The sequence below is a fragment of the Vipera ursinii genome (assembly GCF_947247035.1).
Source record: "Vipera ursinii genome assembly, chromosome: Z".
Classification (NCBI taxonomy): domain Eukaryota; kingdom Metazoa; phylum Chordata; class Lepidosauria; order Squamata; family Viperidae; genus Vipera; species Vipera ursinii.
Genome location: NC_139517.1, coordinates 70,784,332 through 71,361,047, shown reverse-complemented (window position 1 = coordinate 71,361,047; position 576,716 = coordinate 70,784,332). Strand labels below are relative to the sequence as shown.

The 576,716-nt window shown below is 38.2% G+C and overlaps 8 protein-coding genes and 2 long non-coding RNA genes across 24 annotated transcripts in view; 4 read left to right on the top strand and 6 right to left on the bottom strand.

Annotated features, from left to right (window-relative positions):
• Positions 1-64,890: 64,890 nt before the first annotated feature.
• LSM5 (LSM5 homolog, U6 small nuclear RNA and mRNA degradation associated) lies at positions 64,891-72,837 on the bottom strand. Its single transcript, XM_083377207.1, has 5 exons — positions 72,644-72,837; positions 70,070-70,165; positions 68,810-68,837; positions 66,984-67,056; positions 64,891-65,181 (listed from the first exon to the last, which is right to left on the bottom strand). Exons 1-5 carry the CDS (start codon positions 72,687-72,689, stop codon positions 65,149-65,151), a joined length of 276 nt encoding a protein of 91 aa, XP_083233333.1. The 5' UTR covers positions 72,690-72,837; the 3' UTR covers positions 64,891-65,148.
• Positions 72,838-75,462: 2,625 nt separating this feature from the next.
• Positions 75,463-132,401, top strand: AVL9 (AVL9 cell migration associated). Of its 3 annotated transcripts, XM_083377864.1 has the most exons (16): positions 75,463-75,669; positions 82,826-82,946; positions 85,039-85,124; positions 88,038-88,109; positions 99,841-99,930; positions 100,905-100,971; positions 102,451-102,491; positions 102,695-102,733; positions 104,981-105,050; positions 107,462-108,006; positions 112,830-112,964; positions 113,807-114,026; positions 119,767-119,884; positions 120,321-120,374; positions 122,165-122,253; positions 127,020-132,401. In XM_083377864.1, exons 1-16 carry the CDS (start codon positions 75,556-75,558, stop codon positions 127,112-127,114), a joined length of 1,956 nt encoding a protein of 651 aa, XP_083233990.1. In that variant the 5' UTR covers positions 75,463-75,555; the 3' UTR covers positions 127,115-132,401. The 3 variants fall into 3 exon arrangements, with proteins under 3 accessions (XP_083233990.1, XP_083233992.1, XP_083233991.1); XM_083377866.1 differs by lacking the exon at positions 107,462-108,006 and having other exon boundaries at positions 112,909-112,964; XM_083377865.1 differs by lacking the exon at positions 85,039-85,124 and having other exon boundaries at positions 75,622-75,669.
• Positions 108,020-113,752, bottom strand: LOC310649458. The gene is made up of 3 exons (XR_014494238.1): positions 113,322-113,752; positions 112,836-113,003; positions 108,020-108,897 (listed from the first exon to the last, which is right to left on the bottom strand). It is a non-coding gene; the product is annotated as an uncharacterized lncRNA (long non-coding RNA).
• Positions 132,402-132,771: 370 nt separating the features above from the next.
• Positions 132,772-164,726, bottom strand: KBTBD2 (kelch repeat and BTB domain containing 2). 8 transcript variants are annotated; one of them, XM_083377873.1, is made up of 5 exons: positions 146,313-146,482; positions 141,397-141,921; positions 139,996-140,233; positions 136,602-136,767; positions 132,772-135,550 (listed from the first exon to the last, which is right to left on the bottom strand). In XM_083377873.1, the coding sequence occupies exons 4-5, from the start codon at positions 136,761-136,763 to the stop codon at positions 134,021-134,023; spliced, it is 1,692 nt and encodes a 563-aa protein (XP_083233999.1). In that variant the 5' UTR covers positions 136,764-136,767; positions 139,996-140,233; positions 141,397-141,921; positions 146,313-146,482; the 3' UTR covers positions 132,772-134,020. The 8 variants fall into 8 exon arrangements, with proteins under 8 accessions (XP_083233999.1, XP_083234001.1, XP_083233995.1 ...); XM_083377875.1 differs by lacking the exon at positions 139,996-140,233 and having other exon boundaries at positions 132,772-134,751; positions 135,049-135,550; XM_083377869.1 differs by lacking the exon at positions 139,996-140,233 and adding an exon at positions 145,738-145,839 and having other exon boundaries at positions 146,313-146,415.
• Positions 164,727-172,188: 7,462 nt separating this feature from the next.
• Positions 172,189-181,206, bottom strand: RP9 (RP9 pre-mRNA splicing factor). Its single transcript, XM_083376353.1, has 6 exons — positions 180,949-181,206; positions 179,325-179,355; positions 178,605-178,734; positions 177,175-177,266; positions 175,156-175,217; positions 172,189-173,416 (listed from the first exon to the last, which is right to left on the bottom strand). Exons 1-6 carry the CDS (start codon positions 181,131-181,133, stop codon positions 173,230-173,232), a joined length of 687 nt encoding a protein of 228 aa, XP_083232479.1. The 5' UTR covers positions 181,134-181,206; the 3' UTR covers positions 172,189-173,229.
• Positions 181,207-189,381: 8,175 nt separating this feature from the next.
• Positions 189,382-216,288, top strand: FKBP9 (FKBP prolyl isomerase 9). Its single transcript, XM_083379325.1, has 10 exons — positions 189,382-190,239; positions 191,412-191,557; positions 195,591-195,780; positions 197,035-197,180; positions 198,232-198,421; positions 203,285-203,430; positions 204,943-205,129; positions 210,077-210,222; positions 212,822-212,985; positions 214,417-216,288. The coding sequence occupies exons 1-10, from the start codon at positions 189,953-189,955 to the stop codon at positions 214,594-214,596; spliced, it is 1,782 nt and encodes a 593-aa protein (XP_083235451.1). The 5' UTR covers positions 189,382-189,952; the 3' UTR covers positions 214,597-216,288.
• A 2,664-nt stretch (positions 216,289-218,952) lies between these two features.
• On the bottom strand, positions 218,953-258,812 carry NT5C3A (5'-nucleotidase, cytosolic IIIA). 6 transcript variants are annotated; one of them, XM_083376350.1, is made up of 10 exons: positions 258,057-258,375; positions 235,069-235,175; positions 230,689-230,787; positions 227,030-227,099; positions 226,510-226,556; positions 226,020-226,105; positions 225,763-225,852; positions 224,485-224,647; positions 222,140-222,340; positions 218,953-219,640 (listed from the first exon to the last, which is right to left on the bottom strand). In XM_083376350.1, exons 1-10 carry the CDS (start codon positions 258,166-258,168, stop codon positions 219,539-219,541), a joined length of 1,077 nt encoding a protein of 358 aa, XP_083232476.1. In that variant the 5' UTR covers positions 258,169-258,375; the 3' UTR covers positions 218,953-219,538. The 6 variants fall into 6 exon arrangements, with proteins under 6 accessions (XP_083232476.1, XP_083232471.1, XP_083232475.1 ...); XM_083376347.1 differs by lacking the exon at positions 258,057-258,375 and adding an exon at positions 258,734-258,801 and having other exon boundaries at positions 218,955-219,640; XM_083376348.1 differs by lacking the exon at positions 258,057-258,375 and adding an exon at positions 258,031-258,050 and having other exon boundaries at positions 218,955-219,640.
• Positions 258,813-258,817: 5 nt separating this feature from the next.
• BBS9 (Bardet-Biedl syndrome 9) lies at positions 258,818-479,861 on the top strand. The gene is made up of 21 exons (XM_083376344.1): positions 258,818-259,270; positions 261,241-261,364; positions 261,719-261,869; positions 264,754-264,818; positions 267,715-267,828; positions 289,335-289,509; positions 297,865-297,946; positions 302,895-303,075; positions 304,123-304,252; positions 305,915-306,096; positions 306,871-306,947; positions 311,349-311,402; positions 317,750-317,846; positions 322,088-322,192; positions 322,597-322,737; positions 322,837-322,932; positions 325,576-325,748; positions 326,394-326,546; positions 371,727-371,909; positions 382,292-382,514; positions 479,552-479,861. Exons 2-21 carry the CDS (start codon positions 261,253-261,255, stop codon positions 479,590-479,592), a joined length of 2,535 nt encoding a protein of 844 aa, XP_083232470.1. The 5' UTR covers positions 258,818-259,270; positions 261,241-261,252; the 3' UTR covers positions 479,593-479,861.
• Positions 479,862-491,408: 11,547 nt separating this feature from the next.
• On the bottom strand, positions 491,409-495,943 carry LOC310650246. Its single transcript, XR_014494334.1, has 3 exons — positions 495,738-495,943; positions 493,640-493,759; positions 491,409-492,299 (listed from the first exon to the last, which is right to left on the bottom strand). It is a non-coding gene; the product is annotated as an uncharacterized lncRNA (long non-coding RNA).
• A 20,572-nt stretch (positions 495,944-516,515) lies between these two features.
• The window catches only part of BMPER (BMP binding endothelial regulator), a 210,095-nt gene continuing 149,894 nt past the window's right edge, over positions 516,516-576,716 (top strand). The window contains exons 1-3 of the mRNA XM_083376518.1: positions 516,516-516,722; positions 518,117-518,202; positions 554,612-554,711. Coding sequence (XP_083232644.1) covers positions 516,593-516,722; positions 518,117-518,202; positions 554,612-554,711 — 316 coding nt within the window. The 5' untranslated portion in view covers positions 516,516-516,592. The remainder of the gene's footprint in view (positions 516,723-518,116; positions 518,203-554,611; positions 554,712-576,716) is intronic.

Here is a 576,716-nt window from a genome sequence, read left to right as displayed (position 1 = left end):
TAGCTTGAATCACTGTCTGACCCAATTAGTTAATTAATTTAACTAATTTAACTACTTGCAGATCCAGAACTATAAATTTCAAACAACATAAAGATCTGAGTACAGTAGTAAAATTAAAAAATATGACTAAAAATAAATCCACACAATAAATCCACAAACAACAGGGAATAGCCCAATTAAAGTGCAAGATTCTCTCATAAGCTGGACAGATTTAGACATCATATATTAAAGGCTCACTGTAAAAGAGAATTGGACCAACTTAAATTTCAAGAATGATGTTGTTCCAAAGAAAGGGAAGCAGCCCCAGAGAAGGCTTGGCTCCATAGTCGCTGCAGATAGCACTCACCAAGAAAAGGACCAAGAGGGAACCTTCATTTCCATCTTTTGATGGTCAGACACCCCTAGGACTAAGCGGTACCAAAACCATCCATGACCTGAAAGCTTTTAAAGACTTAAAAGGGTAACACTATATGGTTGAATCAACAAGTACCGCTCAAGTTGCTATATTCTGGACTAGCTGAAGCTTCCAGGTGGTCTCCAAGAACATGACAGTCCTAGCACTTAGACTTATATACTGCTTCTTAGTGCTTTAGCATTGCCAGTATATTGCCACCAACAAACTGGATTCTCATTTTATCAACTTCTTTGAGATGGAAGGCTGAGTCAACCTTGAGCCAGTCAAGATCAAACATCCCGTCTGTGGGCAGAGTAACCTGCAATACTGCATTCCAAACACTGCACTACCATTGCTCCTAATTGCAGTAGTCCAGCCAAAAAGTAATTAAAGGAATAGTGTCAGTAAGCAGGACCTCCAATCCAAATAATGCTGTAACTGACATAGAAGATGGAGCTGAGCAATGCTCATATATTTTATTAAACAAAATAAACAAAGCCACTTCTAACCACCACTATCACTTCTCTCCAATCCAGAACTACAAATCAGGTCTGTATGGGGAAGCAAGGCCTGGTTCTTAACCACAGATAGAGGTTCTCTGGAATCTGATGGTTTCTGCACCCAAAGTCTGTATTATGTGTGGTTTAATTTTCCTTAAACTTTCTTCTCTTGAGGAATGTGTAATAGTCCAACACCAGTTCAGAATATATCTGATACTGAGATAGACATATTAAGTAATAATCACATGATGCAAAGTAGTGGTACTGTCACAACTACTAAAATGTTCCTCAGCTCAAAAAGTATACATCTTTTGAAAAGTTGTATAGAAAAAAAGATCAGATTTTGTTACAAAATAGCATTTATGGGAGGAGGGGAGAAGTATAACCACATTTGCTTAGAGGCTCTATTTCATGTCTTCATATTGGACATACATTTAGGAAAAAGTAACAAAATACAGAACACAGAAATTATATACATGTATGCTTTTTCCCATGCTATTATTGTCCTTCAGTCCTTTTTGTCTGATCACTCATAACTCATACATAAACAAGGAGCATATACAGTATGCTGGCTGTCCCCAGTCCTCCAGATGTATTGGGGCTTCATATACCAAAATTTCTAATAAAAGCTTACCCAAATATACCTAGCTATATAGGATGAGTATAAGTGATTGTAATGCCACTCTGCTCTCTGTATACATTCAACTGAATAAGTAAAAGAGATGAAAGATATAGGCAAATTTCTTGATCATCATCCCTGTCAGACTAATGAGCCATGCCAATAATATAAACACCTTCTTAATATCTTTCATAAAATTCTTTCACTCAAAATCTGTTGCCCAGCAACAAAGGCACAGAGAAATTAAAGCTTATCATATTTATGAGCCACTCACTAGCAGCATACTTTGTCTCCCAACTTCTTCGTTATCCAGCCAACTTGTTTGTCTATTTGAATATTCTGAAATGGGAGAGCAGAGTGGTTGCTGCAAAGGAGAAAAGGGTGGAAAACTATTATTGCAGAAACATCAAAGAGGGAAATCCACCTGGACCCAAACCATTCCATTTAAATATTGATATCTCTGATGTGATGATCAGCTTTTTGGGGTCCCACAACATTGTGCAGGTATGCTGTCTTCCCTTATAGCAGGGGTGTCAAACTCAATTTCATTGAGGGCCGCATCAGCATTGTGGTTGCCCTCAAAGGGCTGGGTGGGTATGGCCAGGGTGGGCGTGGCCTACTGGGTGGGTGTGGCTAGAGTGCGTATGGCCTACTGGGTGGGCGTGGCCAGCTCTAATCGTTTGCATCAAGGGTGTCTATGGGGGCCTGGGCAGGAGTGGGACAGATCTGAGGGTCTCTGGCAGAAGGAGGGTCTCTGGACCAGGACCAAGGCAGTGGGGGCCATTCCCTCACTGTTTCCAGGATGGCTTCGTGGACCACATGAAACCACTTTGCGGGCTGGATCCAGCCCCCGGGCCTTGTGTTTGACATGTCTGCCTTAAAGGTAGTCCTTGGCTTATGACCATTCATTTAACTAACAATGGTCCACAATTTTGGCAGCTTAGGGAAGAGTCCTAAAGATTTCAGCTGAAGAAATCCCTTCTTTCAACTAGGCCACAGATATGAGAGGGAGCCAAAATCCAATCAGAGAGGGACAATCCCCACATTAATGTAAGGAGCACAGAACGCTTCATGTGGGTAGGAGAGGCCCTGGGAGATCTGGCATAGGCCATATGCAAGTGTTTTTCTGTTCAAGGGCTAAAAATACTGGTTGGAGGACACTGGGCCTCTCAGGGTCCCCCCACCCACACCCTCCTGAGGCATCCCGCACTCTTTACCTGGCATTCTGTCACCTTAAAAACCTAGGCAATCATCTAATCACCACAACGAGGAGTGCCAGAACTGCAATCACTGAATGAAACACTCTCATGGACAATCCCTTGACATCTTGCTTAACAATTGCTTCACTCAATGACTGATTCCAGCCCCAATCATAGTTGTAAAACAACAACTACTTGTATTTAATGCATTATTTCAGGAATTAGAAAAAGTAACAGTGGAAAAATATAAGAAAATTTACAGAGAGAAAACAAAAGTGTCCTTTCTAGAGGCGAGGGCACCCTTAGAAATCCTTCAGAAATGTTACATATCAATGTTCAATAAGGGTTGTATGTGTATAATAATATGTACAATTGAAACTTCATTTAAGGAGGCAAAACTATGCTTTTCAGGAACTAAAATTCATTATTTATCTCCTTGAAATGGGGAAGATGGAATGTTCACACTTATCTATATCTTAGAACAGACATGTCAAACACAAGGCCCAGGGGCCGGATCCGGCCCGCGAAGTGGTTTCATGCAGCCCGCGAAGCCATCCTGGAAACAGTGAGGGAATGGCCCCCACTGCCTTGGCCCTGGCCCAGAGACCCTCCTCCTGCCAGAGACCCTCAGATCTGTCCCACTCCTGCCCAGGCCCCCATAGGCACCTTGATGCGAACGATGTAGAGCTGGCCATGCCCACCCAGTAGGCCATACGCACTCTAGCCATGCCCACCCAGTAGGCCACGCCCACCCAGGCCATACCCACCCGGCCCCCGGAGGGCAACTGCAATGCTGATGCGGCCCTCAGTGAAATTGAGTTTGACACCCCTGTCTTAGAAGCATGTCATAACTTATCTCAGTCTGATTTCATATAGCTCTTATGACCATTTACGTATTTTCATACCTGCCCTGTGGACCCACATTGCCCTGCAAACTGATCCCTTGAGAATTTATTTCTCTTTCATTTTACATGTGGGTGTGGGTGTGGGGGGAGGATGTATATGTAAAAGATCAGTAGAGATGTATAAAAAAATGAAGCAGTGAAAATAAATGTAATCCTGCAATGTTAACAAGGCTATCCATTTTTGGCTCTGGCTCCACCTACTCAGCACTCCATCTCCCATATGAATTTTCTTCTAGGTCAATAGCCTTTCTTCGATTAAACTTCTACAGTGCTAAATTAATCAGACCTTTTTTCAGGTTCAAAAAAGTTCTGGTGCTTTAAAGCGCTCTGAAAATTCTGTTGGAAATTCATTAGGTTCAGGCCTTATCATTTTAAAGAGAACAATGATTCTTGAACACTTTCAAATAAGAAATTATTAATTTACAATAAGACAAAGGTACTACTTTCCAAACGTATGTGCCAAATCTTCCACCCGATGTAACTTAGGAATTATACCAAGCAAAAGGACCCAAGTCCAGCTGATTTGGTGATAGGTTTCTATAAAACAAAAGTGTCCTAAATAAGGTCAGTCTATCTACAGTTTAACTTTACCCAACTTTGAAGAATACAAAATGAGTCTGGGTTACGAAATCCAATAATAGAGAAGTACTCTCTATTTCCATGCCTCAACAATCTATTTTCTTCAACTGCCTTTTGTCAGATTAGTTACTGTATTTGACTAACATTGCTTACAGAGGGAGATGTTGCAGAAGTTGAAGAAACATACAGAATACAGCAATTGTTCACCCAGGAGACATTAAACTGCTAGGGTTTCTAAATCTATATCACTAAATATTTATCACAAATTATTTGAAGGCTGTGTGTGTTTTCCTTTAATGGTGCCCTGTTCTCCATCACTTGCTTCAGTCAAAAAGTGAAAGAAAGCAGCTTAAATAAGACCTGAAGAAGCAGCACTTTCGGTGATGTCTGACACAATATCAAGAGTTAACAGTTTATTTTATAATGTGAATTCACTGTTATGTAACAGCCTTGGAACTACATCTAGAAAGGATTGAAAACAGGTACTGCAGAATCCCAGAAGCTTCCATGCAAATTACAGAAGGAAAAGATCTGTTTTCAGTGCATTAAACATTTTTCACATAGCTGCTATGAAACAAAATGACTCTTTAAGTTTATAAGTGTGTGCCCTAGTGGGTGTCTATTTATGGAAAGTTTTATAACACTTTGTGGGAAGATAGCATAACTAACTGTATAATATGGCTAATCAAACATACAGTGGTATGTACTATATTCATCAGCAGATTAATGGATTGGGCAAATTAGTAAACAGTGAATAGGTTTGTGTACCCCGTAAGTATATGTGATATGTGCAAACAAGTATAATTTAGTGCACATATAGATACACATTCATGTGTGCAGTCACTGCTTCTGACTTATTGTTTTCATGGTTAGCAATATTAAATTTTCCGGCGTATAAGACGACTGGGCGTATAAGACGACCCCCAACTTTTGAGATGATTTTCATGGGTTAAAGTCTTATACACCGGAAAATACGGGTAAGTAGGAAGTCAGGGCTGCTTCTCAATTAGGTGAAGGTTTATCAAGAGCTTTTGGCCTCGAGATCAGCTTTGCTCTGCCTCGCCTAAACCTCGTCTTCTCTCGCCTTGGCGCCCCCTTCTACTTCAGCCACACGCGCTGGCTGTTTCGGCCAGGAGCGACAAGCATTGTGGCCCAACACTTCGGGAAGGTCTGAAAGAAGGCGGTTCTTTCCGTAGGTTAGTTAATGAACAGGGCGGCGGAGGGCAGGGGGTGGTGGTGAAAGGAATGGGCTCAGCCCTGCACTGCAAGTTTGAGATTCCCTCAAAGAAAGCCCCGAGTTTCCAAGTAACTAGAAACCAGAAGGAGCCCTGTGTGGCACTGAGATCAAGAAGCCCATTTACCCTCCCCTGCATTTTGCTGTGCTTTTCTAAAGTTTTCCAAGAAAATGCAAACTCGTGGTTTTTCCTCCTTTCACTTGCATAAGTTATCGCTGGAGTATACAGAAAGGGGAAAATGAAATAAAGGGGGAAAACCCTGCACATGTTATAATATTTATTTTTCAAAAGGCTGCCTTCTACTTCAGGGTGGAGGGGCGACCCCAGGTTGCTGAAGCCCCAGCGCCAGTTTTCCGCTGCGGTCTGCCTGTCGCAATTCCCGAGCTGCGCCTTCCTGGGCAGGTGTTGCTGTAGGTCTGGCCACGGCACCATGCCCGGAAGTCGAACTCCCAGGGTCAGGTGAAGCTCAGCTCCATGCGAACATGTCAGGTCGGCCTCCGCCTGGCTTCCTACGCTCCCTTGAGCTCTCGTGCTCGCCAAGCGCCGGCGGCTCAGCACGCGCTTGACTTCTGCTCCCTCCCCCCCCAAAAAAGGGGTCTGCTGCCCTAGGACGCCGGTAAGCTGGAGCCTCAGCCTCAGTTGGGCTGGTCGGTTTATTTATGAGGAGGCCGTCTTTCGCCATTCTCGAGTGCTGGATTTGTCCATTTCCACTAACGTCTCTGCTCCCGAGGATTTACTATTTTCTGGCGTATAAGGCAACTGGGCGTATAAGACGACCCCCGACTTTTGAGAAGATTTTCATGCGTTAAAAAGTCATCTTATACGCTGGAAAATACGGTATCTCTATTTTAAGACAAGCAAATATAGATACAAGAGTTTGACCTACAACAATTGATTTAGTGACTGTTTGAAGTTACAACAGCACTGAAAAAAGTGACTTATGACCATTTTTCACACTTACAACAATTGCAATATCCCCATGGTCAAGTGATCAAAATTTGGACACTTGAAAACTTGTTCCTATTTATGACAGTTGCAAGTGTCCCAGGATCATGTGATCACCTTTTGCAATCTTCTGACAACCAAAATGAATGAGGAAGCCAAATTCACTTAACAACCACATTACTATCTTAACTGCTACAGCGATTAACTTAACAATTATGGCAAGAAAGATTGTAAAATGGAAGAAAATTTACTTAACTGTCTCACTTAGCAACAGAAATTTTGGGCTCAGTTGTGGTCATAAGTTGAGGACTACCTGTAGAACTATTTTCTCTCCTTTTTCTGTCAATCAAGCCTTAATTAATCAAGGTAGTAAACAAACTACAGAATAGATCCAACAATGTTGGAAAATATGTTGAGTTGCAAAACCCACATTTCAATCCTTGCAGTTGTGCTTGTTTATTATTGTTTGGTATTTATTTATATGGCTAACCAATTCAAACTATGTGACTCTGGGCAATGTAAGAAAAATAAAAAAAATAAAACCAAACTTAATATAAAATAACATAGCTCATTAAAACATACTAACCAATAAAGTGGTGAATAGGACACATCTACAGTTTGTTTTATTAAGAAATATTAACGTTTGCATGCCAGAGAAAGTTTCAAGTAAGTTATAAGAAAATGTACAATTTTACTAATTCAAGCATGCTAAGGAATATAACTTTAGGTCTAAAAATATCCCACTGAAACAATTTGTTTCTACTGACATAAATTTTCCTTTGGCTGGATCTAAGACAAAATATGATTCAGTCATCACAATTGTGTCCAGTTCACTTTATCCTGGCTCTTGTGTATGTGTGTTGTGTTGTGAATCTAAACTAATGATTTACTTTAGAAAACAAAGCTTTGCTTGTTTTTTGTGCAGACATATCTGCATATTTTAATCCTATTTTTCTTTCTCTTTCAATTTTTCCCCATTCAGTTATGTCTGGTTCTTGGAGACTACCGGACAAGTCCCTGAAGTTTTCTTGGTAAGGTTTTTCAGACGTGGTTTACCATTGCTTCCTTCCTAGGGCTAAGAGTGACCAGCTAAAGATTACACAGCTGGCTTTATGGCTAAGGCAGGACTAGAACCTACAGTCTACCAGTGTTTGGTCTGTTGCCTTAACCTTAAACCAAACTGACTCTCTTATCTTTCAATTACATTAAATCTAATCTAATTTTATCTTGGTCTCACCAACACTCTTTGTGGGGGCCTCAGCACATAAGACAAAGATCAAGTGAGCTTTCAACATGAAAAAAGGCCCTTACTGAATGCAATAGTTTGAGCATAGAAATAACTCTGAGAAATTCTGTAGCATTATATATTTGGTTTTGATATACTTAGTGGTGAAACTATGATAATTACTTTACTTCAGCCATCTTTAAATCACTTTTAATTTTGGATATTTTGTTTTAGTTCTTGGAACACTGGATTGATTTCAGATTTCATTTGGATTGATTTCAGATTTTACTTTCATTTCAACAAAGTTGCTCATTGGCACATGACAACTGGACTTTCTTCTTTTTCTTTAAATAAGTTTTGCTTCTCATCCAAGAAGCTTCTTCAGCTCTAACTGGATGGTGGAGAATAGAAGGATTCATATTCCTTGCAGACAGTTGGTTAATTGCATTCTTGTAAAGAGTCATTGAGGCCACTTGGAGGTTTACCTATGTCCTTAAGGTCACCTGAGTGGTGCAAATGAGTATTAAGCCTTCTTGGAACTGTTGAAAGGTCTGTGTTGTAGACTGGAGATAGATGATGTCCTATCCCTCCCCCTCTGTTGAGAGAGGGCTGTTAAATTTTGACATAGATGGCCTCTTTGACCCCTCTTTCAAACCAGCTCTCTGTCCAAAATGTGGATTTTGCTGTCTTCAATAGATTGGCCTTTGTCTTTTACATCAGTGGCCCCCAGCCTTTTGGGTACTAGGGACCGGTTCCATGCAGGAAGGTTTTTCTGCAGCCCAGAGGTTGCCTGCATCCCACAGATGGGGCTTCCCTTGTTTGTGCAGACCAGTTGCTGGCATGCCACAGTCTGGTGCTGGTCAATGCAGGTGGATTGCTGAATCTTGTCCTTGTCCTTGTCTTGTCATCTATCTCCAGTCCACAACAAGTCCTCTCAGCAGTTCCAAAAGGCCCCACCCCCATTTGCATAACTCAGGTGACCTTGAGGACACAGATAAACCTCCAAGTGGCCTCAATGACTCTCTAAAGAATGAAAATGACCAGCTGTCTGCAAGGAATATAAATCTTTCCATTCCCCACCAGCCAGTCAGAGCTGGAAAAGCTTCTTGGGTGAAACATCTTCAAAGAAAAACAAAAAAGAAAGTCCAGTTACCTCTTGAAAAAGGACCTTTGGGACAACTATGACCTGGATGACTGAGATTCTCCATAGGCATTTGCTCAGTGACGCTGAACTCCTGGCTTCTCATTTTCACTCTGTTTTACTGATTTTTCTTTGGATTTTATGTACATTAATATCCAACAACAGCACATGCAATTAGAGAGCATGATTGTGATTTTCATGCAGCAACTGAATGAAGTGCGCCATGGACCAGTGTTCGCTTCATTATGTTTTAGATTAAAACTAAATTGAAGAGATGCATTTCTGGAATCAAGGAGAACTAACATGATTTCACTGAGTTCCAGGACTACAGCTGTAAGCTCTTGCTAGGGATGGTGTGTGTGTGTGTGTGTGTGTGTGTGTGTGTGTGTGTGTGTGTGTGTGGCAGAACTCCTAGCAACAGCATCAACAACAGAACTGCAAAACAAAAACTCCTAATCTGTAAGGTGATGTGGGAGAAGAATCTGTGTAGTGCTAGAGAACAATTTCACCTCTTCATTGAAATCCATTAATAGATGGATGCTGCCTTTGTGACAATGTATGTGCATACCCCTGAATATAAACACAGAATGGTTCTTTGGAGTGCGCTTGGAAGACAATGGAAGAGGGAGAAGTATTTTACGTTTCTGCTCTAAGAAGAAATTACTGCATTGCTGTATTAGGCTATCCTGTCTTATATTCTTCTAGAAAATTATTAAATGTACTGTCTGTTAGCATTATAACTGTGCAGGTATACATTAGCATAAATAACATGAAACATAAACTATGCATGGACTTAAAAGTCCAAAGTAGGCCTCCAGAGTGGGCTCGACGGAACTTCCCTGGGTATGTATTTTACAGATTATTTTGTAAACATGATTATTGAGTTATACCTTCATAATAATGATTCACTTTTAATAATCTATTAATAAAATCATCATAAGTTCAAGCTGGTTGCCAAGCACCCAAACTGTGATCACTGGACTGTGGGGATGTTGCAATGGCCAGTACTAGGATTAGTTGTATGCACCACTTGTTCAGCAACATCACAATTTTGAACAGTTGCTTGATCTCTCAGTGGCTTTCAGTACTATCAGACCATGAGATGAGATGAGACAAGGTGAGACAAGTTAAGATGAGATGAGATGAGCAGCAATAATAGTTAATAAATAAAAATATTTATCAATGTTATTATTCATTCATACATACGTACATACCCATACATACCCATCACATGGTTACCTTTTGGGATAAAGTAACATTGTATGAATAAAAGCTTGAAAAGAGAAAAGGACAGATAGACCAACAATATTCATTATATTTGGCCAGACTTTTGTGTCCTTACAAATCTAGACTCTACTACATTTTGAGGATCTCATCACATCACATCCATCCTACAATGACTTCCTTTTTCTTATCTCATTCTTCCACACAATTATTTAATTATTCAGTCTTCTCTCTTTCCTTATATATGAAGAAATGTTTTTATGTAATAGCTGCTCACCTTTTCCTTAAAGCAATAGCATCCATTCTTCTTGACCCTTTCTTTACACTCTTTTAAAGTAACCCACTCCTACACTTTTCAACTTGCTTTTGTCCTTCTCCCAACATGATAAACACTCATTTCTATACAACAAAAAAGGCAAAAATATACTATTATATACAGCCATTCTTACTTACCTCATTCCTACCTATCTTTCTGAGTGATTAAAGGAGATTTTGGAACCCACCCACTATTTGTGGAATATTTTGTCACTGCCCCATCCATGATTGTAGCCATTTACTAAATAGGTAATTCCCTCTGCAAGGTAGCCATTTTGTGAGAGTGTTGTAACTGTTCTGTTTCCTAACAAGAAGATATACTGTCTGAGTATATGGCTCCAGGATCATTGCCTGGAATTAAAGAGGATGTGTTGATTAAGCTGGACTCTAGGGATTGGATGAAATTGCTGTTACTGCCCAGTCTCCATCCTGAATAGCAGCTGGAAGTTCTGAGCTGGTCAGTGCTGTGGCAGGACTGGCAGTGGTGTCCCCAGATCTGGGAAACTTTAACCTGCCAATCCTGGGTGCAGGTCAGAGGCAGCTCAGGACTTCATTACCATAATGACAATCATGTACATGAACCAGGTTGTTGAGGACCCAACTCACAGCAAAAAATATAGGTTAGATTTTGTTTTATTTTGTTTTAGAGCAGTATGGTTTAAAGTTAGAAAGTGTTACCACCTGTTCATAGATATAATCTTGTTGAGGTAGACAACACCTGAAAATCAACTCCACAGGAAGACTAGAACTATATTTTATTCAGTATAATAGCATCTTGAAAGTCTGATAGCCCTTTTCCTCCCTTCCCTCTAATACTCCACTGAGTCAGAAAGAAGTGTAATTTCATTATACTATCTCTGTTCTCAGGACTAAAAGAATGTTTTGATCTTTTTTACTTACATATCAGTTTCTTAATATTATTTCAAAGCCTCGTCCCTGGCTTTCTAAATGGCCAAATTACATACTGATAGCTCTAAAGTGGGCAGGAGCAACCTTAGACTGGATCGTCCCATGCAGATTGTCTCTGTTCATGGATTTCAGAGAGTTCCCTGGTTTTCAAAGGAAGTGTAGAAGAAGAAAAGGAAAAGAGATGCCAAGAACATAGATGGAGAATGAACCCAACCAAGCACAAGTAAAAGCTTTTAAGATTACTTTGTGGCATTAAGACAGATAAGCATAACAATTTTTCCGAGCTTACAGCATCTTCAAATAACCAGTTAGCAACCCTGTTTAGGGTATGGATAGATCAGAGGAACATCTGCAGGATCACTGTAGACAAAGACCATTCAGGGCATCTGTGAACTTACTCAGAACTACAATGAGTTGAACTCAGCTTCTTTAGAGCTCACTGAGGCATAATCTCACCTGAGAAGAGTTTGATCCTGTTGGTACTGAGGAAATGAGCATAGCTAGGGGTTTCATTCATTCATTCATTCATTCATTCATTCCATTCATTCATTTCGTTGGTTATGTTTGCTTTTTGTTTTAAGCATATGTAAATGGCCAGAGTTTCAAATATCAAATGGAATGGCTACAGTATGTAAACTGGATGGATAGAGTCTTCTTCAAATCAGCCTCGGTTCCTGTAGTTTTGAGCAAATATCCAGATTGTTTTCTTGGCAACAGAAATAGTTTAACATTGCCACCTTCTGGGGTGTTTTTCCACTTCCCAGTTTAGCTTACAGCTATGATATCCATTTACAAACTAGTTCCAACTCTCTTTCACTTTTTCATATCAAGCAAGATTGGCCAGAGAATCCATTTTTTTAAAATAGCAAGTTGTAATACTCTAGTTTCTAGCTTCCATTTGTGGAGACTGATGGACTAGATTAACTACATTCCTAACCACTCTTACTAGGAAATAAAACCTACTAAAGGCATTAAATCTTATTTTGAAGTAAACACATATCACATATAAGGGATGAAATCGAAAGTGCATTATGGAAATCTTGATTATTAGGATCATTATTCTAATGCAGAGAATTATAGTGAAATTCCCTGATTAAAGTATTTTATACCTTGGAAATCGCAATTGCCTCCTGCTCTCATTAGATGTCACTGCTGCTTTTATTAATTATGCTTTCCTTTGCTCATTCCTCTTCCAGTTTTTTTTCTGCTTTGAATGGAGGGGGGTGTTCTACAAGCTAAAGCTACTGAAATTCTTTTTTGCTATTAAAGAAATGCAATTCCTAGTACTTTTTTTAAAATTTCACCACTTTTCCTAGGCACTTTGGCCTTAAAAGCCATGTGCTTCCCACCAAGATATTGATATAGCTCCTTTAAAATGTCAAATAGGTTATCAAAGTAAGGGTCTCAGATGTATTCCATTGCTAAACAATATACACCAAGCAGCTGATTTTTTTATATTGTTGATATCAGTGCTAATTAAAGGGGAAAAATGTTTTATACAGTTCTATAAACAACTTGTCAATGAACTGAAATAACTCTTTGGATCTGGCAGGAGGAATTTCTCATATCAGTCTAACTCTGAGACATGCACCAATAATGGTTTGACCAAGAAAATCTATATCTTAAGACAAAATTCAGGGAAGCATACAGAATTTATAAACTAAATTCTCCTATGGAGCACCTTCAATTGTTAATCATTTATTTAAAACAAAAAAAGTCCAAGATCAAACCACAAAATTTGGAATTGAAATTGTTGATTCAGTTAGTTAAGGAAAGAAACCCACAATTTTCTGGTAAATCAGACCACGTGGCTTAAGGAAATCTCCATCAAATCCTACTATTCAAGTTCTATACAAGTTTGGGAGAATTACCTGTAAACTTTCCATGATCAGAAAATTATCCAATTAATTGGTGATTGGTGAGCTGTTTACATTCTATAAAGACAGCTATTAGCTTCTTCCTCTTAAAGTGGATGAACTGATTAAAATCTTAGTAGTACAGGCCCCAAGCACTACCTGCACTTTAACTGAATTGCTTAAAAATTGCTTAAAAACAACTGTACATAATAGGCATTCTGGCACCCACTTATATCAACTGAACAGGAAATATCCCCAAGGACTGGGATTAGAATCATAGAATCGTAGTGTAGGAAGGGGGGGGCCCTCCCCAAATTAAAATATTCTTTATTCTTAATATTAAAAGAGGCAGAATATTATATTTACCCAAAGGAGAAATGGAGAAAAATCTTAACAAAGGCAGAAAGCAGCCACAGTCTTTCTTAATAACCTCAAGCAAAGCCTCAAGTCTTTAGAGATGGAATTTTGTACTTATTAAGAAAGACTGGGCCATCTATTCATAAACAAAACACCGTCAGTCCCCAAACTGAAAGGATTAAGAATTTTACATTCCTTCAGCCAAATTTTAAGGACAGGACATGACCTTTAGGACCATTGACACAAGGCTCACTACATTATACAACCCCCTGGAGTATCTCAATCAAAACCCTATAAAGATCCATCCACTCACTCAGCTGTCCCTAAACTACATGCTGTTATTGGTTCTGCTCATCAATAAACAAGAACTTCTTTCCTAAGCAGTCAGCCTCCATTTTTTATTCCCAGCTTGCAACTGGACCTGATTTTTCTTTCAGCAATTGGGCTGGAGGGAATCTTGGTGGTCTTCAAGTCCAACCTTCTGTGCAAGGCAGGAGACCCAATTGCATCATGGACAAATTGGCAGTAGTAGAATAGAATAGAGCTGGAGGTCTTCTAGTCCAGGCCCCTGCTCAACCAGGAGAACCTACACCATTTCAGATAAGTGACTGTGTAATCTCTTCTTAAAAACCTCCAGTGATGGAGTGCCCACAATTTCTGAAGGCAAGCTGTTTCACTGGTTAATTGTCCTCACTGTTATTCTAATATTCAAAAAAGGAAACAGAGAAGATCCAGCCAATTAAAGATTTGTTATTCTCCTGAGTATAATAAGCAAGCAATATGCCAAGCACCTACAACAGAAGCTTATAGACTAGAACAGGACTTTTCAACCGGTGCTACGTGTACCACCGGTGGTATGCAAGCACCTGGCTGGTGGTACACGAGCCCCTGGAGTGGAGGAGGGAACCAATTAAAATGGAGCTGCACAGACATGGAGGAGATCAATTGGAGCTGCCTGAATCCCCAGGATCTATGGTGACATACTATTGGACTGGAGCTTCCAGTGCACCCGGAAGAGAAAAGGAGGGGGCGGAGACAAGAAGAGGTATAAAAGGGGCAGACCAGCCCGCCCTGTTTTCTGTGGAGCAGTGAGCAAGGAAGGGTGAGTGAACAAGTGTTGTGTTTTGGGGGAAAGGGCTAGCAAGTGAACGGCTCATGCCCAGCTCGCTTGCGAAAAACATGCTGCTTGCTAAGTGAAGACCCAGGATCAGCGCTGGGCTATGGCTGTATCAGCTGTAGCCTGCTGATCCTGGGGCTTCACTTAGCAAGCAGCATGTTTTCTGCAAGCAAGTGAGCTGGGCAGGAGCGCAGGATCGGTGTGTGCAAATACAGCTGAGCTGCACTCAGAAACGCCGATCCCATGCTCCTGCCCTGCTCACTTGCTTGGGGAAAGCAAGTAGAAACCAACTTTTTTAGTATTAGGAAGCTGTGATTGTAACAGTACATTTGAGCTGCTTTAGTGTATTGCATAAAAACAGTCCTTGTGATTTGTCATTTATGGTTTGCTACCTACTCATTAATATAACAATTAAATAGATTAATACAAAGAAGCTTATGATGCTTATAGGATATTGTGTTTTTCTTTACTTATGACAAATCTTTTTAGTATATATTTTGATATACGAAGACATTAATGTAGAGGCAAGGAAGAATGAGTTCAATATTATAACTATAAGCAAAACATCTAGGGCTTGATAAGATAAATTATTAAAATGCTAATGATCTATATAGTATATAGTGTAATAATAGCCATTATACAGTATTTATCCATATTGAAAATGTTTTTATCTTTAAAAAATATGAGTCACAGCTGTGTCTTTAAACATACTGCTTTTAAATTAGTATATGTTAGAATTTACTTATACTTCTGTAATATAAAGTATTCTTTGATTAGTTCAATAGAGATATGATCCCATTTTAACAGTAAAGTGACTATAGAAGAATTATATACCATTAAAAAACAGAGAAGGGTTTTCTTTAAAAAAAAACCTATAATTTGTGTTCTCAGTCCAATAGATATGCAGCTGTTTGGTAAAGGCACTATTAAATTTTACCTAAAGATATAGTATGTATGTATGTATCTAAAGTATAGTATGCATTAAGAAAATCCTTCAAAGCAGCAACACCCATGTCTATTTTTCACACTGCTCCAATCAAACAAATGGCTTGGTTTCCTAACAGAAATATGTGATATTTCTCTGGGTGATTTGATCAGAATATGACATTTTAATCTATTACCCTTAGACTGCTATATCTCTGCTAGTTGAAACAGGTCAATTTATGCTTCAAGGTCTTAGGCCATCACAACTCAACTTTTGAAAAAGCAAGTAAACATTTTCTGCAATGTCTTCATGTGTTTCTGTCAAATGTTAATTCAGGTTGTGGCCTATAAGGTGTCTAGATGTGGAATACATTTTGCAAAATTAGAAACCTTGCTGTAGTCTGTTGCTGTGGCTACCAGTATCAAAGGCAACAATGAAACATGGTTAAGATGAAATATGAAAAGAACATGGTCTGCTTCTATCATTTCCTGAGCTTCTAACACAAAAGGTCTCCCAATGAAGTTTGAAAATGAAAACTTGTTTTTAAGAGCTGGCTTCAAAGAAAAGTGCACTTCATCACTCTGCATAATTCTGGTATCAAAGTTCAAGGTGGCCAGCAGAAGGAGAGGTAGGAAAGGCAGCCGAGAAACAAAGAAGGAAATGAAATAATGCAGATGTGCTGGAGCTCTTTGGCTTGACCCTCCCAAACCATTCCCTGAAACTTCAGAGTAGTGTAATTACAACTGGAGCCAAAAAGTGGCAGAATCATAGGAACCAACTGGGAAGTAGACAACATTCCTGATACTCACACCACATCAGGCAATACCAAACTTCTGAAATTAAAAAAATAGGCCTTTGAACTATGCTGTTGTAGAAGACTCCTGCGAGTCCCTTGGACTGCAAGGCGATCAAACCGGTCAGTCCTAGAGGAGATCAACCCTGACTGCTCTTTAGAAGGCCAGAGTCTGAAGTTGAAACTCAAATACTTTGGCCACCTAATGAGAAGGAAGGACTCACTGGAGAAGAGCCTAATGCTGGGAAAGATCGAGGGCAAGAGAAGAAGGGGACGACAGAGAATGAGGTGGCTGGATGGAGTCACTGAAGCAGTAGGCGTGAGCTTAAATGGACTCCAGAAGATGGTAGAGGACAGGAAGGCCTGGAGGAACATTGTCCATAGGGTCACGATGGGTCGGACACAACTTCGCAACTAACAACAACAATATGAAGAAATTTCTGAAGCCAGACATAGATTATTGCCACGTAGCTCCCTTGCCTTAATCCATGTGTCAGATAATGAAATAATTCCTTATTCTAGTATCCAGGGATACAATTTAGGATATTTATCAAACAATACATTCCTAAAAAAAATTCACCTACAAAAATTTAGTAGGACTAAATTCACAAACAGATTGCAAAGTCAAATAACCTTACTAGTTCTATTGGGAATGAAATGGTGATATCCCATTTAATAAAAAAGCTCATAAGGTTTGTGTGAGAGGTTAATCAAATTTTTTATTATATAATTTTGTGGAATTAGTTTATCTCTGCTGATGCAGTTTTTAAAATTTTAACAGTACTTACCTTTATTCTTGCAGTTTATTCACCCTAAGTATGTGCAATTCAAGCTATTTACTCCTATTGTTTTGTACAGCCATTGAAATATTATCTTTATTAAGTAGCTTAGAGCTCTTAATTGGTTTACCAAAATCTGTACATTATCAGAAACCAAATAACACAAACAAAATGAATATTAATTTAGAATAAAGATTTTGTATTTCCTATCCCCGGTCAGTCCTAGAGGAGATCAACCCTGACTGCTCTTTAGAAGGCCAGATCCTGAAGCTAAAACTCAAATACTTTGGCCACCTAATGAGAAGGAAAGATTCACTGAAGAAGAGCCTAATGCTGGGAAAGATTGAGGGCAATAGAAGAAGGGGACGACAGAGAATGAGGTGGCTGGATGGAGTCACTGAAGCAGTAGGTGTGAGCTTAAATGGACTCCAGAAGATGGTAGAGGACAGGAAGGCCTGGAGGAACGCTGTCCATAGGGTCGCGATGGGTCGGACATGACTTCGCAACTAACAACAACAACATCCCTTGAATCAATGGCAGGTTGCTTTGAAAACAAGCTTCTTTTGATCTTAAAATATGGTTAATAATAGAATATTTTAATTTGCACTTAGTGGATACCTCAAAAAACAGTAAGGGATAATTAAAATCTTCCTGTTGAAAACATAATTTGTGGTTTGTTCTCCTGTTATGTCTGGTCTAAAATATAGCAATGTCTGCATTAAAGTAGAATTCAAAAATGAGTCAACATAGCAAGAATTATCAATAACTACTGTGCAATATTTAAAGGACAGCTGTTATCTCCAACAATGATTTTTTTTAAAAAAATGTAATCCTTTTATATATTTATATTGGGTTCTGATTCACAGTGAAATAAAGGATTTTCAAGCAGTTCACTCAAAATACTTTGGTCTATAAAACCTGTTATATAATTTTCTTGCAGCTTTTTTTTCTTTTTCATTTATACTTTTAATTGCATTTTTAATTATACTTCTTCAAAGTATTTGAAATCAAGTTTTTATTAACTGTATGTTTTGTGTTTCCATAGCATGGCAGACAATGTGAAAATACCATAAGTACCATTCTTTCCTTGAGTAAAGGAATGCTTAACAGCAACTTATGCTAGGAGAATGCTTAGCTTTGAAATGGTTAATTCTGCTTTAGGAAGTCTTGACTGGCATTGCTCAAGGTTGTAAAAGTGCATTTGGTCTATTGGCATTGCTTGAAGATAGTTTCACTTTGGGTTTAAAGCCTTGAATAGACATTGGGTTTTATGTTAGGCAATAAGGGCTTACGATTTAAGTCACAAGTATATAACTTGGAAAGATTTAAAAGATCAGGCAGAAGCTGCTAATATTATCTTGTCTCCTCCAGATCCAAATGTTTATCATTTTAAAACTATGAGCAGGCTATTTGGGGTTTTAAATTTAATAAGAATTTTGCTACATTTAGGAGAGTTAGGAACCCCTATACACCTTATTATACCACCATATAGAGAAATATTTTGGACTCACTTTAGGTTAATTCTCTGCCATTTACACTGATTTCAGGATGGCCTTTGACTCATTTACTGAGAGAAAGTGCAGAAGAAATTGGTAGTTGCATTTATTCAATGCCACTGTCTTTTCTAACTAATAATAATCCTATATGGAAACTCCTTTATCCATACCAAATGCTCAGAAAACAACAGCCTGATGTGCACCATTTATGCTCTTAGACTACTCAAATAAGACCATATTTTGTCTTCTCTTTTATTAATAATATTGTTCTAGTTCTTACTAAACATGATTTTCATCCTCAGCCTGGGTGCATAAACCACTTTTCATTCTTCTATACACCAATGATGCTGTCATCTTATTTGTGTCCAGGATCAGTGTGGAGCAAAGCCTATAGGGTCTAATGTTATATAATCGAGACTTCTAGAAGAACAATGGACTTAAAGGGGTGCTGCAAAAAAATAAAACCAATGACCAGAGCAATTAAGAACTGGTGGAAAAGTTTGGCTTTTTGAATTTCCCCAGACAAAGAAGAGGCCAAGATATTGATGATGATAACTTTATTGTCACTTTATTGCCTGCAAGTGCTCCGGACTGCTGTTCCTCATATGATTGTGTTGAAAGTAGATTTACAAAAATATAGCATAGAAAAAGATGTTACTTTGGACATACAAAAGAATATGGCTGGTGCTTTGAAAATTAAAAGGGATATACAAACAATAAATCTGGTTAATTACCTGGTTAATTTTTCCATAGACTTACAAACTTCTTAATCTTTGAAGAATATTATGAAAAAGGAAAAAAAGATATAAAAAGAACCAAATTATACGACATTATATGAACAGACAAAAGAATAAGATTTTTTAAAATAAAACAAAAGCATATAAAGTTGGTTGTTTAAGGTTAAAATAGATATATTGTTAGTTCTGGTAATCTTTAATGAACTTTTGCTGATACCAAAAATAATGCTGCATGGATTTGTTTATAGATAAGAGATGAAATATGGGAAGAAGGTATAATTGTATTTTAAAAGAAGGTGAAAAGTTACTACAATTTGTTATATTTGTTGTGATCAAACATTTTGGTTTTTTTTGTTACTATATTCTTACTTTTATTTTTTCTTTCCCTTCTTTATGTCTTTTCCTTTTTCTCCTTTGACCTTTTTATTTTTTATCTTTCTTTCAGTTTGTATTAATTTGTACTGTTGTAATTATAAACTTTTAAAAAAATATTGGATAAAAAAACCTATTGTCAAGATAAAAAACTGAAAATCAACTATTTCCAAACTAGGATAGTTGGATTTATGAAGCACTTTATTGACAAGTTGCATAACTAGAAAAAAAAATCAATCAGATCCAAGTTGAACAGGTCAAGGTATTCCATCAATCAATTTATATAGCTGCCTATTTCAGTGGCCCTGGGCAATGTACAATCATAAAAAAACAATTAAAACAGATGAAATGCAATACAAAAAAAGAAATTAAAAATAGAGCTAAAATATCTCTATATGTGACAGTGGATGGTTGCTGTTGAAATTCAGAATGCCTGGAGTGTTGGTGGCCTTGCAATAAACTATGGAAGCCTAGAAACCATAGTTTATTGCAAGGCCACCAATACTCCATGCATTCTGAATTTCAACAGCAACCATCTACTATCACACAAAAAGAGTTGCATTACAATACTATATGGCAGGATGACAACCCACTGTAGTAACCAGTAAGCCAAACAGCTGAAGAGCAGCTACCTATGTGAGCAATTCATGCAAAATGGATACCCACAAATCATTTGTCACAAGATGTGTGTGCAACAGGGTGGGGAGAGAAAGGAAGAAACAAGATACAAGACCAACCACATGACACACCCTGCCATACATCAAAAACATTTCAGAAGCTGTAAAATTTAGCCTGCAAAATCTGCAAGTGGACATCACACACCGCCCAGAGGCTACCATACAAGTACAAATTATGCATTGTAAAGATTGCTTGAAAGGTGAGATATATTTCCAATGTAATCTGCTGAATCCCCTGCTCCTATGACTATTTAGGACTGATGGGAAAGAAGCTAACCACCAGATTGCAGGAACACAAGCAAGCAGTGAGACGAGGAAACCCAAATTCATTGGTAGCCTCACACTGCAATGAACAAGGACACATATTCAATTTTGCAGCTACTGAGATTGTTGGACGAGCAGGCACAAAAAGAGCCAGGCAAGTGATTGAAGCCTGTGGGAACAGGTCCTTTGTCAGTGAACAAGAGTGCTGATTTACCACCTGCCTATCAAGTACGTAGAAGCCAAGTGATGGGCAGCACAAGCAAACAACAGCTAATTTTAAAAGCCATCCAACAATACACCCAAATTAACATCTGAAAGTCCAGTTACCTCTGGAAAAAGCACCTTTGGGACAACCATGACCTGGATGACTGAGAATCTCCATAAACATCTAAAAAACCACTTACAACAGGCACTATAAATACCACGTACAGAGCAGCACACACTTTCTGCTAGAGAGAACTTTCCTGAGAATGGGCTCCAGCATGAATCTGAAAGCTCAGAAGACATAACTGTATTCCCTGTGACCAACCCAGATTGGATCTTGCAACTTTTTTCTTTGTTTTTATATTACATCTATACCTACTGTTATTTGTTGAATCTGTTTTATTTAATTTCTAATTGTTCTTTTGATCTATGGTTTCAAAATTGAATGAATAAAGAAACTGACCCTTTTGTGACCCACTGTTTCTTTCTTGTTCATATTGCATACAATCCAGTCAAGCCCATTGTATGAGCAGTACGTGACTTATGGATTAGCCATTGCCTTAATGATTCCTATTGTACAAATTAAGTACTGTAAAAATGGACTCCTGAAAATAAAATATATGAAATGAATTTGATCTCCTTAATACTATCACTTCTGTTCAGCTAATTATACAAGCCAGCTTAGTTTCAATGGCCATCACATTGTCTGATGGCAGTTTATCTCCATGTTTTGCAACTCAGGCAAAACAAAAACAAAGTCGAGTTTTTTGCCTTCTGCAACAGATACACTGGCTAATCAAACCATCATGCTATTTTTTTACTCTAATTGATGCCATAGGTCTGCAGGTACAAAGTACAGCAATGAAATAATGAGACTCCTTTAGAATAATCCAGTTCCATTTTATAACGAGGAACACAATGAAAGACATTTGGTGGATGCTCGCCAATTTACAGCCAAAATAAAACACTTGCAGCACTGAATCATTCACAGTATTCATAGCCTAAGAATAATTAATTCAGCAATCTACTCATTTAGAGTTTGGGATAGCATCTGCTCAATCATATTCTACTGTAGTACTGGGGCTGAAGAAATTTCCTGGAATCCATATGCCTTTCCCCCATATGCCTTTCCCCCAAAGCAAAAAAAATTCTATCCTAACTATTCTAGCTTGAAATTTCTGATGACTCACCATGGCTTCACACATTACCTTTTTGATGAAGGGCTCTCACATCTGGGGTACAAAACTCCAGAAGACAAATAGAAGGCAACAAAGAGTTTGTTTTCTGCCATCGAGCAGCCATCTGCATCTGATGATCATCTGGATTTTTGCATCCCAGATATAGTAGCCCTATCTTAGTTGCGTAATGTTATCCTTATGTCATCCTCAACTGATGTGAACTATTCTTGTCATCCATATAAGTACCAGTACATAAACATATTTTTCCAGTGCATCTTCAAGATCAATAAAATTAATAAAGCTGTATTACCCATTGTTTTGGAGGGAAGATCAAATTATCTGTTTGGAGGAGGAATGATCAAAGGTTGTTTAGAAAGTTCTGGGAGCTATAACTACATTGCTTTCTGAGTTTCTTTCATAACTTTCTCCTCCTTTCTCCTGATATCAGCAGAACCTTCGTGCTGTATTCATTTTTAACTGAAAAAGTCATTTTTCTTTACTGAAAGTAAAGAGGGTAAGGTGAAATCAGTAGACATAATTCCTTGCTTTTTATTTGTGTATCTATATCCATAGGTGTGACATTTAATTGAGCATACAAATTACAGCCCTTGAAATTGTGGAAATACTGTTCTGAATAGAATGAATAACTGAGGTGGAAATGGCTCTAACTATGATTATTATATTGACAACTACAAAACAGGTGAATATTCAAGAAGTTATCACAATGGATACTTGGGAAAAGATCTGGGTAAGGAACGTAAAATTTACGCAAGCTCAAAATTTAAGAGAGAACTTTTATAAAATGTTTTATAGGTGGCATCTAGATCCTTAAAAGCTTGCAAGTATGTATCCGAACTATCAACCTAAATGTTGGAGATGTGGTGGCGAAGACGCAACGTACTTTCATGTATGGTGGACCTGTAAAAAGGTTAAAGCTTTTTGGATTAAAATCTGGTGGAATATGCAGAACATATTTAAGCAAAGGATAAAGTTTTGTCCGCAATTGTTTTTATTGGGCATAATTACGGATACTACTGTTGTGGACACTAAGTTGATGTTGAACTTAATTACGGCAGCAAGACTTTTAGTAGGTCAATATTGGAAGAAGGAGGAACTGCCGACTATAGAAGAATGGACTTTAAAAGTTTCTGACCTGGCGGAAATGGCAAAGATATCGTCTTATTTGAAAGACCATTCGCAACAACGTTATATTACGGAGTGGAAAAAGTGGATTGATTACATCCAGAACAAATATGGGACCAAAAAGTTTCATTTAGCATTTGCATAAATTGTGATGTGATAATAGTATTGCTTGTAGTCATTTTATATGAGCTAGAGTGCGATAGACTTAATAGCTTATTGTTGTTAACATATGATTGTTTATGATTGCTTTTACTTTTATACCTTGTATTTAGCTCTGGGAAGTCGGGGAGGGGGAGGGGGAAGGGGAGGGGGGAGGGCTAGGAAGGGTTGGGTAGGGGGTGGGGGGGAGGGGTTGTTAAAGATAAAATGTATTGAAAAACTTTTCAATAAAAAACAGGTGCAGTTGAGCTTTATTTTACTCTGCTAATGGTTACACTTAATAATAAGTGTCATGCTCTCTTCAAGACCAAATTGAGTAGAATGAACATATAATTTGTAGAAGGGAACAATAAACTTGAGTCACTTTTTATATTCCTTAAAAAAACACAGTTGGGTGCTTGTGTAATTATACCTTTGGCAGGAAAGTGCATCATGTAAGTATTAATAGTGACTAATAACCTTTAAACTCTAAGAGTAGGAATGCTGGATGTAAAAACACTATATAAACAACTTTTCAAATGCTGTATTCAGCACTATATCCTCACATGTTTGTCCCAAACAGCTGCATTTGGACAAACCTCATAGTGAAGAATTAAATAAAATAATGTACAACAACAATAACAATATTCCTTTTTCCAGCAATTCTGTTGCCTTTTCACAGAAATAATATGTAACTGGGAAAAATGTAAATCGAATTACACAGTAGCAATTGAATATATACAAACCAACTCCACATATCACCCAAAGTGATGTTTATTAGCAGAGCTGTATTGAATAAATCATAGTTGCTGGATTCATTAAATACACTAAATCATGGTTTCCAAACCACAGTGGTTTGTATAATAAGAGATTATGAAAATACAGAGATTCATACCTGCAGGATCTGTTACATAGTTGCAGATTTCAACTACTGGTAATTTTAGCATTATACTCAATTCAAAGTAAATTGGATCAAATTTAGTTTTTAAAAAATTAAGAGCAGTGCAATTTACTCAGGGCATTTTATCCAGTGAAGTATTTTAACTTTCTCCAATGAAAATCTTGTAGGAAGATTATCTGAAGCAGGATGCAAAAGAGATATACAAAGTGTTAAACTCTTCTCAAAATTATTCCAAAGTAATTTTAAAAATAGTAATAGTAAAATAGTAAGATGCTTACAAGTTTGCCTCTTCTATTCATTGTTTCATTATTAATTTCTTTCTTTGGCTATTGTCTACATATACACACTAACACCACATATTGCAACAGAAATGAATATGAAAAAAGAAAAGACAATCAAGAAATTACAAAAAAGGAGGGGAAATCAAAATACTATTTATAGTGAAAATGTTTTTCACTCAGCTATGGGAAAACTACGTAACAAACATAAACTGGAGTATATTTTAAGGGCCAATCTGTGGCTGTGTTGCGTTGCATATGATTCAGATTGGATCCAAAGGAGGAAAATGCCCCTTTTTCCAAGATCTTAGAGCTCCAATAATTTTTATTACACTTTAAATGATATTCTTATTTTCAAACCATATGTGTACAAATTCTTTATTTTTTTTTCTAATTTTATCTACATGCACTATTTTTCCTGCCCCCAGTTTTCACCTGAATAATCTTAGATTATTTCCTGAGGGGTTGTGGCATGACATTAAGATCCTGCATTTGTTAAAGTTGTTGCACAATCAATAATCATGCCAACATCACATCTATTTCACTTCTGCAGTTTGGTATTAAAGTTCAGCATCTGCAGTACTGACCAGCCATTATTTCAGAACGCTCAAATAATATCAGAACAGAAGTTTGTTTCTCTGAAGAGTTTCCTGTTTGTGGTACAGAGTACTTTAAAAGAAGAAGGAATTCAGCCGTAGAAGGAAATTCTATAAACCACTATTAGTTGATCAATGCGCTTTTTCTAACCAAAATAAAAAGCTTTTTATCCTTAATTTTTCCAAATTAATTATTCTGCAATTAGAACCTCTCTAGCTATAGTTACTAAACAACAACAAAAATAGCAGGTATAATGGCAAGATTGGTAATTGCATAATTAATAGCTTTATTTTCTTAATATCTTAGTATTTTGTAGAATACTTTGGATCTTTTTTCATTTGCTATTATTAGCCGAAGGGACATATTTCTTCCTATACCATTACTGAACAACTAGATGGGTTATCTAATTACCTACTGCAGCTTAATTCCATCTCTTGTCTCACTACTATAACAAGCACAGAAGCCCTAGATTCAATCCTTTCATAGGATCTTCTATTTTTGTATTACCTGAACAGTTTAATAAACAAACAAGGGATAAGTATGAACTGACCATATGCATGGGATCAAATCCCCTGGGGCTTTCTCTCACAAGAACTGATTGCTATATATTCATATGCCAACTATTTCCAAAACACAGCAGCTGTCTTCACCCCATACAAGAACTGTCCAGAATGGATTCCACAAAATTACTAAAATTTGATATTCTCAATGCCGTATATGCTTGCATCTTGTCCTGCACAGTCAATGAATCTTAATTTTCTTGCTTAGAATAGAAGGAATACTTAACCTGAGACTCTTGCCTGTTTTATATCTGGCACAGAAAAAGATTATTTTGGCCATTTCAAGGTCCCAATTCATCAAAAGGATCTCATAAATGACAACTCTGTGTTGGGATTGTTATACTGAACTATACAGGTCAAAAGCTATACACTGTTAGCCTTCTGACTTAGCAATTCACAAAAATCAGGAGAGGGAAAACACACACACACACACACACACACACACAGAGAGAGAGAGAGAGAGAGAGAGAGAGAGAGAGAGAGAGAGAGAGAGAGTGAGTTTATTTTGGAGATTTAATGGCTAATAATACCACTTTTTTGGAGTAGTACCATAAAATTATATATCAATGAAAAGATAATTTAATCAAGAGTGTAATGCAACAAAGTTTGTTCAATTATCTGTATTGTATTCTATGAAACGTTATAGCTTCGCACTCTAGAAGAGTCTCAAAGTCTAGATTCTCTAAGCAGAAATTCAGAGTTCTGCTAGTCCATAATATAAACATATCAGATATAAATATAAAAATGTGTCATCTGTGTATTTTTCAAAAATAAATGCCTGTCATACTGGAAATATAGAGAACACAGATGAATGTTTTCCAGCAAATATAAGTATATTATTTTCATAGAGACACTGAATTTTCATGTTTCCCTCTTTATCAATAGTGACTAAATAAAACATATTTATAATTGTTCTAAATAACATTTCCTTTCAAAACCCCATGTTGTTCAATTAAAAGTACTTTTTTACCTTCATTAGCTATGTAAGTTGAGCAGCATGAAAGATTTCTCTCTTTTTTTAATTCCCAAAATCACAGATGTGATTATTTCAATTTGTTACAATAGCCAATAGTGACAGGTAGATGTGAGAACTATATGTTTATTTTTTTTACTCTGGCCTTAGCTATCAAATCAAAATAATTCTTAAACATGATTCTATTTCTCTTTTTGAATCTTCTTGTAATAAAAATATACAGGAAATACTCAATATACAGTACATGCATGCATGTATGTAATAAAAAATAAAAGCCTTTCAGAGAGAAGTCAGATGTGAACCTATTGCAAAACAGGAGCTAGCCCAACCTTGGTTTTTCTTTCAGTTCAGAAAAATATAATTGTAAGGAAAACTAAGGCAAAAAATCCCAGTGAGTCTAACTAAATAACCAGTGATTATTTTAAAGTATTATTTAATTGCAGAAAGATTGATGAAATTATCTTTGTTATTCAGTATTAATCCATCTATACCAGGGGTGTCAAACTCAATTTCATTGAGGGCCGCATCAGCATTGCGGTTGCCCTCAAGGGGCCGGGTGGGTATGGCGAGGGTGGGCGTGGCCTACTGGGTGGGCGTGGCTAGAGTGTGTGTGGCCTACTGGGTGGGCGTGGCCAGCTCTACATCATTTGCATCAAGGGTGTCTATGGGGGCCTGGGCAGGAGTGGGACAGATCTGAGGGTCTCTGGCAGAAGGAGGGTCTCTGGGCCAGGGCTAAGGCAGTGGGGGCCATTCCCTCACTGTTTCCAGGATGGCTTCGCGGGCCACATGAAACCACTTCGTGGGCCACATCCGGCCCCCGGGCCTTGTGTTTGACATGTCTGATCTATACAAAGGTTTTGAACAGAAATGTTAACCTTTCGGCTGGTGAATTCAACATTAAAGAAACTTTACAGCCTTGAGGTGCCATAAGAGATAATTTTTTATTGAATACACATCCCGGTACTGAAGAAGTAATATCAATTCTAAGTTTCCCACATGAAGTTCCAGTTAGTTACCAGTAGCTTTTCATAACCCCAACCCGCCATGTGTTCACGTTGGCCAATCACATTCTTTCTGTTTGTTATGGGAATGGTCCACTTCTCTGCCAGATACCTGCTTTGGATGACCTTGGTTCTCATAGTCCCTGGACGGCTTCCTGAAACTCCCATTTCTTTCTCAATCTCCCCCCCCTGTTTCCATGGCAAGTTGAGAAGCTATAGAGGTTAGCAAGCATCTTAGAAATTCAGCCTTGATAAGATTAGCCAATTCAGTACAGTATCTCCCTGGAGTAAATGTCTGTGGAGCTTCTCATTCATCCAGGTCATGGTTGTCCCAAAGGTTCTTTTTCAAGAGGCAACTGGACTTTCTTGTTTATCTTTGAAGACATTTGCTTCCCAGCACTGAAGAAGCTTCTTGGATGAGAAACAAAACATCTTCAAAGAAAAACAAGAAAGTCCAATTGCCTCTTGAAAAAGCACCTTTGGGAGATCTCTGGAGTGAAGCATCATTTGGCAGTCTATTGTAATCCATGGGGGAAGAATTCTTTAAAAATACAATTCATAAAAATGTATTCATTCCAAGTCAGATATATGGACTGTATTGTTTCTTCTAATTTGGTAACTGCGCTGTGAACATTGTCTATATTGCTACTTTCTTGTGAAAAAGAACATTAAAATAATATATTATTCCCTTACCAATACTCCATTCTATTACTTCTAGCATCAATTCAGTAATAATGAAAATAGAAAGAAAGATACATTGTAGACAGACTAAATATCATCAGTAATATCCTACAGCACAGATGGACAGGAGATAGATTTCTAGGTGATTTATAGTTCCTGCTGACATTTTCAAAGATTAAGTATCTATTAAGGTGCAGCACTCTTGACTAAATAGATTAATTGTTATGGCTTTCTTTTTTGATAGTCTATTCACTTTAACATTAATGAGTATATTTCATAAGCTGTGCACATCTTTCCCCATAAACAAATTCTCAAGAGCCCAATTTAGAAATATATGTCTCATGATGGCTTAAAATAAACTCAGCTTACTAATGTATTTCCTTTGTAATAAATAGAATGATGCTCTTTCAGTTTGTGAATTGGCAAATATTCATTGTACTTACAGTATACTGTATTTTCCCTCGTGTCTATTTAATCAAGTGTAGTCTTCCTGATATATTGTCTGCAACTTTCAAAATATCCAGTCAAAGTGATTGGGTATTATATACAAACAACAATGATTTTTTTAATGATGACTCGGCCTTTTATATTTGACAAAATATATCTAAGTGATATTGTCTGTATTATGACATCGTAACATTTGGTTGACTAGGTGAGAATATAAAGATGGCAGCATATTCCTATGAATGTTTCAGAGATAATTCATGCTAATTATGCAGTTATGAGATAAACAATTCATCTCATTTTACTAAAAACTCAGTTTGACACTAGTTTTCATGGTGCATTCTAGAGATTGCAGAAACTAGGCTAGGAATCAACATATCTATAACTAAGGTAATATTAATTACATTTAAACTTTTATTATATTTTATCCTGGACCTGTTGCTTATTAGACTTTAATTCTGGCATATCGCTTTAAGTCTAAGTGCCACCTTGCCATAAAATATTCAACATCTCCTAAATATTCAACTATTCGCATGACCAAATATAATAATCCCAGCATGAATACTGGGAGATGAATTCCTATATCTTGAGGACTTCAAATTAGAAAAGGTGGGGTAATTCAATTAAAGATCAGTTATGTACTGTCTCTACAGAAGTAGTCCTTGAATTACAATAATAACTGCAATTGGAATTTCCAACACTAAGGTGATATGATCATAAAGCATAGTATCATGTGACCCATCACTTAATTATGACAATCTTGGCAATCCCATTACTGTCATTAAGTGAGAATGACATGAGTGATTAAGTGAAGAGCTCATAGCATTGTGGCTTACAATTTCCTGCTGGCTTCCAAAAAAGCAAAATCAGTGGTAAAGCCAGCAGAAAGTTACAAGTCACAATCATGGCAAGCCTAAGTAGCTCACAAGCAGGTTGGGAAGTGCCACCGCACGCAAATAAGTGCTACAAAATGCAGTAGGCACATATATGGTGAGATGAGCAAGCAGGAAGTAACAGGCAATAGACAGAAAGCAGAACTGCTTAACTCATTCTTTGCATCAGTCTTCACACAAAAAGAAACTATAGCCCAACCTACCAAAAATGTAAGTGTAAAAGACAGACTAGAAATAAAAAATTAAAATAAGCAAGAAAATGGTAAGAGAACACTTGTTTGACATTGATGAATATAAATCACTGGGACCTGGTGGATTACATCCCAGAGTTCTGAAGAAGCTGGCAGATATTATCTCAGAACCACTGTACTGAGTACATATCTTTAAAAAATCCTGAAGCACTGGGGAACTACTAGAGGATTGAAAAAGAATGACTAAATTAGTGGACCAGTAAAATGCTGTAGACATAGTATATTTGGACTTCAGCAAGGCATTCAACGAAGTAGACCACAACCTACTTCTTGGTAAACTAGAAAAATGTGGGATAGATAGCATCACCACCAGATGGATTTGTAACTGGCTGACAAACCATACTCAACTGTAGTCCTCAATGATACTATATCTGCATGGAGGGAAGTGAGCAGTGGAATACCACAAGGTTCCGTCTCAGGCCCACTACTCTTCAGTATCTACATAAATGACATAGATGAGGGAATAGAAGGGGAACTCATCAAATTTGCAGATGACACTAAGCTGGCAGGAATAGCCAACACCCCAGAAGACAAGCTCAGGATCCAAAAAGATCTTGACAGACTTGAACAATGGGCCCTATCCAACAACATGAAATTTAATGTGGAGAAAAGCAAGATTTTACACCTGGGCAGGAAAAACCAAAGGTACAGATTAGGCAAAATCTGGCTCAAAAATAGTAACTGTGAGAGGGACCTTGGAGTCCTAATAGACGATCACTTGAAATGACCCAGCAGTGTGCAGCAGCAACCAAAAAAAAACCCTAATAAAATCCTTGGTTGTATAAATAGAAGCATAGAATCAAAATCACATGAAGTATTAGTACTGCTTTATAAATCCTTAGTAAGACCAGACCTGGAATACTACATCCAGTTTTTGTCACCACATTACAAAAAAAGATGTTGAGACTTTGGAAAAAGTGCAAAGAGGAACTAAAATGATTAAGGGCCTTGAGACAAAACATATGAAGAATGGTTGCAAGAACTGGGTATGGCCAGTCTAGAGAAAAGAAGGACTACGACTGACATGATAGGAGTATTGCAATACATGAGGGGCTGCCACAAAGAAGAGGGGGTCAACTTATTTTCCAAAGCACCAGAAGGCAAGACAAGAAACAAAGGATGTAAACTGATCAAAGAGACAATCAACCTGGAATTAAGGAGAAGCTTCCTAACAATGAGGACAATTAACCAATGAAACAGCTCAGAAGTTGTGGAGGCTTCATAACTGGAGGTTTTTAAGAAAAGATTGGACGCCTACCTATCTGAAAGGGTATAGGGTTTCCTGATTGGGCAAGGGGTTGGACTAGAAGACCTCCGAAGTCTCCTCCAGCTCTATTCTGATTGAAAATTGAGTGCAGATGGACACACAAGTGGGTGGACACACAAATGAATGCTAAGGGTGGACACAAGTGCAGGTGGAAACTGCAGAGCACCAGATTCCCCCTGCCACTGAAGGATTCCTCTAGAGAAAAATTTGTAGCAGCAGCAGGAGTGACTTCTTTGAGTGACTTGTAATCTCCTGCCAGCTTCCCTATTAACACTACTTGTGGGAAGTCAGCAGTGAAATTTTCAAATAGCAATCATGTGATCACAGGATGCTGCAATTGTCATAACTGTGTGCCCAAATTGAAATCATCTAATCATGGGGACACTGCAAAGGGCATAATTTTAAGGACAGTTGTTTATCTACTATAGGAGAAATAGCAGCTTGGGAGTGGAGCTAAAAGAGGGATCAGCCTAGAATCCCATAGCCACAAGTCCAGCCTCTACTGAATTATCTAACTCCAAGCAGGTACTGTTAGTTGAGAAGATTTTCATCCATAGGCATGATAAATCATATAAAGCGATAAATCAGTTTCATCAAACCTTTATGTGTAGACCTAATTTTTACACCTGACATGTCCATCATTCAGCTCTGTCATAACTTTGAAAGGTCACTGAACACTTAGGACAGTGGTGACAAACTTATGGCACGAGTGCCAAAGGTGGCACTCGGAGCCCTCTCTATGGGCACGCATGCCATCGCCCCAGCCCTGCCTCCCCCCACAGCCCCCTCCTCACCAGCAGCCCCCCCTGGAGGAGAGTCACCCCCGGGTATGGCCCGCGCGGAGCAGCGCAGCCAAGCACATGGCAGCTGGGCAGCAGATGATCGCCATCACTGCCCTAGGACAACCCAAATACTACTTGAAAGTGTTTCTTTACATAAAGTGATAATGCATAATATAGTTTATACAAGCTTGCTCCAGATATATGTATATATAATTTTTTTTATTATGGTCACAGACCAGCATTATAAATAAAAACATTAAAACAACAATAACAGTAAAAACTAAAAAAGACAGAATAATATATTGGGATTAGTGGTGGATTATCAGTAGGTAGTTAGAGTCTGCCTAATTTTACATACAGCAAAACAGAATTAGCCACATTCAAATATTGTCACTTATTTTGTGAGATCCAAATCAACATGGAAGGCATATTAATATTTTAAATAAATTTAAGAAGAATGTTTGGAATTGGGCCACACTAGTGGCTGGTTAGACATGGGAGCGCACAGCTCATCTTGCACAGGTGGTAGGCCAGTGGGCAATTACACGCATGTACACTGGCCTGCCACTTGTGCAATCCAGTTCCCGTCTCCCCCCACCCCCAGTTGGGCCACCAAGCTGCAAAGGTTGAGGGCCACTGAGCTAGGAAAGCTGAACCAATAAGATTGTAGAAAAGTTTGAAATTCCACATTTATAGGTTTATTATTTGAGTTGAAATATTATTTGAATAATATTTGAAAATAAGTATAATAACTAAGTTCTAAAGAGACCAATACAAAATACTTCCCTTGATTATTCTCTCTGGTGAAAGAGGAGGCTGAAGGCCCCCAAAGTAAATACTTTGCCTCTCTGAGTCCCATTCAATACATTTGTACTAGACTCGAGGAATGTCTGCTTCATTATAACCTGGCAAAAATCCTTATTAGGCATGTTGTGTCTATTATTCTGATTAGACCACATTAAAATGCAATCTGTAATTTGAAGAAGCATTCTTGGGAATTTGAAAACTTTTTTATAATGTTTGATGTGTCTTCTAGTCTCTGTAAAGACACTATACTACTCACAAAGACCAATTGCCTGAGTATGTAATTTCACAATTTCTCTTTTTTACAGAGGGACTGGAGGCTGGCTAGAATTAGTTGTTTCATCTCCAATCACCACCACAGTGCCATTCCTTCTCATTCAGGAACACTGGAAGCCACTATAAAGAGAGTCCTTGACTTACAAGAGTTCAAAGTTACAATGGCACTGACAAAAGTGACTTATGACTTATGACAGCATCTCCATAACCACAATCAAATTCAGACTGACTCATATTTATGACAGTTGTAGTGTTCCAGGATTATGTGATCACCTTTTGTGACCATCTGACAAGCAAAGTCAATGGGGAAGCCAGATTCATGTAACAGCCATGTCACTAATTGAACAACTACAGTGATTCTCTTAACAACTGTGCCATGAAAGGTCACAAAATGGGGAAAGCTCACTTAACAACTGTCTAGCTTAGCAGCAGAAATTTGGGGCTCACTTGTGATATAAGTTGAGGACTACCTGTACTTTATTTCTCATAGTGCAAAAATCATTTAACAGATTTTGTCATGTCCCCTAGCTTAGGACCCACTTAAGCCTTAAAAAGATTTTCAAGTATAATAATCCCCAATTTAGAGGCAATCTTTGTCATCTATTTTGTATGTTCCCAGTTCAAGGATGCAGCCCTTTCATTATCTCAGAGACTAACTTAGAAGCAATTTTCCAGCCATGTACAGTCAGAAATTACAAGGATTATTTAAATCTATGATCAATAGCAAGTAGAGTTGCTTTCCTACTTAAAGCTTTACCTGGCCTTTCTAAACTAAATATTAGTAGATCACAGAAAAGTGCTACAGCTCTTTTCAGGGTTAACCTAATAGGTAAAGGTTCTGCAGTGTACAATATTCTTATACTGTCAAAACCTAGATTGCTATGTACATCCCACACTTTCTATTAGTAATCACTTCTTAACTGACTTTCTTGTAATCTCAACCAAGCCATGACAGCAGTTTTTGCTGTCTGCATGATTCTTCCTTTGGAAACAAATTAACAACTGATAATGACATTAAAATTCTACATAATAAAATAACTTTTTTAAAAATCCCATTTATATCCCGCCCTTCTCCGAAGACTCAGGGCGGCTTACAATTTAAAGCACAAATCAATGTGCTTAGCAATAGCCTTCATTCTATGTATATGCCTGCTTATTAGGGCTTTCGCCCCCCCCCAAGCGGCATTATTACAAAGTCAGCTTATTGCCCCCAACAATCTGGGTCCTCATTTTACCTACCTCAGAAGGATGGAAGGCTGAGTCAACCTTGAGCCTGGTGGGACTCGAACCTGCACTAATTGCAGGCAGCTGGTGTTACTTAAGGAGGCATTAGCCCACTGCTCCACCAAGGCTCACTTTAATCTCAATAGAGGAAAACTAGGTAAATCTGGAAAACAAAAGGTATCTGATTTTGAAATCACAATTTAAAATACCAGTTCATTAAAGGGAGGGTATGGAAATGACCAGCTTTTGAGTTGTTTAATTGTGTAAAAAAGGGAGTACATGCTCATATGGAAGTCTTCTTGGAAACAGAAGATAGCAGGCTAAACCTTCCCTTGTGCTATCCACTGCTTGTTCACTCTACAAAACACCATATACAGTAAGGAACCTGCGTACACATATATGTCTGCAGACTGACTATTTTGTAGATTCCAGGAGGGCCAAGGATCCTGACAATATGCAACTTGCAATAATAGAGTAGGCTTTTCAGTCTGAAGCTTTGGGATCATTACAAACATAGATAATCTAATACAGCTGATCCCCATCAGGGTGAGAGATAATACAAAAAAATGCTGGGGTGGGAATCCAACTTTCTTTGGCAATGAATAGAGTTGAAAACACCTAAATTGAATTTAATTCACAATTTAATTCTGAGCTTAATTCTGTCACACCAAAATAAGCAACTCTGAGGCTATATGAAAATCAAATTTCACTAGAGAAGAATTTGTCTTCTTTGAAATTGAAGTACCATAGGGAATTTCAATTAATATTATTTCTTCTGTCAACATGCTGAAAGGAGATGAAAAGTTGCACCATCCTGACTTTCTACTCATTAGTGCTCTTGAAAATAGATCAGCCTTTTCCTGTATTGCATCTTGGTAATATACAGTAATTTCTCCCACTCACTTTGATAGGGTCAGATCACTTCAAAGAAAATTTTACCTGTTTATCTGCTGCAATTGGACATATTTGAAGCTGGATGCCAGTCAGGGAAATGAGATCAAGTGAACAATACAAGAACAGAGAAGCATCTCAAAGTGTATGTTTCCCTCTATCATTATACTTTTGGATATGAATGTATATATACACAAATACAAGATTATACTCACAGGCACTGCGACTCTGGCGGGGAGAAGGCAAAACTAGCCCAGGGACCCTTCCTTCGCTTTCCGAACACTTCAGCACGTCGGACAGCTCCTGGAGCGCTTCAGCCGCGGCTGGACCAGGCCTGCCGCTCCCTTCCCAGGCGCCGGAAACAGGTGGGAGTTTGCGAACAGGCACTTCTACAGTTGCGGCCGTCGTCGCTTTGGCCCTGCTTTTAAAGGTTCGCGGCTTTCTGGAGGCAACCCGTGGAGGAGTTGCCGGCTCCGAGGTCAGTTGCACCACTGTGTTGCGCGAGCGGGTGAGCGCTGAGGTGACGGAACCCATGGCCGTGCGGGGAGATTTGGCTCAGTCAGAGAACTTCGCTCGAGGCCAGATCAAGCACTTCGTCCGCCCTCACTCCGGAACTCCGCCTTTCCCCGCCCTTGCCAGGCTCTGGGAACTCAACTTTCTCTGTTTCAGACCGCAACCTCAGGCCCCCGCGCTTTCTTTTTTCATGCTGATTGGCTCCTTTTGACTCTCGGAGACAAAAAATCTAAAGCCAGCAGCATCCTGGAGTTTGCCGTCCCACCGTTGGTGACAGGCAATGGAGTTTCTCGAAGCCTCTCATCGCCTAGCTTTTTCTGTACTTATATTTACTAGTCATATGGAACAGTGGTAAATATTTTCTTTTTGGTGACTTGATGTGTTGTGGAAAGGGAAATCCAGAGAGTCGGGAAACAGATTAGTTTGCTAACCAGGTTATTTGTGCACAAACAATTATTCTATTAAATCAAAGCTAAAGAAGTTCATAGAGCCACTTTGATGTAGTGATTAAGGCACACCAGGGTAGAAACTGGGAAACATGAGTTCTAGTCCTGCCTTGGGCACAAAACCAGTTGGGTGACCTTGGACCAGTCACTCCCTCCCAGCCCTGGAAAGAAGGCAATAGCAAATCACTTCTGAAAAACCTTACCAAGAAAACCAGGGATTTTTTGAGGCACTCTCTAAGAGTTAGACACAATGGAAAAGAAGAAGAAAAAATTGCAATAGTGCCTTGGAGATAAGGGTGGGAAATTATTATTACCTTTATTCATGCTGAGCACAAGAACTGAAAAGAAAGTTTATCTTATTCCAAATAAAATTAAAAGTCTATTTAGGTTGTGTCACTCTTGCAGTAATCCTTTATAGTATGACAAGGCTCCAGATTCAGCCAATCCTTACATGATGCCCTTCAATGTCTATCATCCATAGACACCAAGGATACACTACTTAGAAAAATGAGAGGTGTAATCTTGTCTGGACAGGGAACGTAAGAGGTTGAGGCTTAGTTAGCACTTGGCTGGAGACCAGCAGCAAATTCCATGGGTGTAGTCTAGATCAGGAAGATGAAAAACATCCCAGAAAAAGCAAAACTGCATAGATGAGCCCATGAAGCCTCAAGAATTGAGACCAGCTAAAAGATAGTATTTTTCCAGCTGGAAATCATCAAATTGAAGAAAGCTGTATTTATTGATTGTTTTAAATGTATTTAGATTTGATAATCTTAATCCTTTTGCTTTCCTCAAACACACCATCCATCATCTAGGGATCAAAAGTTCTTTACTTATCTTGATTTATTTACATGCTTGAAAAGAAACAATATTCTTTTCCTTCTAGAGTAATCTAATATCTTAAAATGTGAAAATACCTCAGGTTGATCTCAACTTCTAGTAATTGTTCCTGTGCAGTTTTTGTGGCATTTGTAGATTTGCCCTTATCTCCTTCAGAGATTGTTATTTGTTTGATTTTGTAATTTAGCCAATTGTCCTGGAATTCACAGGTACTGTCTCATCTCACCACTAACCAATCCTATATGGCAGCGGTGGTGAAACATTTTGAGACCGAATGCCCAAACTGCAACCCGAAACACACTTATGCATTGCTGGGCGCTGGGGGCATGGCCACTGAGTGGGAGTGACCACCGAGTGGGTGTGACCACTGAGTGGGCATGGCTATGGTAGTCATGGCAGCATGGTTGGGCATAGCTGGGGTGGGCGTGGCCACCTCAATGTCGCTCCTGGGGAGGGATAACTGTGGGGGCATGGCACGATTGGAGGAGATCCAGGGCTTCTCTGGCGAATGGGGCAGTGGGTAGGAGGCTCGTCCTGCAGGGTGAGGTGAGGTGAGGGAGGGGGCAGGGCAAGGGTGCCATTGCCATGGGGCAAGGCGAGGCAGAGGTTGGGGCTGGTTGCAGACAAAGGGTGGCTCTGGTGAGGAGAAGGAAGAGGCTTTAAGCAAACTTAGCAACTGGAGTGGGGATTCCCCCCCCAAAACAAACGTGCTTCGCGGGTAACCTCAAAGCACGAAAGAAGAGACCAAAACCTGCTGCAACCACCCAGCAGATGGGAAGGGAATAAAGACCAAACAGCCCCACCCCAATCCTCAACAGAAATGCTCACAACGAAACCCTCGGACAGGGACAGGGAGAAGAGCGTGGGCAGGCAGGCAGGAATGCTTGGCAGACAACTTCTCGACGGGCCCCGAATGAGGTAAAAGGGGCCAGATCCCCTGCTCTCGCTGGCTGGCTAGCTGGCTGGCTCCTCGGCCCTGCCTTGCTTACCAGAGCCTGCCCGGGATGCTGCCGCCGCACACACAACCTGGCAGGCAACTTCTCCCCGGCCCTGCACAAGGTAAAAGGGGCCAGATCCCCTGTTCTTGCTGGCTGCCTGGCTTACCAGATCCTGCCCGGGTGGCCGCTGCCTCCGGCACCGCTGCCGCACACATGGCTTGGCAGGCAACTTCTCCCCGGCCCCTGGACGAGGTAAAAGGGGCCAGATCCCAATCCTCCCACCCAACCCTGCTCTTGCTGGCTGGCTGGTTTGAGGCCGTTGTCCTGAAACTGACAATGTGCTGTGACACACATGGTGGGAAATGGCCGGTTTTAAATGGCTGGAGGCAAAGATCCGTGCCATGCCCCTCGGCCCTGGATGCGAACTCCAGAGGCTTAAAAAAGGCCTCTGCCAGCTGGATTGGCCAAGGGAGGGGAGTGAAATAACTGTGCAGCCCTAGATCCATGCGGCAGAGGCCTTTTCAAAGCGGCAGTGCCGGATGGGGGGTGGGAAACTCCAGCAGCAGTGGCAGGGGTATCCGTGGGGGGGACATGGCAATCTGTGCGGTGGCTCCCATTCCCCACCCCCACCCCATGCACGGATCGCCCTGCCGCTGCCAGTGTGGCAGAAGCATTTTTGAAGCCTCTGGAGTTACATCCATGGCTGTTGGGCAATTTTACAATGCTCCAGTGGCCCGATCCAGGCATTGGAGGCCTGAAAAATGCTTCTGCCACCCAGATCTAGGGCTGCAGAGCAATTTCTCTTTCTCCCCCCCCCCAGCAGATTTGGAGGGAAGCGAGCAGCCGCTACGCACCTGAAACCGGCCCTCTGCCACAACATGCCAGGCAGGTGTTCTCCCCCAGAGGGAGGCAAGCGGCTGCTATGCGCCCAAAACCGGCCCTCTGCTGCAATGCACGAGGTGGCCTTTTGCCTCCAGCCGGAGCCAAACAGCCACACTAGGCCGAACCGGACATTTGCCGTGATGCGCAAGGCAGCTGTTTGCCTTCGGTCGGAGGCAAACAGCCGCCTCGCAGCAAATATTTGGTTTTGGCATGGCATGGATCTTTGCATCCCGCCAGAGGCAAACAGCCAGCAAATGGGGTGGATTTTTGCCTCCGGCTGGAAATAAATAACCAGGAAGTGGTATGGATCTTTTCCTCCTCTCGGCCCCAGCCCTGACCTTTTGGGAGAGCAGAACCTCCTTCAGCCCCCGTAACCTAGGTGGCCCGCTTGATCTGACCAGGGGCAGGGTGGTCACAGCCGGCCTTTGACTCCTGATGGCCCACAGCATGGTGAGTAGCAGCCTGCCATGGCGGGAGGAGGGAAGATTGGTGCCCCAGCAGTCCCCCGAGCCCTGGCTGAGCCATCGCAAGGATTGCTGTGCCACTGCCACCATTCCCCTCTGTACAGATTCTCCTGCCACTGCCGCAGTTTCCCCCAGTATGGATTCTCCTGCCGCCACCGCCGTTTCCACCCCCGCATGGATCACCCTGCCGCCACTTGGAAAAGGCCTCTGGCCCACAGATCTAGGGCCGCACAGCGATTTTGTGGCCCTCCCCTATGGCCGATCCAGGCGGCAGAGGCCTTTTTGAAGCCTCTGAAGCTCGCATCCATGGCTGTGGGATGATTTTGTGGTGCCTCAGTGGCCTGGATTGGCAGTGGGGAGGGCGCAAAATCATTGTGCAGCCCTAGATCCGTGGGACTTTTGCAGGCCTCTGGAGCCCAGATTGGGCCACTGGCGCACTGCACAATTGCCCCCTGGCAATGGATGTGAGCTCCAGAGGCTTCAAAAAGGCCACTGCCTGGATGAGAGCTCCAGAGCCTTCAAAAAGGCCTCTGCCACCATGATCCGTCATGGGGGGGGGGGCGAAATAGTTCCAGAGGCTTACCTGACTCATGCTGTAGCTGCCTCCACCATCCAGCCCAGATCCGCCCAGCTCTTGGAGCTGCTCCCTGATTCTCAGTGCAGAGAGAAAGAGAGAAAGAGCGCAGGAGCATGTGCAGAGGGGGCGGGGCAGCCTGGCCCCGCCTCCCTCTTGGGTGATGGTGTGCGTGCCCACAGGGACGGCTCCACGTACCGCCTGTGGCACGCATGCCATAGGTTCACCATCCCTGCTATATAGCTTTTAAGAGCAGCCAATGTCAGCTGGAAGCTGCTACATGCCGTATTTACCGGTATTTACAGTTTGAGCAAGAAAACCAAAATTTTGGGGGGGGGAAACTGGTTGGGAGGATGGAAACCTGAAAATAAAAGTCTTTTTGATAATCAAGGGGAGATGAATTTATATAAACAACAGGGAAATTATCTTGGTGAAGTATAACTGACAGTACTGTACCATTTTCTATATGCTAATGCATCTAGAAAACATTAGGCTAGCTAGGAGGAGATGACATAATGGGGATCACAGTTAGGAATTTTCAGAATCCCTAACATTACAAATAGCATTGTGAAAAACCCATTTTTCTTAATGAGTTTCCATAATAAGAAATGAGAAGGAAGATGATTTCCTCTAGCTCTCTTCCCAAGATCTGTTGTTAGAGGAGACACATCCCAAACATGAAAGAGTGATGAGCCAAAATAGTCAGTATTTCAAAGGGATCAATACTTTTCATTCAACATTATCAGACTGCTGTCCAGGGGAAGGTAGCATAGGAGCAAACTTTTGGTCCTTTGGCATTCTCTTATCCTGGATCAGAATTGAGAAGGTGTTCTTTCCTTTTTGGTAAACTGAAAGCAGGTAAATCCATCCTCTTTACAGAACCTCTGGAAGCTAGGTTTAAATAATGTTGGCTATTATTTTGGCCCCAGAAGTTACAATTTTATGTTTTTAAATACTGTATTAGGGAGTAATTTGGCTCACAATGTTTATGTTGATTTCATGGTTAAAAGATTCTATTGATATTTTATTGTTGTGAATTTAAGGCAAAGAAAGTGGCACACAAATAATATAAAATAAATAAAATCCTCATAATTACTTCAATATTTAGGGTTTCTTTACTTACAGTCATTTAATAAGCTATGAACCACGATAGATAAAAAACTATATTAAGGATTGCATCTTGTTCATAACCAAGTTGCAAGCATCATAAATGAGTTAGCAGTAGCAACTCATTTATTTCTCCATTATATTCCTATAAATGATCATATGTTGCTAGGCCTTTCATAGGTAAAGATTATCCAAAAATGGGGAATCTAGTAGGAGTTAGCATGTTATTGTTTAGTATAATGCTGATTAATAATTAGTAAAAAAAATTCCTGTTCCTACAACAAAGAAAAGAGAGAGAGAGAATATCTTCATGTTTCCCACATTAATGTTTGTCTTTCTGCATTATTTCAATCTCTGCAGGGGAGAATATTTGTGAGATTTTAAGGCTATTAAGAATGTTTTCCCAGCCTCCCATAGAAATTCTGAGGATTACATTCAGTCATAATTACAGTAATATAACACTCATCATTGTTACAGGACTGATAATAGACTCAGGAAAAATATACTTCTGGTCTAGGAGTATGATTACACTGATCACTATTCCTCGTAATTTTCAAGAAAGGAAATATGTGGTTACAGTGTTGCCTACAATAACGTACAAGTTTGTGGACTTACACATATTATGCTGATGACTTGATGTGAGATATTTAACAGAAATATTATTTCTACATATTCCAGTTTTGCTGGGTATGCTCTGACAGAGACTTAAGCCACTTCAACAGTGATGATGCCATGAAGTTCCTACAACAAATGGAGTCGTCCCTTATGAACACAATAAATGATTCTTGTATACTCAGTCAAAACAACCTACCCATCCACCACCCCTTCCACTCCCCCAAACTAAGCTCAAGCCTATTGCTTTCATGTGTTATTGTTTTGTCTTCAGCAGCATCTGTCACTGAAGCTGGCTTTGAATGGGCTTCTCCCTAAGGGGAAAAAAAATAAGTAGCAGCATCACCAGTAATAGGTGGCAAAAAAAGACTTTTCCTCGAGGGGAAGCTCTTTTGTTAGTGACTACGAAACGTGTTTTATTGTTATAAGCTTAGAAATAAAGGGATAAAAATATACCATAGGACAATTCTACACCAATATTTTAGACTTACAATTCCTTCTATTGTTGAAATCCTGAGACAGATAGAATCCTTTTCTTCATAGACACAGCAACCCATAATAAAGATTCCAGAGTTATTCTCATTTTACTGGGCTTGATAATTAATTGATAGTTTTAGCTAATCAATTGTATTTTAGTTAACAGGTCATTTCCTATACTCCTATGCATTTCCTCCTAAATATAAGTATACATATAAAACAAGCAGGGATTGGATGATCTGCCACCCTGCTAATGTCTGAGTGCTCCCAGTTGAATCATGGTTAATTCCCATGTATATGGCTTATCTGGAACAGCCCCACTAAGCAACATCATTCTTTTTGTGAATACATCACTTTGGAGAGCAGAATGAACACAATTTCTGTTTTTGAAGAGGACGCCTTTTCTACATGCAGGACGAACACCAGGAGTGAGAGATTTTTTTTAAAATCCCATTTATATCCCGCCCTTCTCCGAAGACTCAGGGCAGCTTACAATCTAAAGCACAAATCAATGTGCTTAGCAATAGCCTTCATTCTATGTATATGTCTGCTTATTAGGGCTTTCGGGGGCCCCAAGCAGCATTATTACAAAGTCAGCTTATTGCCCCCAACAATCTGGGTCCTCATTTTACCTACCTCGGAAGGATGGAAGGCTGAGTCAACCTTGAGCCTGGTGGGACTCGAACCTGCACTAATTGCAGGCAATTATATTTTAATTTATATTTTAAAGATGACTGGAGTTTCTGCTTTGTTTCTAGACCATAGAATTATGGGACTGGAATAAACCTCAGAGATCTTTGAGTCCAATCCCCTGCTCAGGGCAAAAGACCTTATACCATCCTGGTCAAATGGTTGTCTAGTCTATTTTTGAAAACCTCCAGTGATGGAGCACCCACAACTCCAGGAGGCAAGCCACTCCATTGATTAATTTTTCTCTGTCAGGAAATTTGTCCTTGCTTCTAGGTTGGATCTCTCTTCAGCAAGCTTCCACCCATTATTTCTGGTCCTGCCCTCTGATGCTTTGGAGAATAACTCAATCCCCTCTTCTCTGTGACCTCAAGTACTATAAGATAATTATCATTGTCTCCTAATCCTTCTTTTTGATAGGTTAGACAAACTTAGTTCCTCAACCATTGATCATATGATTTAGCATTCAGTCCCTTTTTCATCTTTGTTGCTCTTATCTGCACACTTTCTAGGCTCTCAGCATCTTTTTCGTATCACGGTGGCCAGAACTGTACATAGTATTCCAAATGTGGCCTCACTCGTGCAGCATAAAGCAGTATTATCTTATGATCCTGATGCTACCCTGTGTTGATGCAACCCAGGACTTCATTGGCTTTTTTGACAGCTGCAGCATGGCTCATACCTAGATGGTAGTCCATTTAATCTTCTTATATAAGGAACTGGAATAATTGTGTTATTGACACTGCAGATAACTGTTTAAAAGGAGGTATTTGGTGATAACAGAGAGCTTAAATGGCTGAACTTGATCAGCTCTGAAGACCACAAAGAAAAATCAGGACTGTAGGCTGGTCTGAGAAACTTTTTTTAAAAATCCTAAAAGACAGCAAATAGCTGACACTTTCTATACTGTTGCCAAGAAAATGACATGGCTTGTACCAATGATGTTAATATGAGCTACATTTAACTCAAAGTATTCTTTACATTTCAATTGCTGTCTAGAGCTTTTTCTAGAGGGTATGGAATCTCCATCTCCAGCATAGCAAAATTACAATATATAAATCCAGTCTTTAAAACAATCCACATGCTGTGGATTGGAGGAATTATCACTTATTATCAGAACAACTGAAAGTGACAAAAGGATGGATCTCCATGTCATTGCCAGAAGGAATTTGGTATGCAATGTGCCGTTACCCAATTTTCAGTAGAAAAACAGGCAGTTTAATTTTATTCCATCATTGACAATAAAGGCAACAAACTAACTTTGAAGATACATAATATTATTCTGTAGTAGTTCATTATTTCTTTTAACAGCTACCATGTGTAATAAGCTGTTAATGTTATGCCTCAGAACAGGTCTAGTTCAGACTTCAGTTAACTTATTTTTCTCTTGCTAGTGGTGGTATGATTCCAACATTTAAATGTTTTAAATTGCTATGGGCTAAAGTGCTTATTGTTGCCAGGAAGCAAGATCTAAATTAATATAATTCATTATTTTAAATTTAGTAATTAAAATATCTGATATATGGAATAGTTGTTAGGATTTACTTTATCTTGCTAAAAGAAGTTGCTTCAAAAAGGAAATGGTTATAAGGTTTACAAGGCTTTAGGAGATCTCCGGTGAAAAGATGGCCAACTGATGATCCCTGAGGGTTTTTCCCCTGAAATGTAGCTCCTTCAACTATCAAAAGAAGGAATTGGCATTCCTTTAGTTTCTATAACTCTCTTGGAGAAAGTCCTAGAATTATCCCTCAAGATCCTCCAATACAGTGACTCATCACCAGCAGTTCACCTCCCAATGATCCTGACGTGATGTAACTACAAGACCCATCATAGGCCTCTGACTGATGACTCATACCTGACCCATCACAAGACCCTCACTTGACACACCCACACCTGAAACCCTTATAAACAGAACACTGACATTGACATCCCTAAACTCCACTGAAGATGATATCTAGCCTGGTAGCGAAACGTTCAGAAACCAACCCACAAGCTCGGAGAACGAACCTTCACCCTCATTTGGAGATTTCTTCTTGTTAAGCAACAAGAAAGGAGGCTGATAAGGCAAGCTAAAATAAGGAAATGTGGACTATCTTTTAAAAATTGATGGAGAAATATAAGGGCAGAAAGTTGTGGTTCTAGCTGATTATTTTTAGTCATTTGTAGTTTGGTCTGCTTTGCTATGGGCAGTTAAAACTATCTGATTTTTATGATGCCTGCTTGGTCAGTAATTCTTAAGTGACTTACAAAAAAGCTACTTTTTGACTAAAGGGGAAGTTAAGAAGATGGAGGAGCAAATTATTAGAGATGTATTTGAAAAATCTTTAAATAAAAAACATCATTTCATCGAACAGCTATGCTCTAAAAGACTATCCAAAGTACTTCAGAGATGCAAATATGTGTAGAAAGTTACCAAACTACTACATCAATTTCACAAGTTGCTGACAATACAGAGGAGTCAACTATAATTTAGGAATATAAACCTGACAAAAAAAATTATTATGATAATTTAAATAGAAGCCTTCCAACACAATTGAAAGAAGAGCTCCAAGAAAATTTCTGACTTTTAAAACGAAAAGTTTGGGGTCTTTTCCTTATGGATATTAACAAGGTGTCAACCTCCAGCTCGAATATCCAAATAACATCCAATAATATCCAAATTACTTTCATTTCTGAAAAACCTAGTGGTTTGTTGAATACATGGCATGGTATAGGCCAGGGGTCGGCAACCTTGGCTCTTTTATGACTCGCGGACTTCAAGGAATTCTGAGAGTTGAAGTCCGCGAGTCATAAAAGAGCCAAGGTTGCCTACCCCTGGTATAGGCCATGGGTAGGCAACCTCAGCTCTTTTATGACTCATGGACTTCAACTCTCAGAATTCCTGAGTCAGCTGACTCAGGAATTCTGGGAGTTGAAGTCCGCGAGTCATAAAAGAGCCAAGGTTGCCTACCCCTGGTATAGGCCATGGGTAGGCAACCTCAGCTCTTTTATGACTCATGGACTTCAACTCTCAGAATTCCTGAGTCAGCTGACTCAGGAATTCTGGGAGTTGAAGTCCGCGAGTCATAAAAGAGCTGAGGTTGCGTACCCTTGGTATAGGCAAAGGAAAACTAACTCTAAAATTCCAAGGCATCTAACCATAACATATAACTGACCTCACTGAAGGAAGGGAAATTGACCATGAGTGGAGGTGATTATTCAGTTGGTCTCAATCTTGAACCCTGAAAAGGTTTCAGTAAGCTACAATGAAACACTGAGTGTATCCATTTGAACACCCTTGGTAACTGTAACTTCATTGTAACTGCGTTGATATATTTCGGCCCTAGTTTTCTACTCAGTATTCTTAAGTTTAGATATTCTGTGGATAATTATACTTTATCTCCTAGTTTAAAGAAATTTTGGGTGGCTCATTTCTTAAAAACAGGGTGCCCTGGGGCTTTTTTTAAAAACTTTTTTGTGCCTGTCAACCAAGAAACTGTGTTTGAGAACAGGCATATATTTTTGAAAATGAAAATATGATGTTTATCTTAGAACAAATATTAATCCTGCACAACATTTACCAATATCACACAGGTGAAGCAATCAGTTTAAAAAATCCAGTAATTTATAATACACATCATTCTTGAAAATACTCATAAAAACATAGCATAAGAAAAATATGTTGTAATTAACAGCAGAATTTAAAAAAGAAGAGCTATTTGAATAGCTATTTGAATTCAAATAGCCAAAAATCCTGGTCAAGGATTGATATGATTTGGATGACTGCTGACATGAGAATGAACGTTCAGGACATTGAAATAGAAACAGGCATATGGGCAGATCATAATCCTTTCAAAATGATTTGATTTGATTTGATTAAATTTATATGCCGCCCTTCTCCCTGAGGACTCAGGGCGGCTCACAACCATAAAAATTAAAAAATGTAAAGTAATTTTTTTAAAAAAGAATTAAACAATAGATGCAATAAATACAAGACAATTTAACCCAGTAAAAAGCCTAATTAAAAAACGTAGTAAGTCCAGGCCTACTTGTTGGAACAACCAGGTCTTCAGGTCATGGCAGAAGGACCGAAGGTCAGGGGCCGTCTGCAGCTCTGGGGGTAGTTCATTCCAGAGGGTCGGTGCGCCCACAGAGAAGGCTCTCCCCCTGGGGGTTGCCAGCCGGTATGACCTGGAAAGGAATACAAAAAGAGCCAAGGTGGACTTTAAATCGGTCCATATTAAAAGAAAAAGAATTTATAGAGTTAACAAAAAAAGAAATGGAATTCTTCTTCAAAGAAAATAAGAAGATACAACAGTACAAAATGTATGGGATACAGCTAAAGCGTACTTTAGAGGTATAGCTGTAACGTATAAGGCAAGGAAAAATAAACAGAAAAAACAGCAATATGTATTATTAAAAGAAGAATTTGGAAAGTTAGAATTATAACTGCAAAGAAATCCACAAAAAAAGATTTTAAAAGGAGAAATGGACATAATAAAACATAAATTAAATCTGTTAGACTCAGAAAAAGTGGCAGAACAGATAAAAAGAGCGAAACAATTTTTTTTTGAAAATGCCAATAAGCCAGGAAGATGGCTAGCTTATAAACTTAAAAAACAGAAAGAAAAAAAATGATACATAATTTACTCGATGGGAAAGGTTATTTACAATATAAAAATGAAGAAATAAAAAATAGTTAAAGAATTCTATAAGGAACTGTATGATAAGGAGGAGACTTCAAGAGAGAAAACTTAAAATATTTGGAAGAAAGTAATCTTCCAAAGATTTCAGAGACATTTAAAAATATGTTAGATGAAGGGGTTACAATGATGGAAATAACAGAGGCCATAAAGAGACAAAAAAATGGGGAAACACCAGGTCCAGATGGACTTCCGGCGGAGTTATATAAGAACTTACAAGAGATATTAAGCGAACTGTTGAAAGATGTTTGTAATAGACTTTTATTAGAAGCTAAAATGCCAATGACGTGGATTGAAGCAAATATTACTTTAATACCAAAAGAAGATTCGGATTTGACCCAGATTAAGAACTATAGATCGATCTCATTGCTCAATGTGGATTATAAAATTTTTATTTCAATAATGGCGGAGAGATTGAAAAAATATTTAGTTGAATTTATACACCCAGATCAAAATGGCTTTTTACCAAAGAGACAAATTAAAAATAACTTAAGAATGATAATAGATGTATTATAATACTATGAGCTACATCCAGGGAAACAAATGGCATTAATATTCTTAGACGCTCAAAAGGCATTTGATAATCTTTCATGGCAATTTATGATTCATCAATTACAAATAATAGACTTTGGACAGAATTTTATAAATATGGTAAAAATAATACATAACAAACAAACAGCCAAAGTGATTGTGATTGTATTGAGAGCTTTGAAATAAGGAAAGGCACAAGGCAAGGATGCCCTTTATCCTCTCTGTTATTCATTTTCTCTTTGGAAGTTTTAAATTGAAATATAAGACAAGATACAGAAATTAGAGGATTGGGGATAAAGGGTAAAACATATAAGCTACAAGCATTTGCTGGTGATTTAGTATTTATTTTGGAAGAACCCTTGGAGATGATCCCAAAATTGTGGGGGAAGATAGAACAATATGGAGAAATAGCGGGACTAAAAATAAATAAAGAAAAAAACTAAGATAATAGTTAAGAATCTTATGGGTAAGCAAAAAAGCCGATTGTCAGAAGCAACAGAAGTACAGATAGTGAAAAAGGTTAAATATTTGGGTATATATTTATCAGACAAATGCTCAACAATAAAAGAAGACAATTATACAAGGTTGTTGAAACAAATAAAGCTAGACTTGGAAAAGTGGAAAAAATTACAATTGTCATTACTAGGAAGAATTGCTACAGTCAAAATGAATATATTGCCTAAGATTTTATTTTTATTTCAAACAATTCCGATAAAACTTGGGGGGAAATTCTTCCAAGAGTTGAATTCATTAATTCTGAAGTTTGTATGGCAAGGAAAGAAAGCTAGAATAAAGATGAAAACATTGCAAGATGCTAAGGAAAATAGAGGCTTTGGCCTACCTGAGTGGGCTTTGTGTTATCAAGCATCTGTATTAACATGGGTGAAAGAATGGATAATGCTTAGGAATAAAAGGTTGTTATATTTGGAGGGACATGACTTCCAATTGGAGTGGCCCGCTTTTTTGTGGTACGGGAAAAACAATATCCATAAGTATTTTCAAAATCACTGTATTAGAAATGCTTTGATAACAGTATGGGAAAAAATTAAAACAAAAATATATGTAAAAATTCCAGGGTGGTTATCAACGACAGAAGCTTTCTCACACCCAAATTTGTTAGATTTTGAAAAAACTTGGGCATATAGAGATATTTTGAATACTGATGGGACATTAAAATCGAAACAAGAGCTGGAAAATCAGGGTATCAACATGTCATGGTGGGCATTGTTACAAATATAAAATAGATATGAAAAAGATGTGAAACTTTATGGATTTTATAAAGAACAAACTGTATTTGATAAGATATTGTTAACTTCTGATGAGAAATTAATAAGAAAATGTATTATTTTTTGTTAATTTTAGAGATGGAAAGTGAACAAACTAAAGAGACAATAACAAGGTGGGTGAAAAACTTTGGTTATAATATAGAATTAGAAAAATGGCACAAATTATGGGAGAGAAATTATAAATTGACAATGTCAACTGCGTATAAAGAAAATTTATATAAAATGTTTTACAGATGGCACTTGCCACCAGCAAGATTAGCAAAAATGTTTAAAAATGTGTCAGATAAATGTTGGAAATGTAAATATAATTCAGGTACGTACTACCATATCTGGTGGACATGTGACAAAGTAAAGGCCTATTGGAAAAAAAATACATGCTTGGTTAGAAAAAAATTAGGAGAACATGTAGTTGTTGTTGTTAGTTGCGAAGTCGTGTCCGACCCATCGCGACCCCATGGACAATGTTCCTCCAGGCCTTCCTGTCCTCTACCATCTTCTGGAGTCCATTTAAGCTCACGCCTACTGCTTCAGTGACTCCATCCAGCCACCTCATTCTCTGTCGTCCCCTTCTTCTATTGCCCTCGATCTTTCCCAGCATTAGACTCTTCTCCAGTGAGTCCTTCCTTCTCATTAGGTGGCCAAGGTATTTGAGTTTTAGCTTCAGGATCTGGCCTTCTACCAGAAAAGATTAATAAACAAAATTTATATTTGGTTCTACATATTAAAACGGCAGCAAGAATAAGCTACGCTCAATGTTGGAAGAATGAACGAATACCATCAGAGGAAGAAGTAATTAAAAAAATACTGGAATGCACTGAGATGGACAGGCTAACTATGAGGCTGAAAGACAAAGAAGAAACAGAATATTACCAAAGCTGGAATTTATTCTACAAATGGCTAGAGGACAGAACCAAAGAGTAGGACTTAATTATGAATTAGCATTTTATGAACCCAGATCACACGCTGATTGAAAAATTAACATATGTATGTAGAGAGAAAAAAATAAAAAGCTTACTATAAAAAAAATAAAAGAAAAAAGAGCTGAGCTATATTCTAATGTATACAAATTCTTTGCCATAGAGCGATAGGCTTAAATTTTCTATTACTATCCATTATCAGCTTGAATTCACTATTCTATTTGTAGACTGAGATTTCATCACAGGGTGCATTGATTTTTTAATCATATCTACTTATTTCTACTTACACCACTTGTTTCTGGTTTTTTATATGGATTGGGTGCAGATTACAATTTCCTTCTTGGTAATGCTGTTGTCTTTTTATTACTTATGATTACTGTTCTTAGAAGCAAGGAGACATATAAACCTTTGTACATTCAATAGTAGTAATTTTATTTATAGTCCTTGGCAGATACCACATATAGAAATAAAACAAAAACAGAAAATCAAAACTAGACAAAATACTACGGAGGGTTGTATAAGCAGGCAGCAAACATTTAGCAAACAATGTTTAGACTAAGCCCAAATTAAAATATGTGGGACTTGCAATTAGTGAATCTTTAGTACATTTTCCCAACTGGTCATCTTCCAAATGACCAAGCTCGCCAAAAATTCTAACAGCTTTAGTTCAGGAGATCTAGAGGACACCATACTGAGAAAAGCAATTAAAATTAAATATTAGATTTCTGCCTCATGCATAAAAGTAATGTTTACTTGATTTCATAATTCTTATCTTATTTTCAGTGAATGACTTAATATTATCCCCAAATAAATAATCAGGTTAATCAACATGTTATCATTAATCAAATAAATACAGGCTATCCAAAAAGTCTTGCACAAAGACTTTTAGAAAATCCTTATATTTGTATGCAAATTAGTTATGTTTTTGCAAATAGTATCTCCAAATAATAGTTAATTTAATATTTTAGAAAGAATCCATGCAGAGAAAGGATAGCATATTAGTATACAAACATGAGTTCCATGATAGTTCATGGTCAAAATATCCCATAGCAGTGTGGCCTTGTTTGTGACTAAAACCATTTAACTAACTAACTAAATACTCTAGATGTAATGAACAGTATTGGGCTGAGAGTACAAGATGACAGTTTAACTAGGACATATCAAGAAAGCAAAGCATAATTTCCTATTAAGTCTTAAAGCCCCTAAAATATAGGCTTAGCCAGCTTTTACTAACCAGACGTATTTTTGTCTTTCACAAAAAATGCAAGTCCCTGTTTTGTATTTTATGTTGTGGAGCTAAATTTCTTCCTGGACAGAAAAAGAATTATTATGGAATACAATCATAGTAAGAACAAAGTATTCTCATCTAGCATGTTCCTTTCCATTACTAAACAATATTTATTACTAAAGTAAATTACAAGTTTTCATTTCATATCTATAGTATGTGCGGATCTTTAACCAGGGAAATAAACACTGCCAAATTTTAGTTTTTCATTTTTCTTCTGAAACAGCTGCAGTTGAAAGAACTATAACAGACGTAAATAAATCCCTTATTAGCACAGCCTAACAACCAGCTCCTATCAGGAGACAATCACCATGTTCCTATTAACACTGCACACATGTGGACAGTATGAATCATTCACATGCTTTTCTCTTGGGCTTACTTTTTCCACAGTGTTTCTTTATTTTGGGCAGCTCAGATTTCCCATGTTTTTGTTGATATCAGGTTACTATGACAGCGTTTTTTAATGTTCATTAAACCATATAACTTATTGTAGAATAAAAGCAAACATTCAAAATTATATCTTAACAGCAGCTCTGTAGTGCCTTTGAACATCATTCACATATGCATGTCACCTGACAATGAAGAGAGCATAGATATACTTTCACTCATGCATACAATAGACTAAAATTGGCTCATTGCTTTTCATCTGCACCAAACTACAATACTGGCTGAGTTGCTGTGTCACAAATTTTCTAATGGCCCCAGTCAAACTTTATTATATTCTGAAAGGGAACTGAATGACATTTGACTGAATTACAAAGTTGTTAATGGCTGACAACAAGGATCAGGGATTAAAGAAAAGGAATTAAGAATGTGTGAAAATTGGAGAAAAGCGGGAAGTCACAAGACAAAGTATGATAGAGTAGGCAGAAAGCTCAAACACTAGAACTTTAGGAAACAGAAATTTTAAAGTGGATGCAATGAAGCACATACATGGAATTGAAGGATCCAACTGAAAGGGGACAGGCCCTACTCCCCCACCTTTTTCTTTCAGTGAGAAGACAATTAAGGAATTTCAATGAATTTTTATCAGATGCCAATCAAATTCACTTTTCCAGCTCTGAGCCTGTTGTGCATTCTCTTGCAATTTACTTTTGTTTGTTGCATTTAGTGTATGTAAGCAGTTCCCTTCTAAATGACATAGCCTCATTCAAAAGTACCAAACAAGCTTTTTTCCCCTGCACTAACTCAGAATAACTCTCAATTTCAGTAGCTTCAGACTAATTCTACATGTCATACCCAGTGCTTTTTTTGTAAAAGAAAAAGGTGCCGGAACTCACACGTGTCATACAACACGCCTTGCCTACTCTACAAGGTTCCATCCAAAAAAGGTGCCGGAACTCCGTTCTGAGCGTTCTATGAGAAAAAAAGCCCTGGTCATACCTACTTATAATGTAATGTATATGTATACCTAGAATACAGATTTAAGAAAAGGACTTATAAAATATACCAGCAAACTGTCTCTTTCTATCAGATGACAGATAATAGTCTGAATGTAGCTGATCACCCTCTCATAAACTTCAGTTTGTTTACAGGCACCACTCCATAAGGTCTTCTGCATTATTAACTTGTCATGTGGTTTCTTATCAGTGTGTCCTCTTCCAAACAATTCAACATTCTGTGAATGTTGTCTAGTGGGTATCTTGGAAGCAGGAGGTGAAATGAGAGGGTTCAAACATTGCTTTATTGTAGTAACAGGAACAGAACTGAGAACAGAGGCTTCTACGCAGCTACTTATACGGTTGGCCACTAGGTCGCGCCCAATAGGTTTGAAGAAACCTATTCCCACCCCAGAGCCAAACAATGATCATCCTGGAGACTGCATGTCTGGGCAGCCAGCGACCATTACACAGACCCCCTGATTAAGCAATCTCAAACAGCATTCAAAGACACTTGAAAACAGTTCAAGTCAAAGGCCCAATACATTACACCCCTCCCTCCTAGAATATACAAACATTATTAAGCTTGTTTGAGAATAAAGTACAAACATTATTAAAATTATTTGAGAATAAAGTCTTGTAAATATGGTGGTGGTCTGCACGACCTTGCAGATCGCCTGGGGGATCCAGGTAATTCCCAGTCTACCACTTTGCCCGCTGGGCTGGGTAGACCAGGACTCATGGGTTCACGAGAGTTGGATTGACTCAAGTCCCTTTGGCTGGCCATTCCAGGTTGGCCCAGACCAAAGTCCAATGAAGAAGCAGAGTTGTTGTGGCCCCAACCCCCGCGCCTGTCCTAACCGAGGAAGAGGACTCTGAGGATGATGGGGAGGAACTGGCAAGGCTTCCCTCTCCGGGGCCCTCCTCTCTGGCAAGGCCTCAAGGCCTCCATCTCCATCTGAAGGCGGAGAGAAGCAACCTGGGAGTAGCCAGGCTGGGAGCCAGGCTGGGACGGAGCTCGAGCAGCTGCAGCAAATACAGTCTAGTGAAGATGACTCATGGCTAGACCCTCGAGAAAGACGCAGGGCCAAGCATTTGCAGCAACGTAGGTTGAGTAGGACGGCCAGGGAGTAGCTGAGTCATTCAGCCACACCCAATAAGGTACAAAAGGGGGTGTGGCTGCTCTCAGAACTTTGTGACGAACTATAGTCTAAACAACTTCTGGACACATCTTTGGAACTCTGCTTCTTGTTTGAAACCCTGGTCTGAATTCTTGGCAACGCTTCTGTACATCTGCTTCTGTACTGTTTGTTTGGACGTTATCTCATTCCAGCTGACGTTTGAGGTAACGAGCCTATTTTGCTGCCAAGGCCTTATCAGAAGGCAATTAACTAAAGCCTGTAGAATTAACTCTTGCTAGTCATGCCTGCTTGTCTGTTTGTTTGTACTCTGGGAGGGGGGAACAGAACAAGAGTTAGTACAGCGGCTACCTTGATCGAGTTGACTTTCCCCATTAGGGGACCCATGTTGCACTCCTGCCCATCTACGACCACCTCCTCGTTGTACTTACTGGTGGAGTCCTCAGAGCATGTGAACTGCCCTGCTTAGCTGCCAATTTCTGGCTCTAGGAACGGACCCATCGTGAGGTCCTCCCTTTGTGGCCTTTCTGTGAACCGCTTCCACAGCTGATCAATATGGCGGCGAACGACTTGCCCCCCCCATCCCAAGCCACCTCATACAAGAGAGGACCTGAAACTTTCACAATTTTACCCAGCACCCACAAGTTCCCATGCCCATAGTTCCAGGCCCATATCCCATCACCCACTTGCAACCTCCTTGGAGGCTTTGGGTGAGAGGTGTCTGCTGCCACCAGGTCTGGATGCAATCTGTCCAGTTTCGTAATGAGCCTTTTTCCCCAGTGAAGCTCTGCTGGGCTCTTGCCTGTTGTTGTGCAAGGCGTAGTGTGCTGGCAAAGCAAGAAATCAGCCAGCCTATGGTGCCAATCTCCAGTCACTATGCACTTGAGTGACTCCTTTGTAGTGCGCACCATACATTCGGCCTGCCTGTTAGTCAAGGGGTGAAAGGCAGCCAATGTAGCATGCCTTATGAGGTTAGTCCTCAAGAAGGCTTGAAATTCTGCCACTGTGAACTGGGCCCCATTATCGGAGACTATGACATCCAGTAGCCCTTGTGTGGCGAAAAGCTTTCTAAGCACCTGGATGGTCCTAGCAGTAGTCATATTTGCAATAGGAATTACTTCCAGCCATTTAGAGTGGCTGTCGACCACTATCAAGAATAGCTGTCCCTGAAAGGGCCTACCGAAGTTGATGTGAATCCTTGACCACAGTGTATGAGTTTCCTCCCATCTGTGGACAGGAGCATGTGACATTTCTGGTCTGGACTGTTAACACGTGTAACACCCGTGTACATGGGCCTCAATAGCCTTATCTAACCCTGGCCACTATAAGTAACTTCATGCCAATGCCTTCATCCAGACTTTGCCCGGATGTCCCTCATGAAGAGATTGAAGTACATGATTCCTTAATGAACTGGGGACAATAACCCTGCTCCCCCATAGAATGCAACCCTTATGAGCTGAAAGCTTGTGTCTACGTGTGAAGTAGCTCTGGAACTCAGGTCCAGGACTATTTTCAAGCCACCCTGTGTGAATATAAGACAATACTCTACTTAAAACCTTGTCTGCGGCAGTTTCTTCAGCCACATCCCCAGCATGGAGGAGAAACTCAGGCAAATCCTGAATTGAGAAAATACGAGCTACTGGAGCTGGATCTGGTTCTATCTGTGGCAATGGCAACATGCTAAGGCCGTCTGCATGGCCCATGTCTTTGCTGGGTTTGTGAACCAGCCTGTAGTAATAGGCTGACATGAAAATGGACCATCTTAACATCCTAGGGGACAGTATTTGAGACATCTGCCTACCTGTAGTAAATAAGCCCGAACAGTAGCTTATGGTTAGTGAAGACCGTCAATTCCCTGCCATACAAGTAATCATGGAATTTCTTCACCCCAGCCACATGGCCAAGGCTTCTTTGTCAATTTGAGTGTAACTGCGTTCAGCTGAGGACAATGTCCTTGAGTAATAGGCAATTGGGACTTGAGTCCCATCACTTGCCAAATGGCTTAAAACAGCCCCCACCCCATTAGGGGAATGCGTCACACACAATGCATACAGGCAATGACTCTTTAAAGTGAGTGAGCACTGAATTGGAGGATAATAGTGATTTTACTGCCTTAAAACTGTTTTCGTGAACCTTGGTCCACTTCCATGGGGTGTTTTTGTTTAAGAGCCGGTGTAATGGCTCTGCCACTGTGGCCTTGTTAGGAAGGAATCCATGGTAAAAATTAAGGAGACCCAGGAATACTTGAAGCTCTCCTTTTGACCTGGGGCTAGGTGCCAACTGAATGGCCTTCAGCTTGGACTCAGAAGGGTGGATGCCTTCAGCATCAATATGGAAACCCATGAACTCAGTAGAAGAAACCCCAATGTTACACTTATTCCTTTTTAATTTAAGGCCTGCTTTGCGAAACCATGGAAGGATGGCTTTGAGCCTCCTTACAAGCACCTCAGTGGACTCACCGGTGATGAGCACATCGTCAAAATAGTGGCAAACCCCAGAATGCCCTTGAGCATACGCTCCATAACTCCTTGAAAAATCCCAGGGGCTACGCTAACCCCAAATTGGAGGCATTTGACTTTAAAAGCCCCCTGTGTGTAAAAATGGTTTGTGCAGCTGCTGTGGCCTTATCCATAGGTAACTGCTGATAGGCCTGTGACAAATCTAATTTAGCGAACATGGGGGCCCCTTGCAGTGATGCCAAAATGTGGCTAACGACTGGCACCAGGTATGCGTGCTTCTTAAGTGCCCTATTTATGGTGCACTTGTAGTCAGTGCAAATTCTGACCTCCCCATTGGCCTTAAGTGGTGTGACAATTGGGGTTCCCATTCACCCCCATCTATAGGCTGTAGTACCCCCTAGTTAACTAGCTTGTCCAGCTCTGCATCGATTTTATGCTTAAGCGCAAATGGCACTCTGCGAGGTTTGATCCTAATAGGCATTATGGCAGGATCAAGTTTAAAGGCTATCAGAAGGCCCTTGTACTCTCCCAGGCTTGTGTCAAAAACATCCACGAACTTCTCGCATACTGACACCAAGTTCACCACTTATGTCCAGTGGATTCCGGTGACTTGGATTCCCAGAGCATCAAACCAATCAAGCCCTATTAAGCTTGTTCTCTGGCCCCCCACCACAATCACATCCAGGGCCCCTGAAAACCCCTTGTACTTGATGGCCAAACTGACCTCACCTTTGACAGTGACTCCGGAGTTTTGGAAGTCAGTCAGGATGATGTCGGATGGCCTAAGCTTGGCCCACTTCTTGCTGCGGTTGCAGATGAAACAGAAGGTTTCAAGGGAAATGATGGACACAGCTGAACCAGTGTCCAGTTCCATCCTGCAAGGAACGCCTTGCAGCTCAACTTGAAGTTGCAGTTTGGGCTTAAGGGGCCAGTGAGCTCCCATGCAGCAAACACTCCGACGGCTGGAGTAAAACCCTACACTAAGCTGCCCCGGGGCCCCGGTACCTCTCCTGATCGGAACGTCCGATTGGTGGTCTTTCTGGCAACCTCTACAGACTGATGTGATGTGGCTGGTTTTCCCACAGGCCTGACATGTGTCTGTCCGGAACCTGCAGTCCACTCGTTGGTGGTGGCCACCACAGCCCTGACACTGAGGAAAGGAAACTGCCTTGTAAGGAGTCTTGGGTTCTTTTTCATAGTACCTTTGGATCTTGTCAACTTCATGGTCAAAGTCAACATCTTCTGTGAGTTTGGCATCCTCGTGGTAGATGGCTTCCTCGTGCTGAGAGCTTTTGGTAGGCCGCATGGCTTTTACAGCCCCGGCGGCAGCTTCGTCTGCCATGATTTCTTTTAAGGCTTCCTGGAGTGAGAGAGTCTCTTTTGCAGTTTCTGTTATAACTCTCTGCTCCGAAGTCCACAGACGAGTCGGTCTCGAAGCCTTTCTTCTAAGTCCGAAAATTGGCACAGGTGCGAAGCTTGTCTCAACACCACAATGAATTCTGTTGCCGTCTCTCCGGGTTATTGAACTCGTTGTTCAAAGGCATGCCTCCATGCTATCACCGACAATTTGGGCTGGAAATGGTCATCGAGCCGTTTCTTCAGGTCTGCGCCGGTGCGACCAAGTTCTCTGCAATATCGAATGTTGCAGGCCCACAGACACAGAGAAGTGTTGCAGCCTTCAGGCCATCTTCGGTGACTTGGATGGCGCGGAGATAAATTTCGACCCTCAAGATGTAGGATGCCCATCTCTCTGGGTGAGTAACATCAAACTCCTCAAGCTTTCTGACCTTTGCCATCTTTGGGAAGTCTTCGCAGCTTGGGCCTTTCGTTGCCTCATCCTGCTTCTTCTGTAGGCCTTGGGACTGGTCCGCAGGGCGGGTGGTCGCTAGTGTGGCTTGCTAGGCTGACCAAGGGGGGGGGAAACACATTCCCTGCCAGGGACTTTACTGGCCTCACCCCCTAGTGACTTTCAGCTCTTCTGAAGAAGCAGGATCCCACCTTCATTGCCAGTGTTGTGTAGTGGGTTCTTGGAAGCAGGAGGCGAAACTAGAGGGTTCAAACAGGAACATTGCTTTATTGTAGTAACAGGAACAGAACTGAGAACAGAGGCTTCTACGCAGCTACTTATACGGTTGGCCACTAGGCGGTGCCCAATAGGTTTGAAGGAACCTATTCCCACCCCAGAGCCAACCAATGATCGTCCTGGAGACTGCATGTCTGGGCAGCCAGTGACCGTTACACAGACCCCCTCATTAAGCAATCTCAAACAGCATTCAAAGACACATGAAAACAGTTCAAGTCAAAGGCCAATACATTACAGTGAACTTCCCCCTTACTCAGAAACAGAGAACCCATCAGCATCTTCAACTGTTTAATCCGGTTAGGATGTCTAATCACTATCTCTAAATCAGGGGTGTCAAATTCAATTTCATTGAGGGCCACATCAGCATTATGGTTGTCCTCAAAGGGTCAGTTGCTGTCCCGTTCTCTCCCTCAGGCTTGCCCCACAGAAGCGTCTCCTATTCCCTCAGGCTTGCCCCACCAACATATCTCTTCCCTATCGCCTTCTTTCCTCAGTCACTCCTCCTCCTTCTCACCAAAACCCCTCCTTTTATATCCTCTCCTACCCCATGAGTTCACTCACTGCCTGGCTGGCTTTTTCACATAGCGCTCATCAGCTGGAGCTGTGTCCACTGATTCTGGGGTCTCCGCCAAGCCCCGGCAGCCCCATAGCTCCAGCTGATCCCAAAGACCTGAGGCCACCGGAAACCCTGATCAGCTGGGGACATCCGTGCTGATCCTGAGGTCTAAACAGAGCCCCAGCAACACCGCAGCTCCAGCTGACTCCCCCAGGCATCTCTGGTGGTGCTGCCGCCGCTTCAGCTTACCCCCTCCCATTACTCAATCATCTCCTTCTACTAGTCTGCCTGCAGGCCAGATCTAAGTACATCACTGGCTGGATCTGGCCCACAGGCCTTGAGTTTTACATGTCTGCTCTAGGTCATTTAGATCAGCAGGCTTTGTTCAAATGGCTTCAAGGTAGTATTTGAATACTGTTAGCTGTCCACTATCACCTTCATGACCAAGCTTTTCTTTCCCAGAATTCTCTCTGATGTAAAGGCTTCTTTGCCAACTCTGCTTCCTTCCAAACACTTGTGAGCAATGGGTATACCAAATGGTTTACTCATTAGCAAGTAGTGGTTATTTGGGTGAATCCATACATAACAGGCTGTATCCACGTTCTTTATCCTATTAAACCAAATTAAATATAGTAACTTTTATTGAAAAAAATGTTAAAACACATTTTTCCTACTAAAAACCCAGCATACACAAATAAAACATCAAGTGAAACTACAATTTTAGGCCAGAAACCACTAGTTAGGAAATATTAGCCATATATTGTTGGGGGGGCAATGAAGATCAGAAGTAAATCTGTACTTTTCCACTGGCTCAAAGTATTTGATCAGCTGCTTTGTAATTCCCAATGCATCTGATATGTGCAGTTGCTTGGTAACTTGTGAAGTGCTACTGCACATATATTATGCACACACAGAGAAACACTTATTAGATGATAATGATCAGATAATGAAATTATTCACCAAGTATTTATTAGAAGTTCCATTGCATTTAGTTTCCTTAGTTTTTATTATCATTTGTCACCTTTTAGGGTGGAATGAAAATTTAAATCTTATTGTAATCATTGTAATCATTGTAAAATATATGTGCTTATTTTATGAGGTCCTTACTTTAAAAAAATAAAGAAAAATGTAATAAATTTTGCAGAAATCAAAGTTGATAATTAGTTGCCGATTACTTATTTAATGATTTGGGGAAATAATTATTTTTTAAAATGTCTGCTTGAAATCATATTCAACTGAAACCAATGAGATTTACCCCCAAATAACTACAGCAACTACTATGCCAGTTCTTTGATTAAAACATGCTGTTTTGCTAGTTCTCTTTTTAAAATATTCTGATGTAGTTCTCTATCTGAGCTAATTTCAACATAACCACTTGAAAAATTAATTTAGCAAAAATGGAAACCATAGCAAAAAAATATGTGATCATATACTAATATGCAAAACTGATATTTAATATAAAATCCAGAAGTTAGAATTTTCCTAATAACAATATGACTGTTTACTGCATGTCTTTAACATATTGACCTAATTTAATAAAAATACTATTGGTATATGTCTTCCAATTTGCACAAATTTCCATTTTTTTCATGTGAGACTTACCAAGACTTCATTTGCATAATAATGGAAGTAAAGAAAGCATAAAAGGAAGAATAGAACAAGTATCAAAAATATTACTTTCGTAATGTAACTTGTTTCACAGAATGTTTCATATAGGATTTAAAACATGTTTTCATTTTTACAAGATAAAAACTGCTATTTCCATCCCATATTTATTCCCCATCCAAGCTATTTTCTGCATTTACAATTACTGCTTTAAATAAAGGAGCCTCCCTCTAGTGGGCACTTAGAATAAATTTCACACACAGGAAGTCCTTGTTAAACAACTAGAATTGGAACCAACTTGATTGTTACATGAAATGGTCGCTAAATGAAACTGATTGTGCTTATGATCTTCCGTCTTCCTTATAGACTGTTGTAATTGTGAAGTGGTAAATGAGTCACTAAATGAAGATTTACTTTACATTTAATACTAATCCATATAGCTCCAAACTACACTGCAGTTTAGTCTTATATATAAACCCAGCCAACGTATATTAAATTACACTTCTCTCTTCCAATATGTCACATTCTACCTGTGACATATATTGGTTCCCAGAAAGGAAAAACATAAAAAATCTCCTTGCATTGATGAAAGTTTTCTCGCATTATTTTGGATCCAAGCAGTTATTAAAACCAGGTTTTCTATTGTATTTTAATCTTTTGCCCCTCAAAACAGGGTGCCATTTCAGAATAGTCTAACTTATAAAAACTATAACAAGAATAAGTTATTTATTTCCTGAAAGTGGCTTTTCCTCACAATACAGTTAGACATTTTCCATTATAGATGGTAAGATAAATACACCAGAGTCTGACAATATATATGAACTAATTCTTCCAAAAAATTCTCCAATAAGTTGCTGCTTAGCTGTTAACTGAGCTTAGAGTAGTACCGCTGTTATGGAGAAGATGAAGCGAGTAAGAGGAATTCACATGAACATGTGACATCCTCCCCTTGGAGGGATGTTCAAAGAATTACTAGGCGTGAAACAAATACACACATGAAAATTTGATGACAAAAATGTATGCCCATGTCGAAGTTACAATAAAAGTGCCAATATCTTAATTAGTAAGGCTGTGCAGCACTTTGGATACGAAAGAGAGCAGGTGCCTTTGAGCAGGGATCCCCAACCCTCGGACCGTAGCCCACTACTGGGCCACAGAACCAGTGGGTGGGGGAGTGCACATGCGTGAAGTTCCATTTGTGCAATGGAGCTGTGAGTGCCATTTATATGGAACCATCCCCTCTCACCCCCCTGCTGGCCCACAAAGCCGGAAAGGTTGGGTAACGCTGCTTTGGAGTATGTAAGGGTGCTCAAAAGCATCTATCAGCAGCTCCTTAAAGCAACTGCATCTTTTCCAGGATCATGCAGATACAGCACATTCTTTGGAAAATGAAGACCACCCGGAGGCTCCAGCTGGTACAGAATGCGGCCGCGTAGGTTGTGATGGGAGTATCCCGATACTCCCATATTACACCCCTCCTGCATGAGCTGCATTGGTTACCGGTTGCCCTCCGGGTGAGATTTAAGGTGCTGGTTCTTACCTATAAAGCCCTACATGGCTTAGGCCCGGGATATTTGCAGGACCGTCTGCTGCCACGAACGACTTCCCATCGCCCAGTGCGCTCACACAGGGAGGGCCTCCTCAGGGTGCCGTCGGCCAGACAATGTCGGCTGGCGACCCCCAGGGGGAGGGCCTTCTCTGTGGGAGCACCTGCCCTGTGGAATCAGCTTCCCCTTGAGCTCCGGATGGCCCCGGATCTCCGATCCTTTCGTCACGACATCAAAACATTTCTTTTCCATCAGGCTGACCTGGACTGACAATAGGGTTTTTTTTTAAAAAAAAAAAAGTTTTTAATATTTTATCACTGGGGCTTCTTAGTTTAATCTTTTTTTTAAACATTTGCATTATTGTGTTTTATTGTTGTTAGCTGCCCTGAGTCCTTCGGGAGATAGGGCGGCATATAAGTCCCAATAATTAATTAATTAATTAATGGCCGAACATCCCTATTACATTCTTTTTTTTAACTGAAGCAAGTGCTTTAGATCTTAACAACTCCCGTCAGTAGCCATTTAAAGTTATGATGGTACTGAAAAACTACATTTATGACAAGTCCTTCTACTCATGACCATCAATGTCCACAGTCATTTGATCACCATTTGAATGCTTCACAACCAGCACCCAACAAGTAAAGTCATTGGAGAAACTGGCTGTAAAAATGCCCATGATGTTTTGCTTAGTGACCCACAACTTAACAACCAACTTGGAAGCAATGTGTTAAAGTCACATGTCACTTAGCAATCCCATCATTTAAAAACAGAGTTGCCAGTCCCAACTATGGTTGCTAAGTGAGGATTACCTGATCAGTCTTCTAGGGCAGGGCTTTTCAAACTTTTCACCCATTGTACCACTTTTAGGATAAGGCAATATCCGAGTACCACCAGTCACCCAGCAAGGTGTCAAAAACGTGACCAAAAAAAGAGGGAAAAAATGATAAAAGTACAGGTAGTCCTCGAGTTACAATTCGCTTAGTGACTGTTCAAAATTACGATGGCACTGAAAAAGTGACCTATGACCATTTTTCACACTTATGACGGTTACAGCATCCCCAGGGTCAAGTGATTTACATTCAGATGCTTGGCAAATGATTCATATTTATGATGGTCACATTGTTCCAGGTCATGTGATCGCCTTTTGCAACCTTCTGACAAGCAAAGTTAGTGGGAAAACCAGATTCACTTAACAACCATGTTACTAATTTAATTTCTTTCTCCCTCTTTCTCCCTCCCTCTCCCTCCCTCCCTCTCCCTCTCCATCTTTCCCTCTCTCCCTATTTCCCTTTCTCCTCTCTCCCTCTATTTTTTTCTCCCTATTTCTTCTCTCCCTCTTTCTCTCTCCATTTCTCTCCCTCCCTCCCTTTCCCATTGTCCCTTCCTTATTTCCTTCCTTCCTTTCTTCCTTCCCTTTGTCCTTTCCTCCTTCCCTCCCTCCCTCCCATTGTCATTTCCTTCCTTCCTTCCAAATCCATTTTTACCAAGAAACCTGATGCTCACTTAACTCTTTATGAAGCACCAGAGGAAAGTTGGGGAAGATCTATCAACGATACTTGGAGGTTGCTAGCTCATTTAATAAGCTTTATTCCAGCAACAGAAACACCTTGCATACGCTTAGTCAATCCATGCACGCCAACAATGCTGCTGTGGACTGCAGGGCAGGAAGGCGCACTTCACACAGGAGGGATGGAAGACGCACAACCAGCTGCTCTTGGGGGACGGGGGCACAAAGCCAGCCAGCCAGGGCTCGGAGCGGATGACCGTCCCGCACTACAGCTGCGCTCCCACCTTTCCACACCCGCATACTGATGGCTTCACCTGGCGCACATCATCAAAACAAATGGCCTTAATTCCCACCTGTTGCCGTGGGATAACTCTTCGGGGAGGAAACGCCGTCTGGCCACTTTGCTTTCCCCTCTGTAAAGCCGGGCAACTCGGGAAGAAGAGAAGGGGCAAAGTCTCGAGCCCCAGGAGGCAACGTGAGGGCCATGAGGGGTATCGCAAACTCACGGGGAGAGAGGAAGATGGAAGAGTGAGGCCACGAGAGAGAGAAAGGGGAAAAGGAGGGGGGTTGTGAAGTTGGTGCTCAGGGCTGCGACGCGAGCGGTCTCAAACACCTACCTGCTGAGGGAGTGGATAGCTCTGTCCCCTTCAGGCTTGCACTTGCTTCTGAAGTAAGAAGAGGGGGGGAAGGACGACACGGATCCCGCAGAAGAGTTCAATCCGGTTGCTGCACAATGAGCCCCTGGGGAGGGCAGGGCCTCGCTCTGCACCTGCGTTCTTCGCACGCCCTCAGTAGGGTTCTTGCAGGGCAGGCCGCCACCAAGCAGTTTGTTTTCCAGCAGCAAGTCCTGGGAAGGAGCGGAGGGGGGGGAAGTGGAAGGGGGGAGGCAGGGGGAGGAACACGACCCCGTGTACCACCAGCCAGGTGCTCGCGTACCACCAGTGGTACGCATACCAACGGTTGAAAAGCCCTGTTCTAGAGTAGTGTACCACACCAACATATCTCTCTTTCATTTGTTATTTCCTCAAATAATCACCTTTGCTGTCATTCAAGGAGAAAACAGCCACATCTTTTGGGTACAAAAATTAATTGAAGGGAAACTCATAAGAGAAATAACCCCTTCCCCATCCCACACAGGCTTTTGGAATCATGGTTTTATTATTTTATGTATTTAATGGTATTATTTCTGTTGTTTAAAATGCTAACTAGCCCCCCACCACCACAAAATCCCCTTTTCACATCCTGTAATACCTTAATTTGGGATAGAAGTGCTGAAAATAACTGCATCTACTTGAGTCCATGATCTTACATAAACCACATACCAGTCAGCATAAAAAAAAACATTTTATTTTTTTTTTTGCCCTTAACAGCAAACTAATTTTGTTTTTACAACAAAGTCATGATTTTAATGTACAAAAACCATTATTAAAGATGCTGCATCCTTGAAAAGGAAGCTATGTTATATTTAAATATCACTATAAAATATAAGAACAGAAATTTAACAAATTTCAGAACATATTCTAAGAATATGTTTCAACACAGAATATGCAACAAAACTTTTTGCAGTGATGTCAAATGAATATTTATACTTCTGGTCCTTCTCCTCCAGGAACCAACTGTTTGGAGAAAAAAGAAAGGGGGGGATTGAAAAAGTTAAAATAAACAGGTATTTACCTCTCTAACAGTTGTGAACCAGCTATCTCAACAGTTGGTATCCTTTTTTCATTGGCCTGCCAACATTATGGTACCTAGTGCTCTCTCTTCTTAGATTCCTTACTTTGATCACTTTGGAGGTAGCCCTTGACTTATGATCCAAATGGAGTCTGCCCATTAGTTACAAGCAGTAATGGCTGTTAAGGGAGATGGCCTCTCCTAACAACCCCCACTCCTTGCTCTCCCTGATGCAGCTGTTAAATGAATGCATGGGTTGTTAAGCAGAACACAAAGTACCTCAGGTATAGGGGAGGTCCTCGGAGTTCTAGCCCATGCCAAAGCCCACCTCCCCTGGGCCTTTCAAGCCTCTCCCACTACTTGAAGCACCCTATGCATTGGTTCTTGCCCTTCAGTATCCCTAGAGGTCATGGCCTACTTCCCAGTCAGCCAGTCACTCAAGAGAGCCTAAAGCCAGGCAGCAAAAGCTACTGGCACAGAGGAGCTGTTACATTGGCCAGCTTCCCAATCAGCCATCCAGGGACTTGCAAGACTTAGCCAGTTCCAAAGAGGCAGTGGATGCAATCAGAGGCTCAACTTTCTTACAGCCTCATGGCAACCACATGCTATTCTGCAAACACATACTATTTTACTGGTCCTATAAGGTGCTCAGTTTTTTAAGGAGGCTCTCGGCTACCTTTCCATAGGAAAGCTAAACCTTGAATCATATCAGTTGAGCACTCTGTGTGCAAAAAACAGAAAAGTAAGTTGGATACTCTGGGGCCCTGGAGTAGGCCAAGTCCTGGAAGTACCTGGATGACTGAGCTTGATGAGGCCTACAAGCTGTAACAGCCCCCCCCCATCATTGGTAGTTTCTGCTACCTATCATTAGGCTAAGTGGGAAGCAGGCTGAAGACTAGAAACTGTAACAGTCCCTGCATGCTGATTACTTCTGCTGTCTTGCCTTAAGGTTTCTTGAATGGCTGAGTGGGAAGCAGGTCTTTGCCTACAAGCTGTAACAACCCTCCCACCCCGCAATGCACCAGTAGCTTCTGCTGCCTAGATTTAGGCTCCCTTGAGTGGCTGAGTGGGAACGTACAAGCTGTAACAGCCCCACATGCACAGATACCTTCTGTTGCTGACTTTAAGGTCCCTTGGATGGCTGGATTGGGAGCAGGTTAAAGGCCTATGAAGACCCAGTGGAAGTGGAGGGAGATGGGAAGTACTGCAATCTCCCTATGGTCGATAATAAGGGCAAAGACCCATTGGGGGAATTCCGGCAGCAGTTGTAACTTTGAAATTGGGTTGTAAGCAGTTTTCCAAAGATTTATCATAACTTCAAATAGTTACTAAGTGACTAATCATAAGCTGAGGACTATCTGTACTCTTTATTTGTGTTAATTTTCTGAGTGTGTTACCTCAACAATCTTTGGGAAAATAAAATATATATAAGCAAATGGATTGCATCAGATTAGGTGTTAATTCTTTCATTTATAATCTTTGATAATTAAGCCATAATATAGTAGCCCAAAACATAATGAAAATTTTCAAGATATTCTGTGTGAGACAAAGCTTCTAATACAGGATTCCTGAAACAGGAATCCTGAACAATGCCAACATTTATTCTTGCTCCAACGTTTTGCATCAATATACCCTAATAATATTTTCCAAATGTTGTTCATGACAATAAAAACACCAGTCTTCCATGAGCAGTTTGAGCTGATTAGTAAGAATTTAAGGAAGAAACTACAGAACAGAAATTATTTACCATAGTTATATTGTTTCCGTTCAGCAAAATCTGATCTAGCTTTGTGATTCTTCTTCCTTCAGGTGTGATTTCACTGTTGAGCATGATTAAAACAAAGAATATGTTAGCAAAAAAGGAAACTATTAAGATTCTTTTATTAAGATATGCTTCTTTCTTAGTGGCTTAGACCTACACTGTAATCCAGGGGTGTCATACTGAATTTCATTGACAGTTGCTCTCAAAGGGCCAGTTGCTGTCCCCATTTCTCCCTCAGGCTTACCCCACTGACATCTCGCCTCCCTATCACCTTCTCTCTCCCTCCCCCTCCCTCCTCCTCTTTCTGCCAAAACCCCTCCTTTTATATTCTCTCCTCTCTTCCTCCATGCGTTCACTCACTGCCCGGCTGGCCTTTTCACGCAGCACTCATCAGCTGGAGCTGCATGAACTGATTCTGGGGCCCCTGTGAAGCCCCATAGCTCCAGGTGACTCTTCCCCCGAATACTGCATGCGGCTGTTGGCCACTCCCAAGGCCGCTGGAAGCCACGTGCCAATCCCGAGGCCTCAGCAGAACTCTAGCAACACCGCAGCTCCAGCTGAATCTCCCCAGGCCTCTCTGGCACTGCCGCTGTTTCAGCTCACCCCCCACTACATACTCAATCACCTCCTCCTCATCTGCTTATGGGCCAGATCTAAACACTTCAAAGGCCAGATCTGGCCCGCAGGCCTTGAGTTTGACTGCTGTAGTCTGTAAAACAATGTTTACGGTTGGGCAAATTATTAGGAGGTAATTTAACATATTTTATTTTCTATATTTGATAAAAAAAAATGTTTGGCTTTACACAATATGCAATACAATGATCTTGCTTTCATTTTCTAAGAACAGTGTGGGAAGCAATCCTCTGAAACTGTCCCAAGAGCAGTAATAAGATAAAACGAATAGGCCCATTGGAAACATTAGTGGTACACTTCTCTTTTTAACAAATACTACTACCGTGTTTCCCCCCAAATAAGACCTGGTCTTATATTTACTCAGTAACCTATCTATCTATCATTTATGTTAAAAATGATCTCTATTTTCTACAGCCATCCTATCATTTTGAAGAATATATGCAGCATATACAGTATGCTAATCTAGCAGGCACTAAATGTCATTGATGTAACACCTTCAACTGCAACTCTCAGATAGAAGTGGAAAGAAAACCTCTTGATTTTTTATAATTTTAGTTCAACTATTGGCTTGCTTAAATCAGTATCTCAAAATGTCATTTAACGCAAAAGGGATGTCCCTATCTCAAGTTGCAATACTATATCAATCTATATCAATCTTTGACCCTCTAAAAATTTATGTACCGATAATTCTCCATTCAGTTTTGATAAGATTATCTACCCACAATTTCATTGCCTACAATGTCCTTGTACCCTCTTGTAATGTTGATGTTGTCCCAATATTTATGTTGAGAAATCTCTTTGACTAAAATGCTTCTTTCCTCAAGATCAGATTTTCAGAATTAAAAAAGATTGCACTGTAATAAGCATATTGAGGACAGAATAAAATGTAGTTGGTAAATATACACGGAAATTTTAAATACAGAAACTAAAACAAAATATTATGCACTATTTTTTAAAATATGTATGAAAACATAATTGGAACATGCTATTCAAAATAATTCTCAGCCAATACTGAAAGCGTATTAGCTTATGTATTGTATCATAAAAATCAAAATCTACTATATTAGAGAAATAAATGGGGAACTTTAGAAAAGGGGCAAAAGCAGACAACTGTTGGTCCAAACAAACAAACAAACATATAATCTGTTGAGGTTGTTAGCCAGAGAAGCAATACTTACAATTCAGTGACATCTTCTAATACCATGTCTGGAATTTGTTGTTAAGAAAAAATTAATAAGTCACCACAAAATTATTAACTTTTCTGGTATTCACAAAATAAATTCTAACAAAATTAAAGTTGTTTTTATAATATCAAAAATGTTAACTTAATTTGCATGCCTAGACAACCTTACACCTGCTCAGTATATACAGCATTCAGTCATGGCCTTGAAAGTTATCTTTGATATATTCTATATATTCTGTTAACATTATAGATATTCCTGGACTTACGACCGTTCATTCAGCACCCATTCAAAATTATGATGGTGCTGATGAAGGAACCTACTACCTCTGTCTAAAGTTCTAACAGCTGCAGTGCCCCCACTCTCATGACTGTGGAAATACTGCACCTCCTCCTTCCCCATTACGGGCCAACATGCCTTGTTTGGTTGGTTGGTTTATTGATGTGCATAAACCTGCTGCAAGCCACAAATCCTTGGAAAAATAGATCCTCTGTTGCATGGGCCTCCGCCTTCCCCTCTCCTGACTCCCAGGAGGACTGGGCCTTCTCTCTGCCCCACCACACCTGGGTTACTTACTGTCCTACAGCTGCTGACAGACACACCCAGCCAATTCAAGGCACAGTTAGAAAGCTCACAGCTGGCTAGAAAGAGGAACTTTGCTGGCTGCCTTTCTGTTCATAGCCAGCCATGAGAAACACTGCCTTTCTTGAGGAAGACTGGCTTTGCCAGCTTTCTAGCTGAGTCCTGCATTATCAGCAGCTATGGAAGGGAAAGATGAATCTGGAAGTGGTGGGGCAGGGAGAAGAAATCTTAGGAGTAGTGGGGGATGAGAAGGAGGAGGCCATGAACTAGTGGGCCTAGCCAGTTTAGTCCTCCCAACTCATGACAGGTTTCCATGTGCTGGTGGTTTACGGACCTCCCCCATCCTTTAAGGCACCCATGAATGGTCAGTTAAATGACTGCAATGGACTGGCATTGTGGTCGAGCTAGGTGATTATGTAGGTATCTCTCTAAATGACCACAGCAACTTACAATCAGAATTCCAGACTCAATCGTGGCCTTAAGTCGAGGACTGCTTGCATACAGAGCTTCTGAATCATACATAAGAACTTCTTAGAAAAATCTACATACTCAGTTACAGATATTTGCAGATTGTTATTTTATCTCAACTTACAAAAATTCTTTTCTAGAGCAACAGTTGAAAAAGTTAATTTAAAAAAGTAGAAAAAAGCTTCCAAATAGTTATAGAAAGGATACTGACAAAATCATCAAATCCTAGGAGCGTGCCAACAATTTCTTTATCACTTTTCATAACAATGTGAATACGAGAGCCTATACACTTGTCCACCAATTCTGTTGCATAGAAAAACAGCAGGTGTTAATATTTTAAAAGAAATATCTCCCAAATAGCTGACTCAGGAATTTTGGGAGTTGAAGTCCATGAGTCATAAAAGAGCCAAGGTTGCCTACCCCTGCTCTACTTGGAAGCCATTATATGAGGGCAATTCGGAAATAAACCTCCGTTTGGTTATCAATGACAGACATTCACAGATACAGAACTTTTATTATACACATTAGAAAATTACATTACTTTTTGACATAATCGCCATTCAAATTGAGGCACTTGTCATAACGTCTTACAAGTTTTGGAATTCCTTAGTAGTAATCACTTGGCACCAATATGGGGAGGTGATCAAAAACATCCCAAAAGAGCTGCTTCAAAAGTTCTTGGGTGCGTCTAGCCAGCGAGCATTATCATGAACGAACACCACACCGGAAGTCAGCATGCCCTGACACTTGTTATGGATGGCTTGTCTAAGTTTTCGTAAGCTTTCACAGTAGACTTCTGAACTGATGGTCGAACCACACTCCATGTACTTCATTAGCAGTACTCCTTTAGTATCTGCAGGATTTTCTATGGCACCACTTCCAGTGTGGTGTTGCTTCACAATAATGCTCGCCCGCTAGACACACTCAAGAACTTTTAAAGCAGTTCCATTGGGATGTTTTTGATCACACACACACACACACACACACACACACACACACACACACTACAGCCCAGATTTGACAGTGAGCGACTATTAAGGAATTTCAAACCTTGTAAGACATTATGACAAGTGCCTCAATATGAATGATTATGACAAAAAGTAATGTAATGTTAGTTTTCTATATAATAAAAGTTCTGTATCTGCGAATGTTTGTCATTGATAACCAACAGGTTTATTTCTGAATTGCCCTTGTATACTGAAGCAATGCATTTATAGTGTTTTACTCTTTGTTTCCCTTTTGAGAAAAGCAAAGGTTGCAAAAAGCTGGCTATCAATAAATCAGAGCTTCAGGCATCAGCTACCTAGAACCTCAGTTGCATTGTTTTTTCTAATAGAAAATAAAGGAAAAATGTCCTTCAAAATTTCTGAGGCAGTTTAATGTGGACCCCTTTAGGATCTAGATGAATCAAGACAGTACAATTTCAGAATGGAGTTGTGACTTTAGTCCTAACCAATCCAGCTTCCCTGTCCCAATTCCTGATTTAAAATGGTACACTGTTATAAGTCTATTTTCCTTACCCACCCTACTCATCTTAAAATCTATTCAGGTACAACATGATGTTAAACTACTGTATTCCATTAAACCAAACACAATTATCACTCTGGCTTCAATTATTCTTTCAAATCTTGTCTTCCTCACAGAAGTCATGTTATAAGTAAACTCACAATAACCCCAAAGATTATGTTGCTAAGTGAGACAGTGAGTTTTGTCCCATTTTACCTTTCTTGTCACAGTTGTTAAGTGAATCATTGCAATTGTTAGTAACATGGTTGTTGAGTGAGTCTGGGTTCCCATTGACTTTGCTTATTAAAAGGTTGCAAGATGATCACTTGATCTCAAAATACTGCAACTGTCATAAATATGTCAGTTGCCAAGCATCTGAATTTTGATCTGACCATGGGGATGCTGCAACAGTTATGTTTGAAAAATGGTCATAAGTCACTTTTTCAGTGATGTTGTAACTTTGAACAGTTACTAAATGAACTGTTGTAAGTCAAGGGCTACCTGTACTAAATATCAAGAAATTTTGTAAATTTCTGTCTCACGCCCTATATAAGCAGCTTACTGAGAAGGAAGAAACTTATAACTTCAAGCACAAGTTTAGGAATAATAGTAAATTAAACTTGTAAACATCCAATTGGGTGCTTTTTATTATATTTTACAATACTTTATTGTATACGTTTATAATATAAAATGTAGTATCTTATATTTGTAAATTGCTCCCCATTAAGTATTCTTAAATACAAAACTTGCTTTCAAAACTTTATACTGTGCCTATGGGATGAAAAGCAATTAACTGTCACCTATAATAGATACTGTCCTCTCATGCTAGAGCCTCTTGAGCCTCATCTGTCTCCAACCTTAGAATGAAAATAGAATGGGACATTCTTTTTATCTGTGCAGTTTTGCACTTTCCTTTCACTGATAGACCATACCATTCTATCAGCTGCCTGACATAATCACATATTTCCCCCTTTGTTCTACCACTTGCTAAGGAACAACCTCAATTTCAGCGGATTTCCCCACTTGGAAACCTCCTGACGCGTTATTGCGATAACAGTCAATATTAGGCCCATTGGCGGGAGATACGGAAGGCTGGATCCGATTGTTAAGGGGATCTATGCCCTTGAAAAGCAGAGCTCCCTTAGATCCCGCATCACAGGCTGGATTTTTTCTACACCCTGTGCTATTTGCAAACCATACTCCGGCAACCCCTCAAGCCTTCCGATTTGCGCGCCGGGCCGCGCTACCCTCACACGCGAGAATGGCTTTCATTACCAAGCGGCAAAAGCTGGGACGGGTTGGTAGTCGCGTTGGCCGCCATTCTTCAAGAAGATCTAGCCAATCAAATCCACTTCCAGTTATTGGCGTTGTTGCGAGGCTATTGGTCGGAACCGCGAAGCGGGAGACAGTAAAGCAGACGCTAAAAGTCGAGAAGGAATAATCGAACTTCCAGAACGAAGGAAAGATACAGGAATCCTCGCGAGAAGTTGTTTGACCGGCTATCAACGTCCATTGCATAAACAAAAGATACCAGGCTTTAAACATGGCTGAAACTTACATCGCGGGAATGAGTAATTGTTTTATGCCTGATATTTGGGAAATAATGATAGAGGGTTTACATATTGAGTTAAATTAGACGAGTGCCCAACACGCTATTTGCGTGTATATCTGATAGAAAATGGCTTCTGATCCAAATCTAAAAGTTGGGGGGGAGGGAAATCTGGCAACTACGTTTATTTTATAGACCACGCTGTAGAAGTGTGATTTCGAGACATATTCTAATGTCAGGATAGTGACTACTGCTCGCTAGAATGTCATTCTGTGTAAATTTTGGCTTAAAAGAAAGTTTTGCGGAGTTAATTGGACTATTTTGCAGGGGGTTTTTCACAAATGGGTAATACTTGCCCAAGTTCAGTCACTGTGCCCTTCTAGCATCTTCTTTTTGAAGCATTTACATCATTCTGCCTAATCTATTTATACCTCGCATAGGTTTTTTTTAAGCTTGCTTTTTTTCTCTCTCTTCTTCCTGGCGAGACTCTTTTTGTCACTTAAATTGTATGACTGTACCGGTACTTGAAAGATAATTGTTTTTTGACTTCAGAACAGAAATGCTTTAAAGAAAAATGCTGAAAATGTTACAAAAATAGTCTAATTAACTCCCAGATTTAATAAGAGTATAATAAATTTGTTCCACCAGATTTTGTTCTTTCATATAATTGTGCCTATTTTTCATCTGACAAATACCAAATATTCCAGCTCCATCATTTTGCCTTATGAGAAGCAAGAGGAAAAGACTCTGCATTAAAAGGAAATCAGTGAAAAAGTATTTGTATTCAATTCTCTCTTAGCACCTCAGCAAGTTTAAGGAGCAGCAAACAGTCCTCTAAAAGATTTGTTCCAAAGTAATTTTTCTCAAGTTACAGCCAATAATTCCAAGTTCCCATCTTCAAAACTATTTTTTTAGAGTTGCTCTTATCTGCATAAATGAAATAACTTAAATCATTTTCAACAGGAATCCTTCCTAATTTTCAACAGAAACAATGAAATGCTGAAATACAAAACTCAGGAAATACTGACTCAAGGAAAAAATATAGTTGTTGCTCCTGCATCAATACAAAGCACAATGGATTTTCACAAGTAGTACAAATGAATTTAAGAGATTAATGGATTTATGTTAGTCATCATCTCATGTAGCCTGAATTATGATTCATTCCCAAAACATTAAAGCCTCATGTATATCTAAATGGTATAGACATAAATATCCTAATATATGGAAGAATTATTTTACAATTTTCCTTAAAACAGCTACCTATATACATTAATAGACATAGAAATGTATAATTTGTTAAGAATATTTTTCCATGCCTCAATTACACAATGGGCTGCAAATTTACCAGTCATATTTTAGCCTACAATGTTGAACAAATCCAGCTTGTAAGAATGATTTTTGGTTCAGAGTTTTAACAAAGAAATTTGGTTCACTAAAGAAATCATAGTTGTTGAATTAACCATGAGCAAGCACATTAAGTTGGTCAACTCCTAGCAACCACATAGGTTTTCTCAGATAACCAATATTTTGATATATAATCTTGGTTACTACTATTCGGTATTTATGTGCTGTTCACAGTTGTTTTCTTAAAGGCTAGCAGCATTTTTTCATTTATTTAAAATTGGAGCAATATTCATGTATTAAATTTCTATACCACCCAACTCCCCTACAAGGCGACAGTTGTGAAAACTAGTGAAATATAAACAAATAGTTGAGTAATCCTAATCATATTATGGTACTGATAAATATTGAAAGTATATAGCAATCTATGTTTGTCCTAAGATTGGCTTCTGATACAATGTGGTTTGATACTATTTTTTAAAGAGATAGTTTAGACTAAGCCTGCACCTTTTTCAAGTAACTTTTGTTGTAGTTTTTTTTACTTAAATATGTACTATGATTATTAATAAATTATTTGCTTACTTTTTGATAATTGATGTAAGGCTATTGATAATATACTGGATTATTTTCCTAATTATATAGTATTTAAGCTAGTTGTCGGTATTTCATTCATATTATTAGACTGAAATTTAAGCTACATTGGGAAAATATAGCACTGTCAATGTTGTGAACGAATGCACACCGTTGAACCTTACAAGGTATTCTATTCAGGGTAGAATGGCCAGAGTCAGATTCTGCTCCTTTAAGAACAAAACACTGCTCAATGGTTGCCAAGAGGAACCAACCTGAGATAAGGGTAAAGAAACTCCTTCCTGTAATAACTTATTTTTTCAGGCAGTCATTTTATTCCTACAGTCAAGGCTCATTCTAGCACGTCTATGTCTCAAAATAACCCACCCCTTTGGAACTAATCCTTGTAGCATAAGCCCTTCTTTTGAAGATCTCCCCGACCGCTTGTGAGTTATTTTTCACTCTCTACTCCACGAAAGTCTATCCGAGCTGTCGACCGCCCGTTCCTTCGTCTTCTGTTGCTACCCGAGACCAGTCCGCAGAGTCGAGAAGCGACGCTATTTCCACAGGCGCTACTGAGCGTGCTCGGAATCCGGGAGCATGCTCAGTGATAGCCAAACTGCAAGTTCTGACGGGCGACCAGTTTCACGCTGTCGGCAAAAGGAAGCGCTCCTGGCCCCGCAGTAAACGGCCTCCTGCCGCAAGGCGGTCAGGTATCGGCTCCCCAATGGAGCGAAGGGCCAAAGGGAATCCCGATCTCTGTCCTCGAACTGGCGGCTGCCCTAGGGGTCCAGTGCTACATATCGTGGTGGTCGGCTTCCATCACAAGAAGGGCTGCCAGGTGAGCGGCTGCCAGCTCGACTGGCTGCTTCCTTGACTGACCCTCTCGGTCTTTCGTGCTTCTTCCGCTTTCCAGCCATACTTCCTTCCGTATTACATCTCTTCTAGTGCTCGGACATCCAGGTTTCCTGTCACTCATCTTCTAAATATAAAATACATGGTCTTTTCATTTATTTCCATTTGCCCAGCCTTTCTAAAGCTAAACCCTAACCCTTTCGGTGACTGAGACTTCAATTCCCGTTAGTGTCAGCCAGTATGCTAATAGTGGTTATTCTGAATTATAGTATTAACGCATTATGGAGTGTTCTTTACTATTAAACAATGAACCCATTTTCCTATTTCCGTATTACTGTACGCATTATGACGGCATATCTTCAAAAAATAGCATATGCACATTTCTCTAAATGTGAGTGAAAATCTGTGTGTGCACAGCCATATATAGCTTCACTGTAGGAATATATCATTTACTTATTCAGATGGCCAGATACTGTGAGGCTTCAAGTCACTTAGCATTTCTATTATACTTTTATCCTTACAGAACTTCTATTCCATGCAAATCCAACTGTATGGGGAAAGATGCCTAGATTGTAATCTTAATTATTTTACAATTGTGATCTTAATTTGTAAATATTGTTAGTAAGAAGTTGAATGGAATGGAACCTAATTATATGTATTATACTGAAATGACACAAAATCTAAAGATACAAACTTGTCAGAATGGCATTAAATAAGTTTGTGTTGTCTTTATATACTGTACAGCTACATCAGGGCATTTTTATGAGAAAAGGTATAAAATAAAGGGCTATTATTCCACATGAACTACAAAAAAATCATGTATAATTTAGTGACTGAGGATCTCCTGTTACTGAAATTATTAGCTTTGATTAAATAAATTGTATACAATTGTAGACTTGTATGGTCATGTGATCAAAATTCAGACATTTTTTGTGACCTGACAAGCAAAATCTATGGGGAAGCCAGATTCACTTAACAGCCGTGTTACTGACTTAATCACTTCAGTGATTCCTTTAACAACTGTGCCAAGAAAAGTTGTAAAATGGGGCAAAACTCACTTAACATCTGTCTTGCTTAGCAACAGAAAATTGGGGCTCAATTGTTGTAAGTTGAGGACTACCGTAAGATGAAATGACAGAAACTCCTGATATGTTAGAAATTTCTCCTAGAAGAGCAGGGAACAAATTTACTACTTAAGGCTGTGATCCCTAAAAGAATATCCATAAGTTAAATATAATACTGCACTTTATATAAAGCAAATTTGCTTTTCAGTAGTCATGCATACCATTTGTACTGGAAACATATGTTGTGTTCATCAGGTGCTCAAAAATTACATCAAGTTGGGTTCAATTCTATTCAAACAAAAATATTGATAATTTTGTTTTTAAAGTGAAACTGGCATTATAAGACTACATCTGTACTTCGTTTTATACAATACATTAACATCTTGAAGAAATAGGAATAATAACATAATGTTTTCTGAGTTAGCAAAGACCAAAATGCTCATTTTCAGATATGGTTAAAGAGAAGACCACAACATTTTTTAAGTATTATCAAATAATACTTAAAAATCAGCTTAAATATTCACATTGAAGCTAAAAAGTGAATGGACAACGTAGTTGAAATAATTTAAGAAAATGAAATCAATTTAAGGCAGCAGTCCTCATCATTACTGACTGTTCACTAGAAAGTAAAATCCAAATAGCTTGATATGGTGAGTTAACCTTGTCTTGGTTGAAGATGAAAAATTACCAGTTTCATATTTGATCATAAGCTATCCATTTTGTCTAAATAGATAGTTATCTGAAACTGATTAATATAAAAATAGTCTGCAATGGGGCATATTTTTATTTTTAAAAAAGGTTGATTATGTTCTTTTATAAAAAAATGTAGGTTAAGTGTATTAAGGTAAAGGTAAAGTTTCCCCCGCACATGCGTGCTAGTTGTTTCCGACTCTAGGGGCCGGTGTTCATCTCCGTTTCAAAGCCGAAGAGCCAGCGCTTGTCCGAGGATGTCTCCGTGGTCATGTGGCCAGCATGACTAGACGCAAGAGGCGCACGGAACACTGTTACCTTCCCACCGTAGTGGTCCCTATTTTTCTACTTGCATTTTTACGTGCTTTCGAACTGCTAGGTTGGCAGAAGCTGGGACGAGTAACAGGAGCTGACTGTTACGCGGCACTCGGGATTCGACCCGCCAAACTGCCGACCTTCTGATCGACAAGCTCAGCGTCCTAACCCACTGAGTCAATTGCCTTAATCTGGGCATCTGTTTTTCCAAATGCACAAAAAACAGCTTTTTGTGCTTTTTCCTTTTACTTCAAATCCATCACTTCTTAAATATTTAGAGTTTTTCTTCAACAAGAGAGCTAAAACAAAGAAAAATATAAAATACTTGGTTTTTCAAATATGATTTAATTTTCTCTAGGTCTAAAGTTATTTGTACAATTTATTTAGCATCATTCTGGTACCTGAATAATTCCTGTTATGCCAGCTAGAATGTGTGTGTGTGTATGTGTGTGTATTGTTGCTCATTCCTGGGACTGAACTCCAGGATTTGGTAATATGCCTGTATTAGATAGGGTTGCATTCTCTTTAAAGAACAATGTAGGCATTCTCCTGGATTTAGCATAGATATTAGTCAACCAAATAGTATCAGGAGAAGCCTTTTATCAGTTGATTAACCAGTTGTGCCCCAATTTAATGGAAGAGATCACAAACTGTAGTGCTGTGGTGGTCAACCTATGGCACGCGTGCCATTGGTGGCACACAAAGTCCTCTCTTTGGGCACGTGTGCCGTTGCCCCAGTCCTATGCCTTTAGCTGGGTTTTATAAAACCTTTTCACTTTAGGCCTCTGCCACCATGTGGAAAAAAAAGGTTCAATCAATCAATTGCGAAGTTGGAATTGATTGAACTTTTTAGTTCCACCCAGTCTGCTTTTACCACTGCAGCCACGCCCAGCCAATGGACCATGCCCACCCAATGGGCCACGCCCACCTGGCACACAACAATACATAAGTGGGTTTTAGGTTGCAGTTTGGGCACTTGTTCTCTAAAAGATTTGCTATCACTGCTGTAGTGATATATGTGCTGGTAATAATAGCAGGACTGGATTTCTTCAGTCTACTGGATTGGTGCTGGGAGAAGAGCTGAATGCAATAACTCCATACCTTCCGGAGAAACTGTATCTCCCTTTTTGAGAATAGTTACATTAGCTACAGGTTGCTTTCTAAGTGCTGTTATTTTGATATATAAAGTATATAAGATTAAACCCAACCTACTTGCAGGATGGCCTACTTAAATACTGTCCTGCATATCCTCAATGGGGATAAGTGCATATTGTCTTCCCCCTTTCCCCCCATCATCTGCAGTGGTTTCACATGATGGAATATATTGTTGGAATTGAGACAGGTCCCTTCCATATTACAGTACAGTGAAGTTTTAGATGTATTTCACATTTAGGGTTGTTTTTACATTATTTATGTATTTTCAAGAAGCTAGACTTATTAGAGAGAGCAGCAGATGTATTTATAGATAAATAATTCCATTGTACCAAGAGAAGATATTCTAAGCTCTTTGGAGAAATTATCCAGGAACAAATCACTTAGTCCTCATGTCAAAATTCTGAAATAATTCAAATGTGAAAGTGCTCTTATAGCAAAAAGAGAAAATTTGTCGTTTAAATATAGCTTATAGTCCTCTCTATGTGATACCAAACATTGGCACAATCTTCTCCTACTTCAACAGCCATGAAAAGAGGCAGATTCCATTATGGAAATAATTAAGAAAGGGATTGAAAATAAAACTGCCAGCTTTATAATTGGTAATTTGTGTAAATCTGTGGTACAACCACATCTGAAATATTGACTTCAGTTCTTATTTACATGATTCTCATTTAATAAAGAATAAAATAGAGTTGAAAGTGCATAAGAGAGTAATCACAATGATTAATGAGTTAAAAGCATGTCTTAAACTCTTTAGCTTTGAAAAAGGCAGTTGAAATAATCAAGATTTATAAAACAAAATTAGGTATGCCATGGACAGTTTTCTCCCCTTTTTAAAAACATTAGAATCAAGATCCATTCATAAGATGTTTGGAAGAAGATTTAAAATAGAAAAAGCATTTGTAGCATATCATCTAAGAAGTGAATAGTAGCAAATAATATGGATGGCTTTACAATTAATTTGATAAATTCATTGTAGGCACAACTGTGTCAAGAATTACTGTCTTGGAAATTTAGTGTTCCTTCTAGATCAGCAATCCCCAATCGTTTGGTGGATTAGCACAGCAGGGGAGGGAATGGTTCTGTATGAGTGGCAGGCATGCGTGATCATGCGCACAGCTCCATTTGTGCGAGTGGCAGGCGCAAGCGACCACCGCTTCCACAAATGGAGCTTTGAGTGCAAGCACCCAAAGTTCACACAAGTGGAGTTGTGCACGTGTGCCCATTTGTTCCCCCACTCACTCAGGTGAAGCTAGGCATACCACCACCACTTGTGCAGCCTGGTTCCAAATGGGGCGGGGGTTGGAAATATGTGTTCTAGATGGAGGGCAGTTGCCAAGTAACAATTGTAAGGTAGAGAAATGTGATATTTTCTGTTTATGAGAATCCTGGAAACATCTGGGCACATGCAAAATTAGTAAATGTAAGATTAAGGTGACCCTTGGCATAATTCACCTGGATTGTTCTTTTGTCAAATATTTCTTGAGGAAAAAATAGAGAAACAATGTTTTATTTCTGCTTTAAATAAAGTATGCTAGCTATATATTTGTTGAAGTGCTGAATCATTGGATTAATCGTTCTAAACAACATCTGTGCAGAGATAAATAATTTTATGGGTGACAATCTGAGGCAGATTTAATTTCATCTTAATTAACTTTATAATGTTTACTGTTTAAATGGAGGCATTTTTTACTGAAGTTTTTGAACAGACACATGCTGAATTGGAATCTAATGAAGATATTTGTATATGTACACAAATTGTATGTAAGATTTTACAGAACTGGAATTTTGGACACACCTTAAAAAGGTGCAGTGCTTGCCTGTTATTGTTTCAGTATACTGGGTAAAATACATCTTTTAGATATGTCTATGTTCTGCTATTGTGTGGAATTGCAAGCACTGATCAGGATTTATTTAGCATTCTTATGGGAGGAAATGGTGATGTGAGCAAAAATGTGGAGCTTTGTATCATATTTGTTCAGCTGTGTTTTACACTCTTGGAAGAATGAAACTAAGGAGAGAATATCTTGTCATTATAGATGATGCTGCATAGATGGTGTTAGGCAAATGATACATTTTTTATTTTTTGAGAGATAATTTACTCTTATTAATTTGAATAATTATTTATTTATAAAATTTATTGGCCATCCATTTTCCACAGGATAACTCCGGGTGGCTTACAATCATAAAAGATATATATGCCCACAGTAAATAAATTAATACCAGCAAAAGCTATGATACAATTACAGATGGGGGGCAGGACTGGATGCAGGTGGGATCTATTGTTAATTGGTCAACCCCTACACTGGGGCCCCAAGCTAACTGGTAGAGCAAGGTCTTTAGGCTCTTATGAAAGGTCACTTTGGTTGGGTTTATTAACCTGCTGATCTGTTTATTCATTCTCTATGTGGAATAATAATAATAATAATAATAATAATAATAATAATAATGATGATGATGATGATGATGATGATGATAATAATAATTGGAAGGTACCTTGGAGGTCATCTAGTCCAACCCCCTGCTCAGGCAGGAAACCCTATACCATTTCGGACAAATGGCTGTCCAGTCGCTTCTTAAAAACTTCCAGTGTTGGAGCATTCACAGCTTCTGGAGACAGTTTGTTCCACTGGTTAATTGTTCTAACAGTCAGGAGGTATCTCCTTAGTTCTAGGTTGCTTCTGTCCTTGATTACTTTCCATCCATTGCTTCTTGTCCTGCTTTTGGGCGCTTTGGAGAATAGCTTGACTCCCTCTACTTTGTGGCAGCCCCTGAGATATTGGATCACTGCTATCATGTCCCCCCTTGTCCTTCTCTTCATTAAACTAGACATACCCAATTCCAGTACTCGTTCCTTATATGTTTTAGCCTCCAGTCCCCTAATCATCTTTGTTGCTCTTCTCTGTACTCAACATCTTTTTTTACGTCGTGGTGACCAAAACTGGATGCAGTATTCCAAGTGTGGCCTTACCAAGGCATTGTAAAGTGGTATTAACACTTCACATGATCCTGATTCTATCCCTCTGTTAATGCAGCCAAGCACTGTGTTGGCTTATTTGGCAGCTGCAGCACACTGCTGGCTCATATTTAAGTGATTGTCCACTAGGACTCCAAGATCCCTCTCACAGTCACTACTATTAAGCAAGGTACCCCCTATACTATACCTGTACATTTGGTTTTTCTTGCCTAAATGTAGAACCTTACATTCTTCACCATTGCATTTCATTTTGTTAGATAACGCCCAGTGTTCAAGTCTATCCAGATCCTCCTGTATCTTAAACCTATCTTCTGGATTATTCGCTATTCCTGCCAGCTTGGTGTCATATGCAAATTTGATGAGTTCCCCATCTATCCCCTCGTCTAAATCATTGATGAAGATGTTGAGGAGCACTGGGGCACCCCATTACACACTTCCCTCCATGTAGATGCGGTTCCATTGAGGACCACAGGCTGAGTACAGGTGGTCAGCCATCTGGTGGTGATGCTGTCTAACCCACATTTTTCTATCTTATCAAGTAGTAGGTTGTGATCTACTTTATCAAATGCCTTACTGAAGTCCAAGTAAATCCACTAATTTTGTCACTTGGTCAAAAAATGCAATAAGATTTGTCTGGCATGATCTGTTTTTGACAAACCCATGTTGGCTTTTAGTAATGACTTTGTTAGTCTCTAGGTGCTTGCTGATCGTTGTTTGATTATCTTAGAAATCAGCCTTACTTTTTTAATCTGAAGTTTTTGCTAAATTTCATATGCTGCTTGGGATTCCCTTATCTCTACACCTCTTGTTTGAAGTAATAGTAGAATTATTTATCAGTTTTATATTTGGATACCTGATGACTGAGTATAAATTTGGTGAAGTTCTCGTGTATTCTTGCACATAAACTCATGTAATATGTGTGTATTTATATCTGCTTTCAGATTGAATTCTCCTATCCTTCTCTAATTCCTGGAGAAAGTCATGATAGTAATAGTTTGCCAGAGGAATGGAAATACCTGCCTTTTCTTGCATTGCCAGATGGTGCTCATAACTATCAAGAAGGTAAGAGTCCACATAATGCTCCTTTCCTACAAATGCCTAAATAATCTGGAATCTGATACTGGGCAAAAAGAATTTGATGCTCTCAACATAGCTGGGCCAAACTAGACTTTTTTATATATACTAGCTGGCAAGCAAATCTTTTTCTAAAAATCATACTGTGTGTTTTCCAGCCACAAAGAAAACTTCCCTTCCTTTTGCTAGAAAAGGAAAGGTGACTGTATAAACATTTTTAAATGTTGCAGGTGGAAGAAGAAAGTTCCTAGAACTATAATTCAAGTAATATGAAGTAAAACAGATTTGGGCTTCAATATATTTTTTTAAAAAAAAATACATTTATATATCTGGCGTTTATGGTTTGCAATGGTTCTGCAAAGCAGAATGAATGTGCTTTAGGCAAACCATGTACAAGACTTGCTTAATATCAACAATTCCTAAATAACACAGACTGAAATCAGTCCACGGTTACCAATTATTCTACTACTATTCCAATAATTAGTGCATAGTTTTAGTACAAGAAAAAAGATATGCTTTCAGAACCAATTGCTTGGTTGCTGAGAGGCAGTTCATCTCTATATGAGGCTGCCACTCACCCTCTTTGCTTAATATATTTTGGTAATATTAATTAATTGCATAATGGGGCAGCTTAAAATATAATAAAATTGGTTTAAGCTGTGAAAATAGCCAGTAGCAAAATATTTTCATAATTCCCAACATGCTGTCTACTAAAGATATGCAGTATTTCAATCTGAAAGAAGCAAAGGTGCTTTGGATCAGGCCTGGGTACTTTCTGTATCTTAAAATTCTGTATCTTTCAAGGCTTGCACAGTAATTATGGAGACTCAGCAAAATTTGCATTTCCTGAGTTCCCTGGCTATTGTGAAACAGCCTGATTCCTTTAAGAAACTACTGACAGGGTCAGAGAAGGTATGCTCATTGGATTTGAAGCACCTTTACCCACTTTTTATCCAATAGCATATACCTGTCTAGCTCTTGAAAGGCTGTATAAAGCAAATGAACTAGGAATGTTGCAATTTGGAGGAAGAAAGAAAGCAACTTAGACGTTTGAATGCATATGGAAACAGCTGGAAAAGCTTTTTATGCAGGACCACAAGTCTTGAGAAAGACCTAGATACTTTAATGTTTCCTGTATCGTATATACCAGACAAACTTGCGACATCACGTGACGTCGAGCAACGTATCAGGATGGTTTTGCCATTGCCGGCAATAGGGTGGGTGCGGCTTCCGCATGACGTGTCCAGCCCGCGGACCGGCAATTTGACACCTCTGATATATTCCTTAAGATTATTTTGTCTCAAATTTGGAATTAGAATCTTGAAAGCAAGTTTTTAAATGTCAGATTTGATAGTATATGTTTAACATATGCAATGGTCAAATTCTTTGTTATTGGTTATCTAAATTGATACCATAGCTAAGCCTACCGTAATTCAGTATTGATTGGGTTCATATATTATTCTAAACAATTAATTATGGTTTACAAATCACAATAGTTGGATTCACAAATCATGCTAAATCAAAATCTACAGACCATATTAATGCCTTTGTGATATGTGAAGCTACTGCATAATTATAATTTAGGTAGCAACCTATTGGAAAAAAGTAGAAACTTTCTATTCTTTTCAGCAGGATCATGAATGAGTAGCCTTAAGGGAATCCGAGTGTCAAAAACATTGGACGTGCTGAACTTTTGTATATTGATTCAAGCTAACCAGACAGTTCTAAAGAAGCAGCTCACCTGAATGGAATAATGCTGCAGATATAGAAACTTTTAACAGGATGAGGCCTCTTTGCTGGAATGCTCTTTACCACCATCAAAAGAAACCCCCAAAACGAACTACCTCTGTATGATTAAAATCACAACTTTTTTAGAATAGCAAAACTGTTTGGGCTGTTCAGAATAGTTATATGCACATTTCTATTATCAAACCAAAACATTGCATTTTTCCCTGATTATGTTACATTAATTTGAAATTTGGTCCTTAGGATTATTTGAAAAATTATAGTACTGAAGAAACTACGTCTCAATGTGATGCTTAAAAGAGATAGCAAAACAATCTCTTCTTTTCCTTTTTAGACACAGTCTTTTTCCATTTGCCACCAAGAAGTAGTGATCGAAGCACAATATATGGGGTCTCTTGTTATAGGCAAATTGAAGCTAAGGTAATTATTCTAAAGTTAGGTGAACATTTGTAGTGAAACTTACAAGCACAGTGGAGCCTGGAATTTTAGTCCTAAGTCCCTATTGAAGTGCTATATAGTATGTAACCAGACTCATTTTTTTATCATTGTTGTAAAGTGAGTCACTATGGTGTTAAATCATGAGGCCATTGAGCAAATCCTACATTTTCCAATCATTTGCCACAAAATGGTAAAAAGTCATAAATTGTAGTCACCTGACTCTTGAATACTACAACTGGCCATAAATGCAAGCAAGTTGCTATGTAACTGAGATGTGATCATGTGACTGTGGGGAGGGAGTAGTCATAATTTCAACAATGAGTCGTAAGTAGATTTTTAAAAATCTACTGTAAATTCAACTGGTTGTTAAAAGACCAGTTATAAGTTGAGGACTATACTATATATACTGGTTTTTACATGTTCATTTGATATTGAACATCTGCATGGTTGTTTAAATGCTAAACCAGTATTTTTGAGAATTCAGATTTATCAGCAGTATCTGATCATTTGGGGCTTCCTGCAAAAATGTACGAGTAACTAAAAGATCAGCTTGCATTCAGACATTTAATTTGTCTTTCTCTAACAAGGAAGAAATTGAACTTAGCTTAAAAATCTCATTAAGATTTATAAATGCATAATGTGTGACTTATTATTTATTGTAGCATTAGATGTACAGTGTCTTTTGTCACATAATCACAAAAATGCTGAGATACTAGGCTATTCCCTGTGGGATAAAAGCCAATAACTTTGATCCATAGGTTATAAGAAGTTTGGATAATGATTACATGTTTTTAGAAATATTTTAGAAAGTGCTGGAAGCATTTTTTTTCAGCTATCTTATCTTCAAAAATATCAGATTTAGGTACCTGCAAATATATTCCTACTTTGATGTAATTTTTTTTAAGAATTGTGATGATGATAATAAATATTAATACAAACCAAGCTTTAACAAAGAAAAGAAGATAGAGAGAAATAGTACAAAGTGTAAGAAAAAAGAAGAAAAGAAAATGAATATCATAAAGAAAGAGTAAAGTGAATTGCAATCTTCAGTTATTTATTTATTTATAAAATGTATTGGTCACCCATCTTACCACAAGATAATTCATCACATGTGTAAACACATTTAGTAACTATTCATCCTCTCTAAATTTATAAACATTTATCTCCTCATCCCATATCCCAATTATTATTAATAAATAAACCTATAAAACATCATCTTTTCAGTCCTGGTATCAGCAGAAAGTCCATAAAGGATAGCCACAAGTAACAACATATCTTGTTTTAAACTTGATCAAATAAACTGACTCTATATTCTTTCCTTTTATTTCTCACTGTCTTAATTTTTAGTTCACTGAAATATTTTCTTGAGATTTGTTTTCTTTGTCCCATCTCACAAAATTCTTCAAAACTTTTAACAGGCCTCTTTTGTAAATAAAATAGGAAGCAGATTATCTAGATCACTCTCTTGATTTGTCATTTGTATTTCTCTTTTAAATTTTCACTCAATTTCAGTGAAAAAATTTACAGATCCAATGAAACATACTTTTGTAAATCTTTCTCTTGGCCTGGCAGTTGTAAATCCACTTTTGAAGCCATCTCTCTCTTGTCAGATAAAATTTTTTCTACATCTGAGTTTTCTTCAGTAACATCTTTTAGACATAGTCTATCCATACAAGCAGTTAACATTATTGACATTGTGGCTATTATGGCTACTATTTTCTGATTCCATTCTTCAGAAGTCTCCTTCATATTTTTATTGTCATACTGCTTTGCATCATCTTACAGTTCTATATATCTTTATCTAAAATGTTTAGTCCCCTCTGGAGTCCACTTTTTCAAAGCACAACGTTGCTTATCTATGTTATGTCTCATAAAACCAAACCGGGATGTATTTCACACAAGAAACTGTTTGTATTTTATAATTAATTCCAAAATCTTATTACAAAAGTTTCAGCAGTTCAATTTTATCTGGACCTTTATCCATTGATAGCTTCTAAGATCAATTTTTTATATAGCTTTTCACTGTTTATTTCAGATTCTTTAAATTATTAAATTTATAATTAAATTTTTCTTTCATTGAGGATTCACCCAGATTCATAGCAGGATTTTTAAACTTGTCATTCTGAAAGTCACTAATAGCTTAGAAGTAGTTACTGAGCAATTTCCACAAGTGATTAGAAAGTTCGGTTTGCAAATTTAGCATTCTTTAAAAGTCTCCATTGCTGTTATGAGCAGTATGGCTAATCCGGTTCTTGGCTCTGCTTTCACATAGCCATCTTAAGTTCACCTTGGTTTCCCTGGAAATCACCTGAATATATTTTTACTTTCTGAAAAATTCTACTTCATTTATTATGTAAGCTATTTGATATCCTTGTCCTATTAGAAATAAATACAATTAGTAATTTATAAAATCATTTTAGTTTCCAACTGTAGTTGCATCTGTCATCTATATCCAAAGGATGGACATGATAATTTGAATTGTTTTAATTTAGGATCAGAATTCTGTATACTGTATAGGAAGTGGTTAAGTATTTTAATTGTTCCAAATTAATAATACCTTCTCAAATAGATTTATTTTATAGAAAATAAAATGAACAAAGAAGTGACAAACACAAAAAACCAATGGGTTTGCATAACATTAACTCCAAACAAGTCACATGGTGGCTTCCCATGATGTGACTTTTTCTAATTTATGCTTTAATATTTCCCTATTATAGTCTTTCTTTTTCTATAAAATGGATCTTTTTTTTTAGTCAAATTGCTAGTCTATTGAACTAATTTTTTTCTAAATCATTAAAGTTAGTAAATAAATGTCATATTTTGGTGAAAAATTGTTTGCTTTTAAATGTAAATAAGTAAAGAAAAGATTTTAATTTTAGTTTTTCTTCCTTTAAGGCATTGAAAGTACGACAAGCAGACATTACTCGAGAAACAGTACAGAAAAGTGTATGTGTTCTAAGTCAGCTGGTAAGAGATAAGATAACATATAACACTTCACTTTGGATGTTTATATTAGATATGAATAGTTGGATATCTGAATCTGAAATCTGAATCAAAGGTATCCTTTCCAGAGGGTTTGTTTGACAGAGAAAAATACTCTATATAAACAATTAAATAAGGACAACACAACTGGATACGCTTGTATACTTTTTAACATTAGCATATTGTGATGTAGGGCAGTGCTTTTCAACCCATGGTATGTGTACCACTGGTGGTACTTCAGCACCTGGCAGGTGGTACACTTACAATGGGTTAAAAAGCACTATAAAAAAGTAAAAGTATAGCGGTGGGGATGAGTTAAAGTGGTGGCAGTGCTACACAGGCCTGTGGGAGAGTCAACTGGAGCTGCATTGTTGCCAGGACTCTGCTGATGCCCAGGATCAGTGTAGGGCTCCAGCTGAATAGGCACAGCTCCAGCTGATTGGTCTTTCTGAGAGCAGAGTGTAGCCTTGGGGAGAGGAGTCAGTTGGAGTTGCACTGAAAAGAAGGTGTGGGGAGAGAGGAGAAGTTATAAAAGGAGGAGGTTTTGGTGGAAAAGGGAGAGAAAACAAGACAACAGGAAAAGAGAAGGGGACAGAGAGATGGAAAGAGGAAAAACTTCTTTGAGACAAGCAGAGGGAGAAAAGGGGATAGAAAAGTGCAAACAATGTCAGAGAAACAGGTACAACTTTTCCATTAAAAGTGTGGTAAGTGGATGTACAGATAGTCCTTAAGCTACAACAATTGAGCCCAAAATTTATATTACTAAGTGAGAAATTTATTTTTTTATTGAAAAGTTTTACAGTACATTTTAAACATATACTCCTTCCCTCCCCCCCCCACATCCCCTCCCTCCCCCCCAACTTCCCAGAGCTGAATACAGGGTATTGTTTGTACTATTTTCCCTTCTTTTAAAGTATTAAATGGCTTTAATTGCCATACATTCCTTTCCAGTCTGAGAATATCTTTATATGTGGTCACATCATGTTTAAATCCCAGACTTATATTTTCTATCGCATGTTTAGGTATTGCCCAAATTGGTATTTTATAATTTAACTTGTATCGGTATTTTTTCCAAACTCGCAACAGAGCATACCTTAATATATGTGTCTTAAAGATATTATCCACCTTTTTATCATACAATAAATATGCATGCCAACCATATAATAAATCACATCCCTCAATATTCAATAATCTTCCTTCTGTTAAATTAAACCAATTACTAATTGACAATAAAGCCGCAGCCTCATAATATAATTTAAAATTAGGCACTTTAAGACCACCTCTTTCACATATATCTTGTATTATCTTAAGTTTTACTCTCAGTCTTTTCCCTGCCCAAATAAATTTATTAATAAACCTTTCTGCCATTCCTCCAAATTTGAATCTTTTTAAAGTATAGGTATCATTTGAAACAAAAATAAAAATTTTGGTAAAACATTCATTTTAACTGCTGCAATTCTTCCTAATAAAGACAATTGTAATTTTTTCCAAGTATCTAATTTTTTTTGTATTTTTAACCATAACAATTCATAATTATTTTTGTATAATTTCACATTTGAATCTGAAAGATATACCCCCAAATATTTAATCTTTTTAGCTATTTCAAATCCTGTTAATTTTTCTAAAACTACCTTTTGTTCTGTAGTCATATTTTTAGACAAAATTTTAGTTTTTTGCCTATTAACCTTAAATCCAGAAACCTGTCCATATTGCAAAATTATTTCCATTAAATCTATAACCGACTGAGTCGGTTGACCTAATGTAATAACCAAGTCATCTGCAAACGCTCTCAATCTATAATCTTGATCTTTAATTTTAATTCCCTTTATTTTATTTAAGTCACGTATCTTAATAATATTTCCAATGTTAAAACAAACAGCAATGGTGACAACGGATATCCCTGTCTTGTGCCCTTTTCAATTTTGCAAGCTTCTGTTAAACTACCATTAATTATTATTTGGGCTGTTTGTTTCTGATATATTGCCCTAATAGGTTCTAAAAACTTATCACCAAACTCCATCTTCTCTAAAACTTTAAATAAAAATTGCCAATTCAATTGATCAAATGCCTTTTCAGCATCCAAAAAAATCAATGCTGCAGGGACTTGATTATTTCTTTCCAAATATTCTAATACAGGGGTGTCAAACTCAATTTCATTGAGGGCCGCATCAGCATTGCGGTTGCCCTCAGAGGGCCGGATAGGTATGGCCAGGGTGGGCGTGGCCTACTGGGTGGGCATGGCCAGCTCTACATCGTTTGCATCAAGGGTGCCTATGGGGGCCTGGGCAGGAGTGGGACAGATCTGAGGGTCTCTGGCAGAAGGAGGGTCTCTGGGCCAGGGCCAAGGAAGTGGGGGCCGTTCCCTCACTGTTTCCAGGATGGCTTCGCGGGCCGCATGAAACCACTTAGTGGGCCGGATCTGGCCCCCGGGCCTTGTGTTTGACATGTCTGTTCTAATAGGTTTACAATATGTCTCACATTACTTTTCATTTGTCTACCACTTATAAATCCTGTTTGATCACTATAAATCATTTGCTGCATAACCTTCATTAATCTATTTGCTAAGATCTTTGCAAATATCTTATAATCCGTATTTAGAAGCGATATAGGTCTGTAATTTTTTGATTGGGTAAGATCTTGATCTTCCTTTGGAATCAACGTTATAAATGCTGTTCTCCATGATGGAGGCACTTCCCTTCCAGACTGAATTGTCCTAAATAATTCTTTCAAAGGTTCCACCAACTCTAATTGTAAATTTTTATAATAAGTGGCTGTCAAACCATCTGTTCCAGGTGTCTTACCCACTTTTAATTGTTTAATTGCTAAAATAATTTCTTCAGCAGTTATCGGTTGATTCATCCCTTCCTTCTGTTCTTGTGTAAGTGTAGGGATATTCACTTCTTGTAAATACCTATCTACATCTAAACCTTGAGTTATATCCCTTGCATATAATTTAGAATAAAATTCAACAAAAGCCTTTTTAATAAGATTTTGCTGAAACACTTCTTTACCCTTATATTCTATCTTGTCTATATTACGTGACTTTTGTTTTTTCCTTAACAAATAAGCTAACCATCTACCTGGCTTATTAGCATTGTAAAAAGTATTATGTTTGACATATCGTTAGTTGCCACTTGATCTTCCATCAACATATCAAACTGCCCTCTTAACAAATTAATTGCTTCTTGCAACCTCCTATTCGATGAGTTCAAGATAAAAGCCCTCTCTTTCATCTTTATTTCCTCCTCTAATTCTTTTTGCTTATATTCCAATCTACGTCTATATTTATTATTCAAATATATTAAAACTCCTCTCATATAAGCTTTACTTGCATCCCAAACCATTTCAATTGGAGTACCCTTCTGCATGTTTATAGTAAAAAATTCATTTGTTTTTTTACATTCCTCCACATTTTCTTCATATCTAAACAGATTTTCATTTAATCTCCAAGATCTCCTATCTCCCTTCCCCTTGCCCAATTCCATCCATACTAGACTGTGGTCTGATAAGATTGTTGGACATAACTTGATCTTCTTAACCCTAGAAAAAAAATCATTAGTAGTTAATACAAAATCAATCCTGGAGAAAGATTGATGTCTGTCAGAAAAAAAAGTAAAATCCCTTTCTTCCATGTTTCGTTCTCTCCAAACATCTCTGAGTTCCAGATCATCTTTCATGTAAAAAAAAATTTAGGCAATCTAGCATGATTTGGAGTGCTTTTAAAAGGTCCTTTTTTTATCTTTTTGTGTGTCCAATACTCCATTCCAGTCTCCCATTAAAATACACAATTTATAATCCCACTGAATTATTTTATTATGTAGAATTTATAAAATTCTCCTTGCTGTTGATTAGGTGCATACAATCCAGTTAAAAGTATTTTCTTTCCTTCTATTAAAAGTTCAATTATAATATATCTTCCTTGTTTATCTGCTTCAGTTAAGTTAGCTGTTAAATTCTTCTTCACATAAATGACTATACCATTTTTCTTTTCTGGAGCAGATGCAATAAACTGTATACCCAATCTAGAGTAAGTGAGAAATTTGTTAAATGAGTTTTATCCCATTTAATGACAATTCTTGCCACATTTGTTAAGTGAATCACTGCAGTTATTAAATTAATAACAAGGTTGTTAAGTGAATCTGATTTCTCCATTGACTTTGCTTGTCAGAAGTTTGCAAAAGGGGATCACATGACCCTGAAACATTGTGACCATCATAAATATGGATCAGTTGCCAAGCATCCAAATGTAAATCATGTGAACCTGGGGATGCTGCAATAGTCATAAATGTGAAAAATGGTTATAAGTCACTTTTTTCAGTGCTGTTGCAAATTCAAACAGTCACTAAGCGAAGTGTTGTAAGTTGAGGATTACCTGTACTTTATCACTTTTTTCCCTTTTTTGCTCATCAGGTTTTTGACACCTTTCTAGGTGACTGGTGGTACTCGAATATTGCCACATCCTAAAAGTGATACAATCTGTGAAAAGTTTGAAAAGCACTGATTTAGGGTACAAAAAATTATTGAAGCTTACTTTGTTTCCCTGAAAATAAGGCCTACCCCAAAAATAATACCTACCCAGATTTTGAGGGGTTGGCCTAATATGAGCTCTATCCCAAAAATAAGCCGTAGTTAGGACCCCGCCCGCTCCATCCCACCTTGCTACCGCAATAGGGCAGTAGAGGCCGTGTCACATTGCCACCACAACAAGGTGAGGCCGGTGGGGGAGGGATGGAGCTGCCCCATGGACCCCACACCCATTTACTTCAGCCCCCCTCCCCCAGCCAGGCCATTTCTTGCTCAACAACCTTCCCTTTCACTCCCCTCCCGAGCCGGACTGCTGTTCTGTCCCAGCCTACGTGAGTCCTTGTTGTATTCACAAGGAGAAACCCCTCTTCCAAGAAACAGGCAGGAACTGCAAGAAAAAAAAATCCCTTTTATTCTCACAGACCTGAGTCAATGTCCAAGGCAATCAAACACAGTCCACAGAAACCTGATCCTCAGAATGAACTGTTGCCTTCTGCAACCAGCACCTCCCACACCTTCCTCAGCCAAGGCGTGGCTTCCTAATGCCTTCTCCTTTGCCTTTGGAGCTGCCCCATTACATTCCTCTGTCCCACTTTCTTCTCCTGTCTGTGTATTCCTGCATCTGGGATTTGTCCCAGCTGTTCCTCATCACTGTCCAACTCAGGCTCCCAGCACAGCTGTGTCTCAGCCCAAGCGCGATTAGAGGGGCCAAGCTGCTCATCCGACTGTAAGTTTTGGAGCTCCTCAGAGCCTTCCTCTGACTCTAATGTCACTCCAGGCCCCTCCTCCTCATCTGAGTCCTCAGATCCACTGGCTAGTGAGGAATTACAACGCTATCCTGCACCACAGGACCCTTCCCCTGGGTCTGATGGGCCTGATGCGGTCATCAAGGGAACTGTTTGTGGAAATGCCGTCACCAAGGCAGGAGCATGCATGGCGGTTGCATCCTCCCAGATGAACTACTCTGGTCCATAGCCCTTCCACTCAATCAAATACTGAAATTGGCCTTTCAGCCAACAGGAGTCTTGAATACTGGCAACCTCATACTCTGGAGCGCTGTCTCCGTCATGTTGATACCCCACATTGGCCAGGAACTGTGTCATATGCATGGAGGTGTGCTGTGAGTTGTTAAATGCAAACTTGGCTACCATGAGGTAGTCCACCCAATTGTCCTGTTGCTGATTCACGAAACAGTGCAGGTATTGTTCTAGGATTCCGATTACTTTCTCAGTCCCGCCATCCATTTGTGGATGATGCACTGATGAAAGGCAGATTTTTACATCTAGGGCCTTCATCATCTCCTTCCAGAAACGGGCCATAAATTGAGCCCCTCTATCTGAAACAACCTATCAGGGAAGCTGTGCAGCCGGAAAACCTGTTGGATGAACACACAAATGGTGGTGCAGGCTGATGGCAAGCCATGGCAAGGAATGAAATGTGCCATCTTGGTCAGCATGTCCACCACCACAAACACCATTGTGAAGCCAAAAGACGAGCAAATCCATCAATATGTCCATGGACACTGCTCCCCAGGGTCTCTCAGGCGTTGGAGAACTGTCCTGGGCAGAAGCTTGTCTTCCATACAGGAATATTCTGGTTTCCTTGACAGAGCATTCGCTCTTTGGTTGTGACCGCTTGGTATGTAGATAACACGGAAATTGAACCTAGCGAAGAAGAGAGACCACCGAATCTGTCATTGGTTCAATTTCCGGGTGATCTGCACTTTCCAGATTCTTGTGGTCTGTCCAGACTTCAATTAGATGCCGAGCCCCTTCCAAATGATGCCCCCAAGCCTCAAACACCACTTTGATGGCCAGTAGCTCCTTCTCCCAGATGGTGTAGTTGCTCTCGGCCAGATTAAGTTTCCAGGAATAGTACCCACAAGGGAAGAGGGCCCCGCCAGGCGCATTAGCCTGGAGTAACACCGCTCCAATGGCAATGTCGGACGCATCCACTTCCATGACAAATGGCCGTTATGGGTCAGGGTGTGTCAAGATGGGTTCCTTCATGAATGGTTCCATTAAGGCCTGGAAAGCTTGTTGCTTCAGGGTACCCCATTAAAACTGAGTCTTTTTCTGCAGGAGTTGAGTGAGGGGTGAAGCAAAACCAGGGATGAAGGTTCTATAGTAGTTGGCAAACTCAAGGAGTCGCTGGACATCTTTAACGCGACATGGGGGTTGCCAGCTATGCAGAGACTCGACCTTATTCGGCTCCATGGGGATACCCTCAGGAGAAATGTGATGATCCAGGAAATCAATGGTCATTTGGTAGAATTGGCATTTCTCCAGTTCGGTGTACAAATGATCTCAGATCTGTTGCAGAACCTGACAGAGATGGTGATGGTGCGTCTCCCGCGAAGGGGAGTAGATTAGAATGTCGTCCAAATAGTTCACAACAATCTGATCTAACAGATCCTAGAATATGTCGTTCATGAAGTGTTGAAAAACTGCAAGAGCGTTGGTCAGCCCAAACGGCATCACTGTATACTCGAAGTGCCCATTCTGGGTGCCAAATGCTGTCTTCCACTCATCATCTAACCAAATCCTAACGAGATTGTAGGCTTCTCTCAAGTCCAATTTTGTGAAGATTTTTGCCTCCTGGAGCCATTCCAGAAGTTCAGGGATAAGGAGCAGCAGATATCGATTACGTACCGTAATAGCGTTTAATTTTTGATAGTCATAGCAAAGCCTCAATTCTCTGGACTTCTTTTTTTACAAAGAGCACTGGTGCAGACACTGGTGAAGATGAGGGCCGAATAAAACTCTGAGCCAAATTTTTGTCCAGAAAGTCCTGCAACGTGGCCAACTCGGGGTCTGACATGGAATATAAACACCCCACTGGGAGAGGTGCATCAGGAACTAAGTCAATGGGGCAGTCATATGGCTTGTGCAGGGGCAATTGACTCACCTCAGTCTCGCTGAACATATCAGTGTAAATCACCAGTTCAGAGGGAAGGGAGACCCCTGGGGGACTCACCACCTTGCCGGTACAGACTTGGCGAGTGTCGTCCATACACTGAAAACATGGAAAGGTGACCAAGTTCTGGGGCCAATAAATCTGTGGGTCATGCGTCTGCAGCCACGCCAATCCCAAGACCATGGGGAAATGCAGGTCAGAGGTTATGTAAAACCGAATAGCCTCCTCATGCAAGCTGATGGTCATACCCAATGGTTTTATGGCGGCTGTAATTAGCCCAGACAGGAGCACTCGGCCATCAATAGTCTCTACTAACAGAGCCGGTTCCACTGGGCATTGGGGAACAGTCTGTTTGGCCACAAATGCTATGTCCATAAAGTTTGTGGTGGCCCTAGAGTCTACCAAAGCATATAACGGAATCCCCTGTGGCTTCCCAGGGAGGATCAAGCATGCCGCCAGTATCATGTGCCATGGTGGTCCAGTGCAGCATCCGAAGGAAGGAAGCCTGACCCCAAATGCTTTTTAGGTCGGGCTTGGGGCATTTCCTGATATATGAGGCTGCTTTTGCAGGGCAAGCTCGGTAGCTGACACCCTCGTCGCTTCTTGGGGCAGAAGGTGACCAAATGCCCAGGGTCCCCACAGTACAAACACAAACCCCCCAGTCAAGATCTGGCAGCACCTAACTCCATAGGCTCCTCCTGCAGAACTGGAGTCTCATGCACAACCGGGGCTGCCCGGATCTCTGGGGTGGCACGACTCCTACGCTGCTGCAACTGAGTGTCGATCCGCAAACAGAGATGGATCAACCCATTGAGGTCTGGGGGAACATCAACACAGGGCAGCTTGTCTAACAGCTCCTCCAACAAGCCATCCTGGAAAGTGTTCATCACTACAGCTTCATTCCAGGCTGAATCCTGGCTAAGCAGCCGAAACTCACTGATATATCCCTGTAAAGGGCGTCGGCCCTGTCTCAGAGTTTTCAGGAGTCGGTTAGTGGACTGCGTCTTAATGGGATCCTCATACATAAGACTCATGTGGTCACAACCCCCCTAATTATCCAACAACGGACTAGGCTGAGGTAGCAGGGGTGTGGCCCAAAGAACAGCACCAGAGGGGAGGCTGATCATAAACCCCACTTTATCACTGTCGTTGGGGAAGTTAGCTGCTCTCAGGCTGATAAAGAGCTGGCATTGGCCCCAAAAAGCTGGAAATATCTCCGGAATGCCATCAAATTTGTCAGGCACTGCCACTGGACACTTCTGTCAGGGTTGTGGAGCAGCAGGAGCAGAGGCTTGAAGCCCAGAAACTTGAGCTGCCAGCAAAGCCAGCTGCTGGGAGAGCTGGCCATTCTCCACACGTAACTGCTCAATCGTAGAGGGTAGGAGGCTGAAGGCAAACTTTCTGTCCCAGCCTACGTGAGTCCTTGTTGTATTCACAAGGAGAAACCCTTCTTCCAAGAAACAGGCAGGAACCGCAAGAAAAAAACAATCCCTTTTATTCTCACAGACCTGAGTCAGTGTCCAAGGCAAACAAACACAGTCCACAGAAACTCGATCCTCAGCACGAACGGTTGCCTTTGGCAACTAGCACCTCCCATACCTTCCCCTTTTGTAATTCAGCCAAGGCTTCCTAATGCCTTCTCCTTTGTCTTTGGAGCTGCCCCATTGCATTCCTCTGTCCCACTCTCTTCTCCTGTCTGTGCATTCCTGCATCTGGGATTTGTCCCAGCTGTTCCTCATCACTGTCCAACTCAGGCTTCCAGCACAGCTGTGTCTCAGCCAGAGCGCAATTAGAGGAGCCAGGCTCCTCATCCAACAGTAAGTCTTGGAGCTCCTCTGACTCTAATGTCACTTCAGGCCCCTCCTCCTCATCTGAGTCCTCAGACTCAGATGCCGGATCCACTGGCTGGCAAGGAATCAAACAACTGTTATGCTAATCCATCCCCCCAAAAATGATCTTGCAAAGTTGGAAGGTCTGACTGAACTTTTTTTAGTCCCTCAAACTTTGTTTTCCTGCAGCAGGAGAGAAATGCAATTGAGCTGGAAAGCAGGTTAGTAAAGTTATGCTATCAGGAAGAGAGAAGAGCTGGGTGGTGGTGCACCAAATTCTACATCAGCGCCGGGAGGAGAAGCAGCAGAAAACGGGACTGCCATTTTCAGAACAGAGAAGGGAGATGCGGGACAATGCAAGCAAGTGCTCTTATCCGCTCTGCATCGTTCGTAGCGTGGAGCCACTCCCCTCCCTGTCCTCTACAATGGCAGCGACAGAGGGCTGGCGGAGGGAGGGGGCAGGGGAGGTTTGTGCTGCCCAGTCACAGCACAAGCCACAGGACAGTTGTCAGAGGAGGAGGGGGCAGCTACCACCAGGCAAGTGATCTATGGAGTGAAGCGTGAAGAAAGCCCCTCCAGCAGTTCACAGCCATTCGCCATCACTCTCCCCCCCCTGGCTCTGAAACGGCGGAGGGAGATCGGGCCTACCACCCACCCCCCATCCTCTATAGCATGGCAGTCTGGCTTGGGGAGTGAAAGTGAAGGTCACAAAGCAAGGAATGGCCTGGCGGGGGGGGAGACTGAATTAAGAGGGTGTGTGGGTTGGCTCCACCCACTCCCCCAGCTGCCTTGCTTCATTATGGTGGCAGCAACTTGATGTGCCATGCGGCTTCCTGCCATGAGTGGCTGCAGAAGAAGTGGGCTGGCAGCTATGCGGGCTTCTGCTGAACGGGGCTGTTGGTGCTGCCACCACGAGGCAAGGCAGGTATCACAAAAAATATAAGACATCCCCCCGAAAATAAGACCTAATGCCTCTTTTGAAGGCAAAAATAATATAAGACCAGATCTTATTTTCGGGAAAATATGGTATACTGCTTTAAGGTCTTCTTCTAATTTTAAATTCCACTCATGATACAAATGTGAAACTAAATTTAGAAAATGACATTCAGTTCCTGGCCCCAGTTTTAATTCCTGACCTTTGTCAACAAATCTGCTCAAAAGATAATGAATAATGGTTGGATATGAAATTATATATTTATATAACATATATTTTTGCCTGTATCAGCCCCAATCTAGGGGCTATCCCAGGCAGCAGTCCTTGAATGAACAACCAAATGGCAGTATAGAACTGTCAGATGAGCAGCAAGATGATTGTGTGCAGCAAAAGGTGCATTCCACACTGGCGGGGTAAGAGGAGAGAAGCAGAGCGCCAAAATTCAAACAGCTGTCAACAAGTCCGACGGAAACAAGAACGGGTCAATTGATTGGGGGGGGAGCCGAACAGACCCGTAACACGCTCATTAGCTAAACGATTGGCTTTGCAGAGACTATAAGAAAATGCTCCTCAATCCTGGTTTTATACACACACACATACACACACACACGTGTGTGTGTGTGTATATATGTATATATATGTATGTATATTCAGAATATGAAGAAATTGTTTATGAAAAGGTTAATATGAAACATAGAGTTTGGAACTGGTCTTCTGTTATTTTTTCTTTCCCTATTTTATCCTTCCAACAGTATTTCTCGGCCTCTTAACATAGTTTAGACTGAAAAATAGAGAAAATTGAGATTATGCAGCTAGCATGCAAGCCCAGGAACAGTCCCCCACCCCAATAATTATATCAACTTCAAATCTGTATTTGTACATGATTCTATTAAATAGGGGTTAGATTAAAAGGTAAGCAAAACAATTCAGTGACCTTTATAATTAGTTTAGATCTAAATACTTGTCTCCCTAATCTTCTCTCATAGTTTGTTAAATCTTTTACAACACCCGTCTTTAATGAAATAGAATGAGATACTTTGCCCTTATTTTACTGTATTACTATCTAATGTTTTGAATAAAAACACATTCATAAAAAACACAGACCTGTGCACATTTGGAACCAGTGTTGCTTTGAAAGCCAGATGTTACTGTATTAATTGACCATTCCAATTCATATTCATAAATCAGCTGCAACTACATATGATATATAGTTTGAAGAATATGCAAAGTATTCAGATTATTCACATTTATCTGCTTTTAAAGCATAGATCCAGTTATTTATTTATTTTATTTATTTTATTACATTTATATACCGCCCTTTCCCGAAGGACTCAGGGCGGTTTACAGGGTAATTAAAAAACAAAGATACAAAAGTTAAAAACAGATTAAAAAAATTATATTCGTCCCTGCATAAGTAAAACCCCAACTAAAATTAAGATTAAAACTAAAATTAAAATTCTCAGCCTTCTTGTTTGTCTTTGTTGATATAACACGATGCTCTTTTTCTTGCAAGCCTCTATATGGGCTACTTCAAGCGAAGTTGCAGCTAATTACACATGCCTACTTTGAAGAGAAAGACTTCTCACAAATTTCAATTCTTAAGGTAGGTTTAAATACACAAAAGTAAAATTGTTTGAAAGATTCCAAATGGTTGGGTGAAAGACAGAGAGAGAGAGAGAGAGAGAGAGAAAGAGAGAGAACTCAGTAAGATTAAAAGTGGAATGGAGGAGCCACTGCTGATCGAAAAGTAAATCCACTTATCAGTGTCCATGATCAGAATAGAATGGAAGGATCACTTTAATGATATTTTGTGCAATACAGGCTGTCTTCATCTTATGACTTACTTGTTCAATGACAAGTAACACTGATGAGTGCTGGTTAATGCCTGGTTCCCAAAGTTATGGTCATTGCAATGCCTCAAAATTTGGGTGCTTAGCAGCCCAAATGCACTTATGGCCACAGGCACACTTCAACTCCCACCTGCCTATCTCTCTCATCTTTGCCCTGTAGCCCACCTGCCCTTTGCTACCTCTGCTAGTCCTGCCGCCCTGTGCTCTGCTGGCCCTGATTTTTGTCAGATGAGCTTTGGAAAGTTGGTAGCCTTTGTCCAAATTGCACGTGGCCCTTGTCTAATTTGAAAGGCAAGAAGGTCACAGCTTTAAGAAGAAGGCCTAGTAGCGTAATGGCAGATGCTTTGCAAAGGGCCAAGCTGGGCATGCCTCAGCAGCAGCAGCAAAAGGAAGAAGATGCAACTGTCAGCTGAGAGTGGCCCTGAAACATTCAGGCCTGCTGAATGTTAATTTCCTGTTACCTGTTATTTACAAAAGAGAAACTTTAGATACAACCTGGTGTCCCTTATTAATAAACTAGAAGGAAGTTTCCATTAAAGCTGCATCTAAAGCAGTTCTGGATTCTAAAGGATTGATAACTATATCTTTAGAGACTCAAAAAGAGTTAGATCTCTTGGGAAAAGTATTTGGGAAGATTTTTCTTACATAAAGTAGACCTTTTCCTTTTGTCCATAAAGTTACTTTTAGTAAAGGATGCTCATGTTTTCAACATTTTATGGTTTTTCAGGAACTTTATGAACACATGAATAGCTCACTGGGAGGAAGTTCACTGGAAGGGTCACAAGTTTATCTTGGTAAGTTATATTTGGTAACATAAGACTTCCAATTTTTATAAAGTATTTTGTTACATATAAACTTGTAAGCCTGAAAAAATTATCGGTTATTTTGGTTATATTTCCCGTTTGTGAAGCTATTGTGTAATTATGTTATCATATAAAGTATTAAGTTTTATGTTCACGCAGGGTGTTTTTTGCATTTCAATTTTCTTTCCGAGGAATTTCTTATAAAATAGTTTTCAGAAAGCACAACCAAAGTATTTAACCTGTTATTGAAACAGATCGTTCAATCTTCCTTCCTTTTTTCTCTTGAAAGACTTGATATGAAAATTTAAAATCCAGGTCACTTTGAAGACAAATAAAATAGCTTGACTTTTTTCACTATAATTTTTTATCCTATTCTTTCTGCTTTAATTCATACTGCCAGCAATTTTCTCTAAAGTATTATGAATCCAAATCATTTTAAAGTGTATGACAACAGGTTATTGCACCAGGTTTACACAAAGGAAAATACAAATGGCCAACAAAGTCACCTCTTCTCCAAAATATTCATTATGTTAAGTAAATAATACTTTTGGAGTATTTTTATTTATATTATTAAGTAAATAATATAATGGTTAGTGATGAGAAATACCATGTTTCCCTGAAAATAAGACCCAGTCTTCTTATTATTAGTTTGCCTCCAAAAGAGGCACCAGGTCTTATTTTCAAGGGGTGTCTTTTCCATGGACTCACCTCATGGTGGCAGCACTGACAGCCTTGCTGAATCAGCCCACTTCTTCTGCTGTCGAAGGAAATGCCTCTGCAGCTAAGAATGGAGCTCTGGATTGACGTGCATGGCGCTGCCCCAACCTGAATTTTGCCATCAGAGGCCTTCCAGAAATGCCTCTGACGGTGAAATGCAGGCTAGGGGGCACCGCAAAAGAAGTGGGCTGATGAGGTGAGGCAGGTATCAATTCATGGGAGGCTTGGCTGCAACAGTAAGCAGGTGTGGGGCATGTGGGGCAGTTTCCCCCCCCACACACACACACACCCTAGCTTGATTTTTAGGTGTGCACCTCACCCCAAAACTAGGGCTTAAACCTGCCCCATGTTTCAAAGCAATACTAATCAGAGAAAACATAAAATGTAATTTGTTAATAATAAAACCACTTTTTTTCTTATTGGTGGTAGGAATCCAGTACTTAAGGATGCTTCTCATGGTAGAATGAATAATGAGGTAGACCTTCACTCTAGCTGCTTATTTATAAAGGCTCTTTACATTCATCCATCTGACTGCAGAGTTAGAAATCTTAGGCTGTGAAAGCTTGATGTTTTATATAAAGAGATAATATCCAAATAACTGTTCACAGTAATGCATGTCTACCACCCCAGAGAATGAATTCATATGTACAATAAATGGAAACAGGTAAGACTCGTACTTAGAAGATTTCCAAGTATTGGAAATTGAAATGAAATTTTATTGAAATGTGCCATTGTCCTCTCTGTTGTTTTTAGGCCTGTCCCCACGAGATCTTGTTCTTCAATTTAAACACAAGGTATGTTATAAAACTGAAATGAGCATAATTATTTCCACTTCTTTGAATCTGAAAGAAAACTACATGCAGTTACAGATATAAGTAAATAAAGATTTTTCTGGATCTATATTGCACATTGACATGATACTGAATATTTTAACCATAGGGTCACTTATTGCTGGACTACTAATGTTTAAAGATCTGTCTTTCTTTATGTTTTAAAGGTTTTAATTCTTTTTAAGTTGATTCTTCTAGAAAAGAAGGTAAGATTATTCCCATATTTCCTAAAAGGCAAAGTAAATGACTTGACTAACATTATTTCATTAATACCTCATGGAGATGCATTATTCCATTATGCAGTTACCCAGGATGGAGAGGTGCTTATTTCATTTTTTTGCTGTAGACTTATTAATGTTTCCATCAATTTATTTGCTATCTTACTATAAGTTATAGTTTGCTGGTGAAATTAACTCTCTTGCTTCCTCTCTAAACAGACACACAGACATCCACTAGTGATAGCCAACCTGATTTATGTTACTTATTTATTAATCAGATTTTTAGACTACCCACCTCTTTGGACTCTGAGTGTCATAGCACATACAAAACAATACAATGAAAAATAAAAATTCATAGAGTTCCCTGGAAAGAACAGCAACCAAACTTTCTCCCCCGCTTGCAGAAGCAAAAAGATTCAAAAAGATACCAATCCCAAAAACAGGGGAGGAGCCATGTTTATAGTGGTATTTTAAATGTTGGTACAGAAGAGGTCTTTCATAGCCTACAACATATACCCTCTGTTGGCCCCGATTGTTGATCAAGAGAATATAATCCATAACAAGCCTTATCTTACATAGTTAAAAATCTACCAAAGCCTGTGGTCTGAAAATGTAAAGTATAGTCATTACAGAAAATAGAAGAAATAAAATTCTATAGTTGAATCTAAAAGAGAAAAGTGTATTCATAATAAAAAAAGTTGTAATAATCAAAGTAATAGCTTTCCAGAACATATACTCCCAACAATTGGTATCTAAAGCTCTCCACTAGGTTTTGATGTAAATCACTGCATAATGGCCCATAATGCTTCATCATAATGCAGCTAAGGGAAGACAATGCATTGAACAGTTAGAATAGGGGTCCCCAACCCTCAAGCCACTGCCCACTATTGGGCCGTGGACTATTTCAAACTGGGCCACATGAATGATAGCCAAGCGTGTGCATGCAAAGCTCCACTCACGTCAATGGCAGGCAAGTGCACATGCATGAAGCTTCACTTGCAAGAGCAGTGGGCCCTCAAAGCCCCACTCGTACAACCATTCTTCACTCACACGAGTGGAGCTTCATACACGAGCACAAGCCCCCTCCGCTCAACCTCCCTCCACTTGTGCAAGTAGGCTTCGCACACAAGCACAAAGGTCCTTTGTTTACCTGTGAAGCTCCATTTGTGCGTGTGGAGGGTGTGCACACCTGCCATATGCACTAAGGGAGCTGTGCACGTGTGCACCTGCCACTCATATGCCCTGGGCCATGCTGGAAAGGTGGGGACTGTTGAGTTAGAACATTTGTGCAGATCATGACACAAGAAGCTGATTATGTTTTTTAAAGCTACATTATATCCTCTGCCCATAGCTTCACTCTTCAGTGGGACAGGATAATGCTCACAGTTATACCCAGGGCTTGCTTAATTTGTCAAAGAAATGAAATAAACATTATCATGTCACAAACAAGGACCTAACATTTTACACAATCTTTTATCAACAGTCACATGGCTTTAAGCTATAGAATGCAAGGTCTGAATTCATAAATTTTCAAGAAGTAATAACACAGATTGCAGCTACTTTGTTTGCTGTTATTATTGTACAGGTTGCACATTAAAACATCTGTATTAAAAATTGCTGAAATATAAGAAAATAGATACTACTGGTCATCAGCAATCATCATCAACCAATCAATCTTTATTAGGGTCACAGACCAGCAAAAAAAAGTATTAAAATAATAATAATAGTAAAAAAACAAAACTAAAAGACAGAATAATACATTGCGATTGTGGGTGGATTAACAGTGGGCAGTTAAAGTTTGCTAATTTTATATACAGCAAAGCAGAATTTGGCCACATTCAGAAAAACTACTTCATACCGATCTGATAACAGTAGTTGCGCATGGAAAAAAAAATCAGTATTTCCCAGATATTTTGGGTAAGATGTTATAAACTAAGTCCATGAATCCTTATAGAAAAAAGCAGTATAGCAAGACATGAGCTATAGTTCAATGGCCCCTTGTCCACAGGAGGAGAGTCTCACTTCATGTGGTATTTTTTTTATATTGGCCTTCCTAACCTGCTGTGGGAAGTGTGTTGCACCGTGCTAAGCTTAATGCCTTTCAGATGTTTGGGACAGTTATTTGATATAAATATCTTGCTGCTTTAAAGGGGGAAGTTTGATTGCTCCAATTATGCTCTGATTTCTTTTCAGATCGTATACTACTGATCTATTTTTCCCCCTGCTTCTTTTCAGGTTCTGTTTTATATCTCTCCAGTTAATCGGCTGGTGGGAGTATTAATGACTGTCTTATCACTATTTCCTGGTTAGTGTGTATGTGTATTTTCCTATCAAAATGCTACTTAAAATCATAGCCATTCTTAATTTAATTTGTTTACTTGAAATCCATTCTGAATTTTAAATGGCCTCTCCCCCAGACAAAGAATAGGAAAGATAAATGTAGACAAAAATGATGTGTAATGTCCAGCTTCCCGATCTTGTCAGTTTAAATTGCAAACAACATAAAACCCAGTCTGTCTCTGGCATATGTTACCTCTTTGTGAATTTATATGTGCATAAACCTTTAAAAAGACATAGTCCCCAAAGTCTTGGTACTACTTCAAAAAAGCATTAATACCAATTCAGCTAATAACTATTGATAAAAATTATTGCCTGTAAAACAAGGTATTCTATTGTATTTAATTGATCTACAATAATTATACAACCAGCTATTCTCACACGAGTCATTGTCACACCCAAAATATACAAGTACATTCACCAATATTCCCTTCCTTTCTTCTGATAGAATCAGCCAAAAAAGGTAAAGAAAATATGCAAGTTGCATGAGGCAGAGAAGAAAAGGGCAGCTAAGCTAGTTGGAAATGATGCAAGGAGAAAATACAATTGCACGGGGTGGGGGGGAATTGACAAAAATGTGTGTTTCAGAATTACAGAAAGGGCTAAAAATTCAAAAAACAAATAACCCACCCAACCCGTGACTAATTTTCAGGTTAGTTTTCAAAACCATTTTTGTAGAAATATACAGTATGTAGCCATTTGTAGTTTCTCCCATTTATTTATTTATTTATTTTAATCCCATTTATATCCCGCCCTTCTCCGAAGACTCAGGGTGGCTTACAATCTAAAGCACAAATCAATGTGCTTAGCAATAGCCTTCATTCTATGTATATGCCTGCTTATTAGGGCTTTCGGGGGGCCCCAAGCAGCATTATTACAAAGTCAGCTTAATTGCCCCCAACAATCTGGGTCCTCATTTTACCTACCTCGGAAAGATGGAAGGCTGAGTCAACCTTGAGCCTGGTGGGACTCAGGTTCGAGAACCTGCACTAATTGCAGGCAGCTGGTGTTTGAGTATTTTAGTGAGTATAATACAACATTCCTTCCCAAGGGAAAAACCTTTGCCTTTCTTTTGAGTAGGGATGATACTCGAAAATATTTGTGACCAGCAGAAGACTATTAATAGAATCTTTGTTGCTAACCTTGTAACAATAGCTTCAATCATGGGGTTAGTGCTAGAATCATTATTAGGAGCCAAAGGAAATACTTGAAAATTCTATATAAGTGGAAAATTTGAGGAATTTGTGACAGCTGCTGTCAACCCTTCAAGGCAGGCTGGATCATGGTATAGATAGCACAAGGATTTCTGGAACTCTACCGCAGGGCTTTTCAACCAGTGGTACAGGTACCACCTGTGGTACATTGGCACCTGGCAGGTGGTACACAACCATCCTAGAAAAGTAGTGGGGGAGGGGAATGAGCTGAACCGGTAGCAGCACCGCACAAGCCTGAGTGAGAGATGGCTGGAGCTGCAGAGCTGTCATGGCTCAGTGGAAGTGCCAAGATTAGCTGGAGCTCGGCATTGATCCCGGCGCTTCTGCTGAGCCCAGAAGAAGTGCCGATCAGCTGGAATGTTGCAGCATCTCCAGGGTCTTGTGATTTACATTCAGATGCTTGGCAACTAATTTATATTTATGATGGTCACAGTGTCCCAGGGTCATGTGAAGTGACCAAAACCTGCTGCAACCACCCAGCAGACGGGGGAAATAAAAACCAAACACCCACCCCACCCCACCCCCACTGCCAATCCTCAACAGAAATCCTCACAACAATGAAAACCTCGGACAGGAGGAAGAGTGCCGCCGGGCGGGCAGGCAGGCAGGTGTCTTGCTCGGCTATGGCTTGGGGGGCACTTTTTTCAGTGCCATTGTAATTTCAAACAGTCACTAAGCGAACTTTGTAAGTCGAGGACTACCTGTACTTCATCACTTTTTCCCTTTTTTTTTCATCAAGTTTTTGACACAGGCGACTGGTGGTACTCGGATGTTGCCATATCCTAAAAGTGGTACAATGGGTGAAAAGGTTGAAAAGCCCTGTTCTACCATACTTAAACTTGAAAACCTGGCATCTAACTTGAAAGTTACCATATGTCCTCTTCTAAGCCAATCAGAATAAAGACAGGGTTATTGTTTGCTTTCTTATAAAAATTAGTATGTTCCTTCATTAAAGTTATCTCCAAACTCCCTTACATCTACTCAGTTACACCAATAGTTATTTTCTTCATTGAAAAAATAACTGAAAGACTAGAAAGAATCATGGGTGTGTTGTATTTGGCAATTAACTGTAGTTTTCATCTTAGCATAGTTTCCAATATAAATTGGTGATTGGTCCTGTATAGAATCTATTAACCACATTTATATTTTTTTAAATAAATTCCAGGTATGATAGAACATGGTCTTACTGATTGCTCACAGTACCGACCAAGAAAAAGCACATCAGAGGAAGTTGGACAAGAAGTTTCTCCTCCTTCCAGTTACTGTGTTTCTTTGTCTGCTCTGACACTTTCAAATGCTAATTTTGACACAGTTGGGGAAGGCAAAAAATTATCAAGCAACCAAGAAAGAGATACTCAGAGAGCAGATGTACCTTTATTTCAAGTTGAGCATCAACCCTGTGAATTTCATGTCTCCCAGGATCATGGACAGTACTTGCAACCTTCACACACTTCTCCAGAATCTTCTGAAAGTGACTGGGAAACTTTAGATCCCAAACTCCTAGAGGACCCTAACTTGAAAGAAGGAGAATGTGAAATTACTTCAGTAGCAGAACAGACTGAATTTCTTCTGCAGGAATCAGTGATTTCCAAAAGCGTTCCAATTACTATTCAGCCTCAACCTAATACAGGACACACAGTCCTTGTACCTGGACTTATTTCTGGTTTGGAAGAAGATCTGTATGGTATGCCATTAGCTGTCTTCACCAAGGTAAATTTTGTAGTATAAAGGGTGGCAAATTTTTGGTTACCAAGTGCTGTTTTTAACATTTTTCAGGAATAAAGAGATGCATAGATGCATAGCTGACTCAGGAATTCTGGGAGTTGAAGTCCATGAGTCATAAAAGAGCTAAGGTTGCCTACCCCTGAACTAGGTTATCATGCTGTCAGTGTAGCCACCTGTCAATTAGATCGCTATCCCTTCTGGTTGGTGAAAGCCTCCAGGATAGGTGGGTTCAGGCACTAATTCTTCACTGCAGGAGGGGATGTTTCTAAGACTCTTTAAAGAGGCCCTGATTCAACCCCTTAATCCCACCTGTCTGGACAGCTTCCATCTCCTTTTTAGGAAAGGTGGTAGAGAAGTTGGTTGCTTAGCACCTTCAGAGGATCCTGGGTGAAACAGATTATCTGGATCGCTTCTAGTAAGATTTCAGGCCCAGTTATGGTGCACTTGTGGATGATCTCTGGCGATAGCAGGATAAAGATAGTGCACCCATCTTTGATCTTTTGACTATGGTATCCTTTTGGGCCAGCTGTGGGATTTATTTATTTATTTGAGTGAGTGAGAGAGTGACTTATGTGCCGCTCATCTTGCTTAAAGGTGTTCAGAAGTGGCTGACAAAGTCTTGGCTGGTTTAGCTTTGGTTTAGCTCCTTTCTCCAAGACCAGTCCCAATTGGTGTTGATAGGGAGTGAAAGGTTCAGTCCTCAGCTGCTCCTTTGTGGCATGCTGTAGGTCTTGTAGTCTCTCCACTTCTTTTAACAACTACATGAAATCACTGGGTGAAATCATTTGCCACCATGGGATGAGGTACCATCAGTACGCTGGGTGACCCAATTGATGCTGTTGCTGCCCATTTGCGGTGCTTGGAGGCTATGGAAATCTGGAAGGGAGAGAATAGATTTCAGCTGAACCCTGGTAAGACTGAGTGGCTTTAAGTATGTGAAGCTTCCAAGAATTTAACATCTTTAGTTCTGGATGGGATTGCACTACCCCAGACACACTTCATGCCCAATCTGAGAATTCTTCCGGATTTGCAGCTCTAGCAATTGTGGCTTGAAGAGCCTTTGTATAACTTCATTGTTATGCACCAATTGCACACTTTCCTGGATCAGAAGTCCCTCCACTCAGTCACTAGTCATCTCATGCTTAGACTATTGCAATGTGCTTTACATATAAGAGTGCTATGATTTCTACATCCTACAGAAAGTGATTACTTGAATTGCTAAAAAAAACACCTGTTTTATAGAAAATCCAACAAGCATTGACTCTACTTAATATAGATTAGCTTGTCAAGAATTCAGTAGTGATGGTAGTAGTGGTATGATCATCAGAAATAAGAATGAAGTAGGCAAGTTGGGACAGTACCAAGGAAGGAAGATATGCTGATATTCAGATTTGTAAATATTTTCCCTCTAATACAGTCCATAATGATTTAGAGTGAATTTTTTCCATGCTTAAGTCTTCATTACCATTTGAAAGTCTTTCTCAATATGAGTAATTGCAAAGTAGGGATTGTTGTAGGAACATACACACACATACATACACATACATGCATATACATACACACACACACATACACACACACGTATATATGTTGGAACATTCATCTTCTTGTAGCACTCCTATTGCATTTGAGTACCTCTGTACATCTAGTCCTTAAGTCCAGTACTAATTTCTAAAAGACATGGTTATTGGGCTTTCAACCGTATTACTCTGTTTTCATTGTCAAGTTTTTCTGTGGCAGATATATTAAACCTTTGCTACCAAACAGAAAGGAAACGGCAAATTTATGACTCCTCAGATGTTGCTGATCCTCAAGTATCAGTAGCCACAGTGGTTAGGTATGCTGAGGCTTATGTAGTTGTTTATATGGGTAGGTATATGTTCTGTTGTCATATATTTCTATTTAATTTTAGTATGATACTTAACTACCATGTTTCCCTGAAAATAAGACCCAGCCAGAAAATAAGCCCTAGCATGACTTTTCAGGCTCCTCATAATATAAGTCCTATCCCAAAAATAAGCCCCACGATGAGGAGTGGCCGGAGCAATTCCCCACGCTGGCTGTGCAGCTGCTGTGTGATCTGCTGCTGCCCTGCCTGACCTTGGCTCTGGCCACCGCCTTGCTGCTGCTCTTGCAGTGCTCACGGGCCAAGCTCTCACCGCATCCCAGCCTCTGCCCACCCTGCCTGCTGGCCCTGCTGCTCACGAGAGACTTCTCAGCCACAGTGGGCACTATGCTGGCCACTAAGCAGCTGCCCCTGTTGCTGCTGGCCTAGTGGGGGCTCTTCATCCTCTTGATCATGCTGCATTCATCCACCATGCTGGGCTGCTCCTGCCTGGCACGAGGGAAGTCAGCCCAGATCTACAACCTCCAGAGCACCCCCGTCACTGGCCTGCCAGGGTTTTTACACCAGCGGCCAACAGCAAGACTACATACTGATGCCACCTCACCCACCGCCACCATCAGGCTGCTGAGTGCTGGCCTGCATGCTTACCTGGTGCTTCAGGTGCTGGGCTACGGGCTGAACCCTGCATTCTTTGGGCCCTGGCCTTGGTGGGCACTGCAACTCTTGTGACGGATTTATGAGGCAGACGTGAGATTGCCCCTGACTGCCTTTGGCCTCTACGTCACCTGCAGATTTTCTACCACCGACCACTGCTGCCGCTTCACCTTCCGCCTGCCCCAGCCTGTTGCCAATCCCCTGCTGCTGCCCAGCAGCCTCCACTGGGCGCTCTCCCAGCATGAGAAGCTGGCCGTGTGCAACACGGTGGTCTTCTGCCAGTCCTACTACCTGCTGCTGAACCTGCCTCATGCACCCTGCAAGCCGGGTGGCCTGTGGCACCCCTGCCCTCCGCAGCTTCAGTGGGTGTCTGGCAGGCAGAGGGAGGCAGTTCCACCACCACCCACCAGCCTCACCTCACCTTGTAGCAGTGGCAGTGGCCTGCCACACGTGCTATGTGGTCACCTCCCTCCACTTTCCAGACACCCACCAAAGTTACACAGGGCAGGGAAGGCATGCATCACCCAGCTTGGGTGCACATGGCACAGCTCCCTCTACTATCTGTCTCATCTCATGGCAGCACTGGCCTACTGGACACTCCCCATGGCCACCAGCCTCCACCTGCCAGACACCCACCAAAGCCGCACAGATCAGGGGAGGTGCACACTTCCTAGCCTGCAGAGCGCAATGGGGCAACTCTGCCCCCCCCCCCAAAAAAAATAAGTCCTAATGGGTCTTTTAGAGCAAAAATAAATATAAGACCCAGTCTTATTTTTGGAGAAACATGGTATCAATAAATGAAAAACAAAATAATGTGTCAGTCCTTTTACAATATATTACATCTATATAAACAATTAACAACTGAAAACTCATTTTTAAAAATTCTATCTTGGTTGCTGTTTAAATTTAGAGAGAATAGGGACCAACATAGCTCCTGGAGAAGTATATTCCATAGTCATGGAGCAAAACAGAAGAAACTCCTCTCTTTTATTTCAGACTAGACCACCCATGACCTATTAGTTCATTCTTCTTTCCACATATAATGTAGACTTGTGCCATTTTCCCTCCACTCATGATCCTTAGAAGATAGCCAGTGAATCCTCCTCCGCTGCCGTCTCTTCCTAAACTAATATACAGAACTGTTTGCCACTTTGTTGGAGAGAGGGGGAACCAAGGGACTTGTGGACCATGAGGAAAGTTCAGCCCAGCTGCCCATTCTGATATGTCCCCAAGGGCTCCCTCCCTTTAGAACTCACTCATCAACTGTCAGGCTTCCCAGCTAGCCCTGCCTTGCCAGCAGTAAAGAAACCAGCAAAGATGGGAAAGAAAAATAACTAATTGTGGCTATCCCAAGTAGACCTTCATCCAATCTCAAAAAGGACCCAGCAGGAGCTCCTCCAGAAAATAAATGAAGCAGTGTTGTCATTCCATACGTTGCAGAAATATCGGAAAACCTCAGGAGGATCTTCAGCCAACAGCACACTTCAAACCCAAGAATACACTAAGGCAGAAGCTTGTCCACACCCAAGGATAAAACATCCAGACACAAACTGACATATGTGTGACATGTGTGACATACAGTATGCAGTACAATGCAGTGAGTCATGTGCAGATCTGTACATTGCAGAAACAAAACAACCACTTCATAAATGCATGGCACAACATGGGAGAATAAACCCATCAGGACAATATTTACCAGTCCATCTGCATTTAAAAGACAAAGGCCACTCTTTTGAAGATAGCAAAGTCCACATTTTGGACAGAGAGGACCGCTCGCTTCAAAGAGGGTTCAAAGAGGCCATCTATGTCAAATTTGAACATCTCTCTCTCAACAGAGGGGGAGGGATACAACATCATCTTTCTCCAGTCTACAACACAGTCCTTTCAGCAGTTCCAAGAAGGCTCCACACCCATTTGCACTACTCAAGTGACCCTGAAGATACAGATAAGCCTCCAGGTAGTTAACTCTCTAAAAGAATGGAAATGACCAGCTGTCTGCAGGAGTATAAATCTTTCTATTCCCCACCATTCAGTCAGAGCTGAAGAAGCTTCTTGGATGAGAAGCGAAACGTCCTCAAAGAAAAGCAAGAAAGTCCAGTTGCGTCGTGGAAAAAGCATCTTTCATGAAAAAGCATCTTTGGGACAATCATCTGTTGTGTTTCTTTAAAACAAAAGTTCCAGAGTGGTAAATAATTGATGGCCAATGCAGTAAATTATTATCATTTCTTTTATATTACACATTAAAATTAGTCCTTTTGTATTTCTAAATTATAATTTCATCCATAATTAATATTTTTCTTTATTTTAGGGATACCTTTGCTTGCCATACATGGCGCTGCAACAGCACCACCTTCTTTCTGATGTAACAATCCGCGGTTTTGTTGCAGGAGCCACCAATATCCTCTTCCATCAGCAGAAACATCTGAGTGATGCTATTGTAGAGGTACGTATCCTTTTCTTTATAGTTTCTTATAGTAATTACCTCATGGAGCAAAAGACAAATTATGTATTATATGGTCCTAATTAAAAAGATTTTTATAAAAAATAATTTTGACATTTTGGAAAGATGTCATTTTTATAATCACATGGCAGACAAATGATAGACTTCCTTATGTGTTTTTAAGTGTGTTTGTACATGAATGCATACACGCGTACATAAGATTCTCTTTGTGGATAAATTTATCAATAATAGTGAACATGTTTAAAAAAATATTTTCAAGACTGCATTTAGTCACTGTTGAAATACCGAAATTAAACTAATGGACCTAAAAAAGGATTGTATTAGGAGCACATTACAAACCTGTGTATTGTCTCTTGAAGTAAGCTTTCATAACTCCTTGTAAGTCATTGAATAGTTAAATCTCTCGATAGTTACTATTTCTTGAGAGCTTTTACATTACCATTAGCTTTCTACTTCTTGGTTTGATAAAATTGGATTGTGAGCACAGGAGAATCAGGTTGCACAGACTATAATGAAATTCCTGATGCATTCTGCAATCTTTCCATACAAAATGAAAAGGAAAGTTTGCTTACTTTTAGAAATTGGAAAAAAAATAAATAGGTACAAATGATTGCATATACTATTAAATTCAGAAGCCAACATAAACATTTACATTACATTATGTATGTATGTATTTCTGTCCAACAACATAGCACTAGATATTAATTACAGTGTAGTTTTTGGTAAGATGGAAATAATTTGCCTATGTTTATCAGTACAGTTTGCGTTGTTTCAACCACCATCACTACCCCAAAATTTTTTCACTTTGAATTGTTTTCAATCAGATTGAGGAAGCTCTTGTCCAAATCCATGACCCAGACCTGAGGAAAGTCTTAAATCCTACAACAGCTGACCTGAGATTTGCAGATTTCTTAGTGAAGCATGTAACTGAAAACAGGGATGACGTCTTCCTGGATGGCACTGGCTGGGAAGGAGGGGATGAGTGGATTCGAGCCCAGTTTGGCTCATATCTCCATGCCCTCCTTGCTGCAACAGTAGAGCCAGGTAAGTTCTGGAATATTTAGATCTGTGAGCTTAAACAATCTTACAAAATACTTCGTAATTGTCTAGGACAGACATGTCAAACACAAGGCCCGGGGGCCAGATCCGGCCCGCGAAGTGGTTTCATGTGGCCCCCGAAGCCATCCTGGAAACAGTGAGGGAACGGCTCCCACTGCCTTGTCCCTGGCCCAGAGACCCTCCTTCTGCCAGAGACCCTCAGATCTGTCCTGCCCAGGCCCCCATAGGCACCCTTGATGCGAACGATGTACAGCTGGCCATGCCCACCCAGTAGGCCATACACACTTTAGCCACGCCCACCCAGGCCACACCCACTCGGCCCCCTGAGGGCAACCACAATGCTGATGCGGCCCTCAATGAAATTGAGTTTGACACCCCTGGTCTAGGAGGATCTAGAAAGAGAGAGCCAAAAAAATCCAGGGAGTAGGATATGACCAGCTTATATTGACTGAAAGACTTTTTCCCTGTTAAAAATTATTGATCACTAATATACCCACGACTAATTAGCCTATCATGTACCATCCCAAAAGTTGAATGTCTCCTGAATGGATTTTATATTCTGAAAGTGACTTTTTAGAAACTAAATTGTTTGTGCATAAACTATGGGTGGCATGGTGTTGTGCTACTATGAGACATAATACTTCAGTGTTCTGCACAAAGTTCATCTCAACTGCCCTTGCAATCTAATCAACCAATTTCTGCCTTTACTGGATTAATCTAGATTTAGTCATAGTTAAAACCTCTGGAGTAAACTAGCTGAAATTGATTAAATTTAACTTCATTATGACTAACCTTTCCACTGATTTCAATGCATCTGTTCTAAATGTTAAGAATAGAAATAGAAATAGAACAGAATAGAGCTGGAAGGGACCTTGGAGGTCTTCTAGTCCAGCCCCCCGCTTAAGCAGGAGAACCTATACCACAAGTGACTGTCTAGCCTCTTCTTAAAAATATCCAGTGATGAAGCACCCACGATTTCTGGAGGCAAGCTGTTCCACTAATTAGTTGTCCTCACTATCAGGAAGTTTCTCCTTAATTCTAGGTTGCTTCTCTCTTTGTTCAGTTTCTAACCATTGTTTCTTGTCCTGCCCTCTGGTGCTTTGGTGAATAACATGACCCCATCTTCTTTGTGGCAGCCCCTCAAGTACTGGAATACTGTTACTCCGCTATTTCTTCTTTTCTTTAGACTAGCCAGACCCAACTCCTGCAGCCGTTTTTTGTATGTTTTAGTCTCCACGCCTTTGATCATCTTAGTTGCTCTTCTCTGAATTTTTTCCAAACTCTCAACATCTTTTTGGGGATATGATGACCAAAATTGGCTTCAGTATTCCAGGTGTGGTCTTAACTAGAGTTTTATAAAGCAATACTAATACATTGCGTGATCTTGATTCTATGCCTCTGTTTATACAACCCAGAACTTTATTAGCTTTTTTGGTGGCTGCTGCACACTGCTGTCTCATGGTCAAGTGATCGTCCACGAGGACTCCGAGGTCCCTCTCACTGTTTTTAAGCCAGATCTCGCCCAGTCTGTACTTGTACCTTTAATTTTTCCTTTAAGTCTGAATCTAACCATTTTATTTGTAATCCTTACCACAAAGGGTCTGAAGCTTAAAGAATAGGGTTATCTTTTTATGACACAGTGTCACAGAATTCTCACTAGTAAAGATTGCTGAATTAAAATATTGTTAAAACTCTTATTAAATAGTCCTATGCTGAGAGAGATTATACTCAGAATACATGAAAATAAACTGTTTTAGTTCTTCAAGCCCAATGGAATAATTGCAAAACTCTTTTGCCTGGGTATTTATATTCCTCTGGTTAGAATAATGGGTGATTTGAATTTTGTAAAATAAAAATGATGTGTTTACTTTTTTGAGTGAAGATATGTTTATGCCTTTGCTTATTACATTCACACCAATCCCATTTCTGTTTAAATAGGGAGTCATCAACAGTAGCACTTTCAAAGAAGAAATTATTTTCCGTACCATGTATGATCTGCATAATTTAGAATTAAATAATGCATATTTTGGGGTATGCAGGAAAAATTTAGTCATAAAAAACTATCTTTTTCAAGCAGCTTTGTTCCTTCTTGACTAAATATTTCTATATCCATCAGTCTTGTAATGATTTTATGCTACCAAAGTGAAATAAAATTGTTAATATATTTAAATTCTAAATTCAACTTGGTTCTGCCACCTCATTAAAGGAAGATTACATAGAAAAAAAATCATCTGCCTTCATTCGTGTTTTATCAGCAAATCTCAGATAGTTCCTCTGTTTCAAAATTAGCCCTTTCAAAATAAACTACAGGGGGAAAATTATTTGATCCCCTGTTGATTCTGTACATTTTCCTACTGACAAAAAAATGATGAGTCTATAATTGCAGTGGTAGGGTTATTTTAACAGTGAGAGACAGAATTACAAAAAAAAATCCAGAAAAAATGTAGTTCAAAAAAGTCATAAATTGATTTGCATTTTAATGAGTGAAATAAGTATTTGATCCCCTATCAGCAAGATTTCTGACTCCCAGGTATCTTTTATATAGGTAACGAGCTGAGAATAGGAGCATTCTCTTAAAGGGAGTGCTCCTAATCTCAGCTTGTTACCTGTATAAAAGACACCTGTCCACAGAAGTAATCAATCAATCAGATTCAAAACTCTCCACCATGGCCGAGACCAAAGAGCTGTCAGGGACACGATTGTAGACCTACACAAAGCTGGAATGGGCTACAAGACTGTCGCCAAGCAGCTTGGTGAGAAGGTGATAAGAGATAAGATAACCTTTATTGTCATTTTTTTTTACTGTGGGCACAACGGCACACATCAAAAATGAAATTTATTTGCCCGCTCTCAAAGTGAAACACATACATGACACACACCTAAGCATACTATATACAGCATATGTATAGACCCACAACCCTACATTACATAACAAATAAATATTAAATACTGTCCATCTTGAATGTATAATGGAAAGAGGAACCTTGAGAGTTCACAAGGTTAATGCTGTATGGAATGAAACTGGTTGAATCTGGATGTTCTGCTACGGATACCATGAAGCCTCCTCCCAGAAGGTAAAAAGGAAAACAGGTTGTGAAGAGGACGTGTAATGTCCCAGATAATCTTATGGACCCTGCTCAAAACAACACTGTGCTATGTCCTGGATGGGAGGGAAGGAACTGCCAGTGATCTTTTCGGCCATCGTCACCACTCTCTGCACCGCCTTCCTGTCTGAAGCAGTGATGCTTCCAAACCAGACTCTGATGCTGTATGACAGGATGCTTTCGATCGTTCCCCTGTAGAAAGTGGTCAGAACAGGGGAAGGAAGATTTGTTTGTCTCATGTGACGCAGAAAATGCAGGTGCTGCTGTGCCCGCTTCACCAGTTTCTCAGTGTTGTGTGACCAAGCCAGCCTACTCGTTAGCTGCACACCCAGGAATTTGTTGCTGGTAACCGTCCCCACAGGTGAATCATTAATGCACAGAGAAGTGTGGCTGTGCCTGCCTTTTCTGAAATCGACAATGATCTCTTTGGTTTTTCCAGTATTTAAAACTAGGCTGTTTTCCTTACATCAGTTCACCAACCCCTCAACCTCCTTGCGGTAAGCTTCCACCTTGTCATCATGAATAAGGCCCACTACTGTTGTATCATTTGTGAACTTCACAATATGGATGGTGGCAAACCTAGCACAACAGTCATGGGTCAACAGGGTGATCAGCAGCAGTCTTGGGACGCAGCCCTGAGGAGAACCTATGCTCAAGAAAATGGTATTAGAGGTATTTGTTCCAACTCGCACATATTGGGGCCTATTTGTAAGAAAATCAAGAATCCAGTTCCACAAAGGAGTGTTTAAGCCTAAAAGGCCCAGTTTGTCTACTAGATGCTGGGGAATGATTGTGTTAAATGCCGAACTGAAGTCGACAAACAACAAACGCTCTTGAGTATTTCTTTCCTCTAAGTGCTTCAAGCTCAGATGGAGAACAGAAGAAATAGCATCCTCCGTAGAGCGATTTGGTCGGTAGGCAAACTGAAGCGGGTCAAATGCTGGTGGGAGGCTAGATACAATAATGTCCTTTATCAGCTTCTCAAAGCATTTCATAATGGTGGATGTCAGTGCAACCTGGAGGTAATCATTGTGGCCTATAATTGTGGACTTTTTTGGCACTGGCAAGATGATGGCCGTCTTAAAGCACGATGGGATCACTGCCTGCTGCAATGAGAGATTGAAAATATCTGTGAGAACACAAGACAGCTCACCTGCGCATTCCCTAAGGACATGTCCAGGGATGTTATCTGGGCCTGCTGCTTTCCTAATGTTAACTTTCTGCAGTGTTTTCTGGACAGTGTTTTCTCACATCGATGCTTAGCAATTGCTTGTCAGTATGAGGCACAGCTTTCCTAGCAGGAGTGCTATTTGTTGCCTCAAATCTTCCAAACAATGTATTCAGTTTGTTTAGGAAGTCTGTCATCCTTGCATCTCGATGGAGTCACCTTGTAACAAGTTGGTGCGATTGTTCGCAGATGGAAGAAACACAAAATAACACTCAATCTCTCTCAGTCTAGAGCTCCGTACAAGATCTCACCTCGTAGAGTTTCAGTGATCATGAGAATGGTGAGGAATCAGCCCAGAATTACACAGGAGGATCTTGTCAATGATCTCAAGGCAGCTGGGACCACAGTCACCAAGAAAAGACTACGCCATGAAGGATTGAAATCCTGCAGTGCCTGCAAGGTCCCTCTGCTCAAGAAAGCACATGTATAGGCCCATCTGAAGTTTGCCAATGAACATCTGAATGATTCAGAGGAGAACTTGGTGAAAGTGTCGTGGTCAGATGAGACCAAAATCAAGTTCTTTGGCATCAACTCAAATTGCCATGTTTGGAGGAGGAGGAATGCTGCCTATGACCCCAAGAACATCAGCCCCACTGTCAAATCTGGAGGTGAAAACATTATGCTTTAGGGATGTTTTATTGCTAAGGGGACAGGACAACTTCACTACATCAAAGGGATAATAGACAGGGCCATGGAGCATCAAATCTTGGGTGAGAACTTCCTTCCCTCAGCCAGGGCATTGAAAATAGGTCATAGATGGGTATTGCAGCATGACAATGACCCAAAACACAAGGCCAAGGCAACAAAGGAATGGCTCAAGAAGAAGCACATTAAGGTCGTAGAGTGGCCCAGCCAGTCTCCAGACCTTAATCCTATGGAAAATCTGTGGAGGGAGCAGAAGGGTCGAGCTGCCAAACGTCAGCCTCAAAACCTTAATGACTTGGAGAGGATCTGCAAAAGGGAGTGGGACAAAATCCCTCTTGAGATGTGTGTAAACCTGGTGGCCAGCTACAACAAATGTCTGACTTCTGTGATTGCCAACAAGGTTTTTGCCACGTAAGTCATGTTTTACGAAGGGGTCAAAATGCAAATCAATATTATAACTTTTTTGAAATGCATTTTTCTGGATTGTTTTGTTCTTATTCTGTCTCTCACTGTTAAAATAAACCTACCATTACAATTATATACTGATCATTTCTTTGTCATTGGCAAACATACAAAATCAGCAGGGGATCAAATCATTTTTTCCCCTCACTGTAATCTTTCACTGAGCAGAAGGGGTGTGTGTTTGTGTGTGTGTACTTTTTTATTTAAAAACAGAATGCAGCCAGTAGGTATGCCTATAGGATAGAAATCATTGCAATCCAGTCACTTTACTCATTTTATTTGGCAGATAGTGAGAAAATATTGTCTGACTTTGGAACAGCCTTTGTAGCAGCTTGGAAAAATACTCATAATTATAGAGTGTGGAACAGTAATAAACACCCAGCCCTCACAGAAGTAAATCCTAGGTAAGAATATATCAATTTATATGGAAAGTGAGAAAGTGAAAGTGATGGTGATAAACTTCTCATAATTTGGTACTATATTTGCTTAAAATCATTGGTGGTAAAACCTTCCTCTGTTTCTTCTGCTGAGAAAAGTTCTGCAAATATAACATGTTATTCCTGATTTGGTGGGCTTGTGTAATAAGCCAGAAAGTGTTCAACTTCCTTTGTCCTAGCCAGTTACTGAAACAGCAAAGCAACATGCAAGAAAAAATAAATTTTGATTAGTTGCTGGGGACAGGAAATACTTAATGATTCCTAAGGAGAGGAGAGAGTTTTAATGTATCCCATTTCACACATAGATAATGCTCATAGTTATAACTGAGAAAGTATATTAAATACTTTGTCAGCTTACCTTTTTTCCCCTCTCTCTCACTCTCTTTCCTATCTCACTTTTCAGTCATCCATTCCAAGGACAATATTCTGTTTCTGATGTAAAATTAAGATTATCACAGTAAGTATTGCTTATATTTTTAAATTTGTTCACAGTTAAAATGTAGTCTATTGTTCAGTTATGTTGCCTTAAAAAATGATGGCTTAAAAAGTGAAATGGATTGATCAATGCCCAATATTTTACGAAAATTTCAGAATTTTTTGAAAACTTATTCAGATACTTCTAAATAGGCATATAGAAAAAGTTTCAGAAATATTTAGAAATAAAAATAATGTTGAAATTCCTGGAAGCATTCTGATTTTGAAAAAGTACTAGATTGAGTTTCAAGCAGTTCCAAAATGGAACAAACAATGTTAGATTCAAAATATTTCAAATTCAAAATACCTTGCCATTCTAGTTATCTGCAACATAAATTAATATTTCAACTTACTTATGCTTAATTGATATTATAGGGCATTGCATGCCAAAATAATGAGACACAAGGACAGTTTTTCCTCCATACCATCACTCTGCAAAAGACAACTAATTCCCACAACACTGTCAACTACCTAGTATTACTGTTAAACTTCTTATCCTTCCTACCGTGTTTCCCCAAAAGTAAGACCCAGCCCAATAGTAAGCCCTAACCTGATTTTGGGGGGTGGGCCTAATATAAAACCTATCCCAAAACTAAGCCCTAGTTTTGGGGTGAGGTGCACCTCTAAAAATCAAGCTGGGGTAGGGGGGGTGAAACTGCCCCATGCACTGCACACTCATTTACCTTACCAGGCCTCCCACACCCTGACACCTGTCGTGCCACTGCTTGACTTTTGCGGCCTCTTGCCACCACTTGCTGCAGGACACCACATGGTGCTTCGGGCCACTTCTGCTAGTGGCAAGAAGCCACACAGCACTTCGGGCTGCTTCTACTGCTCGCGTACTTCAGGCTGCTTCTGCTGCTCGTGCAGTGCTTCAGGACACTTCTGCTGCTCGCAACAGGAGGCCATGTGGTGCTTTGGGCCATTTCCACTCCTCCTGCCGCGAGCAGCATAAAGAACCTAAAGAGCTATGTGGCCTCCTGCTGTGAGCAGCAAAAGTGGCCTGAAGCACCATGCGGCTTCTTGCCGCTAGCAGAAGCGGCCCGAAGCACCATGCAGCGTTCTGCCATGAGCAGTGGCAACAGTGCAATGTGCCCCTTGGCGTCCAGCCACAAGTGGCAGCAAGCAGCCACAGAAAAAGTCAAGCAGCAGCGTGACAGGTGTCAGGTGTGGGAGGCCTGGCTGTGGTGGTCCTAAGGTAAGACACCCTCTGAAAATAAGACCTGGTGCCTCTTTTGGAGGCAAAAAAAAATATATAAGACCAGGTCTTATTTTCAGGAAAACATGGTATTACCTATTCCTTAGCTTCTTATGGCTATAACGTGGTTGCTTGCATCTTACCATTTATATTCATTTTATTTAGTATTCTAGTATGATTTATGTTGATTACTTACCGTATTTAGTATCCTATGACCATCACTGAGTGTTGTATCTTGATTTATGATGAATGTATTTTATGATTATAATCATGATCTATCACTTGTTGCTTGTATGTACACTGAGAGCTTATGCAACAGAGACAAATTCCTTGTGTCTCCAATCATACTTGGCCAATAAAGAATTCTAATTCTAATTGATATTACTAAACATTCATTATCATCATTTTAGCCATTGTCTATCCATTGCAGGATGAAGGCCTCTTCCTCATATTTCCAACTAATACAGTCCTAAGCTTTGTTTTGCCAGTTGGACCCACAATTAATGTTATAAAACATTACATACATGAAATTAGCAGAAACCAGTAAGACAGTGTTATTCTATTTCTTAATTTAGTTCTGTTCAGAACAGTGAACGTGGTAAGAAGATTGGAAATGCCATGGTTACCACTAGTCGAAATGTTGTGCAGACAGGAAGAGCTGTTGGTAAGTGATCCTCTTACTGGGAATCAATGTGCTACAAATTCTTTTTTTTTATTAAAGAGTTTTACAAAAACAAAATTTTACAATATATCCCCAAATCCCTCCCACCCCAAACCCACCCACTTCCCCCCACCACTTCCCAGAGCTAAATACAGGATTATAGTTACAATAATCATATTCTAAATAAAAATTATGCATAATATACAATTAACCAAATTCATAATGTGCTTTAACTCCCCTTTAACATAACTACAAACATAGTACCAATAACAATATCCCACTAAAATCTACTCATAAGCTAAATGGAACTTTTTAGTCCCATATTTGTTCTGAATATAATTTATCCATCTCCTCCAAACTGAAATATATCTTTCCTGTGAATGATCTTTCAAATAAGCAGAAAACTTAGACATTTCTGCAAGATTCGAAACTTTAAACACCCATTCTTCTATAGTGGGCAAACTATCCTTCTTCCAATATTGTCCCACCAGTAACCGTGCTGCTGTTATCATGTTCAACATCAAGTTAGTTTCTTTAACATCACAATCTACAACAATACCCAATAAAAACAATTGCGGAGAAAACTTTATCTTTCTCTTAAAAATCTTTTGAATGTTCCACCAAATTTTAATCCAAAAAGCTTTTATATTTCTACAAGTTCACCACATGTGAAAATAGGTAGATTCTAAACTACCACACCTCCAACATTTAGACTGTAAATTAGGATACATGTTGGACAACTTCTTGGGATCCAGATGCCATCTATAAAACATTTTATAAAAATTTTCTCTTAAATTTTGAGCCTGAGTAAATTTAACATTTCTGACCCAAATTATCTCCCAGGTGTCCAACGAAATTGGTTCCTGAATATTTTGTGCCCACTTTATCATACAGTCTTTAACCAGTTCCGTTTCCGAATCCAATTCAATTAAAGCATTATATATCCTCTTTATATGTGCACAATTTAAATCTCTAATTTGCTTTACTAAATTTTGATCTGTAATTGTGATGCCAACCTTTTGATCTGACTTCCACCTAGCTTTCAATTGGTTATATTGAAACCAAGAGTAACTTATGTTTTCTTGTCTTAACTCCTCTAATGGTTTAAGTTGCCAATCATTCCCTTGCAATCTAAGTAGTTCCTTATAAGAAACCATATCCATACTCACTCCCATAGATACGCCCTCTATCGCATGTCCAGGAATTCCCCAAATCGGTATTTTATAATTTAACTTATAATAATACTTTTTCCAGACACGCAATAAAGCACTTCTAAGAATATGGGATTTAAAAGCCCTGTCCACCTTCTTATCGTAAAGCAAATATGCGTGCCATCCATATACCAAATCCCATCCCTCAAGCTGAAGTATTCTCTTGTTAGTTAAATTAAGCCAATCACTAACCCACGTCAAGGCAACCGCATCATAATACAATTTCAAATTCGGCTCCTTGAGTCCCCCTCTTTCCCTGGCATCTTGTAAAATCTTAAATGTGCTACAAATTCAACGACTGAACTATGCATTCCATTAGGCCATGATGAAATTAATATAAATGCAAAATATCCTTCCCTTGGCCAACTTTAAAATATTGTTTTTTTGCCTAATCACAAATTTATATTTTACCAAATATCTTTTTTGACACAGGAAATTCATGAACCATTTAGATCCCATATAACACAAAAAATCAAACAAACATTCCATACCAAATTAAAATATAAGGATAAAAGAGTATTATTTATATATATAGCAAACCTTTATTACAATGCCTTTAGGAATAACTTTTTTTTCGTAGGTCGCACAGAACATCAATCTGGCTATAGACAGAGTTGATCTATTACTGACAAGTTTAATCTTTAATCATAATTATTAAATATGTGAGCAAGGAGAATTAATTATTTACTGACCTGATAGGTGTAGCATTTGGCACTTTTAACAGAGAAGCATTATGGAGAAAATTGTTTATCCTCAATATGGGATCCAGGCTGCTTGCTGCATTGATAAAAATTCTTTGCACAAAATCCTTGCTTGAGATTGTGGTTTGAAGTCAATGAAATCATGCAAGCAATATCAGTATTTACAAAGGACAAGGCAGAGATGTATACATGCACCAGTGCCATTTAGTCTATATATTAATGATTTAACAGGACTGATGAAAAATCCAGAAGTACACATGCCTAAAGTATTGCAACACTTTGATGTAAGCTGACAATATGACTATTATCATGTTCAATTATATTATCATATTCACAAGTTGGACTATGTACAACAGAACACTTATCATTATTTGTTATTAATAAATCAAAGATTATGATTTTTTTTAGAAAATGACATTGCAGTTGTAGGTAGTTTTAAGGGACGTCTTCTCTGAGACTGGATCTTGGCTCCCTCATCATCATGAAAGAAGCTCACAAAGAGTAATGTAAATTTATTGTTAAAATTAATAAATCACTTTTATCCATATTCTTTAGCCATAATTATTAAAGTATACAAAGCCAAAGGCACTCCTATACTCCCTATATGAAATTCAAATAAATCATACAAATTATAGAGCTCTCCCTGAGAAGTATTTTGAATGTGGCTAAAAGACCGCAGTTGCTGCAGTTAGAGCCACATTGGGAATTTGTTATCTAAAATCAGGGCACACAATTAATGGAGCAAAATCAGTGCTAACAGCTGTGGTGGCACATTGGTTAAAATGCAGTATTGCAGGCTAATTCTGCCACAGTCTGGAATTTGATCTTGACAGGCTGGAGGTTGACTCAGCCTTTTATCCTTCAGAGGTTAGTGACCTAGATTGTTGGAGGCAAATTCCTGACATTTGTAAACCACTTAGAGAATGCTATATAGCACTGTGGAACAATATATAAGTTTAAGTGCTATTGCTATTGCTATGGAAACTGACGGATTTCCAAAATTGTGCCTGATAGTACAGACTGAACTTCAGCTAGAGAACTTTTCAATTCTTACCTAGTTTGAATAAGAAAGAAAACAACCAAGCTCAGAGAGCATCAAGGACCTCTAAACTGTTGAACTACATAAGTCACAAACTATATCAGGAGTTGTGGTCTTCCTGTTTCTTGTCCAGCTGTCTCTGTAAAACAAGTTAAGATTGCTGTCCAAAGAATCTTGAATATATTGTACAAGCTCAGAGAAATATAGTTACCTTCAGCTAATTAAAGACCCTCAGCTTCTATAAAGTTACCTTCCAACCTACTAAATATTTAAATATAAAATGCCCAAGCATCTTAGAGGGATATTTTTCCAGCAAGATTTGAAAAGCTGGACATGATTAAATATGAAAGGATTTTTACCAAGTGCCTTATGAGAAAGGTATTATGAAACAAAATAAGAGTTTCATAACTCATATATTATTTGAATGCCAGTTGTATAATAAAGAGTTCAATATCTCTGACTTTATTATACAATAAAATAATTATCCAGATCAATATCTTGGGTAATGTATTTTAAAAATGACATTGGAATTCATATATTAAAACAATGTATTTCATGCATAGTAGGAACCCAGATACTATATATAATATGGTTCTTTATCCAACCACAACAGTACAAATGAGAACTGCATATGAAGATGTGATTGTGGTAAATTGTAAAGGTGACGCAGAAATATGATTTATATTTCCTTTTAATTCTGCCTTGTATTTGTTTATTCATTCATTCATTGCCTACATTTATATTTACCACTCAAATAAGTGATGCTGAATGCATACACAGTACGTACAAAAACAAAACAATAAACATGTAACAATCATTAAAAGTATTGAAACAATAAATATCACCTTTTTAAAATCCCATAATCTGTGCGCTTAGTTTCCCTAACAATACTGCTACCAGGCAGACTCCACATCCGTGTCACTGGCTCCCCAGATCAAATGGCAAATCTATGCTTTCAGTCCTTCGGAAGGTCATCAAAGTTAGGTCCAGTATGATATCTGGGGGATTAATGTTATAGAGTAGGAGTCCCCAATCCGTGGCCATGACCCACTACTGGTCCTTGTGCCATTCAGAATTGGGCCTCGGAAGTGGTAGGTGGGCTTGCCCTCCGTTCGTGCAAGCGGAGCTGTGTGTGTGCACTTACCCACCTCTCGCGCAGGATCATCCACAAAGCCAGAAAGATTGGGGAACTCAGTTATAGAGGGTGGGCATTATGACAGAAAAAGTTGTTGTCCCGGTTCCCCATCAGATACTGTTCCTTGATGGACAAGATCTGTGACATCTCTTTCCTGCCAGACTTGATGGGATAGGTTGATGTGATTGAGGAGAGGCGGTCCCTCAAATAACCCAGCTGCATGCCATGCTTACTTTTATTTGGTTACCTGTTACCTTATTGTTCTATATTTTATATTCTGATATGGCCTAATTGTTACAGTAATGAATGAAATATTATTCGGGCGGAAGTGCTTCTGACATATTCTTAATAATAAGTTGGAAGGGACCTTGGAGGTCATCCAATCCAACCCCCTGCTCAGGCAGGAAACCCTATACCATTTCAGGCAAATGGCTGTCCAGTCTCTTCTTAAAAACCTCCAGTGTTAGAGCATTCACCACTTCTGGAGGCAGGTTGTTCCACTGGTTAATTGTTCTAACTGTCAGGAAGTTTCTCCTTAGTTCTAGGTTGCTTCTGTCCTTGACTAGTTTCCATCCATTGCTTCTTGTCCTGCTTTCAGGTGCTTTGGAGAATAGCTTGGCTCCATCTTATTTTATTTAATTCCCTCTCCCCCCCCCCCCATCCTATTTTGTTTCATAATACAGGTCAATCAGTTGGAGGAGCACTCACCAGTGCAAAAACAGCAGTGTCTTCATGGCTTTCTACTTTCACCCAATCGTCTCAAAGCCTTGGGGAATAATTCTTCTGGCTAAATTCTTGCATCTTTTAAGAAACCAAAAGGCTTTGCTATAAAATCATAGGCACCTGAATTCAAGCTGCATGAAGATGAATGGTCTTCGAGCTGCACCACAGGATATAATTTAGCAACTGCTTTAATACTTCTTTGTTTTATGTTTGAACCTTATTGCAGGTTTATTTTCCAATGTAAGCTGTATTTTGGAGGATGGTGATCTATGTCAATTTAGCTGTATTTTAAGTTAAATTGTTTAGCATTGTTTTTAAGTTAAATTATATTTTAGTATGGAGCATAATAGTGTATATGGAGGTAATATTTTAACATTTAATACATAAAAATATATTCACATTTGTATTTGTAAATATCTGTTCTGTTCTGCAAGTCCAATGTGCAGAATTGTTTGTTTCAATAGAATATATTTTCACAAATGTGTTACGAATGGAAGTAATTGTAAGTGGGGTAACATAAAATTAATGAGATTTAAATTAGCAGACTTTAAATAGTCTTTAAAAAGACTAAGACAACATTTTAAAATTTTACACCATGTCATCATTTAGGTGACAACTATTGCAGGAGTTAACTTTTCACACTGTATAGGTCTAACTACTGTCTTTTGTTAATGGGAATGTAGTGCAATTTCATGTTCTTTTGTTATATTTAAATGTCTCAGTATCTAAATACTTTTAACAAATTATCTACCTCTCCTCAATTAGGCTCTTTTTTTTCCACAGCTGCTATAACATTTTCTAGTCAGTGTGTGTTAGCAAGTAATTTTTGCTCCATCTACCCACCTATACAGTATGTTGAACCTCGTTCATTTTTAAAGAAAAAAGTGATTTCACTGATGCCTATGAAAACATAAGACGGCCCAGTTTAAAACAAAGATTTAACCAAATGTTTATTTTTGAACCATTTTTATTTTGAAATAATCCCATGGTCACAACTGCTGATTTTCCTTTTCAGAGTTGATGTAATGGTAGGAGGAATACATAGTTAACACAAATTATGACACAGATTATCAGATTTCTAGACAACTGAATATTAATATTAGTTGTACATTATTTCTTTCTTGACTGCATTTGGTCTTCCTTACCATAATGAGATTCTTGTATTCTGAATTTAAGGGAAAAATATGATTGTATCTTTCTAAATAAATTTATTTCAAATATATTCTAGTTACAGTTAATTTCCACAACTTCCCTATAAAGCAGGGATGAAAATGCATTATCAAATTTGTACTAGCAATATTCCTATCTATTTATTGTGCTGTGTCACAGTTCTGAAATTAGATTTTTAATTTATGCAATTGCTTTAATGATTGGCTACGTTATCTGTGATAAATGGAAATTTTGATTAAAGCTCCACCTTGAAAGCTTGTACTATAATATTTTTCTTATAATATATATTAGTTTATAGCTACTGTAAATAACCACTGTTCCAAATCAACTTTATGAAAACTAGTAGCCAGTTTTGGTATCCCAAATATCCATGTGCTCTTACAAAAATTAAATAGAATATATAGGTATATTGCTGCATAATGTGGTAAATGTTTAGAAAGGACAGCTAGTTCCATTGGAAAGAAGCTTTGCTGTTTCCAAACATTTTGATAACTGAAATGTAACCAATATTGTGATTTCTCAAATATCAGTATTCTTAATAGTGCATTACTAGACTAAGCTCTTAAAGTGTGACTCAGTTCTGCAAGTATAATTGTGAACAGGGCTTACAAAGAAGCACTTTAACTCAAGACCCTGTTGTAAAGCTATCAACTCTGAACTGAATTTTCAGATAGCTAGACATGCTGTGCTACTGACTAGACTTTAAGCACAAGGAGAGTTCTTGTTCTAATCATAAATAATTTTGAACAGAAAAGTGGAATACAAATCAAATACACTGTAAAGTAGTTGCTTTTGAATTTTATGTTCTACCATAACTTTGTTTTGATTTCCTCATGGGAGTTGTTTGATTATACACACTTTTTACATGGAAAGATTATAGCCTTTTGAAACAAGATAGTTAAAACTGGCAGTCCCATCCAAGTATTTATAATATATGCCATTCTAAAAGTTATTTCACATAACTGAGAATTTAAGAAATATTTAATCATATCAGTAAAGCTAAAAGAAGTCATCATGTATCAATTTCTGATCCTTTATGCATAAATCATTGGTAATAATGAACTATTTTAGGTTCTGTAGAAGTAACCTCTGAACAAGTTGGGATAAAAACACCGGGTTGCATAATTTTGTGGAAAAGTTTAAGATAGCCCAAGATCTTTCCAACGTATCTTTTTTAATGATGGCACTTCTATTTCAAATCACATTGCTTCAGTAAGATATAAAAATGCAATTCAAATTTAATATGAACAATGTAACTGTGTTCCAGCCAATAACAACTTCTGTTCTGGAGTTTGAGCCTTGGGTACAATTCTTTAATCTCCATCAGTAGGAATTGTAAATTAAAAACTAGGTTAAGAAAACATGAGGATTTTAGTTTAGTGTATGTGCTTCTTACACAGTGTCAACTTATTTATCTAGTATATTCCTGTGGCATTCATTGATAAGAACCACAAAAATGAAGTTTATTCTTCCAATTCCATTTTTAATTTCTTATTTTGATGTTTTTACTATTATGCATTGATCTTACAAGTATAGCCTAATTTAGCTTTCAGTGAGTTTATACCACATGGATCTTACTTTGTTGTGACACAGAATGTATCTGTGACTCAAATATATAATACTTACATGTAAGTACAATGAGATACACTTATGCTTTATTCTACAGATAGGGAAAAATGAAAATGAAACTGTCATTGTCATGTAAAAGCAGTAACTGTGCAATCGATACGCTGTGAAATCTTCAATTTCTGAATATAGTATATGCATCCAGTCTTACTGTGAGCAAATAATCAGGAACATGATGATGAAAGTATTTAATGGATATTGCGAACATCATGCTGATACACCTGCACAAAAAGGTTAGGATCAGATTTATGGTCTCTTGCTATTTTGAAGTATTTTTGTTTTATGCACTGGGACTTTCTATTGTGAAATTATATATTTGTATCATATATAACAGATAACTATTCTTGTTTTTAAAACATTTTTCAAGCATTTAGAAATGTATATCTCATTACAAAATGAAATAAACCTCTCATCTAATTTATAAGTCATTAGAATCACAAAACTAACTTCTGGACATACAAAGTTGTTCAATCATGAGTTAACTGAAGTGAAACATAACAGTAAAAATTAGTTGAAAGCAACCCATTATCAGTTCTGAAAGAATAAAGTGTGTATTAGATGAACAAATAATATTCTTGTGTTTTGAGAAAGACTATTAATGTATCTATATATTTTATCCTAACAAAATATTCTTTTTAAGGTATCTGAAGACATGTTATTTGGATAAAATGCTGTAACTAAATATAACAAATAGATTTCAATACAGGTCTATGGCTATTTTTGCTACATAGAAACATTGGGTAGATTTCACATGAGGAATTATTAACAGTGCTAAAAGCTTCTGAAATGATAAAGTTTAAGATCTGTGTTATGAAGATAACAAAAATTAGAAAAAATGAACAACTAAAAATGCTTTATACTTTACCATCTCTAATGCTCTACTGTAGATATAAATTTTAATATCCAAAAAATCTTTTTCTATTGAACATGTATAATGTAGCTACTGGAAAACGCTGCTTGCCTGTGGAATGAGGATTGAAAAACACCAAGCCCACTTAGTATTTTATATCTTATCCTGTAGGCAATTCAGAAGATACCTGTTTTATCTCTTATCTTGCTATTATCTTGGTAGCCCACTCTACTATAGCCTGAATTACCACTTAAGTGACCATGGTTTCAAAGTTTTCTTATTCAGTACATACTTGTTATAGAGCAGTTTCAGTGAATTTTTTTTTAAAAAAACCTTACTTTTCCATTTTGCAGTACAAATGACCAGAATCTTATGATAATTTCCATAAAAATAGCCATCCTAATTGTATATAAACACTTTACAAGTTTATGAAGACAAATGTTAGGTTCTAAAGCACAGGTAAGACTAAGGAATGCAAAATAGATTGGCCTAATGATATACAGGCAGAACTGCTTTGGAGAGGTTTTTTTTTTAAATGGATGTACCTGTTTTGAGTTTACATACTATACTGATAACTTTGTTTTGCTCAAAATGGTGTGACACTCAAGTTTATTTACCACGGTCGGATAGACTCAGGTTTGCACAAAAGATAACTTATCTGCATGCAACCAGATCTTGTCTAAAAGTTTTTCAAACTTTTTTTGGACTGAGGAATATGGTGGTTTTTAAAAAACACCACCACCATAATCTCTGATCAAGAACCAAAGCTCTAATGAAAGAAAATCAGCAGCATCCTCGTCACAGTGGTCTTACAAAATCCTATGAAGTTGTCATAGAGGCCTATGCTGCTTCATAAAACTTTCTGAAAGCCTTGCTCAAATATATGGTTACTGACCTATCTTGTTCAAGAATCTATTCTGATTTTTTAGTGGAAAAAAGTGTTAATTTTAACAGCAAAAATGAAGCGTGGCTTAAGCTATTTTGAAAAGTTTAAATAAATTATATAATGCCCTCTCGTGAATTTATGATATTAGCAGAATCTCAACGCCTCCCTTTCCAAAATGTTACTATTTAAACTTGTTCAGGGCCAAAATCAAAACCAAAAGCAGCCCAAATTAAAGAACAAAAGGATCAGCAGCATGTAACACTTCTTAAAGAGAACTATTATAATCAAACATTAGCATGTTCAAGTATAAGATTCCTACTTTATACACAAGTTTCTGTGGCCATGTTGTAACTTCTCCCATTCCTCTTTTTAATCTAAATCTTAAGTTGGTTTGGTTTTATTTTTATTTTCCAAACGGCAAACTTCAGTTTTGTTTGGCAGATTCACAAACTGATATCTATTCAATGTTCATGAAAAAGTATGCTATTAATTAATTAGTGGTATTTTTAATGACAAGACTCTGAAGGTTTTGCTATAGCATTCTATCCTAACCAAAATGGATAATTTCAAAAATAAAAGTTTTTAATAAGCTGCTGAAGAATAAGTAATTGACTCCGACAAGGGGGCAATAAGAAAGATTAGTTCTAACTGCTTCTTATTCCATTCTCAAAATTGGCTGATACATTAATGAAACTTTTATAATTTGGGCTGAATGTCAGTTTCCTAATTTGCAGAGACTATTTTATCACAAAGCAATATAAAATCTATTCCAAACATTAAAGAAAATATAGTTATTAATTAAGAAGAAAGCAAAAAGCTGGTGTAAGAAATCCCAGGGCACAAAAATAAATGGCTGGAGCCAAATAGAAAAATTCAGTATACTGCTTTACTGTAATTATATTAGTGTGATTTTATGTAATATTAGTAAGATTTTGAATACTGTCTGTGAAGAAGGCCTATGAGTTAAAAGCCTGCATAGTCTTTAACATATAGGGCTTTTACCACATTTTATTTTTCTTCTGTCTTCAAACATTTTTTGACCTCTAAACAGAAATAATCATTTCATATTTTTTTCAGATTTTTCTGAACATCTCAATCTACTATTGTATTAACATTTTAAACAGCAATTTTAAAAACCGTTGTTTCAATCATACTTCCAACTCCAGATAAATACACAGACTGATGGGAGGGGGGGAAGAACAATGATTCATTTTTAATAAATTAATATTCAAAATACAGTGCCAGAACATGATGCAGTTGAACATGCTATTATGATCCATCATGAAGTATCTGGGCTACTGTGAGATTGGTGGTGTCTTACTACTGCTAGTGGTTCCTGGGATTAATGCCAGAGCAGCATCAGACAACCTTCAGCACAAAGTATTCCTGAATAAAATTTATCTCCCCCCGCCCCACAGGAGAAAACAAGAGACAAACAATGTAAGGATATTTTTACAAAGACTTGTTACAGTAATGTTAAATTAACAAAAATAAAGACATGGTTAATTCACACTATACTTTTGTTTATACTGGGGTAGGGGAAAATAAGCAGCAGGAACTAATATTCATAAGCCAATGTTTCAGAAATACAGAACATGGAGCTATTTACTGATCAAAAGCTCCACACAGACCCGCACTAGGAAGGGCTAGCAATTCTTACTGCAAGCCCAGCAATGTCAGTTCACACCTGGTAAACTACCAGCTGCTCGGAAGACCTGTATTCTAAATAAACAGGTATAAGTTAGTGAAAATACATGCACCTAGTCATCATCATCATCATCTTCATTATCATAATATAGCTCGACTGAACCTGCAGTCATTTTGCCCTGCATATCACCATAAAATGGAAGATCTACCCTTCCTACCACAGGTAGATCCATGGGATTTTATTCTTTTACATGGTATTATTACAACAATACAACTGTGTGTATTGTGTGCAGCACGTTTCATTCAGCTACACAATCTATATAACTAGCACATACAGATATTTCCAGAACTTATTTAAATATAACTGGAAGGTATTTTGAGCAATTAATATAACATTCTAGAAATAGAAGCTGCTTTGTGAAAAATTCCAGAACTCAATGTTTTCACAGGACTAAAAATTTAGACAAGCAGAGGCTTTAAGCTTGAAATATAGATACATATAGATAATACATATAATCATATGACATATATGATCATATGATGTATATAATCATATATACACACATATACACACACAGGCTGTGTTGTGTGTGAGATTCCATCAACTATCAGAGGGACTGAGATTATGGAAGCATATCTAGTAAGAATTTTTACTGATTTACACTCAATGGCCACAAAAAAATTAGGGCATACATACAAGACAACATTTCTTTTTGCAGCTCTAGTCTTTCAAATACAATGTTCATAATTAGTTACAGGCATGCAGTCTCTGAATAAGGGAGTTATACAGGTGGCAGTGGAACATCCTCCTCAATTTCAAACTCATCATCTGTATAAGGAAAAACTAGGTATGATGGAGGTTTCCATGTGGATTCTTCAAGACAAGATGGATACAGTTTTCCCACAGTGCATTGGAATTCTTTTCCCAAATCCCAGAGTACCCGCTCAGATATATCCTGTCGCAAGAACCAACGATCAAGTTCCATGTCATATTCGTATGTAGCATACTTGGCTCTTTCATGCATATGTGTTTCTCGTACGAAGATACACATTGAGTTAGAAATCACAACAGCTCTGACACAGGGATCAGAATATCGCTTGGCAGGAATTTTGGCTGCCATTTGCCACTCCTTTTTATTCACATCATAAACTTCCACTGCTAGGGAAGGTCCAGTTATAGTCCGAGGACGTAATCCTATACCAAGATTGCCACCAACATGCAAGCCTCCAATATAAAATATTTTATCCCCAAAAGCAGCAGCTGAAGCGAAGCATCTATTAGTTTGTCTTGTAGCCATTTCAACCCAAGCATCTGATCTGGGGAAGTAACAGTACATCAAGTTGTGTGCCATTACATAAATGCAGTTATGAACAGCAACGGCTGTACTCCACTGCCAAGCACAGGGCAGAGGGCTTACCATGGTCCATTCATCTTTCTCAGTATCATATCTTTCCATAGTTCGTCTGTCGAGTTCTCCACCAACACTGTCTCCACCAATTGCATAGATAAGGCCTTCACAGAAAACAAGAGATGGCTTTATACGAACAAATAGCATTGGACTCTTTGGAAACCATGTATTTTGCTGGGCATCAAACCAGTAAAAACAATTCACAGTACGGAAGGGAAATTGAAATTTGCTAGTTTTACCGTAGTTGATTTTTGTACTTTTCAGGGGGATTTGCCCACCTGCTATATAAATATCATTATCAGGAGTTACAAGTGTCCCAACTTTATGGAGATCAGCAGGAGGACTGCAGAGTTTATAAACCTTTTCAGCCTGTGGGCTGTAAGATACTGAAGAGTAATTACCAGGACTTTCAGCAGCAGCTTCAATGAAGATCATCATCTCCTCTTTAGTCATTCCAAGTCTTGGTTTAAAAAACTTCGGCATAGATTTATATAACCCTTGGACCACTACTGATTTATCATTTGGTGGTAAGCCTTGAAACCAGGCTCGTTGTGTAACTTCAGAAAGTGCATCAATTCTTATTTGGCTAAGAACTGATGACAAATACTGTGATCGAGATTCTGTATTATACTCCAGCCACAACATAGCAGCTTCACGAACGGTCTCTTCTTTTTCCACATTTAAATTGTCACTGCTCAAAATATCTATCAATAGATCATGTGAGAGCTGCATAAAAGCCTCTTGGTGGTATACAACTGTAAACTTGTGTTCTACCATTCTTTTAGCACTCTGTTTTAACTCCTCACAGCTAAAAAGATCAGCAAAACTCAAAAGCCGCACACAGTTTTCAGCATTAATTTTTTTAATTAAATATTCCCTACACTGTTGTAACACGTCATCGACCTGCAATTAAAAAAAATATATGAGAAGTGATCAAAACATTGTTATCATCTTCATACTTGTGATTAATGATGAAAAAATGGAATGTAATAATCTTAATTTCTATCCTCTGTCATAAATACCAAAATATTGGATATCATATATTAATCTAGGACTGTGTACTGCTAGCAGATTCTGGAAAGAAGAGAAACTATCAAAATTTCCTTCTGAGACCAAATTGATTATTGGGAAGTAATAATACTGTGCAAAGTGCACATAAAAGGAACTTCATAAAGTATATTGTGAAATACAAAGCAAGCACATTTCTTGAAATGTTATGGATTTGTGCTCATGTCTATACACTGATTTACTTCCAGTCCCAGTGCACAACCAAAAAAAACCTTCAAAGAAGCTATGTTGAGATTGCTGAAGAACACGGTTGCTTTTACATTTCTGAGGTGTGCATTCTAAAGTTTGACTTGACTTCAGTGAATGCCTTCCACTGCTCTAGTGACTGTGCAACTTCTGCTCTTGATCTGCATACGTGTACGTGCATGTTCACTTTGCTTTGATGGGAAAACAAGCCTGGAAAACCACACAGCTGCTTTAATGCTACAAAACAAAAGAATCTCATACACATTTCTGCACATTCTAAGTCTCTTTCCAAGAGGTGAACCTTAAAGAGTTCTTATCTTTACTCAAACTTTCCCAAATAATACAAGAATGTCTATTCGTTTATGAATTTTTAGCTGGTCACAATGAATTTTGGTACCAACAAATGGTATTTTCCACTATGCATTTTTATTACTGAAAAGACTGTTAACCTCTCAGTAAGCAATATTTTTTTTCTATTATCTCTGTATTAAGGGGAGATGTCATGACATTTACTGTGAGTCATAGGCATCTAAATCTGCACAATAATTACTTGTTTCAACAGAAGAGTAGTAGTTGGAATTTCAAGAATTTGTTTCCATTTTTTCCTATTGATCTTGCAGGTTACTTTACACTATTCAATTTTATGAAAGATATAACTTGGAAAACATGTCTTAGAAAACTTAGTAAAAAACAATCTTACCTGTAGGAAACAAGCTGTTTCATAAAGCTGTTCAACAGTTGTGTCATTTATTGCCAAATTACCCGTATAAGCATAAGTTATTATGATCTGAAAAGTGGCTGCATCCACATTCCTCAGATGAATATGTGTTTGCTTGCTTTCACTCAACCCACTCATAAACATTGCCCTGAATGATAAAAAAAAATGTAGTCATCTCTAGTTCCTATCTAATTGCTCTGGTATTCTAAAAATTGTTTGTAGATAGCATTCAATATAATGAATATCTTGTAAAATTATTGATTCAAAATGTGTATGTTCCAAGTTGTATTGTCTCATAATTTCACTGAAAATCAATCACTTTAGAAAGTCAGTATAATATCCATACACCACCAATTTTTACTCTGGTTTAGGAATGTTAACATTCACTACTACACACTATTTTCAGTGCTAAAATAGACAAATGTTTCTATTGTTTTCAGTGGGCTATCAAAAATTAATTACAGGTAGTCCTCGAACTACAACAGTTCATTTAGTGACCGTTCAAAATTATAACAGCACTAAAAAAGTAACTTATGACCATTTTTCACACTTACGATCATTGCAGCATCCCCAGGATCATGTAATCAAAATTCAAACACTTGGAAATTGACATATTTATGATGGTTCCAGAGTTCCAGGATTATGTGATCAACTTTTTCGACCTTCTGACAAGCAGAGTCAATGGGGAAGCCAGATTCACTTAACAACCATGCTACTAACAACTGCAGTGATTCATTTAACAACTGTGCCAAGAAAGGTCGTAAAATGAGACAAAATTCACTTAACTGTCTTACTTAGTAACAGAATTTGGGGCTCAATTGTAGTCATAAATGGAAGATTAGTTATATAAAGAGCTGTTCAATTTTGTTCATATTAGTTCATATTATATTTCTGACTTCACATTTATTTAGAAACCTAGAATCTGTTGACCCCTCCCCAAAATGGCTGTGAAGAGTAATAGCTTTCTTTCTCCCAAAGATGCTTTTTCAGGAAGCAACTAGACTTTCTTTTCTTTGAAGATGTTTCACTTCTCATCCAATAACCTTCTTCAGCTCTGACTGGATGGTGGGGAATGAAAGGATTTATATTCCTTGCAGACAAGTGTACATTTGCATTATTTTAGCAAGTCATTAAAGCTACCTGAAAGCTTATCTGTGTCTTCAGGGTCACCTGAGAGCACAAATGGCTGTGGAGCCTTCTTGGAATTGCTGAAAGGACTGTGCTGTAGACTAGAGATAGATGATGTCGGATCCATCCCCCTCTGTTGAGAGAGCTGTTCAATTTTGACGTAGATGGCTTCTTTGAACCCTCTTTCAAACCAGCGGATCTCTCTGTCCAAAATGTGGACTTTGCTATCTTCAAAACAGTGGTCTTTGTCCTTTAAATGCAGATGGACAGCTGACTCTTGTCCTGATGGGTTTGTTCTCCTGTTATGGCATACGTTTATGAAGTTATTGTTTCCCCAATGTACAGATCTGCACATGGCTCACTGCATTGTACTGCATATAACACGTTGCTCAATTTGTGAGGGCGAAACGTCTTCAAAGAAAAACAAGGAAGTGCAGTTGCCTCACAAAAAAGCATCTTTGGGATAACTATGGCCTGGATGACTGAGAATCTCCATAGACATTTAGCTTTCTTTCTCTTACTCACGATCTGTTGTGTTTGTTACCAGAGCTGATTCTTTGGCAGCCTTGCCCTCTGGATTAGAATAGGGCCACTTAGGAATGATCAAACATGATTTTTGGGTGGATGTGAGCCCACTTGGGAGGGGGAATCCTGGAAGGTTATAGCTCCTTTAGGGAGTAGCTGAAAAACCAATGGTCTTTGTTACATCTCTTCCTACCAGCAGAACATTTTCGTAAGCATGCCTGCAATTTTTAACTCCATTGAAGGTTTTTGTTCTTATCTTTAAAGGTTAATTGGTTGGCTGAATGTTGATTTATTTCAACCCCTGCTGGATTCTATCTGGTTTTTTGTTGTTATTGCTTTCTTTTTTTATTTGAATGATCTTATCAACTTTCGCTTTTCCACATGGAAACACAGCACATCTCTCAGCATTTGTATTTAATTAACCTGAAAAATTATTTTGGATCACAATAGTCCAAAAATATCTTCCCTGTTTTCTTTGCTTGTTCCCTGCTTTATTTATCCACTCCAATGAGCAACAACATATCAGATTACAGAGAGGAGGAGACTAGCTAGCAACATGCAATCTTTAGCTGATTTTTTTTCTAAAAGTTTTGATGAACTCATAAATATTGTGTAAAACATTCTGAAGAAACCGACCCAAATACTTTAAACCCACCAAAAGAACTTGTTTTTAAAGTAGCAGATTTGGTGGAAAGAAATACAGACTCAGAAACAACACAGACTGTAGAAAAACATTCAGAACAAATATAATTTCCCAGCAGTAAAACAGTCAGGAAGAAATATAGACTTAGAAATAACAGAGTCAGCTTCATACACCTTCCTGAAGCTCAACACTGTGCTTTTATATAATATAGCAGATAACTCTCTGGGTGAATAAGTGGCAAATGGCTTTTTATGGGGTTGGAAGCACAATGGGAAATGGAATTATGATATTTAATTGAGCAACAATCTTATCTGGGGGTTTTTGGGGAAAACAGATTGGCTTTGGAAATTGGACATATTGTATTCAATCAATCAACAATTGATAAAAGGGGATATAAAGAAACAAATGTGGATATTTGTCCAAAACTGCTTAGGGTTAATATTTGGAATGATTTGAGATTAAAGCCATGGTAAATTTTCTACAAATTGATTCCAATAACAGTTTGTTAAAAGATGGTTTTGGAATTTCAATTTTGTTTTTTTATTACTGTTAATAATTTTTATTACTTTTATAATTTTGTTTATTATTGTTTTTCTTGTTAACCATTTTGTTATTAATATAGTATATAGATGACTGGCTAACCATCTGTAAATAGATTTAGTAGTTTAATAGTTTAAAATTCTTTTTGCTTATTTCACAAGGGTTGGGAAACTAACACTAATATATTCAACTAGGGAAAATATTATGTGTTAACTCTTTTTTCTTGTTCTTTTTTAAATATACTTTTGCTTTTCAAAATTTTCTTTGTTTTGTTTTTATACTTTTGTCTTTTTAAAATATTTTGGCATTTTATATTTTAACTTTCCTTGAATAAACTAAAAATTTGTCTGAAGAAAAAACTAGAATCCATTTTACCAGAGATACTTTGCCTATTTTCCTCTCAGCCATACCAGGAAGCAAGCCATAGAAGAAAATATTCTATCCCAATATCTTGCAAAGCAATGCAGAATATATGGACCAGGCCTTAGCTAGCACTGCAACTATTTCAAAACAAAGCTTATCAAATAACTTTACAGTTACCTTGTACAGTTCCCTGATTGGAAGGGAGGGCCTATGTCGATGCAAAATATTATACAAAATTACTAGGCATGCAGGTGAATAAACTTTAAGCCACTATCTCCAACTATATCTCGTATAATCTCAGGATATGCAGAATGTCCTTCTAAATGGTGGTGGGGTTAGAATGCAGTATTGCTCTGCTGACAACCTGAAGTCTGATCATGATGGGGCTCAAGGGTGACTTCCGTCTTCCATCCTTCTGAGGTTGGTAAAATGAGAACCCAGATTGTTGGAGCAAAATACAAATAATGCTTAGATTGTAAACTACCCAGAGAGAGCTATAAAGCACTATGGAGCTTAAAAGAACTATGCAAGACTAAATGATATTGCTATTGCTATTAATATACTTCAGAGAATATTAATCTTCACAATTCACGGATGTTTTATATTGTATTAATAGTATCCCATTCTAGTTCAAAAGGGAATCTGTTGTCAAGTCTGTTTGTTTTCAACCTTAGAATTGGTCTGGTCTTCACGTTGCCTAATACTTGTTTCTACTGATCAACTTTTCTTCCAAAATATGTTATATCCCTAGTAAAGATAAGCTTTCTATTTCAATTTCTCTATAGATTTAAGTTTTACCTTTTTGAGATTTATTTTAAACACTACTGTTTTCTTCATTTACAACAGAAACTGCCCTCTCAAGAGATCCCAGAAGCCTCCAAAACCTGTTACTAAATTGTAATTTTAACATGACAGAGTTAAATATATTACTAGAAAATACTCATTAACTATATTTTAGTTTAATTAAAACCAAAATAAATTTAATCTCAGCTCCAAATATTACTTTTAGCAGACATCCCAGATATGAATCCAAGGAAAAATGCAATACTCATTTTAAAATAAAACTGTCCACCAAATTCATGAGTTGTTTCTGAGACAAGTCAGATAAGTCAACAGTTAAAGATATCACATAAAGTGTGATATATGTGTACACATTTCATTTGTCCAGTAAAAAGGTAAACTTGAGCTGGAAAGATAGATAACATAATGGATGGACAAATTTGAGGACTTGTTGGCTGCAATGTTGCCAGTTTTCTTCTGAGAGGATGTATAAGATGTTTTGAAATTCTAAGGATGCACAGGGACAGCAAAAATTTGCCTATTCCTCCCCCACTACATGACTATATTCAAATAAATCTTATGTATTTGATGCCCATTTTTATCTTCCACATTGAGAATAACCCTGAACATGCATTATTAGTTCAATTCTTCCATATTTGTTAACCTGAGTTTAAACTGCATAATTTTAATTCTTCATTTATTTCAAGTTAGTGGTAGAATCCACTTAATAAATCGTACTATTCAGATATATTTGGGATACATATTTCTTGGAAAAAAAGTATTATTATAAACACATACCTGAAGTAAGAGCTGCATGTTGCAAGAACCATCTTATGACATGGGAATTCAGTGCCCTCGACAATTAAAACAATGTCAGTTAGCAATTGCTGTTCATAGAATGATTTTAACTGTTCTAACAAAGCGACAGCATAGTCTGTGTTGATCTGTATTCCTTCATGGGTAGACATGATTGCATTCCATTTAATATCTCCAAGACAAGATTAGAGAAGGTCAATTGATTTCAGAAGAGATCAAGCTACCATTTCCTGAATAATTAAGAACTATAGAGAGTACTGTTTGAAATGTTTTTAAGCTTTCTTAACACACTTATGGGCAATACATTGGCCTGCTGAATTGAGAATGCTTCATATTTTTACCATTCCTAGAGTGTAATACATTGACCTGATGTCCATATGTTCTCCTGAGACTTTCAAAAATAACTGACAAGTTCCTGTTGAGATCTCCAGTGATCCAGCATATGGGCAAACAAACGGAATTTATGAGGTAGATTTTCTTGAACCATCTCTTAACAATGACTTGCAACTAGAAAGGGGAAAAAAAATCATGTCATATTTTTTTCTAAGCCAATCAACTACGATTTTGCCTGAAATAGTGTCTGGTATACCACTTTCTACAAAAATCTGTTTATTTTATGAAGAACAGCCGCAGAGGGAATTCAATACTTTCTCAAGATCAATGCATTAGGAATATGCACAACTACAATTGAGATACTAAATAAGCAGTACATAGTATATAAAAGCAATCAGCTTTGCTTTTAATTTCATTGGAAAAATATCCTTAGACACTGATTTAAGGTTGTTCTAAAAAAAATGTAAACTGACCACAAACTTCAACAGAGATCATATTTGATTTAGAATCAAGTATTACTCCAAAGTCATAAAATGGAAAGTTAACTATCTAGTTTCACATATTTAACATTCAAGAATTTTAATTGAGGAAGGACTACACTGCAGTGATTCAGCATCACATTAAAATATGACAAAACATCAATATTCCTTGTAAAATATAATTACTATTTATTGTAAAAAAAAGTTTGGCCATGCCTGCCTTCTCCAGAGTCTGCTGGGATATATCTGTGATTTATAGTGTATAGCTCCACAAAATTCTCAACCAAACATTTCATTGCCTCAATAGGATCAGAGTTAAATCAAAAAATAGAATTAGGTATCATCAAATACCAAATAAATTTTAGCCTAAATCACTGTTCTTTATTCCCAGTAAAGTAGATGTAGAAAGGCATGTAGAACACGTAAGGGTCCTTTTGGCATCCCTTAAGTGTTACACTGTAAAGCAGAAGTTTTCCAGCAGTTTGGAGAAGTTTCAATATGATAATCGCATCTTCCTCTCTTCAACACAAAGAAAAATGCCATAAATTTTAGTACCAAAATCAACTGAGAGATTCATGAAAATTGACAGCTACTCACAAGGACAGCCAAATCAGTTCAATACATAAACAAAGTTTGAATTTAGATTGAAATTGATCTAACTAGTGCATTTGAGTCAGTGTAGATAACTCATTTTCATTTCATTTCATCATTCCTTTTCCCCAAGAATACAGTATCTGAAATTATATAATTAGTCAAATACACAGATATTGAAAGGATTTTTCAAGTATGAATATGCAATTATTTCCTTCTATCCATATTAATATTCATTTGAATATTAAGTAAAAACAGTCACAGGTTGTCGTGCACATATGTGAAATAAATAAAATAAACCCATAGCATTTTTACTGTACAAAATGAACCAGAGAACATTTACAGCATAATTGGAATTATAAATCAAAATGAATATAAATTATTTTGTCTATTCTCAGTTATAAAAACCTATTGAATCACTTGGAAGTAGCTAGCCCTCAGCTACCCTTACAGGTTATATGTTGTGAGAAAAAAATGGAAGAGAAAGTGCTACATGCAATACTTTCAGCTAAGAAATAAAAAAAATCAATAAATAAATGCACAGTGGGCTTAACTATCTGAATGTTTAACTTTGTTGGAGGCCAGTTTAAAAAGATCTTTCAGGTCACAGCAGGACAAATTGTGTACAGCAACACAATCTGTATTGGAAATACAGAACCAGAGAATCATGCCCTGACAACTTGTTTTATCCATCCACATTCTCTGATAGGCATCTGAACTTTCTCAAGATAGCATAGATTCTTTAAATGGCCTTAATTCAGCTAATACCAATTTATTTAAACCCAATTTAGGCTTGACAGTCAAGCCAGAGTTTACAGTCCTTTTAATCCTACTCATTGTCTTTGTATATAATATTTCTCTCAATGCATACTAATAGGAAAGCGTGCACAACACTGCAATGAGGAGTCCTTGGTGGTCTCTGAGCTTGGTTGTTTTCTTGCAGATGTTTCATTATCCAAACTAGCACTGATGGTGTTACCTAGTTTGGGTAATGAAACGTCTGCAAGAAAACAATCAAGCTCAGAGACCACCAAGGACCTCTCAGGTTAACCTTCAGCTACAAATATCATTTGTTGATAACGCTGTAACTTTACAACAGCCTCTGTAATCAAGATTAGTGTTTATGATGTTCTGGGAAGGTTTATGAAAATAATCAGCCCTACTATGTGGAGTCATTTTGAATAACTCCACTCAATAATTTACTCCTTGAAAAATTCTATTGCCAAAATGATTAGTCCTTATTTTTCCATCTAGTTTTTTTTAGCTAAGACACACAAATACATTTTTGCCATACATCCCCCAAATAGGCATCTTCAATCATCTTCTTTGGCACAAGAAAGCAGGTTATGCCTTGTTTTGACACTGGGCAGCAAAGGCACTATGAGTACCAGGACTGTGCATGCTTCACACATGATTCAGAAAAGTGATTCAGACCCTCTCTGCTCCTAAATAAAACAGTCCTACTTTGTTCAAAGTTATGGTAATAAAGTTATGTTTAAAGAACTGTTTTTATGAAATGTAACACTTTTTTCAGGACCAATGGAACACTGAAAAAGGCTGAGCTGCTTTTATACGAGACAGAGAAGCAACAATATTGAGGCTATGCAATTCTGAGAGGAAAAAGATCCTTTGGAACACACTGAGAGCAACCCATTAAACCAGCTACTTCTTTTCCTGAGATTGTACAGCTGCCCTTTGTAGCACACTGAAGAGAATAACCAATTGGTTTAAGGCATTGCTAACAGTTGCTCTTTAAAAGCTTATATGCTGCACAGTTCTAATATCTATGTTTGTTAGCTGTGCCTCTCATCTTTCCTCACAGAACAAAAATTATCTAAATGACTGAATAATTTTTTTCAGACATTACCACTAATTCAAAGAAATAAAACCATCAAAAATATTGAAGTAATAGTTCCCAAAACTGCAAACTTGCCTTTTCCATCACACTATTACATTTTTTATTCCGGTTAAAACTTTCCCTTCTGTAGGACAACTGTTTTTGTAAATGAGCCCATACATCATTTAAAACTCAGTATGAATGTTGCAACAGTACCTGCATTATTGCTAAATGATAATTTAATTAGAAATAGACCACCAGCAAATTGGCTAAACTTAAAAATGATAAATTGCAGACATTAGAGGGGAGGGGGGAGAGAGCTTAGAAAGTAAGTAATCATCAAAACCTAAATCTCTTTAACTGTATTTTTGAAATACATTTGTTCCTATGTTGTTCCTATTCAGTTGTTTAGCTTTGTTAGCATTGTTTTTAGTTTTATTATCTGCTGATACATTTAATAAAATTACAAGCAAGGGCAATAGTAATGCAAAATACTTAGCATTACACAACTTTTACCCTAGAAAAATACTGTACATTCTAGAACTTATTTACTATTCCCAGTACAACACTATATAATCTATCCAATATTCTTATACATCTAATAGACCATACCATATTGGATACTAAGTTCCCATTACAGTTTGATTACTTCTGGTCAAAAAAATTAAAAAGTAGCTATGCTTAGCTTTAGTGGTTTTATTATTAATTATAATTGTTTTTTTATTAACAAGCCTTTCCCCTCCCCAAGAGTGGAAAATACCTTTTCTAATCCTCCTGCAAAATTATTACATAGTCACTAGGAGGCTACAATGACAAATAAACCCACCCTACCTGCTTTTCTTTTAAGGGGGGCTAGGAATTATTCTAATTGCAGCTGGGCAAGTTTCAGGTGAGTATAGCCAACTTAGTATTTTGCAGAGCAGAACAAGATATCACTTTAAAAGCAATAAGGTACCCTGACTTATCCCCCACCATAATGTCATTCTAGGGCCAGGCAAACCAAGTTATTTAGCTTCTCTCCTTTCCAGCCCCATGCCACACATCTCAAAAATCACTTCTGTCACCCACTCTGGAGCAAAGCACCTTGTGTCAGGGTTTAGCCGCAGTATGACATAGGAAGAAGCCAGGAAACAGCGGTGCCGCTGCCCACAACAGGATCTCACGTATGTTAACACCCAGGTTGCCCTGCATGATGATAAAACAAGCCGGAGGGCCGGATATATTCAGCCGGTACCCTAAGCGCAAAGCAGATAAAAGGCGATTCTCCCAACTTACTTAAACCTCCCTCTCTCCCCAGCGCTCCACTCAGTAAAAGCCGGTGCTGCTCCCAGCACCCATTTCCTCCTTTCCTCAGGCGGCTGCTCACAGGTCACAGCCGCCACAGAGAAGCGGGAATGGAAATCAAAGAAAGAGAATAAAGAGGCCCCACACCATCTTCTCCACCACTCTCACCGAGCAAGGCCTGCAGAAGGGAAAGGTGAGATGACGGAGGAGGGGGAAAGCAGGAGGGGGGGGGAAGAAACCGAGTCCCCGCTCCCTCCCCCCAGCTTCCGGCCTGCCTTGTCGCTGCTTCAACCCCACAGCTTCCTCCCGGCCATGGAGAAGGAGGCGGCGGGACCGTTGGGGAAGGGACGCACGGCGACTGCGTGCACCCTCACCTCATTTTTCCCCCGCCCTGACGTCCGCTGAGTCCTACCGAACGCGCAAGAAGCACCCTTCGGAGCTCTTCGATCCCAGGCTAGCGCAGACTCCGAACAAGGGAATCGGACGTGGGCGGGCGACGAAGACGAAGAAATCACCTCCTTGTTCAGGAGTAGCTCCGCCTCCCCTCCCCGCCGCGCTTGCGCGTTCTGTCTTTTTCCCCCTACACTGGGAAAGCGGTTTCTTCCAATAGTGCGCATGCGTGTGACTATTGTGCTTTGAGGCTCGCGCTCTCGCGCTCTCTCTCTCTCTCATAGAATAGAAGAATAACTTTATTGTCACTTTGAATGTACACTAATTGGCATACATTAAAATGAAATTTGGTTGGATTCAAAGGGTCACCACCTCCGATAATAAATATGACAAAAATAAATAAATACAGAATTATGCATGTACTCGCATATATGACACAGAGCAACAACGGTCTTGTTTGGGTTATGTATACAAATGCATGGCGAGAAAAACAAATCTTGGGAGTTTACCAAACGGGTGGCATAGGGAACAAGGCTATTACAGAATCTGGTAGTCCTACTAGAAATACTTTGAAACTTCCTCCCAGAGGACAGTAACAGAAACTAACAATGCTTTGAACTCTAAGCACATGGCGCTTATAAGCAGCATTCTGAATACCAGGGACCGAGCTTCCTATGAATGGAAGCTAAGCTGTCCTTACCATTCTTTGTATGGACTTTCTATCTGAGGCACTGCTGCCACCAAACCAGATAATGATGCAGCTCGTTAAAATGCTGTCAATCCTGCCTCTGAAAAAAGTGGTCAGGACAGGAGGAGAAAGATGTGCTCTCCTCATCCGATGCAGGAAATACAGATGCAGGTTGCACACTTGTCTAAGGATGACCTGTGGAGAGACCAATTCAGATTTTTAGTAATTTGCACCCCCCAGATATTTAATACTGTTGACCACCTCTACAGCTGCATCTTTGATACTGAGTGGAGTGTGACTATGCCAGCTCTTTCTGAAATCTACAATGATCTCATTTGTTTTATCAACTTTAGTTAAGAATACTTGGGTTATTGCTGCTAGTTCATCCCTTCCCAAAACCTTTACATCCAATGTGAGACTTAGCTAAAGTTTAGCATTGTACGCAACCTGTACTTTCAAACGATATTAGAAGCCTTATTCATTTCATGAGGTGTCTCCCTACACCAGAAGCTTGAGATGTATCTTTTGCACTGGCAATTAGAGGTGCTGTCAAACAGGTGGCTGGAACCCTTTCAATTCTATACCAGAATGAAATTTTGATTTATATCGTTAGGTGGCTTGGTTAGGGCTGATTGTATTTTGCATATTTTGCAAAACCACACAGTCCTTCTGCCCAAAATTCTTTGGTCCACCAAAGAGTTCGCCAGTGATCTATATGTACAGTGGACATCTTTTGTCAGTGAAGTAATACTTATTCTACAGCATTTCCTACCAATGGGGTCTGTGGATGTGTCAGAGGATATGTCAGGCATCTCCTCCTCCATTGTCTCATTGAAGTACCACCTCCTCCATGCTATGGCCCAAAGTGTCATTTATCAATCTGTGTAGGGTATGTATTTTTGGTCTCAGTTTTCTAGACTTAGCCAAGGTTAATGGGTCTTCTTCCAGAGGTACAGTAGGCTCAGGGGTCTCGGGCTGGTGGCTTATTCTGTTCTAGCTGCTGCATGGATGCTCACAGTCCTCTACTGCGGGCTCCCCAAGGACATTTTCCCATTCCCAAGCATGAAGCACAAACTTGGGGACTTCTGATCTAAGCATGCCGATCCAGTATTTGTGTCAGATAGTCACAACCAGTTCATACAGCCCTCATCCTCATTTCTGTCTCCCTCCTCACCTGGCACAGTTGGAGGGGGACTGTGTACAGGTCACTGGACCCTTCCTAGTCTTTCCACTTATCAATCACTGCTCCCTTCAATGCCAAGAATTCTAGTTTATGAGTGGGTTAGTCCTTCTTGGCTGGGGAGAGGACCCTGCTGACAAAGCCTCAAATATTCATCATGTTCTTGATATAATACCCCTTCAAGGCCATCATGGCTACCATTGACATGTAACTCATAATGCCGGTTTGGGTCTGCATGAGCCAAAACGGCCATAGGTCAGGCTTCAGTTGGTCAAAGGCCAGTTCACACTGCTCTATCCATTCTGCTTGAATTGACTCCAGGGACTTCCTGGGTCCTTATCCTGGCAGAACTGGTCTAAACTGTCAAACACTTCATCAGCTTCCTCACTCCTCAACAGATCGTTGAGGGGATGGGCTATTCTAGTAAACCCCTTGACAAATGTCCAACAGTATGAGCAAAGCACCAGGAACAATTGCAGCACAGCCACGGTTTGGAGTCTGGGCCAGGAGATGATGGCCTCAAGCTTCGTGGGATCAGTCGATATCCCTTCTACAGAGACAATGTGCCTGAGGTACATGGTGATGGATGTTTGGTAAACTTGGCATTTCTCTAGGGATAGCTTCAACCTTTCTTCATGAAGCTACTCAGGACCTTCTCTAGGCACTCTCCTCATATTGTTCAAGAGTCTCACCAAAGAGAGTGATATTGTCTAGGTACAATAAGACCTTTAGCAGATTTCTATCCCCTAGTATCTACTCCATAAGTCACTGAAAGGTCTCTGTAGCCCCTGATAGATCTTGAGGCATCCAATTGAATTCATAGAAGCTCAAGGGGCAAATGAAAGCAGTTTTCTCTTGATCATCTGGATTCAGGGAATCTGGTAGTAGCCACTTCTCAGGTCCAGCACACTGAACCACTACGCCCTCAATAAGCAATATAGTGTGTCTTCAATCCAGAGGATACTGTACTGATTCAGAATTCTCAGGGACCCATTCTTCTTTCAGACCACCACTATGGGAGAGGCATACAGGCTCTGAGATTCCTGGAGGATGCTGTCCTCTTTAACTTTCCCAGATGCTCTTTGTCCAAGTCACTTAAAGGAATCTCTTGAAAACTCTCTCAGAATGGCCTATTCTTTCTGCAAACAAATTCAATGTTGGGCAGATCCCACATTGAACTCGTCATTTGAGAACAGGTGTCACCACCTCCAAAGTTGGCTCTAGCTCTCTCCAGCCACTCTAGGATGAGTTGGGTGTTCTGTGAGTAGAATCATTTTCTTCCCCTGTATTGAGCAACACGACAGGAATGGCAGGACTTGTCCCAACAGCATTCGGTCCTTCAGTCTCACTGGGGAGAATAACATTCCAGACCCCAACCAAGATTCTTCCTTGAGTCTGCCATGAGGTTCTTATGGAGATCACCTCTGGGATTACCTCCACCCTGACATTCTTTCTTCTAGGGTCAGATTAGAGGATGAAATAAGACCCAGACTGCTCCCTGTCCAATCTGATGGATGCCCACAAGCAGACCTCCCAGCTACACATGTATCATTTTTCTGTATTCTATAAAAACATTTGACCTCCCTCCCTTAATAAATGCTTTTTGATTTGCCTGAAATACTTGGTGATTTGTATATTGAGGAGGGCAATGAAACCCCTTGCAATCATGATTGGACAACTAGCTAGAATGATATAGGGTTAGGGGGGGCTGGACTAGAAGACCACCAAGATCCCTTCCAACTCTATTCAGTATTGTATGCTCTAATTGTTTTTAACTGAAACTTTGGGGATATTTTTATTAGGAGAAGAAGAAAAAAATAAAAATAAAAATGGACTACAAATATTCTTGGGCACAACTTTTGAAAGAAATTTGTTCTTTTGAAAGAAATCCAGAATCCAATTATACACTATCTCAAAAAACATTTCTTGTAATCTGGCCAGGAAGCAAAATTAACTCCATTAAGGGTACTAAAAGAAACACCTTTGTTCAGAGCTTTGATGAAATTCAAGGTGCATTTTACACCAACACTGAAAGAATTTTGAAGCTTGCACAGTTTAATACCAAGAATGAAATGGAAGAATGAAAAAGGTTTTAAAGCTATGGCTTTTTTCTTTTTGTGAACAAATTTTCTACTGAAATTTGCATTTTTTTTCTTGAATGTTGTTCAAGGTGGAGTAATAAGCAGTTGCAATCATTGGGCAATCAAAGCAAGGCTGTAATTTGAAACCAAAGATTTTGTATACAAATACTGTACTACTATGCCATCACAATCACAATAATCTATCTTCATTTTAATTAAGAATATTTAAGTAACAGAAGACTATATTTTTTATTTCTCTCTCTCTCTACCTGTTGAATGGTTTGCTTGAATTTCATATTAATTTTCTTACATATATACAGGTACTCTTTGACCTATGACTGTAATGACGCTATCCATTACAATTGCATGTTGCAATGTTTGTTAAGCAAGATTGCCCTGCAAAGCAACCTCTACCCCCTACTTTCCCATATATGGTTGTTAAACAAGTGTATATGTCATTAAGCAGAGCACAGGGTATCTCAGGGGTGAGGGTGTCCATGGAAGCCTTGCACAGCCAGTCCTGTGCTTCCCAACCCTGAGACACCCTGTGCTCCACATCCCACCCCGCAGGGTCCCGACAGTCTTCAGCCTACTTTTCTATCTCCACCTGTCTCCACAGGCCTTTCTTCCTGACTAGGTCCCTACACTAGATCCCTGCAGGGACTTCCATTTTCACCCCATTACCCATCACCCATTTATGTTTTAAAGATCACAAGAACCTGGATCTCAATCAGTCAATCAATCAATCAATCAGAATAGAGCTGGAAGGGACTTTGCCAGTCTTCTAGTCCAATCCCCTGCTGAAGCAGGAGATCCTATATCAGGGGTGTCAAACTCAATTTCATTGAGGGACGCATCAGCATTGCGGTTGCCCTCAAGGGGCTGGGTGGGTGTGGCCTGGGTGGGCGTGGCCTACTGGGTGGGCGTGGCTAGAGTGCGTATGGCCTACTGGGTGGGCGTGGCCAGCTCTACATCATTGACATCAAGGGTGCCTATGGGGGCCTGGGCAGGAGTGGGACAGATCTGAGGGTCTCTGGCAGAAGGAGGGTCTCTGGGCCAAGGCCAAGGCAGTGGGGGCCATTCCCTCACTGTTTCCAGGATGGCTTCGTGGGCCGCATGAAACCACTTCACGGGCCGGATCCGGCCCCCGGGCCTTGTGTTTGACATGTCTGTCCTATATCCTTTCAGACAGATGGCTATCCAGTCTTTTCCTAGAAACCTCCAGTGATGAAGCACCCACAACATCTGAAGGCAAGCTGTTCCACTGGTTAATTGTCCTCACTGTTAGGAAGATTCTCCTTAGTTCTAGGTTGCTTCTCTCCCTTCATTAGTTTCCATCCATTGTTTCTTGTCTTGCCTTCTGGTGCTTTGGAAAATAAATTGACCCCGTCTTACTAAGGATTTATAAAGTGGTACTAATACTTCACATGATTTTGATTCTATGCTTCTGTTTATATAACCAAAGATTGTAGTAGCTTTTTTGGATGCTGCCACACACTGCTGGCTCATGTTTAAGTGATCGTCCACTAGGATTCCAAGGTCCCTCTCACAGTTATTGTTTTTGAGCCAGGTTTTGCCTAGTTTGTACTTGTACCTTTGGTTTTTCCTGGCAAGGTGTAAAACCTTGCTTTTCTTCACATTAAATTTCATATTGTTGGATAGGGCCCATTGTTCAAGTCTGTCAAGATCTTTTTGGAACCTGAGCTTGTCTTCTAAGGTGTTGGCTATTCATGGACGCTTTGTGTCATCTGCAAATTTGTTGAATTTCCCTTCTATTCCCTCACCTAAGTCATTTATGAAGATATTGAAGAATACGGGTCTAAGACAGAACCTTGTAATATCCCACTGCTTACTTCCCTCCATGTAGATGTAGTACCGTTAAGGACTATCCATTGAGTACAGTTTGTCAGGCAGTTACAAATTCATTTGGTGGTGATGTTGTCTATCTCACATTTTTCTAGTTTACCAAGAAATAAGGTTATGGTCTACTTCGTTGATATCTAATTAGGGAAGGAATGAAGGCCGCTCAGTCCATCAGCATCCAGAACAAGTAAACACTCTCGGGAGTTTGGATTCCCCAAATGTAAAATGCCTCTGCTAGGTCTTGCTATTCCTTTGGGATGCTCAGGCCCATTTGCTCAATCTCAGCCAGTATGTTAATGGGTTCTGCCTCCCCCTTCCTCATTAAGAATGGATCAACAACTTTTTGGGTTGCCCCTCCTTATTGCCGTTCACCTGCTTTGCTTCTCAAGTGCCATTTATTGTCCTTCCAACCAACTGGGTTCCACTTTCTCAGCCATGCCAACCCCAATATCATAGTCTCTGCCACTTTTGGGGTTACTATGAACCGAATGGTCTCTTCATGAGTCCCTGCCTTCAGACTCATTGGTTCTGTTAGGTACATTGCAGGCACACACACCGGTTCAATCTTGATACCCTGGGCCACACAGCTGGATCCCAATTCAATGTGCCCCATAATCCCAATTCAATGCGGCTGTTTGGAAATGGTAGTCATTTCAGGATCGCACCATGCAGTCAGCAATGAAGTGGCCTGATTTGTTTCACTAATGCAAGTTCTGCAGCATTCTGAAGCAAAGCAAGCCACTCTATTGCTGGACTGCATGGTGCAATCCCAGAAAAGTCTGTAAGAAAATGCTGTGTGCTTCTAGTATTGTGCAGCATGGCCCAGCAATGTAGTAGCCTGCCTTCTTTCCCCATTCTGATTTCTTGAGAACTTCAAAAGATAGGTTAGGAGGAGAATATAGATCCTAGTGGGGAGGAAAGCAGGCCCAAGGGATCTAATTTGTGGAGGAGGGTGGAAGGGCACTGCAGTATCCTTGTGGTAGGTCATAAGGGCAAACAACCACGAGAATGCTGCACTTGCTGCAGCAAATGTAACCAGAACTGGGTCAGAATTACTTTTGGGGGGTGTCAGCTGTAACTTTGAATAGTTGCTAACTGAACAACTGACTGAACACTCAGCATGTTAGCTGTCTCACTAGAGGCAAGAATATTTTAGACCACTGCTACCGAATATTAAAACACCTACCAAGAGCAGCTGTGGGGCACTCTGATCATTGTATGATTCACCTCATACCTGTTTATAGACAGAAAGTGCTAGTATGAGAAGATTGCTGTGAAACAGGCTTGAGCAATAAAGAAGCTAGTTTGTTCTCACATGATAGGTAATCCTTGACCTGTGATTGTAAAGAACCTAGCCAGTTCAGTCACAAGGCATGATGGCCGTTAAGCCAGAGGGCCTCACTTAATGACTGCTCCACCCCTACTCTTCCTGATGCAGTTGTTAAACAAATATGTAGATCATTAAGTGGAGTACTGGGTACCTCAGGAGTAGTGGAGGTCTAATGTAATGCAGCTCCACCTGCCATAGTCTCCCAAGGCCCTCCTCACCCTGAGACACTCTGTACTCCACTTCCTACTTCTTGGAGTCCCACAACCCTCAGGTCTGCTTCCCCACTGCCAATGACAACCTGCACATCTTCCCCACATAAAGCAGATTCCAACAGGCTTTTACACCCACCCCCCAGTCCCTGCAGGCCTTTTTCTAACCATTGGATGTCTGCAGGCTTGTTCCCCCCTTCCAGTTACTGCAATATTTGGGCTTTCTCCCCGCGCACCATCACTTATCTTTTAAAGATCTCTGGAGCTCTCATATTTTCTGCAGTACTATGCAGACTGCATTAGGAAAGCAGAATGAAATGGTCCATCCCTGGGACACATGGAAACCTCCTGGAAGCAGCCACCATTTCAATGGGACCACAAGACTCTTGTGAGTATGCTGAAAATGGTGGTGCTTCTAGGAGGCCATTGTGAAGCCCAGTGATAAGACACTCCATTCTGCTTTTGTAACACAGTCTGCCCAGCACTATGGAAAGCTTTGGAGGTTTCCTCAGTGCTGCACAGACTGCTTTGGGGAAGCAGAATGGACAGTTCATCCTGGGCTGCACAGCAACCTCCCAAAAGCAGTCGCTCTTTCAGCACAACCACAAAGAATTACAATCATGCTGAAAATGGCAGCCTCATCTGGGAGGCCACCACTTGGCCCAGGAACAGGTCGCCTTCCCTCTTTACCCAACTTGATGTCTGGGGATTTTCAAATGGTAAGTGTGTGATGGATGACAGGTGGGCGGAAAGCAGGTCAAAGGCCTGTGGGGACTTGGCAGGACAGGATGGGGTGGAAAAATGGGGGGGCACTGCAACATCCCTGTAGCCAGTCATAAGGGTGACTGCAGCAGCTGTAACTTTGAAATGGGATCATAAGTACCTTTTGAAGGTGTCTGTCATAACTTCTAAAGGCATCCGACCAGTCATTAAGTAAGGATTACCTGTGTAAGTAATAAAATATTTTTGTTGGCTTGTTTGTTCCGTCAGTTGGATTCTAGTTGTGTACTGAATATTATGAAAAACCTCAGATTACATAGCAGACTTTTATGTATCCAATTTAATTTTTTTCCAGTACAAAGAGAAATGCTATCTAAATAAAAGGATTATTTTGTAGGGTAGCTCCTACATCCCAAGTTTGGACTGATTTTCCAGTCCTTATCAAAGACTCCCCAGGAAACAACTCAGACTTTTTAAGTTAAAATAAAAGCTGATGGCAGGGTGGAGTGAGATAGAAATTGTGGCAACAATTTATTTTGTTTTGGTGTTTTTGTTTTGTTAAACAAATTGGAGAGAGCAAAATTTTTCACACTGAACTTGAGAAATGCCTTTTCTTTCTCCCATGACATGAAAGTTTTTACTATTAGTTTTTATTTGGGAAGGGGTCTTCAGTACATGTACATTTGCATACCTTACAATGCTTGGATTTAAGCCCAGTCTGGTTTTCATTGACTTTTATAGAAAGTCTGCTAGGTTTTTTGCTTTTGCAAGAGTAGACTACAATTTTCCAATATGATGATTATGTGCTGATCACAAGAAGATGCTACAGTTAGAATAAATTATAATTTGCCACTTAAACAAGAGCTCAAACAAGAGGGCTATGCATGTGAAGTTTTCATTCAACAACATGGGAACTCAAAGAGACCAATGACTAGATACAGCATGATGTACCCTATAAAGTATGAGCTCTTCTCATGCATGGGAATTGTTTGCCCATTTTTGCGTTATGACTTATGCCCTAGGACAGGGGTCCCCAACCTCTGGTCTGCGGACTGGCACCAGGCCGTGGCATACCAGCAACTGGGCCACGCAAACAAGTGAAGCCCCATCTGCTGGATGCAGGCAGCACACAAAACCATGCCCCTCTGGTCTGCGGAAAAATCTTTCTCCACAGAACCGGTCCCTGGGTGTCCAAAAGGTTGGGGGCCTCTGCCCTAGGACATGCAACATCTGCACAATCCAAGTGTAGCATTTTCCAGTGCTTCTCTTAAAAATCCAGCTGAATTTTTCCTGCCTCTATGACAAAGCGTTTAGCTTTTTTTCGTAGCAGAAATGAAGCAAATAGAGGATTTCAAAAATGCACCCAGTTTTAATGCAAACTGTAAATTTTACTGTGATTGTATTAGTTCCATCACAGAGTGGGTAGAGTGCAAGGCAAGATGTGCAGTCCCCACAGAACAGAACAGTCTCTAAGTAAGCAGAACTACAAGACCAAGGCCATGGAGGAACAGAAACATTAGTGTAGAAGTTTAAGCAAAATTGGGTGTGTATAGGAGATAGTCGGCAACTGTGCAAATTGTTTAGCTTATTATAAGGAAAGAAGACTAAATCCACATCCATCCTGATTATCTGCTCATCAGATCAGCTCTGTTATGTAGGTTGATCAAAGAGATAGTGACTAGGAATTTTCCAAGACTTGAAACTCTTGGTCCCAGGCCAACACTTTAATCATCACACTCCACATATAATACCATCCGTGGAAAGAAATGAGTATATTAAAATAAAAAAACCCGTAATGTTCTTAGATTCTCCATCTGGTTAAAAAACCTGTACAACCTTTGTGTTTTCCTTCTGAGCCCAATCCACAATATTTTTTTTAAAGGAGAGAGGAACACAGATTGCTATTGGCATTATGGAAAGGAGGTACCAAAATATAATTTAATTTAGTTTAGTTTAGTTTAGTGTACAAACCAAGCTCTTGATATAGTAACATATAGACCAGCCATTGAGATTAAGCTTGAATTTAAAAGATAACAAAAAGTAATTCTATATTCTCCTACTTTATGCAGTAAAGTGGGACAGTATTCTAAAATTCAACCTAATCACCATAGACTCTATGAAGATAGGTATATTGATATTCCACATAGAAACAAGCAGTAAGCTAATTATGAGAAAATTATAAGAATGAGTTTCAGCTGTGTATGGAAGACCTGTGCTTATTAAGAAAGATGAGAGCCCTTTTCATTTAGTTCATTTGCTGGGCTGTTGTCAACATAGTAGCAGTTTGTGTCTTTGGCTGGAGTCAAAATACTGTAGAAGAGCTTCTGTTCAAGGTTTGAGGGCTATTTGCAAGTAGAAATACCTAGTTTAAAAGAGGGAAGGGAGGAAGGGAGGTTTTAAATAAGTGCTTGATTAGCTTTTGACAATGGCTCCTTACTTCAAAAGATTCTCTGCTTTATTATTATTTCTATGTGGTGTGGAAAAGTTTTGATCCCTTATAAAACAAACATTTGCTTTTTCTTTGCAATGCTTTCATAAACAATGGCATTGTGTATACAGTACTAATTGAGAACTATAAATCCAGGATATTATTCTATATGGTTTACTATGTTGGTTGCAACATTCAGGGATTTCAAAGCAAAGAACCTAGCCAGCTGACCCACCCGCAACTCATTAAAGTCAGTGTATGCTTGTTTTAAAAATCCCAATAGTGGAAATGTGGTTTACTCTGTTGGCCACAACATGTGGGGGTGGGGTGCTTGACTTAAACTCACAGTAATAGAAATCTTGCTTTATTCTGTTGGTTGTAACAAAATTGGGGTTGCTTGCTTTAAATTCCCAATAATAAAAATTAGTTTATTCTGTTGGCTGAAATTAAATTGGGAGTGCTTCTTTTAAAATTCCAGTAATGGAAATCATAGTTTATTCTGTTGGCTGCAACTAAACTGGAGTTCGTTGCTTTAAAACCCAGTAAAGAAATTTTCCTTTATTGTGTGGGAGGCTGTTAAATTGGGGGGTGCTTGCTTTAAAATCCCAGCAATACAAATGTAGTTCTATTTTGTTGGCTATAAGTAAATGGGGTGCTTCCTTTTAGATCCCAATATTAGATTTCTTGCTTTATTTTTTGGTTGCAACTAAATTGGTTCATTCTATGGACTGCTACGAAATTGAGGATGCTGGGTTTAAAATGCCATTAATAAAAATGTTGGTTTATTCTGTCGCAGCAACTAAATGGGGGGGGGGAGCTTGCTGTAAAATCCCAGTAATAGAAATGTTGTTTTGTTTTGTTGGCCATAAGTAAAAGGGGGTTCTTGCTTTTAAATTCCAGTATAAGAAATCTTGTTTTATTCTGTTACAGCAACTGAATGGGGAGTGCTTATTTATAACTAATAGAAACATTGTTTTATTCTGTTGCTGCAACCACATTGGGCTTGCTTACATTAAAATCCCAATAATAGAAATGTTGCTTTATTTTGTTGGCTGTAAGTAAACTGGGAGTGCTTGCTTTAAAATCCCAGTAATAAAAATGCTAGTTTATAAAAATGCAGCAACTAAATTGGGGTTGATTGCTTAAAAATTCTAGTAATAGAAATGTTGGCTTATTCTGTTGTCTCAAATTGGGAGTGCTTGTTTTAAAATTCTGGTAGTAGAAATTATGGTTTATTCTGTTGGCTGCAATTAAAATGGAGTCCATTGCTTTAATACCCAATAAAGACATTTCCCTACATTCTGAGTAGTCATTAAATTGGGAGCGCTTGCTTTAAAATTTCACTAATAAAAATATTTGCGTTGCAGGAACTAAATTGGGGGTGCTTGCTTTTCAAATCCCACTAATAAAAATGTAGTTTTATTTTGTTTGCTATAAGCAAATGGTGGGGCTTGCTGTAAAACACCAATTACAGAAATATTGTATTCTGTTGCAGAAAGTAAATTGGGGGTGTCTGCTTTAATCCCAGTAATAGAAATATTTTATTTTGTTGGATATAAATAAATGGGACTGCTTGCTTCAAAAAAATAGACATATTTTATTCTGTTGACTGCAACTAAGTTGGGCTTTCCTTCTTTTAAATCCCAGTAATAAAAATGTTTTATTTTGTTGGCTACAACTAATTTGGGGGTGTTTGCTTTAAAATCCTAGGTATTAGAAGCTTTGCTTTATTCTGTTGCAGCAACTGAAAGTGGGGTGCTTATTTAAAACTCCACTAATAGAAACATTGTTTTATTCTGCTGTTGCAACTTAATTGGGCTTGCTTGCATTAAATTCCCAATAATAGAAATTTTTTTGTTGGCTATAAGTAAATTGGGGTTGCTCTTTCAAATCCCATTAATAAAAATGTTAATTTTTCTGTTGACTTCAACTAAATTGGGATTTCTTGCTTTAAAATCCCAGGAAAAAAAATCTTGGTTTATTCAGTTGCAGCAACTAAATTGGTGATGCTTGCTTTAAATTGTCACTAATAGAAATATTTTATTTTATTGGATATAAGTAAATGGGGCTGCTTGCTTTAAAATCCCAGTATTAGATGTGTTGTTTTATTCTATTGGCTGTAACTAATTGGGCTTTCCTTTAAAATCCCACTAATAAAAATTTAGTCTTATTTTGTTGGCTACAAACAATTTGGGGTGCTTGCTTTAAAATCTCACTAATAAGAATATTAGTTCATTCTGTTATAGCAACTAAATTGAGGGTGCTTGCTTTAAAGTTCCAATGATAGAAATTTTGGTTAATTATGTGGGTCACTATGAAATTTGGGGTTCTTGCTTTCAATCCCACTAATAAGCTTGGTTTATTCTATTGCAGCAATCAGTTGCAGCTGCTTGCTTTGAAATCCCACTAATAAAAATTTATTTTTTTTCCTATAAGTAAATAGTGGGCCTTGCTTTAAAATTCCAATATTAGTAATGTTGATTTATTCTGTTGCAGCAACAAAATTGGAGGTGCTTGTTTTAAAATCTCAGTAATAAAAATATTGGTTCATTCTGAGGGCTATCACAAAATTGGGGGTGCTTGATTTAAAATGCTACTAATAGCAATGTTTTTTTCTGTTCCAACTACTCAACTGGAGCTGCTTGCGTTAATATGCCACTAATAGCAATATTGTTTTATTCTGTTGTAACAACTAAATTGGAACTGCTTGCTTTCTAATTCTACTAATAAAAAGGTAGTTTTATAAGTAAATGGTGGGGCTTGCTTTAAAATTCCAGTATTAGAAATGTTGGTTTATTCTGCTGCAGCAACTCAGTTGGGGCTGCTTGTTTTAAAATCATAGTAATAGAAATTTTGGTTCATTTTGTGCCATGAAATTGGGGGTGCTTGCTTTAAAATGCCACTAATAGCAATGTTTTATTCTATTGCAGCAACTCAATTGGTAGTGCTTTCTTTAAAATCTCAGTAATAGAAATGTTTGTTTATTCTGTTGCAACAACTGAATTGGGGTGTGGTTGTTTAACACTCCATTAATGGAATCATTATTTCATTCTGTTGCAACAATTACAGGGGGGTTGTTCTTCTTCTTCTTCTTAGCTGCGAAGTCGTGTCCGACCCATCGCGACCCTATGGACAACGTTCCTCCAGGCCTTCCTGTCTTCTACCATCTTCTGGAGTCCATTTAAGCTCACGCCTACTGCTTCAGTTACTCCATCCAGCCACCTCATTCTCTGTTGTCCCCTTCTTCTATTGCCCTCAGTCTTTCCCAGCATTAGACTCTTCTCCAGTGAGTCCTTCCTTCTCATTAGGTGGCCAAAGTATTTGAGTTTCAACTTCAGACTCTGGCCTTCTAAAGAGCAGTCAGGGTTGATCTCCTCTAGGACTGACCGGTTTGATCGCCTTGCAGTCCAAGGGACTTGCAGGAGTCTTCTCCAGCACCATAGCTCAAAGGCCTCAATTCTTTGGCGCTCAGCCTTCTTTATGGTCCAGCTTTCACTGCCATACATTGCAACTGGGAAGACCATAGCTTTGACTATACGCACTTTTGTTGACAGGGTGATGTCTCTGCTTTTTAGTGTGCTGTCTAGATTTGCCATGGCTTTCCTCCCCAGGAGCAAGCGTCTTTTAATTTCTTGGCTACAGTCCCCATCTGCGGTGATCTTGGAGCCCAGAAAAATAAAATCTGTCACTACCTCCATTTCTTCCCCATCTATTTGCCAGGAATTGAGAGGGCCAGATGCCATGATCTTGGTTTTCTTAATGTTAAGTTTCAACCCAAGTTTTGCATTCTCCTTCTTCACCCACAACAAGAGGCTCTTTAGTTCTTCTTCACTTTCTGCCATTAGAGTGGTATCATCTGCATATCTTAGGTTGTTGATATTTCTCCCAGCAATCTTAATTCCAACTTTTGATTCATCTAGCCCTGTCTTTCTCATGATGTGCTCTGCATATAAGTTAAATAGGCAGGGCGACAGTATACAGCCTTGCCGGACTCCTTTCCCAATTTTGAACCAATCAGTGGTTCCATGTCCAGTTCTCACTGTTGCTTCTTGGCCCACATATAGGTTTCTCAAGAGACAAATAAGTTGGTCTGGTACACCCATCTCTTTAAGAACTTGCCACAGTTTGTTATGATCCACACAATCAAAGGCTTTAGCATAGTCAATGAAGCAGAAGTAGATGTTTTTCTGGAACTCCCTAGCTTTCTCCATCATCCAGAGTATGTTGGCAATTTGATCTCTAGTTCCTCTGCCTCTTCGAAATCCTGCCTGTACTTCTGGTACTTCTCGATCCACATACTGCTGGAATCTAGCTTGTAGGATTTTAAGCATAACTTTACTAGCATGAGAAATGAGTGCAATGGTGCGATAGTTTGAACATTCTTTGGCACTGCCTTTCTTTGGAATTGGAATGTAAACTGATCTTTTCCAATCCTGTGGCCACTGTTGATGTTTTCCAAATTTGCTGGCAAATGGAGTGTAGCACTTTTACTGCATCGTCTTTTAAGATTTTGAATAGCTCAGCTGGAATACTGTCACCTCCACTAGCTTTGTTGTTGCTCAGCTTTTCTAAGGCCCACTTCACTTCACATTCTACAATGTCTGGCTCGAGGTCAGTGACCACCTCATTGTGATTATCAGGGACGTTAAGCTCATTCTTGCATAGTTCTTCTGTGTAATTTTGCCACCTCTTCTTAATCTCTTCTGCTTCTGTTGGGTCCCTGCCATTTTGGTCCTCTATCATGCCCATTTTTGCATTAAAATTTCCCTTCATCTCTCTACAATTTTCTTGAAAAGATCTCTGGTCCTCCCTATTCTATTGTTTTCTTCTATTTCTTTGCACTGTTCATTTAAGAAGGCATTCTTATCTCTTCTAGCTATTCTCTGGAATTCTGCATTCAATTGGGCATATCTTTCTTTTTCTCCCTTGCCTTTCGCTTCCCTCCTTTCCTCAGCTATTTGCAAAGCTTCCTCAGACAGCCATTTTGCTTTCTTGCATTTCTTTTTCTTTGGGATGGTTTTGGTTGCTACCTGTTCTACAATGTTGCGAACCTCTGTCCATAGTTCTTCAGGCACTCTGTCTATCAGATCTAATTCCTTAAATCTATTTGTCACCTCTACTGTATATTCAACAGGGATATGATTTAATTCATACCTGAGTGGCCTAGTGCTTTTCCCTACTTTCTTCAGTTTAAGCCTAAACTTTGCAATGAGAAGCTCATGGTCTGAGCCACAGTCAGCTCCTGGTCTTGTTTTTACTGACTGTATAGAGCTTCTCCATCTTTGGCTACAGAGCATATAGTCAATCTGATTTCTGTGTTGACCGCCTGGTGATGTCCATGTGTAGAGCCGTCTCTTGGGTTGTTGGAAAAGAGTGTTTGCTATGACCATCGTATTCTCTTGACAAAATTCTATCAGCCTGTGCCCTGCTTCATTTTGTACTCCAAGGCCAAATTTGCCTGTTATTCTGGTTATCTTTTGGCTTCCTACTTTAGCATTCCAATCCCCCATGATGATAAGAACATCATTTTGGGGTGTTAGTTCTATAAGGTGCTGTAGGGCTTCATAGAACCAGTCAATTTCATCCTCTTCAGCACTGGTGGTTGGGGCATAGACTTGGACTACTGTGATATTGAATGGTTTGCCTTGGATTCGAACTGAGATCATTCTGTCATTTTGAGGATTGTATCCCAATATTGCTTTTCCTATTCTTTTATTGACTATGAAGGCTACTCCATTTCTTCTGAGGGATTCTTGCCCACAGTAGTATACCTGATGGTCATCTGAATTAAATTCACTCATTCCTGTTCATTTTAGTTCGCTGATACCTAAGATGTCGATGTTCAGTCTTGTCATCTCTTGTTTGACCATGTCCAGCTTTCCTTGATTCATGGCTCTTATATTCCAGGTTCCTATGGAGAAAAAATCTTTACAGCATAGGACTTTCCTTTCACCACCAGACACATCCACAGCTGACCATCCTTTCGGCTTTGGCCCAGTCACTTCATTCTTTCTGGCGCTACTAGTACTAGCCCTCTGCTCTTCCCCAGTAGCATATTGGACGCCTTCTGACCTGAGGGGCTCATCTTCCAGCATCATATCTTTTTGCTTTTTGGTACTGTCCATAGGGTTTTCATGGCAAAGATACTGGAGTGGGTTGCCATTTCCTTCTCCAGTGGATCACGTTTTGTCAGAACTCTCTGCTATGACCTTTCCGTCTTGGGTGGCCCTGCATGGCATAGCTCATAGCTTCATTGAATTACACAAGCCCCTTCACCACGACAAGGCAGTAATCCATGAAGGGGACACCAGGGGTACTAGCTTTAAAATCTAAGTATTAGAAATATTGGTTTATTCTGTTGCAGCAATGAAATTGGAGCTGCCTGTTTTAAAATTCCAGTAATAGAAATTTTGCTTCATTCTGTGGGCTGCCATTAAATTGGGGTGCTTGCTTTAAAATGTCATCAATAGCATTGTTGTTTTATTCTGTTGCAGCAACTAAATTGGGAGTGTTTGCTTTAAAATTGCAGTATTAGAAATGTTGGTTTATTCAGCAACTGAATGCAGGGTGCTTATTTAAAACTTCACTAATAGAAACACTGTTTTATTCTGTAACTTGGCAGAGCTAATTTAAAATCCCAGGCTGTACAACTTTGATAGGTAATATGGCGACAATCAGTAGATATAATGTGGTTTGTCTGGTTTTGCAAGATCCTGACGGGGTAAGGTTCACCAAATATGTGGAACTACATAACTTTATGTAGCTGATAACTTCATAACCTCACATCTCCTTGTGGAATTTTCCCTTGCCAACACACAAGTTTTAGGGTTTCTTTAAACATTCCAAACTGTTCCTATTCTTTCTCCAAATGTAGAGGCAGATGATACTTGAACATTTTTGGACAAGGATCCTGAGACAGCAGCGTCAAGCAAATACCTACTAAAAAAATGTGTGCAGTAGTGATATGTTTAAATTTATTTTTTCATTTTTATCAGGATATCTTCATAATGTCCTTATTCTTAGATAAGCTACACCATCAACTGTCTTGTCTAGCATTTATGCCTTTTAAATTTTATATTTGTTTTCTGTTTCAAGTTTAGAAAATGAATGCTCCTCCAGCCTCAGAAAGCAGACCCTATTCTACAAATCCAAGGCCTTTTTTTTATGCTCAGCCTACAGCACATCAGCCATTCCCTAATCCATGGCTTGTTGGACCTATGTACAATCCCTATGGCATGCCTGCATCTGGTAAGAGAATCTATACAGTACAATGTCTTTACATACAATGATAAACTTATGGGGAAAAGGGGGTTATTTGCCAAATCTGAACAGGAAACAAAAAAGTGAGAAATTTACTAGAAAAATCTGTCAATGTTTTCTCTATTTGGTCAAACAAAGAGCTGCAGTTGAACTGCTAATTTATTATCTCTGTTAGAGTTTCATCTACTGTTCTGGATCTTGGCAGTAGTGCTCTTAACTTTATAGGCTCTTTGACAAAAAAAAAGAATGTTCTAAAAAAAAGACTAAGAAAAATGCTTAGGGAAGGGCATAGCAAGTGTCAAAGATTTAAAGGCTAATGAGGCAGAAATGATACCAGCAAATTTTACCTATAATTTATTCATGCTTTCAGTCAGAATCTGTTAAGCATTCTTTTCAGACATTGAAATTTGCCTCAAAACTTATTTTCTGTAATACCGGTACTAGCAAAATACATTACAGGGTAATCTGTCTGGAATGTTACTATTAATATTCAGGATCATACTTCTAATGTTTTGTAGTACATTTTATATTTTATATTATACTATAAAGAAGCACTCTCATCATCATTACCTTCATTGTAGCTCTGCTTAACAGCTTTATAACATTTTAGCTTTCAGTGGATGAAACTTTCAGAGCATATAGCAACAAACAGGAAATTCCTCACTTTCCTAATTTCTGCTTGCTTCCTCCTAGGGCAAATAAATAGCTTTATTTAGCATAATTAACTTAAATACAATTTATTTCAACTGCATTTAATTAGCTTGTAAACTTTAGTTTGTTTAGCTATAAATTATTCCATTGACAACAATGAGTTCTGTTTCCAAATAAATGTAATTAGGCTCTGCTTGTTACTGCAATTAAGTGTCTCCTTCAAGTCAAACACAGCTTCTAGCAGCTTAAGTTGAGTTCTTTTGGCTCCATTTGCTTTTTAAACCTTTTTTAACCTTCCTAGTGTAGCCTATAGCTCTTGTATTTCATGGATACTTCCATACAGATACTAGTCAGATCTATCAAGGACAGAAAGCATAACAAATATAATTAATAGCAAAAGATATTGTCAGTCGTAGTCTTCTGACTCCTGCTTATTCACTTCCAAAATTATACAAAACTGTTGACCTCCTTTATCTGTAAATTATAACTTTTTTTCAGTAATAGTCACTGAGCTGCACTGAAATTTTGCATGTACTACTTCATGTTTTCACTTCATGCCTTGCTGAGCTAAATATAACTGTACCTGTGAGATTCTCGGTTATCTCTGAGCTTAGCTGTTTTCTTGCAGACATTTCAATACCCATCTAGGGAATATCATCGGTGCTAAAAGGGGGTGCGGTTTGCTCTTTGTTTAAATACAAGTGATTTGCCCCGTCCAGGTTGGTGGGAAAGTTTTTGGTGGTTCCTTGATTAGGCTGTTTACTGTTAGCTCAAACACTTTTAGCACTTTTAGAATAGAATATCATCATTGTATATCTCACAATGAAATTAAGTGCTGTCCATAGTACACACTACACACAAGTAAAAACATACATTATATACACACATCCTTCACATTCTATTCACCACTGCGCTGCCCCTAATATTGCACTTCAGTGTTGCACTGTACAATAGTATTTAATATGATTCCAGCTCTGGGATAAAAACTGTTTTTCAGCCTATTTCTTTGTTTTTATTATCCTGCACCATCTGCCAGATGGTAATAGTTAAAAAAAAAGAATGTCCTGGATAATATGAGTCTTTAAGAGTGTTTTGAGCTTTCCTAAGACAGTGGGAACTGTAAAGTTCGTCTGGGTGGGGGGAGGAGAGGGCAGCCAATAATCCTCTGGGCAATGGTAATGACTCTCTGGAGTGCTTTCCTATCTGCTGCTGTGCAGTTGGCAAACTCCACATAAATGCAATAGGTTAGAATGCTCTCTATGGATCTATGGTAGAACGTCACCAGCAGTTTTAGCACTGATGATATTTGCTAGTTGAGTAATGAAATGTCTGGAAGAAAATAACAAAGAATATTGCAGTTCAGCTCTGAGCAACAAATATTCAGTTCTATTGGCACAACTATAATCTTGGACACAAAAAAAGTGTAAAATGAGGCATTTTCAAAGGCACAGAGCTATTAATTTGTTAGATATCCAAAAACAATGAGCTTAGAAAGAGTGGTTTATTTTGTTGCAGCAAATAAATTGGGGGTGCTTAATTAAAACTCCACTAATAGAATTATTGTTTTATTCTGTTGCAGTAACTTTATAGGATACCTAGGAAGATATAGAACAGCCTGTTGATGCTGCTAAATCACCAAAGATACATATATTTTGAGGGGCTTGGCTGATTTTTTTTTTGATTATTCTGATTGCATGTTTAGCCTTGCTGAAGATCTAAAATTAGAAGCCAATGATATAACTGTATTTTGGTTTTGTTCTTAGGTTTAAGAAGTAGCAATCCATACTTCCAATGTTACTCAGTTCCTGCCCAGGAATATCCTGGATATTTAGTTCCACAGCCTCCTATGCATATGAGAATTAGAAGACCTTATTTCAGTGGTCCTCCACCATCACCCATGGTGTATCAAGTCCCACGGTTCAGGCATGGTTTTCCCATGATGTGTCAACCACAAAACCCAGTGAAAAGAACAGAGGACAAAGAAACTCAAACTAATTTTGGAGAATCTGAAAGTGGAGCAAAAACACCTATGGAACAAGATACAGGAACAAAAAGCTGTGATGCTGGAAATACTGCTCATATCGCATCTGATACGCCTAAAGAAACTGAAAGTTTGTTAGAAAAAACAGATAAAACATCTTCTGCTGTGTCAGACAGGGAACTTGCCAAGAACTCTTCAGGTCTTGTACCATTTAGAACCCTTCCCCCCGCAGGCTATGCCATTGAGAAAGAGGAAGTTAGAATACAATATGCAAATGATGGTGCTCCTGCCATCCAGCTATGGAAGTCTTTCAAAGAAACAATCCCTCTCTATGAGATGGCACAGAAAAAAGTCCCAACAAATATCGTGCAAAGAGATATGCTTGCTCGTAGCTCCTGTGAAGGAGTTGCATATGGGCCTCGCGAACAAGGAGAATTGCTTCCATGTATTCCATTTTCAGAGGAGCAAAAGGTTCCTGAGGACATGCAGAAGAAACAGTCTCTATGTAAAGAAAATCAAGATTCAGAAAAACAAGGAGTTATAAACTACAGAGCAAAGGATCCAATGGAGGAAGCTGGAACTGTGCAACTGGCTGAACCAACTGGGCCTGACTACTCAGGGATAAGGCAGGATGTACTGATGGCCAAAATACCTCCTGGTTTTAAAAAATCAGGTGGTTCAAAAGCTCCACAAGAAGTTTCAAATCATATCCGACAACGGAAATTATATCCCTCTGGCATGGAGGTGACAAATGATGCGTATTTGCCTCAGAAGTTGAGTGAATGTAATGATGTGAGCAATGAAAACTGGAGTGCTTCAGAAAAAATCCAGTGGTGTGATGACTCTGAAAAATATCTTCCTTCTGAGAGCTGGTTGGCTTGTGTGGATAACATGGATCCAAACTATAACTATGAAAAATATCTTTTCCGAAGAAAGCGTCCAAATTTGCTCAGTATTACCTCTGATGATATGTCTTCTATTGAAGAAGGCTCATCAACTGAGAATTCTTCAGTGTCTGTCATAGTCCCAGACTATTTGCTTCCAAAGAGTTTATGTACTTTCAAGAAAAATGCTGATGGCTTGGGAATAGACCATATAAGAAGTGGAGGCACACTCAATGAAGATGAGGAAGTGATGGGGACTGAACAGGTCACTAGTGAGCAAAGTCAAAATCTGAAGAGTGATTCAAGAGTCAAGGTTAAAGAGAATCCTAGCCAAATCAAAAAGATGAACGTTTTTCCAAGATGTTCCAGTGACAAGCATCTCTATTGTCTCCAAAAAATAACAAATTCATCTCCATCAGATGCTGATGACTCTGAAGAATATTGGGTGATGGAACCAGAGGAATATGAAGAAGAAACTGATGAGGAATACTTTGTTGAAGAAGATACGCCATATGAAATCCTGAATTCAGACAAAAGTGGATTGGGCCAACAGACTACCCAGCAAGTATTTTGGAGAATCCCTAAAAATGCAGTGCCACCACATGTAATTAACTGGCCTGTGCAAGAAAAAATGTCTGGGTTGCCTACTAAACTGCAGAAGGAGCAAGATGAAGATCTCTGTGATGATTATAACATCTGCTTGATGAGACCTACAGCCCAACAGCTAGAATTACTTGAATACAGAAAAAATCCACAGAAATGCTCAGGTAAATAGAAAACTGAAACAGATGTCAATCTTTTTTTTCTTTTTGCAAAACTTCATTTTCTAATTTATAAGTCTTTATAAGTCAAACAGAGGAGAGAGAGGAAGATAGATTATTTTGGGGGATTTGTGGGCTTTTTTTGGAAATAAGCTGTATATCAAGAATTTTGTACATAGCTACTTGAATGCCTATCTCTCTGAAACGCTGCAGTTTATGTATTTCAAATTCTTTTTCTCCTCATATGTACCTTTTACTTTGAATTCTTGTACACAGTTAACAAACTTTTTTTAATGATAGAATATTGAGTGACTACAGTCTAAATGTTCCTTGATCAAGAGTTGAAAGTAGCATAGTCCATATTAGCATCCAGGCTGATCTATGTGTACACACATGTACACCTGAATATATTCATAGTCTGCAGTTAAATCAGTGGACATATTGGAATTCTATTAGGATTGTTGAGCCAATTTGCTTTACCAATTACTAACCAGATATGTAGCAAAGAACTGAACTTCTGCTTTATACATGTTGATCAGGATGGTTACAAGACGAAAATAGAAGGACTGGACCTGATGAATACTGGATGAAAAGTGGTGCTAGACCCAGATCTGCTAGCCTAAAACCTGGTGATCTCTCACCTACTGCTGCAAAAGAGAAAGGTATGATCTATTCTTTAAAATAAAAATGTACTGCATACATCTATTTATTAACATGACTTCAACTAATTTTCTTTAACTCAGTGGCAATTGATTCCACATTTTAAAGCAAAGTGGCAATTTGTGCAAGCAAAAAAAAGTCAAGTTAATTTGAATGCTGAGGTATTATACATAAAAGCAAATTCAGTGCTGCTCAGATCAAACATGAATTTTGGATATCATGTACAACTCAATTGGGAGCCTCAGCCAGTCACAATTCTCTAGTTGCTCGTGCATATTCTGAGAAAATATCTGTTATCTTGTATGGTGAATTTGAAAAGCTATTCTTAAAGAATGAGGTGTGGTACAGATGTCTTTGCAAGCAAAGTAATTTAAAAATTGGAAATGATAGAAGGGATTAAATTTTAGGCGCAGGGTAAATAAAATGAATGAAAAAAATTATTTCATTTATAATAGATATCCTAGAAGTATTTCCTTTTGCTTCTGACGATATGTATATGGACTGTCCAAAGAAGAAAGGAGTGCATAAGCCTCCTCATAAACGCAGAGACACAAGGTGTGAAACCACTGAAGAATGGGAGAAACCTAAAACTACGTATTACAAGGGTAAGCGCACTATGTCAGCAAGTTATCTAGTAATAAAGAGATAAACTTTTAAATTCACTTTTCAAATCATTTCTATAAGAATACTCTGAGCAGTATATGGAAGTCCAATAATAGTCAGCTCATAGGAATTTTAGAACTAGTGCTACAAATGAAAATTGTGGGTTCACTGAATTGGAAAACCATAGTGGAATATTTTCTTGCATAGGATGTTTCTGCTCTTTGAAAGATGTGTATAATAAAAACATGGATCATAATCAGTAAAATATCAATTGTATTGAGTATATAGTCAGTGAAATACATCTTTATGCAATACATACTCAGCCTTGCTGAGGAGAGAAAAGTTGTATAAAGGATGCAAACAACCTGCTAAGTCCAGCTGCAGTGCCAAGGGAGATTCCTGTTTGATCTAAACTGTTATCCTTAGACTAATTTCTTGAAAAATTACATTACTGAGCATCATGCCTGCTTACGTCCACTACCATGGACTGTTACACTACACAAACTATTAACAGCATTTGAGACTGAATACCTAAGTGGGCTTTTCCTAAGGTACGATAAGGATGTTTGTATCTTTGGCACACATTTTACTAGGTAGTTACACTGATTGCTTTGTGTTGCTGTGCACTGCTCTAGTTAGTGCTCATAGTTAGTGCCTGTTCAGCTGTCATACAGAAAGATGTGTAAACAGACCTCTCAGACAAATCACACTGAAGGTTATAGGTCTGATTTCCCCACACTTTAAGAAAAATCTTAAAAGAATCTTAAGCTGGATCCCAATCTTTTCACTTCATGCCTCTAACTTATTTAAGTCCCATGATGTCCTAATTTTTAGCAGCTGGGTAGTATTTGAATGCTGCTCATATATGGCTTTTTCTTATATAGATTTCTTCATAAGTAATATAAACTTATTATGCTAGGCATATGCCATGTACATATTTTAAGTATTTGAAATGTTTTATCATCCTGTCTAGTTAAGATGTTCCTTCATAATGATTATACTGTACTGGTTTGTAGAAGCTTTAAAACTTGGCAGACAAATTTGCATATGGTTATTCTCAACTGCCCTGAATATTATCCATTTGCAAACTATTTTTTATGTTTTCCTTTTGTGCAGGGTGTGAAGCAAAGAAACCACCCTATAAAAGATAAAAGAAGACAATGATAATCAGTATTATGGAAGTGCAAATATTTGCTTGTATTGTTTAAAGGAATCGTAATTTTTTTTTGAAGCAAATCAGTTTAAGGATTCCTGAGTTCACACTGTAAAATGTCCAAAAAAATGGATTTGGACACACACATTTCACACAATGTTAAGTAACACAGTGTTTAAATAAAGTTGAAGTTGCACTAATAGGATGTGTGAATAATTTCCAATGTAAAACTTATTCTCAAAGAATGGATAAAGCATCACCTGAGAAATATGAAACAAAGGTCAGTAGGAATCACAATTTAGTTTAAAAAGCATTAACTTTAAATAGTATCAAGTTTTAAGAAACAATGCTCCCTACTTCCTTCTGCAGTGATACCTGAAAGGACACCAAGATAATTTTTTGTAAATAAGAGAAACTATACTCTATCTAAATAAAGCTCACATCATGGTTGCATAAACCAAGGTTTTAAAGAAATATTCAGACCCTGTAGATTTTGAATGTAGTCTCAGAATTTAAGTTGCCTTTAAATTGTAATTTTTAACATGGCAGCATGGAAAATTTCATAGGAGGAAATTTCATAAAATATATTTAACTTTAATTGGATGCAGTTTAGTATTTGGTCAGAGTACATTCTAGTAGAATTCTAGTTCCTATACTAAAAGAAGTTATGCTATAGTGTCTTCTTAGCATAACTAAGGCTATATTATGAACATATCAATGTATTTTCTTAAATGGAACTGTTCATTTTTCATGCTTAAAAGGGCACAGTTTTCATTATTCTGGGTCAGCAACTGACAATAGAATATGAAGCCTTGAATTGGATTCATTCTTTTTCTACATCTCCATTCTCAGGATGATTCTAGCAAGCTGTTTGTGGAACATACTGCAGAATAAACAGATTAAAATGGAGGTGTTGGGCTGAGTTTATGTGCATGATAATGACTCCAGTTATCCAGCTAATCCTTAGTATTACAAACTGTTATTGGAAATAATGGCTCAAATTGCTTTTAACTCCCTAGCAAACCTTTGCTTTCAAAGATAATTAAGCTTTCAGTCCTTGATAAATGGGAAGAGATGAAGGAATGAACAGGTGTAGATGAAGCCAGATATTTTGCACCCAGTCATCTAAAGCAGGGGTGTCAAACTGGCAACGTCATGTGACGTGTTGCAATGTATCGCAACTTTTTTGCCATTGCCGGCAATGGGGTGGGCGAGGTTTTGCTATGATGCATCTGGCCCGTGGGCCGGCAGTTTGATACCCCTGATCTAAAGGAACAAGCATGCTACAGTTTTGATGACAAAGTGCTGATGCAACAAAAATGTTTCTCTTTGCTCTACATCACAGCTGTCTAGGATTTTGATCCAAAACTTTAGTTCTTTTATTGCTTTTTAATTAAATAAAAAGTAATACAGATGAATAAACAGTTATTTTATTGGGCAGAACAGATATGCCACAATTAATACACCTATGCTTCCATTATTATTTTTCTGTCTAAAAAAGTCAAACTTAGAGTGCCATAATAGAATATAATCAATTTTTAACCATTTTCTGAATTTTATCCACCATCAAAAAGCAACACAACATGCATGGTTACTTGACAAAAAACATTTTTAATTTTTCAAGCACTTTTCTAGGAATTGCTAAGGAAATGGACATTTGAAAATAAGTTTTATTTAAGTGTGCTTTATTATCAGTAAAACGATCTTCAAAATGTGCGATCTAAAGATTGTTTTACAATTCCTCCGATTCTATTTCTAATCTTATAGAATTCTGTGGAGCCATTCCTATTATGTCAGATGCAGCTGGAGGATGGGTGATAAATTATGCAGCTTAACAATAAAGTACATCTGAAAATAAGTTATAAAATATATTCTTGTATTGTGGTAGATGATAGTTGTATTGTGCTTCATCCCTTTGTAGAAAGCCACTTTTTGGAGCAAAGTTCAGATGGAGGCAGTTAAGGGTGAAGCCCATACCAAGCCCCTTTGTAATTCATTTGCCTCTGCATATTGTCCAATAGGCTTCTTTTAGTAAAGGCTGGGACATCTGCCATACTTTATCACTTTAGTGATATGCTACTAAAGGAATTCTTTTGGCTAAATGTTACCAAGCTTTGATGAAAAGATATTTGTGTAATCTTGGGAGTTATTTTTAGAACTTTCCTATTAGTAGTTTTCCCTTTTCTACACTGATTGTTAAAGTCTTAGTAGGCCAAAAAAAGGGCGGAGGGACCTTTTACAAAAATAGTTAAAAAGAAGTATCTGTGCATGCATTCATGTCGGTGTGTACACAGAAGCAGGGTTTTTTTAGAAGCATCTCCCACAGATACAAAATAACCTTTCTTGGGGTTTGTTGTTATTTTCCAACACAAGAAAGGTAGAGCATGCAGAAATAAAGGAATGTTCTTTGGATCTTTTACATCTTATTGACACAAAGGCAACCATCTCCTCAATCTGATTCAGACTTCTTGCTTGATTTAGAAGACCGGTGTTTTCTCTTTTTCTTTTTTTTCTTCTTTTCTTTTTTCTTTTTCTTCTTCTTGTGCTTCACCTGATTCCCTGAGGGACTGGAAGTGTCACTGCTGCTGTCTTCATCTGATGTGGAGTCTTCCAGCAACCGTTTTAATTGTTCTATCCTAAGTGCATAAAAAGACAATGTCAAATGATATTTGCTTGGGCAGGTTTCATTTCACTTGGATATCACATTAAAGCAAAAACTTAGGAACTATTACATCAGAAATAAATGGGGTTCTTTATGATTAAGAAGTCAGTTTTTTTTTCTCTGCAGAAAACATGTGAAATGAAGTACCGTATTTTTTGGACCATAAGACGCACCTGACCATAAGACGCACCCAGTTTTTAGAGCAGAAAAACAAGGAAAAAAATATTCTGAACCAAATAGTATCAGTATACTAAAACAGGGCTTTTCAACCTTTTCATCCATTGTACCACTTTTAGGACAAGGCAATGTCCGAGTACCACCAGTTGCCCCGCAAGGTGTCAAAAACTTGACACACACACCCCAAAAAGGAAAAAAAATGATAAAGTACAGGTAGTCCTCGACTTACAACAATTTACTTAGTGACTGTTCAAAGTTACGACAGCACTGAAAAAAGTGACATGACCATTTTTCACACTTATGACCATTGCAGCATCCCCAGGGTCATGTGATTTACATTCGGATGCTTGGCAATCGATTCATATTTATGATGGTCACATTGTTCCAGGGTCATGTGATCGCCTTTTGCAACCTTCTGACAAGCAAAGTTAGTGGGGAAACCAGATTCACTTAACAATCATGTTACTAATTTAATTTCTCTCTCTCCTTCTCTTTCTCTTCCTCTCTCCCCCTCCCTTTCTTTCTTTCTCCCTTTCTCTCCATCTCCTTCTTTATTTTTCTCTTTCCCTCTATTTCTCCCTCTTTCTCTCCCTCTATTTCCCTCCCTTTCTTTCTCCTTTCTCTCTCCCTTTCTCTATTTTTTTCTTTCCCTCTCTCTCTCTCTCTTTCCCTCTCCCTCTATTTCTCTTTCTCCTTCTCTCTCTCCCTATCTTTCTCCTCTCTCTCTCTCCCTCTATTTTTTCCTTCTCTCTCTCCCTATCTTTCTCTCTCTCTATTTCTCTCTCTCCCTCCCTCTCCCATTGTTCCTTCCTTCCTTCCTTCCTTCCTTCCTTCCTTCCTTCCTTCCTTCCTTCCTTCCTTCCTTCCTTCCTTCTCTCCCTCTTTGTCCTTCCCTCTCTGTGTTAGAGCAGTACCCACGGAGGCAGCCCTGCAGCCCAGCTTTCTCTTGCAGAAAGCAAGCTGAAACGGAGCGAGGGAGATTGCCAGGAACGCGAGCTCGCGCGGTTTCAGTTTCCCTTGCTACAAGAGAAAGCGGGCTGAAACAGATGAGGGAGATTGCAGCAGTGCGAGATCGCGTTCCTGGCAATCTCCCTCGCTCCGTGTCAGCCTGCTTTCTCTTGTAGCAAGGGAAGCTGAAACCAAGCGAGGGAGATTGCAGGAGTGCGAGATCGGCGTTTCTCAGCACATGCCGATTTGTGCTCCTGGCAATCTCCCTTGCTTTCCACTTGCGGAGGTTGGAGCTGGCCATACGGATCACCTTCGGACCATAAGATGCACCCTCGTTTTCCCCCTCACTTTTGGGGGGAAAAAGTGTGTCTTATGGTCCAAAAAATACGGTAGTCATAACAGATGGCTGGCAATTTTCTTGATTCATATCTCACAGGGCATTCTCACTCTGGCAAGTCACCATCTCTCAACTTCAAACTTGAGGATTATATTACTGAGCTTTCTTATAATGGTCAAAAAATATTTGGAAATTTGTGAAGTATCACTATCATCATTTTCATCATAATTGTTTAAAAGAGCTAAACTTACCTCATATCTTTTTCATAGCGTTTATTTTCTCTTATTATATCATACATGGGGTCTTCATGTGCCTTAGAGAGGAAAGAAAGCTTCATGTCCAACCAAATAATTTCTTACAACTTTTTAAATTTTCAACATGATGCCCTCCAGATGGAGTTGGATTGAAATTCCCTTGAAAATCCTGGGATTTGTAATCCAAATATATCTGAAGGGCTTAGAAGGTCTGTACAATAAAATCAATGGCATTTCCTACACAAGAGTGGCAACCTTTTTCCTGATTAAGATTGTCACTTGAATCCCATGTAGGGTGCTGTGGATGGGATACAAACATAACAAGTGTTAACAAAGATGAGGAAACATTAAAACTTCTAACCCTACTGACCCAAATTGTGATGGCAAACCACATTACCAAATGATGTTGGAAAGAGTCACTGGCAACTTTTGCAGAAGTTCTGGAGTTCTCAAAATAGCATGGTATAGATTGCTAGTCAAGGCTGCCTATCACGTCCTCCCCATCAGTCTATGGACACAAGCAAAACAATTTTGTCAGCCTATTTTGGAGAGTGGTCCCATGCAGTGATTGTTTTATCTCTACACTCTTTTGCTTCATACAGGTTGTTAGGGACAGATTATATGGATATCTTAGGTTTAAAATATAACTTATGAATCAGCTTAATAGCTCCCAGTCAAAGGTAAAAATTTTCTGTTTGATAAAATTCAAATCCTGTCTCCTTTATATGCGTTAATATTTTATTAAACCTTTTTCCTATTATACAATTGCACCTATTCTTCTTTGAACTCCTGTTCTGGAGTCAGATCTCAGACCATCTAAGATCTTAGACCGTCTTTTGACTACCAAAAGAAAACCAAATGTATCATTTTCAGCATTATTCCTAAATTTTTAAACTATAAATACCAAAACTGAAATGTAAGGATGTAAAAGAGTGAAATTCAAAGCAATGTTAACAGCTGCAATATTTTTATGATTAATTAGTCAAATGTTTACTTGCATTTTCTAGTTTGCAGTTAGTTCAAAATGACTGGATACAGAATTTATATCTCTTAATGTGTACATCAATTCTAAATGCATAAATAGCCTAACACTTTATAAATAGATACTTATCTAATCACTTGCGTTTAATATGGTTTCCCATCTCGGTTTCTAGGTATGGAATCTGTATAAAATGCAGTGGATTTATTTGTATAGGCTTATTTGAAGATGAACATTGAAATAAATAGTACATAAGTAATAGGACCGCGTTTGCTTTGAAAGTAATTCAAAGTGCTTCAGGAATTACAGAAGTATTACACTTCTTTGATATTCAATTAAACAGCCCAACTATTTTTTGCAACTTTGCTGCTCTACATGAGGTTTGAAGCCCTTCTTTTGAATTTGTTTTAAAGCATATCCAGTCCTAATAAAATATCTTCATTTTCCCTTTTGTGGATTTTGATGCAAGGCATACAGTATTCCTAAATGCTGGTTGGGGAAAGAAAGTGGAGGAGACTAATAGCATAATCCAGTGGTTCTGAAACTTTTTTTTTTTGCCACAGACCCCCTTTTGTGGCCATGGACCGTCAAGATTTAACTCAAGATTTAAATCATAACATTTCTTCAGGGCCTCACAGTTCCCTAGGGATCCATGGACCACAGGTTGAAAACCACTGGCAAAAGCAATTATTGTAGTTAGAGGGCATATTATCAATAATGTTTCTGCCCAAGAAAGCTACCTATATGTTTAGTATTTGTTTCCCAATGCAACATGTCTTGGAATGATCCTGGAGATGTAGTGGTTGGCTAAGGCAAACTGGCAAGAGAAAGGAAATTAACTCCAACTTATTCTCTGCTGACACTGTCTCTGTTTTATTCCTAGGAAAGTGCCCCATGGAAGATTAATATTAGCATATCATATTTTACAGAATTATGTTAACGTTATCTACAATTAACGGAAAAATCAGATGCGTTAATTTAACATTTTTCTCATGTGATCATTTAGAGTAAATTATGACACAATTTACACTACTTACCACTCTGAATTGTTCTAATTTTTGGTTGCCTTTGATGAAGAAAGGACATTCTTTATCTCCTGTTCGGTGTCCGTATCGTTTACATCTCCAGCCTTGAGAGAGAAAGAGATTAACACTGAAAAATTATATTCTACCCAGAACATTTTTTACAAAAGTGCGCACATACACACACACAACACTGTAAAATCAAAACCAATTATTTATTTATCCTCATGCTTTCTGAAGGCAAGATATGGAAAGTCTGCAGAACTTAGTTCACATTTGTATCTTTACACCAGTCCTCCTCATGACTGATTTGTTTTGATTAGGTTCCCAGTTCTAGAGATATGTGACCAAAATGATTCAGGAGGTAAAGAAACTGGGTCTTCTTACCTTAAAGTTGAGGTAACTAATAGACAACACAATTGAAAAATATAAATTAATGTGTGGCATGGAAAATATGGAGATATTTCTAGCAATGTTAGATGTTATCCACAAAATTTAATTTCTATGGATCCCTGTACTGGTAAGTTTGTAAAAATATTAACTTTTTCCATAATGTACAATTATTCAATAACATTGTGGAGTATGTTACAATCAGAGCTCCTGGCTGCTACCAAGGACTGCTTTCAAAGGTGATTAAACAAATTTCCTGGATATACTGTATCTCATTGGCCTTTGGTCTAAGCTCTTATGGAAAAAAATATGTTCGTCTCTGAGCTGTCAGATTTCCTTAACACTAAAAACTAACAGCATTTTTTTCTGTTTAAAAAAAACTTCAGGTAAAGTAGCTGAATTAAGACCCCACAAAAAATTTTAATTATTCTTTTTGGTGATAGCACTAGGCACATTTCTTGCATTCAAATAGGATTGAATATTCATAGCACAATCCTACACATCTATTTAAAAATAAGCATGCAGTATAGGAAACAGTAACCAACAGCCTCTGAGGATACTTCTTTGGTGGGTTTTTTTTCTTCAACTCTCCTACCTTTCTTGACTACAAATCAATTGATTATAAACATGCCATGCTGCATCCTCACAGATTTTCCAGCTCTCAACCTTATCCATCTGCTTGCACCAACTGAGTGCACATTCTGAGCATTAATACTGTTTCTAAGTCAGTTCTTCTGGTTTGGCAGTAAACATTCCTTTGCCCTTTAGTCTCTCCTTTCCCTAAATGCTATGAATATTTTAAGTTATTCTATTCATGAAAGCACTGATAAAAGACATATTAGAAATGAAGTTAATAATAAGAATTAAATCTGCAATATTTTTGAAACAGACAGTATAAAAATATTTATCATAAAGCAAAAAGCATTTATAAGTTAATTATTTTCATTGGGGAAAAATGATAATTGCTAAAGAAAAGATTTTCTTTCTTATTCTCACCAACTAACCCTATTGTTGGATTTATTACAGAATCTCCAAAATCTAGATGCTCCACTTACATTGCATAACCTTGACCTCTTTTCCTAAAGGCATCCATAATCCTTTGGTTGGAGCATGTGCTAAAAATTCTCGTGCATTTTCATTGCCAGGTACATCAGGAATGCAGTCTTCTGGTTTAGTCTCATTTTCCTGCAAAAGAAGGAAAACCACTAAAGCTATAAAGATAAATAAGTGGGCAAGATTTTTTCTATAGACATAGAGTAGTATTTTGCAATCATGGGCTCATACTTCCTTGAAGCTGACTCAGCAATAACTAGGGATTGTTAACACAGGATTGCTGGAAAGTAGAAGATGAAGCACATTGCACCAGCAACAATTCAGAGTATTGTTAGTTTTCTGCAAGTTTTCTGCAACCTACTTGCAACAAGATACTGATTATTATTAGTCCCTTCCTGAATGGACATGCATACTGTATGTCATTAATTGTATGTGTCTGAACCTGAAGCTTTCCAGACAGCTGAACCTACTCTTCTGCCGTATACAATCAAATGTGACATTCTACATTGACATGGTTGCCCAGTGATGTCTTAAATGAAACCTGATGGATGCATTTTACTTCAAACTCAAATGCAAAAGTAAGCACTTACAGTTCTGTAGACAAAAATGGATCTCAGGGCATAAACAATCACATAGATTATTTAGTGATAATTTGAAGAACATTTACATTATATCTGTTATATTTTCTTTAAAAATATATTATTTATAGCCCTCTCACCTACCTTAATTAGCCCTGGAGGAAGTTTCTCATAGCTGAAAAATAGATTGAAAATATATCTTTAGTAATTTTTCTTTTTTAAAAAAAACTAAGCAATGATGACTTTTTAGTTGCCACAAAAAATAGAAGGATACTTTATTTAAAAGTGTTTTTCATTTGCCTTACTTGGCAAATGATATGAACAATTTCGGAAAACTGAAGAAGGTGTCATTGTAATGAAAGAAAAAAATGAGCAGTTTCAAACATGTAAAGAGTTCTCTCCAAGCTGTTCACTATAACAGATTCCAGTCTTTATTTACCATCAACAATCTGTCAGAAACATAGTTTTTTTTTCTTGGAATGTAGCTGCCTTCAAAAGAAGAAAAGCTTTCTTTCCACTAGCACAAATGACAAAGTCACAAATTTTTTATTGCCCACATTACACCAACTTAATTTATTATTTCCAGTATGGGATTTGAAAGGCTTGCCAGAATTTCCTGGGTGAATGAGTACTATACCTTAATAAGATAAATATAAAACAAAAGTAGAATGGCCGAATGCATCAAATAGCTAATATGAAATAATTTGCACACATCTCAAATCAGAACTAACTGGCACATAGCACTTCTACCACAAAATTGATTTTTTATAATAGAACAATAAAATGAGACCAACAGTGAGTGTTCTTGTTATAGAACACTGTAATCTATGAGTAAGAAACAAATACAATAAAAAAACGTAAGTGTGCATAGTATGAAAACACTGGATAGCAGGGCATTTTTTCTCAATACTCTAAAATCTGGAGTCATTGTCCTAATGAACTGAATGGCAGGGACAAGATTTATCTCACATAGCATAGAATTAAGAAATAAAATTCCTTAGCACAAGGTCAGTGACTGTTGCCAGTATGGATACCTTTATGAAAGATCTAGACAAATGAACAGTTTTAAAATGGACAGTAATAATTTCGCACAATTCTTGGTTTGAAGACTCTCTCAAGTAGCTACCAGAGTAGTGCTATATGGATACCATTGATTCATAGTCAGAATGTGAATGATTATGGTATTTTTCGGGGTGGGGTGTCTTCAAGACTTTTTAGATTCTTTGTAGATCTGGATGATTCACTTTTACTTATCTGAATCATCCAGTATTAACTTCTTTTCCTGTGCTGTTCTATCTATGTCTGCAACTCGGCTAGTTAACTTGAGGTGGGCACTAAGAAGTTAATGGGCTGTTAATTCGGGGGGGGGATGGTCATCGGAGTTTCATGCTTTTTCTTAAGAAATTGAGAGCAAACCCCACTCCTTACTGATGTTGTTACCTAGTTTGGGTAATGAAAAGTCTGCAAGAAAACAAAGCTCAGAGAGCACCAAGGACCCCTCTTAAGAAAGTGCCAGACAAATGGACAACCTTGATTAGGAGGTAAGTGAAACCCAGCGATGTGGGTTCAGTGGAAAGCACAGAATTTGTCTCTCAGCCTATGGTGGTCTCCTCAAAACCACAACCCAACTGTAGTTGTGCACTGGATTAGGAAAGGTACCATGGTTACCTTACAGGCTTGCGTGTTGCTAACGGTCATAGGAGAGCTCGGGGGTGGGGGAGAAGAGGAAATAAACAAGTCAAGGGACCGGCGAAGAGGCTCTGCTTACAAGGACTCCAGATGTTGGATCTGTTGGATTTGCTGCACCATCCGTTTATTTCTCTTTTGCTCCTTCCGATCTTGCCCTTTATGGTTTGTCTGGGAGCTGCAGCTGGGCAGCAATTCGGTGTGGCTCCCATGTTTCCGGAGGCTGCTGCCTGCCCCTGCCTCTTCCTGCCTGCCTCCTTGGGACATGGCCGCTCTGACGGTGCCAGAACTGAGGCAAGGGATCGGGCCCCCAAATGGGGCTTGGCCGCCGCTCGACCGGCACCTCCTTTCACTTCCTGGTCGAAGTGGAAACAGGCACTTCCTTCAGCTAGCAGGGCTACCTCTCTCTCGAGGCAGCGCCCTCTTCTCTTCTTGTTCCAGCCTCTCGGCCGAGGGATCGCAAAAACTTTGGGCCGAAGGGAAGGGGAAGCTGGAGTATTTACAGTATTGCTTTGCAGCTGTAACCGGGAATCAAAAAGCCTTTTTGGGAGGAAGCGTTTTCAGCTGAAGCTGCTTTAATTCTTAATTCTTTAATTGAAACACCAGCAATACAATCAGCAATGAAATATCTGATCTAGATATACTTCCTTCAATTTTTACAGTGAAAATTTATTTATTTATTTATTTGGATTTATATACCGCCCCTCTCTGAAAGGACTCGGGGCGGTGTACAGGGCAATTAAAACACTATAAACAACACATAATGTATAAAAATTAAAATGAAATTAAATCAAATAGCCCTAAACAATAAACACATTCTAAAATTTAAAATTTTTAAAATTTAAGATCTAAAATCCAAGTCCCTCAGTCCAGGCCGGCAAGTTCAAATAGCCAAGTCTTCAGGTCGTGGCTAAATGAGCAGTTAGAACTTATAAAAAATACATTCTCCTAATATTCCCAAAACATGTATTTCAGGATAAAATATGCTCATTTTTTCACCCTTCTATGCAAGTTATTCTAGGAATAAAAAGGTGTCCATTATCTTTATAGTCATTTAGGGACCAGAAAAGAAATGCTGCTGGTATACAGTTGTGAAACCTGGTCTGTAAGTGTAAGTTGAAAATTTTAGAGGGCAAAGACCAATGTTTTGTATACCTCTTTACTTACCTTTGAGAGAAATCAAGTAGTACTTTAGTCAATAAAATATAGGAAAGGAATAAAAAATAATTTACTGTTTTCTCTTTGCTTTCTTTTGATAATAAGATGAAACTTCTGGGCATTAGGCTTCCAGCAGCTGTTTCTAAATGGCTGATGTTGGAAGACAGGTAAGAATTATCTCTGAACAAGCAAATAATTTATTCTATTGGAGGAAGTACAGTAAATGACATATTAACAGTATGATAGATACACTCGAAAAATTAGAATATGGTGCAAAAGTTCATTTATTTCAGTAATGCAACTTAAAAGGGGAAAGTAATATATGAGATAGACTCATTACATGCAAAGCAAGATAGTTCAAGCCGTGATTTGTCATAATTGTGATGATTATGGCTTACAGCTCATGAAAACCCCAAATCCACAATCTCAGAAAATTAGAATATTGTGAAAAGGTGCAATATTCTAGGCTCAAAGTGTCCCACTCTAATCAGCTAATTAAGCCATAACACCTGCAAAGGGTTCCTGAGCCTTTAAATGGTCTCTCAGTCTGGTTTAGTAGGAATCACAATCATGGGAAAGACTGCTGACCTGACAGTTGTGCACAAAACCATCATTGACACCCTCCATAAGGAGGGAAAGCCTCAAAAGGTAATTGCAAAAGAAGTTGGATGTTCCCAAAGTGCTGTATCAAAGGACCTCCGGTCCTTTCGCCGTGACCTCAAAACTTTCTTCTTCCATCAGGCTGACCTGGATTGATGATGGGTTTTAATTTTTAACTGTTGTAGTTAATTTATTTTGGGGCTGTTATTTAATTGTTTTTTAATTTTTGTATTGTTGTTTTTTATTGTTGTTAGCTGCCCTGAGTCCTTTGGGAGATAGGGCGGCATATAAGTCCCAAAAATAAATAAATAAATAAATAAAGCACATTAATAGAGTTATGTGGAAGGAAAAAGTGTGGAAGAAAAAGGTGCACAAGCAGCAGGGATGACCGCAGCCTGGAGAGGATTGTCAGGAAAAGGCCATTCAAAAGTGTTGGGGACTTTCACAAGGAGTGGACTGAGGCTGGAGTCAGTGCATCAAGAGCCACCACACACAGACGGATCCTGGACATGGGCTTCAAATGTCGTATTCCTTGCCAAGCCGCTTCTGAACAACAAACAACGTCAGAAGCTTCTTACCTGGTCTGTTGCTCAGTGGTCCAAAGTCCTCTTTTCTGATGAGAGCAACTTTTGCATCTCATTTGGAAACCAAGGATCCAGAGTCTGGAGGAAGAATGGAGAGGCACACACTGCAAGATGTTTGAAGTTCAGTGTGAAGTTTCCACAGTCTGTGTTGATTTGGGGAGCCATGTCATCTGCTGGTGTTGGTTCACTGTGCTTCATTAAGTCCAGGGTCAATGCAGCTGTCTACCAGGAGATTTTGGAGCACTTCATGCTACCTTCCGCAGACGAGCTTTATGGGGATGCTGACTTCATTTTCCAGCAGGACTTGGCACCTGCCCACACTGCCAAGAGCACCAAAACCTGGTTCAATGACCATGGGATTACTGTGCTTGATTGGCCAGCAAACTCGCCTGATCTAAACCCCATAGAGAATCTATGAGGCATTGCCAAGAGAAAGATGAGAGACATGAGACCGAACAATGCAGAAGAGCTGAAGGCCACTATTGAAGCATCCTGGTCTTCCATAACACCTCAGCAGTGCCACAGGCTGATAGCTTCCATGCCATGCCGCATTGAGGCAGTAATTGCTGCAGAAGGGGTCCAAACCAAGTATTGAGTACATATGCATGCTTATACTTTTCAGAGGTCCAATATTGTTCTATATACACTCCTTGTTTTATTGATTGTATGTAATATTCTAATTTTCTGAGATTGTAGATTTGGGGTTTTCATGAGTTATACGCCATAATCATCACAATTATGACAAATCACGGCTTGAACTATCTTGCTTTGCAGGTAATAAGTCTATCTCATATATTAGTTTCCCCTTTTAAGTTGCATTACTGAAATAAATGAACTTTTGCACGATATTCTAATTTTTCGAGTTTCACCTGTACATCCTTGCAAAGTCCATGCAAATAGCTTTTCTCTCCGAAGGGTGGAATTACAAGCCAAATGAATTTTTCATTTCTTTCTTCTCCTCCTCTTTCAATCTTCTCAATTTCTATTGCTTTTGGGCAGAAAAGCTGACTTTTCTCCTCATGCTAAGCCACCTTCCTGGAGTATTACACTTAGCACAGTTTCTGTCTCTTCTTGGAAACTGCGAATGACTCTTTTGCAGTTTTGGCAGACAGATTTCGAACTACCCTGCGTTTCCTCTGCCTGTGCTTTTTCAGATGCGCTCCAGTCCAAACCTTTCAATTGTTGACTCAGTTTAAGCCCATTGCCTTTGTAAATTTTATATTTATTGTGTTAAACTTCAATTTGTGATGAAGATGTGTGCCCAAAATATCTTCTTCCAAGGAGTTCCATGAAAACATGTTGTTGTTAACTGCGAAGTCGTGTCCGACCCATCGCAACCCTATGGACAACATTCCTCCAGGCCTTCCTGTCCTCTACCATCTTCTGGAGTCCATGAAAACATAGAATGTATCTAATAAAATAGCAACAGTTGCTGGAGCGGAAGGACAAAACTTGATAATGGAAACAATTGGTTAGTCTTTTTTTGTGACTACAATTCTCAGAACTCCTTGGAGAAAATATTTTACTATACAAAGACATTCTATAGTAAGAAGCTTATAGTTTGCTCTTATAAAGAGGTTTTATAAATATTGGTAAAGTGCCAAGTTTTATATGGAGTATATATATTTTAGGCAATATCCTTATCCTGTTTTAGTTTAAGCTGATGTCGAGTATGCAATGAAGGAATTCAAAAATTCTCCTAGGTTATGGAATATCTTCCTAGTCACTAGCAGTCCAACCTCTATTTTGCTCCTCCTGCCATGTTGTCTCTATACAGTCGTCAATCCTCTGTATATTTATAGACAGCCAGAACAGATAATTATAAACTAGCACTATGCCAAATAACTTTCTGTGCACAGCCTGCCCTGTATTTAGAATTTAAAGTGCTCTGAAGATTTTATATAACTTAACTTTTTCCAGAATTTCAAATTCTTTAGGTGATGACCCATCATTTTAGACATTTTGAGAAAGACAATAGTCCAATCAATCTGCATGAAATAAACTCTTTCCATTATGTTTCCCTAACAATGTTTATTAATGCATCAATTTTCCATTAAGGTTGGAGACCAAACTATCATGCCAGCCCTTTTATAAAACACCTCACTGTGCACATATCCTCATTTGCCTATGGTGGCAACATGTCTTCTGTTAGTTATGCATCATTATCAGCCCTAATCCATCCTTTTCATCTTATTTTCCAACTTCTTTGACAGCTAAACGCCATTTCCATTTTACACCTTTAAACTGGCCATTTCTTTGGTGATTGTTTTGCTTATTTTTGGGTCAACTGGTACAAATTCAATGTCTAATATTCATATGTTGGTGTACAATGTGTTAGACCATTGCTATTTAGTTGGAAACTCTGTTTGGAAGTAGAAAGTGTTAAGTCCCTGATTACCAATTAATGGCTTTTCTTTTTTTTTAGTTTCAATTGTTTGTATTTGTATTTTGTTTCTTGGTATATTATAGAGTCACAGTATTCCAAGTTGGACATTCAGGATAAATGTCTTAAATAATTTTTCATTAGGCAACCTAGTTTGCTATGTCACATACTACCTTCTTGGCATGCATTTTTTCATGTCATATTGTGTTATATTAAACATGCTTTTCTGTGTATCTTTCAACTTCTGTACTATTTTTTCATTCCCATCTAATTGTCGCAACCATTTGTCAGCACAGGTGGTAAACTACTTCTTCTTTAAGAGGTTGGTATGTAAATACAGTATTAACTTATCCAAATATTCTCCAACCTACTTAAGTTTGGTTCAGACTTTCTTCTAGGTAATCTAGATGTAGCTGTTGACTTTTTCAGTTCCTGATTATCAGATTAGTGGGAAAGAAATGGAATTAATTACTAATTATGACTTCTAAAAATTTTTCCCCCAAGCCTAATAATTTGTCATTAAATTCAGTTATCTTTGAAGGTTTTCACCATTGTAGGAGAAAGAGACAATATTGTCACCAGCAAAACATATTAAGGTATGTTAGGGCAGTGATGACAAGCCTTTTAGAGATCAAGACCCCAAACTGCAACCCAAACCCCTTATCATCAGGTGCCAGGTGGGCGTGGCTGCAGTGGTCATGGCTGACTGGGTAGACTTGGCCACCTCGATGTTGCTCATGGGGGGCACGCCTGTGATGACCGGGCATGATTGGGGGAGATTCAGGGGCTCTCTGGCGGGTGGGACGGTGGATAGGAGGCTCATCCTGCAGGGTGAGGAGAGGGGAGGCAGGGGTGCCATTTCCATTCAGCATTTCTTGCAGATGTCTCATGACCCAAACTAGGTAACATAAGCAATGCCAGAAGAGAGGGGGTTTGTGGAATGAAGGAGAAGAGGAGAAGGAGGGTGGCTGTGGAGTCTTTGCTGCTCTCTGAGCTTGGTGGCTTTCTTGAAGACATTTCATGACCCAAACTAGGTAACATCATTAGTTCACTTATTATCCCACTTTGGGTCCTGAAACATCCCAAGGACCCCCCAAGGACCCTTCATTTTAACTCTGAGCTAGAAATATTCTCCTTGATTGGCATTTCGGACCATCTCAGGACAGAACCTGCCTGGCAAGACCTCATTCCTCTTTCCCATGGGGCACATCCCAATGCCCCCATCCATCCTCCACCATTTCCTGGACCCTAAAGGCCAATGAAGTTTTTCTCAACCAGCAGCTCTGGCACTCCTGGTTCCTCCGAGCTGCTTCATCTGGATGTGGCACCACCACCCCCATAAATGGATCAGGCCGACCGCATCCTCCGTCCCAGCGGCTCCCCCGACCTTTCATCACCTCAGCTCCACACAACCTCTTACAACCTCGAAATAGCCTTCCAGGAGCAAATTCTCCTTTTTTTCTCGCTCACTCCAGCCGTCCCTCACAAATACTTCACCCTTCGCCTGCTCCCCTCAGACCTATAACCGGCACCCCCCTCCAGCAGCCCCACTGCAACTGCCAGTGGGACTGGGTCCCTCGGCAATGGTGGGGGTGATGTTGAGGGCTGCCAGCATCAGTTTCCTTTTGGCGGCAGCAGCAGTGGTGGAGGCTGGGGCTTGCATTCCGTAGCACCTAGGGAGAGACCCGTCTCAGAAGCAGCAGCAACAGTGGCATCGTCATCACCAGGCTTGGCTGCCCTCGCTTGCAGCATCGGCCTAAACCTCTCAGCCTGGCTCTGAGGTAAAAACACAATAGGCGACGGGAAGGGGGCGTGGCCAAAGTGTGAGTATGCCTTTGGGCACGAGGGAGAAACTGGGGAAAAAAACATCTTCTCCCACCAACTCGCTGTCCCGCCACTGGATGGGGCTCTTGCCACCATCCATCCTCTCCTCGCGATTGGACGGCTTCCCCGGGAGGTTGAGGCAGGCCGGAAAAAAGACAGGTCGGGCCATAGGTTAAGGAACCCTGAGCTACAGAGAAGAGAACTTTGCAGCTCTGCCTACAGAGCCACCAAAGTAGGAGGTGGATCACCGGAGGCTCAGGGAGGGAGGGTGCTGAAGTGGACAGTCGGGCCACTGACAAGACAGAGCAATGTGTCTGAGCAGAAATCGGCCTTGGAACAAGTGGGGCAGGTAAGGAAAGAAATCCTTGCTCCCCCCAGAAACTGCCTTTCTTTCCTTACCTGACTCCCAGCCCCATGCTGCTTCTCCTTCACGATCTGCCCCCGCTGTATGCAAGGAAACAAAGGAAGGGGTTTTTTTTGGGGAAAAAAGTCAATCAATTCCAACTTTGTGATCTTTCGAGAAGATAGATTTGCCACCACGGTGTTACGGTAATTAAGGTATTCACCACTGATCCTTTATTTCTACATTGGATCACTTCACCTTTTTGAATGTCTACAATACAGTGCACAATTTGTAGTACAAGTATAACACACATACACACACACACACACACAAACCAATCCATTTGCTTTTGAAGAAAAAAACAACTTTGAGACATCCCTTAGTAGTTTAGACAAATGGATGAAAACAATTCCTTCAAAATGCAAATATAAATCAGTAGCAGATAATTTTAAAAACACTGCTTATTGAAGTAAGGAGGGCGTTCTCTGTGGGCGCGCCAGACCTGTGGAACCGCTTGCCAGTTGAGCTCCGGATGGCCCCCGACCTTCGCTCCTTCTGGCGGGATCTAAAAACTTACTTATTTGAGCAATCCGGCCTGGTTTGATGGGTTTGGGGTTGGGTTTTTAACATGGTTTTAATTATTGTATATATCGGGCATAATTATTTGTTTTTTTAACTTTTGTACTTTGTTTTTTAATATTTATTGCCCTGTACACCGCCCTGAGTCCTTTGGGAGAAGGGCGGTATAAAAATTTAATAAATAAATATATAAATATAAATATCAGAATAAATAAGAGCATAATTATAAAAGGCATTAGGCCAAACTAGATTTTGTTACTGAGATAAACAACTCTAGCTGTTTACTCAAGATTACAGACTGAACAAAATCTTGTGCATTGGTCTTGGATGGTTTAGTACAGGTTTAGTACATTGGCACCTGGCAGGTGGTACACTTCCATCCTAGAGAAGTGGTAGCGGGGGAGGGAAATGAGCTGAACCCGTGGCAGCACCGCACAAGCTTGAGCAAGAGATGGCTGGAGCTGCAGGGCTGTCAGGGCTCAGTGGAAGCACCAGGATCCAGCTGGAGCTCGGTGCTGATCCTGGCGCTTCTGAGTCCAGAAGAAGCACCAATCAGCTGGAATGTTGCAGCATCTTCAGGGTCCTGTGATTTATGACGGTCACAGTGTCAAGTGAAGTGACCAAAACCTGCTGCAACCACCCAGCAGAGGAGGGGAATAAAAACCAGACACCACCCAACCCCACCCGCTGCCAATCCTCAACAGAAATGCTCACAACAATGAAAACCTCAGACAGGAGGAGGAGCGCTGCCGGACAGGCAGGCATCTTGCTTGTCTTTGGCTTGGGGGGCACTTTTTTTCAGTGCCATTGTAACTTTGAACAGTCACTAAGTGAACTGTTGTAAGTCGAGGACTATCTGTACTTCATCACTTTTTACTTTCTTTTTTGGGGGCAAGTTTTTGACACCTTGCTAGGCGACTGGTGGTACTCGGATGCTGCCATATCCTAAAAATGGTACAATGGGTGAAAAGGTTGAAAAGCCCTGGTTTAGTAAATCAAAGATGACGCAGTAACTGGAATATTCCAAGAAAAAAGCAACGGGTTTTATTTTTGTTTTTTTAAAGAGGGGAAACAATTAACTACCTCCCATTTGCTCCCTTGGTTTCCTGAGGCTCCTCTTATAGTGGGGCGCGCAATCCAACGAGGAGGGAACGTGCTCCATGCGGTACCAACGCGCCAGCTTTGCTAGCCACTCGGGTCTAGGAATGAGGCGGTGCCACGTAGCGACGCGAGGAATGGAAGTGTGTGTGTGGGGGGTATAGATAGAGAGAAACAGCCTAGCGGTGGGTCGATCTCCCGCCCTTCAGGTTTAAACCGCCTTTTCACTGAAGGCAGCTTTGCTTTCGAAGTCTGTGGCTAGGACTCATAGACCAAATACCGTAAAGTTACGCTCCAAACTAAACGTTTTTGCAGGAAGGCGGTACTGGCTGGTGGTCGGGCCTTGTTTTTCTATCCCAGGGAAACTTGGCTGCGCCCCTCTTCCCGCGGCCTGGCTCCACCCTTTGCTAAGCAGCGAAGGGGCTGGGAATTCTTCCTCTCCACCCGCGCCCCCGCCATCCCCCTCTCCACGTTTGCAGTTTGGGGAAGCCGGGACTTCAACCGAACTTGCTCTTAAATGTTCTCCTCGTTGCGTTCGCTTTTCGTAATGGATATGCCGAGAATGCCGCCGAACCAGAGGCGGCGACACCGCTGCTGCTCACCCCTGCTCCTTGCCTTGCTAGTTAGTTGCGTAGCATGCCAGGCTCCGCCGGTGCCGGCTGGCGAGAGCCACTGGGATGGAAAAGACGTGTTGATCGAGCGCAAGTACGTGCCGGGCAAATGTCCGCGCACTGTTTTTTCCGGCGACTTCGTACGTTACCATTACCACGGTACTTTGTCCGACGGCAAGAAATTCGATTCCAGGTAGCCCCGCTCTTTCCTTCGCCGGCGTGGCGCTGCGGGTGTCGAGGGGAGGCCAGGTAGAGCGCAAATAAGGGCAGATCCCTGGATGACTTGACTCCAGAGGAAACTCCAGTTAACGGGCCCGGTTGCAGGAAGATGAGCTAAAGTTATCAGTCTCGGGGATCTGGAAAAGCCGGTAGAAGCGGAGAAGCCATTTCCAAGATTCTCTTTCAGGGAAAGTGCTGCAGATTGTAGTGGCAAGCGTTAAGGCTGACAGCGGCTGCATCTCAAAAGGTGCCTTTTTCAAATGGCAGCTGGACTTTCTTGATTTTTCTTGAGGATGTTTCACTTCTTATGTTCTGTTCAGACTAACTGGTGGGGAATGAAAGGATTTATTCTCTTTGCAGTCAGCCAGTTGTTAATCCTCTGAGGGTAGTTGAACCACCTGAGAGTTAATTTCTCACTAGGAAGCTTAAATTGAAGAAGCTTCTTGAGTGAAATGTCTTCAAGGAAAATCAAAGAAGTTGGAAAAATGCACCTTTTGGGTCAACCAGGATGTTTTATTAACTTGGGTGACTGAGAACTTCTATAGACATCATGCTGCAGCTGCTTCCTCCAGGGAAAATGATGGAGGTTTTGCTTCAGCTGGATTTGGGGTGTGAGCATGTGATCTAAACTTCTTTTTGGAATGGATCTAATATGGATTGTATTCCACTGAGTATTCTGAAGGACAGTGATTTATCTTTATAATTTATCTGTTATATAAATTATATGTTTGTTCGATGTTGTAAGCATCAGATTATGCGTTTGTTATTAGGCTGTTCATTGGAATCTATGAGATATATAAGAATGCTTAATAGTGTCTTTACTATTTTACAGTGAGAAAGAACAAAAACGAAAGAGGAAACAAAAAGTTTTCCAAGAATATGCATGGGATTTAGATGGAACCCAGTGACACTCTTGGACAAAAAAATAATGCTGGAGATAATACTATGCTTTGTAGTGTATCAACTTCTTACAAAGCCTTTAAGTTCATATTAAAAAAAATTAAAAGCAACTATCAAGAGAAATGTGTACAAAGCACCTACTCTTAAATCATAAATTGGCTGAATGGAAATAAAAATTAAACTATGTCAGTGAAATGCAATATTTGAATGTTTATTTAACTGACCTAACAATTCACTTTCTTCTAGCTATGACAGGGGCTCTACATTCAATGTTTTTGTGGGGAAAAATCAGCTTATTGCTGGGATGGAGAAGGCTCTGCTTGGTATGTGTGTAAATGAAAGGCGATTTGTAAGGATTCCACCCCATCTTGGATATGGAAATGAAGGAGTATGTAAGTACAGTTTTCTGTACTTTTTGATGCTGAAATATAATGAGTCAAGGCAGATTTATTAAACTAGTTAAAATGTGAGGTTTTAAAAATTAACCTGTGGGTTATGGATTTATTGCTGACCATTGCATCTCATATATCTATAGCTTTGAATATGACAGCATATTCAATTTCCAAACTCTGAAGATCAAGGATTGAACTAATGATTCTGCCTAGTTCCTTCTTGTCTTATGTTCAAAAGCATACATATAATATTTAAATAGCCTAGAGAGTCTTATTGATGTTGATCATGCTATGATGCCTTACTGGTTTAAATTTTTGAAAGAAGATATTTAAGTTTTCATTCTTCAACATTTTCTCTGTCTCCTTCACTTCCTTTCTAAGGTCATTGAAAGGACTTTGTGAACATCTCGATCTCTTTAAGAATAAAAGGAAGTACTTTTGCTATATTTGTGCAAATAATGCACAATATTTCTTAATGTGCTGTTCTTTAATGTAAAAATAGTTTGCACCATGGTAAAAATAGTTTGCCTTTACCTTCTTACCAGCATGGTAAAGGAATTCTGAGTTGCAAACTGAAGACATCTGAAGAAGCCAGTGGCTGAAAGTTGTTATAATAGATTAGAGTAAGACGCAGCAGCCATATTCACTGCCACGATAGTAGGCCAAAGCAGACACTAGCCGTTTGTGTTTAAACATTACACTTATTTTTTAGTTTAGATGGAGGTTTTTTTGAAATTAAAATGGGTGACACGTATCATTATTACTTTGGGCTGCTGATTACCGTATGTTCTTGTTCCATCTTTTAATCATTTCTGCTATAACTCACCAGGCGGGTCCACAGGGAACAGGTCAGAAATGATATGTGGCTGAAAAATGTCTCTTTAATGAAGGTCATGCATGCAATGCATCTAAGAAAAAAGTGGAGCTTCAATCAGATAGTCATGGTCACATGACTTTGAAAAAAAGTCACTAAATTAAAACTTCACTGATCTAAGAGTCATTTCTTTTAATATCTTGCATGGTTTGAAAAACAGCCTTTCATAATTTTATCTTTGTTGTGATGGCATTGGTGGAGAGTTTGATTTGTTAAATCTGCACTCAAGAACTAACCCAAATCTGGAAGTACAGGTAGTCTTTGACTTATGACCATAATTGAGTCCAAAATTTCTGTTGCTAAGCAGGAAAGTTGTTAACTGAATTTTGTCCCATTTTACAACCTTTTTTGCCACAGTTTTTATGTGAATCATTGCACTTGTTGAGTTAGTAGTACAGTTGTTAAGTGAATCTGGCTTCTCCATTGACTTTGCTTATCAGAAAGTCATAAAAAGTGATCACATGTCTCTGAATAATAAGTATGAGTCAATTGCCGAATTTTGATCTTGTGACCATGGGGATGCTGCAACAGTTATAAGTGTGAAAACGGTCATAAATCACTTTTTTCAGTGTCATTGTAACTTTAAACACTTACTAAACAAACTGTTGTAAGTTGAGGACTACCTGTATCTTTCAGGTTAGAAGCTTTAGTTTTGTTGAAAATATTGGAAATAAAAACTGTACAGCTACCGGTAAATGTTTTCTTTCTTCATTGCTTACATGAATGATAATGTTTTAAGATCTTGAGAATAAAGTTTATAAAAGTTTTAAGTATCTAAATCTAACATATAAATAGTACATGTATACTGTTATTAATACATTAAACAAACAAATGGAATAAAAAGGTAGGCTTGTACTAATTTTTTCCAGGACTGTTAATATGTATCCTATAATTTCTCAAAGTATGTTTGGTTTGAGCGTATATGGCAGTGTTTTATATTGCTGTCCATCAGCAGGAAATGTAAAAATAAATTCTATAAAGAATAGCAGCCCACTGCGAAAATGGACTAAAATAGTTTCTGTCCATTTCTGACTTATAGTTTGGTTTTTTTTCCCATTCTAACTCACTGTATGGTTTTCCTGTTTTATAGAACCTTGTGATAGCCAACTTTTGTAGTCTGTGTAGTCTGTGATTGATGTCTTAGTATAGTGTTTCTTCCTGCTATAAAAATTTGTGGTGAACCCACCCAAAGAGATTTTGTTTATATGTATTATATTTATTGGTATTTGCCATGCTAAAAATTAAAATTGATGTATTGACTTTTGCTACTGATTCTCATGATTGCTTGATGGGAATTTTAATATTGTATTATTTTTAACATATGTTAGCAAATATTTTGATTATGCAAACCTTTGAGATGGTCTTGGGGAACCCCCAGGGGTCCTAGAACCACATTTTAAGAAACATTAGTATTAATTTTGTAAGTTGTGTAGATTGTGTTGTGTTAATATAGTCATAGTTAGAATTGATCTCTTGACCTCTTAAAAAATAATTCATTGCATTAGCCTAATGTAGGAGTGTCAAACTCGATTGCATTGAGGGCCCTATCAGGGTTGTGGTTGACCTTGGGGGACTGGGGTGGGCATGGCCAGGGGATGGCCCAGTTGGGGCTGGGGATTGATCCATTGTCTCCAGCGGAAGAAGCCAAGACCAGGAGGAGCACCATACCCTTGTCCACCAGAGGAGCCTTGCTGTCCCTCTCAGGCCATGCGGAGGACCCCCAGAGATGCAGGCTTCCCAGAGTCCTGGGCAGTGGAGGGCGACTACCCAGTCCATCCTTCCCCAAGGGTGTGCCCGGCTGCGATTACCTCCTCCTCATGGCTGCTGCTGATTGGCTTGCTCTCCTTGGCCAAGTTGCTCGTGTGTGTAGGAGGGCAAAGTGCGCAAGTCAGAGGGAGGCCCACTCCCTCTCCATATGAGGATACCTGGCTTTGTATCCAAAGCATCCTCAGTGGTAGCATGGGAGACCACCGGGAGAGGTCAGGAGGAGGGAACAAGGTGATGGCAAAAGGGCAGCAGGACTGCTTGTGGCCAAGTGTTAGGGCAGGATTTCCCTCAGACCCCCTCCCTCTCATTATAATCTTCCTTCCTTCCTTCCTTCCTTCCTTCCTTCCTTCCTTCCTTCCTTCCTTCCTTCCTTCCTTCCTTCCTTCCTTCCCTGCCTCCCTCCTCATTTCCATCTCCTTCCTTCCTTCCCTGCTTCACATTTTCATCTCTTTCCTTCCTCTGCACTCAGGAAAGAACAACAGGAAGGGTAGAGATTGCCAGCGCTGCCGGTAGCCATGCCACCGGCCATTGCTATCCCATGCCGGAGGACAGGACCAGTCATGGAAGGGAAGCCTCGTGGCTATCAGGCTAGGGCCATGGAGGTGCTGGTTGGAGTTTGTGTGGCGGGGCTGTTCTACAATCTGGTAGTGTCCATCAAAGCAAGAATGTGCTCAGCCTTAGATCCATGGGGCAGCCCTGGAACCAGTGAGGAGCCGCCCCGCCACCTCTGCTCCACCCCCTGGGTGTGCGCACAAGAGGCGCCGAGTGCTGGCATCTTGGGTGAAGTCAGCCTGCAGGACAAGATGATCAGCAGGGTCTCTGGACTTCGCCTGCTCACCACCTCCTGCACGCATGCCTAGGGGGCGGGGCGGGGGACAGCCTCTCGCTGGTTTCAGGGCTGCCCTGTGGATCTAAGGCTGAGCACGTCCTGGCTTTGATGGCTGGTCCCAGGTTGCAGATCAGCACCTGGTCGGCCTGGGCCGGGCCAAGATGCCGTGGGCTGGTCCTTTGCTGTTTTCAGGGCAGCTTCGTGGGCCAGATATAATCACATGGCTGGGCAGATTTGGCTTGTGGGCCTTGTGTTTGACATGTCTGGCCTAATGGATGGATGTCAGATTATTAAAAATGTTAGGTTACTGTAATTTATTGTAATTTTCCAGAAATGACATTGTATTATGTTTATCCTTTGTTAAAATATGATAACTGATATATTTGTTGTATTGTGCATAAATCTAAAAAAAGACTTAGCATTCTCTGTATTTCATTGTATTGGTGGTACAAGATGTTGGATACAATAATCAGAAAAAGATTTATTTATTTTTTTTAAAAAAAATACTGGTGGCTGGTGAAAAATTTGATTTAATTCCTTTTTAATATCCTTTGCATCCCCAGCCAGTGTAATTCCTGCAAATTCAGTTCTGAATTTTGATGTCCTTCTGGTTGATGTTTGGAATTCTGAAGACAAAGTTGAAATTCAAACATATTACAAGCCAGAAAATTGTACAAGGACGATTCAGGTGTCTGATTTTGTACGATACCATTATAATGGAACATTTTTAGATGGAACACTATTTGATTCAAGGTATCAATAAAATATTTTGTCTTTTTCGTGTGTTGGGGGATATAAACATTGAATGTCATCCAGTCAAATTCATTGTTAAATCCAACTTGGAAACCATTTGGTTTTGTAAATTTCTACTAGAATAAAATTAATGTTTTAATTTTTAGTGATCTGTTAAATAGGTTTAACATTTGCACTGCTTGGATAGAAATTAATTCTACATCTTACATTGATTTATGTAATATTTATTTATATAATATATTTATTGATTCTTGCTGATGATATTTATGTATTACTTAAATTTTAACAGTGATCTACAGTTTTAAAATAATATAGATCAAAATGTTGGAATATTGATAACCCCTCATTATCAAATGTAGTCTTATTTGGTTTGGTGATGCTTATAGTTTATTCCCTCAGGCTTTTTTTGTCTCCTTTTTCTATTGTTTGTCTTTCCCCCCCCCCCTCACAAATGTCTACTACTAACAATAAGTAAATACTATAAAGGACTGATAAAAGGAAGAATTTATGAAAACTTCAGAGGTTGTTATTTGATGATGGAAAGATACATATACATAACACGTTTGCAACTCCTGAAACCAAATGTGTATTTCTAGATTTCACACTGCAGCTATGGAGGGCTGTTATATGAATCTGGACAAAGTTATAGTGACTTTAAGCATTTGGAAACTGGTACATTGGTACCTCCACATAGTCTGATGCATCTTTCTGCCTTAAGATCTAAAGCATGGCACATCTTTATTATTTATTAAGTGCATAATTAAAAATATTGACTTCTCTACCATCCATGACACTCTTTTTCATGATGTATTGACTTTTCTGCCATCCATGACACTTGGTTGGACCTTTAATGGCTACTTGTCAATGCTCTGTGTAGTCTTCTGAATTATAGCACACATTAAATATCAGCTGGGAGCAAAATTGAATGTGCTCTTCTACCCAGATTTGTCAGAGTTCCCAATGCACCACTTTACATAATATACTAAAATGCTGTGTCCTTGATCTGACCTATCAGGCACATTATATTTAACAATATTTCCCAAGACTCCTGATGAAGACAGGTGTTTCTTTGCCATGGATAACTGTAGTGAATATAAAATGTGTGTGTGTATATGCGCGAGCGTGCATATGTATGTGTGTATTGAGAATAAGTCAAATCCACATCCTCTTATTTTGTTATATTTAATCCTCTTGTTTTGTTTCTTTCTGAATTAAAATGATGTGGAATTCACTGGAATTTATTTATATCTTCAGTCACAATAGAATGCGAACATATGACACCTATGTAGGAATTGGGTGGTTAATCCCTGGAATGGACAAAGGTCTTCTTGGAATGTGTGTAGGAGAAAAGCGCATAATCACAGTACCACCTTTCTTGGCATATGGAGAAGATGGAGATGGTAAATTATTTTGCTATTTTACAGAGAAATCAGCAGGATTTTTACTGTATTTTGACTAACCTGAAAGTTTACTCATTCCTAATGGACATTCTAAAGTGTTCTAATACAAATAATTGTTATAATTGAATAGCATACATTTTATGTGTTGTTAATTTTATTAATTTATGTGGCTGCCCATCTGACCAAAGATTCTCTGGGTGGCATACAAAACTCCATAAAAATAATGCATAAGTAAAACCAATCATATATAGTACATATATAAAAATTAATATTAAAAACTAAATATTAAAATTAAAATATGCAAAATCCATTGAAAGAATATCTAACTCAGTAGAGGAGCATCTAAAATTTCTTCTCCTCCTCCTCCTCCTCAGTTATATGATTTGTAGTATTTTAACATGATTCTTTCTCTAATATTGCTCATGGTGTTGAAGTAATTCATGAAATTTAATAAACATCTTATTTTTGTTTATCTATTTTTAAGGAATAACATTGTTTTTCCTTGTTGCAGGGAAGGGGAGGAAGAAGGGGGTAAAAAAACAAAACACAGCAGACTCCAGAAGCTGACCCACCCATTATTTTATCAGAAATCAGATTTATCTGCGTGTGAATTGAATATGTTCCAACAAAACCAGATTTTTAATTTAAAATGAAATTGATACCACAGAAACAGGAAGACTAAGTAGCCTAATTATATTATTACCTTTAAATAATAAATATAAATAAATGTGACATTCTTTAAACTTGGATATCCTATCTCCAAGAAATTGAAACAGAGATGGGCTACTCCATTTCATTTGGGGGTTTTCATGTAGGTTAGCAAAGCCTTTATCTACTCAAGAATATTTTAATCATTGAAAACAGCAGAATAAGTTCTAAAGGTTCCACAACATATAGGAGATCAAAACTGGATATATACCAGCTTTATTCCTTCCAATAGTGAACATAATGCAGATAGCCTCAAACTGATACCAAAAGAAGCATACCAAATGTTTGCAAATGTTGTTCAAAAATTCAGTGCTTTTTTATTTTCTGTATACTTTGTTTACAGGGAAAGAAATACCTGGTCAAGCTTCTCTTGTCTTTGATGTAGCTCTTCTAGATCTACACAATCCTAAAGACAGGGTTAATGTAGATAAACTATATGTGCCAAAGTCCTGTGAACGTCAAACCCAAATTGGGGATTTCCTCAGGTATCACTATAATGGTACCCTTCTTGATGGAACATTGTTTGATTCCAGGTAATTAATTAATTAAGCATAAAATCTACTCTGTATATATTTTTAGCAGTCCTTGGCTACTTTTTCCAGCTTTGTTAGAAAGCATTTTACATTTCTGGGTATAAATATGTTAGTAATTAATAAGTAAGTTTGATTATGAGCATCAAGTTGGTATCAATCTTAGCAATCATATAGATGGATTTTCTCCAAGAAATAAACAAATATACCAATAAAATAAACTAAGAATTTCACCCAGATACTTTGATGGGAGCAACTTTTTCCCCTTAATTTTATTCCTTTAATAAAGCCATAAGCACAACCTGTAAAATATTAAATGTACACATCTAGTAATATCAGCATTTGAAGTTCATGCAATTTTATAAGTAAATGGTTCATTAATTATTAGAATAATTTTAGCATATAAAATTTTGCATTTTCTATTTGCTGAATTAATGAGTGAACAAAATATGTGTGATGTATAATGTAAAAGAAGTGTCAGGACACTCATTTTCTTAATCCAAAGGCCATACTGAGTTATGTTCCATTGCAATGCAAGTAGGTAAAGCCTATCAAAATATGTGTGAAGCAAAAATAGAAAGCAATTTAGGTTTCATTATATTAAAGTATGTTAAATTAACTAAAAGCAGTCTGTCGTGTCTTTCTGTCTGTCTGTATCTGCTTGTCTGCCTGCCTGCCTGCCTGCCTTCCTGCCTTCCTTCCTGCCTGCCTCTATCTATCATCTATCTATCTATCTATCTATCTATCTATCTATCTATCTATCTATCTATCTATCTATCTATCTATCATCAACTGCCTTCTCACCCTTACAGGTGATCTGTGTTTTGGGTCTTCTACCAGAGGCCAGGGAGCTTGAGGGTTCTGCACAGTATCTTAGCTGTTCCTAGCACCGTATTCTTTTCTCTTTTGGACAGAGAGCCCTGATGTTCTACCCAGGATTTGTTGGAGCCACCCAGCCTAGAAAACACAGCTCCAAAGTGCTCCTACTATCACTGGGACCATTCTGGCCTTAATTTTGCACATCCTCTCTGGTTCCTCTTTCAGGTCCTGGTACTTTTCAAGCTTCTCCAGTTTCTCATATTTCTTCCTCCTGATGTCACTTGGCACAACCACTGTTTTTTTGTTGTCTTTGTCTAATATCACAATGTTTGGTTGATTAGCCAATGCTTGCCTCTCTGGCTGGCTCTGGAAATCCTATAGGCTCTTAGACTTCTTATTTTCCACAGCCTTCTGTGGGATCTCCCATCTAGATTTAGGAGGATTTAGCCCATATTTGTACAGATGTTACTGTACACAATGCCATCTACTTAGTTATTCCACTCAGTGTATGCTGTTCATGTCTACATCTTACATCTTTTCATTACATGTGAATTGTTTCTAAGGTTTCTTTACATAATCTGCACCTAGGGTTCTGCTTCTGTGGATCTGGTGCTTAGTGCCTGTTTTTGTGCTGCTGTGATCAGTGCCTCAGTGCTGTCTTTTAGTCCAGCCCTTTCCAGCCACTTATAGGATTTCCCAGAGTTTTCCACCTAGTTATCTGTCGAAATACATTTCATGCAGGGTCTTGTCTTGCCATGGCACTTCCTTTGCTTGATCTTCTTCCCACATCTGCAGTTACCTCAGGCATTCTGTCAGCAGCTCATATTTGGGTGCCATATTGATATACTGCTGGATGCTATGAGTTTCATCCATGAGTGTGACTCTGACACTCACCAAACCCTGACTGCCCTCTTTCCATCTGATGTATTGTTTCTGGGTGTTGGACTTTGGATGGAATCCTCTGTACATTGTGATGAGCTTTTCGGTCTTTACACAGGCAACTTCCCTATTCTATTTTGGCCCATTTATTGTACCTGCCAATTATCTGATGACTGGCAGGTATAGTTATTGATCATGTGGATCTTGTCCTTACCAATGAACTGGCTCTTCAAGATTTATCTGATCTTTTGATGATATTTGTATGTTGGTGTCTTCCTTGCCTCCTCGTGATGGTTTCCATGTGACTGTGGGATACCAAAGTACTTGAAACTGGTCTGTATGTCTACTATCTCCTGGTATTTCCTCCCTATCAGTCCTAATTATTTTTCCTCTCTTGATTACCATCCAGCTACACTCCCAACTATTCTGAATGCTATCCCAGTGTCCTCACTCTAGGTTTATGTCAAGTGGATCAGCAAGTTGATGCCATGTTCATTCTTTGCATATAGCTTGATATCATTCATGTAGAGAAGGTGGCTAATGGTAATTCCACTCTTGAACATGTACCAATATCCATCTTTGTCATTTCCTACACAAACACAAATACACACACACACACACACACACACACACACCCTATGCTCATACAGTGAGGGTAAAAATTATTTGATTCCCTGCTGATTTTGTACATTCGCCCACTGACAAAGAAATGATCAGTCTTATAATTTTAATGGTAGGTTTATTTTAACAGTGAGAGACAGAATAACAACAACAACAAAATTCAGAAAAACAAAAAAGTTACAAATTGATTTGCATTTTAATGAATGAAATAAGTATTTGACCCCTTCTCAAAACATGACTTAGTTCTTGGTGGCAAAACCCTTGTTGGCAATCACAGAGGTACAAAATCAGCAGGAGATCAAATAATTTTTTCTCCTTACTATATGTGTCCTCTATATCAGGGGTTCCCAACCTCTGGTTCTTAGCCTGGTCCTGGTCCATGGCCTGTTGGGAACCAGACCGCACAAGTGGTAGATGAGTGTGCAAAACTCCATTTGTGCAAGTGGTGGGTGCACACATGAAACCATCCCCTCCCCCCATAATCACTGCTGCTGCTGGTCTGCGGAACCAGAAAGGTTGGGGACCGCTGTTCTATATATTGGTCACTAACTTGAATTCTGTTCATATTTATCAGGATTCCTTTATTCTTGTGCTTGTCTCCCCTTGTACCGTGAACTTTTAAATACCTCTCTATTTCTACTGTAGTCTTACTGTACTCCATGTTATGAAAGGTAAAAATTTCCTCTGTTTAGTCATGCCTGACTAAGAGGGTGTTTGTTTGTTTGTTTGTTTGTTTGTTTATTTATTTATTTATTTATTTATTTATTTATTTATTTATTTATTTATTTATTTAATCCCATTTATATCCCGCCCTTCTCCGAAGACTTAGGGTGGCTTACAATCTAAGCACAAATCAATGTGCTTAGCAATAGCCTTCATTCTATGTATATGCCTGCTTATTAGGGCTTTCGCCCCCCCCCCCCCCCAAGCGGCATTATTACAAAGTCAGCTTATTGCCCCCAACAATCTGGGTCCTCATTTTACCTACCTCGGAAGGATGGAAGGCTGAGTCAACCTTGAGCCTGGTGGGACTCGAACCTGCACTGTTGTGTGCGCTCATTCTCGTTTCCTAGCCAAGGAGCCAACGTTGTCCAAAGATGTTTCTATGGTCATTGGCCAGCCTGACTGTACACCAAGGGGCATGGAACACTGTCTCCTTCCCACCAAAGTAGTACCTATTTATCTACTCACATTTACATGCTTTCAAATAGTTAGGTGGACTGGAGCTGGGGCAAGTAACAAGAGCTCACCCTTGGCACTTGGGTCTTGAACCTGGGTTGTCAGTTTTCCAGCTGACAAGGTCAGCATCTTTAACTGCTGAGTCACTGGGCCCCATATTATACTCTTCATACATCAACTCTTACTTCCATATGAGCAGAATTACTCTCTTGCACACAGCTATTTTCTCTGCTTGCAATTTCTTTTTTTCTATCAAAGACAACTAACTTTCATACATTAGTTCTCTGTTCCATGTTTCTTCAAAAAATTGTATCAAACATTTTACAAATCAGTTTGATTTTCAGCTAATGTTATGTCAGATGTGCATACAAATATGTACATTTATATTCCTAACTAACACACATGTAATACTACTACATTCTGTATACAGTGCTGTATTAAACAACAGGGAGACATCACAGATACTTGTGAGAATTAGTTACACATCAATTAACTATACATTAATCAGATAGAAACCAAGTTTTCCACCCAAAAGAAGGGTGCATCTAGTCCATTGTGCTTGGGCAAAAGATTGAAATCGAATCTTGATTTCTCTTTAAATAGACTAGAGCTTACATTTCATATTCAGCAATTACTGAAATTCTTTTTAATGGCTTCCTAGCTTTTTCAGTAAACTTGAGAAACTCTGGAAGTCCTCTTTTTAATTCTTATACTGGTAGTCCTTAACTTACAACCATTCATTTAGTGACTATTTGAAGTTACAACAGCACCGAGAAAAAAAAGTTACTTATAATTCGTCCTCACAGTTATGACCATCACACCATCCCCACAGTCGTGATCAAAATTTGTTCACTTGGCAACCAGCATGTACTAAACAATAGTTGCAGTATCCTGGTGTCATATGATTTGTGTCCTCCTCTGCTGGCTTCCCACAAGCAAAGCCATTGGGGGAAACAGAATTTGCTTAATGATCGTGTGATTCACTTAATAGCTACAAAGATTTGCTTAACAACTGTGGCAAAAAGACCCTAGAGGATAATAGCATACACTTAAGGCTTTGAAAATCAAGGATTTTTTTAGCTTGCTGTATTGTGGCTGCAACCTATCACTATTCAATATTCTCCTGACTTGAGGTTATCCTAGTAAAACTATTTTAGAAGCAAATGCTCCATTAGCTTTTCTAGTTTAACAGATGGGATGATGGTAGTGTGTACATGGAATGAATCTCTCTCTCTCTCCATTCGTATACATACATTAAATTATATATAGATTACGTCTACATTTTTTCTGTAGTTGCCATCATACTCAGTAAATTGTAAATGTGGTACAATTGATAGTAACTGCAGTAAAGCAATGTATCTTCTGTAGTTATTCCCGAAATCGAACCTATGATACCTACATTGGCAAAGGTTATGTGATTGCTGGGATAGATGAAGGTTTGCTTGGAGCATGTGTTGGAGAGAAAAGGAGAATAATAATACCACCTCATCTTGGATATGGAGAAGAGGGAAGAGGTGAGTAAGTTTTATTTCAGGTGCTTTCTTAAATACTAATGTCCTGCAGCTCAATTACTATTTTAGTATATGTAGTATATAGATTTAAGCATGTGTTCCAGGATCAAGAGTGATAAAGTCAATGCACCTGACTTTTACACTCAATGTGAGATTTGTACCAAATTCATAGTAAATTCCGCTATGACAAATGGTAGAATAGGGATCAGTAGATGTTATCAGTGAATCATGGCTTATTTGATAGTACTTATTTGAAGAACATTTTCTCCTACCTACAACATATCCAGAAATAGATATGTAATTGAAAGAATTAGTAACACATTTCCCCCCCCACACAAATGTTTAGTGATAGTTACCACAGTTAGTGAGCTCCCTAGGCAAATCTTTTTTTTTTAGGTTTTGCTGAAGCTTACAATAGTTCTACCTTTGGAGATAATGGATGCCTTTTTCAAGTTATCTGGAAACAATCCTGTTACTATGCTTTGTCACTTAACATTAGCCAGACATAAAAGGAGCTTTTTACATCTTTGGAATGATTGGATAAAATCATTATATTAATATAAAAGAACCTATATTAGACATGCAAAAGAGGTGATGTTTTTCTCAATTGGGAAAAACAGAAAAGGGAAGACACGTTGGGATCTTTGCATACCAATACTTTTAATACCAATGACTGGATGAGCATTGGGTGTGTGAAGTCTTTCAGCAGTTCCAAGAAGGCTTCACACCCGTTTGCATCACTCAGATTGCACAGATAAACTTCCAAGTCGCCTCAAAGACTCTAAAAGAATGCAAGTGACCAGCTGTCTGCAAGGAATATAAATCCTTCCATTCCCCACCATCCAGTCAGAACTGAAGGAGCTTCTTGGATGAGAAGCGAAATATCTTCAAAGAAAAAAAAATCTGGTTGCCTCTTGAGACAATGAGTGAGAATCCATACTTTCTGTTGAAAATGCAGACACAACCCAAACTCACTCCAAGTGATTTTTCCTCAATAAACCTTTATTGTCAAAGTACAATATGTGTACATTGAGATTAGCTGAGCCTCCCCCCCTGTGCTCTCTCCCCCCAACACACAGTGACAACAAACCCTCCATCCTACCACACCATGTGAATCAACTACACCACACACCGGCCTCCCAAGTCAATTCAATGAAAGCTAAACACTTTCACTAATTTTTAGCTGCAAATTCACCCAATTAAAAAAATACAATTTCATTAGGTTTCTAAGCTTGCTTATTTTTCTTCAGTACATTCACACTTCCAAAATGGGTAACCATGGTAATCTCCCCAAATATAATGATTGTTGGAAGTACATAGATTTTTTGCAGTTGGAAAAGAACAAAATGGCACAAACTTTAGCATAATTCAGGATAACATTTGCAGATGCTTTGATCACACCTTTATTTTCACAGTATAAATTTTCAATAGATGATTTTGTTATTTACAAGGTGTAAAATGAATAAGAGAAGAAAGGTGAACAGCCTATTACTCTGCGCTTGCTTATTATTGTAGGAAACATTCCAGGATCTGCTGTGTTGGTATTTGAAGTTCATGTGATAGATTTTCACAACCCTTCAGATTCGGTTGCTGTTACAGCCTATTACAAACCTACTAACTGTTCAGTGCTAAGCAAGAAAGGCGATTACTTGAAGTATCATTACAATGCTTCTCTCCTAGATGGCACTTTATTAGACTCAACGTAAGTATATCATCTGGCTATAAATAATTCTGCAGGAATGAAAATTTTAAAAAAAGATGTGGCTCAAGACATGATCCCATTTTTTATTAGCTGTTTGCATTCTTTAATATAACTGAAAGAAGTGTGTGATGTCCTACATGCAGACAAAAGGTCTATAAATTATGAAAACAAAACAAAACAATGGAAGTTGTTTTTCTATCTCCAGGCCCTACTTTTGTTGGTTTTACAAATAAGGCAACAAAGAAAACTAACAACCTCCTTCCTCCTATTTTCCTCACATCAGCAACCTTTGGGTGAATTGGGCTAAGAGAATGATTGGCCCTAGCTTCCCCAGCTGGCTTTCATGGCTAAGGCAGGACTAGAACTTATGTTCTCCAGCTTTCTAGCCTGGTGCCTTAACCACTAAGGATGCCCAGTGGTATCATGCTGCCTTCAAATTCTTTGCTTCATATCAGCTGGCTTTCACTACTTCAGCTAATATAGAACAGAACAGAACAGAATATTCTTTATTGGCCAAATGTGATTGGATACACAAGGAATACATACAAACAACAAAGTGATAAATCATTAGATACTAATGACAAAGTGATAAATCATAGGACACCCATAGGAGAAAGTGTGATGACCCAGGGCACAGCACAGAGGCAATGCAGTCAGCTGGCAATTCAGAGAGTTCTTTTATTGCTCCAAATTTTCCCCAAATGTCCCCACATTTGCTGGCAAGCCTCCAACAAAAGAACAACATACATCCCTTCAGCTGACTCTGGCTGAAAGTAGGTTCAAATAAGTTTGATTAGCATAAGAAAGTACTCAAGGCCATAGAGATAACGAGGAAGAAAACATAAACTTAACAAGTCTGTTTAAATCCAAGCTTGCCTGAGCAGGTTTCAAAAGAGAGAATCCAAAATACAGTCCGAGGTCTTTAAACATTCAAGCAATGTGGTCAGTCAGTCCAATAGTCAGTTTCCAGGTTTCCAAACAGAAGTCACAGAACGAGAGATAGCAACAATACACAACATTCCAAGGATTCAGCATTTGTTTCTGACAAATGCCCCTCCCCACAGCGTCTCCTTAAATCTCAATCTCCAGGTGTTCCTTGTGGAGAAGGGCGGGACACTCTTCTCCTAAGTAATTGAGCCTGCCTGCATTGTTCCCTCCTTTCCACTCTCCGTGCTCTAGGATCAGGTGGGGGTGGCTCTTGCTCATCGCCTGAACTCTGCCTCTCCTGTTCTAATCCTGAAGGGCCCTGGCCTGCCTCGGCCTGCTCTTCCCCACATTCCTCTGAAGCCACAGACACCTCTCCCTCTACCTCCATAGGGTCCTGTCCCAGTTCATTTTCCTCAGCAGATTCTGGCTCAGACAGAGGCATGACAAAAGTAATAAGAAAAATGAGACTGATAATAGCAATATAGCCATAGTACATGTTTAGATATCTTTAGGCATAAGAATATGGGAAATATGTGTTTAGCAGAGTGATGGTATGGGGAAAAATTGTCTTTGGGTCTCGTTTTGGCATGCAGTGCCTTATAGTGGCATCCTAAGGGAATGAGTTCAAACAATTTACGTCCAAGATGTGAGGGGGGTCTATAGATATTTTCTCGGCATTCTTTCTGACTCATACAGTATACAGATCCTCAGTGGGAGGCAGGCTAGTTCAATAGTTTTTTCTTCAGACCTAACTCTGTTGAACTCTGTATTTGTCCTGATTGGTTGCTGTGCTAAACCAGACAGTTTATAGAAATAAAAATGACAGACTCGATAATTCCTCTGTAGAATATTATCAGCAGTCTGAGCTTCCTGAGTTGGCGCAGGAAATGGTGCTTTTTAAATAATGGTTGTAATGTTAGGTGTCCATTTCAGGTCCTGTGGGATTATAGAACCCAGATACTTGAAGGTTTCTATTGGTTTTTTTAAAAACAAGTTTTATTGATTTTTCAGTTAAAATCTACATATTTAGAAAGCATCATGGTGATTGGGTAATCAGAGGTTCAGTAACAGAGTTTTCAGTACATAATTCAGGTTACATTATCAAAACATCCTTCTCAATTTCCCTTAACATTTCATACAACCAGTTTAAACTAATAAATTTCTAGAAATAGCATGGTCAGTTAAAAAATTTGTCAATTCAATTTCATTGAGATATATCTATGTCCTGTTATTAAATTTTACCTAATTTTGATTTTAATTATATTATTCAAATTTAGCCTTTAACATCCCAAATAATATTCACAACCCAAATTTCCCTTATTTCATTACAGCAAAAACTATAGCTTCTAACATGTACACAATGGCTGAGTAGCTATGTTCTACCTAATAAACATTGTCTGTTTCACATTCTAATACATCACACGTTTAGGACCACAGCCTATGATTATCAATCTACAACTATTTATACACAACCAGATTCTGTTTTAAATTTTAGCTAATTCTTAATTCTTAAATAGAATAATCAAACATCTTTTAATATGAAACATGGGATCTATAAGCCAAATTTCCATTATGTCAGTGCACAAATTATAATGTCTAAAATAAGCCTAATAGATACATAAACACATTCTAGTTCTATCTCATAAACATTTTCTATTTTAGATCCTGATAGATCACTGATTACTAAAAGGATAACCTTTAATGGTTCTCTAAGAACTCACTTTAAAATTTAACTCTGGCTTTCTTTTTTTGCCAATCGGGTTTCCAGACCAAGGCCTTTGAATTGCCAGATAGGTCTCCCTTCGCTCCAATACATATTATTTGAATCAAAGGAAGCCATCTAGCCATTAGTGATCCACAAAAACCAAACCATTTGTAATCATTGTGTTGTTGCCCTGTTAGTTCTAGTCTCTGTATTTGATCTACGGTAAGAACTTTATCTTCAGTTCGGTCTGGATTCCTCTTCTGTCTGGGTTCATCTGCTTTAAGTAAAGAGTCTTATCCAATTTTGTAATTAATGTTTGGCTATCCAGGCTTTCAGGAAACTGTCTTTGTTGATCTTCCACGTCCTCTATGTTAGCATCACTATCTTTCACATAGTATACTTCTAAAGTTATAGGCTCTTTTGATGGAGTCAAAAGCTGAGTATTAAGTTTTCCCATGGTTTGTTGTTGGTCCTTAAGGTTATTTGCCATAATGATAGTTCCTTGTACTTTTAGAGTTGTCGGTTCTTAGTTTCAATATCTTGTTGTACCTTGTGTTCCTGTGTCTCAGTAGTAATTTGTTCCAGTTTTGTTATATTCTGAGTTGTAAATTCTTTAGTTGAAGTCTAGGTTACAGCTTGTAAATTGGAGTTGGCACCTAAATTTTCCAGCCTGGAGATAAACATCTCAGAAACTTTATGGATTGTTTCTAATATGACCTTATAGTTAAGCGAGGTTTGTGGATGATCAGTCTCCATTTTGAAGTAGTGGTAAATAGTCCTTAGTGGAGGCTAATTTTTAAACAAAAGTCAGTAAATATTCACCTCCACAAGCCTTGAGTTCACCTCCAGCTGTTTCAGGTTTTTATCTTTAGCTGATAATGTAAAGGGCAGTTCGAAAATAAACAGGTTTATTTGCCAAAAAGGCCACAAGATGTCCCCAGCATACTTAAAATCTTTTTCAGACAGAGTAAATTTATCAGTTTTGAGTACTTTTAAGTAACTTTTAAGTAGTTCTTTTCTCCTTTTTTAAAAAAATCAAATAGACAGAATAGCCAGTTTCTGTAAGGATAGGAGTTTTGGGTTGCCAAAAATAGAAAGGAAGTAAGTTGAATTAAAAAGTATTATTCTGTTCGAGGTTTTCTTTTTTCTCCCGGCGTGATCAAAGGCTGCCCTTAAGGAAGGTGGGGGAAAAAAAAGCTCCCTTCCCTCTGTCCTTGCTGGGAGAAGCAAATTCAAGGAGCTTTTGGCAGGAAAAAGTAGACAATTAAGAAAGGAAGAAGACAAATCTCACCCAGTTTTCAAGTGCTTTGTTGTAATTTTGGCTTCGGCAGAAAATAGCTGAAATGATGGGCTATGGGAGTGGCCGATCCTTTCTTCGTTGGTTCGGAGAGTTGCTCCAAGCCGACAGGAGGGCCACCGCCCTTCTACCGCCACCTGGAGAGACATCTCCCCTGCTCGTGACCCCTCCAGGGCAACTTTCGACCCCTTTACAGAGGTCCCCCAATGAAGAAATCTAGACGACGTGGGGAGCATTCCCTCACACGTCTGGCTGTGCCGAAAACTGGAACCGGAAGCCAAAGGTTTCTATTGTTGATACTGTGTTGCCTAATGTTGTAAGCCAGTGGTCCCCAACCTTGTGGCTTGGCGGCCCGGCTGGGGGGGGGAGAAGGGAACTGCGCCATGTGAGTGGTGGGGGGCACGCGTGCATGCACAACTCCACTAAGAGAAGCCTATGGGGTGCCCTGCACGTGCATGCCAGCCTCCCACTCATGGCCTGGCCTATTCTACCACCTAAGAGGTGGCAGAATAATATGTAATATAATATGTTCAATGCTAAACAAAAATGAGAAGCTGACATGCTACAAAGCAAAATATTTCCATTTTTTTATTTTCAAAAATGACTGGGCTTCAGCTTTTCCCATGAGTTTTCTTAGGAGATGAAAATGATAGTTGCAGTCCAGTGCTACATATTGTTCTGTGCCAGCATGCTAAGATAAAGTACAGTAGGAATAGTAAAAAACATGCTTAGGAGATGGGATAGAATATTATTGTAAAATGGAGTTTTGCAATAGTTTTGTGGTTTCACATTGTATGAATAGATAGATTCTCCATTTCAATCCAAATATTAGCCCCTAAATGTTAAGGATACCTGAAGACTTGTAAACTCTTAGATCGTTAGATTTCTATATAATTCATTTTACAATGGATTTCTTCGAAACAGACTATCAGTAATATAGTTCATTGCATGTAAATAGGATGCGAGAAAATTTTATGAATTGCTCATTATTTTTATGAATCAAAATTTTCTTTTTCAGGTTTAGCCTTGGGAAAACATATAATATAGTTCTAGGTTCTGGACAAGTTGTACTGGGGATGGATATAGGTCTAAGAGATATGTGTGTGGGAGAAAAAAGAAGAATTGTTATTCCCCCTCACTTTGGTTATGGAGAAGCTGGAGTTGGTGAGTATATAACTTTCAAAGATCTTTAAATACTGAAGTGTACTAAAGTAAAGAAATTAATATGAGTTGATCCAAATTTCTTCTGAGTTCACCTGAGGTGGTGCAGTCTCTTCTACATGCACTTTGTACTTAAAGATCCATAGGCAGTTCCACTATGATTCATTCCCTTTTTCTTATCTTCTGCTCTCAATGGAATAAATTTAAATGAATGAATGATATAACCAAATTATTTTGAACTGTATAACAAATAATTTTAAAGAGAAGTCTCATTGATTAAATAAGACTTGAACTTCAATTTAACAAAAATTAGCATAGAAATTATATTGTCCACATGTAGAATTGTCTTATGCCTGTTATGTGATGAACCTCTTAGAATGTTGAGCTACATAGTCTCTTGTAATAAAGCAGTGAAATAAGTATTGTCAGTGAACAAATGACTTTGCATTAAAAATTAAGCCTAAAAATAATCACATACTTTAGTATTTTCTAGAAGGAAAATAATGACAGCATCCATTATTGACTCAATGGATCTAATTTTTGCATTCTATCATTCTTTGCTGAAATAGTATCTATAGCAGGGCTTTCCCACTTTTTCACCCATTGTACCACTTTTAGGATATGGCAATATCCAAGTACCACCAATTGCCTAGCAAGGTGTCAAAACTTGACCAAAAAAAGGAAAAAAAGTGATAAAAGTACAGGTAGTCCTTGACTTACAACAGTTTGCTTAGTGACTATTCAAAGTTACAACGGCACTGAAAAAAGTGACATGACCATTTTTCACACTTATGACCATTTCAGCATTCCCAGAGTCATGTGATTTACATTCGGATGCTTGGCAACTAATTCATATTTATGATGGTTGCAGTGTGTCAAGGTCATGTGATCCCCTTTTGCAACCTTTTGACAAGCAAAGTCAATGAGGAAACCAGATTCACTTAACCTTTTATATCGGGTGTCAAACTCCTTGGTGGAGCCTTGGTGGAGCAGAGGGCTAATGCCTCCTTAAGTAACACCAGCTGCCTGCAATTAGTGCAGGTTCGCATCCCACCAGGCTCAAGGTTGACTCAGCCTTCCATCCTTCCGAGGTAGGTAAAATGAGGACCCAGATTGTTGGGGGCAATTAAGCTGACTTTGTAATAATACCGCTTTGGGTGTGTGTAAAAGCCCTAACAAGCAGGCATATACATAGAATGAAGGCTACTGCTAAGCTTGTAAGCCGCCCTGAGTCTTCGGAGAAGGGCGGGATATAAATGTAATAAAAAAAACCTCAATTTCATTGAGTGCCGCATTAGCATTGTGATTACCGTGGGGGGAGGGGTTTCCTTTTTCCGTGCCTCCCTCCTCATACACATTTTTTCTTTCCTTCTTTCCTTCCTTCCTTCCTTCCTTCCTTCCTTCCTTCCTTCCTTCCTTCCTTCCTTTCTTCCCCTTTTTCCCTCCTCATTCCCCTCTCCCTCCTTCCTTCCTTCCTTCCTTCCTTCCTTCCTTCCTTCCTTCCTTCCTTCCTTCCTTCCTTCCTTCCTTCCTTAATCCTGGCACTTCTGCTGAGCCTTGACAGCTGATCGGCGATTCTGCATGGCTGTCAGGGCTCAGCAGAAACACCAAGATCAGCACTGGGGTCCAGCTGATTGGTGTTTCTGGGGGGCTCAGCAGAAGCGCTGATCAGCTGTAGCTGTGTGTACCGATCCGGGGGCTCCTGCCCAGCTCACTTGCTCACCTTTATCCCCAAAATAGGCCACTCGCTTGCTTGCCCTTCCCCAAAAAACATGCTGTTCCCAATACAGGCCACTCACTCACATGCCCTTCCCCCGAAAACATCCCACTCTCTAAACAGGCTGCTCATTCATGCGCCCTTCCCCCGAAAACACTCTGGTCGCTAAATACACCGCTCGCTCATGCGCCCTTCCTCCAAAAACAGGCCACTTGCTCTGTCTCTCCTCACTGCTTTGGATAGAAAAGCGTCTTCTCGCTCTTTCTCTCTCACTGAAACCTGCCCCTTTTATACTTCTGTCCGCCCTCTCTTCCGAGTGCGCCAGAAGCTCCAATTACCATGTCGCCATGCGCACCCCTCCTGGGGCTTCTGCCAAGCTCTGCAGCTCCAGGTGATCTCCTCTGGGTCTGTGCAGCGCCACTTTAGCTGGTTCTCTCCCCTGCTACACTTGGCTAGGGGTCCCATACTACCTGCCAGGTGCTAAAGTACCACTGGTGGTATGGGTATCACTGGTTGAAAAGCCCTGATCTATAGCATAACTTGCTTATCCTGCTAGGGGTGAATTTCTGTCCCCCCTCCCAACCCTCTACATGAGGGTTAGCGGCACCCATACCATTATCCCTGATCATTTCACTTTCATGAAGTCTTTGGGAAACTTATTTTTCATGTTCGTTATCTATGAAATCGCAGAATAGATCATTTTCAGATCTGCTTCCTAGTGATACCACTAAATTACTTGTCGTGCCCTCTGCAGGACATTTTTAAAAATGTTAACATGTGGCTACTTAGCTGGAAAACTGCCTACTGCCACTGAAAATATAGAGCAAAACAAAACATTCCAAAAAGCAAATATTAAGATTTGGTTTTTGTCATTTAATGTGGCAGAAGGAGAAGTGCCTGGAAGTGCTGTGTTACTGTTTGACATTGAGCTGCTTGATTTAGTATCTGGCTTACCAGAGGGCTATATGTTTGTGTGGCATGATGAAGTATCGCCAAACCTCTTTGAAGAAATAGACAAGGATAACAATGGAGAAATTCTTCTAGAAGAAGTAAGAAGCTATTTTGGAGGGGAGAAAATCTGGTTTATAAGGGTTTTCTTTGATGGATAGCAAGAAATTCTTAGATACACCATGTTCTGCAGTGGTTCTTTTATCTACTTCTCAAACCACAATGTAAATTTTATTTTATAGTATTAGTACAGAATAATGTATTACCTTATGTTATATGCCCTAGACATGATAAATGACTATCTTTTCATGAATAAAATTAACCATCTTGTGTATAGCTAGGCAAAAATAAATTATTAAATTTATTAAATTTTAATTGATAAATTGCATAAAATGGCAGAACCATACCTTTTTATACAATACTAAAATAATTTGTTTGGGGGGTAAAAAAATAAAAAACCTTATTAGTTAAGGGGTGGGATGAGTTTGCTTACTTTTGTATTAGTTCTGAAATCTGGGTTTCATTGTGAGGCAGTAATTTTCACTTCCCATTCCAATTTATTATTTTGGTTGCTGTTTTCTCTGTGAGGTTGCAATTTGTGAAAACTCCGATTCATACTGATATATTAGAAAAAAATAACATTCCCATGAGTTTTTAACTTAATTCTTTGAACTAAGCCTGGCACAGTTTATCTATACTGTAATTCAGTAAAGAAGAAAAGTCAGGGTAGTGAATTTTTTCAGTGTCAATTTTGCAATGGTATGAGAAATCTGATCAATACTGTTAATGCCATTCTTCCATATTGTGAGTAATTATATTCACTCACCAAAAGTCAGGAAAAAACCAGAAAGGATTTTTTTTAACCTGGACTACTGTGTGTACTAGATAGAACACTGTGCCTTACCTTAAATCTATTTTTATAAGCGGCGCTTATAATGCTGCTGGTTAACATCAAAAGTGGGGAAAATATTTCTTGCAAAGGGCATGAAAAAAGATGTTGTCAAATGGAGCCTGATGAGCTTGACTAGGATTGAGGGAATTTTTCTCATGTCAGTTTTAAAGATTTTAATATGCTAATAAAATGCCAACAAAATTGCTACTGGAAGTAAGCAAATTTGTCAATTAGAAAGTTGCATACAAATTTTGCAATTGAAATTGGAAAGACAAAGCTTCTTTTCAAAGATGAGAAATCAGTCATACAATGAGCATGATTCAAAAAGACTTGAGTAAAATCAATTCTGCATAATGTGGCTTTGGGCTATAAAAAACCTCAAAAGACGATCAACACAAAAGCTTTTGCAACTTAGACCACTTTGATGACACACATGCCCATCAAACAGGGTTAGATGCAGGCTCAATAATGACTAACTTATGTTAATTTCATTGAGTCAGATCAACATGGTAACTCCAGCTGTAAATCAGCATTATTATTGTGTACTAAATGCAGAAGTATGGAAATGCACTGATATATGCAGCTTTTAAATTACAGTACCAAAACTCATTTTATTTCTTATTCATCTTTTAAATTATAGTTCAATAAATATATCCATGACCAAGTCAACTCTGGCAAAGGAAAGCTAGCCCCTGGTTACAATTCTGAAACAATTGTGAAAAATATGTTCAACAATCAGGACCGAAATGGAGATGGCAAGATTACTTCTGAAGAATTCAAACTGAAAGACCAGGAGCCACAGGGACATGATGAACTGTAACTTAGTTGGTTTTAAAAATTTTATGAGCCAAACTGCTGTTATTGTGTATATACCGTAGAAATGATTTGAAAACCCTGTGCATACTTAAAAAGGATGTGGAAATGAACATGTCTTTGTGTTAATTAAAATACAATAGGGTGTAAAATTAAGATTTTTTTGTTATGTCATTTATATTAAAAATGCAAGGTGCCTTAAAACCATTGTAATGATTTTTTTAAAAATATACAACCCACCCTATTGACATATTCAGCTTTTTTCAGAGATGTGAATTTTCTGGAAAACTAACATTTTCATATGATTATGAAAATTAATATGATTTATATTTGTGTATTTTTCCAATATTTATAATGGGCTGCATGATTTGAAGTGAAAAAAAATGGCCTAACCTTGAACATTAATTCAGAAACAAAACTGTGGAAAAACCTGAGATCATGTTATCTGAGTTAATGGGGCTTCATCAATTTCTTGTCCTATTAGGTTTCTGCAAATGCTTTTTATTTGTTCAGGACATTTTCTACACTGTGGTAAATGTTTCTTTGACTTCATGGCATTTTTGGCACACTTTTGCTTGCAATACTTATGCTTGCCAATTTTCTTATTGTACTGTCTTACATCTTTTTTAGATTAGCCATTGTGATTTCTAGTTGAAATGGGGAACAAGTAGATCATCAGGCCATTTACTAAGGCCAGAAGAAAAAATGTACATGCAAAATTGTCTGTGACTCCCTCCTGTCTCTTTACACAGAAAGTAGGACAATGGAGTCCTTGCTGCTCTTTAAACTTTGTTGCTTGCAGATATTTCATTATCCAACTAGGTAAGGTTAGTAATGTTGGGGGGGGCTGTTTTCTTCGGTTATATGTAGTAGCTTGCCCTGCCAGTGTTACTGGAGATACAGGGTAAGTGACAGTATATAAACAGGAGCAAAAACCCTTCCTCTACACACTAACACTAATGATGTTATCTAGTTGGGTAATGGAATGTCCACAAGCAAACAAGCTCAGAGACCATCAAAGATTCCACAGTTCAACCCACATTTTTGAAGATTTGATACAAGGTACAAACTTTAATTAAAGCCTTGACTTTTGCCCTGGATTGTTACTTTTTGGTGGTGTACCATACTATAATAGTTAATGGGAATAGATCCTGAAAAAAATGAAGATAAATTATTTGGAAATCTGTACATTTTTAAAATCAGTATTTGGTGCATTGGCATTAGAATCTTATGCTTCCTTAAGGATTGAATTATTCTGGTAATGAATTACTTCCCTTCCTCCTAAATGATGAATTATTACCATTTTAAATTGGATATAGGCAGCCTGTAGCCTTAGCTTGTTTTGCACCCAGCCATAGCTTTCTGGAAGTATTCCCATTCTGCTTGCATTGCCACCTCCACAGTAATAATTAAAATAAGGTTACTAACACTACTGCTTAGATCATGACTATATTAGCAACTGCTTTGAGAGTCTTTCTCTGCTATCAGCAGTAGAGAAATAAAAAAACCTTGCACATAAACTCAACAAATCTAGTGAAAATAGGATGGATGTCAATGAAGCTCCGTTTTTCCACTGCAAAGAATGACCCATGCAATAAATGTTGCATAAATCATGCTTCTACTGTATGAAGCTGTTGATCAATGGTTCAGTTTTTCATTGGATAGTTAAAAATGTGTGTTTTATATAATTTAGGAAAAAGAAATAAAAATGAATTATTAAAATGTGCATAAAGTTGTTGATTACACCTGGGTAACTTAATATGGTCAATCCATCTAACTCAGGGATGTCAAACTTCCAGCCCACAGGCTGGACGTGTCATCCAGAAGCTGCACCCATCCCATTGCCGGCAATGGCAAAACTGTCCTGATACGTTGCACGATGTCACATGAAATTGCGAGTTTGACATGTCTGATCTAACTCTTCAAAAGTATTTTGAAGTGAATTTCAGTTCAAGCTTTGTCAATAAAATATATTAAGTCAAATAGTAAACAAATTAGGACAAAAAATTACTAAAGAAGGAAAGAACATAAGGCCACTACCATGACACTAGTAGAAAATGTGTTAAGTATGTTCCACAGGATAATGGGACCCATAATTGTAGAAAGAGGCTCATTTTACAGCACTCCTTTTGAAATAGTTTTATAACAAGTACAATTGCATGGGTGTTCTATGCTATTAACACTAATACCACGTTCTGTCAAATGTAATACATTCTGGTATCATTAAATAAAATGCTGACAAGGACACTGGATAAGATGCTTTATTTATGTATGAGTGGGAAGAGGCAAATAATTGATAATTAATTTTTGTATTTTGGTTTCCTGTATATAATTAGATGTTATTGGGATACATTGTATGACATCAGATCATTTCCACAGGGAAACAGCTGAAGAAAAATCTCTTAAATTATTGTATAAACAGCTTCTAATTATTTAGGACTGTCCATTATGTTGTTCAATCTGAAAAACATAGAGGGCATAAGTGAATGAATTTAAGACTTGCATGCAACTATCTAAAACATTTGTTTCTTTTGTATCATTAAGTGGTTATATACAGCCACTTGGGAAAAAGTGCCACTGCTGTAACACAATGCTTCTCAACTAACCTTAACATATATGGACTTTAACTCCCAAATGCTGGCTGGAGAGGTTGAAGTCCACATATTTAAGATGGCTAGGGGACAGAAGCACTGGTCTAAGATATTGAGGACTGGTAATATAATCATGCCCCAGAGCTCTCCAAAGCACTATTTCTATATGGAATCTGAAGTGCTGCACAGTCCCAGTATATATATCAGTATATTTGGGTGATAAATAGACCTATGTATTATATGAAATTACAGCTATAAATTAGTAGCAATTAGAGTTTGTTGCTGCCTGAATTTGGATAATTGAAACAGAGATGCATCCTTCATTTGTTGAACTTTTTAGAAAAAGGAAATCAAACAAATTTACTTGGGTAGTCTTGAATGAAAAGCAAATACTTAAAAAATTTCCTGGAGTGTTGGGTCTTGTTATAATTTTTTTAAAAAGGAAACCTGGAACAGCTTTTAGAATCAAGGAATGTATGGGATATGTTCACTGTTCATAAGATGTTTTTAACCTTCAGTGTTGCTTGCATTTTTTTCTCCCTGTGGAGTCATGCCTGATTCTTGGACTTCTACAGGATTCTGCAATTTTTCTTGGAAAGGTTTTTCTGAAGTGGCTTGCCATTGCTTCCTTCCTAGGGTTGAGAGAAAGTGACTGGCCCAAAGTTATCCAGCTGACTATAAGGCAGGATTAGAACTCAGTCTCCTGATGCTTTAACCGTTACACCAAACTGATTCTCAGTGGGGTTTGCAGGGCAAATCTAATGTACATAATAACCACATTCCTATAACAGCTCCCATGCAGTTGCCCTCCCGGTGAGATTCAAGGTGCCCTAAATGGCTTGGGTCTGGGATATCTGAGGGAACACCTGCTGCCGGCATCAGGTTCCCTTCGTCCAGTGCGCTCCCACAGGGAGGTCCTTCTCAGGGTGCCGCCAGTAAAATATTGCCGGCGGATAACACCTAGGGGGAGGGCCTTCTCTGTGGGTGCACCTGCCCTTTGGAACCAGCTGCCCGCAGAGCTTAGGACTGCCCCCGACCTTCGTTCATTTTGCCGGGACCTGAAGACCTGGCTCTTTGAGCTTTCCGGCCCAGGCTGAGTTTTAATCGGGGTTTTTTATATTTTTTTCAAGGATTAAATTTAATCTTTTTAATCGTTTTTAAATTTTGTATCAATGTTTTAAGTACCCTGTAAACCGCCCTGAGTCCTTCGGGAAAGGGCGGTATATAAATACAATAAAATTAAATAAATAAATAAATAAATATACTATCTATCTGCCCCACTTTTTCCTTTCTTCCTCTCCACTCTTCCAGATGGCATTTAAAAAAATTATGGAATTCCACAAGAAATTAGATTGTTTTTTCTTCAACAAATTCTATTTATATGTATTTCAACTGCAAATTATGCTTGTGAACTTTGGATTGATAAGCTTATCCTCTAAGAGTCTAAACCAGCAACCATTATAACAGTCCTTATCACATCCAAATTCACATCTGATATTTGCTTAGAAGCTAGATGACAAGAATGTCTGAGAAATATTTGAGGGTCCGACTAGTACAGGAGAAAACATTTTGTTGAGTAGTGGCTTGTAACTGGAAAATTAACATCCTCCTGAAGAAAAAAAATCAAGTAATAATGTTTTGTCTAGTTTTAAAAGAGAGAAGGAAGAGGTTTTGCCAGAAATGAACTTTTTTTTCAGATAAAAGCACTTTTAAAATTTGTTTTCATGAAAGCTTGCGCAAGGGAAAAACTAATGAACAGAACTCTAGCATTTGATATTCATGTTTAACTTCTAGCACAATGCAGTGAAATATATTTCTGTAGAATTGCCTTTCAAATTTCAGTACTACTAAATAAGACTTTTTTGTAACAGTACTGTAAAACTAAAATATCTGCTTCATCATAACCTTAAGCCAGCATAACTTTAAAATGTTTAGATTCAACTGCACTTTCTACTACAAAGTGAGCTTTATCAAAATGTAGTGATTTACACAAATTGGTACTACTGAACCTCAAAAGATTTGATATTTATTAATGAAAGCATTTGCTTTATTACCCCAACACATTTCTCTTTATTTTCTATAACATTTCCACAAAAATGCTGAAAATATCAATTTTATTGTGAAGAAATAAAGATATATTTTTCCAATAATCATTAACAATATTTCCACTGAAATCAATAAATAGGGAGAAAATAAACAGTGAAATATATTCCAATAGCATGGAGCAATATAATGAAGAATACAGTACTTTCCAAATGAACTGGTAATAGTGTGGAAAGCAGCATCTGATTATTGTTTTCATAGCTGTCATGCAAATTTGTCCAATGGGTTCTTTTAAAGGAAAACAATGCTAATATATTACAAAATCTTTTGCAGGATTGAGTTGGCCACATCCAGAGAGTCATCTTTCACCAAAACAATATCATAGGACTCCATATATTTTTCCAGCAGTTCTTCAACCTAGATTATAAATGTGACGAAAAAATAGTGTGAAAAACCAAATTGACATTCCTTATATATTTCTTTTTTTCAGTATATATTTTTATTTTTACTTCTCTTTTTTCCTTTTCTTTCCTGTACTTTCTACTCTCACTTTTTATTCTTTCTTTTAGTTTGTATCTTCAATAAAATTACTACAAAATGAAATTGATAGAAAGGGGCAAGCACAAATTTTGCTAAGAAAATTTCAGATCTATTTACATATAAATTAAACTCAGCCTGAGTTAAGCAATCATATCATTTTGTTGTTTGTCAACTGTAACAATATAAATATACCGGTACTTCTATTAGTTTAGATCATGATTAGAACCTAAAGCCATAAATTAAAGAGCATTGAAATTATTTGTACTTTAACTTTTTCTTTCTTTTTAAATGAAATGTAATGTTTCAGTCCAACTTTAGACATAATTTTATTTTGTCTAATGTAAAGAAAAGGAGTTCAATTAAAAGTTCTTTCCACAATTTCGTGTACATTACATTTGAATAAAATAATTGTGTTTTAAGGAGAAATATAGATTTTCTAAAACTAGAGCATTTTAAAATGAGTTTGGTTTTTTACACTATTTTTTCCTTCATATTTTAAATGATGTGGAAAGATCTTTTATTTTCATATACATAATTCAACTCCCTTTCTTTAAATTAAACAAAAAAAATAGAGCTTGAATTCTTTTTTTTCTTTCTTACAAGGTTTTTTTAATAAGCTTCTTTTACCATTCTCTTGTTTTATTGTTTACATATGCCTTTAAAACTATGAAAACATCAGCTGGTTTCTTTTATACTATTACATCTTTTCCCATAAAGTTCCTGTAGCCTGTCATACTATAATTGTAATAATAATGTAACAGCCTATAATGGTAAATTGAGCTTATTTCCCCTTTAACTGTAATCTTTAGTTCTGTCTAGTGTCCAATTTTTAAAATCTTACTTTTCAAAAAGATCAAAAACATTTTCCCACATGAAAGATTCTTTATCCAAAATCTTATTTCAAATTTATCTAGACCTTACTGTTTGTAATTTTTTAAAATCAAATTTTATTCATCCTTTTGTTGTTTATTCCATTTTTAAAAGTTCTTAATGATTTTTTTTTCATTGAGGGATTGAACGGAAATTTACTCAGTGTTGCCAAACTTGTTAATTCAAAGATTTCTAATAGCTAAAAAGAACTTAAGAAATAATTTCCAAAGGTGATTAGAAAAATATGTGAATTTAATGTCCTTTCAAAGATGCTGACTGCAATTTGGGCACAATGGCTATCCGCCTCATTTCCCCAAGCTTTAGACCCATTAGAGGACCATTTTCTTGCAGCCTCCTCACAAAGAACAGCTATCTGAAGTACTTGTGAACGATTTTCCAGAAAGGTTCAAAGACCCAGCCTCAGGAAGAAGGCATGGTATGGCCTGAAGCTGCCTGCATACAGTAGGGTCAAACTGGATGCACCTCATTAGCAATGGAAGAGGGTGCTCAACTGAGTATGGCAAGTTCTGAGGAGCATAGGATGATGGGAGCAACCAAGGGTTTTATGCTATGGTACTGGGATGGTTAGTCACAGGGTGGGGCTTGAGGCGCATATCTTAGCAGCAGTGATAATGTTGTAATTGAAGTAGACCCCTGGGGCTCCTGGAAGCTGGCTGAGATTGCTGAAGACCCAGGCCTTTATTCAGGAGTGCTGCAGTGCAGCGCAGGCAAAAGGACATAGATGAGAGGAAGATAGATGTGTGGAAGAGTTAAAGCACCCCTGTAGTCAGAAATGTGGGTAGATTTCCAAGCATTCAAATTTTGACAATGTGATTATGTGGGCACTGCACAACTAACTTTAGGGATCAATCATAAGTCCACTTTTTCAGCACCATTACAACTTCAAACGGTTGCTAAATGAATGTTCATATGTCAAGGATTACTTTTTTAAAAATCCAGCTAAAGTGTTAAAGGCCTCCTACATAAATATTACCTGCTGCTGGCAAAGTAAGAATATGGGAGTTGTCTGGAGGCTTTTGGAAGAAGGTATTATTTTAATTATTTACCTAATTGAAAATAGGGCATCCTACTAGGCTGCAATTAGATTTAGTATATTTTGATTATATTCTTGGAGATATTTTTTCAACAAAATATGCATGACAATCAACATGACAACTTTTCACTTTGGTTTTACTAATCTGAATCTTTGAATAGTAAACTATTTTTTAAAACCCTTCTACTTTAGTAGAGAGCACATGAATAACATCAAGAAGTAACTCAACATTACCATTGTGCAAAGCAATGAATTGAAACAAGCCATTCTCACATACTGCATTTTCTAACTGCCATAAATTTAATCCTGTTTTTAACTCTAACTGCAAATGCATTGAACTAGGCTTAGAAGTAGGTAAGTAACTGAAAAATAATTCCTATAAATAGTATACAAAGCTGGAGAACATGAATTTTACAATAGAGTTTATGCTTATCAATCACCTACACACTTACTTTATCATTGAGATACCCAATCTTAAGAATATGTTCAACATTTGCCACTCCATCTGCCATTGTTAAGTCTCCTTGAGAATCTCCAAGTAATATGATATTGCTGTTGTCTTTTAATTGTTTAAAGTACTCTGTATTTTTCAAGGCCCCATTATGTTTGTTATAAACATGAATTAATTCTCCTTTAAATCCTTTCAATAAGCCCTATTGAAGATGAGAGAAGTTACTCCTAAATAACCAGGCAAAGACTTTAATATAGTTTTAGAATATTTCCAAGACAATTTCTCTTTCCACCAACTATATTTTCATTACATGCATATAATATTGAGAATAAAATGCTTCTATTTAAGCCTAAATAATGGCTATTTTATTTGTATGTTGCACATTCCCAATGATTTTGTATAACTAATGATCAGAGACATAACTGAGCAACCCCCATGAAAATAATATACCTAGACATAAAATAAATAAAATACAATATCAAAATTATACTTATTTTAAAAAATCTAAAAAATGTAACTATTTCAAATTCATATCTTCAGTGATATCTTCTTCCTGCACCTGATGGAATAAATAGGTCTTAACCACTCTCCAGAAAGAAAGGAACAGAGTAAATTTCCATGATAATTTCAGAGTATGGGAGCAATGAGCAAAAAAATCCACTTTAAAAGCCCATCAAACCATGCATATATAGATAGGATCTTGAATGAATTGATTACAGTATTCAATCTGATTGGACAGGCAGATAATATAGAAGAAGGTCCCTCAGAGAACTTAATCTGGAATCACAGATGTCCTTAAAATGACAACCTCATTGTATCTCATTCAAAGCAAATTGGAAACAAATAGAATTGGCAAAGCAATGAGGTCACCTGAGGATGTAAGGATATATTCTAAGGAATTATAGAGATAACCTAGGACAGGGGTGTCACTCTGCCGGCCCACGGGCTGGATGCATCACAAGGAAACCGCGCCCACTCCATTTCCAGCAATGGGGAAATAGTTCCGATACGTCATATGACATTGCAAGTTTGACATGTCTGATGTAGGAGAAGGGAAACTAAAGGACACACAATAAACATGTCTGAAATCTAGTGTTACAAGTGGATACTCCCCCCCTTCCAAACTCCCTAGGATATAAGAAGAAGGTGTAGTAGATGACCAGGCTTTGCTCATGGGTGAGGTTAAATGCATTATCAGTTTGGAGTCACTACCTAAGTCCAGCCCTTCTTGAATTCCATTGACTCTTATCTAGGATCAATTTGCTTTGACTGTTAGTAGATCAGATTCTTGTGTATAGGTAGCATGTAATAAACTTGAAGTGCTTTGAACTAAACTGTTCCTCCTGGTTACTTGCACCTGACAAAAAGGAAGAAAATCAAGCAGATTTGCAAAATTTTGTTATTATAGTTTGTCTTAGTCCTATGGAGTCTGTTCCTTGATCTGGTCTATCCTGAAGATGACATATATCCATTAATGCGAAGGCCACCAGATTTTGTATCAGTTGTAGTTTCCAAGCCAATCCCATGTAGAGCACTTTGCAGTAATCCAGGTGGGAGGTAAGAAAAAGTCATGGATACATGAAAGTCAGTTTGGTCTGGTGATTAAGGAACCAGGCGAAAAAGTGGGAGGATTCAAGTTCAAGTCCCACCTTAATCATGAGTCAGCTGGGCATCCTTGGGTCAGTCTCTCTCAGCCCAAACCCACCTCACAGGTTTGTGATTGAGTTATTTGTAAAAATAATAAAGGTGGGAAATAAATAAATAAATAAATAAATAAATAAATAAATAAATAAATAAATAAATAAATAAATAAATAAATAAATGTAAGTGGAGCCTACAAAGTCAAGAATGGCTGCAATTGGTTAAAAAAAAATAACTGTATAACAGCCCTCTAGTCTAGAAAAGAGTTTTTATATGCTAAACAAGCAGGAGCTTTGTATCTAGGTTACCTCCATATGGCAAGCCGTGTTTGAACAGGAGACTTCAACTCTGTTTTCAGGAAGACATTAAAACTGAGAGAGAGCAGAGAGTCCCAAGACATTCCACAAAGCAAAGATTTCTGGTCAGACTATTCTCCTTATCCAGACTGGAACTACCACCTGAAAAAGAACCACTACAACTATGTTCCCCAATTCACAGAGCGGTTAATAAGGAAACCATGATTTATTATATCAAAAAGGTTCCACTCCCATGATCCTGGTTTTAACTAATTTGCAAACTACCTTACTGGCCCTATCAAGTGTAGCATGTAATTATAACTCTAAATCAGAAATATGTATGTAACATTTTTATATGGATTAAAAGATTCTTATATACTTTAGTAAATGATAATGATTGCATACTCACGTTATCATCAAAATCCATAAAATTGGAAACTACTTTGATATTGGAATGGTAAACACCTGCTTGGTGAATAATCAGTTCCAGTATATCTCCAATCCCAGCAGAAAATATAAATACTGGAACATTATGTTCATGAAGTTTGTCAAAAAAAAATTCATACCCCTCTCTGTAAAATAGAACAGTTATTTGTAAAAAAAAACTGAATTAAAATCTGACAGTATTTTTTCCCCTGCTGTAATAAGAACTGAATAACTCCTATGCTCAATTTCAGAATAAACAACTGTAGTAACTGGCATCTTATTATTTATGAAGCCAAGGCTTCAATATTTTAAGAATGTTTTATTTTTAAAAGAAATGCCCTATGGATTATTCTGGAAACTAGTTGAGAAATTTGCTTTTGTTTGATAATTCTAGTCTGACTTCTCTTTGTACAGACACCTATATTTATTTGGTATATAAATGAATCAAGGGGGGGAAAAAACTCTGCCTCTGAAAAGGATGAAACAGGAATCCTAGGAATCCAGAAGGCATATTGTAGGCCTTCCTTACATAGATAAGACAGAACAGAAAAAACCAACCTTTCTTGTGCAATATCTGCTTTCCTATTCCTTGAATCTGAGTACATGCAATAATAGGGCAGCACTTAGAAAGAGCATAGCTACAATCTTTTTTTTTTAATCACATTTATATCCCGCCCTTCTCCAAAGGCTCAGGGCGGCTTACAATTTTAAAGCACAAATTAATGTGCTTAGCAATCTTGTTGAAGTACGGTAAAAAACAGAGTCAAATTCTTATATACCCCAATGAAAGAAAAAGAAATATTTCAAAGACTTTGTTTTAGATGCAGTATTACTATTAGATCTGTAATGGTTAGTAACGGTTAGACTTTCGGATCATGATTGCCATACAAGCTAAAATTAAGCTTTGAAGAAATAGAATCTTCTACATTATATTACTGTAAAAGGTGAATGAGCACGCAGAAAGTGGTTGATTCACATAAAACATTATTTCCAAATATAGCCAAATCCTCATTTATCATGAAACATAACAAATAAATAATGCAACCACTGTGATATGGAACATTTTTAGTGTTCTGACATAGTATGAAGCTTAATATGTGCTATACAAGAGTTACAGCGGGAGAGGCAATCAAATTGAAGGACTTTACTCATCACCACTAAGTGCAAGAGTAAGTCCACATTGGAGCATACATGAACATACAACATTTCACACTATTTTTGATTTCTGATGTGTTTTATGACTACAGAAATAGATGCTTACTTCAGCATAACATCAGACTCTCTCACAATTTCAGCAAGTTTGTCCTTCTGTAATTCTTGTTCAATAAGCAAAGCATGGGATTTGTTGTACCTAAAGTTAAAAATAAAATATTAAACCTGTACACAAATGGTGGACTTAAAATAGGTCATGTGTTTTATCAAGACACAATAAATGGGTGCTCTTATCAATTATTGCTTAATTGTTCAGATGTAAACTATAAACTTTAACAGTAAACAAGTCACTTTTCGCAAACTCACCATTCAACCATATATGGATACTTCTCTTCCACTGTAAGATTTGGATCAATTTCAATAGCATAATATATTTCTTTTAGCTGGAATAACTGAAAAGAAAAACATTTAGTTACTATTTATTTCTATAGTATCTTTTTTCTAACTGCATAAACTAAACTGCTTCCTTAGTTTTGATATATATTTTGATATATATCCCTAGTATCTTAAATAAGAAGATTATATACAACATTCACTTAGGATGTGTATGAACAGATAGACACATACATACAAAAATCAGTAAGTGATAACCCAGAAGTATACAGGGAATCCTTGATTTACAATGGCTATTGAGACTGGAATTTCTGTTACTAAATGATTACTGAACAAGTGGTGTTAAGTTGAGAATTTACCTGTACTTTATGCCAATTCAGAGTATAAAATAAATAATATAACCTTTCATAACAGTAGAAATTGATAATGAATAGAAGAAACAAACTTATCAGTTTTAAATTACCTTTTTGCGACATTCCTCTGTAATGAGTTTACAGTTGTCAATGATATCTAGAAAATGTTCAAAAAGGTTTGAGAAATGAGTATGTGCAAATCAAACAATGCAAAATTTTAATTTACCCATCTATCAGTAGAATATTTCTAACCCGCTCAAAATAAGGCAAAATCCCTAACTTTAACATTACTATTGGTTAAAAGTTATTTTTAAAATAATGGCATTCAAGTATTAGCCTACATAAAATACTCAGATTGATGAAAGGAAATTATCTTTGACTGCAATCTTTCCCTAAATCCAATGTCCTTATTGAAATGGGATTATTTATACTATAATCCACTACAGGGAATCTGGAAGAATGTAATAGTGCTAAACATAAAACAATACTTAAAATGTAACATAGACTAAATACTGTGCTAGAAGGAAAATCAAAGGTTTTTTTTCTTTCTTCTATGTGTTTTCAATCATACGTTTTCTTGAGTTTCCTGAGAAATATGAAAGTTTTTTACAAGCAATCTATAATACTCACTATGACACGTTGGACATCTTTTGCCATTATGGGAAAACCTACTTAACGTCATATCAAAGTCTGTAATTATCTGTAAAGAGTATATAAAGAAATGTGTCATGAATGCAAAATAAAACTAAATATTTGAAATGTAAAATCAAAAAGGAAAATCAGTGTTCTAGATACTTATAGGCTGTACTCTCATTTAATTTTAAATGCATTGAAGCTTTTGTTTCAGTTTTTAATTTGCCACATTTCGAGTAGTATTTGAGCCAAGGTGAACTGGGATCAGGATTAATTGTAGTTTCCTAAAATCAGCAAACTGTTAAGGAAGCTGGTGTTTTAGAAAAACTTAATTAAGACTAATAGTTTAGAATTCAGATTTAATGCTGGACTGTGGTTAGTTGAATAAAAGTTGCATTATGGCAGTAATGTTAACAAATATTGCAGTCAGTGCTTTTTTTGTAAACTCACCATTCAACCATATATGGATACTTCTCTTCCACTGTAAGATTTGGATCAATTTCAATAGCATAATATATTTCTCATAACTGTTTTACCAATAAGTGTGGCCATATCTGTATATTTGGAAGATTGCCAATTTTTAAAAAAACATTTTCAATAAAGAAAAAGAGAAGAAATACAGAATTCTTTTGTTTCTATCCAAAAATTTGATATGAATTTTGTAGGTAAATAAAGATGTAAGAGAACTTGAAATAAATCAAATTTTATGTTAATCAAAACTTTCATTTTAAAAATATACTCCCTTAAAATCTGACTTTTAACAATAGCTGTATCTTTGTTACTTTCAGAGATAGTGTGATAAAATACAAAGTTATGACAATTCTACAAGAGCACCCAGTGCTGAGGTCATCAAGGGAGAAGGAATGATTCTTACAATGTCACGGTGGAAATTATGCTCCTTAACATTGGCATGAAACTTCGCAATGCATGCTTCAAAGGGTGGAGCTTGCACTGTTAGATGACAGCACAATTTATATTATTTTGGCATCATCATGGCTAACTGTAGATGACTCTGCCATTTTGTGATCAACATCCCATCTTAGAACTTTTTATTACAAAACTGAAAGGTCTATAAGAAATCATAACACTTTTAAAGTCACTTTTAATAGTGCAGTATTCCTGTTGCTAGACAGAACCCATTTATAAAGTTATTAAGCAGGATGCCTTCAGTGATTGGGGGTGGGGCTATATAATAATAACAACAACAACAATAAGAAGAACTGAAGTGTACAGTTGATTGATATCGCTGTACCAGGAGATGCCAGAGTCGAAGAAAAAGAACTGGGAAAAATTACAAAATACTGCAACCTGGCCATCAAAACTGCGCGATTATGGATGAAACGTGTAACAGTGATACCCACTGTCATCGGGGCACTGGGAACTATGTCCAAAAACTTTGCAAAATACATCAAGAAACTGCAGCTTCCTGCAATAACTCCAGCAAAGCTACAAAAAACTGCGCTACTTGGAACATCTTACATTTTATCGAGATACCTGGTTGATACCTAGGATGCTGGCAGCAACCCGTGTCAACCATTAGTGCCAGTCAATTTGAGTGTTCAATTGACTGAGTTTCATGTTTTATGAATAAAATTTTTTAATAATAATAATAATAATAATAATAATAATAATAATAATAATAATAATAATGGTGTTGGAAGGAACCTTGGAGGTCATCTAGTCCAACCCCCTGCTCAGGCAGAAAACCCTATACCATTTCAGACAAATGCCTGTCCAGTTTCTTCTTAAAAACTTCCAGTGTTGGAGCATTCACTGCATTAGGTTGTTCCACTGGTTAATTGTTCTAACTGTCAGGAAGTTTCTCCTTAGTTCTAGGTTGCTTCTCTCCTTGATTAGTTTCCATCCGTCACTTCTTGTCCTGCCTTCAGGCACTTTGGAGAATAGCTTGACTCCCTCTTCTTTGTGGCAACCCCTGAGATAGTGGAATACTGCTATCATGTCACCCTGTCCTTCTTTTCATTAAATAAGACATACCCAATTCCAGCAATGGTTCCTTATGTGTTTTAGCCTCCAGTCCCCTAATCATCTTTGTTGCTCTTCTCTGCTCTTCTCTAGAGTCTCAACATCTTTTTTACAACATGGTGACCAACACTGGATGCAGGATTCCAAGTGTGACCTTATCAAGGCATTGTAAAGTGGTATTAATACTTCACATGAACTTGATTCTATCCCTCTGTTAATGCAGCCTAGCACTGTGTTTTGGCAGCTGCAGCACACTGCTGGCTCATATTTAAGTGATTGTCCACTAGGACTCCAAGATTCCTCTAACAGTTACTACTATTGAGCAAGGAACCACCTATACTATACCTGTACATTTGGTTTTTCTTGCCTAAATATAGAACCTTACTTTTTTCACCACTGAATTTCATTTCATTAGATAGTGCCGAATGTTCACGTGTGTCCAGATCCTCCTGTATCTTAAGCCTATCTTCTGCAGTGTTGGCTATTCCTGCCAGCTTAGTGTCGTCTGCAAATTTGATGAGTTCCCCATTCCCTTGTCCAAATCATTGATGAAGATGTTGAAGAGCACTAGGCCCAAAACAGAGCCCTGGGGCACCCCACTACACACTTCCCTCCATGTAGATTCAGTTCCATTGAGGACCACAAGCTGAGTACAGCCTGTCAGCCAGCTACGAATCCATCTGGTGGTGATGCTGTCTAACCCACATTTTTCTATCTTATCAAGTAGTAGGTTGTGATCTACTTTATCAAATGCCCTACTGAAGTCTAAGTAAATTATATCCACAGCATTTCTCTGGCCCACTAATTTTGTCACTTGGTCAAAGAATGCAATAAGATTTGTCTGGCATCTTAGTCTCCTGAACTATTGTTGTTCCTTGTATTTGGGATATTGATTATATTGTTCCACTGTTATGTTTATATTATTCTATTCAATTTTTAATATTAATGTTTTGAAGATTTAAGATCAGATGACAGGTAAAACATCTGTGTGTGCCTTTGTGACTGTTGATTTCTTGCAATTATATGGACAAGTCCCTGAAGTTCTCTTGGCAAAGATTTTGGAAGTAGTTTCAACATTGCCTTCTTCCTAGGGCTGAGAAGTCAGATGGCTTTATGCCAAGGTGGGACTTGAACTTACACTCTTTTAGTTTCTAGACTGCTGCCTTAATCACTAGCTTGTCTCTTGGAACAACATACAAACTACTAAAATATTTATGCTTATTATACAATCACCATCTCAGCTAAACCAGGAAGGTCTTTTATGATTCGTGATATAAATTCAGATATACTGTACATGGAATCATCTCTCTCAAGGGTCAGTTACAATTACATCATAGTTTTATTCTCTCTCTACACAAACACACACAAACACACACACACACACAATTCGTGTATGCATATACATACACACATAAGATACAGCATAGCATGAATGACAGAAATAGGGGGGTGTCATTAGATATAATGCACTTACTGATGCTTTGTTAGAGAGTCAGAGCAAAACTTACACACTAAGCAAATTATCATGGTTTATACATGATAGTTTACTTAATAAATATAATCCTGCTTTATACTGTGCTTCAAAGTGAAACAGGAAAACAGCTGATCTGGTCTATGATGAAACCAATTAGCATTTTATGTTCTTAATTTTTATAATAATGTTTGCTCTTTACTTGAAGTTTAGCAGCTCCTCCTTTGATGAGACCACATATTATTTCTTCTACCCTTTCTGGATCTTTGATATGGACAGTTTTCTTCTGAAATTCTGGCATCTGAAAAAAGTAAAAAAATGGATATTAATTTTTACACATAAACATTTATCAAGATAAGTAAAAATAAGTAAAAATGCTATCATAGTAAAGAATGTAAAAACTAAAGTACTTTCAAATAGGAAAAGTAGAGGACATATTGGTTCAACATTGGCATAAATTATACAGTCAACCTATCTTTTACAGAACAGATGGAGTAGTTATAAATATATTAAAATTTCTGAAGATGTCAAAAATAATGTTGGTACTGATATTACCAAAATGGTATGCAGCTATATTAATAATACAATTTCACATGGCAATTTTAAATATAAAAATATTTACAAACATAAGATTACTATTGATATTTGGATTTAATTCTGATTTATTATAAGTATGAGTACAAGTCCGAATATTCACATCTTCCTGGATTTCATTCTTAGTTCTCTATATACCATAAATATACCATTTATTTATAGTACACGCAATAAATACTATATTATACTATATACCTAACAAATAATATGAGAGAAAATCAGTAAGTCAAAAACAAAGAATTCAAAATCCTATGTTTCAAGCATGTCTTCCAAGAAAAGTCTTTTCCAATGCACATCTCTATTATTTGCTTCAAATAGGAGTGGCAAACAATTAGATCATCAAGTCATATTATTGCCGAATAAGAACATACATAATGCTATAATGGCATGATAGGAATATCCTTTGAGGAAGAATGACATAGTTCTTGCTTATCCAACAATTAATTGGCTTATTAAATTTGTAGTCCTAGACATGTGCATAGCTATGACTAAGTTTAGAAATGTCTATCGACATACGTATAGCTAGCTGTAGTCATTCCTGCTTTGCTGCATTTGGAAAAATAGGTATGTAGTTCCATAGGGTCAGCTCTGTATTACTTGAAAAGTCTCTTTAGAAGATTTAAGAACTTTAAAATTATGTAAAAGTAATAGAAATTTATTCAGATTATGGATACATTTTAAAAGCTCTACATTAAATCTATATGATGGCTTATATTTGGACCTGTTATGATTTAACATCCTATAAAAATATTCATAAAATACAATATTAGTGTTATTCCTGAATATTCATGCAGGCTTACTCTGGCATTTTATTTTTATTATTGCTTTTCAAAATAATGGATAAAAAGCACACATTTGTTGTTTAGAGCCACAATTATGAAGTAATTAAGTAGCATTTATATAAAACAGTGTAGCGTAAAAACAAATTGGAATGAGATTGGAGAAACATGAGCATTGGCAGAACCCAATGAAAGCTTTAGCACAGAAAATGCATAACCTTTCAGTGGTGTCTTTCTAAAATTAACACAGCATACAGTTTTAAGAAAGATAAATAAGGTTTACGATACTAATTTTTTGAACTCTCATAATAGATAAACATCCAAATGCTTAAGTATTTTCAAAATTCTCTGTCCTTAAATAATTTCCCCTCTAGCATAAATACATGGAAAAGAACTTATTTTAACTTATTCTCATGAAAGTAATCTATAAAACTTTGTCTCCCTATATTGATTTAATAGATTTACAGTTTTATCAGTAGACTACATTATCATAAAATATATGTTTTTAAAACATTATTTGTCTTAATGGAATAGTACAATAGTACGTTATTAGGTAAAGTATTTTTCTGGAAAGGCTCAAATGTCCTATACTGTATTTCTAAATGGTAAGGTGAATTTATCTTTTCTGTTCAGTAAATTGCTTATAACAATTATTTCAATATATTGGTTTTTCCTACTTTTCTGATTACTGAATCATTGACTTTAGTGGTTAATATTTCTGTTTGATTTGGAGATGTAATCCATATACAGTCCATTAAATCACTGCATTCCCCTATCTTCACCTCATTTTTCTACCAATAATCCAAACTGATAGGAAAGTACATAGAAGTGGTAAGTTTGAAACAGGTGTGTGATCCTACTATTTGTTGTTATTGTTAGTTGCGAAGTCGTGTCTGACCCATTGCGACCCCATGGACAACATTCCTCCAGGCCTTCCTGTCTTCTACCATCTTCTGGAATCCATTTAAGTTCATGTCTACTGTTTCAGTGACTCCATCCAGCCACCTCATTCTCTGTCGTTCCCTTCTTCTATTGCCCTCAATCTTTCCCAACATTAGGCTCTTCTCCAGTGAGTCCTTCCTTCTCATTAGGTGGCCAAAGTTTTTGAGTTTCAACTTCAGGATCTGGCCTTCTAAAGAGCAGTCAGGATTGATCTCCTCTAGGACTGACCGGTTTGATTGCCTTGCAGTCCAAAGGACTCGCAGGAGTCTTCTCCAGCACCATAGTTCAAAGGCTTCAATTCTTTGGCACTCTGCCTTTCTTATGGTTCAACCTTCAAAGCCATACACTGCAAATGGGAAAACTATGGCCTTGACTACACGCACTTTTATTGGCAGGGTGATGTCTCTGTTTTTTAGTATGCTATGTTTTTTAGCTATGCTTGCCATAGCTTTCCTCCCCAGGAGCAAGAGTCTTTTAATTTCTTGGCTGTAGTCCCCATCTGTAGTGATCTTGGAGGCCAGGAAAATAAAATCTCTACCTCCATTTCTTCCCCATCTATTTGCCAGGAATTGAGAGGGTCGGATGCCATGAACTTGATTTTCTTAATGTTGAGTTTCAAGATCCTAGTATTTCTAACTCTTAAATATAATCTAGTTGTTAATATAGCAATAATTATCAAACACTAAAATGGAGCAGAGAATATCATTTGTTGAAGGGACAAGGTTTTACTTTATCCCCCAAATTCCTAGAATCTTAATTTCTAGATTTTGCTAACAGAAACATACAGAATTTATTCTATCATTACAACTTCCTGAATTACTTTATTAATTGCTACAAGGGTGATAGAATTAGATAAGTGAAAAGGTAAAATTTTAAAATAATAGGTTTTCTAAGTAACTTAGAAAATACCATGCATTTATATAAGGAAACTATGTTTTTAGATAGTAAAACCATATGTTCACATGAAAAAGTAGGTTAGTTCATTATGTTTTTGCTAAGATTGTTAACAAATTATTGAGGAGGAGCAGATTAGGAAAAGAGTATGGAATAAATGACTTTTTTAATACTTCTAGAACTGCTGGAACTACTTCTACTTCTAGAACTGCTTTATTTGATTTTACCACACCTTTCCCACTCTGCACTCTCAATACTCAAATAGATATCAGCTTGTAGTAGCTGCCATACAGACATTTTTCAATGGCTTAAAAATAAAATGTTACAAAGGTAAATGGTTCTTAATAAATTTCTTGCCCTAGTACGCTGTTTAAATTTCAGTTATTCCAGACCTGGGATAAAATATTGGAAACCATGGTAATGATCACACAGAAATTTACTTTACTTTCTAAACGTATTTAACTTTCAGATTATATTTCTATCTTTAAGAAAATATGATCAGAACTAAAATCTCAGATCTACTCAGCTTTCAAATTGATCAAATACAAGTTTTATGTTTATCTCATTTAAGAATCTCTTTCTAGCTACAAAACCACTACGAAATATCTATAATAGGGATGTCAAACTGCCAGCCCATGGGCCGGATGCATCATGCCAAAACCACGCCTACCCAATTGCCAGCAATGGAAAAAAAGTCGCGATACATCGCAACACATCACGTGATGTTGCGAATTTGACACCCCTGATCTATAATTTTAACATACCGGTAGTTCTATTTTTACACCAAACCATAGATTGGTAAAGAAAAAAAAAGTAATGTAACCATCCAGTTAGCTTTCATAAGGCTTGATGATAAACTTGCAAATTTATGTTCTAGATTATGTTCAGAATTGTTTTTTAATTTTTTTATATTTGTTAACAAATGAAATTATTTTGGGGAGAAGAATGCAGTTCCAAGATCTTAAAATAGAATAAATATTAATTTGCCAATCACACACATATAAGATATATTTCATTTTTTAAAACCGCTGTTATGATGCAATGGATAGAAATATAGTTAAGATTCATTTGTAAAGTCCATGAGAGCAAACTAATCTAAACAAAATTGGATGGATTTTATACTGTAGATATTATTGAATAAAAGGATTCATTTATACTAAAGAGAAAGATGTTTGCTAAATGTTTTGAATTTTTCTAAAGAAAATTCTCACATTTAAAATAATAGTTTAGAATATTATCTGATGAAACTAAACCCTCTAGATCTGCAACTCTGAACTTTGCATCTGCCATGCACACAACAATATGCCGAAGTCTAGTAATTTTAGGATAAGAAGCTTGTCAGAATTTTTCTTCATTTTTTTTTAAGTAGGTACCTGTGCGTTGACCTTAAGGCACCTTTGCTTCTTCGGTTCTTGATCTTTTCCTACTGCAACTGCACAGATGATAAGCAGACTCCAGAGATGCAGGGCTTGCATACAGGCTGCCAACAAAAATCAAGCGAATGGCTTAGGAAATGGTCTGCTATATTATCCAATCTTCAGATTAATCTGTATAAACATGGTATATAGGTTTATCTGAATAGCTCCAATTATATGAGTTTATAAATATTCCAATAGTTCACCCTTTTTCAAACACTACCAGAACAGTCTTATGTATGTTTACTCAGAAACAAATATATACTTCTCTTAATAGAGTTTATTTCCAGGAAATTTATACTGAAGCACAAAGTTAGCTTGCAACCCTACAGTGCTTATTCTTTCTAGGATATAAACCCTACTTAACACAATATGGATTGTTTCTTTGTTAAGAAACACGTAACTCTCCTGCATAGTATTCAGAATTTAAGACAAGCTATCAAATAAAGATAAAAAACAGCACAAAACTAATTCATTAGTATTAACTTGAAAACAATACCTCTGTTTACAATTCACCTCTTGGCTTGTGAAAAGCACAGCTGCAGCAATGAAAAGAATTTTTCAGCTCAGTAAATACTAATATAGCAGCACAAGGTGCAGCTGAGGGCGTTTCCAAAAGCAGCTTGACTAATCCCTGGGCAAAAATAAAAAAAAATCCCAAGTCTTGTGACGTGTATCAGGAAGGCAGGGCTCAACAATCTAGCCTGTTAGATTGACAGATGACCTACTGGGATACCGACAACAGAAGCTCAGAACCAAAAACAGTCTCATAGACAAATAGGGCAGGAAAGTGGGGGAGGAGATTGTTATAACACAAGCAATCTGAAATCTGAAAGACAGAAACCTGAAAGGTAGTTACAAAACAAAAGTAATTTTTGAAGAAAAAGAATGGGCAATAGATGGGAAGATTTTGGATTATACATTTTTTATTATATTCTACAGATCACAAGTCTATAAAAATGCATAAAACAGTGGTGGAGAGAACTAATAAAATGTAAATAGCAGAACTACCATGTCAGAAAGCAGAATTAAAATTTAAAATTATCTGACATATTTGTATTTAAGATGCTTATGAATGTTCAAGAAAAACTAAAGATGCAGCAAAAGAAGCACCTTGGCTGATCTTGAAATAGTTCAACTACATTTGTTAAGTGCTTTGAAAAGTGAATCAATGTCAGACCAAATCTATGTCAACTACTGGCCATGATAGCATGAATAGGCACCACAAGATTTCCCTGTGAGGTGGAATTTAGAACTGTAAATAGTGGAAAGACAGACACCTTATGAGCATTTCATAATGAAAAAAGTCCCTTCAAAGCTACAGGTTGAACAGAGAGGAACAGTTTTTTAAAGACTGAGATTGTGATGAATTCCATCTGAGAGCAAAGATGTTTAACAAGTGATAACTACACTACAAAATTAGTAAGCACCAGATGGATTTGAATTAGATAGTTTCCTCCTCAAAGAATAATAAAATGATGATGGGAAAGAAAAGGGGACAACCTAGTTTTGTTTTGAAGCTATTTTTTGATAAAAACTTGGCTTAAATGAGGCTGCCAGCAAAGACTTTTACGTCAAAGGAAAAAATGAAGGCTTTTCTTTCTTGTCAATGTTTTCTTACTTGAGATACACTAGAATTAACTGTATTTTAGTATTGTTTATAAAATAAATTGGGATAACTGATGAGTTCATCAAATCAAGTATGTGCTAGGAGTTTAGGCTTTTAACAGATTCAGGATTATCTTTTGGCTTCTATACTGGTAATCCTTAATGGTTCATTTAGTGATCATTCAAAGTTACAACGGACCTGAAAAAAGTGACTTATGACCGTTTTTCATACTTACGACCATGTCACCATAGTCACATGACCAAAATTTAGATGCTTGGCAATTAGTTCATAATTCTGATGGTTGCAGTGTCCTAGGGTCATGTGATCACTTTTTGTAACCTTTTGACAAGCAAAATCAGTGGCGAGTCAGATTCACTTAATAACCATGTTACTAACAACTGTAGTGATTGACTTAAATTTACAACAATGATTGTAAATTGGGGCAAAAATCATTTAACAAATGTGTCACTTGGGAACAGAAATTTTGGGTTCAGTTGTGGTCATAGATTGAGGACTACTTGTACTCCAGACTATATGTCAATGCCTTGCCCTGAATTCGTTAGAAAGCTATTGGTCCAACAACAAACCTGGAGGATTTCAAAAAAAGAACTCTAGGCAAGTCTAAACCTGACCAATCTGCAATTATATCTAATGAGATATGCAATAAATCAATGTCAATACTTCCTTATGTAAAGAAATACTAACTTGGTCTATGAAAAAACTCATCAGTTTTAAAAATAGAAGTTTAATAAGAGAATGATGTCACACTAGAATATAACATTTGGGGAAGTTAAGAATTTAGAATCTCAACAAAATTTGACTAGACCAGGGCTTTTCAACCTTTTCACCCATTATACCACTTTTAGGATATGGCAACATTCGAGTACCACCAGTTGCCTAGCAAGGTGTCATAAATTTGATGACCAAAAAAAAAAAAAAAAGGAAAAAAGCGATGAAGTACAGGTAGTCCTCGACTTACAACAGCTTGCTTAGTGACTGTTCAAAGTTACAATGGCACTGAAAAAGTGCCCCACAAGCCACAGCTGAGCAAGACGCCTGCCTGCCCGCCCAATGGCGCTCTTCCTCCTGTCTGAGGTTTTCATTGTTGTGAGGATTTCTGTTGAGGATTGGCAGTGGGGGTGGGGTGGGTGTTCGTTTTTTATTCCCCCCCCCCGCTGGGTGGTTGCAGCAGGTTTTGGTCACTTCACATGACCCTGGGACACTGTGACCATCATAAATATGAATCAGTTGCCAAGCATCTGAATGTAAATCACAAGACCCTGGAGTTGCTGCAACATTCCAGCTGATCAGCGCTTGTTCTGGGCTTAGCAGAAGTGCCAGGATCAGTGCCAAGCTCCAGCTGGAGCCTGGCGCTGATCCTGGTGCTTCCACTGAGCCCTGAGAGCCCCAAAGAAGGGCTGATGCTGGCGCTTCCGCTGAGGACTAACAGCCCTGCAGATCCAGCTGTCTCTCTCTCAGGCTTGTGCGGTGCTGCCACCAGTTCAGCTCATTCACCTCTCCCGCTACCACTTTTCTAGGATGGTCACGTACCACCTGCCAGGTGCCAATGTACCACAGGTGGTACCCGTGCCACTGGTTGAAAAGCCCTGGACTAGACAAATATAATTAATGGAGTAAATGGAGCAAATGGGTTTGATAAAAAGAACTGTTACTACCAACATCTACTTCAGGCAAACCAAACACAAGAGAATCAACAAAATCAAAATTAAATGGATAATAGGAAACAGAAAACTGGGCAATTTACAGAGATTGTAAAGCACACTATGAATTATTAATATCAAATATATGGCTTAAACATGAAAAAATTAAAGATAATAGGAGTACTGATCCATAGTTCAAAAACACCTTACATCTTTTTTTGGTCCTTCTTGGTAAGTAGCTTTTACATTGATATTTTCCCCAGGGGAACAATCAACTACTCTGTCACTTGAAATATTCTTATCCTCTATTATCTTTTTTATATTTGTCACTATCTGCCTCTTCTTTATTTTTCTAAAACATGTGCCTTTATCTATTCCTGAGCTCAAGAAAAGTTATCTTCCATCTTCACCTCTTGATAACCTATAAATTTACTGAATTTGCAGGTTTTTTAATAGCTAAGACATTAATTCACTTTCCATTTTTTATTTTAACCATGAGCTCTTTTCTCTCTCTGTTTAGCTAACAAAATGAAGTCTCATATTTCAAACTGTTACTCTTTTGACTTCCATTTTTGATTCCAAGTTATTTCTTTCAGTCTTTCAATTCTTATGTTTATCTATTGGGATTTCCTTAGAACAGTTAGAAGTTATTAAGTGAGAAACAAACTAGGAACTATTTGCCCCATCAGTCAAATGGAAATGAAGCGACTTACTGACACTTACATTATAGTTTTTTTTCCTGCATTCATTAAATCCGTATAATGATTGATCTAAACCAGGGGTCCCCAACCCCCAGTCTGTGGACCAGTACTGGGATGCAGCATCCCAGCAACTGGTCCACACAAAGAAAGCCCCATCCACGGGATAAAGGCAGCACACAAAACTACGCACCCTCTGGTCCATGGAAAAACCTTTCTCCATGGAAACCGCCCTTGGGGCCCAAAAGGTTGGGGACCTCTGTTCTAAACCAAGCTAATGGTTTACTAAACTCTTGCCATATGTGTATGAGATAGGAGACCTTGGCTCTGTGCACAGCTATTCTAATAAACTAATAAACCAAAAATATGGGCTGTAGTTTGTTTTAAAAGAACAAAAGATACTCATGCTCAGATTCAGTATTAACTTCTTTGAGAAAGAATTCTTGTTTAGATTTTTTTCTGAACAGTAATATTGTTTTAGTTCAACTATGGTGGCTTAAATATAACAATATATACCAGAAAAAAATGTTATTTAAAACAGCCATAGTTGAAATATGAGATGTGCAGCAAGTAAATAGTAAATGATGATGATGATGATGATGATCATCATCATCTAATGTAGTCCAGCAGCATCTAGTGGAAAACAATTTTTTTCCATCTGAGCAGAAAGGAAACTGCTTCTATAGCAGAGGAACAAATGATCAACTCCTAACGGAACTGAATGTAGCATGGATTACAAAAAGGCATTCGACTCTCTGTCACATGACTAGATAATCAAGTGCCTAGAAATAACAGGAGTCAGTAGAAACATCAGAAGCTTTGTGCAAAGACTGATGGAACAATGGAAGACACAGCTGCACGTCAATTGTGAGACACTGGGAGAGGTAAATATCAAGAGAGGAATATTTCAAAGAGATACACTATCACCACTACTATTTGTCATTGCACTATTTTGACTGTCAACAATACTGAATAACCCAGGCCATGGCTATCAAAAATCAAAAACATCTGCCAGGCTATCCCACCTCCTTTATATTGACGATATGAAGCTGTATGGAAAAATGCCATGCTCAACACTGTCCGTAAATATAACCAAGATAGTGCAGGGGACTTTGGATTGAACAAATGTGCCACACTCACTATCAAACAAGGAAAAATAGTGAAAACTGAAGGAATTAAGATGCCCCACAAAAATAACATTAAGAGTCTCAATAAAGATGATTACTATAAATTTATTTATACCTGGGTATACTTCAAGCTGACAGCATCAAGCATACTGAAGCCAACAAAAAGATTAGAGGTGAATACATCAAAAGAGTGAAGAAGATCTTAAGGTCCAAACTCAATGGAGGAAATACCGTTAAGTCAATTAACACCTGGGCAATTCCAGTCATTAGATACACAGCTGAAATAGTGGACTGGACTCAAGCAGAACAAAAAGCAATGGATAGGAAGACCAAAAAAATAATGATAATGAATAATGGCTCTTCATTCTTGCAGCAGCATTGACAAGACACTATCTACGAAGACAAACATGTGGGCATGGAAAGTTGCAAGTACATCTGATGGTTGAAGAAGAAAAACTGGCTTTGGAAGAATATCTGAAGGAAAATGAAGAAGATGCACTGAACTTAGAATGCCAGGAAGGCTTACTGACTACTAGAGAGACCAAAGTGGCCTACAAGAAAGACCAAATGAAGAACAGAATAGAGGCATGGGAAGACAAAGCACTACATGGCCAGTACATTAAAAAAAATAGCAGGGAAAGCAGGTAACCACAAAACCTGGCAATGCTAAGAGCACAAAAGTTGAAGAAAGAGACCAAAGGTCTAATTCTGGTTGTATGGAAGTCAGCAACAGCCCTGCTGCCTTTTTACTACATTAGAAATGCATTATTGCCTACCTAATGCACTAAAAAGTATTTTTGGCTAGAGGGTAGCTAAACATTTGTTTGGAAACTAAGGAATGGTTCCATCCTTCAGAGAGAATACGATCTAAATTCTTACGAAACGTATTTCAAGTACCACAATGTATTCCCAGTCTGATCTGGTGCCATGAGGTTGATTTAACCGAAACTGAAACATGTATTTGCACAGATATCTTTTCTAAATGATTAAAGTTACTCTTTCCCCCCATGGACGTAGCAGTTATAATTTTAAGTGAATGTTAGGGCAATATATTGCATGCAAAATTAAAGGGCTATGGGCCCTCATATAATACAATCATGAGGAGGGGCTACCCCATCAGTATGGCTTTCAGTATTATTACTATGCTGATAACATCCAATTATATGTCTCCTCCCTAGTCAAACAAGTGATTTGGTGATGGTGCTGACCAAGTGTCTGGAGGCTGTAAAAACATCTGGCTGGGAGGAACTACTTTGACTTAACTCTGACAAACAGAGTGACTATCAGTTTTTGGTCCCTTAGGACCAGATAATTCTCTTCTTTGATTCTGGATGGGGTGGCAGGTCCCCAGAATGAGGTGATGTGAAATTTAGGGGTCCACCTAAATTTCAAAGAGCAGGTGGCAACTGTGATTGGGGGACCGTTGCACAGATTCATCTGCTACTCCAGCTGCACCCCTTCCTGGACTGGTAGGGTTTGCTCACAGTTACTCATGCCTTTGTCACCTCCCATATGGATTATTGTAATATACTCTACAGGTCTTGAACACCACTTGCAAACTTCAGTTGGTCCAAAACATAGCAGCACAAACAATAATTGGAGCCCCTGGGTTATTCATATAACACCTCTGTTGAACAACCTGTACTGGCTTCCAATTTCTTTCCAGGAGCAATTAAAGGTGTTGGTCAACAGCTTTAAAGCCTTATACAGCATGAGGCCAGGCTATCTGCAGGTCTTCCTTTCCCTAAAGACATCCACCTATCCTACCAGGTCAGCTAGGGTGAGTTCACTCCTACTTCTAAGTATTGTTATCTGAGGGAGCTAGGAAGTGTGCTTTTTGCATGGCAGCCACTGCCCTATGGAATACTCCCCTCCCCTCGGAGGCCTTTACCCTTTAAGGCTTTAAAGACCTGGGTTTTTCCCCAAGCATTGGGAGATTAGATTATCACATATTCAAATTGTCAGGTGTCAGATTTTTGTTGTTTTTAATGTTGTAATTGGTTGTGTCTTTTATTTATTTATTTATTTTATTTATTTATTATATTTTTATACCGCCCTTCTCCCGAAGGACTCAGGGCGGTGTACAGGGCAATAAATATAAAAACAGAATACAAAAGTTAAAAAACGATTAAATATAATGCCCAAATTTAAAATTTAAAACAATAATTAAAAACATATTAAAACCCCAACGTCTTAAACATTATTTTTGATGTTTTTGATTGGAGATGCCCGAAGTTGGATGAAAATGAGTGGGTAAACAAACAAACAAATTAACAAACATTCAGAGGCAGCCCTTACAAAACAAGTCAAAGATTTGGAAGTCCTATCAGATTGGCTGCTATATCCAAAGATGATGTCTTAGAAAGGTGATCAGATGTCTAAACCAAATAACAGTTCCCAAATTCAGAAGAACCCTAACCCTAGCAAGATTTAATGCTTTCCCAACAGCTGTTCTAAAGGGGGAATTACTGGATATTCTATTTCAGGGGTGTCAAACTGGCAGCCCGCAGGCTGGATGTGTCACATGCAGAGCATGCCCACCTGGCTCTGCAAAGGCAAAAAACATCGCGATACGTCACGATATGTCACTTGAGGTGGTCAAGTTTGACACCCATGTCCTATTTGAACCAGGACTTTTGCCTCTGTGATCAAATAGATCATGAAATGCTGGCCTATATTCTTTTACATTGCTCACAAAGATCCCAGTTGCAACCAAAAACACTTTATTTAATCAGATTTCCAGACTAGCCAGATCCATTTTAATTACAGTTGTGATTTTATTTGTGCTATTGTGATTTACAATGTTTTAATATTTATAAATTAGGTCACATCTTGATTACATCCAGTTTTGCTACAGTTTCTATTTACTCACATGCTTTTTGTTTTGTTTTCAGTTGGCACACAATTGTAATATCTAGCTATCTGTCAATAAATTACATCTTAGTTGCAAGTATTTTCTGAATACCTATATTTCTGCTTTCTGTTGCCCCATATTGCTGTAATTATACACAAATGGGATGAATTATTTCTAGTAGCATTGCTTTATTCAAAGAGAAATACATTTCATATACAAGGAGAAAGAGTTCTTTATAAAGCAACCCTTTTCAGCTTTTGATGTGTAAATAAAAATGCCTACCAAATAACATAATTATAAATTACTTTCTCTAATTCCAGGTCATTTTTATTTTAAAATTTTATGCAAATTATGCAGTCCTTACATACGGTATCCTTAAAATCTCCTTTATTATCAAATTATCAAGTAATAAGTTTCCTTTAGAGAAAAGAAATAGTTCAAAAATGAAATAATTATAATAATATTTTACAATTTCTGTTTTATATATATATATTAGCTGAGGGAGCCAACGTTGTCCGACAATACTTCTGCGTTCATGTGGCCATCATGATGATATGCTGAGGTGTACAAAATGCTGTTACCTTTCTACCAGTGTGGTACCTATTTATTTACTCGCATTTCCATGCTTTTGAACTACTAGGCAGGCAGGAGTTAGGGCAAGTAATGGGAACTCACTCCATCACACAGTGTTCAGGTCCTGAACCTGAACTAAACTCAGTGTCTTTAACCACTGAGCCATCACACCCACCTCTCATATTGTTAGATAACCTTGCCAAATCTATTATCACTCAATCAACCACCCCCATTTTATGCACTGTTCCCCCACTGGGTAGGGGGTCAGCAACCTGAAACAGTGAAAGAGCCACGAGGAAACGGTTCCCTCACAAAAGAAAAAACTGAGAGCCACAAAGAAGGGCGTGCATGCACGTGCATGCACAAAACAAGAGGCTTGACAGAACAGTGGAGCCTAAGGGGAGACATGCAGCCACCCTGCCCCCTCCGCTCTCATTCACTCGCCTTTGCTTGGAAAAGCTTCTCTCTCGCTCTCATTCACTCATGTTTTGTTTCCAAAAGCTTCTCTCTTGCTCTCATTCCCTCACTTTTGCTCTAAAAAGCCTCTTTCACACTCTCATTCACTCACACTGCTCAAAAAACGTTTCTCTCTCACTCTCATTCACTCACCAACTCAAAAGGCCAGCCGCGGAACCTCCATTGACTTCCATGGGGACGCTTGACAATTAAAACCACTCCCACTACTGCTGCTAACTTTTTCACTTACCAGTTTCCCTTCCGTTAGAAAACCCGCCAAGGCCTTATCTTCTTTAGTTAGAGAGATGGCCTTGAAGGTGCAATCCTACTCATTCCCCCTCCCAACCTTAAACTAAAATTTTTAAAGCAGTACACAAGTTTAACATATGAAATGGCTACTTCTTCATCTCTTGTCAAGCAATAACATTCTATGTTAGCAGCGTTGACAGTATAGCTGTTTCTGATGCCTCGGGGGCCATCAGGGCATTGGTGTTTGCACATGGCTGGGGAGGGTGCCGGGGGGGGGGTTGAATGGTGCTGGTGGTAGTGGGCAGCCGATCTACAACAGTGAGGGTGAAAATGGGAAGCTGCCATGGGCAGGCAGCAGTGTACAGGGGCTTCCCATTTTGACCTCTCCCCACTGCCATTGTCTCTGTGCCTGGCTCCAGCCAAATGGGCAGTTTGGCTGCCCCCCCACTGTGACCCAACACCATTCAAGCCTCCAGGAACACCTCTTCTGCCCCCTCCAGGCATCAGAAACAGCTGTGTTCAAGCAAACTTTGCCTGCAACCCTCCCCCAGGCATCCTCCCTAGCTATGCACAAGCACCAATGCCCTGCCGCCACCCCCCCAGGCATCAGAAAAAGCTGCATGCAAGAGCCATTGCCTGCCGCCTCTCACAGGCACCTCCCAGCTGTCTGCCCACCACCTCTCAAGCAGCCTTTGCTTGCCATCCTCCAGCCCCCACAGATCGTTCTCTCTGCCTGTCAACAATCACAGCCCTCCCCATGAAGCTTCTTGTCTGAAGGAGCAAAATACCTGGGACAAAGGGTGCCCAGCAGAATGGGCTCGGCAAAAGAGCAAGGGGTGGAGGGCCAGGGGCCCATTGGCCAGGGAGAATGGCCAGAGGAGGGCCAGCAGAGGAGGAAAGCTGGCTATAAATGGGCTGAGGCAGATGACCAGAAGTGAAGTGGGCATGGCCAATGGTGGGAGCCTAAAAGTCCTACACCCACCATCTGACTATGACCATGGGGATAATCTTATATCCCCCACCAGGTCATGTTGCCAGTGTTCTGATTAAAAAATCAAATCTGGCGTAAAACCACTGTCCTGAGTTGGGCTGGTTATAATCTGAGATAGGCCCTGGCCACCATAGTGGCCATGAACTCCTGGCCTGCTTCCGAGGCTGCACCCAGGAATGGCAAAGATGCTTTTTCAAAAGACAATTGGACTTTCTTTGTTTTTGCTTGAAGACACTATTCTGGTGACTCTAAGGGCACAGAAAAAACCTCTAAGTGGCCTCAGTGACCCTCAGAGAGAGTGTCAACAACTAGATTACTGCAAGGAATATAAATCCTTCCAATGTCCACCATTCATTCGGAACTGAAGAAGCTCTGAATGAAGCAAAATGCCTTCAAGCAAAAACAAAGAAAGTCCAGTTGCTTTTTGAAAAAGCGCCTTTTGGACACTTAGTTCAATTACGTTCCCACAATTATGCAATTTCAAAAATAGGTTTGTGCAGAATAATCCCAATTATATCCAGTTTGAGTGTGTTAGTGTTTTAAAATATAGTTTTGTTTTGTTTTAAACAATTTAAGCAGCGTTGACACAATTGCAATAAGATTTCTTACAAAATTACACTGACAATTAAGAAACATTCATTGCAACTTAAAATCAAAATAATATGTTTGGATGGGGAAAGCAAATATAAAACTCTAACAAACGTATTAAAGTAGTTCACAAGTTTTTCAAATCTTGGGAGCTCTACTCTTGGTACAACTGACTGCACATTTGCAAAAGTAATCAGAAAGAAATGACCTTTCTCACTTGTGACTCTAAGCAGAACTATTAGTCAGCACATTTATACTAACTATCAAGATTCTCTAGAAAGAATCAGTTTACAAAGAAACTAGGACAGACGATACCACTGATTCTTCCATAGCAGTGATATTTCTATTTTTCCAAGGTTGCTTGCTCTCTTTTATTTCTTTCAAACAAATAAATAGGTTTTATTTCCTGACAACATATTTGGAACAACAATGTTAAGCTACTAAATTAAATCCCATATCTTAAACTCACAGAAGACCAGCATAACACATAAGATTAAGACTTTGTTGAATAGTTATATTAATTCATGTAAAAATATAATCAGACTTTGTACTTACTTATGAAATGATCAAACAAATTTGATATATCAAGACTTCCCTTTTTCTACACTAAGAAAACAACACAATTGATTATGCTTCAAGGAGAGGCTAGATCATGATTTATTCCAGGCGTGCATCTACCGGGGAATTTCTGATCAGCTCTGTGAATGGTATCACATGGCTGTGACCCTGGACATCGAGTTGGCCCACTGCATGAAGCCCAGCGCCACTGAATCAAAACCATGATGAGGCCAGGAAAAGCATCTATTTGGGTGACGCCCATCAACCACTCCTGCAGCCCACCAGAACTCCCATCAAGTACTTTAGGTGTGCGTAGCGGGATCTCCAGGCTGCCGAATGCCTGGCTCCTGCCACCATCACCAAGCTGAAAAAGCCACCATGGAGAGGACAAGAGAGATTGAACTGAGTACGTCCAGACCAAACCGTTGAGCTTCCCCCTCCTACCTAGGGTGGGGGGAGAGAGTTCAAGCAGAGCACCTACAGCTGCCAGTGCCCTATGACAGCGACGATGATGGCAAGGATGAGCCGATGGTAGGTCAGCCCATCCCATCTTTCGCCATTGCTGCCAAACTTATACTGCCAAAGACTGGGGCACAGCTGGACTTAAATGTCTGAATAGACTTGGGTTGCACAAGGTGCCTGATCAGTCTCCCGACTGTACTAAAATCCACGCCAAGCTATTACCCATAACCATGAAATTCAAGCAGGCGGATCCTAGATGGGGGGTTCTCCTGCAAAACATTTAACTGAACCGATCCATTTGGAGATCGGACAACATTGGGAGATCATCCATTTTGTGGTTATCCCAAAAATAACTGAGACTGTGATTCTGGGATTAGCATGGCTTGACAAATGGCGCCCTACTATTTGTGGGAGAATGAGGTGGCTTGAGGCTAGCGACAGGACCCCTCCCGCCTTCCGAGACCAGCCAGATCAAGAGAATAGCAGATGCTGAGGGAGGGGAAGGAAATGATTGAGCTGCTAAGAGCCACCATGTATCGAACGCCAAGGGTCCAACTCATTCCAATGGAATACCGGGACCTAGCAAGGGCTTTCAGCAAAGAGGACTGTGACATATTTCCCCCTCATCAAACAAAAAGTGCTCTGAGGAAATAATTAATACAATTATTCCTCTACTGCAAAAAGCCTCTCAAGTAACCAGTAGGCATCAAATCCAGAGACGATCTGTTGAGCCTGATAGCTGCTTGACCCAGAAACTCAAAGTGGAACTGAAAGCAGACCGCTGGTTCAGTGACAACAGGCAGCTGTTATCTAAATGGACTAGCCTGGAAGGGGTCTAAGCTGTACCTTCCAAGCACTCTAAGAATCCAAGTCCTCCAGCAGAAACATGATGCTAAACAAGCTGGCCACTTTGGGTTCTCAAAAACCCTATATTTAGTGAGGTGGCCAGGAATGAAGAAGGACAGTGAAAGTTATGTGAAAAGCTGTGCAACTTGTGCTGCCATGAAAAAAATGGCCAGGTAAACCACCTGGACTATTGCAGCAAATGGCAGACCCTTCCCAACCCTGGGAAGAAATAGCAATGGATTTTATTGTGGAACTGCCCGAAAGCAATAGAAATACTATAATTTGGACTGTCATTGACCTTTTTTTGAAGCAGGATCACTTCATCACTTCTCTGGGACTCCCCTCTGCCCAGAAACTCAGCAAGCTATTTTTGAGGCATATTTACTGACCACATGGAGTGCAAAAAGGATTATATCAGATAGGCGAGTTCAATTCACTGCCAAGTTCTGTAGCGAGTTTGTGAAACTAGGGGCTTTCCTCTTCTTTTCATCCGAGCACGAATGGATCAGCTGAACATACAAATACAATGGTGGAACAGTACCTTAGATGCTATGTCAACTATCAACAGACTAATTGGGCAGACCTCCTGCCTTTTGCTGAAGTAGCCTACAATAATACCGCTCATAGTAGCACCAGACTCACCCCGTTTAAAATAGCAACCGGCAGGGAATTTGTTCCTGTGCTTGAGTACCCACAGGAACCCCCTCCTCACAAACTTTAAATCAGTGGGTGACATCCCTACAGAGTACTTGGCTAAATGTTAAGTGAGCCCTAACCCAAACTGCTAAAGTATACAAGGAGCAAGCCGACATGCAGCGCTCTCCCCAGAGACCGTTTTATGAAGCAGAGAAAAACTACCTATCTACTAAGTATCTGAGATTGAAGTTACCCAGTAAGAAATTGGGACCTAAGTTCCTTGGTCCTTTCCCCATTATCAAAATTATTAATCATGTCACAAGCTCCCACGACGGTTAGGAAAAATTCACCCCGTCTTCCATTGCAGTTTGTTAAAGCCAGTCTCAGAGTCCACATTAAGACTGATTCCGAAAAAAACACTGGGCCCATTATGGTGGAGGGTGAGACTCATTATGAAATAAAATGCATTCTTGATTCTAGATTATATAAAGGGAAATTGCAATACTTGGTGCAATGGAAAGGGTATCCCTTATCGGAAGCTACTTGGGTGCAGAGTGGGGATGTAAAGGCAGAGAGATTAATACAGAAATTCTATGTTAAGCATCCTCAAAAGCCTAGGGGGGATTCCTAACTTGTGCTTCTACTTCTTTTGCAGGACTTTCTCCTTAGGGGGGATCTGACTGTCAACTCTACAACGAACCTGGCTGCAGCCATTATTGTCAATCTAGATTGCCACAAGAAAGGGGAAGAAGGTATTGCTGGTAGTCTAAACAAGAGCAAATCTTGTGAGAACCAGGGTCATTCCCATACTGAAGAGGAGAAGGAGGATTATTTAGTCAGAAAGCCTACCAAGTTGTTCTATTGGATAGCATGAGTAGAGGGGTGGGAACTGTTAACATTGTATTACTTTAATTCTTGGGGGGAAAGTTTAGATCAGGTTTCACTTTTGTTCATGATGATATTATGTATCCAATAAACATGTTCTTTGAGGAACTTTCCTGCCTCGGAGTTCTGATTTATTTGGTCTCATTGATAGGAACCATGACAGAGATGTTGTCTATTACTGAATATTTATTGGCTTTGTTCCTGGTTTTCACTTTATATTTTTTTATGTTTTATTAATATTAAGTAGGTAATATTACAGTCTTTGACCAGCATATTGTTGATGCTAGTTCTATACTATTTTTAATGTGTTATTAAAGTCCAGAATCACATCTGCAAGATGGGCAGAAATATATATTGCTTTAATAAAAAATAGAAGCATTGAAGTATTTCAACTATCCCAAATATAATCCATTATCGTGACTTTGCTTTCAACCACACACTATTATCCTAAACATGCTTATGGGCAAGGTAATTCAGAAGGCAGCATATACATTCATAAACATGGAACAGTATTATAGAGTCTGACACTAATCATCTTCTGATCATGAAGGAAGCATATAATATTTGTGCTAATTCAACTATTCTAGCTATATGTTACCACAGTGTGATTGGTAACACAAACAATGGTTTTGATAGTGAAAAACCTGAAATAAAACACATATTGAAAAATATTAACATTGGAGAAATATATAGCCAATGTCTATATATTCTAAATTTTCCAGAAATTTGCCTAATCCAATTTTTTAAACAATTCCAATTAATAGTGTTAATCAGCACTTTGTAAATCTTATTGTAGCGGAGCTGGGGTGAGAACGGGGTTGGCTGAAGGTTTTGCAGGAGCCCTGCTGATCTGGCAGGGAAATGAGGAGCTCCGGCAGCTGTTGCTGCGCTGGCGGCGGGTCGTGGCTTGGAGAAGGGAAGAAAAAGGAGGTGAAGTCTTTTACTGTTTTTTTTCATTGTGGGCAAACCAGACGGAGAGAAGGGGGGAAGGGGAGGAGAGAGTGAGTGAGTGAGGGGGGAGGTGAAATCTTTTACGGTTTTTGTTTTTGTTACAGGCAAGCTGGATGGAGAGAGGGAGAAAGAGAGAGGGAGAGAGAGGGGGGGAGGTGAAGCCTTTTACTATTTTTTTTGTTGTGGACAGGCCGGATGAAGGGAAATACAGAGGTAGGTCAGAGAAGTTTTACTTTTTTCACTTTGCTGGAGCAGGCTGAAGCAGGCAAATGGGGCAGAGGAGGATTACGTGGAGTGAGGGCAGAGAGAGACGAGGAGAGTGGGGAAGGAAGGTCCCTGCAAATTCCAGAGAGAGTGACCGCCTTCACACCATGCAAGCTGCTGTTACCAGGGGCTGACTACCATCGTCGTACACAAGCTGCTGTTACCAGGGACGGACTACCATCAGCTTATGTAGGCTGCAGTTACCAGGACTGATTACTATCGTCGTATACAAGTTGCTGTTACCAGGGAGTGACCACCACTGACCCCCTGTAAGTTGTGACTGCCTGAGATCGACTATCATTATTCCACGTGCTACCACTGAGAGAAATCAACCATCATCGCTTCGTGTGAGTAGCTGCTGGTCATGACTGAGCATCACCGCACTAGGTGCCTCTCTTAATCAGAGGTGCCAAAGTGAGAGACCACTTGGACTGGCAGCCAGATCAAGAGAAGGCTGAGGGGGGTAGACTTTAGTGGCCCCTATGGGGCTGGCGCTACATTATGATTCAATTTTATTGGATAAATCTACTTACTTTGTATGGATCAATGAATATTTTTATAGTTCTATCTCTGCATTATTTGTTTCTGCTAAACTAAAAAAAAATCCAGTGTAAATTCTCCTCACAAAACAATGTTTTAAGTCTTTTTTTCCTAAGCCATCATGAAACTTGCATCAAGGGGGTCAAAATCAGGTATTTATAACGCTTTCTAAGGGTAATCCTCTGTCTTAAAGGATTCTTGACTTAAATTGTTCGTATTAATAAGTTAGTTAGGATACATTTAGTTTACCAATGTTTGGTAAAATTCTTAGTATGCACAACACTAGAACTGATAGATGCTTGATCTGGTCCAATGGGACTTATTCTTAATATTAATATTAATATTCTTAATAATAGCATTTAACATAGTATTATTATGAATTACATGCAGTGATATTTTACATTATTTTGAACATGATAGCTATTAACAACTTCCCTGGGCTTTGATATGACTGCTAAAATGAAATATAGCAATATGATGTACAATAAATTATGGCTAAGCACTACCATGTTTTTACATATTCTATGACCACAGCTTTCTTACATAAAAAAGCATTTTTTCCCAGCAAAGACATTTGCGTATGGTGACCTTTATTCATTTATGCAATTTGGTAAAACATCCAGGTAATTCAAGCTTACGTTAGAAAATACAGAATTTGCAATATGGCTGGCATGCTTTTCTATGGACAGAGAAACAAGGTCTTTTCTCACACTTTCAAAAACATCGGATTAGGCAAGCGTTACTTAATACCTGGAAAAAAATTAGATCTCACAATTACACTAAAGTACCGGTCTGGCTATCCACCCTTGAAGCGATTGTTTACCCAAATCTATTTGATGTGGGTAACATAATTTCATACAAGGATATTATGAATGAGGAGGGGGAATTGAAACTTAGGAATAAACTAGAATCACAAGGTATAAAACTCGATTGGTGGGCCTACTTACAAATCCAATCGAGATTTAGGAAGGATAAAAAAGAATGGGGGATATATACCTCTGAAACAGCATTGGATAAAATATTATTGGGCCCAGACTCCAAACAGATAAAGAAATTATACAAATTGCTTTTGGAATATAAGCTGTTTGAAGAGCAAGTGAAGGATCCCATGTTGATTTGGGCTAACAATTTAGGACATAACATTGATTTAGGTACTTGGCAAAACAATTTGGGACAGAAATAAAAGGATAACACTGGCCTCATCTTATAAAGAAAATTTATTTAAAATGTTTTATCGATGGCATCTTCCCCCAGCCCGTCTAGCAAAAATGTATACAACAGCATCTCCCAAATGTTGGAAGTGCTCTGAAGAGATAGGCACATATTTCCATACGTGGTGGTCTTGCAGTAAAACACAAAAATTTTGGAAAATGATTTGGATTTGGCTGAAAGAAATACTAAAACAAGATATTGAGTTTAGTCCAGAACTTTTTTTGTTGGGAATTACGAAAGAGAAATATCCTAAAGATGTGCTATATTTGATGATCCATATTATCACAGCAGCTAGAATGTCATTTGCGCAAAAATGGAAAAAGAATGAGATCCCAGGAGAAAAAGAGGTTATTAGGAAAATTTGGGATTGCGTAGAAATGGACAAACTAACTTTGGAACTAAAGAATAAAGATCAATCAGATTATTATAGAATTTGGAACAAATTGTATCTTTGGAGGGATAAAAAGAAAGGTCTCTATTAGGTTTTATAGACTAGCTCATTGTTTTAAATATTGTGTTATTTCACTGATTTGTAATTTAAGTGTATTTAAGTGTATTTTTGATGTACATATATACATGTATATATATATATTTGAACATTGTAGACAAGAAGGCTTGTCAGCCCGCTGGTACTGTGTCCAATGTTTTTAAACAATAAACTTAATAAAAAATTAAAAAAAAATAATACAGAATTACAAACCAAACCAGCATTTTTTCTTACAGAAAAGTCACAACAAGTCTCCACTGAGTTTAAGCAATAATATTAGGAATTTCTGGATAACAGTCTTATCAACAGAACAATCAGAATAATTACTCTTTCTCATGATTTCATTTATTCAGATCTTCTAAGCAAAATAAAAAATAAAAAATAACCATAATGAAGATCAAACTGTTTTATTCTCCAAATCTAAAATTAATTTGGAAAATGTCTTTGAATCCTAAGGTAGCCAGACTATAATATTTAACCCAAATCTGTTTATTCAGCATTAAGCGCCACTATTTCGACTCATTGCCTATGCATATCTTCAATCTTTGTTTACAATTTTTATTTAAGCATATAAAAATATTTTCTCTTATTTTCCTTATTTAAGCATATCAAAATCTTTTTCTCAAGGAAAAAATAAACCATGAAAACATAGAGCTATTGAACCGAAAGAATGGAGAAAAATTTACAACCTTGGATTAGACCTAATGGTACATTAGAAGTGAAACTATCAGCATACTACTAAAACTCTCATGTCTGATACTTTGTAACCCTCAGTTGGATGAAAAAGTACATCACAGAGCAACAATTCTTGAGTAACATTTAGGCTAACTTATAGAATACATCCAAACTTTGGGACTCATGATTCCTATGAGATTAAAATTTTGCAAAGTTGTGGCTGCTTCAGTGCCATTATTCCTTCCAACTACTCTTTCCAGAACATGTAGGTTACATTGTAGAAGAAAAGATAGAAGCGGCATACTTTTTTTCTATCTCCCTTTCCTATCTCCTGCACAGGATGGATAGCACTGGTTGTTTTGAAACTGAGGCAAAAATTTAAAATATCTTAATAGCAATGACTGGTGAGGAAAAATGAGGGTGAAGTTTTGGCTCTCTTTGTTCTCCCTCCTCACAACACAGACAGGCCGTTCCATGGATCAGCCAAGGGGAGAGGATGAAGAGGCTTCACTGGGGACTCCTGAGCGTCATGAGAGGAAGGGAAAGGACGCAAGCCTGTATTATAAGTGGAAAGAAGAATGGCCCAATGGATCATGGGTTGTCTAGTGAAATCTAACAGCTTCATTGCTTTCAGAGAAATGATTATTATTTTTTATCCAAATACTGTTTATTTGAAATATTTAAGAACTGCTCATCTTTCTTACATTGAGTGGGATACATTTAAATATTAAAAGCATAATAAGGTATATAAAATTTAAAATTGGCAAGGGATATTAAGAATTAGTAGTACAGGTAATCCCCGAGTTATGAGCGTTCACTTAACGCTCATTCAAAGTTATGTGATGAGCCCAAGCGCTTACGAGCAACTCCCAAAATTACGAGTATTGCAGCACCACAGCAGTCGAGTGACCGCAGTGGCTCTACAACACTCACCCAGGTTATTCTCTCCCTCCCCACCCCCAGGCCTTCAGTACTCACCCTGCAAAGATGGAGAATCTTTGCTTTCTTGGCTGCTACAAGCCTTTGGTGTGTTTGCAGAGAATGGAGGCCTAAAATAACGCAAGATGACACGAGATCAGTGGAGCAAGATATCACACTACTGATCTCGCATGATCTCATGGTTCTTTAGGCCTCTGTTCTCTGCAACAGAGAACAAAATCAAAGCTGGGGGACGCTTTGATGTGCCTCCCTCCGGAAGCTGGCTCGGGGCTCCAGAGGCCTGGAAAAGGTCTCTGCCACCCGGATCTATGGCCACAGAGCGATTTCACGCCCCCCTGTGCAGCCAATCCAGGCTCCAGAGACCTGGAAAAGACCTCTCCCGCCCGGATCTATGGTCGCGGAGCGATTTTGCACCCCCCGTGGCCTGATCCGGGCTCCAGAGGCCTTTTCCAAGCCTCTTTTCGGTTTGTTCTTTTTGGTTTGGGGCATGACACGTACTTTCCAGCAATTTCCATAATGTTACCTTGGATCCCTCATCACTGTTCACCTTGATGTGTCCTTTCAAACCTATTCTTAATCTATGGCATAAATAGCTGAGATGCTATCCACATTGAATTTTTAGGGCATAGTACCTTTTTTCACTTTGCATAGCTCAAGCTTCAGTTTAGCCACTAATAGCTGAGGGTCTGAGCTATAATCAGTGCCAGGAAGTGTTTTAAGAGATGCAAGTGAACCTTTCAAATGTTGTTGGCATAAAATGAAGTCCATTTGATTTTGATATTGTCCATTTGGTGCTGTCCACATGTATAAATGTTGCTTGTGTTGAATAAATGTGTTCATTATGCTGAGATGATTTTCCTAGCAAAATTGCACTAGGCGATTGCCAACTTCATTCCATTCACTTAGCCCAAACTTGTCTACTATTCTTCTCTTTGGCCTACATTTGCATCGAAATCATACCCAGCATACAAAAAAAATCCTTTTTTGGTATTTGCTTGAGAGCATATGAAGTTCACTGCAAAAAAGGTTTTTAATTTCATGATCATTTGAGTCTATAGTTGGAGCATAGATTTGTAATATGGTGATGTTCAGTGGCTTGCTTTAAATTTGGATAGATATTATGCAATCACTATGCTTTGTGATTCTCAATCCATTTTGCCCCTTGTTTCATTACACAAAATGCAATTCATTTTTGTTTGATATCATTTTCAGAAAAATAAATCATAAACTTATCTGATTTGAATTGATCACGGTATGTCTAGTGTAACTCACTGATGCCAAGGATATCTGTGTTTGCTCTAATAATTTCTCTTTTTACAATTTTGAGTTTCCCAAGGAACATGCCTCTAAGATTCCATATTCCAATGTGATATAACTTTGGCTTCTTTTGTCATGGGCACTGTCAGTTGTTGGGCTTCCCGAAGGTTTTCCTCCAACAACATAACAACCCTGACTATTAAAAGCTAGTTCTTATTCCTCTCCAGGAGCTTGCAGGCTACCATGCAGCCTTGGGAGGGTTTGTTGTTGGTATTCACATGAGTCATCTTGAGATATTCCCATAAAATATTCTGGTGAGATTTTTTTTTACAGGGTAGTTTACCATTGCTTTACCTAATCCTCCCCATTTATCTGAGCTTGGGACTGGCATATGGTTGATGAATTAATATCCATATGGCTGGGTATTAAGAATTGATTAAAATTAATTACATTCTGTTCATTGAACTACAAGTAGAATTATGTGCATAAAAAATTGCTCAAATTTTGACTAGCCACTTTTCAGCCCTATACCAGTGATGGCGAACCTTTTAGAGACCAAGTGCCCAAACTGCAACCCAAAACCCACTTATTTATCGCTGGGTGCCAGGTGGGTGTGGCCTACTGGATGGGTGTGGCTGTGGTGGTCATAGAAGATTGGGTGAGTGTGGCCAAGGTGGATGTGGTCACCTCAATGTTGCTCATGGGGAGGGACACCTGTGGGGGTTGGGGGAGATCCAGGGGGGTCTCTGGTATGTGTGGTGGTAGGCAGGAGGCTCATCCTGCGGGATAAGGCGAGGCAGGGTGGGGATGCCATTGCCATGGGGCAAGGCAAGGGCTGGGGCGGCTGCTGCCTGACACCATCGGCCCCCGCACACAGAAGCCAGCTAGCGCATGGGGGCCGACGGTGTCTGTCAATAGCCACACACCCCAGCCCCTCGACCGGCGCACTCTGGGCTTCGCAGCCCATTGCCAGCAGTTCAAAGAAGCCACCTCTAAGATCGATGGTCAGCGGACAGCTGAGGAGGCGATGCAGTGAGTCGTGCCTCGGAAAAGGAGAGCATGCGAGGCCAGGAGGGACAGGGTGGGGGGGAGGGAAACCAGCCATGCTGGGATGCATCCGGCCATGTGGGACCTCGGCAAATTAGCAGGCGGCTGGTTGAAGAGGGACAGTTGCCACCTCTGAGGCATGGCGTGGGTGCCCACAGAGAGGGCTCTGAGTGCCGTCTCTGGCACCTGTGCCATAGTTTCACCACCACTGCCCTGTACTATCGATGTAAAATACAATTTAGCACTTTACTACCTCACCTATTGCTAAGCACGTTGGTTTGTGCTTAAATTGTAAGCCGCCCTGAGTCTTCGGAGAAGGGCGGGATATAAATGGGATTAAAATAAAAAATAAAAATAAATCATAACACACCATTATTATCTTAACCATATTAGAATACAATTTTTTGATTCTCATGATATACTAGGCACATTGGCTACAGTTGCATAACACTGAACTATAATGGACTAGTTTATAGTTCAGTATGATGTACAAACTAACCACCACTGAATTGTATATATAAATACTTTCATGCTTCTCAGCCTTTTTCTATTAATTTCATTCTTTGCTTTCAAGGAATCACATATGGTCAATTTTGGAATTTCAGTGTAATATGTATCTGACTACTTTCAGATGATAAATGAATCCCCGCTTATAATAAGGAATACAAAATATTATTTTGCAAGTATATGCTTGTGATTATCCCATAGATATTGCCTAATTTGATATTTAGTGTATCAGCACAGTTTTAACTTTCCTCTCTGCAATGAAAATATGTAAATTAAGTTAATAGTGTATTAAATGATAAAAGTATGTGTCTTGGCAATTTGCTACAGATGTCTATCAGTAATTGACTAAAGCAATCTGATAACTTCTTACTCAAAATATCCTCAGATAAAAATCTCAAGTGAACTAACTTAATTCTTCATTGATTAAAAGTGATAATGGTCATATTAGTGCAGGTCTCATGAATACAATAGTCAATTCCAGGCTGCCAACAAACTTGCTTATTGAATAACCTGTGAATGAATATTAAAAGTGCAAACAAAGCCTTATGTGTATAAATACTCTGTCACATTTTATGTATACACTTAAATTATATCAACTTGAGTCAGCTATGTCTGTCTGATTTACCAACTTCCTTCTGTATCATTTCCAATTGGTAAACAAAGAATTATTAACGCAACTTTATTCATTTTCAGGGGACTATAGCCACATCCTAAGTATTTTATACTCCTACCCCTATTCTATTCGTTCGCATTTATTTTCACTAGTTGCACGCTTGCTCGGCTGCAAGTCTTGATGACATCCGGAGGGAAGGCACAAAACAACATTTAGAATCCTAAAGGGTTCTTACCATCTCTATAATCTTCGTTTTCCTGCCCGTTTTCTTCTTTACGGTGAAGATGTATTGGGCCAGGACTACTCCCCCGACCAGGGCGCACACACTGGCGCTGGCCACTGCTCCCATTTTGGCTACGGCGCTCTTGTCCATCGTGGCACACTTACAGACCGGCTTTGGAGCGGAACGGAATAGAGATTTTGGCTAGGTCTCAGAATCTGAAGTGCCGGCAAGCCACAAAGTAGCTTCCTGAGGCCCTGCACGCCGCTGCCTGCCGCCCTGGATCGTCGTGGTATCCCTATCCCTTCGTCAAAGCGCCGTTAAATGGGAAAGGTAAGTGAATCCGTCTCCTGCCTCAGAGGCTCCACTCCTTTTCTTACCAGGAAGTGTGTCTAGTCTATAAGAGAAACGGCGATTGACCCTAAAAAACGTTCTTGACACTTGAACTGAGCAAGCGACTAGTAAGACTATTAACAACGGCCTGACCGAGCCAGTGGAAGAAACTATCTTACTTCACAACGGGGTGCAGTAGTTTCTCTTTTGTCTTTAATTGTGTTACTTTAATTCAGGACAAATCTTCCGTTTCTCTCTTTATATTATAAAATTGAACCTAAAAATAAGATGCCGGGGAAGGAATACTTCCACATTTCATAGAGATTTCTCTCTATATATGCCTAGTAGTACAATCCAATCTACCGCTAGCCCATCACTTACTTACCTTTTTTGGGGTAAGACTACATTTTCCAGCATGCACTCTTCCGCCTCGACTACTCCTCCCACCGGCAGCAAACTTCAACGGGGGTTACAGCCTTCCCGCCCAAGAGGATTTCCTTGACAATGGGTGGGGTCAGAGTAGACGTTGGTTTGTCGAGGTACTATGACAACGGCAACAAAAATGGCGGCTGGTGGAGTGGCTTCGTTAGTGTCTGTAGCTTTTCATCTCATTGATGCGTAATTAGGTTCATCCACCTTTCTTTTAGTAGATATGATTTTATGTTCTCCATGGCCGTTTCTGTTTACTTAATTTCTCATGGGTTTCTCGTGTAATGCTGGCATAAAAGGGCTGCGCTTAAAAGATTACCGTTCTCACAGAGCAAGAAGACTTAAAGAAGCGACTCTCTAGTGCTCACTTCTCTGGTAACACGCACGGGCTGCTTCAGCTCTTGGAATGCTCCTCCTCTGTAACTGTAAATTTGTGTAAGGAAGCAAAGGGTGGGGGGGAAAGGAAGATTCGTCAGTTACCGAAACAAGTCGGGTAAGTCAATAATTTAGCTCAAAGGAAAGAGTTATTGTTTGCAATGGCATAACAGTCTACAAATTTTCACCCTGGCAATAACAAACTTGTGATGTCATATAAGTGTAAATCATGCTATTTTATGCATGCTTACTTTGAAATATATTTAAGTTTGGATTGCATGGATATAGTGTGATGTAAACATCCTTTTTCCATTTATGCATTCATTGATGTTTTCTAGATCAACACAGTGTTCTTGGGATAGTCTTTTGTTAGTGCTATTCTAACTCCATAGTATTGAGTATTGTAAAGAATGTGTTTTGTTTTTAAATTTACAAGTGAACAGTAATAATACAGGCATACTCTTAAAATAACTTTTATACTATTTGTGGAAAGTGGCAACATTTGCACAATTTTGTCATAAATTTTGTAATTGATTAAAAAATGTTGAGATGGCAGGTAATGTTATTTCTTTATGTATGCTTAAAAATTGTATTAATATACTCACTTGATGTTGCCAAGCTAAGGATTACTCATTTTCTTCTTCGCCACACACTATACTGTACCAGATAGCTTTAAGTAGGCATTAGTACAGGCTATTTATATTCTGCCAAATTGAGTTCCTTAGCTACTGTCACAAGGACAACCTGAAGCCAATTATGGTAGGGATTAAATGATCAGGTTATAACTGCATTCCCATTAAATCCCATTTTTGTTCTGCTGGTTTTTAATCTTTGCCACCTAAAGGTGCAACTAGCAAAATGGACAGTTACATAAATTATAAAAATCAAAGGGAAACTTTTGTTGCCATTCATAGGAATTGGATAGGAATAATTATTGCATTGAATAATTATTTTCATATTATAAATGGAATGGTTGATGAAATATTTTTGTTCTGGTCTGTCAGCCATTCTCTGTTTTATTCTCACTTTCCCTTTTCTCATATTCACAAGGCAACATGTATTCTGTGTAGTCATTAGAATTTTTTTGTGTGTGTTATATCTTTTTGCAAGTCTTTGGGCTTCTCCAAGACATTGAATACTTCTATGTACAAGTGACTGGTCTTTCACTGTATAAGCAGCCCAACTTTCAGAAAGAGAGAAAAAATATAGAAAATGGTGTCCAAATAGCCTTTTGAAATAGTTAGAAAATAACTTCATATCATGTTAAATTGTTGCTCCAAGCAACACCTTGCAAACAATTTTCTAGAGGAATGCAAAATAAAAAGGAGCAAGGAAGTTCATTGGATAAATAGATTTCCATTTGGGATTGTAATATTGCAAAATAAGAAACAAATCAGACTTGTGGAGAATTTGCAATAATTAGATAAGCTTGTTATTTCAGTCCTTTGTAGGTGAAAGGATGCATCTTGCTTTAATTATGTAACTGTGTTACTAAGCTGCCAGTATAATGTTCATCTCTTGTACCATATTATTGTGAGGGTATTTATTTAGTAAAAGAGAATGCAAAATGAAATCTCTAATTGATGTTTTTATGGTCTATGGTAAAGCTTGGTACAATATACACAACTCTTCCCTTTGAACATAACATATTCTCTGTGGTTCTGATCCAAAAAAACCTCCATGGTGTATAAGGATTTATTTATATGCTAGAATAGATATTTATACCTTCCAACTCATAAACTACTTTAAATTTTTCTGAGTTTGTTTAATAGTTGAGATGGAGTATAGAACTGAAAACTCTGCTGGACTGCAATCTTTATTCCTAACTTTGCAATCCTATCTGTGTCATTTACATTTTTATTTTTATTTTTATTTATATGCCAACTAAAATGTCATCCAATACTTGGATTACATAAGCATTGTGAATGATGAACTTGATTCTTGTCAGAAGTACTTATTTAATATGATGTTTTGAAGGAAAATATATTCATATTTTCTCTATTAAGTTGAGATGTTAGATGAGCTGAATTATTTTTTAAAATAGTTCATAATAAGGCTTTTATGCTAGTCATTTCCCCCCCCCACTAGGTCTGACAGAGAATGTCTTTATTTAAAGCCCGGGAATGGTGGTCTACAATAGTGGGCAATAAAGAAGAATTTGATCAAGGATGTTTATGTGTTGCAAATGTTGACAATAGCAGTAGTGCACAAGGTAAGTGGATATTTTTACATTTAATGTGTGATTAAATTTTTTAAATTCTGTTCTTCCAATCCAATGTGAAATTGTAATTTATTTATTGTAAAATGCATCTTATTAAACTTAAAAGAATTTAATTATAAGAAAATAGCTAGTGTTGGGCTGGGTCTGGATAAAATCTCTGAATCATGGAGCTCACTTGGAAGATTCAGCACAGTTATAAGTTTTTAGTCCAGCTTAACTCATGGGTTGGCTTTGGTGAGGATAAAATATTAGGGGACCTAGATTTGTGCATACATTGAAGAAGGAATTGAATATGGATATTTGTTTAAGTTTCATTATTCTTCCAGTAATACGTTTTTATTTCAGATAAAATTATTGTAGGAAGTTATATGGGATTTCTTAGAATCTATAATCCCCATCCTCTAAAACCTGGAGATGCTCTACAAGCTGAAGATATGCTTTTGGAAGTGCAGTTATGTGAACCAATATTACAAGTGGAAGTAGGAAAATTTGTTTCGTAAGTAAACAGTATTGTTCCTTCTGATAAAGCTAATTGAGTAGATATAAATTAATTTATCTTACTACTATGACCGTTTGTTTCCCTAAAGTATATTTTATGAAGTATCTTGGATTGTAGAGTAGTAATTAAGATACAAGGGACACGGTGGCTCAGTGGGTTAGGACGCTGAGCTTGTCGATCAGAAGATCGGCAGTTTGGCGGGTCGAATCCCGAGTGCCGCGTAACAGAGTCAGCTCCTGTTACTCGTCCCAGCTTCTGCCAACCTAGCAGTTCGAAAGCACGTAAAAATGCAAGTAGAAAAATAGGGAACACTCCGGTGGGAAGGTAACAGCGTTCCATGCGCCTTTGGCGTCTAGTCATGCCGGCCACATGACGGAAACGTCCTCGGACAAACGCTGGCTCTTCGGCTTTGAAACAGAGATGAGCACCGGCCCCTAGAGTTGGAAACGACTAGCACGCATGTGCGGGGGAAACTTTATCTTTACCTTTAATTAAGATACAGGCTTTGGATGCTAACATTTTTTGGAGTAATCCTAATGCCCATAAGTATTAGGCTTCTTAATATAGCTCTAGAAAAAAAAGTCTTGTTAATTTTATATTTAATTAGATATTTATCAAAAAATCAGAAATATGTTATCATCTTCCAATAATATATTCCACTGTTTCTTGGTTTTGTTGAATTATAGTTTACCACAATATCCACATTAGCAATAATGGTAAGTAAAAGAGGTGAACTGAATTCTTAAGGGTGACAACTTGCAAAACGAGGTAGCACTGTGTTGGCTTTTTTGGCAGCTGCAGCACACTGCTGGCTCATATTTAAGTGATTGTCCACTAGGACTCCGAGATCCCTCTCACAGTTACTACTATTGAGCAAGGTACCACCTATACTATATCTGTGCATTTGGTTTTTCTTGCCAAAATATAGAACCTTACTTTTTTCACCACTGAATTTCATTTTGTTAGAATAGCGCCCAGTGTTCAAGTCTGTCAGTGTTCTGGAGTGTTGACTATTCTTGCCAGCTTGGTGTTGTCTGAAAATTTGATAAGTTCCCCATCTATCCTCTCATCCAAATCATTAATGAAGATGTTGAAGAGCACTGGGCCCAGAATAGAGGCCTGGGGCATCCCACCACATACTTCCCTCCATGTAGATGCAGTTCCATTGAGGACCACAGGCTGAGTACAGCTGGTCAGCTAGCTACGAATCCATCTGGTGTTGATGCTGTCTAACCCACAGTTTTCTATCTTATCAAGTAGTAGGTTGTTGTTTACTTTATCAAATGCCTTACTGAAGTCCAAGTAAATTATATCCACAGCATTCCTCTGGTTCACTAATTTTGTCATACAAGGTGAATAAGGCATAAGTGACTATCTGAAGGTTCTTCTGATATAAGAGACGGTGCAACTGTTTCACCAGGTGAAGTTTTTCAAAGGCCTTCATGGCCAGAACTCCCATCTGCTTTTCAGGCAGGAGCTGTGAATTCAAAACTCTTAAATTGTGCACCAACCTTGAAGGGGGAGGGCCTCAAATGGGAATAGCTCTAGATCTGAGTGGTCAAAACACCCAAGCCATTCTTCCTCATCCAAACCCAAATAGTTTCCAGGCACTGAGAACAGACCTTGATAGACTCATGTGGCTGACCTGGGGTCAAAATATATAATTTGCTATCATCAGTATAGTAATGAAACCTAATTCCAAACTGGCAAATGACCTGATCTAGCAGTTTCATGTAGATATTGAAAAGGAGAGAGATAATAACCCTGTGCCATCCTCAAAGGAGGGGGCCTAGGAATTGACTCCAAATAAATATTGACTGGAACTTATCCAGGAGAAAGAGAGAGAACTATTGTAAAACACAGTCCTCAATTCCCAACCAATGGTGCTGGCTCAGGAGACTTTTGTCAGTGGTATTGACAACTACCAAGAAATCAAGAAGCACAAGGATGGTTGTGCTATCTGCAAGCTTTGCCACAGGTCATCAACTGTACTAAATCTTAGCAGGAAACTTGACTGAAATGGGTTTAGATAATCCATTTCCTCCAGAATTATAATCAGTTTTAGCTGTCCATGTTTTCAATAATCTTTCCCCCAAAAGGATGGTTGGAGACTGGTCAGTAATTGTTGAAAACTGTTAGTTTCAGGGACAGCCTTCCATAATCCTAATTAGATTGGTTTTCAACACCTATGTCCCAGTCCACCATTTTTTAATTATGCGCTCTCTGGCTCACTTATTACATAAGATGTTTATTATGGTGATAAAGGGAAAAAAAGAATCCATTGGAGTTGGGCAGCTGATAAATCCAGCTAAATAAGTTTCCTCATTTAATTATAATTAATGGTTATTACAGAGCTGTACAGATGCCCATATTATCCATCTATCCATCCATCCCAGCTATGAAATTTGGCTACCTCCAGAAAGTTAACTGGAGTCTATGTGATTTAGAGAAGCTGCATATGAAATACAAAATACATACAAAATCAGTCAGACTTGCAAGTTTGAAGTTAGCTCACCAGGTGGACCAAATCAGGAATCAACTCCACAGAAAGGCTAAAACTAATTTGTTTTGATAGTCCTTATATTGATGGGATTTTGTAAGTCCAATTATGCTGTATCTCCTGCCTTTCTTATAATCATATGAATTAAGGAGATGACTGTGAATTAGGGAACTTTAAGCTGCCACATAGTTTCTGTTTGGATTTAAGATAAGTTTGGTAAGTGTACATCAGTATAAAGCTATTAAAATTGTTAAAGTGTTAAGTACAAAAAACTTTGTATGTTTCGTGCTATTAGTATTTAGTATGATTTATTGGTCTTTTAGATTATTGATATTCAAGAAATGTTTTTAATCATATTTTCATCCTTGTCCTTTCCGCTAGTGGCACAGAATTGCTTCATCTGGCTGTATTGCATTACAAAAAATTATGCGTCTATGCTGTCTCAGGTAAAAAAGAAATCTAATTATTATGGAAACTTACTTTCCTTATTTTCTTCTTATAAAATATAGCATGTTTTTCTTCCTACAGATTTAATGATACCAAATCTATTTCATACGATATTATAAAAAAGAAGATACCTTTCTCTCTATATTTATTTATTTATTTATTTATTTATTTAATTAAATATTATACCGCCCTATTCCCGAAGGACTCAGGGCGGTTTACAGGGCAGCATAAAATACAATATAAAAATAGTATAAAATTAAAATAGATTAAATTACTTAAGCCCAACAATTAAAACAATATTAAAAGCTAAAACCCCTTCAGTCCAGGCCTGATAGATCAAAACACCAGGTTTTCAGGTCCCGGCGAAATGAACGCAGATCGGGGGCGGTCCGAAGCTCCACCGGTAAATCATTCCAAAGGGCAGGCGCACCCACAGAGAATACCCTCTCCCTGGGGATCACCCGTCGGCACTCCTTAACTGCCAGCACCCTGAGAAGGCCCTCCCTGTGGGAGCGCACAGGACGATGGGAAGTTGATGCCGGCAGCAGGTGTTCCCTTAGATAATCCGGACCCAAGCCATTTAGAGCTTTATAGGTCATTACCAGCACCTTGAATCTCACCTGGAGGGCAACCGGAAGCCAATGCAGCTCACGGAGAAGAGGTGTTACACGGGAGTATCGGGAAACTCCCATAACAACTCGCGCAGCTGCATTCTGCACCAGTTGAAGCCTCCGCGTGGTCCTCAAGGGCAGCCCCATGTAGAGAGCGTTCCAGTAGTCTAGCCGGGAGGTCATAAGCGCATGGGTGACTGTGCGTAGGGCATCTCGGTCCAGATAGGGCCGCAACTGGCGCACCAGACGAAGCTGGGCAAAAGCCCCCCTGGTCACAGCTCCTATATGGTCTTCGAAATTGAGCCGTGAATCCAAGAGGACGCCCAAGTTGCGAGCCCTATCGACGGGGGGGTAACACCTCACCCCCCCATCATTAGTGATGGAACAACCTGGTTAACCTGAGATGCAGGTATGCACAGCCACTCAGTCTTGGCAGAATTGAGACGAAGCCTTTTTCTTCCCATCCAAACTCGGACTGCCTCCAGGCAACGGGACATCACGTCAAGTGCATCACTGGGTTGGTTCGGGGTGGAAAGAAAAAGTTGGGTATCATCAGCGTACTGATGATACCCCACCCCGAAACCACGAATGATCTCGCCCAGCGGTTTCATGTAGATGTTGAACAGGAGGGGAGAGAGGACCGACCCCTGAGGGACTCCACAAATGAGAGATCTCGGGGCGGACCTCTGCCCTCCCGTCAACACCGACTGCGAGCGGCCCAGGAGGTAGGAGGAGAACCACCACAAAACAGTGCCTCCCAGTCCCAACCCCCTGAGACGCCGCAGTAGGATACCATGGTCGATGGTATCGAAAGCCGCTGAGAGATCTAAAAGGACTAGGACAGAGGAACATCCCCTGTCCCGAGCCCGCCAGAGATCATTCACCAGTGCGGCCAATGCCGTCTCCGTGCTGTACCCGGGCCTGAAACCCGATTGGTACGGGTCAAGATAATCAGTTTCCTCCAGGAACAGAGGAAGCTGATGCGCCACCACACTCTAAACAACCTTCGCCAAAAATCGGAGGTTGGAGACCGGATGGTAGTTATTTAAAACAGCCGGGTCCAGGGAAGGCTTCTTGAGGAGGGGTCTCACCACTGCCTCCTTCAAGGCGGCAGGGAAGATACCCTCCTTCAAGGAAGCAGATATTACTGCCTGGAACCAGCCTCGTGTCTCCTCCCAAGCCGCATAAACCAGCCATAAATCCTAACAGTATTAGAAAAATAAACATTAGAAAGGTCAAGTAATATTAGTACTTCTAGAGAAGTTTTCCTCTTAATTTGTGGTAATGAAAAGGAAGTTTCTAACAGTGCAAGGTAGTTCTCGACCTATGACCATAATGGAGCCTACCCATTACAATTGCAAGTTATGATTGTCATTTAACAAGGTGACCATGTGGTTGCCTTGCTTAACAGCTATCACTCTTGCTTGCTCTAATGTAGTCATCATGTAGCTTTTGAAAATAGCATGTGCACTTATAAAGCACAGTATCAGGAGATATAAGTTCTTTTTGAAAGTGTATTTATAGAAGCATACTTTAATATATAAAGTTGCAGCTCAATATCTTTTCTTAGCTGACTGAAGAACTTTAAGAGTAATTATATTAGAGCCAAGGTTAGCTCACTATGTTTCATTTGTTTCGATCATCAACAGTAAAAGGGCTGGGTCATGCATACAAGATGAAACACCCTCTTGGAAGGACTGTATTGTAGCTAATAATGTGATGGTTTAATTGTGCCATCAAATTGCTGTCAATCTTTAATGACCACATAAATAGATTTTTCTATGTGGTGATCTGTAGAGGAATAACATGTTTTGAACCTTCATATTTTTAAAAACTCCCTGATACAAAAAGTGGATTAACAAACCTTTCTCATAGGTAGCTTGCACCTCTTTACTTGTTAGATACCAAGCTCTGTTGAGTCTAGATAGCAAGTTATAGATGATGAGGAATTAACAGTTCACCAAAATTTAGAGATATTATGATGTCATTCCTCCATCAGTATGATGGAGATTTTTATATTCTCTATTTGACATCAGCATCAAATAGAATAAACTGAAAACTCAGTTTTGTGAGAAAAATGCACTGCACTTATTTTTAATAAATGGTTAATTTTCCCCTGTTTTGTGATATATTCAAAAGAATTGGGGGGGCATATGTTATATTAATGAAACCTGAATTCTGACAACTGTATTAAAGTGTTATAAATATATTATGGCATCTTTCACAATACATTTTCCACAGAAAATACTGCAAACTTAAGGCAGCCCTTTCTTTTATTTAATAGGAAGTTTAGGAAATATAGAACATGGCAACCAATACCAGCTAAAACGTATGTATGAACACAATCTTTATCGAACAGCATATAACATGACACATGGACCATTTGGAGGTATAAAAGGTAAGTTATTGGTCCTAGTCTATTTTCACTAATACAGAAAGAACAGAGGAACATTACTTTAAGACATTGATGCTAAACCTGTGGTTCAGGGCACCTGTGCATTTGGCTATGGCTTTGGATGATACATCTGCATTCCCCTACTGATTTTGTTGTTTAGCAACAACAGAATTGCCATTTTGCCCCTACCTTATTGTGTTGCTGCTTCTATATATGATACAACTTTATGTGAAAGAGAATATGTATGAGTAAATGGTGGAATTATTTCTGTTCACATTGTTTTTAATGTGTTAATTAAACCTAGGGGAAGATGTGCTTTAAATGTGTTAAATTTGAACAGTTAAATATTTGATTAAATATAAACCATATATATATATATCTGTGTGTGTGTGTGTGTGTGTGTGTGTGTGTGTGTGTGTGTGATATGTTAACTATTAGATTACCTTGCTAGGCCCCAAACATGGGGCAAATCTTTATTTCCTGTTTTCAGCTTTATCTCAAAGGCCATCGAACAGGCTGTAGTCACACCGGACAGTTCATATATTTGTGTAAATTACTAACAAAGAATTAAGGGAGGCTGAGATGCATTTCTGACTCATTAGTCTTCATCAGTCAGTCATACCCTTCTGAGATTCGAACCTGGGCTGATTGCACATTAGGCAGTGTTTTTACCTCTTGAGCCACAGGTTCTCTCTCGCTTTGTTAGCTTTCTGCAAGGGGAGAGATATGTGTCATATGTAATCTAATAGTTAACATACATATCTCTCCCCTTGCGACTACAAAATGGAAGCCTAGATGAAATTATAATATTTTATAGTATGCGTTGCTCTAGTAATGTGTTTCATGTAGAGGTTAAAAACACCAGATTAGAAACTGGGAGACCATGTGTTCTACTCCTTCCTTGGACTTGAAGCAACTGCGAGATTTTGGACCAGCCAATATTGCACTCTCATCTAAGGAAACAAGTAGTGTCAAAGCATTTCCAAAAAATGTTGATGAAAAATGCTAGTAATTAATCCAGGCAATTTTCAAGAGTCAAGAATCACTTGAAGACAGCAAACAAACAAAAAACAAGCTGTAGGGTTTTTTGTTCATAGACAATATATATACTTTTATATATTCATATTGATTTTTTTTAAGATGGTGTTGAAATGTTAGGTAAACATTAATTTGTCTTCTGAGACAAAACTAATAGTAACAAAATTGTATGCTTTGCTATGTGCTATTTTTTGTAAAGTATAAGATGGAGCAAGGTAATTGCAGTTATCTTGATGAGTTACTCATATTGGCTATCATTACTCTTCAGGTTCTAAGGAATGGAAACTAATTTTATTTTAGGTTATCTTGTTTGTTGTCAGGCTAATATGATGCTTCTATGTTTTAATTGTTATGAGATCATGAGTTGTAAACAAGTTCCTTGTTGTTGTTGTTAGTTGTGAAGTCATGTCTGACCCATCGCAACCCCATGGACAATGTTCCTCCAGGCCTTCCTGTCCTCTACCATCTTCTGGAGTCCATTTAGGCTCACGCCTATTGCTTCAGTGACTCCATCCAGTCACCTCATTCTCTGTCGTCCCTTTCTTCTATTGTCCTCAACCTTTCCCAGCATTAGACTCTTCTCCAGTGAGTCTTTCCTTCTCATTAGGTGGCCAAAGTATTTGAGCTTCAACTTTAGGATCTAACCTTCTAAAGAGCAGTCAGGGTTGATCTCCTCTAGGACTGACCGGTTTGATCGCCTTGCAGGCCAAGGGACTCGCAGGAGTCTTCTCCAGCACCATAGTTCAAAGGCCTCAATTCTTTGGCACTCAGCCTTTTTTATGGTCCAACTTTCAAAGCCATACATTGCAACTGGGAAGACCATAGCCTTGACTATACGTATTTTTGTTGACAGGGTGATGTCTCTGCTTTTTAGTGTGCTGTCTAGATTTGCCACAGCTTTCCTCCCCAGGAGCAAGCGTCTTTTAATTTCTTGGCTGCAGTCCCCGTCTGCGGTAATCTTGGAGCCCAGGAAAATAAAATCTGTCACTACCTCAATTTCTTCCCCATCTATTTGCCAGCAATTGAGAGGGCCGGATGCCATGATCTTGGTTTTCTTAATGTTTAGTTTGAAGCCAACGTTTGCACTCTCCTTCACTCACAACAAGAGGCTCTTTAGTTCCTCTTCACTTTCTGCCATTAGAGTGGTATCTTCTACATATCTTAGGTTGTTGATATTTCTCCCAGCAATCTTAATTCCAACTTTTGATTCATCTAGCCCTGCCTTTCTCATGATGTGCTCTGCATATAAGTTAAACAGGCAGGGCGACAGTATACAGCCTTGCCGGACTCCTTTCCCAATTTTGAACCAATCAGTGGTTCCGTGTCCAGTTCTCACTCTTGCTTTTGACCCACATATAGGTTTCTCAAGAGACAAATAAGATGGTCTGGTACTCCCATCTCTTTAAGAACTTGCCACAGTTTGTTATGATCCACACAATCAAATGCTTTATCATAGTCAATGAAGCAGAAGTAGATGTTTTTCTGGAACTCCCTAGCTTTTTTCATGATCCAGTGTATGTTGGCAATTTGATCTCTGGTTCCTCTGCCTCTTCGAAATCCTGCCTGTACTTCTGGTATTTCTCGATCCACATATTGCTGGAGTCTAGCTTGTAGGATTTTAAGCATAACTTTATTAGCATGTGAAATGAGTGCAATGGTGCGATAGTTTGAACATTCTTTGGCACTGCCTTTCTTTGGAATTGGAATGTAAACTGATCTTTTCCAGTCCTGTGGCCACTGTTGAGTTTTCCAAATTTGCTGGCAAATTGAGTGTAGCACTTTTACTGCATGGTCTTTTAAGATTTTGAATAGCTCAGCTGGAATACTGTAACCTCCACTAGCTTTGTTGTTACTCAGCTTTCCTAAGGCCCATTTCACTTCACATTCTAGAATGTCTGTCTCAAGGTCAGTGACCACCTCATCATGGTCTCTTGGGTTGTTGGAAAAGAGTGTTTGCTATCACCATCGTATTCTCTTGACAAAATTCTATCAGCCTGTGTGCCCTGCTTCATTTTGTACTCCAAGGCCAAACTTGCCTGTTATTCCGGTTATCTTTTGGCTTCCTACTTTAGCATTTCAATCCCCCATGATGATAAGGACATCATTTTTTGGTGTTAGTTCTATAAGGTGCTGTAGGGCTTCATAGAACCGGTCAATTTCATCTTCTTCAGCACCAGTGGTTGGGGCATAGACTTGGACTACTATGATATTGAATGGTTTGCCTTGGATTTGAACTGAGATCATTCTGTCATTTTGGGGATTGTATCCCAGTATTGCTTTTCCTACTCTTTTATTGATTACGAAGGCTACTTCATTTCTTCTGAGGGATTCTTGCCCGCAGTAGTACAGTATACCTGATGGTTATCCGAATTAAATTCACCCATTCCTGTCCATTTTACTTCATTGATTTCTAAGATGTCAATGTTCAGTCTTGTCATCTCTTGTTTGACCACATCCAGCTTTCCTTGATTCGTGGATCTTACATTCCAGGTTCCTATGGAGAAAAAATCTTTACAGCATTGGACTTTCCTTTCACCACCAGATACATCCACAGCTGAGCGTCCTTTCGGCTTTGGCCCAGTCGCTTCATTCTTTCTGGCGCTACTAGTACTAGCCCTCTCCTCTTCCCCAGTAGCATATTGGACACCTTCCGACCTGAGGGGTTCATCTTCCAGCGTCATATCTTTTTGCCTTTTGGTATTGTCCATGGGGTTTTCATGGCAAAGATACTGGAGTGGGTTGCCATTTCCTTCTCCAGTGGATCACATTTTGTCAGAACTCTCTGCTATGAGCTGTTCATCTTAGGTGGCCCTGCACGGCATAGCTCACAGCTTCCTTGAATTACGCAAGCCCCTTCACCACGACAAGGCAGTAATCCATGAAGGAGAAACAAGTTCTTTATGAATTCAGAAATACATAACCACTAGAGGGCACTCGTGTTTTCTGAATCATAACTCAGATTCAACTAAAATGTTTAAAAATTTGTAAGAGATTTAAATCACAAGTGATGATCACAAATGTTCTGAAGAGTACCAATATAAGTAATAAAAGTACTGGAATTTCTTTGTTTCTCCTACTTACTAGTGAATCTTAATGCTGAATTGAAGAATTTCTAAGATTACAATAAATATTTATTTATTCTGTTTTGGCTGTACAACATATGATATAAATAACTAGGTTATAATAGTTAATGTAGCCATTCCTTTATTTGCTGATGTTACTGGTTTAGGGTGCCAGGAGTTGATTTGAAATTTTGGATTTTATTTTATAGTACATAATTTAATTTAATTTAATTTAATAATATTTCTATACCGCCCTTCTCCCTGAGGACTCAGGGCGGTTCACAGGGCGAAAGTAGAATACAAAATACAAACATTAAAAAGAAATTAAATAATTGCCCAAGTTTAAAACAATTACTATTCAATTATAAAACCCCAAAGATAAAATTAAGAATACAAAAAATAAAAAACCCCACCAATCCCCATCAGGCTAGGCCGGCTTGTACAAACAAAAACGTCTTGAGATCGTGACAAAAGGAGGATATGCCCATAAGGTGGGCATATGTGTGTGTGTGTGTGTGTGTGTGTGTGTGTGTGTGTGTGTATACACATACACATATACATACATACATATATGTATATATACGTGTGTGTGTGTGTATATGTGTGTGTGTGTGTGTGTGCGTGTGTGTGTGCGCAGTGCTTTTTTTGTAAAAGAAAAAGGTGCCGGAACTCCATTCTGAGCATTCTATGAGAAAAAAAGCCGTGTATATGTGTGTGTGTGTGTGTATATATATATATATATATGTATATGTATATATGCTGAGCTTGTCGATCAGAAGGTCAGCAGTTTGGCAGGTCGAATCCCGAGTGCCATATAGCAGAGTGAGCGCCTGTTACTCGTCCCAGCTTCTGCCAACCTAGCAGTTTGAAAGCACGTAAAAATGCAAGTAGAAAAATAGGGACCACTGTGGTGGGAAGGTAACAGCGTTCCGTGCGCCTTTGGCAATAGTCATGCCGGCCACATGACCACAGAGACGTCCTCGGACAAGTGCTGGCTCTTCGGCTTTGAAACGGAGATGGGCACCGGCCCCTAGAGTCAGAAATGACTAGCACGCATGTGCGGGGGAACCTTTACATTTACCTTTATATGTATGTATGATGTACGTATGTATATATATTTGTATGTATATGTGTGTGTGTGTGTGTGTATGTGTTTGTGTGTGTGTAAAATTAATAAATAATGAAATAACATTGTTTGAAAAATCCATAGATGTGTGGATGTCAGTTCTTATGGCTAGCTGTTCCGTATTTCAAATCAGATATTCATTCAATAAACATAATTAACTTCATTGCCCCAAGTGCAGGGAATAACATAATGAAAATATTTGGAACAGTGATTCCAGCTTGAGGAGTGGTTCGTAGTGATAATTTGGAGATCATGAATTCACAATCTTTATTTATAAGTTGAATTCATAATACCAGCTGAATTATTTGTAAAAACTATGTACATGTGAGAATACATTTACAATTATGGTATAACAAAATGAAATAAAAATCAGTGAAGTGGGATTGGAAGTCTTTTATTATCAGTTATAATGCAAGTTAATCACAGCATATCAAAGATACTGGATGTTGGGGGAAAGGGTCTATTCTTATTATTTCTTAATTTTACAATGGCATACAGCTGCTGGATCCATCTGCTTTACACACCCAGTATCAATGAAAGAAACAAGCTGACTTTTTGTTAGTTTACTAAATAGATTATATTTTTGACTCTTCTAAAAGAAATCTGATATAAATAGCATTTCTAGAATAAAACAGGCATTCACAGAATATTTGAAAAATATATAATGACTTCCAGAATTGACCATCTGTTCCATGTTAATCCCTTGATTTAATAAAGTTAAACAATTTTTAAAAAAAACAATCCTATTTTTTGAACAAAAGAAAATCATTATATGAGAAAGAAGTACTAAAAAACTTAGTTTTTCTTAGCTAACATATTTTAATTCTTTTTATCTTTGCTGTAATTCAACCTAGAGGGAAAGTACTACATAGGTAGATAGCATGTAACTTTTTAATAGGAAATTCATGAACAAGATAGATGTGGGCTTAGGTTTTCTCAATTTTGTAAGGCAATTTTTATTAGATAGTAGTGAGGCAAATAATTATCAGTTCCTTTTTTGTTGTGAGACAAAGAATGCTTTGTGCCTATTTAAATAAGGGTAATGTTAAAATTTTTAATATGGATTTATAGGGGCCTAAGACCATAAGAATCAAGTCAGATGCTGGTTTCACAGTTTGAAAAATGCTCCCAAATGCTAAATCTAATACAAATTTAGGAAGTTAAATATGTTTTCATTTTGTTATTTATCTTGCGACTCCAAATGGGCTCCAATCTCTTAACTTTTAATTCAATAGATGAAAATTGCAAACAGGATATTTATAACCAACTGACAAATTTCAGAGAGATATAGATGCTAAACATTTTAAAATTTTGATTATCAAATTTTTGGCACAGATATTTGTAAGCACAGTTCTGTGGAAATAAAATGTTCTAAATTCCAGAGAGGAACAAGTGTTTTATTTTGCATGGATAGGAAGATCTCTCTTTCTCTCTTTTCTGAGGTCTAGAGCAGGGGTGTCAAACTCAATTTCATTGAGGGCTGCATCAGCATTGTGGTTGCCCTCAGGGGGCCGGGTGGGTATGGCCAGGGTGGGCGTGGCCTACTGGGTGGGCATGGCTAGCGTGCGTATGGCCTACTGGGTGGGCGTGGCCAGCTCTACATCGTTGGCATCAAGGGTGCCTATGGGGGCCTGGGCAGGAGTGGGACAGATCTGAGGGTCTCTGGCAGAAGGAGGGACTCTGGGCCAGGGCCATGGCAGTGGGGGCCATTCCCTTACTGTTTCCAGGATGGCTTCATGGGCCGCATGAAACCACTTTGCGGGCCGGATCCAGCCCCCGGGCCTTGTGTTTGACATGTCTGGTCTAGAGTGTTTGTGCAACTTTTTCTCCAAGGAATTTCACTCAATACAGGTAATGCCACTCCTTCTTGAATGAGATTTCCCCTCAACTCTCAACTTTTTATTTGAAATGTGTATGACAGGGGTCAGCAACCTGAAACAGTGAAAGAGCCACTCGGAAACGGTTCTCTCACAAAACGAAAAACTGGGAGCCGCAAAAAATATGTGCGCATGCGTGTACATGCGCACATGCGCGCATGCACAGAACAGGGTTTCACTGAAGAGTGGAGCCAAGGTGAGATATGCACCTACCCTGCATATTTGAATTGATTGGTTGAACTTTTTTAGTCCCACTTTTTTTTTTTGGACTGCACATGGCAGAGGACCGAGAGCCACAGGAGACGGCTGAAAGAGCCGCATGCGGCTCTGGAGCTGCGGGTTGCAGACCTGTGGTGTATGAGGTAGAAAACAACTAATATTTTAAGTAAATGTCTGCAGTTTCCCATTCAAGCGATATTCAGGTTATGGTACTGGTACAATGAAAACACTGAAAAAGTAATGAATAAATCATTTTAAATTTTATTGTTTTAATAATTACAACAGAAGGGAATACTTGGAAATAAAATAGCTAAACCAAGTTATAAGAGGCCTAAATCAACATATAACTTACAATAATAATTTATCAGCATAACACACAAATAAGTAAAGGCATAGCTAGCCATCTCTCCCGGGTTTATTTGCCTGTTCAAAAAAATTTTGTCTAATGCTTTTTATTTTTTGTGCCATTTCTCCCTTTTCTATAATATTTAATTTATGCTTATTTAAATCTAGCTGTTGTTTTAGATCTCTACGTTGTGGGTTTTTTTGTAGTTCTAATTCTAATTTTTTGTGTTCTTCCTCTAAACTTTTTCGATATTGCCTTTTCTTTTTACATTCATTGGCCATGTATGCAATTGCAGTTCCTCTCATAACCGCCTTGGCCGTATCCCATAAATTTTGAGTGCTAGTCTCCTCTTTCTTATTTGTCTGGAAGAATGTCCACATTTGTTCCTCCATCTTATGCTTAAATTCTCTTTGGTTTAGGATTGCTCTTTTTAGAGTCCACCTCCTTGTTGTTGTCTTCTGTTCTTTCCATTTAATTACAATGGGATTATGGTCTGCCCAAGTATTAATGTCTATTATTATGTCATCAATATCTGAATTTAATTCTTTCGTTGTCCAGACCATATCAATGTTGGACCACAATTGATGCCTCCCTGAATAGTATGTAAATTGCTTTTCATTCAAAATTCTCTCCCTCCAACTATCTTGAATATTTAATTCTTCCACCATTTTTAAAAAAGTACCGGATAATATTCTCCTGGTTTGTTTGCTTACTACCTCACTCTTATAATCTAATTCTCTATAATTGCATTAAAATCACCAATTATACAAATGTTCTCATATTCCATATTAGCCATAACCTTATGCAGTTTCTTATAAAATTGTCTTTGTTTTTCATTGGGGGCGTAAATTCCTACCAGGGCGACCTTTTTTTTATTCAAGGAAATTTTAATAATCGGTATTCTACCTTCCTCATCTCGATAGATTTGTCTTGCTGGGATTCTTTCTTTAACATATATCACAATTCCTCCTTTCTTCTGCTGTGAAAGCGATACAAATTTGATTCCTAACTTAGAGTAGTTTAATAAATCCTGATCTTGAGTCTTTATATGTGTTTCTTGTAGAATTGTTATATCTAAGTTTTTCTTACTTTCTTTCTTACTTTTCTTATTATTCAAAATTATATTTCTCTTAGCTGGGGAGTTTAGTCCATTCACATTTAATGATAATACTGTTAATATTTCTGCATTACTGCCTCTGTTTTGATCTTGATGCCCTTGTCAGTCTATCTTCCTTGAGTTCTTTGTGTCTACTCTCATCATCGTCATAGTTCATTGTCATTTTTTCTCTTCTCTCCTTTTCCCGTTCTTTGCCTTGTGATTCCCATGTCTTTCTATTATATCTCCCTGTATTGTTCTCTTCTCTTAACTCTCTTTCTTCTAGTTCATCTTCATTGCTTAGATGCTGCTGGAAAAACTTCTGCTTTATCAATCGAATCTAACCTATATCTTTCTTCTTGCCAGGTCACCACAATCCAGCATCAGCCACCTAAAATTAATGTTTTGTCTTATTAATTTTGATGTAATATTTTGGTAGGGCCTTCTCAGGTCTCTTACCCTCCTAGGGACTTGTTTGAGGACATTGTTTACCTCTGTATTCTATTGGGTCATCCCTTGTTCTGTGCAAAATCTCATCCCTAATTGACTTCTTCACAAATCTGATATGTACCTCCTTGGGTAAGTTATTTCTTCTTGCGTAATTTGTGTGGATTCTATATATCTCATCAATCTCATTTGCCATCTCTTTTTTCCCTGTCCCTAGGGCCCTTGCTAGCAAGTCCGTCATAATTTCTGGGAGGTCCTCCCCCTTCTCTTCTTTCATGTTTTGGAAACGTAGATAATGATCTGCTTTCTCAGTTTCAAGCAGTATGATGGTGTTTCTAACTCTTTATTTGCTTGCAAGAGTTTTTCATTCATTTCATCTACTCTTCTTTCCTCCTTATTCATTCTATCCTCCATTTCTAATAATTTCTATTCATTTTTCAATATTTGCTGTTGGAAACATTCAGATTTTCCATCCATTGCTCCCATCTTCTCTTTAAGTTCTCCAGTATCATTCCTTATTTCACCTATTTCTTTCTTTAAATCAGGGGTGTCAAACTCAATTTCATTGAGGGCCGCATCAGCATTGCGGTTGCCCTCAGGGGGCCGGGTGGGCGTGGCCAGGGTGGGTGTGGCCTACTGGGTGGGCGTGGCTAGAGTGCGTATGGCCTACTGGGTGGGCATGGCTAGAGTGCGTATGGCCTACTGGGTGGGCATGGCCAGCTCTACATAGTTCTCATCAAGGGTGCCTATGGGGGCCTGGGCAGGAGTGGGACAGATCTGAGGGTCTCTGGCAGGAGGAGGGTCTCTGGGCCAGGGCCAAGGCAGTGGGGGCCGTTCCCTCACTGTTTCCAGGATGGCTTTGCGGGCCACATGAAACCACTTCGTGGGCCGGATCCGGCCCCCGGGCCTTGTGTTTGACATGTCTGCTTTAAATCATCATGATTTCTCAGCATAACCTCTTGCATGGATTGTAGTATTGCTTGTAGGTCTTTAAGTGAGCCTGCTCTCTCCCGTGGCATTATCTCTTCTATGGATCTTTGCCCTGCTGGGCTTAATTCCGCTGATGAGGCTTGGGTCATCTGCCTTCTTCCAGTCCCAACTCTTGTGAGATTTGGGATGCTTGTCATCTTTCTAAATGATGTCAACCAACCCTCCCACTTATACACAATCTTTGTCTTTCCCTCCACCACACCTGGAGAATTTATTCTTCTTCCAAGTTTATAATCACTTATGCCTTATATCTTAACAATGCTATATTTTGTTGCTAACACAATATCAAACCTATTACACCTATTACGCTAACACTTCTAAAACACAATAATCAATATTAATCAATTTCAAGTGTTTATATTCCAAACAGTCCTAACTTTTCTATATAGAAACATGTAACAATAATATAACCATTAAATTACCTCAATATTGTAACCAATATTCAATTCTTTAACAATAAAGACCAGGTTTCACAGTCAATTCAGTTATAAATAATATTATATTCAACAAGGAGACAAATTTTCTCACCCTCCTTGAGCATTCAACTTTTTGTACCTAGTTAGTCTCCTCCAATTCAATCATACAATAGGTTATGTTCAGTTAATTCTTATTGGTGTAAATTCTCAAGACAATTACCATTTATCCCTTTTGTTTTAGAAACTTTTTGAAACAAATAGTTAACCTCTTAAGTTATGAGTATCACTCTTCCCTCATTTAATGCTAATTGGTCATTAGATCTTATTCAAGATGTCTGCTCTCTCAGCTCAGTCCGCACTGTCACTCTTCAAGTTTATTTTTTTTTAAACTACTTCTTCGCTTTACTGCAAGAGCCAGAAAGAGAAACCACCCTTGGTCACCAGTCCTTACAGCCTGTGAGTCTGTTGCTTTAAGATCAGATCTCTTTTTTCTCCTGTCTCCTTTTCGCCGCTATCTGACAGGGGAGGTGATTTCCCCTTTCGCTCTGGGGCCTCTCCTCTTTTCTTCTCTCTTTAAAATTCTCCGGAGAGATTTCGCAATCCGGAACACTTACAAGAGTTCGCTGAGTGTTTCCTCCACCAGGTTAGTTGAATCGCTGTCCAGCTGACTCACCGCTATTTCTGACAGTGTCATTTCTTCACGGCTGCCATAATGGGCCGTCTCCTTCACCCGGCTCTCTCCTAGGCTTTCCTGCTTTCTGCAGCTCGGACCGCCGTCCTGAACTACTCAGCTGGGCGCCTACGCTTCTGAACTTCCTCCGAGAGATCTGGGGCTTTTAAAAAACCCACCAGGAACAGAGAAAAGGCTGTGAGATCGGCACGCTCATTCGGAGCGGCATCTCAACACAGCCATTCCATTTGACAGTTTCAACTTAGGTTGAAACAATACTTAGGTAATTGACATATCAGCTTATGATTTGCGCACCCGAAATTTTAACAGTTCATTTAAAAATCTATCATTTAAAGAGTATTGAAATGTAAACTAATGACTGCAGCCTTATACATTCCAAGATAAACATCCTGTTTCTTCAGACAAATTTCATTTAGTCTGACTTCAACAACAATCAGATATCTTACTTTACAAGCAATAAGATATCTAACTAATTGCTGTTGAAGTCATACTCGATTAAATTTGTCTGGAGAAACAGGATGCTTATCTTTACATGTACTACTTATATAAGCAGTACATAAAACATGTATACCATATTATTTATTTCATAACATATTGTAATCCGAAATACAAATGTTATATTTACATTATAATCAATAGATAGGTGGTGCAGTGGCTCAGCAGTTAAAAGGCTGCGTTTATCGGCTGGAAAGCTGGCAGCCCAGATTTGAGACCTGAGCTCCCTGCGACAGGTGAACTCCCATCCTCGCCTAGCTCCTGCCAACTTAGCAGTTTGTAAGCATACAAATGCAAGTAGATAAATAGGTATCACTTTGGAGGCAAGCCAACAACCTCCATGACATCATGCTGGCCACATGACCACAGTGATGTCTTTGGACATCACAGGCTCAATGGCCTTGAAACAGAAATCAGCAATGCCTACTGTAATCATCAATGATTAGCACAGTAAAATTTGCAGGGACTCACTCCTTTATAGTCAATAGATACAATAATTATAGTAAATAATCCATCTGTCAGAAAATTGTGTCTGGTTTCTGTTGTATTTTAGGATTTTCAATTAGTTTTCTTGCCCTAATTAATCTTTTCAGAGCTTCTAAATATTTTTATGGATTGATTTATATTATGAACCTAAGTTTAATGAATTCTGGAGTTTTGGTTGAAGTTAAGCCATGAAATTTTATTCCATGAAAATAATGCTTTTTAGTTAATAATGGCTACAGATCAAATAATAATGTGATCTTTTTAAAATATGAAGATTTTTATTTATCATCCATATTGCAGTTCACATAGCATAATGTGAGAATTTAATTATTGATAAATTGATAAATAATCCCTTCATGAATTACTGCCTTGTCATGGCGAAGGGGCTTGTGTAATTCAATGAAGCTATGAGCTATATGCCATGCAGGGCCACACAAGACGGACAGGTCATAGCAGAGAGTTCTGACAAAACGTGATCCACTGGAGGAGTAATACCTCCCTAAAAAACCTTGGTCCAGCTGGCCCGGCTGGTAGCACCTCATAAGGGCCCCTTTCCAGGGTTACAGGAGAAGATGGTCAATGGTTTTGAAGGCGGAAGAGGGTTCTATGCCCCAATGGTGGATAAAATGGCAAAACCAACTTCTAGCAGAACGGAAACTCTGATTTCAAGCCTCCACTGCCTTGTGGCTATGTTTACTACTGGAAAAGGCTTCAGGAGCCAACCTCGAGGTATAATCCAGAGCCAGAGTCCTGGAAGCAGTTTGTGACTGTGTACAATCATGTTCTGGTAACTCCTGCGACGCAGCTGGAACTAATTGTATCGGCCTTGCCATTCCATTGGACTATTTCAGCGACGTGGAGAGGGAGGATCTGCTACTTGGGTAACAGTATATCCTCCATATTAATCTACCCAGGCCTCGTGCTCTGGAGAGGACACTCCAGCTTTGCATACAGCATTAAAACAATACAAAAAGTGGCATTTACTGGTTATACGTCTTTGCTTGATTGCCATAGAGCGTGACGCCAGGGGCCACTTTCGATGGTGGGAGAGGTCATTGTGCCTCACTGGGCAGCTACCACCCGCCTTAAGCTGGGCAGCCCCCAGGCAGTAAGGTGCTGCCCTGCCACGGTCTGTTAACCTCACAGGATGCATGGGGTTTAGGGTCAAAGCCTACAAGCAGATCTGTAACTGCACCATGCAACAAACATAAGAAAATTTTAGCTCTAAAGTTGGGCACTTGGAATGTTCAGACAATGATCCCCAGCCTTTCTGACGATTTGCAAGAAATAGATGACGTACGTAAGACAGCTGTCATCAACATGGAGCTGAGCAGACTGCAGATGGACATCGATGCCCTTCAAGAGACAAAGTTGTCAGACTCGGGATCTGTTAAGGAGAGAAACTTCTCATTCTTTTGGCAGGGAAAACCATCGAATGAGACCAGGGAATATGGGGTTGGTTTTGCGGTCAGAAACACCCTACTGGGATTCATTACTCCACCTGCTGCAGGAAGCAAAAGAATTCTGTCCCTGCAGCTCCACTCATCAACATGTCTGGTTACTCTTATTAGCCCATATGCACCAACATTATCATCTTCAGTAGAATCCAAAGACAAATTCTACGACGATCTGGCTGCTACTATCAAGAAAATCCCTGTGAAAGAACCACTGTTTATCCTTGGCGATTTTAATGTCAGAGTTGGAGCTGATTATAGTTCTTGCCTACTTGTTTTAGGTCAGTTCAGCATCGGGAAGATGAATGAAAATGGCCAACGCCTGCTGGAGTTTTGCTGCTACTACGTTTTTTGTGTTAGCAATACATTCTTTAAAACAAAGCCTCAACACAGAGTCTCTTGGAGACATCGAAGATCGAAGCATTGGCACCAGCTCGACTTGATTCTTACCAGGCGCTCCAACCTTGCCAGTATTACAATCACACGCAGCTACAAGGGCGCTGATTGGGATACAGACCACTCCTTGGAGTGCAGCAAAATAAAACTGAAAACAAAGAGATTCATCACTCAAAGAAGGAAGGAAGACCACAAATTGACATCAGCAAGACCCGCAATCAGGGCAAGGTGGAGGAATTTGCACAAGCACTCAAGGAAATTTTCCCAGGCCTGACTGAAGCAAACGTATCTGAACGATGGGAATATTTCAAGAATGCTGTTTATAACACCGCCTTGTCAGTATTTGGTAAAGAGATCAGAAAGACAGCAGATTGGTTTGAAGCCCATTCGGAGGAACTGACGCCAGCCATCGAGGAAAAATTGAGAGCTCTAATTGCATATAAAGCCTGTTCCAGTTAGCATAAGCTACAGGTTCTGCGAGCTGCTCATAGCAAAGTCAAACAGACCGCCAGGAGATGTGCTAACGACTATTGGCTGCAGCTTTGCTCTAGGATCCAGATAGCAGCTGACACGGTAACATCAAGGGTATGTATGATGGCATCAAGCAGGCCTTAGGTCCAACACAGAAATCTGCCCCTCTGAAGTCTGCTACAGGCGAGGTTATCCAGGACCAAGCACAGCAGATGGCACACTGGGTGCAGCATTACTCTGAGTTATATTCCAGAGAAAATGGGGTAACTGAAGAAGCATTAAATAATATTGAGTGCCTGCCTGTCTTGGAGGAGCTTGACAGTGAACCAACTTTAGAAGACCTAAACGCGGCCCTGGGTTCCCTTGCCTCTGGCAAGGCACCTGGGAAAGATAACATCACTGCTGAAATTCTGAAGTACATGAGAACATCTCCACCGAACTGCATGAAATCTTCTGTCTTTGTTGGAGGGAAGGTGGAGTACCACAGGACATGAAGGATGCAAATGTCACACTGTATAAGAACAAAGGCGACAGGAGTGACTGTAACAACTACCGCGGCATCTCTCTTCTCAGTGTTGTAGGGAAGCTGTCATATTGAAGAGGCTCCAGGTGCTTGCAGAGAGAGTCTACCCAGAATCACAGTATGGATTCTGAGCCAATAGGTCCACTACTGACATGGTATTTTTCCTTAGACAGTTGCAGGAGAAATGCAGGGAACAAAGACAGCCACTTTTCATAGCCTTCATAGATCTTATGAAGATTTTTGACTTGGTTAGTATGGACGGCCTTTATAAAATTCTCCCCAAGATTGGATGTCCACCTTAGCTCCTCAACATCATCAGGTCCTTTCACGAGGAAATGAAGGGCACTGTAGTTTTTGATGGCTTAACATCAGATTCCTTTGACATTCGAAGTGGAGTGAAGCAGGGCTGTGTCCTCGCGCCAACTTTATTCGGGATCTTTTTTGCTGTAATGCTGAAACACACTTTTGGAACTGCACCAGAGGGTATTAATCTCTGGACCAGATCAGATGGAAAACTCTTTAATCTCTCTAGATTGAGAGCAAAGTCTAAAGTCCAGCTGAAATGCCTACGGGATTTCCTCTTCGCTGACGATGCTGCCATTACTACTCACTCTGCCGAAGACCTTCAACAACTTATGGACTGTTTTAGCAAAGCCTGCGAAGACTTTGGACTAACAATCAGCCTGAAAAAAACACAAGTCATGGGTCAGGACATGGATTCACCTCTCTGTATTACTATCTCTGCACAAGAACTGGAGGTCGTCCATGACTTTGTGTACCCTGGCTCAACCATCTCCAACACTCTCTCTTTAGATGAATAAACATATTGGTAAAGTGGCCACTACATTTTCCAGACTTACAAAGAGAGTATGGCTTAATAAGAAGCTGTCAGAACATACAAAGATCCAAGTCTACAGAGCCTATGTCTTGAGCACACTCTTGTACTGCAGTGAGACTTGGTCCCTTTACACACGGCAGGAGAGAAAGTTAAACACCTTTTATATGTGCTGTCTCCAAAACATCTTGGCATCACCTGGCATGACAAAGTTCCAAACAGCGCAGTCCTGGAATGTGCTGGAATTTCTAGCATGTATACACTATTGAAACAGTGACGCCTATGCTGGCTTGGGCATGTCATGAGAATGGCTGATGGTCGAATTCTGAAAGATCTCCTGTATGGAGAACTAGTGCAAGAAAGTGCCCCAGAGGGAGACCAGAGTTGTGATATAAGGATATCTGCAAGAGGGATCTAAAGGCCTTGGGAATGGACATTAACAGCTGGGAAACCTTGGCCTCTGATCGCTCAGCTTGGAGGCTAAAGACGCAGCATGGCCTTCTCCAATTCGAAGAGACACTTGTGTGGCAGGTTGAGGCAAAGAGGCAGTCCTGGAACCAGCGAAACCTGGGGTCTGGACAGGGGACAGATTGTATCTGCCCTCAGTGTGGAAGGTACTGCCACTCTCAAATTAGCCTTTTTAGCCACACCAGATGCTGCTTTAGGACCTCTTTCCAGAGCACGATTCCATAGTCTCTTGAGACTGAAGGATGCCAATGATGAGAATTCAGACATTGTGCTACTGTCAAAATCTGGTATTAGAAAGTGCAACTGTTCAGAAATTCTTTTATGGTGATTATTAATGAGAAAAATATTTTGTAATAGTCTGAATATAAAAATTGATATTAAAAATTGATAAACTCTAAAAATTTGCCTTCATTCTTTCAGTGAAATATTTTTTTTAATCCCATTTATATCCCGCCCTTCTCCGAAGACTCAGGGCGGCTTACAATCTAAGAAGCACAAATCAATGTGCTTAGCAATAGCCTTCATTCTATGTATATGCCTGCTTATTAGGGCTTTCGCCCCCCCCAAGTGGCATTATTACAAAGTCAGCTTATTGCCCCCAACAATCTGGGCCCTCATTTTACCTACCTCGGAAGGATGGAAGGCTGAGTCAACCTTGAGCCTGGTGGGACTCGAACCTGCAGTAATTGCAGGCAGCTGGTGTTACTTAAGGAGGCATTAGCCCACTGCTCCACCAAGGCTCTTGAGTTTGACTATTATTATTGGCAGTTTGGTGGGTCGAATCCCGAGTGCCGCGTAACAGAGTGTATGAACAAGCGAGACGACACCTCCCGCCTACATGCCATTTGGAAACCAGCATTGATACAGAAACGAATTTCAGCAAACAAGGATTTAAAAAACCAACAAACAACCCCAAATGCCACCAGCCCCAACAAGACTCATCCACACCCAGAACAAAAACTCTCCCACACAGAAGACAGAACAAGTCAAGCAAAAGTGCCATCACCCAAGCAGAAGAACGCACACACGAACCTGACTGACCCATACCAGAGATACATAGCAGGTCCTCGAACTCGGAGCCGGGCCAAGGCTCTGGAGGCCACTACACAGCCCACTCCTCAGGACACCAAATCACAACACTCAGGATATTACAACACAACAAAAAACCCCACCCATTCAGAACACACCCCACCCAATCAGAAGACAGCCACGCCTCCAACCAATCAGAAGACAACCACGCATCCACCCAATCAGAAGACAGCCACGCCTCCACTCAATCAGAAGACAACCACGCCTCCACCCAGTCGGAGGACACCCCCACCCAATCAGAAAGCAGCCACGCCTCCACCCAGTCAGAACACAGCCCCACCGGCAGTTGGAAGGAAAGGAACAGCCAGACCACGCATTGCTCCTGGAAGCAGCAGGAGGAACACTCCGGCCTGATGATGACGGATAGGATTTCGTCGAAACGTCGCCACAACTTTCTGAAGATGAAAGGAACACGGGAAGAAACCCGAGACTCTAGATCTACATATATATATATATACGCGGTGGCTCAGTGGGTTAGGACGCTGAGCTTGTCAATCAGAAGGTCAGCAGTTTGGCGGGTCGAATCCCTAGTGCCGTGTAGCAGAGTGAGCGCCTGTTACTCGTCCCAGCTTCTGCCAACATAGCAGTTCGAAAGCACGTAAAAAATGCAAGTAAAAAAATAGGGACCACTGTGGTGGGAAGGTAACAGAATTCCGTGCGCCTTTGGCGTCTAGTCATGCTGGTCACATGACCACGGAGACGTCCTTGGACAAGTGCTGGCTCTTCGGCTTTGAAACAGAGATGAGCACCGGCCCCTAGAGTCAGAAACGACTAGCACGCATGTGCGGGGGAACCTTTACCTTTACCTTATTATCTTAATTACTATATTAAATTTAGTTTAGAGAGTAATATTTTGTTGCAGTTCTTCAGAAACTTGTATTATGCTAATCAGGTTTTCTGTTCAAAAGGATTGCACACATTACCCCAAACCAACCACAATAATTGTAGGCTTCTCCATTGAATATTTATTACTGACTGTATTCTATTATGCTGTTTTCAGTGTGGGTTGGTACATAGATGTTTTTTGACTTCCCAATGAAGAGGTGAGGGAGAATGAGTGGACCAAAATAGACATGTTGACTTCCATGTCTAATTGGGTGTTGCCACTCCAGACTAGTACTACACTCAACTGGGTGTCACGTACACACATACATCTATCAAACTCTCTTTCCTTCTTTGTATTTTCTCCTCATCAATTTTAGTTTTGAATATTGATACATCGACAGATTTTTTTAATATATCACCTTGGCTCTTGTTTCAGAGTATCTGGAACTTTAAGTAATTTACAACATGCTCCCTTTAATCATTAATCCAATTATATTTACCGAGTCACATAATATTAGAAAATAATTATGAATCAAGTTATTTATCATTTAATATTTTGGATTCAATAAGTATTTGTTTAGCTGTAAAGATTTGAAATGTTTGCAGCTGGCGTAGTTATTTAAAGGGAACATATCTGTGTATATATGTAGAACTGTTTCTAATATTATGAACAATAATATCTAAGCTGAACAGAAGTCATATATCCTGCTCTATAATTTGAAAAATATGTTTCATTGTTAGAATTGAAGGAAGTTATAACTCTAAAATAATTGGCCTGGTCAAAAAATGTTTTAAGATTTTTCTATGTTAAATGTATAATTCTGTTAAAATTATTTGATAATAGGACACATTTGTTCACTGATTTAAACTGTGACACATGTGGATTTTCAAGAATGATAGAAGGCTTTTACTATTGAAGGAACAGGAAAGCCTTAAAATAACCACTATTTGAAACATTCAAAACATTGGTGAAGTAAAGTGTTCTAATGGAATAAATAATTTCATTTAAAATTTTAGTGAAATAATGTCCCAAGGACTTAAAGGAATAAAATTTTACAATATGATATATTAGGTCTTTATCAGTTTACAGCAGGGGTGTCAAACTGCCAGCCCGCAGGCCAGTTGCATTATACGGAGGCCGCATCCATCCTGGCTCCGCCAATGCAAAAAAAGTCACGATACGTTACAACACGTCACGTGATGTGGCGAGTTTGCTACCCATGGTTTACAGTTATAGAAAAATATGACTGTTTTTAAAGTCATGGTTCTAGCTTTTATAACTCTTTGTGAAATATAAATTCAAGTATTTATTTCAAGCTTTCAACTCATTTTGAAAATGGAAAAGTAGCTGATGGAAATTTGATTTACACTAAATATTCAATTGCTGATGAGAACAAAAGCAAGTCTTGCCTGATAAGTAAACTTCTTTTAGGATAAAACAATTCATTAGATTATTTAAACCATCTGGCAGAAAAATATTCCTCTTAATATCAAAATGCCTTTCTACTGCCCTTATGGATTTGAAAGTAGCTTTTGATTTGATGTCTAGGGAAATATTGTGGAAGAAACTGATACTGGTAGTCTTCAAGTTATGACCCTAATGGAACCTGCCTATTACAGTCAGGTGTGATAGTCTAAAGAGAGATTTGTGATTGCCTTGCTTAATGACCCTCCCCAATACCTTCTTTCTCTGATGTAGTCATTAAGTAGAGTGTGGGATGCCATAAGGGTAGGGGAGATCCTCAGAAGCCTATCACATACCCTGACTTTCCTGTCCTGAGTTTCACAAGGCTTCCCTCTTTCCCTTGAGACACCATGCCCTCCACTTCCCCTCCATTGGGTCTTGCAGGCTTTCTTTCCCATTCAGCTACTTATCCACCCAGCCAAGCTCAGGCTGGCTGTAGCATGTGGGAAGTGACTGTAGCTCTAGGCATAGGCATCGAACTTTCTTCACACCTAGCCACTCAGCTACCCAGGGACTTGCAGGACTCAGCCTGCTCCTCAGCCATCTCTTGGGCCCTGTAGCACTCAAAATACTTTTTTTTGTAGCTTTTGAGACAGCCACCCAGCTGATGTGATGCAAGACTCAGTTTTCCTACAGAGACAGCTTCATGGCAGCATTGGGCTAATTTGAAAGCAGGTGTTATTCTTGTGATCTTGCAGGGCAGGGATGTCAAATTGGCAGCCCACAGGCCGATTGTGTCACATGCAGGCCATGCCCACCCCGCAAAGGCAAAAAAATATCATGATACATCACGATATGTCACCTGGCGTGATCAAGTTTGACACCCGTGTTGTAGGGGGCTCTTTTTTTTTAAAGGAGGCTCTGTTTTTTATAAATAAAACAAAATAAAACAGTCTCCTTAAAAAGAGAGCCTTCTATAAGATTGTGCTTACAGAATAGAATGATCCTGCTACGAGGCTGCCTCTTCAGTAAGCTGAGCTGCCAAGCACTTGGCAATTCGTCTGCATTTATGATTGTTTTCATTATCCTGCAATCATGTAACCACAGATTATGACATTTTTGACAAAAAGTGGCATTTATTTCTAGTTTTTAGCAGAAGTACCCCACTTCAACAATAGGTTTGTTTAACGTGCATGGTGTTCATTTAACGACGATGGCATTTGCTTAACGACCATTTAACAACCATGATATTCGCTTAACAACTGCTGCAAAAAAGTTGTAAAATTGGGTTGGTTGCATGATGACCTGCTTCACAAGTGTCATGACTTATGACCATCAGCTCAATTACAGTTTTAAGTTGAAGACTACTTATAAAGTGTTATATCTTTCTTGGACCAAATGTAGTCATTTATTACTACAACCTTTTGAAAACATTCCTTGATATTTTGGTAGATTTTTTGTTTTTTAAAAAAACCTGGTGAGATACCATAATCTGAGGTAAAGGACTATAACATAACTATTTGGCCCATTTACATTTCTTTATCCTTTATCTTATTTTCCAGTCTGAACAACCTGACAAATAACTTCATTTATTGGTTATATCAATTTTCATTGGGAGATGTATAAATAATTCCACAGCATGCTTTCAACACAGAAGCATATGCTCATATGATCATATAAAGTTTCAGCAACCTTTTGGAGAGAAAGGTATTAAAGTAGAAGGTCACTGCTTTGTTTTGTTTCTTTTTATGTAGGTCAAGATTTGATCTGTGTACAGTCTGTGGATGGAATGCTGATGTTGTTTGAACAAGAAAGCTATTCGTTTGGCCGTTTCCTTCCTGGCTTTCTTCTTCCTGGTCCACTGACATATAGTTCTAGAACAGATTCATTCATTACTGTCTCTTCCTGTCGACAAGTTGAGAGCTACAGGTGAGTTTAACACACATTTATATAAATATTTTAGAATGGTTACATCTATGAAAATCCAAGCCTTGATTAATTAATGCTCCATCTAGTTATTATGTAATTTATGCTAGAGCTATATCCAAATATTCTAAAAGTATTGAGTACCATGAAATATCCTGCTACTCTCAGTATCTCTTAATGCCTGAAAGCCACATTCCGTTTTAGGGATTCTTTGTAGTTTCTTTGCATCACAGATATCATTTTGCAATTTCACATAATGTCTTTTAGAAACCTTCTGAAGACAAAAGAATTTGTAATGGAAAGAATACGTCTAGAGAATATGTAGAAGGCACAGCTCCTACATTTTCCATTCTCTACTATAGAGGTTTCCAGAGATCCAGAGGTCATCTTATTATAGTGAATAAAGAGGGCTATAAGCAAAACACTCTTAAAATATTATTTCAACATAGTTCTGTCCTTTTCTATTACCAGCTATACTTAGCTTACTGCCAATCCTTCCATTAGAGAAGAATTTTTTTCTAAATTGCAAAGTGAAAGGTTAAGTCTAGGGATTGACATTGAGATAGACCAAGGGGTATGTACTTATTTTCAATTTAATTCTGCAGAACCAGATTAATTGCATCTTTAGGTACTGGAGGAATTTGCCGATGGCTTCAACAAATGCTTAGTTTACCGTATTTTCCGGCATATAAGACGACTGGGCGTATAAGACGACCCGCTACATTTCCTGTTAAATTATAAGGTTTGGGCTATACTCGCCGTATAAGACTACCCCTCTTCCAACGCACACCAAATAAAAATTAAAAAACATCAGATTTGATTTTAATATGGTAATTTTAATTCAAATGCTTTTGACATGCAGGTACTTAGTAGGAAAACTGTCACTTATAAACATAAGGCTGTTTGTCATCAAACATGTAAACATAAAAAGTGCAAGTGGATTAAAAATAATAATAATAATAATAATAATAATAATAATAATAATAATAATAATAATAAGAAGAAGAAGAAGAAGAAGAAGAAGAAGAAGAAGAAGAAGTAGTTGGAAGGGACCTTGGAGGTCATCTAGTCCAACCCCCTGCTAGGGCAGGAAACCCTATACCATTTCAGACAAATGGCTGTCCAGTCTCTTCTTAAAAACTTCCAGTGTTGGAACATTCACCACTTCTGGAGGCAGGTTGTTCCACTGGTTAATTGTTCTAACTGTCAGGAAGTTTCTCCTTAGTTCTAGGTTGCTTCTCTCCTTGACTAGTTTCCATCCATTGCTTCTTGTCCTGCTTTCAGGTGCTTTGGAGAATAGCCTGGCTCCCTCTTCTTTGTGGCAGCCCCTGAGATATTGGATCACTGCTATCATGTCACCCCTCACCCTTCTCTTCGTTAAACTACACATACCCAATTCCAGCAACCGTTTCCTATTTTCCTAATTCACTTTTTCACTTTTCCTAATTCACTCTAAAGCTTTCCCTGCACAGAGCCTTAAGTAACACCAGCTGCCTGCAATTAGTGCAGGTTCTCATCCCACCAGGCTCAAGGTTGAGTCAGCCTTCCATCCTTCCGAGGTAGGTAAAATGAGGACTCAGATTGTTGGGAGCAATAAGCTAACTTTGTAATAATGCTGCTTGTGGGGGGAGGGAAAGCTCTAATAAGCAGGCATATACATAGAATGAAGGCTATTGCTAAGCACATTGATTTGTGCTTTAAATTGTAAGCCGCCCTGAGTCTTCGGAGAAGGGCGGGATATAAATGGGATTAAAAAAAAAAAGACCAAATGGGAGATCCGCTTCAGGTTTTCCAGCCAGCCCGCCCAGTTCCTGAGTCAAATGTGTCCTTAGAGCTAAGCTGCTTCTCTGGCTACGCATTCCCCACCTGCCTTTCAAGTTGCTCTTGCATTCCCCACCTGCCTACAGCTGCTCTTCAACTTTAGAAGGAAAGAAGCCCAGACCCCAGCCTGTAAAAAATCACAGACTGTAGCTTCTACTCCAATTGGTCCCGCTTTCCCTGTGCAGACTAAATGGAAGATCCGTTCCAGGTTTTCCAGCCAGCCCTGTCCCTAAAGTTTCAGCACCCGGCTTATAAGACGACCCCTGACTTTTGAGAAGATTTTCATGGGTTAAAAAGTCGTCTTATACACCGGAAACTACAGTATGTATTTTTGAGAAATCATGAAGGTAAAGTACAAGATGACTGGAGAAGGGCAAAGATTCCTATATTCAGGAAAAGAAAAAAGAGAACTATAGAGATTTCAGTCTGACACTAATACTAGAACAGATTAAAAAGATGTAGATCTTGAAAGCAATGTACTAGTAATCAGAAATCAGCATGGTTTTACTTTCTTATCAAATATACTCTATCAGATTTTTTATCAAATAATTTATGTAGTGGTTTGTAGGAATTATGCAGGTGTAATATTTAATTATCAGACTAAGGCAGCGCTTTTCAACCAGTGGTACGGGTACCACATGTGGTACATTGGCACCTGGCAGGTGGTACGCGACCATCCTAGAAAAGTAGTGGGGGAGGGGAATGAGCTGAACCGGTGGCAGCACTGCACAAGCCTGAGCAAGAGATGGGTGGAGCTGCAGAGCTGTCAGGGCTCAATGGAAGTGCCAGGATCAGCGCCAGGCTCCAGCTGGAGCTCGACATTGATCCTGGTGTTTCTGAGCCCATAAGAAGTGCCAATCAGCTGGAATGTTGTAGCATCTCCAGGGTCTTGTGATTTACATTCAGATGCTTGGCAACTGATTCATATTTATGACGGTCACAGTGTCCCAGGGTCATGTGAAGTGAGCAAAACCTGCTGCAACCACCCAGCAGAGGGGGGGAATAAAAGCCAAACACAGACACCCGCTGCCAATCCTCAACAGAAATGCTTACAACAATGAAAATCTCGGACAGGAGGAAGAGTGCCACCGGGCAGGCAGGCAGGCAGGTGTCTTGCTCGGCTGTGGCTTGGGGGGCAGTTTTTCCAGTGCCATTGTAGTTTCAAACAGTCACTAAGCGAACTGTTGTAAGTCGAGGACTACTGTACTTCATCACTTTTTCCCTTTTTTTTGTTTGGTCATCAAGTTTTTGACACCTTGCTAGGCGACTGGTGGTACTCGGATGTTGCCATATCCTAAAAGTGGTACAATGGGTGAAAAGGTTGAAAAGCGCTGGACTAAGGTATCCTCCAGTCAACTGAGTGGTGTATAACTCGTATTCATAATTATTGAAATACATGCATAATAAAAATCATATCATAATACCACCATATATACATCAAGAATCAAACATTTTAAAGTAAAACGTATACACTTGAGTATAAGCCGACTCAACTATAAGCCGAGACCCCCTAATCTTACCCCAAAAAACTGGAAAAAGTTATTGACTCAAGTATAAGCCGAAGCTGGGAAACGCAGCAGCTGGAGGCTGGATCCCCCGAAAGATGTCTCTGCTGAGATGAGAGAACAGGGTGGCAGTGGAGCGCTCCACCGCCCCATTCTCTCGGCAGCTTGCCACCCCGTTCTCTCATCTCAGCAGAGACTTCTTTCGGGGGATCCAGCCTCTGTCGCCCCCTTTTCTCAGCTGGGCTCTGCCGAGACGAGAGAATGGGGTAGCAAGCCGCTGAGAGAATGGGGCAGTGGAGCGCTCCGCCGAGAGAATGGGGTGGCTTGCTGTTGGCGCGGTGCGGCGTGGCAGAGGCTGGATCCCCCGAAAGAAGTCTCCGCTGAAAGAATGGGCAGCAAGCCTCCACTGCCCCATACTTGGCGGAGCGCTCCACTGCCTCATTCTCTCGTCTCAGCGGAGACTTCTTTCGGGGGATCCAGCCTCTGTCACCCCCTTCTCTCAGCTGGGCAGCTGAGAGAAAGGGGCGGCAGAGGCTGGATCCCCCGAAAGAAGTCTTCGCCGAGAAAATGGGCGCTGAGACGCGAAGTATGGGGCGGTGGACAAGCTTCCTGGGCAGCTGAGAGAAGGGGGCGGCAGAGGCTGGATCCCCCGAAAGAAGTCTTCGCCGAGAAAATGGGTGCTGAGACGCGAAGTATGGGGCGGTGGACAAGCTTCCTGGGCAGCTGAGAGAAGGGGGCGGCAGAGGCTGGATCCCTTGAAAGAAGTCTTCGCCGAGAAAATGGGCGCTGAGACGCAAAGTATGGGGCGGTGGACAAGCTTCCTGGGCAGCTGAGAGAAGGGGGCGGCAGAGGCTGGATCCCCCGAAAGAAGTCTTCACCGAGAAAATGGGCGCTGAGACGAGAGAATGAGGCGTTGGAGCGCTCCGCGAAGTATGGGGCGGTGGGCAAGCTTCCACCGCCCCATACTTCGCGGAGCGCTCCACCGCCTCATTCTCTCGCTCAGCGGAGACTTCTTTCGGGGGATCCAGCCTCTGCCGCCCCCTTCTCTCAGCTGCCCAGGAAGCTTGTCCACCGCCCCATACTTCGCGTCTCAGCGCCCATTTTCTTGGCGAAGACTTCTTTCGGGGGATCCAGCCTCTGCCGCCCCCTTCTCTCAGCTGCCCAGGCAGCTTAGAGAAGGGGGCGGCAGAGGCTGCATCCCCCAAAAGAAGTCTCCGTTGAGCGAGAGAATGAGGCGGTGGAGCGCTCCGCGAAGTATGGGGCGGTGGAAGCTTGCCCACCGCCCCATACTTCGCGGAGTGCTCCAACGCCTCATTCTCTCGTCTCAGCGCCCATTTTCTCGGCAAAGACTTCTTTCGGGGGATCCAGCCTCTGCCGCCCCCTTCTCTCAGCTGCCTGGGCAGCTGAGAGAAGGGGGCGGTAGAGGCTGGATCCCCCGAAAGAAGTCTTCGCCGAGAAAATGGGTGGCAAGCTTCCACCGCCCCATTTTCTCAGCGGAGGCTTGCAGAGGTGGCGGCGGAGCTGCGCGCGCAGCTCTCCAAACCGCCGCCGCCCATTTGGAGAGCTGCTGCCTTCGTCCATGTTTGACAAAAGCAGCAGCTCTCCAAACTGGGGGGTGGAAGTTCCTTTTTTTTGTTCACTGGAGTATAAGCCGAAGTGGATTTTTCAGCCCAAAAAGTGGGCTGAAAAATTCGGCTTATACTCAAGTATATACGGTATTTATGTAGAACAGTTATAGAACCACCCCCCTGAGGCATAGTGAACTAGCCAAGTCTCTTAAGATATGCAGATCAGGAGGGACGGGCCATCAAGGATACTATTTCTAAAGTGTAATTCTATGATAAAAAAACATACTTCCTTGCCTCTGTAGATGGCAGTCTCAGATTGAGGGGCATATAAAGAACCTTCCCTACAATACTTTACCAAGGTTCAATATGTATATTATGTATGTTATTGAAAGAAAGTCATCCTGAAGATATCCAAACACTAAACCATGAAAGGTGTTGTAGGTGATAACCAGCACTTTGAAATGCTTCCTGAAACCTAAGGGCAACCAACATAATTGAAGTTTTATATGTGGGATCCTTGGTGTTCTCTGAATTATATTGAGAGGCATTAATGCCTTCTGATAAACCATACCTACTCAGTTACTGCATTCTGGACTAAATCTGTCATCTTAGTGCTTTTAAAGCATAGCCCTATGTAATTGACATTGCTACACTATTATCAAAAGTGACTAAAATATAAGTGATATTTAATAAATATTATATTTATATTAACTAAGCATTTGATAAGGTGCCTTGTGATAGTCTGATAGTAAGTTATTTAAAGGTGATACAGAGGCCATAACCAATAAATACAGGGTGTGAAAATTGTACTTCAAAGAGATCATGTTAAGAAATGAGAAGCCGCCAATGTTTGTTCATCAAACTGGCTCAGGCATTGAGTGGAATTTTACAAAGTTTAGTCCTGAGCCCAGAATTTTTCATCATTTTCACTAATGACTAAAAAAGGAAAGGAAGGAAAGTTTATCTAAATTTACAAATGGGACAAAATAACTGTAATCCTAGAAGACAAAAATAGAATTCAGAATGGTTGTCATCTCTTTGAGACAGACCAAGTTAGGAAAGTAAAAAGGACTACATTTGGTTGCATGGCATAATAATCAATAACCAGAAAACCCTTTCCCCCACTTCAATTCTAAAGGAAAGGCTTTAAGTTGCTAATGACTGTTGGGTATATTCTTCAAGGCCATGTTTGTACTCCTCTAGGTCAGGGGTGTCAAACTCAATTTCATTGAGGGCCGCATCAGCATTGCGGTTGCCCTCAAGGGGCCGGGTGGGTGTGGCCAGGGTGGGTGTGGCCTACTGGGTGGGCGTGGCTAAAGTGCGTATGGCCTACTGGGTGGGCATGGCCAGCTCTACAACGTTTGCATCAAGGGTGCCTATGGGGGCCTGGGCAGGAGTGGGACAGATCTGAGGGTCTCTGGCAGAAGGAGGGTCTCTGGGCAAGGCAGTGGGGGCCGTTCCCTCACTGTTTCCAGGATGGCTTCGCGGGCCACATGAAACCACTTTGCGGGCCGGATCCGGCCCCCGGGCCTTGTGTTTGACATGTCTGCTCTAGGTTAATGAAATGAGCTAAAAATAACAGTCCACAATGCAAATTTCTTCACTCAAAAACTTAAAAAAACATAAATGAGAAAGACTGCTGCTTTGTTTTAAAGAGAAGTGTGTCTGAGGGATCCTTGGTTCTCTCTGAACTTGGTTGTTTTTTTGCAGATGTTTTATTATGCAAATAGGTAACATCAATGCTAGGAGGGAGTGGGGTTTGCTCTCTGTTTATATACAAGTGATTTGCCCTTTCAGTATTGTTGGGCATGTTCTTGGTAGCTCTTTGATTACGCTGTTTGCTCATTTCATATCATTTCATATCATTTCATACAGGCACTTAATTTGTATTCCTAGTACTTTTTAGTGATATAAACTTAGTTATTAAATTTAGTGATTCTAAACTTAGAATAAGAGTTATTGAAGCTCTGCCTAGTCCTAAAAGATGAAGGAATTGGGAATATACTTGGGAAGGTAGAATATGTCAGCCTTCTTCAAATAACAGAAATGGTGTGATATAAACTATAGATAGATTAAGCAATGTTCTGTATCATTGCTGGCTATGGATTTAAGTTCCTAGAAGAATTATTCTGTTGAATATTAGAAAACGTTTTCCTAACAGTAAGAGTAGTATGACAATGTAATCAATTATTCAGAATGGATATATTATTCAAGAGATTAGTAAAACATTTGTTGGGAATAGATTAATCAGCATTGGTTTGGCCTAAATGATTTCTTCAGACTCAGTTATTTTAGAGGCTTAAGAATTATAGCTGATAGTTGTAGTTTTATTGGCTGTGGTTGTAGTTTTACTGTAATTGCAAGTGTGAATGCTGCATAAGTATATCTGTATTCTACTAGTAATGTAATCTTGTGAGTTAAATTATTAGTAGAAATAAATGTTATGTTATCTTGTTATTTTAGTGAATTCATATTCAAGCCTTGTGTTCCAGATTTTGACCATATAATCAGATTGTTAGGTAGATTCTTCTCAGTTTTTCCAGGAATGTTGTTCCACATTAAGTATAAATAGATGATTACATGATCAGAGTTTAAAATTGAAGAATGCTGCTAAGAACATGTGCATGATCTCTGCTCAGTTGTTCACTTGTTCTCATGCCAGCAGTGATCCTGAGGTTCTGGTTTATTTCCTTCATGAAACTAGATACATTGGCAGCAAATATCTAGCCAATCAAGTGCTCCTTTTATGTTCAAATTTTTATTTCATAGGAAGATAAGGGATAATGCTAAATGGCTTTTGAAATAGCTTTCTTTGTGCAAAAGCATGTCTTCAGCAGAAAAGCCCTGCATATTGTTCCTGTTCATAGAAGAATGTGAATATTGAAGTCAAAACAGAAAAGAAGACCTTCTTTTTGAACCTGACTCTTGGAAATCTATAATTTTGTATACATCTGGAAAATAGATTCCCCCCCAACTGATTATTATTATATTTAGTCTGTGCCATGAGTTTGTAGATCAGTATACTTCAGAAGAATCTCTGACCTTGTGCCAAGTTTTTTGCTCCTAGGCTTTACAAAATAGTAAAGTGGTTGCAGTCATCCACATTTCCAAGACATTATTATCTGGATGCCTCTGCACAACTAACATCTTTTAGTTGAGCTGTGTTGTCTTGCAGTTTCTTCTAATTACTTGTCAAAAGATCTACTAATTGATCATTTGTACATAATACACAAATTCCATAGAGTACAGGCTGCTTCATTATAATTATTCCAATGGTCATCAGTGCATTCACAGAACTACAGGTACTTCTGTTTAGACAGATGTACCTTGGCAACGATTAAGGTTGGAATTTGCAAACACAAAAAAGTGAAACAATATTATTTAGTGTTCTTTTTCTATATATTCTAGTATAACATTTTTGTTGTGAAAATATGATACATATATATATTTTGTTTAAACTACAGGTATCAAGTACTTGCATTAGCAAAAGATGCTGAAACACAAGAAACTGAGCAACAAAAAATTGGATCTGGAAAAAAACTTGTGGTAAATTAAGCTATATAGCTCAGTATGCAACTTAATTAAAAATAACTGTGAGAGCAGGAGGGGCATGAGTGTTATATGAAGAGTAGAACTAATTTTTCTGATTTTGAGCTGATTTTTTTCACAGGAGTTAATGTAAAAATAACAAAAATTCAGTATATATGCAGGTAGTATTCAACTCACTACTGGTTGCTTATCTAACGTTCAAAGTTACAACAGACCCCCAAAGTTACTTACAATCTGGCCCCAAAATTCTGATGGCCTTACCCTCTCCCACCAGCTTCACAACTTGTTCCTATTTATAGATTTTTGCAGCATCCCGAGATCACATTATCACAATTTGTGATGGTCTTGTGGAAAACAGGAGCATATTTCCAGTTTACGGCAAAGCCTGGTCCATAGCAAACAGTGGGCTGTCTTAATGACGACTGCTGCATTCACTGAACAAGTGCCACAAAAAAGTGATAAAATAGGTTTGGTCACATGACCTGCTTATGGCTCTCTATATCTATATATGCATGTGTATAATATATATATATATATATATATATATATATATATATATATATATATATATATATATATATATATATATATATATATATATCTTAGTTTACAAAAAATCCAATGGCTCCCTAGGACACACTATCTACCATAAAAAAACACACAAACCGCTATCTGAATGGACTTTCACACCACCACCCAGCACAGATCAACTCCGTAGCCAAGACACTCATCTCCAGAACAAAACACCTAGCTGACAAACAACACCTAAAAACCGAACTACACACTCTCACTAATGTACTAACAGCCAACGGATTCCAAAGAAACATGATTAGCAACTTAATCCGAAGAGAGACACCCACAAAAACCCAAGACAGAGAACAAGAAAATGGCAAAGCCCTCCTCCCATACATAAAAGGGACCACAGACAGAATCAGCAAGATCCTCCAAAAACACAACATCAAAACAGCATTCTACACAGACAGAAAAATATCCACCAACCTAAGAAACCCCAAAGAAATAATTGGGTTAGAAATCCAAGGAGTATACGAAATCCTATGCACCACCTGCCCCACCACATACATCAGACAGACCAACAGAAGAATAAGTGCAAGCATTGAAGAGCACAGGAACTCGCTCAGAAAGGGAGAACAAACTTCATCCCTGTTCCAACACTTTAAAGCCACGGGACATGAAATTGATTTTAAAAAAACCAGAACTATCGCCAAAATTGAACATTTTAACAACAGAATAATCAGAGAAGCCATCGAGATAGAAAAACGCCCCCACAGCATGAACAAACGAGATGATACCTCTCGCTTACCAGCCATTTGGAAACCTGCCTTGATTGACAGACGAGTCCCAACCACCAAGAATGATACCAGACCCAAACTCATAACATCACATGACATCACCACTACACAACCATTCAAAAAGCAAATCCGAACCCACAACGATAACGACACACAATCACAAAACAGAAACCTAACTACAGCTGCAACATCAGCCACTTTAAACCCCTCCAAACCACACAATAAACAGACACCCACTATAAAAACATGGCACCACCACAAACACGAAGCCGAACAAAAGCAGCACAACTCACCAGTTCAGGTCTACGGCTGGCAGCTGAGACCAGCCCATCCACTCAAAACACATCCCCACCCAATCAGAACACAGCCCCCATTCAAAACACACTCCCACCCAATCAGAACAGAGCTAACCCCCCACCCAATCAGAGCACACCTCCACCCACAGAACACAACCCCTTTGGCAGTTTAAAAAAGAAGAAAAAACAGCCACTACCACACACTTCTCCCAGAAGAACGAAGCTGAAGCCACCAGCCTGAGGATGACAGATGAGATTTCGTTGAAACGTTGCCCTGATACCTCCAATTCGGGTTTGGGGTTTTAACATTATTTTTAACTAACTTACTACATTGGGCACAATCATTTAACTTTAAATCTTGTATCCTGTATTCTTATTTTTATTACCCTGTACACCGCCCTGAGTCCTTCGGGAGAAGGGTGGTATATAAATCAAATAAATAAATATATGTGTGTGTGTGTATGTATATGTATATACATGTATGCATGTATACATGTGTGTGTATAAAATTATATATACATATACATACATACATACATATATATATATATATATATATATATATATATATATATATATATATATATATATATGTATGTATGTATATAAAGGTAAAGGTAAAGTTTCCCCCGCACATGCGTGCTAGTCGTTTCCGACTGTTAGGGGCCGGTGCTCATCTCCGTTTCAAAGCCGAAGAGCCAGCGCTTGTCCGAGGAGGTCTCCGTGGTCATGTGGCCGGCATGACTAGACGCCAAAGGCGCACGGAACGCTGTTACCTTCCCACCGGAGTGGTCCCTATTTTTCTACTTGCATTTTTTACGTGCTTTCGAACTGCTATGTTGGCAGAAGCTGGGACGAGTAACAGGCGCTCACTCTGCTACACGGCACTAGGGATTCGACCCGCCAAACTGCTGACCTTCTGATTGACAAGCTCAGCGTCCTAACCCACTGAGCCACCGCCTATATATATATATATATATATATATATATATATATATATATATATATATATATATATATATATATATATATATATATATATATATATATATATATGTAGATCTAGAGTCTCGGGTTTCTTCCCGCGTTCCTTTTATCTTCAGAAAGTTGCGGCGACGTTTCGACGAAATCCCATCCGTCATCATCAGGCCGGAGTGTTCCTCCTGCTGCTTCCAGGAGCAATGCGTGGTCTGGCTGTTCCTTTCCTTCCAACTGCCGGTGGGGCTGTGTTCTGACTGGGTGGAGGCGTGGCTGCTTTCTGATTGGGTGGGGGTGTCCTCCGACTGGGTGGAGGCGTGGTTGTCTTCTGATTGAGTGGAGGCGTGGCTGTCTTCTGATTGGGTGGATGCGTGGTTGTCTTCTGATTGGTTGGAGGCGTGGCTGTCTTCTGATTGGGTGGGGTGTGTTCTGAATGGGTGGGGTTTTTTGTTGTGTTGTAATATCCTGAGTGTTGTGATTTGGTGTCCTGAGGATTGGGCTGTGTAGTGGCCTCCAGAGCCTTGGCCCGGCTCCGAGTTCGAGGACCTGCTATGTATCTCTGGTATGGGTCAGTCAGGTTCGGGTGTGCGTTCTTCTGCTTGGGTGATGGCACTTTTGCTTGACTTGTTCTGTCTTCTGTGTGGGAGAGTTTTTGTTCTGGGTGTGGATGAGTCTTGTTGGGGCTGGTGGCATTTGGGGTTGTTTGTTGGTTTTTTAAATCCTTGTTTGCTGAAATTCGTTTCTGTATCAATGCTGGTTTCCAAATGGCATGTAGGCGGGAGGTGTCGTCTCGCTTGTTCATACTGTCTGGGTGTTTTTCTATATACCAACAAACAACCCTAAATGCCACCAGCCCCAAACATGGGACAAATCAGTAAATGTGCAATCAGCCCAGGTTCGAATCTCAGAAGGGTATGGCTGACTGATGAAAACTAATAAGTTTGAAATGCATATCAGTCTCCCTTAATTCTTTGTTAGCAATTTAAAATTTACACAAATATGAGCTGTCACCGGTGTGACTACTGCCTGTCAATGGCCTTCAGGTTAGGCTGACACAGGAAATAAAGATTTGATTTAAAATTTACACACACATACACACACACACACACATATAGATACATATATATATATATATATATATATATATGGATCTTTGGTCATTCGGGTTTTTCCCCGCGTAGAGTTGAAGGTGTAGGAGCAACGTTTCGACGGAATCCCATCCGTCATCCTCAGCCTGAGGATGACGGATGGGATTCCGTCGAAACGTTGCTCCTACACCTTCAACTCTACGCGGGAAGAAACCCGAATGACCAAAGATCCACATACAAACACCCGCGAAAACCTCAGAAAACATATATATATATATATAATTTTATATATGTGTATATAATTTATAAATGTATAAAATACATTTAATAATATGAAATATAATACACACACATGTATGCCTACATACATATATTTAATTTCAACAAAAATACAAATATAGTACCAACAATAATTGTTTTACTGCCAATTTTTTGTAACGCAGTATTGGAGTGCAGCAGGGATTTATAGTATTGGCAGCTGGAGAGTTGCAAGTAGCTTATTGCCTTTTCTGGTATAAATAATCAGTGCTATTGCTTAACTACCTAACTACATATCCTAACTCTAGCCCTAACCCTTTCCTGGGAATAATCCAATTGAGCTTAATAAAGTTTTTTGTACATAGATGTGCATGAGATTGTACTATAACTTAATTTATATAGTCACAATCCTCAGTTCTGTCATGGGGTCTGTGCTGGTTTTCCTAAAAAGAGATCCTCCATATCAGTAGAGGAAAACAAGTGGTTACATTTTTGTACTTGACATAATATTAAAAGGATCTGTTGAAATTTTGAATACTATGGAAAATGTAAGCAAAAGTTTTATTTCATGTTATATGTACAAGGTCATTATATCTTCTTTAATTTGCATCATTGGGTGTCACTTGTATAATTTAATATCATCCTGGCATGTGTTTTAGTACATACTTCTTTTGTTTTGGGAGCAGGGCTTACCTGATTGAAACTAAAGAGCAATTAAAACAAGGAGAAATCAAACAGAATTAAAATGCAATATTTTTAAAACATTTCTTATAATAGGCAATTTTATAGACTAGGAATAGATTAGTCTCTCATTTACCTTATGATTTGAAACCAGTCTTCTGGTTTATGAAGCTTACTTCTTTTCTTAAACAATGAAATATACTGAAATTAGTGTATGGTTTTGCTGTATAGCATTTATCACAGGTTGAAAAATAATTTTAATTGAAGTGAATTTAAAGCTACTGTTAACATGCATCCTACACTGCTATAACTTGTGTCTCTTCATGTTTTTAAGGTGGACTGGATTTCAAACATTGGGGAACAAGCCCTGGACATATCTGTTGTTTCATTTAATCAGCTTATTTCCTGCATATTTGTTCTTGGGGAGAGAAATTTTTTTTGCCTTAAGGACAATGGACAAATTCGGTTCATTAAAAAGCTTGACCACAGCCCAAGCTGTTTTCTTCCATACTCAGGTTTGTGAATAAAAGCAATGACTAGCATTTTAACAAAGCAGTTTTACAAGTTTTAATTTTAGCATGGTCAACCAAGATTATACAATTATAAATATTTCTCTGTAACAATACCTTTAACCTTGAGTGCTTTTTGAGTACATACATATATTCTGTAAATTCATTACCTTATAATCTACAAATATGTGTTAGCTTTGAACTTTAGAAGTAGGCATCTATCTCATCTTCGGTCCTTTCACCGTGACCTTAAGACATATCTTTTCCAACAGGCCGACATGGACTGATGATAATGGGGTTTTTAATTATTATTTTAAATGTTTTTATTGGTTTTAGTGGGACTTTGACACAATTTAATTCTTTTTTAATATTTGTATTCATTTGTACTTTATTGTTGTTAGCCGCCCTGAGTCCTTCGGGAGATAGGGCGGCATACAAGTCTCATTATAAATAAATAAATAAATACCCCTGTCCTATCCTATCCTATCCTATCCTATCCTATCCTATCCTATCCTATCCTATCCTATCCTATCCTATCCTATCCCTTTATTATTTACTTGCATGTACAAAATTCCTGGTCACTTACAGCAACTAAATAAATTGTTAAATGGAATACTAAAGCAGACCATGTATTCTTTAAGGGTTATTATATATAAGGTGGGTTGTATTTGATTATGATGTTCTACATTTATTTTAGTAATATATTTTATCCATTCTGAGTAAGGGGGTTAAATTCTTAAATTGAAGCCAAATACTTACACTTTTTATTACAAAAATTGCACCATATTTCATTCTCCAAACTTTTTGTTACAAATATATTTTAATATTCCTTTCTAATTTATTATCTGAAACTACAATAGCCTCACAAAATTTGATCTTATTTGCAACAATATACAGTAGTCTTGATATTTCTAGGAGATATCCTTATTTGTACATTTATTTCACATATACTGGTATTGGTGTAACCTATAAGAATGTCTCTTGAAGAAGAAAAATAGCTAAAAGGCATATGAAAATAAAATCTTTCCCAAACTCTTTTTACATATGTTGTAGTGTCTGGGACTGCCATAAACACACTGATTGGAAATCACAACAGCATCTTACATATTTATCAAGACATGACTCTAAAATGGGCAACTCAGCTTCCTCATATTCCTGTGGCAGTACGACTGGGGAAATTACTGTACGTAACCTTAGCATAATTTTAGCTTAGAATTGTGTATGAGTGTGTGTCTGTGTGTATATTTTCTAGAATAAAATTTGATTTTAATTTACTTGTCTTTGGCGCTTGTTACTTGTTCAGCTGTACTGCTTGATCGGATGAATTGTAATCAGAGAAAGTTATACCATTATAAATTTGCTACTATTTGAATTATACATGTTATATTTTCTTTCTTTCAGTTCAATTAATTTATTGAAATAATTTTGTTACAATATATGTTTTAGTGTTGTGAATAACACTGATAACGATAACATGTTTTTGTTATATTTTATTTTTTAAAGGAGTTTAAAGTAGTATACATTACATTTCTTTTTCTGATGTTTATCTTATAGCAATAATTCTGGAGGCTGGTTGGATCGAGAGTAATTAGCTTCCATAGCTGAGGATGGAGCTGAATATGTATCTCTCCTGTCTTACTCCAGCACCTTAGTGTTAGCCCAACATTGTTAACCAAATATTACTGCTATCCTTTGGAGAAGATTTTTTTATTAATTATCTAGCTGAACACACTTTTTGAATGGATTCATTTTATTATCATCATGGAAGAGTAAATGTTATCTAATGTTGATGTATTGAATATAGTCTACATTTGCTTTCATATACATATAGTTTTAAAGTACAGCATGGATGGTAGCATCTTTGAAAAAGTATATTCCTTGGTTGAAAAATACTAACTTAGAATATCTAGCTAAGGGGACAATGTGTAGGTATATCGATCACTTGACTTCTCTTTTTTTCTTTTTGTGTATTCATGGTGACTTGTCAATTTTTTATAATGGTCCTCTTTTAGTTACATCTTTCAATTGCTATCTGTCTCATAACTGAATAAGGACAATAGACAAATAGAACTTCAAGTGAATTTTTATTTTTATTTTTTATTTTTTTAAAAAAACCCTCTTAAGGGAACCAATATCTTCTCACTATAGCTTTTATACAGATAAATTAGCACCAAGTTTTTTTTAAAAAAAAGTCAGAAGATCCATTTAAATCTTTTCTGTGGTGTAAAGTTTATCCCTTCACTATTATTTTCAGTAGCTTAAGCAAAGATGTTAATTGAGTGGAGTGGTAGTTAGATTTTTTGAAACAAGATAGGACCTGGCAGAAGTGTTTAGGAATGTTTAGTAGTTGATAATATTTGGTGCCAAAATCTTTTTAATTCAGTATTTCAAACTGGAATTAGGAAATTAAAAATGTGGACATTAACTATTTAAAATCATAATTAGTAGTTGAAGTGACTCCTTTTTGCAAGTGAATTTTCTTGGAGAAAACTATAATAGCCATTGAATATTGTTTTAGCCCCTTGGAAGAATATTCAAAATTAGTAGTTGCAAACCAAAGATAAGAGAGTTGTAACATTATTAATTTTTATATATTGCAGTTATTACCGTAACATGATATTTCTTTAGTTTGAGAAAGGAATATTTATTAATACATCAAAATGAGTTGCTTCTTAAAGCATCCAAATAATTGGATAATAATAATTAGTAGCATTTTTAATTTATTTCAGTATTTCTTCTTTATATGTTTATACTGTTTTAAGAAATTAAGTATTTCTTAACTGAATAGTAATAAGCATTGTGTTTATATTATTAAAATATGATAATTATTTTTCTTCCTTTGCAGAAATTTGAAAGGTGTGATTGTTACACTGAGTGACAGTGGCTATCTACAATGTTCTTACCTTGGTACTGATCCTTCTTTATTTCAAGCTCCTAAAGTTGAAGCTAGGAATATTAATTATGCAGAATATGATGCAGAAATGAATAAACTTCAGAAAATTATTAAAGAAGCCAGGAAAATTAAAGGTAATTTTCATTTTAAATAGTGAAGGTAGTCTAAATGGATGTGTTTTGCAGTCTTAGTCATATTCTTCAAATGTGCCTACTTTCAGATAAAGAGAGTTGAAACTGAAAAGATGGGACTAGGTTTGCTACCTTCAGCCAAGCTATATTCACCTCTCTTTTAGGTTAGGGGTCCCCAATCCCTGGACCCTGGCCCAGTACCTGGCCACAGTCTGTTTGGGACTGGGCCGCATAGGTGGTGGGCAAGTGCATGTATATGTGTGATGCTCCCCTCAAGCGAGTAGTGGTTACTTTCACTCACACGTGAAGCTCCCCTTACGAGAGTGGTGGCCATCTTGACTTGAGCAGTGGCCTTTTGTGCTTATGCACAAAGCTCTCTCATGTGAGCAGCAGCTGCTTGCTCCGCATGTGAAGCTCCCCTCATGCAAGCGGAGCCTTGTGTGCAAAGCTCCCCTTGCATAAGCAATGGCCGCTTACATTTGCGCGTGAAGCTCCCTTTACACGAGAGGTACAGGTTTGTACAATGGAGCAGTGTGGGCTTGCACACACCTGCCTACCACTCAGAAGGAACTATCTCCTCTACCACCCACTGCCTGCTGGGCCAGAAAAGTTGGGGACCACTGTTTTAGGCAGCTAGGATATTGTATATGTGCCATGAATACATGAACTTAACCTTGAGTTAAGAATTGAGGTTCTACATCTTGTAAATGTATAACTGGTTTGGATTATTTTTATTGGAATAATTATCTAAATTTGCTAATTCCTTAAATTTTTTAGATATCTTGCCTAAGTCTGAAAAAGGTGAAGATTTTGCACTTGGTGTGACAGTCTTGCCTGATCTGGATTCAGTTTCTGTATGTAAATTTGAATGCTGAATTTAGATATAGCAATTGCAACAGTGCTTCTCAAATCTGGGTAAATTATTCCAAATTAGGTAAAAGTTGTTTTGCTTTGGATACTTACACAGAAACCCACTACTCACAACAGGAACATTTCAATTGACTTAAACTGCTTTACATATGTTGAGCAAAAAGAACTTTCTGATAAGCAGTTTTGGATAATGAAAGAAAACATTTGGGAAGCACTGAATTACAGGTTTCAAATGTTAATTATTTAGATAATAAATGTGTGTGTAAGTATTTAATTTGTCTATATAAATAAATATACTCATTTGTGTATAGAATTAACTGTGCCTTTAGATTTGTATGTAGTGACATAAATTCTTAAAGCATAACAGTTTCTATTTAGAAGTTTAAGGTCAAAGTGGGTAGTCCTGAGATGTTTGTGATGCCTTTACTAATGAATTGATCTGTTTTTTCCATCTACTGAAGTTTGAAGAAAAATATTGTAAAAATAGCAGCTAGTTGTAGATGGAATCATACTTTATTGGGACAATATTTTATTTATTTATTTATTTTATTTTAATTCCATTTATATCCCGCCCTTCTCCGAAGACTCAGGGTGGCTTACAAGCTTAGCAGTAGCCTGACAATAGACAATAGACTGACTGGGGGGGGGGGGAACTTGTCCCATCTTCAGCTGCATAGGGCAGGGGAAAGGTTTTCATTTGTTCATCTAACTCTGGCAAAAATATTACTATACAAATCACCCATAGCAAAACTAAAATTTTGATTTTGTGAAGAGATCTAAATAGCATGCTTGGAGGTAAATGACAAAGTAAAAATCCTTAAATATTTAGGCATGATTTTTCACAGCTCCTCTAAATGCAGTGGACTTCAAAACCATGACATACAAAATGCTAAAAAAAACCCACCCAAAACCCAGTTGTCACAATCCAATAACTTATATTGCACTAGAGTATCAGCAGTACTGAAAGTATTTTCAGCTAAGGTTTGGCTTGCACACATTTCTAGTGTTAGGACCTTATTCCTCCTTTATCCTTTTTGAAAGGGTTCATCCAAATTTCTAAGGGCTATACTCCAGATATCTTCCTGCATGTCAAATGTAATACTAGGGAGGGATTTCTAAGGTCAAAACAGATGCTTGACTTGCATCATAGTAAACTGGCTGAAATTACTGTTCTTTCCCACAGTTGTGAGCTCTTTCCTTATGGAGGATAATTACAAATCAACATGGGTCAGGATTATTTCACAAAAACTCCAATATCTAGGCCTTTCCATTGAAGAGCTCCTACTGATGGGCTATGAATGTGCATTTAAGCAAAGATTGGAAGTCTAATAGTAGTGAGAGAACTATTTCTGATTTACAGAGGGTACTACTTCTAACCTTTATAATGCCCTTCCTACAGCAGTTCTGGAGGACCAATCCAAAATAGTCCCCAAAGTCCCAGACATGAGCTCAAATAGAACCCCTGTGGTTAAGTTGCCATTAAAACCACAACTAATGTACTCTACCTTATATAAGGATTCATGGACTCATTTTATAACTACCATGGTAAAGTATCTGGGAAATTCTGATCTCTTTTATGTATAGTTGTTACAATCGGATTAGTATGAAACAGTCTCCTTGACCATAGCTAATTCTGGTATATTATCTGTAAAATTACGCAGAATTTGGCCATCCATCGATAATCTTACCATAACTGTAATGTGGTATTATATCTTGTTCTATTGTGTTCCATTTTATTTTAATGTTTTAATTTTTAATTCTGGCCTGTGGCCATAATAAAAGTTTGATTGATATATTCAGTTCAAAGATTCTGTTCAAATAGCAAGTTGATTAAAGAGATAGAATGGTAACAGTTTGTGAACCCTTTTGAATTTTCAATATTTCTGCATAAATATAACATAAAATGTGATCTGTTTTTTCTATAAATCCTAAAACTAGATAAAGAGAACACAGTTAAACAAATGAAACAAAATGATGATGATAATCAGGTGTGAGTGTGGGAGATCTTGCCTTAAAGAACAGATTTCTGAATATTCAGTATCAAAGTATAATCTTCCCAATACAGTTATATGGAAATGTGTCATAGGTTGAAGAAAGATTTCTAAGGATGCCTGAAAAGAAATTGATACATACCAGGCTGGAAATCTTGCAAAATTATTTCAAAAGAATTTGGACTCCACCAGTCCACCGCCAGGCAGATTTTGTACAAATGCAGTTCAGTACCTTATATACTCAAAAAGACCATACCAAGAGAAAGGCATGTGATATTCTGGGGCATCTCAAAGAAGCTAAGGTAATGTCTAAAGGCCTCTCTTGCATTCATGGATGTCAGTGTCCATGAGCATTTAGGAGAACACTGAACAATAATGTGTATGGCAGGATTGCAAGGAGAAGGCCACTACTCTTCAAAAAGAACATTACTACCCATCTACAGTTTCCAAAAGACCACATGGATAAGCCAGAAGGCTATTGGAAGAAAGGTCTATGAATGATCCAATCTTTTTGGCTTGAATGTAAAGCAGCATGTTTAGCAAAAGACAAACACTGCATTCTCGCATTAGAACCTTATTCCATCTGTGAAACATGATGATAGCAGTATCACGTTTTGGGCTTGCTTTGTTGCTTCTGACCACAACAACTTACCATAATTGATGGAGCTATGAATTCTGCATTGTACCAATAAAAATGTCAGTATGTAACACTGGAGAAGATATGGAAAGTAAAGTCAAAGTGGTCCCAATAGTGGTAGTAGGAGCACTTGGGACAGTAACTCCTAATGCAGGAAAGTGACTCCATATCATCTTATCTTATTTTATCTCATCTCATCTTCTCCAGTTTCTCATACCATTTGGCATCATTACATCTATCACCACTGTTGTTTTCTGGTCTTTGTCTACTACCATGATATCAGGTTGATTGGCCAGTATCTGGCATCCATGGCAGTGGCTTTGACACTCCCCAGATCCTGACCACCATCTTTCCTTCTGATGTATAGACTTTGGGTGTTAGATTTGGGGTGAAACCCTCCAGGTCTTCTCATTGGCTGTTTCCATGTCCTTTTTTGGCCATTTCACTATACCTGCAGGGTGTCTGATAACTGGCAAGAGAATACACTTTTGCAAATACATTCTTTTGCATAATTTCTCTCAATAAATAAATGAGCAAGTATATTGTTTTTGACTGATTTTGGGGGGGTTTTCTTTAGTTTTAGGACTAATTTAGAAAAGATCATGTTTTAGGTCATATTTGTGCAGAAATGAGAATTCAACAGGGTTCCCAAATTTTTAAGCACCACAGTAGATGCATCAAACTAAAATGTTCTGATATAAAGTTCATAAGTGCTCTAATGTGGGAGAATGATTAGGACCTAGTTTGCTTATGCCTGTACTATTTTGATATGGCTGGCAGAGTTTTCAACTACAGCTACAGTCTAACCAGAAGAAAATGACTTTGAATAATAAACTATAATCAAGATTTATACAATATAGTTTAATTCAGTGGCAGCTGCTCCCAGATTTTAAAGCCCTATCTAAATTCTACTATCCACCAAAAGCTATAAATTGCCTGTTAATCCATCAGCTGTTCTTGTGGAACAACCTGCTTCCAGAAGTGGTGAATGCTCCAACACTGGAAGTTTTTAAGAAGAGACTGGACAGCCATTTGTCTGAAATGGTATAGGGTTTCCTGCCTTAGCAGGGGGTTGGACTAGATAACCTCCAAGGTCCCTTCCAACTTATTATTATTATTATTAAATCAGTGTCTCAATTCAGATGCTGTGCAAAGCTATGTTTTTTATACTGACTATAGTGTAGAATTTGCAAAAGACAAACTCAGGTTTAGAGATGCTAGTTTATTTTTGTTTTCTATTCAGTCAGCACTTGGCTTTATATCTTGAATCCTTGATCATAAAAACAACACTCTATAATGCTAAATATGTGGAATTATAATTAGTCAATTCAGATGTCTATCCAAAATATAAAATACATAATGAAGGGCTGCAGTGGTGTTTGAAACGAATCACTGGCTCTTTCATCCTAATTCATATGCTAAAATGACTAAACTAGATTTGAAATATATTCAAAATTCTACATTTTAATTACTTTATTTTACCTTATTATATGATATTTCAAAAGTTAATTTATAAAAAGTACTATTTTGAAATATTAAATTGGCCATCAATTACATTTATTTTTGGCTATGAGACAAATCTAGCATTAAAAAGAAATATTCAGGTATATTTTAGAAATTAACTGTCATATTTTTGCTTTTTAAGTTTTGAAAGTTTTATTTAACTTAGTCTTGTCTTGTTTCATTATTTCAAATGTAGTCATCTAATAGAATAATTTTTCCTGACTGCTAATGAGTTCATTATGTTTTGCTTACAGCAAGCTATTGACAGTGAAATTAAAGCAGAGGTGATTCCTTCTGTGATGATAAAGGTATTAGCATGTTTAGTAAAATTATCTAAAACCATTGCATAAATTATGTAATATAGACATGGTGTCTCAGATTGGTATATAGGAATGATTCTAAAAATTTACAGAAAGGGATTAGGGCCTTTTAATTTCTGTTACCTCTTCCTGTCTGGTCTTTACTTTCTGTGACCTTGTACAAAAAAATCATCAGCTTGTGACCACAATTGAATCTGGAATCTTGGTTATTCAGTGAAACAGTCATTAAGACACTCTTATAATTGCTTCACTCAATGACTGTATTTCCACCACTCTTGGTTATGTTTGTTAAGTGATCTTGCAGGTTGTTAAACAGATGAAGTCCCAGGTATGGTGCTTAGAATGGCTAAGAGTTATTTATTTATTTATTTATTTATTTATTAGTTTTTATAAACCGCCCTTCTCCCGAGGGACTCGGGGCGGTGTACAGAGGAAGGAATGTATACAGATTGAACAATAAAAATAAAAATAATAAGAAACAATAGTGAAAACAAACTGGGACCCCAATTAACGCTATCATGCCAGGCCGGACTGCTGGAACAGGAAAGTTTTTAAGTCGCGTCGGAAGGTACGGAGGTCGGGGGCCATCCGGATTTCGGTTGGTAAGCTGTTCCAGAGGGCTGGCGCACCCACTGAGAATGCCCTCCCCCTGGGGGCCACCAGCCGACATTCCTTGAGCGGTGGCACCCTGAGGAGGCCCTCTCTGTGGGAGCGCACAGGACGGTGGGGTGCTGACATTGGCAGAAGGTGCTCCCGTAGGTAGTCCGGACCCATGCCATGTAGGGCTTTGTATGTCATTGTTAGCACCTTGAACTTCACACGGAAGGCAACCGGAAGCCAGTGCAGCGCACGGAGGAGAGGTGTGATATGGGAGTATCGGGAGGCTCCCAAGAGTGTCCGTGCCGCCGCACTTTGCACCAGTTGAAGCTTCTGAGTGGATCTCAAGGGCAGCCCCATGTAGAGAGCGTTACAATAGTCTAGGCGAGAGGTCACAAGGGCATGGGTGACTGTACGTAAGGAATCCAGGTCCAGATAAGGCCGTAGTTGGCGAACTAGTCGAACCCGGGAGAAGGCCCCCTTGGTCACAGCTCCTATGTGGTCTTCCAGGGAGAGCTGCGAGTCTAGGAGGACACCCAGGTTGCGGGCCCTATCAACAGGGGGTAGTAACTTGTCCCCAATGTTAAGCAATGGGACGTTCTGAATCTTCCCCATTAAAATCCAAGCAGGATTTTCAGCTCACATATGCACTGGGTCTCTTGGGGCTTCCCACATATCCCTGAGGCTCCCCATACTCTTTCCATACCATTCTGCTTCTTTTTTCACTGCTTGGCTCTGCCAAAAAAATTCTGCTCCTTCTGTGCATGGAGAGGAACAATTTCAGTGGGGGCAGGAAGGTTTTCCTTTCTGTTCTTGCACCCTGCCAGAGGAGTTTGGCTGTCCTCCATGCATGAGAGAGAATTCCTTTGATGGGATTAAGAAATGGAGCTTAAATCTTCAGGATTTCAGTTCCATTTCTGCATCCTGCCGAAGGAATTCGGCTCTCCTTGTGAGTTAGCTCTTTCAGCCAGGCTCATTGCTGAGAGGGAATTCTTCAGGCAGGCAGCAGCAGTTTGCAACCTTTCTTGCCAGCTTCCCTATTGACTTTCAGGAAAAGCCAGCAAAGAAGATTGGAAATGGTAATCATGTAATTGTGGGATGCTTGGCAACTGGTCATTAGTATGATCAGATTGCCAAGCACCCAGATCACAATCACATGACTGTGGGGCTAGTTGTACAATGTTTTGTGGAAGCCAAAAATGATTTAAGGGCTGTAAAGCAACTTCCCAAGGTTGTTATAAATCTGCTCTGCCATTAAACAAATGATAAGTCAAGGACTATGTGCATTCACTATGCAGTGGTGTGGATTTGACCCAAATGTAGCAAAAAAGGAAATATATAATGGTGAGAATTATTAAGAAGTAGGCTTGACATTTTGTCCAATAGTGTCCTAAACTTTGAAACTGATCCTGCTTTGAGAAGAAGTGTATTGAGGGGCCCGGGGGGGGGGAGAGAACAGGAGAATTATGGTTTCAAAATTCTGGATTTGAATAACATATTGGATAGAATGTAAACCTATGCTGAAGTATAGACATACCTGTATGTATGTATGTATGTATGTCTATGTATATTTTTTCTCATTAATCTACACTCAGTACCGCATAATGACAAAGTGAAAACAGAATTTAAGAAATGTCTGTAAATTTATTAAAAAGAAAAAAATGGAAATATTACATTGGCCTAAATATTCAGACCCTTCACTCAGTACTTTATTAAAGCAACTGTGGCAGCAATTACGGCCTCAAATCTTTGGGGTGTGACGCAACAAGCTTTGCACACTTGAATTGGGGGATTTTCTGTCATTCTTCCTTGCAAATCCTATCAAGTTCAGTCAGGTTGGATGGTGATCATAGGTGGACAGCCATTTTCAGGTCAGAGTTGTTCAGTAGGGTTCAAGTCAGGGCTCTGGCTTGGCCAGTCTAGGACATTCACAGAGTTGTCCCTGAGCCATTTCTGTGTTGTCTTGGCTATGTGCTTAGGATTGTTGTCATGTTGGAAAGTGAACCTTCCACTCAGTCTGAGGTCTTGAGCACTGTGGAACAGGTTTTCACTGAGTATATCCCTGTACTTTGCTCCATTCAGCTTTCCTCAACCCTGACCAGTCTCCCAGTTCCTGCTGCTGAAAAACCATGCTGCTACCACCATGCTTCACTATTGGGTTGGCATTGGGTAGGTGATGAGAAGTGCCTGGTTTCCTCCAGACATAACATTTAGAATTGAGGCCAAACAGTTCAATCTTGGTTTCATCATACCACAGAATCTTGTTCCTCACAGTCTGAGAGTCCTTCAAGTGCTTTTTTGCAAAGTCCAAGTGGACTTTCATATGTTTTGAATTGAGAAGAGGCTTTTATCTAACCACTCTTCCATAAAGTTCAGTGGAGGGCTGCAATGATGGTTGTCCTTCTGGAACTCTGTCCCATCTCCACACAGCATCCCCAAAGCTCAGTTAGAATGATCATTAGGTTCTTGGTCATCTCTCTTACTAAGGCCCTTCTCCCCTGATTGCTCAGTTTGACCAGGTGACCAGCTCTTGAAAGAGTCCTGGTTGTGCCAAACCTCTTCCATTTGAGAATTATAGAGGCCACTATGTTCTTAGGTACCTTCAGTGCCGCAGAAATTTTATTGTAGCCTTCCCCAGATCTGTACCTTGCAATAATCCTGTCTCTGAGCTCTGCAGGCAGTTCCTTTATCCTCATGGCTTTTGCTCTGCTACAGTGTGCATTGTCAGCTGTGTGGCCTTGTATAGAGAGGTGTGTGCCTTTCCAAATCATGTCCAATCAATTTAATTTACCACAGGTTGACTCCATTCAAGGTGTAGAAACATGTCTGCAACGATCAAGAGAAATGGGAGGCACCTGAGCTAAATTTCAAGTGTTGTTGCAGAAGGTCTGAATATTTATGTCAATGTGATATTTTAGTTTTTTTCTTTTTAATAAATTTACAGACATTTCTAAAATTCTGTTTTCACTTTGTCATTATGGGGTACTGAGTATAGATTAATGAGAAAAAATAATTTTGAACAACTAGAATCAGGCTGTAGCATAACAAAATTGACAAAAGTGAAGGGGGTCTGAATACTTTCTGAATGCATTGTATTTGTGTGTGTGTATGTGTATGCATGGGCCAGAGAGGGCCAGATCATGGCATCTGGCCCTCTCAATTCCTGGCAAATAGATGGGGAAGAAATGGAGGTAGTGACAGATTTTATTTTCCTGGGCTCCAAGATCACTGCAGATGGGGACTGTAGCCAAGAAATTAAAAGACGCTTGCTCCTTGGGAGGAAAGCCATGGCAAATCTAGACAGCACACTAAAAAGCAGAGACATCACCTGTCAACAAAAGTGTGTATAGTCAAGGCTATGGTCTTCCCAGTTGCAATGTATGGCAGTGAAAGCTGAACCATAAGAAAGGCTGAGCGCCAAAGAATTGAAGCCTTTGAACTATGGTGCTGGAAAAGACTCCTGCGAGTTCCTTGGACTGCAAGGCGATCAAACCGGTCAGTCCTAGAGGAGATCAACCCTGACTGCTCTTTAGAAGGCCAGATCCTGAAGCTAAAACTCAAATACTTTGGCCACGTAATGAGAAGGAAGGAGTCACTGGAGAAGAGCCTAATGCTGGGAAAGATTGAGGGCAATAGAAGAAGGGGACGACAGAGAATGAGGTGGCTGGATGGAGTCACTGAAGCTGTAGGCGTGAGCTTAGATGGACTCCAGAAGATGGTAGAGGACAGGAAGGCCTGGAGGAACATTGTCCATAGGGTCGCGATGGGTCGGACACGACTTCGCAACTAACAACAACAATGTGTATGCATACACATCTCTCTGTGAATAGACAAATACACATACCACATGTACACATTTACTTACACACACACACACACACACACTCACTCACTCCATGACCTGGAATGGGAAAGGAAATTAGATGATAGATGTAGTGTTGCTAAGTGGCAGCAACATCAGGAAGAAGGATTATGAGAAACTGGAGAAGTCCCAAAACCTGAAGAAGAAACTGTAATATATATATCAACTTCCCTTCCTTGATGTCTTAGTCTACAAGAAATCCAACGGCTCCGTAGGACACACTATCTACCATAAAAAAACACACACAAACCGCTATCTGAACGCACTCTCACACCACCACCCAGCACAGATCAACTCCATAGCCAAGACACTCATCTCCAGAACAAAACACCTAGCTGACGAACAACACCTGAAAACCGAACTACACATTCTCACTAATGTACTAACAGCCAATGGATTCCAAAGAAACACGATTACAAACTTAATCCGAAGAGAGACACCCACAAAAACCCAAGACAGAGAACAAGAAAATGGCAAAGCCCTCCTCCCATACTTAAAAGGGACCACAGACAGAATCAGCAAGATCCTCCAAAAATACAACATCAAAACAGCATTCTACACAGACAGAAAAATATCCACCATCCTAAGAAACCCCAAAGAAATAATTGGGTTAGAAAACCAAGGAGTATACGAAATCCCATGCACCACCTGCCCCACCACATACATCGGACAGACCAACAGAAGAATAAGTGCACGCATTTAAGAGCACAAAAACTCACTCAGAAAGGGAGAACAAACTTCATCCCTGGTCCAACACTTTGAAGCCACGGGACATGAAATTGATTTTAAAAAAAACAAAAATATTGCCAAAATTGAACATTTTAACAACAGAATAATCAGAGAAGCCATTGAGATAGAAAAACGCCCCCACAGCATGAACAAACGAGATGATACCTCTCGCCTACCAGCCATTTGGAAACCCGCCTTGATTGACAGACGAGTCCCAACCACCAAGAATGATACCAGACCCAAACTCATGATAACATCACATGACATCACCACCACACAACCATTCAAAAAGCAAATCCGAACCCACAATGATAACGACGCACAACCACAAAACAGAAACCTAACTACAGCTGTAACATCAGCCACTTTAAACCCCTCCAAACCACACAATAAGCAAACTGACATCCACTATAAAAACATGGCACCACCACAAACACGAAGCCGAACAAAAGCAGCACAACTCACCAGCTCAGGTCTAAGGCTGGCAGCTGAGACCAGCCCTTCCACTCAAAACACCCCCCCACCCAATCAGAACACACCCACCATTCAAAACACACTCCCAACCAATCAGAGCACACCTAATCCCCCACCCAATCAGAGCACACCTCCACCCACAGAACACCCCCCTCTGGCAGTTTAAAAAAGAGGAACGAACATATATATTGGTGACAGTGGTGGTTTGGAGCAGTTGGGGCCATGACATCCTAGGCTGGGAGAGTGGCTACAACAGATCCCAGGAATGATATCAGAGGTCTCTGTCCAGAAGAGTGTATTGCTCAGAACCCCAAAGTCCCAAGACAAGCAGAGATTGGGGAAGATACAGATTACCTATAAGGATGACAAGGGAATTTTTTTTATATCTATGTGCATCTCTGTCTTTCTTTCTTTCTTTCTTTCTTTCTTTCTTTCTTTCTTTCTTTCTTTCTTTCTTTCTTTCCTTTCTTTCTTTCTTTCTTTCTATGCTTGTGTGCATGAACATTGCTTATATTATGTTAATTCCTGTGGAAGTACTAACTACTGATTTACTAAAGTGATGAAATAATATTTTTGAAGTACTAAATGTTAGTTTTATATTTAGAATTATAATTTATTTAAGTAATATTTTATTATTGTCTGTAAATACCTGTCAAATATTTTGATCCAACAGATTGAAGTTGAAAGCAGACTACCAACACTTACAAAATTAACAGTATGTGTCCCATGTCCTTTAGCATTGACTCAAAACTCCTTCATTTTAGAATTAGGTAAATTGCTTATTTTGTCTATGATTGTTTGGTGAATTAAACATAGTTTAAACTCTTCACATAGATTTGTGTAATTGTTTCTATTTTTTGTGAATTTATTTACTATATAGTTTTAAAGATCAAACAAAGATTAAATATGTTTAAGCAGATACAGGTTCCTGAATTATCTCTACATTTTGCTATCTTTTTACTTTTTACTTATTTCAGATGGCATAACAGAATACAGCACTAATGCATTTGAAAAGAGCCATCATTTTTATATTCATGCTGCTGCTTCTTGCTGGGAGATCCTTGTGAGGTCCAACAGCCAGAATGTATAGACTATTTAGTCCTGACAAAGTCATATTGCCCGGGGTGCACCACAAGGAGGCTAGTCTACATTATGCCACATCTTTCTACTGAATTTAGTTGATATTTTATTTATTTATTTTATTTATTTTAATTCCATTTATATCCCGCCCTTCTCCGAAGACTCAGGGCGGCTTACAAGCCTTCATTAATTTTAATCTTTTTCTCCAATGAGTATTCAAGACAAGAAACAAAAATTTAAAAATATACTCCAAGGTACAACTTAAAAGAAAATTAGTACAAAATGTTTTTCCAATGATATACATCATAATTTTCAAGATAAATAAATATACAGTAATAAATATCAGAAATGCCTTGAAACATTTTACCAGATGTGGGACATGTAAAAAACCTCAAACTACTGAAAGGATATACATAGTAGCCATGTTTTAGAAATTAAAAGTTTTAGAAATTAAAATTAAAATGAAATTCCAACTTTTCTTACTAGGTACAATCCAAGAAAACATGAACTAGAAATATCATAATTTACTGAGACACGTGTTTGCTGCTGTGAGAAAAAAAATTGCCCAGCACTAGAAGAAAGATATAATTCTGACATTATTTTATCGGATTGGGAACTTGGAGAATATGTAGGAATGGCAAAATTAACAGTATATATTCACAACAGAAGTTTAACCAAATTTAAACAAGAATGGTTCCCAAACATAAAATATATTGTATAGCATGGCAAATTTAAACATTTACAATTTAGTGTCCAAGGTGGCCTAAATATTTATAAACATTGTAAATTAGCTGAAGCACAAAAAGGAGAAAGTTAGAAACCAAATATCTTTTTTCTTTTTTGTTGCCTATTTTGCTAGTTTCTTTTTTCTTTTTTTTTCAAGATGCACAAACAGTAGTATATAACAATATAGTGGAGACTGGGTATTAAGTTCATTTTAAGGCAGAAACCTTATTGTATAACAAATAGAGCCATTTTGGTGTAGTGGATAAAAGGCCAGCCTACGAACCAGGAGACTGAATTTTGGTCTCATTTTATGCGTGAATGCTGGCTAGTGACTGAGCCAATCACTTCTCTCAGTCCAACCCAATTCAGTGGGTTGTTGTGGAGGGAAAAAAAGCTACTGCTAAGCTTGTAAGCCGCCCTGAGTCTTCGGAGAAGGGCGGGATATAAATGGAATAAAAATAAAAATAAATAAATAAATAAAATAGGAGCAGAAGGCATTTTATATGTCTGTTGCCTTTAGTTACTTATAGAGGTAATAAAGGTGGGGTAAAAAAATACTAAATTAATAAAATAAAATGTTTTGATGTAATTTGCAGATGCTTCTTAATGTGATACTTGGTTTTGGTATAAAAGCTAAATGTATATTAAAAATAACACTTTAAATCATAGTTAACATTGATATAGCATCTTTTCTTTTTTCTCCAGATAGAGCTTGACTTACGACTAGTTATTAACAATGGTTCAAAGTTGCTAAACAGCCTTAGAAAAGGTGCCTTATGGCCTGTGCTGCCTTTCCTTGTCTCCCCCAGTCAGGTAACTTCATTTTGATGTTTGGCAACTAGCTTGCATTTACAACTAGTTTTGCCAAACATTCCATGGCTTTCAGTTACCATATGCAACCTTCTCTCCCAGCTTCCCCTGAAAGTCCAAAGCTGGCAGGGAAAGTTGAAGGCAAAGGGGAGCTCAAATCCTTTGGTGGGCTCCAGGAACATTTGAGAGCAAAAGGACTGTATGCTAGGAAGAGTTCAGCTTTGCACAGCGTTAAAACTCTCCAGCAGATAGTTCTTTCGCTGTATCCAGGAAGATTACTTAATGATTGCAACCAGGAGTGCTAGGATTTTGGTTGTTGAGTGATTCAGTCATGTGGTTTGACAGTCATTTTACTCAATGAGTCGCCTTGCAGGAGAATGGGTGGAAAACAAATTTAACTTATAAATATATAAAAAATAAAACAACTGAGATTCAGATCTCATTTTTGGTCATAAATCAAGGACTACCTGTAGTACAGTATACCATGAATCTTTAGTCAACACTGCATACATGCATTGTATTGAAATAATATAATAAATTACATATAATATATTGCCTACAAAATATGTAGTATTACATCTAAAATGTAACAAATTAGATTAAAAATAAAACTAAATTATAAATAGCTAGAAACATGACTAAAATTAATTCTAAAATTAAAAGCATGATGAAAGTGATGCATCTTCATAGATTTTCTAAACACAGAGAGTGGGACCAAATGCTGCTTCTCAGTGTGTGTTGCATTGCTTTGGAGCAACGCAATAATTCCCCCCCCCATTACATGATAGAAAGTGAGACTTCTTATAGTGAGAACTATCCTTAACAACTGGAGAGATTTGTAGTAACTTGTCCATTTTTCTGTCAACCAGAAAACCTTAATTATTTAATGACAATCTATAACCCATTGGATCATGCTTTCAGAGACACTTCCTTAGATCAGATTCTTCAATGTGTCCAACAGTGATAGAGACTCTAATATATTGATTTGATTGGAAAATGTGGGATACATTCAGAGATGTATCTGCCTTGAAAATAGCCCAATTTGAACTATATAGCCCAGTCAAACGTCAGCACAGAAAAATGTTTTATCTGATTTTGTATTATGTTATATACCTTTTTGTGATGATTTCTATTTCATAAAATGTTTTATAAAATTTTGCCAAATTTCAATTATTTCAACCTGTTTTTGGAGGGATGAGGATGACTAATTAAACTATTTGGAGAAGCATTCTTTTTAGTTTGGAGCTTCTGGGATCCTGCCTTGCCTGTCTCTAGCTGGGTCTAACCCAAAGTATAAGGCTATGAAGGGACTGGTTCCTGGCAGGCAAAAGATCTTCTTGCACTGCACCACAGCTGCAGGAACCTTTGCTATTACAGTTAACCCAAGGCAGTGAGATAGCTTCAGAGCTCTGTATTCCTTAAAGTTGTTGTTTTGGTGTCTCATAGTTAGTAAACAGATTCTACTGCATGTAAAGTAAAAAAAAACACAGTAGTTTGCAATGCTGTATAATTAATTCCAATTAATACTGGGACATTTTGCTGTTGAATAGATGACTAATTAACATTAACATTAACAGAGGGATAGAATCAAGATCACGTGAAGTATTAATACCACTTTACAATGCCTTGCTAAGGCCATACTTGGAATACTGCATCCAGTTTTGGTCACCATGAAGTAAAAAAGATGTTGAGACTCTAGAAAGAGTACAGAGAAGAGCAACAAAGATGATCAGGGGACTGGAGGCTAAAACATATAAGGAAACGGTTGCTGGAACTGGGTATGTCTAGTCTAATGAAGAGAAGGACGTGGGGTAACATCATAGCAGTGTTCCAATACATCAGGGGCTGCCACAAAGAAGAGGGAGTCAAGCTATTCTCCAAAGTGCCCAAAGGCAGGACAAGAAGCAACAGATGGAAACTAATCCAGGAGAGAAGCAACCTAGAACTAAGGAGAAACTTCCTGACAGTTAGAACAATTAACCAGTGGAACAACCTGCCTCCAGAAGCGGTGAATGCTCCAACACTGGAAGTTTTTAAGAAGAGACTGGACAGCCATTTGTTCGAAATGGTATAGGGTTTCCTGCCTGAGCAGGGGGTTGGACTAGATGACCTCCAAGGTCCCTTCCAACTTTATTATTATTATTATTAATTATGATTTTAAATAAAATATTTGACAAATTTCAGTAATTTCAGGGTTTTTTAATTACCGGTATATACTGCTTTTTTACATGAAAAAGACATGTAAATAGCATTAAAAGTCTTTTTCAATATAGGATAAAGAATGAATGAGTAATGAGTTGCAACTGAACTGAGGGTTTTTTGTTATAATTTCATAGACAAATTTCTCAGTCTCTTTTTCCAATTTACCTTTTCATTGTTTTGTTTGTGTTCACAGAATCTTCTGTATCTAAAAGAGTTGTACTTTCTGCTTTTCTAAAAGGGAACTATCTACCAGCAGATTTGGAAGGTAGTGTTATAGCATCATACAATACTGCAACAGGTAAATTATTAGAGAATATAAATAAATGATAAAATAATTATAGTAGTTTATTTGAAAATAATTCTTTATATAACATTTTATGTCTTAATGTCTTTGTAGAAACATTTGTTAGCTACTTTATAAAATAAAACATTGAAGTATAATGTACCATCTCAATTTTACCTTGGTCTTTCTTTCTGTGGGGATGGGCACCATGTTATCTTTTTATGTTCTAAAAACAGCTATGTATCTTATGTAGGTGTTAGAAGTATTACTGAAAATGTAGTGTTGCAGCATAATTTTCTCTTTCCCTTATAAATTAAACATTAAAAAAAATCAAAACTGACACCAAAGATCAGGCTTAGAGATGCATTATTGCCTGTCCCTCAAATCAGGGTATTTTATATATGAATGATTTATTTCAGGTGCACCAAGGGTTGCCCAATCCAAATTCCGATTACCTTTGCGGCTCATTTGTTTTCCTGCTCAGCCTTCAAAAACAGCAAGCCAGAAGTTAACTATTGATACCAACAAACCTACAGTCAGCCTTATTACTCTTTTTTCAGGTAAAAATTCAAACAATAAGCCTTTTTAATAAAATGCCTGCAATAAAGAAAGAAGTTTGGAAGAAATGATGCAAACTGTTTTTCTTCTTTTTCATGTAGACTTTGCTGATCAAATTGATGAAGATCAACTTAATGCGTTAGGATTTCAGTTATTAGCTGGCTCCAGAGTCACTTTACTTGCTTCGAAAACATCTCGTGAGTATCTGATTAATTGAAGTAATTCAGAGTTGGGATTTGTATTAGATTATACAAGAACTATTCCTAAGATCTAGATTTGGTTAATTTTAAATTTTGGTTTGATTAATATATGCTATAATAAATCCATGTAAGACTGGAACACATAAAAATCATTAGTTCTTATGTAAAGTATACTTTTGTATGAAAAAAGACCAATGCTTGAATTCTGAGTCCCACACAGTTGGTATTCATAAATTATGGTATTTCATTAGATGGAACTGTGATCGTATTCATGGTGAAAAAAGTCCAGCATGTTTTATAATCATATTAACAATGTTCCTTATGCATGTGGAAATATATATATATATATGTGTGTGTGTGTGTGTGTGTGTGTGTGTGTTTTCTGAGGTTTTCGCGGGTGTTTGTATGTGGATCTTTGGTCATTTGGGTTTTTCCCCACGTAGAATTGAAGGTGTAGGAGCAACGTTTCGACGGAATCCCATCCGTCATCCTCAGGCTGGTGGCTTCAGCTTCCTTCTTCTGGAAGAAGCATGTGGTAGTGGCTGTTTGTTCCTCTTTTTTAAACTGCCAGAGGGGGGGTGTTCTGTGGGTGGAGGTGTGCTCTGATTGGGTGGGGGATTAGGTGTGTTCTGATTGGGTGGGAGTGTGTTTTGAATGGTGGGTGTGTTCTGATTGGGTGGGGGTGTGTTTTGAGTGGATGGGCTGGTCTCAGCTGCCAGCCTTAGACCTGAGCTGGTGAGTTGTGCTGCTTTTGTTCGGCTTCGTGTTTGTGGTGGTGCCATGTTTTTATAGTGGGTGTCAGTTTGCTTATTGTGTGGTTTGGAGGGGTTTAAAGTGGCTGATGTTGCAGCTGTAGTTAGGTTTCTGTTTTGTGGTTGTGCGTCGTTATCATTGTGGGTTCGGATTTGCTTTTTGAATGGTTGTGTGGTGGTGATGTCATGTGATGTTATCATGAGTTTGGGTCTGGTATCATTCTTGGTGGTTGGGACTCGTCTGTCAATCAAGGCGGGTTTCCAAATGGCTGGTAGGCGAGAGGTATCATCTCGTTTGTTCATGCTGTGGGGGCGTTTTTCTATCTCAATGGCTTCTCTGATTATTCTGTTGTTATGTTGATTCAAACAAATGAGGGCCATTAATGCGTGAATCTCTGGTCCAGTGATCCAGAGAATTGCTAAAAAGTTTGCAAAGGAACTTGGGGTATCAGATTTCCAAGCATACTGGTTGGCTCAAGAAATTTAAACTGCAACACAAAATCTCCCAGAAAGTATTGTGTGGTGAATCTGATGAAGTTCCATTAGAAGTTGTTGAAGAATTCACTGAAAAGTTTCTGGACTTCAGTGGCTTCAAAGATGATGACATTTTTAATGTTGACAAGTGTGGACTCTTTTTTAAAGTGATGCCTGACAGGAGCCTCGTTATGAAGGATGACAAATGTAAGAGTGAAAAGTTTTCTGAAGAAAGTTTCACAGTTCTGCTCTTCCTAGCTTAATTGGAGAGAAGCTAAAACTTTGGTGATTGGAAAATCAGCAAAGTCATGCTCATTCAAGAACCTGCAGCCCAAAGAACTTCCTGTCACCTGGAAATCTAACAAATCTGCATGGATAATTGGTGCCCTATTTAAGGAATGGATAAGAGGTGTTGACTGAGAAATGAAGAAGAAATGGTCCATTCTCCTTATAGTGGACAATTCTCCTAGTCCTCCCCAAGTGAATCATCTTACAAATACAAAACTGAAATTTTTGCCTCCAAACATAAATTCAAAATTCAACCTCTCGACCAAAGCATAATGAAAACTTTCAAAATGCACTATTGAGCCTAGTTTCTGCAGTGGGGTCTTTGCTAAAACATAAACCTATGGTTCCGTATGCAGAAATAAAATCATCCATTACATCAATTACTGCTCTGAATGCTATTCTCTGGATTAGTTCTGCTTGGAATAACGTTCAGCCTGAAACAATACAGAAGTGCTTCAAGAAAGCTGGATTTGTTACAACCCAAGAGCAGGATGTTGCATCCCAGCTAGATAGCCCACTTCCCTTGGGGGAATTTGAGAGAGTAGATTTTGAAGATTTTGTTGCAATGGATAATAACAATGTGGAAATTTGCAATGAACCTGACCCAGAAACAATTTTCTAATCAGTAGAAAAGTGCTGGAAGCAACTGATGAAACAGAAGACTTAAGTGAACAATTAAGTGAGGAGGACACAGAAATTGCAGATATTCTGAAAGAAGAGGATGTCAGTCATTTGATAATGCAGTTGAAATCATTTGCCATGGAAAAATGCCCAGGTATGCTGAGTGAATAAAAAACAGACTAAAATCTATGAGAAAACAATACATATGTAAATGTATTGGTTTAGTATGATACCATACTGCATGAATGATTTTCCTGTGTGTGAATGATTTTCCTGTATGACATTTCTAAGTAAAAATTGTACAATAAAATGAGGCACATGTACATATCAGTACAGTTCTGTATTTTGACCATCTCCATATGTTGACCACTTTCCTTCAGTCCCTTGGGTCGTCAGCTTTCAGAGGTTTTACTGTATTTATTGCATCAATAAAACACTACTTTGATGAATTATACCAATTAATGCTGGAGAGCAAATAATTTTTGCATTTATTTTTATTTTGAAGAACGTTACAGAATTCAAAGTGAACAATTAGAAGATATTTGGCTAATTACAAAAGAACTCACTCTTCGTCTTGAGCAACATTTCAAGAGGCAAAATTACAAAGATTTTGTATGTACTTTTTCTGGTCCAATCCCTTTACAAGACTATTTTGACATAATTGATCACCATTTTGAGGTATGCTCATAAATATATGTGACTTATGATTATCAATGTTTATTTTTCTTCAGTTGTTATGACTTCTAATTTTTATTAGAATGATTTCAGACTTTTTATTTGAAAGCAAGAATGCATACCAAAATACTCTATAAAATACTTTTTGAATTGCTAAATGGCAATTTAATTATTGAAAACTTTTTAATATTAAATACTTCTTTGGGAATAAGTCCCAAATATGCTTGCTTGCTTGCTTCTGAAAAAAATAACTATAAACTTTTATGTAGTGAGTTTTAATATTTAGCTTTCCTCTTTATAAAAATATTGTACTTTAAATATTTTAAAATGTAATGATTAGTTAAGCAAAATAGAATGGTACCGCACAGTCTGCTAGTTATGAAAAACATAACATTATTGTATATTACCTTAGGTTCAACAATTATTTTTAGTACCAATGAAGGAGAATATTTGTAGTTCAGGGTTGAACTAATTATTTTTAGTTTCAGTAATAACTGACATTTAGCTCATTAATAATGCGTGTATAATTTTGCTTTCATAATGACCATGTAAAACTAATAACTGGATTTTTGCAGCAAATGTAGCACCATATATTTTGTGTTCTAGAATACCATTAACTCTTTCTTTGAAAAATTTTCTTAATTACAGCTGCGTTTGAATGCTGTGAAGTATGAGCAACTATTAGCTGAAAGAGCCATACAGTTTAGAGCTATTGAACGGCGTTTACTGACAAGGTTTAAAGATAAAACTCCAGCTCCACTTCAACATCTGGATACCTTGTTAGAAGGAACATACAGACAGGTCAGTATAGTTGACTTATAAACTTATCTATTTTTAATGTTTTCCATCAAACAAGTTTAAATATATATATAAAGATACCTTCCTTGTTACATTTATCATAGAACAGTAATTTGTTTAATCTACTATTCCCTGCAGTGTTCCAGATGATCTGCAATGGTTTTGTTTGATCTTGTAATATAGGATTGCTACTCAGAGGTCTCATGAACTTTGACAGTGCATCATTCTTTCCAAGCTGGAATACTTATGTGAAAATATTTTATTGTACAGAACTTATGTAAACATTTACATATACTGTAAACTGATGGAATAGTTCAACTGCTGTAACATTCACAACAAAATAATCTGAGACTAGCAGTCTCCTTTTACAAATGTGTTTACATCCTGGGTGTTTCAAAGGCTATAGCTGAAGTAATTGAAAGCAAACTGGCTGGTATTATCTTGTAATAGATATAGTTTGATTTTATATCTCAGCCATGCATTACTTTAAAAAAGAGTCCCATTGGGTAGACTGTACAGCCATCTGATCTTTCACAGAGCATGCATGGTTCTGTCTAAAATATCCACGGTAAGGTCATAAAGGTAGCAACCATGATTCCACAGCATAACTCTCTTATAAAGGAGGCTCTATAAGTCATTGATATAAAAGTGATTGATGAATTTGTCTTCCCTGCATATATCTAGTCCATTATTCAATGTGTTGGGGCCTGAATATGCCATTAATTATGTATTGCATATTTTTTTAAAAAACTTTTTTTATTTCTCATACTGAAATGATGGATTCCTTTCTAAACTCTTCTTCAATTTATCTGTTTTCTCCTGCATATATTCTAATAATTTATGTATATGTATAAAATATTTAGGATAGAGAAGCTCATATAAGCAGTCACTAGAGTTCTTTATTTTGCTAAAATACAAAGTTTTATGAACAAGACTGAATGTGCTAGATGAAGAAACAAACGGCAAACCATGTAGCTGTCACTAAAACAGACAAAAGAAATCTTTTTGTGATCAAGGGTATACTACATTTTTATGCAAGAACATATGCTGGTTGGCTGTTCACTGTAGTCTTTTTCAGAGACCCCAATTTTAGGAAGCCAGTGTGGATGCTTCTATACATTCATTGCTTACAAGAATTCATAGTTATATGTACAATTCAAATAAATTAATAAGCAATCAATTTTCTGGCTTAAAGAGAGCTGAATACTAATTATATTTTACATGCAAATATATTCCAGTGTATCATAATTAAAACTGTTACCACAAAGAGTAGTAGACTCCTTTCCCTAAAAAGAACAGGAGTCAGTAGAAACATTAGATTCTTTGTGTAAAGATCAGTGACATAATGGAAGACACAGATGCTGGTCAATGATGATAGGTTAATATCAAGAAGAATTTTTCAAGAAGGCTCACTATCATCACTACTGTTCGTCACTGCACTGATTCCTTTGTCAACAGGTATTGAACAGTGTCTGGCCACGGCTATCAAACATCAACATCTCCCAAGCAATGCCATCTCCTCTACATGGACGAACTGAAGCTGAATGGAAAAGCACCATCTAAAATCGAATCCTTGCTCAGCATTGTCTATATATGCAGCCAAGACATAGCAATGGAGTAGGGACTGGACAAATGTGCTGTGTCTCGTATCAAACAGGGGAACCTGGTGAAAAGAAATCAAGATGCCTATGGAAATGCTATCAAAAGTGTGGATGAAAACAATAACTACAAATACTTGGGCATCCTTCAAGCTGACAACATCAAGCACACTGAAGTCAAGAAAAAAGGTTAGAAGTGAATACATCAAGGGAATGAAGAAGATCTTACAAGTCCAAACTCAGTGGAGGAAATACCATCAAGGCAATTAATACCTGGCCAATTCCAGTCTTCAGATACACAGCTGGAATAGTGGACTGGACTCAAGCAGAACTAAAAGCCCTAAAAAGGAAAACCAGAAAAATAATGACCATGAATTTGTCCTTCGTTCTTAAAGCAATGTAGACAGATTCTACTTATCAAGAAAAGTAGGTGTGTGTGGAATGTTGCAGGTACATGACAGTTAAACAAGAAAAAAGGGCATTGAAAAAATATCTGAAGGACAGTGAAGAAGATGCATTGAAGCTAGTATACCATGAAGGCTTATTGAGTTGTGGAAAGTGGCCTACAAGAAAGACCAAATGACAAGAAGAAAAGACATGAAAGAAAGAGATATGGCAAGGCAAAGTATTATATGCTCAGTATATTAAAAAATTAACAGACCACATAAATAGCAGCAAGTTATACAACAACTAATAACAGGAAAATTAAAGAAAGAGACCAAACAGCTAATTGTGGCACAAGACCAAGACCAAGCCTTAAGAACAAACACATTGTCAGGTCCTCAAAGAAATGAATTTTACTCTATGCCCATTTTCCCTTTTTTCTGTAGCCTTTCTTTGTGGCCTGCCATTCTGTTGGGAGGGAGGAGCTTTTGGGATTGCTTTGCACTGTGCCGGATGCCCTTCACCCAGGAGATGGAATGTCTCTTCCTTATCATAGAGATGGTTTGTGCTTGGAGCCAGAAGAAATCAAAAGTGAGAAAGACCTTGAAGAGCCTGCCAAAAAGACCACTTACTAAAACACGATGCCAGCTTTTTATTGGCTGGGGTTCAAACAAACACTGAGATTCTGTGGGGAGGAGTATTGAATGTTGCTTTTAATATATTGCTTCACAGATTTTTCTCTCGGATTCCGCCTTGATTCTCTACTGTCACTAGCCCCTAATAAAAGTTCCTTTTGAAACAATACCTGTTTCAAGAGTTCTGTTTTCTTGGGAGGCTTAGCTGAGGTAGGTCGTTAGACACATATAAAGTTAAAATTGAGTGCACAGCAACAGAGAGTAAGTCCCACCTTTGCAAAGAAGTTGAAGAAACAGTGGACCACCTGATTAGCTTTTGTAAGAAGATTGGACAGATAGATTACAAATAATGACATGGAAAAGTAGCAACAATGGAGCACTGAAAGTTCTGCAAGAAATATCATTTGCCTGCAAGCAAGAACTGTAATAAAAATGGAGTATGTAAATTGCTACAAACAAGTACCTACCACATAATTCCTCAGACTTAACAATTGTCAATCATTTTTTAGCCAATGTCTATCCACTGCAGGATGAAGGCCTGTTCCTCATGTTTCTGACCAATGGGGTCCTAAGCTTTCTTTTGGCAATTGGGCCTGCAATACTTGCTGATGTCGTCAATCCATCTTGTTTTAGGTCTCTTTCATGGATGCTTTTTATCAAGAGGGATCCATTCTATGGCTGCCTTGGTTCACCTGCTATCAGGTCTCCTTGCTATGTGTCCAGCCCATTTCCATTTCAATTCTTTTGCTCTCTTGATGATATATACTTTTGTTTGTTCTCTAATCCATGTGCAGGTCTTTCTATCTTTTTTAATGTAAATTTTATTGGTTTTTATAAGGGTGGGGAGGAAAATGCAGGGATGGGGTACGGGGTTGGGATAGAGGGAAAGTTAAGGGAGGGGTTGGGGGTTCCCCCAATTATGTTCAATATTTAGCAAATAGCATATTGTCTGGGTTGATATATATCAATAAAAGTTGTAAGAATAATGATAACAATAATAGACTTAGCAAATTATAGTAAACAATGTTAAATTTTCAATCTATAATATTTTTCTTAGTAAAATAGGGTCAAAAAAATAAGTATCACATTTCTTTCTCTCTAATTTGTTTGTCTAGCCATTGATAAAATTTATTCCAAGTTGTATAATAAATTAAATGCTCTTTTTCTTTAATCTCTAGAGTTAATCTATCCATTTCTGCACAATCTGGTATTTTCTTGGTAAGCATTTCTTCAGTTGGTACTCTCTCATTTTTCCAGTATTGGGCATACATAATTCTCGCTGCTGTTAATATATGTAGTATTAAATACCCAGTCTCTTTATCATAATTGGGATCTATCATTCTTAACAAAAACAATTCAGGTTTAAATTCTATTTGTTTTTTAACCATCTTTTCCAATCATAAATGTATCTTAAGCCAAAACCTTTTTAGCTTTAGAACACCAGAGATGATAATAGGTACCTGGTCTTTGGCTGCATTCCCAACAAACATTTGAAGTATTTTTAAACATTTTCGCTAGTCTCACTGGTGTCATGTGCCATCTATAAAACATTTTATACAAATTTTCTTTATATGATACAGCTTTAATATTTCTATCCCATAACTTTTCCCATTCTTCAAGTTCTATAGTGTGACCAACACTTTTTGCCCAAATTATCATTGTTTCTTTAACTTGTTCTTCATCTTTAGATTAAGCAGAAACCTGTAGAGTTTTTTAATCAGCTTCTTGTTTGAATTTGTAAATATGGCCACCATGCTAAATCAATACCTTGTTGATGTAGGTCTTGTCTAGATTTCAGTCTTCCTTCATTATCCAATAAGTCCTTATATATTACAAGTTTATCATAATTAATTTTTTTTTTATTGAAAAGTTTTAAAATACAGTTTTCCTTTAAAAAACCCCCCTTCCCCCTCCCTGCTCCCCCCCTACCTCCCCCCAACCTCCCTCCCTCCCCCCCGCCCTCCACCCCCCCTCCCCCCCGACTTCCCAGAGCTAAATACAAGGTATATATATATAAAAAGGCAATCATAAACAACCATATACTAACAACTATAAATTCTAAAATCCATCACTCTCTAGCTTATATAGGATAAGACACACCTTAGCAATATTAAATATATATAGAAAACTAGAATAGAAAAAAAAACACGAAAGAAGACTTATTCGAATGCTACATAAAACTTCTTAACCCTATACTTGTTCTGGATAAACTCAATCCATTTTCTCCATTCCATAATATAACGTTCTTGCGAATGATCTTTCAAATAGGCCGAAATCTTCGCCATCTCTGCCAGGTCGGAAACCTTTAAAGTCCACTCTTCTATGGTCGGCAGTTCCTCTTTCTTCCAATATTGGCCTATCAAAAGTCTTACCGCCATAATTAAGTTCAACATCAGCTTGGTGTCCACAACTGTAGCGTCTGCAATTATTCCCAACAAAAAAAGTTGTGGACAAAACTTTATCCTTTGTTTAAAAATCTTCTGCATATTCCACCAGACTTTTATCCAAAAAGCCTTAACCTTCTTACATGTCCACCATATGTGAAAATATGTTGCATCTTCATCACCACACCTCCAACATTTAGGCTGATAATTCGGATACATACTTGCAAGCTTTTTAGGATCTAAATGCCATCTATAAAACATTTTGTAAAAGTTCTCTCTTAGACTTTGTGCTTGAGTAAATTTTACGTTCCTCACCCAAATCTTTTCCCACGTGTCCATTGTAATAACTTCCTGGATGTTTTGGGCCCATTTTATCATACAATCCTTAACAAGCTCTGTTTCCGAGTCAATCTCTATCAATGCAAGATATATCCGTTTAATATGTGCTGGTCCCTGATTTCTAATCTGCTTTATCAAATTTTCATCAGTCATTGTAAATCCATTTTTCTGGTCTTCTTTCCACCTGGCCCGTAATTGAATATATTGAAACCAAGTTTGAACAACCTTCTCTTCTCGCAAGAGGCTATATGATTTCAAACACCAAACATTCCTTTCCAGGCTTAAAATTTCCTTGTACGTAGTCACATCATGTTTGAAACCAGCATGTATATTTTCTATTGCGTGTTTTGGAATTGCCCTCAATGGTATCTTGCTGCTTAACTTATGTCTATACTTCTTCCAAACTCTCAGCAATGCCTGTCTTAAAATATGCATCCTAAACACAGTATCTACCTTCTTATCATACAACAAATATGCATGCCAGCCAAACAACAAATCATGGCCCTCAAGATTTAATAACCTCAGTTGCGTCAAATTAATCCAATCGCTTATTCCTACTAATGCAGCAGCTTCATAATATAATTTAAAATTAGGCAATTTAAGGCCACCTCTCTCACGAGTATCCTGCATAATCTTAAGTTTAACTCGTGGCTTTTTCCCTGCCCACACAAATTTATTGATACCACGCTGCCATTCCTCCAAGTTAGAATCTTTCTTAAGAATCGGTATCATTTGAAATAAAAATAAAAATTTGGGCAGGACATTCATTTTCACTGCTGCAATCCGTCCCAACAAAGACAATTGCAATTTTTGCCAACTCTCCAATTCCTTTTGAATTTTCCCCCATAGTTTTTCATAATTATTTTTATATAGCTTTGTATTAGAGGGCGACAAAATCACCCCCAGATATTTAACCCTTTTAACAATCTCAAATCCAGTTAATCCTTCTAAGAGAGCCTTCTGTGAAACTGTCATATTTCTAGCCAAAATTTTAGTTTTCTGTGTATTTACTTTAAATCCAGAAACCTTCCCATATTGTGTTATTATCTCCATCAGGTCCACAACAGAGTTCTCTGGCTGGGTCACTGTAACAACCAGATCATCTGCAAATGCTCTCAATCTATAGTCCTGATCTCCAACTTGTATCCCCTTAATTTTTTCTGAGTTCCGAATCTTAACCAATAGTATCTCTAATGTTAACACAAATAACAAGGGCGATAACGGACACCCTTGCCTTGTGCCCTTCTCAATATTACATGCTGCTGTCAGGCTATTGTTAACTATGATTCGGGCAGTTTGTTTTTGATATAATGCCCTAATCGGTTGTAAAAATTTTTCCCCAAAATCCATTTTATCTAAAACTTTCAACAAAAATTGCCAATTCAATTGATCAAAGGCCTTTTCAGCATCTAAAAAGATTAGCGCTGCAGAGATCTGGTTGTGCCTTTCCAAAAACTCTAACACATCAACTATATGTCTCACATTATTTTTCATTTGCCTACCACTAATAAACCCCGTTTGATCCCCATGAATCACCTGTTGCAGAACCTTCATCAGTCTATTAGCCAAAACCTTAGCAAATATCTTATAATCTGTATTTAAAAGCGATATCGGTCTGTAATTTTTAACTTGAGTAGCATCCTGGTCTTCCTTCGGAATCAAAGAGATAAAAGCTGTTCTCCAAGACGGTGGCACCTTTCCCCCCCTCTGAATTGTCTGAAACAGTTCCTTTAACGGCTTTATCATCTCAAATTGTAAATTTTTATAATAGGCCGCAGTCAAGCCATCCGTACCTGGCGCTTTATCCACCTTCAGTTCCTTAATTGCTGTAAGAATTTCTTCTTCTGTAATCAGTTGTTTAATCCCCTCTTTTTGTACTTGCGTAAGAACCGGGATGCTAGCATTCTCCAAGTATATATCAATATCTTTTACATTAATTTCCTCTTTAGTATATAATTTCGAATAAAAATCCACAAAAGCATCCTTAATAAGATTCTGTTGAAACACAACCCTTCCTTTATACTCAATCTTATCTATATTAGAGGCCCTTTGTTTTTTCCTCAGTCTATAAGCTAACCATCTGCCTGGTTTATTAGCGTTGCAAAAAGTATTATGCCTAGCAAACCGCAGATTTGTTGCCACTTGATCTGCCATTAATTTATCAAATTGTCCTCTTAGCAGTCTAATAGCCTCCTTGATCTTCACATCCTCTGGATTCAAAATCAAAGCCTTTTCTTTTTCCTTTATTTCATTCTCCAGTTCTTTCCTTCTAGTTTCCACTGCACGTCTATGTCTATTATTCATATATATCAACACCCCTCTCATATAGGCCTTGCTAGCATCCCAAACCATGTCCATAGAGGTACCCTTATTCATATTAATCTCAAAAAAATCCTTCATCCGCTGTTTGCATTCTTCCACATTTCTCTGATTTCTAAACAAATTCTCATTTACGCGCCACGAACGCCTATCTCTTTTCTCCTTATCAATCTCCAACCAAACTGGACTGTGATCAGAGATAGCTCTTGCACAAATCTTCACCTTTTTAGTTCTCAAAAAAAATCATTAGTCAACAAAATAAAATCAATCCTCGAAAAAGATTGGTGTCTGTCAGAATAAAAAGTATAATCCTTCTCCTGCAAGTGTCTCTCATGCCAAATATCTCGCAATTCCAGGTCATCCTTCATTTCAAAAAAAGATTTAGGCAGTCTAGCATGACTTGGAATGCGCTTAAAAGCTCCAGCCTTATCCAACTGTACATCCAAAACACCATTCCAGTCTCCCATAAAAATAAAAGATTTATAATCCAACTGGGTAAGCTTTATGTGGAGTAAGCTAAAAAAATCAGCTTGTTGTTGGTTAGGTGCATATAATCCAACTAGAAGCGTCTTTTTACCTTCTAACAACAGCTCAATCATAACATATCTTCCATGCTTATCTGCTTCAATTAAGTCTGCTGTTAAGGCACTTTTAACATAAACAACCACTCCATTTTTCTTATTCTCTGCAGAGGCAACAAATTGCGTACCCAGTCTCGAGTTCAGTAAATGCTTTTGATCCAAAACTCTAATATGCGTTTCTTGCAAACATATAACATCTATCTTAAATTGTTTTAAATATTGAAAAACTTTCTTCCGCTTCTGCGGTGAATTTAGTCCATTAACATTCCAGGTTAGAAATTTAGTTGCCATGCATATCCTCCAAAAGCTCTTGGACCACAGCTTTGATAGGACTAACTTCTTTAGGCCGTGCTCCTCCCACAGCTTGACTATATGTATGTTGTGAAGAATCTGAAGACTTTTGCTGATCTTGTTCTTTTATTTTCTTTGCTCGTTTTAAAGCAGCACGCGTTACTCTTTGCTCTCTAGGATCATCCAAAGAAGTTGTAGCTTGATCTCCTCCAGCACCACTTTCCTCTGTTTCATCCTCTTGATGTTCTCCTTCTCCAGATCCCTTTCCAGCTTCCAGAAGTGTTAATGGGGTTGCTTTTAAGACATTATTGTAGAAATCACGCGCTTGCTTCACAGTAATCAGCCGATACCTTTTACCTTCATGCATCACCATCAGCCCATCTGGAATCTCCCATCTGAACCTTATATCTCTTTGCTTAAGCTCATGCACGAGAAATATATTCCTTGGAGGAATTTCTTTTAAAACCAAGACTTCTTGTTCAGCAATCACCACTTTAGCATCATAGGCAGCTTGTATAACTTGATCTCTAATTTCTCTTTTTGCATAATAAACCACCACATCTCTAGGCAACTTTCTCTGTCTGGCAATCCATGAATTCACCCGAAACACTTTATCCATAGCTGCTCTTATTTCAGATGCTGGCTGGTTTAACACCACTTCGAGAGCCTCAGAGATCAGCTGCTTTAAATCTTCTTTAATATTCTCTTTTAAACCTCTGATTCTGACAGCAAACTGCATCTGGTAATATTGGGCTAGGCTTAACTCCCTTTCCACTTTGTCTCTTGCATTTTCATTCTCCCGTGCTTTTACTTCTAATATAGCATTCCTTTGAGCCAGATCATCCATTTTTTCATCTAATTCTTCCACACATTCCGCCACTTTATGCACTGAAGACAAAATGTCTACCTTCATCACGCTGAACTTCTGTTCCATCCTCTCTTCCATTCTCTCCTCCAATTTCTCCAATTTCTCCTCCATCTGTGCAAATTTATCAGCAATTGATTGATTAATTGATTCCAAAAGTACCTGGGCATGTTTATCCAAAGCATCTCGCAAATCCTTCGATGTCAGCGCTTCAGGAGGGTGCAATGCCTGTAGTGATGATTGTTGCACCGGCGAGGATCCACCACTCCGAAGAGTTTTAGGGGGAGGTTTCGCCGCCATCTTTTAGTCCTCAATTATGACGCACTTTCACTTAAAGTTTAAAAAGTCCAACAAGCTCGAGAGTATAGTAAAATAATCCTCTTCACCTTTGCCTCTTGTACCGCTCTGCCTGCTCCTTTAAATCATAGTCCTTTCTTCAGGCAGGGATGGTTCGCAGACGCCTGGCTCTGCTCCAAGAAGTTCGGAGCAGAGACGCCGGCCAGCTGGGAGCAACCCAGGCTTCGGGGGAGTTCAATCCTTCAGCCGCCCAAGCTCCAAGCTCAGGCGGCCCCGGAGAACTCTACCCCTACCTGGGGCCTCACCCCCTCCTCTTCTCCCGAGGAGGGGGCTTCAATTTCGCCCGAACAGCTGATCGGCGCTGTTTCGGGCGAAAAAACAAACAGCTGAGCCGCGGGCAGCCCGGGAAGGCTGTCTTCGGCGCCGCGCCGCCACCGGAAGTCCCGTTTATCATAATTAATTAAGTTTGGGTAAGCAAAAGCTTCCATTGTTGAAAGCCAGTCAGATATCTTAATGTAAGTTTTTTCCTTTATTTTTTCCCATTCTAATAAAAGTGTGTTTCTTATGGTATTGTTCTGAAAGTATCTCTGGGCTTTATTCTTCCCATACCATAGGAAGGCATGCCAGCTGATCTGCAGGTCATGCTCCTCAAGATATAATATCTTTTATCTCTGAGTGTTATCCATTCTTTAATCCACATTAGAATAGCTGCTTGGTAATATAACTTCCAATCTGGGAGTCCCAGTCCTCCCCTTTCTCTAACATCTTGTAACATTTTCACTTTGATTTGTGCTTTTTTCCCTTGCCAAATAAATTTCAATATTATGGTATTCAGTTCATCAAAGAAAGCTTTTTCTAATTTTATGGGAATAGTTTGAAATGGAGTATTTTTGGTAAAATGTTCATTTTAATTGTAGCTATTCTTCCCAGCATTGAAAGTTGAAGGTTTTTCCAATTTTCTAAGTCTAGTTTTATTAGTTTTAGTAACTTTACGTAGTTATCCTCTTTTATTGTTGCACATCTTGCTGTTAAGTAAATTCCCAAATACTTAACTTTTTTTTAACTATTTAAAGGTTTGTTTGTTTTTTCAAGTTGCATTTTCTATTTTTCTGTTAAGTTCTTTGTCAAAACTTTAGTTTTTTCTCTATTTATTATCAAACCTGCTACATCACCATATTGTTCTATTGTATCCAACAGTTTTGTGCTAGTTTCCAAAGGTTCTTACAATATAAAAACCAAGTCATCTGCAAATGCTTGTAATTTATATTTTTCACCCTTTATCTCTAGTCCTTTAATCTCAGATTCTTGTCTAATGTTTCTGTTCAATACTTAGTATAAATAGAGTTAGTATAAATAGAGTTAGTATAAATAGTAGTGGGGATAAAGGAAATTCCTGTCTTGTGCCCTTTTTAATATTAAAGTTTTCTGTATAGTCTCCATTTACAATTATTCTAGCAGATTCCCTCGCTCCGTTTCAGCCTGCTTTCTCTTGTAGCAAGAAAAGCTGAAACCGAGCGGAGGAGAATGCAGGAGCGCGGGATCGGCCGATTAGCATTCCTTGCTCCGTTTCAGCCTGCCTTCTGCAAGAGAAAGCCGGGCCGCAGGGCTGCCTCCGTACGTACTGCTCTAACGCGGAGAGGGAAGGACAAAGAGGGAGGGAAGGAAGAAAGAAGGAAGGAAGGAAGGGACAATGGGAGAGGGAGGGAGAGAGAGAGGGAGGGAGAAAGAGAAAAATAGAGAAAGAGAGAAGGAGAAAGAAAGAGGGAGGGAAACAGAGGAAGAGGGAGAAATAGAGGGAAAGAGAAAAATAGAGAGGGAGAGAAAGAGGGAGAGAGAAGCAGAAAGAAAGGGAGGGAAATAGAGGGAGAGAGAGAAAGAGGGAGAGGGAAAGAGGGAGAGAAAGAAAGGGAGAGAGAGAGACAAGGAGAAAGAAAGGGAGGGAAATAGAGGGAGAGAGAGAAAGAGGGAGAGAGAGACAAGGAGAAAGAAAGGGAGGGAAATAGAGAAAGAGGGAGAAATAGAGGGAAAGAGAAAAATAGATAGGGAGAAGGAGAAAGAAAGGGAGGGAAATGGAGAGAGAGAAAGAGGGAGAAATAGAGGGAAAGAGAAAAATAGGGAAAAGGAAAGGGAAAGAGAAAGAAGGAGAGGAGAAAGAAAGAGGGAGGGGGAGAGAGGGAGAGAAAGAGAAGGAGAGAGAGAAATTAAATTAGTAACATGATTGTTAAGTGAATCTGGTTTCCCCACTAACTTTGCTTGTCAGAAGGTTGGAAAAGGCAATCACATGACCCTGGAACAATGTGACCATCATAAATATGAATCGATTGCCAAGCATCAGAATGTAAATCACATGACCCTGGGGATGCTGCAACGGTCATAAGTGTGAAAAATGGTCATAAGTCACTTTTTTCAGTGTTGTAACTTTGAACGGTCACTAAGTGAATCATTGTAAGTCAAGGACTACCTGTACTTTATCATTTTTTTCCTTTTTTAGGGGTGGGCGTCAAGTTTTTGACACGTTGCTGGGTGACATTGCCTTGTCCTAAAAGTGGTACAATGGATGAAAAGGTTGAAAAGCCCTGTTTTAGTATACTGGTACTATTTGGTTCAGAATATTTTTTTTCTTGTTTTCCTGCTCTAAAAACTGGATGCGTCTTATAGTCAGGTGCGTCTTATGGTCCGAAAAATACAGTAAATTATATCTACAGCATTTTGCCGTCTCCTAATTTTGTCACTTTGTCAAAGAATGCAGTAAAATTAGTCTGGCATGTTCTGTTTTTAACAAACCTATCTTGGCTTCTAGTTATGACTTTGTTTACCTCTATGTGTTTGCAGATTCATTGCTTGATTATCTTTCCCAGAATCTTCCCAGTTATTGATATCAGACTGATAGTTCTGTAGTTTCCTGGATCCATTTTTCCCCTTTTTTGAATGTGGGAACTACATCAGCCCTTTTCCAATCATCTGGTAGTTCCCTGGTGCTCCAGGATTTTTTAACACAACTAGCCAACAGCCAGTAGAACATGTCCAACAGTTTACATAGTACAGTAATATCATATCACAAGATGGCAGCATTTGTTAAACACAGAATAGGTAAAGCCTCAGCAATATTCCAGAGTCTACAGTCTATCTGGTCAGCTTCAAAAATAGATAAGAAGACATAACAGTTCTAAAAGACAATTATTGTACCAACAGTGATCTGTGCCAGTAAAACATGGGCAATAACAGCACACACAGCACCAAAACTCAATATATTCCATTAACCTTGCCTACAGAGAATTCTGGGTGTCACTTTGTGTGACTGTGTTACAAATGAAGTTTTGCAGTGGAGTGGATCCAGGAAGTTTGCTCATGTGACAAAATGTCAAATGGATCTAGCTTGCCATATTCTTCGTTTGCCAGAACATCAGTACCTGAAAAATGCTGTATGATGGAAGGGAAAGTGGACAGGTAGTGGTATCAGAAGTTAAAAGTTGACTTATGGACAGTAGACATCAAATTGGAAGATGCTGAAGTTGCTGCCATGAATATGATCCATTGGAAGAAACTTGCTGTCCTATGCGTGACTTCCAAAGGAGCTGATGATTAGAATTCTTAAGTTGCTAATAAACTGACATAAACTATGCTTAGTAATTGTAAGACATTTTTATTTGTTTCCACCCATTAGGAAGTAATCTAGTTAGATGCAGTTAAACCTGCCTTTGACCCAAACTTCTTCAATGTGGCGCCCTGCCCCCTCACTGTCCCTGATCTTCTGTGCAAGTACCCCTTGCTTATTGATTGCTTTATTTAGTGACTATTTGAAGAGACAATGGTGTAAAAAAAACCTTTCTTTGCAACCCAGTCCTTGTTTTTATAACCAACAGTGTCCTGCAGTTATATAATTTCCATTAGCATGCTTCAGTACTGGCTCATGACAAGCAAAATTAATCTAGATCATGGAAGTAAAATTGCAAGTTGTGGTCACATGATGTGTTTTGCTTAGTGATTGCAGTCTTACTTAACCGAATGGGAAGTGATATCACAAGTCTGTCAGGGTCATGTGATTTTATGCTTCTGTGTATAATCGTGCTGTCATATTTCTTCACCCTCTATAGTTGGATAATTGATATTCATATAACAGTGGAAGAAATTTTATACTTTCTCCTGTGTGGATTAAAGAGTCTACTTACAAGATTCCTTCAAAAGTATATCTCAGGGCAGTTAAGTTAGAGCGAATTAAAAGTTTGTATATATTAAATGGATCCATGCTAAAAAGTAAAACCTTGGGTTCTATTCAGAGTTGAAACTAAAGTGGAGAGGTTTTTTGGCTAGAAAATATCGGTTGATGCTATGAACTTTGCCAGCTTACGCAGAAGACATTACCTGAATAAATTCTGATTGAATTTTTTAAGTTTGGAAAAATAGGTAAAAGTATATCATGTATTCAGTTTTTCCTATAGTTAATAAAAATATGTCCCAAGTACAAATATAATAGTTAATTTGTAAATGAGTCTATTTTTCCATCTTCTTAAATCACAAACACAAAAGTTAGTATAGCAATAACTGTACAATATAGAAGTGATATATAATAATTATTAGAATTACCGTGTTTCCCCAAAAATAAGACCTGGTCTTATTTATTTATTTTTTGCCTCCAAAAGGGGCACCAGGTCTTATTTTCAGAGGGTGTCTTATCTTAGGACCACTACAGCCAGGCCTCCCACAGCGCGATACCTGTTGTGCCCCTGCTTGACTTCTGCAGATGCTTGTCACTGCTTGTGGCCGGATGCCATGTGGTGCATACGGTGCGTTGCCACTGCTCATGGCAGGACACCGCATGATGCTTCAGGCCGCTTCTGCTGCTAGCGGCAAGAAGCCACACACTGCTTTGGGCCACTTCTGCTGCTCACGGCAGGAGGCCATGTGGCTCTTTGGGCTGTTTTCACTGCTCACAGAGCAGCAGAAATGGCCTGAAGAGCCACATGGCCTCCTGTCACAAGCAGCAGAAGCGGCCCGAAGCGCTGCGCGAGCAGCAAAGACAACTCAAAGCACTGCATGAGCAGCAAAAGCAACCCAAAGCGTGTGAGCAGCAAAAGCGGCCTCAAACGCTGTGTGGCACCTTGCCGCTAGCAGCAGAAGTGGCCTGAAGCACCATGTGGCATCCTGCCGTAAGTGGAGGCAAGTGGCCACAGAGGTCAAGCAGCAGCGCAACAGTTGGGAGGCCTGACTGTGGTGGGCCTACTGGTAAGGTAAGTAGGTGTGGGGCATGGGCAGGTTCACCAACCCTACCCCCACCCCAGCTTGATTTTTAGGGGTGCGCCTCACCCTAAAACTAGGGCTTAGTTTTGGAGTAGGGCTTATATTAGGCCCACCCCCAAAAATCAAGCTAGGGCTAACTATCGGTCTGGGTCTTACTTTCAGGGAAACACAGTAGCTAAAGCCTGAAAAGAAAACTTTATTTTACTTAGGTAGTCCTGTCCAGTAAGACAGCTTCTCTTCCACCCCACTGCAATGCAGTTTGTCATATTATATTGTTTGTGCTTTAATGAAAAATATAGTTGCTTTAAATATAATATCAATGATAATTCACTTTATTAGGGTTTATATTATGCATGGTTATATATAGATTCTGGAGTGAATTTAGAAAAAAGGGAGCACAAAATCAAGTGGGTAGCCCATTATGTTCTTGAATAGAAGGAAATTCTTTTCATGAGGCAAACTGCATTCCTCTTTTTGGTACATAATAGTCATAGTAATAAGTGTGGATATATTTATTTACTCTTTTGAAAGTAAAAAGAAGCCCCTTCATATGCTCCAGAAATGTTTGTAGCATCAGTAATGTAACAATTGGTGTGCACACTTTGTAATTTATTTTGTTTATTTGTAGCTTTCCAAGATGTGTTTTATTAATCAAGTGGCAACATTTTTCTGTCTAGAAAAAATGATCTCTGTTTCTATTTCCCTTTCTTCCCTCTCACACACAGCTTTTAAAGGCCTTATATAATCAGAAACTAATAATTTAATCACATAAGATTGGAAGGCTAATCCTGGCATGCCCCAAAGGATTTACACTAAGTTTGCGAATGAATGTAAGAGTCTGAAGTCACTTCTAATAAAATGTCCCTATTCGAAAACACGTGTTTACCCAAAGGGAACATATTATCATTATGCTGCAAGTGTTATGGGAGAGTGATTCAGTGGTATATATTAGGATTTCTGATATCCACCTCTGGTATGTCAAACCTTTTAGCACTTAATGTTCAGTGTGGTATTGCTTTACAGTAGTGGGAAAGATAGGGTTCCACAAAGTTGCACCTTTGTATCAATTAGATTTGTTTTCATGAATAGTATTTCTGAATTTGAATGGCAGTCCCTTCTTAATTAAATTGCTCCCTAACCTAGATCTTTTGTTAAAGATGTCAAATTAGTCTTTCTGTTTTTAGCTAGTTTAATCATTGAAATACAAGAACTGAAATAGGAAGTTTTAATTTAATAGAGAAGAAAGCTTTATAGGTATGTTTACTATCCTGAGAGATTATCAACGCATAATCACGTTTCTAATTCAAGTACTTTTAAAACAAATTAAATCACAAGAACAAGTCAGTTCTGGATCACCTTCACTTCTAAGCTTTTTCCTCCTCTTATCAGGCAGCTAAATCCTTTTTAAAAAAAGAATATTATCAGTATAATAGAAAATTGTTAGTCGACTGACTACTCATCATCCCCTTGCTTACCCATCACTTGCTGCACAAGTGATGGGTAAGCAAGGGCCACCTATATATATTGTATTAATGTTTGCAATTAATTCTTTGTATTCAAAAACAATTGTTACAATTGTTCAGGCAGACTCAACACTGATTTGAAGGCACAAAAAACGTGTTCTATCTGCATTTCCAGTTTGTTTGTATATTGTCTTGAAGAAAGGGCTCAAGAAATGCTGAAATTTGAAGTACTCATATTAGAACCTTTAGTGCTTATACTGCAAGAACACTTTTGGTTAAAGTTTCAGATTGCTGAGTAATAGTGAGAATTTGAAAACTTAAATACTCTGGACTTTATCATTTTTGTTGATATCATGAAACATTAAATTAAATTATTATATTTAATAATAAAGACTGATCAATGGAGCTGGATGAATTCATTTCTGAAACTTTTAAAATCACCTCTGATCATCTTTTTAGAATATTGTTCCATTAAAGTAATATCTACTACCACATTCATGAAAGCAAAGTGGGGATGCAATTTTTTTTATACTTTAATCAAATTTGTACCACCATTCAATGGTTCATATTCTAGTTAATCCACATTTATAAAATATTCAACATTTCACATAATTTGTCAGGGAACTAAAATTTGGACAAGTTTACATGCCTGTTTTAGAATGAAAACTACAAACAGAACTCTGCTTTTCAATATAATTCACATGGAAATTTTTGTGCACTATAACCATTACTCTGTTTATAGTGTATATGATTTAATTATGGGAATTATTAACAAACATCAACGTTAAATTTTAACTAGAAATATGATGTAATATGCACACTTAGAAAACAAAAATTGTTCCTGGAATGTAACCTGAATATTAACTTCACTGTAAACACAACTGAATGTTTTAGTAATTATTCTAGAGCAGCCATGTCAAACTGCTGGCCCACAGGCCAGATGTGTCATGTCGAAACCATTGCCGGCAAAGGGGAAAAAGTTCCGATACATCGCGTGACATCATGTGACATTGCGAGTTTGACATGCCTGTTCTAGAATGAAGACTACAAACAGAACACTGCTTTTCAATATAATTCACATGGAAATTTTTGTGCACTATAACCATTACTCTGTTTATCATCAATCCATTTACAATTAGTATTTCTAAGTTGGAATTACAAGTTTTTTCACATTTTTTTTCAAACGAGAGACTGGAAACTGAAGTTTTAACTACAGAAAGATCAAAGGAAATATTCAAAGTGAATTTAGATGTGAATTTCCTTGCTAAATTGCTCTTTGTGGATTATAGCGACCTAAAAGCAGTGTGAATGTGAATCAAAACACATTGAACTATATGAGAACTTAAATAACTGATCTTAGTTCTTCAGATGATTATGCAGCATTTTCTTCAAAGTACACTTGGCATGCTTAGAAAGTAATTTGTCTAAGAAGAATCTCTTTTGAAGTCACATGCTTTAAATCTTGGGCATGTTAAAACTAGTTGATTTTGACAAAAAATGTGAAGTTGTCACTTCAAGAAAACCTTTTTTGCTCCAATAATACTCTTTTGTTATATTTTACATTTGTCATCTGTTGATTACACTATTTCTTTTAGTTAAAATATATGTTTAATACTTTCTAACAACTAAGAATACTAGTTATCACAATTCATACCTGTTCATTATTCTAGACTGATAATATGTCTTTGCAGATATCTATCACTTTTGCTAGAATTCAATCCAGAGATATATACCGGTATGTGAAATAATTAGCAAAGCTTATCCTGCGTCAACCTGAAACCTCATATCTGTTATGAAGTTATAAATCAAGGTCCATTATATCCAGTAGTTACTAGTTGTTGTGATATCCATTCAACTCATATTGCTTATGTGTATCAGTATTCTCATCATTGTTCACATTGGAGGCAGATCTGAAAACTTTCCGTATCTATCAAATGGGTAATTTTTAAAAATTAGCTAGTAAAAGCCATATATAGGATAATAATTTCTTTTTATTCAGGCTAAGGCATGGCAACATGTATTATAAATTTTATGTTTACTGAGGTTTGTTGGCATATTTAATAGTTTGTCATGCAACTTTTTCTTATTTATTTTTTTCTGTTCATTGGGAATTAGATAAGGTACTTCTGAAATATTGGACATTAATTGATGGTGAATGCCAAGATGGTATTTTAATAGCATCAGAATTCTAATGATAAACATTTTTAAAACTCCAAAAGGTGCTTTTTCATGAGGCAACTGGACTTTCTTTTTTCTCTTTGAAGACATTTCACTTCTCATCCTAGAAGCTTCTTCAGCTCTGACTTGATGATGAGGAATGGAAGGATTTTTAAAACTCCCAGAAAAACTTATGCTTTCCCCTAGTGTAAATTAACTTTTTACTGTCAGGCAGATCTGTAACCCAATATTTAGCTCTGCATAGGGTGAATTAAATGTTTGACTAGATACTTCCTTAAGATACTATTATTCCCAATCAATATGATGCCCTCACTTAACTCTCAAATCCATCTGCTTGTCTGCTCTTTCATGGGCTGTTGTTTTTCAGTTGAATTTGGTAGCATTTTGTGTAAGAACCAGCAAATTTGTCTACTATGGACAATCAAGTAATGGAGATCAATATCTCATATTTCATAAATAGGCTGGCTTCTTAGGTTGATTATGAAATTTAAAGTTTAGGAATGCAAGTTACAATGCATATGATTATAATTCAAATAGTATTTCTCTTAAGTCATTTTAAGAGTTGTGCTTATCTGCTACATGTCATGGCCCTTAATGTTCGATTTACAGTTGCAAGAAAAAGTATGTGAACCCTTTGGGATTACGTGGAGTTTTGCATGAATTGGCCATAAAATGCGCTCTAAACGTCATGTAAGTCACAACAATAGAAAAACACAGTCTGCTTAAAATAATACTACACAAACATTAGCTGTTGTCATGTTTTAATTGAACATAAGATGGAAACATTCACAGTGCAGGGTGGAAAAAGTATGTGAACCTTTGGACTTAATAACTGGTTGACCCTCCTTTGGCAGCAATAACCTCAACCAAACGTTTCCTGTAGTTGCAGATCAGACCTGCACAATGATCTCGAGTAATTTTGGACCACTCCTCTTCAGTGTAGAAATATTCTTGGGATGTCTGGTGTGAATCGCTCTCTTAAGGTCATGCCACAGCATTTCAATCGGGTTGAGGTCAGGACTCTGACTGGGCCATTCCAGAAGGCGTATTCTGTTCTGCTGAAGCCATTGTTTTGTTGAATTACTTGCATGCTTTGGGTCATTGTCCTGTTGCATCACCCATCCTCTGCGGAGCTTCAGTTGGCGGACAGATGGCCATACGTTTTCCTGCAAAATGTCCTGATAAACTCTGGAATTCATTTTCCCATCAATGACAACAATCCGTCCAGGCCCTGAGGCAGCAAAGCAGCCCCAAACCATGATGCTCCCTCCACCATGTTTTACAGTGGGGATGAGGTTTTGATGTTGGTGTGCTGTGTGCTGTGCCTTTTTTTCTCCACACATAGTGTTGTGTGTTTTTCCCAAACAACTCAATTTTGGTTTCATCTGTCCACAGTATATTTTGCCAGTAGTGCTGTGGAACATCCAGGTGCTCTTTTGCAAATTTCAAACATGCTGCAATATTTTTTTGGACAGCAATGGCTTCCTCCGTGGTGTCCTCCCATGTACTCCATTCTTGTTTAATGTTTTCCTTATTGTAGATGTGTCAACATGTGCCAGAGATTTCTGTAAGTCTTTAGCTGACACTCTAGGATTCTTCTTTACCTCATTAAGCATTACGTGCTGTGCTCTTGCAGTCATTTTTACAGGACGACCACGCTTAGGGAGAGTAGCAACATTGCTAAACTTTCTCCATTTGTAGACAGTCTGTCTTACCGTGGACACATGAACATCAAGGCTTTTGGAGATACTTTTGTAACCCTTTCCAGCTTCATGCAAGTCAACAATTCTTGATCATAGGTCTTCTGAGAGCTCTTTTCTGCGAGGCATGGTTCACATCAGACAGTGCTTCTTGAGACCAGTAAACCCAAAACAGGTGTGTGTTTTTAAAGGGCAGGACAGCTGTCAGCAACACATCCAATATCATCACACTGATTGGAGTCAAGATTGGCTCACTCCTGGCTCCAATTAGCTCTTGGAGAAGTCATTAGGCTAGGGGTTCACATACTTCCACCCTGCACTGTGAATGTTTCCATCTTATGTTCAATTAAAACATGACAACAGCTAATGTTTGTGTAGTATTATTTTAAGCAGACTGTGTTTTTCTATTGTTGTGACTTACATGACGTTTAGAGCGCATTTTATGGCCAATTCATGCAAAACTCCACGTAATCCCAAAGGGTTCACATACTTTTTCTTGCAACTGTAGGATTATGATTATCCTGATATTCCTGTCATGCTTTCAGATAAAATAACTTACAAAATTATTTGTGATGTATGGAGATAAACAAATAAGGATAGATTGTTTATGTCTAAGTAATTGTGTTTCTTCTGTTGGATGTGCATCTACACCAGGGCTTTTCAACCAGTGGTACGGGTACCACCTGTGGTACATTGGCACCTGACAGGTGGTACATGACCATCCTAGAAAAGTGGTAGCGGGGGAGGAGAATGAGCACCGCACAAGCTTGAGCAAGAGATGGCTGGAGCTACAGGGCTGTCAGGATTCAGTGGAAGCACCAGTATCAGCGCCAGGCTCCAGTTGGAGCTGGGTGCTGATCTGGCGCTTCTGCTGAGCCCAGGAGAAGCGCCAATCAGCTGGAATATCGCAGCATCTCCAGGGTCTTGTGATTTACATTCAGATGCTTGACAACTGATTCATATTTATGATGGTCACAGTGTCCCATGGTTATGTGAAGTGACCAAAACCTGCTGCAACCACCCAGCAGATGGGGGGGTCTGAATAAAAACCAAACATCCCCCACCCCACCCCCGCTGCTAATCCTCAACAGAAATGCTCACAACAATGAAAACCTTGGACAGAAGGAAGAGCACCACTGGGCGGGCAGGCAGGTGTCCTGCTCGGCTGTGGCTTGGGGGGCACTTTTTTCAGTGCCATTGTAACTTCGAACAGTCTCTAAGTGAACTTTTTTAAGTTGAGGACTACCTGTACTTAATCACTTTTTCTCTCCCTTTTTTTGTCATCAAGTTTTTGACACCTTGCTAGGCGACTGGTGGTATTCGGATGTTGCCGTATCCTAAAAGTGGTACAATGGGTGAAAATGTTGAAAAGCCCTGATCTACACAGTCCATTGTTAACACTGCAAATGCTATTTGCATATCTTCTATATACTTTGGTTGTGTAAGTTTGAACATCATACTTATATAGATTGGAAGGATGGTCTTCCAATCAAAAGCTCATTCAGCACTGGAGAGCTGAAATGAAGCTCTGTATATATGTGTGAATGGACAAAAGACTAGCTTATTCTCTTTTAACAATACTATAGAAAAAGTAAGTATAATTCATTTCGACTCTTAGTGATCCCACCTTGACATTTAGTTATATATGTGTAGAATGTAATTTTTTTAAATGCATAAATAGAATTGGATTTTGGAGTAGGAAATTGAATATTCCTATTGATTTGAGAAACCTTACTTCTTTTTCTACACCCATTGTATTCCTCTTTGACAACAGTTGCCTTAACAGGTAGTCCACTGAAACTAAAATAATCTTTAAACAGTTTTAATACATTTTATAAACAAAATTTCAGAATTCCCCATCTATTCTGACTGGAATATATATTAGTGGGCAAACTCATCTCATGAGAATATAAGAAAAAATAATTCCTAAATCATAACATAAGAAGCTACGATTTGTTATGATGTGACTTCATTCTTTACCTGCATTCCAGCAATTGAAGCTGTCACTGTAGTGAAGAAATGACTGCTACAAAACAGCACATTAGGTGACAGAGCTAACCACAGTCCAGATCACATATGTGCCATGCTGGACCTCTGCTTGATCACTTCGTATTTTAAATATAATGAAGGTTTCTACAGACAAAAGCACAGTTGCATTGTGGGTTCCCCTATGTCCTTCAGTGTAGCTAATCTGTACACAGAGAAGGTGGAAATCAAAGCCCTAAACTCACAGGATTTACACCCATTCACTGGTATAGATATATTGATGATACTTGGGTCAAGAATTAAAACATAGGAGGTGTAAAACTTCACCAAACACATCAGTTCTGTGGACTAACATATTAAAGTCACATGGGAAGATGTTAAATAAAACAGTCTGGCTTTTCTGAACTGTGGAGTGCACATTAAGGAAGACAGAAGCCTTAACACTGAAGTTTACAGAAAACCCCCATTCAGAGATCAGTATTTACATTTTGATTCTCACTACCCACTGGAGCACAAACTGGGAGTGATCAGTATCCTACACCACCAGGCTGAAAGTTTGCCTACCACTAAGGAGAGAAAAGAAAAAAGGATTAAAATATGTCAAGGAATCCTTCAGAACTTGTGGTTACTAGGTCTTCATCATATTCAGAAAAAGATCCAGCAGCAGCTCCTTCGTTACAGACAAAGAAGAGAACAACAAACACAGCAAAGTTGTCATTCGATTCATTGCAAGAATATCTGAAAAGCTCAGGAGAATTTTCAACCAACACAACATACATGTACACTTTAGACCCAAGAATACAATAAGATAGAAGCTTGTCACCTAAAGGATAAAGCACCCAGATACAAACTGAGCAATGTGATATATGCAATACAGTGTAATGAGACATGTCAGATCTGTGCTTTGATGAAACAAAACAACCACTACACAAGCACATGGCACAATATAGGAGTTCAAACCCATCAGAACAATATTCAGTGGTCCATCTGCATTTTAAAGACAAAGGTCATTCTTTTGAAGATAGTAAAGTTAATATTTTGGATAGTGAGGATCATTAGTTTGAAAGAGGTGTAATAGAGGCCATTTATGTTAACATTGAGTAGCCCTCTCTCAACAGAGGGGAAGAGATAAGACACCACCCATCTCTAGTCTACAATGCAGCCCTTGCAGCAATTCCAAGAAGATTCCACAATCAATTGCACTGTGATTCAGTGAACTTGAGGGCAAAGATAAACCCCCAAGTGCCTCAAGAGCTCTCAGGGAGAGTGCAATTGACCAGATGATTACAAACACAATCCTTCCACTCCCACCACCACCACCATCCAGTCAGAACCTATCCATCTCCTCACGATCACAACTGATGAAGCTTCTTGGATGAGAAGCAGAATGTTTTGTTCTTTTTCCTCAGGGAAAAAACAGTCCAGTTGCCTTTTGAAAAAGCATCTTTGAGATCTCTAGGCAGATAGCAAATTGGGATCTGTGATATTTAAAAAAATCCTAGTGTCTTGAAATCATACAGTAAGTTTTAGCAGAGTACAGGTAATACTTGAAATTATTACCGAAATATTTTGAAGGCCAGGCATAATGCAGATTAGTGCAGTGGTTGAAGCCCAGGACAAAAAAGAAACAACTAATATCCAAATCTATAACTTCATAATGGAGAGCAATGAGCACTCCATATTGTATATTTAATTATATTTAAACTGCCCATCTGCTATGAATGATAGGTACCTACCAGTATGTATCTTTTTACATGGAATGTAAAAAGAATTTATGATGGATATTACAACTAAATATTTTTGTAAAGAAGTAAGAAAGATTTTAAGATTGGGTCAGTTTTCCCAACAGTGCTTTGAATGGTCCAGTGTAAAAGAATACTTACGATTGCACTGACAGGATGGTCTTTTGACATAGACGTGTGGACATTATTACATTTATATTACTGCAAATTGCTTTAGTTTGGTCTGGAAAAAAAAGAAATTAAACAAAGAGGCTTGGATTCCTCTGTCACCATAAAGCATTCTTTTAATTTTTGGTAATATTGTTTTTGGCAGCATTCCTAATCTTTTCAGAAACAATTTTTTTTAACCAAGCAGTTAGTCCCCACAAAAATATAAGTTCCAAATATGCACATGGGGAAAGTTTACATATCTCAACTATTTTATAAAATCACATTTTTTAACAAATTCGTGTGGTTTAGATTTAATCTAAAACTTTGCTGATGGTCAAAAACTGTATTGATGAAATCATAAAATTTCTCACATTTATATGTGTTTAATCATTCATACCAGTACTTACAGGTTATAAGATTAGTTTTAAAACTTACCCTTCAGTTTTGTATTTATAACTAAATAATAAATTGATAGTCCTCTTCAGTTGATTATACATTATTATTAATATAACAATTAAAAATACAGCAGCCATACAATCAATTTATAATTTATGCTATATATTAATTATGCCTGAATTATAAAAATTGTTAACTTTTATATTCAGTTACAATTAATCCCAACTGAAATTGATAAGACTAATATCTGAATATGCATACTTAGCTCAAGTTAGAGAATTAAGAAAATGTGGAGATGGACTTTTTTCTTAATTCTGTACTATTTTGGATAAAATAAATCACTTCTTATATTAAAATATTTTTTAAATCTTAAGATATAAAAAAATCAGAGATTTTGATGAGTAAATATTTTTTATTCATCTTACTATTAAAGATAATTCTCAGATTTTACCCATATAACCTTAACATTAAACATTCCTCTGTTAATTTCCCACATGAGGCATTAAAAAATACTTACTAAATTTATAACCTTGATGTCAATTTCCCTATTTAGTTTGTGCTTCCATTTATTTTATCTTTTTAATAGGGATTTCACCCCAAAACATTAATGAAATACTGGTATCTGCTTTTCTGTGCATATTTTTATATGAATGAATTGAGCATTTGTTCAGCCAGAAACTTTAGAGAAAAAAATGTAATTGACTATTAAATTTTAAGTGGTTTACATTTGATTTTTGTAATGCTATCTGTTGCATTTTATGTTAGTGTAGCAAAATTATAATTTTAAAATTAAAATAGTTTGTTTTTAAAACCAGCTGAAACAAAGGAAAAACATTGGAGTAAATAAATAAGAATAGTGTTTGGGCTGTAGCTTAAATGCTATCCAGTGTTCACACTCTGGTTATGAAAACTTCCTTATGATTGCAGTAGTAGAGAAATGGTAAATAAATTTTAAGTTTTAAATTGGAAAGTGCACAATTTCTAGTAAGAATGATAGCAAATTGTTAATTTAGAATAAACTAAAGAGAATGTTGCACAGTTAAATTTTAAATGTTGGAAGAAACCTAAGCCATTCACACAACATTTAACAATGTATGTGTGTGTGTGTCAGTGTGTGTGCCATGTGTGTGTTTGTGTATTCTTCAAGAGAAGTTTATTGCAGTTATTTTTTGGCTTTTTTCCTTCCTTCTGGGTTGTTGTAATCCTTTTTCCCTTGTAAGATCTTTTGGCACCGAGGCCATATGTAAGTTTTCATGTCAGCTTTAATTAAGTTGTCATTTTTTCAACAGTAGAAAAGGACTGGGACAATTAGCTATTGTTAGTTTGTGCATATTTCATGTTACCAATCATTTGTCAGTACAGACATTACTGAATTGGCTCAAAGTAATGGTATGGTGACTGACATATGTTTCAGTGACATTGACTTAGCAACTGTTCACATTAACTGACAATGTTTTGTTTTTCTTCTATGCAAATATTTGTCACTAAACTATGTATGGTCCCAGGTCCAGATGGCAGGAAGGAGTCCCTATCATATTTGAGATCCCTTTTCTGATATCTGAGTTTGAAATTATTAATTCCAAACTGACATCTCAAAGATCTAAAAGTATTGGGCCTTGTCAGATGTTAGACTTAATTATTTGCCCAATAATTTCACTGAAAGTATGTTAATATCTCACTGTACTTCAGATTGCTGTTTTCTTTTCTAATTACAGTTAAACTTTCCTACTACTTTGTTTATCTTATATAGACTTGTTTTAGAAATCTGTGAATTAGTAAAGATCCTTAGTGTTTTACTGTCTACATTAATAGGTTACAGTTCCAACTGATATCTTCCCTTATAATTTATTTTAATAAAAATGGTGTAATATTTATTTAATTAGTGTATGGACGTATAAGAATTAATTTGTAGCTTAAAGTGCTAAAAATTCACCATATTGCAGACAAGGAAAACAGAAGGTGGCCAGATTAGTATCTAGATTTCAAGAGAATATAGAATATAAGATAAAAAGTAGGAAAGGTTCCATGGATAGAAATTCTAAAAGGAAAGTTGGGAAATTCTGAAAACTGAGATAGTTAAGGTCCAAACACTAACAGTATCCAAGAAGAAAAAAAGGGAGACTCCTGATAAGACTGGCATCAAGAAACTGTTTATAACAAAGGGAGTAGATCAGGAAATAACCTGAATCAGCAACGCTAAGGCTCATGGTGAGCTAAGGCTTGCTATGAATGCCAAGAGTATCATTCTTTGAATATGTGCAGAACCAAAAGAATGGAAAGGAAAGACTTGGGCCACTAATTGGGGAAAATGGCAAGAGGATGACAGGCAACATGGAAAATTCTAAACTGCTTACTTCGTATACAGTAAATAAACAGTTCCCTCTGCACTGTGGGAACAGAAAAAAATAGTTAAGGAATTAGTGAGAGATCATTTAGCTGCTTTTAAAGAATTTAAGTCACCTGAACTAGATGAATTAAATCCCAATGTGTTAAAGAAAGTGGCAAATCTTTCAGAGCCAATGACTGAAATCTTTGAGATATCCTAGACAGAGCGGAAGTGCCAGAAGATTGGAAAAGAGCCATTGTTACTCTATTGTTTTTTTTAAAAAGTGGACCTAGAAAGCCACACCAATCAGTTTGATGACAATATCTTGGAAAATCATAGGGAAAAAATAATCAGTGTGCTTACAAACACTTAGAACGTAACAAAGAAACTAGCATGGATTTGTTAAAATGCTAGCTTTGGATAATAACTTTGTGGTGCCAGACAAATCTTACTACTTTCTTTGATAATGAGATTAGATTAGTGTACAAAGCGAATACTGTGGATGTGATGAACCTAGATCTTAGTAAGGCATTTGATGAGTTGGAAATTTTTTTTGTAAGAGCCATGGTAGCACAATGGTGAGAATACAGTATTGCAGGCTAATTCTACCCACAACCAGGAGTTCAATACTGACTGGTTCAAGGTTGACTTCCGAGGTCAGTAAAATGAAGACTCAGATTGTTGGAGACAAGCACTATAGAGCAGTATTAGTCCTATTGTTATTGTAAAGGGCCAGATCTTGCCCTTCCCACCTTCATGGGCATGTCTGCCAGGTCTACAAGCTAAGGAGTGTGGTATAAAGGGCATTGATAGGCTGCTGCCTCCAGTACACCCCAGACCTGGCCATCACCTGGATGTTGCACCTGATAATTTGTCTCTTGTCTACCTATCTTGCCTACCTATACAGACTAAGTTTGGAAGTTCTAAATAAACAGCTAGATTTGGCCTTAAGCTATAATTTCTCAATGCCTGAATTACTATTTGCCTTCAAGATAGTTCAGACCCAGAAACTAAAAACATCATCATCAATTGTACAGTCAGCCGGATGTTCAGACTGGGTTTCGCATTTTTGTCTACCTATTGAGTGTTTACCAAGGACTGGGATAGGCAGATCTGGATGTTTGATGGTACTACAGACATCGTTGTAGGATGGAAGCAGTTCCTAGTAAGGTCACCTTTTGCAATTGACTGATGGTGAATTTGTCAATGCAAGTAGTGTTCAAGTGCTGTTCCAGTTGTTTTGGGATTGCAACCAAGTCGCCTATTACTATTGGTACTATCCTTGCTTGCCTTTACCACAGTCATTCTATTTCTACTTGTAGATCTTTGTATTTTGTTATCTTCTTCAGTTCTTTCTCTTCTATTCTGCTGTCTCCAGGCACTGCCACATCCACTATCCAGACCTTTCTTATCGACAGTTATTATGTCCAGGGTGTTATGTGGCAGGTGCCTGTCTGTTTGAATTCTAAAGTCTCAGAGCAATTTAACTTCTTCTATTTCTATGACTTTTTCTGTTTTATGGTTCCACCAGTTCCTGCTTGCAAGCAAATGATATTTCTTGCAGATCTTTCAATGCACCATTGTTGTTACTTTGTCATGCCACTGCTTTTAGTGAGTCTGGGCAATCTTCTTGCAGCATCTTACCTGGTGGTACACTGTTTCTTTAGCTTATTTGTATAGGCGGCACTTACTGTCTTCTCAATTCTGGCTTTGTATGCATTTGTCCTTAAGGCTTGGTCTTGTGGAGCCAGAATTAGTCCCTCAGACTCTTTCTTCAGCTTTCCTGCTCTTGGCCATTGCCAGGCCTTGTTATCTGCTTTCTCTACTATTTTTTATTTTTTTATTTTATAATATATTTTATTATTTTTTTAACATGGTCTCCTTAGTATTCGGTAAACAGTGTGTTGTCTGAGTTTACATTTAAAAAACATTTGCTAACAATTGGTTTCTATGATCTATAATCTACATAATAGCTTTACTTGATTTTCTCTTCTTCCCATAATGTTCTCTTTTACCAACCTTAAGTTAATACAATTCTTATTGTTTTGATAGAAAACAATTGAATATAAAAAAATTCTAATATTTCCGCAAATAATAATCACATCAATATAATATTTCTTTCTTATCTAGTCATTCTGGTTGCCTCATCATAGATCCCATTTACAGTTCTTGTTTACATTTGTTTTCCCCACAATATTCAAGACATTTTTACTGGTTAAGATTTTCTCAAAGTTAATTAGATATTTGATTTTATTTTTTCTCATGTAAACCATCCCATAACCTTTACCTTACTTAAGGAATAAATAAGACTAAAAAAAAGAGAAAAAAGAACAAGAGCAAAGAGGGATAAAAAGATAGTATACTATTGAAAGTCCAGGTTTCCCCTAAGCCAGGGGTAGGCAACCTCGGCTCTTTTATGACTCATGGACTTCAACTCCCAATGCTGACTCAGGAATTCTGGGAGTTGAAGTCCATGAGTCATAAAAGAGCCGAGGTTGCCTACCCCTGCCCTAAGCTAATACATATTTATTTCCAAAATCTTTCCATTCTTTTTTACCATAATTAAGAATATAATTAATCTTTAAATATTTAATAAATCTAGTCATCTGGTCTTTTAACTCATATTCAAAACAATTTTTTTCAATCCATTGTAATTTTCTTAAAATCAATCACATTTAAATATCTAAAATATGTCCTTATATATACGCCATTCTAACTCTTATATTACTCATATCAAGAAATAAGAGAAGAAAGAGAGAGTACTATGTTATTTGAGGGACTCCTCCCTCTTAAAGTAAAATTCATATCCAAAATCTTTCTATTACTTTAACCATATCCAAACAGGTATTTCTTTTTTAAATACAGTATTCTCTCTGATAAGTTCCATCATCTATTTTCTTAATTTTCACTTTGGCCTTCTTTTGCCCAATATCTTTAATCAATATATTCTGCTGAATCAAAGAGTCTTTCCATATTCTTGTAGGTGCCACTGTAGATATAAAAAATAAGCCAAGTATAATATCTTTGTAAGAGGCATTTGCTCTTTCATCTTTGTTGAAAATCTTTTTCTTTTTCTCTCTGTATCTCTTATCATTTTTTGTCTCTCCAGTTCTAATGGTGTTCCTGACGTCTCTGTAATCCATTTTGACCAGTCTTTTTTTTCTTATCCTCATATTTGTCTTGTGGTCTTAAAGTATAAGTTGCCTTTTCCAAAACCAATATTTCTTGGAAATTTTTTTTCCACTTGGGTTAAATCACACTTCTTTGTTGTATTAAGTTCCATCTTTGAGTCTCTATCCTTGAATTTGTGTTCAGTTATCTGTTTTATCTGCTGTTTCTCTATTGTTATTTCCTGGGATTTTTTTTGTTGTAAAGTTGAATTGGAGATGAATTGGTTTATGTTTCCAAAGTTATTTTGGATTTCTTTGTGGTTTCAAGTCATTGTTGTTTGAATTAGTTGCAGCATCTCATATGTCTCCCCTTGAAAGGTATTTATTTTTTCTTGATAAGTTCTTTCTGCAAGTCTCTGATTTGTGGTCAAGAATTGAAGTTTTCTTTTCTCTGCAAATAGCTTAAGAGTCACAGTTTAGTAGATATTTATAATCCAAAAAGGTTCAAAAAGGTCTCCTGAAGTTTATAATCCTCTCTTTGTCTGCAACCCAAATTTTCTTTTTTGTCACAGCTGTTCTCTATTATTATAGCTTTGAAGGTCACAAGCACAGATTAGATTTTTTTTCAGATTTTGCCAAGTCCTGTATAAAAGCCATAGCTGTCATAGTCTTTATCTATCACTAGATGTCAGCACCAGTTTATTTTTCAAATTATCAAAATAGAAAATTGCCTTTAAAATGAGAATCTTAACCATTCAACAATCCCAAACTTATCCAAATTTAGGTTCTATATTCATTTCATTTCATTTCTGTATGTTTTGGTCCTCCATAAAAGGTTTAATTCGCTACTTCCATTATTTATTTATTTATTTTTGGGACTTACATGCTGCCCTATCTCCCGAAGGACTCAGGGCAACTAACAACAATAAAAAATACAATAATACAAAAGTTAAAAAAGGATTAAACTAGCAGCCCCAATAATAAAATTAAAAACATTTTAAAAATCCCTGTCGTCAGTCCAGGTCAGCCTGATGGAAAAGGAATGTTTTAAGGCCGCGGCGAAAAAAACGGAGATCCGGGGCCATCCGGAGCTCAAGGGGAAGTTTGTTCCACAGCGCTGGTGCTCCCACAGAGAAGGCCCTCCCCCTGGGGGTTGCCAGCCGACATTGTCTAGCCGACGGCACCCTGAGGAGGCCCTCCCTGTGTGAGCGCACTGGGCGATGGGAAGTCGTTCCCGGCAGCAGATGGTCCTGCAAATATCCCAGGCCTAGGCCATGTAGGGCTTTAAAGGTAAGTACCAGCACCTTAAATCTCACCTGGAGGACAACTGGTAACCAATGCAGCTCACACAGGAGGGGTGTAATATGTGAGTATCGTGATGCTCCCATCACTACCCACGCGGCCGCATTCTGCACTAGCTGGAGCCTCCGGGTGGTCTTCAAGGGCAGCCCCATGTAGAGAGCATTGCAGTAATCTATACGGGAGGTAACGAGTGCGTGAGTGACCATACGTAGGGCATCTCGGTCCAACTGGCGCACCAGGCGAACCTGGGCAAATGCCCCCCTGGCCACGCCTCCTATATGATCTTCAAAACTGAGTCGTGTATCCAGGAGGATGCCTAAGTTGCGTGCCCTATCAACGGGAGGTAACACCTCTCCTCCCATAACCAAAGATGGAACCTCTTGGACTAAACGCGATGCCGGTACGTAAAGCCACTCAGTCTTGGCTGGGTTGAGCTGGAGCCTGTTCTTCCCCATCCAGATCCGTACCGCTTCCAGGCAATGGGACATCACGTCGAGGGCATCACTGGCTTGGTTCGGGGTGAAAAGCTGGGTATCATCAGCATATTGATGATACCTTACCCCGAAACCACGGATGATCTCACCCAGTGGCTTCATATAGATGTTGAACAGGAGGGGCAAGAGGACTGATCCCTGAGGCACCCCACAACTAAGGGGCCTTGGGGTTGACCTCTGCCCTCCTGTCAACACCATCTGCGAACGGCCCGAGAGGTAGGAGGAGAACCACTGTAAAACGGTGTCTCTCACTCCCAACCCCTCAAGACATCGCAGCAAGATACCATGGTCGATGGTATCAAAAGCCACTGAGAGATCTAATAGGACCAGGACAGAGGAATAACCCCTATCTCGGGCCCGGCAGAGATCATCCACCAGCACGACCAATGCCGTCTCCATGCTGTACCCGGGCCTGAAACCCGATTGGTACGGGTCCAGATACTCAGTTTCCTCCAGGACCAAAGGGAGCTGCCGTGCCACCATGCTCTCAACAACCTTCGCAAGGAAGCAAAGGTTGGAGACAGGACGAAAGTTATTTAAAATAGCTGGATCCAAGGCAGGTTTCTTGAGGAGGGGCCTTACCACTGCCTCCTTCAAGGCGGCAGGGAAGCACCCCTCACTCAAGGAAGCATTAATAACTGCCAGGAGCCAGCCTCGTGTAACCTCCCGAGCTGCATAAACCAGCCAGGAGGGACACGGGTTCAACAAACACGTGGTGGCACTTAATATCCCCATGATCCTGTCCACTTCATCCGGAGTCACAGGATCAAACTCCTCCCAAATGTTATCGGCCAAACCCATTGCTTTCCCCTCGTCAGACACTGCCCAGTCGGAGTCCAGACCAGCCCGAATCTGAGCGATTTTATCCACCAGATACTGACTAAACTCCTCAGCCCATCCCCGCAAGGGGTCCTCCCCCATCCCCTGATTTAAATGGGAATGGGTCACCCTAAACAGGGCGGCCGGGCGGTTATCTGCGGACGCAATGAGGGTGGCGAAGTGAGCATGCTTCGCCACCTCCATTGCCACAAGGTAAGATCTAGAAAAGGATCTTAACTGTGTTCGGTCAGACTCGGACCGACTGGACCTCCAAATGCTCTCTAGGCCCCTCCCTTAGTAAAAGGGTGGGGCAAAAATCCCCTTCCTTCACATTAGGAGGTTTTTTTTGCTTCTTGGGAATTTCCCCCCCCAGGAAAGTTAATAAGTAGGATAGAGAAAGTTGATGATCTTACCCAGATTCAAACAAACTGTTTACAATCAGCTTAAAATAGTGCTTTATGACTTCGGTTGCTTACAGCTTGGGCTAGACTGAAGTTAGGCTAGCCTTTCTCCTGTTGGTTTCTAGAAGGCTTCTGCTGGACCGATCAGGTTGACTGCCATCCATGGTCTGCAGGACTTCCTTCCTTCTTTGCCATGTCTTCAGGGCAGCTTCTGGCCTATTTAGGGGCCCCTAAGAGGAAGAAATTCAGCCAAAGGGCACGGAGCCCCGAAATCCCTTGGCTGCTGCGCTACTGCACAAGACTGGAAGTCCTCTGGTATTTTTTTTAATGTACTGGCCATGTGATGCTTTGTCTTCTCATGCCTCCATTCTGTTTTTCTTGGAGGCCAGTTTGATCTCTCCAGTAGTCAGTAAGCCTTCCTGGTGTATTAACTTCAGTGCATCTTCTTCATTGTCTTTCAGATATTCTTCCAAAGCCATTTTTCCTTCTTCAACCATCTGATATACTTGCAACATTCCACACCCACCTATTTGCCTTGGTAGATAGATTCTGTCAATGTTGCTGCGAGGATGGACATGATTCATTGTTATTATTTTTCTTGTCTTCTTCTCCATTGCTTTTCATTCTGCTTGAGTCCACTATTCCAGCTGTTTATGTAATGACAGGAATTGCCCAGGAGTTGATAGCCTTGATGGTATTTGCTCCATTGAGTTTGGATGTTAAGCTCTTTTTCACATATTCCCCTCTAACCTTTTTCTTGACTTCAGTGTGCTTGATGTTGTCAGCTTAAAATATACCAAGGTATTTGTAGTAATCATATTCATCAGACTCTTTTTAAAGTATGTTTTATTAATTTTTTAACATAATCACCTTAATATTCAGTAGACTGTGTTGTCTGGGTTTTCATTTAACAGACATTCAGTAACAACTAAATTCTATAATCTATAATCCACATGATAACTTTACTTGATTTCCTCTTTTCCCCATAGTGTTCTCTTTTACCAACCTTAAGTTAATACAATTTTTATTGTTTTAGTAAATGATAATTAAATATAAAAGTTTACTAATATTTCTACAAATAATAATCACATCAATATAATATTCCTTTTCTATCTAGTCATTCTGGTTGTCTCGTCATATATGTGGGTTTACAGTTCTTGTTTACATTTGTTTTTCCCACAATGTTCTAAACATTTTTACTGGTTAAGGTTTTCTCAGAGTTAATTACATTTAATATATTTAAATTATTTTTCTCACGTAAACCAACTGTATACTTTTACCTTTCTTAAGGAATAAATAAGACTAAAAAGAGAAAGAAGAAGAAGAAGAATAAAATAAAAAGATAGTATGCTACTTAAAATCCCTATTTCCTATAAGCTAACGCATATTTATTTCAATTTTTTTTGTTCTTTTTACCATAATTGAAAATGTATTTAATCTTGAGTTTTTTAGCTCTTAGTCAAAACATTTTTAATCCATTTATGATTTTCTTAAAGTCAATCACCTTTAGATATCTAAAGCATTTCCTTTATATAAGCCATTCCAACTCTTTTATATTACTCATTTCCAAAAATAAAAGAAAAAGGAGAAAGAAAAAGAAAGTATTATGTTACTTGAGGAGCTCTTCCCTCTTAAAGTCAAATTCACATCCAAAAGTTTTCTGTTTCTTTAACCATTCTCAAATAGGTGTTTCTTTTCTGAATATTCTCTCTGATAGGCTCCCTCATCTATTTTCTTAATTTTCACTTTAGCCTTTTTCTTTTGCCCAATGTCTTTCTTAATCAATATGTTCTGCTGAGTCAAAGAATCTTTCCATATTCTTATAGGTGTTACTGTAGATATAAAAATAAGTCAAGTACAGTATCTTTGTTAGAGGCATTTGCTCACTCATTTTTGTTGAAAATCTTTTTCCTTCTTTTTCTCTCTGCTTCTCTTGTAATTTTTGTCCCTCCAGTTCTAGTGTTTTCTCTGGCATCTCTGCAGTCTACTTTATCCAGTCTTTTTTCTTATCCTCAAGTTTATTTTGTGGTATTGAAATATAGATTGTCTTTTCCAAATCCAGTATTTCTTGGAAGTTTTGGATTAACTCATACGTCTTTGCTTTGTAGGCTTCCATCTTTAAGTCTCTATCCTCAGATTTGTATTCAGTTATCTGTTTTATCTATTGCTTCTCTGTTGCATTTTCCTAAAAATTTTTGTTGTAAAGTTGAATTGGAGATGAGTTGGTTTATATTTTCAAAGTTATTTTGGATTTCTTTGTGGTTTGAAAAGTACTTATTTATTCTTGGTAAGTTCTTTCTTGTTGTTAGCTGCGAAGTCGTGTCCGACCCATCGCGACCCTATGGACAACGTTCCTCCAGGCCTTCCTGTCCTCTACCATCTTCTGGAGTCCATTTAAGCTCACTCCTACTGCTTCAGTGACTCCATCCAGCCACCTCATTCTCTGTCGTCCCCTTCTTCTATTGCCCTCAATCTTTCCCAGCATTAGGCTCTTCTCCAGTGAGTCCTTCCTTCTTATTAGGTGGCCAAAGTATTTGAGTTTCAACTTCAGGATCTGGCCTTCTAAAGAGCAGTCAGGGTTGATTTTCTCTAGGACTGACCGGTTTGATCACCTTGCAGTCCAAGGGATTCGCAGGAGTCTTCTCCAACACCATAGTTCAAAGGCCTCAATTCTTTGGTGCTCAGCCTTTCTCATGGTCCAACTTTCACTGCCATACATTGCAACTGGGAAGACCATAGCCTTGACTATACGCACTTTTGTTGACAGGGTGATGTCTCTGCTTTTTAGTGTGCTGTCTAAATTTGCCATGGCTTTCCTCCCGAGGAGCAAGTGTCTTTTAATTTCTTTTTTTTTTTTAACTTTTTATTTTTATTAAATTTATTATTTAAAAACATTGGACACAGTACCAGCGAGCTGACAAACCTTTTTGTCTACAATGTTTAAATATATATATATACATGTATATATGTACATCAAAAATACACTTAAATACACTTAGATTACAAATCGGTGAAATACCACAATATTTAAAACAGTGAGCTAGTCTGTAAAACCTAATAGAGACCTTTCTTTTTATCCATCCAAAGATACAATTTGTTCCAAATTCTATAATAGTCTGATTGATCTTTATTCTTTAATTCCAAAGTTAATTTGTCCATTTCAGCGCAATCCCAAATTTTCCTAATAACCTGTTTTTGTCCTGGGATCTCATTCTTTTTCCATTTTTGCGCAAATGATATTCTAGCTGCTGTGATAATATGGATCGTTAAGTATAGCACATCTTTAGGATATTTCTCTTTCGTGATTCCCAACAAGAAAAGTTCTGGACTAAACTCCAGATCTTGTTTCAAAATTTCTTTCAGCCAAATCCAAATCATTCTCCAAAATTTTTGTGTTTTACTGCAAGACCACCACGTGTGGAAGTATGTGCCTATCTCTTCAGAACACTTCCAACATTTGGGAGATGCTGTTGTGTACATTTTTGCTAAGCGGGCTGGGGGAAGATGCCATCGGTAAAACATTTTAAATAAATTTTCTTTATACGATGAGGCCAGTGTTATCCTTTTATTCCTATCCCAAATTGTTTGCCAAGTATCTAGGTCGATGTTATGTCCTAAATTGTTAGCCCAGGTCAACATGGGGTCTTTCACTTGCTCTTCAAACAGCTTATATCCCAAAAGTAATTTATAAAAATTCCTTATTTGTTTAGAGTCCGGTCCCAATAATATTTTGTCCAATGCTGTTTCAGAGGTATATATCCCCCATTCATTTTTATCCTTCCTAAATCTCGATTGGATTTGTAAGTAGGCCCACCAATCGAGTTTTATACCTTGTAATTCTAGTTCATTCCTAAGTTTCAATTCCCCCTCCTCATTCAGAATATCCTTGTATGAGATTATGTTACCCAAATCAAACAGATTTGGGTAAACTATCGCTTCAAGGGTGGATAGCCAGACCGGTATTTTGGTGTAATTGTGAGATCTAATTTTTTTCCAAGTATTGAGTAGCGCTTGCCTGATCCGGTGTCTTTGAAAATGCGAGAAAAGACCTTGTTTCTCCGTCCATAGGAAAGCATGCCAGCCATATTGCAAATCGTGACCCTCTAAAGTTAATAGTCTTCTATTTCTCAAGATTACCCATTCTCTAATCCAGCTCAGGGCCGCGGCGTGGTAATATAATTCCCAGTCTGGCAATCCAAAACCCCCATTTTCCTTCGTGTCTTGTAAATATTTCAATTTAATTCTTGGTTTTTTCCCCTGCCAAATAAAATTTAGTGATAATTTATCCAAATTTCGAAAAAATTTAGAGTCGAGTTGAATTGGGATATTCTGAAACAGAAACAGGATTTTAGGCAGAATATTCATCTTAATGACAGCAATTCTTCCCAATAATGAGAGTTTTAGGTTTCCCCATCTTTCCAGGTCACCTTTTATTTGGTTCACTACATTATCATAATTATCCTTTTTGAGTGAAGTGCATCTAGCCGTAATGTTAATCCCTAGATATTTTATTTTCTTGACTATTTCTATATCCGTGATTTCGGCCAGATTACCTTTTTGTTTATTGGTCATATTTTTAACAATCATCTTGGTCTTATTTCTATTTATTCGCAGTCCGGCAACCTCACCATATTTAGATAATTCTTCCAATAGCTTTGGTCCCGTCTGACATGGATCCTCCATAATAAAAACTAGATCGTCCGCGAAAGCTTGCAATTTAAAGGTTTCCTTTTTAATGGTTAATCCTTTTATCTTTGGGTCATTTCTTATAGTTCTCGTTAATACTTCAAGAGTCAATATAAACAGCAACGGTGATAAGGGGCAGCCTTGCCGTGTTCCCTTTTGAATTTGAAACTTGCTAGATGCTTCCCCATTAATAATTATTTTTGCTTCCTGATTGTCATAAATTGCCCTAATTATATTTATAAATTTTTCTCCCATATTCATAAAGCTAAGCTGTTGGCACAAAAAAGACCATTTAACATTGTCAAATGCCTTTTGGGCGTCTAAGAAAAGTAATGCCATCTGTTGTTCGCTATGTAACTCATAGTACTCCAATGTATCTAATATTATTCTAATGTTGTGCTTAGTGTGTCTCTTAGCGAGAAAACCATTTTGATCTGCGTGTATGAAATCATTCAGAAATCGTTTCAATCGTTCCGCTATAATTGATGTAAATATCTTGTAGTCCGAGTTAAGAAGTGATATGGGTCTGTAATTTTGGATTAATGTATGGTCTGTGTTATCTTTCGGAATAAGGGTTATGTTTGCCTCTAGCCAAGATTTAGGCGTCCTTGCGCCTTCTAATACTGCGTTAAATACCTCCACTAGGGGTTGAGCTAGGATATTTTGTAATTCTTTATAAATCTCTGATGGAAGACCGTCGGGTCCCGATGCTTTATTATTCTTTTGTGCATTAATAGCTTTTATCACCTCAGATAGTCGAATTTCCTCGTTTAACATATTTCTGGTATCTTCTGTGACCTTAGGTAGTTTGGCTCTTTGAAAATATTCCTCCATTTTCTCCACACTTGCCTGGCTATCTTCTTTATATAAACGTTCATAAAATTCCTGGGCTATAATTTTTTTTTTTTCCTCCTGGTGGAATATTCTCCCTTCCTCATCTCGTAGTTCGTGAATCCAGTTTTTCCCCTTTTGTTTTCCCAATTTGTATGCGAGCCACCGGCCCGGTTTATTTGCATTTTCAAAAAAATTTTGTTTCGTGTTTCTCAATTGTTGTGCCAATTTCTCTTTGTCTAGGATGTTAAGTTTGTGTTTAATCAGATCCATAGATTGCTTGATATTCTCTTTTTGTGGATCTTGTTGGAGTGTAACTTCTAAGCTCTTATATTCCTCTTCTAATCTTTCCCGTTGTTGTCTTTTCCCCTTATTTTTATATACCATATATGCCCTCGCTACCCCTCTCATCATTGCCTTAGCTGTATCCCAATTGTTTTGTACTGAGGTGTCTATAGCTTTATTTTCCTTAAAGAAAAAACTTAGTTCTCTCTCCATCTTAGATTTGAATTCGTCTTCTTTTAAAATTGCTCTTTGAAGCGTCCATCTGGATATTTTTTTGGAACCTTTCCAGATAAGTTTAATAGGATTGTGATCTGCCCAAGTACCTGTCGCTATATGTACCTCGTCTATTTCTGAACTAATTTACTTTCGTCATCCATACCATGTCTATTCTAGACCATGAGTTATGTCGGTTGGAGTAATATGTATATTGTCTAGCCTTACGATTTCTTTCCCTCCAGACATCTTGGATATTTAGTTCCTCAGCCAAGTTAAGAAAAGATCTCGGTAGAGTTCTTCTCTTCTTTTTCCTAAGCGTCTTTCCCATATAATCCAAATTTATATCTAGGATAGCATTAAAATCTCCTATTAAACAAATCTCCTCATAATCAATGCTACATATCTTATTGTGAAGTGTTTTGAAAAATTGTTCTTGGTTATGGTTTGGGGCATATATCTCTACCATCATGACCTTCCTGTGATTTATTATAACCTCGACTATCAGTATTCTACCCTCTTTATCGTTATAAATTTGTTTTGCAGTCAATTTTGGGTTTACATATAGTGCCACTCCTCTCTTTTTCTTGTGTCGGTCTAAGGAAACGAATAGGTTCCCTATTCTTGGTTGTACTAACAAATATTTTTGTTGTTCCTTTATATGGACTTCTTGTATTGCCACGATATCCAATTGTTGGTGAATAAGCCTATTAAAAAATTTCCGCCTTTTCACTGGCGAATTCAATCCATTAATATTCACAGACATAATACTACACTCACCTCCCTTCATCTTACTTATTTCTGGTTTTTGTGGATCTCGTGATTCGGGGCTCTCTCTCTTCCTTGTCTCTAGTTCCATGTTTCTCTGTTAACTCACCGGATTTGTTCCTTCTATCCTCTGTAGCTAAGATCTTCCCATCCATTGCCACACGTATTGTATCTCTTTCTCTTACCTCCCTTCCATCTTGATCTTCTAAATCTACTTCCTCTTGGCTATGGAAGTGGCGTTTGTAAAAATCTTCTGCCTTCTCTATCGTGTCCAGTCTATGCCTTCTATCCTGCCACGTAACTAGAATACCCTCTGGAGTTAGCCATCTAAAGTTTACATTTTCTCTTATTAGTTTGGATGTTAAGAATTGATAGCCGCGTCTCAGATCCCTCATCCTTTTAGGTATCTGTTTAAGGATGGTGATTGGTTGGCCCCGAAATTCTAATGGTTCCTCTCTAGATCTATGCAGAAGCTCATCCCGAATTGATTTTTTAACTAACCTTACATGTACTTCTTTTGGGAGGTTGTGCCTTCTCGCATAATTAGTTTGGACCCTGTATGTTTCATCAATTTCCGCCAGCAGTGTCTTTTAATTTCTTGGCTACAGTCCCCATCTGCAGTGATCTTAGTGCCGAGGAAAATAAAATCTGTCACTACCTCCATTTCTTCCCCATCTATTTGCCAGGAATTGAGAGGGCCGGATGCCATGATCTTGGTTTTCTTAAGTTCTTTCTATAATCTCTTTATTTTCCATGATGACCAAGAATCCAAATCCCCCCCCCTCTGGAAATAGCTTTGAGCTCAGAGTTAAATAGATACTTATAATCCAGAGAATTCAAAAAAGTTCTTTTTTTTTGTTCCCTAAGGTTTGTAGGTCTCACTTTATCTGCAGCCCAGATTGTTTTCTTTTTTGTTATAGCTGTTCTCTATTATTAAAGTTTTGAAGGTCACAGGTAGAGATTATTTTTTTCCAGATTTTACCAAGTCTTACATGAAAGCCATAGCTGTCATAGTCTTTATCCACCAGTAGATGTCAGCACTGGGTTATTTTTCAGATTTTGGTCCTCCATAAAAGGTTTAATTTGCTGCTTCCATTAGCAAAAGGGTGGGGCAAAAATCCCCCTCCTTCACTTTTGAAGGTTTTTTTGCTTCTTGGGTTTTTTTCCCCCCTTCAGGAAAGTTAATAGACAGGATAGAGAAAATTGATGTTCTTACCCAGATTCAAACATGCTGTTTACCATCAGCTTAAAATAGTGCTTTTGACTTCGGTTGCTTACAGCTTGGGCTAGACCACAGGTTGGCAACCCACAACTCTGGAGCTGCATGTGGCTCTTTCAGCCTTCTACTGTGGCTCCCAGTCCTCTGCCATTTGGAGAGAGAGAGAGAGAGAGAGAGAGAGAGAGCGAGAGAGAGGCATTTGCACTTCCCTTCTCTCTCTCTCTCTCCCCCTCTCCCTCCAATCTTCTGCTCACCTGGCCAGCAGGTGCCCCGCCCCCTGGGAGAAGCACAGGCAGGAAGTCCCTTTCCCAGGTTGGCCCTGTCCAAGGTGCACATGGCCAGGGAGCTGCGCAGGGCAGCCCCGGGATCCCCCCGGGAAGCGGCCCACTGGAGCCTCCGCTGAGCAGGCCAGCCCTCCTGCAAGCTGCGGCCCCGAGGGAGCGCAGCCCCTGTGATACCCAGCCAGCGCAAACATTGGCCCCGCTGGCCGGGGAGGCATGCCGGAGTCCCAGCTGCCTGGAAGGAAGAGGGAGATGCAGCAAGAGCAAGAGAGGAGTGCTGATTTAAAGCCAGCCCAATCAGAATGTCTGCAGTGTGTCAGCTTGTCGGAGAAGAGTGTGAAGTGAGCAGAAGATCGGAGAGAAAGAGAGAGAGAGAGCCTTGGCTGGATTCTCATCCCAACCCCCAAACTCATATGTGAGTGGATTTTTTTGGGGGGAGGGATCAAAAGGATCCCAGATTCGAGACAGGAAGAGAGTTTTGGGAGGGAATGGAAGGAGGTGTGTGAGCCCACACAGCCTGGGACTCAACAGACATACCCAGGCCAAATGCAGGGAAGCTCTGAAGCCCTCAGATCCTTCCCAAAACAAAACGAAGGCAATTGATTGGTGGACGATGAACAGATGGAGGTCTGAGGGAAAAAAGGGGATTTTACCCAGGCTGTTTTCACGCGAAAACTCCAGAACTGGCTCTGCTGCTTCTATGCCTCTGTGGGTCCAGTTCCGCTGTGGGAGAAACAAAGTCCCAATAGTTTCTTTCGCTCTTGAAACTTTCCCAGCCTCATCCTGGCTGACCCCGGGAGCCCCAGACAAAGAAACTCAGGGGGAGAGCAAAGCCCCTGAGTGGCAAGAGGGGTTCTGGGATGACCACTGCCCATCCACCTCCACTCCCCAGGGGTCACATCAATAAAAATACCACAATTGATGAAGGTGCAAGCTGAAGGTTGCAAGGACAAACTTTGCAGAATGCTGGAAGAAAGAATGCTATGCCTTCCATAATACTGTGTTGATTCACAGATATCTTTTTTTAAAAAAATAAATAATAATAATAATAATATAATAATAATAATAATAATAATAATAATAATAATAATAATAATAAAACATTGTTTTAAATACATGAGAGAAAGAAAGAAAATTAAAGAAAAAGAAAAGCTTGATTGGTTCAAGCCAAGGCCCATCTTTCTCCTAATTTTCTCCTGCATTTCAATCACTTTTCAAAAAGTTTTATTTGGAGAAATAAAATTTCTCCTTTTCACTTTCCCTTTTTTGCCTTTGTGACCCATAATATACACAAATAAGCAAAATCAGCAGAAGATTCAAGGGGGAAAAGTGCAAAACCCAACAATTTTAGGCAGCATCAACACAAAGAGACATTTTTAAGGAAAGAGCAAAGGACCCCAATGAGGGGCAGCCATTTGCTCCCCATCACTGCCAGAATTCCCTGAAGGAAGAGCTCTCCCCGACTGAAGACTGAACGCTTGGAAACAATTTCTTCCAAGCAGGAACTTTTATTAAGAGTAGGAGATAGCAGGCATAATAGACAGGATCTGAGATTTCCCATGCAACGCAGTAAATTATAGTATCCCCAGGCAGGACCCCACCCCATAGATCGACCGCCCGATGTGGGATAGCCAATCCCCAAGTGTTAAATCTGTTGTGTGAACCGGGAAGATAACATCAGCCCGTCTCCAGCTCATTCAGCGAGGGTTGGCGGCTTCTTCATACCTTTCTCTGAGAGCATAGACATAAACCAGGCACTGAGGTTACATTCCTTACTTCCTTCTTTGTTCTTAACTGACAGTTTAAAAGATAAGAGTTCAGAGAGAGAGATAACGCAGGAAACAGGATACAGACCCCATAAATAAAATAAAGGATTACATTGTAGCGAATGGAGGAAGTGAAAGTAATAGCCCTGCAGGCACATCCCCACTCCCCCTTGGAAGTATGGCAAAACCCAGGAAAGGTGGAATGAAATAGAAATGAAATGAAATAAAATAGGAATGGGTTTTAACACTATTGCATATAAGCAAATAAAATACTGAACTTTTGAGCTATGTAGCAGGGCCTGACAGTTATAGACCATAATTTTTCTTCATAAATTGTAGCAATATTTGATGGATGGTGCCACTACCTGATGAACCATATTCAACAGGTTATTTGCTGAGTCTGTATTCACATGGAGGAAAATATGAAGTGGGGATTTCAGAGCTCTAGCCTGCCCTTAGTACTCTTTATCATCTACATAAAGGATTTATGGGGGACAAAAGAATAAAAGTGATGTTCATAAAATTTGGCTGGCACAAAGCAGGGGAAGGTAGAGTATTAATATTTCAGAAGACAACTTAAGATCTTGATAGGTTTGAAATGCACCCCTCCAATAAAATATTGTTCAGGGAGAGAAATGTAAAGTTCTGAACTTAGGCAGGAAAAGCCAATATCCACCTTAGCAGTAATACTTGCAAGAAGGATCTGGGAGTTTTTGTAGACCACAGATTAAACATTAGCCTGTAATGTGCTATAATGCCAAAAGAACCAATGCAGTTTTGAATTGAATCATCAGCAGCATAAAGATAATCCTCTGTTATATCCATTTATTTTGCAATTGTTAAAAGTTATGACAGCACTGGACAAGGGGAATTTTCAATCAGTCCTTGACCTTGTGGTCATCAAGCATTCTGCTGTCACATGATTGTCATTTGTGATTTTCCTTGTCAGCTTCACACAAGTAAAGTCAATGGGGAAGCTGGTAAGAGGTTATAAGTTGCCCTTGTTCCCTCCACTTTTTCTCCCAATGAGTTTCTAGGTGGCAGGTGGATCATATATTCTGTGGCAGCTGCCTGTACATTTTTGCCCATATGTAACCCCAACCACATGCCTACCTGCATTTGCACCCACTCGTAGCTCCATTTCTGGAGGGTTTCAGTAAAAGATTGGACAGCTTTTTGTCCATGTTGATATGAGGCTTCCTGGACTAAATGACCTCCAAGTCATTTCCAACCCTATGATTCTATTAATTCTGCTTTTAATGCAAATCAACTTACTTTTATATGTTCCCTGTTGCAATTTTTTTTAAAAAATGGACCAATATAATACGAACAATACTGCACAAATTCTCAGCTTTCACATGCAATTGTTTTGTCAATAGTTTTATAAAATATAAGCAAAGATTAATTATGCTATTTATTGTAACATTTGGTTCATGCGGAATCCCTAAATTCACAGCTGACTGAATCCATGGAAGAATTACTTTATACCCTTGATCTGTAAAGCTGAGCTAATTAGTTTTTGAACTGCTTGGAGAATCCCATTTCTACATTTATGTAATATAAATAATAATGTGTTTATAAAAAAGGATCTTTGATTTTTAACTCATTTATTTAGAATATTTCTAATTATGTTTTTCCACAGATATCTGAATATTAAATTAGGACAAAGTATTATGTGAATTTATTTTTTTTAAATATAGCATTGCCATTCAGTATACCTTCAATTTCCACTAGTTGTGTGCCAGTAGTTGTACCATAAACATATGTGTATTAATCATGCCAAGTAATGTGCTGGTTTGCATAAACTAATATATGTTTGTGAGGATATTTGTTTTTTTAAAAACAATGGCATAATAACAACTGGCATTTAAATGGATGCTTATAATTTATTAAAGGCTATTCTATTATATTGTGTACTGAGAATCAGCTTGAATACTATAGTATATATAGAAATTCTACAGATTCTACTCTGTTGATTGCAATGACATGTTAATTGACTGCTATGTAGATTTTAATAAGATGACAAAGACAAGAAGGTTTATGTTTTTAAAAATGAACTAAAGAAAACTAAGTGTTAGTCAAGTGCAGTGTTAGTGTTCAGGAATGCTATCTAACAGATGTTTATAATTTTTGTAGATAATAGCTCTAGCAGATGCAGCTGAAGAAAACCAAGCCATTATGTTCCAGGCATTCACAAAATTAAAAAGTGCCACCCAGCTGGTAATTCTGCTGATTAGTCTATGGCAAAAACTGAGTGTTGACCAAGTGGCTATTCTGGAAGCTACATTTCTGCCATTAACACAGAATACTCAAGAATTGGTAAGAAAGTACTAAATTTATTTTTAAACCACAAAAAGAGTGGTTTTTAATTCAATTTTCTTTCCTGCATGGAATTTTGACTTAATGTTCTATTTAACTCAAGAGTGGCTTTTTTGTTACTGAAGGGCAGTGAGCTGCTTCAGCCAACACATTTGGAGTGCATTATTAAAGAGCAACAAAAACAAATTCAGAACATACTGTTTCTTCCTTTGTATTCACTTTCATTGATATGTAAAGCTTTCATTCCTTTGCAGTGTTTATGCTTAATGGGAAAACCTCTTGATTTCAGGGAACATGTCTATTTTGAAAAGCCAGAGTCACATAGATGAAGAAGCATAAAGAAAGAACTGCAGAAACATGTAGACAAGACTTTTCAATATATAGTATTTTCATCCTACTTTCAGGACTATAGAGCAGGGGTGTCAAACTCAATTTCATTGAGGGCCGCATCAGCATTGCGGTTGTCCTCAGGGGGCTGGGTGGGTATGGCCAGGGTGGGCGTGGCCTACTGGGTGGGCGTGGCTAGAGTGCATATGGCCTACTGGGTGGTCGTGGCCGGCTCTACATCATTCACATCAAGGGTGCCTATGGGGGCCCGGGCAGGAGTGGGACAGATCTGTGGGTCTCTGGCAGAAGGAGGGTCTCTGGGCCAGGGCCAAGGCAGTGGGGGCCGTTCCCTCACTATTTCCAGGATGGCTTCGCAGGCCACATGAAACCACTTCGTGGGCCGGATCTGGCCCCTGGGCCTTGTGTTTGACATGTCTGCTATAGAGAGTTTTTGTTAATCTATAAAAGCATTATTAATTAGCTTACCCACTTTCACTCACATCACTACAAAACTGGCTCGGTACAGCAGCCAAATTAGGAAAGACAGAAACACTCTACAAATAATAGTTCTGTACATTAATTGGGGTCTTCCAATTCTCTGTCCAAGCTTTTGTGTGTGTGTGTGTGATGTCAGCAGTTTTTTATCACCTCAGCTGTCATTTCCTTCATGGTCATTGACTGTTGCTACATAGATAGACCTTACTTAAAATCACAGACATACTGAAAAAAATACCTTTGTGACTGAAGTATGCCTTTACAACCTTTACGGCATCCTTGTCTCTAACTTCTTTGCCATTTTAGTCATAGCATTTGTTGTCCTGTGTCTCACTGTTCCCACCCCCCAGCAAAGAGATTGCTGAAAACATGCAATCTTTTCCTCACCTGCTTTTCTCCACAGTTCAGTGCTTCCCCAAAAGGCACTAATTGCAAGTTAACAAGCTCAGCTTTTTGACCTTAATTAGTAGTTTCCAACGGCTACCTAGAGCTGACAAGACTTTAATCATTTTCACACTTCAACTTTTGATGCTTCCTGAGTTGCTTGTGACCTGGAACTGTGAGTGCACTAGGCAAACAGCTTGCAATAGTATTTTCCTTTCAATGAGTATTTCCAGTTGTATAGTCTCTTTTCCTCCAATGAAAGTAAGTACAAACATTAATTCTCTTCTTACTAATTTTCCCATTGTTAGAATGAGCATGCCAAGGACTGGGGAGTGGGAGAAAAGGAAAGCTAAAGTAAAATCATAAGTACAGTTGCAGTGATGTGATTTTTCTACTTAGCAAGCACACCACATACAAACAAGTTGCCATTCTCAGTTGTAATTTAGTGTCATTTAGTATGATGATTACCAGTAGCTTGTCAAATAAAATTTGCTGCTTGGAGACCATTTTCATTCCTTCAATTCAAAAGATGTAATTATTTGGGATGTAATTGAAGGAACATTTTAGAAAATTGTATGGGAGTTTATTTATTTACAAGACTCCTGCCATATATAATAATTCCAGATGGGTCAAAGTATCATTAAAATGTAGTTAAACATGAAAGTACCTTTCACCAGACCAATATTTTACAACTCAGCTCCATCCTAGCCCAATGCTTGGGACAAGAACCAGTTTTTCATGGCTTTTGAAAAGCTCCTTCAGATCTCAGGTGGGAGGCTGTTCCAAAGACTAGGGTTATCACCAAGAAAATGTAGTGGCTGGGTTGGTCACTGAGAATGCAAATGAGAGAGAGATGTGGAACAGTAGACTTGAAACAAATGCTGTATAGTACATAAACCTTTAAACCAAAGAAAAAGAAAATGAAAAAAACATATATGGAAAATATAAGATTGCAGATATTAACTAAGTAATTAGGAAATTTTTAAAACAGTGATTGTGGTTTAACAGAACAACAGAGTTGGAAGGGACCTTGGAGGTATTCTAGTCCAACGCTCTGCTCAAGCAGGAAACCCTATACCATTTCAGAGAAGTAGCTGTCCAATCTCTTCTTAAAAGCCTCCAGTGATGGGGCACCCACAACTTCTGAAGGCAACTGAATGAATGAACCTTTATTGTCAAAGTACAACCATGTATACATTGAGATTGGCTGAGCCTCCCTTTGTGCCCCCCCAACTCACAGTGACAACAAACCCACCAAATTGTTACACTATGTGAGCTAATTGCACAACATGCAGAATGGTGTTGAAAGCCGAGCTATAATCAATGAAAATCATCCTGACATAGCTTCCAGATAGCTTGCTACAGACTGTAGAGCAGTAGCTATGGCATCATCTGTCGACCTGTTCCCCCTGTAGGCAAATTGATGTTTGTCGAAGTCCAGTGGGAGGCATGTCCTAAGATGTTGGAGAACCAGTCTTTCGAAGCATTTCATCACTACAGATGTTAATGCAACAGGTCTGTAGTCACTCAGGCACTCGACTGCTGTTTTCTTCGGGACTGGGACAATGGTAGCTGCTTTCAAGCACGATGGTACACAGGCCATTTGCAAGGAGATGTTAAAGATCCTTGTCAGGACCCCTGCTAATTGGTCGGCACACTGATTTCACTGATTAATTGTTCTCACTGTTAGGAAATTTCTCCTTAGTTCTAGATTGCATCTCTCCTTGATTACTTTCAATCCATTGTTTCTTGTCTTGCTTTCAGGTGCTTTGGAAAATAGGTTGATCCCCTCTTCTTTTGGCAGCCCCTCAAATATTGGAAGGGACGCGGTGGCTCAGTGGGTTAGGACGCTGAGCCTGTCGATCAGAAGGTCGGCAGTTTGGCGGGTCGAATCCCAAGTGCCGTGTAACAGAGTGAGCGCCTGTTACTCGTCCCAGCTTCTGCCAACCTAGCAGTTCGAAAGCACATAAAAATGCAAGTAGAAAAATAGGGACCACTACAGTGGGAAGGTAACAGCATTCCGTGTGCCTTTGGCGTCTAGTCATGCCGGCCACATGACCACGGAGATGTCCTTGGACAAGCATTGGCTCTTCGGCTTTGAAACGGAGATGAGCACCGGCCCCTAGAGTTGGAAACGACTAGCACGCATGTGCAGGGGAACCTTTACCTTTTACAAATATTGGAACACTGCTCTCATGTCACCCCTAGTCCTTCTTTTCATTAAAGTAGACATACACAATTCCAGCAACTGTTCTTCATATGTTTTAGCCTCCAGTCCCCTAGTTTTAACTCTCTTGTTTCTCTTTCTCAAAAATACCCAGGGATTCCCAAATTTGCACCTTGTTTAAGGAACTGATTTATGACTTTTTAAAACATGTGAAGATTTATCTGAATCTGAAAGTTGGAAGAATATTATTCTCCTTTTGGAAACGGAAAGTTAAAAATAATGATTTCCATAAGTACAAAGGATTAGTTTTACTAAGAGTTCCTAAAAAGGAGTTTGGCAGAAATGTGATTGAAAAAGTATGAAATGTGAGAAAGAACAAAATTTAGGAAGAGCAGAGTGAAAAATGCATAGATATGAGAAAGTTTTTGTACATTTTTTATTTATAGAAAGCACCTTATATTGTTAACATCCAATTAAGGAATGTTTTCTATAAATATGGAATGAAGATTAGTTGCTGAATACAACCACAGCAGTATATGATGGAAATAATTAAGTGATAATGGAATGGTTCAACTTTGAGAAATACATAAGACAAATATGTGTAAGGAAAACTTGTGGTGAAGACAAGGGTATGCTGGTTAAGTGTATATGTGAAGCTTAATATTAATAACGTATAAAAAACTAATATAGTTGTGTTTCACAAGCAACAAGGATTGAATTGCAATATAGACATTGTGATGAAAAGCTACAACAAAATGAATTTGTGTACTATCTGGGTTGTGATGAAGAGCGTTCGAGCTGCACTGTGTGGCGTGATGCCCCATATTTGAAACATCCTGTTGTCTTCTTGGTTGTGGCCAGTAGTTTGGCTGATTTGCGTGACGATTCAGGGGATGAGTGTCCCCATGGTTTCCCTCGTCGGTGCCTCTTCAGTAGGTTGATCTCTGCTTTCTCCGCCAGGATGTACCATTCGTCTAGTCAGCATGGGTCCCCTCGGGGTAGGCAAGCATCGCACAGGTTGTAGTTAGGCTGTCTTTGAAGTGGCTAAGGAGGATGTCTTCCGGCCAGTTCAGCTTGCTGGCGATGGCCTGGAATTCTGGGGTCCTCAAATTGCCTTCTCAGTGAGGAGATGAAGTGGTTGAAGTTGTGGAGCTCTGAGGCATTGGAATAATGCATGTTCATCATCCAATCTGTGGCTGCCCCATCCAGAGCGGATTGCACAATATGGATATGGGCTTTGTTGCTGGGGATGTCTCATCCATATTCTTCCATGTAGCTGAGGACTTGAGTTAAGAAGAACCCCAAGCATTGCGACTCCTCCCTGAATTTCGTGTCCAGCGGCGGGAATCTTTGGATGGATCGGTACCTTCACTGCTGACAGTGATGTCTCCCATCCTGATTGGCCGCTGTGGGTTGGTGGGGAATGGGGACTGGCTGCTATCTTGGCAGTTTCGGTGGATGTCCCTGGGACTTCAGCTTCTGATTCCCCTTCAGTGCCACTCTGGCTGTGGCCCAAGGTAGTGGTGCGGCTGCAGGGTTAAGGGTTCTCATCCCTGAGAGAGCCAAGGGTTGTTTTCATCAGGTCAATAGCTTTCTCTAGGATCCAATTCTAGTTCTGTGCGCAATCCCCTTCCTCTTTGCTAAGGTGAAGGGATTTCTCCATTTCTTGCTTCCATCCGGGTTGGTGGCTGCCTCGTCTCAGTCACCTTTCTTGATCTCTTCTCCCACTAGTCTTTCTTTCCAATGCCCATCAACCAATGAGGTTTGTGACTGTGTGTTTCCACCACTTCTTCCGCAGAGTAGGATGTCTTGGATCCCGACAGCTGGCAGGGTCCCGGATGGAGGGAGGGCTCCCCCTTCACGGTGGGTTCTTCCTTCCCTGCCTCGTTGTCTGACACTGTAGTTTTTGCAAAGCCCCCCAGTAAGGGTCTTCCTTCTAGGTTGACTATTACTGCAGATCCTGTCTAATGTCAGGACCCACTTCAATCCCACATCTTAAGAAAGCAGAACTCTTGGAAACGAATTCTTCCAACAGGAACTTATATTAAGAGTAGTTGATAGCAGGCATACGAGACAAGATCTGATATTTCCCGCTCAGAACGAATAGATTAAGGTATCCCTAAGCAAGACTCCATCCCATGGTCCATCTGGCCAGTGTGGGACAACCAATCCCCAGTTGTTAGGTCCGTCATGGGAAAAGGGGAGATAACATCGGCCCATCTCCAGATCACACAGCTATGGTTGACGGCTCTTCACACCTTCCTCTGGGATTGTAGAAATAAACCAGGCACGGAAGTTACATTCTTTATTCCTTCCCTTGTTCTATCTGACAATTTAGGGAGATAAGTTCAGGGAAAGATATAGCCCAGGGAAGCAAAATGTTACATTGTAGCGGATAGAGGAAGCAGAGGCAATAAATGAAAGCAAAAGATTACATTGTAGCGGATAGAGGAAGCAGAGGCAATAAACCCGCGGGCACTTCCCCCCTCCCCCTGGTAAAACCCAAGGAAAGGTGATATTTGTTTTCGGGTTAGAGGGGATAGATAGCTAGATAGAAATGAAATAGGAATGGGTTCTGACACATTATTTGTTTTCAGAACAGAATTTGAGTAAATAGTAAAAGCTATTTATGGCTGCATGCAAAGTTTTGTGCAAGTATGTGTGTGTGTACACATACCTATGTATATCTACACATTCATATATACATATACTCACATAAACTATAGTCAAATAATATTTTTTCCTTGATCCATGTCACTTACTGAAACATGTATATGGAAGCCACATTAAAGAACCCTAAATTATTTGATACTTCTTTTGTTCACTACAAACCCAAGAGAATTGTATTAGAAAGAGGCCAAGATTTTCCAAATGAATGGAATGATTCAAAAAAATTGAAACCATACTTTAAAAATGTTTACATTCATTTAGTTTGAAGCAGGCTGTTCAATGCCATATACATTATACATATATGTGTGCATACATATTTACATTATAGAATATCCAATTCCAAACCATCAGGTGTACATGATATGCAATAAATTGCCATTTTTGGAGAAAAAAGATTTCTCCCCAGGATTCTACAATAATTTCATATTGTATTTTATACAGTGCCACACAAATATGAATGTAATTTAAAGAGAATATAGTTTCTATTGTGTGAATAGGGATTTATATTCCATTACTATTTTCAAGTTAAGGTTTGTAAATTGTGTTTATGTTGTCCATGAAAACTTTGTGGTTCCATGGTAAACATTGCTGGTATATTTTTTTAGATACTTCTTTAAAGTATCATTTTTATTAATGAATAAAAAAAGTTTCAAATAGCTAACTTTAAAATAATCCTGAAGCGATATCTGTCAGAAGTTATACTTTGGTTGTAAAACAAGAACTATTTTTATTTATACAGGCTTCATTTATTTATACAAAAAAGGAACATGAATATTGTTCCTGTTTTTTATCTTTAAACGAATAAACAGGAAAATCTTGAACATAATAAAATAGCAAATATATTTTTACTTAAAATATTAATAATTTGTCAGTATTATTAAACTAATGAATGATTATGCATTTATTTTATCTTTTGAGAGAGGGTTGAAGGTATATTGAATTTCAACAAGGAAAAAGTCTTTAAATGCATTCTATTTCCAACCTATTTATTTATTCAGACAAAAGGTTGCAATGTATTGGAAAGGTAGATTGCTTGCAAAATAGATAAAAACTCAAACATCTGTTTGTTTATTATAGCAAGTTAGTGTGGAAATTTTTCAGTAATAGATACATACTCTTGTCTGTTACATTGAACAGTTTGAATTAATCAGATATCTTATTTGATCTTTAAGGAAGTTCATTTAATAAGAAAACTTCATTTTAAAATTTAAAAATAAATTTTTTTATGGTTAATCATTAAAGCATGTATCTGTGACATAATAGCCTTGGTGGAGCAGTGGGCTAATGCCTCCTTAAGTAACACCAGCTGCCTGCAATTAGTGCAGGTTCGCATCCCACCAGGCTCAAGGTTGACTCAGCCTTCCATCCTTCCGAGGTAGGTAAAATGAGGACCCAGATTGTTGGGGGCAATTAAGCTGACTTTGTAATAATGCCACTTGGGGTGTGTGTGTGAAAGCCCTAATAAGCAGGCATATACATAGAATGAAGGCTACTGCTAAGTTTGTAAAGCCGCCCTGAGTCTTCGGAGAAGGGCGGGATATAAATGGAATTAAAATAAATAAAATAATAAAATAATAGTCCTCAAACAGAATAATCTATCTTTAGAAATTTTATCCTATTAAAATAGAACTATAGTTTTATTTTTGTGTTACATGTATTTTATTGTCTAAATAAATAATAATAATAAATCTTAAGAACAATTTTTATCCTGCAATTGACTTTTATAATTGTTGCATTGCATGAGTTGTTAGAATTTGTACTTTTTGAGACATGACACCTCAGCATTTGAACTTTGTAAATCCTTGCCCAGAACAAAAAAATGTAAGAAAGAAAGTATGTTTCCATTTAAAGGAAAATCCTAATGTTCTGTCAGAGGAAATTAGCATTATTTAAAAGATAATTTATACTATAGTAAAAATTATAATATAGTGAAATATTTTATTATCTATAATTATTGTTTAGATTTAATCAATTATAATTGAAAATCTGTTTTGTGGTGATCTGTCTTTCACATATTATGCAGACCTCAAAGAAATATATATTTAACTTATAGTTCTAGTATGTCTATTTAAATTTGCCTCTTATATAAAACTTCAATGGACCTGTTTCAGAGTTATTTTAGAGCTTTTAATCCCAATTGTTTGCTAGAGGTTTCTATCTTGGAGGGGGTCCTTGGGGATGGTGTTTACAATTTATACATTGGTTTGTATTGTACTCTTAACTGTTTAACCCATTCAGAAAGTTTTTAGTAAGTTTCATAGAAATTACTTTCCAAGAAATGAGTATAGAAATACAAATATATTGAATATAATGAACGTGATAATATACCGTTAAATTTTTGCTGTAATATGGTTTATCTTTCAATGTACATATTTTAAGATGCTTACAAACCAAATTTTCAGTCAACTTTATATGTCTACTTAACTAATTTCTGATTATGAAAGTGCATGCCAAAATAAGCCAGTCAGCCAATATCTGAGATATTCTTGTGTTCTTTGATTCCCATTTTCGTTCTAAACTTGAAGAACAAAGTCTGCATGTTAAAAAATAGAGTATCAGAAATGGAAAGCAGTATGTCTATGGATTTGTGCATATCTTCCCCCCCCCCTGAAAAAAGCATTTATATTTTTTGATAAATACCGGTAATAAAGAATTCATGTAGTTTCCCCCACTTAGGGAGTATTTATTCTAAATGTTATACTTCTAGTAAAATAGTGAAATGTATACTCCTAATCTAATAGCGAAATGAGTAAACCAATTATATAATGCTTTCCCATCTTTTCAAATGATAAATAATAAAAATACATCTCAGCATTCTCTGATGCAGCTGCTTAGAAGGAGTGACAAGTCCTTTCCATGGCCTGAGTAATAGTAAAACATCTGCTTATTTAAGTGATCAATATTTGTAGTAATCTCTATATATTAGCCATTGATGACTATGATTTGGCTGTCAAAATACTGTTTTTAGTAGAAATCACAGTGATAGCTTGAATCTATAAAACGTTTGGGTTAAAATCCAAAATATGATTTATGTGTGGGATGTTAATTATGTTAACTATTCTTTTCTTAATAGTTGAGGATTTTCTCTCAAAATCTCCCTCCCAAAAGGGAATTCAATTATAATACAGTATCAAAGTCAAATTATACAGGAAGGAAAACAATATAAAAAGACCACTAAATCAAACACTTCTTGACAGCAATTGCAGTGAATCAGAATTTAGTTATCTACCTCTATCAATAGACTGATTTTCCAAATAAAAAAATACACAACCACCTTTGCAGGTGAGTCTGACCACTTGTTAAGAGAGATGGAAATATTAGATTGAACTGACTGCTAATATAAAAAGTACAATACACAAGTGACTGTAGCATCATACAAACATGAACATAAATACTCTGAGTAGGACTATTGCTCTAATTTCCTTCCAATACTTTTGAAAGTAAAATGTCCAACTTTGCTGGACTAGCAAAGATAAGTTTTCCTACAAGGAACAGAAATAATTTCTAAAATATATTTGATTTAGAGAATAGTCTACAGAACAGATTTCCATTTTAAAGGTTGAAGGACTTAAGTCTCTTCTATAGGTGCAAATAAAGCACTCTTGAGCTCTATAATGGGTTTTGGGGGGCCAGGAATTATCAAGGATTGAAATGAATCAATCAGTGTTGGAGCATTGGCTTCAATTTTTTCCCCGCGAAGAAAATAAATCTACTAAACCATCTATGAAAATTACTTTTAGCCAGTACTCGACATGGTAAATTCTCCACAGAGATATAAGTAAACTCTAAACAAAGTAATACGAAGGAAACATGAATCAGAGTTATATATTTAGACTTTAATGCTTTTAGGATGGATATACTGTAGGAAGAGTTATGCCTCATGTTTCAGGAAGCAAAGTACTCATGCTCTAATAGATGGTTACAGAATGTCATTTTGAAGATAGGAGAAAAAATTAGCCAGGTAAAATATATCTTAACGTTTGCTAATGTGATAGAGTTATATGTTAATATGTGAATCAAACACATTTTTATTTATGTCAAAAAATTCCCACAAAAAGAATGGAAAAACTAGTTTACCAAGAAAAACAACAAAACCAGTATTATTAAACGGAACTGAATTAAATACTTTATTTAGCCAAGTGTGTTTAGATACACAAGGAATTTTAAAAGGGTTAACATTAATTGAATTTGAATATTTAAGGGTTCTGTGCATGTCAAACTTTTCCTTACTCTTTTTTATTTTGCTAATTTTAATTTTGTTCTTTTATCCAACACAATAAAGCAAATTTATTATGTAAATCATAAATAATTTATAAATATTTCTCTGATTCTTTTGCAGGGTTGGGAAGAAAGTGTGGATGCTTCTATCTCTCATTTGTTAAAAACATGTCTGTCCAAGAGTTCGAAAGACCATGCTCTTACACTTTTTAATCAATTATGTATACCCAAGGATACTAGTAGATTGAAGAAGCATATAACTTTACTCTTTGATAGACTGGCAAAAGGTGGTCGTATGTCTCTAAGCACAGACCTAGACTTTCACCAACCTATGCTTTTGTCAGGTAAGTGGTTTGATATACATTTATATGCACCCGGTTCAAAACAAAAGGAATGTAGCTTTGGTGAGGTTGTTTAAATTTCCTGCTAAAACGGTTATAAAAAAAGGCTTTTCTCCTTCAGAAATTCCAAAATAACCACTGAATAAATATGCTAGTGGAATTTTGATGCCAAATATTTTTAGAATGGTATGTATTTCTGTAACATTTAACATGATCCATTATGTTTTCTTTCTAACCAATAAAAAGTGGATTAGAGAATAAAACCACTTTGAACTAACATTTGTCTAAATGTGATCAGTGACTGCCATATTTCAGGAATAAAAATAGACTAATACAAAGGTTAATGTACCCCAGATGATCATTTCAAGCTGCCTTCAAGCTAACCGGTAAGTTCAGCTGAAAGTCACACAGATATACAATTCTACTTTAATGACTTTTGAAATAAATTCATTTAAATTGCTTTTGCCTGAATGGTGTAAATATGGGAATATCCACCCATGAGATTCTTCTTTTCTATGTTGAAATGTTTTCATATTTAATGTGTGGATATATTTAATAAGTCAAAGGGAAAGAGGTGATTCAGATCTTTTTATACATATTTGGTAGTGTTGCACAAAGGCAAGATGTTCAGATTATCTCTTCTGAAGAGAAATGGTCAAGTTCTGGTTTGCTGATCCCATAATTTTTTTGGTATTATGCTTCTGAACAGTTTATTATTCTATCACAAGTACTAATTGTGTGTTACAGGTTTTGTCTTAATTTATCTCATTTTTCTTTATCAAAACACATTAAAAAAGTAGTCCTGTGGAAATAATTGTGCCAAGCCAATTAAAATATTGAATCAGTATTATGTTTAGTACTATTTGTTATATATTATTATTATTATTATTATTATTATTATTATTATTATTATTATTATTATTATTATTATTATTATTATTATTATTATTACTACCGTAATTTTATTTGTATACCGCCCTTCTCCCGAAGGACTCATGGTAGTATTGAAAGAGAATATTCAAATGTGTCTAAGTTAAAAAGAATAAGAATTATTTCTGTAGTTGCTGAAATTATTTGTGAACAAAAAAATAGATGGAGTGGCAGTACTCTTTATAACTGAAGTTAACAGTTGCTTTTTCGCAGGATCCAATCTGGGACGGTCACTGGAATCAGAGGTTTAGTCTTCTGAGCTTTCAAACTCATGCTGGAGCCTATCCTCAGGGAACTTCTCTCTACATTCACACAAACATACATACAAACATCTAAGATTCCACATTCTGGTAGAGAGAAATTCCCTGAAGATGGGTTCTAGCATGAGTCCAAAAGCTCGGAAGACTAAACCTCTGATTCTGTTGACCAACCCAGATTGGATCCTGCAACATTATTCAGAGACACTTACATTTACTTTTATTTGTGAATTGCTTTTATTGGCACCTCTCACAATGAGTATGATGGAGATAAAAAAATATTTACTATGGATTAAAGGAGATGCCATCTCTACCCCTGTTGTACATTGTTTTTTCCTCAGCTGTTTTTCATTAATTTTAATCTTACTGTTTATATTTTTAATGTTTTATATTGTCATTTTTATTTCATTGTAACCACCCAGAGTTGCTGGATACTGAGATGGACAGCAAATAAATTTACATAATAAATAATTTGGCCTCTATGTTCAAATCCGTTTGCTGATGTAGACTTATAAATCTCTTGAATCGTTGACTACTGCCTGTTTTAGAATGTGTCTTTCACATTATATCTCTTTCGTCATTAAGATCTCATGCAGTGATTCAAATATATGCTGTTAGAAAAATGTAGTATTTATGATAGAAATAGTGCCTCTACAACAATTGTCCTAAGAATTTTGATTGTTTAAGTGTTAATGTTAAAATGCATGCATTTTGAATATAGACATAAAAGTACTCTAGTATAGCATTGTGCTATCCTGAAGTCTGCTCAATATTCACTTGCCATCATCTCTGTTATTAGATTAGTTTGGAATTGATCAGCTGGAAAGGAGCACTGTTGGCTTGTGTGAGGTTCTCTGCATTTCAAGATAGACTGGTGAGGACAAACACAGATTAACTTTACACTCTATTGAAGGATTTGGGAAATGAAAAATATGGTAGTTTAAAGTGATATTCATATTACTTAGGAAGGAATATTTTTACAAAGATATAAAAATAAATTGGTATGTAAATGGAAACATTTACAGGCATGTGCATACATTTAGTCACAATCTGTTTAACTTGGGCTAAATAAGGGATAAAAAAGAGATAAAGGGATAAAAAAGGTAAAGAGTCCCTGTGGATGTTACTCAGCTAGTCGTTGCCAATTATAGAGGATAGTGCTCATCTCCGTTTCAAGGCCATTGAGCCAGTAAGGTCAGAAGACATTTCTGGGTCATGTGGCCAGCATAACATCACGGAGTGCTGTTACCTTCTCACCAAAGTAGTACCTATTTATCTACTTGCATTTGCATGCTTTCAAACTGATAGGTTGGCAGGAGCCAATGCAAGGAAAGGAGCTCACCCAGTAGCATGGCACTTGGGTCTCGAACCTGGGCTGCTAGCTTTCCAGCCAACAAGCCCAGAATCTTAACTGCTGAGCCACTGCACTTCCTCAAATATCCCATTTTAAGGGATAATGGAAACAAATGTTGATTCTGATGCAGTCTAGTCCATCTAATGTTTTTGAGGAGACAGAAAAAATATTGGTCAGGGGACTGGAAATTGTTGGACTTGTCCCTTGGTCTTAGGCATATCCCTTTTCATAAAGAGTGAAGCAGGGAATCATGTTTTCTTCTCTTTACAGGAGCAGTCTAAGCCAGGGGTAGGCAACCTCGGCTCTTTTATGACTCATGGACTTCAACTCCCAGAATTCCTGAGTCATCATAGCTGACTCAGGAATTCTGGGAGTTGAAGTCCTAGAGTCATAAAAGAGCAGAGGTTGCCTACCCCTGGTCTAAGCTAAGATTACTTACTCTATGCCCCTTCCTGAAAGGCAGAGTTCTTCTTGCTGGATTCTTGAAATTAGTTGCTTCCCAATCAGAATGGGAGGTGGAGGAATGGAATGAAATGCTCAGAGAAGGGGAAAAAACTAATGGAAATATGGGTTTCTTTCTGACTGTACCTATATGTCCCATTCTTGCATTAATAATATTAAGTTAGAGTCATTCATCACAGTGGCTTAATTTATTTTGCTTTTTTCATTTTACTGCTATCTAATATATTATGCCTTCCTTGCATGTAGCTGTTATGTTTTTTTTAAAGAGTAACTAGATTTCTTCTGATTGAAATAGTAAAATAAATTAAAGTGGGATATAAATATTAGTGATGAAAGAAAAACAATGTATAGTAACTTAATTAAACCTAAGGCAGGAGCCATAGGAGAAAATTTTCAAAGCGGATTGTGATGTGACTTTACAGGATGGGGAGAACAATTTGGTCCTCCTTTAAAAAAAAGTTACACTTGGCAAGTATATACCTAATCCTTGGCAACTATTTTGATCCTGTTCCTAGAACTAAAATGTCAATTTATTGTGGGTGTGGTATAGCTAAATTCAATACTGCTTTAAAGACTATATTTAAAAGCAATGTGAATTTATTTAAAAAAGTAAAAATGTGATTTGTATTGTTATATAAGTATATAGATTCCAGATAACGTTTTCATAAGGTTTTTGCTCAATTTCATTCAAATTTTTGTTTGTTTGTTTATTTAATGTTCACAATAGCTTCTAAGCATTATATGTAGTTCTTGACTTACAATAGTAACTGAGCTGAGAATTTCAGCCATGGGTCATTGTAATCATAAGTCAAGGTACCTGTGACTGAAAGTAATTTTCTGGTGTTTTTCATAATGATTGTTAAGCAAACACTGTTTTCAATAATGACACTATTATTAAGAGTACCCATTCATTTGAAATGGAGTTTTTTGCCAGAAACTGGCAAAAACATCTTGAGTAAAGGTCCTGTGACTGCAGAATACTGTAGCAGATTGTAAAGCTGCCCATCCAGCATAAAGTCAAGTGACCATTGGGGGGGGCAACACAACTATTTATGTTGGCTGGGGTTCTTTATGGGCTGTAAAGCACCTGTTCTGTAGCCATCATAATTTCAAATGATTGTAAAATAACCCATTGTTAAGCAAGGATTACCTGTATTATTAGAATTACAGTTAATGAATTTTTAAAACTTAGTATTTATACAGTTACAGGAAAATTGTATGGGATGCTCAGAAGTAAGCTCAGTGACAATAAAAATATGCACAAATCATATTGGTGTATGGTTTATATTATATTGCCTTTGACCTTGTTAAATAGCTGGCTGAGAAATGAAGTAAACGAGTTTTACAAAGGGCACCAATTATTAGTATTGGCAAGGCTATAGAACTTTTACTGAAATATGGTTTAAACCACTCCAATGACTCCTAGTCCTGGGCAAAACAATGGTAACCTTAAACTAAGTAAATGTATTTTCTAGTACACATTTTATTTATTTTCTTTTGCAATTTGTATAGGCATTTAATTTAGACTAGATTTAGTTATAAGGCTATAATCAGATTTAGTTATCTTTACATTTGGACATCACATTTGCTCTCAATTATATTTTATGAGCAACATTCAGGAAAAATATTTTTCTAATACATTAATAAAATATATAAATTGAATTAAAACAATTGGAATAATAATAAAATATATAATAAGGGGAAGCAATTTCCTTCTAGCAAAATAAGTTTAAAAGTAATGTTAGCTATATTGATACTGGGCAATTTTGAAAAATAAAGAAAATGGGAAATCTGTTTCTATTCAAGGAAAATTTGAAAATCTTGTGGGGAAGGTTTGTGTGTGTGTGTGTGTGTGTGTAAGTCTGTGTTATCTCTGTCTACCTGTCTACCTACCTACCTACCTACCTATAGCTAAGTAAGTATGGTATGTGTAAGAGGGATGAGGGATGATTTCTGTGCATCCATATGTAAGAAGGAAGGTTGTGAATGGACACAAGTATTCAGAGAAAGGATTCTGTACACTGTGTGTCCATGCAGGTTTATATCTTCATGTACTGCTGAAGGTTTCTTCTAAAGTCAGCTATGCTTACAGTTTCAAAAGATTCTTATTTCTTGTTTAGAAACTGATTGTCAAGTTCCAGCTGAGAAGCTCAATGAAGCAAAACACCAAAGGCATTGCATTCTGTAATGTAAACTTTATTAGGCATTAGCAAACTGGTAAGATAGGAAGGAAGCTAGCTCTGAGAATATGGCAGGAAACAGATAATTAAAAGAGTGAAACTTTCCCTCCCCTCTCTGACAGTTCAGGTTGCATTGTCCAGTAAATCTTCCAGCAGTTGTTATGAGAAGAAACTTCAGTCCGCCAAAACAACTCTTCAATGGCTTCAGCTCTCACATTGATAAGGAATACTTGTGAATCCCAAACTCTCCCCTTCTCCCTGCCCCCCGTAACTCTAAACAAGCTAGAAGCATTACAGTGGTCTTAAAAATAGTAGATTTCATAGCTTGACATGCCAGCACCCTAAAAAGGAAACGTAATCTGGAAAACAAAAGAAATATACATCACTGCTTGTTAGTTTTTTCCTTGTGCTGATCCTGGTTTCCGGGGGTACTTAGTGTGGAATTGTTTTACCAAACAATCTACTTTTACATGCTGGGCTTTTATCCATCTAGTAACCCTCCCATTGGATTAAGTACTGCAACCTCCCTTTGTAGATTCTGGAATTGAAGATTCCTTTAATTTTTATTTATTTTATTTATTTTAATCCCATTTATATCCCGCCCTTCTCCAAAGACTCAGGGCGGCTTACAATCTAAGCACAAATCAAATGTGCTTAGCAATAGCCTTCATTCTATGTATATACCTGCTTATTAGGGCTTTCGCGCCCCCCCAAGTGGCATTATTACAAAGTCAGCTTATTGCCCCCAACAATCTGGGTCCTTATTTTACCTACCTCGGAAGGATGGAATGCTGAGTCAACCTTGAGCCTGGTGGGATGCAAACCTGCAATAATTGCAGGCAGCTGGTGTTACTTAAGGAGGCATCAGCCCACTGCTCCACCAAGGCTCTTAACCTCATAATGCATTTCCCCTTCTATCAATATTTAGGCCAGGGTTGTAGACCCTACTGGTTCTATTGTGGATTCCCTGTATGGCTTCAGTAAGCTGCAGTGGAATACTGGGTGCACTTTACCCAACAACCTTGGTAGACTTAGCTCTACTGACTTTTATGATGGGGAAAGGACCTATGTACTTCGGCCCTAACTTTTTGCAACTTTGTCTTAATTTAAGTATCTTAATTTAAGATACTTTGTAGACACATACACTTTATCTCCTACATGGAACGTCTCTTGTGGAGCTTGTTTTTTATCTGCCTGTTTTTTCTGACTTTCGGCTGCCTTAGCTAGAGCCTTCTTCGCAGCTCTCCAGACCCATTGGAATAAACCCACCCAGTTACTTAAGGTGCTCAAGGAAGGGGGCTCCTGTGGGCATTCTGGTATTGGCATGAATTCCATTCCTGTGGCTAACATAAATGGAGTGAAACCAATGCTGCTGTGTACTGTGTTGTTATACTGCAAACGGCTCTGCCCAGTTCATTCACTGGTAGTTGACATAGCAACACAGGTACTGCTCCACTATGGCATTACCTCTTTCTGCAGATCCATTCATACTCAGAAAAGCAGAACTGAGCCCCTGGGAGGACCCAATCATCCTTAAAAAGTCCTTCCAGAACTTAGCCGTAAATTGGACCCCATGATCTGAAATGATGCACTTAGGCGCTCCATGCAGTTGGTAGATGTGTTGCAAAAACATCTTCACTAGTTTCTGGGCTGAGGGGAGTCCAGCACAGGTGAAGTGGGTTGGCTTGGAAAACAGGTCTATCACAGTCCAAATCACTGTGATTCCCCCCTCTCCAGCAGCTCCATTATAAAGTCCATGGCTATCTCCTTCCAGTGTCTGGTCAGGTCAGCCACCTGCTGCAGCAGCCCTGGACTCTTCCCTGGTAATCTTTTGCTGGCCGTATAAACAGCACAGCTCCCACCATAGTTCTCAATCAATCAATTTATTACAGCCAAAGGCCAACACATCATAGTTCTCAATGTCTTTCTTCATCCCTTCCTCCCATAACTGTAGAAAAGCTAGAAGCATTACAGCAATCCTAAAGGCAGTAGATTTCCTAGCTCGACAATGATAATTAGTGTTAATTAAATAATCATTTATTTATTATGTGTTTTCTCGTCTTCCCAAAATGACAGCGACTGTACTGTGTAAAGTTTGTCTATCATCTGCCTGTCTGTCTGCCTACCTACCTACCTATCTTATTTGTAAACTGCACTTGTCCTAATTCACACAGCGATTTCTTGGTCTAGTGATAATTTGAATCTGAATATTTAAGCATTGCAATTTATTACTTTATTTTTCTAGTAGTGTGGGAAAGGAGGAAGAGGAAAGTACATGAATGTGTATTGTACGTTTTAGCTGAAATGCATTGCAATGGTGTCTTGTTGAACAAACAAATATTTCACTAATTCTTTGGACATAGACATTATTGTAGAAACTTGTGTACTTTGATACTTCTGGGAGCAAAACAGCAAAGGTGCAGACAACTAGTCGTATATTTCTTTTTTAAAAAAAAATATGTTTTATTAATTTTTAACATACACCTTAATATTTGGTAAACATCGTGTTGTCTGAATTAGTGTTTAGAAAACAATAAAAATTAATTTCTATAATTCTGTAGTCCATATAGTAGCTTTACTTGATTTCCTCTTCTTCCAATAATATTCTCTTTTGCCAACCTTAAATTAATACAGTTCTTATTTAAATAAATGACCATTGAATGTAAACATTTTTCTCATGTTTCTGCAAATAATAACCACATCAATATAAAGCTTCTTTTCATCGATCATCTTGATTGCCTTGTCATAAATCCTATTTACATTCTTATTTAAATTTGTTTTTCCCACAATATTCAAAACATTCTTACTGGTTAAGATTTTCTCAAAATTAGTTACATTTAAGTATTTAAGTCTTTTTTTCATACGTCATCACATTTTTACATTGCTCATGTCCTAAAGAAAAATAAGAGAAAAAAACAGAGAAAAGATTTCTTTTATGTAACCATCCCAACATTTTTATATTTCTCATGTCAAAAAACCAAACACAAAAGAAAAAAGAAAGAAGGCATACTATATATTACTTGAGGGGTTTATCTGTCTTAAACTAATCTTCGTTTATGTTCAAAATCTTTCTATTTCTTTAACCATATTCAAACAAATGTTTAATTTTTAAATACTCCCTCTGGTAATTCCCATCTAATTTCTTAATTCTCACTTTAGCCTTTCCCCCCCCCCAACATCTTCCCTGTTCAATATGCTTCGATGAATCAAAGAATCTTCCCATAATCTTATAAATGTTGTTGCAGTTACAAAAGGCAAAACAAATAAGATGTTTTTATAGGAAGGTTTTGCCCCTTTGTATTCATTGAATTTTTCCCCCTTTTTTCCTTTCTTGATTTTATTTATTATTTTTTGTCTCTTAAGTTCTCATAATTCTTCTGGCAAAGTCCATTTTGCCATTTTTTTTCTTATCCTCAAACTTATTTTGTAATCTTGAAGTGTAGTTTGTCTTTTCCATGTCCAGAATTCCCTGTATTTTTTTTCCATCTGGGTTGTCATACTTCCTTGTATTGTTAAATTCCATCTTAAAATCTCTCTCCTCTGTCTCATATTCTATTTTTATTTTCTGAGAATTTTTATTTAAATTGGAGATGTGTTCATTTATATTTTCAAGGTTATGTTTAATTTCTTCGTGGTTTGAAATTATTGTTGTTTGGATTATTTGCAACATAGCATAGATCTTCTTCAGGAAAGTATTTGTTTTTTCTTGGTATATTCTTCCTGCAGATCTCTAGTTTTCCATGATAGCTAAAAATCAGGATTTTAATTTATCTGCAGACAGCTTTAGAGTTACAGTTGAGTTAGTATTTGTAATCTAGAAAGGTCAATTCCTTTTTTTAGAGTTTATAATTCCCACTTTGTAGAAAGCCCAAGATGTTTTCTTTTTTCTTTTCTTTTCTTTTCTTTTTTTTGTCACAGCTGTTCTCTGTTATTAAGACATTGAAGTTCACTAGAATCAAATGTATCTTTTCCTGGCCTTGCCAGTCCCTGTAATACAGCAGCTGTTGTTATATTCATCCACCACTAGATGTCAGCACCTGTTCTTTTCAGTAATAGACAATTATTTACTTCTATTTTCATGATATAAGAGGGAAATCTTAACAGATTCCACTGATTTCAAACTTATTCAAATTAAGTCTTATATTCTTTTCATTTCAATATATTTCTGTTCCCCCTGAAAGGTTTAATTTGCTGCTTCCATGTGCAGGAGGGTAGGGCAAAGGTCCCCCTCCTTCTCACTTTCGGAGGCTTTTTGCTTCTTGTGGTTTTTCTTTTTCCCCAGGAAATCAATTTCCAAGTAGAAGAGAGAAAATCACAGATCTTACCCAGTTCCAAACACACTGTTTACAGTCAGCTTGAAGTAGTACTTTGGGACTTCAGTTGCTTGGGCTAGACTCGGAAATTAAGCTAGCCTCTTCTTCTGCCAGTTTCTGGAGGGCTTTTCCCAAACTGATCAGATTGACCGCCGTCTCTCCACCACTGGAAAAAAGGGAGAATAGGGAGGGAATGGCTCTGTGCAACGATGCAGAGCAGAGATGAGCACTTGCCTGCCGCCCTGCATCACCCCGCATCTCCTATCTTCGTTCTTGAAATGGCAGCCCCATTTCCTGCCGCTTCTCCCGGCACTGCTATAGAGCTTGGTGCACCATCGCCCAGCTCCTCCCTCTTCCCCAAAGCAAAAATTTTCTTCACTAACCTGCTTTCCAGCTCTGGCGCGTTTCTCTCCTGCTGCAGGGAAACAGAGTTCATGAAACTAAAAAAAGTTCAGTCAGACCTTCCAACTTCTAGCGGAAAAAGAAAGATTCACAAAGTTGGAAGGTGTGACTGAACAGAGAACAGCGCAAGCCACAGGAGATTGGTGGAGAAGGAGGAAGCAGCTACCACCAGGCAGGTAATCTGTGGGGCGGAGCAGGAAGAAAGCCCCTCCAGAAAGCCCCGCCTTTTGCCTTCACTCTCACCTTGCTCCAAACTGGTGAAGGGGGACCAGGTCTACCCTACTCATCCTCTGTACAGTAGCATGGCAGTCCAGCTCAGGAGGGGAGTGAAAGGGAGCAAGAAGTGACCTGGCTGGGGTGGCCCTGAAGGAAGCGGGTGCGGGGAGCGTGGGGCAGCTCCATCCCCTCCCCCGCCTCCCTCACCTCGTGGCGGCAGAGGCGCAATGTGCCATGTGGCCTCCTGCCACGAGCGGCTGCAGCAGAAGTGGGTCAGCAGCCATGCAGGCTTCTGCTGGATGCGGCTGTTGGTGCCGCCGCAGCAAGGCGAGGCAGGTATCACGGGAAATATTAGGCACCACCTGAAAATAAGACCAAATGCCTCTTTTGGAGGCAAAAATAATATAAGACTGGGTCTTACTTACATGGTATCAAACTCAACCTCTCCTCAGCCCATCCCCCTACCATGAATGAGGAGGCTGAGAAGACTACCCAGCTCCTCCAACATTATCTGAGGTGCTGCTGCACTTTTAGCTAAGACAACCGGCCATTGTTACTGGCACTTGCAGAATTTTCTTAATCTATTTGCTGCACTTACCAACCTCAGTGACACTCAAACCATATATGGCATGCACACTAAAGTGTTGCCAGGCCATTCTGCACTGGACTCCACAGTTCCAGGGTGGTTGACTTACAAGAGAAACTTGCAGCCCAACCCCTGTTGAAACAGCAACTTAACCAAGCAAAACATGCTTACAAGATGTGCAGATGCACATCAGCAGAAAGGTCCACCCATAGCAGTAGGAGACAAAGTTTGGCGCTCTACTAGGTTCTTAATCACTTCAAAACTTTCCAAGAAGCTAGACACTACATTTTCCAACAAATTAATCCTGTGGCCTTCCACCTACAATTACTCTCAAGAGAGGCAAAGGTATCATTCCCCTACCTTTGCCAAGGAAACTGATGCCTAATGAAATAACTTAGTATCAAAGGTATTAATTTGAAAGTATTTGGATTTCAGTTTAAAAAATAAGTTTTAAGAATTGTTATTTATATGGAGAAACTTTATACATACAGTATTAATGGTTAGGTATTCTCATAATTTTTGTATTTTGTATTTTTGTATTATGAAATAATATTTAAAATATTATTTCAATCAATCTTTTCAGGTTTCTATGTAAATAAGTTTTTATTCAAACTCATCTGTCAAAGGTATTTTTTCCTTTTTTGACTAAGGTGAGCACCTATGTCACTTATTAATCCTTTTAAGATAAAAGTTCCCATGTGCAAACATAGCAATAATTTTTCACTGTTCCATTCTTTGTTTTGAAAAGAAGTGCATTCTATATATACAGAATATTTTCTCTTAAAATGTATGTATCCTTTGTAATTGTCAGTTGACTTGTATAAGCTAATTTAGCTTATATTAGACCTATATATTATATCTTAGGGATTTCATCTCATTATTTTTATGGCATGTTCAGGTAAGCAGGAAAGACCCTCATCAAGAATTTTTCCATTCTGTGATAACTAGCAGGTATTAAATTTACTGCTTTCTCCTACCTTATCTACAAGTTAAGTGATAAACTAGTAACAGAGTTGTTTTATATTTTGTTCAAAAATAGGAATATATATAATTGACTGCATACCTATCTAAAATAATTTTTACACATAGAAAACAAGAAATCAGGGAGGAAAAGATAGATTCTACTGTTTTATATGGCATACTTTAAAAGTGTAGCATTTGTGGGGATGGGAATGACCATTCCACAAAGGAATGCATCATATCATAGTTAAAGTATTGGATTAAATCTCCAGGTTACTGGAGAACTTCGCTTATAAAAATTTTGTCCTAAATAAACAAAACTATTCCTGCAGCTTAAGTAATTGTTTGAAAAGTAGAGGGTGATGCACAAAGATTAAGTGTGTTCTAAAATCTTACAGTGTTAACAGAAATGCTGAGATACAAATGTTGCAGACAGCTGCTTGTGAAGAACTCTGTTGAATTGGATCCAATGTCCATCTAGTCCAGTGTTTCTCAATTATGGCCACTTTAAGATATGTGAACTTCAACTCATGCTACTTGGGGAATTTTAGGAGTTGAAGTCCAAATATCTTAAAGTGGCCAAGATTGAGAAACATTGATTTAGACTTAACAATGCATCCCGCAATAAGCAACCAAATTTATGAAAAGAAAAGGGAGTCTGGTCCTCAATCATCCTGTTCAATCATCTGCAGCAACAAATTATTTTAGCTTACTCTATATTTTTTATAGTTAAAGAATAGCTAACATTACTTTTTTATTTTTAATGCCACTATGCCTTAATTTAGCAATTATTTTATTTGTAATTTAGAAGGTTGTGATACTATCCCAGAATCTGATTTTGAGGAAAGACCAGCCACACAAAGCTCAACAATATTTATCAATTAACAGGCATCTGGATAAGCAAGATATCAAATTTAGTAAGATGAATGAATTTCCATAGGGCAATTATCATAAAATGTTTCATTATGTTTGCATGAAGACTAATAGACTTTATTGCCTCAAGAATTCCGTACAAAGTTTGCACTTTCCAGAGGGATCATCCAAGGTGTTCTGTCTTGTAGAGCAGGTTCTCAATCCAAGGGTATTCTTGGTCTCGTGGCTTTTCTGTAGAGCAGATAGGGGCCATAGTCAGTTGCAGCCATTCCTGAGCTAGGAGGCTTTGTTTATGATCATTTGTGCCTTTCTTCTTAGTTGAAATAAACTTGTTTTTGAGTGGCTGTTTTTAAGCCCATTCAGAAACTGTAGCTGATCGAGAATGCAATACTCTTAAGTGGTAATGGTATATCAAGTTTGTTTCTGTGACATTGTTTGATTTGCACTAGATGCTGACTGGCTTATAGATGCTGGTTTTTAACATTCTTTATGGCCCAGGACTTGGGTATCTATCAAATCACCTTCTCCAAGTTGCTTCTGCTCAAGATACAAGGGGAAAGATACACTGCAGAATCTGGTCTTTAATGACACTATCAAATACTTTGAACACTGCACCATCCTTCTTTGGAAGAACCTCTGGAACATTCCTTCTCTGTACCATTCCTCTTCTCTAGAACACCCTTGGATACAAGATTGGTTCTGAAGGTCTTTGGGAATAAATGAATGATGAGAAGTTTGGGGATAGTTGATTAAGGATTTTGATATTGGGGTGGGGTTTTTTGTTGTTAGTTCTGACTTTCTGAATTGATTGTATTTCAATCTAATTGCTGGAATAAGGAGTTGTTACTGAGTAGAATAGCATACAAATAGCATACTTGAGTTCATTCAGCAACTATTTGAAATTATAATGGTGCTGAATGAAGAGATTCATGAACCCGGTCCAAAGTTCAGCAAGGAGAGCTGACTAATCCACTCCTTAGCCTCTCTAGACAGTTTGGAGACCATGCTTGCTTAATGATTGCAATGGGGAAAACAGGGATTAAGGTTGTTAAGCAAAGTGATTGTGTGGGCATCTCACTTGACAAACATCATGACTAGTGATCATAGTGGTCTATGGCTCTTTGTAAAAGAAATTCAAATGCCATGAAGTTTCTATACCTTTCAAAGATCAGAACTGTGTGCTCCAGGACAGGGCTTTTCAACCGGTGGTACACGTACCACTTGTGCTATAATAACAAGTGGCAGGTGGTACGCAGCCCTGCCCTGCCAAGTGTAGTGGGGGAAGGAAAGAGCCAGCACAGGCAAGGACTTACTGTGAGAGAGGCAAAGGCCCCAGGCTCACTTCTGGCTCACCCTCCCCCATGAGAAAGGAGGAGGAGGGGGCGGAGACAGGAGAGGCTATAAAAGGAGGCAGTTTGGGTGGGAGAGAGAGAGAGAAAAAGAAGCTGCCTTGGGAGGAGGTGGAGCCAGCTCTAGCTCCACTAAAGGGAAAGAAGTAGGGGGGGGAGAGGAGATCAAGCAGGCCGGCCATAAGCCAATCTACAACTTCTGTGGCAGCCACCTGTGCTGGCAGCAACAAACAGGCAAGAAATGCAGCAGGAGAGGGATTGCCCTCCACAAGGATTGAAGAAAGGTAGCAATGAAGAAAGGCAGCATCAGCTGGAGGTGAGACACGGAAGGAGGGTGGGACATGGAGAGTGGAAGGATTCTTATATGCTTTTGTGATTTTGAAGTTCTGGGATTTGTGCAATGTGGGCTTTGTGTTCTTAAGGAGTGTTTGGCAATTTCTATTTGGCTGATAGCTGATGTCTTATGTTAGCTTCTATTGCTCTGCTATTGTTAGCTGTAAGTTTTGCTGCAAGGGTTTTTGAAGTACTTTTCTCCTGAATGGATTTTGCCTGTAACATTCCTTTACTTATGAATGGAGCCATTTGGGGAGGCTGCCTTAGCCAGCAGCAAATACTTACTACATTTTTTTTCTTCCTTAAGTATCAGCTGCGCTCCTTAACTTTCCTTTCTAGCCATTAGCTAATTCATAAAGGGGAATATGCCTTTGTAAGCTAGTTCACTCAGCAGCTTGTCTTTTCTGTCTCTGGAGGCTTTTCCTTGTTTGATGAATATATGGAAGAGAGAAAATGTGTGTGTGTGTGTGTGTGTGTGTGTGTGTGTGTGTGTGAAATTCTTCCTTCAGAAGGAGGTGGGCATGAGAAAGGGAGGGAGGGAAGGAAATCCCGCTTTAGCACTTGGCACCAGCAGCCCTGCCATTGACTTTCCTTGTCAAAAGGTTGCAAAACAGGATCACATGACCCTGGGACACTGTGACCATCATAAATATGAATCAGTTGTCAAGCATCCAAATATAAATCACATGACTCTAGACATGCTGCAATGGTCATTAGTGTGAAAAATCGTCATAAGTCATTTCAGTGCAATTGCAACTTTGAACAAGTATTTTTTCTGGTCATCAAATTTTTGACATCTTGCTAGGGGGTACTCGAATATTGCCATATCCTAAAGGTGGTACAATTGGTGAAAAGGTTGAAAAGCCCTGCTCTAGGAAACTCTAAAATAACTGTAAATTAAGAACTAGAGAATTTTTAGGGAAAATTGTTGAGAAGGCAATTATCTTCCATTTTCAGCATGCCCTTGAAGAAACAAAATATCTGATCTTTTTCAGTCAAATTTCAGACTGAAAGATAACCCTGAGCTATCATTGATTATACTTGTAGATCTGTGGTAGAACTGGGATAGGATAGTACATTCATCTTGGCCTTTCTTGCTTTTGATTCTTATCAATAATGATATATTTTTGGATCAACTTCAAAGGTTGAGAGTGAACAAATTCAATTAGTGTTGTTAAAAAAGAGAAAAATGGTCTAATCTCAGAACTCTACTCTCTCAAGAGGATGAGAACAAGCAAGCTATCCTTGCCCTTCTTTGGTAAAGGTAGGTGAGAAGGGAAGGGAAGGGAACGGGAGGATTCTCTACATAAGGAGAGGTTTCACACAAATTAGCTCACAGAGAAATAATGTTCCGTACTTGTGGATTACTTTTTGTTTGTTAGGAAGGAAAAACTTTCAAGATTGGTTTTGGTGAGAATTACTTCTGAATTTCAGCTATTTACTGAGAAAAGGAGTAAAATGTTATAAATCTGATATGGGATCATTACACATAGGCACGCACACTTGCGCATACACACAAATTAATCACTTGAGATTGTAATCAATATTTTGGTATTTACCCAGAATTAGATTTTTGTAGGTGCTTCTGTTTAATTCATATCTTATGATTTGATTAAGGAGGATATATTTTTGATATATTTGGTGCATGTTTTCATTCACTGAAAACTAAATGCAAAATATGGATATTTACTCATTGTGAATGTCTATTGAATGTCTATTGTTTTAAAGATGCCAACTATGAGGTTGTCTGTTATGCGCTCTAGCAGTGATATAATGAGATTTCTTACATGAAATATTAGAAAACCAGTCTTGTATACATTTCCTCTTTACTATGTTCAAATATCTTAATGCTTTTTGTAAATGACATTGATTTATGAGCCTAGTTTGTGCAGACATTCAAAGACCTACATCAGGAAAATATTTGGGTAAAATACCGCCAACGTAGTCCATATTCAGTCCATATTGACTCCACCTCTTCCTTCCCCAGTCATTATCATTTTCTATAGAGGGACAATTGAAAGCATCCTGTCGTATTGTATTACTGTATGGTTGGAAATATTATTGTTTCAGACGGAAGGCTGTGCAGAGAGTGGTAAAGATAACAAAAAAGATTATTGGTAGTTCACTTCCTTCTATCTAGGACATGGCATATCAACGCTGCTTGACCAGGATCCTCAGTATTGTCAGGGATATTATACATCCTTTCCATGACTGGTTTTCTTTGTTACCTTCTGGGAGGAAGGAATATATATATATATTCTTTTGAGAGTGGGCATCAGAATTTCTTTTTTTTAACGTGTGCCAGTGTGTTTAAGGTTATCTTATAATTAATGCACTATACTATTTTATGGTTCTTGACAGAAATTAGGGATTTGGCTGAATAGATAAATGTTCTTTCTCCTTCTGCTCTTTACTTAGGATACATTGGATGACTATATATGATAGGCTATGCTAAAAGATTATTCAAAGTATTCATATATTAATGGTACCTCTGGTTTGAAAGAAGCAGACAGGGTACTTGATGTTGTGATTCAGGGTCAGCCTGTGGGTTCGGCAGTTGGGTCGGATGATTCAGAGGAGGAGGAGGGGGTGTTGGAGACCTTGCTGAGGATAGTATTGAGGCTCCGCAGAGCCCTCAGCCAGGCCCCTCCCATCTGGTCACGACGCAGACCCAGCTGTGTGAGCCTGACAGCATGGATGAAGATGACCCACAGCTGGCCCTGTTCAAGGACGCCCGACGCAGGAGGCAGTCAATCAGGAGTAAACAGAGGAAGGCAATGGGGCACCTCGGAAGGAGGCAGAGAGAAGCCACGCCTTGAACTGTTTAAAAGGGTAATGTGTGGGAGGGCTGGTTTGCTGAAGGCAACCATTTGAATAGCTCCTGTTTCATGGTTCGTGTTTGCTCTCTTTGCTCTGTTTGCTCTGTTTTATGTTAATAAATTTGGCAGGCTTAGTTCCAGCCTCTTGCTGTTTTGTAAAAGGGGTTGTCCCTGCCTTTTCTGCAGGGCCGGTAGTAGGCTGGTACAGAACACTTGGAAGAAGGAGAGGTAATTTAGAAACTTAAATTCTGAAAGTAAGTGATGTAAACCTCAGAGTTTCACTTCAGTCCGGTTTGTACATTAATTTGGCTCAGAACTTCTGATATTAAATGATATTATTGTAAGGACCTGCCCCAACTAGATCTCCCAAGAAAGCAGAACTCTTGAAACACTGTCTCAAAAGGAAACTTTTATTAAGAGTTAGTGATGGCAAGAAAGCAAAGGAAGATCTGAGATTTGGCGCATAGAGGATTATATCAAAAAGGCAATGCACAGCTCCTCCCCTCAATATCCAACCGTTCCACTGAAATCCATCCAATCCACAGTTGCCGCCGTGTTATGAGAAGCTTCTCAAGGTCTCTTGGTTTCATTTTCCAAAAGTCCCAGGGTCTGTCATCTGGAGATAAGGCAGATGTTTTCAGGTCGCATTTCTCTCATCCAGAGGGAGGGCATCTTGTACAGAGCAGAGAAAGGCAAATAACAGTTCCGGTACCCTCCCCCAACAGTATGGCAAGTCCCGAAAATACATAGGCAAAAGCAAGCAAGGGAAGAACGGAAAGATTAAGGCAAATTCATGTGAGGGGCTCTGACATTTATACTTAAAAGGATTTTAATGAAACAAATATACTAACCAAAGACATATTTTTTCTTGTTTATTTCAAATTATTTCAAAAACATTCCCTGAAATAGCTATGTATTCATATGGAAATTCAGATAAAGGTTTTGAAACTGCTTTTTAAAGACAATTTAAGCTGTTCTGCGAGCAGCAATAAGGGAGGAAAGGAATATTTGTGTTTAGTCTACTTTATCTTTGTATGGGTGAAGATGACTCCATTATAAGTAATGGGCAGGTAGTTCATGGCATCTATAAATAAATTGAGGACAGATAACAGTGTTACTGTATAACTTGGTTGATTTAATCTCAGCATACTGGCTTGATACACATTGGAGTAAGTAAGCTAAGGACTGGTTCATTCATTGTATCTGCCACGTTTCTTGGTAAAATGGTAGTTTAATGGCAGGGCCAAGAAACAGATGCAGCAGGGATTCCAGGAATGTCTTTATTGTTGAAGGGTAGAATAACATCATCTTGAAATTCTATCAGTTTCTTTTCTATTTTATACAAAACTAAATCAAGGAAGGGTTATTCTGATATTTTTTTATTATACTTCTGCTTTCTCATGACTGAGTTGCTGTTTCTCTTCTAACAGTTCATTGCTTTTGCATGTTCTCAACAACATATCTACATCCTTTCTCAGATAGCTTCAATGGAGTATCAATCAATGATATCAAACTATCAGTGAAAGCCAATGTGGTCTAGTGGTTAAGGCACCAGACTAGAAACCAGGAGACCACCTTGGGCTTGAAACCTGGCTGGATATCTTTGGACCAATTACACTCTCTCAGCCCAACCCAGCTCACAAGGTTGTTATTGTGGGGAAAGTAGGAGGAGGAAGGAGTATTAAGTATGCTTGCCATCTTGACATTTATAAAAAAACAATAAAGGTGGGATAAAAATAAATTTAAAAACTGGGTGAGAGTAAAGCCCTAATCCACTGTGATTCTGTCTTCTGTTGAGCAGCTTAACTGATTTCAAGTGTACATATCTAATGTTAGAGTAGTAAGATTTGGGGAGGGGGGAATCAATTTCTGTGTTGTCTTTTTTGTTGAAGCAGTCTTACCTGTAGAGTACTGGGGATGCTAATGTTTATTTCTCTGTACAGTTTAAACAATGATTTCAATGATTCTCTATTATGTCACTCTTATTTTAGTCTCCCAGAATTTGATACTCTTCCCATTTTGTTTAACAACTACACAAATATTTTAAGTGATATATTAATCCATTTGGGATAAGTAGTTATTATTATCTCCTTCTAGTCTTGCTGTGCTATGTATGTGTGGGTTAGTGGGGGAATTCCAAGGAGAGATAAGTGATAATGTCAGGAATGTATAGCAAGAATATAATTCCAGCATGTTTACTCAAGTTGGAAGGAAGGTGTTGGAGACAGATTAGTGACAATGGCACTATAAAGGAGAAAGCAGGTGATAAATCACTCATATATTTTAACCAAGAAACCATATCAATAAAGTATAGTGATTGATGGTATTTTAACACGTCCCACTGTTAGTGTTAATCTAGTGTTTATGGCACACTATATTAACATTTTGTGATGTCTGGTTGCTGATCTTGCCATGCAGAAAAAAGAATTTGAAACTCCAAAGGTAGAATTACAGTGGAAACATGAGACAGAAAAAATCAAACATGAAATAGCTAAACTGCACTTGCATATATTAAAGGTAAAGGTAAAGGTTCCCCCGCACATGCGTGCTAGTCGTTTCCGACTCTAGGGGCCGGTGCTCATCTCCGTTTCAAAGCCGAAGAGCCAGCGCTTGTCCGAGGACGTCTCCGTGGTCATGTGGCCGGCATGACTAGATGCCAAAGGCACACGGAACGCTGTTACCTTCCCACCGGAGTGGTCCCTATTTTTCTACTTGCATTTTTACGTGCTTTCGAACTGCTAGGTTGGCAGAAGCTGGGACGAGTAACAGGCGCTCACTCTGTTACGCGGCACTCGGGATTCGACCCGCCAAACTGCCGACCTTCTGATCGACAAGCTCAGCGTCCTAACCCACTGAGCCACCGCGTCCCTTTTGCATATATTAGGCATCAGCAATTGAAATGGATTAGAATTGTGCATTGTTCCTAAGTATTAGTTGTTATTGTTTGGCAAGGTTTGGAATATAACTATCAATCCCAGTTTAAAAATGTAATGGGAATGTGAAGCTTTTTTAAAAAATTCACAACTGTATGCTAACAAATGCTTTAAAATATTCCTTTCCTTTAACCCCCCTCCTCTTTCAGTAATTTCTACTCTTTAAACTTGGCTTAATGGCCATAGACATAGTAGTTGATAAAATGCCATGGCTTCAAAGAAAAGATTCTTAATCACTTTCTCTATATTGTATTAATTAAAAATAACTCCTAACTTATCTTTGAATGTTCTACTTACACATAGAATATTTATATATTAATAATATAACTTCAATATCTTATAAATCAACTCATCTTTAGGTGCCTTATTTTTTCAGTTCTTAAATGTATTAGATGTAGATGAAAAAAGAATTTCCTGGTTATTCCCAGTAAGTGCTGTTCAAAACCGAGATGCCCTACGCACAGTGCGCTCGTGACCTCCCGGCTAGACTACTGCAATGCTCTCTACATGGGGCTGCCCCTGAGGACCACTCGGAGGCTTCAGCTGGTGCAGAATGCAGCCGCGCGAGTTGTGATGGGAGTCTCCCGATACTCCCATGTAACACCTCTTCTCCGCGAGCTGCATTGACTTCCAGTTGCCCTCAGGGTGAGATTCAAGGTGCTGGTGATGACCTATAAAGCCCTAAATGGCATGGGCCTGGATTATCTAAGGGAGCACCTGCTGCCAGCGTCAATTTCCAATCGTCCTGTGCGCTCCCACAGGGAGAGCCTCCTCAGGGTACCATCTGTCAAGGATTGCCGACGAGCGATCCCCAGGGGGAGGGCGTTCTCTGTGGGCGCACCTGCCCTATGGAATCAACTGCCAACGGAACTCCGGACTGCCCCTGACCTTCGTTCATTTCGCTGGGACCTAAAAACCTGACTCTTTGAGCTATCTGGTCTGGACTGAGGGGTTTAATGTTTTTAAATTGTGATTTTAATTTTTGCGGCTAGACTTAATTTAATTTAATTTTAATTTTATATTGTATTGTTTTTAAATTTTGCCTTGTAAACCGCCCTGAGTCCTTTGGGAGTAGGGCGGTATATAAACTGAATTAATAATAAATAAATAATTTTTTTTAAAAAAGTTACTAGCTATATATCTCCAGCAATAGTTTAAACCTTGATATAATTTAAAGCATGAAGCACTATGGAAGATATATAAATATGTAATATTTTATACACGCAACTAGAAAACTTATTCTTGCAGGGTAGGTGATTCAAGGAGGCACAGGGAAATTACATTATTTTTAAATTGTAGACAGAAGTTGCTGGGGTAATTAATCAGTTTTCTGCATGGATTTAATGATAGAAACAGAGAAGAAGAGACCATTAGGAAGATCCTGTAATATATAACTACTTTAATAAATAGCAAAAATGATTGTACTTTTATCCAAAAGATAAAAGGATTGAAGTATAAAGAATTTAATTCAAGATCACAGATAAAATCAACAGTTAACCATATTTCACTGTTCAAAACTTACTTCATTTTACATAAAGAAAGATTAGATGTTTTTTAAAATGTCACCAATTCAAAACCATAAGGAATTGTAAAATACAAATAGGTCTTATTTATGATTAATTCAGTGTTATTCTACATGGAACTGAGAATTATGTTTTCTTACATTTGATCTTGATTAAGTTGACAGCGTTTCTGCTTATATTCTTTATGAACTTCTCTTACAACTGTTTTATGTTCTTCCAATCATATTTAATTAAAAGTTTATCTCTGCATAATAATTGTTTATATAATGTCAGCACCTCAAAGTAGGCCAGATACCAGAAAGACTACTTGAACTCAACTTTAATATTATGTAGTATATGTAATAGGGACGCGGTGGCTCAGTGGGTTAGGACGCTGAGCTTGTCGATCAGAAGGTCGGCAGTTTGGCGGGTCGAATCCCGAGTGCCGCGTAACAGAGTGAGCGACTGTTACTCGTCCCAGCTTCTGCCAACCTAGCAGTTCGAAAGCACGTAAAAATGCAAGTAGAAAAATAGGGACCACTACGGTGGGAAGGTAACAGCGTTCCGTGTGCCTTTGGCGTCTAGTCATGCCGGCCACATGACCACGGAGACATCCTCGGACAAGCACTGGCTCTTCAGCTTTGAAACGGAGATGAGCACCGGCCCCTAGAGTCGGAAACGACTAGCACGTATGTGCGGGGGAACCTTTACCTTTACCTTTTTATTATATGTAATATATTGGGCCTAGTTTACTTGAACTGTACCATGTGGGTTTTGAATGCTGTGAGATTGCTTAAGCAGGGAGTTGGGTAACGGTGGCTGACTCCTCAGACAAGCTGTCTCCAGGACCACCATTGGTTGGCTCTATAACTGCAATAGGTTCCTTTAAAGCTATTGGCCGCTGCCTAGTGGCCAGAGTATAAATAGCTGCATAGAAGCCTTGGTTAACAGTTCAGTTCTGCATTCAGTAAAGCATGTTCTTGCCTGAACTCTCTCTCATCTCCTGCTTGCTGCAAAGAACCCAGTACATAACAGTATAATAAAACAAATCTTGGAAATCTGACAGAGTTTGCCTCTGTCCCCTCTTATGCCAAAGACAACCAAAGTGGGGTAATCTCTTTTTCTCCACTTGTTTTTAGAGCTGGGTTGATGTTCTCTTAATTGATCTTGCATTCTTTCCTCATCTTTATCTCCATAGCCTTCTATATTTATATGACTGGGAACATGTAACAGTGGAATAGGAGTTCTTAGCTCTCTATGGAATTTAACATTAAGCAACATAAGGAATAGAAAGCAAAGATTAATTAAGAATCTGCTTCAGCTAGATTATTTTTCTCCCATAGAGCCATTCTTATTATCTTCTCCGTGAGAAGGATATCCTAAGAAGACAGAGCTATTCTAGCTGTTATTTAGCTAGCCAAATATAATTTAGTAATGATTTATAAGGTAACTGGCAGGATTTGAATTGCCAAACACAGGCAATGGTTAAATATAAAATGATAGAACAGAATGATGATGCTACAAAACAATCATAAAAACATGAACATTTGTTATAAATGTATTTCTTTAATGTTATTCTGATACTCAACCTACAAATCATGAATTATAGTATTATAGTAAATAGTTTTCTATGGCAAACAAGCAAGAATTGAATGTAAGATGTGTAAGATGAGTTCTAGTAATTTCAGCAGATTGAATTATATTCCCAGATGTTTCTTATACTGCACTATTTATGACATATCTCCCAGTTTGACCATCCTCTTCCTGCACATGTGATTTTCAACTCCCAAACTTTTCAGAAATGGCCATATCACTATGGGAATTGGGAGGGCACCCTTGATTGGGAAGATTCTGTAGGCTATATAGATGCATATGTGTGAAATTGAATTTCTCATCTAAAATGTATCAAAACACTGGCTACATAATCATTTTTTTCTCTATATACTCAGAGCATGAGGCATCCAAAGGTAGGTTGTAAAAATATTGAATGGTCAATTTATATAACCATTTTTGGATTATAAATTATTTTACTATCCGGCCCTCTCAATTCCTGGCAAATAGATGGGGAAGAAATATGGAGGTAGTGACAGATTTTATTTTCCTGGGCTCCAAGATCACCGCAGATGAGGACTGCAGCCAAGAAATTAAAAGACGCTTGCTCCTGGAGAGGAAAGCCATGGCAAATCTAGACAGCACACTAAAAAACAGAGACATCACCCTGCCAACAAAAGTGCGTATAGTCAAGGCTATGGTCTTCCCAGTTGCAATGTATGGCTGTGAAAGTTGGACCATAAGAAAGGCTGATTGCCAAAGAATTGAAGCCTTTGAACTGTGGTGCTGGAGAAGACTCCTGCAAGTTCCTTGGACTGCAAGGCGATCAAACCGGTCAGTCCTAGAGGAGATCAACCCTGACTGCTCTTTAGAAGGCCAGATCCTGAAGCTAAAACTCAAATACTTTCGCCACCTAATGAGAAGGAAAGACTCACTGAAGAAGAGTCTAATGCTGGGAAAGATTGAGGGCAATAGAAAAACAGGATGACAGAGAATGAGGTGGCTGGATGGAGTCACTGAAGCAGTAGGCGTGAGCCTAATTGGACTCCAGAAGATGGTAGAGGACAGGAAGGCCTGGAGGAACGTTGTCCATGGGGTTGCGATGGGTCAGACACGACTTCACAACTAACAACAACAACAACATTATGAGCAAGTAACATATTTCCTGGAGAGCTCTTCAAGGGAGAATTATGGCTATTCTTTTCCTGTATTTTTTAAAGATTTAGCTTATGATGACAACATGGTTTTAAGTTGATATCTGTATTTAAAATATAACAGATATATAAGATCTTCTTATCGGAATTTATATATATGTACCAGAAATGCAAAATGCTCCTTCTATATTTGTTTATATAAGTGTGAGGAAATGGGCAAAGGCTGTTAAGCAGTTGGTAATCAAAGCCAACTGTTACCTGAATTTATCTCAACAAGCTTTTAATTACAAATAAATGAAATATATAGTTGCATTTATTTATATACAACTATGTGTTATAAATATTAATCTGATGTGAACCATTTAATACCCTTAATCTATTGCAGATGTAATGGTCATTGAAGTATTTCTGTAAACCACTTCTGTTGGCATTCCCCAGTCTTCCTTTAGTATAGATTCAATTTTAGCCAACTGTTCCAGGATACATTTATGCCAGGGTATGCATCTGTGACATATATTTTCTCAAAAATCTGAAATAATTTCAAATCTATCTACTTTGTATCTAATTAGAATAGAAACGGCACAAAAGGAAAACTACAAATATATCTACAAATCATTATTGTCCAAATAATGATTTCCTGCTGTGGACTTTTATACTTGCCTTGTTAAATCTTATTTTCTTTTCTGTGGACCACAGCAGCATGTCTGATACTGAATCAGCAAAACTCTTCACTTTTTAGAAAACATTTAACTTATTGAATACTAACTATTTAAAGAGTTTTTATTCACTATGAAAATACAAGAGTTCAAACATACAGAGCAATTGTTAATATAATTATTGTCACATTGTACTAAATTAATTTCACTTGATAAAAATGATCTATCACCATCTTCTCTCTATCACAGTATTTACTTTTGCTTAAACATATAAAATACATTTTTTACTTATAATAACAGTTAAAATGTCATATTAGGAAGGGAACAAGGTAGAATTAAATCTCATGCTAGAAGGAAAATAAATAGGCTGCTAAAATTATTAGCATTTGAGGATTTCATTAAGACTTCCTTTCCCAACATAATGTTTAGTAATTATTAATGGGATTTTCAAGGGAATAACAATTAAGTATCCATACATATTTCTGTTGGTAGCATAGACTTAGCTTTCATAACTTATTATTTTATGCTTTGTTTTGAATTACATTGTAATTGGTAAGATTTAAGCAAGAAACTTTAGATCTTAATCAAATGCCCCCCTATTTGTTAATTCAACGGGCAAGAAAAATGATTTGAGTATTTGGGCAGAATCTGACTTCACTCTTAAAATCTACACAATTATGTCATTCCTTTCTGGAGAATATTTCTGGTTTTTTTTACTGCCCTATGGCAATAATCACATCATTATATTTTCCAAATATTACTTTTTCACTCTTCGTTTCAGTTGGGTGCTCACCTTCTTTTAGTACTTAATTTGGGGCTTTAAATGTAGAGGAACTTGTCATCTTTGACTTGGATACAGTGAAATTCTTTGTCTTTTTGATAGAAGAAAGATAGGAATTCTCTACTATTTTGGGAGGATAATAAGAAACTGGAGCTAGCAGACTTTCCTTCCTATGAAAATTGCTATTATATGACCTTATTTTGAACTTGGATTTAGTCAATATCACTCCCTGCTACTTGCTGCTATAGACTGTGAGAATTTAAGAGTTCCCCTGAGTGTTGAAGTAAGCTTTTGACAAATCACAAGAATATCAAAGTTAGGAAGAAAGTCTGTTGCCATTTAGTAGATACTTTTATTATTACATCATGTTAAATAATGGGCATAATTCAGCTGACTTAGCATGCAATTTCTGAAAATGTTTTCCTCTGCAATCTGAAGTATCTAAGTTGTAAAGGATCTCTGTAAAACATCTGCAGGTTTGACTAGTCACATGGAAGCAATTTTTTTTTGACTAGTGAGATCACTAAGCAAAGGCAAGCTTGCCATTTCCATAACAAGAAGCCAAAATGATTTCCAAACTTATAATTCTACTGTGTGAAGTGGAATAAGGAACAGCCTCAATATGTGTAGCAAAGTGGCAGTGTTCATTCTAGTTTTAGACAGTTTACAGTTTAGATAGTTTAAATTAGTTTCCATCCATTGCTTCTTGTCCTGCCTTCTTTGGAGGTTCTTTGGAGAATAGGACATACCCAATTCTTTATATATTTTAGCTTCCAGTCCTCTAATCATCTTTGTTGCTCTTCGTACTTCTGGAAATACGTTATTCCTCTATTGCCATGAATTCTGGTGCTCTGTATTGATTCAAAGATTTAACATCTTCCTTGTGCTATGGAAACATTTTCTCTGACTATATAAAACAATAACGAATGTTGTACACTTTCAAATTATTCTTTGTGTTTTTATTAGAAAGTCATATTTTGCAGTAGCAGGAATGTTGATGCTTTTGTTATATGTGTACATGTTTTAGGATTATAGAATTCAGTGTGCCTAGTTCAATGGAAAAACTAGAAACCTGAACTAGGAACAGATAGCTGAAAACAATGTGTTTGAAAGAGGCGATCCCAAATGCATGTTGTTTTGCACTTCATAAAAGTTGCATCTTCTTTGTTTTTAATGATTTTAAAAACTTCATAGTGCCAAGTTAAATATTACCTAGATTGTTTCTTGTACATTAGCAGGATCCATTAGTGTTACAATATCCATAAATGGTATGAATTTTATGAGTGATAAGACAGTAAAAATTACCTACAGTGACCAATAACCAAGCAGTAGTCAAGTAGGTAAAAGATATATGTACATTGAACAACTGTTTATTATATATGTACTCATAAGTAATGTTGGCCTTTCACCCCTAAGAAATAGTTTTAAAACATCTTGTTCTGATGTCTGTGTTGTGTCTATTTTTTCTATTATATAGTAATTGATCAGTTTTTCCAATTTATTCCATAAACAAACACAAGAAGGCAGTATTGGAATGAAAATATGAACAGATCTTAGGGTATTCCAGGAAGGACTGCATTCTACCCTTTTAAGTTGCTGCTCAAGATTCCTTTCTTGAATCCCCATGCAACCATGGTTTATATATTTTGTAATTTAGCAAAATTTATGGAAAGAATATATGTTAATCCCATATTAGAACCAGGCTGACAGCCCTTAGGTAAAGTATTATAACTTTGAAACAGTGTGAGGAGTGAGTGAAGTGTTGACAGGCTTCTGAGGCAATTTCATGACCTGTAGATTTCCCAAAAGATAATTAACTGTAATGAGCTTTGTGAACTGTTGTGGACATATTTAAATCATTTGTTCCTTGGGTATTTTGACATACAGGTTTTTTTTTCATTTTCTATGATCGGGCACAATTAAATCCAATTCTGAGGCTTTAAACTGAATGGATCTCATTGACACAAATTCAGAGGAAGGTATTAATTATTAGGTTCCTTACTCAAGTTCCATAGAATATTTAAGTATATGGATGGTTTTCTTTTTCACTGCAGATCAGATGGTAATTTACAGCTTTAGCACTATGTTCATTTTTAACTGGAAGTATTGCTACCATTTCTTAATCTTTCTGGAATTGTATCTTTGTGAGATTTGAGCTTGTGAGTTCAGTGGAAGCTTTATAGTTAATTGGCCTGTGAAAATGTATACTGTATAAATAGATCCCAGATATTTACTCCTAATTTTAAATGCTTACCATAACACGCTTGCTCTCTTTAATATAAGAGCCAATTAAGTATTGTCTTAGATAATAGAAAGTAGTAAAGTGAGAGCTTGCTTAGCTTGCATATTAACTCTTAGTTATTTCAAAATTTATAGGTTGTGTTTTTATTTTTTATGCAATAACATAAAGCAAATGCAAAAAGTGATGGAAAAATCAAGAGACAAACTAGAGGTGCTAGAGGGAACATTTTATGGACAACATTAATACTGCATATATAATTCTATAAACTACTAGTATATATTTTTCTCTCACATGATTGGTAGTATAAAATGTCAGGCTCATAATCATTTATTTAATAGATTTATATTCCCCTGTTCACACTTTATGCATGAGCTCAAGACACTGTATACAGAGCTCCATCTTCCTATTTTTAAACACATGAACAATCCTATGAGATAGGTTTGGCTCTGACAGTGAATGGCCCAGAGCAACTGACTGAAGATGGACTCCTTGTATATGAGGGGAAAAAACCCAGCAGCACTTATCAGAAATACATTATCACTTCAATGTAGAACAGTTTTGTTACTTCTTCCTATACACAAAAGTGAGGTTGACATTGCCTGTCTTGTGGACTCAACTGCCTGAACAATGAATGAATGAAATGAATAAATAAATAGGTAATTCTGCAGTTTAATCTGGTACAATCAAAATAATACTGGCATAGTCTGCTGTCTCTGGATGTGCAGGTAGCAAAATGAAGAGTGAACGGGATCACAGGATGCCTTGATTAAAATATTATCTACCAGGTACAATTTAAGGTGTTGGTTGACTTTTAAAACCTTCTCCTGCTAAGGATGTTCCTAGTTACTTAAATCAAGACTAGAAGACACTTTTTAAAAATGCTCATTGCCAGAAGCTTGGTTGTCTTGTACAGGAGATTTTGTTTTGTAGTTTCAATAGTATGGAATTTCTGCATACCAAAAATGGATGTTTTGTTTGAAAAGTAATGATGGTTCCCATAAATGATGGTTCTTACAAGAGAGTCAGTTTGATATAGTAGTTAAGTCCTGGATTAGAAACAGGAGAGTAGGAATTCTAGACCTCGCTTAGGCATGAAAGCCAGCTGTGTGATTTTGTATCAGTCACATTCTTTCAAGTTCTCACATGAAATCTTATTTGTGAGTTTGCTGAATCACAAAGTACAGACAACTATGAATAAGCTTCTATACTATTATTCAATGGAAATGTTTCTGATTTCGATGTTAAGGTATTTACAAAACTTGTAAGCTTTGTAGCTGGCAAGAAAAGGAAGGGAGATGAGCAGCTATGGAATATGAAATATAAAAAATAAATATTTTTGTTCCAAGTGTCTTGAAATCTTCCTCTGTACTCCTCAGTATTCTATTGTTACTGTGAGAAATTTTATATGAAAATATATTTTATTGTTTATATTGTTTCCATCTTCTAAAACAATAACAGAATCCACAATGGACTGAGAATCAGTGTCTCCACTAGATAATTGACAGTCAAGCTGAAACTAAGTTAATCAGCTAAAATTAGCAAACTTCCTCAAACCCCCAAATAAGTTACTCAGACCTAATCCAGACATCAAAGATAAGGTCTATAAACACAGTGTTAATTAGGTCTCCCAGCGGAACTGCATGTTCAAGAATAAATATACCTACACACACACACCTCAACCATCACCGGAGAATCAATATGTACATACTTCAACAAGCTCCCCTATTTAATTGGATTGCTGTGCCACATTTCTCTGCAGCTGCTCCTAAAGGCAAACTATTTTGCTTTTAAGCCTAAATATTTATTTCTTCTTAGCTGTTTGGATGTCATTTTTATTCTAGCACAGCCCCGGGTCAAGTTGGAATCCCAAATAATTCTTCTGACATCATGTAGAGAGAAATATTTCAAAAAGGTGCAAAGCATGATTCTTCCAATTTTGGGGGCTGCTTGGAGGACCTTCTTGTAATCTATAGCCTATGTTTCAAACTCCTCAAGAAAGGAAGTGGTTCTGCCAGCTCTTAAAGAGGCAGTGGTCAAAGGACCCTTGTTCAACCCAACTATCCTGGACAGTTTTCGTCTAGGTTTAAACCACCCCTCCTAAATGGCAGGCTCTGTATGAGGCAGATTGTCTAGACCAGAGGTCCCCAACCTTTTGGGCACCAGGGACCGGTTCCGTGGAGAGAGGTTTTTCTGCGGATGAGTGCATGTGTGGTTTTGTGTGCTACCTGTATCTCGCAGATGGGGTTTGTTTGTGTAGCCCGGTTGCTGGCATACTGCGGACCGGTACTGGTCTACAGATGGGGTTGGGGACCCCTGATCTAGACCCCTTTCAGTCGGGATTCAGACTGGGTTTGAAACTAAGGCAGCATTGATCACACTCAATCTCTGGCAGGAATGGGATATAGGTAGTGCATCTATCCTGGCTTTTCTTGACCTCTAAGCATCATTCAATATCATCAGTTATAGTATTTTTCTGGGCTGGCTCCAGGGATAAGCAGTTTATTTATTTATTTATTTATTTATTTATTTATTTAATACTATTTCTATACCGCCCTTCTCCCGAAGGACTCAGGGCGGTGAACAGGGCAAGAATAAAAATACAAATTACAAAAGTTAAAACAAGATTAAATAAATGCCCACATACTAAAATACATCTTTAAAACCTAATAAAATAACAATAGCAAACCCCCCCCAATCCCCTCATCAGGCCAGGCCAGCTTGTTCAAAAAAGTATGTTTTTAGCTTGCGGCGAAAGGAGCGAAGGTCGGGCGCCGTCTGGAGCTCAACCGGTAGCTGATTCCATAGCTCCGGGGCACCCACAGAGAAGGATCTCCCCCTGGGGGCCACCAGTCGACATTCTCTGACCGGTGGCACCCTGAGGAGGCCCTCTCTGTGGGAATGCACAGGGTGGAGGGAAGTCGATGCTGGTAGCAGGTGTTCCCTCAGGTACTCCGGACCCCTGCCAGTTTGTTTACTGGTTCTCCTCTTTCTAACAGGGCTGGCTTCAGTCAGTGTTGATAGAGGGAGAGAGATCTAGCCTGCAGCCCCCACTGTTCTCTCTCCACTTCTTTTTAACATCTACATGAGACCGCTGGATGAGATGGTATGTGAATGACACCCAGCTGTATATGTCTATCTCAGGTCCCTTGAGTGATGCCATGGATGTCCTATCTCAGTGTCTGTTGGGGACTGGATGGGGCAAAATGGGTTCCAACTCATCCCTAGCAAGACGGAATGGCTGTATTTGGATCCCCCAGAGACAAGGTTCTTACATTTCTGCTTCTAGAGTGGGTTGCACTGCCCCAGACAGATTCCAGACAGACCCAGCATGCAATCTGCTGGCCCTCCTGAACTTGTAGCTCCTGCAAGGCTAGAAGAGACTTTGCATGCCTTCGGGTGATGCATCAGTTCTCTCATATCTGGACCAAGAGGACCTACATAGTAACTCATGCCCTTGTAACCTCCAGATTAGACTGCTGAAACACACTGTACATGGTGCAGCCTCAGAAGACTATTCAGAAACTCCAACTGGTGCAGAATGCGATCATGCAGATTGTAAATGGTGCCAGATATACAGTACACATAACACCACTCCTGCATGAGCTGTGCTGGTTACCAGTGTGTTTTTGGATGCAATTCAAGACGTTGGTGGTTACCTTTAAAGCCCTACATGGTTTGGGATTGGGATGCCTGAGGGATTGCCTTTTTCAAGAGTCTGTACTTACCCATCAGGTCAAACAGCATCTGGGCGTGCTGCAGATGCTGTCAATGAAAGAATGTCAGCTAGAAGATACCAGAAAATAAGCTCTTTCTGTTCAATGGAACATCCTCCCATTAGAAGTCAGAATGGCCCCTATCCTGTTAACCTTTTGTAAGGTCATAAAAACCTGGCTATGTTCCCAAGCTGGGGTGCTAAATGTGTCAAGGGCCTCGTTTCCTAGCTATATTCCCAACTGGCCAAGTATGTTGCTCCTATATATATTTAATCTGGGTGATTTTAGTGGGGCTTTTTTTCTTCTTTTTATTGTTGTAAAATATTTTTAATGTTTTTAACTACGGTATAATATATTCTTTGGAATTGTAAGCCACCCAGAGTCATTGACTGAGGTGGATGGCCATAAAAAGTGAACAAATAAACATCATCCTGCCACAAATATAATTAACATCAAGAGCTAAATTTGCTTTTTCATGGATAGGCTCTGGAACAGCTTGTCACCACAGTTAAGGCCAATTCCTTTACATATGTTATAGATTAGAAGAGATCTTAAGATATAGGCTTTTACTCAAGCTATGTAGTTTAGAATTTATATAGCTAGTCCTTGACTTACGATCGGTCATTTAGTGACTGATGTTGTTGTTATTATTATTATTATTATTATTATTATTATTAATAATAATAATAATTAATAATAATAATAATAATAATAATAATAATAATAATAATAATAATAATAATAATAATAATAATTTTATTTGTATACCGCCCTTCTCCCGGAGGACTCAGGGCGGTGAACAGGGCAATACATATTAAAAAACAAGATACAAAATTAAAAACGATTAAACAAATGCCCATGAATAAGTTAAAACACATTAAAAATAGATTAAAACAGATTAATACAACCCAACCCCATCCCATCAGACCACTCAAAAAGTATGTGTAACCTGGTTTCAAAGTTACTGCCACTGCAGTGCCCCCTTTCAACTGACTGTGGGGATACTGCAGCACTCCCCCACCTATCTCCTTCACCCATCCTACTAGGTCCCTGCAGATCTCCTTCTCCAAAGCCAGCTATCAGCCAGCCAAAGTAGCCTAAAGCCTATTAGGACACTATAACTGCTTTCTGTGTGCTGGTTGTTTCTACTGACTGGCTTTAGGTTCCTTTGCCAGGCTGAAGACCTTGGAGAGTCCCAAGAGACAGAACTCTGGTGCCTTAGGGGTAGAGGAGGCCTTGGGAGGCCCAGGGCGGGCAGGATTAGGCCTATACTAGGCCTCCAAGGGCATTTCCCAACTCTGAAGCACCTTGTGTTTTATTTAATAACTTGCACGTTCACTTAATGCAGGGGTGCCAAACTACCAACCCGTGGGCCAGGTGTGTCACATGGAAGCCACGGGCAAACTGTCCTGATACGTTGCACAACGTCATGTGATGTCACGAGTTTGACATGTCTGATTTAATGGTTGCCTTGGGGTGACCAGGGATGGAGACTGATATAAATTTTACTATAACAGCCAAAAATGAAGAGTTTTCTGCCTGATAATTTGATCTTACCAATTTACAACTACTTACTTACAAAGAGGGAAGTCTGAGTATGTGCAAAAATGTTTTATATCCAAATAGAAAAAAACAATGCATCTTCCTTGCTGTTTGCATACTCTTCCCCTTCCCTTATGCAAAAAATAAAAGGGGAAGGGAAGAAAGCCAGGTGCCAGGCGCTCACACACACACACACACACACACACACACACACACAGAGAGAGAGAGAGAGAGAGAGAGAGAGAGAGAGAGAGAGAACTTTCTTTGGTTAGAAAGATAAGTGGACTGAATCAAGACAAGTGTTGTTTCTCTATAAATTGTGTGCAGGTTTATCACCAAGTGCTATAGATTATGTTGAATGCAGTAATCAGGAGGAAGAAAGGGAGTCTAAAATAACAAAGGGGTAGGCCTATTTTGATTCCACAATTAGTCCGTTTTTGACTTTAGCACTCTGGATGGAAAGTACTTACATTATAAAATAAGAACTCAGTCCCCAGATATTATTGGTAGTTTTATTTCTTGCTGGAATTCATTGAGAGGTTAGCAGGCTGAAATGTTAACAGCTATGGCTGTTACGATCACATTTGGTATGGAATGAAGGATGTGAATTAATGATTTGAGCTCAAGTGTCATTGGTGAGGAATACTAATTCAAGTAGAAATCCAGATGCATTGGCCCCCTTCAGAAATTAAATTTGTATAGGAAGGATATCAAGACTTTAAATCAGTTAAGGCAATTCACTGAGACACCTACTATTTTCTTAATATAGGTTGAGGAGAAATAAATTATGCCTTTGTAGTTTAAAGTTCCTTCAGAAATCTTATCAGATCAGAATTAAAGATGCGTGATTAGTGATCCAGTGATAATAGATCAATGATGTGAAAAAGTGTAGGCATCCAAGTATAATATATTTTTCAAGATTATGGAATACTATAATTAATGTTAAACAATAATGAGAAATACAAGCTGCTTTAAAAAAAAGCTTTCTACAAATAGATTATCTGTTTTGCTTTGTTGTATGCTAAAAAGGGGTAAGTTTCTAGCTACTACCCATCTCTATCTAAATGTAGACTATTGCAGTTTTTTCCACCATGGGCACTCTTGAGACATGTGGACTTCAACTTCTAGATTTTCCTAGCCAGTTTATCATTGGTAAACATTCTGGAAGCCAAATTCTGGAAGTACATTCAATGGATCCTCAAGTTGAGAATAACTACACAAAGACAGATAAAAATCCAGAGTCTTCATGAAGGCCTTTTTCTCACACGCTGGGATTATTTTAACTGTGTCTTATCTAAAAAGTAGTCTCTCTAATGTTTGCTATTGAATTCATCTTATTTTAACCACCATCTCATCTTATTCAGTACAGGTAGTCCTCGACTTACAACAGTTTGCTTAGTGACTGTTCAAAGTGACTTATGACCATTTTTCACACTTAACATCATTGCAACATCCCCATGGTCACATTCAAATGCTTGATAACTGACTCACATTTATGATGGTTGTAGTATCCTGAGATCATATGATCCTCTTTTGCAACTTTCTGACAAGCAAAATCAATGGGAAAACTGTATCCATTTAACAACTGTGTTACTAATTTAACAACTGCAATGCTTCCTTTTAACAAATGTAGCAAGAAAAGTTGTAAAATGGGACAAAACTCAACCAATTTCTTACTTAGCAACATAAATTTTGGGCTCAATTGTGGTTGTAATTTGAGGACTATTTATATTGCAGATCCTATCCATCTTTTTAAATACTCCTTTTGTATTTGAAAATATTTATCTCCTTTGATGCATGTGCCTACTCCTTCTACTCTATATTTCTTATGTTCAAAAAACACATTTCATTACAGAGTCTTTGAAGGAATGTATGCAGTTTTATTTTGGAATATATTCTATCATATTTTGTTATAAAACCTAAAACCAAGAATAGAATGTCAATGTGTTGTCTTTTCTAAATGAATTCATATTTTCTTTGTTAAGTTTCATTTAGCAGTAGCTTTCTTTGCTCTGTACAACAGATGATTCTCGTGCATGAAACATGTTATTTTATTTCAAAGTCCAGTATAAAGAAGAATACTGTATTTAAATATAGTTAAATTCTGAATACCAAGAGCAAAATAAACCAATCTATTTAGAAAGGATATTTTCAAATGTTATAACTTTTAAAACAAAGTAAATACACTTTCTACATTATAGAACAAACATTGTTTTAGTTATCATTAAAGGATATCATTTATGGAAAATAACAATTTTTATAAACCAATGTTTGTCAAAAATAGGGGATAAGAATCACAGATTAACCGTGCTATGTATTGGATGGTCATCTAGTCCGGAATGCGATGATATATAATAACTATAAATAAATAAATGGGATTTGTGAAGAAAAAACTAAATAAATAGAGGGATGAACATTAGAGAAGGGAAGAAGGGGAATTTCTGTCCCACCTTTATACTAATGGAAGCAGCGAATTAATCTTTTTATGGGGAATCAAAATATGTGGAAGTGAAACAAATATAAGCCCTGAAATTTAAAACTTAAATCTGGATAAATCTAAAATTGTTGAATGGTTAAGACTCTAATTATAAAGACAATTGTTCATTTTGAAAATTGAAAAATAAATAGATGCTGATATCTAGTGGTGAATGAAGACTATGACAGCTATGACTTTAATATAGGACTTGCAAAACCTGGGAAAAGCTAATCTGTGTTTGTGACCTTCAAAGCTTTAACAACAAAGAACAGCTGTAACAAAAAAAAGACAATAATCTGGGCTGTAGACAGAGTATTACAAATTTCAGAAAAAAAATCTTTTTTGAACTATTTGGATTACAAATATCTATTTAATCGGGACTCTAAAGCTATTTGCAGAGAAAAGAAAAGAAGAGAAAACCTCCATGGCTAATTTCACCCTGCCAGAGGAACCTAAATGGGTCTAAGTAGCAGTGAAGAAAGAAGGGTGCCCCAGCGATTCTGGAATGATGGCACCTAAGCTGTACCTCTGATTACTTATCCAGAAATAGTAGTCTAGTACAAGAAGACATGAGATACTATATTAAACATGTCTTGGAAGAACGTGCATGAACTTGATGATTCAACTAAACTGATGCCTTTGTTTCAGTTCATATGATTGTATGCTCCAGAACTCAGATAAGGAGTTAAGAATGAGTAATAAATTTATAGGGTTAAACATTTTTTGTAAATAGGACAACTGAGGACAAAAATGAGCGCAAAACCCCACAGGGATCAGGTCTTATTATTTTGATGTATCAAGGTAATATGTATATAATGATTTATATAAAATTATATAAAAATATTGCATTTTATAATTTTATTTTATGTATTAATATACTAAATAAATAGTAAAATTATTTTAAATTAACACACATTAATATAATAAATATTCTTTATAATAAATAAAATAAACAACATATAACTGCATAATAAAACAATGTATATAAAATGGCTTCATATTTAACACACTATATCAGCTCTAGTTTTTAAAACACTTTATTTTTAATTCATGTAGGTCACTGAAAGGCTCATTCAAGAGTATAGGGTTTAGACAGAATAGTGGCATCACCAATTTGGCTTCAACACAGATAATAGGATTTGCTGATATGCAGTTGAAAAGCATACATTAAACATTATGTTAGAAAAGAAAAATATATTGATTTATTGATTGATTTATATGTTATGGTTCCGATAGATGAGACCAGTAAAAACAGAACTCCAAGGCAAGAGGTTTCCTTAAAGAACATATTTATTTGGTTACAAAGTATCGGTATGCTCAAAAGTGAAATCAAGACTAAAGTTCCCTCCCAAAGTTTACAGTGTTGCAAAGTTGAACTTCCTACCCCAGTAATATGTCATAAATCATATTCCCCAATTAACTACTTTGGCGGGCTTTCTAATGGAAGCTTCAGTCCACCAAAATTCAGGCAGCAATAATCTTAGTTCCCACAGGACAATTTATTGTTTTGTCTCAATTTAAAGTACACTTCCCCCCTCCCAATTCTGTGGCAACTGTAAACAAAGCGGAAATGGCTTCAGCCAAATTTGTTTGTAGTGTTGACAGTCGGATCCCCTAAAGAAAAGAGAAATCATGTAGACAAAGAAGAGTTATAGGAATCTCCCTGAGGCTTATTAGGGTGCTTATCAAAAAAATCTACATATCAATCTATCAGTTTTTACATCAGTACTTTTTACCCAAGTGGCCTCTGATAGTGGGTATCCTTTCCACTGTACTAAATACTGTAATTTCCCTTTATACAATCTAGAATCAAGAATTCATTTTATTTCATAATGAATCTCCCCCTCTGGGGTGCCCTGTTCTTGTCAGCCTGCTCTTTGTAAATTTTTGAGGCTTTCCTTAAAGACTTTTTTGCATTGGCATAAACACTTTTCCAGGAAGTCACCCACTAGTCTAAAGTTTGAGAAGCAGCGGGGTCCTGTGAGTATTCAGGCATAGGAATTAACTTTCTCTCAGTAGCTATCTTGAAAGGAGTGACCCCAGTGCTGCTATGCACTGTGTTATTATCAGCCACGTCAGCAAAAGGGAGAAGGTCAGCCCAGGTCATCTGCTGGTAATCAACATAACATCTGAGGTATTGTTCCACCATTGCGTTTGCTTTTTCAGCTTCTCCATTCATAGATGCATGAAAAGACAACAATAGTCCTTGTGTGGATCCAATTAGTTTAAGGAAGTCCCTCCAAAATCTTGCAGTAAATTGGACCCCCTCCCATCTGAAATAATCCATTTTATTTTTTTATTTTTTATTTTATTTTAATTCCATTTATATCCCACCCTTCTCCGAAGACTCAGGGCGGCTTACAAGCTTAGCAGTAGCCTTCATTCTATGTATATGCGTGCTTATTAGGGCTTTCACACACAGCCCAAGCGGCATTATTACAAAGTCAGCTTATTGCCCCCAACAATCTGGGCCCTCATTTTACCTACCTTGGAAGGATGGAAGGCTGAGTCAACCTTGAGCCTGGTGGGATGCAAACCTGCACTAATTGCAGGCAGCTTAAGGAGGCATTAGCCCACTGCTCCACCAAGGCTCATTTTGGTGCTCTGTGGAGTTGGTAGATATATTTGAGGAACATTCGGGCTAGCTTTTTTGTGTAGGGAACACTGGAACAGGCTATGAAGTGAGTCTGCTTTGAAAAAATGTCTATGACAGTCGATATTACCATATTTCCCCTACTTTCTGGTAATTCCACAATAAAGTCCATAGCAATCTCTTCCCAGGGTTGGGAAGGGTCTGCAACTTGTAATAATCCAGGGGGCTTACCGGGACATCCCTTCATGGTTGCACACATTGCACAGCTTTTTACATAGTTCTCAACATCTGTTTTCAAACCTGGCCACCAAAACTGCCTCCGGACTAAATGTAAAGTCTTTAGATATCCAAAATGGCCAGCTTGTTTGGTATTGTGATTGCGCTGAAGTGCTTGAACTCTCAGTACTTCTGGAAAATACAGTTTTGACCCCTTCCAGGCTAGCCCATCTCGATGAGTTAGTATGGTCTTGTTTTCCTGGAACCAGGAATTGATTTTCAATGTCTCCTTTAGTTTTTTCGTTTATGGGCTATCTGGTTCAGATGGGTTTGCTAGCGGTTGCCCCCCTGGGTTTATCTGAGAGAGTGACTGTGGTTGTGGAATGATAAAGTTCACAATCTCCTCATGGGCATTTTTATACTGGGGCATTCTGGATAGGATGTCAGCCAAGAAGTTTTTCCCCCCTGGAATATACTTTAGTGTAAAATTGAAACAGTTAAAATACTGTGCCCAGCAGACTTGTTTGGGGGGTAACTTACGGGGGGTTTTCAGTGCCTCTAAATTTTTATGATCAATCCATACTTCAAAAGGCACCTTGCCCCCCTCGAGGAAATGACGCCAAGTTACCAGGGCCCACCTCACTGCAAAAGCTTCCTTCTCCCAAACTGCTCAGTGTCTGTTAATTTCTTGGAAGTGTAGGCGCAGGGTTGAAAGTCTCCTTTTTGGTTTCTTTGCAAAAGAACTGCCCCCACAGCCATATCGCTAGTGTCAGCTTGGATGATGAACTGCTTCACAGGGTTGGGGTGTTTGAGAATAGACTCAGCAGTAAATAGTCTTCAAGTTCTCAGAAGTGGTTTGGCATTCCATAAATCATCTTCCCCCATTTTTTTTCCTGTTTTCAACAGTTCAGTAATTGGCAAAGCTATCTCAGCAAAAGAGAGGATGAATTGCTGGTAGAAATTTGTGAATACCCCCCAAAATTGAAGTTGTTTATGGGTTCATGGAGGTTGCCATTCTGTTAATAGTTTTAACCTTGGCTGGATCCATCTCTATCCCCTCATTGGAAATTCTGTATCCCAGGTAGTCTAGGCGCTTTCAATGGAACTCACATTTTGAGAGTTTTGCATAACGTTTAACAGGTTTTTTTTTAGTACTTCATTCACCAGCTTAATATCCTCTGCCATGGTGTCAGTATAAATGGGGATGTCATCAAGGTAGAAAAAACCCTTTTGTATAAGTGATCGTGCAGCACTTGATTGATCAACTGCATGAATACGGCAGAGGGCCCCTGCAGACCAAAAGGCATAACATTGAACTGAAAGCTCCAAAGCCATTTTTCACTCATCTCTTCTTTTGACTCTCACTCAATAGTACGCCTCTCTTAGATCTAATTTGGTAAAAACTTTTCCTTTTGCCAAATGGGCCAACATGTCTTTCATTGAAGGCAGGGGGTATATATTCTCCACAGTGACTGCATTTAACCCTTTAAAATCCACACACAATCTCAGCGACCCATCCTTCTTTTCTTTAAAAAATATGGGGGCAGCCACCTGAGATTTTGCCAGCTGGGTGAATCCTCTGGCTAAGTTTTTATCAATGTACTCTCTCAACTCTTTTAGTTCACGGGGGGTCATTGAGTACATTTTTGGCTTGAAAAGTTTAACTCCCGGCAAAATCTCAATAGCGCAGTCAGTCATCCAGTGGGGAGGTAGGATGTCATACTCCATCTTGCTGAAAGCTTCAGCTAAGTCTCAATACTTGCTTGGGATGAGTTGTATCCCAGGCAGGGAGTCAGCAACATTTTTTCTGGTCTGCACTTTTGCTGCTAGCAGAGGTGGGAGGTAATGGTCCTATCTTCACTCCATTTTCCCACCAGGTCACGGGCTGCCACTTATGAAGCCAGGCTAATCCCAAGATTACTGCCTGTCATTTTTGGGACCACTACAAAACTGATGAACTCCCAATGCTCCCCTACCCCTAGGCTTACTGGTTCAGTCAAGTAAGTAACCGTGGCCCCTCCTATAAGAGATCCATCAGCTTGTTCAAATCTCATGGGTATGGGCCATAATTTGGCACAAATGTTTAGCTTAAGCACCATGGGGAGGTTGATCAAGCATTGTATGCAGCCAGAGTCAATTAAAATGTGTAAATTTGGGCTCCTGTCTTGGGGACTAAGAGCCTTGCAGAGAAAGCAAAAGGTGGGACAAGCTGACATCAGGTCATCCTCCTTCGTCATCACTGTTGCAAGAGGCAGGCATAGGCAAGCGTTCGTCCGGAGTCTCAGGCTTCCCCTGGGGAGGGGACTTGTGCTGCTTGCTCCTGACTGACCAAATTTGATTTCTCACACACTGATCGATGTGTTCTCTTTGGTGCTATAGCAGCAGTGTTTGGGGGTTTTTTTTGCTGGAGGATAAGGGACTGGGCAGTCAGCTGCCCAATGCCCAAGCTGCCCACATCTGAAGCACTTGATCAGGGTCTCAGCAGGTACTTTAGGGCAGGGCTTTTCAATCTTTTCACACATTGTGCCATTTTAGGACATGACAATATTTGAATACCACCAGTGCTTAGCAAGGTGTCAAAAATGTGATGACTAAAAAAAGGGGTGGGATTTTGGGTTTTACTGATTAGATTCATTTGTTGTTATAGAAATGGCTAGTTTATAATATTATGGAAAAGTAAAAAGTTGAGGTTCAGTGTTAATGCTTCATTCTACTGCAACAGAGGAAGTCTGTTCTTTTTCCCTTCTCCCCTCACTTTCCCCCCCTTTTTCCTCCCCACTGTGTCCTACTATTTACTTTTGTATTTTTGCATTTTATTTCATAATCTAATAAACTATTACATACTGTAGAAAAAAAGGAAAAAAGTACCAGTTTTAATTTCTTTGGTGGGTATTCCTTTGCTGAATCACTTTCCTTGACAAATCACAATCACTGACAAATGTATGATGAATTTATCCATGTTTATTAATATGCACCACCAGCTAGCTCAGGGGTCTTCAAACCTGGCACTTTTAAGACTTGTGGACTTCAAATCCCAGAATTTCTCAGCCATCATGGCTGGATGAGGAATTCTGGGAGTTGAAGTTCACAGGTCTTAAAGTTGCTAAATTTGTATACCCCTGATCTAGCTGGTCGGCCTTTCTTAGTTCTCCTTCCACAGTGTAGTAAGAATGCATCCGCCTTCCCCCCCCCCAATCCCTTACCTGTACCCTTAAAGGCACAGGAATAAAATGCAGATGGCTCACAAAATAAGGAAACACATAAACTTCGGTTTTGTTTTTCTTTAAGCTGCCTCAGGCGTGTCACATGTGACAAAGTTGCAATCCAAGACTGAAAGGCTCCTGCAATTGCAAAAATTTTTAGCTTTAAAATCAAGCCTGCTTACCTTCAAAGAAAACTTTCTAAAAGCCATAGACAGACTCAAGATAAGGGGGTAAAACTAATTGCACTTGTTTAAAGGGATTAAACATACAGAAGTCAACACTTTGGACTCATTGCTAGCCTAAAATACAGACTAAAATATTCCAATAACCAAAGCATACAAACCAAGCCTCTGAATTACAAAACACTGTAAAAACTGTACAAAAATCCTTATGGTAACCCAATCAAGCTGCTAGCTGATCCAGAACTAAATAAACCCACCTCCTTTCTGACATGCCGGCTTTTCATTTCATCAGCTCTGATTGCATTCTTCTGGCTGGAGAAAATGAACCAGGGGACCTTTTCTTCCAGCAACAGCTGCTGCTGCTTCTCTGTCCCTGTTTCCTCCCTGCCTGCTGACCTCTCCTTCCCTGTTGTCTTTTTTTTCCCCTTTCCCACCCAAACCATCTCCTCCCCCCCACTTTTTCTTCAGTTCACCTCCAGCTCAGTGTTGCTTCCAGAAGTGTCAATCAGCTGGAGCCAGTGATGGGATTCAGCTGGTTCGCACCACTTTGGCAGAACCGGTAGCTAATTTTTTGTTGCCCAGGCCCAGAATGGACTCCTGGAAGCAGCATCCGCACAGAGAACCGGTTGTTTACATATTTGAATCCCACTACTGGCTGGAGCCAATCAGCTGGAGCCCTGCTGGCTCCTGGGGCTTCTGCTGAGCCTAGACAGTCCTGCAGCTGCAACTGCCTCTCCCTCAGGCTTGGGTCACTGTGGCTCATTCCCCTCCCCTGCTACACTTGGCTAGCAGTTACATACCAACTGCCACATGGCAAAGCACCACAGGTGGTACATGTACCACTGGTTGAAAAGACCTGCCATAATGAATAATGGGTTTGCTTAATGACTATGGCATTTGCACTTATGACTGGACATTCACTTAATGACATTGTAAAATTGGGTCGGTCACATTATTAATTAATGAATTTTTTCTTCCTCAGGGGAGATTATTTAATGTATATGTTAGTGGCAGTCAGTGGTGGGTTTCAGCCAGTTCTCACCATTTCGGCAGAATCAGTAGCTAATTTTTTGTAGCCCTGGCCCAGAATGGACTTCTGAAAGTGGCATCCACACAGAGAACTGGTTGTTCACATATTTGAATCCCACCACCGGTTGCAGTACTGAAAAAATGTGCAGTAAATATTAACTATAAATGAAACAGGAAAATAATCTGTTCTAATAGTTAATGATAGATAGATAGATAGATAGATAGATAGATAGATAGATAGATAGATAGATAGATAGATAGATGATAGATAGATAGATAGATAGATAGATAGATAGATAGATAGATAGATAGATAGATAGATAGATAGGGATATATAAGTGCCAGAAAACTCATAAGCCCTCTTTGTAAATGAAACACGTATACTTGTAACATGTAACACATTTGCATAGTTGAAGTGTTGAATATTGGCACATTGATGTGGATTGTTCTATCTAAGTGTATTTCATTCTGTTTTTAATTTGATTTAAATGTACTAAACATATTTGTCTTGTGGGTGGAATTCTACAGAAGAACAACTGTGTTCAACCATAGTTTTGTAATGTATACTAAGATCTCATTTGTGGAGAAATAAAGAAACATAAGGAACCGTTTCTGTTTTATGAAACCAAGGAAAAATCTGTAAGAGCAGGGACTATATGTAAAGCAAATAAATAAAATTCTACTGCAAAAATGTAGTGAAAACATTAGCAGTGGCCTATGATGTATATAAATTATGCATATAATGGCTTGACTGTTTTACTCTGTGTGTTGCTATCATACATGACTATAATCTAAGAGTGATGAGTAATCAGAAGCCATTGTTTTTGTAAGAAACAGGAAGAACTAACTTATGACATGACAAGGAAACGTGTCCAGGCTGTAATAACAAATGTATATCATCATTACTATAGAAGTGCAAGGCAAATGTTTAATTTGAAAGTCGTTACAACATGTGTGTAAAAGGAACACTAGACAATACAATTTTTCTTCAGTAGCAACAAGCATTCCAAGTAAGCTGCTGAAATCATAGCAATGAATACCTGTTTAATTATTGGCTATTTAAATTGTACTAATTATTGTAGTATTTCCTTTGGGTTCAGTCAACTATTTCCATATCATCATGGTCCTGATCAATTTATTACATTTTAATCACTTCCTTCAAGGAAATTAAAATATTTCTATTGGAGTGTCCTGCCCTTTAAATAGCATAACTATAATGTAGGGATGGCAGAGATGACATGATACTGGCTTGAATTGACTTAGTTTCATGTTTGCAGAATTAGAACCATATTCCTAACCTAATACTACTTTTTTCTTTTAATGTTTTGGGCTTCTTTACTTCATATGCTTTGAGATTACAGAATGAATCAAATCCTTAATACTTGTAAATCACACCATTGAAGTCTGAAAGGAGTTGCTGTGTGGGTATTGGAAAGATTAAGTATATAATAAAATGTCTCTCTTGTCTCTCTTTTTCTAAGTTTAGGGAGCTATTTTATTTTTTATTCACTGCTTTCTAAAAATTGTATATATAACTAGAAATAGGTCATAATATATCCAGACCAAATACTTTTTCTCTCAAACTATTCTTTATAGATATTTTTAAGAGAAACCAGTGGTCCCCAACCTTTCTGGCTTGGCGGACCAGTGAAGGCAGAGGGGGCAGTGGGGGAGAGGGGGTGGTTTCATGCATGCGCCACTTTCACAAATGCAGTTTTGTGCATATGTGCCCTTACCCACCACTTCCGCAGCCCACTTCCTGATATAACCTGACAAATATGAGAACAAAATTGATATGAAAAAGAAAACTAAATAGCATGCTATTCACAGCCAAGCAAATTGATTGCCATAGTTTGCAAAAATAATAGAAAATCATACTGAACATCACTCAAAACTAAAAACAAAAGTTTTTGAATTTTCAAGAGGCTGTATCCAGACTTTGCACACAGACTATGTCTGATGAGAATTAAGGTTTAGTCTTTAATAAATCAACTCTCATTACTTTAATTATATTAACATAGTTTGAAGCAACAGTGTAAATAGAAGTACTGTAAACAATGCTTTAGAATAGCTTTCAGTTTTGTGTAATGGTTAAGGCACCAGGCTAGAAGATGATGAGTCTAAATCCCGCCTTAGCCATGAAAGCCAGCTGGGTGACCTTTGGCTAATAAGTCTCTCTCAGCCCAATTCACCTCACAGGTGGGGAAACTAGATGGAGGACGGTATGTTAGATATGTTTGCCGTGATGAATTATTTGTAAAAATAATAGAGGCAAGATATAAACAAACGGGGGGGGGGACAAAATTTATATTTAATCTGAGCCTGAAAGAGTTTTTTTGTGTTTTTTCCTAACTTCTTTATTGACTTTATAGACAACCTACCAAGCTTATTGATTTAAACCTTCAGCATCATGTTAAAAGTACAAATTTAAAATAGCACTTCATTCAATCTGACTGAAAATAAATTCCAAACAGTTTACTTGACTTGGTCCCAAACCATTTTAATTTTTGTATCAATATCAATTACAGTTGTTTGAAATAACTAGTTTAATTTGCTTTATTTTACTTTATTTTCCCATATAAAGTTATAAGATAATTAGCAAATATTATATATTTGAGGAATAATGCCTTTGTAAAGTAGAATACAAAATTCATATGGGACATTCATATATGTGCATTTCTGAAAAATTATTAAGCTGATCTTGAGCCGTGGTGGTATAGTGGTTAGAATGCAGTGCTGCAGGCTACTTGTGCTGTCTGCCAGCTGCCTGCAGTTTGGCAGTTCGATTCTCACCAACTCAAGTTTGACTCAGTCTTCCATTCTTCTGAGATCGGTAAAATGAGGTCCCAAATTGTTGGGGGCAATATGCTGATTCTATAAACTGATTAGAGATGGCTGTAGAGCACTGTGAAGCAGTATATAAGTTTAAGTGCTATTGCTATCTTTAGATAATTATGGTATTCTTGGATTATGGAGGAGATGCATTATATTAAGCAAAGGATACACCTGATCTTGGTATTCAAGTAAGATATTGAATTGGAATTCAAGTATCTTGTATCTTATATTAAGACTTGAATTAAACTATATGAACAAAATTATTTAAGAAATTCAAGGAAATTGAAAGGAAGTTTGCTTTAGATTCAAAATGGGAATTTATATATTTAACCCATGCTTTTTAATGCATAAAGACACATCGTAAACAGCATATTTGGAACTGGGTGAGAATATTGAACCTTTCCTTACTATTTTACAACTGAATTTCCTTAGGAAAGGCCCCCAAGAAGCTAAGTCTCTCCAAATGTATAGTTGTCAATAAAGGAAAATATTTTGACATACTTATCACCCTGACCCTGAGCTTGGACTTTTAATCTCAAGAGCTAGTGGAAGAGAAAGAAAAACTTGACCTTTGATTACATCTGGCTGGGAGAGACTTTTGAGCTGTTTTCAGGGAGGTTGTACACTTTGAACATTGTGGATTATAACCTTGCCTGATTGACAATTTTTGGATGCCTGAGACAAAGGATCACTGTAAAATATTGCTTTTGGGACTGGAAGTGTATTCTAAAATCTATTGGATTATAAAGACTGCATATAAAAACCAGAAAGCTAAAATAAACTTTGTTTTACTCTTACTGAGACTGGTGATGTTAGAGGTTCTCCAGGAATGATGCCTCAAGAAAAAACAAATACCTTCTCGGAGATACACTCCATGTTACAACTAATTCACCAAACAGTTGTTGCATACAAAGATGACATAAAAAATAAATCATAATGAGACTAAAAATAATTTAGATAATATAAATGAGCAAATCTCCAAATTAAATCTACAACTAGAAAGTTTCCAGACGATAACAAAGTATGAACAAAGATAACAAAGATGAAGCAGAGGAAATAGACCTAGAGATGGAAAAGAGGAAAGAAGGGAAATATAAACTACCATACATAAATAAAATACTGCAAGACCTACCTATAACAATGAAATCTCAAAAGACCCTTTACCTTTTAAGCTTGCAGGATACACCTGATGACAAGGAAGAAGATTTTGGGAATGGAACATAGAGCTGTCAAGGGGAAATGATGAGGGAAGAAATTGAGGGAGAAGGAAGGTGGGAGTTGCTAAAGGAACATAAATGGGTGAAATTCCCCCTCAAAAATACCCTTCCTAAACTGTCTTCCTCATACCAAGCAACTTTAATAAAAATAGAAAGAAAATTCCTGGGTGATTTAATCACCATGGCTTGGAAGGCTACTTGGCAAAGCAAGCAAGCAAGCAAGCAAGCGTGAGTTAGATTTAAAAAATAAAAGTTTAGACCTATTAGAGAGGGGTTATCATATGTTAAAATACTTGTTTGAATGTGGTTAAAAGAACCGATGATCGTTAGATATATATTAGATATATAATGAAAGATGATTTAGAATTAAAATAGCACTTTTTCTCTTCTTTTGATATGGGAAATATGAAAATAAGGACGTATGAATAAAATTTTTAGCTATCTAAATGTATTTAACATTGAGAAAATCATAACTGACAAAGATACTTTAAATATTGATGGGAAATTAAACCTTAAGAGCACAAAAAACAGGATGTTGATTAATGAATTGATATTATTGTTATTTGTATAATATTAGTAAAATATGATGAAGATGTTTATATTTAACTCTGTATATATCATTAGTACCAAGAATTGTAATTGTGTAATGAGGGGAAAATGGAAAAAATATGGGGAACAAAGGAGGATCAGGGAAAAAATACTGGATTGTGTAGTACTGAATAGACTTATATTGAAGAAGTTAATGTTAAATATGTGAACCCAGACAACATGTTGTTTGTTGTTGTTGTTGTTAGCTGCGAAGTCGTGTCCAACCCATCGCGACCCTATGGACAACATTCCTCCAGGCCTTCCTGTCCTCTACCATCTTCTGGAGTCCATTTAAGCTCACGCCTACTGCTTCAGTGACTCCATCCAGCCACCTCATTCTCTGTCGTCCCCTTCTTCTATTGCCCTCGATCTTTCCCAGCATTAGGCTCTTCTCCAGTGAGTCCTTCCTTCTCATTAGGTGGCCAAAGTATTTGAGTTTTAGCTTCAGGATCTGGCCTTCTAAAGAGCAGTCAGGATTGATCTCCTCTAGGACTGACCGGTTTGATCGCCTTGCAGTCCAAGGGACTCGCAGGAGTCTTCTCCAGCACCATAGTTCAAAGGCCTCAATTCTTTGGCGCTCAGCCTTTCTTATGGTCCAACTTTCACTGCCATACATTGCAACTGGGAAGACCATAGCCTTGACTATACGCACTTTTGTTGACAGGGTGATGTCTCTGCTTTTTAGTGTGCTGTCTAGATTTGCCATGGCTTTCCTCCCCAAGAGCAAGTGTCTTTTAATTTCTTGGCTACAGTCCCCATCTGCAGTGATCTTGGAGCCCAGGAAAATAAAATCTGTCACTACCTCCATTTCTTCCCCATCTATTTGCCAGGAATTGAGAGGGCCAGATGCCATGATCTTGGTTTTCTTAATGTTAAGTTTCAACCCAAGTTTTGCACTCTCCTTCTTCACCCACAACAAGAGGCTCTTTAGTTCTTCTTCACTTTCTGCCATTAGAGTGGTATCATCTGCGTATCTTAGGTTGTTGATATTTCTTCCGGCAATCTTAATTCCAACTTTTGATTCATCTAGCCCTGCCTTTCTCATGATGTGCTCTGCATATAAGTTAAATAGGCAGGGCGACAGTATACAGCCTTGCCGGACTCCTTTCCCAATTTTGAACCAATCAGTGGTTCCATGTCCAGTTATCACTGTTGCTTCTTGACCCGCATATAGGTTTCTCAAGAGACAAATAAGATGGTCTGGTATTCCCATCTCTTTAAGAACTTGCCACAGTTTGTTATGATCCACACAATCAAAGGCTTTAGCATAGTCAATGAAGCAGAAGTAGATGTTTTTCTGGAACTCCCTAGCTTTCTCCATGATCCAGCGTATGTTGGCAATTTGATCTCTAGTTCCTCTGCCTCTTCGAAATCCTGCCTGTACTTCTGGTAGTTCTCGATCCACATACTGCTGAAGTCTAGCTTGTAGGATTTTAAGCATGACTTTACTAGCATGAGAAATGAGTGCAATGGTGCGATAGTTTGAACATTCTTTGGCACTGCCTTTCTTTGGAATTGGGATGTAAACTGATCTTTTCCAATCCTGTGGCCACTGTTGAGTTTTCCAAATTTGCTGGCAAATTGAGTGTAGCACTTTTACTGCACTGTCTTTTAAGATTTTGAATAGCTCAGCTGGAATACTGTCACCTCCACTAGCTTTGTTGTTGCTCAGCTTTTCTAAGGCCCACTTCACTTCACATTCTAGGATGTCTGGCTCGAGGTCAGTGACCACCTCATTGTGATTATCTGGGACGTTAAGCTCATTCTTGTATAGTTCTTCTGTGTATTTTTGCCACCTCTTCTTAATCTCTTCTGCCTCTGTTAGGTCCCTGCCGTTTTGGTCCTTTATCATGCCCATTTTTGCATTAAACGTTCCCTTCATCTCTCCAATTTTCTTGAAGAGATCTCTGGTCCTCCCTATTCTATTGTTTTCTTCTATTTCTTTGCACTGTTCATTTAAGAAGGCATTCTTATCTCTTCTAGCTATTCTCTGGAATTCTGCATTCAATTGGGCATATCTATGTTTTTCTCCCTTGCCTTTCGCTTCCCTCCTTTCCTCAGCTATTTGCAAAGCTTCCTCAGACAGCCATTTTGCTTTCTTGCATTTCTTTTTCTTTGGGATGGTTTTGGTTGCTACCTGTTGTACAATGTCGCGAACCTCTGTCCATAGTTCTTCAGGCACTCTGTCTATCAGATCTAATTCCTTAAATCTATTTGTCACCTCTACTGTATATTCAACAGGGATATGATTTAATTCATACCTGAGTGGCCTAGTGCTTTTCCCTACTTTCTTCAGTTTAAGCCTAAACTTTGCAATGAGAAGCTCATGGTCTGAGCCACAGTCAGCTCCTGGTCTTGTTTTTACTGACTGTATAGAGCTTCTCCATCTTTGGCTGCAGAGCATATAGTCAATCTGATTTCTGTGTTGACCGTCTGGTGATGTCCATGTGTAAAGCCGTCTCTTGGGTTGTTGGAAAAGAGTGTTTGCTATGACCATCGTATTCTGTTGACAAAATTCTATCAGCCTGTGCCCTGCTTCATTTTGTATGATGATAAGAACATCATTTTTTGGTGTTAGTTCTATAAGGTGCTGTAGGGCTTCACAGAACTGGTCAATTTCATCCTCTTCAGCACTGGTGGTTGGGTCATAGACTTGGACTACTGTGATATTGAATGGTTTGCCTTGGATTCGAACTGAGATCATTCTGTCATTTTGAGGATTGTATCCCAGTATTGCTTTTCCTACTCTTTTATTGACTATGAAGGCTACTCCATTTCTTCTGAGGGATTCTTGTCCGCAGTAGTATACCTGATGGTCATCTGAATTAAATTCACCCATTCCTGTCCATTTTAGTTCGCTGATACCTAAGATGTCGATGTTCAGTCTTGTCATCTCTTGTTTGACCACGTCCAGCTTTCCTTGATTCATGGATCTTACATTCCATGTTCCTATGGAGAAAGAATCTTTACAGCATCGGACTTTCCTTTCACCACCAGACATATCCACAGCTGAGCGTCCTTTCGGCTTTGGCCCAGTCGCTTCATTCTTTCTGGCGCTACTAGTACTAGCCCTCTGCTCTTCCCCAGTAGCATATTGGACGCCTTCCGACCTGAGGGGCTCATCTTCCAGCGTCATATCGTTTTGCCTTTTGGTACTGTCCATAGGGTTTTCATGGCAAAGATACTGGAGTGGTTTGCCATTTCCTTCTCCAGTGGATCACGTTTTGTCAGAACTCTCTGCTATGACCTGTCCGTCTTGGGTGGCCCTGCACGGCATAGCTCATAGCTTCATTGAATTACGCAAGCCCCTTCGCCACGACAAGGCAGTAATCCATGAAGGGGGTTTGTTGTTTACTAAGCTCTAAAGATTGTAATTCTTAAAAATTAATAAAACTTTTTAAAAAATACTTCTCAAATTAAAACTTGTTTCATAAAGCATTCAAATTCTGTTGAATAAGATATGCTTAGTTATACATTTCAAAATAAGTAATGAAATAACAATGTGTTTATCTTTTAAAAGTTGTATATTCTGGATGGAATGGAATGGTGAATGATTATGTATAAAAGCAATGTAGATTAGAAATAGCTTGGTGAATAGCATGATACCTGTAAACTGGGGTTGAACTGTTTGCTTTGGCAACTGCAGGGGAAAGATATTTTTGATCTTTGTTTTTATAGATTGTTATAAGCCATCTAGAAATTTCCTAGAAATCCTTATATAAGATAGATGGTCATATGTGTCCAATAAATAAATAAGTGCCTCAGAGCAAATTAAAATATTTTAAGTTTCTGTCTTACAATCTTTTTATTTCCCAAATATTAAGGCATGCCGAAACTCTTTTTGGTAAAATTAACTTTTGATGCAGCCTTTTTAGTAGAAAGGAAGAAAACTAGATAGATAAGATAAATGTGGTTAGTGAACTTGAGAAGAAGTATCTGGAGAAGTTGCTAGTTTATGTGCTGTATTAATACTATGAATTGCTAGCCAGGAATTTATATTTTTATGCATGTCTGATAAAAATTAATTTTATTTTTATTTATTTTATTTTTTTATTTTAATTCCATTTATATCCTGCCCTTTTCCGAAGACTCAGGGTGGCTTACAAGCTTAGCAGTAGCCTTCATTCTATGTATATGACTGCTTATTAGGGCTTCCACACACCCCCAAGCGGCATTATTACAAAGTCAGCTTAATTGCCCCCAACAATCTGGGTCCTCATTTTACCTACCTCGGAAGGATGGAAGGCTGAGTCAACCTTGAGCCTGGTGGGATGCGAACCTGCACTAATTGCAGGCAGCTGGTGTTACTTAAGGAGGCATTAGCCCACTGCTCCACCACTTACCATTATAAGTGCATAAAAAGAGTCCGTTTGGTATAGTGATTAAGCTATCAAGCTAGAAAACAGGACACTGTAAATTCTAGTTCTGACTTGGGCACAAATTCAGATGGATGATCTTGGACCAGTCGCTTTTTCTCAGCCATAGGAAGAAGGCAATGGAAAATCACTTCTGAAATATTATGCGAAGAAAACTGCAGGGACTCCAAGCAGTCTCAGTCAGATACAATTCAGTGAAAGAAAGAAATAATGAATGAATTAAGTATTTCAAATTAAAACAATTGATATGTGCAGCCTAAATATTAATGACAGTAAAATTATTTATAGAGAATTACCATTAGCTTAATTCTCAGCTTTATATATTTTATTCAATCCTAAACATTTATTTTAATGAGACAAAAATCATAAAAAATCAGAGATTTGGTTTCATTGAGATAGTGTATAATGCAGAATATGTAATTCCATCAAAGAATGGCACAATTTAATGTGAAATTTACATGGAATAAGTGACAAAGAAAGGGAAAATAATAAAATTGAGATATGACTAAAATAATGAAATATTTATATATTTTACGTATTTACTTTGAATATTTATTTTGATTCTGTTGGAGCTTAAAAATAAGGAGACTGCATTGTTACATTATTGGGCATAAAAAGTTCAAATACTCTGGATTAACCATATTAGATTGTATGATTAAAATGGTAAATCGACTGCTTATATTGGCATAGTCTCACTAAAGTCAGTAGGCTTAGGCCAATATAAGCTGTCATGGAATGGCTGCCTTAAATTAATAGTTTTGATTAACTAGTTTGTGAGAAATTAAAAGCGAACTGTTACTCTGTGGACTGCACACTTGACTGGTCTCCTTCTCCATCAGTCTCAAAGAACAAGAGGTAAAATAGGGTAGCCTAGACATGACTCATCACTTATTATACAGTGCAGCCAAAGGATACAGGATGTGAGGCTATGAACAGCATGAAATAATCCTGTTTCATGTATATAGCCCATGGTATCAAAAATACACCACAGAGACTTATTCTGTACATAATTATATTTACCCATATATGAATGAATCTTGTAGAAAATTTGATTTGCTCCAGAATGTTTTGCCAGATTTTAAATGTGAAAATACTATTTCTTATAACAGTATTTTTTATTTCTAAATGTTCTGTCAGTTGGAAATGAATTATGTGGGTAAAATATTTACCTAATTTTTTAATTTAAAATATAGAATTTCTTCTTTATGAAAATTTCCAGTCTGTTTAATAGCTTTCTATAACCTATCAAAAACAAAATTATGCAGAAACTATTTGGGGTATGAAAAATTATAATCAATTTTATTGGTTCTTGAATTGTTTATATGTTTATTGCTGGCTGATTATCTTCATTTTGTTGTGCTACTTATATTGTCATTTTTATTTTTATTATATCATGGACATTCTATTGTATTGTTTACTGATATATTAAAATCAAAATCACTAATTCTGTCATTAATTGTGGCAGACATAAAGTCACTAAAATCACTAATTGAATAAAAAATAGCTCCATTTTATATCTGAAAGGAAGTATTTATTTATAAGCTATAAGTACTCTTATTGTAGCATGCATCATTTTTAAAAAGTTTTGTTGATGTTTAATTTTTTAATATAAATTACAAATGAAAATAAAGACAGTAGGGAAAAAGGTAAAGGGGAAAAAAGATGTGGAAAAAATTAAAAAAATCAACTTTTTCATTGCAAAAAACTACATAGTAAAGATATGGTCTCAACTTTTTATTTATATGTAAGTAGTTAGTAGTAAGGGATGCGGTGGCTTAGTGGGTTAGGATACTGAGCTTGTCGGGGATTCTTGCCCGCAGTAGTATACCTGATGGTCATCTGAATTAAATTCGCCCATTCCTGTCCATTTTAGTTCGCTGATACCTAAGATGTCGATGTTCAGTCTTGTCATCTCTTGTTTGACCACGTCCAGCTTTCCTTGATTCATGGATCTTACATTCCAGGTTTCTATGGAGAAAAAAATCTTTAGAGCATTGGACTTTCCTTTCACCACCAGACACATCCACAGCTGAGCGTCCTTTCGGCTTTGGCCCAGTCGCTTCATTCTTTCTGGCGCTACTAGTACTAGCCCTCTGCTCTTCCCCAGTAGCATATTGGACGCCTTCCGACCTGAGGGGCTCATCTTCCAGCGTCATATCGTTTTGCCTTTTGGTACTGTCCATTGGGTTTTCATGGCAAAGATACTGGAGTGGGTTGCCATTTCCTTCTCCAGTGGATCACGTTTTGTCAGAAATCTCTGCTATGACCTTTCCGTCTTGGGTGGCCCTGCACGGCATAGCTCATAGCTTCATTGAATTACGCAAGCCCCTTCGCCACGACAAGGCAGTAATCCATGAAGGGGAGGGATTACTATTAACTACTATTAAAAAAATCTTAGTTTATTGCTTTAAAGGATTCATTTCAGAAATGTCTGGTATCCAATAGTACAATTTCACCTACAGATGGTCTTCTTCATGTTCAGACTATTTGTAGGAGGAACATAACATAGATTTTTGTTTCCTTTGCCAAAACATTGAGTAATTAACTACATGTTTTTATGAACTGTATTTTTAGAGAAGATACTTCAGGTGGCAAATATATTTAAATGTATCTCCTCAGACATATTTTCTTCTGAAAATTGCTTAGTTTATAGAGAATTGTCTGATCAAATTTTGATGCCAGACATGTCCACAGAGGAAATAACTAATTATGTGGTTCTAGATGATCACAAGAATATGCACATTCACCAACTCCACTTGGTACCACAATTTCCGGACCATAAAATTAGCTTATGGTTTGGACACAAACACCATACTCAGACAAAAGAGGCCTCTCCTCTCCTCCCCTCTCGTCCTTCTCTGGAAATTGAGCCAGAGGGCCCTGCTGTTGCAAGGTAACAGGAGCCTCAGAAAATTGAATGAGAATGGTTTTTGGATGCCTCAGAGGCTGTACAAAAGCAAGGCCTTCTCATGCAAGTTCCAGAGGGTCTGGAGACCTTGTGTGTTACCAAAAATGCCATGTGTCATCTGGAGCATACTTGTCATAGATTAGTCATCACTGATCTAAAATATGTTCCACTTCATTTCAAATTCTTCTTCCTCTCTATTCTATCACTGAGATGGAGAGTGGTGGGACACAGATGAATAAGGGAGGAATTTTAATGCCTGGAGGGAATGGAACTGGTTGCATTTTAAGTGTGGCTTGAAGCTGAAGACAAAAAGCTACAGGACTATTTTTTATAGTTACAGAAAATGGTCCAATAAGCTTAGTACACCTTTCTAGAGAGTTATTTGAAGGGAGAAATCTGATAAAAAGCCAAATGAGGTTGCCAACAGTAATGGAGGGATTTTCTGGTGATGACAGGCAGAAGAGCAATTGCAGGGGACTTTGGCATGACCCACTTGGTTCTTGAGGAGGTTTTGTGCTGCTTGAAGTTCCTGGAAAGAATAGGAAACATTTGGCAGTGACCACAGGGAAAAAAACCCCTACCATTTTCAAGGAGGATGTCAGGAATTGCTTTAACATCCTGAACCCTATTGATAGGGAGTCAAAGAGATTTTGAATAAAATCGGTGATATTAAGGATGAAATTGAAAAGAAACTGCCAAAGAACAAGAATAAGAAACAGAAGAAAGCAAAATTTATGTTAGAACAAATGGAGAAAATTGCCAAGAAAAGAAAAGAAGCCAAGGCCAGGAAAGACAAAATGTTTCTTGATGTTGCTGAAGGCTAAAACATATGAAGAACCATTACAGGAATTGGTATGTCTAGTCTAGTGAAAAAAAGAACATGATAGCAGTGTTCCAATATTTGACGGGCTGCCACAAAGAAAAGGGAATCAACTTATTTTCCAAAGCACCTGGAGCAGGCATGTCAAACTGCCAGGCCGTGGGCCGGATGCATCATACTGAAACTGCGCCCACTCCATTGCCAGTAATGGGGGGAAAGTCGCAATACGTCGTGCGACGTGACATTGCGAGTTTGACATGCCTAACCTGGAGGCAAGACAAGAAATAATGAATGAAAACTAATCAAGGAGAGAAGCAACCTAGAACTAAGGAAAAAATAACCAGTGGAACAACTTGCCTTCACAAGTTGTGAGTACTCCATCACTGGAGGTTTTTAAGAAGAGACTGGACAGCCACTTATCAGGAATGGTACAGGTTCTCCTGCTTGAGCAGGGGGTTGGACTAGAAGACCTCCAAGGCCCCTTCCAACTGTGTTATTCTGTTATTCTTAGGAAGAAATTTAGAAATTTCAAAGAGCTATTAGAAGAATACATGAACCATTATTACAATGACATCTATAAAGACACCTAAGATGGAAAAATATAATATTACCATTGAGTAGTCTGATCACGACAGTTAAGGGTAGTAAGGAGCAAATCTGATCAAACACAAGCTACAGTAGATCTTAAGCATACTGTATCATAATAAGGATGATAAAACTTTATTCCTCTGAACTTATTGCACCTATAGTTAACTGTCCAGTGGTCCTGTTTCAGGTGACCTGATCACTTGTTAGTGGGAGTGATTCTGTAGTTTACCTACAGGGTTGCTATAAAGAATATGCTAAGTAACTGGCAAATAAAGGTGATTGGATATGTTCTAAATTGGACTCTGGCATTAATACAGATTCTATGAAGGCAACTGGAGTCAAGTGTGGCTCAGTCATCTGGAAAACGTTTGATCCTTTGGGGCCTAAAGAAATGGACAGGGTCCTCAAGGCTGTTCAGCCACCATTGTATGAGATCCATTCCCCTCCTGGCTAATCAATAGAGATTGGTTTTCTTCTCATTCTTAATTGGTAGAAAATTAAATGTTACTGTATTTTTTTAACACTTATTAATCACCATCCCAATAAAAATGACTTAACACAATAGGGAAAGCTGATCTAGATGTATATTTTCTTTATATTAATATAATCATTTATTTAGATAAAACTGATTGTACATAAGATGACCATATAATGTAGTGTAGGGCTCCAGTATAAATACGCCTAAGTCAAGCACGGGGGAAAAAACAAGGACAAAACTAAGAAAATCTCCAGAGTCACACTCAGTAATACAAACTGAGGATCTTGTTTGAAGTCAAGCATGAAAGACCCTTCCTTTCACAAAATTTGCTTTCACTGAGGCTTAATAGAAACATAGCCCTGGATATATTACATTTGCCTGCCGATCAATTATTAAAGTTGGCATTCACTATAGCTGTTCATGGAATATGTAAATTACTGGCAAAATATTGGTAGTCGTTCACCCAAAGTTAACTAAACAATCTGTGGACATTTTGGGTTGGCATCCAGATATTAGTAAAAGATAAGTATTGAACTTTACCTTCTATTTTAAATAAAATTTGAATGATAATTTCCAAATATATAAAATGAGTTGCTTCTCTGAACTGCCAATATATAGAGAGAGTTTGCAGGGGAAGCAATATCTGTCTGTCTGTCTGTCTGTCTACATGGGGAGGGGGGAGAGAGAGAAAGAGAGAGAGAGAGAACAAATGATGGCTCCCGGGAAATTTGTGTCTTAGATACTAAAGCAAACCCATCATAGTGCGTTAGGTCATTACATACAGGTGAAACTCAAAAAATTAGAATATCGTGCAAAAGTTCATTTATTTCAGTAATGCAACTTAAAGGGGAAACTAATATATGAGATACTCATTACATGCAAAGCAAGATAGTACAAGCCATGATTTGTCATAATTGTTATGATTATGGCTTACAGCTCATGAAAACCCCAAATCCACAAACTCAGAAAATCAGAATATTGTGAAAAGGTGTAATATTCTAGGCTCAAAGTGTCCCACTCTAATCAGCTAATTAAGCCATAACACCTGCAAAGGGTTCCTGAGCCTTTAAATGGTCTCTCAGTCTGGTTCAGTAGGAATCACAATCATGGGGAAGACTGCTGACCTGACAGTTGTGCAGAAAACCATCATTGACACCCTCCATAAGGAGGGAAAACCTCAAAAGGTAATTGTAAAAGAAGTTGGATGTTCCCAAAGTGCTGTATCAAAGCACATTAATAGAAAATTATGTGGAAGGGGAAAGTGTGGAAGAAAAAGTTGCACAAGCAGCAGGGATGACCGCAGGCTGGAGCGGATTGTCAGGAAAAGGTCATTGAAAAGTGTTGGGGACCTTCACAAGGAGTGGACTGAGGTTGGAGTCAGTGCATCAAGAGCCACCACACACAGACGGATCCTGGACATGGGCTTCAAATGTCGTATTCCTCTTGTTAAGCCTCTCCTGAACAACAAACAACATCATAAGCGTCTTACCTGGGCTAAAGAAAAACAGACCTGGTCTGTTGCTCAGTAGTCCAAAGTCCTCTTTTCTGATGAGAGCAACTTTTGCATCTCATTTGGAAACCAAGGACCCAGAGTCTGGAGGACGAATGGAGAGGCACACACTGCAAGATGCTTGAAGTCCAGTGTGAAGTTTCCACAGTCTGTGTTGATTTGGGGAGCCATGTCATCTGCTGGTGTTGGTCCACTGTGCTTCATTAAGTCCAGGGTCAACGCAGCTGTCTACCAGGAGATTTTGGAGCACTTCATGCTTCCTTCCGCAATCGAGCTTTATGGGGATGCTGACTTCATTTTCCAGCAGGACTTGGCACCTGCCCACACTGCCAAAAGCACCAAAACCTGGTTCAATGACCGTGGGATTACTGTGCTTAATTGGCCAGCAAATTTGCCTGACCTGAACCCCATAGAGAATCTATGGGGCATTGCCAAGAGAAAGATGAGAGACATGAGACCGAACAATGCAGAAGAGCTGAAGGCCGCTATTGAAGCATCCTGGTCTTCCATAACACCTCAGCAGTGCCACAGTCTGATAGCTTCCATGCCACGCCGCATTGAGGCAGTAATTGCTGCAAAAGGGGCCCAAACCAAGTACTGAGTACATATCCATGCTTGTACTTTTCAGAGGTCCGATATTGTTCTATGTACACTCCTTGTTTTATTGATTGCATGTAATATTCTAATTTTCTGAGATTGTAGATTTGGGGTTTTCATGAGCTGTACGCCATAATCATCACAATTATGACAAATCACAGCTTGAACTATCTTGCTTTGCATGTAATGAGTCTTATCTCATATATTAGTTTCCCCTTTTAAGTTGCATTACTGAAATAAATGAACTTTTGCACGATATTCTAATTTTTCGAGTTTCACCTGTACATGTTATCATTTGGGTGCCATTTCTGAGGCTGCTTTTATATGTCTCCCCATATTGATCAAAATTATTTTTCTGTGGATAAACCAATGATTAACTCCTTTAAACTATTTTAAACTCCAAACTTATGTCATAATGGTCTTCTGAGTCTTGGATGCTTTGCCAAGTTTTTATTCAATTCATGTAATTCTTAATTTTTGTTACACACAGCGAGTGTATCTATCCTTGATTTCTGATGGATTGTTTCAAAATGAATCTGTTAAATTGTACATTTCCTTGTTTTGCCGTGTGCCAGCCATATAAAATATTTTTGCCATAATTTTACAGGGATATATTTTATTTATAGACCATCTTTCTGTAACAATGTTCATTGTTACAGACGGAATAAAGAAAATAATGTTTGGTGGTGGGAAATAATACAATAAACTTCTATCTGTTTGTGATATAAAGCCTGACAATCTGTTCCTAGTATGGCCCATTTTTTATGTCATTCCATTTCTCTGGAAAAGGAGATGGGAACATAGTGCTCCCTATATATTCTTGTACCAAGAAGAACACATTGTGCACCAATGCATCTGCCTTTTTAGACATAGTAGAATCTGGTAAAGTGGATCTGATAATCTTGGCCATGCTATACATTCTCCTTTTGGAAAATAAGCCAATCAATCAAATAAGAGCTGCTCAGTTGAATTTGCCAGTATCAACTGTATTTATGTCTTCCTGTTTCCTCCATTGAGAAAGAGTGATGTGACTTAGATAATTGCCATTGCAGGTACTCTAGTTGAAATGGATTTTAGGGGGGGGAAGGAACTTTAGCCCTTACAGGCCAATATAGTTCCTCTTATATTCAGTTCAAACACATTACCAATATAAATAATATGTAATTATATTATGAGGAACAATAAATATATGTTTCAAATTCCTAGAATTTCTAAGAGGATCGATCCTCATTGTGCCATAGGGGTGGGGGTAGTAAACAAAGACTCAGGACTAGGTGAATTACATACCAATTTATTAAGAGAACTAGAAATGGAGAACAGGTGAGGCTCTTTTTATTTCTGTTTTCAAAAATGGGAAAATTTTAGGCCTGTGATCTTGGCATCGGAAATAACATGGATGTAGGACAAAGGGTCCCCAACCTTTCTGAGTTGGCGGCCCGGTGGGAAAAGGAGGGGCAGACACCTTTATGTGTGCATGTGCACACATGCAAATGTGGCTGCGTGTGCGTGAACAGGGCCAGTGAGCATGTGTGCTCTGCAAATGGGGCTGCTAGTGCTGGCATGTGGATTGCAACTCAGCTAGGACTGATGGAAGGCTCACAGCTCAGCTATCGCCAGCATGTGGCTCAAGGCTCAGCTAGTGCCAGTTTGTGGCTTACATGCACGACTTGGCTAGCATCGGCGAGAAGCTCACAGCTTGGCCAGTATCAGTTTGCAGCTAGCACCAGGAAGCGGCTCACAGCTCAGCTACTGCTGGCTCACGACTCATGGCTTGGCTAATGCCAGCGAAAGGCTCGCGGCTTGGCTAGCACTGGTGAAAGACTAGTTCATGGCTCAGCTAACTCCAGCGCAAGGGGGGGTTGAGTGCACACACATGACCGTGTGTACTGGCCAGCCAGCCACTCATGTATCCCAGTGGCCAAGAGGAAGCACTCCATAGGTGCCAAAACATTTTTTATCCCAACGGAGATCTGGCAGAAGGCTCCGTTTCTGCCAGGAAATCTGGCAGAGACTGCAAGCTCTGTATTTCTGGAATGGGGCTTTTGAGAAACGGAGCACTCCTTTCTGTGCAGTCACACAGGATGCTTCAAAATGCAAGGAATCCCTGTGTTTTGAATAGCTCCACCAAAGCACAAACACTCCACAATCCACAATGCCAAACCCTAAGCCCTACCATACCCCAGGGCATCCACAATGCCAAATCCTAATCCCCACCCCAGGGCAATCACATTCCTGCACTAATCTCCTTTCCAACTCTGTTCTCTGTGTGCAGGACAACAAAAGAAGTTTGTGGGACTAAAAAAAAGATCAATCTGACCTTCCAACTTCTCACACACACACACACACAAAAATCTCACAAAGTTGAAAGGTCTGGTTGAGCTTTTTTAAAAACCGGTAGTTCCACAAGCTTCTTTTGTTGCCCTGCACGCAGTGGTGGATAACAGAGCTGGAAAGGAGGTTAGTGAAGGGAGACTTTGGGGAAGGGGGAGATGGGAAAGAGTCTGCTCTGGCCTCTGCTGCCTCACTCCGCCAGCATGAGGGCTTGGAGGCTTGTTTTCTTCAGGAAAAAGCCATTTTCCAAGCCCCTTCCTGGCAAAAACGGAGACAAAGCGCACCTCGCTCTTATTGAGAGCAATCCTATGAAAGCAAGGATGACAAAGGATAGCACTTTAGTTCTAAAAAATGAAATCCTTAAAGTGTGGAATTCTCTGCCAAATAATTTTAAGTCAATGAAAGCACTTGGGATTGCTTTCCTTTCTTTGTTTGGATCATCTTATACTTGTGAGCAGCTGTTTTCAGCGTTGAATTATATCAAATCTGACACCAGAAACAGACTAACAGATGACCTGAGTGCTCCATGTGTTGCTTTCAAACTTACAAAGTATGAGCCAAGGTTAGACAAATTATCAGCATGCATACAACAGCAAAAATCACATTAATTGTTCAAAAGCATGCCAAATGGACACTTTTACCTTTCAATAAAAAGCTGTATCATTGAAAGCTTTGTTATTGTGTTTTTCTTTTAAGACAAAAGATGTTAATGTAAGAGTTGTTTTTTCTAAACTAAAACCTCAGTATTCAGGTTAAATTGCCCTGTGGGCACTTTACGATAAATAAATGGGTTTTGGGTTGCAGTTTGGGCATTCAGTCTACAAGTTTTGCCATCACTGTCCTATACCATTTCAGACAAATGGCTGTCCAATCTCTTCTTAAAAGCCACCAGTGGTGTAGCACCCACAACTTCTGAAGGCAAGCTTTTCCACTGGTTGATTGTTCTCGCTGTCAGGAAATTTCTCCTTAGTTCTAGTTGCTTCTTTTCCTTAGTTAGTTTCCATCCATTGTTTTTTGTCTTGCCTTCTAGTGATTTGCAAAATAAGTTGACGCCCTCATTTTTGTGGTAGCCACTGAAATATTGGAATACCCATAGTCCTTTTCTCTAGACTAGCCATACCTGCCACAGTTCTTCATATGTTTTAATCTGCAGCCCCTTAATCATTTTAGTTATTGTTCTCTGTACTCTTTCCGAAATCTCAACATCTTTTTTATAATGTGGTAACCAAAACTGGATGTAGTATTCCAGATGTGGTATTACTACGGTTTTATACAGCAATACTAACACTCCATTGATCTTGAATCTATCCCCCTGTTTATGCAACCAAGGATTGCATTAACTTTTTTGGCTGCTGCTACACACTTTTGGTTCATATTTAAGCGATTGTCCACCAGAGCTCCAAGGTCCCTCTCACAGTTACTGCTTTTGAGCCAAGTTTCATATAGTGAGTACTTGTACATTTGGTTTCTCCTGCCTAAGTGTAAAAACTTACTTTTCTCCAGATTAAATTTCATTTTGTTGGATCGGGTCCATTGTTCAAATCTGTTGAGATCCATTTGGATCCTGAGTCTATCATCTGGGGTATTGGCTATTCCTGCCAGCTTAGTGTCATCTGCAAATTTGATGAGTTCCCCTTCTATTCCCTCATCTAAGTCATTTATGAAGATATTGAAGAGTACTGGGACTAAGACTGAGCTTTGGGATACCCCACTGCTCACTTTCCTCCATGTAGACATAGTATCAGAGCTTTAGTACTGTCATTAACTTTTAGAACTTAAGTTCCATTTTTAATGATAAAAAGAGATGCATTTGAATGTTAGAGATTATTTTCAGGAAAGAATATTACGTGCTAATAAAGAACTGTGGTGTATATATTTTTGTAGAGAAATTTCTATGGTATAAATTACAAGATAGAGAATGTACTTTACAGTGAAATGTATTACCTGATCTGGGTGACAGGGTTACATTTTGATTCCTTTGCATTTTTATGATCAGTTAGAGATTATATCACTTGGTGGCTTTTTGCTTTACTATTTTTTTGTTAACTTTATTTCATGCTAGTGTACCTGGTTCCACCTGAATTGTACCCTTATGGCAGTTCCACAAAGTGATTTAAACTGACACCAATTGGCCCAAATTTATCTGAAAAATTGGTCTAGCCAATCATGTTTTTAAACTCCGATTACTATACCAGTGTGTGTGTGTGTGTGTATCTATATCTATATCTATATCTATATCTATATCTATATCTATCTATCTATCATCTATCTATCTATCTATCTATCTATCTATCTATCTATCTATCTATCTATCTATCTATCATCTATCTATCTTTTATTTAATCTTTCCAAATGTATGTTTTACAATTATTTTTGTTTAAACATCCCTTTTTAAAATAATGTATGTTAAATGCAAAAAAGGCAGTTGGATCAGCTTTTCCCTAATGGAACAAATTTCATTTTATCTGGATTTTTGAACAAATGGCATTGTTGTTAGATTTTAATTAATCTAGAGAAAATTGAAGGATGCTATTGGAAATTGGCTGTTTTACATATATAGTACTAATTTGTGTGTGTGTGTGTGTGTGTGTGTGTGTGTGTGTGTGTGTGTAGATTCATACATACACCTATACAGTAAGTATAAATAAGGCCCATCTTATACAATGGCACAGTAAGTAAAACAATACAGCCTTCTTTTGAATTGAACACAGTAGTAAATGCTTGGAAAAGCCCATAATGGAACATTGAACTTTTCCCCCCTTTTCTGCAAGGAAAGGTGGAATAAAAAAGAGATTGGTATCTCATCAGCCCTGAACCTTCCTTTTGCAAAGAAAGATCCCTGGCAGAAGCATGGAGAAAAAGCACAGATTTTTGGCCCAAAAGTAGCAGATATATGACTGACATATGGCTGGATTGCTTAATTTGCTTTTTTTCTCCAAATCATTCCTGTGAGTGGATCATTTTTATCGAGATCTACAGAATACTTAAATTCAGTATTAAAGGTAACAAGAAAAGGGAGGGCGGAAGGAAGGAACAAACTTTCTATAAACTCACATCCTCCAAAATAAAATCTATGCAACAATTTTAGCTCTATATGGCAAGGTCCTCTAAGATGTTGGACAGGAATTCCAATTCTACTGAGCAAAGTGAGTTGTACTTATTACATGTTTGTACAGCAACAGAATGATGATGTATTTGGAATGGGTGGTAAAATTAAGTATGGCATGTTTTTTATTTTTTCCCTCAAATTCTGCTTTTTTCCGTTTCTTCAACATTTTCAGAAACACTCTACTGCTTTTGCTTTCCCATAATCCACTGCCCTAGTCTTTACCAAAGTGCTAATGAAGGTCTTAGAAGAATAGTTCCAGATACAAGGATATTTGGTAACATTTTAGATGACACTAATCCAACAACCATAAAAAGATTTCAGTTCTATTAGCAGATACACACACACACACACACACACACACACATATATAGATATAGATATAGATATAGATATAGATATATACACATACATAGATATAGATATAGATATAGATATAGATATATACATATACATAGATATAGATATAGATATAGATATAGATATAGATATAGATATAGATAGATAGATATGGATCTTTGGTTATTCGGGTTGGTTTTTCCCCGCGTAGAACTAAAGGTGTAGGGGCGACGTTTCGACGGAATCCCATCCGTCATCATCAGGCTAGTGGCTTCTGCTTCCTTCTTCTGGGAGAAGCATGTGGCTGTTTGTTCCTCTTTTTTAAACTGCCAGAGGGGGTGTGTTCTGTGGGTGGAGGTGTGCTCTGATTGGGTGGGGGAGTAAGTGTGTTCTGATTGGGTGGGAGTGTGTTTTGAATGGTGGGTGTGTTCTGATTGGGTGGGGGTGTGTTTTGAGTGGATGGGCTGGTCTCAGCTGCCAGCCTTAGACCTGAGCTGGTGAGTTGTGCTGCTTTTGTTCGGCTTCGTGTTTGTGCCGAACAAAAGCAGCACAACTCACCAGCTCAGGTCTAAGGCTGGCAGCTGAGACCAGCCCATCCACTCAAAACACACCCCCACCCAATCAGAACACACCCACCATTCAAAACACACTCCCACCCAATCAGAACACACTTACTCCCCCACCCAATCAGAGCACACCTCCACCCACAGAACACACCCCCTCTGGCAGTTTAAAAAAGAGGAACAAACAGCCACATGCTTCTCCCAGAAGAAGGAAGCAGAAGCCACTAGCCTGATGATGACGGATGGGATATATCCTTTATGTGGCAGTTAAAATATCTGGCAGTACTATAGCAATGTTTCTCAACTTTGGCTGCTTGAAGATGGGTGGTCATCAATTCCCAGAATTCCTCAGCCAGCCATGAAGCCACACATCTTCAAGTTGTCAAGGTTGAGAAGCACTGTACTATAGGACAACAGGGGACTCAAAATGTTTCTTGACAATGAAAAGAATATGAAATACTTTCCTGCTTAATATAAATTGGTGTCTCTAACCCAGCTTAATCGGTTTCATAACATTCCAAGCTCTAATAACTTTTCTGAGATTTTGTGATAGTATCAACTTCAAATAGAATGTGAAGTAACTGATCTTTTAACAGCCAGGGAAGTGGTCCATCTGGAAGTGAGGTGATATGTTGTTCTTTTTCAGGATGCTAAAGAAGCAAAATTCAGTTAGCTTAATAATATTCTTAAATACTAGCCTTATACTTTAGGATGGCCAGCTAAGCAACAAAATGATTCCGAATTTATGGAAGTAAATTAAATAGTGGAATATCGACTGGCTGGAACTCAAGACCATAAAAGTTATTATGAAGAATTTCAAACACACTGTAGAAATAATGCATGTTATAATAAAAAAAATGAATATGTCAACAATGTAACCTTCTAATGAACAATAAGCAAATTCTTGCATTTTGTGGAGATATCAATCTTGATTTAGACTATGTTAAGGAGGGGATTTGAGGATTGTAAAATTAATTAAAATCAATCCATGATACAGGATCCCTTTTGCCTGATTTTGCATATCATGCTGGAAATTTAGGACAGGTGAATAAATCATACAAGCACTAATAAGATTTTGGTTTTTTTTCTTGGCTTCCGGTTCGCGCACACAGCGCTTCCAGACATGCAGGGACAGTCTCTTCCTGCCGTCTGTTTCTTTCTCCTTTGAAGGACCCTGAAAAGGGTCAAAAATCGCCCTGGGTGATTACCAAGAGGAGAACTTCCCTGTAATCGCGGAAGGGCGGCAGCCCTCCACTGGAATCCGGGATCATCTCCTTTGGCCCAAAGAAGAGACTGGCCATAAAGATGGCCGATCACTAAGCCGCTCCCTGCCGAAAGCCAAAAGTACTACCTAGCACTAAGAAACAATCTGGAGGACCTGGATGAGCTTTTACCTTTCCTTTTTCCTTAATCATCTTCCTGTGGGACTTTCCTGAAAATCTCCTTCCCCTTGTTTTGAGAAAACGGTGAATGTCTACTTTGGGAACAAATGTTAAAGCCTCAAAGTTATAAAAGAAATTCAATTAATTCAGCAAAGAATTTAAGCAATTTCATCTGTATCTACTAAAAAGCTTCTTTTTGTTACTGGGGATTCACTATCCCATTTTCTCTCTAAACTGTGAATTAAAGAAAAAATTTGGACTAATTTTACAAAAGGTTTATATTAATTTGGAAAAAGAAAAAGGAAAAAAAACCTGTTACATTGCATGTTATATGTTATTGATGACATCTTATGGTGTAACCTGGTACAGCAAGTAAATTTCCATTTTCTGTTGTGAGAGCTGACTGAATAACAAAGCTGCCCTTGAAGATAAGTGTGGGAACACCTGGCACTGATTACAACTCTTCAGGAGGTGGAAAATCTTTGACTATTATTAAAACAGCTTCCATGGAACATTTAACTGCAAACAACAATGGAATGGATGAATACATCCCGCCACTTGATTATAAACTGATACTGGACACTATCTTGGCAATGACAGAGCATATTAAAGCCAAACTGCAAGAAAAATCTGACAACTTAAAGCCACCAAATCAAACTGAATTTAAATGAGGAAAAGATAACCCAAATAGAAGAAGTGGAAACTAACATCAAAATAAGAGATTTTAAAGAACAACAAAAGCAACCTATAGAAAACCTTAAAGTCCAAACTTTAATGGTAACTACAAAACTTAAAGCCAAAAAACAAGAGCACCTGAACAAAGCAACATCAAGAGTGAAAACACTAAAGGCCTCCAAATATACTATATTGAGAATTCAATTAATCCAATGACAACTATAATACCAACTACTACTTTCTACCTAACCCAGATAGAATTGGAAGTTCAAAAAGACTTGACTGATTTAATGACAACTATATACCTTTACCTGTAAAGGTAAAGGTTCCCCCACACATGCGTGCTAGTCGTTTCCAACTCTAGGGGTCGGTGCTCATCTCCATTTCAAAGCTGAAGAGCCAGCGCTTGTCTGAGGACGTCTCCGTGGTCATGTGGCCGGCATGACTAGACGCCAAAGGCGCACGGAACGCTATTACCTTCCCACCGTAGTGGTCCCTATTTTTCTACTTGCATTTTTACGCATTTTTGAACTGCTAGGTTGGCAGAAGCTGGGACGAGTAACAGGTGCTCACTCTGTTACGCGGCACTCAGGATTCGACCTGCCAAACTGCCAACCTTCTGATCGACAAGCTCAGCATCCTAACCCACTGAGCCACCGCGTCCCTTTACTATATTATATCAACCACCAAAAACCGAACTATCAAAGCTAAAATACAATGGTTACAAAGGGGACATCTTCCTTGCAAAACTGACATTTGGATACGCTCCCTGGATTCAAATAATGGGTATAGGAAGAAAGGAAGATACATTTGAGAATTTAAAGATACTAAGAGCAAAGTATGATTGGCACAAAAGGAAGCCAAGAGTTAGATTTAAAAAACTGAACTTGTTTCTCTTTTGGGATTCCTAAAGATAGACTATAAAAATATAGTCTATGGATCAAGGCGAATCTAAAAAAAATATCACTGATTTTACATTTAGCTTTTAGATCTGTAAAGGAAATATAACTCCGAATCATATTATAGAATTTGGAATGACATATCAAAAGATAGTATGTTAATAATTGATGTACGGTTAAGATGATTTATAGAATATTTAGTAGCTATTTTGAACTATAGTATAGAATCTAGAATTTTAAGATGAAAACTAGACTTTAATGATAAAACATAAGAATGTTTTGTAATGACCAATATAAGTTTTGTAGACAAAAGAATTATTCTTTATTGAAATAGGGAATTGTGGGTTACCCAAAATTAAGCTTTCTTCTATATACTATAGGCTATTCTAGAATATCCTGTTGAAATTAGATAAAATTTAAAAACAGGACATTGATATGTATTATTGAAAATATATCTTGAATTTTATTGATTGACTGGGCTATAATGAGAAATATACTAACTTGTTTATTTTGACTATGTAATCACTAAAGGAATTAGAGAGGACATCTCTGTTGAGTAACCTGAACTATTTACAACTGGTTATTTTTTATTTTAACTACCCAACCATCATATTGTTTCACAAATACATCTATATGTAAATATTAAAAAAATCAATAAAACTTGTATTAAAAAAGATTTTGACTTTTCTTGCTTTGTTTTGCTAATTAATCATGCAGTTTTTTCAGTATTTTTAAAATTCAGAAAACATACCCACAATTTAGTGACTATTGACAGTAGATCAATGGTTTAAAAAACCCTCATTCAATTTACTTTAATAGGACATGAAGAAAATTATGATAAAAGAAGCCTAGAAAATGAAAAATATATTTTATTTAGTTTGTTAACATCTGATGATTATGTAGCCTTACTAGCATCTATAAGGAAGATCCTGGGCTAACCTATTTTAATATTTAAAATATAGTGCCACTGTTGCACAGTTCATTTCAAGCAATTTTTGAACTTCAAAAATAACTGTTACAACATTGGAGTTCAAATGTTCAGGAGTATAGCTTGCTGTAATGGTATATCTGTGGAAAAAATACCCCGTAAGTTTGTGGTGAAGTGGGAAGCCCAGTGCCAAAGCACAACATATAATTGAGTTTAATTTTTTCCATATGTATCAACAAAAACACCCTTACTGCCAGGAGAGATGAAAGCTTCCCTTTCAGTCATATTTTATTTTGCATATAATTCCAAACTCTATAATTTTGTAGAATTTTTATCAAAACATGTCAGAATGTAGGAAAGATGAGCTATCATTTTTGATCCAAATGTGCATTATTTAATAGAAGAATTCTGTGTTTAGGATGGTTTTAAAAAGGAAAGGTAATTCTTCATTTGCCAATATGAACCATCCAGTAATAATCTCTTTGTTCACTGTTTAATAGTAAGGTAATGGATCATTATACTATTACAGAAGTAATGACACCAAGTAAATGAACATATTATTTTAAGTGAAGTTGAGAATATTTTGGGCTAAAGTATTTGAATATTGTTTTTGCTCTCCATTTATGATTGACACACTATGGAAACATAGGACACAGAACTTCCTAGACTCTTGTTCCATATATACAGTCAGGTCCAGAAATATTGGGACATCGACACAATTCTAACATCTTTGGCTCTATACACCACCACAATGGATTTGGAATGAAACAAACACAATGTGCTTTAACTGCAGACTGTCAGCTTTAATGTGAGGATATTTACATCCAACTCAGGTGAACGGTGTAGGAATTACAACAGTTGGCATATGTGCCTCCCACTTGGTAAGGGACCAATAGTAATGGGACAGAATAATAATCATAAATCAAACTTTCCATTTTTAGTACTTGGTTGCAAATCCTTTGCAGACAATCACAGCCTGAAATCTGGAACACATAGACATCACCAGATGCTGGGTTTCATCCCTGGTGATGCTCTGCCAGGCCTCTACTGCAACTATCTTCAGTTCCTGCTTGTTCTTGGGGCATTTTCCCTTCAGTTTTGTCTTCAGCAAGTGAAATGCATGCTCAATGGGATTCAGGTCAGGTGATTGACTTGCCCATTGCATAACATTCCACTTCTGTCCCTTCATAAACTCTTTGGTTGCTTTTGCAGTATGCTTTGGGTCATTGTCCATCTGCACTGTGAAGCGCCGTCCAATGAGTTCTGCAGCATTTGGCTGAATGTGAGCAGATAATATTGCCCGAAACACATCAGACTTCATCCTGCTGCTTTTGTCAGCAGTCACATCATCAATAGATACAAGAGAACCAGTTCCATTGGCAGCCATACATGCCCACGCCATGACACTACCACCACGCTTCACTGATGAAGTGGTATGCTTAGGATCATGAGCAGTTCCTTTCCTTCTCCATACTCTTCTCTTCCCATCACTCTGGTACAAGTTGATCTTGGTCTCATCTGTCCATAGGATGTTGTTCCAGAACTGTGAAGGCTTTTTTAGATGTCGTTTGGCAAACTCTAATCTGGCCTTCCTGTTTTTGAGGCTCACCAATGGTTTACATCTTGTGGTGAACCCTCTGTATTCACTCTGGTGAAGTCTTCTCTTGATTATTGACTTTGACACACATACACCTACCTCCTGGAGAGTGTTCTTGATCTGGCCAACTGTTGTGAAGGGTGTTTTCTTCACCAGGGAAAGAATTCTTCAGTCATCCACCACAGTTGTTTTCCGTGGTCTCCCGGGTCTTTTGGTGTTGCTGAGCTCACCGGTGCGTTCCTTCTTTTTGAGAATGTTCCAAACAGTTGTTTTGGCCATGCCTAATGTTCTTGCTATCTCTCTGATGGGTTTGTTTTGTTTCTTCAGCCTAATGATGGCTTGCTTCACTGATAGTGACAGCTCTTTGGATCTCATCTTGAGAGTTGACAGCAACAGATTCCAAATGCAAATAGCACACTTGAAATGAACTCTGGGCCTTTTATCTGCATATTGTAATTGGGGTAATGAGGGAATATCACATACCTGGCCATGGAACAGCTGAGAAGCCAATTGTCCCATTACTATTGGTCCCTTACCAAGTGGGAGGCACATATGCCAACTGTTGTAATTCCTACACCGTTCACCTGAGTTGGATGTAAATACCCTCAAATTAAAGCTGACAGTCTGCAGTTAAAGCACATTGTGTTTGTTTCATTCCAAATCCATTGTGGTGGTGTATAGAGTCAAAGATGTTAGAATTGTGTCGATGTCCCAAAATTTCTGGATCTGACTGTACATAGTAGTTCTGTCACCACATTGCTTGTTCCTGCAATTCTTTGAACAATGTCCATTTGATAAGTGATCAAATTTGTTACTTAAAGAATATTTTTTATGGATTCCAATATCATGAACTACTAACAAAAAAGAAAAAAAGATAAGAGGGAAAAAAAACATACAGAAGGTTTTAATGTACCAAGATCTTGTAAAGGTCATGTTGAATTGAATGACTGTAATGGAATTTGTCTTTGGTAGAGAACACCTTTAGTCTCTCCACTGTAGCACAATACTTTGAATGTCAGTTATTATATATTTGACAGGTTATAAACTTGTAGTCAGAACTAATTCGACATGATAGAAATGTCATGTATACTATAATCTGAAATAGGTTTCCATTAAAGATAGTATGGAAATATTTTGAAGTACATAATATGATAAATAGTGTGTTAATAGAATGAACAGTCCCCTTCATGGATTACTGCCTTGTCGTGGCGAAGGGGCTTGCGTAATTCAATGAAGCTATGAGCTATGCCGTACAGGGCCACCCAAGACGGAAAGGTCATAGCAGAGAGTTCTGACAAAACGTGATCCACTGGAGAAGGAAATGGCAACCCACTGCAGTATCTTTGCTATGAAAACCCCATGGACAGTACCAAAATGCAAAACGATATGACGCTGGAAGGTGAGCCCCTCAGGTCGGAAGGCGTCCAATATGCTACTGGGGAAGAGCAGAGGGCTAGTACTAGTAGCACCAGAAAGAATGAAGTGTCTGGGCCAAAGCCGAAAGGACGCTCAGCTGTGGATGTGTCTGGTGGTGAAAGGAAAGTCCGATGCTCTAAAGATTTTTTCTCCATAGGAACCTGGAATGTAAGATCCATGAATCAAGGAAAGCTGGATGTGGTCAAACAAGTGATGACAAGACTGAACATCGACATCTTAGGTATGAGCGAACTAAAATGGACAGGAATGAGTGAATTTAATTCAGATGACCATCAGGTATACTACTGCGGGCAAGAATCTCGCAGAAGAAATGGAGTAGCCTTCCTAGTCAGTAAAAGAGTAGGAAAAGCATTACTGGGATACAATCCTCAAAATGACAAAATGATTTCAGTTCGAATCCAAGGCAAACCATTCAATATCACAGTAGTCCAAGTCTATGACCCAACCACCAGTGCTGAAGAGGATGAAATTGACCAGTTCTGTGAAGCCCTACAGCACCTTATAGAACTAACACCAAAAAATGATGTTCTTATCATCATACAAAATGAAGCAGGACACAGGCTGATAGAATTTTGTCAACAGAATACGATGGTCATAGCAAACACTCTTTTCCAACAACCCAAGAGACGGCTCTACACATGGACATCACCAGACGGTCAACACAGAAATCAGATTAACTATATGCTCTGCAGCAAAAGATAGAGAAGCTCTCTACAGTCAGCAAAAACAAGACCAGGAGCTGACTGTGGCTCAGACCATGAGTTTCTCATTGCAAAGTTTAGGCTTAAACTGAAGAAAGTAGGGAAAAGCACTAGGCCACTCAGGTATGAATTAAATCATATTCCTGTTGAATATACAGTAGAGGGGACAAATAGATTTAAGGAATTATATCTGATAGACAGAGTGCCTGAAGAACTATGGACAGAGGTTCGCAACATTGTAGAACAGGTAGCAACCAAAACCATCCCAAAGAAAAAGAAATGCAAGAAAGCAAAATGGCTGTCTGAGGAAGCTTTGCAAATAACTGAGGAAAGAAGGGAAGCGAAAGGCAAGGGAGAAAAAGAAAGATATGCCCAATTGAATGCAGAATTCCAGAGAATAGCTAGAAGAGATAAGAATGCCTTCTTAAATGAACAGTGCAAAGAAATAGAAGAAAACAATAGAATAGGGAGGACCAGAGATCTTTTCAAGAAAATTGGAGAGATGAAGGAAACGTTTCATGCAAAAATGGGCATGATAAAGGACCAAAATGGCAGGGACCTAACAGAGGCAGAAGAGATTAAGAAGAGGTGGCAAAATTACACAGAAGAACTATACAAGAATGAGCCGAATGTTCCTGATAATCATAATGAGGTGGTCATTGACCTCGAGCCAGACATCGTAGAATGTGAAGTGAAGTGGGCCTTAGAAAAGCTAAGCAACAAATCTTAACTAGTGGAGGTGACAGTATTCCAGCTGAGCTATCTTAATAGACGATGCAGTAAAAGTACTACACTCAATTTGCCAGAAAATTTGGAAAACTCAACAGTGGCCACAGGATTGGAAAAGGTCAGTTTACATTCCAATTCCAAAGAAAGGCAGTGCCAAGAACGTTCAAACTATTGCACCATTGCACTCATTTCTCATGCTAGTAAAGTTATGCTTAAAATCCTACAAGCTAGACTCCAGCAGTATGTGGACCGAGAACTACCAGAAGTACAGGAAGGATTTCGAAGAGGCAAAGGAACTAGAGATCAAATTGCCAACATACGCTGGGTCATGAAGAAAGCTAGAGAGTTCCAGAAAAACATCTGCTTCATTGACTATGCTAAAGCCTTTGATTGTGTGGATCATAACAAACTGTGGCAAGTTCTTAAAGAGATGGGTGTACCAGACCATCTTATTTGTCTCTTGAAAAACCTATATGTGGGCCAAGAAGCAACAGTGAGAACTGGACACGGAACCACTGATTGGTTCAAAATTGGGAAAGGAGTCCGGCAAGGCTGTATACTGTCGCCCTGCCTATTTAACTTATATGCAGAGCACATCATGAGAAAGGCAGGGCTTGATGAATCAAGAAGTTGGAATTAAGATTGCCGGAAGATATATCAACAACCTAAGATATGCAGATGATACCACTCTAATGGCAGAAAGTGAAGAGGAACTAAAGAGCCTCTTGTTGCAGGTGAAGAAGGAGAGTGCAAAACTTGGGTTGAAACTTAACATTAAGAAAACCAAGATCATGGCATCTGGCCCGCTCAATTCCTGGAAAAAAAGATGGGGAAGAAATGGAGGTAGTGACAGATTTTATTTTCCTGAGCTCCAAGATCACTGCAGATGGGGACTGTAGCCAAGAAATTAAAAGACGCTTGCTCCTCGGGAGGAAAGCCATGGCAAATCTAGACAGCACACTAAAAAGCAGAGATATCACCCTGTCAACAAAAGTGCGTATAGTCAAGGCTATGGTCTTCCCAGTTGCAATGTATGGCAGTGAAAGTTGGACCATAAAAAAGGCTGAGTGCCAAAGAATTGAGGCCTTTGAACTGTGGTGCTGGAGAAGACTCCTGCGAGTCCCTTGGACTGCAAGGCGATCAAACCGGTCAGTCCTAGAGGAGATCAACCCTGACTGCTCTTTAGAAGGCCAGATCCTGAAGCTAAAACTCAAATACTTTGGCCACCTAATGAGAAAGAAGGACTCACTGGAGAAGAGTCTAATGCTGGGAAAGATTGAGGGCAATAGAAAAACAGGATGACAGAGAATGAGGTGGCTGGATGGAGTCACTGAAGCAGTAGGCATGAGCTTAAATGGACTCCAGAAGATTGTAGAGGACAGGAAGGCCTGGAGGAACGTTGTCCATAGGGTCGCGATGGGTCGGACATGACTTCGCAGCTAACAACAAGAAGAAGAATGAACAGTATCAAATGAGAGAGTGTCCTGAGGGGTTGAAATTGGTACTTATATTTATTTATTTATATATGTATACAGAGAGAGAGAGAGAGAGAGAGAGAGAGAGAGAGAGAGAGAGAGAGAGAGAGAGAGAGAGAGAGAGAGAGAGAGAGAGAGAATAAGCTAGAAGGGAACAATAATTCTGCTTGTTCAATTTAATCCAGACATAGATGTTGTCAGATCTTTTGTATCAAAGTGATACTCAGGTTCTCAGGGTGTTAACCTCTTTATGTTGCATTGTGACACACTCAGCCACTTATGCTATGGTCATCTTGTCCTTGGACTACTACAATGCCTTCTACAAGGGGCTTCCCTTGAAGAGATTTCAGAAGCTACAGCTGTCACAAAATGCAACAGTGCAGACAGTTTTAGGGGTCTCTAGGGTGACCCATTGTTACATTGCCAATTTAAGGTGTTAGTTATTATATTACCTTTCTAGCCCTTTATGACATGGGTCCAGGATACCCAAGGAACTGTCTCATCTCAGTGAGATTGGCCCACCCCACTTGCGCAGAGACAAGGGGCATGCTGCAAATCCCACCAGTAAGAATTGCAGTTGGCAGGGTCCAGGAGAAGAGCCATATCTGCTGTGGCTCCTGCAGTCTGCAACATCATGCCTCTTGATCTGAGATCTACCTCCACCCTCTTGGCTTTTCAAAATGGCCTGAAAATCTGGCTCTACCAACTATTTGGGGGCAGCAAAGAAGGTGTCCCATTCTGGAGATGGCTAGAAGATTGGGAGAAGATCCCAATCCATTCTGTTTACGTATAGGTCCTTTTGATCCACTTTGTTGTAGATTTAATGTTTTAACTTTTAATGCCCAATATGTTAATGTTTTTAACCTTCTAGCAGTTTTAATATATTATTTATGACATTTTTAACCTCCCACAGTTACTTGACAGTGAGATACGTTGTATATAAATTTAATAAATAATTATTATTTGATTTGTTTGAACGGTTAAAATAGAAAGATAATCCTTAATAGACGTTTGTTGATCAGAACTAAAATGGCTTTAAAAATTTCTGTATAGATAAAAGATGGATTAACTGAACAAAATACAATCAATTGTTGCTATTTGCGAAGTCATGTCCGACCCATCGCAACCCCATGGACAACGTTCCTCCAGGCCTTCCTGTCCTCTACCATCTTCTGGAGTCCATTTAAGCTCACACCTACTGCTTCAGTGACTCCATCCAGCTACCTCATTCTCTGTCGTCCCCTTCTTCTATTGCCCTCAATCTTTGGCGCTCAGCCTTTCTTATGGTCCCACTTTTCACAGCCATACATTGCAACTGGGAAAACCATAGCCCTGACTATACACACTTTTGTTGGCAGGGTGACAAATCAATACAATCAATACAATCAATATTGGTTGTAATAAGCAATAATGTAATAAGAAGATGATAAGTTTTAAAATTGTTGATACATAATGAAAGGGAAAGTTATTTCTTTAAATATTTATTTTCTTTTTCTTTGCTATATTGTTGTGTTTCTTTTTTTGTCTGCACCTTCTATTTTTTATCTTATATTTCAGCTTATTTTAATTTTTATCTTTTTAATTGTAATTTTTAATAAAATTACTGTTTTAAAAAGTTTTATGCCCATACAATAACTAAACTTAAAGCTAATAGCAATTGGTTCTCTTTCCCCAGCACAGTATTATCTGTTCTTCTAGTGGTACAGAATCAAAAATGGAAAAGCCAAAAATGATTGTGCTGAGGCAGACTCAGTTTGCTTTTTGTAGCTAAATATAGGGGTGTATTTTCTTCCAGCAGTGCCTAATAATAAACTTTTCAAAGCATGTAATTATGTAATTTATTGTGTGTCAACGCCTTACATGTGCAGAAAGCTACTGCATATTTTGTTTATAAAAATTAGTATAAATTTAAGTTCATTGATTGAATTATTTTATATAAACCTACCATTCAGTCTGAAAAATTAAGTGTCATGGTTTATTAATCAGAAATTAAAAAAAAATTCAAAATTATACCCAAAATGCATATAATGCATGGTACTTCCAAAACAAACTCATATAATGATTGTTCTTGTCCATATTTGCTAATATAGCTTTAACTTAAAACAATTTAATATCTTTTCTTTATTTTAAATTGTATTAGTAACATCAAGTGTATTCTAAAAAGTATTTGTTGTAAAAACATTTTTTTCATTGTAATAAAATTAAATAGCTGCTTAAAATTAACTACAAAGTAATATGTTTTTCCTAAAAATATCTTGGCAGAAATGTGTAAGGTTATTTATATTTTAGATAAAAACTGACTGAGGAACTTTAGAATGTTATCTAAAGTAGTAGTGCTACTTTGATTTGTTGTTGTCAGTTGCGGGAACATACTGATGAGGAACATTAAGAAAGCTTTGACATGAAATGTTAGAAATGGTATACGTTGTCAGCAATCTAATGGAGCCAAATGAAATGAAACCTGATTGGCTTATTTGTTTGCTGATTAACTGCCTGGCTAAGGAAATAAGGGGAAAACCAACTATGGCATAAAAGGAAAAGCAGCATGGCTATCTGCAATAACAGATTTCCTCTGTGCTTTTCTGAATGACATCTTCAAGCACAAAAATATCCCAGTTTGACCAATTCAAAAGTCCTGGAAAATACAAAAAAACGTAAGCACTCCAAAGCAAGAAATTTCCAGGAAAACTTGGAGATGGGGAAAAAAATGGTTAGAATGGTTAACAGAGGATATCATTAAGTAAACTGATAAAGTTTGTGTTTTCCCCTTTTCTAAATTTATCTTCATTTTCTCCTATTGAACTTGTTATGGCTTTTGTTTGGAGTTGGGAACTTCTAACATCTATATTCAAAACCATATACCTTGAGGCAGATTATTTTCTTAATATGAAATTTAGTATACTGTACTTAATATTATAGATCCCCTTTGAAAACATAGATCAAAATTCTTAATGAAAAATTGTGTGCTAGAATACTTCTGATCTGTTCTTTACTATGCACAGCCTTGAAAAGACAATGCACTCCTTTTATACTAAGCTCATGTTTTTCACCTTTGAATTTTGTCAGATTCTTGAATTCTGCAACATCCTGTGATGCTGAATATCTTATTCCCATTAAGTGCTGTGTGAAAAATTGTTTCCTTTGATTAGTTATGCCTATGCCACCTTCTACATTTCTTGAAAAATTCCACTTTACCTTCCACTTAAGCCAGTTGCATAACATAGAACTGTCTGTTCTCTTTATGCATTTTGTTTGTATACATATAAACACATATCTACATTTATCTATCTACATCTATCTTGGCAAAAAGAGTGAAACAAGGGTAACATTTTCTATATTTAATAAGCGCTTTAAATGGTAATAGTTTTAGTCATTTGTATTTACATTTTTCCTCTTAAAGGTGAAACTAGGAAGTGAGGAATCTGCAAAATTTGAAAACACACAGAACAAGATAATTGAAGCATTGAAAGGTTAGGTGGTGAGCAAAGACCAATATAGATGTTTATCCAAATATGCTTCACCAGGCTGAAAATGTTAATAGTACTCTAGGTTTCTATAGCACCTTTCATCTAAAAACCAAAAGCACTTAAAAATTAATTTAATTAAGTTTGGTTGCACTCCTATGAGTTAAGTAATGTTTAAACAAGGATCACTTCAACTAGCATTGAAATGTAGCCAGCCTTAGGGGAGAATGTTGTAACTATCCAGCAGCACATAGCAGCCCTACAGTACAATTTTAGAAGATAAAGAGAAGAATCATCTGTATCCAATTGAAACTCCAGGGGAAACTAGGTGTGTAGCCTAAATTGCCTTCTCTGGAATTTGCTAAGGACAATAAAGATAATGCTTCTCCCCTTAATTATCAAATGCCATAGAACCTGCCACTTAAATGGACAGATTGAAGGACTTAGAACAGCACAAAAGGGATCTATCGCAATATGGCAGTCTCCTGTGCTGACTTACATTAGTTGAAATGTTGGGCTATTGTTTGGGCATTCCTCTATCCTGTTGAAATTGACACCATGTGGATTTATTTCAAAGCTGACTTTTCTACAATTATTTTTAGGACAAACTAATAATTTTCTGACATTTCTGAATGCTAAATAAAGTCAATAATAAAAGCTAATAAAAATAAATAACTAAATATCATTTTAAAATATAATAACATCTTATTAATTAAATCATCTACTCCTAAATAAAATCTTATGTAAACCTGAATAATTATTGATTAATTTCAATTGTAGATATAGGAAATCTATGTCCTGAATTGTATCCATATTCATCCTTTACAAAATTCTATTCCAAAATATACTGCCATATTTCTCATCCTATGTAGGCTTTTTTCCTTCCATGTGGAGTTATAATTGAAAGTTTGAAATGCTAGTAATATCTCCCCAATTTGTATAAGATATTTCATGCTCTGTAAGTCATGTTTTTGATCTCAGGCACTCTGGTCTGAGATATTTTCAGCTGTTTTGCCTAGCTTATCTTTACTGAATTAAATTTTAATTTGTCCCTCAGTTTTAATGTGGTAGTCTCAGCATAGCAAAAGTACAATGTTCTTATTTATCTCTCTTTTTTAAATTGCTACAATCTGTAGAAAACTTATAAACATTAGAGTATTACTTAGTTAGAAAAAAGACTGAAATTAGATATGTATGTTTCATTGTTATTAATAAGAATAGATTGTTTTCCTGTTAACATTTTGTTAGTACTGAATACTACTTCCATATGACAGCAATTCCTTCTTATAATACCTTCCAGTAATAGATTGAAATAGATTGAAAAACTGTTTAATTATTATATAGTAATTTCCTTGCTTCCAAATGGCACATATGGTAAGATTTGTTATCTGGGCAGAATTAGATAAATCATATATCCTACTCCTTTTTTTAAAAAAAATCTTCATTTTAATAATTGGCATTAATGTTAGATCCCTAGAACAGTAGAATTACCGGCTAGAGGTGCTTCTCTCTTCTTCACTTTGGAATCTCAGTCTGCTAGTTCAGTATATTTATTAGGATTCCCAAGAATGGTTTTATTACTCAAATTCATGAATCCTTTATACTAGGGGCAGAGTCATTTTTGTACTCAGCTTCATATATGTTTGATTAGGACAGAGGAATCCACTCTTAGTCATGGAAAGTTATTGGATGACTTTGGGTTAGTCATTTTCTTTCATCTCAGCCTACCTCTTAAAATTGTACTGGGGAAAAATGAGAGGAGAGTAATACATATTGGAAGACATAGTGATATGTATCCGTCCTTCAACTTCTACTTAAAAGTTATTTATTTGTTAATATAGCTAACAATATGTAGAACAGTGTGAACATATGAAAGGATCACACCTTTCAAACCACACCCTTTAACCCTTGTGTTGCAAGTCCTACCTGGGGTCTTATTTAGATTAATTCATTACTAGAGCAATTTTTTAAAATATGATTGTATAAAGAAGATAATATGAATATATTCATTCATGAGATTTGTATTCCCTTTTTCTATAAAGGAATATAGAGTTGATGTATTAGCCTCATATCCACCCAGCTAGGCTGATAGATTATTTCTTTCCTGAGACCACCCAGTGACATTAATGGCTGAACCTTTTCCGCATTTTGACTGTTGCTGCACCATAATTTCTCCCTAAAAGCTTTACCACTTAATAGCAAGAACTGTGACTTGGAGCCCACAGTGGAAATAAATTTCAAAGAAAGGAGTACACTGACTGACTAGCTATGGTCCTTGTTCCACATAGTCCCACTTCTTGTGTTTATTTATGTTATGTGGCCACTCTAATATAAACCTATGTATAAATGCTAGACTTTTGCCATTTTAAAAGATACTTAGTTTCTCATTTCTCAGTGCCAGTGTGCTTTTTTTGTAAATGACTATGTATACCACATAACAAAACTAATGCACTTTGCCTTGTTCCCCCTCTTGTTGGTTTTACCCTATCCAATCATGGTTTATTGGTTCCTATTGAAATGTAATTTGGAGCCAATTGTTGCTTCAAGTGTTTTTTCCCTTTCTTTTTCATCACAGTAATAACTTTTGAATGTTAAGAAACTGTAACTCTCATTTCCCTGAATAATTGCCAACATCGCTTTATGGGAACAGTTGAAATGCAATATATTGGGGCTGGGAATAGGGAGAGAGGGACCACAGAATATCTAATAATGTTGAACATATTACTCTTGCTTTGGAAATTATAGTGGAAAGGGTATTTGAAAGGTTAAATGCCTTTTTGTTAACTATTAATTAGGGCAAAATACAATTTGGAAAGTACATAATCATTCTAAATTGTAGGTGGACTGAAAAAGAGAATCCTATTAATCTAGTCATACAATTTAAATATTTGAGGGTAGGAAGTTTGCATCTTTTATGGTCCTAAATCACAGCTCTAAGCATCTGTCACCATTGGCCATACTGGTAAAGCAATTGACAACTATAGTTCAGCCAAATATAGCTATTCAGAGATTCCCTGTTCTCTCTGGAGGTCACTTTGGGAAGAAGAACCAGCCAATCCACTCTTCAACCTCCCTTGTATCAGAAGCGGGTATCTTTTGGAATGACCCCAATTCATCCTAAGATGGTGCTATGCAATCTTCATGTAGGAAGGCTACATAGCAGAGTGTCTGCTTCCAGGAGATCTGCAGAAAATATAAGTGGACTGAGCCATGGGGAGGGAAGATAAGGAGAAAGATGAGGGACCCAGTGGTGTGGAAAGCAGGCCCAAGGCCTGCAGGGAGTCAGTGGGCCAGAAAGCAAAACATGGGGTACCTCATGAAGTGGGGAAGACCAGGGACATATGAGTCAGCTACTTGTGAACCGGGGATGTGCTGCAGTGCAGGTCTGGGTTTTTCAATTAATTTGAAATTGGACAACACATACATTAAGTCATTTTAGTAGATTGAGTGTAAAAGCATAGAAACATTATTTCTGAAAAAACTAAAGTTTACTGGTGAAACAGATCAGAAACATTTGTACTGATGCTCATCTGCTCTCACTTTACTTCAATAATTACTGTACTAATAGTACAAACATCTAAAAAAAAACCTGCATCACATTATGAGTGAAATTCTGAATGTTTTCATGTTGTATATTGCACATGTTGAGATCTTAGCTCAGAACAATAAAACTAGGAAAATTAATATGATTATTATGAATCCATTCTTACAGTTACGTATCTTAATTCTTATCTTTAGCTGTACTTTACATTAAGAGGAAGCATCCTAAATATTACTTATCACAATGAATGGTTGTCATTATTATTTTTTTATTACAGTTTCCTCAGATTCTAGCTAAAGCAGCATTTTTAATGAATAGGTGTAGACAGTCATGCAATGTATCAAAACAAAATAATTTTCAGATAGATATATCTCTGTAAAATGGCAACATATTCAGTATGCCTCATCCACTTCATAAGCTTTTTATATTTAATTGCAGCAGATTCCGTTTCACCAATTTAAGCAAGAATTATTAAAGTGGAACCCACAGATACTTATCAGTCTGGAGCAGAACTGTATTCAAAGGCTACATTTCCCTAGGAGCACATTTTTCTCTGGCAAGTGTAAAAGATTGCTCATATCTCTCAAGATTTCAAGAACCATTAATGAACCCACCCTGTAAGAAATCTTGAAAATCATTAACTAAGTCTCAGGTACTTTCTTTCCATATCTCTATTCAAATCTGAGTTCTTTGGTCCTTTGTATAAAATACATAGCCAACAGGTTTGAAGTAGGTGTCAAAAAATTGATGAGATACAATTACAGGAAATTAAACACTTACAAATCAGGCAAATTTCAGAAAAAGCCCATCTGTATTTTTTTTTAGAAGATAGTCTCAAGGCCAGAGATTTTTTGCAAGATATGGTATGTTTGTGGTGCCACAACTCCATCCCTTTAAATGTATGTTCAACATCATGATGCATTTACAGAAGTAGATTGAAATGATTTTGCTTTATTTATTACTGTACTTTCACAGATCCCTCTGCTTATGGAAATAACAGCACAACCTAATAGCAAAAGAGTAGCCTTGTAATGAAGCTTGGCTTCCCCAGAAAAGAAAGGGCATTGCTTTTTAGATATTATGAAAAAGAAGTGGTAAACCAGAAGCCAAGATTAATAAAAGCTTTGGAATTTTATGAGCACAGTTTAAGCCACAGTTGGAATTATTGTTATTGCTGCACTAAATCAGACTTTGTGGAATGCCAAGCATTACTTTGATTGATTAACTGAATTGGCCATGAATGAGAAAACTCTGATGATTTGTCAGAGCATTGGCTAATTCTGATCAGCATAGGCCAATAAGGTGTATTGCTTAAGATATTCCTGTAGATGGAGAACAAGAGAATATGTATTATGTGTATATTTGTATGTGTGATGTATCATTTGTATATGTTATTAAAATATATGTATTACAGATGTATGTGTATAATGTATATATATATATATATATCTGTGTGTGAGAGTTTTGTGTGTGTAAATCTGGCAAATCTTAGTTTGGTTTGGATACCTCTTATGTATCTTGGCAGGCTTGTGTATTACTTTGTGCAGTTTTGTTAATGGTTGAAGTTACACCTACACCTACTATTACGTTTCATCCAGCAGCTATGGCATCGCAACTTTGGTTGGCTCATATACTGCTGAACTGTGTGACCATTTTCTGTTCTCAGCTGTGATGATATGAACAATATCAGCTTATGTTAGAATTTGCAAATTCAGTATTTTAAAATCTTATAACTTTAGAAGCAAACTTATAACAAGATTTCTTTTCTGTATTGGCTGTGATAAAAATCAAACAATAACAATGGAACAACTTATAAGATGGGAGGGAACTGCACCAGGAGGCCTTACCCTGACAATTTTCAGTCTCTTTTCTTGACCCTTTTCCCCCCAGTAACCTTTATTCTTTCTGAGATGGATATATATTACATTTTTGTAATTATTATATTTTTCTTGTGTTGTAGACTGTAATGGAGAACGTGTATATATTTAGTTTGTCAGATTTCTATTCAGCCTTTTATTTTGTACAATTTAAGATGATATACATAATAGTCCTTCCTCCTTTTTAAACAACAGCTTTGCGAGGTGTGTTGACTGAGGAACAGTGTGTGGCCAGCTGCTGTACCTAAAAGAGGATCAGAACTTGTGTCACTGGCATTTCTTGTCCAGCACCTTAACCATTACACCAAATTATTCTGTTTGTTAATGGTATGTTATGTTAATATAGAACTTTGGAGCATCAAAGTTCTTGTTTAAACACATTAACTATAATTCAAATTTTCTACAGATGCTAAAGCTGAAAAGTAGTTAGTTACATTACCAGATTCCAGTAGTTTATGAGCAGAGGCATCACTTAAATCAGGCACTTTCTGTCTTACAACCCTGGCTTACAGCTGTAAGCTACCTGGGTGTTCAGTTTAAATTGAAACATTTTACAGAAATCTGCTAAAAATTGACTCCCACATCCTCCTTAATTTATGAAATCAGAATTTAATATTATTTTGCTTTACACAAAACAGCAGTATATCAGGGAACAATCATTTCTAACTGTGAAGGATAACCCATGTAGCATGAGAACACCAGCAGGACAGAGCTTTGTGGGTTATTCCCTTTTCTAAGTTTTGATACCATATTTATCTTTGGGTTGGACATCATCAAATCTGTCTCCATTTAATATAACCATATACCTTCCTTTCTAAAATGTCACCTGGAAAGAGTCTAGTGGAGCTTTTGGTGTGTGAACTTTGCTATAAAAAGTCTCCTACAGAGGCTGTGTTGAAATGACTTGTGTAAAACCAGAAGGTCCTCTGAGAACAGTTTGGCGAGCTCAAAAAAGCTGTTCCTAAGGAAATAAACATTTTAAACAGCATAATTCTGTGTGCAGCCAGTATGTGACATGGTTTATTGCTTAGTTTAAAGAATATCATCAAGGTTTATAGAAAAGATTTTAAATATTAACACATTTCTGCTTTCTAAGAAACTGAATATTTTTGTTATTTAGTTTAGTTTTTCTTTTTAATGTCCTTTCTGGGAAATATTTGCAGTATTTTTCAATTGTAATTCTAACTTTATTAATCTAAAAACTAATTCTATTGTTAATCATATGTTAGAACTGTAATATAATCTTATATTTATTCTTGGTGCACTGGATACCTGAGGGCAGCTAGTGAAAGATGGAATGTCTTGGAGTGGGGGAGGCCCATACATTCATTTAATAACTTCATCAAGGAAAGGAGGGGTGTGGTTTGTCAAGCAAGACACTTAATGACCATCACCACTTGTGATCATCATAGGCAAGCTCCACTATAGTCGTAGATAGAGGACTACTTTTAGAATATTTGGAATCCACTGGAATTGAGTGGCTGTAACAAATTTTAACATTATAGACAAATAAAAATATTTGGAGTCTGAGATTTATTTTTATCTGTTTTTATTCTGTTTGTCTATGCTATTATTTATTTAAAGCATTTTCTCTAGCTTTTCAGTCAAAAGGGCTCAAAATTTTCAAAAATGTTTTATGCCTATCTAAAACTTATGTGCTTCATATGGAGGCATTTCCTGGCTAAAATTATATAGATATTTGGAATCCAGCATGACCAGTCTGCAGATAATATTCATTTCTATTATCATCTCTTAATTCCTGATAGGTAATAGATCTGTATAAGCATGTGGATATAATTCTGACATGACAGAAGTAAAGAAATAAGGATCCTGTGACATAGAAAATCTCCTGAACTAGTTGGAGGAGTGCAGTTTCCCTTCTTAAGATGAGTCAGTCTAGAATTTCTCCTGTATATTTATTTTTATTTATTTATTTTAATTCCATTTATATCCCGCCCTTCTCCGAAGACTCAGGGCGGCTTACAAGCTTAGCAGTAGCCTTCATTCTATGTATATGCCTGCTTATAAGGGCTTTCACACACCCCCTAAGCGGCATTATTACAAAGTCAGCTTAATTGCCCCCAACAATCTGGGTCCTCATTTTACCTACCTTGGAAGGATGAAAGGCTGAGTCAACCTTGAGCCTGGTGGGACTCGAACCTGCACTAATTGCAGGCAGCTGGTGTTACTTAAGGAGGCATTAGCCCACTGCTCCACCAAGGCTCTGATGACCCAGTTTGGTCTAATGGTTAAGGCATGAGGAGACCTAGAAACCAGGAGACAATGGGTTCTAGTCTCACCTAAGCACAAACCAGCTGGGTAACCTTGGACCAGTCACTTTCTCCCAATCCCAGGAAGAAGACAATGACAAACTGGTTCTGAAAAACCTTGTCAAGAAAGCTTCAGGGATTTGTTCATATGTATCTGAGACTGGACACATTTTCTTTCTTTCTTTTTTTATAAATATTTTTATATTCTATTAATTTTCTAGTTTTGCAATCATAAGTACTTAACAAACAACGTGTTGTCTGGGTCCATTAGTAATTCAGTGGTACATATTAACTTCTTCAATCTAGATCCAATACTATACCATCCAGTGCTTCCTCTCTTCTTCTGGTGGTATACATTTTTCCACTCTAGGCAAATACAATTCTTATTGCTGTTAATACATATACAATTAAATATCAATATCTTTTTGACCCCTTCATGGATTACTGCCTTGTCGTGGCGAAGGGGCTTGTGTAATTCAATGAAGCTATGAGCTATGCCGTGCAGGGCCACCCAAGACGGAAAGGTCATAGCAGAGATTTCTGACAAAACGTGATCCACTGGAGAAGGAAATGGCAACCCACTCCAGTATCATTGCCATGAAAACCCCATGGACAGTACCAAAAGGCAAAAAGATATGATGATGGAAGATGAGCCCCTCAGGTCGGAAGGCGTCCAATATGCTACTGGGGAAGAGCAGAGGTCTAGTACTAGTAGCGCCAGAGAGAATGATGTGTCTGGGCCAAAGCCGAAAGGACGCTCAGCTGTGGATGTGTCTGTTGGTGAAAGGAAAGGCCGATGCTGTAAAGATTTTTTTCTCCATAGGAACCTGGAATGTAAGATCCATGAATCAAGGAAAGCTGGATATGGTCAAACAAGCGATGACAAGACTGAACATCGACATCTTAGGTATCAGCGAACTAAAATGGACAGGAATGAGTGAATTTAATTCAGATGACCATCAGGTATACTACTGTGGGCAAGAATCCCTCAGAAGAAATGGAGTAGCCTTCGTAGTCAATAAAAGAGTAGGAAAAGCAATACTGGGATACAATCCTCAAAATGACAGAATGATCTCAGTTCGAATCCAAGGCAAACCATTCATTATCACAGTAGTCCAAATCTATGCCCCAACCACCAGTGCTGAAGAGGATGAAATTGACCAGTTCTGTGAAGTCCTACAGCACCTTATAGAACTAACACCAAAAAATGATGTCCTTATCATCATGGGGGATTGGAATGCTAAAGTAGGAAGCCAAAAGATAACCGGAATAACAAAATGAAGCAGGGCACATGCTGATAGAATTTTGTCAAGAGAATACGATGGTCATAGCAAACACTCTTTTCCAACAACCCAAGAGACGGCTCTACACATGGACATCACCAGACGGTCAACACAGAAATCAGATTGACTATATGCTCTGCAGCCAAAGATGGAGAAGCTCTATACAGTCAGTAAAAACAAGACCAGGAGCTGACTGTGGCTCAGACCATGAGCTTCTCATTGCAAAGTTTAGTCTTAAACTGAAGAAAGTAGCGAAAAACACTAGGCCACTCAGGTATGAATTAAATCATATTCCTGTTGAATATACAGTAGAGGTGACAAATAGATTTAAGGAATTAGATCTGATAGACAGAGTGCCTGAAGAACTATGGACAGAGGTTCGCAACACTGTAGAACAGGTAGCAACCAAAACCATCCCAAAGAAAAAGAAATGCAAGAAAGCAAAATGGCTGTCTGAGGAAGCTTTGCAAATAGCTGAGGAAAGGAGGGAAACGAAAGGCAAGGGAGAAAAAGAAAGATACACCCAATTGAATGCAGAATTCCAGAGAATAGCTAGAAGAGATAAGAATGCCTTCTTAAATGAACAGTGCAAAGAAATAGAAGAAAATAATAGAATAGGGAAGACCAGAGATCTTTTCAAGAAAATTGTAGAGATGAAGGGAAAGTTTCATGCAAAAATGGGCATGATAAAGGACCAAAATGGCAGGGACCTAACAAAGGCAGAAGAGATTAAGAAGAGGTGGCAAAATTACACAGAAGAACTATACAAGAATGAGCCTAACATTCCTGATAATCACAATGAGGTGGTCACTGACCTCGAGCCAGACATCCTAGAATGTGAAGTGGTGGGCCTTAGGAAAGCTGAGCAACCACAAAGCGAGTGGAGGTGACAGTATTCCAACTGAGTTATTCAAAATCTTAAAAGACGATGCAGTAAAAGTGCTACACTCAATTTGCCAGCAAATTTGGAAAACACCAACAGTGGCCACAGCATTGGAAAAGATCAGTTTATATTCCAATTCCAAAGAATGGCAGTGCAAAAGAATGTTCAAACTACCGCACCATTGCACTCATTTCTCATGCTAGTAAAGTTTTGTGCTTAAAATCCTACAAGCTAGACTCCAGCAGTATGTCGACCGAGAACTACCAGAAGTACAGGCAGGATTTCAAAGAGGCAGAGGAACTAGAGATCAAATTGCCAACATACGCTGGATCATGGAGAAAGCTAGGGAGTTCCAGAAAAACATCTACTTCTGCTTCATTGACTATGCTAAAGCCTTTGATTGTGTGGATCATAACAAACTGTGGCAAGTTTTTAAAGAGATGGGCGTACCAGACCATCTTATTTGTCTCTTGAGAAACCTATATGTGGGCCAAGAAGCAACAGTGAGAACTGGACACGGAACCACTGATTGGTTCAAAATTGGGAAAGGAGTCCGGCAAGGCTGTATACTGTCACCCTGCCTATTTAACTTATATGCAGAGCAAACATGAGAAAGGCAGGGTTAGAGGAATCAAAAGTTGGAATTAAGATTGCCGGAAGAAACATCAACAACCTAAGATATGCAGATGATACCACTCTAATGGCAGAAAGTGAAGAAGAACTGAAGAGCCTCTTGTTGCGGGTGAAGAAGGAGAGTGCAAAACGTGGGTTGAAACTTAACATTAAGAAAACCAAGATCATGGCATCCGGCCCTCTCAATTCCTGGCAAATAGATGGGGAAGAAATGGAGGTAGTGACAGATTTTATTTTCCTGGGCTCCAAGATCACTGCAGATGGGGACTGTAGCCAAGAAATTAAAAGACGCTTGCTCCTTGGGAGGAAAGCAATGGCAAATCTAGACAGCACACTAAAAAGTAGAGACATCACCCTGTCAACAAAAGTGCGTATAGTCAAGGCTATGGTCTTCCCAGTTGCAATGTATGGCAGTGAAAGTTGGACCATAAAAAAGGCTGAGCACCAAAGAATTGAGGCCTTTGAACTATGGTGCTGGAGAAGACTCCTGCGAGTTCCTTGGACTGCAAGGCGATCAAACTGGACAGTCCTAGAGGAGATCAACCCTGACTGCTCTTTAGAAGGCCAGATCCTGAAGCTAAAACTCAAATACTTTGGCCACCTAATGAGAAGAAAGGACTCACTGGAGAAGAGTCTAATGCTGGGAAAGATTGAGGGCAATAGAAGAAGGGGATGACAGAGAATGAGGTGGCTGGATGGAGTCACTGAAGCAGAAGGCGTGAGCTTAAATGGACTCCAGAAGATGGTAGAGGACAGGAAGGCCTGGAGGAACATTGTCCATAGGGTCGCGATGAGTTGGACATGACTTCGCAGCTAACAAGAACAACAATCTTTTTCACATTTTTCTAATATTATATATAATATCAATAGTATCAGTTTAAAATATCTTTTCTAACCAAAACATATCTCAATTGCATTTGCACTTAAAATCCACTTGTTCAATCAATATCCTGTTTTTCCCGCTTTTTAAAATTTTTGATTTCCCACCAATGTTCAAAGTGTCTCTATCGCTTATAGTTTTCTCATTAAAAATATATATTTGGGTAACCAAAAGCTTCCCTTATTCAGACCCTCTTAGCATTTTCATATTTTTTTTCTCATACCAAAATATAGTATTCTAGTTGCAGATCCTATCTTTCTAGTTATAATAATACTTTTATTTCTAGTAATTATCTATTCTCTTAGCCATGTTCAAACATCTCTTTAATAATATCCCATCTAATGGGTGAAAATCTCTATTTTCTTCAATCTTACTCTAACTTTCTTCCTTTGCCAACTAACTTTCCAAGTCAATGCATTTGAATCATCAAGTAGTTCTTCCTCTATTTTTATGTATATTGTTTGGAATAAGAAAGACAATTTGATTAAAGTATTTTTGGAAAAATGCTCAGCCCATTTATATTCATTAAATAGCCTCCCTCCTCCAATTTCCCACAATTCTCCTAACAGCTTTATCATCCATTCGATTGGCTCTTCTTCCTTATCCTCAAGAGTGTTCTGAGGTCTTGACAGGTAAGATGTCTTTTCCATTTCCAGTATTATCGCTATGTCTTCTAATTCTTCATTTGTCTGAGTCTGTCTGTTGATTTCTTCCTTTAGGTCCTCCATCTTTGGACCCACTTCCTCTAATTTTTCTTCTATTTTCTGGATTATTATTTCCTTCTTTATAGTCATTTTCTGAATTTGTGGATTTAGATTAGAAAATTGTTCTTTTATCTCCTTTGCGTTATTTTTAGTCTCATCATGAGCTAAGGCAATTTTCTCTTATATTGATTTCAACATAGAAAAAACTTCTTTCTGAGATTCATCAACCAATGGAACAACCTTCCTCCAGAAGCTCCAACACTGGAAGTTTTTAAGAAGAGACTGGATAGCCATTTGTCCGAAATGGTATAGGGTTTCCTGCCTGAGCAGGGGGTTGGACTAGATGACCTCCAAGGTCCCTTCCAACTTTATTATTATTATTATTGGTCGCACTGGTGAATGATCTCTGGCGGGCTCGGGACAGGGGTTGCTCCTCTGTCCTAGTTCTATTAGATCTCTCAGCAGCTTTTGATACCATCGACCATGGTATCCTATTGCGGCGTCTCAGGGGGTTGGGAGTGGGAGGCACTGTTTGGCAGTGGTTCTCCTTTCTCCTGGGCCACTCGCAATCGGTGTTGACGGGAGGGCAGAGGTCTGCCCCGAGGCCTCTCATTTGTGGAGTTCCTCAGAGATCAGTTATCTCTCCCCTTCTGTTCAACATCTACATGAAGCCGCTGGGTGAGATCATTTGTGGTTTCGGGGTGGGGTATCATCAGTACGCTGATGATACCCAACTTTTTTTCTCCACCCCGAAGCAACCCAGTGATGCCCTCACCGTGATGTCCTGTTGCCTGGAGGCGGTCCAGGTCTGGATGGGGAGAAACAAGCTTCGTCTCAATCCTGCCAAGACTGAGTGGCTGTGCATACCGGCATCTCGGACTAACCAGTCCATTCCATCTTTAATGATGGGGGGTGAGGTGTTACCCCCCCGTCAATAGGGCTCGCAACTTGGGCGTCCTTCTGGATTCATGGCTCAGCTTTGAAGATCATATAGGAGCCGTGACCAGGGGGGCCTTTGCCCAGGTTCACCTGGTATGCCAGTTGCGGCCCTACCTGGACCGAGATGCCCTGCGCACAGTCACTCATGCGCTCGTGACCTCCCGATTGGACTACTGCAACGCTGTCTACATGGGGCTGCCCTTGAGGACCACTCGGAGGCTTCAACTGGTGCACAATGCAGCCGCGCTGGTTGTGATGGGGGTTTCCTGATACTCGCATGTAACACCTCTACTTCGCGAGCTGCATTGGCTTCCGGTTGCCCTCCGGGTGAGATTCAAGGTGCTGGTGATGACCTATAAAGCCCTAAATGGCTTGGGTCCGGGATATTTGAGGGAACACCTGCTCCCTTCGTCCTGTGCGCTCCCACAGGGAGGGTCTCCTCGGTACCGCCGATAAAAGATTGCCGGCGGACAATACCCAGGGGGAGGGCCTTCTCTGTGGGTGCGCTGGCCCTTTGGAACCAGCTGCCTGTAGAGCTTAGGACTGCCCCTGACCTTCGCTCATTCCGCCGGGACCTAAAGACCTGACTCTTCGAGCTTTCTGACCTAGACTAAGAGTATTAACTGGGGTTTTAATTGTATTTTTAATTGTAATTGGGTTATATTTCAAGGTTAGTGTAATTATTTTAATTGTTTTTAATTTTTGTAACTTGTTGCATTGTTTTAAAAAACCTTGTGAACCACCCTGAGTCCTACAGGAGAAGGGCGGTATATAAGTTTAATAAAATAAAAACAAATAAATAAATAAATAAATAAATTATTAACATTTTCTTGTTGGTATGTCAAGCTGGGGGTTTTGATGACAAGTGTTAGGGATGCTTTTTTACCATTTAATGCTAGGTCTGGAACATCCATTTTGTTTTTGTATGTGGTCTTTATAGTCCAATCTATTTAGGAATTTTAAAAGTTTCAGTCAATTGTCATTTGAACTCCAAATTATCAGCTAGCCTATCAGTCCATCTTTAAAGGCAAAGGTAAAGGTTCCCCCGCACATGCATGCTAGTCGTTTCTAACTCTAGGGGCCGGTGCTCATCTCTGTTTGAAAGCCGAAGAGCCAGCTTGTCCGAGGACGTCTCCGTGGTCATGTGGCCGTCATGACTAGATGCCAAAGGCACACGGAACACTGTTACCTTCCCACCATAGTGGTCCCTATTTTTCTATTTGCATTTTTACGTGCTTTCGAACTGCTAGGTTGGCAGAAGCTGGGACGAGTAACAGGCGCTCACTTTGTTATGCAGCACTTGGGATTCGACCCGCCAAACTGCTGATCTTCTGATCGACAAGCTCAGCGTCCTAATCCACTGAGCCACCGTGTCCCTAGTCCATCTTTAAGCCTCCCCTAAACAAATATAAGCAAAATTCAAGTTTTTCTTTCCAATGAAATACATATCCTTTCAGTCCAGAAAGAAAATAGCAATTAAAAATTGTTCATTAATCAAAGGTTTATAATCCAAAGTATTCCATCATCTCAATCAGTAATGTATTTTTTTTCTACAGGGAAATAGCTTTATGACACAGCTCTAAAAGTGTTAGTATTTATATTCATAATCCAGGCAGCCCAGTTTCAAACTAGTTTATCATCTCTGCCACACAGATAAGCAGCCCAAAATGTTTTTTCCCCTTTTCCCAGCTGCAGTCTTCAAGGTTAAAGTTTCCAAGGACTAAGTGCAGGTCTAAGTGGCTCTTTGAGTGTTTAAGGTTGCCAGCCCCTGAACTAGAACAATAAATTTAAAAGTCACAAGTTTTAAGCACTGGTTAACATTGACATTGCAAATAAGTGTTTTATGCTTTACTCAGTTTTCCTTAATTAAAATCATAGATACATGATGCATATTATTATTGCTTAGCATCCATATTTCTTTGTGTACTTTTTAAAACTTTCTAAGAATAGGTTTTGGCATGTTTTCATCAGAGAAAGTTTACTTGTAAAATACAGTCTCTTTCCTCCTAAAGTTTTCCTGTTGCATTATTCAAAAATCATATTTTTTATTATTACAATTTTAGTTTTAGAATACCAGGAAAGCTGCTAATCAGTTAACTACTTATGAATTTTTACTATTATGTACAGTTTGTATTCTATAAATATATCCATCAAGAACCAGTATATGTGATATAGAAATTCATTTAATAACTAAAACATTGGGAAATGATGAAATACATTTTTATTATTCTTTATGAAAGTTAGAGGAGACAGACAGAATTAATCTTTTATAAGGATTGTTTACTTAGTAATTTTGGAATTTTATTTTAGTAATTTATTATTATTCCATATGGCAATCTCTTTGCTCCATCTTTGTATCTAATGCTGCTTGAGATGTGATGCTAGTAGCATCCTTGCAACTTAGGCAATTGTCGAAAAGTATGGTTTTTTTTGTTATTTGTATGTATCTGCATTCCAAGGATTATTAACCTATTGGGTATCTACTAAGTAAATTTCAATAGACAGAACGAAAATATTAATAAATTAGGAGAAATGGAAGAATGTTCCTCTGAAGCCTGGAGAAGACTCTGTTGATGTATATTTATTTCTAGAGCACTACCGAACAATTTGTTTCAAATATGGTATTTAATTCCACAAATCACCAAATCAAAATAACTATGTCACAATCAAAAAGAGGAATGTACGATAAGTGTGATTAGTAGAGACATGTTAAGCTCAAGAAAATTAGTCAACCTTTCCATGTTGGATGGTATTAAACATGCAGCAGTAATCATAGAAGACATACAATTCATTCTGGAAAAAAAGAGAGTGAATCTGTAGTATATAATTTAAATGTACATGCAGACATCCTTTTAAAATCATTTTTACTCTCTCAACAGACACCCTTTTCAGCAGATATCTTTTTTATAAATTCATAAAAAGATACACGTTTATATTGTCCTTCACACACATATTTATAATTGAAGAAGAGAGCAAAAGAAAAATACTCAAGAATGCTTAAGATACAATTGTTCATCTTTTTGTTTTTGCTGCTCTAGGAAAATAACATGATTCCAAGAATGCAAGAAAAATAGTGTTCTGCCTCAAGAGTGTCAAGGTTGCAGAACAGTAGAATTACCAACCAGTAGCAAGTTAGGTCAAGAGGGTGCAGAGTATCCAGACACTCACAGTCAATTATAACCCAGGTTATGTGTCAGGCCAGAGGTCAACACAAATTCCCAAGCATACACAAAACATCCTGCAGAGTCAGATTCCAGGCAAAGTTCCAGAAATAGTCCAAGGATCAAAGACAGATGTCTACCTTTGCTGAAAGACTCCAGAAAAACTGAGCAAGGTCAGAGGTTGGTGAAAGATCTGAAGGCTGATGAAGCCAGTGCTCTTGAAATCACAATCAGCAATATTATCTAATCGTCAGGTCATCTATCTTCCAGGGGTATTCCAAATAATATTTTCCTGTGGGTAAGGCTTCACATATGATTAAGATTTTATTTGGGGGGAGAGGTGCTTTTTTTTCTGGAGGGCACTTACAAATTTGGATTTCAAATGCTTATACCTGGGGTAGGCAACCTCGGCTCTTTTATGAGTCATGGACTTCAACTCCCAGAAATCCTGAGCCTCTATGCCGAGGTTGCCTACCCCTGGCCTATACTGTCCAGGGATGGGTGATACCTCAGGTTTTTCGTATTCCACCTAGGAACTCTCAGTCCATGACAGAAAAAACAGATTCATTCCACTCCCAACCATTCTTTCTTTGCTGATATAGATTCTTTCTGACTTTGCCCATAGTTGAAATTTGCTGCTGGTCAAGAAGGAAATGGAATAAATTTCCTTTTTATGAGAAAAGGGGACAAAGAAGAAACAATTGCCCATCCATAATTGAGTTTGAAGATTGAAATCATAAAGTTCTTATTTAAAATACCAGGAACTTCTATCTGAATGAGATTGGCTACTGCTATAAATATTACAAAATAAAATAAAAACTGTCTCATAATATAGTAGTACATTAAGTGCCATATGGGAATACACTTCAAGACTACGGAAGCAAAGGAATGCAAGTCTCAAGCTTCAGGCTTTGTTGGTTTGCCTTGATTTGTAGTTCAGATTTTTTTTGTTCAATATTCCCAGTGGCCACTTTCACAGGAATTTCTCTGCATGGTGATAATCATTCAGGATATTTTAGAATGCAAAGCAAGAAGATAAATGTTCCTCCTCATCCTTTCTAGTGTACCAGAAACAAAATTGCTCTTGTATTTATTTGATTTTGTGTGTGCCTAGATTGTTCGATCCTTTTTTCATCAGATAGTTTAATCAAAAAAGTGTAATGATGAAGACTTTTCCTTCAACAATTTGGAAAAGTCTTCATCAATAAATATTTTTGAGAAATAGTCTAAAACTCTTATATTTTATTTTATGCAATAAACTATAAAGTTCTAACTTTAAAAATATTTGTTCTTGTTTGTTTACCCATCTATATGTTCTGTTTTGGCATATAATGGTCTTTTAATAAGGGGAGGAATGCTGCAAAGAATTTCCCAATTTCTCAACTATTCAAATCACATATATTTTAAGTCTAGAATCCAGAATTTTGTTGATATGATTTATCTGTAAGATTATATTGTTGTTTTGTTAACTGTTTTGAAGACAGTAACAAATATATCAGTAGATTAAATGAAAATCACCAATAAAATATGTCTCAAATATCTTTAATGTCTTTAACTAATATCTTTACTTCCAGTAGCCTTAATCAGTTCTCAAACTCTTTTTTTTAATTGCCTGAAGGGGCATGTGTGATTCTTCTCCATTTGTTTATTGCCTGCCATTTTAATTAATGTACTTCTTGACTCTATGTCCCTGTTCATTAATGAAGCTATTAAATGAGACAGGATCTTGAAGTAATCTTTACAGCACCTCAGCATGTGCTAACAACACAGAACAAAAGATGTTCCATGTCAAGCTGACCTTTGCCAACCTCACCCAGTTCTTCACATCATCCTTTTAATGGTCTTTTGGAAAGCAGGCGCTTTGAGAAAAGGAGCCCCCACAGATCTCCCTCAGGAAATTAAGGCTCACTTCATTGCTTTGGTCTTTTGTGTCCCCAGAATGTTCTTTCCACTGAGTTGATTAGCCTTGGGGTTGTGTTTTGCATCTTTGGTAAAGTTAGTTCAACTACTTAACGGTGCTCCCAGCCACTTTTTCTAAGTACCTAGATTCCTTAGAATCAAAAACTGTAACAAAATGGGGAGGGGGAGGGGCTTAAATTGCAGTTGAATTACAAAGATTACAGCTTCCAGCTCAACTTTCCAATAACACCTTTTCTTTGTGAACACAGTTAAAAGGAGTTAATGAAAATATAGTTGTCTAAAAAAACCTTTCTGTGATTATTGTCTTGCAGTAATTTGAAGCATTAGCTATAAAATAGTAATATTTGGGTCTCCTGAAACAAACCTCATTTTTCATCAGCTTATAACTATCCGTTTAAAAATGGGGGCAAAAACTGAAATACAGACAGGTGAAATAACTCTCTAATTAGCAGAATAGAAAAGGACCAGGAAATTAAATTGCACAGAAAACTTGGTTTTTGTGTTACAAGCATTCGGGCAAATGATTGAATTGCAATTATTAACAAGGCTGCTTGGTATAACCACATTTATTTTTTTATGTTCTTTCTGTTTCTCTGCAGATTTACCAGAGGATGAATTACAGGAAGCAGAAATACCATGAAAAGTGCAAAAAGACCTTCAGGAGGATTTTAAAAATCTGTGCAATTACAATCCAAAAGTCATATTTTATTTTCAGTACTGAATACAGTAAGCCTCAAGAAGCAGGCCCACTATTACAGAAAAATACTTCCCTTTTTAGCTACTGATTTCAGAGATATTTTCCCAAGGTGACATTGTAGGTGGAAGCATTCTGTAACTGATATTCAATTATAAACTCTAAATAGAAATCTACGTTGATCAAAACTTTTAATATATTTAAATATTGACATATTAAACCATGAAAGTATCCTGCACTTTAAAGTTCCTTTTTCCTTTCTCTCTTGTATCATAATGGTACATTTTGATAAAAAATAATAATACTGTCATCTGATGATGATTATGTTTACTATTTCAAATACACAATAATTCATGAGATTTATTTGGATTTCACTTCTGATTTATAAATTTGATGTTGAGTCATACTGTGTAAGTTTATAACAACTGCTTTGTTTTTGTGCAGAAAGGTCTCTGCAGTGTCAGTCCTTGGTCTATTCTGGATGTTTTATCTAAAAATAAAACCATTTTAATGACAATTCCTTTATGCTTAGCTCTAGGATCTTGTTGAATAATTTCAAAGAGAGGTCTTTACCTATGCAAACTAATCACAAAACGTAACAAACATAGCTGGGAATTCTTTTCTGAGATCATTTCTTAAATTTTGATCTCAACTGGGCAGTTTATCCAGTCTTTGATTTGCACTCCACACTTGTCAGATTTTGACTCTAAAATGTTGTTAGTATATAATAATTATTTTCAGACAATGGTACATGTTTCTGAACTAACACTATTTCCATCTTGATTTCATTAGTCTTTTTGCGTGTTTTTTCTGATATACATAATGTATATCAGAAAAAAATATGCAAAAAGACTAATGAAGTCAAGATGGAAATAGTGTTAATTCAGAAACATGTACGTACCATTGTCTGAAAATAATTCAGAGCTCCCTGGATCCAATTCTACATGCTCCAATTAAAGCACATGCTTCTCTTTTTGTTTTGGTCTAGTTGTCATACAACGTTAATTTATAGAGTTACTGCTTCCTTATAATATATGCAACATGAATTCCAAGCAATTGTCTCAGATTTTCTTGACAATATAAATAATTTTAAGAACTAGCCAAATCTCTTAGCACCTTGAATACATTCTCTTGGCAAGTGATCCAGATCACTTCTGTTGAAACAGCGAAATGCAAATGAACACGTAATTCTGCTAGGAGGTTAGAAATTTAGTATTTCAATGATTTTATTAAACTAGCATTGTTTTGCATTGTTCTTTGTTCAGACCATAGTTGGGCAGCAAAGATTTAGTTTTGCTGATTTCTTGAAAACAACTGGACCTGCAATATTCTTTTCATTTTTAGGATATTGTTAATTTGTAAAGAAATACAGCCTATTTTTTAAAATCTTAAAATAGAGCTGGAACAATTAGAATTCACAGAAAAGACATTCTTACTGAAATGACTAGAAATATTAAACTTTTTCAGCAAAATTATATCAATGGCTCATTGAAGTATTAATAAAAACCTGAATCATAGCCACCAGTCCCCCCGCAATTCTTCCCTGTTTTGTTCCAACTACTGAAAAAGAAAAGTGAATTGACAAAGAAAGGGCTCAGTTAAATTCAGTTCCCACTGACATCCATTTGGATTTGGAATTCAGGGATGTCTTAAGTATGATTTATCAATGAATATTCCTGCTCAAGCATTCTGATTTTTCCCTTGAGTATTCCTCTTAAGAAATAATTATTAATAGCAAAAAAATCCTATGACTTCTTTTCAACTTATTATGAGAACACTGATAATTCTAGAAGTACTTTGTTTTTTTTTTGTTTTTTTAAATTTTATTAAATTTATTATTTAAAAACATTGGACACAGTGAGCTGACAAACCTTTTTGTCTACAATGTTTAAATATATATATATATACATGTATATATGTACATCAAAAATACACTTAAATACACTTAGATTACAAATCGGTGGAATACCACAATATTAAAAACAGTGAGCTAGTCTGTAAAACCTAATAGAGACCTTTCTTTTTATCCATCCAAAGATACAATTTGTTCCAAATTCTATAATAGTCTGATTGATCTTTATTCTTTAATTCCAAAGTTAATTTGTCCATTTCAGCGCAATCCCAAATTTTCCTAATAACCTCTTTTTCTCCTGGGATCTCATTCTTTTTCCATTTTTGCGCAAATGATATTCTAGCTGCTGTGATAATATGGATCATTAAGTATAGCACATCTTTAGAATATTTCTCTTTCGTGATTCCCAACAAGAAAAGTTCTGGACTAAACTCCAAATCTTGTTTCAATATTTCTTTCAGCCAAATCCAAATCATTCTCCAAAATTTTTGTGTTTTACTGCAAGACCACCACGTGTGGAAGTATGTGCCTATCTCTTCAGAACACTTCCAACATTTGGGAGATGCTGTTGTGTACATTTTTGCTAAGCGGGCTGGGGGAAGATGCCATCGGTAAAACATTTTAAATAAATTTTCTTTATACGATGAGGCCAGTGTTATCCTTTTATTTCTATCCCAAATTGTTTGCCAAGTATCTAAGTCGATGTTATGTCCTAAATTATTAGCCCAGGTCAACATGGGGTCTTTCACTTGCTCTTCAAACAGCTTATATCCCAAAAGTAATTTATAAAACTTCCTTATTTGTTTAGAGTCCGGTCCCAATAATATTTTGTCCAATGCTGTTTCAGAGGTATATATCCCCCATTCATTTTTATCCTTCCTAAATCTCGATTGGATTTGTAAGTAGGCCCACCAATCGAGTTTTATACCTTGTAATTCTAGTTCATTCCTAAGTTTCAATTCCCCCTCCTCATTCAGAATATCCTTGTATGAGATTATGTTACCCAAATCAAACAGATTTGGGTAAACTATCGCTTCAAGGGTGGATAGCCAGACCGGTATTTTGGTGTAATTGTGAGATCTAATTTTTTTCCAAGTATTAAGTAGCGCTTGCCTGATCCGATGTCTTTGAAAATGCGAGAAAAGACCTTGTTTCTCCGTCCATCCATAGGAAAGCATGCCAGCCATATTGCAAATCGTGACCCTCTAAAGTTAATAGTCTTCTATTTCTCAAGATTACCCATTCTCTAATCCAGCTCAGGGCCACGGCATGGTAATATAATTCCCAGTCTGGCAATCCAAAACCCCCATTTTCCTTCGCGTCCTGTAAATATTTCAATTTAATTCTTGGTTTTTTCCCCTGCCAAATAAAATTTAGTGATAATTTATCCAAATTTCGAAAAAATTTAGAGTCGAGTTGAATTGGGATATTCTGAAACAGAAACAGGATTTTAGGCAGAATATTCATCTTAATGACAGCGATTCTTCCCAATAATGAGAGTTTTAGGTTTCCCCATCTTTCCAGATCACCTTTTATTTGGTTCACTACATTATCATAATTATCCTTTTTGAGTGAAGTGCATCTAGCCGTAATGTTAATCCCTAGATATTTTATTTTCTTGACTATTTCTATATCCATGATTCCGGCCAGATTACCTTTTTGTTTATTGGTCATATTTTTAACAATCATCTTGGTCTTATTTCTATTTATTCGCAGTCCGGCAACCTCACCATATTTAGATAATTCTTCCAATAGCTTTGGTCCCGTCTGACATGGATCCTCCATAATAAAAACCAGATCGTCCGCGAAAGCTTGCAATTTAAAGGTTTCCTTTTTAATGGTTAATCCTTTTATCTTTGGGTCGTTTCTTATAGTTCTCGTTAATACTTCAAGAGTCAATATAAACAGCAATGGTGATAAGGGGCAGCCTTGCCGTGTTCCCTTTTGAATTTGAAACTTGCTAGATGCTTCCCCATTAATAATTATTTTTGCTTCCTGATTGTCATAAATTGCCCTAATTATATTTATAAATTTTTCACCCATATTCATAAAGCTAAGCTGTTGGCACAAAAAAGACCATTTAACATTGTCAAATGCCTTTTGGGCGTCTAAGAAAAGTAATGCCATCTGTTGTTCGCTATGTAACTCATAGTACTCCAATGTATCTAATATTATTCTAATGTTGTGCTTAGTGTGTCTCTTAGCGAGAAAACCATTCTGATCTGCGTGTATGAAATCATTCAGAAATCGTTTCAATCGTTCCGCTATAATTGATGTAAATATCTTGTAGTCCGAGTTAAGAAGTGATATGGGTCTGTAATTTTGGATTAATGTATGGTCCGTGTTATCTTTCGGGATAAGGGTTATGTTTGCCTCTAGCCAAGATTTAGGCGTCCTTGCGCCTTCTAATACTGCGTTAAATACCTCCACTAGGGGTTGAGCTAGGATATTTTGTAATTCTTTATAAATTTCTGATGGAAGACCGTCGGGTCCCGATGCTTTATTATTCTTTTGTGCATTAATAGCTTTTATCACCTCAGATAGTCGAATTTCCTCGTTTAACATATTTCTGGTATCTTCTGTGACCTTGGGTAGTTTGGCTCTTTGAAAATATTCCTCCATTTTCTCCACACTTGCCTGACTATCTTCTTTGTATAAACGTTCATAAAATTCCTGGGCTATAATTTTTTTTTTCCTCCTGGTGGAATATTCTCCCTTCCTCATCTCGTAGTTCGTGAATCCAGTTTTTCCCCTTTTGTTTTCCCAATTTATATGCGAGCCACCGGCCCGGTTTATTTGCATTTTCAAAAAAATTTTGTTTCGTGTTTCTCAATTGTTGTGCTAATTTCTCTTTGTCTAGAATGTTAAGTTTAATCAGATCCATAGATTGCTTGATATTCTCTTTTTGTGGATCTTGTTGGAGTGTAACTTCTAAGCTCTTATATTCCTCTTCTAATCTTTCCCGTTGTTGTCTTTTCCCCTTATTTTTATATACCATATATGCCCTCGCTACCCCTCTCATCATTGCCTTAGCTGTATCCCAATTGTTTTGTACTGAGGTGTCTATAGCTTTATTTTCCTTAAAGAAAAAACTTAGTTCTCTCTCCATCTTAGATTTGAGTTCGTCTTCTTTTAAAATTGCTCTTTGAAGCGTCCATCTGGGTATTTTTTTGGAACCTTTCCAGATAAGTTTAATAGGATTGTGATCTGCCCAAGTACCTGTCGCTATATGTACCTCATCTATTTCTGAACTAATTTCTTTCGTCATCCATACCATGTCTATTCTAGACCATGAGTTATGTCGGTTGGAGTAATATGTATATTGTCTAGCCTTACGATTTCTTTCCCTCCAGACATCTTGGATATTTAGTTCCTCAGCCAAGTTGAGAAAAGATCTCGGTAGAGTTCTTCTCTTCTTTTTCCTAAGCGTCTTTCCCATATAATCCAAATTTATATCTAGGATAGCATTAAAATCTCCTATTAAACAAATCTCCTCATAATCAATGCTACATATCTTATTGTGAAGTGTTTTGAAAAATTGTTCTTGGTTATGGTTTGGGGCATATATCTCTACCATCATGACCTTCCTGTGATTTATTATAACCTCGACTATCAGTATTCTACCCTCTTTATCGTTATAAATTTGTTTTGCAGTCAATTTTGGGTTTACATATAGTGCCACTCCTCTCTTTTTCTTGTGTCGGTCTAAGGAAACGAATAGGTTCCCTATTCTTGGTTGTACTAACAAATATTTTTGTTGTTCCTTTATATGGACTTCTTGTATTGCCACGATATCCAATTGTTGGTGAATAAGCCTATTAAAAAATTTCCGCCTTTTCACTGGCGAATTCAATCCATTAATATTCACAGACATAATACTACACTCACCTCCCTTCATCTTACTTATTTCTGGTTTTTGTGGATCTCGTGATTCGGGGCTCTCTCTCTTCCTTGTCTCTAGTTCCATGTTTCTCTGTTAACTCACCGGATTTGTTCCTTCTATCCTCTGTAGCTAAGATCTTCCCATCCATTGCCACACGTATTGTATCTCTTTCTCTTACCTCCCTTCCATCTTGATCTTCTAAATCTACTTCCTCTTGGCTATGGAAGTGGCGTTTGTAAAAATCTTCTGCCTTCTCTATCGTGTCCAGTCTATGCCTTCTATCCTGCCACGTAACTAGGATACCCTCTGGAGTTAGCCATCTAAAGTTTACATTTTCTCTTATTAATTTAGATGTTAAGAATTGATAGCCGCGTCTCAGATCCCTCATCCTTTTAGGTATCTGTTTAAGGATGGTGATTGGTTGGCCCCGAAATTCTAATGGTTCCTCTCTAGATCTATGCAGAAGCTCATCCCGAATTTATTTTTTAACTAACCTTACATGTACTTCTTTTGGGAGGTTGTGTCTTCTCGCATAATTAGTTTGAACCCTGTATGTTTCATCAATTTCCGCCAGCATTTCCTCCTTCCCTACACCGAGTGCCTTTGCCATCAGTTCTGCCATCATGACCAACAGATCTTCCCCTCTTTTTTCTTGAACGTTTTGGAAGCGTAGATAATGAGCAGCCTTTTCTGCTTCCAGAAAAATGACTGTTGTTTCTAACTCCTTATTAGCCTGAAGGAGTGTTTCATTTAAATCATCTACTCTCTTTTCCTCTTTTTCCATTCTAGCTTCCATATCTTGAAGTCTTTGTTCATTTTTGACTAATTGTTGTTGAATCCCTTCAAATTTATCATCTATCGCTTGGATTTTCCCCTTTAATTCACCAGTGTCGTTTCTTATTTGGCCTATTTCTCTCTTCATCTCCTCGTGGTTTTTGGCCATTGCCTCGTGTAGGTTTTGCAAAAGGGCATGTAAATCTTTAAAGGAATTCGAGTTAGATCTTTCCCTTTGCAGCATATCCTCTATAGATTTCTGATTGGAGGGACTTGAGGCCATCCCCTGTCCCTGTGCTGCCGCCTTTTTGCCAGCGCTAGGCTTAGTTGCTCCCGAGATACTTGTCATGTTTCCCCAATTATAACAGCGTTTTATCAATGTGTAATACCCTGAGTCTTATATAAACCTTTTAACTCTATGACAAAAGATATATAAAACAGTTACCACCAGATACTTATTACCAACTAAGCAATTTATATAATAGAATTCTATAGTATGAATATATTCAAAGTCACGTTCTTCTTCTTTTTTTTTTTTCCCGTTTCCGGCGCAGAAATTGGCACCTTTTCCGTCTTCCTCTGCTGTCAAAGACCAGTAGGTGTCCCACTAAACAAACCTCCAGTTACTAAATTGCTATATCAAATGGCCGCCCGTGACAAGTAGAGTAGAATTTCAAAAGTTTCAAAAGTTCACAAATTCAAAATTTACCAGGATAGACCAGACTAGACCAAGCTGATCGCTTTCCACGCCCGACAATCCAGAGTTCAGTCTCTAAGGCTCCAAAGCTCAGACTTTGACCTGTTGTAGCTTATCTCCAGCTAGAATACAGTCATATAGTCTTCGGCTTTCTTTCCCTTGCTGTTTTTGCCAAACGCCTCCCTCAAGACTTCTATCGCCGCTTATTCCCTCTCCGTGAGGCTCCCACTTCGAACCAGTACCTCTTTCACAAGCGCTTCCTATTTAATATTCGGATACACTCTCCGTCAGCTCCGCTCTACCGTTGTCCCGCTGCTTACGTGCTAGCTCCGTCCCTCTGTCAGATCTTCATGTCGGCCATTACTGGCCTCCTTCTCCCCAGTTCGCTCGCATCAGACTTTCTCCGGATCTTCAACACGAACCGCCGCTCATGAAGGTTCTCCGGGCTGCCTGCAACTTCGGATGTCCCTACAGGACCTCCTGAAGCTCCGAAAAGCCCCCGCGAACACTGGGTGAGAGGTTGTGCGTGGAGAGAGCTCCGTTCACACAGCCGCCCGCTCTGACAGTAGGCTCCGCCCCCTAGAAGTACTTTGTTGATAGCATGGTAAGCTCAAAACAAATTAATCAATATAGAATGATACATTCAATAAGTAATATTTATCATGTTAACTGTTCAGAATGTTTTTCAGTTTAGGCCCCACTCTGTGCTAAGTTTTCATAAGCCTAGATAAGGGAGTTTAGACTGGAATACATAGCTTATTCATTTCCATTCACATATCAGATTTTTAAAACATGAATCAGAATGATAATTATTATATAAACTAAAGTTATTTTTAATCAAAATTAAAATTGCTATGTTCTAAGCTGGCGTGGCAAAACAAAGTACAAATTTGCATATAAAGAGTCTTAAGAGTTTATATAGCACTTTAAAGACAAGCCAATATTATGTCCAAGCACGTATTGTCAAGAAAATGCATGAAATGTTTACCAATTCCCTCTTTTTAAGCACACAGTAAAATTTAGTGTAGCAGCATAACTATCAGATACTAATCAAGGGCTCTTATTTATTGTTCCTGCTTATGATATGAGTAAGCATAATGGAAGATTTCCCTCATATAATGAAGAGCTATACAACTCTCATATTTATCACTAGGAAGAATTAGCAAATATGGAGTTTGAGTATTTTTAAAAAGTGAGAAGATGTGCTATTAATAGGAAAATAAGATCAGTAACCCATTATTTAAAGCAAACCTTAACAGTCACTATCTATTAAAAGGAGATCAACAAGTCTGTTTTCAGTAGCCAGATGGACTAAATAGTCCAAATGAACTCATTTACAATTCAGGCAATAATGTCACTGAATATTGTTACATAAAGTAGAAATTGCATTCTGAATAATTTAATTTCTAAAAACAAAAGTCATAAAAGACAAATGATTGTATATGTAAAAAAAGTCAAGGAGAAAAAGAAACAATTTATTAATTTTAGAAAGTCAAATGTACAGATACCAATAGAAATTCCCCAGAGTTCAACTTAAGATGGGTGGCTATATGAATGTTTTAAATAAATAACTGTTTATGTTTTTAAGTCAGTGAATATAACATTGGTGACAAAATCATAATATTCTACAGCAAAATTAAGTTAGCTATTAAGTTAGTGATATCACAAGCTGCAAAGCATAAATACAAATTTATTACATAAAATCTTATTTATATTTTAGTAGGGTGTAAGTACATAAATCTCATTAAATATTTACATTGTTGAATAAATGTTACATCATTATTTTAAAAGAATGCTATAATTCTATATGATGGTATATTAGAGTAAACATATATATCAAGATTATGATTCAGTCTCAGTTCCAACACGACCCAAAAGGTTTAGTTTATTACTTATTGGTCAGTCAAATGGCCATATCAAATAAATAGAATAAAATCATTCCGCATATTGACATACAAAAATATTCAATAAAATAATCAGATAATCCCCATGGCAATTAATCTCAAGGAGGAGTTAACTTTTATTTTCTATGAAGGCCTTTTCATACATTCCTCCAATTCTGTTCTAGATCTACCTTTAGCTGAACAAACTCATGGAATGGGAAGGACATTTAATCCCATGAAAATGTATCTATTCCTATGGAGGTAGAATACCATTGGATTAATGCATTTGTTTCATCTTCTCTAATTATAACTAAATATGGATCTGATTTGTTTTCATTTCTTATAGTTACTCAAAGGTTTTTGTAATCTGATTCTTCAAATAAGAATGTCTTATTTGATGTTCTTGAGTTGAAGTTTTCATAAAATCACCTAATTTTCATCTACAGAGGATTTAAGCATATAGAAGTATAAATTGGCTTAGCATCATTTGATAATACAAAGACCCAATTCCAAAGCTTGCTAAATCTAATTATTTAGATGTTAAATTGTGGAGTTAATTGACATTTAAGTGTTACTAGTCTTATGTGATTTGTAAATTATACTGTAATGATTGATAGTTTGTCTTTCTGTTTTAGAATAGTGCATTTAAACATGTTTATAAGTAGAATACTAAATGGTTATATTGTGCATAATTTTGAATTAAATAGTCAATAAATAATAAATGATTTTGATTAAACTACCTTTTACTTCAATAATATATGATTTTATTAGCTTTCATTACTCTGTATTAAATATATACTCAATGTTTTAATTACTATTATTGAAGAATAATTCATGGAACAAAGGATGCATACTAAATTTTATGAAGTGTACCGGATAAAATGTCTTTATCAAAACGTTATTCTGCATTTGGGGATTTTAACAAGTATTTGAAGAGAGATTTTAAAATCTGCATGGGAGGAATATGTTCCCATTCATCCCACTTAAATGTAATAAACAACATCTTCAGTTAGCCTTATGACATATATTAAATATATACATTTGACCCCATCTTTCCAAATTTAAATCATCACTTGATTTAAATGGCTTAATTGCCAATGATTTGATAATAATATTTTGCATTCATCAGATACATCAGATTGTTTGGTAAGAGGTGTGATTATTTTTTCTATTTTTTTCTACACATATGAGTATGTTCCTCCTGATTCTGTTTCTTTGTTTTTCACTAAAGCCACAATATCTAAAGTCTAAATGGGGCTTCTTTTTCAGGTTAGTCAACTAAAATATTTTCTTCAAAATCTGTTCTGTGGTTTGAATAATTTATAACTTAGTATTAATTAAGATTGATCAGCAAACTGATCAAATTAAATAAATATAAAAAGCTGGTATTTTCTTTGATATTAGTTAAGATAAGATAACCTTTATTGTCATTTTTTTACTGTGGGCACAACGGCACACATAAAAAATGAAATTTAGTTGCCCGCTGTCAAAGTGAAACATATACATGACACACACCTATACATACTATATAAAACATATGTATAGACCATGGGTTGGCAACCTGCAGCTCTTGAGCCACATGAGGCTCTTTCATCCTTCTACTGTGGCTCCCAGTCCTCCTCTGCCATTTGCAGTCCCACAAAAAAAAAGTGGGACTAAAAAGGTTCAATCAATCAATTCCAACTTTGCGAGATCTTTTTTTTCTGTGAGAAGTTGGAATTGATTGATTGAAGTTTTTTAGTCCCACTTTTTGTTTTTGGGACTGCCCACAAACTTCATTTGTTTGTGGGACTGCCCGCTAACTTCTTTTCTTTTTGGGACTGCACGTGGTGGCAGAGGAAGAGACGGAGGACTGCAGAGGTGGACCTGGAAAGAAGGTGCCGCATGGATCCGATCAGGGGTGCGGGGGAGGTTTTTCTGCCAAGCTTATACAGAGCTGGGAAAACTGGCTGGGTGGTGGGAGCTGCCAATGCCAGTGCCATGAGGCTTTGCAGAGCCCCTTGAGCGGCCTTGATCCTCCCTCCCTCCCCAGCCAGCCAACTACCATCACCAATCTCCTTACCTGGCCACCTGGCCTCACGCTCTTCTCCTTGTCCTCCTCATCCTCTGCACTCAATCGGCTGCTAGCAGCTTGGGTGGCTCTGCTCCATCCAAGTTGAAGAAAGCTGCTTTCTGCTGCACCTCTGCTTTCTTCAACTCGGACGAAGCAGAGCCACTCAAGCTGCTAGCAGCTGATTGAATGTGGAGGAGAGAGCGAGAGAGAGAGTGAAGGGAAGCGCAAGTGCCTGTCTCTGTCTCTCTCTCACTCTGTCTCTTTCACACACACACACACACAAACACACTGAGTGGGGGAAGAGGACTGGCAGACCAAGGGCAGGAGAGGAGCACTGGTGGAGAGCCAGCTGAATAAGAATGTCTGCGGTGTGTCAGCCATGGTGGTGTGCCTGAGATGCAGTGGGAGTCTTAAGGCAGCTGTGTTCATTTGTCCCATTCCGTTCAAGCCGGTTCCTCTTCTCGATCCCTGTGACAGCAAGATAGAAAAACTTGTGTGTGAGTGTGTGTGCGCGTGCACATGTGTGGGTGCGTGTGGGCGCTCGGACCGGATTAATGAATGAATGGGCAGAAAGAGAGGGGGGGGGAGAGAAGGAGAGAGAAAGAGGGAGAGAGGAATATGAATATATGTGGTTGTCCTTACTGGACTTTTAGTAAAGAACATTTAATGAAATATTTTGATTTTTAATTAAGAGATGAGACATGGGGATAATTATGCTATATTTAAAGATGGTAGATAGGCTACTAAAATTGTTTTTACATGTTGGGATGAAGGAGAAAGGGTTTTTTTCCCTCTTTCTCCTGTCCTTTTCTCCCCCCCCCTGCAATTTTTTTCTTTTCTATTTTTCTATTTGTAGTTTTTATAGTTTGCATTTATTTCATAAATACGAGGAAGTCTCAAATAGACACCGAGTATTTTATTTTAAAGTAACCTTTGACCCAGCATCTTTTTTTTTTGGAGTTCAAAATGCTTTTGTTGCATGCAGAAATAAAAATTTGTTTTCTTTGTAGCAGTTCATTGATTTCATAAATGAAATACACTATAGTTTTTTTATATAAATAGCATAAAGGTAAAAAACGATATATGCAGTGTTATCTTCATTTTAGATGTCAAAAGGTTTTTGTAGCTCTCAGTGTTTTCTTTTCTATGGGAAACGGGTCCAAATGGTTCTTTTGAGTGCTTAGGGTTGCTGACCCTTGGTATAGATCGACACCCCTACGTATACATAACAAATAAATATTAAACACTGTCCATCTTGACTGTATAACAGAAGGAGGAAGCTTGAGAGTTCACAAGGTTAATGCTGTATGGAATGAAACTATAGCTGAATCTGGATGTTCTGCTACGGATACCACAAAGCCTCCTCCCGGAAGGTAACAAGGAAAACAGTTCATGAAGAGGATGTGTAGTATAGCTTAAACATCTATAGCCTCTGAAAATACTCATTCATATGACCATCTAGAATATTGTAATAATTCGGCTGTTCTGGAAGGCTTTTATGATTTGATTTTCTATAGGTAATAAAACGAAAGAATTAAACAGATTGTGTTGTCAATAAAAAAAGTGAATACTATCCTTATATAATTTTGAAATAAAAAAATACAAAGTGCTTACACAGATCACAGGTTTTGATGTAGAATATACTATGTAAAGTTTAAAGTCTCAAATTTTATCTTAGGTTTCCATTAATTGGGGGAAGGTTTCAGAGGGGGGTGGGAAGAGAGAGAGAGAGAATATATTATATTATACCATACCATATTATATTATAGTTATATTACAGATCATTTTAAAATGTTCAATCACATAACACCAAATGTATAAAGAGATTACCATTGTTACCATTATTTCTCCTTCATTTTTACTTATGACAGCTTATGGTCTGGTGTTCCATTTGAGCTTGGATGTGAGGGTTAATTTGATTTTGGTTTTACCTTTTGACTTCAAAACAGACAGAAAGCCAGAATGCAAAATGACAAAAAAAAATGGCATATAGTACTTTTGAGTGTCATTTTATCACCTTCCACAGGTACTGTACATGGGCTTCTATTATGAATACAAAAGAGGTGAAGAAGACTATTTAAAGTTTTTTTTTAAGTGACATTTTGTCCAAAAGATGTCTTCGATGCTGGTCAAAGTGGTAGATAGCTATCTGTGGTTTGCAGTGTAATCAGGCAACAAACAGATACTATAGTATGGTTATTGCCACATGTTTATTTTTGGCTCGATGCATTATATGAATATACACTCTGTAGTTCAAGCTGTGTTATTCAAATTGTAATAAGAGCTACTAATTTATTTTTGTGTCATTGCACCAACCTCTGAAAATGAAACAGTGAATCTCAGTTTGTCTATATATTCAAATACAATAGCAAACCAAAGTCCAACTCTTTCAAACCTTATTTGCTCATTACCAGTCCTTGTCTCATTTCTTTATAATTTTAGGTTTTGTGACAGGATGATCCTCTTCCTCCTCATTATTATTTAGCATTATTAGTTTGTTTCCTGGAAGACCAGAATTGTTTAATATACATGGCAGAAATGTTTAACAACACATATGCCATAAGCTCAAACTTACAAATGAGCTCAATAATACCTAAATCAAGGGATATTCTATTATTAATAGAATTTAGAATTTTAAGCTTGATAAATTAAAATAATGGTAAAATTTATATTTGATAAATCAGGAAATCAATGGAGTCATATGACAACACTAATAGTTATTATATGATTTTGAGGAATGTGCAGCACTTACCTTAATGAAACATGTTCCATTTTATTGGATGATACATTTTTATTGTCATTTTACTATTTTTATTTTAATTTTCTTTAGGCTAAGAATGAAAAGACTTACTCTTTGTGGTCACAAGCCTGTATCCTCTTATTCTGCTTTTCCCCATTCTCCTTTGCAGAAGAGTACTTATTTTACCATTACAGGCAATACAGTTGTGGTTGTCATCTTCATTCAAGGTGCCTGAAAAATGAAGAGGGATGATGCATGCATTTAATATACTGGAATTATTTATTATGCACATAAACTTCTGTGGGGTTCTTTAATTTTTTTTTGGGGGGGGCAATAATGTTATAAACATCTGACCTAAATACTGTTTAGGTCCACCTAAGTATGCAATGAATTACATTGGGATGGTCTTAATGAAGCAACTCATACAACACCAATTGAATAATGTTCCTAAAAGCTTCATTAAAAATTAAAATGGAAAGGATCAGGATAATGGCTCAGCTAAGTACCTTCTGTGAATATTTTAATATTTCATCTGAAATCAAACAAGGTTAATGGTACTTGCCAACTTTGCCTATGGTTTTTAGCTGTCATGAAGACTGATTTATATGCTCATCAAGGCTTGGCATAGGCCAGAGATATGAATATGAATGGATCTAAAACAGTTTGTCACCATATGCATATTTAGTCTCTTTTATTATAATATCTGTCTCATTCCAGAAGGTTTGAAAACACCTATTTAATCACATGAGATGAATCTCTTGAATTGCTGCTGTATTCCAATTAATGCTTAATTCATTATCTTTTTCTAAGTGGATAATTGGTAATTTTGAGAGACACAGATCTAAGAGATCTGCCCTTTAAAATTCATCCCATTCCTTGCCATGGTTCATTTTCATTAGTACACTATAATAGAACAAGTACTATTGGTGTTTTATACAATGAGATATCCTTCTAAAATGTGTATCTCATTTACTACTAAAAATTGTGACTTTGAACTCATCATTTGAATAGATTTCTCAAAATAATAGGATCATTTGATTCTGGATTAACAGTTGTCTTCTTATATTTTATAATATAGTAATATACATAATTCTTATTTTTACAATATATGTTTATGAAGCAATAGAGCTGCTTCATAAACTATATTATCCATAAAAAGCAATTTCCAAATATGAATGATAACAAGGCTTAGAATTGGTTAAAAATAAAATAATATAGGAACAATAAAAGAATATATGTAGCTCAGAACAGGACGATTCTTGGTGTGCTCTAAGCTTGGTGGTTTCCTTGTAGATACAATCTGGAAATGAAACAGCTGCAGGAAAGCATCAAGGCCCGAAACTAGTAAAATCCCAATAATACAAATACAATAAATGTAGTATGTTGAGGAACACACACACACACACACAATCAGATCATCATTCATGTAAGTTCATACATTGCCCTGCCTTTACCAGTTGCTGACGATAAAGCCATATTTTAAATACTTTCCTGAAGCCAGCAGAATCAGAAACAAATGGATCCATTGTAAAATATGATAGTCTTGTAAATAGGTTTTTATTGTGTATATCTAGAACAAAAATCTCTGTGTTGAATCATCATGGATTATTTTATGCCAGAAATTTGTAACATCAGTTCCCACATCAAGAAATTCCTATGTAGGAACTGGGTAACTGGAAGAATTTTAACATGTAGAATGAATTTTTTCAAGAGACAAACTGTCTGAAGATTGACTAAAATTAATTTGCATAATATCCTTCTGCTACAACTGGAAACACTTTTTTAAAAAAGTCTTTAAAGAAATGGCTGGATAGAAATAGGTAATCTTAGTTCTTTTAAAGGCTTTTCTTGGTCCTACCAGTTGAAATGTTCTGATAACATTATGTTAAAATAAAAGTATTCAATATATTTTTGTATCCATCGTGCCAGCTACCTCTTTGGTAAATTACCTTTTTTTGGCATTTATTTGCAATGTTTGCAAGCATGGTCCTTCACTTAGCTTTGTTATCATATAGTAGAAAAACAAGTACAGGAAGGTGCTGCATGTCCATAATTTCTAGAAAGATAGACCTTGAAAACATACTGGAACAAATTTCTATCCTTATTATGAATACAGATTCTGAAAGGGTTTCCTGTTTCTGACAACATGTGGTTCATGATTTGAAAAGAAGCCTCATGACACAATATGCACACAAATACTGTAACTTACCATTCTAAAAACGTGGTGCAGGGAATTATTTTATTTTGTTACTGTCTTCATTTGTTCTTTAGGTCTGTTGGTAGATTTGCTTTGTGATATGTAATATGATTGAGGAAACCAAAAGCCAACATCCAATAAATATGCTCCTCAGGTTTTAGATGATTGTGCTAGTGGTCTGGTGGGAAATCCAATTATTTTCTGGTGCTGGTACCAACAAGCAGGGAGGATGGCCTTGACACAGAGAGAAATTTGTTGCCAAGGCAACAAACAAATAAATATGACTTAAGCTGATACAAAAATAGAGATTTGTAAAAGATCTCTAAGACAGGCACCTCCTAATTCAGATAAAAGAGGGGAAGTACATTTAGATTTGCAAGATACTGTTACTAAGAAATAATGTTGGGTTCACATGGCATGTTTCTTGATCTGATCTGGTCTACCTTGTAAAGTTGATATATTTCTATACTCGGGTTTCTGCTAAGAGCTAGCCAAAAGAACCAGGAGTTTCCTCTTCCACAAGAGAGATGGATTGTTTTTGATGGTCTTGCACAGGTAGAATACTTTCTGCAATAATTTAAGTATAAATTTTAACTTTCTAGTCATTAAAAACAGGTTACAGGAAAAAGGAGAGAGTAATAGACATTCCTCAAAATAAAAACCACATATGATAATTCTTTGTGTAATGGCAATATAAATTACAATATTTAAAAGATTTATCAAACAACTGTAGCTCTTTCATGAGGGGAAAATAGCTATCCAACCTATCCAAACTAAGTGGAGTAACAATTACCCGAATAGAAATGATTTAATTCAAGAAAATTGCAGCTTTTCTTGAATTAAAAGGAACCTGAAAGAAATGGTGAAAGATACTCAATCACTTGAAAGGTTGCCTCCCCATTCCTTCTGCAGGTTTAGCTGTCTCTAATCTGACAGTTGCCTACTTTAAACATCTTTTTTAAAGATTCCCATTAAAGATTCAAGAAATTATTTGAATTACTTACAATGATTCCAATGAAAGTCCCCATCTTAAACTTACAATTTGATTGAGAAGAAAAACAGCAGGGAGAATTTTAATTGTTCATGTTTTTAATATATTTTATTTGGTCCTCATTTCTTGTATTTTACAATGTTTACTAATAGGAACACATACCCTGGGAAATCCCTTTAGTCTTTGGATTGCTTTAGTAAACTGGGCTATCCTAGGAATATTTTTATATATATGATAGAATTTACCTAAACATGAAGTACTTGCTGTGACAGCTAAATGCAATCTTCATGTACAGTGATCTTATGATGCAATGGTATATGGCAGACATGTCAAACTTGTGATGTCACATGACATCGTGCAACATATTGGGATGGTTTTGCCATTGCCGGCAATAAATATAGAGTGGTTATTCCTGTCTGGACTATTTCACAAAGCTGATGTATATTTCTTAATTCATGATACTGATATTTCTAATACTCATCTTCATGTCCTGCTGAGAACTTCCATAGACATCTATTTAGCATTTTATTAGATATAAAATGCAACCAAAGGGGGAAGCAGCCTGAGGTTTTGGATTCAAAGATCCCTCAAATCCAGGCACTATGGTCAATGATCAAGGTTGACAGGAATGGTAAGCCACAATATCCAGTGAGTCTTCTTTATCTCTGTGCAAGGAGGACTTTGATGTGATCAAACAAGGTGATGTTAATGATCCAGCAGGAAATTACACTTTATTGCAAAAATGGAGTAAGATCTGTTGATAGGTCATTGCATAGTTTATTAATGTGTGAAAAAATGACCAAATTATGCATGCATATATATTTCTAGTTGGCACATATTAAACTGAAGTCTCAATTTTATATTTTAATAATAGCAATGATGAAACTTTGCTTTTTTAACTCATTGTCTTATTAGACTCTAGAAACACGAATGTCATAACTTCATCAACTTGACCTTAGTGCCGAGTTTATGAACTAGAGTGGATTAACTGACCAACCCACTCACCTCCACTAGCCATTCTGCAATTTTCTATGTATATCCATTTTCTATGGACTTACAACCATTTGTTTAGTGACCATTCGAAGTTACAATGGCACTGAAAAATGTAATTTATAACCATTTTTCACACTTATGTCTGTTGCAGCATCCCTATGGTCATGTGACCAAAATTCAGATCCTTGGCAACTGATTCATACTTATCTCGGTTGCAGTATCCCAGAATTAGGTGATTACTTTTTGCAACCTTTTGACAAGGAAAGTCAATGGGGAAGCCAGATTCACTTAACCATTGTGTTACTAACTTAACAACTGCAGTGATTCACTTAACAACTATGGCAGGAAAGGTGGTAAAATGGGGCAGAACTCACTGTTCAACTGTCTCACATAACAACAAAAATTTTGTGCTCAATTGTGGTAAGCTGAGAACTACCTATATTTATTTTTTCACTCAAATTTGAAGGCTGTTCAAAACTGCAAGTCTTAATTATGGCCCTTAAAAGATGCTTTTTATCTAGACCCTCTGCCTTAATTTCAAAACAAACAAAGATGCAACCTATGCTTGGATATGTAAATAGAGTGAACTGGGGGGAAAGAAAACATGTTACAATTATACTTTGTATCTGTTAACAATTAGAAATAATGCATTATTTTTAAAAATGGAATTTATTTTGTAACCACAGACTAACTGGTCAATTCATTTTCATTTATATCAGTTCTAAAAGAAGCTGGAAATCATTCTTTTTTTCTTTTTTTGCTGTTTATTATTCTGTTTCATTCTTGTCCTCTTTTTCTCTCTTTACTCTCTTTCCTTTATTCATTGTATTGATTATTAGTTCTTTTTTGTTTTAACAATCAAGTTATTTAAAAAATAGTAACTTTGTATCTGGAAACTAATGGCTGAGATATCATCATCATAATTTTTTATTTTATTTATTTATTTTAATTCCATTTATATCCCACCCTTTCTCCGAAGACTCAGAGGCTGTTTGATTTCTTTGAGAAGAAATCAAACAGCCTCTGTTTGATTTCTTCTCAAAGCTGACATGCAAGTCAAAAATAAATGCATCTAGTATCCAGAAAAAATAAGTTTGGAAAGTAAATCAATATGGAAAATCAAATAGAAAAAAACCCATTAACATATTTACAATAATAGATTGGACCAGATATAGCTGTATCTGGGACCAAGAGAAACCCTTTACAATATCTTCTCTGTTCTTAGGTGGTGAGTTCCCAACACTGCCATATATAGCCAAGTCAGTTTTTCTTGCTAAACTGAAAGATTGGGATGCACAAGCATTTTTTTGTTATACCAAGCTTGTTTTTCATCTCTATTATCAACAAGGAAGTATCATAAAATATGTAGGGGAATATTTGGAACATGAAATTTGTGTCAAAGTAAAAATTTTTCTTCTGTTGTCTTACTTCTGAGAGAAGTTTTCTTTAAATGTTTACTAACACTAAGTATTTGTAATATAGTTACAAGCACAACTAAACATGTTATTTCTGCCTTTTTTTAAATGACCCTTACTTCTGAACATACTTTTACAATGATTATACATTAGGACTAGAATTTCCATTATTAAGCTATGCAGTCATAAAATGCAACATCATGTGACCTGACTGCTTAGTGATGGCAATACCAGGAATGCTTGCTGCCATTTTTAAGTAAATCATGTGCTGCCATTACATGTGAATTCACATACTTACCATTTGTGAGCTCCCGCTGATTTCCCCATTGACTTTGCTTATCAGAAGGAGTGAGTCACCAATGGCATTCATGTGACTATTGGATGCTGCAGTACAGGTAATTACCCAGATACGAGCATTTATTTAGGGAGATTTCACAAAAACAAGGTTATTCAGAAAGGGTACTTACATTAGAAACTCAAAATTGTGATAAAAAACAGGCCTCTGTAGCCATGTGACTTGGATTCATGTCTTGGCTGCTGCAGTGGCCATTTTAACTCTGTGACTTGCCTGGGCCAGTTCAAACCTATAAGAAGGCGGAAGTGTGTGTGGGGGCGTGTTTTTGTGCCTGGTCACAAGGTCAAACAAGACCCAGTGATTTTTGCAGCTGGCACCATTTGTTTTTGTTTTCCTGGAGCTGTGTGGAAGATCTGCTGCTTGCTGGGCTTGAGGACTACTATAGAGAGCTAGAATTACTTCTGTAAGTATTTTAAAATATTCTTTTTTGTTACTCTATAGTACTGTCCTGTATTGCTTGTAATCACTTTGGGAACTGCTCTGCTTTTTATTGTGTTTGTAGGTACAGTACTTTGCAAGATTGTTTGTTTGCATTTGCCTGAAACTTATAGCATGTGGCTGCTTCTGCCTCATCTCCCTAGCACAGACCGACCTGAGATTCTGCTGACCCCTTACTGGAAGGAAATTCCCCCCCCCCATTTTGGATTTTGTGTGGAGAGATAAGATAAGATAACCTTTATTGTCATTTTTTACTGTGGGCACAACAGCACACATCAAAAATGAAATCTAGTTGCCCACTCTCAAAGTGAACATATACATGACACACACCTAAACATACTATATACAACATATGTATAGACCCACATCCCTACGTATACATAACAAATAAATATTAAACACTGTCCATCTTGACTGTATAACAGAAGGAGGAAGCTTGAGAGTTCACAAGGTTAATGCCGTATGGAATGAAACTATGGCTGAATCTGGATGTTCTGCTACGGATACCACGAAGCCTCCTCCCAGAAGGTAACAAGGAAAACAGGTCATGAAGAAGATGTGTAGTGTCCCAGATAATCTTACGGATCCTGCTCAAGCAACGCTTCTGTGCTATGTCCTGGATGTGCTGATCGGGCAGTGTTTTTTTAAAAAAACTGCCTGCAGAAGTTGTGGGTGTTCTCTCATTGGACTGGATAGGCATTTATCAGATATACAGTATGGTACTATACTGTACTCTCTTGTGAGAGCATTGGTTAGACTAGATGACCTCAAGGTCCCCTCCATCTCTGTTACTGTTGCAAGCCGACAGTTCTGTAAACTCCACCCCATCTCCCTCTACATGCCTGCCTGGAAATACTTAAGCTAAAGCTACTTACTTTAGTGGCAACTGAAGAAGCTTGAGCTGCCTAGCAACAAATGGTTGTTTTTTTTTAAAAAGTGTGCTGCCTGCTTGGGAGGCAGTTTACTGTAGTTTCTGAAACCTGAAACAGCTGTTTGGCAGCTAGAAACAGCCTGCAGCAGCAGCGGGAAAAGTCAGTACAGGCAGTTCAGGATGAAATAAGTCAAATCTTCATTCATTTAAGAACCCATTTGATTCAATTAATGAGTGATTTTAAAATGTTGTAATATTGAGTCTGATTCATTTGACGATTATGAGCCTAATGTGCAGGCTCTATTAGCCTCGTACCTCAGGGACTACCTGTATCATAATTATGAGCTGGTCACTGAGTGCCCTGACAGCAATGACATTATCATGGGAAGACTGCAATGGCTACAACTTTGAGGACCATTCATAAATATCATCCATTCAGCGTTGTTACAATAGATAATAATTATTATTATTATTATTATTATTATTATTATTATTATTATTATTATTATTATTATTATTTTATTTATATACCGCCCTTCTCCCGAAGGACTCAGGGCGGTGAGCAGGGCAAGCATAAAAAAAAATACAAAGTTACAAAAGTTAAAAAAGGATTAAATATATGCCCACTAAAAACAGTAAATACAAATATTAAAATAACAATAAAATAAATAAAATAACAATAAAACAATAAAATTAAAATAACAATAAAAAAACCCCACCCATCCCCCATCAGGCCAGGCCGGCTTGTTCAAATGTCTTTAGATCGCGACGGAAGGAGCGAAGATCGGGCGCCATCCGGAGCTCAACCGGTAACTGATTTCATAGCTCCGGGGCGCCCACAGAGAAGGATCTCCCCCTGGGGGCCACCAATCGACATTCTCTGATCGGTGGCACCCTGAGGAGGCCCTCTCTGTGGGAACGCACAGGGCGAAGGGAAGTTGATGCCGGCAGCAGGTGTTCCCTAAGGTACTCCGGACCCATGCCATGTAGGGTCTTAAACACCATTACTAGTACCTTGAGTTGCTGAATTAAGTAAGGACCATTTTTATTTGCATTTATTCATTCCCATAGAGTATTCTCAATGGAAGCAGAAATCATTAAGGAAATGATTGGTCCATTAGTGGGGGAAAGTGGCAAGAAGGTGACAAGCAACAGGGAGAAAGCAGAACTATTTAACTTGTTTTTTGCATCTGTCTTTACACAAAGGGTAAAAACAGTCCAACCTACCAATACCAGTGCCATAAAAAACAGAATAGAAACGCAAGTTAAGATAGGCAAGAAAATGGTGAGCACCTGTCCAGCCTAGACGAGTTCAAATCACCAGGACCAGATGGATTACAACCCAAGGTTCTCAAGGAACTGGCAGACGTGATCTCAGAACCACTGAACTATATTTTTCAAAGATCCTGGAGCACTGGGGAACTACCAGAGGACTGGAAGAGAGCTGATGTAGTTCCCATCTTCAAAAAAGGGAAAAAAATAGATCGAGGAAACTACAGACCTATCAGCCTGACCTCAATACCTGGGAAGATTCTGGAAAAGATAATCAAACAACAAATCAGCGAACACCTTGATGCAAACAAAGTTATCACTAAAAGCCAACATGGGTTTGTCAAAAACAGATCATGACAGACAAACCTTATTGCATTCTTTGACCAAGTGACAAAACTAGTGGACCAGAGGAATGCTGTGGATATAATTTACTTGGATTTCAGTAAGGCATTTGATAAAGTAGATCACAACCTATTACTTGATAAGATAGAAAAATGTGGGTTTGATAACATCACCACCAGATGGATTCGTAGCTGGCTGACAGGCTGTACTCAGTGTGTGGTCCTCAATGGAACTGCATCTACATGGAAGGAAGTGTGTAGTGGGGTGCCCCAGGGCTCTGTTCTGGGCCCAGTGCTCTTCAACATCTTCATCAACGATTTGGATGAGGGGATAGAAGGGGAACTCATCGAATTTGCAGATGACACCAAGCTGGCAGGAATAGCCAATTCTCCAGAAGATAGGCTTAAGATACAGGAGGATCTGGACAGACTTGAACACTGGGCACTATCTAACAAAATGAAATTCAATTGTGAAAAAAGTAAGGTTCTACATTCAGGCAGGAAAAATCAAATGCACAGGTATAGTATAGGTGGTACCTTGCTTGATAGTAGTATCTGTGAGAGGGATCTCGGAGTCCTAGTAGACAATCATTTCAATGTGAGCCAGCAGTGTGCTGCAGCTGCCAAAAAAGCCAACACAGTGCTAGGCTGCATTAACAGAGGGATAGAATCAAGATCACATGAAGTATTGATACCACTTTACAATGCCTTGGTAAGGCCACATCTGGAATACTGCATCCAGTTTTGGTCACCACGATGTAAAAAGATGTTGAGACTCTAGAATGGGTACAGAGAAGAGCAACAAAGATGATTGGGGGACTGGAGGCTAAAACATATAGGGAACGGTTGCTGGAATTGGGTATGTGTAGTTTAATGAAGAGAAGGGTGAGGGGTGACATGCTAGCAGTGTTCCAATATCTCAGGGGCTACCACAAAGAAGAGGGAGCCAAGCTCTTCTCCAAAGCACCTGAAAGCAGGACAAGAAGCAATGGATGGAAACTAGTCAAGGAGAGAAGCAACCTAGAACTAAGGAGAAACTTCCTGATAGTTAGAACAATTAACCAGTGGAACAACCTGCCTCCAGAAGTGGTGAAAGCTCCAACACTGGAAGTTTTTAAGAAGAACTGGACAGCCATTTGCCTGAAATGGTATAGGGTTTCCTGCCTGAGCAGGGGGTTGGACTAGATGACCTCCAAGGTCCCTTCCAAATTATATCATCATCATCATCATCATCATCATCATCATCATTATTATTATTATTATTATTATTATTATTATTATTATTATTATAACTGATACATTCAAAGGAATTATTTCAGCACACAGTGACTGGACACATACTACCTTCTGTCTCATTCTTAAGTATGGGAAATATCTAGCTATCAACTTAAATCTAGATATCAGCTTCAATTTGTACTTTTGATATTTGTTTTTTTTAATAGAATACATTTTTAATATTGTTAAATATTAAAGTATATGACCAATGAAACAAATGAAAAAGGGCAAGTTCTACCTGAAATTATCAAATTAAGAATTTGGTGGCTGATGTATCTTCACTTCTAAAGTGAGAGAAAAAATATTTCTCCCGTTCTGCAATGAAACATATTATTTAAAAGTAAAAACATATTAACTATATGCTAAATAGGAAGCATGTTTCCTATTAACTGTATCTGTTGATAAATCACAGATTCTATTATGTCTTTTGGAGGATTTCCTTAGAGATCTTTCAAATTCCAAAAGAATATTCCAGATATACAATAGAATTTCACAGATTTCAATCCCTGAGTAGAGTGGCAGTCCAACAAGGAATACTTCCATGTCAGATGATGATTCACTATCATCCCTTCTCAAATACTGGCATTCTAATGATGTCACAGATGGAGGAAGAGCAATTTTCTCTTGCTCCCCTAACATGTGCTGCAATATACCCCTTTTCTCATTTTACTATGAATAGATCATTTCTCATGGCCCAGGACTCAGACTGAATCTGAAGAAGCTGCTCCAGTGGAGTCTGTGGAATATCAGGCTCAGGAAACAAAGCCAAGAATCACCTGAGACTAATTCAAACACAGGCACCATCTGAACAGCTGGAGCCGTCAGGTGATGATCATGTAAGGCTTCCAAGCTTTTGCACCCAGTGAGTATAGCAAAGAACAGAGCAAAGACATTTCATAAGGTTCCTTACCAAGCAAGAGAATAAATCCCTTGATTAAAATTAGTGGCTACAGCATGATTTAAGAGGCAGCCCTGACCCATGATCCCTCCTTGGAAAAGACCATCTGATTTTGGCTCATGTGATGTTCTGCTCCTGAAATTCTGATCCTTAGACTGGCTGATACCTTTATCTAAATTTTAGATTTTTAAAATTAGATTTTGACTATTTTTGTTTTGCATGTTCCAGTTAGAAACATAACTATTCAGGCAAGCTGTTTTCATAGGTTCTGGTTTGGTTTGCATTCCTTGTGTGTTATCTCTGGCTTTGAATAAGCTGCTCATTTTCATATATTAAAATGTATCATTGAAACAAGAAAGAGGACACCATTAACTATGGAAATGTGACAGGAATGGACTATTTCTTTGGCCACCCAAGAAAGTTTCAAGGTCCCAACAGGAAGGAATAACAACAGTAGCCACTAAGAAGGGACAAAAGGCAAAAACCACTATCATACCATTGATCAGAGCAATGAAGAAATAATTTATCTGCCACAGATTCTTCCTGCCATGTATCTGTAGATTGCTCTGCTGATAAAATTAAGATCTATCAGACTACATTGGTCTTTGAAGCAGGCACTAGTTGAAGTGTTTATACATTGTAGTTTGTAGTCCTAACTCCTTTGGTAAATTCAAGATGATCTATACTGTATGCGTTTCAGCACACATTGTTATGCATTACTCACTTGGGAGTAAATTCCCTTCACTAAATGAGCTGACCTCTCAGGAAACATACTTAGGATCAGACTGCAATATATTGGACCAACTGGACCCTATGTAATGATATTGTTCCATCTGTTGCAAATATCAATTTAAATATAGGATGGGATAGAATTATTTATGACAAACAATTGAATAGTCTTATGGAATAACCAGATTAAGCCAGCCATTAAGTGGATCTGTATTATTTTTCAAAAAATATTTTTATAGAAAGGTTTGTCTCCATTTGCAAATGTGTAGTTACAAAAAGCAAGTCATGTCTTTTGATGTTGCATTTGTCAAAGAGACTGCATAAAATCCCATTGCTGGGGCTGTAATCTTATGTTAATTTTTCAAGTTTCAAGTAAAAGAAGCAAACATTACACAACCTCCCTCACAAATATATATACATTTTTAATTATTATGAAAGTTTAAAGAAACATTAAAGTGACTAGTATTACTAACTTGTCTTTCTTTTTACCTTCAGTCTTCACTACTGTAGCTTATTTAATGAATAGGGAAACACTGAATCTGTCTAGAAATTTTCCAGACAAATAATTGCACTTAATTCTGCTATTCAGTCTGTGGCTTTATGAATTCTTGTCCCTTATCAGTTCTACCAGCTGTACAAGGGCAGCCCTAAACATCTATCTTTTACAAAACATTTTTATGACTGTCAGAAGATTGTTTGTTTATAGGTGGAAACCAAAATATTAATCTACTCAGATATTTGTGGTTGCTTTGTTACCAATATAATGGCATCCGCTATCACTTGGCGAGTTAATCCTGTTAACATTTCCTATTTGTCTAGGATTCACACACACATGTACGCGTGCGTACACACACACAAACGCAGAATAGGATGTGAAAAATGCAAGCATCCATTGTCAATGTTATTCTGGTTTTTTCCCTAAATGAAAAAATTGTTCAAGTTTCAGATTTTAGAAATGAGAATATAAGGAAAGAGGTTTTTTTTTCCATAAATGATTTCAGAAAAAAAATGCAATGAGATACCCATTTCTTGTATGGAATAATTGTTGATTTTGCTCTCAGACAACATAAGATAATTTGCTCAAATTTTATCAAATTTCCACATTGATAAACATTCTTTCAAAGTGGAAATGTTAGGAATATTTCTAAATTCTGTATTATTGTTTCATTGGATTATTTTAGTAACAAATTACTGAAATGCTTCAATTATATATTAAAAACAATGTAGGATATCAGTCTTGCTTGGGTTGGGGACTCCAGAACAGTTTGGTGACCAATGGAAAGATTACAGTTGCCATCAATAAAAGGGAAAGGGCTGTTTTGTTTTGTTTTTTTAGCAATTTTTGTAGGGTATCTAAAAATTTGGAGATCTTAGTGTTAACCCACCTTCTCAATAACTGACCTTTACCTTTGAAAATTTATAGTAAAAAAAGTATGATGTTAGACTAATGTGTTAGGAAGAGTGTTTAAGGATGGGAAATGGGACCAGTTTTTCTTGTGGAGGCCTTCTCAGTCCTTACTGGGAAAGGAAAAAGGCAACTTTTTTCACTTAATACTAGTAGTGCTACAATTGGAAAGGGAAGGTAAATCAATATTACTGCAGTCCTGTATTACTGCAGTCCTGCCTTGGTGGAGCAGTGGGCTAATGCCTCCTTAAGTAACACCAGCTGCCTGCAATTAGTGCAGATTCGCATCCCACCAGGCTCAAGGTTGACTCAGCCTTCCATCCTTCTGAGGTAGGTAAAATGAGGACCCAGATTGTTGGGGGCAATAAGCTGACTTTGTAATAATGCCGCTTGGGGTGTGTGTGAAAGCCCTAATAAGCAGGCATATACATAGAATGAAGGCTACTGCTAAGCTTGTAAGCCGCCCTGAGTCTTCGGAGAAGGGCGGGATATAAATGGAATTTAAAAAAAATATTTCACTTGGAAATGAGCTCATAACATTACTTTGGGGTAAAAATGTTTGTTGTTGATCTATAAGCGCTCCTAGGTTATGGTGATTATCATTTTTGTTATTACTAACAATGCCTTACTATATTACTATGCCATTTATATACTACCCAACTCCCTTTCTGTAAAATTTAATATTGGTCAGGAAGGCATTACTACATTACTCAGTGTTAAAAAATACACACAGAGAGATAAATCCCATTTAGAAGATACAATCAAGTCTAGGAGGAAACAAAGATCCTAGGGTACGAAGTTTTATTTAATCTGGTTGATGATGATGCAGTTTTGAACAAAGATATTAAAAAGTGAAATAAAATTATTTTCTTTGTTTTGCTACAGGATGAAAAGATTACATTTTAGTTCTCCTGTTAAGGAAGCTTTTTTAAGATGAATCCTGTCACATATTCAAATTTAAGAGTAAATTTATATACAACGAATATTTTTATAATTGTAATTATTGCATCTTGCTTAAGTGTTGTTCCACTATGAGTACAAACCATCTAGTAAAAATATCTGGAGCTGGCTTGCCTGTAGAATGTTTGTTATCAGTGTAACATTGCCTATCAACAGAATTCAAAGCTTTTCTGCCTGAAGGATATCCTGCTGATTAGGAAGATAAAAAAGATCGTGTTAGTAAGAAAGAATGACATAGATTATTGGTTCAGAGAAAAATACTTGACTTTTATATTTGTTTTTGTGTTTAGCCCTAATATATTATTTTTATTTTATAGCACATTCTTGGGCTCAAATCTTTCTCTATAATTGCAAATCTGCATAAGCAAAAGCCATTCTTAATGGAAATGGCTGTTATTTATAAATCAAAACAAAATATATATAACAGTGACATCTTCTGAAGAATCCAAGGCATATAGCCTAGAACAGGCATGTCAAATTGCCAGCCCACGGGCTGGATGGATCACGCCAAAACCGTGCCCACCCCATTGCCAGCAATGGGGAAAATTCCCCATACATCGTGCAATGTCGCAAGTTTGACATGACTGGCCTAGGAGAATGGGACAACAGGCCAAGACTTTATAATTGAAATGAAATGAAATGAACCTTTATTGTCAAAGTACAACTATGTGTACATTGAGATTAGCTGAGCCTCCCTTTGTGCTCCCACCCCCAACACACAGTGACAACAAACCCTCCATCTTACTACACCATGTGAACCAACTACACCACACACCGGCCTCCCAAGTCAATTCTGCATAAAATTCACAAAAGTTATTTCTCATTCAAAAGCCTCACAGCCTGTTTTTCAGCCTGTTGGTGTGGCTGGCTATACTTGAATCCTGTCACTTACTATGTCCCATATATCTTTTGAGGAAAGTATGGAAATAGTTTGCCACTGCTTTTTTCAAGATGATGAGATATTCATTTAGTTGTTTTTATTTTATCTTTAAATTGTATAACCTGTCAGTACTTGAAGATGTGTTTAACACTACGAAAGCTAGAACATATTTAATGTAACTTCTAATTATTTGAATATTATATAGGATCAGATCCTCACTGCTATCTGGATCTTAAGGATTGTTGTTGCTTTTTTTAATTGCAAGAGTTGCATTGTTAAGCCACAAAAATCAGAATCAAATCAATTTAAAAACATTTCTTCTTATAAATAGCATTAGAGATGACCACTTTTATCGAAGGTTCTTTTTGTGCTGTATAGCAACTTTCTAGCCTAAACTTCTGAAGGCCATGTCAGGATTGGCTGTGAAGTTTTCCAGAGTTATGGTTCTGAGAGACTTCAACTGCCCTACCTGAGGTAGACCTCTGAGGCAGCCAGAAAGTTCATGGCCACGACTTGGCCTATCCCAGATCATTCTTCATCCAACTCAAGACATGATGTTCTTGTTGGAGCAGTGGTAATGTGATCTAAGATGGTAATGTCATGGTCAGATCACAACCTGGTGATTTTGAGGTTCTCTTGGCTAAGCCCTCTGCAAGGAGACTGAATATATTTGACTAGTCCACCCACTGATGGATCTAGTTGGGTTTCAAAGGAGAAATACTACTCACCTGTTATACAGTCCTGTGGAGGCCCTGGTGGCTACCTGAAATAGAACTGTTAGACATCACCTATGTAGCTTTGCCTAATGCTCTTGTTATTCCCTGTGGTACATGGAGAAGTTGAGAAGCTGAAAAGGATCAAGAGACTCCTAAAGCACCGTTGGAAGAAAAAGAACTAATTTGACCAAACATACGCTAAACTGCTATTGCCTACTTCATGGCAGTAAGAATGGAGAAGTGACAATACTTCTCCATTCTTATTGCATCCAAAGAATACCACCCAGTGGTCCTGTTTAGGGTCATCCAGACTCTCCTCAGAAAGGGAGCTCAGAGGTGCATCTGTACAGCTGTACAGAATTTTCCATGTATCTGGAAGATAAAATTGCTAAGTTTTCATTCCCAGTTGCATACCAAGTGTGACACACGTCCTGTGGCTATGCCTAGAGAGAAGACTTATCCTGAGAAAGCAGACAGAGCTTCCAGAATGTTAATGCATCCATTTATGTGTCAGACCTATATCTCTCCTAGCTGGTTAAAGTCTCCAGAAGATATCATGTGAATAGATCCAAGTGATGGTGAATTCATCCTTGCTGGAAGAGATGTTCCCGGTTCCTTTTTAAAGAGGAACTGCTATGCCCCTTTTCAAGAAGCCATCACTGGACAATTGTTCTGGACAATTTTTGTACAGTCTCCCACCTTCCTTTTTTAGGTAAGATGGTTGAAAAGGTGGTGTCATTGCAACTCCAAAGATCCTGAAGGAAACAGATTATCTGGACCCTTTTCAGTCAGCTTTCAGGTTTGGATATGGGACAGAAACAGCATTGGTCACACTCATGGATGACATCTGGTTACAGCAGATAGAGGTGGTACATCCATCCTTGCCATTTTTGAAACTATCAACCCTGTAAACCTTTGGGGCTGATTAGGCAGTTGGAGTGGGTGGCTTTGTAGTGGTCCATCTCCTTCCTCCGAGGTTAGTCACAATGTTGATAAGGATTGAGAGGTGCAACTTGTGGCCCCTGCTTTGTGGGATGGTGCAAGGCTTGGTTCTCTTTCTTCTTTTTAATATCTACATGAAACTGGCAAAATCATCCATCACCACAAGATGAGGTATTATCATTATGATAGTGATACCCAGCTACGTATATCCATCCTAGGCAAAATGAATAATGCTATGTATGTTCTTTTGAGGTGCCTGGAGGCTGTGGATGCATGGTTGAGGAACAAGAGACTTCAGCTAGTCTTGTTCCTCCATCTAGTAAGATGGAGTGATTTCAGAATGTATCTGAGAATTTGGGTTTTGGATGCGGTTGTAGTATCTACTGTTTCTTCAACATTATTTCTATTGAGAAAAATGGAAATAATGTTGAAGGAAGTCTGACGGATAACATTTATTGCGGATAACATTGTGCTATCATGAGTTGTCCCATGGCAAGTTGGCTGCAGCAATATGGCCACAATGAGATGGCTACGCCAGGTTGGCTGTGGCAAGATGGTTGTGGTGAGTTGGCCATAGCAAGTTGGTCACGCTGAGCTGGCCATGGCGAATTATCCTAGACCCACTTTCAGGTCCAATTCAAAGAGTGGATTATTACCTTCAAAGCCCCACATGACCTGAGGCAAGGTTACCTATGGAACCATCTTTGTCCCATTATATCAGCCTGTCACATCTGAGTTAAGCAGGGAAAATATGTTATGGACCACATAAGCTAAACCCCTTCTCTGCCATTGCCCCTGTTCCATGGAACACTCTCCATCAGGGTTGGATCCCCCATTCTCCTAGCCTTCCAGAAACATATGAAAGCATAGCTCTGTGGCCTTCCTTGTGGCCTAAAGAGGAGCTCTCTGCCAAGGTGTTGACCAGCATCCTGAAAATCCTTTCTTTACCTTTTAGCTAATTTTTAATATTGCTTGCCCCTTTTTACATTTTATACACACTTGTTACATTTGTAATATTTTATTATACACAGCCCAGAGTCTCTCTGTGAAGGAAATAGGCAGTTTTAAAATTTGATAAACAAACAAATACATAAATTCTGACATTTTGTGAATTCAGGCTTGTTTTAAAAAAGATCAAGCTTCAGATTGTGGGAAAGTTTTTGCTTATCTTCAGGTGTTGACTTGCTTTTTGTTAAATGCATGTGCAAAAGACTAAATGCAGTTTTCCCCACAGGTTTATTTAAAGATAATGTTTTCCACGTTTTCTTCCTCTTCATTTGCTAGGATGGGACAGAACTCCACAAATAATAAGGAACAATTCAAAAATGTATTTATAGCTTTGTAGTGTGGAGTGGATGAAACTGGAGGAATTCAGAAATTCATGATGAATCTAGTCCTAATAAAGAGGTTTAACTTCAGCCAAACAGATTTCATTAATAGGAAGCAAAGTTAACTGAAACAGCACAAAATAAATAAGCAAGTGAACATTATGCTTATATGGTTATGGGATGTAGCTTCAGTATGTTGGAACAATACACCACCTGCACAACAGCTACTATAGATAAGGGGACAAATTCTATGGAAATGCCAATATTATTATATGAATGAGCAAAGAAAAATTTTGGGGGGAGGGGTTCCACTTGAATAGAAATATTTCGACTAGCTAATAGAATTGCGCTGTTTAAAATATCTTGTATGAAATTGATTATATAAACTTGTTTGTATGTGTATCTGGGGTGTTTTACCTGGGAATATGAAAGTGAAAACCTAGTTCTTCCATCAACCCTGGAAGCCTGCAATGTGGATGAATGAGACTAAATTATGAGATTGTCTTCTCAATAACTTGGGTTATTTTATGTATATATTGTTTTATGTTTCAATTTTTATTGTTATTTATGTCTGATTTTTTTAAAAAATATTGTGATATGTTAATTGTTATTAGAAGGGACGCGGTGGCTCAGTGGGTTAGGACGCTGAGCTTGTCGATCAGAAGGTCGGCAGTTTGGCGGGTCGAATCCCGAGTGCCGCGGAACAGAGTGAGCGCCTGTTACTCGTCCCAGCTTCTGCCAACCTAGCAGTTCGAAAGCACGTAAAAATGCAAGTAGAAAAATAGGGACCACTACGGTGGGAAGGTAACAGCGTTCCGTGTGCCTTTGGCGTCTAGTCATGCCGGCCACATGACCACGGAGACGTCCTCGGACAAGCGCTGGCTCTTCGGCTTTGAAACGGAGATGAGCACCGGCCCCTAGAGTTGGAAACGACTAGCACGCATGTGCGGGGGAACCTTTACCTTTTACCTAATTGTTATTCTGCTTCTAAGCTGCCCAGAGTCACTTTTTGTGGCTGTATAAATTTGCTAAATAAATCAAATGTTACTTAGCGTGTCCTCACATATCTGATTAAGCCTCCGCAAACTCTTAATAAACTTTTAGAGACTTTTCATCTGTGTCCCAAGAGTAAAGGAACCTTGCCACCCAGATAGCAGAAGAGGCAGGAAGTGCTGTTCCCCCCTCCCCAAGGTATTTCTCCAACAGTAGCCAGTTTACCATCTAATACCAATGGATAGGAAGCTACATGCTTTCTGAATGATCTTCTAATGCATATGAAATGCTATCAACCCCAACAGGGAACACATTAAGTAGGTTTTCTTACAAGAATTAAGGACCATTTTCTTTTTTATTTCATTTCTTGTCCTGGTGATTTTGCTATATCTCCTAGAAAGTAAAGCAGCATAAAACAGATACTTAATTTTTTCATATTTCTAAATTCCCTTGCCTGTTCTAAAGTTGAATGTGACACAAATCACTTCATTGTGGTCCAGTTCTTAATGAAGTTTTATTCTCCCAGTACTGAAAATGAATTAGAGAAAAAGTAAGCAGGAATATCTGATTATATCTGTGTAAATTTAAGTATGTAAGTATCTGTGAGTATAAGTAGAAAACTTCTTGATTCCCAGGACATGAGTATGGGCAAATCACTATTTTCAAACTTAGGACATCATTAATAGGAATGGTATTCCAGGATTGTTTTGCAACAAACCCAGTCTGCAGAAAGGGATGAAATAATGAATTTAGACAACTAGTTAAATTAACCTGCTTAATATCACCATTAAACCATACGCTTACCAATTATACTTAAAGCTTCTACATTGGCCTGTATAGAATAATCTTGTTATTCTACAAGCCAAGTTTAAACCTGAATTCTCACTAAGCAAAGAGTAGAACAAGAGGGTATTCCAGCACTTATATTCATATATGTGAACAGAATGATGAAATCTAAGCAAGAATTTCACCCTTCAGTATGTTCAGAGAAGCCAACTCCCATATTACTATAAGTAACAACATGTCTACCATTTTATCTACCTTGAAGTTTATTGCAAGGAGGTCAAACTAGTAACTATAATGAAATAAAAAGAAGTCAAAGTTTTATCAGCAGATCTAGGTATAGATAGGACAAACATAGCAGATATATCTGATTACGACTCACACCCTAGTCAGTACCTCTTTACTCTCCTACCATTGGGTAGTAGATATAGAAGTATAGCCAGCCACACCAACAGGCTGAAGAACAGTTTCTATCCATGGGCTGTCAGGCTCCTGAATGGGAAATAATTCCATGTATGATAGACTTGCCGGGCCGGCGCGTTGTGCAATTAGCTCACATGGTGTAACAAGATGGTGGGTTTGTTGTCACTGTGAGTTGTGGGGGGGTGCATGAAGGGAGGCTCAGCCAATCTCATTGTACACATGTTGTACTTTGATAATAAAGGTTGATTGATTGCAAGATTCATAAACATTATCTTCCAACTGTCAAATGGCTGGGCAGAATAAGCAACATTACGAATAATGTCCTTAAGCACTCAAGAACTGTCTTAAATTTCACTATATCTGGAAAAGCTACTTTACACGGGACATCTTTAAGATTTTCAAGACCTAAAACATTATGTATGATTAACACATCTCTATTTATTGGATTGACAGAAGACTTAAACTGCAGTCAAATTCCCTTGCAGAACGTTTCTTACAATTCTGCACATGTACTATTGCAATGCAGTTGGAGTCTGGAATATCTTTGTAGTATACACTATACTACTTTGCACAGGTTTTAGTTATTGTTTGATATTTTTATTTAAATTTGTTTTTAAAATTCAGCCCACAATTATCTTCAGACAGGTTTGTCTCATCCTGAGAAAAAGAAATAGGACATTAAACTGAACTCAAATTGATACATGCAAAAAAAGTGGGAAACTTCACCAAAAGGTATAACAATATATGTAAGAATTGGCACTAACAGATGTTTGGAGGTTATGGGATCCAACAAAGAGAAGGCAGTGCTGGATTTTGACCATCAAAAGGACATGAGTGTTCTCTCCCCACCCTCTCTACATCCACTGAGAGATTGTCTCCACAAATTATCTGATGAAGATAATTTATTATAGACTCAATTGGTATTGATCAGCAACAGATTAGTTTACTATAATCTTATTACTAAATGATCAGTCTTCATATGTATCAAAGGAGATTGCAAAATGTTGCTCAATTTCATTTATACATTCACAGAATTGTGGAAAATTTTGAAAAATCCAGCCTTATGTAATTAATAGTTTTTCTTTGAAATCACTGTTTTGTACATTTTTAAAAATAGCTTAAATTTAGTATCTTTTTCTTTAAAATCACTATTCATTTCTTTCCTCTATACTTTCTAAGAAGTTTTTTAAGGTTGATCATAGAATTAGTGTTGGAAGCCACCTTAGAAATCATATTTGTTCTTAAACAAAACCACAAATAAATGAACAGAAAATATAGTGACATGTTCCCAACCTGGTATCATGTGACATTATAACATGTGCTTATGATGATAAGAATGGATGAATGACTTTACAGAGCAGTTGGGTGAAGTGGCCCAAGAACTGAATATTTCCTGAGGATTACCATGTAATGCACACTCAGCTGCATTTCGGATTGCTCCACTATTGTGTGACTTTTTACACCTTCTATAAAATGGCATGTAAGATCTAAAACATCAGAGAAACATGGAGAAGAAAGATTATGGAAAGAGTGATCTATGCCAGAACTTTTATCTTCTGCACAATTATATTCTACTCTTCAGTATAAATTCTTAGTGTAGTTAAGGGTAAAACAAAACAATGTACATTAACATAATAGTTTTTCCACTGGTGCCAGAATACAGATACTTCAGCCTGAGACTAGGCCAATGATCTGATCAGGAAATTTTAGTTGGACAATGAATTTCATTTGACTGATTAAATCTGCATGTATTTGCATACATTTACATGTGCTGACTTGGAAACAAACATATTTCCTATGTCTTGATTATCTTTTTCACATGGACTTTGCATTTTAATAGACATTTTGTAATACCTCATTTTTCCAGTATGAAAAACGCTACTCACCATCTGTAGTTTTATGGATGTGGGCATTAAACATTTGTAATCCCCCTAACCAAGTTTTGCATATTCAATTATATGCCATTAATTATCCTCCCTCCCTCGTCTTTTTCTTCATCTAAAGAAACAAAAGGTACACAAATTGGAACTCGTTGCAACTCTGTGAAAGCTTCCTCTGCAAATTTCCCGCCTTGCCACCCCCTTCGGCTTGTAGAGCGCACCTTGGTTGCGTGAAATTTGAAAATGATACAGTAACGAGAAGAGACGGGTTTTTTGGCAGGCAAAAAAAAAGTCCTTTCTGCAGCTTCCCGAATTTTTCATTCAACACTTCTCCGCCCGAATTTATTAAGATCTGGACGGTTCCCAGACCCAAAAAGAAAACAAAAAGCCAAAATACGCGGCTAAGGCAGTCGGGCGAACCTGAAGCTGAGAGTTTTGACTCTTCCCCCAGACAAGACAACAATTGGTAACAGCCCCAACTGCCGGCGCCTTTCCCGGTTCTCCTGCTCTCTCCCTCAAAGAGATGGACGGCTTACGGCTCACTAATGTCTGGGCAGGAGACTGAGGGCGCCGGATCCGGGAGGCGCTGGCTACAGTCGGGGCAGAACAGAGTCGGCGGCGGTAGCAGCGGGCAGCTCCTGTCAGCGCACTAGGCAGGGGTCCCTCCCGCAGCAGGCAGGCAGGCAGGCGGCCGGCCCCGCCCAGCCTGGCGTCTCTCCCCCCCTCCCCGCCCACCCATATCCCGCTCAGGAGGGGTCGGTGGGCAGGAGAGCGGTTCAAAGCTCGGCCCGAAGACGGAGGCAGGAGCAGCGGCGGGAGAAACCCTCCCACCACTACCTCCTCCCGCTCTGTCTCCCACTTCTCTACATCCCCAGCAGCAACTTCCCTGCCGGCTCGCCGCCGCCGCGCTCCTACAATCCCTCACGTTCTCCCGGGCTCTCGGTCGCGCAAGAACCCGAGCGGGGTGTCTCTGGGGACGATGCTCTGGCTCTTGTGCAGCTCCTGGGCGGTGGCTCCCTTGCTCAGTTCTCCAGGGCTAGTCTTTGCCGGCTGGCTGTGGCTGCACCACCTTGGATTCCCCGTGACGCTGGCGTCTTCCTTTCTGACAGGTAAGGACAACAGCAGGGATACTGGGGGAAAGCGGGGAGCAGCACGCGCTTTCCACCCAAGCCTACAAAAGTTGCTCGTAAACAAATTATGCGTGGCATTGATTTTCAGTCCGAGGGGCAACGAGGATGTCTGCACTCATGGAGACAAGGATGTGTAGTAACAGCCGGTTTATGATTGGTAGCGGTTCTCTGCTGTGAATAAATTAATGTTCCAAAAAGGACACACAGTGTTTACTAAGGTTCTCTCTTGATTTTTGGAAACCCGGTTATTAAACAGGTATGATCGAAGCCAGCCAACCCGATTTAGAGGCAGTCTTTTTTAAAATGTCAAATGTGCTTTTGGTGCCAAGTACCACGTGAAAGGCCCTGGCGTCACTTGGTGAGCTCTGCCACATGTGCTTGGAGTTCAGAGTGTTCTCCCTTGTGAAGACAGCTACTGTGTATTGTGATCATCAGAGGCTACTTGACTAAAATTGCATTCGGAGGAATGTGCTGCTTTCCTAGCATCCTGAAAACTATTGCCCCTGTAGAGTTGTATGAATTTAAAGATTACTCATTGAAAGTCAGAAAAGCTGCACACTAGGTTAAGTAGTGTTCTTTTCAACCAGCTGATGGATTTAAGATGCACCCCCCCACACACACACACAGAGGCACACTGCCCCGAAGCTTATATTTGCCTGATACTTGGTGCAAGACCATTCCAGTTCTAGACAATGTGAAAAGTACAGCTTTGCATTTCCCAAAATAGCAGTTGGTATTTTTAAAAAAATCTGGGAATGCCTATGTGTACAGTATATATCTTGCTAATCAAATTCATTTACAAAGCGTTTAAAGTGCCTTGTTCTTTACATCTGAAGTATTTTGGCAGAGAGAAAGATTAGTATATCATGTTCTTGATCTATTCCAAATTAGGTACAATAGATGCTCACCTGTTCATGTCCATAGAAATATCTTATCTACAGTTTTCCTAAATTATATTTAGAATGTTTGAGTTTTAAAATACAGGGCTAGCAAAGCCTTTGTAGGAACAAAAACTTATCTCATTAGACACATATTTATCATCACTGAATTTAAAAGGTGCTTGTTGGTTATGGAAAAATAATATCTGCTGTGCTTTTGGTGTTTAAATTTTTAGGGCAGGTACTTTGTTCATCTTGAAATAACATTAAGAGTGCTGTAACTTTATCAAACATATATACTTTTGATGTAAGTAAAGGAATAAGATAACGAATGAAAAGTAACTCTTGCTAATTTCAGTAGGGCCTATTTGCATATGTACATGACTGCAGCATTTGTTGCAGTCTTGTGCACAGCTGTTTTTTCAGCAAAGTGCATATGGCTGCTGGACAGGCATAGTGAGGAAGTAATATTAATGTTTAAAATTTTCCATATAGGTTCTGTTGCAAAATGTGAGAATGAGGGAGAAATTCTACAGATCCCATTTATTACAGACAACCCTTGCATAATGTGCATTTGCTTGGTAAGTGTGAATTTTTCTGATAAGATCAAACAAAAATGTCTGCTGTAATCATATATGGCTTATCATTTTTCTTTGTACAGTCAGGGTTTATCTCACCTTCTGCACTGACTGAAAAACTTTCCAGCTCCATAATAGAATTATATCCTTGACTTTAACATAGACACACATCTTTCAGCTGACATTGTGAAGGAGCCTGAACGTTTTGCTTGCAGAATATATTTGTGTTTAATGCTTTTTCTTCTACCCTAACCCTACCCTACATAGCATTTATGTTTTTAATTTATAATGAATCTGTGCTGCTAACCAGGAGAATGAAAACGCTGATATTAATCTGAAACTGTACTTATTTCAATCCAATTTCTAAAAAAAGAGAAAAATGTTGTCTTGAAAACTTATCAACAGCTCATGAAGGCAAAATAGTCCTGGTGGGTTGGATATCCCAATTTGCTTTCAAAATCATCATGGTTGCTTTGGTGCTAGTCATATTGTCTCAAAGAGACAATGATGTACACATGATACTTCTGTAAAAAAATTTACACTCTAACAATGACTCTGGCTGTTGTTTGAGAAGTTCAGATTCCTTATTATTTAACAATGAGCCCAGTTTGTATTCAGAAGCAAAGAAAATAATTCTATCTTTCATGGACAATCCTAGTTTCATAACAAAAACACAGACTATGTAGACCAGACACTGTGAATCAGAAAAAATATGATAGTCAGAAAACTTATTTTAAAAAATGGTCATATAGGAAACACAGAAAGTTGCATTTAAAAACTTTGGAAAGTGATTAGATAGGCTTTGGATTTTCTGATTATTTATTTATTTATGGCAATCAAATGATGGTTCTGCACCTATGAGAAAGAGAAACGGGTATTTCAGATTGCTGCGACTCTTAAAGTTTTGTTATTAAGATACATAGCTCTGTAATTTATTATTCAATAAAAGAGAAAAGTGATGTAGGTGGGAAAATGAGAATATATTAACACTGGTTTTGTTTATAGTTATGTTTATACTATAATTATTTCTGCAACAAGCTGTTTAATATGTACGTATGTGTTCTTTACATACTATATTAACAATTAAATTGTTCATATCAAATCGTGTTTAGTATGTTATTTAGTTTTCCAGCTTTGATTTGTACAAAATAAGGAAATAAGATGTTAACATTTATACTATGTTTACTGCAGAAATCTGATACTAGCTCTATTTTTCTCAATCAAGGTGCTGCTGCTTCTTTATTATTATGAGAGGTTCCCCGCGTTTTAATGTTTTTTTAAAGAATCTTCCTCCCAGTAAATTAATCTACTAACTGACTTTCATCCAAAAAATATACTGTTAGGCATTGTGGATATTTATATATGTTCAACACTTCAGTTGACTTTACTTGCAGTCTAACCGCATATTAAGATCTATTTTCTGGATTTGGGCGGGATCCTTGAAAAGTATGTTGCATCCTTACACCCATAAGGTTGTGAAAGAGGCAAGAAGAACTTTTCTGTCTGGAGTCCCAAAAGAAGAGTTGAAATAATTGTGAGGTGACTTGCACAATGCTTTGTTAACCCAGGCCTCTGCCCTTCCCCTTCTTCTAGCCTTTGATTTAGGATCTAATAGAGACCCGTCATGACGACCTTTTTGCATATTTTACTGTAAAGTTTGCATATCCAACATCGCATGCTTACAAAATCAACAGTATAAAGTTAGTTCACCATCAGACTAGGAGAACGCCTATAAGAAGACAATTTCCAAGGAAGTCACTTTGTAAACAAAAAGTAAACACTCTTGCTGCACCTTGTATTCCATGAAATCAGACCTTAAGATACTATCAAAGATGCTACATCTAATCATTCGCTTAATTGTGTATCAACTGGGTTGTCAAGAGTTAACTAAAAATGAATGCACAAAAGCAAAGAAAGTGCAACATCTCCCTTTATTTCTGGTTGTGGTTCTCTGCCTAAAAATAAATTATTACTTCCTTGAGCTATAGGAGTTCTGTGTAACAAATTTGGTTCATCTCAATCACCTTGTTTTAAATTAATATAGTCACATGTGTTCACCCATAAACAAAATATTAGTGCTTTATCATTTAAATCAAATCATAAACCTACCGTATATAAATTCCTAGTCTAGAAATCTGTATTTTAATTTTAATGATACGCTATCTGGAATTGCTTTACAATAACACTAAAAGGATAAATCAAACATTAATAAATTGTACTTTAACAGACTTAATGTTGATTTTCATCTATAAAATTTAAACCACCACTGAGGTTTTTTGGCACTCTGTTGAATAACCTCTTACCATGTTAATGCAGAAGAGAAGGTGAAGGAGACACATTTTGCAATGTGAATGAATGTTGCAGGTAATGTAGGCTTTATATTTTGCATTACAAAGAAACCGAAGAATGCCTTGCTTTATGTGTGAAAATACTTTAAAGATCATTCTCCCAACTTCTAAGATATTTAACATTTTTCTGATTGTGTCCAGTAGAATATTCATATATACACATGCTTCTTCTGAAGTATAACACCTACAGTACTATAGGTTGAAATTAATTCTTCATTATAGATTGACCATCTGTCAAAATAACTCTGAAATGGATAAAATTAAAAGGCTATATTGTGGTGGGTCATATTTTTTAATCCATGTTTGCTTTCTAATCATTACTTCCTTACAAATTCCTTGTGTGTCCAACCACACTTGGCCAATAAAAATTCTATTCTATTCTATTCTATTCTATTCTATTCTATTCTATTCTATTCTATTCTATTCTATTCTATTCTATTCTATTCTATTCTATTCTATTCTCAGACGTATTTATCCTAAACACTCATGACATTTCTTAAATTTTGTTGTGTTTGTACAAGGTGGAGGAGAGGACTACTCAACCCATGTTTACAGAAGTGATTTGCACCTTTTATCTTTAGAGTGATCACATGTATTGTGCCCATAGTTCTCACTACGTAAGTGGGTTTATGCAAGCCAAACACACAAAAAGTTTAACAGCAACGTAACACTTGGACAGCATTAGTTTATAGTGAAACATGTTCTAAGTCTTCAGAATTCTAACTACTTGTAAAGGCAGCAGTTTTCTCTAAAGGTATTTTCCTATTCTTCATAGTGATTTATTTTTCATTAGAAATTGCTTTGCCCATGACTTCTGCCATGAGATTTGCAAAACTTTCCCTGTCCCACACAATTGTTATAGTACACAAATTTATTGAGAATAAATTGTTTCCAAAATACAGCAACCATACCAAAATTATTACAGGTTAGCAGTTCAGTCAGTTTTACAAGGAAGATTAATGCAATATTGTTTGACAGATGATATTAACTGAATCATTATCATCATCATAAAAAAAGTGGTGGAACCTTTCAAATCCTGTCCTTTCATTTTCTTCTTTCTCTGGTCTTTGTTGATCTCAGGCAAGAACTGGTTTGGCCAGGATGCTAATGTAATCCATTTCAGTCAGCTCTGCCCAGATCATTTTGGCTCCACTTTCTCAATCCTTAGTTTCCCTCTTCCTCCCACTTTTAGCTTACAGAATCCTTTTCTGTATACTGATCACAGCACATGCCTTAACAGATCACCATAATGATCTTCATTTTAAATTGATCAAACTGACCATAATGTTGGCTTGAGTTCTTGGATGCCCTCACCTATAGTGTTGGCAGCATGATTATTGCTTCCTTTAATCTTTTAAGTTCTACAAAGTGGTATTATAATAGAACCCCATGGATAGAGCTGATTCCATGAGGCTTCCCCGTGATATCATTGCCTAACCTCCCAATAAGAGGTCATGGCAGGAGGCAGGAGGCAGCTTGCCTCACCACATAGTTATTGTGCATGTGTTGTATACTGTAGTGCCTTAACCACTACCATACTGGCTCTTCTTACATATACACAATTAATATTTCTTCTATACACCCTTACAGAATTCAGAACTTTGTTGCATATCTCAGATAACTTAGCTGATAATTGAAATTCAATTATTGGGCTTTTTCTTATTGAACTTTAAATAAAAAAACTACATAAACGTGAGCTGCTTTTCATAAAAAGCCTGAGTTTGGATCAGGGTTTGTACATCAATTTAGGAAACTAGACTTGAGCAAAATTGGCATAAATGAATAGGGCATTACCCAGATAATTCTAGAGACATATGTTCATAGAAAATCTAACTAATTAATTTCAAATTAACAATCAAAATAAGATATATATATTTGCTATACAGACTCCTGCAAGTGAGCAGGCCTTAGATTTGGGAGGCTAGGAATGAAATGAAATGTCTGATATTACATAATGTTGTTGAACATAATAAGAAAAGTAGATTAGGGACTCATTTTGTATGGAAGCTCTATATAACAGTAAAGGAATATAGGAAAAGAAGTATTTTAATGTAAACGCTGGTCTAAGCACAATAAACTACCATATTTAGCTGAGTTTGGTTAAGCCTGGAAATAGATCATATTGCATATTACAGCATTTCATGTAAAATATGCTATGTTTCAGTGTTATCTTTAAAAGCACAAACTTACCACAATGTAGAAGAAAGAAGTGAAATGAGATCCTGTCCATAATTATAGTTTTAAAAACACTTGAGAATCCTCCACAAAAATCAACCTAGGCTGGATTATTATTATTTCTATTATATATTTTTGAGTTTTCAGTGTTGGGGTATGATTATGGCCATGAGGGCTACAGCTTGGGTGGTGATGGGAGAAACCATGTAATTTCATTCCATGTGTCACTGACTACATAAAGCTGGAGCATCTTACCAGATAGCACTAGGATCCAAGAATAACTTTACCATAAGCTGTTTCTGGATTTTACTTTTTAAAATAAAACCAGACATGGAAAATTAAACATGCTATTCAGTGCAATGGAGATAACAAATGTTTGAATTCATTTGCACAAGATGAGGGTCAGAAAGTGTGTGTGCGTGTGTACGCGCGCTACTATTTTGTTGTTGTTTCACTCTGAGCATGAACAACAATCCATTGGAATGTTCAAGTTTCAATCCAGGTTCCTGCTGGAAAGGTTGGCATAGGTTTTGAAGAGGTAAAGGATTATGGAAAAACTGAGCAATGTCCCTGAACCACAGCTGGGTTTGATAGTTAAGTAAATACATCAAGCCAAGGGAGGGGGGAGAAATCTGAGGGACACATTTATATTTCAAGATTAGAAGAAATCCCTGCCTTCCTTTTCTTAGGTTCCTCATCTTTAGGCCTACAATGCACCTATGTTGGATTTGTCACCACAGATAGGTGCTCAGTGAGTTGGTATCAAATATTCCGGAGATGCCAGGGAAAGATTTCAGTATCTGGACTATGTGAATCAAAAGTGCTTATTGTTCAGTGACAGGGCATTCAGTCATATGAATTCCTCCAACAGCAAAAACTGTTGTAACCTAGGCACAAATTTATTATTTCTATGAGAACTAGGTTTTAGTTAACTTTCAAAAAAAGGGAGTGCTATGATACATTCTTTGACCTGTAGTCATAAATTGAAGAAAAGTTATAACAATCAATCTTAGGAAAAGAAAGTTAATTTATTATTTTCTAATTCTCACATTGTGGGACATGATGGCTCAGCAGTTAAAGATGCTGAGCTTGTCAGCTGGAAATCTAACAGCCCAGGTTCAAGCCCTGAGTAGTGTGCAATGGGGTGAGCTCCCGTTACTTGCCCCAGCTCCTGCCCACCTACCGTAGCAGTGAGTAGATAAATAGGTACAGTACCACTTCGGTGGGAAGGTTAGGGTTAGGGTTAGGGTTAGGGACCTTAAGATACTATCTGTGCACCTCGGCATATAGCTACGCTGGCTCCCTCAGCTAAGAAACAGAGATGAGCACTGTCCCCTAGAGTTGGACATGATTGGACAGGGGGAATAGTTACCTTTACCTTTTAATTCTCCCATTAAAACAGTTTCTTCGGTTAACAGAGTTTCAACACAGGTAGATGAGTAGTTTTATTTCTAATCTGTTTGTTGGTTTGTTTGATACAGAAATTTTTGTCTTAGTTCTTCATAATGGTGACATAACCACTTATCCAAGTCGAAACACCTTGACAGATGGCATCTATCTCAATTTCCACCCCAGCAATTTAAAGTTGCCAAGCACCTGAGCAACCATTACTGCCATCTCATTCCCAATCTTTTATCATCCCAACCTAGATGTTAACGAAACAAAACTAGTATGAAGCAAAATCTATAATCTGGCCTTGGGACCCTGGGCATTTAGGGATTGAGAAATTGGCACTATGTTGGCATGAGTTTTATTCAGATTGAAAAGATTATTTTGTTAGTTTAAATTTTCATGTCTTTATTGTAATCTGTGATACAGAATTTGGTCTTGCAGTTATAAAAATAATATGAAACTCAGTGTTACAAGAATATATGCTGTCCCTACTTGTATGTTTGTAAGGGATGTATGAGAAAATCTATTATTTTTCAAAATTGACATTAGACCACCCCCACTCCCCCAAAACCCACACTATAACATTAATTACCCTCCCATTCCAAATGCTTTATATTCTTAAATTCTTTGAATACTCTGGACACACTTAATAAACCCAAGTATTATTATTTTGCACAAACCTGCCATGGGTCATCAGTGAAAACAACAATCTTAGTACATCAGGATCCATTTTTAGTATTTCAGAGTATAATGGGGCCCAGATAAAATAGTATAAATTGAAAGAAATTAATGAAGTATACTTTCATACCCATTTTGTTTGATATAATTTCAAGAGTTGATGTACGTTATCTCATTTTTCCTGAACTGAATTTATTCTCAATTAGATTACTTTCTTGCTATAAAAAAGTATAAAAATTATTTTGCTAGATCTATCCAGTAGTTACTAATAGCTTTTATTGGGCTCATCCTGAAAGTTTGGATCAGATTCCATCAGAAACAGTGCAGAGTAAAAATAGGACTAGGTATTATGTTCACATGTTACATGTTCAAGGCCACATAATATACAGTATGCCTGAAACAAAACCCTGGGTTAAGTCAGCAGAGAATCTGGATAAGAGAATAACAGAGTTGGAAGGGACATTGGAGGTCCTCTAGTCCAACCCGCTGTTCAAGCAGTAAACCCTATACCATTTCAGACAAATGGTTTTCCAATCTTTTCTTAAAAGATTTAAAATATTTTATGTTGTCATGTTGATTGATGCATAACTTACTAACTGAACAATAATGATGAAAATTGCTCATAGATTAATAAATTAAGACGTTAGAGCTGATAGCAAGATAAACAATTTCCATCTCTATCATGATTTAAACTATGTAAGTGGAGTCATGTTAGAGATAATTTCTTCTATTATTAGGAAAGTTTGTCCTTGGAACTGTCACCTGGCTGCGTAATATTAGTGACCTTTGGCTAAAAATAAAATAAAATAAATTTCCACCAAATATTTTGATTCAATTAGATGCTGTTATCACTACTTGAGGTATAATTATGGAACAGTATTTTGTGTGCAGGAGATGTGAAAAGGGTTGGTTCAAGTAAAGTTGTGCTTTTCCAGACTGAACCCTCAATCTTAAATAAGCATGACAAAAATTAAGAACTGAAGACTGCACTGGTAAAGACGTGTCTCTGGAATTATTGTAACAGAAACAACAGAACTTGCTCATGTACTGTACCATGAATTAACATATGGAAGAAATCAGTGGAAATTGAGGTAGAGCAACTAATAGTTACATGAATAAAAATAGATGGAATGACTGGACTGGTTGGCTTGGTTGAGAAACAGTATTTATGGAACAACTATTTTGTAATTGTTAACAAATTGTGATGAGAAACAGGAAGAAGAGCTATCTATTACTTTTTCCAAATGGATTAAAAAAACACCAGATGATTGAATTCCATTGTGCAAATAGTTGTGTGATACTTTTTATTCTTTCCAACCTGACAGAATAAGGGCCAGTGCCTGTGATCTTTCTATATGTTTGCCAGAAAGATAGCTCACCAAAACTAGAATAGATGGTGGCCAAACTTGGCATGGAGGAACAAAGGCTGCCAAAATGATTGAGTTCACAAATGAATTAGATCAGAGTGCAGGAAAAAAAATCCAAAGGAAAAAAAAAACCTCCAATGCATTGGAGATAGTTGGGCAATGGCTTGCCTTTTTCCTAGCCACATGCCAGTGGTGGGATTCAGCCGGAGAACTGGTTCACACAGAGAACTGGTTGTTCACATATTTGAATCCCACCACTGCCACATGACTTAGAGTGGAAAATATGCAGTCTGTTCTGTGCTTTTTTGGGCCGACATGCAGGTAGATGAGTCTGGAGGGGAAAGGAAAAACACATAGCACCTTACTTTGTTACACAGAATCCAGACACTTTATTTGCTATGGTGATTCGGAAGGCTTTCCCTACCTTGTTTCTTGTAATGCAAAGTAGCTACAGGTTACTTCAGGGATGAGAACTCCATACTGGTAGAGAGCTATGCTTTTTAACCTTTTCTGCTATGACTTCATTTCCTACTTTTCTCTCCAGCAGAAAATATACGGGAGCCATTGCTTCTATGAATTAGAGAGAAGCTGGGGATGTTCTTGAATGTGCAGTTGATTAAATTAAAAACAGATCAAATGAGTTCTCCTCAGTCTTCCAGTCCATTTTCTACCTGTTGAGAAATGGTTTGTGAAAGTTTGAAAAGATGAAACCATGTAGAAAAAAATATTTATTCTTTAGTAGAAGCTAATGAATTAGTGCAATTTCTATGCATTACTAGCAGAATATCTGTTTCTATAAATATCTGCTGCTGTAGAAAGCGTAGATGGATTGTTTAATGGCTTTATTTTTATTACCATGAAATATATGGTGCTTGCAGTGTGGGTGTGTGTCTTTTTATATTACTTCCTAAAGCTAGAGCAATAAGAAAGGATTAAAAATAGGCCTTCTTTCCAAACTCTGAACATCTAAAATTTATGTTGATTTTTTGGAATTACCCAGATATGAAGAAATATTTCTAATACTATCATAGGATTTTACTTTCCTATAAATCCAAATATCTTGACTGATTTGCTCTTTTAATTGAATCTTTCATAATATGGGGTAACATAGAGAATTTGGCATGTTTTTGACACAGACAGTTAGGAGTTAATGATTCTAAATATCAGGTAATTATCTTGGAAACAGCTGAAAAATTTGGCATAATCAAAAAGGTACGTTTTTTATTTTTTAAAGGCCTATACAGTTAAAGTGAATAAACAAGTACAATGGTAATTTATATGTCAACAAATAATTTAAAGGGGAAAATATAACATACAGTAAGTTGCAAATGGTATGTTTGCGTTTTTGGTATGCTTCTGCTTTGTATCAAAACAGGCTTCTTTAATAGGAATGCTGTAAAAGAGAAGATTTAATATCAATACTATGGTTTAAAAGCATGTTGTTGTGCACACACACACACACACACAGTTTTTCTAATAAAGTGCTAATATATTTTTTTAATTAAGATCTTGCAATTCTGTTGCAAATGTCTAGTTTTCATGTTATATAAAACTAATATTTTTCATGAAAGTAAAAAGGAAACCAGTTTTTAATTCTCCATTATAATTCTCCATAATATTATTTAATTATTTATTTTTTACATAGTTACCGTAACAGACATATGGTTAAACATAAAAAGAAAACAAGATAATAAGGTAAAAATAGCTTTGTATAACCAAAGACTCTGTTCCAGCGGATAGCCTCAGTTCTAGTAATTTTATCATAATAGTGTTAAAATACTGACTTTTCCTTTTAACTGTGAATCATTACATTTAGATACTAATCCATTTATTATATTTAGAATATATAGTAAGAGCCATGCAGAATGAATAGATAATTATCAACAGGGTCCTCTTCAATTTTTATGTTAGTCATTTTGAAAGCAGACAGCTTTGCTATATACACATTCCTCCTATGAAAGACCTAGAAGTATAACCAGCAACCAGTGGCGTAGCGTGGGTTGTCAGCACCCGGGGCAAGGCAAGTAATTTGCGCCCCCTAACCCATGCACCGCACCGCACGCCTGGCACCCCCCCTCCACAGTGGGCGGCGACCCAGCGGCTCGGATCGGATTCGCACAGCCAGCACTGCAGTGAGAGAGAGTGAGTGAGCCAGGCAGGGGCAGAGAGCTGCGAGCGCGCCCCCCCAGATGTTGCGCCCAGTGCGGCTGGCCCCACCTGCACCCCCCACGCTACGCCACTGCCAGCAACCAGGCGTACAGTATTTCAGATGGACTTAAAGAGATCACTCAGACACATAAGTTGTTTTCTTCTGTAGATAAAAAAGCAACTCTTATGGAGAAGAATAAAGGTTACCGTAGAATCTAGCCTGTCTTCTGCCCTTCCCAACTCATTCCTTTGCCCTGAGCTTGATGAGTATACCTGCTCCTGGGTTTGATAATGATCTTGCCTAGCCTCATGTATCTTCTGGCTTTGAAATCCTCACTACGAAAATGCAGAACATAAAATCTCTATCCAAATCAGCAATTTGCCACCACGTTTCGGTAAAATGAATTCTAGGAGCTTGAGGATTGTAAATATGTACCTCATAGAGCAAATAAGATGCCTTCAATATTCTGGAGTTCAAAGCATGTAGTCTGTTAAATTTACAGCAGCTATGTTGTGACACTCCTGATTCCTTGGTGGATAGTGGTTAACAATCATCATCTTCACTGCCATGAATTGAAATCTGAGGCATATCTGAAGCTGCCTTTAAAAAAATAAGCATGTTTTTAAATGTTTTTTTTATCAAGCATTTTGAACTTTTATCAGTCATGAAGGACATGCTCCTGGCAAGGAGCCTCCATCTAAGCAACACAGAAAACAATGTTATACTTTACCTGTCTACTAGTTGATCTGGCTGGCATTGTCCATGTCAACTGGATTTCAGGTTTTATAGACATATGTTTTTTTATCTATCCTGAGCATTAGAAGCCTTGAACCTTGGGTGTTTTGAATTCTATACTCTATCACTTCAGTGTTCAGCAAGCCACATGTAGAATAGTGTATATTATTTTAGATGGCATACTATCTGTTCTCATGATGGAACTAACATAAAAATCCCACTATTTTCACAGCTAGGCAAGTTAAGAAAATCTTGGAATTGTAATTTTCCCTACAAGTATCAGGAATTAGGATGGAGCAGTTGACTCCTGTCCACACTCCCCACACATTTCAAGTGTCCCAAATTGCAAACTCTGAAATTGTCCAGCAATAGCATATGCTATTAGTAATATTATATTCCTCTTAAAAATTCCTCCAAGTGTCTTGCTTTTATTCATTCTGTTTAAATGCAGATGTAGAAATGTATCTTCTCTGGAAATGAAAATGGCATTTCAAACAGAAAAAAAATATCTGCAGCTGCCTTTCTTCTCTGTGTGGTTTTTTTCCCCCAGCCATGTGTAATCCTGTTTCCTGGTATTTGAGGAAGACTGTGATTAAACAAGTGGATTAACAACTTGCTATCTGATGTCACTATGTATGGAAAAGTAACTTCATAAAAATTGTAATGGCAGTTGATATCTCACACAACTTTAATAATCATGATGAGATGTAACTGCAAGAGCCAATTCTAAAGCAGTTTATGTTTCAGGTCCTATAAGGCCAATCTTAGATTGTTGAGAATAAACCTGCAGATGTCTTTATTGAGTCCTACATTTTGTCAGACACTTTCAGCGTATCACTTCATGCGTGCGGTCAATGTGTGCCAAAACCAGACATTTTTGTTACACCCAGCAGAAACAGTAGGAGAGAAAAGGAATCAGTTAAAAAAATTGGTTGAACTGATTCCAGTCATAATGTATTAATAAACTCTATCTTTGCTTAATCTATTTTATGTGCTCCACTGCCAAGGGGGAAATGGAACTTTCTGAGAAGATTCTGATGGATTAAGAGTTTTCAAAAATATATTTTTATGCTTTTAAACATAACATTAGACATTTATTCCCTTAAGTAAATCAAAAACCTAAAATCTTGCTTTTAGTTAATGTTTTATAAACTAACAGATAAACGTATGGCTTTATTGAGAATCAATTTTGCATATTCAGTTTCTAATTAGTCTAGCAAAATCAAACTTCTCAAAAGTTTTTATATGATCAGATATTATTATCACTTTGGAATAACAGTAAATTGGCAATCAACTGGTCAAAACTGTTGGAGCTTTACTAGGGCACAAATTAGGAATCAGGGAGCCAGGATCATCTCTTGATTAATTAAGGTGGACATTTATATAAAGGCTATCTAGCATGCATGTGCGGGGGAACCTTTACCTTTACCTTTTATGGCAGCCATCTGGAAATGAGCATTGTAAGCTCAGATTCTACTGGAATAAATATTGGTAGCAAGATTCTTTCTCAGGTTTCATTAACATTATATAAAAGTTGTTAGAGCATGAAACCACAATTTTAGGGATAAGAATAATAATTTAAATTGAATTTAAATATATTAATAATCCTAATAGTTATTCTGTTTGCTAGTAAATCTGTGGTTACTTGAGATTTGGAACATTGTTTTTCTTTTTTTAACGTTTATTACATGGGAAGTATTTTGCAGCTAGACATTTCATAGAAATGAATCAAATACTCTGGTGGGTTTTGTTGTTGACTTATATGCCAGGCCAAATTGGAAAGAATCATGGTAGTTTATAGTACTGCTACAGAGGTATTATCTAAATTAACAACAACCAGTTCAATCTTAATTGTAGTCTGCACTGGTTTTTTCAGGAGAAAGGAGATATCACTGGAATTTATTCCTAGGAAAATTTAAATAGGATTGCAGGTTGACATCTCTTCCACCAGATTTGAGGGAGGATAGTGTTCATATGTATTGACACCCAGACCATTTTCCTTTTCTGTATGACTGCAAGCTTGAATTATACCTCCTCTCCCCATAAGTACACCTACAGTTCTGACTGCCTCTCTGCCCAAGAATCTTAATGGAAAACCAGTTCTACTTCATGGAGCATAAAAACAAGCAAGGGAATTGTGAGCCACCTACTTCACATTAGAATGCCAACTAGAACTCTATCCATTGGTGAAAAGGAAAATTAGTCTGTTTCTGTAATTCTGAAGGTAAAGGTTTCTCCTGTCCAATTATGTCCAATTCTAGGGGGCCGTGCTCATCTCTGTTTCTTAGCCAAGGAAGCCAGCATTGTCTGAAGACATTTCCATTGTCAGGTAGCCAGTATGTTATACACTGAGGCACATGGAACTTTTTTATCTTCCCAATGAAGTCGTATCTATTTATCTACTCTTATTTGGGAGTTTTCGAACTGCTAGGTCAGCAGAAGATAGGGCAAGTAATGGGAACTCACCCTGTTGGGTGACACTCAAGAATCAAATTTGGGCTGTTAGCTTTCCAGCTGACAAGCTCAGCATCGTTAAGCACTGAACCATCACACCCTTCTGTAACTCAAGTTAGCTTCAAAATCAAGGGCTTACCATCATATCACAGTTGAACAGGAACCAGAAATGGTGCATTGTCTTCCTTAATCAATGTACTGATCAATATATCTTTTCTAAATTAATACATTTTATAAAATTTTTTAAAACAATGGATTTGATGGAAATAGACCAACAGACAAACAGTCCAACTAATAACCCTGTCTTCCATGATTATTTGCTGATTATTTTATTACTTCCATTCATGTAACAATAGTATATTGCAATCCTAGTTTACATAATTATGTAGATTAATTAAAGTTTGTTCAAAAGATAGCATAATACATATAAAGTGCTATTGCCAGCATTTAAGTTCATACACAAAACTGTACTTACAGGAGAAAGTTGGTATGTTCTGCATACAGATTGTAGCTTTGAATTGGGAAGACTATTTATCCCATTGCTATTTGATGAAGATACTGGATACCCAGTGTTGCTGAAGAATAACAGCTTCTAGAAATTAGTCCATTAGTCCATGAAGGAAATCATGTGTGTTGAGTACAGTAGGTTTAATTTTGCTGTGCAGCAATGAGATGACTGATGAGCTGTTCTTCATAAAGCTATGGAAGGCTGAGAATTAATGCATAAACTTGTTGGCATTTGAAATTGTGTGGAGAAGGCGAGTTTAACTTTCCAACTCAATCTAGAAGTGAAAGTAATTTAAATATTTATTAAAAAAAATAGTTTGTCATGCTACATTGCTTAACCATCTTTTCATCTGAAAAACACTTCTTCCTTTTCCTAATCCTCCTCCTTCCTCCTTTTAAGTGGTACAGACAATCAGATTTTACCAGACACAGTTTTAATAGCTATACAAAGCTTGTCTTCCAAAGATTCTTACTTTCTTGATAGCTGTGCACTTGGAAATGCCATTCACAATATCATATTTGCCAGTGTATTGGGGTATTTTAAAGAAATGAATGCTGTAGGTGAACATCATAACTGACATGTGAGGTTGATATGGTCAATTTGACCCAATAAGTTTAGGAAACTCCCTCAATCCTAAAAGCTGGAATGAACCGTAAAGTCAATTCTTGCAGACCTGTGTGTATCTTAGGTTTTTCAGGAAAACCATATACTACATTTACAACTTTGTTTACACAGGTCTCCCAGAGTTATTTTCTGTCTTATGTATTGCTTATTACTACGTAGCACAGGCAAGATCACAGAAAAAAATAAAATCAAGCTCAGCTTTTCTGGTTACAAGTACTTTCAAACAACAGTGACTGTGGACCTCTTGTTTAGATAATTTTGTAATAGGAAACAGATTGCTGCTACTTTTTTAAGCAACTTTTTTTTTGCTTTTTAAATCTCTTTAAACAGATTTTCACAATTTATACAGAGGTAACAAATAACAGCCCTGATATGTTTTCCGTGGGCTTTGTATCTGTGTTATTATTTTTGTCATGGAACATTTCAATATTTTAAGGTTAGAATGCACAAGAAGCATATAGATGTACAAGAAGAATAATGCCCTGGACAACAAGTAGACCCTGTTTTTAAATGTCCTATCCCCTTCCATTGTAAAACTTCAAGAAGCATGAAAGAAAAGGGAATAAAGTATTTCCTGTGGTTTCCACTGATGTCTATGATATCCTTAAGAATACAGCATCATGAAAATCAATTGTAGATTAGTGATACAGAGGGGTCATACATCTTTAGAAGACCATTTTGTTCAAGAATATAAGCAATAACAGCTATGATTCTAGGCAGACAGATCAGCAGGGGATTTTGCTTGCTTACTTACTTACTTTTCCTTTAATGTGACTTTGTTTTTGTGTTACATAGAACTGAATTTCTTCATGGGATATGACTTGTTGCAAAATAATCTGGGAGGCCCAGTGGGCTTTGTAACCCCTTTTGAAAATGAACAGCTTCAAGGGCTGCTTTGTTCAGAAGTTTGAGTGCAGGCTCTGGCCATGAAGAAACCCAACAAGGTAATATTGTCATAGACTAATTCTCTAGTGTAAAGATGTCTAAGCAGATCTTTGATATGTAGGGAAGATGAAGAGAGGGAGGGAGGGAGGGAGAGAGAGAGAGAGAGAGAGATCCCAGTCAAAGCAGCTACAGTCAGTACAATGTTAAGATGAATAAATACCATCATTCAGGTGAAACACAATATTTAATATTGCTGCAAAATATCCCAAATAAAACCTTGTTCTTATTTAACAGATAAAACACTGGCACTCTAGAGAAATTCTGTTCTGTAGTTGAGGAGAATATTTGCATGACTGTTAAGAGTTGGTACTAGCAACCTTGGCTACTTCAGCCATTTTAGTCCACTTTGTTCCTCTGCTTGATGGCACAGATTTCATCCTATAAGTGTTGTTGGGGATAGACATAAGATATTATTAGGAGGAGCAACTACCGGTATTTTATTTTTATGAAACTAGCATTGTATATTTCAATGTAGTTGAGATGTACAAGCATCTGCTTATTAGAATTTTGTAATGTCAACTGGGACTAGTTTGATTCTCTTACTTTAAAAAGGGCCTACTTTATTTTCACACTAGATTTAAGCTACCTCAACAGTTCTTTTTTCAGAGCAATCTTGATGCTTTATTTCTGTGGAAAGTATTTTGAATCACAGAATTCTATGTTCCCTTCATTTTTAATCTTCTTTGGATGAAGTCTCATCCATGATATATCAAATCAATGTAACTTTGCAATGCATTTGTTTTAGTTTAATTTCAAAACATCTTGGTCTGTGGTCAAGCTTGTTGTACAGGCTTATTGTACAATTTTTCAAGCTGTAACTTCAAAATGTCCAAAATAGCCACCAAAAATGCAGCTCACATTTAAGAGTTGTCTTAAACTGCTAAAAGAGAAGGCTCACATAGATGGCTGTAACAGTAATAGATGGCTGACAAAACAGTGCAGTTTCTATTGAGGAAATGGAAGGTTAATTTGCTTGGCTGAAACTTGACACAGTTGGAGGGGGGTGAACACTCTTGGCAAGTTTCAAGTGGAGAGGGGAAGAATAGCAAAAGTATTGGGTGTTGTTGAAAACCTGAATAACTCAGAAACCCAGCAAGCTGGGCAACTAATTAGATATCAGTATCTATATCTATATCTATAATCTCTCTCTCTCTCTCTCTCTCTCTCTCTCTCTCTCTCTCTCTCTCTCTCTCTCTCCTCTCTCTCTCCTCTCTCTCTCTCCTCTCTCTCTCTCTCTCTCTCTCTCTCTCTCTCTCTCTCTCTCTCTCTCTCTGTGTGTGTGTCTCTCTCTCTCTCTTTGTGTGTGTGTGTGTGTTTTGGTGACTGTCCTGGGTGCCTTGCCAATGACTGCAGTGGTTTTTTTTTTGGGGGGGGGTAGGGGTGTTGACAATTGCACTATAAGGAAATGAATGTAATAAGATGGAGAAAGGCTCTAAAGGTGGGGTTTTTTTTAAGTAAATAAACTCAGAAGTTTCCCCAGGAGGACAACTAGAAAACTAATTTGCACCACTGACAAAATAACATTAGGGGAATGCCATTGCAATTAAGAAAATAAAGAAAAGCAGTTTATTTTTCACCCTAAAGATGTTCTTAAGTGCAGTTGTTATACATTTCTGGATTTGAAAGGCTTGATATTTTGGAATGTTCCATTTGGTGACTTTTGGCAAATATTTTTCACAGGGATGTTTCTGTGGGAGAACTAAGAGGAGGAAGTATTCTGGACACTGCCTTGACCTCTTGAATTAAAGCTATGGTAGTTATCTGATAGATTAAAAATAAATATTCAGTAATTAAGATATTGTTATATTGATTGACACCCCAATTTTTGGTCAAGAATGTTCTGCTAGATATTGTATCTTAAAATAACATGTTGATAAGAATACATTAGCAAAATTATTGACTCTTTCCTCAGATATTCTTCCATCTGCAAACATACTTAACTCTGAATATGTAGCTTTTTAATTGAGCAGTCTCAACTGTTACTTAAGACCACGCTGATTTGATTTCATGAAGACTGAACTTTTTCAGGAAGCTGAAAAATGCTGGAATAATCCTGACATGTTTCCCCGCTATTCATCTCTTAGTAAGGACCAGTTAGATCAGTTTTACTTCAAACCTTTTTGTTATTTTTACATTTAAAATAGTTTTAATACAAACCTTATTTAATTGGAATGGAATTCAGGTAGTCATGCCGTCTTTATCCACCTGATACAAACCAGACTTTAAAGCTGGTCTCATTGCTTGATTAGTAGGAATTGGAAGCTTAACTGGGGTAATACCCTATTCATAGTCAATCATTGTAAGGCCAGGTTTATTGCATCTAGAGTTAATCATAATCCAGGTGGAAGCAAGGATTTACACTAGAACAGCTGTCCTCTTTCTGTAGTAGATATTGTACCTGGATTTATCCTGTGTTTAATTTAGTTTAACTAAAGCTTCTCTGTATAAATTTGTGTGCACATGTATACAGTCAAGATTGACTGCTTAAAGCAAATTCAGCCTAATGTCATAGACTCCATTAACATAACTTTGTTTTAACAGGGAAATGGATCCATATATCTATGTACATACATCCGTTTCTCTTGCCCACCCAGTGTATGCGTACACACAAATTCAAGTACATACTACCCTTGCTTAATTCGACTGTACCAGAGCAGTTCCCTGCTGACAGAAAAACTCTGATGTGCAACTGAGCACAAGAGAAAATTTGTTTAAGCATCAGTCACACTGCAGGAAGTGATTGTTTGGCCTTTAGGGAGTGGTGTGAACTGCTTATACAACTTGGTGGCAGGATGAGAATTTGCAATGAAATGGAAGGTCTTTGTGCAGGCCTAAACCTTTGCTTTTATTAATGTCTCCTTTGGGTCAAAGTGGAATGCCAAAGGGAATAATTGATGTTGGCAGAGATTCCTTGTAGACAGATCTGTAATACCAAGCACCGTTACCTAGTATCAACAGTGCCCTGCTGGTCTGAATATTGTGGTCCTTTCAACCTGCAAGATTCAGGGCTTACTTTCAAATTCGTATAGGAGGGCTTTTGGAATCACTCCAGCAGAGATGTAAAAATGAAAAGAAAATGTGACTGGGTGTATTTAATATACCTACCATACAGAACATCTGAAACTGGGTCTAATTGAGTCTAATTTTCATCTGAGTAGGTCTTGGTGGGGAAAGATGTTTAATGAAGCATTATGGCAAATGCTTCTGCATATTTATGATTCTGGTTCATTTTGATGAAAAAGAAATTGCTTTTGAGGAACAAAGAAAGAAAAGCAATTTTGGGAAAGCAAATTATGGATAGGCATGGAGTTTTTTCAGCACTTGGTTTAGCTATGAGATGGCTAAAAGGAGCGTGTGTTCTATCTTTCTTTATGCAATCATCTTAACAAAAGCCCGAAGTCTTTCTACTTCCTTAGTTAAACCTAGTTAAGAGAAAATTTGGGGAATTCTTGCAGTGAAATGTTTTTAGATCAGAAAATGTGGGCATCTAAAGAGGCTGCACAATAATGGAAGAGAAAGTAATAGAAAAAACAGTATCAAAGTAGGAGTTTAAATCTGTTAAAAGAAGTTATAAAACTTGTTAGAATGGAATAGGAAAACAAAACCCCTTTTTCTAAGAACGTTTGTGAGAAATTCAGATATTAAAATTCAGCACAGTATTATTTAAACAAGACCAGAAACTTATGTATGCACATATTCATAGCTTCCATTCATAAAGTCTATGCGTATTTAAAGCCATAATGTATATGAACACACAGACAAGCCCAGGTTCATTCCAAGTGTTTTATGTTTAATATATATGGGATAAGAGGTTGGGACATGAAGAAAGCCTTACTATTATTTTTGTATCCTATGGGAATTGACCCAGCATACTCTTTGTAACTTTATAGAATATGAAGATATACTATAACAGGATAGGCTTATGTTTTTAGATTTATTAAGGATGTACAGGATAGCTTATTTTAAAAAGATTACAAATGCATTGCAAAAATTCACAAATGCAATGCAGAATTGTTGCAAACATAATCAGAATGGGATATTGGAAGTGAAGAATGTATTTTGGGGATATCTTCAGGATTCATAGCTTGTTTCCCATCTGTACCTGAAAATCAAACTTTAGTTTGACAAGATAGCAACAGGGTATTCCATAGGGATTCCCATATTCCCAAAGAGATTATCTCCTCTTCCAAAAAACTGAAGAAATATATTGATTCTTTTGTTCTCTCTTTTTCTTAGCTGAATTGAAATAGGACCTATTTAATAGGGAGTCCTGTAAGAATCTTTGTCTGTCTGTCTGTCTGCTTTTCTCTCTCTGTGTGTATTCATGTTGATATTTTACTCTTTTATGCCGTATGAATCAGGAATTTTTAATGTTGATATGATTTGTCATTTATAGTGGAGGTTTAAAATAGAGTTGTTGCTCTAGTTCAGGAATTAATATAAACTGTTGCTGAAGTGGGACTTCAGTATAGATAACAATTAAATCAAGTTTTTGTTTGGATTGTCTTTCTTATGAATGAACTGGTTTAAACTGTATTTTTCCCCAGAAAAGGAAATTTTAAGTTCAGTCATTTGCAGTGGATAAAAGATGTGAAGCTGTAAAGAAGTGATCAGAGTTCTCTTAATCATTGTAGACAACAAAGTCAGCTTTCAGTTTCCAACATTTTGTGATATTCTAGGTCTAGGTCTAGGACCACACTAGCATAATCATGAAATTAAATAAAAGGGTGAAAATGTGTAGATGTACCTGAGCTTAGTTTTCAGGAACTTATGCAACGTCTACGGAATGATTGTGCAGTGAAACAATTGCTGAGAGAAGACAAGACAGCTAACAGGACTATGAAGTTGGGTTAATATTTACCATATGCCACCAATACTCCTAAATACACTTCTTTTTTAAAGCAATACTAATCATGAATGAAAATGACTCCCATTTGTTCCAATGGGGAAAGGAAAGGCCTGGTTTAAACTTGCTTCTACTGAATAGTGAAATCAAGTTGCGCTGATTTTGTCTTTTCGTGCACAAAGCACAGATTATATGTTACACTGCTGTTATGGAATCTGTTTTACAGTTTATCAAAAGGGCTTTCTTCTCTGAAAGAGGCTCCTATTTTTCTACCTCATTCTCAGAGTGCTTTAGTATTTCTTTGAGTGATATATTTAAGCTTACTTTATTATAGGAGAGAAAGGAAGTTACTTCTGTGGATACTATTTTATATTAAACAGTTACAAGTTTACATTATTACTCTTTAGCCTCCCTGGCTGCCTCTACTTCCTAAAACAAGCAGCCCTTGATATCTTTTTTGATATATAACTAAAATGTGGACAGCAAAGCGACCAGGTTACTTGGAGGATCATCTCTCCCCATTTATTTCTGCCCTTCCAAGCCTAGCTGTCAAACCCTGGATTCTATCAACCAACAAATGCTACAGTTTTTTTTTTTTACTCAGCTGCTTTGATTTTAATTTTTGTATTTGTGATAGGATTTATTTTTAATTTAAGATAGTTCACTGCTTTAGAGTCGCTTGTTGAGATGGGCAGCCACACAATTTGAATGAATGGATAAAAAAACTGTAGCCTGTTACAGAAAAATAGAACTGTCATGTATAGTTCTTCTAACACAGAAGTCCCCAACCTTTTGCGCACCAGGGACCAGTTACGCAGAGAGAGGTTTATCTGCGGACCTGAGGGGGCGTGGTTTTGTGTGCAGACTGCATCCCGCAGATGCTTGTTTGTGCAGACCGGTTGCTGGCATGCTGTGGCCCGATACTCATCCACGGACCTGGGGACCCCTGTTCTAACAAACAAAAAACAAAAAAGCAATCAGACAAAAAAGTTCAGGAATTACTCATGAGAGTTTCATCAACATATTTCTTTGAAACAAACACTGAAAGCAAACTATGTTTAATCTGACTGAATGAGAACAAATATAAAAAATTAGAAAAATAGAAATACATTGCACTCTTATTATGCTTTCCCAACAGCTTTTGCAGCAATAACTTTCATATTCTTAGTTTCCTAAATTGTATACTTTTTTCTAGATGTTTATGTTGTATTTTTATTTGTGATCTTCTCGTGGCTGAACTTTTGGGAGAATTATAAAATAAAGGTAGTCTTCAACTTACAACAGCTCATTTAGTGATCATTCAAATTACAACATCACTGAAAAAAGTGACTTATGACCATTTTTCACACTTACAACCATTACACCATCCACATGGTCACATGATCAAAATTCAGATGCTTGACAACTGACTCATATTCATGATGGTTGCAATGTCCTGGTGTAATGTAGTCACCTTTTACAATTGTCTGACAAGCAAAGTCAATGAGGGAAGCCACAATCACTTAACAATTGTGTTACTAATTTAACAACTGCAGTGATTCACTGAACAACTGCAGCAAGAAAGATTGTAAAATGGGGCAAAACTCACTTAACAAATGTCTCACTTAGCAAACAAAATTTTAGGCTTAATTATGGGCAACAGTCAAGAACTACCTATATTCAAGGATTTGTTAAAAAAGGGTACTCAGTAATAGCTGATTGAAAACAGATTCATGAGAAGACAGGAAGACAGTTTAGGATAAATTTTAAAATACATCCAGCAATAGGAAGACCGCAAAAGTATAGATGGCTAATATAGGAAGCAATAAGATAATTAAACAAGGGGATAAATAGATAATATCATATGGGGTTTATAGATTTAAGGCAGGCAGATGGCTCTTTGGTATCTTTCCACTGTGAGATCATATGTCCCAAGAGCACAGCATTCTGAATAACTGCACTAGAAAATTCTGCAAGATCTTGCATGATATTGCTAATTGCTTATGAAATGTCATCTTTTGTGGGAATTAAGCACATACTTTGAAGGTCTTCAAAAGTATGTGAAACACATCATTTAAACTGGCACTTCTTTTAAACTGGAAGATAAGTGTAGATCAGTGTTATTTATCCATTTAATACAGGTAAGTTTTAAAACATGCTTATAATATAGGATGAATCCTGAATTCTTGTCAGAGAAAGAGATGTATTATCATTTTGCAGTGGTGTTAGCCATGTGAGAAACATCATTTTTCACTTTCATTTTTCTTGGGAAGTTCTCTCATATGGTTTACAGTTAAATGAATTGGTCCCAAAGGCTTTATTTGTTTATTTTAAGACAATCCTGTTACCATTTTATAATTGTCCCCTTTATTTAAGAAGATTTAACGAAGCAAAAATCAGACACAAATGAATCAGTTAAAATAATTGCCACATGAGAGCCCAGTTTGATGTCGTGGCATCACAGACCTAGGAAGACAGGCCTCCATCTTCTACATTTGATTTTGCCCCGCCGGGGACCCTAAACAGGGTTGAAAATCACCCTAGAGAGGCGACAAAGAAGGAGGGGACCATTGTTGATCATGGGAGGGTGGTGGTCCTTCTGTTTGATCTGAGGAAGCCTTCCAAACCGGTGGGGAAAGACTGGCTACATTCATGTGGCCAGTCAGAAGCTGCTGACAACAGAAGAAAATAAGCACTAACGAGCAACTTTTGAGCAACGTGGATTGAACTGGGTGAGGCCCTATCCTCTCTTTATGACTGTAAGACTTTTTCCTGGAAAAACTGCCCAAAGCAAAGAATCCTCCCCGAGTGGACAGGGAAGGGGAGTTTCTGCCCCATTCCCTCAGGAAAAGAAAAACAGTGAATTAATTGCCTGGAGGAAAACAGAGAATACATATACATACACACACACACACACACACACACACACACACTTGAAATTTGGAGACTAAAAGTACTTTTGAGGTGTTTTTTTTTTAAAAAAAGAGACTTGAAAAGCTTGTAATATAAGTTTGGACTTAAAAACTGGAAGATGGCATCAATGGCATCTAGTGATGATCCACAGCACTACAATTTATTATGCTTAAGGGAAATTTGACTTGAAGCCCAGATTCAGATAAGACTTTTGTTATCCTTGGAAACTTTCACTTTTCTAGACTGCAGCTAAGAAAAGGGGGGGAAAAACTTGGGCTGCTTATCTGTATTGCAGAAATGATAAACTATTTTGAAAGTGGTCTGCCGTGACCACAAATATAAATACTAACTGACTTTTAGAGCTGTGTCATGGAGCTATTTATCTGTAGAAGAAACATGCATTATGGATTGAGATGATGGAATACTTTGGATTATAAAACTTTGACTGATGAACAACTTTTAATTTTTTAAATCCCTAAATAGATTGGACTACAGAGACCACATAGAAAAACAAAATGGATCTTCCATCTTCAGCTTTAAATGGTAAAAACCCATCTCTAACACTTATCTCCAAAATCCCTAGCTTGACATATCAACAAGGAAATGTTGACAAAGCTCAGAAAGAAATTCTTTCTATGTTAAAATCAATACAAGAGACAATTGCCTTAGCTCATGATGAGACTAAAAATAACACAAAAGAGATAAAAGAACTATTTTCTAATCTAAATCCACAAATTCAGAAAATGACTATAAAGAAGGAACTAATAATCCAGAAAATAGAAGAAAAATTGGAGGAAGCAGATCTAAAGATGGAGGACCTAAAGGAAGGAATTAATAAACAGATTCAGACAAACAAAGAATTAGAATACGTAGCGATAATACTGGAAACGGAAAAGATGTCTTAGTGTCAAGATCTCAGAACACTCTTGAGGATAAGAAAGAAGAGCCAATTGAATGGAAGATAAAGCTGTAGGAGAATTGTGGGAAATTGGAGAAAGAGGGAAGCCATTTAATGAATATCAATGGGTTGAGCATTCTTCCAAAAATACCTTAACCAAATTGTCTTACTTATTCCAAGCAATATACATAAAAATAGAGGAAGAACTACTTGATGATTCAAATGCACTGACTTGGAATGTTAGTTGGCAAAGGAAGAAAGCTAGAGTAAGACTGAAGAAAATAGAGGGCCTGACACATTATATGGGATATTATATTATTAAAGAGATGTTTGAAGATGGCTAACAGAACAGATAATTGTTAGAAATAGAAGTGTTATTAGAAATAGAAAAATAGGATTTATAACTAGAATTTTATTTTTTGGTATGAGAAGGGAAGTGTGAAAATGCTAAGAGGGTTTGAACAAGGGAAGCCTTTGATTGCCCAAATATAATTTATTATGAGAAAATTATAAGCGATAGAGACACTTGAACACTGATGGGAAATCAAAATTTTTAAAAAGCGGGAAAAACAGGATATTGATTGTACAAGTGGATATTAAGTGCAAATGCAATTTAGATATGTTTTGTTAGAAAAGATATTTTAAATTGACATTACTGATATTATATATAATTTTAGAAAAATGTAACAAAGATGCTGATATTCACTTGTATATGTATTAACAGCAATAAGAATTGTATTTGCCCAATATGGAAAATGTATACCAGATCAAGTGGCTGCCCCATACACTTTAGGGAGAAGAGGTATGGGTCCTTTTGGCTATGCATTGACTATTGGGGACTGTGTGTGTGGAAAACTTTACCCAGTCCCCCTCATGAAGGACATGCTGGTCCATTTGGCCAAAGGAAAAGTCTTCACCAAGTTGGATTTGCATGAGGCATACAACTGAGAATCAAAGCAGGGAATGAGTGGAAAATGTCTTTTAATTACCCCTTAGGATGCTTCCAGTTTTGGATCGTCCCTTTTGGACTGCAAGGGGCCCCTGCTGTGTTTATCCAGCTAATGGAAGTGCTGCATGAACATCTGTATAAGGGAGTGTTAATTTACCTGGATGACATTTTAATCTATACTGAGACCATGGCAGAACACATAAAACTAGTCAGAGCTGTGCTCAAGAAGCTTCAAGCAGCCAAACTATATGCCAAGCTGTCCAAATGCGATTCCACTAGGGTAAAATTGACTATCTGGGCTACTGCATCTCCCACAAGAGGCTGCAGATGGACCCTGAAAAGATGTGGGTAGTGCTAGAGTGAGTTCCTCCCTGCATCCAGAAGCAATTACAAAGCTTCCTGGGATTTGCGAACTGTTGCTACCAGTTCATCTCCTTGTTTGCCCAGATAGCCCTCCCCATCACCAACCTGCTAAAGACAAAAGGGGAAGAGAAACTGAAACTGAGCTATCTGCTTAAATAGGCTATGGAATGCCAGGTTGCATTCAAAAAGCTTCAGCACTTGTTTGCAGCAGAACTGGTGCTAAAACACTCAGACCCAAATGCCCCCTTCAGGCTGATGCCAGGGATGTCACATTGGGCACAGTGCTTTTACAGGAAAACGAGCAAGAGGTCCTGCAGCCCTGCGCTTACACTTCTACAAAGCTAAATGAGACAGGAGAGATAGGCAGACTGTGAGAACAAGGCCCGTTTGAAGTATGGACTGATCATAAAAATTTAGAAGCCTTAAATGCAGACCCCCTGGAGATTATCACTGAACCAGGCTCACTGGGTCCAGTACTTTAACCGATTCAACTTCATGTTAATGTACCTCCCAGGGAGAAGGAACATTCTAGGAGATGCTTTATTCAGGCTGCCACAATACAATAGTTCAAAGCCAGAAGTGATTAAACTGGTCATCCCCTCCAGGCAACTGGCGGCCCCGGTCACCACCTGGGGACAAGCCAAAATGAAAACCCACCTAGCTGATGATTTAAAGCAAGGGTGTCAAACTGCTGACCCATGGGCCGGATGCGTCACAACAAAACCGCGCCCACCCCATTGCTGGCAATGGGGGAAAAGTTCCGATATGTCACATGATGTTGCGAGTTTGACATGTCTGATTTAAAGGTGCCCTAAAGGCAGCTTTGGAGAAGGATGAATGGTTCCAAAGGCACAAGGGAGAATATACAGTACAAGATGGTCTAGCTTGGGTGGGAGCTAAGCTATATGTCCCACAAAGCCAACAATTAATGGTCCTACAAATGATTCAAAAGTGGCAGAGCACTTTTCTGACAAATTCTTCCCTTTAGTTATTGATTCTGTTTAAATGTATGATTGGGAGAAATGAAGAGAAATGAAGATTCAGATTTACTCATTTTAAAACTGACTTTTCCCGATTTCACTGCCTACCTTCTTTATCTGCTGCCAAATGTGATGGAAAAAGATCAATGTAACTAGATTTGTGCCACTAGTTAAAAATGGCATTTGGGTAGATGTGGTGATATTAAGAAAAATCATTTTTTCTTTATTTGATAAGGCTTTTTTTTCTTTATACCCTTACAATCCATATGGAGCATTGGAAAGCTGCCTTTTATTATGCCAGGCTATAATAGATGGATCATGATTTAATATGAGAAAATAGCAGAAAAGTGGGGTGGATAGAATAAAATACAAAGAAAAAATTTCTGCCTCTGTATCACATTTTACGATTTATGACATTTCTGAAGATACAGCCTACATGGTATGAATCATGTTAGACCATAACATTTTTTCAAAGGATATTATTCTGGAACAGTTTAGGGATCGTATCTAGCTGGAGCAGAAAATGGGCATAACTCTAAAGGTTTCTATGGAATTACACATGCTTGTTTAGTGGATGAATATTCAGCAGCTCTTTTGAAATACTAGAATAGGTAATGCAATATCTTTTTTGAGCCAGCATTCTGTTGGCAGAAAGTCATGCAAGTTTTCAACCTGTATAGATCTCTTCATGAGGCAGATACAGAAAATAGAGAGGGTTTTTGTTTGTTTGTGTATTAATGCTCAATTAAATTTGGAACATTGACAAATTTTGGCTGGATAGAACAGGAGCATAATGTTGCATGACCGCACTTTGAATACTACAACACTTTTCCTTGTGTTGGAAGCATACAATTTTAGCACCAGTAATTTGGTGGAAAGTGTGGACTGGCCTCAATTAATTCATCCCTTCGGTAATTACATCCCTTAGTAATTACATCCCTTGGGTAATTATAGTGAACTTTGGGCAGTTTAAGAATACATTTATAAAAGAAATGGTAGATCATAAGAGTTGCAAAGAAAGGAATAAAAAGGAGACAGTTCTAAATAATTTGTTTTTTCATGTAAGTCTAAATGCATAGCTGTAAGGAATCTTCAAGGGTAGTGATTGAGTCCTTAAGCCATCATTAAGTGTACATTGGGAGAATTCAGTTCATAACAAAGGCCTGGCTTACGGAATATGGTTGCATAAACATGACCATCTGTTGGCTACAAACTGTGACATCAGTGGTGCTGAAATTTATAACACAGAAATACAGGTGAAACTCGAAAAATTAGAATATCGTGCAAAAGTTCATTTATTTCAGTAATGCAACTTAAAAGGGGAAACTAATATATGAGATATACTCATTACATGCAAAGCAAGATTGTTCAAACCGTGATTTGTCATAATTGTGATGATTATGGCATACAGCTCACGAAAACCCCAAATCCATAATCTCAGAAAATTAGAATATTGTGAAAAGGTGCAATATTCTAGGCTCAAAGTGTCCCACTCTAATCAGCTAATTAAGCCATAACACCTGCAAAGGATTCCTGAGCCTTTAAATGGTCTCTCAGTCTGGTTCAGTAGGAATCACAATCAAGGGGAAGACTGCTGACCTGACAGTTGTGCAGAAAACCATCATTGACACCCTCCATAAGGAGGGAACGCCTCAAAAGGTAATTGCAAAAGAAGTTGGATGTTCCCAAAGTGCTGTATCAAAGCACATTAATAGAAAGTTATGTGGAAGGGAAAAGTGTGGAAGAAAAAGGTGCACAAGCAGCAGGGATGACCGCAGCCTGGAGAGGATTGTCAAGAAAAGGCTATTCAAAAGTGTTGGGGACTATCACAAGGAGTGGACTGAGGCTGGAGTCAGTGCATCAAGAGCCACCACACACAGACGGATCCTGGACATGGGCTTCAAATGTCGTATTCCTCTTGTCAAGCCGCTCCTGAACAACAAACAACGTCATAAGCGTCTTACCTGGGCTAAAGAAAAACAGACCTGGTCTGTTGCTCAGTGGTCCAAAGTCGTCTTTCCTGATGAGAGCAACTTTTGCATCTCATTTGGAAACCAAGGACCCAGAGTCTGGAGGAAGAATGGAGAGGCACACACTGCAAGATGCTTGAAGTCCAGTGTGAGGTTTCCACAGTCTGTGTTGATTTGGGGAGCCATGTCATCTGCTGCTGTTGGTCCACTGTGCTTCATTAAGTCCAGGGTCAACGCAGCCGTCTACCAGGAGATTTTGGAGCACTTCATGCTTCCTTCTGCAGACAAGCTTTATGGGGATGCTGACTTCATTTTCCAGCAGGACTTGGCACCTGCCCACATTGCCAAAAGCACCAAAACCTGGTTCAATGACCGTGGGATTACTGTACTTGATTGGCCAGCAAACTCGCCTGACCTGAACCCCATAGAGAATCTATGGAGCATTGCCAAGAGAAAGATGAGAGACATGAGACTGAACAATGCAGAAGAGCTGAAGGCCACTGTTGAAGCATCCTGGTCTTCCATAACACCTCAGCAGTGCCACAGGCTGATAGCTTCCATGCCATGCCGCATTGAGGCAGTAATTGCTGCAAAAGGGGCCCAAACCAAGTACTGAGTACATATGTATGCTTATACTTTTCAGAGGTCCGATATTGTTCTATGTACACTCCTTGTTTTATTGATTGCATGTAATATTCTAATTATGACAAATCACAGCTTGAACTATCTTGCTTTGCATGTAATAAGTCTATCTCATATATTAGTTTCCCTTTTTAAGTTGCATTACTGAAATAAATGAACTTTTGCACGATATTCTAATTTTTTGAGTTTCATCTGTATCTTTACACAGATGCATTTAATGCAGTGTGGAAGCTTGCAGGCTGCAGGTCTGGACATCCCTCCGCCTTTTTTTGGTGTGGGTGGGAATGAATATTTAGAATCTCCCAAAGATGGTTCAGTTTCCTCTTAATTCTTAACAGAAATTGCAATGTATAATATGGTCCAGATTTATGATAATAGGAAACTCCTTTAATGAAAAATGAGTAGAAATCAAGCCAAACATATCATACTTGCCTCCTTAGGTGATGTTATAATTTTTAAAAGATGGTGGGTATTGCTAATTAACAGAAGATATATTGATCAATTCTGGAAGAAACCTCTACCTTAATTCTCATTCTAGTTTTTAATCAAAAGTCTAAATTTTTGTAATACCAAAATGTTCTAATTATAAAAGAACCCTAACTACATCTGATGAAGGAATGACAGTAATGAATGATTTAAATGATTTTTATGTATTATACCAACCAACTATCCATACTAATGGTTTATAACTGCTCTGCATAGCAAAAAGGCAAAATTCTCAAGTTGCTCAAGTATTTTCAACCACTGTGCCGTTGTCTTGGAAGTGTTAAATAGCTAAATATCTAAAATTATTTGAATTTTGAATTCTAGTATTTATAGCAGGGATAAAGAGATTCAGGTGAGGCTAAATATTTATATATGGTTTAAACCTCTGCTAAGACTCTGCCTTTATTAAATGTTCTCCATGGTCAGATGAGGCAATGAGACTTTAGCAGTGAAAATGTGATGTAAGCACCAAAATAGAACAGTTGCACTGATAGGAAATTATTATGAAGTATGAAGTAAAATTTGACCTTGTATCAATAATTTATACCTAGAAACATTGAGGGTGCCGTGACAAAAAATTACGTTGTCAAAATCAGGAATGTTTATAAATTTAAATTTAAAAATGTCTCTGAAGCTGAATCCAGAAGGGGCAAGAACAGAACAATCAATAGATTGGCTCTGGATAATGAAACAAATGTCATGGTTCCAAGAGATGAAACTTTTCAAAAGAACTTCGAGGCATTGTTTACCTTAAAGAATCTTTTATTGGAGAAGCATAATATCGGCACTACATATTTGAAGCCAAAAATTGAATTTCCCTCCCCTTGGCACAAAGTAGCAAAGCACAATTCCCTCTTCCAACTAACAGTCATGAATCACATTCCTCGATTAGCTTGAAACGTGGGCTCTCTCCACAGCTCTCCAGCCCACCAAATCATTCTCAACTCTAGGCTCAATAACCTTGAATTCCCACAACTTGAAATTGTTGTTCTGACTAACTGGACTCTCATCCATATCCACCCACCCAGCATCAATCAACTCTAAAAGCAAAGAGAAGAATGAATGCATTTCCATCTCTTGTCAAAGCAATAATACCTGATGTTAGCAGCATTGACAACAAACTTGAAGGTTGATTCCTGTTATTTGAACAAAACAAAAGTAACAGTAACAACAACAACAACAACAACACAATAATAATAATAATAATAATAATAATAATAATAATAATAATAATAATAATAATAATAATTTGGAAGGGACCTTGGAGGTCATCTAGTCCAGGGGTAGGCAAACGTGGCTCTTTTATGACTCGTGGACTTCTTTTCCAGAATCTTCCCAGATATTGAGGTCTGGCTGATAGGTCTGTAGTTTCCTGGATCTATTTTTTCCCCATTTTTTGAAGATGGGAGCTACATCAGCTCTCTTCCAGTCCTCTGGTAGTTCCCCAGTGCTCCACAATCTTTGAAAAATATAGTTCAGTGGTTCTGAGATCACGTCTGCCAGTTCCTTGAGAACCTTGGGGTGTAATCCATCTGGTCCTGGTGATTTGAACTCATCTAGGCTGGATAGGTGCCTATCTTAACTTGCATTTCTATTCTGTTTTTTATGGCACTGTTTTTGGTAGGTTGGACTCTTTTTTCCCCTTTGTGTAAAGACAGATGCAAAAAACGAGTGAAATAGTTCTGCTTTCTCCCTGTTGCTTGTCACATTCTTGCCACTTTCCCTCACTAATGGACCAATCATTTCCTTATTTTTTTTCTTGTTTTTTATATGTTGAAAGAAGCTTTTTTTGTTATTTTTGACTTTGGTGGCAAGCCTTAGTTTGTTTTGAGCCTTAGCTTCCCTCACTTCATCTTTGCAGGATCAAGCTATTTACTGATATTCTGACTTAGTTATGTGCCCCTCTTTCCAATTCTTATACTTGTCCTTTTTATATTTCAATTTATCAGAGAGTTCTTTATGCAGCCATGCTGGTTTCTTTTGAGAGCTGTTATTTTTCTTCTTTGTTGGTATTGTGCTAGACTGGGCCTTTATTATCTCACTTTTCAAAATTTCCCAAGCTTTTTGAGTTGTTTTCCCCTTTAGGATTCTCATCCATGGAATTCTTCCCAAGGTCTGTCTAAGTTTATTGAAATTAGCTCTTTTAAAGTCCAAGACTCTAGTTTGACTGTGTTCTATTGCTTGTGCTTCCAGAATGTTGAATTCCAATATTGCATGATTACTTCCCCCCCCCAAGGTTCCTGTGGCTTCGACACCTTCTATCATTTCATCTCTGTTTGTGAGAATTAAATCCAATATGGCTAATCCCCTAGTTCCCTTCTCTACTTTTTGGGAGAGAAAGTTGTCTGCTAGGTTTGTCAGGAATCTGTTTGATCTTCCACTTGGTGCAGAGTTTGTCTCCCAGTTGATATCAGGGTAATTAAAGTCCCCCATTACTATTGTGATGTGCTTCCTACATACCTTAGTTAGCTGACTAGCAAAAAGATCACCTATTTCCTCTGTTTGGTTGGGTGGCCTATAGTATATACCTATGGCAATGTCATTCCCCCCCTTTTTATACTGACCCAAATGCATTCAAGTTTACAGTTTTCATCATTGTTGTGCTCTATTTCTGTAGAGATAAAGTTATTTCTTATATATAGAGCAACTCCACCTCCTCATTTGTTTAATCTGTTTCTTTTAAATAATTTAAATCCCTCCAGCTGTGTGTTCCATTTGTGGGTTTCGTCCCACCATGTTTCCGTAATGGCAACAATATCATATCCGCCCTCATTTACTTGAATTTCTAGTTCACCCTGCTTACTGTTCATACTCTGCGCACTGGTGTATAGACATTTGGGTCCTTTATGACTGACCCTGCGTTAACTTGCTACGTAACTTGTGTGGTGCCTGAGTTCCCCTATTTTCTTAGATTGCCGGGGACAGTGATGTTCTGTATCAACTAACTCACTGTCCCCATTGTTTAGTTTAAATATTCCTCCAGAAAAGCTGTGAATTTATTGCCAAGTAACTGAGTCCCTTTCTTGGATGGATGCAAACCATCTCTTTTGTAGATTTTTTCATTGGACCAACTACAGACATCGTGACTAATATAACCAAAGCCTTCTCCTTTACACCACTCCTTTAGCCACATATTAAATTCTGCTATATGCTGGCCTTTTCCATTTTGCTCCTTATACACTGGTAAGACCTCTGAAAAATTAAGCCTACAGCCTATTCTGCTGAGTTCCTGCCCCAAGCTATGGAAATCATTCTTCACACAGAGTACATCCTTTTGGGACAGATTGTTAGTGCCAATAGCATCCACATCACAGTCATTGCTGGCATTGTTGACTATTTTGAAAATACGCTTCTTGTCCCTACTGGCAGTAGCACCTGGAAGACACCTGACCTCTTTTGAAACCTCTGTATCCTTTCCTAAATTTACATCCCTTATAATTGAATCACCAACCAGAAGGTGGCTTCTCTTTTTGGGTACCTTTCTTTTCTTGCATGACTGATGTGTAATACCTGATACGCACTTCTCCCTGTCAAAAACAAGTTCATCTTGGACCATGGTCCCCTGCTTATTTGAGTTATCATCACAATTTCCTTGACCTGTTTCCTTAATATCCCTAGTAAGGTCAGCAAGGGCACTGTATCTGTTATGCAGGGACACAGCGAAAGCTTTGGGTTTATGGTTCACAGCTCTCACCCTGCCAGATCCCATGGTTGTCCACACTGCCCTTCTCCTGCAGGATCTTTGCAGTAGAGGGGGCTGATAGCGCGGAGGCTCAGTTAGAGTAGGAGGGCTGAACTGAACACCTAATTTCTGCCTGAAGAGCACAGATTACAGACCCTAGATAAATAATCTGTCCTTGTAGACTAGTAATTTGTGTACAGATAGGACAGTTTCCCAGTTTGAAAAGAGTGCTGCGAAAGACAGCTGCAAAACAAGTGTTGCACTGAAGTAAGCCAGACATACTGAAATGAAAGGAATCTCAGATGCACTTGCCCTGAACGTACCACCACTATTTTTGATTTTTAGTTACTTTGCTCCTGCACCCACCTTCTCCTTAACTCACAGTATTGTAGCTTTTCCCAGCAGCCTCTGGCAGTTTAAAAGTATTGTGTTAACATAGATGACAGTAGCTAACTTAGCTTGGTTGAACATAAAAGAATCCTAAAGAAAGTCAGACCTGGTTAAATTTATATGGGGGACATTGTAAATCCTAGAGGTGTAAGCTAAACAGGAAAGTTAAAAAACTATGCTACAAGAAGATCCTGGGAAGCCACTTCCACATTGTAACAAGAAAACAAAATGGAGAATCCAACTGGCTATCAAAAGTTCAACTCAATGTGAAAAAGAGTTTACTCAAGAGTTTTGATACAGAGAATTATTAGAATATAATTCCTGAAATATATTGGAATGTGATCTCTGGTGGGACTGTGAGTGCTTCAGAATTTAATTGTTTCACCAAGGATCTGACTTGATTAATTACTGAACACCTAATACATCAGACTAAGTGGTAGAGAGATAACATATACATCAATGAAGGGAGAACTTAAACTACTTTGAGTTATGAGAAGTTAGGATGGTTAGAAATGTTGTAATAAATAATAAAGTCCTTTTAAGCCATCTGTAATTCTGTTCCTGATTGATTTTCAGGTTTCTGACTTTGCTCCTAAAGTGCAATCTTTGGAAAAAAACAGATTCTTGAGCTCAGGTGCCAGAATAATATTGATAAAATCTAAAACCATCACAATAGATGTATGACTTCTAGTATATCTAGAAGAACACATGTGGTGGTGATGACCTATAAAGCCCTAAATGGCTTGGGTCCGGGATATCTGAGGGAACACCTGCTGCCGGCATCAAGTTCCCTTCATCCTGTGCGCACCCACAGGGAGGGCCTTCTCAGGGTGCTGCCGGCAAAGGATTGCCAGCGGGCAACACCCAGGGGGAGGGCCTTCTCTGTGGGCGCGCCTGTCCTCTGGAACCAGTTACCCATAGAGCTTAGGACTGCCCCTGATTTTCGTTCGTTCCGCCAGGACCTGAAGACCTGGCTCTTTGAGCTTTCCGGCCAGGACTGAGGATTTTTTAAATTTTTTTAACTTATTGTAATTGGGTTTTTAATCAGAGATATACAGGTTTTAGATTTTAATCAAGGAAAATTTAATCTATTTTAATTGCTATTAATTTTTGTATTGTAATGTTGTTTTAATTGCCTTGTGAACCGCCCTGGGTCCTACGGGAGAAGGGCGGTATATAAGTTTAATAAATATAAATATAATATAATATAAATCATTTTGAGAGTAGACACTATTTTGATAAGCAGCTGATACTTAAAAACTTCACGTTCATTCCTTATGGTCATTGCTACTGAAATGATTGCAGATTTGGCTTGCTTAGTCTTAGGGGATAAAGAATCGTATTTTGTATAATATAAAAGAAAGTGAAGGAATAAGACATAATGAGAAAGCAAGGAAGTGGGGTTTTTCTTCTTTCTTTTAAGTTCACATATGCTAAAAATGTTGAGTTATCTGTCAGAAATATCTTGGCTCAATGTTCTAGGAAACAAAGAAAAGTAGTGCAGAGCCTCTTCATTAGTTTTATGATTTGACATTCTTCTTCCTCCTTTGATTCTTCTTCTCCTACTCCATTCTTGAGGTCTCTAATTATGACATATGATCGACTGAAGTGGCCAATGGCATCTGGCATATGGACTTGTGTGTGTTGTAACAGACCAAACATGTAATTATAGCTGGGGCTTGCTGCACAGAGAAGTCCTGCATGTTATGCTTCAGGAAGGAATTTCCAGTAGTAAAATTTTATTTCTAAAAAGAAATAACATGGGGAAAGAGGGAAATTAATAGCAGAGAAGTCTTAAATATCTGAAGAAGTTATTCACTGCTTTTGTTAATTTATTACTATCATCTACCTTCACCGTTCTCCTTTGTTTGTTTATATCCACCTTTATTTTTACAAATAACTCAAGGCAGCAAACATATCCAACACATCTTCCTCTTCCTATTTTCCCCATAACAACAACCCTGTGAAGTGGGTTGGGCTGAGAGAGAATAGTTGGTTCAGAGTCACTCAGCTGATTTTCGTGTCTAAAATGGCACTAAAAGACAAGTCTCCTGGTTTGTAGCCTGGGTGCCTTAATCATTAGACCAAACTGTGTGCATAATAGAAGAGTTATATTGGTTTAATACAAATACATAATACTAAATTATGAAAACAAAGCACAATGACTCCCTAAAATGCCAATTCAATACTACAGTTAAGTAAATGTGACTTGTTTTAAATAATTATAGTTTAGTATGTAGACAAAATACACTGAAATATATTTCCAAAACAGAAACAAACTCCCATCCTCCCATTTTAAGAAGGGGGAAAATCCATGTGCTCAAAATATTCTGAGGATCATTTTTCAATTTAAAATGCCAAAACATTGTGTTTAAGTTTTACTTTGGAAACAATAGTGCTTCTTGTTCCTGGTGTAGCTTCGATTGTCTCCTTAAATTGCAGTGCATTTGTTTTCATTCTCATGTTCTTTTAGCAAAATGGAGTTTACAGAAACCATTATTCTCTGTGTGTGTGTCTGTGTGTGTTTTAACTGTAATACATAGGCCTGCCGAACAGCCATGACTAAATATTTTTGTTCACATAAGGAAGTCCTGGAGTAGGTACCTTAAAAGTTCCTTCTATAGTTTACAAAAATATTATCATTTCTATAGTATATTGTAAAGTAGCATTAACCTGGAACAATTCACATGTTTCCTTTGGCATAACTATACCTAGATTTAGTTTCTTCAGATTGACATTGCTTTCCTTCTCTTCCTGATTTTCCAGATTTTCTTTGCTGTATGTGTGATACAAAAAAAAAAAAGCAAACAGTGCCTGTTATTTGCATGATGGAATTAATCATGTCTTCTGCTCTGTGTCCCAAATTGGCAGAAAACAGACAGTAACATTAGGTTTTTTAAATTGACATATATTTTGCTTTCTATTTTTGCACCTGACAGAACAAGGAAGTGACATGCAAACGTGAGAAGTGCCCTGTACTTTCGAAGACATGTGCTCTGGTTATTAAGCAGAGAGGAACATGCTGTGAGAGATGTAAAGGTGTAGTGTTTTCTCATTTTTTAATTAATGCTAATTTTATATTGCAATCTTTAATAATGGCTAATAAAAAGACACTATGTGTGAATGGTTACCATTTAATATTTGTAGTCCAGAGAATCAAGATGGATCTATTATGACAATTGTAAAATAGAATTAAAAACAAAAACTTCTTGGTTTTTATAGCAGTTGTATTAAGAGGACAGCAAGTGTCAATTGGAAGGGAGTGCTGTATTCTTCCAGTGAAAAAGAAGAATTATACCAGGTGACCAGTAGATATTTTACCAAATCTATCATTGACTGTAAAATTATACCAACCTGTCTTTTTCCTCATCATTATTAGCGCGATAATATGGAGAGGATGTGCAAATTATCTGATAGTTGTTATAATGTCTATTTAAAAAACATTTGCCTGATCACTTAATCGCCAAGCTAATCTGGTTCTTTTCTAGATGCACTTTTCTTCTGTGTTTTTCAGGAATCCAAATGATATTTAATTCTAAAATATTATGTTCAGCGAACAGTTGAAGTTTTACACTTTCCATGAAAAAGGTGAAAAATATTTTTGAAAAAAAAGTGGTAATAAAGTGTTGCATGACAAGTAATTGTTTAATAAGACATTATTTAAAAGTGAGGTACAAAAGTATGTACTTACAGGAATATATTATTGATAAATATGTAGGAACTTAAAAAAAGTGCTATGATATTTTCACAAACATTTAACATTGCAAGCCAGGGGTCAACAAAGATATTTGACTTTCCCATAACCATAAGGCTAAACTTTTGATGCCCTTCTATCTTCTGATCTCCAAATATGTAAACCCTTTGTAAATTTATTCAAACTGCTATAGTGTACTCTATGTATGACTAAGTCTGGAAAAATGAAGGACTTAAATGGTTTTCTGAACTCCAAGTCAAATGAAATATAATCACAATATAATGGGGAAAAAGACAGCAGAATTATGTCTATGGAGATTCTCAATCATCCAGATCAAAGTTATCCCAAAGGTGCTTTTTCACGAGACAACTGGACTTTCTTGTTTTTCTTTGAAGATGTTTCACTTGTCATCCAAGAAGCTTCTTCAGCTGACTTCTGGTGGCTTCGCGGCGCCGGAGACAGCCTTCCTGGGCTGCCCGCGGCTCAGCTGTGTGTTTTTTCGCCCGAAACAGCGCCGATCAGCTGTTTGGGCGAATTTGAAGCCCCCTCCTCGGGAGAAGAGGAGGGGGTGAGGCCCCAGGTAGGGGTCTAGTTCTCCGGGGCCGCCTGAGCTTGGAGCTTGGGCGGCTGAAGGATTGAACTCCCCCGAAGCCTGGGTTGCTCCCAGCTGGCCAGCGTCTCTGCTCCGGATTTCTTGGAGCAGAGCCAGGCATCTGCGACCACCCCTGCCTGAAGAAAGGACTATGGATTAAAGGAGCAGGCAGAGCGGTACAAGAGGAAAAGGTGAAGAGGATTATTTTATTATACTCTCGAGCTTGATGGACTTTTTAAACTTTAAGTGAAAGTGCGTCACAATTGAAAAGTAAAAGATGGCGGCTAAACCTCCCCCTAAAACTCTTCGGAGTGGTGGATCTTCTCCGGTGCAACAATCATCATTACAGGCGTTGCACCCTCCTGATGTACTGACACCGAAGGCCTTACGAGATGCTTTGGATAAACATGCCCAGGTACTTTTGGAATCAATTAATCAATCAATGGGTGATAAATTTGCACAGATGGAGGAGAAATTGGAGAAACTGGAGGAGAGAATGGAAGAGAAGATGGAACAGAAGTTCAGCGTGATGAAGGTAGACATTTTGTCTTCAGTGCATAAAGTGGCGGAATGTGTGGAAGATTTAGATGAAAAAGTGGATGATCTGACTCAAAAGAATGCAATATTAGAAGTTAAAGTACGGGAGAATGAAAATTTAAGAGACAAAATGGAAAGGGAGTTAAGCCTTGCCCAATATTACCAGATGCAGTTTGCTGTTAGAATCAGAGGTTTAAAAGAGAACATTAAGGAAGATTTAAAGCAGCTGGTTTCTGAGGCTCTCGAAGTGGTATTGAACCAGCCAGCATCTGAAATAAGAGCAGCTATGGATAAAGTGTTCCGTGTAAACTCATGGGTTGCCAGACAGAGAAAGTTGCCTAGAGATGTGGTGGTTTACTTTGCAAAAAGAGAAATTAGAGATGAAGTTATACAAGCTGCCTATGATGCTAAGGTTGTGATTGCTGATCAAGAAGTCTTGGTTTTAAAAGAAATCCCTCCAAAGATTTTAAGGAGAAGGAAAGACTTTACATTTCTTGTGCATAAGCTCAAGCAACGAGACATAAGGTTCAGATGGGAGATTCCAGACGGGCTGATGGTGATGTATGAAGGCAAAAGGTATCGGCTGATTACTGTGAAGCAAGCGCGTGATTTCTACAATAATGTTTTAAAAGCAACCCCATTAACACTTCTGGAAGTTGCAAAGGGATCTGGAGAAGGAGGAGAACATCAAGAGGATGAAACAGAGGAAAATGGTGCTGGAGGAGATCAAGCTATAACTTCTTTGGATGATCCTAGAGAGCAAAGGGTAACGCGTGCTGCTTTAAAAAGAGCAAAGAAAATAAAAGAACAAGACCAGCAAAAGTCTTCAGAATCTTCACAACGTACTCATAGCCAAGCAGTGGGAGGAGCACGGCCTAAAGAAGATAGTCCTATCAAAGCAGTGCTTCAAGAGCTTTGGGAGGATATGCATCGCAACTAAATTTTTGACTTGGAACGTTAATGGACTAAATTCACCACAGAAGAGAAAGAAAGTTTTTCAATATTTAAAACAATTCAAGATAGATGTTATATGTTTGCAAGAAACGCATATTAGGGCTATGGACCAAAAGTTTTTATTGAACTCAAGACTGGGTACGCACTTTGTTGCCTCGGCAATGAATAAGAAAAATGGAGTGGTTGTTTATATTAAAAGTGCCATAACAGCGGACTTAATTGAAGCAGATAAGCATGGAAGATACGTACTGATAGACTTGTTGCTAGAAGGCAAAAAGACGCTTTTAGTTGGACTGTATGCCCCTAATCAACAACAACAACAGGCTGACTTTTTTAGTTTATTTCATACAAAGCTTACCCAGTTGGATTATAAATCTTTTATTTTTATGGGGGACTGGAATGGTGTTTTGGATGTACAGATGGATAAGGCTGGAGCTTTTAAGCGCATTCCAAGTCATGCTAGACTGCCTAAATCTTTTTTTGAAATGAAGGATGACTTGGAACTGCGAGATATTTGGCGTGAGAGACACTTGCAGGAAAAGGATTATACTTTTTATTCTGATAGACATCAATCTTTTTCGAGGATTGATTTTATTTTGGTGACTAATGACTTTTTTTTGAGGACTAAAAAGGTGAAGATTTGTGCAAGAACTATCTCTGATCATAGTCCAGTTTGGTTAGAGATTGATAAGGAGAAAAGAGATAGGCGCTCGTGGCGTGTAAATGAGAACTTGTTTAGAAATCAGAGAAATGTGGAAGAATGCAAACAGCGGATGAAGGATTTTTTTGAAACTAATATGAACAAAGGTACCTCTATGGATATGGTGTGGGATGCTAGCAAGGCCTACATGAGAGGGGTGTTGATATATATGAATAACAAACATAGACGTGCTGTGGAAGCTAGGAGGAAAGAACTGGAGAATGAAATAAAGGAAAAAGAAAAGGCTTTGATTTTGAACTCAGAGGATGTGAAGACTAAGGAGGCTATTAAATTGTTAAGAGGACAATTTGATAAATTAATGGCTGACCAAGTGGCAACCAATCTGCGGTTTGCCAGGCATAATACTTTTTGCAATGCTAATAAACCAGGTAGATGGTTAGCTTATAGACTGAGGAAAAAACAAAGGGCTTCTAATATAGACAAGATTGAGCATAAAGGAAGGGTTGTGTTTCAACAGGACCTTATTAAGGACGCTTTTGTGGATTTTTATTCTAAATTATATGCTAAGGAGAAAATTAATGAAAAAGACATTGATATATATTTGGAAAATGCTAGCATCCCGGTTCTTACGCAAGTACAAAAAGAAGGGATTAATCAACTGATTACAGAAGAAGAAATTTTTACAGCAATTAAGGAATTGAAGGTGGATAAAGCACCAGGTACGGATGGCTTGACTGCGGCCTATTACAAAAATTTACAATTAGAAATGATAAAACCGTTAAAGGAACTGTTCCAGACAATCCAGAGGGGGGGAAAGGTGCCACCGTCTTGGAGAACAGCTTTTATTTCTTTGATTCCGAAGGAAGACCAAGATGCTACTCAAGTTAAAAATTATAGACCGATATCGCTTTTAAATACAGATTACAAGATATTTGCTAAGGTTTTGGCTAATAGACTGATGAGGGTTCTGCAACAGGTGATTCATGGGGATCAAACGGGGTTTATTAGTGGTAGGCAAATGAAAAATAATGTGAGGCATATAGTTGATGTGTTAGAGTTTTTGGAAAGGAACAACCAGATCGCTGCGGTGCTAATTTTTTTAGATGCTGAAAAAGCTTTTGATCAATTGAATTGGAAATTTTTGTTGAAAGTTTTAGACAAAATGGATTTTGGGGAAAATTTTCTACAACCGATTAGGGCATTATATCAAAAACAAACTGCCCGAATTATAGTTAATAATAGCTTGACGGAAGCATGTAATATTGAGAAGGGCACAAGGCAAGGGTGTCCGTTATTGCCCTTGTTATTTGTGTTAACATTAGAGATATTATTGGTTAAAATTCGGAATTCGGAAAAAATTAAGGGGATTCAAATTGGAGATCAGGACTACAGATTGAGAGCATTCGCAGACGATCTGGTTGTTACAGTGACCCAGCCAGAGAACTCTGTTGTGGACCTGATGGAGATAATAACACAATATGGGAAGGTTTCTGGATTTAAAGTTAATACACAGAAAACTAAAATTTTGGCCAGAAATATGACAGTTTCGCAAAAGGCTCTCTTGGAAGGATTAACTGGATTTGAGATTGTTAAAAGGGTTAAATATTTGGGGGTGATTTTGTCACCCTCTAATACAAAGCTATATAAAAATAATTATGAAAAACTATGGGGGAAAATTCAAAAAGAATTGGAGAGTTGGGAAAAATTGCAATTGTCTTTGTTGGGACGGATTGCAGCAGTTAAAATGAATGTCCTGCCTAAATTTTTATTTTTATTTCAAATGATACCGATTCTTAAGAAAGATTCTAATCTGGAGGAATGGCAGCGAGGTATCAATAAATTTGTGTGGGCAGGGAAAAAACCACGAGTTAAACTTAAGATTATGCAGGATACTCGTGAGAGAGGTGGCCTTAAATTGCCTAATTTTAAATTATATTATGAAGCTGCTGCATTAGTAGGAATAAGTGACTGGATTAATTTGACGCAAGGGAGGTTATTAAATCTTGAGGGCCACGATTTGTTGTTTGGCTGGCATGCATATTTGTTGTATGATAAGAAGGTAGACAACGTGTTTAGGGTGCATATTTTAAGACAGGCATTGCTGAGAGTTTGGAAGAAGTATAGACATAACTTAAGTTGCAAGATACCATTGTGGGCAATTCCAAAACACGCAATAGAAAATATACATGCTGGCTTTAAACATGATGTGACTACGTACAAGGAGATCCTCAGTTTGGAAAGAAATGTTTGGTGTTTGAAATCATATAGCCTCTTGCGAGAAGAGAAGGTTGTTCAAAATTGGTTTCAATATACTCAGTTACGGGCCAGGTGGAAAGAAGACCAGAAAAATGGATTTACAATGACTGATGAAAATTTGATAAAGCAAATTAGAAATCAGGGACCAGCACATATCAAACGGATATATCTTGCATTGATAGAGATTGACTCAGAAACAGAGCTTGTTAAGGATTGTATGATAAAATGGGCCCAAAACATTCAGGAAGTTATCACAATGGACACGTGGGAAAACATTTGGGTGAGGAACGTAAAATTTACTCAAGCTCAAAATCTAAGAGAGAACTTTTACAAAATGTTTTATAGATGGCATTTAGATCCTAAAAAGCTTGCAAGTATGTATCCGAATTATCAGCCTAAATGTTGGAGGTGTGGGGATGAAGATGCAACATATTTTCACATATGGTGGACATGTAAGAAGGTTAAGGCTTTTTGGATAAAAGTCTGGTGGAATATGCAGAAGATTTTTAAACAGAGGATAAAGTTTTGTCCGCAACTTTTTTTGTTGGGAATAATTACAGACGCTACAGTTGTGGACACCAAGTTGATGTTGAACTTAATTACAGCGGCAAGGCTTTTGATAGGCCAATATTGGAAGAAAGAGGAACTGCCGACCATAGAGGAGTGGACTTTAAAGGTTTCCGACCTGGCAGAGATGGCGAAGATTTCGGCCTATTTGAAAGATCATTCGCAAGAACGCTATATTATGGAATGGAGAAAATGGATTGAGTTTATCCAGAATAAGTATAGGGTTAAGAAGTTTTATGTAGCATTTGAATAAGTCTTCTTTCGTCTTTTTTTCTTTTCTTATCTTAGTTTCTTTTTTTACATATTCAATATTATTAAGGCTTGTTTTATCCTATATAAGTTAGAGAGTGATGGATTTTAGAGTTTATAGTTGTTAGTATATGATTGTTTATGATTGCTTTTTATATATATACCTTGTATTTAGCTCTGGGAAGTCCGGGGGGGGAGGGGGGGAGGGGGGGAGGTAGGGAGGGGGGAGGAGGGAGGGGGAAGGGGGGATTCTTAAAGGAAAATTGTATTTTAAAACTTTTCAATAAAAAAAAAGAAGCTTCTTCAGCTCAGACTGGATGGTGGGAAATGGAAATGTCAGGTCCCCGTTTTCCGGTTCCTTCCATTCTGATGGAGTGGGGAGGAGGCCTCTCTTTGGGGAAGCGTTCTTTGAATACTTTTGCTTTTGCTGTAACACTGTAGCTACTTGGGAATAAAGGAGGGGCTCATCTTTGGAGACAGAACAGACTTCTTCCCAGCTCATTCCAGCCTGATACCAAGATTGCTGTGCCCCGAAGATGAACCATTATCTGTCCTTGCGGCACTGTATTAGTTACCAGTAGACTGGTCGGTGGGGTAGTTGGATTGAATTTCAAAGGGAGAAGAATAGCTTGTTGCTTGGTGTGGGAATGTTAGGTGCTGCTTAGCTTTACTGCAAACATTACCTCTCAGTAAAAGTTCTTTTTGATTAATCCCATGCTGTCAAGAGTCGTCCTTTTCTGAGAGGGACAGCTGGGGCAGGTCGTTACAGGAAGGATTTATACTCCTTATGGACAGCTGATCATTTGCATTCTTTTAGAGAGTCATTGAGGCCACCTGGAGGTTTATCTATGTTGTCAGGGTCACCTGAGTAGTGAAAATGGGTGCGTACCCTTCTTGGAATTGCTGAAAGGACTTTCAGCAGTTCCAGGAAGGCTCCATACCCATTTGCATACTTCGTTGTGTCCCCGATGACACAGATAAACCTCCAGGTGACCTTAATGACTCTCTAAAAGAGCTGAAAAAGCTTCTTGGATGAGAAGTGAAATGTCTTCAAAGAAAAACAAGGAAGTCCAGTTGCCTTGTGAAAAAGCACCCTTGGGACAGCAGAAGTATGACAGCAGAACTCACAGTATTTCTGACAAAATCATTGAATGATGTCACTTCATCTTTATACCGTTTTTTGACTTGGAACCTTCAGTTTTATGAAAGCATACTGTGAAATCATCAGAATTGACCAGTTTATATTAAAGGATGGCTTTAAAACAAATGAGAAAGTATTTTTCTAAATTACTGTGAACTCGGTGCATTCAAAAATTATTTTCTCATTTGATTTGCCCATGGGATCCTTGTGAAGTCTTTCTTGGTCATAGTGCTTACTCAGTGGAATACATGTGTGGTGTTTGCTGCTCCCAGATTATCAACTGGGCTCTGAATACAATTTAAAGGATACTGTATGCATCTCACTGAATAGACATCTGCAGATGGCCTTCTTTCTTCATTTATTTAAATTGTTTATTTACTTATCTGTTGTTATTTATGTGTTCCAAAGCAAGTCAGTGTGTTTTGATGATGTCTATTTTTTTAGTGCAGATGTAAAGGCTCTAGAACGTGAAGTATCTGTTCCCTGAAGGGCATATGCCAGGAAATGCCAATCTAGACTTTGGGAAGTGCAGCTGCAGAATTTAGAACCCTGATGCAGCTGCAATAACTACAATCATAGGTGCTTTGTACAAGCTATCATGTATTTGTTATTCATTGCAGCATACAGCCATGATAACTAAATAAGCCACACTTATTCAGGTTTGGGATGTCTTTCAGATAAAGGCACAACTTGATGCCTTCTGATCCCCAGAAGCTCTGGTTGTGGTCCATAGAATCCTTCCTCAGACTGCTGAATTCATCAAATATTTCTTTGTATAGAAGAGGGAGGGTTAATTATTAAAGAGACAGGGAGTTCCGGTGGCTCCGCGGCGACGGAGGGAGCCTTCCCGGGCTGCCCGCGGCTCAGCTGGTGCTTTTTCGCCCGAAACAGCGCCGATCAGCTGTTCGGGCGAATCTGAAGCCCCCTCCTCGGGAGAAGAGGAGGGGGTGAGCCCCCAGGTGGGGGTTGAGTTCTCCGGGGCCGCCTGAGCTTGGAGCTTGGGCGGCTGAAGGATTGAACTCCCCCGTAGCCTGGGCTGCTCCCAGCTGACCAGCGTCTCTGCTAATGGAGCAGAGCCAGGCGTCTGCGACCATCCCTGCTTGAAGGAGAGACTATGAAAGGGAAAGAGCAGGCAGAGCAGTACAAGAGGGAAAGATGAAGAGATGAAGAAGATTTTATTTTACTCTCAAGCTTGATGGACTTTGCTTAAAACTTAAAGTGAAAGTGCGTCACAATTGTAAGTAAAAGATGGCGGCTAAACCTCTCCCTAGAACTTTTCGGAGTGCTGGAAATTCTCCGGTGCAACAACAATCATTGCTGCAGGCGTTGCATTCTCCTGATGTATTGACATCGAAGGATCTTGAAAAACATACCCAGTTAATTTTGGAGTCAATGGGTGTTAAATTTCTACAGATGGAGGAGAAATTGGAGAAATTGGAGCAGAGAATGGAAGAAAGGATGGAACAGAAACTTAGAGAAATGAAGGTAGACATTTTGTCCTCAGTGCAAAAAGTTGCTAAATGTGTGGAGGTGCTGGATGATCAAGTGCAAGACTTGATTCAAAAGAATGCTTTATTAGAAGCAAAAGTATTGGAAATTGAAGATTTAAAAGACAAAATCGACAGTGAACAGAGCTTGGCCCAATTTTACCAGATGCAGTTTGCTGTGAGAATTAGAGGCCTAAAAGAGAATATTAAGGAAGATTTAAAGCAGCTGGTTTCTGAGGCTTTTGAGGGAGTATTGAACCATCCAGCATCTGAATTAAAACAAGGTATGGACAAAGTGTTTCGTGTGAATTCGTGGATTGCTAAACAGAGAAAGTTGCCTAGAGATGTGGTGGTTTATTTTGTAAAAAGGGAAATTAGAGATGAAGTTATACAAGCTGCCTACGATACCAAAGTTGTGATTGCTGGTCAACAAGTTTTGGTTCTAAAAGAAATTCCTCCAAAGATTTTAAAGAGAAGGAAGGATTTTATATTTCTTGTGCAAGAGCTCAAGCAAAGAGATATAAGGTTCAGATGGGAGATCCCAGCTGGGTTGAGCTTCATGTATGATGGCAAAAGGTACTGTTTGAGTAATGTGAAGCAAGCACATGATTTTTATAATAATGTTTTGAAAGTAACCCCATCAACACTTCTGGAAGCTGCAGAGGGATCTGGAGAAGGAGAACATCAAGAGGATGAAGATGCACAGATAGACGAGAAGGGTACAGGAGGAGTTCAAGCTGTAACTCTTTTGGATGATCTTAGAGAACAGAGGGTGACGCGTGCTGCCTTAAAACGCTCAAAAAAGAAAAAAAAATAGGACCAGTAGAAATCTATGGAACTTCCACAAAATATTTATAGTTAAGTGGTAGTTGTTTTTTTTAAAAGTTTTGGGATGCTATGTATGGTAATAGATTTTTTTTTTTTAATTTGGAATTAATGGACAACTTACTACAGAGGAAGAGGAAGAAAGTTTTGTGGGTTAATGTGGGTTAATTTGTGTAAGAACTATTTATTAATGTGCAAATGAGAATATGTTAAGGTAATAGTGAATTGTGGAAGAACATAGATGGGAATGATGCTAGTTCTCTTTTATTTTAGTTTTTTTATATATTTAGTATTATTAAGGATTGGTTTACTATATACAAGCTAGAGAGTGATGGATTTTAGAGTTTATAATTGTTAGTATATGATTGTTTATGATTGCCTTTTAGATATATACCTTGTATTTTGCTCTGGGAAGTCGGGGGGGAGGGGGGAGGAGGGGAAGTGGAGGGGGGGAGGTAGGGGAGGGAGGAGGGGGAGGGGGAGGGGGGGAGATAGGGGGGAGGTAGGGAGGGGAGGAGGGAGGGGGAAGGGGGGTTTTTTTTAAAGGAAAATTGTATTTTATAAAACTTTTCAATAAAAAAAAAAGAGACAGGGAGAATATATTACCTATATTTTATAAATTTTATAAAATATAAAATTTTATATTATATTTTATAAAATATAATATAAAATCATATAATTTCATTTAATTGTAAATGAAATCAGGTTTAGTTTTGTTTCAGTCACCATCTGATCGTGGCTGATTTTTGGATTATAACTAAAATAATATAGTATAGTTCTTTAGTATAAAGAAAGTTGCATACCACCTAAAAAGGAGTGAATTTTAACAAGGGTTAGCACCTTAACAAACGTTAAAAATAAATGTTAATTATCTTGCAACAAAGGTTCTTTCAATTAAGATTATAACCTGCTTTCAGTGCATGGAATCAGATCAGGTGCCAAAAAAGATGAAATAATGACTGAACAAAGTTGCTTAAGCATATGGAAAGTGAAATGTTTTCTGGGATGAAGCAACTATAAACCAGCCCAAACACATCTGAGAAGTCAGGGAATAATTTTCAATCATAGTCATCACTGGAGGAAAAGTGTAAGTTCCTCAGTGACTGAAGAAGTTTAGATCTCACTTGTTGAATTTGGAACTCTTGAAAAGCAGACATTATAATCTAATTTTTGGCTTCCAATGAGAACAATATCTGCATTCAACCTAGTCTATTGACGTGAATACTATCTTAATCAATTTCTTTGTAACAAAAGAGTTAAATCATGATTTTAAAGCTATTTCCAGAATTAAGACAAAAATGCTATTTCTCTGCCTTTCATTTATTCAGTATATTTAATAAAAACATATGAGATCACAGATTGTTCTAGGAATGAATTTGGCAGCCATTCATTATTTAGTTGGATAGAGATATGTCATTTTAATTTGGGTCTGACTCCATCTGCAACAACATCTATTTGCTTTCTGAATAAGTGTTATTAGTGGATTAGAGTTAGATAAGGTATGTTTATTATCACAATGTAAGCTTTCCATTGATGTTAATATGAGTGGAGGGAAACGTAATGTTAAGAGTCTATCCATTTATTAAATTCAGTTAGTTAGGCAGGATTTGTAAAACTTCAGTTCTCAACTTTTCTCTAAGAATTTATAATTGTGTCTGACAACAGTTTAAGAACATGTCTTTTCCTGCCTTTCCTACCCAACTTAATTTAATTTTCAGTTGCATACAAAACTCAAGTCAGATCCATATGCAGACTTAAAAGTGCCTTGTTAGCCATTTTCTGTGCTCAAAGTAGAGCTTGGAAGTTAGTATCATAGTTTGAAGTAAATTTGTAATACTCTATTGCAGCCTCACAGCAAATGTTCTGTCAGAACCTTTTCTACTGGGATGTTCTGTTTAGTCAATTATTTAGTCAAATTCCATTTTTCTCATAATTTGAACCAATTGACCTAGCTTGGATTAAATTACCACCCATTTCATCTTATTTGTTGAGTTTTGTCACGGATCTGTGTGAGAATTCCTCTTATGTTTAATTTGTAATTTAAATGACAGTTGTTACATTAGAAAGCTTTCAAAGTTTTATAAGTGTATGTCCAAAAATGCAAGGGAATTTTCCCATTACAGTTTGATTTTCAGAAAGTTGGTCTGAATTTTAGATTGGAAAACTGACATCAGGTTACTTTGTCACATATACAGTATATACAGCAATAGTAGTTACTTTTAAGTCGCAGTCAAAATTTATTTTCATATAGATTACTGGAAATGGTTCATATAGGAAGCTCTCCAAATCTGAGATATCCCAACTTTATTAATAATATAATTGTTCTCAGAATACAGATCCTGAAGAGCAACTTTAACAGCCATCATTCTTTGCAATGTATATACCTCATATTCCCATATTTCTTGGGACAAAAAAATCCATTATTCTGATGTAGTTTGAGTAAAGAGTAACTAAAATCTCCCTTGAATTAAAATTACAGAAAAGATTTGTCATTGTCATGTTTTGGGATGACTACCAACTTCTGAATCTTGCTATTTCTTGGTAGTCTCCTCCAGATTACTAAACAAGTCTAATCCAGTTTATCTTTTTTGAGGTCAGTGGAGATCAACTGGATGCTACCTCCCAGATTCTATAATTTGCATCTGAGAGAGTTCTTTCATTTGTTTTTTAGTCTGACAGTCTGATTTGAAGTATTTAATATCATTTTTGGTGAATTGATATATGGTAACATTAAAAATCGGTTGTAACTATCTTGGAATAAAAAAATCCTAAATTCTGACTTCAAAGAAGAATTACTGCAGATTATCATTTTCATCTTTGGGTAATAGACTCTGTCTGCATAATGAGTTATTCCACAACAACTTTTTAAAGAATATCCTCCGTATAGTTGATTTCAAATAGCTACAGGCCATAATTTAGCTCTTTGTACAACAAGCTTTAGATGGAAACACCATTTGTGTATTTTCCATGTCTCTTAAGTGCAGTTGCCCTTGCCTGCCTCTGTAGGATCATCTTCCAATAACATTTATTATGTTACAAATCCATATTTGTGGTATTCACTTGTACTTTCTTGAATTTGTTTCTGTGACTAAGAGTTGATATAGGACTACAGGTGAAATATAACCGGTGTTTCTAAGAATGCATCCTAAGGAGCATTTTTCTGCAATGCCATATCAGTAACTCATAGCAGTGATTATGATTTACTGTATCTGATAAAGTTATTGCAGCATCACTGGATGCAAGCTCACTTCATCATGTTTTGTGAGTATGCAAATATAACACATTACATGTACCTTTTTGCAATTCAGTATCCCAGTTTTTCAGCATAATTGAAAAATGGTATTTAGCTCTCGTAATGCAGAAATCCTGATTTTGCATTATTTCAGTAATACCATTAATACTGTATCTTCCTTTTCCTTCTCCTTTTCCTCCCCCCTCCCCTCCCCCATTATTAACAAGATTCAGGAATATTGAACACTAATAAAGATATTAAAATATAATAAAATATTGGAGGACATTATGATGGTCAACGAAGAAGTGAGTTGTAACTATGATAGACCTTGCTTCAGTTGGTGCCTCATTTTTTTTTACTGCTGCTGCACAGTATTTTACTACCATCTGGGTTATAAAGAATTTGATGTTTGAAGCAAAGTAAACTTATATAAAAGTTATCTTTTTTTTCACAGAGTACTAATGAATCTGGGCTAAGATACAGTATAATCACTGTGGATATCCCTATAGATGATATTGTAAAATACCATAAGTTGACTTGTTTCAAATCCATAACTGATAAGAATGTTTTTCATTCTTCAGGTCATTAATAAAAAATAACTGGTAAAACTTTTTCTTTCAGCTTCATGTTCAGTTCCTAATTCTGCTGTTTGAACCTGAATCCCTTTTTTGGTAATATCTCCTCATGCTTTCAGTTTAAATTAGGAACATTATAGGTAATGATTTTGGAATACTCTGCAGAAATCAGGAGATTAATTTTCTTGATTTGTTCATTTTTTTACTCTATATTTCAAAGAGCTTTTACTGTTTAGAAGCCATCATTATAAAAGTAAACTCAAATTTAGAGGTAGAATTTCATTAACATATTGGAAGATGTTATGATCTAGTTAGTTGGCAAATGATTCATTTTAGTGTGGTGAGCTAGTAGCAGCTGGTTCCTGAATATGGAAACATCTGCGATCACATGCACATTTTACTACCAAATGAAGGGTAACATGTGACACTCAGAAAATAAGCAGATTAGCAGAAAAAACTTAATTCACCATTGATGGCCGAATAGCATCTTCTACTACATGGAAGTATGTTACAATTCATTTGTAGAATTCAGGATAGATTAGCCAACAACCCTCTATTTTCCTATAAAAGAAAATACCTAGAAGACTCAGAAGGAAGTTTGGTATAAGGGTATGGGTGAATAATGTTATATCCAGCGGAAAAGCTACAGATTTATAAAACTAATGAGCACATGATTCCTAATTGGGATGATTTCATTGTGGTAATCTTCTGTACCTCATATTTTATTTATTTTTTATTTTATTTTAATTCCATTTATATCCCACCCTTCTCCGAAGACTCAGGGCGGCTTACAAGCTTAGCAGTAGCCTTCATTCTATGTATATGCCTGCTTATTTTAATTGAAGCATAGATGAGATTGGACAATCATTTCTGTGAAATGTCATATGTTTTCCTGGTTGAGTAGAGGGTTGGGTAAGAAGACTTTCAAGGTCCCTACCAACTCTGTTATTCTGTTTTTCATTATCATATATTCTAGTATAAGGAGAAAATTATGCCAGGATTTCCTTTTTTGGGGGGGAAATTTTATTAAATATACATTTAAAAACAAAAGTGGACATGATTCAACTTCCCTAGCTACAACACTACTATTGGTATTATCTTATGTTACAGAAAGAAATAACAAAAACCTAAAATACAATCTATAACAGGACAGAGTATAAAAAACTGTACATATAAGATCTGTCGTTTTTTTTAGTAAACTGACATTCAGTCCTCAGTGTTATATTTACATATCTTTCAGTTATGTCCATTATATAGATGCTAATAAAAAATCCTTACATTATCAACCAATCAAACAGTGTTCATCTCAGCGATCCTCCTTAACTCTAACCAATTGTACAAATTTTGCCAAATTTCATAATACTCCGTTTCGTTCTTATTTTTGATCTCTAGGGTTAACCTGTCCATTTCAGCGCAGGATAAAATTTTATCTATTATTTCTTCTTCAGTGGGTGTTTCCTTTCTTTTCCATTTTTGGGCATATGCCAGTCTTGCTGCGGTTAAGATATGTACTAATAAGTAGAGAGATGCTTTACTGAGATTATCATTAATAATCCCTAATAAAAAGATTTCTGGTTTTAAATCAATTTTTTGTCGTAATATTTCTTCCAACCAATTTTTAATCCACTGCCAAAAAAATTTCGCTTCTGAACATTCCCACCACATATCATAATAAGTCCCTGGAAGCCTTCTGCATTTCCAGCATATTGGTGAGATTTTTTTATCTATTTTTGCTAACCTTGTAGGGGGAAGATGCCATCTATAAAACATCTTGTACAAGTTCTCTTTATAGGAGGTGGCTAGCGTTAACCTCCTATTTCTATCCCATAGTAGTTGCCAATTATCTAAGTCAATATTATTGTTGTGTCAGTAGCTTAATTGCAAAAGGTTTCTTTGAAGCGGGAAGTTTGGGTGCATTTATTGGTTAATGTTTTAACGGTGGGAAATTCCGGGCTGCGGATTGGATACAGTTCAAACGGCCGGAGTATATAAGCCGGAGTTATTCTGACAGTTGACAGTTGACATATGTGTATTAATAAACCTACTTACTGTTAAAACCTCACTGAGTCATTCGTCTGTCTGAACCTAACAAGTGGCGATGAAGGTGGGATCGACGGCGGACTAGTGAAGGATCGGCGACAATCAGCTGAGCGTAAGGAGGTAAATTTAAAATACACAGTCAACTGCTAGCGGCCGCGGCGGAATAAAACAACCTCCGAATGGCGCAACTAGGCTCTTTAAAAGAATTTGATCCAAACTACCCAGAGGATTGGGAGGAATATGTCGGACAGGTTGAAGGGTTCTTGCTCGTTAATGGCATAACTGACGACCGGAAAAAGGCTGCTGCCTTATTGACCATCAGTGGCACACCCGTGTACCGGGTTGCCGTTGGACTCTGTCAACCTATGCCGGTGTCAAGCGTCTTGTACGCTGACTTGCTAGCCAAATTAAAAGTACATTTTACGCCGAAAAGATCAGAACTCTATTGGAGGCGCATTTTCGAAAAACGCAATCAGAGACCGGGCGAGTCAATCACGAAATTCGTAGCCGCAGTCAGAGAAGCAGCATTACGGTGTAAATATGACAACCTAGAAATTAGGATTCGCGATAGAGTGGTGCTGGGCTTGCGAGATGAACAGTTACAAAATCGTATTATCGCTAAGCCCACCGGCGACCTACAAGAAGTCCTTGACGAACTTTTAACTTATGAATCTACTGGAAGTCGCGACCCCCCCCCCGCAATAGCATGGCTGCTTCAGCCGAAATTAATCAAGAAAGCCGTGTGGACAGCGGGGAGGCGGATCAACAATAGCCGAAGTCACCCGAAGGTTTGGAAAAATGGCGGCAAGACCTTCTCGCAGCGAAGGACCAGAGCCGGGTCGCCGATTTCAACCAACAGCACCGCAACGACAACCGAGAGACAATCCGACCAGACCACGCGACAGCGACACCAGATGTGGAAGCTGTGGGGGCAACCACCCCAGGGCAACATGTAGATTACGCTCTGCTAAATGCAGAATGTGCGGAAAGACTGGCCACATTCAGGCCATTTGCCGGGGACGCCCTCGTGACAATCGTCTTCATGAAATCGATGTTTGGGCCGAAGGTAAGGTAACCCCCTACCATAGTGGCAACGAGACCCCCAGACCTGTGGCACGTTTTCCCAACTGCGGGGAGGAGGCGCGAGTCAACCACATTGGAAAGCTAAAAATAAACCATGTCCTAGGACCAAAACTAAAAATTACAGTCCATCTGCAAGGAATCCCTTGCAAAATGGAAGTCGATTCTGGGGCCTCAGTATCGATAATTTCTAATGAGACCCTTAAATATATTGAACTTAAAAGTGGCCAAAAAATTCCACTCAGTTCAACAAAAATTCAATTGGCCAATTTCCAAAAAACCCCAATAAATATTAAAGGGAAGGTCACCCTTAAAGTTAACTATAAGGGGTTTAATGGCTTCTTAGACTTATTAGTCACAGAAGGCCATAGAACTAGTTTAATCAGTCTTAATTGGTTCCCAGCCCTGGGAATTTGGGTCAGGGTAATAAATACCATTAATAATAATAAGACCCTCAAATCTGTCTGCGATGAATTCACAGACGTATTTGATGGGTCTTTAGGTAAATATAAAGGGCCCCCAATTAATTTTAATCTAGACCCAACAGTTAAACCCATTAAGCAAAAAATCGAGGCTGAGCTCGATAAGCTTGTAGGCCAAGGCGTATTAGAACCGGTCGAGGGTGGTTTGTGGGAAACACCAATCGTCACACCCCTAAAACCTAATGGGGATGTGAGGATTTGTGCTGATTACAAAGCCACCCTGAACTTAGGAATGAAAAAGCATGCTTACCCGGTCCCAACAGTGAAACAGGTCCTCGCCACGATCCAGGACGGCACCATATTTGCCAAGCTCGACTTGGCGCAGGCGTATTTGCAACTTACTGTTTCCAGGGAAGCTGCTGAAGCTCAAACTATTGTCACCCACAAGGGGGCATTCCGAGTCCACAGATTGCAATTTGGTATTGCAGCAGCTCCAGGCATCTTTCAGGAGGTGATGGAGAGGACTTTAAAGGGCATACCTGGTGTATGCCCTTACTTTGATGATGTCCTGATAGCTGGAAGAACTGAAGAAATTTTAGCTGAGCGTCTGGAACAGGTACTGGGGAGATTTAGAGGGGCTGGACTCAAATTAAAAAGGGAAAAATGCTGTATTGGAGTTAAATCCACTGAGTTCTTAGGGTTTAGAATAGATGAAAAGGGAATCCACCCTACAGCTGAAAAAATTAAGGCAATTAAATTGGCTCCTGAACCAAAAAATAAGGCTGAATTACAAGCCTTTTTAGGATTAGTCAATTTCTATCACACATTCTTGCCACATAAAGCTGCCATCGCTGAACCATTGCATAGACTATTAGATAGAAAAACCCCATGGCAGTGGCAAGAAAAACATAGAATTAGCTTTCAAACCTTAAAAGATATTCTATCTAGCCAATCCACAGTTACACATTTTATTGAGAACAAACCGATCTATTTAGCTTGTGATGCTTCACCTTATGGTGTGGGAGCTGTCATCAGCCACATGGATAGTCTGGGCAATCAAAAGCCAATAGCATACTATTCCAGGACGCTTACCAAAGCTGAACGGAACTATGCTCAGATTGATAGAGAAGCATTAGCTATCGTGGCAGGAGTAAAAAAGTTCCATGATTATCTTTATGGTAGGAACTTTACCATATTCACTGACCACAAACCTTTACTGGGACTGTTTACCACTGATAAACAGACACCCCAAATAATGTCTCCCAGGATGCTGAGGTGGTCAATTTTCCTCTCTGCATATTCATTTTCCTTGCAACATAGACCCGGTAAGGAAATGGGTCATGCGGATGCTCTTAGCAGACTACCTTTAACTAACACTGATGGTGACCCTGCCCCCGTAGGACAAATTCTGTCACTACAGGAATTACCTGAATGCCCCTTAACAGCTAGAGAAATAGCTGAGGCCACTAAAAAAGACCATATTCTCAACAGGATTATGACCTGGGTACTAGGTGGTTGGCCAAGTAAAAACCTGGACCCTAAATACACTGCATATTTTAGAAGGAAAGATGAATTATCATCCCATTTGGGTTGTATATTATGAGGTAACCGAGTTGTCATTCCTGAACTTCACAGGAATACGGTTATAACTGAATTACATGAAGGTCATCCTGGGATTGTCCGAATGAAGGCATTAGCCAGGAGTCATTTGTGGTGGCCGGGGTTAGACAAGGCTATAGAAGAGTGTGTGTCAGGGTGTTATCAGTGTCAGCGCTCTAGGCCTGAACAAGCACACACACACACGCATAAGTGGGAATTGGCCAGGAATCCTTGGTCTAGGATTCACATTGATTTTGCGGGGCCATTTCAAGGCCTAACCTTCCTAGTTGTGGTGGACAGCTTCTCCCGGTGGTTGGAGGTTGTGCCTGTTACTTCAATGTCATCTACTAGAACAATACAGGTTTTAAGGGGCCTCTTTGCCACTCACGGGTTACCTGATGTGATTGTATCCGATAATGGGCCCCAATTCACCTCTGCTGAATTTCAGGGTTTCCTCAAGGCCAACTCAATTAGACATGCAACATCGGCACCCTTCCACCCTTCCACCAATGGCTTGGCTGAACGCAACGTGAGAACCACTAAAGACGCCTTGAAGCGAATCATCCGTGGCGACTGGCACCAAAGACTTGCAGACTTCTTGCTGACTCAACACACAACCCCGTGCATGGCTACGGGGAAAAGCCCTGCGGAGATGAGGTGGGGCAAACGGCTAACCACTAAACTGGACAGGTTACACCCTGACAGACTACCCTCAAGTGCAGAACCCGACATCCCAAACAGGTCCTTCAACATTGGAGACCTAGTTTGGGCCAGAAACTATGGTCCTGGGGACAAATGGGTTCCAGGGGTAGTCACTGACATAATGGGGCCGTTGTCTTACACCATTGAGGGGGAAGGGAATAGAGTAAGCAAAAGACATATTGACCAACTAAGGAAGAGGGTTTCCGAAAATGTGTCAGTCAATGGGGGTCAAATTGAACACAGGGGTGATACTGCATCTTGGCTTAACCAACATGACTCGTTTGCTAGTGGGGGAGAAGTGGAAACTCAACCCAGGCTAGCTGTAGCAAATCCACAGCATAGTCAAATCGATTGGGAGTTGTTTTCTATGGACAGGCCAACAGTACCTGTACAACAACAACAACAGCAAGATCAACATCAACAACAACAACAGCCACACCAGCAACAGCAATCAGTCATTAGAGAATCTGTAGAGCCAGTAACCCAAAATTCTAGGCCCATAACAATCAGCCAGTCTGTTAGCAATGATGTAAGTTGCAAGCCCAATAGATACCCATCTAGGGTCCATAAGCCACCAAAATACTTGAGAGATTATGTCAACAAATAACATCAACTGGGGGGGAAGGGGTGTTGTGTCAGTAGCTTAATTGCAAAAGGTTTCTTTGAAGCAGGAAGTTTGGGTGCATTTATTGGTTAATGTTTTAACGGCGGGAAATTCCGGGCTGCGGATTGGATACAGTTCAAACGGCCGGAGTATATAAGCCGGAGTTATTCTGACAGTTGACAGTTGACATATGTGTATTAATAAACCTACTTACTGTTAAAACCTCACTGAGTCATTCGTCTGTCTGAACCTAACAATTATAACCAAAATTTTTACTCCAGATTAACATTGTTTCTTTTACCTGTTCTTCTAATAAATCCTGTTCTAATAAATATTGGTATATCTTTTTTATCAATCGATCTTCTGTTCCTAGAAGAATTTTATCTAATTGTGTATGCTCTAATTTTATCCCTGGTTCTTTTTTATCTTTTCTGTATCATGACTGTATTTGTAAGTATGCCCACCATTCCAACTCTACACCATCTTCTGATAACCTTTTTCTTGTTTTCAGGTCTCCATTTTCATCTAAGAGATCTTTATATGTAATTACACTTCCTAGATTTATAAATTTGAGGTGCATAAAAATCTCTAATATAGATAGCCAATTGGGAATTTTTATATAGTTAATTTTTTTAATTTTTATCCACACACCTAATAGTGCCCGTCTAATATGATGATTCTGAAAATACTAATGAGCCTTATATTATCCATACCGCTATTGCTGCTTGATAATATTTTTTCCAATCTGAGAGGCCGAGCCCTCCTCTTTCCTTTGCATCCTGTAATAATTTTAACTTGATTCTCGGTTCTTTACCTTGCCAGATAAATTTAGATGTAACTCTATTTAAATTTTCAAAAAAATCCTTACCTAATTTAATTGGTACACATTGGAATAAAAAGAGTAATTTGGGCAGTATATTCATCTTGATTGTTGCTATTCTTCCCATAAAAGAGAGCTGCAGGTTTTTCCATCTATCTGGGTCTTCTATAATTTGGTCCATTAAATTATCATAATTTTCTCTTTTAAGTGTAGTACATCTTGCTGATAGTTGGATCCCCAAATACTTTACTCTTTTAGATGTCTGGATGTCATTTTTTTCTACTAACTCAGTTAGTAGAGGATTTCCTTAAATGCCTTTTATAAGTGCTTGATGGTTAGTAGCTACACTAACTATAGGTTTCTGTCAAATATGTTTGGTCTTTCTATTTATGGCACATCAAAAGAAGTGCTGTCTTTCACATACACAGTCATTCACAGATATATAACTCAAAGAATGAGGAAAGATTCAGTGTAGATGGCAGAAGACTGCTTCCACTCCATCAAATGAAATTAAGGATTATGCCTGCTTGTTCTTTAATTGATAAATGAAGGAGAATGTTTTCATGTTTAGTCTTAATGAAACTGTCCCTGAATAAAATTTGGGATTTATGTAGGCAATGCCACTAATATTAGGTAAAGGTAAAGGTTCCCCCGCACATGCGTGCTAGTCGTTTCCAACTCTAGGGGCCGGTGCTCATCTCCGTTTCAAAGCCGAAGAGCCAGCACTTGTCCGAGAACATCTCCGTGGTCATGTGGCCGGCATGACTAGATGCCAAAGGCGCACGGAACGCTGTTACCTTCCCAGCGTAGTGGTCCCTATTTTTCTACTTGCATTTTTATGTGCTTTCAAACTGCTAGGTTGGCAGAAGCTGGGATGAGTAACAGGCGCTCACTCTGCTACGCGGCAATCGGGATTCGACCCGCCAAACTTCCGACCTTCTGATCGACAAGCTCAGCGTCCTAACCCACTGAGCCATAGCGTCCTAACACTAATATTACTTTGTTGT

Bases quoted from the DNA above. Each gene is read 5' to 3' on its own strand.
- LSM5 (XM_083377207.1), bottom strand. From the start codon at position 72,689: ATGGCGGCCAACGCGACTACCAACCCGTCCCAGCTTTTGCCGCTTG. The intron at 70,166-72,643 runs GTAATGAAAGCC...TCTATGCAACAG, and splicing joins GTCCCAGCTTTTGCCGCTTG to AATTGGTGGACAAGTGTATA. The intron at 68,838-70,069 runs GTATCCTTTCTA...AACAAATTCCAG, and splicing joins AGGATTTGATGATTTTGTCA to ACATGGTATTAGAAGATGTC.
- AVL9 (XM_083377864.1), top strand. From the start codon at position 75,556: ATGGAGCGAAGGGCCAAAGGGAATCCCGATCTCTGTCCTCGAACTGGC. The intron at 102,492-102,694 runs GTATGTTATAAA...TATGTTTTAAAG, and splicing joins TTCTTCAATTTAAACACAAG to GTTTTAATTCTTTTTAAGTT. The intron at 122,254-127,019 runs GTAAGTGATCCT...TTCATAATACAG, and splicing joins GCAGACAGGAAGAGCTGTTG to GTCAATCAGTTGGAGGAGCA.
- KBTBD2 (XM_083377870.1), bottom strand. From the start codon at position 141,566: ATGTCTACCCATGAAGGAATACAGATCAACACAGACTATGCTGTCGCT. The intron at 136,768-141,396 runs GTATGTGTTTAT...TTTATCATTCAG, and splicing joins ACATGCAGCTCTTACTTCAG to GGCAATGTTTATGAGTGGGT. The intron at 135,551-136,601 runs GTAAGATTGTTT...TTTTAATTGCAG, and splicing joins AAACAGCTTGTTTCCTACAG to GTCGATGACGTGTTACAACA.
- RP9 (XM_083376353.1), bottom strand. From the start codon at position 181,133: ATGTCCCAAGGAGGCAGGCAGGAAGAGGCAGGGGCAGGCAGCAGCCTC. The intron at 179,356-180,948 runs GTAAGCAGAGCC...TCTATTTTTCAG, and splicing joins ATCCAACATCTGGAGTCCTT to CTATGAGAAACTTCCTCCAG. The intron at 178,735-179,324 runs GTAGGTGAGAGG...CTTCTTTTGCAG, and splicing joins TTCCTCCAGGGCTAATTAAG to GAAAATGAGACTAAACCAGA.
- FKBP9 (XM_083379325.1), top strand. From the start codon at position 189,953: ATGTTCTCCTCGTTGCGTTCGCTTTTCGTAATGGATATGCCGAGAATG. The intron at 198,422-203,284 runs GTAATTAATTAA...TATCTTCTGTAG, and splicing joins GGAACATTGTTTGATTCCAG to TTATTCCCGAAATCGAACCT. The intron at 210,223-212,821 runs GTGAGTATATAA...TTAATGTGGCAG, and splicing joins TTATGGAGAAGCTGGAGTTG to AAGGAGAAGTGCCTGGAAGT.
- NT5C3A (XM_083376350.1), bottom strand. From the start codon at position 258,168: ATGGACAAGAGCGCCGTAGCCAAAATGGGAGCAGTGGCCAGCGCCAGT. The intron at 226,106-226,509 runs GTAATTTAAAAC...TTTTCTTTTCAG, and splicing joins CAGAGGAATGTCGCAAAAAG to TTATTCCAGCTAAAAGAAAT. The intron at 219,641-222,139 runs GTAAGTGTGTAG...TTTATAATCTAG, and splicing joins TTGGGTATCTCAATGATAAA to GTTGAAGAACTGCTGGAAAA.
- BBS9 (XM_083376344.1), top strand. From the start codon at position 261,253: ATGTCTTTATTTAAAGCCCGGGAATGGTGGTCTACAATAGTGGGCAAT. The intron at 267,829-289,334 runs GTAAGTTATTGG...CTTTTTATGTAG, and splicing joins ACCATTTGGAGGTATAAAAG to GTCAAGATTTGATCTGTGTA. The intron at 297,947-302,894 runs GTAAATTAAGCT...CATGTTTTTAAG, and splicing joins GATCTGGAAAAAAACTTGTG to GTGGACTGGATTTCAAACAT.